Source organism: Pseudophryne corroboree, chromosome 3 (genome assembly GCF_028390025.1).
Source record: "Pseudophryne corroboree isolate aPseCor3 chromosome 3, aPseCor3.hap2, whole genome shotgun sequence".
NCBI classification, from domain to species: domain Eukaryota; kingdom Metazoa; phylum Chordata; class Amphibia; order Anura; family Myobatrachidae; genus Pseudophryne; species Pseudophryne corroboree.
Window position 1 is genome coordinate 655,505,805 of NC_086446.1, and position 576,716 is coordinate 656,082,520.

Here is a 576,716-nt window from a genome sequence, read left to right on the forward strand (position 1 = left end):
TACAAAGCGTAGCCTGCCTAGGAAAGAGTTGGCGTTTGCGAGATGCTGCTACTGGTGCCGCCGCTGCTGTTCTTGCGGCGGGAGTCCATACATCTACCCAGTGGGCTGTCACAGTCATATAGTCCTGACCCTGCCCTGCTCCACTTGTCCACATGTCCGTGGTTAAGTGGACATTGGGTACAGCTGCATTTTTTAGGACACTGGTGACTCTTTTTCTGAGGTCTGTGTACATTTTCGGTATCGCCTGCCTAGAGAAATGGAACCTAGATGGTATTTGGTACCGGGGACACAGTACCTCCAACAAGTCTCTAGTTGGCTCTGCAGTAATGATGGATACCGGAACCACGTTTCTCACCACCCAGGATGCCAAGGCCTCAGTTATCCGCTTTGCAGTAGGATGACTGCTGTGATATTTCATCTTCCTCGCAAAGGACTGTTGAACAGTCAATTGCTTACTGGAAGTAGTACAAGTGGGCTTACGACTTCCCCTCTGGGATGACCATCGACTCCCAGCGGCAACAACAGCAGCGCCAGCAGCAGTAGGCGTTACACGCAAGGATGCATCGGAGGAATCCCAGGCAGGAGAGGACTCGTCAGACTTGCCAGTGACATGGCCTGCAGGACTATTGGCATTCCTGGGGAAGGAGGAAATTGACACTGAGGGAGTTGGTGGGGTGGTTTGCGTGAGCTTGGTTACAAGAGGAAGGGATTTACTGGTCAGTGGACTGCTTCCGCTGTCACCCAAAGTTTTTGAACTTGTCACTGACTTATTATGAATGCGCTGCAGGTGACGTATAAGGGAGGATGTTCCGAGGTGGTTAACGTCCTTACCCCTACTTATTACAGCTTGACAAAGGGAACACACGGCTTGACACCTGTTGTCCGCATTTCTGGTGAAATACCTCCACACCGAAGAGCTGATTTTTTTGGTATTTTCACCTGGCATGTCAACGGCCATATTCCTCCCACGGACAACAGGTGTCTCCCCGGGTGCCTGACTTAAACAAACCACCTCACCATCAGAATCCTCCTGGTCAATTTCCTCCCCAGCGCCAGCAACACCCATATCCTCCTCATCCTGGTGTACTTCAACACTGACATCTTCAATCTGACTAACAGGAACTGGACTGCGGGTGCTCCTTCCAGCACTTGCAGGGGGCATGCAAATAGTGGAAGGCGCATGCTCTTCACGTCCAGTGTTGGGAAGGTCAGGCATCGCAAACGACACAATTGGACTCTCCTTGTGGATTTGGGATTTCAAAGAACGCACAGTTCTTTGCGGTGCTTTTGCCAGCTTGAGTCTTTTCAGTTTTCTAGCGAGAGGCTGAGTGCTTCCATCCTCATGTGAAGCTGAACCACTAGCCATGAACATAGGCCAGGGCCTCAGCCGTTCCTTGCCACTCCGTGTGGTAAATGGCATATTGGCAAGTTTACGCTTCTCCTCCGACAATTTTATTTTAGGTTTTGGAGTCCTTTTTTTTCTGATATTTGGTGTTTTGGATTTGACATGCTCTGTACTATGACATTGGGCATCGGCCTTGGCAGACGACGTTGCTGGCATTTCATCGTCTCGGCCATGACTAGTGGCAGCAGCTTCAGCACGAGGTGGAAGTGGATCTTGATCTTTCCCTAATTTTGGAACCTCAACTTTTTTGTTCTCCATATTTTATAGGCAGAACTAAAAGGCACCTCAGGTAAACAATGGAGATGGATGGATTGGATACTAGTATACAATTATGGACGGACTGCCACGGTTAGGTGGTATAAAAAAACCACGGTTAGGTGGTATATATTATAATAATAATACAATTATGGATGGACGGACTGCCTGCCGACTGCCGACACAGAGGTAGCCACAGCCGTGAACTACCGCACTGTACACTGGTTGATAAAGAGATAGTAGTATACTCGTAACAACTAGTATGACACTATGACGACGGTATAAAGAATGAAAAAAAAACCACGGTTAGGTGGTATATATTATAATAATAATACAATTATGGATGGACGGACTGCCTGCCGACTGCCGACACAGAGGTAGCCACAGCCGTGAACTACCGCACTGTACACTGGTTGATAAAGAGATAGTAGTATACTCGTAACAACTAGTATGACACTATGACGACGGTATAAAGAATGAAAAAAAAACCACGGTTAGGTGGTATATATTATAATAATAATACAATTATGGATGGACGGACTGCCTGCCGACTGCCGACACAGAGGTAGCCACAGCCGTGAACTACCGCACTGTACACTGGTTGATAAAGAGATAGTAGTATACTCGTAACAACTAGTATGACACTATGACGACGGTATAAAGAATGAAAAAAAAACCACGGTTAGGTGGTATATATTATAATAATAATACAATTATGGATGGACGGACTGCCTGCCGACTGCCGACACAGAGGTAGCCACAGCCGTGAACTACCGCACTGTACACTGGTTGATAAAGAGATAGTAGTATACTCGTAACAACTAGTATGACACTATGACGACGGTATAACGAATGAAAAAAAAACCACGGTTAGGTGGTATATATTATAATAATAATACAATTATGGATGGACGGACTGCCTGCCGACTGCCGACACAGAGGTAGCCACAGCCGTGAACTACCGCACTGTACACTGGTTGATAAAGAGATAGTAGTATACTCGTAACAACTAGTATGACACTATGACGACGGTATAAAGAATGAAAAAAAAACCACGGTTAGGTGGTATATATTATAATAATAATACAATTATGGATGGACGGACTGCCTGCCGACTGCCGACACAGAGGTAGCCACAGCCGTGAACTACCGCACTGTACACTGGTTGATAAAGAGATAGTAGTATACTCGTAACAACTAGTATGACACTATGACGACGGTATAAAGAATGAAAAAAAAACCACGGTTAGGTGGTATATATTATAATAATAATACAATTATGGATGGACGGACTGCCTGCCGACTGCCGACACAGAGGTAGCCACAGCCGTGAACTACCGCACTGTACACTGGTTGATAAAGAGATAGTAGTATACTCGTAACAACTAGTATGACACTATGACGACGGTATAAAGAATGAAAAAAAAACCACGGTTAGGTGGTATATATTATAATAATAATACAATTATGGATGGACGGACTGCCTGCCGACTGCCGACACAGAGGTAGCCACAGCCGTGAACTACCGCACTGTACACTGGTTGATAAAGAGATAGTAGTATACTCGTAACAACTAGTATGACACTATGACGACGGTATAAAGAATGAAAAAAAAACCACGGTTAGGTGGTATATATTATAATAATAATACAATTATGGATGGACGGACTGCCTGCCGACTGCCGACACAGAGGTAGCCACAGCCGTGAACTACCGCACTGTACACTGGTTGATAAAGAGATAGTAGTATACTCGTAACAATTAGGATGACACTATGACGGTATAAAGAATGAAAAAAAAACCACGGTTAGGTGGTAGGTATATAATAATAAATAATACAATTCTGGTCGGACGGACTGCCTGCCGTGTGCCGACACAGAGGTAGCCACAGCCGTGAACTACCGCACTGTACACTGGTTGATAAAGAGATAGTAGTATACTCGTAACAATTAGGATGACACTATGACGGTATAAAGAATGAAAAAAAAACCACGGTTAGGTGGTAGGTATATAATAATAAATAATACAATTCTGGTCGGACGGACTGCCTGCCGTGTGCCGACACAGAGGTAGCCACAGCCGTGAACTACCGCACTGTACACTGGTTGATAAAGAGATAGTAGTATACTCGTAACAATTAGGATGACACTATGACGGTATAAAGAATGAAAAAAAAACCACGGTTAGGTGGTAGGTATATAATAATAAATAATACAATTCTGGTCGGACGGACTGCCTGCCGTGTGCCGACACAGAGGTAGCCACAGCCGTGAACTACCGCACTGTACACTGGTTGATAAAGAGATAGTAGTATACTCGTAACAATTAGGATGACACTATGACGGTATAAAGAATGAAAAAAAAACCACGGTTAGGTGGTAGGTATATAATAATAAATAATACAATTCTGGTCGGACGGACTGCCTGCCGTGTGCCGACACAGAGGTAGCCACAGCCGTGAACTACCGCACTGTACACTGGTTGATAAAGAGATAGTAGTATACTCGTAACAATTAGGATGACACTATGACGGTATAAAGAATGAAAAAAAAACCACGGTTAGGTGGTAGGTATATAATAATAAATAATACAATTCTGGTCGGACGGACTGCCTGCCGTGTGCCGACACAGAGGTAGCCACAGCCGTGAACTACCGCACTGTACACTGGTTGATAAAGAGATAGTAGTATACTCGTAACAATTAGGATGACACTATGACGGTATAAAGAATGAAAAAAAAACCACGGTTAGGTGGTAGGTATATAATAATAAATAATACAATTCTGGTCGGACGGACTGCCTGCCGTGTGCCGACACAGAGGTAGCCACAGCCGTGAACTACCGCACTGTACTGTGTCTGCTGCTAATATAGACTGGTTGATATTTAAAGAGATATTAGTAGTATACAACAATACTATACTGGTGGTCAGGCACTGGTCACCACTCCTGCAGCAAAAGTGTGCACTGTTAATTAATATAATTGTACTCCTGGCTCCTGCTAACAACCTGCAGTGCTCCCCAGTCTCCCCCACAATTAATTATAAGCTTTTAATTTATACATTGATGACTGTGCAGCACACTGGGCTGAGCTGAGTGCACACAGACTGAGTCACACTGTGTGACTGACTGTGCTGTGTATCGTTTTTTTTTTCAGGCAGAGAACGGATATAGCAGAGAGAAGTGAACGGATATATTATATTAAATAAAAGTTAACTAGCTGCTGCACTGGTCACTGACTGTGGTAAACTAACTCTGTCTGCGACTCTGCACAATCTCTCTCTATCTAATCTATCTATCTCTATTCTAATGGAGAGGACGCCAGACACGTCCTCTCCCTATCAATCTCAATGCACGAGTGAAAATGGCGGCGACGCGCGGCTCCTTATATAGAATCCGAGTCTCGCGATAGAATCCGAGCCTCGCGAGAATCCGACAGCGTCATGATGACGTTCGGGCGCGCTCGGGTTAACCGAGCAAGGCGGGAAGATCCGAGTCGCTCGGACCCGTGGAAAAAAAAGTGAAGTTCGTGCGGGTTCGGATTCAAAGAAACCGAACCCGCTCATCTCTAGTATTTATACGGTGTGAGCAGGTGTCACAGTGCCATAAACAGACCATACTAGTGGGAAACAAAACTGTTACGATTACACCTATTTATACATACTAAGCAGTAACTCTCAATGACCCAGTATCTTGGAAAATACAGCCAAGCAAGTGTGAGTACACTACAAACAAGGACTGTGTAGGCCAGGCATGTCCAAACTGCGGCCCTCCAGCTGTTGTGAAACTACATATCCCAGCATGCCCTGACACAGTTTTGCTGTCAGAGAATGCTAAAGCTGTGTCAGGGCATGCTGGGATGTGTAGTTTCTCAACAGCTGGAGGGCCGCAGTTTGGACATGCCTGGTGTAGGCTAAGTATCATCACTCTTTTCATCCTGCTTCTCTACTACCTCTCCTTTTGATCCTTTACCCTCACAAATAAGTAAAGCTCTGTCTCTGGTGCTCATCCCTACCTTAACTAACATCTGTAATCTCTCTCTCTACTGGTATTTTTCCTTCACTCTTCAAGCATGCAGTGATTACTTCCATTTAAAAAAAAAAAAATTCTGACCCTAACGCTCTCTCAAACTACCACCCTATCTCTCAGCTCCCTTGTCTCTCTAAGCTACTTGAGAGATTGCCTACACTCGACTCACGCACTTTATTGGACCCACTTCAGTCAGGCTTCCGTTCCCAACACTCCACAGAGACAGCACTGACTAAAGCGGTTAATGATTTGGTCACTACAAAGTCTAAAGGCCATTACTCACTACTTGTTCTTCTAGATCTATCTGCTGCATTTGATACTGTAGACCACTCTCTTCTCATACAAACACTACAATCCCTAGGTCTTAAAGACACAGCCCTTTCTTGGTTCCTATCTTACCTATCTAATCGCTCCTTCAGTGCTACTCTGAATCTACCTCCTCTTCGCTACCTCTTTCAGTTGGAGTACCGCAAGGCTCAGTCTTGGGTCCTCTGCTTTTCTCTATCTATACCTTATCTCTTGGTAAACTAATCAGCTCTTTTGGATTTCAGTATCATCTGTACGCAGATGATACTCAAATCTACCTAATCTCCCCTGACTTGTCCCTTTCTGTACTGAACCGTGTCACTGAATGCCTTTCTGCCATTTCATCCTGGATGACATCTCGCCACCTCAAATCTGTCTCAAGATCATGTTACATGCATCTAAAAAACATATCCAAAATACGACCATACCTTACACAAGACACTGCTAAAACTCGAATCCACGCTCTCATTATCTCCCGCATTGATTATTGCAATAGTCTCCTAACTGGTCTTACCAAAACGAGACTCTCACCACTACAATCCATTCTGAATGCAGCGGCGAGGCTAATCTTCCTCGCTAGATGTTCATCGTCTGCAGATCCACTCTGTCAGTCCCTCCATTGGTTACCTGTATTCTACCGCATTCAATATAAAATACTCTTACTCACACACAAGGCCATTAACCAAACTACACCAACGTACATCACTTCGCTTATCTCAAAATATCTCCCAACCCGACCTCTTTGCTCTTCACAAGACCTGCGTCTCTCATCCACACTCATCACTCACTCCCACTCACGATTGCAGGACTTTCTTCGGGCTGCACCCACTGTGTGGAATACCCTACCACGCACAATAAGACTCTCCTCTAGTCTCCAAACCTTCAAGCGTTCCCTGAAAACTCACCTCTTTAAGCTGGCATATCAAATTCTAGAACCGCCCACATAACTTTCATAAACCTTCCTATCAAATTGCATCCACTCTGCACAGTCCACACATATCCTCACGTCTTCTCATTCTTCACTTTCCCTTCCGCTCGAATCCGGTTCATCATCGCTGTATGACCATATCATACAGCCCTCCAAGAACCTTTGCAATCTGGCGGACAAGTATGCAATAGATAGCACCTTTCCTTGTGTATAAATGCCTATTTCCCTATAGATTGTAAGCTTGCGAGCAGGGCCTTCCTACCTCTATGACTGTTTGTTATCACCCAGTTTGTTATATCATTGTTATTTTCAATTGTAAAGCGCAACGGAATTTGCTGCGCTATATAAGAAACTTAATAAAAATTAGGCTAAGAACAAGAGGGTGGAGAGCCCACACCAAGAAAGCTTACAGCCTAGACCAGGGGTAACCAGCACTTGGCCTCAGGGCTGGATTAGGCCACCGGGTGGGCCTGGGCACTTAAAACAGTCAGCACAATTTGTCTCCAACCCCTTGTTCAGAAACTCATCACCTCTTCCCCTTATGTATTTAAATTTCTCTTACGTCCGATGCTGGGGACTCAAAAAAGGACCATGGGGTATAGACTGATCCGCAGGAGCTTGGGCACACTATAAAGACTTAAACTGTGTGTGAACTGGCTCCTCCCTCTATTCCCCTCCTCCAGACCTCAGTTAGACTTTGTGCCCAGGAGTGACTGGACACACACTAGGGGAGCTCTACAGAGTTTCTCTAAAAGACTTTATGTTAGGTTTTTTATTTTCAGGGAGACCTGCTGGCTACAGGCTCCCTGCATCGTGGGACTGAGGGGAGAGAAGTCAGACCTACTTCTTCTTAGTTCAAGAGCTCTGCTTCTTGGGCTACTGGAGACCATTAGCTCCAGAGGGTTCGATCACTTGGTAAACCTAGCTGCTTGTTCCCGGAGCCGCGCTGTCACCCCCCTCACAGAAGCCAGAAGAAAGAAGCCGGGTGAGTATTAGAAGAACCGAAGACTTCAGTGACGGCAGAAGACTTCAGTAACAGAGGTACAGCGCAGCGGTAGCGCTGCGCTCCATGCTCCCACACACTTCACCAACGGCACTCACAGGGTGCAGGGCGCTAGGGGGGAGCGCCCTGGGCAGCAGTTACTGAGGTTTGGCTGGCATAATAAAAGGCTATACAGCGTCCGATCACTGTATAGAGTACCCCCGCCAGGTTAAAGATTCAAATTTTAGGTGCTACAGCGCGCCGGGGAGGGGACGGGGCTTAGCCGCACATTACTCACCAGCGCCATTTTCTTCCATCTCTACAGCGCTGCAGAGATGCTGCCTGGTCCTCCAAGTTCCCGCAAGTACATGGGGAGGAAAAATGGGGGGGCCCACATAAAATTGGTGTTTTTCAAATTATATTGCCGGCGCTGAGCATATTACTGGCTTCGGTTAGTGTATGGGCGCTGGGGGTGTGAGCTGGCATACTCTCTCTGTGTTCTCCCTAAGGGCTTCTCTGTGGGTCGGTCCCCGGGTTTCTGGACTGTGTGAGTGTGTCGGCAAGTGGTGTCGACATGTCTGAGCCTGGGTGTTCCTCCCCGGAGGAGGTTATGGGGGCTGCAGAAAAAGATTTAAGTATGTGTCTGTCGGCACAGCCGACGGATGACTGGATGACTATGCTGAGTACACTGAATACAAATGTGGCTTTATTGTCGAAAAGACTGGATAAATCTGATTCTCAGACACAAACATGGAGACAGTCGGTGGAGGACGCATTGTCTCAGGTACAGACAGTCTCAGGGTCTCAAAAGCGTGCTTTTAACCAGATGGCAGATACAGGTACCGACACGGACTCTGACTCCGATGTCGATTTAAATGAGGCTTCATTGCATCCACTGATTGTCAAGAGTATTCAGTACATGATTATAGCCATTAAAGATGTTTTACGTATATCTGAGGAACCTGCTGTTCCTGACACTAGAGTCTGTTTATTTAAGGGGAAAAGATCTGAGGTAAAAGTCATATTTTCTTCCTTATGTTCCCACACAACAGAAGAAGGCACCCCATCAACAGATGCAGTCCTTTCGGCCTAATAAATACAAAAGAGGTAAGGGCTCATTCTTCCTCGCTTCAAAGGGTAGAGGTAGGGGACGGAAGTCGTCTGCAGTATCAGGCACCCAGGAACAAAAGTCCTCCCCTGCCTCTACCAAGTCTACCGCATGACGCTGGGGCTCCGCTGGGGAAGTCCCCACCGGTGGGGGGACATCTCCAATTCTTCAGTCAGGTCCGGGTTCTTTCAGCTCTGGACCCTTGGGTCTTAGACATAGTGTCCCAAGGGTACAGACTGGAGTTTCAGGAGATGCCCCCCAACCGTTGTTTCGTGTCGGCCTTGCCAACTTCTCTTCCCGAAAGAAAGGTGGTAAGAGATGCGATACAAAAGTTGTGTCAACAGACGGTCGTGGTACCGGTTCCCCCGTCGGATCGGGGAAAAGGGTTCTATTCGAGCCTCTTTGTGGTGCCGAAGCCGGACGGTTCGGTCAGACCGATTCTGAACCTAAAATCCCTCAATCCATACTTGAAGACTTTCAAGTTCAAGATGGAGTCTCTTCGAGCAGTGATCTCCAGTCTCGAAGAGGGAGATTTTATGGCGACAGTCGACATAAAGGATGCTTACTTACGCATCCCGATATTCCCTCCTCATCAGGCCTTCCTGAGGTTCGCGGTACAGGATTGTCATTACCAATTTCAGGCGTTGCCGTTTGGGCTTTCCATGGCCTTGAGGGTTTTCACCAAGGTAATGGCGGAGATGATGGTCCTCCTGCGCAGGCAAGGGGTCACAATTATCCCGTACTTGGACGATCTCCTGATAAAGGCGAGGTCCAAGCAGCAGTTGTTAAGAAATGTGGATCTTTCCCTGTCTGTTCTGCGGCATCACGGTTGGATACTAAATTTGCCAAAGTCTCAGTTGAGCCCGGCCACTCGGCTGCCCTTCCTGGGCATGGTCCTGGACACAGAGAGTGTTTCTTCCGGAGGTCAAAGCTCTGGAAATCCAGACCATGGTCAGGGAGCTCCTGAGGCCGACAAGTGTGTCGATTCATCAATGCACTCGGGTACTAGGAAAGATGGTTGCGGCTTACGAAGCCATTCCGTTTGGCAGGTTTCATGCCCGTGTGTTTCAGTGGGATCTGCTGAAAAAATGGTCCTGGTCTCACCTGCGCATGCACCGGAAAATAACTATCTTCCAGAGCCAGGATTTCTCTCCTGTGGTGGCTGCAAGGCTCTCACCTTCTAGAGGGACGCCGATTCGGAATCCAGGACTGGGTCCTCCTGACAACAGATGCAAGTCTCAGAGGCTGGGGCACAGTCACGCTAGGAAGAAATTTCCAGGGAAAATGGTCAAGCCAGGAATCTTGTCTCCACATTTACAACGGCCTGCTGCAAGCAAAGAACCTTCTTCAGGGTCGCCCTGTCCTAATCCAGTCGGACAACATAACAGCAGTGGCGTACGTAAACCACCAAGGCGGAACAAGGAGCAGGGTGGCCATGGAGGAGGCCACAAGAATCCTACGCTGGGCGGAACAGCACGTGAGCGCTCCGTCAGCACTATTCCTCCCGGGAGTAGACAACTGGGAAGCAGACTTCCTCAGCAGACACTATCTCCATCCGGGAGAGTGGGCTCTTCATCAAGAGGTGTTTGCAGAAGCGACAAAGCGTTGGGGACTTCCTCTGATAGACATGATGGCGTCTCGCCTCAACAAGAAGCTTCCGAGGTATTGTTCCAGGTCGAGGGACCCACAGGCCAGCGCAGTGGACGCCCTGGTGTCTCCTTGGGTGTTTCTGTCGGTGTATGTGTTCACTCCGCTTCCTCTCATTCCGAAGGTGCTGAGGATCGTTCGACGAACAGGGGTTCAGGCGACACTTGTCGTTCCAGATTGGCCACGGAGGGCCTGGTATCCGGATCTTCAAGAATTACTAGTGGAAGATCCCTGGCCGCTTCCTCTCCGAGAGGACCTGTTGTTGCAGTGGCCCTGTGTGTTTCCGGACTTACCGCGGCTGCGTTTGACGGCGTGGAAGTTGAGCGCCAAATTTTAGCTCGGAAGGGTATTCCAGGGGAGGTCATCCCCACTCTCCTTAAAGCTAGAAAGGAGGTTACGGTGAAACATTATCACCGTATTTGGAGAAAATATGTTACCTGGTGTGAGACTAAAGCTGCTCCGGCGGAGGTGTTTCACTTGGGTCGGTTTCTCCATTTTTTGCAGGCTGGCGTAGATGCAGGCCTGAAATTGGGCTCCATAAAAGTGCAGATTTCGGCTTTATCTATTTTCTTTCAGAAAGAATTGGCCGTCCTTCCCGAGGTTCAGACTTTTGTGAAGGGAGTGTTGCATATCCACCCTCCATTTGTCCCGCAGGTGGCGCCATGGGATATTGAAGTGGTCTTGCAGTTCCTTATGTCTCACTGGTTTGAACCTTTGCGTAAGGTTGAGTTAAAGTTTCTCACTTGGAAGGTGGTCATGCTTTTGGCTCTGGCATTGCCCAGGCGAGTGTCAGAGTTGGCGGCCTTGTCTCACAAGAGCCCGTATTTGATTTTCCATTCGGATAGAGCGGAATTGAGGACTCGTCAGTAATTTCTGCCGAAGGTGGTTTCTTCTTTCCACATTAACCAGCCTATTGTGGTGCCTGTGGCTACGGAGGCTCGGGCGGTTCCAAAGTCTCTGGATGCTGTCAGGGCTTTGAAAATTTATGTCGCCAGAACGGCTCGTACCAGGAAAACAGAAGCTTTGTTTGTCCTGTATGCTTCCAACAAGATTGGAAATCCTGCTTCTAAACAAACTATTGCTCGCTGGATTTGTAATACGATTCAGCAGGCTCATTCTTCGGCTGGGTTACCGTTGCCGAAGTCTGTTAAGGCCCATTTTACTAGGAAGGTGGGCTCTTCTTAGGCGGCTGCCCGAGGGGTCTCGGCACTTCAGCTTTGCCGAGCAGCTACGTGGTCGGGTTCAAACACATTTGCTAAGTTTTACAAGTTTGCTACCCTGGCTGATGAGGACCTCATGTTTGCTCAATCGGTGCTGCAGAGTCGTCCGCACTCTTCCGCCCGGTCTGGAGCTTTGGTATAAACCCCGTGGTCCTTTTGGAGTCCCCAGCATCCTCTAGGACGTAAGAGAAAATAGGATTTTAATAGCTACCGGTAAATCCTTTTCTCCTAGTCCGTAGAGGATGCTGGGCGCCCTTCCCAGTGCGGACTGTTACTTGCAGTTGTAGTTTTCTGATTGTTCTTGTTTACACGTGTTTATTCAGCTTGTTGCTGTTGTTGATTCATACGGTTATCTGGTTTTATACTAATCCAGTTGTACGGTATGTTGAGGTGTGGGCTGGTACGTTTCCGCCCTTTGTTTTGAACAAAAATCCTTTTCTCAAAATGTCCGTCTCTCCTGGGCACAGTTCCTATAACTGAGGTCTAGAGGAGGGGCATAGAGGGAGGAGCCAGTTCACACCCAGTTTAAGTCTTTATAGTGTGCCCAAGCTCCTGCGGATCCCGTCTATACCCCATGGTCCTTTTGGAGTCCCCAGCATCCTCTACGGACTAGGAGAAAATAGGATTTTGGTACTTACCAGGTAAATCCTTTTCTTTGAATCCATAGGGGGCACTGGAGTACTCTTGGGATATGGACGGGCGTAGCCGAACAAGGGCACTGAATATTTAAATTTAGGACCCTCCCCCCCCTCCATATCCCCGAGTACCTCAGTGTACGACCTCAGTGTTTTTTACTGAGCGAACAGGAACGATATAGAGAGGTTGACAATGGAGAATACCTATAACATAACGGACAACAACAATGTTGACCCATAACCTTACTGTCAACTAAACAGTTGACACCATAACCGATAGAACTTTATAAATTTGAACCAATCGGTGAAAATGTGTTACCATAAGCTCCTCTGAGCTTAATATCAATGAAGTAAAACTTGTTACCCTAAGCTCCCTTGAGCTTAAAACAACCCAGGTAAAACTGCTCTGGGTGGGCGTCCAGTGCCCCCTATGGATTCAAAGAAAAGGATTTACCTGGTAAGTACCAAAATCCTATTTTCTTTATCATCCACTAGGGGTCACTGGAGTACTCTTGGGACGTACCAAAGCTTCCCTCGTGGGCGGGAGAGCTGTTTGATACTTGTAACAGTAGGCAGCCGAAAGCTAGATGCTGATGGCGCCACCATTTATAACGTGTAAACGTGCACCAACATGGTGCACATGAAGGCTATATAGCCGCGTTTTAGACACTCCACGACCCACTGGGTCTGACATTCCCACAGAACCTGTGGGATGAGCTATTACTGACGTAGGCGTTAAAGTAAACCTGACTTGTAGTCATTATTATTACCCAACTGGATAATGTCTGCTAAGAAACTGGCTAACCCCAGTTGGCAGTATCATAGAGAACAAACAACGTATGCATATCACGTACTGTTGACGTTCGGGACATATATAAACGCGTAATGCGTGTACCACATTCAGAATTCTAGAATGTGCTGTCCACACAGGAACCCCTATTGGTATATTGATGTGAAGAATACGAAAGCGTGATTCGTCCGAAGATCTGCTTTGTCATGAGAAAACTCAAATACGGTGGCTTGGAATACAAGGCACCCAAATATGAAAACAAAACCCTTGCTGAAGCCAAGGCTATAAGAAAATTGTTTTCCAAAGTGAGAAACTTAATTCCCATTTGTTGAAAGGGTTCAAAATATGAAAACTGTAAGAAATCTGAACCCAACTTCAAGTCGCCTGGCGCTGTAGGTGGGATAAATAGAGTGTGAACTTTGATGACACCTTGTATAAAGATGTGTACAGACGCCAATAGAGGCAAACGTCTTTGAAATTAAGTTTACCACACAGATACCTGCACTCTTCGTGCAGATCAACGCAGTTTTCCATCCCACCCTGTTTAACAGAATACGGGTTACTTGAAGGATGATGTTGGAAACTTCCGAGGTTTACACCCTATGTAAGCACACGAAATTTTGTAAAAATTAGCTGCCTTAAACGGCTTACTATTTCGTAACCTGGTTAGTATAACCGATACTGTAATGCTCAATTTCTTAAGAGGGCGGTCTGCACCCTCCTCCCGTCAACCGCAGCTGCGGTACATAGATAATAGGTACATAGGTAACTATGGGTAAACTAACGTTCCCTGATGTAACAGGTTGGACGTATTATGAGCGGGTCAAGATCGTGTGCAAGTATTCCTTGAACATTCGAGAAGCAACTTCTCCGAAACCCATGAGCTACCACCAGTATGACTGTGACAAACTGTCTTATGAGCCGTTTTGACAACGGAGAGAGCAGCTGAAACTGGTGGAGCCAGATACACGATGCTGAATGACCACATGAATGTGAGAGACTCCACCGCCACTGCCCTTGTGATCTGTTTTGTACACATACTGAGCTTTTGTAATTGTGGCGAGATGCCATCATGTATACTTGAGGGTAACCCCCTTCTGTGGACTCCCATATGAAACACCTCTGGATTTAATGTCCAGTTTTCAGGATCCAAATCCTGACGGGTGAGATCCTCTGTCTAACAGATGTCCACTCACGTAATGATCTCTTGACATTTTCACATAATGGTGTTCTAAGCCATTGAGGATTTGAGTCACATGCTGCATTACCATGCGGCTTCTTGGTTCTTACTGGTTGTTGTGTATGCAACTGCCGTTGCCTTGTTTGACTGCTTAAGCCCAGCGTGAGGCAGGCATCAAAAAATTACATGAAACTCACGGTTATTCCTCTCTACAGAAATATTTAGTAAAAGGCGAAAGATTTATTCGTTCTTAAGAGAAACCAGAGTATATACCTGGTCAGACTGAAGCGAATCATGTATTGCATTGTAAAATGCACAGAGTTCTAGGACCTTTATCGACAGCAATCTGTCGTGTTTTAGAACCTTTGTTGCTGATTTTAACTACAAATCCTGACCCTCTGCGACTGTCGTCCAGAGTATATGCACCCTTTTCCCTCTGTGGGAAACGCGAGTGAAGGGTGGCGAACTAAATTGAAAACACATCTTTATTCTTAATAGGTGAATACACCAATGTACCGCTAGTGTGCGTGTTTTGCACTAATTACTAGACGTACATTTGTTATTGCTGGTGTAGTAGGTAAAAGTCTTGCCGTATTTATCATCTTACCTAAGCATTGACATCGTTTAGACGGAATTAGATGTGATTGTTTTCGAACTTGATCTGCTACCGCAGTATACCTTAGTAGCGCAAGTTAAAGGAACTTTGTTGAGACAGAGTTCTTATGTGAGATGAGTTATCATCCCAACCTCCCTTTGGTAAATACCCAAAGCGATAAACAACGGTAGACATGAAATGGTTAATGGTTGTGGCGATCTGCAACCGCTAGAACCTGTGAAGAACAAACCGGACTGGGTAAATACGCATTCAAATGCAATTCTGCAATTGTGTGGCTCCAATAAGCCAATACTAACCGCAGAAAATCCATTTTCTAACTGTAGTAAATGACTTGCTGATTGATATTGCAACGGAGCTGTTTGGTTTTGCTCAAACAGAGGGGAATAAGTAACTCTGACTCTGTTGGCGTACTACTGCCTGGTTTATAAACCAGCAAAGACTAAATGACAACCTGCCAACCGTTTGACAGAGGCAGTTTTGTCCTTTAAGCTGTAAATAGCTGAGACCTGTATGAGTTGAAGTCCTGAAACCTCGCAAATGTAACATGTAAAGACGCGCTTCCACAATTGTAAAAGAAGTCATCAAACCACTGGCTTGCTGACTGTAACGTCCTGTCGTTACAAGGCGTGACTGTTCCTTATAAAGGGATAAAACGCCGTTACAAATATACTCAAATTTATGAGCAACCAGGCTCTGGCCTTGTCGCGCTTAACTAGCGACAATGAAAATAACCGGCGTTAGCAGAAGCTTTACAGATATACTCTGCGGCTTCTTTTACCAGTGATCGTCATTGTTTGATACATAGATTCTAGTGACCCAAATGTATCCTGGGTTTTTGACAGAAAATCATCTAGCAATGGCGGGTCGCGTCCTTTTGGAAACGATTATGTATGGTTGTTAACAACCCCCCCGCACTATCTGAGTGCTGGTCTAATGTACCCTTTTCACTCGTAGTTATAATTTGACATAGAATCAAGTTAAATAAACATAGGATTTTTAAAATTATTTCTAGTCTGCACTATAGCCTTACTCGCTATGTAGACAGACACCATAAAATAATAGGCAATAGACAGACACTTGCACGACTTAATGAAGTTATTATGTGTCATATATATATATATGTTATCAAGCTTGTTTCTCTCTACGGAAATCTTTAGCAACAAACGAAAGATTTATTAGATATGAAGAGAAATCAAAACATTTTCTTTTATGTGAAAAGCAGTTCACATGGGCATATGAAACCCGAACCAAATTCCTACTAACTTCCCTGCGCCTCTGGTGGCTGAGAGATGTAGGGCAGGAATGTTCTAGAATTAATTAGAAATACAGATTACATGGCTAACTTATGTGAAAACCTGAACCAAAAATTCCTACTAACACCCCTGCGCCTCCTTGTGGAGTATAGGTGTATGGGTCTGGAATTATAACCTGGAAGAACAGCAATGATTAAAATGACCTCATGCCATGCTTCCACTGAAAATCACAGGACAGGTTACCTGCTGCAGCGTTAATATATAGGCTTAATAGCCTATTATACCTTAAATATAGGCTCAATAGCCTATTCTACAGTTACAGGTCTATTATACAGTAAACTCCGTGCAGTTTACAATACATTATGCAGCCTTATACTTTAGTTAGCCTTCCAGTTATTTTCATTAACTGTTTAAACACTAAGCAGTCTTACCCCATGCAGCCTTCTGCTGCTATGGCTTTTCTCAACACTGCCTGCAGTGAATTATCCAACATATCTTATTCCCAAGCAGCCTTTGCTGCTGCTATGGGTAAATAACTTGTTTAAAAACTGTCTTATTTAGAACTGAGCAGTGTCTTATTTAGAACTGAGCAGTGTATTAACCCATGCAGCCTTTGCTGCTGCTATGGGCTTTACTCACCGTCACCCCCCCCCGCAGCCGCGCTGCTTGTGATGTAGCTTCTCCCTGTGCAGCGCCGGAAGCGAGTGCAGGGAGCTTGGGGAAACCCGGGGAGCGCTGCTATATTGCGCCGGGGAGCCCTAGGAACGGGCGGCGCCTCATACAGCAGTGGCCGGGTGCAGCGCTGGAAGAGCGGCCGGCGTCTTTAGTGACGTACGGCCGCTCGGAGCTTTAGACCCGGGTACGCAGAGTGGCTGCTTGAGCGGCGCTCGCGTACAGTGGCTGGAAGAGCGGCCGGCGTCTGAGTGACGTGCGGCCGCTCGGTTACCGTGCTGGGAGAGCGGCCGGCGTCTGAGTGACGTGCGGCCGCTCGGTTACCGTGCTGGGAGAGCGGCCGGCGTCTGAGTGACGTGCGGCCGCTCGGTTATCACCCCCCTGCTGGGAGAGCGGCCGGCGTCTGAGTGACGTGCGGCCGCTCGGTTATCACCCCTGCTGGAAGAGCGGCCGGCGTCTGAGTGACGTGCGGCCGCTCGTTACAGTGCAGAGTACTGGTACATTGGCTGGGCGAGCGGCCGGCGTCTGTGAGTGACGTGCGGCCGCTCTCTCGTTCAGCGGGGTCTCTGTAAGCGGCGGGCAAAGCAGCGGTAAAAATAAATGCTTTCCCACACAGCAGGGCGGCAGCGTGAGCTGACCGCCCTGACCCCCCCCCACCATACCTTAGTGTCGCACTTCTGTAAGCTCCGTCCAGATTGTGACGGGGCTTCCATCCTGGCTGTGACGGGGCTTCTTACTGTAAGCACCGTCCAGTTTTCAGCTCTCCTCCTGGCTGTGACGGGGCTTGTAATCTCCGTCCAGTTGCAGTAGGAGACAGTCTGCCTGTGGCTGTGAGGGTGCTCTTTGTGAGGACCGACACGCCATGCGCTGTCTTGTAGCGCCTGTGGCTGTGAGGGTGCTCTTTGTGAGGACCGACACGCCATTCGCTGCCCGTGCAGCGGCACTATCCCGGACCCATGTTTTTCCAGAAACTGGGAAGGGATGTGCTAAGTGTAAAAATAAAAATTAAAAATAAAAATTTAAAAATAAAAATCCAAGTGTGGATATACCACAAGCCTTGTTCGTGCTGTGAGCACCGAAAAAACACTGAGGTCGTACACTGAGGTACTCGGGGATATGGAGGGGGGGGAGGGTCCTAAATTTAAATATTCAGTGCCCTTGTTCGGCTACGCCCGTCCATATCCCAAGAGTACTCCAGTGACCCCTAGTGGATGATAAAGAAAAGGATTTACCGGTAGGTATTAAAATCCTATTATTCCCCCCTCACTGTATAGATTTAATGATTCCCCCACCCCTTAAATATTTCCCTCCTCTCACCCCCACCCTTTATATATTAAATGAAGCTCTCACCCCAACACTTTAAAATATATATTTAAAGATTTCCTCCCCTCACTAACCTCAGTGCAGGTCCCAGCATGGTATGGGAGATTCAAAGTCTGACTCCAGTCTCCCGAGTCCCACTCCTTGTTGCCTTAATGGGATACGAGACATCATATCATCCCCCAGTGCCAGTAGCACGGCGCCGACTACTAATCAATGGTGGAGGGAAACAGGCAGCGCCACAGGCATATACTGTATACACAGCTCCTCATTATATATATATATATATATATATATATATATACATACATACATACATGCAAGGAATAATATTGCGCCACTTGTGCTAGAACACAGTTATGTTGTACAACCGGCAACCTAGAAAACACTCCCCTCTATTATTGATGGGGCGTCTGCTGAGTCCCTCAAAAAATACAGGGGTGGTAAGCCCCTGTAACAATGTAAAAAGAAGGGGGGATGAGGGATGTATAGCGACTACAGTGTTGATAAAATGTACAGTTGCCACTTCTATATATAAAAATTTATTAACATAAACGTAAAAGCAGCATACATAAAAGGCATATATAAAAATGGGACAACAACACATACACAGCTGGACTAAAAACACTTAAATGAAACCTTAAAAGTGTAATAAAACCAAGTAAAATGGATTTTCCTTATCTTAGGTGAGGTAGGTACAGGATTTTCTCCAACGCGTTTCATCTCAAAAGACTTTATATATATATATATATATATATATATAACACCCCGCCTGCACGCCCAGCCAGTAATGGAGCCACAGCTTAACTTACTATTGGACAGCTGGTGCGTTGCTCGGCAGCTGATTGTGCAAATAAATCTGCCATGTATGGGGTTCACAGATCGCGGATTTAGACCAAAAATCAATTGATAAATCAGATTGTCCAAAACGTTGGATTTCACAGATCAATTGCTGTAGATTGCTAGTGTACGGTAACAATCAGTGGATTTGCAGACCGTTTCTAGTAAACTGATAAGACCTTCTAGATTTTCAGATCTGTATTTGCTGAAAATGATTTTCAAATCACTAAAAAATATTTTAAAAATTGTAAATTTAATGTATGGGCACAGATTGGTGGAATGGGAAATCTTTAAATCTGGGGATAAATCTCAGAATCCACAAATTGTTTTTTTTTGCGATTGCTGATATATTATTTTTTGGGACCCAATTAGCCTACATTAATAGTATATTTTTGGATTGTAGGAGGAAACCCATGCAAGCACGTAGAATATACAAACATCAAACATCTTGGTGTGGCTGCAGACCTATGAAGAATTTTGCCACTGCCCACAGGTGTCTTTGGTGGAAAGAATCCACCAGTCCCAGAAGACAGGCCCCCTTAATGGGAAATTCCAGAGAGTGGCCTGCCCGTAAAGCAGTCTACTTCTGTAAAGACTTGGGAGCTGGACAACTGCTCAAGCCTGCTTCCATGCTGACCTCCATGCGGACAAGACCACCGTGTAGTCAAGACAATAATCTAAATAGCTCAAGGCCACAAAAACAGTCCTTAACTGTAGAGATTCACCTTCCAGACTCGCAAGGCTGGGTTCAGAGCCCCTGGGCACAAAACACAAAGCTGTTTCATGAAGATACCTGGGACAGTCATGGCACAACCTAAGTACAGCACCGCTGGCCTGGGCCTACCTGCCTGCAAGCTTTTTGCTGCTGCTCTGCCCACAGGAACCCTGTAATGGATTCAAATTAAAGCAAGATTCCAGGAATAATTTGTTTGAAAATTTACTGTATCAAATTTCTCTGATGATAATCAAAACATGAATACAAAGTTTATGAACATATCTAAATTGGTCCTCTGTTTTCCTTTTCCTGAATACTTTATTGAACAAAAGGGTCATAACCCACAGATGCTGCTCCACCAAACCTCTCCCTCTCTACATTCACTCTCAGTGGACCTTCACTCGATCTCATTCTAATGGCCACTCTCTTGATCTCTATTTTTCCCACCACTTTGTCATCATTTCTCCAACCCACCCTTTCTGCTCTCTGGTCACCATGTCCTCCTTCAGCTTTACCCCGCCAACTGCCCTGCAGGGGCCTTATTCAGGGTTGTTACAAACCAAAAAAGCACACTAGTAGGCAAAACCATGTTGCACTGCAGGTAGGGAAGTAGTAACATGTGCAGAGAGAGTTCAATTTGGGTGTGGTGTGTTCAAACTGAAATGTAAACTGCAGTTGACAAATAAAGAAGCCAGTATTTACCCTGCACAGAAATATAACCCTCCCAAATCTAAATCTCTCTGCACATGTTACATCTGCCCACCAGCAGTGCAACATGGTTTTTCCCATTAGTATGTTTTTTTGGTTTGCTAACAACTCTGAATAACCCCCTAAATCCATTCTCACGTACTGTAACCTTGATGCCTACTGCACTCTCCAACCACCACCCTGTTCTGCCCCCATCAGGCTGTCTCCTTTAAAATTGCACACTCACCTTAGCCATGATCTCTCTTAGGGCTGGATGTACTAAAGGGAAATTGCGACCAAAACCTACAGTTTTCGGACTTTGGCTATATTTCCCATATTTACTAAGCAATGCTTTTGCTGGCGTTACCCTGTAGAAGCCTATGGGCTTCTTTCTGAAATAGCCTCTGAGAGGTATCCAATCGGATCCCTACCAGCACCCCCCTGCCGGGACACTCTGCGGAGGCACAGAGGGACTTTTGGGGTCAGAAACCCATAAGTCCCAACATCGCAAAGGACAACTCTTACTGGGAGAACTGTCCTTTGCATTACTAATCGTATATGTACATACACATGCGATTAGTATGGACGCAGTAAGTGGCGGGATATACATCACGGAAGCCATGCTTAATACATCCTGCAGTTAGCCTTCAAAGTTCCAAACCTCAACTGTGGCTCCAAACAGACCCGTTATTGACTAACATACTCTTGTACTGCCGAATTAAACCTTTGCTCATGCAACTCTTCTTTCTTTCTTTCTCTAAATAATCCTACTTTAATGCCTACATGTAATAACTGCGGCAAGATTTAAAGCAACAATTTGTTTTAAGGCAAAACCAACATGAAAATGGTTGCTTTAAAATCTAGCGGCTGCAGTGCTGAAATGTCACCACTGCCCCACAGCTCACGCCTTACAGAAACACCTCTTAAACATGTCTCTCTCATGCCCAATCTTTCTCTGCCTCACAACTCAACCCATTACAACCCCAACGATACTTCTCCTTGCTCATCCCTGTGGCTTGGAATACTGAAGCACTCTTACCGGATGCACAACCCCCACTTCATTGGCCTCTGTGTCACGGACAACTCCTGACTAATCTCTCATCTTTCACTTCCTCTCTATCACTGGATTCTAAAACTATCTACCCACAATGTTCTGTCCTCATTACTCTCCAAACTGTAGTGTATACACATCCTCGTTTGGTGAACTAATTAATTCCTTTGGCATCTAGCACATTTCTACTTTCAATATACCCAACTGTGCCTCTTTGCCTCTCACATGTTCACCTGTCTCTCTGCAATACCTTTATTGGATATATCAGTACTTCCTCAAATGGTACTACCAATCAACTTATTGAACTCACTCCCACATCCATTAAGACTAATTTAGTCTACAGTGCTTCACATATTCCCTAAAAACTCAATTAATCATAGATTCTATCAGTCCTGCCCTCCATAAATCCATATTTCCATACCCTCTTACCCCCTCATATCAGCTCTTTCCTTTTAGCATCTTCTTTTCCTTCTATCCTCCCATATGTCCTTCTCCCTAACCTCCAGCAAGGTCTCTTTTTCCTCTATTACAACCTACACCATGTTAACTATGTTTATACTCCAGCTTTATATGGTCTTAGACCACTGTATGTCCACTTTTTGTTTTTTGTTCTGCTTATATAATTGTTATTTATACTACAGATTTTTTCACATACACCTATCTTCAAATCATGCCACGGACTTTGTGACTAAGATGCACCATGATACACACATTCTTCACAAAATATGCATCTTATTCAAATCACCAATGTGGCAGAAGTACTCTGCACTGGGACATCGGTGTTGCATGCAGCTGCTGTGTGCAAGTCAGACGCTAACCTGGAAAGATGGAAGATGGAAAACAGATATGACAGAGCTGGGTGTGGTATAAAAGATCTACAGTGTCTAGGTAGACAGTTATTAGGTCGACCCCATATGGTATGGTCAAAAAGCCAACAGGTACAGAAGGTCGACATGACAATGACGACAACTTTTTGGGGTATAATTTTGTATATTTCATCATGTGTGACCACAATTAGTGCAAAAGCATACTCTCACGGGCCCGCTTCACGCAGGTTGCTATTCCAAATCATAGTCCATGTGGATAGTAGTACATCAAGCAAAACAATAAAAAAAACAAAAACATCTTGTCGACTATTGTCATGTCGACCCTTTGGTACCTGTCTACCTAATATATGCAAACATGGGGTCGGGCTACTGACTGACAACCTAGGCATTGGAAACCGAATGAGCTGTGCCAAACGCTATGCTAGGCATTATTCTGCTGAATCTACGACTTCATACCAATTCCTTTGTGACAAAAATTATAATTCTAAATGCTTAGGACACTATAAACGACTTTGCATGCAGCTAGGATGCGAATAAAACAGCAAATTTAGGAAACGGTCTGAAATTCACTACCTGTAGCGGATCGTCTAAGTCGTGTGTCACATGGTGGAAACAGGATAAGTGTGAAGGTACATCTGTACCCTGTACTATTTTGTGGAGACATAAATGTATTGGTTGCTGAGAATTATCTATAACTTGCTTTAATTTACTTTACAAAAAAACTTTTGTTTTAGAGCTTGTAGGAAAATGTGGCTGGAAAAAGGTTGAAAATCCCAACAAGAATGACATTTTGTGACTTGATCTAACAGGTGAATCAAATAAACTGTTTAGTGTGCATTGCAACATATCTGCCTTAGATCTTTAATATATATAATGTATTTTTGCTCTTATGAATAGGGCTCTCTAACTCAATAAAAGGGGAGCAACATAATATCCATTAATTAGGCACCAGACCCTCCAGGTAGCTGCTGATTTGCAGCAACGGTTTATCCAGACTGCCGCAGAGACCACCCAAGACACACACCTGCAGCCACTCAGCATTTGAGAAAGTCTTTTTAATGGAAAATGTAAAACTTCTTTCAACTTCAATGTACAAAGCATGTGGAACACTTGCACTTTTAACAAATTAAAGCAAGCAAATGTTTTAAAAAAATACATCATTGAATGTATATATGTATATATTTACATAGCATATTAAGTTTTTTAATATTTAGCTTCAAAATGTCACATAAATTTTTACTAAAATGAGACAACTTGTTTGAAATAAATTACATCTTTTTTTTAAATGTCTAATTATACATTGAGTAGGCTTCAATAAAACATTGAACTGTCTTTTTTTAATACCGTGTTATATCTTATAATATCATACAAAGTTTACAGTTATTTGGCAGTAATCTTTCCGATTATGTTATGAATGCTTCCAAATGCAGGCAATAGCTGGTGATTTGTGTTTTACCCTCACAGTTACTGTCTCAATGTAGTGAAAAATATCCAAATTATTTTAGCAAACTATACAAGTCACATTTACATTTGATCAACAATATAGCATATAACTTTTTGTTTTGTTTTTCTTTCTTTTTTTCCAAAAAAATAAATACATTTAAATCTTTTGACATTTTCATTTTTTTTCACAAACTTTGAATATACACTATGATACAGTGTAGCACACTGACGCTTCCTCCTGCAAAGCTGGCTGGGCCTGTAATGCACTTCAGGAGTTGGGTGGCCGTTTCGGATCACATGAGCTATGATAATGTTATACTGGTATGGTGTCAGTAACAAGTAAATACTTAAAGCACGTTTCTTGGCACTGAAGTCTTAGCAATGGGTTTGCTCAGTGTCTTTTTTTTTTCCTTTTCTTTTTTTTGCATTTTATTAGTTTAGTTTCTCCCATCCTAGGAATCTTTTTCAAATCCATTTTGAAAACACTTAGGATTCCTCCATGTCTTTTAGTTCTTCTTCGTAAAACTTCAGAGCTCTTACCATTTCTTTCACTGAATGGTACAAGATGTTTTTAACCTGGTACACCGCAAAAATAAACATATACAGTATTTAAAACGTAGAACAATGAAAGTTTTATATGATGTTACTTTAGTGTTTAAAGATTGCCATTTTGAATGAATTTTTTTTTTTTTTGTTACTATGTATAGGATATACGGTATTTGTAGTGCATTCATCAATGGGAGGCAATTCAATTGTTTCTGCCCACGGCCGCCACAATTCAAGTGTTGCTCCATTCAAGCATGAGGAGACATCTCAGCTCGCAATTCGCTGTGCTGACGAGCTGAAATGTGCAAAAAGTGACCCCAGTGGCACTTTTTGCGTTATGTAATAAATGGCACTCCAGCTGCTGTGGAATTACACATCCCAGCAAGGTCTACAGCATGCCCCGATAGCAAAACTGAGGCAGGGCACGCTGGGATGTGTAGTTCCACAGTAGCTGAAGGGCCGAATTATGCCCACCCAATAAATAGGCTCCAAAGCAATTTTGTTTTCCCCACACTGTGTATAATGATAGACAGATGCAGTGCAGCACACAAGGCCATAATGCTTCCTTAACTATGACGTACTAGACTGAGAACAGTATTGGCAGCATTCGGTCCTTCACAGGGACAATTATTGTCCTTTTTACTCAACAAACAAATAATGTTCCTATTTCCCTAAACAGGGACACTTACAAATACCTGTAGTGACATTTATTTTGAGATGTTAATTGGGGTGCGGTATAATATACCAGCAGACGTAATGCCGGCTGTCAGGATACCAACAGCAGCATGCCACCTGTTGCTATAACGGATTCGAGTCCGCCCGCCATGCTTTGGGCCCAATGGTTCTATTCTCACTCGGTTAGAGGTGTGGACCCACCAGCTGAGTGGGAATTACATGGGGGGGGGGGAATTCTGATCGCCAGTAGAAAGTCGAATGTCGGGATTCCTGAGTCGGCCTCCCGACCGCTGGCATTTTGGATACATCCCGATGGTTGTTGAATCTAACATGCAAGATGTTTTGGGACAGCAGATAAGATGAGGAGTCCGGGGTTTACGTGAAGATTATTCACATGAAAACCACAGTGAAATCTGTTAGCTAAACATTAAATATCTGAACAGACCACACAAACTGAACACATTTTTACATTTACTAGATGTTAGAGCGAAATGGTTTCTAATATATCCATTTTTTTACATGTCTGCATGAAGTTGGTGATCTTCTGGGAGGTTATGAATATTAATGAGAATGCAAATTCCCCATGTACTGGCAGGAGCATGCCCAGTGAGAAATATCCTGTGGCATAGAGCTGGCAGCTTTCAGGAACTTGCTTATGAATGGTCACATCAATGCTCACACCTACAACAGCTAACTTACAATACTGCTTAAGGCAATTATTGCACAGTGGTAATAGCAGTACAGTGCAGCTAGGTTATTTATACAGGGTGTATTATTAATGTTACTATGCATAAGCCATATGTAGTGCCTGATCCTGCTCTGTATATACTGTTGGCCAGGCCATCCAAAGCAATCACTAGTGTGGTCTGTAACACTGCACAGAGACTGCTCACGTCTTACCTGCAGTTTATCATCAAAATTAATTTCTTCTTTAGAAAGCCTCAGCTCCTGGGTTAGATGAAATGAGTGAACAAGGTGCTCTGGGGACACAAAGTCCTGGGTCACTTGGATGCAGCTGTGAAAGTTTTGCACCTGTCACACAAGAAGCAGAGAACACGAGTGTGAATGTCACACCTCCCACCTCAGACAAATCAGTGGGCACATCTATTCACCAGCCACAGCATGAGGGGAATGCGGAGTAGTACTGAATACAGCCCTGCCAAATGCAAGGTGTTACTGGCTGGATACATATGCATTCTGCTGTACAGTTAATATTACTAATTAACAACCTACAGTTGTGTCCTAGCTTACTGTTCGTCTGTACGCCATATGGCATGACCGAGCCGGTCCAAGTGAAGGAGGATACTGGGTAATTTCGTAAAGATTTGTGTATTAGTTGTACAGTTGCATGCAGATGTACAAATGTCGCACATCAAATTTACTGGTGTAAACCAGAAAATGTAGCTGTGTCGCTCAGTTTTTTTTATCCATGTAAATAAATTGTACATTGGGAGTGAGAAGGATGGACTGTGCGCAGCCATGACACATGGGACCTGGCAAGCCAAGAGGGGCTATTTGATGCGGCTGAAACAGTAAGAAAGGACACCGATGTATATAATAAAACTGACTACTGATAGAAATTATGTAATCACATTGGTATGATCACCAACCCCTGCCACCCGTGTCAGAGAGAAGGGGGACAGTGAGAGAAACTGTAGGGGAAGGAGAGAGGGGGCAAGAGATGGAGAGAAAAAAAATAAGGTGGGGAGCAGACCGAGAAATATATTAATTACTGCTGGACATTACAGCCATCTACACATAACAATCCAGGCACGTGGCAAGTCAATAACTGACCATTACATAGAAATGTGTGATGATAGGAGACCAAATAATCCATAATGGAGACCAGGACAATTTTATAGATATCTTATCAGTCCCATTATCATTAACAGAATAGAAAATCCAGTGAGGTCATCCAACGCCACTGGTCGCTGAGAAACGCGCTCTATCAGTACACAACTACAAACCGACAGGTGGATACGAGACACCTCACCTGGCAGGGTTTAATAATATGCCACAGCCACTTCACCAATCAGATTAGAGTATGTCATGGTGCGGTGCTATTGCAGCATATCATGGTTTGTGCAGCAGGAAATCAATGTTAACATTATTGTGTGCAGGCAACATAGAGGAGCGCCACACTCCTGTGTGTAAACCATAACATTGGTCTAATAGTGCAATATACACTAACACTATAAACAGATCCAGAGCTAGGCAGAGAGGTCACCTTCCTAGGACACTGCATGTAAACACATTTCCTATACTGCATTTAGTCAGAAGTGAACAGTAATGATAAAAAGACCAAGGGGTCTATTCATGAAGCAGTGAAAAGTGAGCAGAAGTGAGCCAGTGGAGAAGTTGCCCATGGCAACCAATCAGCTGCTCCGTACAATTTTATAGTATGCAAATTATAAATGTTAATTCAATGCTGATTGGTTGTGATGGGCAACTTCTCCACTGGCTCACTTCCCCACAGTTTTCACTACTTCATGAATAGACCCCCATGTGCTAATAATGCAGCGTCACCTGCCACCGAGCTCATTTCTGAGCAGGAAGAGCAATAATGTGCATTACCCTACAGAGCGTGGTACAAAACAAGCAGGTATACCGTAGTATGATATGTAATGACACCATCACTGCTTACACAGACACCGACTCCTCTACTAACAGTAACAGGAAAACTATTGCAGGCTGCATGTTTGCTATGGGTTATAAGACCTTTATAGCTAGTTATCCTCAGCCACTGCTGCAGTAATAATTACAGAGGTATTTTCCATGCAACCCCCACATTGACTGACTGGCCAGTACAATCAAGCAATCTCCATATCAACCAACTAAGCATAAACCCAAAAGGTACTGTAATGTGCAAAGCACTCCAAAATAAAAACTGTATCTCTGTACTTTACCTGATAAATGGCGCCTGCGGGCAATATGATTGCGTCTCCGAGGAACTGGACGAGCGCGTGGCTTTTCACGTTATAATCTTCAAGGAGACTTTGGCGGAGTTTCTTGCTTAGGTACCAGTTCTGGTCTCGTATTGGGTCATGGTCAGGAAGGATTTCTAGACACTGCTCTTTTGCAGCCTGTAAGAGATGTGCAATGTGGTACGGTGAGTGTTACATGACACTTCTAGGACCACAGCTTGTATTTGGTCACTGTACAGCATTTGTAAAATGATACTTAAAACACAGACAGACAGAGTTGGAAAAAGTTCCTACACGGAACACACTGCTCTTCTGAAATGTATACTCAGCATAGAGGTCCTGAGAAATGACACAAGCTTTCTCCACTCTCCCATGGAAAGGAGAAGTAATGGGTTGAGATCAAGCTACAGTACTGGCATTCACACAGCGTACATCCCATTGGCTGACTCTATAAACCATTCCAGAATGTGAGCAACACGTTGGATGCATAGCACTGTGTTCCCTGCCAGATCAGACCGTTCTGCTAACACTTATCGGCTGTAAACACACTTTTTTCTTTAAAAAGAGGGTCACTCTTACTGTAGATTAGTGGTATGTGGTCAACATACCGCTCGTCGGGATCCAGGCTGTCTCAATACTGATGCCGGGATCCCGACGGGGGTACTATACCACTGCCGGAATAGCGACGAGGTAGGCGATTCCCTCTCTAAGGGGGACCACGACACCATTGGAGGGAGAATAGAACCTGTGGCGAGCAAAAAACTCGCCATCGAGCCCGCAAGGGGATTTGTTGCATTCGCCCCCCTGCCGGAATTCTAGCACCCGGGATGCCGATGTTGGTATACTGATATTCGGCATCCCGAGCGGCGGGATCACATCCTGATCCCCTATAAGTAATAACCAATATACTGTAGATAGTACATGAGACTGGTGTGGGAAGCATGTTTGTTCCAGTTTATAAAACACAAACACTTATCCTAAAGGGTCACTGGACTTAATAAAAAGAAATACAAGTGGATCAAAAATATAAACAAATGTCTAAATATAGCGACCAGACCTTAAGGATATACTGTAACAATAGACAGAGTGGAATGGCTTCCCAATTCTTACCCCCTTTTTGTACACCGCTCTGAATTGAATTTTCTTGATGAATTACAAATATTGTGATAGAATAAAAACGGAGGTGATAAAGCATCATCATTGGTTATCACAAATGACTTGATTTTCAGCATTAATTCCGTAGAAGAAAAACAGAAGGGCTGCTCACAATTTGTACCTCAAATGTGAACCAATTCTGTATCTATCACGTTTTACGGAGCAGTGCTTCACACATGCATCGCCAATTACCAATAACCTTCTATATATGTTACCCAGGGTGTTTTTGAATACAAATGTAAATGCCTACAGATGCAGCCATGCTCATCTTTGCTGCGATGCAGCATGCTGCAACACTTATTGCTGCATGGCATGCCAGGCTGCACTATTCGCAGCCAGCAGTCGCTCCATTAATTCCTAATGGAATTAACCACTTGCCTGGCATGGTCGCATCAGATGTGACCACGCCTGCAAGTGCTTTATCCGGGGTGTTCGCACAGGATACGACCAGTCAGATAAACGGTGTTAGCAGCGGCAGGGAAGGGAAACTTCCGTCCACTGCTGCTGTCAGAGGTCCCTCTGCCTTCCAGCCCCCAGTGTTGCCATGCTGAGAGCATTGCTGATCGGTCAGCACGGCAGGATCCCCCACCCCCAGCGGCTGCAGACAATAGCAGCCACTGGTTAGTGTAAATAATCGCCCCCCAAGCCTCCCCTGTGTACCTGGCAGCTGTCTAGTTGTGATGGTCACGATGTTCCGATGGTCGCAATGTTCCCGATGTATGTTCCGATGTTCGACTAAAAATATATATTTTTTTTAATATTTTTTTTCAATTTTAACTAAAATCATTTTGGATAGGTTTAAATTCATGTTCTTCACCTAACACGCTCATAAAAAAAAACTGGACAGTTTCTGAGCGGTTTTTGGGGGAAAAAACCTTCAGTTAAGTGGTTAATGAAGCATGCCATGATGCAATATGCCGCATCGCTGTAAGAGGAGCATAGCTTCATCTGTAATATGGTGCAAGATCTGGAAACTTTTATTAAGTAATACTGACAACACAGAACGCCTGCTTAGCGAGAACACACACAAAGTCTTACCTTATGGAGAAACTCTCGGATTTTGTCAGCATCTTTAGGCTCATAAATGTGCCACAGAGAACCCGGAACTTCACTGGTGTCCTTCAGTCTTTTCTTCAAGCATTCATCTAGGTCCTCCTCTTCAAACTTCTTCAACACACCTTAAAGAAAACAGGATTCATTTAGAACGTTACTCAGCTGTCCGATGCTTACCAGTAACCCAACGTCCTGTGGCTGGTTTCACTAGGAGCAGATTTTCAGATAAGAAGAGGAAGCGTAAACTCCCTCATTCATGCACAATGGATTTATCTGATGCCCATTCTTATCCATCACATAATAGGAGCAGTGCTAGCTGTACGCCTATAACCATGCACAATCCGTTCTCCGGGGGTATATAACTGCCTATTATCCTATATTGGACAGTTGCATGAAGATAAGGTCATTTTATAAACTATTCCGGGAGTATTCAGTGTACCTATTTTATACTTTTTCTACTATCTTCAGTTAACTCTGTGCATTACATACTTGTTTACCTCCTTCATGCATATTGGTGGTGGTTCATATTATGCCTATATATATATATGAAAAGTAGACAAATACATTTCAGGATAATTTTCTGAGAAATGTATTTATTATACTATAGTAACCATAATACACTACTATTGCTTAGTGGCATGAAGTAATTACTATGTAAATGACAGAAAAACTAATGTAACCTATCACCGTTCTGCAGACAGGTAAAGCAGAGAAAGGAAAAGCAGACAGTAGACCAATGTAGGCTCAGCAACTGCTCCCATAACTGCTGAGCAGACCAAAGAGGAGAGGATTCTAGAAGGACTCTACTCTCTAGAGGCTCTAGTGAAAATCCTTCACCACAAAGACCTTTTACAAATGGTTATCCAGTTCCAGGATAATTTCTGTAATGTTTCTGTGCTCAAGGGAACCAAATGTGGGTGAGTTTGTGACCTCTATGAACTCATCTTCTTGGTATAAAATACAGTAATGGATATTCCTGCATAGGGTGTCCTGATAAGCACTAGTAATTTGGGCAGACTCCCTGACCCCCCTCATCTCACGTGCCTCCTATTCCTCCTAATGTAGACTGGAGGGATGCTTTTTACTGAGGGACTGGAACACTCCTGTCCTGCCTGACTTTATGGCTATACTTTATAAGTTCGTGCACTATGTCAGTGTTTTCCCTGACTATACATGAGAGTTTACTATAGAACTGTGGTAGAGCACCCGAGTCTGCTCTCTTGTTTCTGTTGTATTAAACCTGTTCCATATATAACCGTATGTATGGCATGCCACTATACATACAGGTTGAGTATCCCTTATCCAAAATGGTTGGGACCAGAGGTATTTTGGATATCGGATTTTTCCGTATTTTGGAATAATTGCATACCATAATGAGATATCATGGTGATGGGACCTAAATCTAAGCACAGAATGCATTTATGTTTCATATATACCTTATACACACAGCCTGAAGGTCATTTTATACAATATGTTTAATAACTTTGTGTATTAAATAAATTTTGTGTACATTGAGCCATCAGAAAATAATAACTTTGTGCACTAAACAAAGTGTGTGTACATACACACAATTCAATTATGTTTCATATACAACTTATACCATACCTCCCAACTGTCCCGATTTTCGCGGGACAGTCCCGTTTTTTGGGGACTGTCCCGCTGTCCCACCCGAGGCTCTGTGTCTCGCTGCCCTGCTTAGCAGAGCAGCGGTGAATAGACGCTGTGCGCATGCGCACAGCGTCTATTCACTTGAGTCAAAGGGAGAGGGGGCATGCCAGCGGCTCACAGAGCGCTGGGCATGCCCCCTCAGTGACGAAAACGGGGTGTGGCTCGCGATAGCGGGTCCTCCCGCGAAACCACGCCCCATTTTCTTAGGCCACGCCCCTTTTCGGGAAAGTGCACGCGTGTGTCCCTCTTTAAAAAACCAAGAAGTTGGGAGGTATGTTATACACATAGCCTGAAGGTCATTTTATACAATATTTTGAATAACTGTGTATTAAACAAAGTTTGTGTACATTGAGTCATCAGAAAACAAAGGTTTCACTATCTCAGTCCCACTCTAAAAATTCCGTATTTCGGAATATTCCGTATTTTGGAATATTTGGATATGGGATACTCAACCTGTATATGTGGTTACACAAACACGCTTTAATGATCAAGCTAAGAAAAGAAGAAGTAGGTCACAGACCTGATTTACTGGCTGCCACATTGTTTTTCATTGCACCAACATACACCAGAATGTTCACCATGTCTGACACTTCAATATGAAGATTTGTTGTGCCCGTGTCCTGATCCTTCGTGGCAACGACTCCTGTAATGTAATAAAATGGTGATGACGCAGACAGATAAATAATTGTATTCTCTTATTGGATTCAGTCACTTGAGACTGGTCAATTCTGCAAATCAAGTTCTTGCTGTGGGATATTATGTCTCCACAGCAGGGAAGGCACACAGCCACATACACACATCACTCAGCCCTGTGGGACTGTGAGCGCAGCTGGAAAATAGTGTGACGAAAGCTGGGGTAAGCCCCCTCTGCCCAATGTACTGACAGATGCCTCAAGGTCACTGTAATTAAGGTATCCCGGCACACAGCTACACACAGCACATTCAGGATATGTTTAAAGATTTCAGACATACTGTTAAAAAGTTCATTGGTGCTTTAAGTTGACCAGTGTCCATAGAGAGATCACCACAATAACAGGTTGTCATTTCCATTCTACAACTTCGTAACTATTAGAATCTATTGGGTTTATTCTATGATCATTTCATAAACAGTATTAATAACTGAAGTAAAACAGGTTGAAATCTGAAATGAGGGGGGAGAGCCGTGGGCAGACGGGGGACAGCAGCACTACAGGAGGATGTGGCACAGCCGCCAGACCGCACGGCAGCATCTATGACACATCCTCCTGCAGCGCTGTAGCGCTGCTGTCCCGTCTCCCCGCTGCTCTCCCGTCTGCCCGCGGCTCTCCCCCCTCTCCTCCTCTCAGTTCGACTTTTTTTAAGTCGAACTGAGATGGTCGGAAACGGGGCCAAAACCTGTCGAATTTGGCCCCGTTTTCCTCAGAAGCACGTGAATCGGCAGCTATATCACCAATTCACGTATTATTCGACAAGTCGAATTCCCCGACTTGTCGAATAAAAAAGCTGGGGACTGAATAGGTCGGAACCCCTTCCGACCTGATAAAGTCGAAAACTGCCGTCTTTTCGACAAGACGGCAGTTTCAACCTTAATTGAATATACCCCATAGGGTCCTGTGTAAGAAAACTACTATGAAGAAAATAAGAGGACATGGTTTTTTTTTTAAAGAAAGAACATAAGCAGCTTTTTAACATTTTACTGACTGATACTGGTTAGAATCCCCCAAAGCAGCAACATGTACTGTATACACGGCTATCATCCAGAGTTGTGTAGTTACTAAGCATGAACTCACCATATGCACTGCACATCCTTGGGCCCAAGTCTGGACGCACAAAGAAAGTTGGCATGTGAGACGCCAGGTTGAATTTCCCATCTGGGTTGCAGTATTCTGGGACTGGGAGCATCCTAAAGAACTCTTCATGCCTGAGGAGAAAATACAAGTGGTTTCTAATATGTGAAATTAACAGCTGATATTATGTTGAAGAAACTTAACTGCCAATCAGTTTACTCTCAGGTACGGATGCACCCACGTTTTGACGCTGACTGTAATGACATAAACAGGCTGTCATTGGCTGCATTTCCGAAACATGTGGAGTAAGTCTCACGCAGCAAATGAACACAGTGTACGGACTCAGTGATTACTATAGGAACTTGTCTTTTCATCTGGGTTTATGCAATTGCAACGCAGATAAAAATACATGTACAGTAAACTACACTTCTGATTTTCATAAAATTTAAAACAGCATTAAACACTGAAAAACAACGCAAATAAGTGTGTATTAACCACAGACCTTATATTTAGTATTATCTGATTCTTGAGCTAGTTATGCTTACGAGGGTGAGACAGATAATACAATATACATGTATATTTCACATGATGATCTATAAACACAGTTGAAGGAGATAGCTTTGTTAAAATGTTATCCCTCCTGGAACCAATTCTCATGACCCTGATGCCCCCACCTTTGGTGATGACTGTACTATGGCTGTGGGGGTGGGTATTTCCCAGGACATCTGTAGGTCTGCTCATTTGCAGAATCGGAATGGGAAAATAACATTTCATGGAGTTTATTGATGGAACACCTTACTCAATACACCAGCCACTTAGACTGTTACCTTGCAAGCATCATGTTTTTAAAGTCCTCTCCGGAAGGCTGATCTTTCAGCTTCAGAAGCACGGTCTCTCCATTTTTCAGTTTCTGACGCTCTGTTTGGTGAGAGGGGAAAGAAGACAAATAAGCGTCATTCTTGTGACTGTCAGAACACAAGCGCTCACTATCCCCGCCTGCTCTGCGCACTGCTGCATGATGATACTTACTGGAGACGTCTTCAAATCCATCCCAGAACTCCTTCACGTTGCCACTGGACACAACACCCTCCTTGCAGTTCAGAAGATCCCCTTGGTGGTCCCCGAAGTCACTGCTCACTGCCTCTGATTTCCACAGACATGCAGTCATTTTTTTTTGATTCCCAGAGACCAGAACAGTCTGAGAAAACAACACATCAGGGTTAGGCCGTGTATAAAATACAAGTGCAGTGTGATACATCATGCGTGATAAGAGGTCATCCGGAGACGTTATCGATTGTCAAGTGCATATTACACCTTTACTGACACATTAAAATATCAGTTAAATATAACACCCTAATACAAATTGTTATAGTACCTGTGTACACTAAAGTTTTAAAAAGGTTAATTGTGTTTTCCATTCAATGTCGGATAAATAAAGCATTTGCAGTAATAATAAAATGAAAACAAATGTCTCTCTCTATATGTAGGTTCATAGCAGTAGTCATTTGTATGCAGTATTATTATAATCCGAGCATTAATGTCTATTGAAACACATCTGTGCTGTTGCTTGGCAACCACTGGGATGTGAGGATGTAAACAGATGGTTTTAGACTTCTCCTACTCCCTCCTGCAATCTGATTATATGATGATGCATCAAGTGCACACGTTAAAATTATGCAAATTTATTCCACAAACAGACTTCAAACAATGCTAAATGTGTTCTTGTGATATATAGAAGATACTGTAAATATAACCATCTATCGGACTTTGTTGCAAAAAGAAATGACTACTGTGGGAATATACAGAGTGGTATAATCCTGGTATAGCTAATGTCTTTGGAAACGGACAATTGGTTGCTACACTGTAGTAAAGGCTGCCTAAAGCAAATTCCGTCTGTTTTCTATTGCTAATGCAACATGAAACCTTGGCATTCTTATTCGGATATCTGGGAAAGAAATACATCTCTCCACACAGAGAACAAAGTAAATTAGGGGTACTGTATGCTTTCCGCCAACAGATAACAGTCGCAACAATTGATAATTGATGTCACACTTCTTTGCAGGAAGGTTTGAGGAAGCATGTGGGGACGGATTGTGAGTTGGACGCATCTGTGGCCGGCCGTGGCAGCCTGCTTACTAACTGATCAGTGTATGTAGAAATCTGTGCGACTGCATGTGGAAGCCTATCCCTAGCGCTGTTTTCCTGCCACTATTAGCATCTGCACCCATACCATGCAGAGTGCAAAAATACTTGTGAAACAGATGTCCCATCACCGTCCGCACGCTACAGTCTACATGCCCACAACATTACTTCTAGACCGAACAGATTTGTGCATTTGCAAGGTCGCCGACCAGAAGCAGCCATTGCACAGATAGGGAGGCCCGTGTGCTTGGAGCATGCTCAGTTGATGATTTCTTTCTTTGGCGCAAGCTGGAATTTGCCAGATCCATCCGACTCGAGAGTCAGTCCCTTCTCTGCCTGGCAACACTATAACAACTGTTGCATGGGCTTATAATGAATGCAAGCTGCCATACAGTACATTTCACATTAGAACCATCACCATCAGATGGGTGATAGACAAGGGACAATTATACTTCCCATGCATAAGAAAGTGTTCACTGAAAGGACCAATGACCTTAAAATTGAAATGCTGTACAATGGTTTCTAACATAATTTGTACTTTTTTATTGGGGGGAGGGGGATTGAAGTTTTTGAAGTTTATTGTGACTTCATATATTTAAAATAACGGTTTGTACTGCCCACTATATGCAGAAGAGTTGTGGTCAGTAACCCTCCCAGTGCACCACATTTCATCAGGAAAGAGAGTAGATGTAATGTCAAACATCTATCAACGGATAAGATTAAATATTTAGGAGTCAACTGGTATGTTTCAGTTTATTGGTAAGACTAGTCAATCTCTGCAACTCCTAATAAACTACTACTATTGTCCAAATCAGAGAAAGATAAAGCAATCGCAGGTGGTGTACACAGCAACCATAAGGACTGGTGTTAATGAGAGTGATCGCTGGAAGCTCTGCAATTAATACAAACAGTAGGAAGAGGGAATGCAGAGATCCTAAGCCCCACTTCCATGTGACTTCAGTTTCATTACATAACAGTCAGCTCACATCTATGTCCAAAGCATAACAAACACAAACACACCACAAACGCTGCTCGCCAACAGCTATGATCAGCAGCAGAGCGGTATAATTAGGCAAAAAGCTCACACACCCCATACAACTTAAGGTGGGAACACACTAGTAGATATATAGGCAGATCAACTGATCTGCAGATATATCTATGGACGTATCGGGCAGTGTGCTGTGCATACACACTGCCCGATCCGTCGGGGACTGACGTCATGAACTGGGCGGGCGTGTACACACGCCCGCCCGCCCAATTCAGCTGTCAATCACCGCCGGCCGCCGCAGCATGTGTACGGGCGGTTGGCCGACCGCCCCGTACACACACAGCGACGGGCCAATATATCGGTAGATACATTGGCGGACGGCTGTGCTGCGCGGCTGACACGATACGTCTGTGAACGACGGAGTTCACAGACGTATCGGCCGTACACACTGGCCGACGGTCCCACGATATATCGGCCGTTCAAGAGAACGGCCGATATATCGAACAGTGTGTACGGGCCTTTAGACACTTATATTTTATTATTTCCAGAAATTGGTTTATCTACATATGAGTCCGTGCCCTTATTGTTTACTAACCACATATCTTACTATCGGTAAATATAAGGAAGGAAAAACACAAACATATGGGGACAACAATTACTAATGAACAGCATATCTGGCCAATGCCCAGGTGCACCAACTCTACATACTATGCTGTATACAGCATGCACAGACAGATTTATGTAGGAATTGGCTTTGTTCATATCTCTAACATTATGGAATTTAAATGTAATGATGATACATAAAATAAACGGATTAATGGAGCCGCTGATGCAGTGAGTGGGTCTACCTGCAGGGTCCTAAAAGAACCACACTCTGCTTCCAAAGAACACTGCCTGTCTATAGAGAATCTGCTGTCAGTTCATTGACCCTAGCACAATATTACTAACCTTTCCTTGCTTCCAGCACTCTCTGAAGAGCTTCCAGTTGCTGTTATGTTTATGATCTTTTAGCCATAAAATGTGACGATCACAGATCCAAGAATGTGGAATCTCATTGTGTGTTCTTGTGTTCTCATCCGGTGGTGGCTTGCGGCTGTCTGGTATTTCCTCCTTTGGCTCAGATTTCACGCTGGGTTTAGGTGGCCTTGTGGCAGGAATCTTGTTTTCAACCACCGAGGCAATGATGTCATCCAAGATGTTTGGCATAGACCGTCCGCCTTTACCGTTCTGTTATTTACGAACAAAAACATACATTCACTAAGAACCCAACCAATGTCTCAAGGACGGCATCATGTTTTACAAAGTGACATATCTTGTGTGCAGTGAGATGCTGGAAGCAGTTCTAGATGGCTAAATATTAGACAGACACGAGAGAACATTGCAGGGAGCGTCAGTGTTACAAGTTATAGCTTTTTGTACTCATACGTAATACAATAATCTATCTGTGCTGCTGTGTTCACTGATGCTTCTGTCAAACATCAGAGTATAAAAAAAAAACCCATAAAAAATATATAAATGTATATATGTCTATACATCTATCTATATATAGTCGACAGAAGTACATGGCACTCCACAAAAGACCATGTTATTAATTGCCGATGCCCTCCTAAGCAAAAGCAAGCTCAATATAACTGTAACATAAAGCAGCACTCACAGGACTTCTCATATTTAACGGGCTTATGTCCCATCAATCTGCAATGTTTTGGTATTTATTGCACCCATCGTCTGGTATATATATATATATATATATATATATATATATATATATATATATATATATATATATATATATATATATATATATATATATAGTATTTCCAAATCAGCCGGCACTCTGTGCTTTCAAACAGCTGGTCCCGGTGCCCTGTGCAATGATCCACACATACCTCCAAAACCGCACGGCACTCGCAGGGACTCGTTACACCAAAAAATTTAATGGCTGATCGTCCACAGCTGCCTCCGATGAGGTGCCCGCGGTCTTTCATCGGAGGCAGCTGTGGACGATTAGCGTGGCGGGTGGATCTCCTGGGTATCAGGTATTTAAATGTACAATGTATGTCTAGTTGGTGTATGTTGGTGTGTCCTGAGGAAGAGGCGTCAGCCTCGAAACATGTTGACGGTTTGAAACACTGCCATTACATTTTTTGGTGTAACGAGTCCCTGCGAGTGCCGTGCGGTTTTGGAGGTATATATATATATATATATATATATATATATATATATATATACACACACACACACACACACACTCCAAGCTGGCACTCCGATACTCAACTGGAAGTGATTGCATCTTGGTGCTCTCCTAATTACCACCTCATAAGACTGTTTTGGCAATCAATATTTCAGAACTTCACGCACATCCTGAAAAAAGATTGAGTACTGTTCGGAAACGGTTGCCAAAACAGACTTCTGAGCTATTATTCATAAGTCATCCAGTGTGCAGGCTGCATATCTAACTATCTATCTATATATTTTTATTTTATTTTTGTTTAATTCAGTTTACGATTGCTTGGGAATGTTTTTTTAGCTCCCTGTACCCAGTTTCAGGCCTGATTTAACTTGTCTGCACCAATTAAATATTAAGCACTGCTCTTGCATTTCCCATTCAAAGACAACTTTGTTAGCTGTTCGCTTCCAAGTCCTTGGTTGTCTTTGGCCCACGGCTGGTGTCTGAGATCTGTTTTGATACAGAATTACTTTCCCTTTACAACATTTTCCCTACCCACGATTTCTGCAATTCAAATAATCTTAACATTCAAACAGATATGCCCAGAGTTTAAGAGCACAGTATAACTATTTAGAAAAGGTATAACAAGTCTGTAGATAAGGGGGGTTATTCAGGTTTGTTAGCAAACCAAAAAAGCACATGGATGGAAAAAAACATGTTGCACTGCAGGTGGGGCCGATCTAACATGTGCAGAGAGATTTAGATTTGGGTGGGTTATTTTGTTTCTGTGCAGGGTAAATACTGGCTGCTTTATTTTTATACTGCAATTAAGATTTCAGTTTGAACACACCCCACCCAAATCTAACTCTCTCTGCACATTACATCTTCCCCACCTGCAGTGTAACATGGTTTTACCCATTAGTGTGCTTTTTTGGTTTACTAACAAACCTGAATAAGGCTCAAGGTCCACAATGACATAGCAAAAACTCACTGGATTTCCTGCCGTGTAAACGGGCGCAAAGGCGATGCCTGCATCTGTTGACCCCAGGCGTAGTTTGCCGGCGGTAGTAGTCAGCAGGTCCCGCAGGGTGGAGCCTTGCTCGGTGCTTTGCGATATGGGTGAGGAGGATTTGCAGTTTACGGTCTCATTATCTTGGTCTTCCTTGATATGTTTGCCCACTGGACGTTCTTTATTCTCTGTATAGGGAAAAACATTTTCGAGGTGTTACAGCGTTGAAGAGACCAAACAGATTTTATAATCTCACTAAATAGAATGCAAAAAAAAACAAATACACCAGCATGTCTTTTACAGGGGCCTGTAAGCATAAGAGAAGAGGGCATGTCTTACATGATTGTTATGTATCTCACTGGAAGCTACTACTCTCTCTTTTCTGTTATCTAGATTGATGTTCTCTGTAGATCCATTATAAGTGGTCCACACAGACAGATTCAATTAACAGGCACACGGAACATATCCAGATGTCCATCACTAAAGGTGAAAAACTAGATTCTATGTGGCAAATAGTCAGATGACCGCAACACTTGCAGTTTTCTACATGTTGTGGGATGCTGCTGGTTACTGCCTGATGTAGTCACTCACCTTTCTTTTCTTCCCTAGACTTCTGTTCGGCCAGGTCCGCTAGCCAGTGCAGAGAGGAATGGGATTCTGAGGAAGCCAGCTTGCTGTCTGTGCTTGTGTCACTCCCTGGGCTCAGGCTACCATTGGCTTCAGGCTTTTGAGAAGGACTGTGCTGCTGTAGGTCTGGCAAGCTTAGAGATATCTTGTTACTGTGATTCAGGACGTTTTGCAACACCTAAAAGAAAATTCAATAAAAAAAAGTTCACCCAGTAATTATTTATAATCTTTTGAATGATAGCTAGAAAAAAAACAACAACAGATTATATGGCAACATATAACGTACCATAAATACAAACCTACAGTTACACCAACACTCACTGAGATGAGAGTATGGAGATTTACCAAACCCCCTCAGAGAGTGTTATCTAAGTATGTTTTCACCCATGCCAAAGAATTCTGCAAACTCAAAACAGATTTTTCACTCTTCAAGATAAGCCGTTCTGTGACCACCTTCCATGTGCAGTTGCCAGTACACGCCTTTCTTACTGAACGTATTGGCATTAACCATTACAGGGCACATAAGCCACTCCGTGACCACCTTCCATGTGCAGTTGCCAGTACACGCCTTTCTTACTGAACGTATTGGTATTAACCATTACAGGGCACATAAGCTACTCCGTGACCACCTTCCATGTGCAGTTGCCAGTACACGCCTTTCTTACTGAACGTATTGGCATTAACCATTACAGGGCACATAAGCCACTCCGTGACCACCTTCCATGTGCAGTTGCCAGTACACGCCTTTCTTACTGAACGTATTGGCATTAACCATTACAGGGCACATAAGCCACTCCGTGACCACCTTCCATGTGCAGTTGCCAGTACACGCCTTTCTTACTGAACGTATTGGCATTAACCATTACAGGGCACATAAGCCACTCCGTGACCACCTTCCATGTGCAGTTGCCAGTACACGCCTTTCTTACTGAACGTATTGGCATTAACCATTACAGGGCACATAAGCCACTCCGTGACCACCTTCCATGTGCAGTTGCCAGTACACGCCTTTCTTAATGTACTGGTATAAACCATTACAAGGCAAGGCAAAGAGTGACATAACTGCTGTGTGTAATATTGAGGTCACGTCCTAGTGAGGATAGAATGAGTCATTTAGCATGTGTGTACAACTAGAAACCAGCTAGCTCAGTGCTCCCCCTTCACACACACCCACCTCCCTCTTACCATCAGGGATATTATTTGTACTGAAGTGCTTTCAAATGTATTCAGTCCAATAAGTCACTCGTTTCAGAAACATTTCCACCATAACAGCAATTTTGCAATGTGCACACCATATAAAGAGAGTAACGAATATCAGTAGTCTATATTAAATACTAGTACAGTCCCACAGCCAGTTCTTCTAGCTCCTCTTATTTGGCACCAGTATAGAGCTCAAATAGCTTAGTCACAGTCACATCAGAGTCTTGTTCTCTACATGTTCTTATTAATGTTAAACATGTGAGACATGCCTTAAGCACCACAGAATAGCAGAACGCATGATCACAGACACGGATCAGCAAGCCCGGAGGACTCGCTGAGCATGAGTGCTCTATTATCATCACTCTGCCATGTAGGCAGAATAAATGTGACTTATTGATTTTCAGACCCCAATCACTCCTATGGATGTCGGAAATGCAGCCTCACCTGCGACACTCCATTCATTGCCGGGAACTTGCTGCTTTGTGAGTTCTGTTTAATGGTACACTGGCAGTTTGATTTAATTACAAATTTATCTCGGAGGTTGTGCATTGCTTCTAGGAGGTCAGTCAGAACTACAATGGAAGAGAAGACATAGCAGCAATAAGACTCTAGCTTTAAAGTTCCCTATCGTTAAGATGGTAAAAAAAAACAACTTGAACTTTATGAGAACCAGCTCACAATAACAAATCCAAGCATTTACTAGCGTGTATTCTGTGGTGGTAGGTTGAGGCACCACCAGGAAGGGAGGGTTAGGGCGTGGAAAACCAAACCCATTGGGATTTTGATTGCCGACGTCCCAAACGCCTGTTGCCCATATAACAACCAGAGTAACAATGGGCCAGATTAATTAAGCCTGGTGAAGTGATAAAGTGGAAGGTGATAAAGGACCAGCCAGTCAGCTCCTAACTGTCATATTTCAAACCCAGCCTGTAACATGGAAGTTAGGAGCTGACTGGCTGGTGCGTTATCACCTTCCACTTTATCACTTCCCCAGGCTTAATAAATCTGCCCCAATATGTGCCAATATATAGCATTTAGTTTTGCTGCCTGATAACTATTTGCAGATACAGTGGACGAGAACATCTCATATTTCCAGCCTTAATCAGCCCTGGTACACACAATGCAAAATTGACTACAAAATAGTTTGTGAACTTACCCGAACTTGGAATAATCTGTGTGGGCATAAGGTGCTTGTAATCATGAGGTTGTCCCTTTACACATTTCAGCCAAGTGTATAACTCTCTATCTGTAAGACCAGAAACTGTTACTGTCGGGTATAGGTCTGCAAACACCAATCATATGAGAAAACAGGACTTGACAAAATACATTAGGAATTGAGTAATTTTCATATACAAATTAATTTATGCCTATAAATTTCCCCTTCTGCATTTAGGGTGGCTGAAGAAACGTGTGAGAAAACCAAAATGTCAGACTGTGAACTTTGTTCATTTACAATTAGTCACTGATCTAATAGCCGTAACAGCTGGAAATGTGTGCATAATAATTCATATTATTATTAATGTACAGTTAATTATACAGTTAAATATTAGATGGAATAATGAGGAATACACAATCTCAGCACTATGAAGATATATTTGCATTACAACAGCATCAACTTTCTATTTCAGGTTTATTGTTCATAAATAGCATAACACACTAGTGGTGACCTAGGCTGATACACAGCAAAAGTTCTAATTGTTTCAAAGAATCCAAATTAGATTACGGGACACTCATTACAGTACAAAGTTTAAGGATACAGTAAATTAAACTTTAGACTGCGTATATATATAACCCCTGGGCGTAGCTACCAATAAAAGATGCACAGAAGCACTGGCCTTATTTGACAGTGTATCCCTGGATAAATGAACATCCTTCCATCGGATATTTACAACCACGCACCTTGTCCTGTGAGGTCTTCACTAAATCATACTATTCTGACAGGCAATTTAAACTGATGCCCTGAGCCATGGAAGCTCTTTAACCATCTTTTAGTGGTGTTTTGACAGAATTCACAGGTCATTAAATTTACAGAGATTAAATCAATTCTCTTTACCATGGTATGGATTTATGATTTCATTTTATTAAAATCCGCCAATACCCTCAAAAGTCAGAATGATTTATTATTGAAATATGCCAATTTATCCCACTTATTTATTCTGCTTTAATTAAATGCAGCCATGAGGTCAGGTTTGAGGTTACAGCAACTGGCAGAATGGACAGGACAGAATACTAACACACTTCTGCTGCAATATTTGACAGAAAGCCACAAAAGTGACAAATATGTCATCGTGCGGGAAACTTTACATATATATTTGAGAACTATTCAAGTCTCTTTATACAGAATTTTAGGCTGAATTTCAACATGTGCTTAGATCCTGATTCAGCAGCAATGTGCTGTAAACCTGCTTCTCGCTGTAAGTGAATGGGCCCCATTCCAAACCACACGCACACTGTAATCTTTATGCTTAACGGGTGTCACGCCACTGGGAGAAGCAGTAGAAATAACTAGTGATGAGCGGGTTCGGTTTTACTCGGTTTTACTCGGTTCTCAAAACGGCATCTTATTGGCTCACGGATGTCACGTGTTTTGGATAGCCAATAAGATGCCGTTTTGAGAACCGAGTAAAACCGAACCTCGCTCATCACTAGAAATAACCGCATTGATAAAGTGGGACACACAAACTCCAGTCTCAAAGCTGTAAGTTCTCAAATAGATACTAACGTCAAACCTTATACAAGAGAACTGTGAAACAGTTCAGATTAAAGATCTAGCTCCACGTGGACCGGGGGGGGAGGAGGGGGAATAAAAGGGAAGTTATGAAATCTCTAGCTGTAATCACCGAAGGGGAGTTTCTGCAGTACAAAAATAGCAATTCACCAGATACGAGAAGCGTGCAGGAGATTGCTGGCTAAGCATTTCTGGGAGAAGGCAGAATAAACACAGCACAGAAAGGAGTGCTTCATGTAAACTGACCTCGAGAACTTTTCCTTTCCTTCGCCTTGTAACAATCCAGACAGACCACAAATCCACATTTCTGGCAGACCCAGTGAATGTTAAACAAGGTGGCCTCACAGGCATCGCACATCTCGCGAACACCTCGCACCGCTCTCTTCCAGGCTATTTTTGCTGAAACGCAGAAGAATTTAGAAAAAACATCAACATCTGCTCTGTGGAAACATTTGCTTAATATAATGGTGACTTATTTTGTCGGAGACCTTGTGTGACAAGTCATCGTGTCTTTCAGCTAGATCAACAATGCTTAAAAACAAAAACCAAGATATTTTACTGTGTCAACTTGTCAGTGGCGGAAAGGTTTCCCAGTATAAAACAGAGCGCAAGACGTCTAGTGCAGCGTCTTCCACATCCAGTCCTCTCATACCGTTAGCAGCTCATCAGGATTTCGTTAATCGTGCTCAGATGAGAAGGAGCTAACTTGGCTGGGACAGTAATTATCCTGCTTGTTTCCACCAGAGAAAATCCTGAAAACATGAGCAGCTGGAGGTATGTTAGAACAGGATTTGGGAAAAACAGCTCTGGGGCTATCTTTCCTTTACTGCATTGTGTGAATTCAGAATCCGTTCCCCATCACAAAATGATTAATTCTGGTGTTGCACCTTCTCAGGGCCACTATTACTCTAGGTTACATCACAATAGTGTTGTGATGACTAGAGGAAGCCCTAGCCTGCCATCCAGGAACACCCTAGCCTGAAAACGGCACCCTAAATATGTACCCAGCTGTCACACTGCACTAGGCACACTGCTAGTTGGGATTGGTCTACGTCACAGCTCTACTTCTGGATGAGGTGGGAGAGCGTTTTTCCAGGAGAGTAATGTTACTACACCATTTACCATCGGCATCAACCATTGCTCAGGTAAGACTGTGAGGAAATGCACTGTTTCATCAACACTAATGCTGATTTCTAAGCACTCCCAAATGATTTATCATCTGCTGAAGCTATGAAGCTTTCTGGACAATGTGGCAGTGTCTGCCATATCAACTGGTAAACTGTGCATTTGAAGCAGCACCCTGTTCTTCTCTATCTGCTCCACTGTCACCTACATACATGCCTGCCATCTGTGTGCAAACAATCATACTATCCTCATCCAAAGTAAAAGACATAAATGTAACATTGTTCACAATTACTTTTGTTCAAACAGAGCAGAAACCATGGAGGTTGGTGCACCGTTACAATTGTCAATCCCAGACTCATCACATTTATATATTTGTGACATTTCTGGTTGTATTATGCAATATCATTAAAAAACCATATAAGAAAACACCCACAATGGTGCGCCGGCTGAGTTTACATCATGGCAGGGAATACACTAGATATGGGCCACCAGCTTTAGTGGGTCTTCCTGGCTCAAGGTTTGCCTTCAATTTCAGATCCACTCATTGGGAGCCTGATATATTTCTCATCAATTACCGCAGTACAATATAGTCTCTTTCTCAGACATAACAGTACAATTCATTTTTGTTACCATCATTTTCTAATGTGTTCCCCTCTGTTGCTGTAAACTCACAGAAGTCATTCGCATGCCATGTGTATTTCATTCATTCCATCGACACTTCTCCTCACACAATATTTGCAGAGAAGACGTGTGTGACACACACCAGCGAGTTTAATGCCAGACAGTATACACAACTTCGGCTATACGTACCATCCTTCTTCACCCAGGACATGGCAGCTTTTTCGGACGTCACCAACTGACAGAATTTATCACCAATGTAACCCAAGATATACTTAATAGAGTGTAGATCCAACTCATCATCTTCATAGTTCTCGTGCGTCCATAAACTCAGCGCTTCATCGTCATACTGGTCAGGGGTAGAGAATCCATCTATTCTAACAACCCCATTTTTACTGAAAGATAACCTGAAACACAGCAGAAAAACCATTATACAGCACAGAACAGTTTACTTTAAGGCAAGATGGGATTTTCTGGGCACATGGAACAAATCATATGCTGACTTTGCTAGTACACAGACATGCTGGCTTTGTTTGCAAAGCAAATTCAATCTAGTGAGGGAACAGGACACGGTATTCTGTAAGAGCTGTAAGGAACAGTGTATTCCTGGCATTTGGATGTACTTGCTGCTTTGCTGTATGCTTTGCGTTAATAACATATGAAGATCATTTAGAAATAAAAAAAAAAGCTTGGGAAAAAAATACAACCTTCAAGTGTTGTTTTATTATTAAATAAAACACCCTATTAAAACAACACATTACTAGAACGTAAACCCTTTTGGCATAACAGTATGCATAAGATAACACATATAATGTGCTGCTAGGGCAGCACAGACGGTGTAATGGTTAGCATTACTGCCTCACAGCACTGAGGTCATGGGGGTTCAACTCCCACAATGGCCCTAACTGTGTGGAGTTTGTATATTCTCACTGTGCTTGCGTGGGTTTTCTCTGGGTACTCCGGTTTCCTCCCACAATCCAAAAAAATACTGGTAGTTTAATTGGCTCCCTACAAATTAACCTTAGCGTGAATGTGTGTGATAGGGAATAGATTGTAAGCTCCACTGGAGCAGGGACTGATGTGAATGGCCAAATACTCTCTGTAAAGAGCTGTGGAATATGTGCGCTATATAAATAACTGGTAATAAATAATAAATTAACAATGCCCTTTAAAAACACAGTGAGTAAATCTGGATATTGTTGACATTAACCAATACATCTGTACTTTCGGATTTGGATTACTACATACATAACACATTTCGCTCTCCATGACTACATTCATAAGGTTTAGCTATGCCAGACATTTACCTATATATTTACCTGTTTAGCAGAGGTCATCAGTGAAATTATGAAGAAAGGTAGTGAAAAATAAGATTTTACTTACCGATAAATCTATTTCTCGTAGTCCGTAGTGGATGCTGGGACTCCGTCAGGACCATGGGGAATAGCGGCTCCGCAGGAGACAGGGCACAAAATTTAAAAGTTTGACCACTAGGTGGTGTGTACTGGCTCCTCCCCCTATGACCCTCCTCCAAGCCTCAGTTAGGATACTGTGCCCGGACGAGCGTACACAATAAGGAAGGATTTTGAATCCCGGGTAAGACTCAAACCAGCCACACCAATCACACCGTACAACTTGTGATCTGAACCCAGTTAACAGTATGATAACGTAGGAGCCTCTGAAAAGATGGCTCACAACAATAAACAACCCGATTTTTTTGTAACAATAACTATGTACAAGTATTGCAGACAATCCGCACTTGGGATGGGCGCCCAGCATCCACTACGGACTACGAGAAATAGATTTATCGGTAAGTAAAATCTTATTTTCTCTGACGTCCTAGTGGATGCTGGGACTCCGTCAGGACCATGGGGATTATACCAAAGCTCCCAAACGGGCGGGAGAGTGCGGATGACTCTGCAGCACCGAATGAGAGAACTCCAGGTCCTCCTTAGCCAGGGTATCAAATTTGTAGAATTTTACAAACGTGTTCTCCCCTGACCACGTAGCTGCTCGGCAGAGTTGTAATGCCGAGACCCCTCGGGCAGCCGCCCAAGATGAGCCCACCTTCCTTGTGGAGTGGGCCTTGACAGATTTAGGCTGTGGCAAGCCTGCCACAGAATGTGCCAGTTGAATTGTGCTACAAATCCAACGAGCAATCGTCTGCTTAGAAGCAGGAGCACCCAGCTTGTTGGGTGCATATAGTATAAACAGCGAGTCAGATTTTCTGACTCCAGCCGTCCTTGAAATATATATTTTCAATGCTCTGACAACGTCCAGCAACTTGGAATCCTCCAAATCGCTAGTAGCCGCAGGCACCACAATAGGCTGGTTCAGGTGAAACGCTGATACCACCTTAGGCAGAAAATGAGGACGCGTCCTCAATTCTGCCCTGTCCGAATGGAAAATCAGATATGGGCTTTTATATGATAAAGCTGCCAATTCTGACACTCTCCTGGCTGAAGCCAGAGCCAGTAGCATGGTTACTTTCCATGTAAGATATTTCAAATCTACCGATTTGAGTGGCTCAAACCAATGGGATTTGAGAAAATCCAGAACTACATTGAGATCCCACGGTGCCACTGGGGGCACAACCGGGGGCTGTATATGTAGTACTCCTTTTACAAAAGTCTGAACTTCAGGAACTGAAGCCAATTCTTTCTGGAAGAATATCGACAGGGCCGAAATTTGAACCTTAATGGACCCTAATTTGAGGCCCATAGATAATCCTGTTTGCAGGAAATGTAGGAATCGACCCAGTTGAAATTCCTCTGTCGGGGCCTTCCTGGCCTCACACCATGCAACATATTTTCTCCAAACGCGGTGATAATGTTGTGCAGTCACCTCCTTCCTGGCTTTGACCAGGGTAGGGATGACCTCTTCCGGAATGCCTTTTTCCCTTAGGATCCGGCGTTCAACCGCCATGCCGTCAAACGCAGCCGCGGTAAGTCTTGGAATAGACACGGTCCCTGCTGAAGCAGGTCCCTTCTTAGAGGTAGAGGCCACGGATCTTCCGTGAGCATCTCCTGAAGTTCCGGGTACCAAGTCCTTCTTGGCCAGTCCGGAGCCACGAGTATCGTTCTTACTCCCCTTTGCCGTATAATTCTCAGTACCTTGGGTATGAGAGGAAGAGGAGGGAACACATACACTGACTGGTACACCCATGGTGTTACCAGAGCGTCCACAGCTATTGCCTGAGGGTCTCTTGACCTGGCGCAATACCTGTCCAGTTTTTTGTTGAGGCGGGACGCCATCATGTCCACCATTGGTCTTTCCCAATGGACCACAATCATGTGGAAGACTTCTGGATGAAGTCCCCACTCTCCCGGGTGAAGATCGTGTCTGCTGAGGAAGTCTGCTTCCCAGTTGCCCACTCCCGGAATGAACACTGCTGACAGTGCTATCACATGATTTTCCGCCCAGCGAAGAATCCTTGCAGCTTCTGCCATTGCCCTCCTGCTTCTTGTGCCGCCCTGTCTGTTTACGTGGGCGACTGCCGTGATGTTGTCCGACTGGATCAACACCGGCTGACCCTGAAGCAGAGGTTTTGCCAGGCTTAGAGCATTGTAGATTGCTCTTAGCTCCAGTATATTTATGTGAAGAGACGTTTCCAGGCTTGACCACACGCCCTGGAAGTTTCTTCCTCGTGTGACCGCTCCCCAGCCTCTCAGGCTGGCATCCGTGGTCACTAGGACCCAGTTCTGTATGCCGAATCTGCGGCCCTCTAACAGATGAGTACTCTGCAACCACCATAGCAGAGAGACCCTTGTCCTTGTCGACAATTTTATCCGCTGATGCATCTGCAGATGCGATCCGGACCATTTGTCTAGCAGATCCCACTGAAAAATTTGTGCATGGAATCTGCCGAATGGAATCGCTTCGTAAGAAGCCACCATTTTTCCCAGGACTCTTGTGCATTGATGCACAGACACTGTCCCTGGTTTTAGGAGGTTCCTGACTAGTTCGGATAACTCCCTGGCTTTCTCCTCCGGAAGAAATACCTTTTTCTGAACAGTGTCCAGAATCATCCCTAGGAACAGCAGACGTGTCGTCGGGATCAGTTGGGATTTTGGAAAATTCAGAATCCACCCGTGCTGTTGGAGCACTACTTGAGTTAGTGCTACTCCGACCTCCAGCTGTTCTCTGGATCTTGCCCTTATCAGGAGATCGTCCAAGTAAGGGATAATTAATACGCCTTCTCTTCGAAGAAGAATCATCATTTCGGCCATTACCTTGGTAAAGACCCTGGGTGCCGTGGACAATCCAAACGGCAGCGTCTGAAACTGATAATGACAGTTTTGTACCACGAACCTGAGGTACCCTTGGTGTGAAGGGCAAATTGGGACATGAAGGTAAGCATCCTTGATGTCCAAGGACACCATAAAATCCCCCTCTTCCAGATTCGCTATCACTGCTCTGAGTGACTCCATCTTGAACTTGAATTTTTGTATGTACAGGTTCAGAGATTTCAGATTTAGAATAGGTCTTACCGAGCCGTCCGGCTTCGGTACTACAAATAGCGTGGAGTAATACCCCTTTCCCTGTTGTAGAAGGGGTACCTTGACTATCACCTGCTGAGAATACAGCTTGTGAATGGCTTCCAATACCGTCGCCCTGTCGGAGGGAGACGTTGGCAAAGCAGACTTTAGGAACCGGCGAGGGGGAGACTTCTCGAATTCCAACCTGTAACCCTGAGATACTACCTGCAGGATCCAGGGGTCCACCTGCGAGTGAGCCCACTGTGCGCTGAAATTCTTGAGGCGACCCCCCACCGCCCCTGAGTCCGCTTGTTAGGTCCCAGCGTCATGCTGAGGCCTTTGCAGAAGCCGGGGAGGACTTCTGCTCCTGGGAAGGGGCTGCTTGGTGCAGTCTCTTACCCTTTCCTTTGCCTCGGGGCAAATATGAATGTCCTTTTGCTCGCTTGTTCTTATAGGAACGAAAGGACTGCGGCTGAAAAGACTGCGGCTTTTTCTGTTGGGAGGGGACTTGAGGTAAAAAGGTGGACTTCCCGGCTGTTGCCGTGGCTACCAAATCCGATAGACCGACCCCAAATAATTCCTCTCCTTTATACGGCAATACTTCCATATGCCGTTTGGAATCCGCATCGCCTGACCACTGTCGTGTCCATAGACTTCTTCTGGCAGATATGGACATCGCACTTACTCTTGATGCCAGAGTGCAGATATCTCTCTGTGCATCTCGCATATAAAGGAACGCATCCTTTAATTGCTCTATAGTCAATAAAATACTGTCCCTATCCAGGGTATCAATATTTTCAGTCAGGGAATCCGACCAAGCCACCCCAGCACTGCACATCCAGGCTGAGGCGATTGCTGGTCGCAGTATAACACCAGTATGTGTGTATATACTTTTTAGAGTATTTTCCAGCCTCCTATCAGCTGGATCCTTGAGGGCGGCCGTATCAGGAGACGGTAACGCCACTTGTTTGGATAAACGTGTGAGCGCCTTGTCCACCCCCTAGGGGGTGTTTCCCAGCGCGCCCTAACCTCTGGCGGGAAAGGGTATAATGCCAATAACTTCTTTGAAATTAGCAGTTTTTTATCAGGGGTAACCCACGCTTCATCACACACGTCATTCAATTCCTCTGATTCAGGAAAAACTACAGGTAGTTTTTTCAGACCCCACATAATACCCCTTTTTGTGGTACTTGCAGTATCAGAGATATGCAAAGCCTCCTTCATTGCCGTGATCATATAACGTGTGGCCCTACTGGAAAATACGTTTGTTTCTTCACCGTCGACACTGGATTCAGTGTCAGTGTCTGTGTCGACCGACTGAGGTAAAGGGCGTTTTACAGCCCCTGACGGTGTCTGAGACGCCTGGACAGGTACTAACTGGTTTGCCGGCTGTCTCATGTCGTCAACCGACTTTTGTAGCGTGCTGACACTATCCCGTAATTCCATAAACAAAGCCATCCATTCTGGTGTCGACTCCCTAGGGGGTGACATCACCATTACAGGCAATTGCTCCGCCTCCACGCCAACATCGTCCTCATACATGTCGACACACACGTACCGACACACAGGGAATGCTCTGATAGAAGACAGGACCCCACTAGCCCTTTGGGGAGACAGAGGGAGAGTTTGCCAGCACACACCCAAGCGCTATAAATATATATAGGGACAACCTTAATAAGTGTGTTCCCTTTATAGCAGCTCAAATATTATAAATATCGCCAATAAGTGCCCCCCCTCTCTGTTTTTACCCTGTTTCTGTAGTGCAGTGCAGGGGAGAGTCCTGGGAGCCTTCCTCGCAGCGGAGCTGGGCAGGAAAATGGCGCTGTGTGCTGAGGAGAATAGGCCCCGCCCCCTTTTCGGCAGGCTTCTTCTCCCGGTTTTTTTGGGAACCTGGCAGGGGTTAAATACATCCATATAGCCCCAGGGGCTATATGTGATATATTTTAGCCAGAATAGGTATATTACATTGCTGCCCAGGGCGCCCCCCCCAGCGCCCTGCACCCTAAGTGACCGCTGGTGTGAAGTGTGCGGAGAGCAATGGCGCACAGCTGCAGTGCTGTGCGCTACCTTATGAAGACTGAGACGTCTTCTGCCGCCGGTTTCTGGACCTCTTCTCTATTCGGCATCTGCAAGGGGGTCGGCGGCGCGGCTCCGGTGACCCATCCAAGCTGTACCTGTGATCGTCCCTCTGGAGCTAGTGTCCAGTAGCCTAAGAAGCAAATCCATCCTGCACGCAGGTGAGTTCACTTCTTCTCCCCTAAGTCCCTCGTTGCAGTGAGCCTGTTGCCAGCAGGACTCACTGAAAATAAAAAACCTAACAAACTTTTTCTAAGCAGCTCTTTAGGAGAGCCACCTAGATTGCACCCTGCTCGGACGGGCACAAAAACCTAACTGAGGCTTGGAGGAGGGTCATAGGGGGAGGAGCCAGTACACACCACCTAGTGGTCAAACTTTTAAATTTTGTGCCCTGTCTCCTGCGGAGCCGCTATTCCCCATGGTCCTGACGGAGTCCCAGCATCCACTAGGACGTCAGAGAAATGTCTGTGTGAACGTGTTTTACTTTTGTAGTTATTTCAACTCTCCTTATGATGGTGTTTCCAATAACTGATCCTATATCTCCCTCCCATCACAGCACGGACTGCTACAGCTGCCAGCGGAATGCGGTTAACATACGCCTGTGGGATCCCAGCATTCACGATACCGACCGCAGCCCCATACTCCCACTCGGGTGGTGCGTCCATGCCACCACCCGAGTGGGAATATAACCTGTGGCGAGAGCAGCGAGGGGACTCGCTGCCGGTATAGTGACAGCCAGCATCCCCCGCCGGTCTGCCGTATGTATTCCCTGCCAGCAAATGGCTGGGTAAGACTATAAGCAGGGAAAGCCTGCTAGCAGTGATTCTGTGTACAGGGGGAGGTTAGAGCTCACCTGGCAACTAACTGCATCTCACAGTTTGTGGAATTTATATCACCTTATAATTAATCAAACAAAGGAACCACAGTGTGCTATATAAGAAGATTTTTTTCAGCTGATCGGTGTGACTTTGGGGTTACTATTTATTTGGTAGATGCTGGATGAACTTTTGGCATTTAATATCTAACTGTAGTTCAAAACTTGCTTTGGAACAATCAATTGCCCTAGAATTGGAATTGCAATTTGACTTCAGAGATAGTAATCCGCTCCTCCAATGGCATTTTAACTAGTATTTATTTTGTGCTTTGTTTTCTGCATGGAATTTTTTGTGAAAGTGTATGCGCTCTTTTCTGTGAGGTTATATATAATCCTTTACAAATTTGATAACTGATCCTATATCTGTTGGAGTGTAGTGTGTATATAATGTTATCAACATAGATCCCACACTTGACAAAAATCTTCCTATTTAACCTATTGAAACACCACCTGCATTCCACAGGTTCTCAAACTCGGTTAACAGTACCCCAAACATTTCATGTTTTCCAGGTCTCCTCACAGAATCACAAGTAGAATTATTACAATTAATAGTAATAATTAGCACCCCTTGAGGATCTTTCAAAATGTGTCAGTGAGTAATGAATACACCTGTGCACCTGCTAGGTGACCTGGAAAACCTGAACTGCTTGGGGTCCGGAGAACCATTGCTGTATTCTGAATGTCTGCCTCAAGGTTTGTTTGTATGGGTATATAATGCTTTGGCTAGGGTGGCGAAAAGTTTATATCCTTTTTTTCCCATTGTTATAAAAGGAACTCACTACTTCATTGCAGTCCAGATGATGTTTCATCACTTTCTGCGTATCAGACCATAGCGGTACACAATGTACAGTACCTTTAGAACAGCTGGAGTGCTGTTTAAAACCTGCGTTTATATGAGGCAAGATTTAAGACCAACATAATTCCAAATTATTTGTTAACTCAAACAAACTATCTAATGGACTGTGCAGACTTTAATTATGACCACAACTTGGCGCATTCCTTATTACCTTCGGAAGTAATAAAATCTGCAGAATACAGGAGAGTGGGTGGACTCGTCGCCTTTTTTGGTACGGATCAGTCGGCATTCCCTGCATTTCTGTAGATTTGGCCCAATCTCACAGCAAGAGTCATCCTGCAGAAAGGATTCCCCGGTCTGCTTGAGTTTCTTCACTTTCCGCCAGTCTTTTAATACTGAACGAGGTATGCCAGCTGAAACCACATCACAGCAAATGTCAGTCAGAAGGATGAAAGGATGGCATTTTCATATAGTGGACCTGGCGCTAATGAACGTGAGCTTAGCAGAAAGCATCTTTTGCAAGGGACAGGAAAATGGAGAAGCCCAAACATACATAAATAAAGGAACCTTATTACTCTTTAGAATGTAATAAATGACAAATATAACAGGCATTCTTGTAGGTGATATTGCACTAGTGGTCAGATGGCACATATTTTACTACCCACAAGCTCTCTGGCACAAGATATGCATTGCCTTGGTTTTAACTATGAATATTCCCTGGACTATGGAACATACACAGCAGCAAAAGATTTCTTTATGGCATTATTAGTTACTACAACACAAGCTTGAGGCGTGACCAGAAACATACTACCATCATCAACTTTTTACAAAGTAAATGGCCCAGTAGTCTTAAAATATAGAGAAATTTTGCTTTACAGATGGCAGCTTTGGGTCTACAATCTAACCTCCGTTCAGTTAGGTCTGTGCGAAGCATTAACATGCTGTTTGGTTATTGGTCACAAAGCTTTCGCCCTCCCAGGATCAGTGGCATGGGGGACAGGCAGGATGTAATCTGTGCCAACCCCTTGAGTCCTCTGCAACCACGGCAGTTCAGTCACTTGCACTATTCCGATTGCTAGAAATTTTATTCCGCACCCATTTAAGTTTATTATTATTATTAGCCTCTTCCCCTTTTCAAAATAACTGCAATGCCAGGTATTCATAGTAACCATATTCCCTACGTCTATGACTCTCCACGGTAATGAAATGAGCCCTTTGTTCCCCAAACCTCTTCAGGTAATACAGCTTCCAGAACACAAAGGTGAGAACAATACATTTTGAAAGTTGCCATCACCTTAATGAACATCTGCATTGTTCCAGCCAGGCATTTAGAAACCAAGAGGTAGATTTACTAAAGCTTCTAAAAATAAAACAGTGGAGGTGTTGCCCATAGCAACCAATCAGATTTTAGCTACAATTTCTATATTGCATTAAAAAAAAAAAAAAAGCTTTAGTAAATTTAATGCGAGAGCGAGTGTTTCCAAGTGCTTGATCTTGCCCACCTCCTTTTCAAAAACAGAATGTGCTCACAGGGGGTTATTTCATTACCTTATGGCCAAGACAAAGCATATATGTGCTTCCATGCTGGGGGCCAGTTGCTGTAAGCCCAAAGTATTACGTTCAGTGATATGATATTTTGCTTTGCCCTTGCCTTTTAGGGTGGACAAAAACAATTGTTATATATACACCCAAAGGACAGAGGTCTTGTGCCTGATGGATACATGCTTAATTCAAATTCTCTAAGGTGTGGGAAAAGCTGAAAACTCAGTACCTGAAACTTCAGGTGATCCCAGGGGAAACATGCCTACATTGTAGTGGAGCCCCTGAAGACCCCTTCCCAAAAAGGCTCTATGAATTAGCAGAGTCCCCTAACAGTATGACAAAGGTGGGCCTGAAAAACTTTTCCTCCTGGAGGACTTATGGATCTTTAAGATGCAGACTGGAGAGACCCTTTGGTAAGTTCCTAAAGACCTGGGTCCAAGAGCCCATTCTGCACTGTGTACTTCTGGGGAAACAAAACTAAATGCTGTAAGAGATAACTCCTGCTGCTAACCTACTTCATGGAGAAGCAGCTGCAGAGGAAAAAATGTTCTAGCAAACACGCTTTAAAACAGAGGTTCTCAAACTCGGTCCTCGGGGGCACACACAGTGCATGTTTTGCAGGTAACCCAGCAGGTGCACAGGTGTATTAATTACTCACTGACACATTTTAAAAGGTCCACAGGTGGAGCTAATTATTTCACTTGCGATTCTGTGAGGAGACCTGCAAAACATGCACTGTGTGTGCCCCCGAGGACCGAGTTTGAGAACCTCTGCTTTAAAAGCACAAACTACAAGAACTTTGTGGAAAGTAGTTGTGAATCTATGCAAACCAGACAGACTGGGTCACTTATTTTTTATCACATGTTGACCGTGACAATGTACATAAAGAACCTCAAAGTTCTGCTTATTAAATAGGACCCTTACAATGATTTCACAAAATCTGGGACTGCAGTGCATTTACCCATTATATGTTCTCATGTCAACATCTTAATTGCAAGTTCAGCATTCTGACTGCCGTTGGAACAGAAATAGCTGTGGTTCAGTTATATTTCCAGCGGCATTCAAGTTCACAGACTCAGAAAATACCCTGCAGTAAGACAAACAGTCCAGTGACCAATTTCAGAAGTCTAAACCTACCCTACAGTATGCATCACCGCTAGAGCTGCCTGTAAAGAACGGTAGGGTGGGGGCGGAGGGGGCTGTTTAATGAATACAGCTCTGTAACTGCTTGCCTTTGCATTAGATTTAATTGCAAGTCTCCAAACTCGAAAAGAGGTTACTAATTTAACACTCAGCTCGGGAGTGGGTGTATAAATAAAAAAGAATATTAGCATGAGATTTTGCTGTTATTTATAACAAGCATTGCTAATATGGGAACTGCTGCGTTTCAATTTAAACAAGACAGATGCATTTATTCCACACTAGTCATATTCTGTCAACTGGGAACTGACAGCGCTGCAAAGTTATACCACCTCCTCATCAACATGCAGACATACTATACTACATGATAGTGAGACACAATGCAACCTATGATGACTCGCAAAGGTTTAGGCTGTACAGAGACTGGACTCCTAGTACGTATACATTCTGCATACTGTGACTATCTAGTGAAGTTCTAATATAATCTTGCTGGATCTCCACTGTTATGGAGAGAGTCAAGTAGCACCACACAGTGTTGGGCAGAGGTCGTGTTTATATGTAAGCGCTGTGATTCTGCCAAAGAGATGACCACCAACTAAGTACTATTTTTGGAAAGGGAGGGGGATTTATTTAAAGTGAAAGAACTTATTTAGCTGCTAATAATAATTCATGCTTTAGCAAAATGTTGATATATTTACCAACAGATTATTTTAATACATGCTAAGAGACATGACTCAGATGTTCTTGACGCTGTTTGGGTTCAGTGTTTCCTGTATGTGGGCTTCAATCTGGCTGTTGCCTACACAGTGGAGGCAGCCCTGATGTAGGCAGAAACAATTAAATTCATATCAGTTCAATAGGAACTAGCTAAATCAATGAAATGCACAGTGATGCCTGGGTGACGTCACTGGTTGCGAGGGAACAGGCTGGTTAAGCCCACAACATTTCTCCCTCCACAATACACTAGCAACAAGTACAGAGGGAGCAGCTGAAAACAAACATGTACATTAAGCACCTTTTCCCACACTGTGCTTGGTCTTAGATAGCAACAAGGAGAGCCGGAGGTGCGTGCTAGTTATCTCCCTCTACAAATAAATGACAGAAGAACAATGTATTCGCAGGCTCTAGTTTTGCGGTTTCATTTGGGAAGTGGTATGGAAATGGTAAGTGTTGCAATTATGTAAATCACTTATGCTTTTTATTTATCTTATTTGTTCCTGAAGTACAGTCCTCAGAAAAGCTGAAAGTATAAATACTAAGCAGTACAGGTAAGTAGTGGTTTTGCTGACATTTATGTTGACAAAAACCTAGGTCAACCCTAGAAGTCCAGTGTCGGGATGTCGACAAGTGCGGACCAAAGCATTTCACGTGTACAACTGTAGACTTGACATGAATCATAATCTTTACAGTCGTACTGCTGGCACATGTGAAATGCTTTATGGAGATGGTGCTACGGAGTCCACATACTGCTGGTCCACATTATATATGTTGACAAGATGTATGTATTCCCCATTATGCACGAAGCGTACGATCACCAACAAAAAACAAAGTGGTACAAATAAAGACACATGCTATTCATATCGTGCCAAAAGCAATCTAGGTTAGAGAGTATACTTACTGCTGGAACTATTGCTCTGTAACTTCAATTTGCTTTTCTCCTTGGCACTACGGCTCAGAATACCATTGGGTTTTATTTCCTCCTCTTTGTCTGTGTCACCTTTTCGCCTCTGCATATCATTTTGCTTCTTTTTGTATGTTGGCTTGGGCTGACGTTTCAGCCTTTGTCCAGACTTGCTCTCGCTTTCATCCGAGTCGTCGCTTTCTGAGCCAGATTCGTAAGTCCTTTTAACCCTCCTCCTCGTAAGCCTATCCTCCTTGGGAGACTTGTCATCCTGCGCTCGAAGGTCGAGGTTATTCTGGAGCTCGCTGGAGGTTGAAGCAATCAGATTGACAGTGCAAGGCTTAATTATTTCAGAGACCATAGTGCTGCCTGCGCTCTCTGGCTTAGTGTTAGTGTTTTTATCCTCTTCTGAATGTCTGGTGAGCCAGGCCTTTTTCAGTTTTGTGTGATAATTTGGCTGGCTGCATTGGGAAGTCTGCCCATTGCCTGCAGAGCTTGTTGTGTTTGTTGAGCTGCAGGGTGTGCTGTTATCTGGAGAGCCTGAGGCTGGAAAGGTCTGATTTTTCACAGCAATGGTCTCTGTATCACTGGCATTACTGCTTTTCAACTGAGCTGCAGCCAACGCTGCCTTGTGCTTTTTTAAATGGATAAAGTCACTTGAAGGGGGATATGAAGCGTTGGGTTGAATTGCACTTGCAGTCTTGCAGCTGGCCGGAGGGGCTGATGTTGTGGCATTAACTGAACTCTCTTGAGCGTGTCCCACAACCTGATTTCCAGAGACAGAGGTGGTGCGCTCTATCACTGTACAAGTCAAAACAGCATTGGATAAAGAGTAAGTTACCTCTGATCCGCAGGAACTTGAAACGCTTGTTGTGGTGGGGGCAGAGGTGGTCACATCAGTTTTCGTACTGCACATTATATTAGTTCCAGGTGTGGATGAGCTGGTAATGCTCTGTGAGGGAGCTTGAGAGTTCTTCTCAAAGAGCATATGAGTGCTGTCTGAATTCGTAATTGATTGAGCATTCCTCACAGTCTCTCTGGCTTCCAGGGGCTTTGAGCTATCCGATTGATTGATTCCAGCTGAGGATCTCTCGCCAGTTCGTTCCTTCAAGACTGTCTGAGTTACTGGCATGTTATCATACTTTGCACTAGATTGTGGGCGTACAATGACAGACGCAGTTGCCGACGGTACCTTGACATGATTTTTCTCTGGCATCCACTGGATTTTACTGTGGTTTTGCTTCTCAATGGTTTTCCACACTTCCTGGACGGATTTTTCAGCACTCTTCTTGTAAGTTGCAGCACCTTCCTTGGGCTCGGGGACTAAAGTCGGGGGTTTCTGAAGTTCTGGGATTTTTCCTCCAGTGTTTACAGGCTGCACTGGAGTGAGGGTTGGTGGAGAAAGGTTGCTATAGCTAACATCTTTCCTATCAAGACTGTGGTGAATCGGAGGATGGAAAACTGGCGCCCTATGAAGGGCAGGCATGCTACGGAGTGCGTTCGAGGAGGAGATGGACAACTGAGTCGGACTTCTGCTATCTCCCCTATAGGAGGTAATTGTGTGAGTTGCCACCTGTTGAGGAATCTGCTCACTTAATTTATTCACTGATCCGTCTTCAGGTTGGTGTTTAATCAAGGGCGGTGGCTTAGACAGGGATGACATATATGAATTCATAGAAGAATTTGTTGAAGAAGAGCTGACATTTTGCTTTTCAGAGTACACATTTACGGCTTCCTTAGACGCGAATGACCTCGGAGGTTCATTCACCACACTATTGGATAATGTGGTGAAATAGTTACTTTGAGGCAAACTTTGTGCAACTGAATTTTTTATTTTGTACAAATCTGAAATAGGGCGCTCTACATTATTTTCCTGTTTAACCAAGTGGCTTTTGGGGTTGCAAGACACAATGGGTGTCACCCTAGTGTAGCTCTCGCGATCATTTTCATGTGCTTTCATTTTCATGGAAAAGGAGGTTGCATCAATACTTTCTTGAAGGATTCGCTTATGTTCTTCCTTATATTTGTTCTGCCTCTCTACAGTCTCCGTCACAGAGCGTTGCAACTTGGTGTGGCTCAATACAGGCTCCATATAATGTCTGTGTATATGGCTGTCTTTCCCCGAGTGCATCCGGCTGTGTTCATGGTCAGACTTTGCTGTTGCTGAACTAACTGAGCGCATTGGGTCGCTGAAAGTCTTCTTCTCTAGATCTCTGTTGAGAAATTAGAAAATATTTATGCTCGATTCAGGTAGTACATGATATCCCCCCTTAATATGGAAAAATGATTATTATATGATTAACAACTTACTCTTTATGGTGATCTGCAGAAGGCTTAGATAAGGGTGGACTTGGATGTGTAGCCAGCTTGAGTGGCCTATGGGGGTCAGCGCTGGATGGACGTACAGGGAGGTGACCCATTAGTAGACCGTCTGCTGAAGTCACAGGTGTGGGCTGGTGCAACCAAGGACTGGCAGTGTTCTTGGCAGGGGAAGAAACAAAAGTTAGTGTATACTGGTGCACAGGTCCTAACTATTCTTACATTAAAAGAAAAGGAAATTAGAAGCTGTGAGGTTCATGTACAGCAAAAAAAAAATAAGATTTTACTTACCGATAAATCTATTTCTCGGAGTCCGTAGTGGATGCTGGGGTTCCTGAAAGGACCATGGGGAATAGCGGCTCCGCAGGAGACAGGGCACAAAAAGTAAAGCTTTTTCCGATCAGGTGGTGTGCACTGGCTCCTCCCCCTATGACCCTCCTCCAGACTCCAGTTAGGTACTGTGCCCGGACGAGCGTACACAATAAGGGAGGATTTTGAATCCCGGGTAAGACTCATACCAGCCACACCAATCACACCGTACAACTTGTGATCTAAACCCAGTTAACAGTATGATAACAGCGGAGCCTCTGAAAGATGGCTTCCTACAACAATAACCCGAATAAGTTAACAATAACTATGTACAATTTATGCAGATAATCCGCACTTGGGATGGGCGCCCAGCATCCACTACGGACTCCGAGAAATAGATTTATCGGTAAGTAAAATCTTATTTTCTCTATCGTCCTAGTGGATGCTGGGGTTCCTGAAAGGACCATGCGGATTATACCAAAGCTCCCAAACGGGCGGGAGAGTGCGGATGACTCTGCAGCACCGAATGAGAGAACTCCAGGTCCTCCTTAGCCAGAGTATCAAATTTGTAAAATTTTACAAACGTGTTCTCCCCTGACCACGTAGCTGCTCGGCAAAGTTGTAATGCCGAGACCCCTCGGGCAGCCGCCCAAGATGAGCCCACCTTCCTTGTGGAGTGGGCCTTTACAGATTTAGGCTGTGGCAGGCCTGCCACAGAATGTGCCAGTTGGATTGTGCTACAGATCCAACGAGCAATCGTCTGCTTAGACGCAGGAGCACCCATCTTGTTGGGTGCATACAATATAAACAACGAGTCAGATTTTCTGACTCCAGCTGTTCTTGCAATATATATTTTTAATGCTCTGACAACGTCCAGTAACTTGGAGTCCTCCAAGTCACTTGTAGCCGCAGGCACTACAATAGGCTGGTTCAGATGAAATGCTGACACCACCTTAGGGAGAAAATGCGGACGAGTCCGCAGTTCTGCCCTGTCCGAATGGAAAATCAGATATGGGCTTTTGTAAGATAAAGCTGCCAATTCTGACACTCTCCTGGCAGAAGCCAGGGCTAGAAGCATGGTCACTTTCCAAGTGAGATATTTCAAATCCACCTTATTTAGTGGTTCAAACCAATGAGATTTTAGAAAATCCAAAACTACATTGAGATCCCACGGTGCCACTGGAGGCACCACAGGAGGCTGTATATGCAGCACTCCCTTCACAAAGGTCTGGACTTCAGGGACTGAAGCCAATTCTTTTTGAAAGAAAATCGACAGGGCCGAAATTTGAACCTTAATAGATCCCAATTTGAGACCCATAGACAATCCTGATTGCAGGAAATGTAGGAATCGACCCAGTTGAAATTCCTCCGTCGGAGCACTCCGATCTTCGCACCACGCAACATATTTTCGCCAAATTCGGTGATAATGTTGCACGGTTACTTCTTTCCTTGCTTTAATCAAAGTAGGAATGACTTCTTCCGGCATGCCTTTTTCCATTAGGATCCGGCGTTCAACCGCCATGCCGTCAAACGCAGCCGCGGTAAGTCTTGAAACAGACAGGGACCCTGCTGAAGCAAGTCCCTCCTTAGAGGTAGAGGCCACGGATCTTCCGTGATCATCTCTTGAAGTTCCGGGTACCAAGTCCTTCTTGGCCAATCCGGAACCACTAGTATCGTTCTTACGCCTCTTTGCCGTATAATTCTCAATACTTTTGGTATGAGAGGCAGAGGAGGAAACACATACACCGACTGGTACACCCAAGGCGTTACCAGCGCGTCCACAGCTATTGCCTGCGGATCTCTTGACCTGGCGCAATACCTGTCCAGTTTTTTGTTGAGGCGAGACGCCATCATGTCCACCATTGGTCTTTCCCAACGGGTTACCAGCATGTGGAAGACTTCTGGATGAAGTCCCCACTCTCCCGGGTGAAGATCGTGTCTGCTGAGGAAGTCTGCTTCCCAGTTGTCCACTCCCGGGATGAACACTGCTGATAGCGCTATCACATGATTCTCTGCCCAGCGAAGAATCCTTGCAGCTTCTGCCATTGCACTCCTGCTTCTTGTGCCGCCCTGTCTGTTCACATGGGCGACTGCCGTGATGTTGTCCGACTGGATCAACACCGGTTTTCCCTGAAGCAGAGGTTCTGCCTGGCTTAGAGCATTGTATATTGCTCTTAGTTCCAGAATGTTTATGTGAAGAGACGTTTCCAGGCTCGTCCATACTCCCTGGAAGTTTCTTCCTTGTGTGACTGCTCCCCAGCCTCTCAGGCTGGCGTCCGTGGTCACCAGGATCCAATCCTGTATGCCGAATCTGCGGCCCTCCAATAGATGAGGACTCTGCAACCACCACAGAAGAGACACCCTTGTCCTTGGAGACAGGGTTATCCGTAGGTGCATCTGAAGATGCGACCCTGACCATTTGTCCAACAGATCCCTTTGGAAAATTCTTGCGTGGAATCTGCCGAATGGAATTGCTTCGTAAGAAGCCACCATTTTTCCCAGGACTCTTGTGCATTGATGTACAGACACCTTTCCTGGTTTTAGGAGGTTCCTGACAAGCTCGGATAACTCCTTGGCTTTTTCCTCCGGGAGAAAAACCTTTTTCTGAACCGTGTCCAGAATCATCCCTAGGAACAGCAGACGAGTTGTCGGCATTAACTGGGATTTTGGAATATTCAGAATCCACCCGTGCTGTTTTAGCACTTCTTGAGACAGTGCTAATCCCATCTCTAGCTGTTCTCTGGACCTCGCCCTTATTAGGAGATCGTCCAAGTATGGGATAATTAATACGCCTTTTCTTCGAAGAAGAATCATCATCTCGGCCATTACCTTTGTAAAGATCCGAGGTGCCGTGGACAATCCGAACGGCAGCGTCTGAAACTGATAGTGACAGTTTTGTACAACGAACCTGAGGTACCCCTGGTGTGAGGGGTAAATTGGAACGTGGAGATACGCATCCTTGATGTCTAAGGATACCATAAAGTCCCCCTCTTCCAGGTTCGCTATCACTGCTCTGAGTGACTCCATTTTGAACTTGAACTTCTTTATGTACAGGTTCAAGGACTTCAGATTTAGAATAGGCCTTACCGAGCCATCCGGCTTCGGTACCACAAAAAGAGTGGAATAATACCCCTTCCCTTGTTGTAGAAGAGGTACCTTGACTATCACCTGCTGAGAGTACAGCTTGTGAATGGCTTCCAAAACCGTCTCCCTTTCGGAGGGGGACGTTGGTAAAGCAGACTTCAGGAAACGGCGAGGTGGATCCGTCTCTAATTCCAACCTGTACCCTTGAGATATTATCTGCAGGATCCAGGGATCTACCTGCGAGTGAGCCCACTGCGCGCTGTAATTTTTGAGACGACCGCCCACCATCCCCGAGTCCGCTTGAGGAGCCCCAGCGTCATGCTGAGGCTTTTGTAGAAGCCGGGGAGGGCTTCTGTTCCTGGGAAGGAGCTGCGTGTTGCTGTCTCTTCCCTCGACCTTTGCCTCGTGGCAGATATAAATAGCCCTTTGCTCTCTTATTTTTAAAGGAACGAAAGGGCTGCGGTTGAAAAGTCGGTGCCTTTTTCTGTGGGGGAGTGACTTGAGGTAGAAAGGTGGATTTCCCGGCTGTAGCCGTGGCCACCAAATCTGATAGACCGACTCCAAATAACTCCTCCCCTTTATACGGCAAAACTTCCATATGCCGTTTTGAATCCGCATCACCTGACCACTGTCGCGTCCATAAAGCTCTTCTGGCCGAAATGGACATAGCACTTACCCGTGATGCCAGTGTGCAGATATCCCTCTGTGCATCACGCATATAAAGAAATGCATCCTTTATTTGTTCTAACGACAGTAAAATATTGTCCCTGTCCAGGGTATCAATATTTTCAATCAGGGACTCTGACCAAACTACCCCAGCACTGCCCATCCAGGCAGTTGCTACAGCTGGTCGTAGTATAACACCTGCATGTGTGTATATACTTTTTTGGATATTTTCCATCCTCCTATCTGATGGATCTTTAAGTGCGGCCGTCTCAGGAGAGGGTAACGCCACTTGTTTAGATAAGCGTGTTAGCGCCTTGTCCACCCTAGGAGGTGTTTCCCAGCGCTCCCTAACCTCTGGCGGGAAAGGGTATAATGCCAATAATTTCTTTGAAATTATCAGTTTTTTATCAGGGGCAACCCACGCTTCATTACACACGTCATTTAATTCTTCTGATTCAGGAAAAACTATAGGTAGTTTTTTCATACCCCACATAATACCCTGTTTAGTGGTACCTGTAGTATCAGCTAAATGTAACGCCTCCTTCATTGCCAAAATCATATAACGTGTGGCCCTACTGGAAAATACGGTTGATTCGTCACCGTCACCACTGGAGTCATCGCCTGTGTCTGGGTCTGTGTCGACCGACTGAGGCAAAGGGCGTTTCACAGCCCCTGACGGTGTTTGAGTCGCCTGGACAGGCACTAATTGATTGTCCGGCCGCCTCATGTCGTCAAACGACTGCTTTAGCGTGTTGACACTATCCCGTAGTTCCATAAATAAAGGCATCCATTCCGGTGTCGACTCCCTAGGGGGTGACATCCTCATATTTGGCAATTGCTCCGCCTCCACACCAATATCGTCCTCATACATGTCGACACACACGTACCGACACACAGCAGACACACAGGGAATGCTCCTAACGAAGACAGGACCCACTAGCCCTTTGGGGAGACAGAGGGAGAGTCTGCCAGCACACACCAAAAGCGCTATATATATATCAGGGATAGCCTTATAATAAGTGCTCCCTTATAGCTGCTTTGTTATATCAAATTATCGCCATAAATGTGCCCCCCCCTCTCTGTTTTACCCTGTTTCTGTAGTGCAGTGCAGGGGAGAGACTTGGGAGCCGTCCTGACCAGCGGAACTGTGAGAGGAAATGGCGCCGTGTGCTGAGGAGATAGGCCCCGCCCCTTTTCTGGCGGGCTCGTCTCCCGCTATTTAGAGAAATCAGGCAGGGGTTAAATATCTCCATATAGCCTCTAGGGCTATATGTGAGGTATTTTTAGCCTTTATAGGTAATCATTTTGCCTCCCAGGGCGCCCCCCTCCCAGCGCCCTGCACCCTCAGTGACTGCCGTGTGAAGTGTGCTGAGAGGAAAATGGCGCACAGCTGCAGTGCTGTGCGCTACCTTTTGAAGACTGCAGGAGTCTTCAGCCGCCGATTCTGGACCTCTTCTGTCTTCAGCATCTGCAAGGGGGCCGGCGGCGTGGCTCCGGTGACCATCCAGGCTGTACCCGTGATCGTCCCTCTGGAGCTTGATGTCCAGTAGCCAAGAAGCCAATCCATCCTGCACGCAGGTGAGTTGACTCCTTCTCCCCTCAGTCCCTCGCTGCAGTGATCCTGTTGCCAGCAGGAATCACTGTAAAATAAAAAACCTAGCTAAACTTTTTCTAAGCAGCTCTTTAGGAGAGCCACCTAGATTGCACCCTTCTCGGCCGGGCACAAAAATCTAACTGGAGTCTGGAGGAGGGTCATAGGGGGAGGAGCCAGTGCACACCACCTGATCGGAAAAAGCTTTACTTTTTGTGCCCTGTCTCCTGCGGAGCCGCTATTCCCCATGGTCCTTTCAGGAACCCCAGCATCCACTAGGACGATAGAGAAAAGAAAAATGTTCAAGATGGCAGAGAAATATCAATTTGAAAACTGCATAAATTGCTATTGGCTGCTCTGCCCAATAACCGCTTGCTATCTTTGATTGTGTATATGTGGAGTGTTTATAGCATGTTTTTATTAGTATTTTCATTTATGTTCCACTCAGTCCTGGACCACGGATTAAAGCATTTGTTGTTTATCCTTACAATTTCTGTTGATATACAAGTGGCCTTGCGTAATGAGCGGGATATGTCCATGTTTATTTCTACTAAAACATTTTCCATAATCGCCAATACAAGAGGTCATAAAAGCAGGAAAAGTACAGTGAAGAATTTGCTTACAAAGAGAAACGTTTTCTGGAAATGCCAGTATTTCCTGTGCTAAAAATTATATGCAGAAATCAAGGATAACCATGGAGACTACACCAAGACTAGCACTCCTGCTAATCAAAGTGGGTGATCCTGACACACTTCTGTCCCCTCCTATAAAGGACACTAGACACAGTGATGTCAAACTTGAAGCCCCCCAGTTGCCGTGGATGTACACATGCCAGCAGATTTTCTATTAGGGAGTGCTAAAACTGTGGCAGGGCATGCTGGGATGTGTAGTCCCATAACAGCTGAAGGGCTGCAAGTTTAGGCTTTATATCATTTCACTAAATACATACTGTGGAACGCCAAGCATCATATTAGCAGCTCTTCTTTGCACAATTTGAAGTTGATTCGCATCCCTTCGAAGATATGCCTGTCAAAGCTGAACATTGTATTCCAGGTGTGGTCTCATTAATGAGCCATGAGCTCTACTTTCTTGGCTTTGCCCATTGGTTTACTAGGATGCACAGATTCATTTGTTTCTTGCCCATTTATGTACAGTTAATACTATTATTCAGTCTTGATTTTTGGGGTATGGGTCGACCACACTTAGGTCGACAGTCATTAGGTTGACCACTATTGGTCAACATGATGTGAGGCGCAGTCTAATGGCCGTGAGGGGAAGCAGTGGTCTACCTGCACTAAATATACTTACACACACACACACACACACACACACACACACACTCTATATATATATATATATATATATATATATACACACACATATATATATATATATATACATACATACATACATACATACATACATAAACACACGAGATAGAGACCTTTTTTTTTTTTTAAATGCGGTCTCCACTATAAATGCACAAAGCACTCAATCTAATGTAATTCAGTCTGTACAGAGCATTTCCCAGGGCAGTGTATGTAATTCAAAGCACAAAACAGTAAGAGGAAAGTTCTATATGACCACATATGGAAAATATGCATGTTATAAATTATCCCGGCAAGATGTTTACATTGGCCTGCCTCCCCCAGAAGGATGCTATTATATCCAAAGTATACCTTATGCCAGGCTTTTTACTTCCCCTTTACTTTAAACAGCAGTTCAAATTCCGGACCACACCAATCAGTTTGGTGCAGAATCAGGGAGTGTACTGCTGAATGATGAAAACCCATTTATTTTCTAATACTAATCTCCTCTGTCCCAGAGATACAAGCCGCATGATTTCAGGACAGCCCAGAGACGCTTTCTGCTAATAATGATTTTCTCTGGTTACAGAAGAATAACAGCATCCATCTAGGGATATACTTCTAAATCGCACGGCCTGCGATTATTGCTATTAAAGTGGATCTGCCACCTTTTAGAAAAAAAGGTATAAATAAGAATGGTTACAAACCAGAATCCCTTCTTCCATATTCCCCTCTTTACAGGGTAACGATATAGTTTGCTGACAGTCACAATGTCAACAGTTTGTTGGCTGCGTGAGGTCGAGCAGACACAGTAGCTATGTTCGTTGCAGTATTCTAACCATGTCAGCAGTTTAAGATTACACATGATGTGAAAGCATCATGTTTAAACTCCTACAACTGACACGGTTATAATGGTTTAATGGACATTACTACCGTTTCAGCATAATCTGCCCGACATGACACTGCAAACAAACGGATCATTGACCTAGTGAATGTCAAAAAATTAACTACCATCACTTTACGGGACAACATGGAAACATAACTACAGGACAGCTGACTCACCAGCTGGTAACAAACAAACACCCCACAATCTTATAGAGAACATTCAATAATTACCCGTCTTAACGGGTACATAAGGCAGAATTAAATTGTTTATAGCGCCCGGTCTCCCATGTACAGTGAAGGGTGAGCGCCCGGTGTAGTATTGTAACAGAATAACAAACAGTTTTCAAATAGTAACCTTGTAAAACTAATTGCTAATGAACTTTTTTTTTTTTACTTTAACTTTACAGACAGTAAAAATAACTCATGTATGTTTAAACTGTTCACTCATGGGCTAACGGATATCCAAATTAGATGAGATACCATACAAAGGTTCGGTTCTCTCTGGCTCAGCAGCCAGATAACCTCCGACGTCAATGAGTTCTGGCATGGTACATACACACTAAGTGATTTTGTAAACAATATCACCCTAGTGTGTATGCTACCAGCGATAGCCGATGAGCGCTCCTGGGGGTCATTAACGACCCCTGCTGTCGGATGTACATGCAGCTCTATCTGACTATATATAATCAGAAGCTGCATGTTCGGGCCAGCTGCGGCATGCCATCACTGTGTGATATCACATAATGTGTACGCACTGTGTCGGCAGCCCTGGAGGAGAAACGATATCGCTCATGTACCCACCATTAGTGCTTTCAGAAGATATCAGCACCCACAGTGGTCATCTTTCAACAAGCCTGGTAATAGGATAGGCAGAAAACATGACATGCCAGAGACCATACCAATGAGTGAGTGTGTGTGTTTTCATTGCTCAACCATACAAATCTTTCTTAATTGCCCATTCACAGTATTGGCACAATAACACCAGACTTTATTACATTATGGTGGACAATTACCACCAATTATTCAGCGCTGAGGTAAAAAAAAAAAATGTTTCCTACACACTTATATCCTTACCCTTCTAATGGAAGACTCCGCATTGACATGATTCTCCGGATGCACCCATTTTGAGGAGGGCAGGCCAAGGCCGGAGTAAGCATGGCTTCCATTTGGATACTGCCAGATAATTGGATAAAGTCCTAGTTGGTTATATGAGGCTGGAGGGTGAGCTTGGCCCAAAAGATGAGGTGGCTGGTGCTGTAACATTTGCTGCTGATGTGCAAGTGCCAAATGGCTAAGGCTGCTGGCATGTGCAGTCTCTAGCTGAGGGTGGCCTCCTAACAAAGTGCCAGGGGGCATGCCAGGTAGCACCGTAGGTAGTAAGTGAGGATGGTGGACTGAATGGTGGGATGTGCTGCCCAGCTGATGGGCACTGATAGCAGTCATAGGCGTTTGGTTTGAGGACGACGTTAACATATGAGGGTTAGCGGTTAGTGCGGGGTGGTGGCTGTTTGGAGGTAAACATGCTCGATGAGCCGGAGAATGAAGAGCAAAATTGTGCTGGTGCAAATAAGGAGAAATGTGACTAGCTGCTGTCTCTGGTCCAACAAGTGCTGGGTCCCTGTAAACTGTAAAATGTTCATTTTTGTCTATAATAAGCGGACTTTTTGTAGACTCAATCGCACTCACTCTGGCTGCCACTGGGTGGAAGCTGGATCTGTGCATATCACAATCCATTTTACTCACCGCCCTCATCATTACAGAACTCTGACTATTGTGATAGTTCATCTTGAGTTTCAACGAATCCGGCGAATGGACCGGCCGAGACTTTAATACATCCGGAGATGAACTGAATTTTATTTTACTGGAGGTTTCCAATGGGTATGGTTTTGTCTTAAGAGCATCCAGCGTTTGTTTTTGAAGCCTCTTCTGTTCATCTGTTAAGGATGTGCTGCCGATGACGGAGGTATGGTAGATTTTCTCTCGGTCATTCATCTCCTTATTAGTAGACTGGGGTGCCTTTAATACCCCTGAAAGTGCCATGTCCCCCTTACTGTTCACATTGTCATTCCAGTCATGTTCAGGATCCAGCTTCTTTACGCTGGAAAAATGGACACTGACAAATGACTGCTTTGGGTCGCTGCCTTGTAGTAACTCCTTCTTGGCAGCGGGCTGTGCGTTAAAATGATTTGAACTGCTTTCCTGGGGTGGTTTGTCCAAACTGTTTTCGTGAGCTAAGACAATAGAGTTTTTGGGTGTGGGGGGCTTGCTGATAAGTGGCTCAGTCTGTAATAAGTCAGTAATATTGTTCCTCTCAACCACGCTATCTTGAACATGCGGTTTATTGGAATTCTGCTCATAAAGTGCTGTCTGTTCGGATAGGAGAAACTGAGAGTTTTCTTTCTGTAGCTTTAAGTCAGCTGACTTGTGTCTTTCTGCGTCTTGCTGCTTTTTATCTTCCTGTATTTCATCCCAGTGAGAATGCCTATCTATTAGTGTCTGTTCCTCAGCCCCTTCGCTACTTTGGGATTTTCCTTCGTCTCCATTTATCTTTGAAGTGTTCTTGCTTTTCAACTCGTTCTCGGAATTTTGCTCGGAGGAAGAATCTATTATCCTTTTATTTGAATTTTCTGAGTCGCTGCTCTCGGAGAAGTCTGAAATATTGTCTGTCCGCAGCCTTTTCAGAATTAATTTCTTTTCATCGTCCTCGGGTTTCCTCCTCTTGCTGTGAAAATGTTTGTTCCTTTTTACATTTTCTGCAAAACAGACATAGATGTTAGTTCGTGTGCATATTCACACAACCAATCTAATACATATATGGATTAGGAAGTCAGTGGCACGGTTGGGTACATATTGGGAAAAAAAAACATTTTAGATGATGAAAAGTTGCAGAGAGGAGCCTAGATTTGAATTCATTAGTCAATGTCAATTATAACATTCTTATTAACCTAAAACTACCTATATACCCTGCAAGCACTGCACACTGCAAATTCTTGTCCCTTTCATTTTATCATCCATCTGAAATATTCCTAGGTCCCTTATGTCAGTAACATTCTATACATAGGAGATGAGACAAATATATTGAATTGGATACTAGCAGCTTACAATAGGTTTTTAATGACTAGGAGAGGTCCACTATAACACAACAAAAGGGTGTGGATTATTAGATCTACACAAAAAAGGTCTACAGTCAATACCACTAATGGTAGATGTGCATTAGGTCGACAGGGTCAAAAGGTCGACATAGAATAGGTAGAAAGTAGGAAAGGTAAACACCATTTTTTTTTTGTCTATTGTCTGCCACAAACCAGCCCCATTAGTGTACCGCTTCACTTTCCATGCTTCAGGCAACAAGTTACCATTCCCAATAGTAGTCCACGTGTATGGTAAAGTATGAAAAAGTTGCACCCCCCTTCTCCCCCCCCCCAAAAAAATAAAATAAAGTAAAAACTTTTGTCAGTTATATGTGTGTCGACCTTCTGACCCGGTCTAGCTTTTACATGTCGACCTAGTACATTTCTACCATTGGTGGTAGAAATAATGACTGAAGACCTTTTTAGTGTAGATCTATAGTCCGGATATTCCAAAAAAGCATGGGCATAATGCATACACATATTTTTATTATACTTGGTGGACTATAGCTGGACAATTTAGTCTTATCAACTTAAAATATAAACGATACAAAACTGAGAAACTACAATTTATTAAAACGTCCCTGGGAACACTGAACCATCACAGACACACAAGTCCTTTAAGTACTGTAAGTACTGACCATTTATTTGACGCGATCACATACATCCCCTAGCAGCAGCTTTTAATAATAAAAAGGGTCCTGACAGGGACTTGCATGCGACGGCTGACACTAGAGGGGAGCTTGCATATAAAGGACATATCTAAGACACAGATCTAACCTAAATTTGCCATGGAGGTGTGTTTTAAAGAAGGCAAGATGTTCAAAGAGCCATTATCTGACGTTTCATATACAAAACAAGACAAACCTGTCCCTTTGTGGTACACTTATTACTACATGATTTTAAGGATTCTTTTGCTAGGGTAAGCGCACCTTTTTCAGCAGGAATAGATGAGATTAGAACATTTTACCCTGAGTATTCCAGCTGATGAATGTGACCAATTCAGCCATGTGATTATTGTTAGTGGGGACAGGGCTGCATGCAGCAGGGGCAGTGTCACAGTGTCAGGTGGGAAATGAAGGCAGGAAGAAGCCAGTAATACACCTATCACATTGACAAATATTTCCCGGGTTATTGCACATGAACGCGCATCAACCCGGGAATTTGCTCAGTGTGAAAGGGTACAGGAACAATATCCCTGGTCGAGCGTCCCGGCATTTCCATACAAGGTCTCGACCTGGGTTGAATCCTGAATCGAGCCTGAATGCGCGCAGTGTGAACGAGAATGCAGGGTCAAGGCGACCCGGCACCCGTTCTCTGCATAGGAGGCGGCGGTGCTTCGAGATGATCATCTCCAAGCACAACCTCCGGTAGCGTCAGCAGTGACGTCACCAACCCGGCAATATGCCGCGTTGGGCCGCAAGTCTGAAGGGGTCTCAAGCTGGGTCGCACCCGGGAAGCACCTGTGTACACATTCTCGGGTGTGACCCGGCTATTGTCAGTCTGAAAGGGGTATAAGGGACATTTATAAAGATGGATCTGCAAATGCAAAGTGTACAAGGTTAACTTTCACACACATTATTGTAGTTGTGCATACCTCCCCTACCAGTACCATCATATCTTTCTTCTTTAATCCTATCTTCATCGGGCATGCTGCTGTCCGACCCTTTCCTCTTGTTTAAGCGGGCATTTCGGTGCTGACTCTGTTTTGTGGAGCTCTGAGAGTTCATCGCTGGTCTTGGACTATTTGCTTGCGCACGTGTATAATGACCCTGCAAACGACATTATTACGGTTTGAGCACTGTACACAAATCTGTGGCCAAAATCAACAAAGACTACAATCCGGAAATTAAATTCAAAGTTTAACTTTAAGCACCAAGAAAGTAATTGATCAGAAATACGTACATGAATTGTGTTGCTATTTTGGTTGGAGCGCGACCTGCGGCGAGATGTGATGCCAATATTTTCACCTTTCAACAAAGAGTATACAACGTCATCTAGAAAGGTCATCTGAACCATAGAAGGGTCAACATTCTGTGGCTCTAGAACCTGGTTTAAAAAACAGAAATACAGCAATGGTTTAGAATTTTTGTAACAGAAACATAAGACGTTTACAATCAAACAGACCGTCTCAGTTAGGGAATAGTGCACACTAAATGTGCAAATACCATAGCATGCACCTAACTGAAGGATCACCTGCAAGTGCATTTTATAGACCAAAAAAAAAAAAAAAAGAAGAAGAGAACTGGGTGCACGTCTCCAAATGTATTCCCTGCTCTGTGCACGCAATCTATACTAAAACGGAAACGCTTCACTAAACCAGGGTTGAAACACTTCAAGGAGTGTTTGGCACAATATACAGCAAAATGCTGAAACAAGCTGGTGCTCTCTTTATTACCAGTACATTGCAGTTATATAAATAAGATTCTATGGGGGCGATATGCAATTGTGTGGCAGGCACGATTAACTGGGCTCCCATTGCTTTCTGCGCATGTCATGCCCAAATGGACTGGGTTAAAACGACTAAAAATAGGATTTTGGTACTTACCAGGTAAATCCTTTTCTTTGAATCCATAGGGGGCACTGGAGTACTCTTGGGGATATGGACGGTGTTAGCAAGGAATGCACTGAATATTTAAATTTCAGTAACTCTCCTCCCCTCCATACTCCCCGAATACCTCATTGTTTTTTCCTGAGGCGAACAGGATAGAGAGGATGAACAATGGAGAATTACCTATAACATTATAACATAACGGACAACAATAAAGTTGACACATAACGTAACTGACAACTAACCAGTTGACACCATAACCGATAAATCGTTGAGAATGTGTCACCATAAGGTCCACTGAACTTACCACAACCAGGTAAACTGCTCTGGGTGGGCGTCCAGTGCCCCCTATGGATTCAAAGAAAAGGATTTACCTGGTAAGTACCAAAATCCTATTTTCTTTTTCATCCACTAGGGGTCACTGGAGTACTCTTGGGACGTACCAAAGCTTCCCCTGTGGGCGGGAGAGCTGTTTGGCACCTGTAACACTAAGCGGCCCAAGCTATATGCTGATGCCGCAAACGTATCAAACTTGTAAAAGCGCACAAACGTGTGCACTGATAAGCATGTAGCCGCACGGCAAAGCTGCGTCGTAGAAGCTCCACGAGCAGCTGCCCATGAAGTTCCCACAGAACGTGTGGAATGAGCTGTTACTGATGTAGGCGGCTGTAACCTAGCATGAAGGTAAGCTTGACGTATGGTCAGTTTTATCCATCTGGATAAGGTCTGCTTAGACGCTGGCCAACCCATCTTGGCCGCAACATAGAGAACAAACAACGTATCCGTCTTACGAACTGTAGATGTTCGGGATACATAAACGCGTAATGCGTGTACCACATCCAGAGTTCCAGAATGTGCTGTCAACACAGGAACTACTATTGGTTGATGTGAAAAGATGACACTACCTTTGGTAAGAAAACGGGATTCGTCCGAAGTTCCGCTCTGTCATCATGAAACACCAAATACGGTGGCTTGCATGACAATGCACCCAAATCTGAAACACGCCTTGCCGAAGCTAAGGCTAGAAGAAAAATGGTTTTCCAAGTGAGAAACTTTATATCCACTTGTTGTAAGGGTTCAAAATATGAAGACTGTAAGAAATGTAAAACCAGATTCAAGTCCCATGGCGCTGTAGGTGGAATGAATGGAGGCTGTACTCTGAGGACACCTTGCAGAAAAGTGTGTACCGACGGCAATAGAGCCAATCGTCTTTGAAAATAAATTGACAACGCAGATACCTGCACCTTTAGTGTAGATAAACGCAGTCCTCCATCTAACCCCGTCTGGAGAAATAACAAAAGACGGGATAACTTGAAAGATGATCTCGGAAACTTCCGAGCTTCACACCAACCTATATAGGCACGCCAAATTCTGTAATAATGAACTGCCGTAACTGGCTTCCTAGCACGTAACATGGTTGGTATAACAGATTCTGGAATGCCCTCTCTTCTTAAGAGGACTGTCTCCCCAGTCACCTCGTCAACCGCAGCCGCGCTAAATCGGGGTAAAGGAACAGACCCTGTTGTTACAAGTCCGGACATAGTGGGAGCGGCCAAGGATCGTCTGCGAGTAATCCGCGGAGATCCGAGAACCCAGCTCTCCGAGGCCAATGAGGCGCCACTAGTATGACTGTGGCGGACTCTCTTTTGATACGTTTTAGCAACAGAGGGAGCAGCGGAAATGGTGGAAACAGATACACGAGGCTGTACGGCCAAGCGATTGTGAGAGCATCCACCGCCACTGCCTTTGGATCTCTCGTTCTGGACACATACTGGGGTGTTTGGGGATTGTGGCGAGATGCCATCAGGTCCACTTGAGGGTAACCCCCATTTTGGACCAACATGTGAAACACTTCTGGATTTAATGCCCATTTCCCTGGATGAAAATGCAGACAACTGAGATAATTCGCCTCCCAGTAGTCCAATCTCGGAATGAACACTGCCGACAATATCACTTGGTAAGGCTCGGGCCAAATGAGGATTCGAGCTACTTCCCGCATTGCCATGTGGCTTCTCGTTCCTCTTTGTTAATGTACGCGACCGCCGTCGCGTTGTCTGACTGCACCTGGACAGTCTGAGACCGGAGCATGTGCACTACATGTCGTAGACCATTGTAAAGTACCTGGAGTTCCAGGACATTTAGAGACAGCAATCTTTCGTGCTGTGCCCAGAGACCCTGGAGCTGACAATTTTGAACCACAGCTCCCCAACCTCTGAGACTCGCTTCCGTCTTTAGAATTATCCAATTCCAGGCGTCAAACCGCTTTCCTGCGGTTAGATTGTGTACTTTGAGCCACCAGAGTAGAGATACTCTGGTCAGTGGCGACAACCTCACCCCGTGGTGAATCTGCAGATGCGAGCCCGACCACTGTGCGCGCAAATCCAGTTGAAAAGGACGCGAGTGAAATCTTCCGACCTGAAGCGCTTCCAAAGCCAACATCATTGTGCCTAAGAGGCGACTGCACAAATGTACCGAGACTGTGCGTGGCTTGAGCACTGATTGTACCAGATGACGAATAATCTGTACTTTCTGATCTGGGAGGTAAATTCTTGGATTTACCGTATTGAGAATCATACCTAGGAATTGAAGTCGTTGAGACGGAATTAGATGTGATTTCTTGAAGTTGACAATCCAACCGTGCTGAACGAGTACATTGTACTTTAGCAACGCATGTTGGAGAAGTATCTGTTGAGACGGAGCTTTAATGAGCAGATCGTCCAAGTACGGAACTATTATAACTCCTAAGGATCTGAGATGAGCTATCATCAGAGACATCACTTTGGTGAATACCCGAGGCACTGACGAGAGGCCAAACGGTAAAACGTGAAACTGATACGGGTTCTGCCGTATCGCAAACCGCAAGAACCTCTGATGAGGTGGCCAAATCGGAATGTGTAAGTACGCATCCTTGAGATCCAGCGCAATCATGAATTCCTGTGGCTCTAAACCTGCAATTACTGACCGCAGAGATTCCATCTTGAATCTGTAGTAAATGACAAACTGATTGAGGCCCTGTAATTTCAATAATGGCCTGACCGAGCCATCCGGCTTTGGTACCATAAACAGACTGGAATAAGAACCCTGACATCGTCGTGAACAGGGACCTGAATCAAAACAGCTGAATCCAGCAGAGACTGAATGGCAATTTGCCAAACCGCCCTCTTGTCGTCCGACACAGGCAGTCCTGTCTTGCGCAGAGGCGGTAGACAGTCGAACTCTATATTGTAATCTTTTAACACGAAATTGCGTATCCACCCATCTGTGGAAGTCTGGAACCACGCCAAATGGAATATTTTAAGGCGTGCTCCCACAATTGGAGATCCGAGAAGGGCTGGGAGCCCATCATGCCACCGGCTTGTAGGTGACCTTAGCTTCCTGATTACAGGTGTTGGTTTGTTGAAAACCACGTCCTCGACCTCTCGTCTACTAGGCGTGGCTGTTCTTTTACCACGGCCTCGAAAGGGCTGAGGTCTAAAGGATTTGAAGGCCGGGCCAGAGTAGTTTATTAGCCTCTGCCTCCACTTGCCAAGACCGCAGTCAGAGTGCTTGTCGTAACTAGCGACGAGGAAATGCAAGAAGTGAGCTGACAGACGTCAGTAGAAGCTGTATCTAGATACTCAGCATCTTCACAGATGTGATCTGTGAGAAGTATAAGGTGATCGTCATGTAGACCAGACTTGTCTTAGTTACCCAAATGGCAATCAAACCAGGTATAAGCAACACCCCTGCTGCTGTATACATGGACTGTAGCATAGCTTCTAGTTTACGCTCTGACGGGTCTTGAAGCGTATTAGCAGTTGTTACTGGGTGTTAATTTTACAAACTGTGGAAATGGGCAACTAGACTTAAATCTGCGAGGTATAGAAACCCGGTTATCTGGTTTCTTCCGTGTTTCTACTAACATCTTATTAAGAGATTCCGAAACCGGAAAACACACCGGAGCTCTTGTTTCGTCTAGTAAATAGTACCCCATCAGGCATTAGAGTTTCTTCAGACTCGTAAACTTCAGAGACTGACGCACTGCCCTGGTGAAATTAACACTGGCCGACTGTTAATATTCCCACTATCTTGCGCAGTGAGGTTTTGCTGGCGCCTTACCTATTATGTAACCAGACAAATTCCACGACTCAGTAAAATTCTGTATATGGCTGAAGAACAGTGTACAAATGAAAATTCCTACTAACACCCCTGCGCCATCTGGTGGAGAGTGTTGTAGGACCGGAAAGTTCTAGAAAAGAAACAGGAAGCATTGTTAAAAAAAAAATGGCCTCCAGCCATGTGCGTATAGTCTGTCACACAGAGCATACTACATATTGCATGTGAATGTTATAAAACGTGCCCTTATGCATATATAACACAATACAGCCTTCTTTAGCAAAAGCAGTCTATTGCTGCTGCTGAGGGCACACACTCTCTCCCCCCCCCCCCCCCTGCAGTTGCGGTGCATGAAGTAGGGGAAGTGAAACTCCTGTCTGTCCTGCATGAGCCCAGTAACCACGAGGACTGTTTTTTAGGGACAGACCGCGGCAGCACTGAGCGCTGTCCGCGGTCTGAGTGAGCAGAGCCGCCGGCAACTTCCCCCTGCCCTTCTGAGTGACTGAGCTCCGTGACAGGGACAGACCCCGGCAGCAGTGAGCGCTGTCCGCGGTCTGTGCAGAGCATCAGGGAGCGCTGACAACGGCGCTTGGAGCGGCCCTGCAGCACATCCCTCTGAGCGGCAGCCGGCCGCGCGACCTCCCTCACAGACGGCCCGCGGCACAAGCACTGACTGTAGTCAGTCTCCCCTCTCTCCTCCCCCGGCAGACAGAGCCGCGCCAGCCGCCGTTCGCGGGCCAGAGCTCCGAAGCGGGAGGGAGTGGGAGAGCAGCGGCGCAGGGCGCCGGACTGTCGTGTACAGGGACCTTTAGGCGGGGAGCGGACATCAGTGGCGAGCGGTAGCCTCTGCAGCACTGCTGAAGTCATGGGCTCTGACGGGGCTTCTTGATCAAGTGCCGTCCAGTCCCTTCTGCAGCCTCAGCTGTTATTAGCTGAGCTGCTTGTGGCTGTGAGGGGGCTCCTTTGTGAGGCCCGACACGCCAAGAGCTGCACGCAGCAGCTTCTGTAATCCTGGACCCAGAGCTTTTGTGTAACCTGGGAAAGGATTGTAATAGAAAAAAAATAAAAATACTCTAAAAGTAGAATATGTGGAGGAACTCCACGCTTTGTGCTCCTTCCATGTGAGCACCGAAAAAACACTGAGGTATTCGGGGAGTATGGAGGGGAGGAGAGTTACTGAAATTTAAATATTCAGTGCATTCCTTGCTAACACCGTCCATATCCCCAAGAGTACTCCAGTGACCCCTAGTGGATGAAAAAGAAATAGCTAAACCCGCCTAAACTATTGGGCGCAGTGCCAAAATGCGCCCAATAGCCGGAGTTTTTGCACATTTCGGTTTGCCATCTCAGCTAGGTGAGAGCAGCAATAATGGGCGTCAGTGGCACTCTCATCTGGACAATTATGATAAAGTCCAGCATATTAACAATGTAGTTTACCGCATGCAAAGGCTAATAAAGTCTGAACATAAAAGGGGACAAGAGACCACAGCAATTCATGTATACATGAATATATGCATGGCAGCCAAACCAAATGTAACCACAGTCAGACAAATACTGTGCTTCTATAACTATCAATCATGTTCAGCTTTTAAAAATACAACTTCTGTACAAATAAAATTATACATTTGTCAATAACGCGATCCTACAACCACTGGCACGCCCTGGCTTCTAATGGTGCCCACACACGGTGCTATCTGTGCTTGTTGCGATTTGAGCTATACTATTTGTGCTATGCGATTTGTACTTTAGTAGTATGCGATTTGAACTACACCTGGTTTTGGCTACACTGCAATTTGTAATGTATGTGATGTAGTTCAGCAATACCTGCCTGCACATACTATTTTGCCTTGCGATACTGACTACACGGGAGCGTGCATCGCATGGGAAACTAAGTATTAAGGTTCAAAAAGGGTTGAGATTGCCTAAAGGATAAAAAAAAGGGGCAGACTAGGTGGGCCAAGTGGTTCTTATCTGCCATCAAATTCTGTTTCTATGTTTTTATGTAAACTAAACATGGTTCGATGTGAACTAGACGCAATGCTACTTGAACAAAAAAGATCAAATAGAATGTGAGAATTGCACCGTGTGTGGGCACCATAACTCAAGCATTAAATGTACAGAAATGGAACCCGAGACAGTTTAAGAATACGAAAAAAAAAAAAAAAAAAACACTTGCACTGATAAATATGATCACTGGAGGGAAAAGAACGCCAAAATGTTCCACTCACCTGATCATTCATAACAATCATAGTGCGGGTGAAAAGGTCATGGTGAGTAATTATACCAGTGAACCACTGGGTGGCAGAGTCTTGTCTGTAGACCCTCACTCGGTAGCCGTTTAAGGAATACGGACCTATGAAAAGAACAATGACATCTCGATACTCGGAAATCCATGTCTGGGAAGGTCCCTTGATCCTATTCCAACTGTTACATCATGCTAAGGCTCCACATACTGAGATACTTGGAGCAGGCAGACAGACGACTAGATTTACTAGAGCTTACAAAATAAAAAATGGAGGTGTTGCCCTTAGGAAAACCAATGAGATTTTAACTCTCATTTCTCCATTGCATACTGGAAAATGATAGAATATGATTGGTTATGAGCTTTAGTAGATCTACCCCAAGCTGCCCATTATTCTATTGGGTCACCTTAAATTTTGGAATATTACAGATTTTTTTGGAATGACTCTATATAAAACATACTACTTGGCAAGATACACAATGAGAATAAGAAAAATCATACATATAAAAACAGTGCATATCTGTTACAAAAACACAAGCATCAAAGCCCCAGGAACCAGGTATTAAGACACCTTAATTATCAGCATATTCCCAATAATTTAGAACGGATTCCCATCATCCCTGGCTTCTTAATCCGCCAGATTGGTGGGATAAATACAGCTTTCCGACAAACAAAATGTTAATAAGCTATATGTACACCCCTGAACATAGACCTCATTGGGCGGTACGGATGGTGTAATGGTTAGCATTACTGCCTCACAGCACTGAGGTAATGAGTTTGATTTCCACCATGGCTCTAACTATGTGGAGTTTGTATATTCTCCCTGTGCGTGGGTTTCCTCCCACAATACACAAATATACTAGTAGGTTAATTAACAAAATGAACCCTAGCGTGAATGCATCTACGATGCGTTTACATGTGATCGGGAATTTAGATTGTAAGCTCCACTGGGTCTGGGACTGATGTGAATGGCCAAATATTCTCTGTAAAGTGCTGAGGGAAAACAACAGCTATAAACACCATAATTTATGATGTTTACAGTTATACGGCTGCCGTTATAATGGTGTCTAAAATCCAGGGGAATACATTCTGCTCTCGACATGTTTACTGTCGAAAAGCTAAAGACATCCCCAATTGGCTCTTTATATCAAAACTGTGGGTAAAGCTATCCAGATAAAAGCACTGTATTTTATGGGCCCGTATTGAATGTTCCCCTTATTTACCGTCTAACGTTCCCCAGACCTGTGTATGTGGCTGTAATGTACATTAGATCCAATCAGATACCCATCACCAGCCATGACAATCACTCAAGCAGCATTCATCCAAATAATAGTTAATCACGACTAAGCTAGAATTTGTAACAGTAGGCTAACTTCATCCATACTAGAAAAGCCCAGCAATTCCAGGAGAGCTACACGTATGTCTGATGGCTATAACAAACAAATGTGTGTATGTGACCAACTGAGTCAATTACTCAAACCCTTACCAGATTTAATTAGAAATTAGATACATACAAAATGTGTATGTACGTTTAGCAGAATAAAAACACATGAAGAGGGTTTAAAATTTCACCTCCGCAAAATAACAACATTTCATAGGTCAGCAGAGACGCCACCCAACCCCTTACGTGACCAGTTTCGGATGTTTGCCACTAATAAGAACAGTTTTGAGCATATTCTCTCAGTTATTTTTCAGAATAAACATAGAAACATAGAATTTGTGACAGAGAAGACCCACTCGGCCCATCTGGTCTGCCCCTTTTTAACCTTTTAGTAACCTCAACACTATATGATCCTTTGCTCTTTTTAAAGCAGCAGCTACATTAAAAGACAAAACCTGGAATGGTAGATTGTAAGCTATAAGCCCATACTCATGTTCGTCACCTGACCAATGCCAAGTATTATGAAAGAGGGAATGTGATGCTTATTAGACTGCCTGAATGAATAAATGGGTTACATGCCTTAAGTAATAGCATTCTGCTATATGTATCATATTGGTAGTTCTTCATTTCTTATGGGACAAATAAAATCACTTTCCCAAAATCCAAAAAGCCGTATTACTATATAGGTATGCAGCAAAGCAAGACCTGACCAACAGCACATAATGGGGCAGATGTATTAAGCCTGGAGACGGCATAAGGAAGTCATATACCAGTGATAAGTGCAAGGTGTTAAACACACCAGCCAATCAGCTCCAATATGTAAATTAACAGTTAGGAGCTGATTGGCTGGTGCGTTTATCACCTTGCGTTTACACTGGTTTATCACCTCCTTATGCCGTCTCTAGGCTTAATACATCTGCCCCAGTAAATCGTTGGTTTATGCTATATTATAGGTAGAAGAAAACTAAAATAAATGTATTATTCCAAGTAAAGAGGCATGATGGATATCACCGCCTAGATGGTGAGACAGTTAGCTTCTCATGTGCTAATTAAAGAGTTGGGAAAAGCAAAATACATGGTAGACATAATACTACTTGCCACTAACACAAAGAAAATTAAAAATGTAAAAATAAAACTGTGCTAGCAAAGCACGGCATTATGCTAAAGCTTTCCGTGTATGATTCTCTCTGAAATGTTACGGAATGTGCTAGAGGTAAAGTAAGTCAAGCTATGAAAATGTAATTACACATGCGTCACTCTCATTCATACCCCTTTTGGACTTGCAATCTAGGAAATTGCCGGGTCAAGCAAACCAGGAAATTCCCGGGTGCCAGCCTCTCTCTAGTAAAGAGAGTTTGCTTTCAGACATAGCAAAATTCCAAGTTGATGTGTGTTTACAGTACGTGCAAAAACCTGGGATTTTCATGTATGTGTGAAAGAGGAATTATTTCTCAAAATTTCACTTACAATGATTGATGGGTAAAAGACTCAAAGGAGGTACCAAAATACTAAAAGATGTCTCTCATAAACCTAGAGCAGGTCTATTTTTTCCGGCTTCAGCACAGTGACTTTAGGACACACTGTATGGATTGTGATATAGATGTTTGTTTATGTACAGCATATACACACACACACATAGACATATATACTCAGACACTCCCCCAAGCTACTATAACTCTACAAAACTATGCAGACAAATGTTTCTCCAAATCAGTCCTCATGGAACCCTAAAAATGCATGTTTTCTAGACCATCTATTCTAAATGGGGCAGAGATGTATTATTTGACCAACACAATAGAACTATAGGTGGTACTAATTATTTCTGAGGATATCTGGAAAACACGCACTGTTAGGGTTCCATAAGGACTGACTGTTACAGACTATATAAAGAGGAAAGACAGGAAATTAGGATCAGACACAGCATGCAAGAAGAGGTGGGTTTGCACAATGAATTACAGAATGTAGTGAAATGAATGTAGCGCAGTAGCAATTGCTCAATACAGTAGTTCTTATAACTTCAGCAATCACATAGCAGGACTACACACTAAGAGTCCTGATGTGAAAGTGGCATCTGAAATAAAGTAAATAATTCCAAAAACAGGAATGAAAAGAGGAGACAATATGAATATGAAGCCCTGACAATTAGGCACACTGTCACACACACATATAAACAAGTCCAAGCTAATTACTCTGACACAAATGTATGTCACACACACTTACCTTGCATAAAAATCTCCTGAACCTTGTGTTCTTTAACCCAGGCTTTCACGTCCTCATGAAGCTGGGGGTTGTCCCTGAGAACTGGATTTAGACTGTCTACTTCATCCTATAAATATAAGAAAAATGCTAGATTAGTATCCCCGTAGCCTCCAGAAGTGTACACAAATGCAGTAATAAATAGGAGCAGGCATGGAACCCTGTACAAGCCTTGAATTCAGACTGTAGACACCACGTTAGCCAAGAAAGAAATATTCATTTATTATTAGTAGTGAGCTTGCTATGCAGTCTACTGGATATAGCACAGTGGCTAGACATACTGTATAACGTACAATGTTTACACTATCGTGATGCTGTACATCATACAATGTGTACCATGGCAGGATGCTACATATCTACAATGTGTACCATGGCCAAAATGTTGATCGTGAACCGCCAGTAGGCTCATGAGGCAGCCACAGATAGATCATGACCAACTTAACAAAAAGAAACCTGTGATGGCTTCTGGGGCATCAGAAACCCAGCTCCCATTAGTCATGACACCACCAGCGTGCTGCGAGGAGCTTATAAAGAGCGCGGCAGATCCAGCAGCAGCAGGGAGGCAGGGACCAGGTCTGATACACTCTGCTACATACAGCGGCCAATCACACTACTGGCTCCCCCTCTCTACTGCTACTGGACAGCGATCTGCTACTACACAGGTTCTCAAACTCGGTCCTCAGGACCCCACACGGTTCATGTCTTTCAGGTCACCTGTAGATTTTTCAAATGTGACAGTTGGTGATACACAGAGCAGCTGCCGGGTGACCTGGAAAATGTGAACCGTGTGGGGTCCTGAGGACCGAGTTTGAGAACCACTGTGCTACTATATGGAATCTAGCACCACCCTGTGAAGAAATACATCCAGGGCACAGTCACACTGTCTGTGAAACATCACTGGCAGGGACAGATGCATGGACCTATTGTGGGTGTCCAGACTCCCTGCAGTCATTGAAGAGTGCTCTGCCGGTCACCTGAATAAGAAATTAGCACTGAAGAATACCAAAAGCCCAGTATATGAACTGTGATGGTAAGGTAGGGACAGTATTCATACACATTTATTTACAGGTGGGAGGTCATCATAAATATTCATCAAAGGAACTAAAAACATTATACAGATCTGTGTAAACATGAGATGCGACTAAAATTGAATAAGTAGCAAAATGTTCTTTTGTGGGATGCATTTTCTGCTTGCAATCAGTCACAACTGGTGGACATATTCACAGCGACACAGATCCCTCTGATCAGTCCATCAGTATTCTTTATAAAATAAAAATGATCGATCTCTACCCCCTAAAAGTAAAGCCCATGGTACACAGTCACTGTCTGTAATGCCAGCCATCCCATGCAGTGCAAGTCATCTCATTAGTAAATTTTGCATTTTCAACGCACTAACGCTGGGAGATCACTTCTAAGGGGTATATTCAATTGCAGTCGAAAGCTGCCGTCTGTCGGAAAGACAGCAGTTTTCAACTATAACCCCAAATTCTTCAACAAATCGATGAATTCGACTTGTCAAAAAGCACGTGGATCAGCGGAATAACTGCCGATCCACGTGCTTGTGTCAAAAACGGCGCCAAAACCGATAGGTTTTGGCCCCCTTTTTGACCATCTCAATTCGACTTTAAAAAAAGTCGAATGAGATGGGGAGAGCAGGGACAGGGAGAGCACGTGGATCGGCGGAATAGTCGTCAATCTGCATGCTTCTGTTGGAAACGGGGCCAAATCCGTCAGGTTTTGGCCCCGTTTCCGACCATCTCAATCCGGGGAAAGCAGCAGCTACAGCACAGTGTAGCAGCAGGGAGGCGGGGGAGAGCAGCAGCTATAGCACAGTGTAGCAGGAGGGAGAGCAGCGGGGAGGCGGGGGAGAGCAGCAGCTACAGCACAGTGTAGCAGGAGGGAGAGCAGCAGGGAGGTGGGGGGGAGCAGTAGCTACAGCACAGTGTAGCAGGAGGGAGAGCAGCGGGGAGGTGGGGGGGGAGCAGCAGCTACAGCACAGTGTAGCAGGAGGGAGAGCAGCGGGGAGGCGAGGGAGAGCAGCAGCTATAGCAGTGTAGCAGGAGGGAGAGCAGCGGGGAGGCGGGGGAGAGCAGCAGCTACAGCACAGTGTAGCAGGAGTGAGAGCAGCGGGGAGGTGGGGGGGGAGCAGCAGCTACAGCACAGTGTAGCAGGAGGGAGAGCAGCGGGGAGGGGGGGGGAGCAGTAGCTACAGCACAGTGTAGCAGGAGGGAGAGCAGCGGGGAGGCGGGGAGAGCAGCAGCTACAGCACAGTGTAGCAGAAGGGAGAGCAGCGGGGAGGCGAGGGAGAGCAGCAGCTATAGCACAGTGTAGTAGGAGGGAGAGCAGCGGGGAGGCGAGGGAGAGCAGCAGCTATAGCACAGTGTAGCAGGAGGGAGAGCAGCGGGGAGGCGGGGGAGAGCAGCAGCTATAGCACAGTGTAGCAGGAGGGAGAGCAGCGGGGAGGCGGGGGAGAGCAGCAGCTATAGCACAGTGTAGCAGGAGGGAGAGCAGCGGGGAGGCGGGGGAGAGCAGTAGCTATAGCACAGTGTAGCTGGAGGATGGGGCACCGCCGCTGCTCATGGCAGCGTCCACAAGGCTCCAGCAAGCGAGGTCCTGCTTGCTGGAGCAGACTGGACGCTGCCATGAGGTCTGGTGGCGGTGCCTTATCCTCATGCTACGCTGCTGTAACCGCTGCTCTCCCCAATCTCCTCCTCCTCAGCTCCCTCATCTCAATCCAACTTTTTGTAAAGTTGGACTGGGATGATCAGGAACGGCCAAATCGCCGTTCATTGAATAGCCCTTGTCGGATCCATTCCGACAAATGCATGTCGGAATGGATCAGACTTTAATTAACTATAACCCTTAGTGAACGAAAAGTAGATCCCAGATCTCAAATCTCCGGCTACCCTTGCTGCTTAATGTACCATGGTATTAGGTAAACTTTACCACTATGTGAGTGTCACTTAACTGGCACATTCGACCACGCCGCCCCAGTGTCCCCCAGTTTTTGACGAGAAGATCCGTCCTGCAGATACTATTTATATATTTGAAAAAATACTTCTTAAACTATATTAAATACGTTGTTGTTTTAAACAACAAATATATGAACGGTTTTGAAGGGAAAAATCTTCAGTTAAGTGGTTAAAGCATGAATGCAATGGTTTGATAATACAAAGTGAAGGGGAAAAAAACTTCTCAAATTTTTAAGGTTAACAAAAAAAAAAAAAAGCATGGTAAATGCTATTCAAAATCTTAGTACATAATGTGAAAGTGCATGGAATACAGCATGATATGATATCATCCAGATAGCGGCCTCCATTCGTGATATCACATCACTCGGCGACTCATTTCTGGCCTTATTGCTTCAATTTCCTGACAAAGCTCACTTTCATTTGTCTGGCTACGTTAGCAAGCGGAACTTTCATTACTGGGCAGAAAACAATCCTCATCAGCTTCATGAAAGAGCTCTACACAGTCATATGGGTCATCTGAAAGCCGAGGTCTACAAACATCAACCAAGAACCATTAATGAACTTAAAGGCAGCTATTCACCAAGAAATGGCAATTTCATATTCAAAACCAATTGAAAATAAACTGTGTTCCATGCACTTTTAGATTATAGGGTTAGCAAACCCAAAAAGCACACTAATGGACAAAACCATGTTGCACTGCAAGTGGGGCAGATGTAACATGTGCAGAGAGAATAAAGGGGGGTACACACGGAGCGATATTTAATTTCTAAGCAATCTGACTAGATTGCTTAGAAATTAAGCAAACATTGCTCCGTGTGTAGTGGTGTCGGCGACAGCGAAACACGGCCCCACGAGTCACTATCCCCGGCTCTAGATTGGGCATGCATGCCCAATCTAGTGAGATCGCTCACTTTGCCGGGTGAAGTGAGTTTTTTTTTTCCTCCCTCGCTCAGCACACAGCGCACACATTGCACACAGCGCACAGTGTGCTGAGCAATCTGTGCTAGATTGCTCAGCACACATCTCCGGGACAAATCTCCCCGTATGTATGGGGCTTTAGATTTGAGTGGGTTACATTGTTTCTGTGCAGGGTAAAATACTGGCTGCTTTATTTTTACATTGCAATTTAGATTTCTCTGACGTCCTAGTGGATGCTGGGACTCCGTAAGGACCATGGGGATATAGCGGCTCCGCAGGAGACAGGGCACAAAATAAAAGCTTAAGGATCAGGTGGTGTGCACTGGCTCCTCCCCCTATGACCCTCCTCCAAGCCTCAGTTAGATTTTTGTGCCCGGCCGAGAAGGGTGCAATCTAGGTGGCTCTCCTGAGCTGCTTAGAATAAAAGTTTAGTTAGGTTTTTTTATTTTCAGTGAGTCCTGCTGGCAACAGGCTCACTGCATCGTGGGACTAAGGGGAGAAGAAACGGACTCACCTGAGTGCAGAGTGGATCGGGTTTCTTAGGCTACTGGACACTAGCTCCAGAGGGACGATCACAGGTTCAGCCTGGATGGGTCACCGGAGCCGCGCCGCCGTCCCCCTTACAGAGCCAGAAGAGACGAAGAGGTCCGGTGAAATCGGCGGCAGAAGACATCCTGTCTTCAGACTAAGGTAGCGCACAGCACCGCAGCTGTGCGCCATTGCTCTCAGCACACTTCACACTCCGGTCACTGAGGGTGCAGGGCGCTGGGGGGGGGAGCGCCCTGAGACGCAATATAACAGAATACCTTAGGTGGCAAAACAGAATACATCACATATAGCTCCTGGGCTATATGGATGTATTTTAATCCCCTGCCATTTTACACAAAAAAGCGGGAGATAAGGACGTCGTGAAGGGGCGGAGCCTATCTCCTCAGCACACAAGCGCCATTTTCCCTCACAGCTCCGCTGGAAGGACGGCTCCCTGACTCTCCCCTGCAGTCCTGCTTCAGAATCAGGGTAAAAAAGAGAAGGGGGGGCATTGTTGGCAGCAAATAACAATAATTAACAGCAGCTATAAGGGAATAACACTTATATAAGGTTATCCCTGTATATATATATAGCGCTGGGTGTGTGCTGGCAGACTCTCCCTCTGTCTCTCCAAAGGGCTAAGTGGGGTCCTGTCCTCTATCAGAGCATTCCCGGTGTGTGTGTGCTGTGTGTCGGTACGCGTGTGTCGACATGTATGAGGAGGAAAATTATGTGGAGGCGGAGCAGTTGCCTGCGTTGGTGATGTCACCCCCTAGGGAGTCGACACCTGACTGGATGATTGTATTTAAACAATTAAGTGATAATGTCAGCAATTTGCAAAAAACTGTTGACGACATGAGACAGCCGGCAAATCAGTTAGTGCCTGTCCAGGCGTCTCAGACACCGTCAGGGGCGCTAAAACGCCCGTTACCTCAGTGGGTCGACACAGACCCTGACACAGATACTGAGTCTAGTGTCGACGGTGACGAGACAAACATAATGTCCAGTAGGGCCACACGTTACATGATCACGGCAATGAAAGAGGCATTGAACCTTTCTGACACTACAAGTACCACAAAGAAGGGTATTATGTGGGGTGAGAAAAAACTACCAATATTTTTTCCTGAGTCAGAGGAAATAAATGAGGTGTGTGAAAAAGCGTGGGTTTCTCCCGATAAAAAACAGCTAATTTCTAAAAAATTATTAGCATTATATCCTTTCCCGCCAGAGGTTAGGGCGCATTGGGAAACACCCCCTAGGGTAGATAAGGCGCTCACACGTTTATCTAAACAAGTAGCGTTACCGTCTCCTGATACGGCTACCCTCAAAGAACCAGCTGATAGAAGGCTGGAAAATATCCTAAAAAGTATATACACACATACTGGTGTTATACTGCGACCAGCAATCGCCTCAGCCTGGATGTGCAGTGCTGGAGTCGCATGGTCGGATTCCCTGACTGAGAATATTGATACCCTGGATAGGGACAATATTTTGTTAACTATAGAACATTTAAAGGATGCATTATTATATATGCATGATGCACAGAGGGATATTTGCACCCTGGCATCAAGAGTAAGTGCTATGTCCATCTCTGCCAGAAGAGCGTTGTGGACGCGACAGTGGTCAGGGGATGCGGATTCCAAACGGCACATGGAAGTATTGCCGTATAAAGGGGAGGAGTTATTTGGGGCTGGTCTATCGGACCTGGTGGCCACGGCAACGGCTGGAAAATCCACCTTTTTACCCCAGGTCACTCCACATCAGCAGAAAAAGACACCGTCTTTTCAATCTCAGTCCTTCCGTTCCCATAAGTACAAGCGAGCAAAAGGCCACTCCTTTCTGCCCCGGGGCAGAGGAAGAGGAAAAAGACTGCACCATGCAGCCGCTTCCCAAGAGCAGAAGCCCTCCCCTGCTTCTGCCAAGTCTTCAGCATGACGCTGGGGCTTTACAAGCAGACTCAGATATGGTGGGGGCCCGTCTCAAAAATTTCAACGCGCAGTGGGCTCACTCGCAAGTGGATCCCTGGATTCTACAGGTAGTATCGCAGGGGTACAAACTGGAATTCGAGGCGTTTCCCCCTCATCGTTTCCTGAAGTCTGCTTTACCAAAGTCTCCCTCCGACAGGGAGGCAGTTCTAGAAGCCATTCACAAGCTGTATTCCCAGCAGGTGATAATCAAGGCACCCCTCCTGCAACAAGGAAAGGGGTATTATTCCACGCTGTTTGTGGTACCGAAGCCGGACGGCTCGGTGAGACCAATTTTAAATCTGAAATCCTTGAACACTTACATAAAAAGGTTCAAATTCAAGATGGAGTCACTCAGAGCAGTGATAGCGAACCTGGAAGAAGGGGACTATATGGTGTCTCTGGACATCAAAGATGCTTATCTCCACGTCCCGATATACCCTTCTCACCAAGGGTACCTCAGGTTTGTAGTACAAAACTGTCATTATCAGTTTCAGACGCTGCCGTTTGGATTGTCCACGGCACCTCGGGTCTTTACCAAGGTAATGGCCGAAATGATGATTCTTCTACGAAGAAAAGGCATTTCAATTATCCCTTACTTGGACGATCTCCTGATAAGGGCAAGATCCAGGGAACAGTTAGAAGTCGGAGTAGCACTATCTCAGGTAGTGTTACGTCAGCACGGGTGGATTCTAAATATTCCAAAATCGCAGCTGATTCCAACGACACGTCTACTGTTCCTAGGAATGATTCTGGACACAGTCCAGAAGAAGGTGTTTCTCCCGGAGGAGAAGGCCAGGGAGTTATCCGAGCTAGTCAGGAACCTCCTAAAACCAGGACAGGTCTCAGTGCATCAGTGCACGAGGGTCCTGGGGAAAATGGTGGCTTCTTACGAAGCGATTCCATTCGGAAGATTCCATGCAAGAACATTTCAGTGGGATCTACTGGACAAATGGTCCGGATCGCATCTGCAGATGCATCAGCGGATAACCCTGTCGCCAAGGACAAGGGTGTCTCTCCTGTGGTGGCTGCAGAGTGCTCATCTACTAGAGGGCCGCAGATTTGGCATTCAGGATTGGATCCTGGTAACCACGGATGCCAGCCTGAGAGGCTGGGGAGCAGTCACACAGGGAAGGAATTTCCAGGGCCTGTGGTCAAGCTTGGAAACGTCTCTTCATATAAACATTCTGGAACTAAGGGCCATTTACAATGCCCTAAGTCAAGCAAAACCTCTGCTTCAGGGTCAGGCGGTGTTGATCCAATCGGACAACATCACGTCAGTCGCCCACGTAAACAGACAGGGCGGCACGAGAAGCAGGAGGGCAATGGCAGAAGCTGCAAGGATTCTTCGCTGGGCGGAAAATCATGTGATAGCACTGTCAGCAGTATTCATTCCGGGAGTGGACAACTGGGAAGCAGACTTCCTCAGCAGACACGACCTTCACCCGGGAGAGTGGGGACTTCACCCAGAAGTCTTCCACCTGATTGTAAACCGTTGGGAAAAACCAAAAGGTGGACATGATGGCGTCAGGTCTAAACAAAAAACTGGACAGATATTGCGCCAGGTCAAGGGACCCTCAGGCAATAGCAGTGGACGCTCTGGTAACGCCGTGGGTGTACCAGTCAGTGTATGTGTTCCCTCCTCTGCCTCTCATACCAAAAGTACTGAGAATCATAAGAAGGAGAGGAGTAAGAACTATACTCGTGGTTCCGGATTGGCCAAGACGGACTTGGTACCCAGAACTTCAAGAGATGCTCACGGACGAACCGTGGCCTCTACCTCTAAGAAAGGACCTGCTACTGCAGGGGCCTTGTCTGTTCCAAGACTTACCGCGGCTGCGTTTGACGGCATGGCGGTTGAACGCCGAATCCTGAGGGAAAAAGGCATTCCAGAAGAAGTCATCCCTACTCTGGTCAAAGCCAGGAAGGACGTAACCGCAAAACATTATCACCGCATTTGGCGTAAATATGTTGCGTGGTGTGAGGCCAAGAAGGCCCCTACAGAGGAATTTCAACTGGGTCGTTTCCTTCATTTCCTGCAAACAAGACTGTCTATGGGCCTAAAATTAGGGTCCATTAAGGTTCAAATTTCGGCCCTGTCGATTTTCTTCCAGAAAGAACTGGCTTCAGTACCTGAAGTTCAGACATTTGTAAAAGGGGTGCTGCACATACAGCCTCCTTTTGTGCCTCCAGTGGCACCTTGGGATCTCAATGTGGTGTTGAGTTTTCTAAAGTCACATTGGTTTGAACCACTTTCCACTGTGGACTTAAAATATCTCACATGGAAGGTGTCGATGCTGTTAGCCTTGGCTTCAGCCAGGCGTGTGTCAGAATTGGCGGCTTTATCATATAAAAGCCCTTACTTGATATTTCATTCTGACAGGGCGGAATTGAGGACTCGTCCTCAATTTCTACCTAAGGTGGTTTCTGCATTTCACATGAACCAACCTATTGTGGTACCTGCGGCTACCAGGGACTTAGAGGACTCTAAGTTGCTTGACGTTGTCAGGGCCTTGAAAATATATGTTTCCAGGACGGCTGGAGTCAGAAAATCTGACTCGCTGTTTATCCTGTATGCACCCAACAAGCTGGGTGCTCCTGCTTCTAAGCAGACGATTGCTCGTTGGATTTGTAGTACAATTCAGCTTGCACATTCTGTGGCAGGATTGCCACAGCCAAAATCAGTAAAAGCCCATTCCACAAGGAAGGTGGGCTCATCTTGGGCGGCTGCCCGAGGGGTCTCGGCTTTACAACTTTGCCGAGCAGCTACTTGGTCAGGGGCAAACACGTTTGCTAAATTCTACAAATTTGATACCCTGGCTGAGGAGGACCTGGAGTTCTCTCATTCGGTGCTGCAGAGTCATCCGCACTCTCCCGCCCGTTTGGGAGCTTTGGTATAATCCCCATGGTCCTTACGGAGTCCCAGCATCCACTAGGACGTCAGAGAAAATAAGATTTTACTTACCGATAAATCTATTTCTCATAGTCCGTAGTGGATGCTGGGCGCCCATCCCTAGTGCGGATTGTCTGCAATACTTGTATATAGTTATTGTTACAAAAATTCGGGTTATTATTGTTGTGAGCCATCTTTTCAGAGGCTCCTTTGCGTTTATCATACTGTTAACTGGGTTCAGATCACAAGTTGTACGGTGTGATTGGTGTGGCTGGTATGAGTCTTACCCGGGATTCAATATCCTTCCTTATTATGTACGCTCGTCCGGGCACAGTATCCTAACTGAGGCTTGGAGGAGGGTCATAGGGGGAGGAGCCAGTGCACACCACCTGATCCTTAAGCTTTTATTTTGTGCCCTGTCTCCTGCGGAGCCGCTATATCCCCATGGTCCTTACGGAGTCCCAGCATCCACTACGGACTATGAGAAATAGATTTATCGGTAAGTAAAATCTTATTTTCAGTTTGAACACACCCCACCCAAATCTAAGTCTGTCTGCACAAGTTACATCTGACCCACCTGCAGTGCAACATGGTTTTTCCCACTAGAGTGCCTTTTGGATTGCTAACAAACTTGAATAAGGCCCTGTGTACTTAAATTCTGAATAGCATTTACCATGCCTTTTTTTATTAACATTTAAAACCTGGTAGTTCTTTTTCCCTCGCCCTTTATTTTAGATAGACAACAAAAGTTTAGTAATCTGTATCTGGAGGGAACTCAATTCAGCGCGAATGTGTCAAGCTCTGGGGATGAGTTCTTCCTTACGTTACCAAACTCCTGGAAACTGCACCCTAAATGCTATTAATACTTTTAGTGAATGTTTCTATAATATTGCCTCTGCTGCCCCTTCTCTGTTCTAAGCTGTACACATTAAACCCTTAAGGGAATTCAATTCCATGTGATGTGATGTGTTGTTGTGAGTACAGAGTCTTCACACCTGGAATATTTGCTACCATACTAGTCTCTGTGTGCCTTTACCTAGTCCCTCCCATTTCACTGAACTGAATAACCCTGCTACAATTCTGTGTAACAAAGAGTTAATAACCAACACCCATTACATGACACTAATATATGTAACAGGAGACTCCACCATACCCCAAACATCAGAAAGGACTGTGAAACAATTAGCTTGTTGCCTCACAGCACTGAGGTCTTGGGTTAGAGTCCCTTCAAGGTCCTTTGTGAAGTTTGTATGTTATCCCCAATTATGCATGGGTTACTTCAGATACTCCCGGTTTCCTCCCAAACGCCTAAATATCCTCTATGTAGTGTAGCAGAATACGTACTATATCAACGGTTAATTAATAAATGATGAGTCTTTCATTTGACAATCAGATTTGTAAAAATAAAATCAGAAGGAAGTTTTCTCTTTATAAGAATCCGTATACAGACAACCACCTTGAGATTACCTGTACAAGCGTTCAAAGTTCCTATTAATCTGAATTTAGCACTTCCACATATATTAATAAACTACTAAACCTTAGTGATTTGTGGGAGTGGTGTGGGGGCGGTTTCATTAATACCCAGCAAAAAAAAACTAGCAATCTCTAATCCATGATTTACAAAATACTCCTGAGCTGGAGGTGACCCCCAGTGTCTTTCAGCAGTGCCAGCAAGTATTACAAATATTCCCAACTGTGTAAACAAAATCCGCTCAGCCCCCCTCTCACAGATAAGGTTACCAGATGGCTTATATGATCAGACCAACTGACCCTGCAGTATTCCAGAGAGGTCATCAAAAGTTTTTCAGATCCGATTTCCGCATAAAGACTGGAACAAAAACAGAGCTCACGGTTTGTAGCTGTGATTTGATCAGTAAGAAGTTTCCATGGTCTACAAATTGCATACTGCAAAATAGTGAGCCCCTCCTCCAGAGTGAAATGCAGTTATCAGATGTGCTCTAATGACAATAAGATGACTGTCTCATATTTCATGTTACATCCTATTATTTAAATACGGGAGGATGACAGAGATTCAGCACTGAATGGATTTTCAATTTCACAACATTCCTTATTAACAATTTCATTGCAGACCTGCTTAATATGTATTACTAGTTATTTATAAAGCGCACACATATTCCGCAGCGCTTTACAGGGAATATTTGGCCACTCACATAATTCCCTGGGATAAGTACGTTTTACCGCCACACGGAATCTCGGCGGTCAAAATACAGACACCGGGATCCCGACCGGCACAATCCCAACAGGGGGCGAGCGCAACGCAGCTTTTCGATAGACGGCAGGTTTCGACTTCAATTGAATATACCCCAGAGTGTTTTTTTTTTTTAACCCTTTGGTTTAAACTATGGTTTAAACCAGCCAACCCTGGTTGCTATGGGTGACATCTCCACTTCTAAAAACCTGCACCATAATAAAATATACCCCTTAGTGCCCAAAGATCATAAATATAAATCTACAAGACTCCAAATTTATCCTATTACTATTATGACTTACAGTAGAAACGCATTTTTGAGGGGCGGTGCCTTAAAATAAGAAAAAAAAAATCATTTAAATTGCTGACGGTAGGGTAATAAAAAACGACATTCTACAACAGTATGCGGTGGCTCTTGGAGAACCTCAAATAACCCCTGGGTCATACGTTCCAGTCATGTGCTTATTCCTGTTAGCTCACAAATTAATGTACTGTAAACAGCATTAGGTAGATAGATTTTGCACAAACACACAGAAAACCCCCGCTGTTATCATAAAAAGAGCAGCATAGGGCAAGCTAAATATTTTCACTGTGAGTTAAATATTAAAGAAAAACTAAAAATGAACACGTGAAAAGTCTGACGGCGGAAAATAAAAGGAAAATCAATGCACAACAAGGTCGCAATAGAAGAAAAATACTCTCGCCATGCTGGGCACATATATTTTACCATATCCGTTTACAGCTGCTGTGCCACCTGCCTTTTGATTCTGAGCATTCAGTCCTATCATAAAGAGACCTAAAACAATGGTCTCCTATTGATTAAACAGGACTGCTTTGTCTAACAAGCTTGGCTTCTCCACGAGAGCAGAGTACTTGTAATGTTCCACTGCCAACGTAACTCATTCACTTTTCACTGAGGAGACATTGCTTGTTTATATGGCTGCTGGCGGTGAGTGAGGGGGTATGCGATATCCAAATTAAAGATTTTTTTTAAGCTGCATCACAAGACGTAAAAAACACTATATTTTAGCCACTACAGTTACAAAAGTCGACTGCTGTGCAGCCTAGCAGCACGGTCTCAGAATAAAAGGTACATTAAAAGTACAAAATATCTAGAAAATAATTTGCTACAGCCTGTCCCGATTCCACTGTGTGCACATAGTGGGAGCCAGGGCGCGCGGTCAAACAGGGTGTGGGGTAGGGGCAGAATGAAATGCCCTGGCACATGCCGGTTCCCTTCAGACTAATGTGACAAATGTCTACTAATGCAATGAATGCTCTGCCCTACTGGATACTGACTATGGATGGGGCAGACTTTGCAGTGGGTATGACATTACAATGGTGTGTAGCCTAGAGGATCCCATCACAGCAATGCAGCCCAGATATTTCCAGTTCTAGTCTTGCATTTTGGAGAATGTCCCTGTTATATGCTAGTAACTGGGCTTACTTCATCACTTGGTACAGCACACAGCAGCGGTTATTAATCTTTGCTACCGACACCTAAAAAGCAATGGTTAAACGTATTTATTTTTAAAAAACTATATAAAACAAAATGTAAACTAGACTATAAAATACTTTGTGGCTCTGGCTGCTGTGATATATAGAGAAATGATTCATAGGGGGCGATTCAATGGTATGTGAGAATTTAGCTCTTAGGCTAAAGTGCCTGGTAACCATTTCATTGATTTATCCTCACACCCTCCTGAGCAGTGAGCAGAAACCCGCATAAAGTAAGGCTTCGGGGCTGGACACGAGTGCCGGGCACGCCGTAAATGCACTTAGCATGGGAGATGCTGCCTCGCGCAGCTCCTCCTGTGCATTTGGGTGAAAAAAAGTGTCCGTCACAGGAATTAATTGGATAGCTCTATTGTAAACTAAAACCACACAAACCTGTAAATGATTATAAACTGGACACATTTTGTATGAGTTTGTAAACTTCATTCCATGTAAAGCAAAGTACAAATGAATAAACTGGAGCTATAAAAGGAAAATATTAATTATACTAAATTTATATGGCCAAAAAACAAATAAATAATAATTGTATCCATATTAGAGTGAAAGTTGCTTAAACTGCTTACTGATGTGCACCCAGCCCAGCATAGCTGCCGACGAGACCCGGCATGCAACAAGTACATACACACTTGCTGATCCCAGGTCCGACGGGGGGAACCGCCGGACATGCAGCATGTCATTGCTAGCGATATTTCCCTTCAGCCCTGCTGCAGAAACGCGTGGGAGTGAGCATATCATGGGTACATACCAGACAATGTACCAGATACTGCTGCACGCTCCAATCTGCGAGACCGGGTGACATATCATCTGGTGGGTACCTTGCTTTAGTTTTGCAAGTAAAATATTCAGCACTAAGGGGTACATTTACTAATAATAGTGTACACAATTGGCATCGCTGGGACACAAGAGTTTTTGAAGACCACGTTTGACAGAATCGTGTTTTCCGATGGTGTATGCAATCGTGTGAGGGGTCAGTCATGTTTGTTTCTAAAGTGTATAGTCCTGCCTGTGATCAGAGTGTCCTGCAGAAACCTGTGCAGTGCTTCTGTGTGAAAAAGTAAAATAATTAAAAATCAGAGAGAAAAATAAATAAATCTGTGGGTCCCCATTTCCAAAAGAATAACCAGCACCGGGCTCTTGGAGCCAGCCCTGGTTCTAAAAATACGGGTGTGGGGGGGGGGGGGGGGGGGGGGGTATTTACTAGGGGTTCCTCAGTATTTTTAGAACCAGTACCAGGCTTCCCTATCAAGTTGTTAATGCCACAGACAGAGAACACTTAACAGAGTCCCACAGCCAAAGCATCATTACCCCTTAACCAGTCAGCCCAGGTCAGTGATACCTGGGGATGTGGGGACCCCCCCACTCCAGTGTAAGGTCCCCAAGGTCTGGTCTGAAGCCTAGGGCTTATCCACCGCACCACAGTTGGGTGCGAGGTTGATAGTGGGGACTTGTTAAATAAAGTAATGTTGTCTTTTAAAGGATAACTACAGGTCCAAGCAAGCCTCCCCCTCATGCCAGTACTTACAGAACCACAAGTAGCAGCATGCAGGGAATTAAGGGTCTACTGGTACCTATAGTCCTCCTGTAAAAGAAATAGTGAAATAAACAGTACACACACCATAGAAAGAAAACTCACCTTGTCCTTAGCGCCAGTTGGCCCCCGTGTTCAGCAGTCTCACGCTGCATGGATAGATAAATATATATATATATATATATATATATATATATATATATATATATATATATATATATATATATATATATATATATACACACACACACATACACATACTCTCCTAACCCTTGGCAAAGGTCAGTCTTCTTCTCCAGTAAGCATCCCAAGGCTTGAAAGAGAAAAATTATATACACGATTTTCTCTGATTTTTAACTATTTACTTTTACACACAGAAGCTTCTGCAGAATAAGCCAATCACAGGGACATCTAAAGGGGGGTACTCACGGAGCGATCGCTGCTTAAAATCTAAGCAATCTGACTAGATTGCTTAGATTTTAAGCAGCGATCACTCCGTGTGTACCCCACACAGCGATAGCGATGTGCAGCCCCATGCATCGCTATCGCTGGTGCTAGATTGGCCTGCATTAGCAGGTCGCTCACTTAACCCGCTGGGTGAAATGAGCGGCCCCCCCATCTCCCCTCTCACGCTCAGCACACATCGCGCTGTGCTGAGCGGGGGGGGGGGGGGGGATGTGTGCTGAGCGAACCGCTCAGCACACATCTCTCCCCAAATCGGCCGTGTATATGGGCCTTTAGTTATTTTGTCCCGAGTTTGTTCCATGTTTTAACACTTTTCTAAGTAAATTTCTGTGTTATATTCTTTTCTATAGAAAGAGTTGGCGCGATGGTGTATTGATTTCTATTTGCAGATACGTTCGTGTTTTGCAGTTCAAATCATGATTTTACTCCCGTATTTACCTTAGAGAATCTCAGAGTTAAAAAAGAAATAAGAAATAAAAATTGGCTAAATACGCCCAAGAATGCAATTTCGGGCAAATAAGATTCTTAGTAAATTCACCCCTTAGTGTACACTGCACTTAAAATATTTTCCTTCAAAACTCTGTTTGGTAAATGTAAAAGTGAGAATTATAGAACCTTCAGAAAGAGCTGGCAACTAGGTGGCACTCTTCTGCTGTAGATAAAGAGTGCTCAGTGAGCTTGACCGAGACAGTAATTGATATTAAAAAAATAAAAAAAAAATAATGTACAGAATAACTTCAGCACACGTTTTACTGAGAAATCACAGAAAAATACAGGGGAAATCAATGTATGCCAGATATGATAAAGAACCAATCTTGCTGTAGACTCAACGCCTCATGCAGGCATGCACACTGTCAGATGGCCATTAGAAGGTCAAGTATGTTTGCAGCGCAGAACGCAATTAAAGTGTGTTAGTACTGAGCGCTTTGGCCACTTGTCAGTGTGTTAAAAACTGCTGGAGCGAATAAAGCATGTGACATCACCTCTGTGTTCTTACAGAAATTAATGATTTCAATTAGGAGAGAATATATTGCTAGGCTTTAATCCTGGAGTGAAAGCACCCATGACAGGATGTAATGGAGTCCAAGTTCGCTGGACGTGCGGGATTTCGGCAGAACTCAGAAAGTTTTTTTGAAGAGGCAATCATTTATACTTTGTACATTCCTGCCACTTGAAATAAACGTCCAAGATTGGCCGGCATCCCGCACGTCGGGCGAATTCGGACACCATTATATCCCACCCTTTATGTTTTGTCAAAATTTTAACTGTTGGGTTTCAAGCAACTCAAGTGTGAAGGGGGCAATTCAATTGTTCTCCCCCGCAGCTGCCACTAGATCATGCCCAATGGAGTAATTCAATTGTTGCTCCGTTCTGGCACGCATGCCTGAAGTTCCCCCTTAGTGCACCAAATTGCAGGCAATCTAACATGGAGAAATATAGCATAATGTCCACAATGAGAAATCCCATAATAAATTTGGTTTCATATCCAAATAGATCAGTTGTTCTCAAGTACCTCCAACAGTTCATGTTTTCAGGATGTCTTTCTGTGGAAACAGGTGAGATAATTACTGACTAAATAACTCACATGTGCATGAGTAAAGAAATTCAGAAAAAATGACCTGTTAGGGGTAGTTGAGGATAGCATTTTAAAACCACTGATGCAGATAAATGTAGCAATAGCTGTTCTTAGTAAATATTGTACATCGCTTCAATTTAGTGTGCAGGAGGAATGCCCCCAATAAAACGTGTATGAAACTGAACCCAATCTGGGCTATTATCCCTGTAGTACATTGGTTACTTTAAGTATTCTAAAAATCTTTATGCGTCTCTATGACATCACGACAATACCACTCACAATTAACACTGGTAAGAATATTTTACATCAGAACAGTAATTTTTTCACCGGGCGGGGGGGGGGGGGGGGGGTTGCGCAGGGGGTATCAGCAAGAAGTTGCAAGTTTTTATTTAAAGACACATATTTCTTGGCCTAAAATGCAGTGTAGAGGAACAGTATGGAGGCTGACTAATGCTTTACAGTGCCGTGTAGTCTTATATATACAGATGACGAGTGGCTGACAGTTCCTCTGTGACTATCCGCTTGCATGCAAGCTTCATAATATGAAGACCGTAAGACAAATATCTGCAGCTTTTGTACTTAACTATCCTTTAGCCGAATGTGTTTATTTACAATCAATGCAAGTAAACAGAGCGGGTGTCATCGCAACTGCTCGCTACGGCAAGTTGATGGGAGCATAGGGTCGTTGAAACAAATGGGTTTTTATGCCAGTGGTTATGCTATTAACTAAGTGGATATAGAAGTAAAAAGTATATTACAATCAAATAAACCGTTGAATTCATGGGGCGATATTCAATAGTTTCTCTTACCGGCAGCTAGTAGATGGCGTCTAATAGTCATTTAATTGTTGCTCCATTGGGGCATGATCAGCTGCCGGCGCTGGAATTTCAGCATGTACCCCCCGGGGGTGGCAAACTGAAATAAGCGAATAGTGACCCATTTCACATCACGCCCATTAGTTTGGTCAGGTTTAGCGACTTAACCAGACCTCTCTGGGTGCGGAAAAGCGTGATTTTTTTTTTTTTTTTTTTTAAATGATTATCTCCCACCCGGTCTCCTGTCACTTTAGAACTGAATACTGCGAACAGAGTATAATGTGGCTGAAAAGGGTGCGGCAGATTCCCTGTTCTTGCTGTACAGCAACACTGTAGAATGTTAGCAGGACATGCTAAGTTTTATAGATCCCTAGCTGAACTGAGTTTTGTACCTATCCTGCATGAATAGTATGGCAGCCGTCTAGCCTCTACCAGAAAATAGGTGTATTTGTATGACAATCTGTTTTTTGTACACTAAGATACTGATCTAAAGCAAAGGTGAGGAACCCCTGAAAAACAAAGTTGAACTTTTCCACCTCAGTGCACACTAGCAAGAGCCACAGATAGCATCATGACTCACCATGTTTGTCATATTATGTATACAGCTTATGTTTGTATTTCATTTTGCTTATTTTTGGCAAATGGAAAAAAAATACAAACACACACACAACTGTAGTAAGAAGGATATGAATAGTGAATATATTAGTTACATCATCTTGTAATAAAATATATATTAAAGAAAGGCTTAGGCGACTCGCACTGCAGACCCTCAAGTGCGGGATTTAAAAGCTGGCATAACTAGAAGTTTCGGAGTCCTGGCATGCTGATGGAGGCTGATACCAACAAGTCAATCTGTTGTCTGATTTGTAGAAAGCTGTTCTCACTATTGTCTGCTTCATTCCAAAACAATCCCCAATTCAGGAACAAGCGAATTATGCAGAAACAAAAACGGCACTCGCTGGATAAAAGCATTTCCATGCTAAGTGATATAACATGCAAACAGAATCAAAGCAAGCCTACCGACGCGTTTCACTTTCCACTACCTGTAATTCTGCACAACTTATTACATAGATGGTATCAATAATATGAAAATGTCAATTTGAAAACTGAGGTTTACGTTAAAAAATGTTTAACTTTTTTTTTTAACATTGGCTATGATCAAAGGCACCAATTCAATCAATCCACTGCCCCTGAAACAAATCTAATTTTGTGATGGTAGGGTAGTTGCTCTTTGAAAAAGAAACTAAAAATAATGTATACCATTTCTTTTGGAATGGTTATGTACTTTATATTCTTTTAATCCTCACTAACTGCCAGTTCCTATTTAGTGTGATTATATCAATAATAAGAATTTACTTACCGATAATTCTATTTCTCATAGTCCGTAGTGGATGCTGGGGACTCCGAAAGGACCATGGGAATAGCGGCTCCGCAGGAGACTGGGCACAAAGTAAAAGCTTTAGGACTAGCTGGTGTGCACTGGCTCCTCCCCCTATGACCCTCCTCCAAGCCTCAGTTAGGATACTGTGCCCGGACGAGCGTACACAATAAGGAAGGATTTTGAATCCCGGGTAAGACTCATACCAGCCACACCAATCACACCGTACAACTTGTGATCTGAACCCAGTTAACAGCATGATAACAGAAGGAGCCTCTGAAAAGATGGCTCACAACAACAATAACCCGATTTTTGTAACAATAACTATGTACAAGTAATGCAGACAATCCGCACTTGGGATGGGCGCCCAGCATCCACTACGGACTATGAGAAATAGAATTATCGGTAAGTAAATTCTTATTTTCTCTAACCTCCTAGTGGATGCTGGGGACTCCGAAAGGACCATGGGGATTATACCAAAGCTCCCAAACGGGCGGGAGAGTGCGGATGACTCTGCAGCACCGAATGAGAGAACTCCAGGTCCTCCTCAGCCAGGGTATCAAATTTGTAGAATTTAGCAAACGTGTTTGCCCCTGACCAAGTAGCTGCTCGGCAAAGTTGTAAAGCCGAGACCCCTCGGGCAGCCGCCCAAGATGAGCCCACTTTCCGTGTGGAATGGGCTTTTACAGATTTTGGCTGTGGCAGGCCTGCCACAGAATGTGCAAGCTGAATTGTACTACAAATCCAACGAGCAATCGTCTGCTTAGAAGCAGGAGCACCCAGCTTGCTGGGTGCATACAGGATAAACAGCGAATCAGATTTTCTGACTCCAGTCGTCCTGGAAACATATATTTTCAGGGCCCTGACTACGTCCAGCAACTTGGAATCGTCCAAGTCCCTAGTAGCCGCAGGCACCACAATAGGCTGGTTTAAGTGAAATGCTGAAACCACCTTAGGAAGAAATTGAGGACGAGTCCTCAATTCTGCCCTGTCCGTATGAAAAATTAGGTAAGGGCTTTTATAGGATAAAGCCGCCAATTCTGAGACACGTCTGGCTGAAGCCAGGGCTAACAGCATTACCACTTTCCATGTGAGATATTTTAAGTCCACAGTGGTGAGTGGTTCAAACCAATGTGATTTTAGAAATCCCAAAACTACATTGAGATCCCAAGGTGCCACTGGAGGCACAAAAGGAGGCTGTATATGCAGTACTCCCTTGACAAACGTCTGAACTTCAGGAACAGAAGCCAGTTCTTTTTGGAAGAATATTGACAGGGCCGAAATTTGAACCTTAATGGACCCTAATTTGAGGCCCATAGACAGTAGTGTTTGCAGGAAATGCAGGAAATGCAGGAAACGACCCAGTTGAAATTCCTCTGTAGGGGCCTTCCTGGCCTCGCACCACGCAACATATTTACGCCAAATACGGTGATAATGTTGTATGGTTACATCCTTCCTGGCTTTTATCAGGGTAGGGATGACTTCATCCGGAATGCCTTTTTCCTTCAGGATCCGGCGTTCAACCGCCATGCCGTCAAACGCAGCCGCGGTAAGTCTTGAAACAGACATGGTCCCTGCTGGAGCAGGTCCTTTCTTAGAGGTAGAGGCCACGGGTCTTCCGTGAGCATCTCTTGAATTTCCGGGTACCAAGTCCTTCTTGGCCAATCCGGAGCCACGAGTATAGTCTTTACTCCTCTCCTTCTTATGATTCTCAGTACTTTTGGTATGAGAGGAAGAGGAGGGAACACATACACTGACTGGTACACCCACGGTGTTACCAGAGCGTCCACAGCTATTGCCTGAGGGTCCCTTGACCTGGCGCAATATCTGTCCAGTTTTTTGTTGAGGCGGGACGCCATCATGTCCACCTTTGGTTTTTCCCAACGGTTCACAATCATGTGGAAGACTTCTGGGTGAAGTCCCCACTCCCCCGGGTGAAGATCGTGTCTGCTGAGGAAGTCTGCTTCCCAGTTGTCCACTCCCGGAATGAACACTGCTGACAGTGCTATCACATGATTCTCCGCCCAGCGAAGAATCCTTGCCACTTCCATCATTGCCCTCCTGCTTCTTGTGCCGCCCTGTCTGTTTACGTGGGCGACTGCCGTGATGTTGTCCGACTGGATCAACACCGGCTGACCCTGAAGCAGAGGTCTTGCCTGACTTAGGGCATTGTAAATGGCCCTTAGTTCCAGGATATTTATGTGAAGTGACGTTTCCATGCTTGACCACAAGCCCTGGAAATTTCTTCCCTGTGTGACTGCTCCCCAGCCTCTCAGGCTGGCATCCGTGGTCACCAGGACCCAATCCTGAATGCCGAATCTGCGGCCCTCTAGGAGATGAGCACTCTGTAACCACCACAGGAGAGACACCCTTGTCCTTGGAGACAGGGTTATCCGCTGATGCATTTGAAGATGCGATCAGGACCATTTGTCCAGCAGATCCCACTGAAAAGTTCTTGCGTGGAATCTGCCGAATGGAATCGCTTCGTAAGAAGCCACCATCTTTCCCAGGACCCTTGTGCATTGATGTACTGACACTTGGCCTGGTCTTAGGAGGTTCCTGACTAGGTCGGATAACTCCTTGGCTTTCTCCTCCGGGAGAAACACCTTTTTCTGTACTGTGTCCAGAATCATCCCTAGGAACAGCAGACGTGTCGTCTGAATCAGCTGTGATTTTGGAATATTTAGAATCCATCCGTGCTGTCGTAGTACTACTTGAGATAGTGCTACTCCGACCTCTAACTGTTCTCTGGACCTTGCCCTTATCAGGAGATCGACCAAGTAAGGGATAATTAAGACGCCTTTTCTTCGAAGAAGAATCATCATTTCGGCCATTACCTTGGTAAAGACCCGGGGTGCCGTGGACAATCCAAACGGCAGCGTCTGAAACTGATAGTGACAGTTCTGTACCACAAACCTGAGGTACCCTTGGTGAGAAGGGCAAATTGGGACATGGAGGTAAGCATCCTTGATGTCCAGAGACACCATATAGTCCCCTTCTTCCAGGTTCGCTATCACTGCTCTGAGTGATTCCATCTTGAATTTGAACCTTTGTATGTAAGTGTTCAAGGATTTCAGATTTAAAATGGGTCTCACCGAGCCGTCCGGCTTCGGTACCACAAACAGCGTGGAATAATACCCCTTTCCCTGTTGTAGGAGGGGTACCTTGATTATCACCTGCAGGGAATACAGCTTGTGAATGGCTTCCAATACCGCCTCCCTGTCGGGGGGAGAAGTTGGTAAAGCAGACTTCAGGAACCGGCGAGGGGGAGACGTCTCGAATTCCAATTTGTACCCCTGAGATACTACCTGCAGGATCCAGGGGTCCACTTGCGAGTGTGCCCACTGCGCGCTGAAATTCTTGAGACGGGCCCCCACCGTGCCTGAGTTCGCTTGTAAGGCCCCAGCGTCATGCTGAGGACTTGGCAGAAGCGGGGGAGGGCTTCTGTTCGTGGGAAGAGGCTGTTTGCTGCAGTCTTTTTCCCCTTCCTCTGCCCCGGGGCAGATATGAGTGGCCTTTTGCCCGCTTGCCCTTATGGGGACGAAAGGACTGAGCCTGAAAAGACGGTATCTTTTTCTGCTGCGAGGTGACTTGGGGTAAAAAGGTGGATTTTCCAGCCGTTGCCGTGGCCACCAGGTCCGATAGACCGACCCCAAATAACTCCTCCCCTTTATACGGCAATACTTCCATATGCCGTTTGGAATCCGCATCCCCTGACCACTGTCGCGTCCATAATCCTCTTCTGGCAGAAATGGACATCGCACTTACTCTTGATGCCAGAGTGCAAATATCCCTCTGTGCATCTCGCATATATAGAAATGCATCCTTTAAATGCTCTATAGTCAATAATATATTGTCCCTGTCCAGGGTATCAATATTTTCAGTCAGGGAATCCGACCAAGCCACCCCAGCACTGCACATCCAGGCTGAGGCGATTGCTGGTCGCAGTATAATACCAGTATGTGTGTATATACTTTTAAGGATATTTTCCAGCTTCCTATCAGCTGGTTCCTTGAGGGCGGCCGTATCAGGGGACGGTAACGCCACTTGTTTTGATAAGCGTGTGAGCGCCTTATCTACGCTAGGGGGTGTTTCCCAACGCGCCCTAACCTCTGGTGGGAAAGGGTATAATGCCAATAATTTTTTAGAAATTAGCAGTTTTTTATCGGGGGAAACCCACGCTTCATCACACACCTCATTTAATTCATCTGATTCAGGAAAAACTACGGGTAGTTTTTTCACACCCCACATAATACCCTTTTTTGTGGTACTTGTAGTATCAGAAATGTTCAAAACCTCCTTCATTGCCGTGATCATGTAACGTGTGGCCCTACTGGAAAATACGTTTGTTTCCTCACCGTCGACACTGGAGTCAGTGTCCGTGTCAGTGTCTGTATCGACCTGAGGTAACGGGCGTTTTATAGCCCCTGACGGTGTTTGAGACGCCTGTACAGGTATTAACTGATTTGCCGGCTGTCTCATGTCGTCAACAGTCTTTTGTAAAGTGCCGACACTATCACGTAATTCTTTCCATAAGACCATCCAGTCAGGTGTCGACTCCCTAGGGGGTGACATCACTAACACAGGCAATTGCTCCGCCTCCACACCATTTTCCTCCTCATACATGTCGACACAGCGTACCGACACACAGCACACACACAGGGAATGCTCTGATAGAGGACAGGACCCCACTAGCCCTTTGGGGAGACAGAGGGAGAGTTTGCCAGCACACACCAGAGCGCTATATATATATACAGGGATAACCTTATATAAGTGTTTTTCCCTAATATAGCTGCTGTATATATTAATATGCCAATTTAGTGCCCCCCTCTCTTGTTTTACCCTGTTTCTGTTGTGCAGGACTGCAGGGGAGAGTCAGGGAGCCTTCCTCCAACGGAGCTGTGAGGAAAAAATGGCGCTTGTGTGCTGAGGAGATAGGCTCCGCCCCTTTTTTGGCGGCCTTTCTCCCGCTTTTTTGTGGAAAACTGGCAGGGATTAAATACATCCATATAGCCCAGGAGCTATATGTGATGTATTTTTAGCCATTTAAGGTATTTTCATTGCGTCCCATGGCGCCCCCCCCCCCAGCGCCCTGCACCCTCAGTGACCGGAGTGTGAAGTGTGCTGAGAGCAATGGCGCACAGCTGCGGTGCTGTGCGCTACCTTATTGAAGACAGGACGTCTTCTGCCGCCGATTTTCCGGACCTCTTCACTCTTCTGGCTCTGTAAGGGGGCCGGCGGCGCGGCTCCGGGACCCATCCATGGCTGGGCCTGTGATCGTCCCTCTGGAGCTAATGTCCAGTAGCCTAAGAAGCCCAATCCACTCTGCACGCAGGTGAGTTCGCTTCTTCTCCCCTTAGTCCCTCGATGCAGTGAGCCTGTTGCCAGCAGGTCTCACTGAAAATAAAAAAACCTATTTAAACTTTTACTCTAAGCAGCTCAGGAGAGCCACCTAGATTGCACCCTTCTCGTTCGGGGCACAAAATCTTAACTGAGGCTTGGAGGAGGGTCATAGGGGGAGGAGCCAGTGCACACCAGCTAGTCCTAAAGCTTTTACTTTGTGCCCAGTCTCCTGCGGAGCCGCTATTCCCATGGTCCTTTCGGAGTCCCCAGCATCCACTAGGACGTTAGAGAAATTTAATTTATTTATTTATTAACAGTTTCTTATATAGTGCAGCAAATTCTGTTGTGCTTTACAACTGGACACAATAATAAGACAAAACTGGTTAAAAACAGACAGTCATAGGGGTCGATTCTATTCGGCAACTTAAGAATAGCGCCGGGAATTAGCTCCCGACGCTATTCAATTCAGCTGCTAGTGACCCGCAATTGTCGGGAATTCTTCTCTCATCCCCGGGGGGATGAGAGAAGAAACCCGACAAAAGTGCTGCCTCGCGGACGGCGCGAGGCTGATTCTGTCGGGAATCAGCATCGCCGCGGGTAGTTAAGTCGGAGAATGCCCGTTCTCCCGACAAAACTACCTGTTAAGTCGGCGAGAACGGGACATCGCCGACTTAACTGGAGCTGAATTGAATAGCGTCGGGAGCTAATTCCCGGCGCTATTCTTAAGTTGCCGAATAGAATCGACCCCATAGAGGTAGAAAGGCCCTGCTCGCAAGCTTACAATCTATGCGACTCATGTAATATAGACACACAGGGGCAGATGTACTAAGCCTTGCAGAGTGATACAGTGGAGAGATGGCAGCAACAAGCTCCTGTCATTTGTTTCACACATGGCAGTTAGTAGCGGATTGGCTGGTACTTTAGCTCCACCCACTTTATCTCCCCTATAGAAACATAGAATTTGACAGCAGTTAAGAACCACTTGGCCCATTCTAGTCTGCCCATGTACATGCACATACCTACATACTAGGGAGCCAATTAACCTACAAGTATATTTTGGATAGTGGGATGACACCCATGCAAGCATGGGGATAATATACAAAGTCCACACAGTTAGGGTCGTGGTGTGAATAGAACCCATGACCTCAGTGCTGTGAGGCTGTAATGCTAACCATTACACCATGTAGTCGCTGTCAGGCCACCAAAGCCCCTTACCAATCTTCTACTGACACACTCCCATGATGGTGTTTGGAAACAAATTGTAATTAAAACTTTATCTAGACTGTGACTCTGTTGGGAAGTAAAAAACAGTTTTTTGGGTTAATTCCACTGCAACCAGACATTTCAGTCCAATTGCTTCTTGTGATGATCTATGCCCTGTAAAGGTTACCTGAGGGTCTAGCAATAATCATCTAGAACAGTCCTAGCACTTCCTGCGTTTTATAGTTCTGAACTTTGAACTCGCTCCTGCTGAACTCCCATGACCTTGCACAAATAATTCTCACTTGTGTAAAGCATTCCTCTGTAAGCACATGCAGCAGCAGAAGCATGCACCAGCACAAGGGAATCACATGTTCATCATGGCTAAAACTACATTGTTGGTGATCTGACTAATTACATATTCTAGGTCATGGAGTTGTTCATTAATGTGTAATGAAACCTGGATGCAAAACAACTCTTTAGCAGATCATAGGCGTACCAGAAAATATGGCCTGGGTGTGTGTGGTGTTAAACAAGGTGTACTCATGGTGCTTTAATTATAAGGCCTCAGGTAGTTTCCTAACAGGAAGCGTGCTGTTTATAGCACTGCCCACGCCACAGTCACATCGACGAATAAAACACCAACCAGCAGAGACACGTAATAACTGGCTGCGGCTCTTGTGGTTAGCAAGTTCTGAGGGTGGCACGCATTCTTTAAATACCAAAATATGTCTGAAAGAATGGCTTGAGCTGCAAGATAAACGGGACACAACAGCAGTAACAATAATACTGAATCTTAACACTACACACGCCAGGTCAGGGCAGACCCACAAATGGTACATATTGTTGTCAATAAGCAAAGATTCTAACCCCTCCCCCTCTCCTTTTAGCTCTCAAATCTTTAATATTAAACACATTTTAAGCAGCTACTCTAAAATATTTCTATGTAAGCAATACAAGGCAATTTATTCCACGGCAATTCCTGCTTACATGGCACAGAGTAAGATGTAGTTTGACCCCTAGTGCATATGGAGCCTAATTCTCAGGTTACCTCATCTGCCCAACACTGGTACTTTACACAGCACAAATCTGACAGGATAGTCTCCCTCCTGTCTGAACAGGAAAGTGTCACAGAGTAAGGGAAGGAAATTTGGGGGTCAATCCAAATAGGTGCAAGTAGGGTCCTGTTTTTTTTGTGCGCAGGGAAAATATTTATTTTAGGTTAAAAATTTGCACAAATGGCGCAGTACAGAACCTCTGGCGCCACCATCCTAATGAATAATCATGCACTTGTAGGGTTTTAAAGAACATAATTTGACTAATAAAGACATGTCCGTTTTTAGGTGATATTCTCTAAGAAGCTCAAAAACATGTAAATGATAGGGAATGTGTATGGAGGTGTTGTATTGATGGGACTGGGGTTTTAGAACTTGCAGATGAGGGTAAAAGTGTTTATTGCAGACATTTTTCTGTACCCCAAAATACCATCGCTGAGTGAGGGATCACAGAAGGGTATTTTGGAGCACACGTAGCGAGACTAAGCTAGTGGTGTACATATAATGGGTGTAATGGGTGTGGTGCATACAGGCCCCTCGGTCCACACCACACACCCATTTTGTCAATACTTACCTCTCCGATGTCCTGCAGCAGCAATGCTGAGCCCTTGGTCCATTTTACCGGCATTTTGTGCATGCACAGTGGGAAAAATCACTGGGAAAATGGCACAGCGGCCACCTATGCACCACCTAGTGCTCGGTCACTGCCCCTGCCAGCTAGAGAGGAGGGGGCCCAGACGGAAACTGCAAACGTTGTCTTCACACTAGGCTGTTTTAGCAGGACACCCTGACCAATTTTTAAATGGCAAAATAAGCACCGCCCTTATAGTGGCACCCTGCTAAAACAGCCTGCATGGTGCCATGCTGTTTTCTATCGCCGCGGCATCTATTCACATTAAGGGGAGAGCTTTGGGGAAGCCCACCGCCTTTATAAGTGATGGGCACTCCCCAAGAAATGAGGCGAACAGCTGGGCACGCCCCCATTAGTGACGCTGACGGGGCCACACCGCCCCCAATAGTGGTGCACTCCCTTTTCGAAGACACACGCAGCGATACTATCCCAGCACCTCTGAGCCCAGCCCGCATCCTAGCGGTAACACTACACATGGTCCCCCCCTCCTCTCTTAATATGCCCCTGCACTACGCAGCATTATTTAGGATGTGATATGAGGGAAATGGGAAGCAGGGTAAGAGGAGGAATAGTGAGTGTTGATCAAAGCTGTATATAATAAAAATATCCTCCCCTTTCTTTCAGGTCACCCTGCTAAAATGACCTGTGAACTTTACGAGGTCACTGGAAAAGCTACAGCATGAGCCAGGTTTATGGAAGGTAGATAGTACACAGATACAGGACTCCAGGCTGTCGGAGGTGACGGTTAGGGCTATTTCACACTGACCGTTTTCCCCGGACAGCAAAAAGCCGTGGTTTTTGGTCGTGGTCACTGGCTTTCATATACAACGGCTTTGCGCCGTGTTGAACGTTGTGGGAATGCACAGCAGCACCCGCAGCAGTAGCAGAAGCCAGATGGCAGCCACCCTAGTCAGTGGATACCGACTGCTGAAACACGGTAACTGTGCCGTGACCGTGCAGTCTGAAAGCTGCTAGGTGTTACAATACTTAATAAAAAAAAAAAAAAAAGAAGTACCCAGCAAAAATCCGTCCGGCTTTATGCCGTCCAGGGAAAACCGGTCAGTATGAAATAGCCCTTAGGGTTTGGCATTGCGGGAGGTTTAGAGTTAGGTTGCCATAGAGGATGTTTAGAGTTAGGCTCTTGACAGAGTGTTAAGCTGCAGAAGGGGACGGTTAGGGTTAAAATAACCCAAAAATATGTATTTATCTTTTCTGTGTCGACCATTTGCATGTCGATCTTTTGACACTGTTGCCCTAAGTCCTTATCGACCATTTAACAGTCAATAGGGTCAACCCTGTCCACCTATTGGCTGTCGAACATCTGGTGTCGACCTATTGACTATCTATGTACGGTCTACCTTTCAATCTATACCCCGTGAGCCTTCAGCATATCATTTATTGCTTCTGTAAACAATTCTGAATGCAAGCAGCACAAATGTGCTTAGACAAACACAAATAGAAAAAAAATGCAATGTAGTATTATGCCATTAAATGCAGAAAGCATGAAATTGCAGGTACAACTCTAATCCAGCAACAGTAAAGTCTTCTGATAGTAGCTAATCAGCCTCCTATACAGTGAAATCTTTATGAATGTCAACACAACAGCAGGTGCATTTATAAACCTCCCAAACAGCTTGAAACAGCTGTTATGGCTTCACTGAACCTGTTACCCGCTCAATTGTCAAAGCGGGTATTTTTAATGTATGTTTGGCTATGATGCAGGCTAAGATAATATGTAACATATGCTGTTTTAACAGTATTTGATAGACAACCAAAGCGGTTCTAGGAAGAGTAACACATAACATGAAAAGGGATTTAAATAAATATGCAAGCATATCTAAATCCTCAAATATCATAAAAGGAGAGAGAAGAGGAGAGAGCAGAGGGAAAAGGGAGAGCAGAGGGAAAAGGGAAAGGAGAGAGCAGAGGGAAAAGGGAAAGGAGAGAGCAGAGGAAAAAGGTAGAGAAGCAAAAACAGGAGAGTAGAGGGAAAAGCAAGACAAGTGACAAAGGAAAATAGGATAGGCAAAGGAGAGGGTGGGTGGGTAAAGCACCAGGGGAGAGTGAAAACAGTACAACATTCACTTGTTAGAGGTACCAGCAGTTTGTTAGAACTCACTCCACATGCAAATGTGTGTTGGTAGAGCCCCTATGTAACATTGTCTGTTAGGAACGGCTGTAGTATACTGTATATACTCGAGTATATAAGCCGACTTTTTCAGCACTTTTTTTGTGTGCTGAAAAAGCCACCTCGGCTTATACTCAAGTCAGTGGCAGTGCAGTGTGACAGGCAGAGCAGTGTGAAGGAGGGACACGGAGCGCACAGCGCGCGCCTCTCCTGTGTACCTCCTGCATCTCCAGCGGCAGGTCTATTAAAGGAAGTACCCGTGATCACGAACCGGCACTTCCTTTAATAGACCCGCCACGGCCGCCGGAGATGCAGGAGGGACACAGGAGAGGCGCGCGCTGTGCGCTCCGTGTCCCTCCTTCAGAAGACAGCGCGGGATCGACGGAGGGGTAAGTAACAGGCACTGGGGGAGGGGGCATATGTGGCAGCATGAGGGGCATATGTGGCAGCATGAGGGCATATCTGGCACTGTGGGGCATATGTGGCAGCATGAGGGGCATATCTGGCAGCATGAGGGCATATCTGGCAGCATAAGGGCATATCTGGCAGCATAAGGGCATATCTGGCACTGTGGGGCATATTTGGCAGCATGAGGGCATATCTGGCACATCAGGCACTGTGGGGCATATCTGGCAGTATGAGGGCATATCTGGCACTGTGGGGGCATATCTGGCAGTATGAGGGCATATCTGGCAGTATGAGGGCATATCTGGCACTGAGGGCTGTGTACGGCTAGAGCTGCATTTCCCACCCTAGGCTTATACTCGAGTCAATAAGCTTTCCCAGGTTTTTGTGGTAGAATTAGGTGCCTCGGCTTATATTCGGGTCGACTTATACTCGAGTATATACGGTAAGTGCCAGTCAGTTCAGAGTTGCAGGTATCTCTGGCATGTAACTTCCACCCAACAATTCTTCAATGACACAAAGTATTATCTCATTGTTCTGATAAATTATCAATAATTTTCTTGGCTGAAAAAAAGATGGTAGCACCATAAACATTTATTAAACAATAAATGTTGACACTTCCTTTAGGTGGAATGGGAGACTGCCTTACAGAGGAGGTTTTGCTCTCTCTCTCTCTCTCGTGTTTGGGGTACTGGTACAGAAAATAGCAAACCATTCATGGCTTTCAGAACTAACCAACAGAATCATCCAAGTGCTCTCCCCAGTGACATTAAACCATTTACAGTCTACACACATGCTCCAGGGAACCTCAGAAATAAAAGATCAGAATCAGGGATAAATACTAGGTGGAACAACTGACAAGTATTATTATTTTACCCCCACATGCAAAAACCTGTGCTAATATAGACTGCAAAGCAGCATTTAAGTACTTGTTTTATTTTAGTGCTGCCTCTGTCTGCGTGACAACGCGCAGGAGAGGGTTGCATGTTTAAAAGTATTTTTTTTTTTTTTACCGCCTGACAGCAGAACGCTCATTAAGTATCTGGCACACAAGCAGTGGCATGCAATTAGGACAGCCTTTGTGTGTTGCAAATGCCGGCAGCTACAAAACCCAGCACAAACACCAGTCATTATAAGGCAACAGAAAAGTGCAGGGTTAAAGTTCCAGCAGGAAATACAATGAGACGATAACCTTATATAAGACGTCCTTGGCCAACTTGGAGATTGTGTTGCAATGTCTGATTCACAGATCTATTTGTCAGGAAAAGCAATATTATAAAGGAACTGTACGGAAGCAAGATGTTCTCCTGTATGACAGGACATTTTGATTATGTAACGTAGACCAGCATGGTCTCGCGGTAACGCATGCAGCTTTTGTACACTCCATATCCAGCAGCTTTATTCTGCTGGGTAAGAAACCAGCTTTAGGGGGTTATTCAGGTTTGTTTGCAAACCCAAAAAAAAATCACACTAATGGCCAAAACCATGTTTTAATGCAGATGTAACTTGTGCAGAGATTTGGATGGGGTGTGTTCAAACTGAATTACGAGCCCGCCGACATTTCAGACGCAACCCTTTAATACAGCACAAAGGGTCAACTGCTCTGCACAGTGCAACACTACTGATGCAATAACGAAAAAAAACCCTTAAGCTGAAACTCAGGGCAAATCTGCACAGTCCCGACACTAAACAAAAAGAAACCAACTGGATACCAATTTGGAAACACACATGGATGATCACAATGGATCTGTGTGTTGGTTTACATTTTTGCAGCAGTAACAAACTGGGCCCAACAATGGCCATCAACATAGCAGTTTTTTGGGCACGCCCTGAAAAACATGAAACTGGCCAAATGAGCAGCCGGCCAAGTTCTAGTGTAGTGAATAAGGCTGGTGAGAGCTGGGGACTCATTGTACCTAATGTTTGTGTACATAAACTATGGATGCAGAAATGATCGCTGAACATCAGTCAAACAATGATGTCTGTATAGCAAAAAAGCCAGGAGGTGACGGCTCTTGCAGGGAGAAGTGGCAGCTGGTTAAACTTCATTGGAATGTCATTTCTGGCTCTTTAATACTACAGAAACCTTGACATTTTTTTCTTTTTTTTAACCAGGCCTCCCTCTACAGTTCTTGTTCTAGGAACAGTGAGAGGGGTACATAAATAAATAAATACCAACCAGTGTTTTATGAAACATGACTAGGGCTTGGGAGGAATTACTTGAAGTTCCCAGCAGATGTCTGGCCTGGAATCAGAATTCCGAGCACAGACTTGGAACATTTCTGCTGCAGCTACTACACACATCTATTCCAAGTAATTACAGCTGCTGGGGGAAGTTCTCACAAAGCTCTGCAAGAGAGTTAAAACAGACCCCATGGAAGCTAGGGAATACATTTTTCTGTTTTAATGAAATAATCGCATAGTCTGCTCCAAACCTCATTATTTATATATATTATATTATTTATATATATATATTATTTTATAATATATATATATATATATTTTTTTTTTTTTTTTTTTCCCCCCACATCTGTTGTCACCCCCACATAGAACCAGTATGGCATCCACTATGCTGTCAACATTCAGAAACCTGGGGTTCCAGTAACCCTTCTGCAATAGCGCATTCTGTAAATGGGAAACGGCCATTGTTAGGACACGATGCCAGAGCCAGTGCACTAAGTGTGATAAAAGCGGTCTCAGCATTGGAAGTTTTAATTACAATCACACAAACTTAAAATACACTGAACAAGAGCCATGTTTCCTAGTAATGTCTTCCTACTGCCCTTAATTAAATGTAACTGGATTACAGATTAAAGTAGTAATGGGTTAAATATCTAGTTACAGTTGCAGGTAGTTGTATAGAAACCACAACATTAAAATCAACAGACGCTGGAATGCAAATTAGGTAACAAGAAACCCAGCTCCTACATAGGAAACACCTTCAATAATAACAACAGCCTGTAAGATGCTGCAACTGCGGAGCTTCAGTCCATTTAGCAAGGTATTAAAATGGCATTTTTTAAATTTATTTCACAACAAAACCACAAAGATTGCAGCTTTATATCTTGCAATTAAAAGGGTCAAACTCTCTGCATTTGTCACAACTCGCAGGCTACTACATGTGACCCTGTTTCTGAATGTAAAATACCACGTAAATTAGGCTAATAGCAAAATATTTAAAACACACTGAGGAAAACCAAGAGAAACAGATATAAATACTACTAACACGTCAAAGACACGAAAAACAGGATCCGAAAACAACTGAACTGCTCCATTTGGCACTTATGACTTACCGGTGCGTAATTGAAGCCCCTCCTGCCCCAGAAGGTTAATTTAATCTAATTAAATGACGGAGTAAAGAAATAAAAACCATAAACAGTAACCTACAATAATTACTGTAGGTTTGTAATTATACACGCAACTCATGTCCAACAATGTCTGTAAATCTACAGATACCAGAATAAAAACATATTTAGAACTCATTAGCACACACACATGAATACATACTGCAACTGTAAGGAGGAACAGTTAGGGAAACGTTATTTTTAGTGACAGCAGGTACACATTGCACAAAGCAACTTCAGCCACCACCCACACACTTCCAGGGACTGTCATGTGACACGACTCTCATTGAGACATGAGACATTGATCCCACTAGTCTTTATTAATGTGATGTGGCAGCACCTGCTACCAGTGTCATAAATCACTCCAGATGCCATGACCGTGTCTATGCAAGAGAAGGCTGAGAAACAGAGACCACACATACCATAAGAGAAAGTTACAAAAATTAAAGAGCCAGTTCTTTGCAGGTTGCTGTTGGGGGGGAAAAAAATAGGATTTTGGTTACCTACCGGTAAATCCTTTTCTCGTAGTCCGTAGAGGATGCTGGGGTCAAAATTAGTACCATGGGGGTACAGACGGGTCCACCAGGAGCCATTGGCACTTTAAGAGTTTGAGTGTGTGGGCTGGCTCCTCCCTCTATGTCCCACCTACCAGACTCAGTTTAGAAAATGTGCCCGGAGGAGACGGACATCTTCGAGAGAAGGATTTACAACAGATAGTGGTGAGATTCACACCAGCTCACACATACAAGGCACATCAAGCTAACTTAGCTTGAAAACTCAGCAGCCGCTGAAACATTACTTACCAAGTAACAATGCAGTACTCAACTAAAACGAAGTTGTACTGAACCAAAAAACGATAGCAGGAAAACGAAGCGCTGGGCGGGCGCCCAGCATCCTCTACGGACTACGATAAAAGGATTTACCGGTAGGTAACCAAAATCCTATTTTCTCTTACTATTTTAGAGGATGCTGGGGTCCACATTAGTACCATGGGGATGTACCAAAGCTCCCAGAACGGGAGGGAGAGCGCGGAGGCTCCTGCAGAACTGATTGACTGAATTTCAGATCATCAGAGGCCAGAGTATCAAACTTGTAGAACTTTGCAAACGTGTTCGACCCAGACCAAGTTGCAGCTCGGCAAAGTTGTAAAGCCGAGACACCCCGGGCAGCCGCCCAGGAATACCTCCCCTTACGAGTAGAGTGGGCCTTGACAGACTTAGGACACTGCAATCCTGCCGTAGAATACGCATGCTGGATAGTGAACCTGATCCAGCGAGAGATTGTCCGCTTAGAAGCAGGACACCCAATTTTCTTGGGATCATACAGGACAGACAGAGAGTCCGATTTTCTGTGACGAGCAGTCCTCTTCACATAGAGTTTCAGAGCCCTTACAACATCCAAGGACTTTGATGAAATTGAGGAGTCAGTAGCCACTGGCACCACAATAGGTTGGTGATATGACCCAACCTTCGGAAGAAACTGCTGACGTGTCCGACGCTCAGCTCTATCTTCGTGGAAGATCAAGTATGGGCTTTTACAGGACAAAGCCCCCAACTCCAACACACGTCTAGCAGAAGCTAAGGCCAACAACATGACCACCTTTCATGTAAGAAATTTGACCTCAACCTCCTGTAGAGGCTCGAACTAGTCTGACTGGAGGAACTGCAACACCACGTTAAGGTCAAAAGGCACCGTAGGTGGTACAAAGGGAGGTTGAATGTGCAGAACTCCCTTCAAAAAGGTCTGATCCTCAGGGAGGGCAGCCAATTGTTTCTGGAAGAAAATGGATAGGGCCGTAATCTGGACCTTCACAGATCCCAACCTCAGGCCCATATCCACACCAGCTTGTAGGAAGAGGAGAAACCATCCCAGTTGAAACTCCACCGCAGGAAATTTCTTGGACTCACACCAAGACACATTTTTTCCAAATTCGATGGTAATGTTTAGACGTTACTCCTTTCCTAGCCTGTATCAGGGTAGGAATAACATTGTTCGGAATGCCCTTTCGAGCTAGTATCAGGCGTTCAACCTCCATGCCGTCAAAAGTAGCAGTGGAAAGTCTTGATAGGCGAACGGCACCTGCTGCAGCAGGTCCTCCCGAAGAGGAAGAGGCCTCGGCTCTTCTTGCAATAGATCCAGAAGATCCGCGTACCAAGCCCTTCTTGGCCAGTCTGGAACAATGAGGATCCCTTGAACCCTTGTTCTCCCTATGAGCTTTAGAACTCTTGGGATGAGTGAAAGTGGAGGAAACACATACACCGACTGGAACACCCACGGAGTCACTAGGGCGTCCACCACCACTGCTTGTGAGTCCCTCGACCTGGAACAATACCGTCAAAGCTTCTTGTTGAGATGAGAGGCCATCATGTTGATCTGGGGTACGTCCCAAAGATCTGTTACCTCCTTGAACACCTCCAGATGGAGACCCCACTCCCCTGGATGGAAATTGTGTCTGCTGAGGAAGTCCGCTTCCCAGTTGTCTACTCCTGGAATGAAGATTGCTAACAGCGCCAACGCGTGTTTTTCTGCCCAGAGGATGATTCTTGTTACCTCTGACATTGCAGCTCTGCTCTTTGTTCCACCCTGTCGGTTTATGTAAGCCACTGTTGTCAAATTGTCCAACTGCACTTAAACGGCACGATTTCTCAGAAGATGGGCCGCTTGAAGAAGACCGTTGTAGATGGCTCTTAGTTCCAGAATGTTTATCGGCAGGCCGGCTTCCAGACTTGACCACCTTCCTTGGAAGGTTTCCCCTTGAGTGAGTGATCCCCAGCCCCGGAGACTTGCATCCGTGGTTAGAAGGATTCAGTCCTGAATCACAAACCTGCGGCCCCTCCAGAAGGTGAGGCAGTTGCAGCCACCAGAGTAGTGAAATCCTGGCCTTTGGTGACAGACGTATTCTCTGGTGCATGTGTAGATGGGATCCCGACCACTTGTCCAGGAGATGCAGTTGGAAGGACAGAGCGTGAAACCTCCCGTACTGCAGGGCCTCATAAGAGGCCACCATCTTTCCCAGAAGGCGAATGCACTGATGAACCAACACCCGGGTTGGCTTCAGGACATCCCGGACCAGTTTGTATCACCAACACTTCCTCTGGAAGAAACACCCTCTGCACTTCCGTGTCGAGGATCATTACCAGAAAGGACAACCTCCTGGTTGGTTCCAAATGTGATTTTGGAAGATTCAGGATCCAGCCATGTTCCCGGAGAAGCTGGGTCGTGAGAGCTACGGACCATAACAGCTCCTCCTTGGACGATGCTTTTATCAGTAGATCGTCCAGATACGGAATTATGTTCACATCCTGTCTGCGGAGGAGAATCATCATTTCCGCCATCACCTTGGTGAACACCCTCGGTGCTGTGGAGAGGCCGAATGGGAGGGCCTGGAACTGAAAATGACAATCCAACAGTGTGAATCGAAGATAAGCTTGACGCGGCAGCCAAATCGGAATGTGTAGGCACGCATCCTTGATATCCAGGGATACCAGGAATTCCCCCTCCTCCAGACCTGATATCACTGCCCTCAGAGACTCCATTTTGAACTTGAACTCCCTCAGAAAGGGGTTTAGTGAATTTAATTTCAGAATGGGCCTGACCGAACCATCCGGTTTTGGTACCACGAAAAGGTTCGATTAGTAACCTTTGTTTTGCATATGAGGTGGTACTGGCACAATTATCTGTGCCTACACAAACTTCTGGATGGCTTATTGCAGGACAGTTCTGTCCGCCAGCAGAGCTGGCAAGCCTGATTTGAAAAATCGGTGAGGAGGGAGATTTTGAAATTCCAGCCTGTAACCCTGACACACAATATCTTGCACCCAGGGGTCCAGGCTGGATGACACCCAGAGTGACTGAAATGCCCGAGTCTCGCTCCCACCAGCCCCACCTCCGGGGCATGCAGTCCACAGTCATGCGGAGGACTTTGGTGTACCTGAAGCAGGTTTCTGTTCCTGGGAACCTGCAGCCGCAGGTTTCTTGGACTTGGGCCGACCTCCCTGAAAGAAGGTGTTGGACGACTTGGCCCTTCTGGGCTTGGGAAACCGAAAGAGCTGTGATGTAGCTTAAGAAAAGGGTTTCTTCGGATCAGGTATAGCTGAAGGAAGAAAGGGTGACTTACCAGTCGTAGCTGTGGAGATCCACGCATCTAATGCTTCCCCAAAGAGAGCCTGACCTGTGTAGGGTAGGGTCTCCACACTTCTCCTAGATTCCGCGTTGGCAGACCACTGGCGCAACCACAGTCCTCGACAAACTGATACAGACATGGAAGAAATTCTCGCAGCAATGGGACCCAGGTCTTTCATGGATTCTACCAGAAATCCTGCCGAACCCTGAATGTTACGTAAAAACAATTCAACATCACATTTCTCCATAGTACCCAAGTCTTCAAGTAACGTGCTTGACCAGTTTACCATAGCTTTGGCAATCCAAGCACTGGCAATAGTGGGACGTAGTATTGCCCCAGAAGCCGTGTAAATGTATTTGAGCGTATTATCAATTTTACGATCAGCCGGCTCTTTCAAGGCGGTAGATCCTGGAACAGGTAAAACCACCTTTTGTGAGAGTCTGGATACTGACGCGTCAACAATATACGGGTTTTCCCCATTTTTTCCTATCCTCTAATGGGAAAGGAAACACTACCAGAACCCTTTTAGGTATCTGTAATTTTTTATTCGGGTTTTCCCAAGCCTTATCAAAAATGGCATTTAATTCCTTTGACGCAGGGAAGGTTAGCAAGGCTTTCTTATTTTCAGTGAAGTAAGCCTCCTCAACCTGCTCGGGTGTTGTATCAGCAATATTCAACACATCTCTAATAGCTTCTATCATCAACTGCACCCCTTTTGCAAGAGATGCTGCCCCCGCAACACATCCCCATGACCGTCTGTAGTATCAGAATTGGTGTGGGTATCATCCTGCATGATCTGTGCAAGAGCACGTTTAGGTGAATATACAGCAGGGAGCCCTGATGTACCAGAACTGGGCCAGACTGCCATAGAGTTCTGTAAAGCCTGAGTTGCAGATTCATTTTGTGCAACCCTATTTGAAATCTGAGAAATCATATATTTGATAGAGGATAACCACTCAGGCTCCCTTGCTGAAATCTGGGCTAAACCAGTGCAATCCTGATTACATGGAATGGGATCATCCTGAGAGGACATATCCTCTGCAGCATATGACACAGAGTCCCTGGACATTGCTTAATGGAGACCACAGAAACTCCACACACACACAGGGGAGGATAGACAGAGTTTCACCCCCAAGAATGGCAAGAGAGACACAGAGATTGGAGCCAAGCCACACACAGCACTTTTAATATAAAGGGAGACCCCCTATCTGCGCTGAATGTGCACCTTAATAGGTTACACAGTCATTCTGCAGCTCCCCCTTCTACATCCCCCTGGTACCGTGAGAGATATCTGGAGTTGCTTCGGAGGGACTTGCTCTTCCTGGACACTGCTGTGCACCGCTCTGAGAGGCTCCACCCCCAAAATGGCACTGTTTTCCCGCTCTTGCTAGGATTATACTGGCCTGAGGATTTATGCTGGCTGAGATTCTGGGACCCCGACAGGCTGTGTGACCAGTGTAGGGTGTAGGCACTGGCTCAGGGCGCCCCTCACAGTTCCGCACTATGTACCGCTGAGCCTCCGAAGCGCAGTTAATACTGCGCTCCTACCCTGGTGCCACCATCTTCACACCGGCCCCCCGCTTGCTAGGGGGGTCGGTGACTCACTCACCATCGATCTTCAGCTCTGTAAGGGGGTGGCGGCATGCTGCTGGGGTGAGCGATCCCCTGTGGCGGGGAACGATCTATCCCCTAAGGAGCTCAGTGTCCTGTCAGTGGAGATAGTGGCTCAGACCCCACAGGGTGGACACTACCCCCCCCCCCCCTTAGTCCCACGAAGCAGGGAGGCTGTTGCCAGCAGCCTCCCTGTAAAAACACTCTAAAATGAACTTTACTAGAGAAACTCTGGAGAGCTCCCCTAGCTGTGACTGGCTCCTCCGGGCACATTTTCTAACCTGAGTCTGGTAGGAGGGGCATAGAGGGAGGAGCCAGCCCACATTCTCAAACTCTTAAAGTGCCAATGGCTCCTGGTGGACCCGTCTATACTGCCATGGTACTAATGTGGACCCCAGCATCCTCCAGGACGTAAGAGAAAAAGGGAGGAACATCATCTGACTTCAATCTCCTGTTTTGCTACCTTTAGCCAGCTGAAATAGTACAGTAGGTAGAGTTAGCAGGTGCAGTGCAGACCCCCTGTTCTTTGTATGGCCCACCATAAAGCTAGTCAAGATGGTGCATCTCAGGTGTGTATAAATTCGCTATTCAATTGCATGTTTTGCTAGTCTCTGCTTCTGGTACTCTTAGAGCATCTAGTACTAGTTAGAGCAGGCATTCCCAACCGCGGTCCTCAAGGCACACCAACAGTGCAGGTTTTAGTGATATCCAGGCTTCAGCACAGATGGTTAAATCAAAATAACTGAGGTGCTAATTAAGTCACCTGTGTCCAAGCCTGGATATCACTAAAACCAGGACTGTTAGTGTGCCTTGAGGACCGCGGTTGGGAAACACTGCGATAGAGTATTAGGACAAGCCACTTCATTAATACTTACACAGACATTAATTCTATCTAAGGGACATGTTCTCAGTACTCCTTGCCTTAGCAAGGTTTTCTTACTGATTCTTAGTGGTCAGGGCTCCTTTGACTGTTGCCAAACATTGGTCTGCTTGACCACCCTGTTATAATCAACCCTGAATCTCAATCATTCTGTTTCTCCGATCCAGACCTTGGCCTGAGACCCTGATAATCCTACCTTCCCCAGTCCCTCACCATGGCTGGTCTGTCTAGCTATATTTGTATTGTTAACTGAATTCACCAATGTTTGACTGTATTTTGGGCCATTCAGCTGCCCTGTCTGAGTGACCAAATTACTGGCAGATTTTAAATGCAATCACTGCGGAAAGTTTTGTATTAAAAGGCAAACCTAGTGCGAGATAGAACTGGATGAGAACCATTTACTCATGGTGACATTTAGGATATGCTGATGAGCACCACCCATGTCAGTCAGTTTTCAAGCAGATTATGAAACAGATTACAGTTAATAACTTGAGCACACATCAAACCACTTGTAAGCAGTATATTATGGAATTTCACTTCCCGTCTGCCTGAGCATTAGCGTTAAGTCTTATAATTAGGTTTTTTCCAGGTGTGCGGCCAGCAGAAGCAGCTATTACTATTGTCCATGTGTAGGATGATACAGAAATTGTAGTAAGTGGTACAGCACTTAAAATTAGCATAAAAGAATATAAGTTTGACGCAAGTAGCTGGGCAGCTAAAAGCCAGAAATGTATGCAGGAGGACGTAATGTCTATCATTCAATCTTTTAAGTGTATTTTCCAGCTAAAGGTTTAATAGTCCCTCACTGACAGCAACAGGCAATCTGATGTGTCCTTCAAACACACATTTTATCTCGGATATGTACATGGAAACCAGCCCTTTAAACTCCCAAAGTGCATAACATTCTGCAGCATTATGGGGGAGGGGGAGAAAGCATATTCCCTTCTCCAAATCAGCAGCTCCTTGATCTCAGAGTACAGATCTAAAAAGTAAACGTAGAAGGGGCATTTAATTATTTTTCTCATACGCTATGAATACAGAACCTAGTCATGTGCTACCAGCTCTCTGCCAAATTCTCGAGCCGTCGTCACATGTTCTCCAACCTCACACTTTCACCCACTATATTTAGGGCCTTATCCAGTTTAAATATTAACAGATGGCTTAGGTTCTACAGACCAGTGTCTCTTCTATTGCTGATTATGTATGTATCCTTTCATCTGTTAGTTTAAATCTACATGTAGGGAACACATTGTAGTGTTTAATCAAAAGAACAGAAGTATAAAAATAACACTGACAACACACAAATAACATGCCTACCGAGAGCTAACTGTAAAAGTTCTGGGACAAAACTATTTTCCTCAATAGCGGGATCTTTAGTTAGTAAGGCCGTCCTCAATCTTTTGTATCAGTTACCAATCAATCTTTCATTTCTGTACCCTATTAAAAATAGTGCAGCTTAAATAAATTGTTAGCACTTTGTACATATTTGATATTTTTGGGGTCTGGATTCCCTTCCTTCACATGAAAATCAAAAGAAAGAACTTATTGTATAAATGTATTTCTAATGACAAGACAAAAGCATCTTGTGAATGTTAATGTAGTCACAAAAACTGTACTAAGGTAATGACTTTTCTGATGTAAGAGCCTAACAAGGTGTTAGCCAATTAACACACATCCTACGCTGTGCCAAATAATATCTGGTCTGATTTCAAGCAGGTGGGAAACAGAACCTTCACAACATTCTTTTTGTCAATAAATTGCAGTGGAGCAGAAAGATTGTGTGCACTGGCCTAGTCAGCTCTAGCCCTGAGTGGCTGGCTCAGCACATTCTACCCTTCTACCAGACTGGCCATCCTGCTCACAATAACACAATACTGGCTTAGTATTTCATGAGCACATGTACCTGGGTGTGTATATCCACTACCTTTAAGTGGTTACGTGAAAAAGATCATGTAAGAGCTATTGTTGTGCAATAAATATACTGCTCTATTCCTGAAAAAATGCCCATATCTACTGTACTACTGTGACCCACAGATAACACTCGCCTCCCTCCCACTGGTGTCCTGTGTTGCACCTGAAACTGCTAATCTGCAATTCTGACCCAAAGTAGCAAGGTGGAAGCAGCCCTAGTCACCAGCAAAGAGGTGCTTCCGTGTCATACATACAGTAGTGCCAGTGTAACATCCTGGTGGAGGCAGTCACTACTCTCCTACAAGGGTAGGGTACCACTAAGTTAAGTCCAACATGTCGCAATTTATTAAGAATTATGTACAAAGTCTAGGGCCATGGCAACGAATATTTGGAGCCCAGTGAAACACAAAGGTATTAACCAACAATTTCAGACATTTCAGACTGGGATAACACATTGTTCCATGCTATGTGGCTCACAAGTGGGTGGGATCATGAATCCGGTGTTTGAGTACGTTGATCATATCAATCAACCCACTCAAGTTCATGATCAATTAAACAAACTGGAAAACGAATGGACCCTTTCACTGAACATATACAGCATGTGCTCAACAAAACAGTAGGGTTGTACAATCTGCCTATCCACAAGTATTGCCATATGGGTGGCAGATCTGACCATATGAAAATTACAACATCTCAGAATGACTAATTTAAAGCTAGTCTAAAATATGGAGATCGGCTATCGAATACTGGTTTGCATGGCCACATGCCAATTCAAGCATTTTAGTTAGCAATCACCAGGCTGACAGAATCATCTGGTGTGGTTAGACTAAAACTTTCTTACCACCAACTATTAAATATTTTTACTTACTGTAAAGTTGTCATTTAAAATAACTATTGTAGACCTGTGGATGGTTCATCTCTGCTGTATTCATCTGTGGACAGGTTGGTAAGAACGCACAATTCGTAAGGTGTTTCAAAAAGGATCTAGATCACTAAGATACATATTATACAAGTGAAATACATCCATGTTCTCAGACTATTATGCAAGTAAAATGATACAACCCGAACTGTGCCCCAGATATTGTAAAAGCTGTGTGAAGAGTACGGTCTTGCGTGCGACTGTACAATGGATTATGACCATGGATATACAGAAGAAAGAAAAATCTATAATTAAGATCTCTCTGTCATTCTTTTAAGCAGTTTTCTAATTACTGGTATATAACAGTCACAGGAGCTTTGACCTACAAACTAGACTTAACAGATATGAACAGGGGCGTGTTGTCCCCAGAAGATAAAACTCTGTACTTTGCTTACAGATACAGTAGCAACTGTCAGTGGAGAGGGAAATCCCACAACATTGAACTTGTCTAGATTTAGTGAAACTGAGAAGTATGCCACCCACAACTCTCCGGACACTGTATCATCATCCCACCACAAAGTGTTCACTGCCAAACTAGCAAAGCAAGGCACATAGGTTGATGTATCAATCAACAAAAAGTGGAGAAGTGGACCAGTGGAGAAGTTGCCCATAGCAACCAATCATCTTCTGCCTATCACGTTATAGAATTTCCTTGATAAATGCTACCCCGACAATATCTCCACTGGTCAATTCTACACTCTTTTCACTGCTTGATGCATCAAACTCATAATCCTGAAAGCAGGGCATATTACAGGACTCAATTTCTATGTGTATACTACCTTTATCACATATTAGCCACTGTTCCTGCAAATTGCATTTTGTTAATTAATTTATGTCTTCAGAAACTATAGAATGGGAGTTGCCATTTGTTTAATTACAAGTATTAATGAAAATAGATGACGTAACCTGTGCGCAGAGCTTAGCTTTCTTACACGGCCACTGTTTTGTCACTAGCCAGATCCTTAACGACGACCAAAACTTACATTTCCAAATTAATCACGGACTGCATCTCTGCCTACACAAGCAACCGCCAATATCTGAAGACAACACCTGCTTGTGAGTATGCCAGTCACAGAGTATCTGGCAAAGGCTTTCAGCATACACTGTAACAAGGTTTTTGCATTATTTACCAATTTTGGGCACACCGGCACAAGACTAACCGGACATCTATGGATAGTGGTAGTAACTATTGTATCCAAATCTACACTACACACATTAATAAGTGACCTAAGTAAACGGAAACAGATTGTGAAGACCAATCTTATTTGTCCAGGGAAGCAAACACTTTATGGTTGTGCTGTTTACACTCACAGGATATCAGTTTGGGAGTATGGCTTAGAGGTGGAATAGTCTAGTGTGATTAGGGCACACACTAGCTTAAAACAAAAACCAGTAACATAAGGGCAAAGATGAAGTTGCCATAACCTCCTATATTCGCACATATCTGGTAGAGAGGGATAACGATAGAGGTCTAGCATACTGCCCAGCAGTATGCACAGTTCGGTCTAAAAATGTCAGGCACAATTTTCATAAACATTTCTGCTGACTGGCGCTGCCTCAGTTCCAGTTTAAAGTTACTGGGTGCTATTCAATTGTTTGTGCCACTGGGCAAGAGCCTATTATATCTGTTCTCACCCTCTTGAGGTAATGAACAGAAATCTGGCATTTGAGCAGCGTGCTCCATCGTTTGCACAGATTTATTTGCTTTAAAAGTCTATTTTTTCTGTGCATTCAGTTGTGACATGAGTGATAAGTAATAAGAGCCGGTGGCACTTGCACTCAGTAGCAAAAACAATTGAATATCACCTGTCACTTCAGACAGATCTGTGGATGCAAAAACACAATTGAAATCCCCTGTTAGAAACACAATTCTCCAACATTTCAGTATGGTAAACGACATTCATTTTAAAAGACACACACACACACATATATAAATCAGGTTCCCTGGAGGTTTTCTGTAAGCGATACACGTTTCAAAATACATCTGCATTCCTACTGTGTAATAATTGCCACATACAGCTCTCCCCAATGATGGTGACGATAAGGATTCAGACTAAATGCTTCAAGGAGTTGGACTGAAACAGGCTGGAAAAAGTGCCCCAGGAAAGGTTAAATCACTTTTAAACCGCCCCCATTTTAATCTGTCTGTGTGCTTTGTGACAGAAAACCTTGACGCAAATATGAATCATCTCAGACTCTCCGTAATGTTTTCTCTTGTACAGTAAAAACAGGTGCTGGGAGAGAACCAGAAATGAAAACAGTTACTAGGTAACTATGGCGATCTCCCATGGACAGTCCTAGTTACAGGAGAAGTAACGCATGGAACACAGAACAGCTAAGCCAACGTCTCGTTGATAAAACATACTAATAACAAGAAAGGCTGTGGGTGTAATATATTCTTTACACACATCACGACCTGTATATTTCAGCTCTGCTGCCATTGAAGAACTTTTATGCTCTGCGAGCACGGCTGCTGTTCTGATGTGATTGAGGATGGCAGTATAATTTTGGTCCTCTGAAAGTCTAGGCACTGATCCAAGAAAATACAAGGCAAGGGAGCAATCATGACAGAAGAATAATAACCTGCAGTGGAAGGGGGAGAGAGGCGCAGCAGACAGGGAGGGAATGGATATCTGGAGTACTTTTTAATTAATCTCTCTCCAGTTTCTCTCCCCCCTTCCCCACCATCAGTGCTGGCAACAGCAGAGTAATAGGAGGGAGACACAGGATGAGGACAAGGATTTTAGTCTTTTTGGGTGTTAACGAGGAGCGCAGCACTTGGATATGTTGTGTTGATACTGTAACCTCATGTTTCCTGCAATGAAATGTATCAGATTTGTAAATTAACTTATAGAAAAGATATAACTCTGTGCGGAAAATGTGTATGCTTAAAACAGTATGCTTAAGGTAGCAAAAACCCTGTATCCCACAGATATAGAAATCTAGTATCAAAAAGCTATCCTACATTAACACGTCACAATGCGCATGATGTTAGACAAAAGCACAATCCCAAAACATGGAGACTCGCAAACTCACAGAGTCATATAAACAGCGACTTGCCTACATATACTCCAGGCGAAGCTTGGTCTCTCCGGAACCTCCCTGTCCCCTGCTAGTAAGTAGTAACATAGTGAGAGTGAGTGTGCACTGGGGAGAAGGCAGATGGAGCACAGTCTCTTGTGAGCCCACAGCGACAGTTGTTTTCTTGTTTCAAATGAATCATTGTCTAGTAATATATAACCAATATAGCGAAGACATGGCGGCAGGTCTACCTGGACAATTTCCACCCAGCTTCATGCGACTGCTTTTCTCCTTTCAGCCAGCAGAATGAGGGTGATATACCACAGGAAACCACCCAACACTCCCCAATAGTCTGCTAGACAAACTTATCTCCAGATACTGGTGTCTGGGACACCGAAACATCAGCAGGAACTGTCCCCAGAAATAGCGGCACCAACTGGCAGATAAACGGCTCCCAAGCTGAAAGTCATCTCAACAGTCACATGAATGACGGGGGCTAGCAACATCATTCTTACTTTGGTGGGCTTTGCCGTCCAAGGGAAGCTATCCCTCAGCACCTATTATTCTAAAACAAACAAAACAGTTTGAGAAAGCAGCCATGCCACAAGAACACAGCATGTTAAGACAACAATACGTTTGTATCAGTGGTATTACTACACAGGTGCAGATGCAAATTTTCCTCCTCTCTGTATACTTCTGTAGGTTTGTTTTCCTGCTCACACTGAAAACAGATGAGGTAAACTCCCAAGAGGAGGTGATTAATTTAGCAACTTTCTACTCCCAACGTGCCATGTTAGCACAGATGTCCCAATGTAAGGTTAAGGCAGCACTGCCTGGTACTATGACCCGCTGTTTATTAATGCGCTCACTTCTAATTACTCTCTAGCTGCAGAAATATTATTAGGCTGCTATGCTGTCTCCCTCTATCACCAATATACAGACGACCAAGCAACTGCACCCGCTGAAAATGCTAAACCAACATGGAGCATGGAAAATTGTAACACACCGCCCCACTAATGCTGAGAGCAAGCTGTGCAGACAAGCGTTGAGCTAATGCTGATGCAAAGATATAACGAAGACAAACTCACGGGTCTGTTGCCGGCTAATTTATGTGCAGCGCTTCATTTACACAAGAGGATGGCACAGATTGCAAACTTCGTGTCAGCATTCCTGCTCTGGAGCTGCTAACAAAACAGCTATCCTCAGATAACCCCAGAGTTTATACAGAAAGCTTTGAAATACAATAGGCCTCGGAGGATTTGAGCCGGTGAATAGGAACACTGGCACAGAATGAGTTTTCAGCACATTATAGGTGCTCTGCCATTCTAGACTTGAAATTTCATTTTAAACCCCTCTTTACTGATGCCCATTGAGATTGGGTTGTGCAGTTGATACGTGTTTGACAATAATTACGGTCACACAGTCTGCAAATAAAAGAATTACAGACTTTAACGTTAACTCTGCAGCAATGTTAAGGGTCTTACTATATGGAGCTATGCATTATTTGATGGGACTAAGTAAATAGATTCACTTTATGACACTCTACTTTTCACCTCTACAGCTCCATGCATCACCCCCTTCCTCACAGTCCTGAAACGGAGCTCTGATGGGTCCGCCTCCCTCGTGTTCTTCCATAGCACAGTGCAAATCACCAGTGCTCCGCTCCCTGGTCTCTTTCTCGCCTTCGGTGACTCTGACCCCATCTACTAGCCCATACATTAGGTACAGGCTCACCAACTAGTGACCAGGTTCCATCCACGACTCATGTTAGCTTCACAGCGTTTCCCTACCCATGCCCCCAATATCTGTCCTACCCAGTCTGTGGAGCTATTTTAATGTTAAGTACTTCCATTATGCAGCTATGCTATGGTCTACCGCCATGTTTTATACTTATGCTATCATATGTTAATTTGAAATGTTTCTATGTTTACCCTGTATGGCACTGCAAACACTTTGTGGCACCTTACAAAAGATAATATTAAGACACAATGATAATCAAAAGACGTATGCCAGTTAGTAGCTTGGTACTCGGTCTAATTTCAAGATTCTATTCTCCACTAAAACAGAGATCATCTGAAGCATTTCCTACAGTGCGGAAAGAGTAAGAGGAGACGGTATCAGGATACAAAGCTCCTTGCTGAGAAGAGACAACAAAGGCCTGCCAGTCACCTTATCGAAGGTCATGGAGTGACGCACAGCAGAACCGTGAAGGCCACCTAGATTTATTTTCCTTCAGACACTGGTGTGCCATGTCATAAATCACAGATTCATTAAAGTGGAAGTTAGCCCAAGCAAAAAAACATTTTGATATGTTATAGATGTTAGATTTATTCTTCTGCCCTTTCTTGAAAGTCAAGTTTACAAACTTCAGTACAAGAAAAAATGATTCAGGAATTGTTCATTTCACAGTGCCATATATCTATGAAATCCCTTTCTCCTAATCACAGATTCAAATTGTTAGCAGCAGTGCATGCTGTAGTGGATTTATTTTACATGTGCGGCATTGGTTTACATGTCATTGCGGCCCATTCAATTGTTTTTTCTGCGGCCTCAACTAGATGGCACCCAATGGCAGCAATTCAATTGTTCTGCCTTTTGGATGACCAGCAGCCATGAAGGACACACTTTCTCGCAGCCTCCTGAGATATGTGGAAACTTGACACTTTGGCCATCCAAACAGGAGTATGGACACCAAAAGCAGGGAGTTTAGACGGGTTTAGTGGTTTGAGAATGGAATTTTAGAGGAGTTCTGAAGTGTATACAGATATATTGTCTGCTTAAATTCAGTAAAGTTGATTGGACGGTGCTTCACAATACAGATGGACAATGACCCAAACATACTGTAAAAGCAGCCCAGGAGTTTAAGGCAAAGAAGTGGAATACTCTGCAATAGCCGAGTAAGTCACCTGATCTCAACCCAATCGAGCATGCATTTCACTTGCTGACGACAACATGCACACATGAATAAACAACAACTGAAAACAGGTGCAGTAAAGGCCTGGCAAAGCATAACAAAGGCGGAAACCCAGCGTTTGGTGATGACCATGGGTTCCATACTTCAGGCAGTCCTTGCCTATAAAAGGATTCTCAAAGTATGAAAATTAATATTTAATTTATGATTAAATTAATTAGTAAAATTACAAATGAGCCCCTGAAAACAGCGGACTGTGTATAAAAAGGTTTGTAAATCATAAACGTTTCATATGATGAGTCTGCACTCTCTACGTTGTTTCATTTCAAATCCATTGTGGTTGCGTACATAGCCAAAACTGGGAAAATATTCTCAATGTCCAAATACATATGGAACAAACTAAATAAACATATATATATATATATACACACATAAAATGTAAAGTAAGCTCTCGCTTCTTTGACGATTCTGCTCTGTGCAGGTGATCCTAGTCATATTTCTGTTGCTGACATTAACATATGTACTGCAGAAAGGTAGGTGTGCCTGTTCTGGTAGCAGTACATTTCCGCATAACCCTTTTACTTTGTATACAAGTAGCAACAGAAGCCAGCTTTTCCTCTGGGCATTTACCTTTGCATATAAAATACCTGGCTGGGTTAACTGTTACGTTGCTGGAAAGGTACGTGCAGATGGGGTTGCACAAGGTGATGCTGGGGCAATTAAAGAACCGAAACATTCACACTAAACCTGTTGTCTGTAAAGGAAGCTGCCTTGCAGCTATGCCTGCAAACACTAGCAAAACAATAGAAACAAAAGAGAAAAATAAACTCAAACTCCCTTACAGCATAGAAGGTTTCAGCATACCTTGTGTCACATGCACATTTACATGCAGAGCAGGGATCTGGCTGGTGCCAGAAATCTGCTATCAGACATTTCCAAGGAATAAACATCTGCAACATTCCACAGACTGAAGCATATCGCAGGTTATTTAAGGTCTCCTACATTTGCTGATACACAGGAATGATGTTAACGAAACACAAAGAGGTGTATAATTAGCACAGAACATACATTGGAGTTACCGGACTAAAAAGGTACCCGGGTACACACTAGGCGACGTGCTCTATGAGTAACATCGCTTAGTGTTTCCCCCTCCCCGGGCCGGGCGGTCGGCGGCAGTGCATACTCACTGAGCGATAGGAGGTTCATATCGCTCAGTGACTTCACACAGCAGCCAGGCAGGCATCTCTTGGACGTCAGTCAAGATTGAGCTGCCTGCACGGCCAACAGCGAGGGTCGTTAAGGACCCGTGTGGCCTTACACCGCTGGTCGGCGGCAGCATACACACTTGCCGAGAAAATGAGCGACATCGCTTATTTTCTCTGCCAGTGTGTATGCACCTTAAAAGTCGGTCTCCCTGTATACAAAACTGTAAATACATCTTCTAATAAAGCAGTTGTATGGCGAGAACAATAAGACTCCAATGACCTTCCAACACAGTATGCAAGCATGTTGTGAAGGATAACGACAAGTACACACTGATATACACACTGATATAGGTCAGTGAAACTAGAGTTAACAGTGCTGTTAAACTTATATAACAATAGTTACAGTAGGCAAAAGGCTAGGACTACTAGCATGCACAGTAAAATAAAGTGTGCAAAAGATTACTAAACAAACAAGGTGCGACTGGATCATTGGCTCTTGCTCAATTTGGGCACAAAGAAACGTTTCAGGACATGGCACAATAACCACATGGCTCATATAATCTACCTGTTTCCCTGTTTACTTTAGAATTGTTGGATTCTAGTCAACTTCTGCCTTGTGCATAAACTGGTCTTAATCAGCATTATCTATTCTCATGCAAACTAGTGGGAGAGCTTTAGCTGGAAATGGTAACTGTGCCACCATTCAAGTGAGCACAGCTATGATAACACAAGCCTGTAATAAAGGGAGGGTGATTTAGATGTAGTGTATTTTATTATACTCATAATTTTATGCTGGCAGACACAATGAAATCTTAGATGGCTGCGTGACTTAGTAAATGTTTACATACTGTCACATTCTCCAACATAAATATACTTGCTTATGCTATGCCTAAAATCTTCCCTAGTGTTAAGCTGGGCACACACTGGAGCAATATCGGACCGACATGACATTTTGTAACTACACATGGCCTACATACCTCAGTGTGTACGCATGACTGCGCAATCACGCTGGTCGCTAGCGACTGTCACTGGTCTTCTGTGATGCTTGTGATTTTATGCGCAGTGCGGACGACAAACAATATGTCAGACTTATTTGACATCACCTTCATGCCACGCCCTAGAACGATGTTGGATGTAGGTTGTTCTAGTGTTTACAGTAGCAGCGATAGATTGCATGCAACCAAACTATGCAATATATCGTTTCACTGTCAGCAAGACTGCATTATGTGTACGCTGGCTAGTTCTGGGCTCAAGGGAAATAGTCTGTAAAATCGGAACGATTGGTGGTCGCTCCAGTAGGGAAGTCAATCCCGGGATATGCGGGATCCCGGGATTAAAGGCCAAAAACAGCCGGGATTCAATCAAGGGATTGGAAGCTCCAATCCCGGGGATTAAGGGATCAGCGTTAAGCGTCCTCAGGATGCTCAGACACTGCCCGGATTCCTCCTCCCAGCGCAGCGCGATGTGCAGTAAGAGGTCACGCTGCACTGTCACCCGCTAGACGAGAGAAGAGGAAGTTTCTCAACCCGCCAGCGATATATGGTGAGTTATGTGTGCGGGGTGGGCAGGGCAAGGGGGTGGCCACATAGGAAAAAGTCAATCCCAGGATTGACTATTTTTCAATCCCGATAGCTTTAGTTTCGAATAGACATGTACATGAAATAGAGCAGACTAGAAAGAGGTTGGTGAGACAAGGTCCATAACTACTAGCATTATAAGAGCTACTAACAAGAATTAGAAAAAAAAAACAATGACAAATATAAAAAGTTTCAAACATGTAAGTTTTGACAATGTATGGGAACTTTAACTGCATCTGTGATGGCTAGTCATAGCTCCTTCATGTAAGGCCAATTGTGTTTTAGGTTTGGTTGTCCCTTTAATCCTTTAGTACCTGGCCAGTCACGCCAAAAAGCTTTGTCACATGTACTTACTCCCAGCCAAGGATCACACAAGAAATGTAATCACTGCTGCTATTGATATAATGCATAACCAGAACTGTAGCCAAGCTGAACACACATGCTTATGTTTAAGATTAGATGCCATGGGTGGAGATCATTTCGAAATTAAGGAAGGATTCAAAACAGTGGTAGAATAACCAGATACGCTCTAGCACAATTGGGAGTTACTCCAAAAAACACATAATAGGGCATTCCTGTGTAAACAGTTCCTCATATAACTAACAAATCCAATAGCCTGAAGAGAATGTTTTTGCCCAAATACTCAATAAACGTATATTTAAGCATTGTAATTGAAGAATGGCTAAGACACTGGAAAGTCCAGGTATGAGACACAACCTACACATGAGAAACACTATAAAGAATTACAATGTCATATATTACTTGCATTATTACATGGCTGAGGGTACTGCAGTGCTGCATTATGTATACATTTGTTCATGAAGGCAAAGGTCAGGGAAAGTAATAGCTTCAGGACAAACCCTTGATGGACTACTAACAGCGTATTATTGGATTACAAAATCAACAAACGCTGGACTACCAATTTTAGGTGATCAGTTTTAGGGATGAGTTTTGGCATATTAAAGCACATAATTAAGCACTTTCACATATTTATTTTTTACTAAAACAGCACTTTTTAGCATGATAATTAAAAACTCTCACCTATGTAATACTCTTTAACACATATTAAGTGTTTATAAGAAAAAGATGCAAAAGCTAACACCTTGTCCTCTCACTAGTGTGCTGCCCTGGAATGTCTAACCTTCACTGGCTTGGTGGGGTCTTGCGTCCCGGATTTAAACATATACCCCTTTTCCACTAGAGTAGCACGGGTCGCAGCCGTGTCACCTGACACGGCTGCGACCCGTGCTACAGCCCCCTGCAGACAGCGCTCACCAACCCGGCAATTGCCGGGTTGGTGATGCGCTAGTGACGCGGCAGGGGCGGCGCTGGGAGATCACATGATCTCCCAGCACCGCCTTCCCTATGCACTGTGAACGGTAGCCGTGTCACCTCGACACGGCTCCCGTTCACACTAGACAGCTAGCCGGGTTGAACACGTGTTCAACCCGGCTAGCTACCAGGGTAGGATTCCCGGATCACTTGATCCGGGAATTTGCCGGGGGACCCGTTCCCACTAGGGAAAAACACAGGTAAATGCGCGCCCCCGCGCATTTACCCGTGTTTTAAGGAGCTAGTGGAAAAGGGGTAATAGTGTTAGGGACCCATCAAACACGAGGTCATCTGGACACTGGCTGGTGGACCGCTATTTTTTGGCCAAAAAGTTTGCCAAGCGCCTCGACTTTGCTCTATGTTAAACTGAAGAGATTATAAATACTCTGATTAGCAGTGCTTGGTACTATAGTGTGCTGCAGCACAACATTTTCTCTTTCTCTGTGGAACAACAAGTCTCCGCATGATAGCACCTCTCATTATATTTGTACTTAGGGTGTGCAGTCCAAGGTCCCCCTCCCCCATCTACCAATAGAATAGCAAGATCAGCAACAACTGGACTGCCAATGGGAGAGCAAGATCAGCAACAACTGGACTGCCATTGGGAGAGCAAGATCAGTAACAACTGGACTTCCAAAGGGAGAGCTGATCAGCAAGAACTGGACTAGCCCTGCTGCATATGGGGCTCCGAAGTGGTTACTCTGGCTATTAGCTGGTGGTCATAATAATGTGACTCGACTGTATATAATTCAAGAACATAGGTAGACTGACGTTATATAGAGCAAGCTACATAACCATTTTGGGGGGGGGGTTTTTTGCTTTAATTCTCTAAATTGGCCTATCACTGAATAATATGTAACAAAAATTCTTGCAGCAAATGTATGCAATATGAGCATTTAACTAAAAAACAAACCAGTATATTATATTACTGTGCACAAGCCCATATCTACTACAAATATATTCCTAGCATATGAAAGTTGCCACTTTAACCTGCAGCCAGCTATGGCTTTTCTGTTCACTGTCTGCAGTGAATGACAAACTCCAGGAGATAAGAGTACCACCAAATATATAATACATAGTTACAGTACATAGTTGCAGTCTTCTATTAAGTGGAGAACCACTAAAAGTTTAAATGTAGAATGTTGATAGCAGTGCCAACCAGGAGAGACTTTTCTAAGCAGAATGATCTCCATGATGTGGAGGGAAATGAAGGGCTAGTCCCAAATATGTAATTAAATTATCTCACACAACAGAGATAATTGGTAGACATCCGTGCATGAAAAGACAACTGAATTTGTAATCTTGCATATCATCATTTACATTACTAAACGTGAAATTTACAAAAATATACCTTCAGCGAAATGCAATTAAAAGTACAAACACTTTAACTATATAATAACTATAAAAGTAACTACTGATAAAAGGTTTATGTAATAATTTCACTGCATTAAGGTGCCATGGAAGAAAAGATAGGGATTCCATTGCAATATAGGGACAACTGAGAAGATTTAGATCATTAACGCTTCTACCTTCAACATAATTCACAACACAAATCGTCTCAATAAGTGAAGGATTCAACAATATTTTATTTTTACATTTATTACCCCTTTTCACTAGCACTGTATTATGAAAGAGCATATTCCATAAGATCTTGTACAATATAAGCAATTCCAGCAATTTGTTCAACTAGCATAAAGCACTAAACCTAGAACACCAAAATACTGTTCACAACCATATGTAAAGGTTTCTAGATCTTATCAGGACTGAAGCGTATGTTGGGGGAAGACTCCCTCTTCCGCAACCCCCACCCCTTCCCCCGCAGACAGCATCTAGATTTATATAAATGCATTTTACTTCTAGACTATTTGTGACTTTACTAACATCTGATTTTTCCAAGGTAACTTGTATTTTAGGTCTTAAGATCCTTTAAGTGTGTAATTGTTCTTAATGTGATTACGATTATCCCTTGTATAACATAAAATACAACCTGGCCTGGGTCGCAGTAAGCCAGAGCCCAGCCAGATCATAGCTGATTGCAATAAGCCATAGCCCAATAGAACCTTTCTGACCCTATAATATGAGAGTTGAATACAGAGAAGTTTAGGCAGACACTTTCTTATCCTCTGCCAGCTACAATTACAGTCCTGTTTCTGGGACAAACGTAATGCTGCGGCTAATCTTATCCATCTGTCACAAGGTGATAAATTACTGGTTCCTTTATGCAACTCATCCCCTAGAAAGCAAAAAGCTAAAAACACCCAACAGGCCATAAATCACAGGGCTAGTGTTTGTCTCCAATTATTTTATTTTATTTTTTTTAAACATCAGCACCTTGAACAAACTTTTCCCCTTATTACTCTATAGCCAAGAAATTTAACACAGACTGCTTTCAGGATGTAGTATAACATGTAGACTAAGGTGGAGCTTTCTAAAACCTTCCAACACGACAAAGGACCAGATCAAAGAAATTCTAGCTGGGACCTGATTTGGTTGCTATCGACAACACCTCCATGCTTTCCTTAGAACGTTTTATATATCTCTCCACAAGTAAAAACTGAGGAGTTTCTCAGCATGGACAGTAGAATGGTCAGCATTGCTACATCACAGCACTGAGGTCATGGGTTTGATTACCACCATGGCCCTAACTGTGTGGAGTTTGTTTATTCTCCACGAGCCTGCGTGGGATTCCTCCAAGTACTCCGGTTTCCTCCCACAATCCAAAAATATATTAGTAGGTTAACTGGCTCTTAGCAAAATCAACCCTTGTGTAATTGTGTGTGCATTAAATGTGGTAGGGAATATAGATTGTAAGCTCAGGGACTGATGTGAATGGCCAAATATTTTTTGTAAAGCGCTGCGGAATATACGTGCGCCATATAAATAACTGGTAAAAATAATAATAACAATGAATCTGATTCTAGCTATCCTTTATCTAGCACACCCCTCTGCTCCACGGGAGCTTTGCCTCAGGACACCGGCATTATGGGTGAGCGGTATACTGCCCCAAACTTCCCACCTGCTAGTACTTGATTGGTTTCCGTGGGCAACACCCTCCACTTTTTCTTTGTAGATGTTTCAGTAAATTTACCCATAGAGGGATTCACTTTCAATGTTGCTTACCTGATAGGGCTGAAAGGCACTATCTTCAGTTGCAAATTCCAGATGTCTCTCCACTAAAAATTCTATTGCAGTAATTGAGTTGTATGCACCTTCTCCAACCAGGGGCTTGAAAGCCTGTAAAATAGATGAAAGTTGTTGTTATTATTATTATTATTATTATTATTATTATAGACAAAACACAGCCTTCTAATTTTGTGTCACCCTCTAAAGGACACTGCCAAAAGTCAGCATAAAAGGGATAAAGAGGAGGACTATTTCCCCTCACCAAGTGCCAGAGTATGTCATTAAAAAATGAAACATGACTAGATCACATTGTTATGACAGTGATGTACGGTGTAGGACTTTATTTTTTTTTTAAAAAGTTACGTAACATCTTACAAGAAGGAATAAAAAATCCTAGGGATGCAATATTGCGCACATGACTCCTTAATAAACAAAATATAAAAATCAAATGTGGAAATTACTCTCAAACAGTCTTATACTATAACATTATATATACCTGTGTTTCATTAGTTACGTCTTCAACTGATATTCAAAATTGACTCCTGTCTCTCCTTCTTGTCAACAGGTAATTATTTGCAGAACATTGCTACTCTCTTAGTAAAAATCTTGCTGGTAATTATTTGCAGAACATTGCTACTCTCTTAGTAAAAATCTTGCTGGTAATTATTTGCAGAACATTGCTACTCTCTTAGTAAAAATCTTGCTGGTAATTATTTGCAGAACATTGCTACTCTCTTAGTAAAAATCTTGCTGGTAATTATTTGCAGAACATTGCTACTCTCTTAGTAAAAATCTTGCTGGTAATTATTTGCAGAACATTGCACATTACATTGTATGTTTATAAAATTGTTTTAAGTGGTTTAATATCTGTAGTGTGCAAAAACTTATAGTGATTGGGGTTTTCAAACCTCACATTTGTTAGCTGATTAACACCTATTGGTGGGAGGGTTGTTGTGTGGGGGAGGGGGTTGTAATCAGGACATATGTTTGTAGACCTATTTAGTCAGTAAAGCATAGGACGCCAGGCCTATTAGGACGCTGCAGTGGCTATTTTATGAAGTGGCTAGTTATAAAGTGGCAGCACAAAACAGCAGTGTTATACCTGTGTTAAACCGAAGGAAAACAGAAGGCAAACAAACTAACAAGATAACAGAAGGACTGCATCACAACCACAAAACGCTGGAACTTTATGTGGCCTCTCCTCGCATCAAACATGAGAACACCAAGACCAGGCTTAGCACCTCTCTGGCTGAGAACATCAAGCCTGCCCCCGGGCCTAACCCCCAAGATGAACAGGGAACTGTGGGGCACAGGACCAGGTTCAGCAGGGACATCCCCATTGCTTCTGAGTACTGAGTATGCCCCCCACATTCTCCTACCCACCCGTACTAAGATCTGATCAAAATGTTAGCCCAATCCTACTCTGCTACTAGTTACCTGCTATTTTTTATTTTTTTTCCTCCATTGATCGCTTCCACCCCACCATGTGTTTTTCCTGTAATGTTTACCTCCACTGATTGCACACCTTTCCATTGTGCCCTACATGCAGGGTACATCATACTACTACATAAGCATCAGTTTTCCCATATATGACTTGGCCCTTGTATGGCTCACCTCCCACAGTGTAACCTCCAAAGTGCGCCCAACATGGCTGCCCCATATGGTACACTTGTGGATGGGATGAAAAATACATAGGCCTGATGGTTTAGATGGAACCCTACTCTGAACTGTAGGACTCTGAAATCACCCCCATTTTGTGTCATCACTTCTAGGGGTGGACTATCCCACCCTGGGTAATCCTACGCCGAGCGCCTAAGATGGCTGCTGCACCTGGTACCTTGTGAGGGTGGAATACACAACCCTTGGAAGTTATTACCCAAAATGCCTGCACCAATCCTGCGTTATGCTTTCTGTGGGCTTAAGGTTTTCTTTTATGTCTGTTGCTTGTCAATTGTTGTATTACTCAAATCCTCTGTATCATGTGCATTGTTTTTGATGTCTGTAAAGCGCCTTGAGTCCTGTTGGAGAAAGAGCGCTATATAAATAAAATTATTATTATTATTATTATTCTCTGATCACTAGTAAGTGTGTGATCTAATCCACTAGTTAAAAGCAATGAGTTCAGCATTTTATTCTAGGATCTCATTGGGTCTCTAGTTAAAACATACACCTCAATGTGTTCAACGTCAGAGGCGTAATGCCAAGGATCAGATAGCATGCTCCAAGCTCCATCAGTGAAAGGCAAGAGGCTGTGTCACAACGAACAATAGTGATTTGCCTCAAGGGAGAAAGTTCACCATTCCAGAAATACACAATGCATACAGCACACTGGTAATTTGATATACAACAGAAGTTAACTTGTTCATATTATGGAAATCACTAATGAATTAGATGACTACAAGGAAGAATATGATTCTGTCACCTCCACAAAGTTATCAACTAGATCAATGAAAGAAGAAAAATAAAAGTGAATAGATTTCTGCTCAATTCTTATAAAGAGAACAAGACTAGGGGATGGGAAGGTTTCAGCAAATATAAACACACTTTGCATTTAACCTAATAGGAGAATCTGTGGTTTCTAGATACTAGGATTAAAGAAAAAGGTGTGCCATCAGTTTGTCATCTTAAATTACCAACTGCTAATTATCCTTAATTTTCCAAAACCACAGTAAAGAAAAGTATTATTATATAGATCCTATGCTGACATCAGTGGTTAGCATTTGCAAACACAAAAAAATAGGCCTTAAATACAAGGGGCCCAATCTTAAGCCTTCAAAGGATAGATGTGTTAAACATACAATATTATCCATATGAATCGCAGAGGTTCAGTGAGCTACTATAAAATGTGCACACAAAACAGTCTTGTCAGATTGATTGTCTCGTTAAATGTACTTTCAGATTTCTAGAAAAACATACAAAAATAATCTGGCTCATGTAAAATACACATGGGTAATGGACACTATTGCTGTTGGGTTGGTTATTTTCGAATACTTCGGGCCGACATATGTGTACTAAATCTGACAATTTCCAGATCAATTATTGTCGCTGTTTTAAACAACGTCCGATAATTATTGGTCCAATAACTCATAGAACTCTTCAGTGATTTCTAATGTGTGTTCATCTGCAATAGGATATATCTTGTTCAACAAATGTTATAAGACGTTAGAGATGAGCGCCTGAAATTTTTCGGGTTTTGTGTTTTGGTTTTGGGTTCGGTTCCGCGGCCGTGTTTTGGGTTCGAACGCGTTTTGGCAAAACCTCACCGAATTATTTTTGTCGGATTCGGGTGTGTTTTGGATTCGGGTGTTTTTTTCCAAAAACACTAAAAAACAGCTTAAATCATAGAATTTGGGGGTCATTTTGATCCCAAAGTATTATTAACCTCAAAAACCATAATTTACACTCATTTTCAGTCTATTCTGAATACCTCACACCTCACAATATTATTTTTAGTCCTAAAATTTGCACCGAGGTCGCTGTGTGAGTAAGATAAGCGACCCTAGTGGCCGACACAAACACCGGGCCCATCTAGGAGTGGCACTGCAGTGTCACGCAGGATGGCCCTTCCAAAAAACCCTCCCCAAACAGCACATGACGCAAAGAAAAAAAGAGGCGCAATGAGGTAGCTGTGTGAGTAAGATTAGCGACCCTAGTGGCCGACACAAACACCGGGCCCATCTAGGAGTGGCACTGCAGTGTCACGCAGGATGGCCCTTCCAAAAAACCCTCCCCAAACAGCACATGACGCAAAGAAAAAAAGAGGCGCAATGAGGTAGCTGTGTGAGTAAGATTAGCGACCCTAGTGGCCGACACAAACACCGGGCCCATCTAGGAGTGGCACTGCAGTGTCACGCAGGATGGCCCTTCCAAAAAACCCTCCCCAAACAGCACATGACGCAAAGAAAAAAAGAGGCGCAATGAGGTAGCTGACTGTGTGAGTAAGATTAGCGACCCTAGTGGCCGACACAAACACCGGGCCCATCTAGGAGTGGCACTGCAGTGTCACGCAGGATGTCCCTTCCAAAAAACCCTCCCCAAACAGCACATGACGCAAAGAAAAAAAGAGGCGCAATGAGGTAGCTGTGTGAGTAAGATTAGCGACCCTAGTGGCCGACACAAACACCGGGCCCATCTAGGAGTGGCACTGCAGTGTCACGCAGGATGTCCCTTCCAAAAAACCCTCCCCAATCAGCACATGATGCAAAGAAAAAGAAAAGAAAAAAGAGGTGCAAGATGGAATTATCCTTGGGCCCTCCCACCCACCCTTATGTTGTATAAACAAAACAGGACATGCACACTTTAACCAACCCACCATTTCAGTGACAGGGTCTGCCACACGACTGTGACTGATATGACGGGTTGGTTTGGACCCCCCCCAAAAAAGAAGCAATTAATCTCTCCTTGCACAAACTGGCTCTACAGAGGCAAGATGTCCACCTCATCTTCACCCTCCGATATATCACCGTGTACATCCCCCTCCTCACAGATTATCAATTCGTCCCCACTGGAATCCACCATCTCAGCTCCCTGTGTACTTTGTGGAGGCAATTGCTGCTGGTCAATGTCTCCGCGGAGGAATTGATTATAATTCATTTTAATGAACATCATCTTCTCCACATTTTCTGGATGTAACCTCGTACGCCGATTGCTGACAAGGTGAGCGGCGGCACTAAACACTCTTTCGGAGTACACACTTGTGGGAGGGCAACTTAGGTAGAATAAAGCCAGTTTGTGCAAGGGCCTCCAAATTGCCTCTTTTTCCTGCCAGTATAAGTACGGACTGTGTGACGTGCCTACTTGGATGCGGTCACTCATATAATCCTCCACCATTCTATCAATGTTGAGAGAATCATATGCAGACAGTAGACGACATGTCCGTAATCGTTGGCAGGTCCTTCAGTCCGGACCAGATGTCAGCATCAGCAGTCGCTCCAGACTGCCCTGCATCACCGCCAGCGGGTGGGCTCGGAATTCTGAGCCTTTTCCTCGCACCCCCAGTTGCGGGAGAATGTGAAGGAGGAGATGTTGACAGGTCGCGTTCCGCTTGACTTGACAATTTTGTCACCAGCAGGTCTTTCAACCCCAGCAGACCTGTGTCTGCCGGAAAGAGAGATCCAAGGTAGGCTTTAAATCTAGGATCGAGCACGGTGGCCAAAATGTAGTGCTCTGATTTCAACAGATTGACCACCCGTGAATCCTTGTTAAGCGAATTAAGGGCTGCATCCACAAGTCCCACATGCCTAGCGGAATCGCTCCGTGTTAGCTCCTTCTTCAATGCCTCCAGCTTCTTCTGCAAAAGCCTGATGAGGGGAATGACCTGACTCAGGCTGGCAGTGTCTGAACTGACTTCACGTGTGGCAAGTTCAAAGGGCATCAGAACCTTGCACAACGTTGAAATCATTCTCCACTGCACTTGAGACAGGTGCATTCCATCTCCTATATCGTGCTCAATTGTATAGGCTTGAATGGCCTTTTGCTGCTCCTCCAACCTCTGAAGCATATAGAGGGTTGAATTCCACCTCGTTACCACTTCTTGCTTCAGATGATGGCAGGGCAGGTTCAGTAGTTTTTGGTGGTGCTCCAGTCTTCTGTACGTGGTGCCTGTACGCCGAAAGTGTCCCGCAATTTTTCTGGCCACCGACAGCATCTCTTGCACGCCCCTGTCGTTTTTTAAAAAATTCTGCACCACCAAATTCAAGGTATGTGCAAAACATGGGACGTGCTGGAATTTGCCCATATTTAATGCACACACAATATTGCTGGCGTTGTCCGATGCCACAAATCCACAGGAGAGTCCAATTGGGGTAAGCCATTCCGCGATGATCTTCCTCAGTTGCCGTAAGAGGTTTTCAGCTGTGTGCGTATTCTGGAAAGCGGTGATACAAAGCGTAGCCTGCCTAGGAAAGAGTTGGCGTTTGCGAGATGCTGCTACTGGTGCCGCCGCTGCTGTTCTTGCGGCGGGAGTCCATACATCTACCCAGTGGGCTGTCACAGTCATATAGTCCTGACCCTGCCCTGCTCCACTTGTCCACATGTCCGTGGTTAAGTGGACATTGGGTACAACTGCATTTTTTAGGACACTGGTGAGTCTTTTTCTGACGTCCGTGTACATTCTCGGTATCGCCTGCCTAGAGAAGTGGAACCTAGATGGTATTTGGTAACGGGGGCACACTGCCTCAATAAATTGTCTAGTTCCCTGTGAACTAACGGCGGATACCGGACGCACGTCTAACACCAACATAGTTGTCAAGGACTCAGTTATCCGCTTTGCAGTAGGATGACTGCTGTGATATTTCATCTTCCTCGCAAAGGACTGTTGAACAGTCAATTGCTTACTGGATGTAGTACAAGTGGGCTTACGACTTCCCCTCTGGGATGACCATCGACTCCCAGCGGCAACAACAGCAGCGCCAGCAGCAGTAGGCGTTACACGCAAGGATGCATCGGAGGAATCCCAGGCAGGAGAGGACTCGTCAGACTTGCCAGTGACATGGCCTGCAGGACTATTGGCATTCCTGGGGAAGGAGGAAATTGACACTGAGGGAGTTGGTGGGGTGGTTTGCGTGAGCTTGGTTACAAGAGGAAGGGATTTACTGGTCAGTGGACTGCTTCCGCTGTCACCCAAAGTTTTTGAACTTGTCACTGACTTATTATGAATGCGCTGCAGGTGACGTATAAGGGAGGATGTTCCGAGGTGGTTAACGTCCTTACCCCTACTTATTACAGCTTGACAAAGGGAACACACGGCTTGACACCTGTTGTCCGCATTTCTGGTGAAATACCTCCACACCGAAGAGCTGATTTTTTTGGTATTTTCACCTGGCATGTCAACGGCCATATTCCTCCCACGGACAACAGGTGTCTCCCCGGGTGCCTGACTTAAACAAACCACCTCACCATCAGAATCCTTCTGGTCAATTTCCTCCCCAGCGCCAGCAACACCCATATCCTCCTCATCCTGGTGTACTTCAACACTGACATCTTCAATCTGACTATCAGGAACTGGACTGCGGGTGCTCCTTCCAGCACTTGCAGGGGGCATGCAAATAGTGGAAGGCGCATGCTCTTCACGTCCAGTGTTGGGAAGGTCAGGCATCGCAACCGACACAATTGGACTCTCCTTGTGGATTTGGGATTTCAAAGAACGCACAGTTCTTTGCGGTGCTTTTGCCAGCTTGAGTCTTTTCAGTTTTCTAGCGAGAGGCTGAGTGCTTCCATCCTCATGTGAAGCTGAACCACTAGCCATGAACATAGGCCAGGGCCTCAGCCGTTCCTTGCCACTCCGTGTGGTAAATGGCATATTGGCAAGTTTACGCTTCTCCTCCGACAATTTTATTTTAGGTTTTGGAGTCCTTTTTTTTCTGATATTTGGTGTTTTGGATTTGACATGCTCTGTACTATGACATTGGGCATCGGCCTTGGCAGACGACGTTGCTGGCATTTCATCGTCTCGGCCATGACTAGTGGCAGCAGCTTCAGCACGAGGTGGAAGTGGATCTTGATCTTTCCCTAATTTTGGAACCTCAACTTTTTTGTTCTCCATATTTTATAGGCAGAACTAAAAGGCACCTCAGGTAAACAATGGAGATGGATGGATTGGATACTAGTATACAATTATGGACGGACTGCCACGGTTAGGTGGTATAAAAAAACCACGGTTAGGTGGTATATATTGTAATACAATTATGGATGGACGGACTGCCTGCCGACTGCCGACACAGAGGTAGCCACAGCCGTGAACTACCGCACTGTACACTGGTTGATAAAGAGATAGTAGTATACTCGTAACAACTAGTATGACACTATGACGGTATAAAGAATGAAAAAAAAACCACGGTTAGGTGGTATATATTATAATAATACAATTATGGATGGACGGACTGCCTGCCGAGTTCCGACACAGAGGTAGCCACAGCCGTGAACTACCGCACTGTACACTGGTTGATAAAGAGATAGTAGTATACTCGTAACAACTAGTATGACTGACTATGACGGTATAAAGAATGAAAAAAAAACCACGGTTAGGTGGTATATATTGTAATACAATTATGGATGGACGGACTGCCTGCCGAGTTCCGACACAGAGGTAGCCACAGCCGTGAACTACCGCACTGTACACTGGTTGATAAAGAGATAGTAGTATACTCGTAACAACTAGTATGACTGACTATGACGGTATAAAGAATGAAAAAAAAACCACGGTTAGGTGGTATATATTATAATACAATTATGGATGGACGGACTGCCTGCCGACTGCCGACACAGAGGTAGCCACAGCCGTGAACTACCGCACTGTACACTGGTTGATAAAGAGATAGTAGTATACTCGTAACAACTAGTATGACACTATGACGGTATAAAGAATGAAAAAAAAACCACGGTTAGGTGGTATATATTATAATAATACAATTATGGATGGACGGACTGCCTGCCGAGTTCCGACACAGAGGTAGCCACAGCCGTGAACTACCGCACTGTACACTGGTTGATAAAGAGATAGTAGTATACTCGTAACAACTAGTATGACTGACTATGACGGTATAAAGAATGAAAAAAAAACCACGGTTAGGTGGTATATATTGTAATACAATTATGGATGGACGGACTGCCTGCCGAGTTCCGACACAGAGGTAGCCACAGCTGTGAACTACCGCACTGTACACTGGTTGATAAAGAGATAGTAGTATACTCGTAACAACTAGTATGACTGACTATGACGGTATAAAGAATGAAAAAAAAACCACGGTTAGGTGGTATATATTGTAATACAATTATGGATGGACGGACTGCCTGCCGAGTTCCGACACAGAGGTAGCCACAGCCGTGAACTACCGCACTGTACACTGGTTGATAAAGAGATAGTAGTATACTCGTAACAACTAGTATGACTGACTATGACGGTATAAAGAATGAAAAAAAAACCACGGTTAGGTGGTATATATTATAATACAATTATGGATGGACGGACTGCCTGCCGACTGCCGACACAGAGGTAGCCACAGCCGTGAACTACCGCACTGTACACTGGTTGATAAAGAGATAGTAGTATACTCGTAACAACTAGTATGACTGACTATGACGGTATAAAGAATGAAAAAAAAACCACGGTTAGGTGGTATATATTATAATACAATTATGGATGGACGGACTGCCTGCCGACTGCCGACACAGAGGTAGCCACAGCCGTGAACTACCGCACTGTACACTGGTTGATAAAGAGATAGTAGTATACTCGTAACAACTAGTATGACACTATGACGGTATAAAGAATGAAAAAAAAACCACGGTTAGGTGGTATATATTATAATACAATTATGGATGGACGGACTGCCTGCCGACTGCCGACACAGAGGTAGCCACAGCCGTGAACTACCGCACTGTACACTGGTTGATAAAGAGATAGTAGTATACTCGTAACAACTAGTATGACACTATGACGGTATAAAGAATGAAAAAAAAACCACGGTTAGGTGGTATATATTATAATAATACAATTATGGATGGACGGACTGCCTGCCGACTGCCGACACAGAGGTAGCCACAGCCGTGAACTACCGCACTGTACACTGGTTGATAAAGAGATAGTAGTATACTCGTAACAACTAGTATGACTATGACGACGGTATAAAGAAAGAAAAAAAAATACCACGGTTAGGTGGTATATAATTATACAATTATGGATGGACGGACTGCCTGCCGAGTGCCGACTGCCGACACAGAGGTAGCCACAGCCGTGAACTACCGCACTGTACTGTGTCTGCTGCTAATATAGACTGGTTGATAAAGAGATAGTATACAACAATATACTACTATACTGGTGGTCAGGCACTGGTCACCACTAGTCACACTGGCAGTGGCACTCCTGCAGCAAAAGTGTGCACTGTTTAATTTTAAATTAATATAATATTATGTACTCCTGGCTCCTGCTATAACAACCTGCAGTGCTCCCCAGTCTCCCCCACAATTATTATAAGCTTTTATACATTGATGTGCAGCACACTGGGCTGAGCTGAGTGCACACAGACTGAGTCACACTGTGTGACTGCTGTGTATCGTTTTTTTCAGGCAGAGAACGGATATAGCAGAGAACGGATATATTAAATAAAAGTTAACTTAACAACAACTGCACTGGTCACTGTGGTAAACTCTGTCTGCACAATCTCTCTCTCTCTCTCTCTCTTCTAATCTATTCTAATGGAGAGGACGCCAGCCACGTCCTCTCCCTATCAATCTCAATGCACGTGTGAAAATGGCGGCGACGCGCGGCTCCTTATATAGAATCCGAGTCTCGCGAGAATCCGAGTCTCGCGAGAATCCGACAGCGTCATGATGACGTTCGGGCGCGCTCGGGTTAACCGAGCAAGGCGGGAAGATCCGAGTCGCTCGGACCCGTGAAAAAAAAAGTGAAGTTCGTGCGGGTTCGGATTCAAAGAAACCGAACCCGCTCATCTCTATAAGACGTGCATTATTTTATGTATACTGTACTTGGAAAAAATAAACGTAACACCTATAGATCCAGGCACAGGATTAAACAATAATTTCACCAACAAAACACACTTTCAAGCTCCTTATATTCAATATCTTTAATTTCTTTAAATAATATAGCACAACAGCATACATGCAACCTACGCAACCTTCTAGCCATGAATTGTGGCCAGGACAACAGATGAGGGTATAATTCCGGTCTGCTAAAACGTTTTTTGCTCAAAAGGAAGACTACTAATTTTTTGACTTGCAGGGTAGAATGATTTTTTTTATTGTATTTTATTTTTTACTCTTGCTAAATGTATCACAGGGGTTTAATGCCTGTAATGTGAACTCTGTGTGCTTTTCCGCATATTGTCTTTCGTTCAAGCTGAGATAACACAAACCTGGACTTCTTAATGATTAACCAGGTTCTACCACACAGTTGAGGTCAACTGGCCACTGAAATCAACAGATAAGGACTGCCATAAATGAAAATTAACAGAGAGCATATGACAGAGAAGGCACAAAGTGAGTGATCTGGGTCATGTGCAGTTTTTCAGAAGCTTATTGAAAATATTGCTATCAGTGGTGAGGAGCTACACAACAGAAACTACACAACAGCAAACTTCTTACACAGTACATCAAAGAAAACTGCACCACTCAAAGGTTTCACAGGGAAGTGATTATTTGCCGGGCCTTAGAGGGTAATAAGCCCTAGGAACAGGGCCACGGCAAAAGGGAACTGCGCTTTCTTAGATACTGCATAAACGTCCGTAAATAAGGAAAATGAGCATTATTTCTAAAGAAATTTCCCACAATAGGATGCATAAAAAATACAAACTCAATTGGAGAAATGAGATATTCGTAATAATGGCCACACATTCACTGGACTATTAAACAACTGGCCCTATATTGTGGGACTCCTATAAAAACCTGACTTACCTTTAAAGCCTACTGAAAAACACTACTTAAATCAGGGTATAGTTTATTTCACATACATATTTATTAATGTGGTAACAGTATTTTGATAAAACAGTGTAGAGTCATCCTGCTACACAGAAAGAGGCTCTCAGCAAGTCATGTAAAACTAAAGGAAGAAAATTGACAGTGAAAATAGAGCTAAGAGGGGTTGTCAAAAGCCTCTCTGCTCACTACATCATTCCCCATGTGTTTGTCATGGAAGACACATAATACTGGAAAACATGCAGAATTATAAAAAGCTAATTACCAGGCTACTTACAGCCTACCACTACATTTTATAGAAAAAAAAAAAAAAAAATCCTTTTTCTTATTGGATTGCAGTCTTAAAAGAGGGTTTAAGGCTGGGTACACTAGAACAATATATTGGTAGCGAGTCAGCTGGTGTGTATACCAGATATGTCTGAATGACTTTGCAGACATCACGTCGGCTCTGCAACACAGCTAATGCCGATATATCTGAAACATATACGTTAGTGTATTTGCATGTCTGAGCGGGCAACCCGCTGGCTACCCGTACACCGGCTGCAGGTACCGCCAACAATGATGTCACAGCTGGGCGGGCTATTCAAATGCCCACCCAGTTCTGATATCTGTACAGATTGAGTGGCTGATTGGTACGTGTGTGTGGTTACCCAGCTTCTGTCACACAGCACAGTGGCTACCATTTGTTGCTCTTACAGATATCTGCATGGAGTTTGCATGTTTCCACCATATTGCTGTGGACTTCCTCTAGGTGTTATAACCTCCCAAAGTTCTAAAACACTGTTCATTATAGGTAAGATGGCTTCTGACTAAATCAGCCCTGGTGTGTGCCTGTCATAGGGAAACGAGAGTGTAAACTCCAATTAGGAAGGTACATAGAAACATAGAATTTGACGGCAGATAAGAACCACTTGGCCCATCTAGTCTGCCCCTTTTTTTTTTTATCATTTAGGTAATCACAACCCTTTTTGAACCTTAATTCTTTGTAAGGATATTCATATGCCTATCCCAAGCATGTTTAAATTGCTCTACAGTCTTAGCCTCTACCACCTCTGATGGGAGACTATTCCACTTATCCACTACCCTTTCTGTGAAGTAATTTTTCCTTAAATTTCCCCTGAACCTCCCCCCCTCCAGTCTCAGTGTATGTCCTCGAGTTCTAATACTTCTCTTCCTTTGAAGAATGTTTCCCTCCTGAACTTTGTTAAGACCCTTGATATATTTGAAAGTTTCTATCATGTCTCCCCTTTCCCTTCTCTCCTCCAAACTATACATGTTAAGATCTTTTAGCCTTTCCGGGTACGTTTTGTGATGTAGGCCATGCACCATTTTAGTTGCCCTTCTTTGTACACTCTCTAATGTATTTATATCCTTCTGGAGATATGGTCTCCAGAACTGGACACAGTATTCCAGATGGGGCCGCACCAATGACCTATACAGTGGCATTATCACTTCTTTTTTCCTGCTACTCATTGCTTTGTTGCATTGCTTTCCTGCCTTCAAGTCACTTGAAATAGTGACTCCTAAATCCCTTTCCTCCTCAGTAGTTTCCATTATAGTACACTTGATACTATATTTAGCCTTTGGGTTTTTGAGACCCAAGTGCATGATTTTTCATTTTTTAGCATTAAACTGTCGTTGCCACTAGAGATGAGCGGGTTCGGTTTCTCTGAATCCGAACCCGCCAGAACTTCATGTTTTTTTTCACGGGTCCGAGCGACTCGGATCTTCCCGCCTTGCTCGGTTAACCCGAGCGCGCCCAAACGTCATCATGACGCTGTCGGATTCTCGCGAGACTCGGATTCTATATAAGGAGCCGCGCGTCGCCGCCATTTTCACACGTGCATTGAGATTGATAGGGAGAGGACGTGGCTGGCGTCCTCTCCGTTTAGAATAGATTAGAGAGACACTTGATTTACTAATTTTGGGGAGCATTAGGAGTACTCAGTACAGTGCAGAGTTTTGCTGATAGTGACCAGTGACCACCAGTTTTATTTATAATCCGTTCTCTGCCTGAAAAAAGCGATACACAGCACACAGTGACTCAGTCACATACCATATCTGTGTGCACTGCTCAGGCTCAGGCCAGTGTGCTGCATCATCTATTATCTATATATAATATTATATATATATCTGTCTGACTGCTCAGCTCACACAGCTTATAATTGTGGGGGAGACTGGGGAGCACTACTGCAGTGCCAGTTATAGGTTATAGCAGGAGCCAGGAGTACATAATATATTATATAGTGAGTGACCACCAGACACACAGTGCAGTTTATTTAATATATCCGTTCTCTGCCTGAAAAAAGCGATACACACAGTGACTCAGTCAGTCACATACCATATCTGTGTGCACTGCTCAGGCTCAGGCCAGTGTGCTGCATCATCTATATATATTATATATCTGTCTGACTGCTCAGCTCACACAGCTTATAATTGTGGGGGAGACTGGGGAGCACTACTGCAGTGCCAGTTATAGGTTATAGCAGGAGCCAGGAGTACATAATATTATATTAAAATTAAACAGTGCACACTTTTGCTGCAGGAGTGCCACTGCCAGTGTGACTAGTGACCAGTGACCTGACCACCAGTATATATAATATTAGTAGTATACTATCTCTTTATCAACCAGTCTATATTAGCAGCAGACACAGTACAGTGCGGTAGTTCACGGCTGTGGCTACCTCTGTGTCGGCACTCGGCAGCCCGTCCATAATTGTATATACCACCTAACCGTGGTTTTTTTTTCTTTCTTTATACATACATACTAGTTACGAGTATACTATCTCTTTATCAACCAGTCTATATATTAGCAGCAGACACAGTACAGTGCGGTAGTTCACGGCTGTGGCTACCTCTGTGTCGGCACTCGGCAGCCCGTCCATAATTGTATATACCACCTAACCGTGGTTTTTTTTTCTTTCTTTATACATACATACTAGTTACGAGTATACTATCTCTTTATCAACCAGTCTATATATTAGCAGCAGACACAGTACAGTGCGGTAGTTCACGGCTGTGGCTACCTCTGTGTCGGCACTCGGCAGCCCGTCCATAATTGTATATACCACCTAACCGTGGTTTTTTTTTTCTTTCTTTATACATACATACTAGTTACGAGTATACTATCTCTTTATCAACCAGTCTATATTAGCAGCAGACACAGTACAGTGCGGTAGTTCACGGCTGTGGCTACCTCTGTGTCGGCACTCGGCAGCCCGTCCATAATTGTATATACCACCTAACCGTGGTTTTTTTTTCTCTTTCTTTATACATACATACTAGTTACGAGTATACTATCTCTTTTTCAACCAGTCTATATATTAGCAGCAGACACAGTACAGTGCGGTAGTTCACGGCTGTGGCTACCTCTGTGTCGGCACTCGGCAGCCCGTCCATAATTGTATATACCACCTAACCGTGGTTTTTTTTTCTTTCTTTATACATACATACTAGTTACGAGTATACTATCTCTTTATCAACCAGTCTATATATTAGCAGCAGACACAGTACAGTGCGGTAGTTCACGGCTGTGGCTACCTCTGTGTCGGCACTCGGCAGCCCGTCCATAATTGTATATACCACCTAACCGTGGTTTTTTTTTCTTTCTTTATACATACATACTAGTTACGAGTATACTATCTCTTTATCAACCAGTCTATATATTAGCAGCAGACACAGTACAGCGCGGTAGTTCACGGCTGTGGCTACCTCTGTGTCGGCACTCGGCAGCCCGTCCATAATTGTATACTAGTATCCAATCCATCCATCTCCATTGTTTACCTGAGGTGCCTTTTAGTTGTGCCTATTAAAATATGGAGAACAAAAATGTTGAGGTTCCAAAATTAGGGAAAGATCAAGATCCACTTCCACCTCGTGCTGAAGCTGCTGCCACTAGTCATGGCCGAGACGATGAAATGCCAGCAACGTCGTCTGCCAAGGCCGATGCCCAATGTCATAGTACAGAGCATGTCAAATCCAAAACACCAAATATCAGTAAAAAAAGGACTCCAAAACCTAAAATAAAATTGTCGGAGGAGAAGCGTAAACTTGCCAATATGCCATTTACCACACGGAGTGGCAAGGAACGGCTGAGGCCCTGGCCTATGTTCATGGCTAGTGGTTCAGCTTCACATGAGGATGGAAGCACTCAGCCTCTCGCTAGAAAAATGAAAAGACTCAAGCTGGCAAAAGCAGCACAGCAAAGAACTGTGCATTCTTCGAAATCCCAAATCCACAAGGAGAGTCCAATTGTGTCGGTTGCGATGCCTGACCTTCCCAACACTGGACGTGAAGAGCATGCGCCTTCCACCATTTGCACGCCCCCTGCAAGTGCTGGAAGGAGCACCCGCAGTCCAGTTCCTGATAGTCAGATTGAAGATGTCAGTGTTGAAGTACACCAGGATGAGGAGGATATGGGTGTTGCTGGCGCTGGGGAGGAAATTGACCAGGAGGATTCTGATGGTGAGGTGGTTTGTTTAAGTCAGGCACCCGGGGAGACACCTGTTGTCCGTGGGAGGAATATGGCCGTTGACATGCCAGGTGAAAATACCAAAAAAATCAGCTCTTCGGTGTGGAGGTATTTCACCAGAAATGCGGACAACAGGTGTCAAGCCGTGTGTTCCCTTTGTCAAGCTGTAATAAGTAGGGGTAAGGACGTTAACCACCTCGGAACATCCTCCCTTATACGTCACCTGCAGCGCATTCATAATAAGTCAGTGACAAGTTCAAAAACTTTGGGTGACAGCGGAAGCAGTCCACTGACCAGTAAATCCCTTCCTCTTGTAACCAAGCTCACGCAAACCACCCCACCAACTCCCTCAGTGTCAATTTCCTCCTTCCCCAGGAATGCCAATAGTCCTGCAGGCCATGTCACTGGCAATTCTGACAAGTCCTCTCCTGCCTGGGATTCCTCCGATGCATCCTTGCGTGTAACGCCTACTGCTGCTGGCGCTGCTGTTGTTGCCGCTGGGAGTCGATGGTCATCCCAGAGGGGAAGTCGTAAGCCCACTTGTACTACTTCCAGTAAGCAATTGACTGTTCAACAGTCCTTTGCGAGGAAGATGAAATATCACAGCAGTCATCCTACTGCAAAGCGGATAACTGAGGCCTTGACAACTATGTTGGTGTTAGACGTGCGTCCGGTATCCGCCGTTAGTTCACAGGGAACTAGACAATTTATTGAGGCAGTGTGCCCCCGTTACCAAATACCATCTAGGTTCCACTTCTCTAGGCAGGCGATACCGAGAATGTACACGGACGTCAGAAAAAGACTCACCAGTGTCCTAAAAAATGCAGTTGTACCCAATGTCCACTTAACCACGGACATGTGGACAAGTGGAGCAGGGCAGGGTCAGGACTATATGACTGTGACAGCCCACTGGGTAGATGTATGGACTCCCGCCGCAAGAACAGCAGCGGCGGCACCAGTAGCAGCATCTCGCAAACGCCAACTCTTTCCTAGGCAGGCTACGCTTTGTATCACCGCTTTCCAGAATACGCACACAGCTGAAAACCTCTTACGGCAACTGAGGAAGATCATTGCGGAATGGCTTACCCCAATTGGACTCTCCTGTGGATTTGTGGCATCGGACAACGCCAGCAATATTGTGTGTGCATTAAATATGGGCAAATTCCAGCACGTCCCATGTTTTGCACATACCTTGAATTTGGTGGTGCAGAATTTTTTTAAAAACGACAGGGGCGTGCAAGAGATGCTGTCGGTGGCCAGAAAAATTGCGGGACACTTTCGGCGTACAGGCACCACGTACAGAAGACTGGAGCACCACCAAAAACTACTGAACCTGCCCTGCCATCATCTGAAGCAAGAAGTGGTAACGAGGTGGAATTCAACCCTCTATATGCTTCAGAGGTTGGAGGAGCAGCAAAAGGCCATTCAAGCCTATACAATTGAGCACGATATAGTAGGTGGAATGCACCTGTCTCAAGTGCAGTGGAGAATGATTTCAACGTTGTGCAAGGTTCTGATGCCCTTTGAACTTGCCACACGTGAAGTCAGTTCAGACACTGCCAGCCTGAGTAAGGTCATTCCCCTCATCAGGCTTTTGCAGAAGAAGCTGGAGGCATTGAAGAAGGAGCTAAAAGGGAGCGAGTCCGCTAGGCATGTGGGACTTGTGGATGCAGCCCTTAATTCGCTTAACAAGGATTCACGGGTGGTCAATCTGTTGAAATCAGAGCACTACATTTTGGCCACCGTGCTCGATCCTAGATTTAAAGCCTACCTTGGATCTCTCTTTCCGGCAGACACAGGTCTGCTGGGGTTGAAAGACCTGCTGGTGACAAAATTGTCAAGTCAAGCGGAACGCGACCTGTCAACATCTCCTCCTTCACATTCTCCCGCAACTGGGGGTGCGAGGAAAAGGCTCAGAATTCCGAGCCCACCCGCTGGCGGTGATGCAGGGCAGTCTGGAGCGACTGCTGATGCCGACATCTGGTCCGGACTGAAGGACCTGACAACGATTACGGACATGTCGTCTACTGTCACTGCATATGATTCTCTCAACATTGATAGAATGGTGGAGGATTATATGAGTGACCGCATCCAAGTAGGCACGTCACACAGTCCGTACTTATACTGGCAGGAAAAAGAGGCAATTTGGAGGCCCTTGCACAAACTGGCTTTATTCTACCTAAGTTGCCCTCCCACAAGTGTGTACTCCGAAAGAGTGTTTAGTGCCGCCGCTCACCTTGTCAGCAATCGGCGTACGAGGTTACATCCAGAAAATGTGGAGAAGATGATGTTCATTAAAATTAATTATAATCAATTCCTCCGCGGAGACATTGACCAGCAGCAATTGCCTCCACAAAGTACACAGGGAGCTGAGATGGTGGATTCCAGTGGGGACGAATTGATAATCTGTGAGGAGGGGGATGTACACGGTGATATATCGGAGGGTGAAGATGAGGTGGACATCTTGCCTCTGTAGAGCCAGTTTGTGCAAGGAGAGATTAATTGCTTCTTTTTTGGGGGGGGTCCAAACCAACCCGTCATATCAGTCACAGTCGTGTGGCAGACCCTGTCACTGAAATGATGGGTTGGTTAAAGTGTGCATGTCCTGTTTTGTTTATACAACATAAGGGTGGGTGGGAGGGCCCAAGGACAATTCCATCTTGCACCTCTTTTTTCTTTTCTTTTTCTTTGCATCATGTGCTGATTGGGGAGGGTTTTTTGGAAGGGACATCCTGCGTGACACTGCAGTGCAACTCCTAGATGGGCCCGGTGTTTGTGTCGGCCACTAGGGTCGCTAATCTTACTCACACAGTCAGCTACCTCATTGCGCCTCTTTTTTTCTTTGCGTCATGTGCTGTTTGGGGAGGGTTTTTTGGAAGGGACATCCTGCGTGACACTGCAGTGCCACTCCTAGATGGGCCCGGTGTTTGTGTCGGCCACTAGGGTCGCTAATCTTACTCACACAGCTACCTCATTGCGCCTCTTTTTTTCTTTGCGTCATGTGCTGTTTGGGGAGGGTTTTTTGGAAGGGACATCCTGCGTGACACTGCAGTGCCACTCCTAGATGGGCCCGGTGTTTGTGTCGGCCACTAGGGTCGCTAATCTTACTCACACAGCTACCTCATTGCGCCTCTTTTTTTCTTTGCGTCATGTGCTGTTTGGGGAGGGTTTTTTGGAAGGGCCATCCTGCGTGACACTGCAGTGCCACTCCTAGATGGGCCCGGTGTTTGTGTCGGCCACTAGGGTCGCTAATCTTACTCACACAGCTACCTCATTGCGCCTCTTTTTTTCTTTGCGTCATGTGCTGTTTGGGGAGGGTTTTTTGGAAGGGACATCCTGCGTGACACTGCAGTGCCACTCCTAGATGGGCCCGGTGTTTGTGTCGGCCACTAGGGTCGCTTATCTTACTCACACAGCGACCTCGGTGCAAATTTTAGGACTAAAAATAATATTGTGAGGTGTGAGGTATTCAGAATAGACTGAAAATGAGTGTAAATTATGGTTTTTGAGGTTAATAATACTTTGGGATCAAAATGACCCCCAAATTCTATGATTTAAGCTGTTTTTTAGTGTTTTTTGAAAAAAACACCCGAATCCAAAACACACCCGAATCCGACAAAAAAAATTCGGTGAGGTTTTGCCAAAACGCGTTCGAACCCAAAACACGGCCGCGGAACCGAACCCAAAACCAAAACACAAAACCCGAAAAATTTCAGGCGCTCATCTCTAGTTGCCACGTTCTTGACCATTTCTCAAGCCTAGCTAGGTCATCAATCATTTGTTTTACCCCTCCCGGTGTGTCTACCCTGTTGCATATCTTTGTATCATCTGCAAAAAGGCATACCTTCCCTTCAATACCATCTGCAATGTCACCAACAAAGATATTAAAGAGAACTGGACCAAGTACAGATCCCTGGGGTACTCCACTGGTAACATTTCCCTCCATAGATTGCACTCCATTAACTACAACTGTCTGTTTCCTATTCTGCAACCAGGTTCTTATCCATTTAACTGTTTATAATCCACCCCCACGCTTTCAAGTTTATTTAGCAGTCTGCGATGTGGGACAGTGTCAAATGCCTTACTAAAGTCTAGATATGCTACATCTACAGCTCCCCCTTGATCTATTATTTTTGTCACAGAGTCAAAAAAGTCAATAAGATTTGTTTGGCATGATCTATCACCAGTAAATCCATGCTGGTTTGGATCCTGTAAGTGGTTTGATATAAGATATTCCACAACTCTTTCTTTTAATAGTTTTTCCATTATTTTCCCCACTACTGATGTAAGGCTTACTGGTCTGTAGTTACTTGCTTCTTCCTTGCTTCCACTTTTGTGCAGTGGAACTACATTTGCTCTTTTCCAGTCCTCTGGAATGGCACCTGTATTATAAGTGCCAGAATCAAATTATCTAATCATATGACGCACAGTAATATGTTGGCACTATGAAATGGATAATGTATCTAAGCTTATAATTAATTTCACTTTGAATAAAAGGTTTATAATCCTGTTACCAGATAAGTGAATGGTTAGAAAATTGAACAGTTAGTTTATATTTGATAAATAGGTGCCTACAGAAAAAAATCTGACAATAATATCTGTATATAGCAGCAAGAGCTTATGGTAAACTAGTGCTCGATGGCAGACGCAAAACAGCAAATGCTTAGAATCATAAAGAACTTCTCAAAACAGCTGTTGTGTTTGAGATTGTGCTTTGTGGTATCTTTAGCTCCCTGTAGACCGAAGATGGACAAAGTAAATTCAGCCCCTATGCTATCAATCCACCTCCATACTGATATTGGCAGGTATGTCTACCACTAAGTGGTGCTAGGATCACGCACATTTGTGTCCACTAAGCATTCACTTAAAACGAAAAGATGTTTTTCTGAGCATGGTTTCAAAAAGTATGCTTTACAAACAGCAGCACCTTCCAGGATAACATGATTCACCATAGGTCAATGGTATTCTGATGGTAATTTCAAGATACAGAATTTTGCCAACTCTAGTGGCTGGTATTCATCCAAAGGTCATATGACTACTGGCCCTATCTGTAGATGCAGGCTGCATATGAATGAAAGACTTCCACTGCTGTTTCATATTATCCAGAACAACAGATAGTGTATAGGAAAAGCAAATCTTTAATACTCAATATATAGTTATCTTTTAATGTTGAGTGGAGCTTTCCAACACCAAAAGAAATTATCATATGTATGTACAAGCGGTAGTTTACAGATATGTACCAAACAATAAAAAATGAGTTGATTAAAGTAGTTCATGATAATTAGAAAAACTTCATTGTGAAGGCAAATACCCAGACATGCCTTCCGCCATAATAGTTTATGGCCCTTTGAAACCTCTCAAAATTCTGCAAATCTGCCCAGTTGCTGTGAACGCACTATACCTATGCACACACAAAACTACTAGTAGCTCATATAGAATATATACTGAATTCGTAAATATAGCTGAGACCTGCAATGTTTCTTTAAAGCAGGTCAGGTCATCTTATCGCTACCCGGCTTTTGTGAAACTACAAGTCTCAGCATGCACTGCCAAACCTTTGCTATTAGAGAATGCTAAAACTGTGGCTGGGCATGCTGGGATGTGGTTTCACATCAGCTGGAGAGACACAGGTTGGCCAGGCCTGCTTTAGACCAATGTTTTTTGAGCAACAGGTAGCCCAAGAGTCGTGACACTCCCAAAGAGTTTAAACATAGCCCTCACAACTGTGTGTAATTTCATGACATACAGTCTTTTGGGGCGAGGGATTCAAATCTTGACATCAGCATGTTACGCCATTCCAGAATGGCACATTTTGCCACTACCGTAAGTCCCTGATATGTTAGCAGTCAGGCATTGCTGGTTCTTCCCACACAGCTGAATTCCTCCTATGCAGGAGGCCATTGGTTACTAGTAAATAGTTTTCTCCGAAGTGTGACTATGCAAAAGTCAACCAGCTTTCGATTGCTCAGATATGTGCCACAACTTAAGAGATGGCTTAAGTTCAAAAGCCAAATTTATTTTTTTAGATATACACAGTATTTTATTTTACTGACAATTTACGCAACTGTAGTACCCGCTTTAAACACCAAAGATTAATTTTTTTTGCAAATACAATCATTTCTACTGAAACGTTCCAAAACTCTATTATTAGGTTTACAATTTGAAGGACAGCCCAACTTTTACTGCAAGCGTAAGCATTGCTTACACATAACGTCAAACGCGATCATGTTTGACATGAAGTGTCGCTGGTGTTTTCCTAAAGCCAGCAGGTAACCTGCACAAGTTTTCTGGAATGGATCACTTTGACACCATGTACAGGCCAAGCTCTAGTCTACTCTAATAACTCAAAACATCAAGACATTGGAACAGCCCATTCATTGCACTCAATATACAATTACTACTTGGAAGACATTCGTGCATTGCACAAATAAGATGGCTCAACTGGTTCTTGTTTTTTTTCTTTATTGTTTTCAGTTATGCTCACAGGTAACAGAGTCCTAATGAGGACAACTCCACTTGGACAATAATCTCATTTTGAAGCAAGCAGGCTCAGAGACTCATCTGTCTAGAATGCCAACAGTGGAGGAGCTCATGCAATGCTGAATTATTTAGCACTATGGCCCTCATTCCGAGTTGTTCGCTCGCTAGCAGATTTTAGCAGCATTGCACACGCTAGGCCGCCGCCCTCTGGGAGTGTATCTTAGCATAGCAGAAGTGCGAACGAAAGATTAGCAGAATTGCTACACTGCGATCAGCTCAGCCCGTTCCGTTCCTGGTTTGACGTCACAAACACGCCCTGCGTTCGGTCAGCCACTCCCCCGTTTCTCCAGACACTCCCGCGTTTTATCCTGGCACGCCTGCGTTTTTCCGCACACTCCCAGAAAACGGTCAGTTTCCGCCCAGAAACACCCACTTCCTGTCAATCACACTCCGATCACTTCAACGATGAAAATTCTTCGTTCGGACGTGAGTAAATCTACTAAGTTTTGTGCTAAAATACATGTATGCGCATTTTTGCCTTAATCGCTCCGTTGCGAAAATAGTCAACGAGCGAACAACTCGGAATGACCCCCTATGTCCAAGTAGATTTTTTCTCTGTCATAGGTTCACTGCCTATGTCTCAGTGCTGCATTTGACAGATTCCTATTGAAATTGTCATAAGGTGGTTGATTTCAGCAACAGAAAAAGGATACAAGGTATTAAGGACTGATGATGTAAATATTATCCATTAGTGTATTTTTATAAACAAAAAAAAGAAACCCACACGAGAATACCTTAATATCTGCATTGTAAATACAATGAAAGAACAACTATTTGCTTTGTGTACCCTGTAAAGTAATAAAGTGATTGAGCTTAGATGGCAAGTATTGATATTATTGTGAAACACGTAACATAATTGTCCCTTTGAGCCCTTTCATGACTAAAGTTCACACAATAAAAAAATCACTTCCTTTGTCGAGTCCGTGTGCGTATTCTGGATTGTAGTGTCATATGACATGCAAGTATGAGTGATCAAACTCTATGCTAAATAACCACTGCCAACTATAAAATGAGCAACCTTTAAAAAGTGTGTGTGTGTGTGTGTGTGTGTGTGTGTGTGTGTGTGTGTGTGTGTGTGAATATGCTGCCGGATTAAGTCTCTCAATATCACTATTTAAAATGTAGACACTATGGGACTAGAAAGGCAGATCTATCCATTTCATGGGCACTTTTTTTTTAATCTTGAGCTCAATGCCAATTAATGGCACCGTGAACTGGATAGATCAAATGCAATGAGTTTAAAGTTTAATCAAGTCTTGTATGTATAAAGGTAAATGCAAGCCACAATGAGACATAGGGGTTGTGGCATGATGGTGGCATTTGAAAAACCCTGATTACCGGCAGAATTTAAAACCGCAATACTATTAGGTGCAAAACAAACCTGGTTCTGCACTTAACAGTATTGCTGTTTTAAATTCTGAAGGCAAAAAACGTAGGTACTCGGAGGCTATTACATGCAGCCAATCAGTAACTAAACCCTGTTATGGAGGAGATGAGATAGGGAGGTGATCGTCCTTATGCCAATCTTGTTTGATGGTGCTTTGACCAACTATTGCATAGTAGCCTTTAATTCTTAATCCCACCTCCCCCATCAATAATACCCAACTCCAATCTGTCTAGTTATTCTGCTACCTATATAAGTGTCAGTACAGCATCCTGTTTGGGCCTCCAGCTGCAACACATTCCATTGACATGAGTAAAAACATACAGAGCAAGCCTCCATGAAAGCCAAGGGAAACCGGCGGCCCCAGACACAGAACAAGTCAGCCAGTGATGCAAGCGCTGTATTACATGGCACAGGAAATGCAGATCAGAGCTGACATGTGCTCCATTCCAACATGTGAAACTAGCCTGTTCCTACCATGATACGCACATACAGACGACCCTATCACCCAGGATACTCCAGTCTGGCCCTTGCCTGTCTGTGCCCACCCTGCCTGCTCTACAGGATTATATGTGAAAGCCATTTTATCTGTGAGCAGCCAGACATGGATGGACTCATCAGACTATGCTAAACCTGAGTCACATGAACAGCAGCACAGGGAGAGCACCAGCTGGTCCACTGATTCCGAATCCTCGTATATCATCACATACAGGCCCGGAAAGGGTTAACAGCGACTGTCAGACTGGTACATTGTATCTCATCCACAGCGGCTCCGAACACTGACCTAGATCCAGATAGAACACAAGAGATTACCTGCTCTCCGGACCGGCATGCAGCCACAGGGCAGCCAGGAGGGTGAGGACGGGAGGGGTGGGTGTGCTGTGGGCACAGGGACACAGGAGAGGGGGGGAAGCCGGATCACAAGTCCCTGCTCAGTGAGATCGTGCTCAGCGCCGAGATCTGGGTCATGGTCACCAGGAGGATCGGGTCCCGGGAGGCCGCTTACATAAAGCCGGCTGCAGCAGAAGGAGGAGGGGGGGAGACGGCTCCTAGTGACCGAGAGGGGGAGGTGGGGTCCTCCCCGCAGGCATTGCTGGGGCTTCCCGGGGAGTCGCAGTGCTGAGTGCTGCCGAGGAAGGATGGCGGATCTCGGGGTGGAGGAGGCGGAGTTGCTGCTGGAGGAGGAAGGGAGGGTGAAGCGGCTGCTCAGCCCAGGGCGAGCTCGGGGGGGCGGGATTGTGTGCAGCTAATCTGCCGTCACAGGTGCTGATGGAGTCACTTCCAGAGCGGCTCGCATTACTCATTACTCACACTGACTGGGGGCCTGAAGCTCTGTCCCTGGCTTAGGTCAGACACATCTCACTGTCCCTGTACTCGGTTCCTCAGAGAGATGAGAAGCGGTGTAATGTATTACTGTGCTCACATTCTGATTGCACTAGCTCAGCAAAATAATCTATAAATCCTATCCACTATATGTACTAAGGCCAACATGGCATACACACAGTCACCAGCCTCAGCACAGCAGCACTCCAGGGACTGGACTATCACAACATAAGGATCTCTAGTCCTATCCACTATATGTACTAAGGCCAACATGGAATACACACAGTCACCAGCCTCAGCACAGCAGCACTCCAGGGACTGGACTATCACAACATAAGGATCTCTAGTCCTATCCACTATATGTACTAAGGCCAACATGGCATACACACAGTCACCAGCCTCTGCACAGCAGCACTCCCAGGGACTGGACTATCACAGCATAAGGATCTCTAGTCCTATCCACTATATGTACTAAGGCCAACATGGCATACACACAGTCACCAGCCTCTGCACAGCAGCACTCCCAGGGACTGGACTATCACAACATAAGGATCTCTAGTCCTATCCACTATATGTACTAAGGCCAACAGGGCATACACACAGTCACCAGCCTCTGCACAGCAGCACTCCCAGGGACTGGACTATCACAGCATAAGGATCTCTAGTCCTATCCACTATATGTACTAAGGACAACATGGCATACACACAGTCACCAGCCTCTGCACAGCAGCACTCCAGGGACTGGACTAGCACAGCATAAGGATCTCTAGTCCTATCCACTATATGTACTAAGGCCAACATGGCATACACACAGTCACCAGCTCTAAACAGCAGCGCTCCAGGGACTGGACTATCACAACATAAGGATCTCTAGTCCTATCCACTATATGTACTAAGGCCAACATGGCATACACACAGTCACCAGCCTCTGCACAGCAGCACTCCAGGGACTGGACTAGCACAGCATAAGGATCTCTAGTCCTTTCCACTATATGTACTAAGGCCAACATGGCATACACACAGTCACCAGCCTCTGCACAGCAGCACTCCCAGGGACTGGACTATCACAACATAAGGATCTCTAGTCCTTTCCACTATATGTAAATCACTGGGATCAGTATGAAATACCTACAATCAAAATCCCGACTGTCAAAATCCCAACAACAATTGACAGACGGTCAAAATCCCGACAAGGTCAAAATACTGTACTGTGTCCTCTCGCATGGCTCGCTGCGCTCGGCACACTATTATATTCCCCCTGGTCCACTGGGTGGTAAAGTATGAACAGGCTGGTTTCAATTAAAAAAAATCAAACTCATGTCGACCTTTTGACCTGTCAACATTTTAAATGTCAGTATTTGATCGTGACAGTATTTTAAATTTTGGGATTTTGACCATGTCGGGATTATGATAGTGGGTCAATGGTTGTCGGTATTTTGATTGTAGGTAAATTGACCACATCCCAAATCACCCGTCTCTGCACAGCAGAACTCCCAGGGACTGGACAGGAACAGCATAAGGATCTCCAGTCCTTTCCACTCAGGGGCAAACGCAGGATTTACTGAAGGGGGTTTCGGTTTTGCACACATATACTGTACATAGCACACCACACACATTCGCATTGCATACACATGCATACTGTAGCACACCGCACACACATACATACTGTGTACATAGCACATCACACATACATACTGTAGCTCACCACACACATTGCATACATACATACACATACATGGAACACACACACATATATACATTATCTGGCACACCGCACAAACACACACATTGCAAGCACACATACACGTGTATACATAACACACACCACACACACACACATACTGTATCCATAGGACACCACACGCATATAAATAGCACACATTGCTCACACATACATAGTACACCACACACACATCATACTACACATCGTACAACACACACATAATACACATTGCAAAATCATACATAGAATACCACACACACACATACATAGCACACCACACACATTGCACACACATACATAATACACCACACACATAATATACATTGCAAAATTATACATAGCATACCACACACACACACACACACACACACATAATTACCTGGCGGCCCCTGCATTTCAGATTGTGCGGACGAAGGAGCAGCTGTGGGATGAGCATGCACAGCAACTCCGCACCTCTCCCGTCCGTGACATTTTGCTCTGCTGGTCAAAGCTCTCTGCCGCGGTCGCGATTGCGGAGGCGATCACGGTTTATTTTGAGATGAAGACACAGCTGTCTCCATTCTCTGGAAACAAGAATCTGATCCATCGGGGGATTTCTGGGTACTCATAAACCCCCCGTGTGCGCCACTGCCACTATATGTACTAAGTCCAACAGCGTACATAGTGTCACCAGCCTCAGTACAGCATAAGGGTCTCTAGTCCTTTCCACTATATGTACTAAGCCCAACATGGCAAACACACAGTCACCAGCCTCAGCACAGCATCAGGATCTCTAGAACTTTCCACCATAGAGACTAGCACAGCATAAGGATGTCTACTCCTTTCCATTATATGTACTAAACACAATGAGTGGAATTCAATTGTTTGGAAAGTTGGTTGAGTGTCTGTTTTTCCTGTCTATTAGTAAAAAAACAGACAACCAACTGACTTTTCAAACAATTGATTACCCCCCAATAAGTCACCAGCCTCTGCACAGAACTCCCAGGGACTCTCAATACATAGTGATCTCTATGGGTCATAAACTATAAACTCTAGTGTGACATGATTACCGAGAATCTATATCATACACGCAATTACAAATGTAGGAATCTTGTGTATCAGTATACGCACAACGTGGTTTCCAACTTGAAAAAAATGATCCAACCAATAGAACTGGAACACCATTCTGGCCCTCACCCTAATCACTGCGGCAGAGTGCACATAGGGGGTGATTCAGAGTTGATCGCAGCAGCAAATTTGTTAGCAGATGGGCAAAACCATGTGCACTGCAGGGGGGGGGGGGGCAGATATAACATGTGCAGAGAGAGTCAGATTTGGGTGGGGTGTGTTCAAACTCAAATCTAAATTGCAGTGTAAAAATAAAGCAGCCAGTATTTACCCTGCACAGAAACAAAATAACCCACCCAAATGTAACTCTCTCTGCACATGTGATATCTGCCCCACCTGCATTGCACATGGTTTTGCCCAACTGCTAACAAATTTGCTACTGTGATCAACTCTGAATTACCCCCATTTGTATTCATACCGGAGAGACACCTGACACCTAGAGCTTCCAAGCTAAAATCTCATTCCCACAGCCATTATTACACTAGTACAAGCACAGTAAACAGGTCTGACATTACTACCCAATGTCTGCAGTGTCAGCATATCCACTTGTATTATTACTTGCACTGCCTCTGCGCTGTTCAAAAAACGAGTTTTATGGTAAGAACTTACCTTTGTTAAAACGCTTTCTGCGAGGTACACTGGGCTCCACAAGGATTGGACAATGTGGTGTAGAGTAGGATCTTGATCCGAGGCACCAACAGGCTCAAAGCTTTAACTGTTCCCAGAATGCACAGCGCCGCCTCCTATATCACCCCGCCTCCCAGCTCAGTTTTTAGTTAACCAGCCCAAAGCAGTAGCAGGAAAAGAGACGACAACGGTTACTAGCCACATACACCACACTCTCACGACAGGAGGAGAAGTGTCAGCGGCTAATGCCATACCAACCCAAAGAAGCTAAGTGCGTCAGGGTGGGCGCCTTGTGGAGCCCAGTGTACCTCGCAGAAAGAGTTTAAACAAAGGTAAGTTCTTACCATAAAACTCGTTTTCTGTTGCGGGGTACACTGGGCTCCACAAGGATTGGACAATGGGGATGTCCTAAAGCAGTTCCTTATGGGAGAGGACGCACTGTAGTGGGCACAAGAACCCGGCGTCCAAAGGAAGCATCCTGGGAAGCGGCAGTATCGAAGGCATAGAACCTTATGAACATGTTCCCTGAGGACCACGTAGCCGCCTTGCACAATTGATCAAGGGTCGCACCACGTTGGGCCGCCCAAGAAGGTCCAACAGACTGAGTAGAATGGGCCTTAATGTGATCAGGAGCAGAGAGACAAGCCTTTACATAAGCATGTGCAATCACCATTCTAATCCATCTGGCCAGAGTTTGCTTGTGAGCAGGCCAGCCACGTTTGTGAAATCCAAACAAGACAAAGAGAGAATCAGATTTTCGAACAGAAGCAGTTTTCTTCACATAGATACGGAGAGCCGGTACCACATCCAAAGACCGCTCTTTGGGAGACAAATCAGGAGAGACAAAGGCCGGAACCACAATCTCCTGATTAAGGTGGAACGAAGAAACCACCTTAGGTAAAAATCCGGGACGAGTCCTAAGAACCGCCTGGTCACAGTGAAAAATTAGATATGGGGAACTACAAGACAAGGCAACCAGATCCGACACTCTTCTAGCAGAGGCAATAGCCAGCAAGAGCACCACCTTAAGGGAAAGCCACTTAAGGTCAGCTGAACCAAGAGGTTCAAATGGAGGCTCCTGCAACGCCTCCAAAACCACCGACTAGTCCCAGGGAGCCACAGGCGGGACATAGGGAGGTTGGATACGCAACACACCCTGAGTGAAAGTATGAACATCAGGTAAAGTCGCAATTTTTCTCTGAACCCACACCGACAAGGCAGAAATATGAACCTTGAGGGAGGCCAGACGAAGGCCTAAATCTAGGCCTTGCTGCAGAAAAGCTAAAAGTTTGGCTGTACTAAACTTGGAAGCATCATAATTGTTAGATGCGCACCAAACACAGTACGAATGCCAGACCCTATGATAAATCCGAGAAGAAGCCGGTTTCCGGGCCCGCAACATAGTTTTAATGACCCCTTCAGAAACCCTCGGCCCCTCTGAGCAAGAGGCACCTGTACTACGACTCCTGTATCCAGGAGGGTCTGTACCACAGAGAGTAGAGTTTTTGCGTTTGTCTGGTCCAAAGGGAAGTCTGTCTGGTAAAATCGATGAGGGGGTCGGTATTTGAAGGCTATGGCGTAACCTCGTGTGACGACTTCCCGTACCCAGGCATCTGAAGCGGTCTTCAACCATTCCTGGGTATACCCTAGAAGCCGGCCCCCCACCCTGGGATCCCCAAGGGGGAGGCCCGCCCCGTCATGCGGCAGGCTTATCGGTCTTGGCAGCTGGCTGACGGGCAGCCCAGGCTCTTTTGGGCTCCGGCTTACCAGGTTTGGAAGTGCGGGCCTGCTTATGGTACGCCTGACCTTTTGCTTTACCTGAAGGACGAGAGGGGCGAAAGGACGTACCTTTAGCCTTCGACACAGAAGGTGCGGTATTAGGCAGACAGGCAATTTTGGCAGTAGCCAAGTCAGCCACAATCTTATTTAAGTCCTCCCCAAACAGAATATCTCCCTTAAAAGGGAGTACCTCCAGGGTTTTTCTAGAGTCCAGATCCACAGACCAGGATCTCAGCCACAATATCCGGAGAGCCAGGACTGATGTAGTAGAGGCCTTGGCGGCTAGGATACCGGCATCAGAAGCTGCCTCTTTAATATATCGAGAAGCTGTGACAATATATGACAAGCATTGTCTAGCATGGTCAGAAGAGATTTCAGCTTCTAACTCCAAGGCCCATGCTTCAATAGCCTCTGCAGCCCATGTAGCTGCAATAGTGGGCCTTTGTGCAGCACCCGTGAGGGTGTAAATCGCTTTCAGACAACCCTCCACACGTTTATCCGTAGGCTCTTTTAGAGACGTGACGGTAGTGACAGGTAGAGCTGAGGAAACCACCATCTGGTTTCTTAGGAGGAATGGATGGCTCGGGATCATCCGTAATCTGCAGAATTAACTTAATAGCCTCCAAAAGATCAGGAACATCCACATGTGAACTACCCTCCCCATCAGCCGTATCAGAGTCAGAACCTGAGGGGTCAGTGTATGTGTCGTCTTCATCAGACGAGGTGTCGGTGACAGCAGTGGATTGTGAGGAGATAAGCGCTCGCTTAGAGGACCTTTTGGACTTAGTCGAGCGTTGGTCAGACTTTTTAGTAGTCAAGGACTGGTTCAACTTCTTGAATTGAGCAGATAAATCATCCGCCCACGGCGGGTTAGCTGCAGGGACCACATACGGTTGTACCGGCATTGGGGGTCCCATAGGGGGAGTTAGTTTATAAACTAGCGTATGCAGAAGCGTGGAAAAAGCGGCCCACGGTGGGTCAGTATGTGCCTCCGTTGCCACAGTCCCACTGGGGGGTAAGGAGCCCCCAGCTGCTATATTCTCCTCATATGGCCCCGTGGCGTCAGCAACACCGGCAGTGTGTTCAGCCCCAGAACCGTTACCTTCAGATGCAGACATGATATAACTTGCAGTATGAGGTAACACAGTACAATTATCAGCAGCACTATACCTCTGAACCCAAACCCCTGCGCAATGTATTCAGCACTAGCAGAGATAAAGGAGAGCTATGGTGACTAAATCACAGAGAAAAATACGTAATACAGTATATCTTTGTGAAAATCCTATATTAGATAACACCTGACGCACCAAGCCCCCTCAGGTTATGGAATATAGGGATAGCAGGTTGAGTGAAAGACACGAAATGGACACCACTCAGCTATCAAATGCACACACAGAAAGTCACAGTTTGTACAATGCAGAGGTTATTACTGACAATAATACTGCACTGGACTAGCTTACACAGCTATATAACAATAGATATAACAGTACACAGTAAGAACTGGATGTATATCACAGGGTAATTGTACTATAAAACCCTGACTAAATGCACTCTTTCTTAACTATCACTGTCTAAAAAGGCAGGTAGAATACTGAAGTGTCATGTAAAGGCACAGCGCTGACAACCAGGCGGCTTTACATAGGAGGATTTGCCCAAGCAGTCCCAGGAACAGTGAGATGAGGGATAATGGTGCCGCAGACACTGACAGGGAGTGAGGAAAAGACAGATATGCAGCTCCAGGGCGGGAACACTTGCTAGAAATGGCGCCCTGGGGCTGGGGGAGGGGCTTCAGGTCTAAGCCTTATCCCCTCTGCTGGCAAAACCACCGGGTACTGTGGGCGATATAAGACTTGGTTTAGAGAGAAAACCTGACCTGCGCCCATGCCCTGGTGATCTAGTGGGATCGCCTGTACTGCCACAGTGTCCACCGCCAGCGCCCGGCCCGCCTCCCACTGACCGCGCCGGATCGCGATAAAGACCAGGTCCCGCAAGCGGGACCCACTTACCACCTCCCGATGCGCGGCCACGCGATCCTGGAGAGCCCCAGCCGTGTGTGTCTAACGTGAAGAAAACCGGAGCCTCCGCTGTAGGTACCCGGCAACCAGGGCTCGGGAGTGTACAGCGCCGCTGGGGAGGGGTGTAGTACGGTATGCCGGCGCTCGGGCTCCCGGCAACCAGCATACCGGCGCCGGGAGCCCGACCGCCGGCATACCGACAGCGTGGCGATCGCTAAGGAGCCCCTTGCGGGCTCGCTACGCGCGCCACACTATTTTATTCTCCCTCCAGGGGGGTCGTGGACCCCCACGAGGGAGAATAGCTGTCGGTATGCCGGGTGTCGGGATAATGTGCGCCGGGATCCCGACATTCGGCATACTGAAGACCACCCCTGGGGAGAGCCGGAGCTGCAGCAGTGAATGTCACAAGACATTTACCATCGCTGCTGCCCTTGAAGTCTTCACTTTTTACCTCATAAAAAGCTTTTCTTAGGGCTGCTTGGAGCAGCCCCTCTGTTAAGTGCCTGCTTACTGCAGCACCAACTGACAAACTGAGCTCCTGTGCTGGGAGGCGGGGTGAAATAGGAGGCGGCGCTGTGCATTCTGGGAACAGTCAAAGCTTTGAGCCTGTTGGTGCCTCGGATCAAGATCCTACTCTACACCCCATTGTCCAATCCTTGTGGAGCCCATTGTACCCCGCAGCAGAAACTCAATTTAATGTATTGTTAAACCCAATGAGATCCATGTGGTGACCTGCACTGACTGCCCAACACAAACAAAAATGAGACCCAGTCTGAATTTCAAATGTGGTGTCATTGCCATTTAAATGTCTGTTAATATAGCATGTCAGACACATCAGTGGGTCTAATGGGCCCTACACACTGGCCGATTACACTGAAAGATATGAACGATCATGTTTCATTAATGAACGAGATATCGTTCATATCTTTCAGTGTGTATGCACCAACGATGAACGATGCGCGGCCCCGCGCTTGTTCATTGTTGGTGCCGGTTCGTTTATGCCTGCAAGCCAATATGGACAATATCGTACATATTAGCATGCAGGGCTATGGGGCCAGGTGACATGGGGAGTCAAGAAACTTCACTCCCCCCGTCACTGAGTCGGCCGTCGGGCACCTCGGCGCCCAATTGGGCCCTAAAGGTCTAACTAACAATGGTATACAGTAGCTATGTGTGGATTTGTTTGATATGCCAATTTTAAGGATCACAGTCCAGTATGGTCACATGTCCCAAAGCATATCAAAATCAAACCTGCACTGGACTATCAACCGTAATCTATTGCTCTGCTGCCATTCTTGTGTGTCTGTCTAGATCAGCGATTTCCAGCCATGTGGTGATGGGACCATCTGTTACAATTCATTTCCGAGGTGAAGCAGGTAAGGACATCGGCAAGATGTATTAAAATCTTGTCTGTCGATGCGGTGCAGTGAAAACTACCCCCTCCGGTGATGCCCTCCTGAGCACACAGCGCATCAGCTCAGTGCTGATGTGCTGCCTCCCTGCCCGGCCGGCTCCTCTACACATGTGCGGGATCTCGCTACTCATGCAAGATCCCCTGCGCAGTCTGGAGCTGGCACCCGCCACAGCCAGGCACAGCTCTGTCCCTGCTGTGGAGATAAGGCATCACCACCTGCAGCTGTAAAAATTGATAGCTGCAGGTGTCAGAATGATACATTGCCAATGCATATTAGTGTGCTATCTTATAGATAGCAGCACCAACATGGGCATACCGGCACATTCATACATGGGGAGAAGCGTTATAGTGCACTAAGGCCCAGATTTATCAAGCCTTGGAGAGTAATAAATTGCACGTGATAAACTACCAACCAACCAGCTCCTAACTGCCATGTTACAGGCTGTGTTTGAAAAATGACAGTTAGGAGCTGATTGGTCAGTACTTTATCACCATGCAATTTATCACTCTCCAAGGCTTGATAAATCTGGGACATAATGTGTGCTGACACAGCTTCTCCCCCGTAATGATGAATCATACAGTTACCCCCCTGTTTCAGTACCATAGGGGACACTAGCAGTTGTGGGATTAACTAGAATGCAAACATAGGGCTCTCCTGTATTTTTAGCAATTTAATCCACAAAAGCTTCTGTCCCAGGTGTTCACCGACTGTTCATGTGCTATTAGAACAAACTTCAGACATTGGTGGTGGTGGGTGGGGTCCTGTTTACAGTGTATGTAAACGGATGGTATTCTGTTGGTCTGAAACATCCTCAGTTTTGGCGTGGGCGGGGATTGAATAACCTGCAGCAGCCAATCAGACCATTGGAATGTTCGCATCAACAGGACAGGTCAGTGACCTATCCACTCTGTGATAGTGTCAGTGAGGTCAGGGCTGCATGTGACATGAGGTGGAGAGCAGGGGATAGTAGTGTTACATTATGGAATAGCAGGGTAGAGATGTGAGGCTCCTCTTAAGATGGGGTGTCAAAGCCCTCCTATATGTAAATGACAGTTAACACATCCAATTTAATTAAATAGCAGAGAGGATACCAGCAAAGCAAATTATGATTGAGGTCCTGCTAAACTTAATGGTCATCTGTGAGAATGCAATTACCTAAAAATTACAGCACTGCCCTTGTAATACAATCTTCCTAAGTAACACTTCTGTACCTGACCTGTAGGTAGCAGAATACAGAATTCTGTAACCCCTGCAGCAGATGTGAGAATGGGTGCCCGCTGCAATTTAATCCACCAGAGACAAAAATACAATTGTCTGTTAATTATATTCTTAGAAAACTTTGTTGTTGCTAAATTATAGTCAAACCTTTTTTTTTTTCAGTATGTTTAAATGAAAGTTTCCCAACTAGAGGGTGGAGAGCAACATTTGTCTAACTGCCAACCGTGCTCTAATAATAAAACATATTTCCCTATCTATATTACCAGAAAATAAATATGAAGGACAATAGCATAGTGTACTATGCAAATCATATTATTGCAGGCACAGACATAATGACACCTGGGAAAACTCTGGCACTTCTCAAGAGCCGTCTCCTACACCTTGCACTATTATACGTACTAAACCAGTATATATATATATATACATACACACACACACACTGCTCACAGACATCAGGAATAAGGAAATGCTGACGAAAAAGATGGAGATAATAGAATTAGTGTGACGAAAGCCATAGTTCAGAGATGGAACTTAAATGAAAACAAAATCACTGGCTATGATACAATTTTATGGAAGGCCAGGAGTTCTATGGTTAGGAATTCAAAGTCTTTTATAAAGAACAGTATTAGATTGACTACTAGGCTACAACTATGCGATTCATTAGAATGCTCACAGAGCTACTTTGGTGCAATTTGTATTTACAATGTTTTGGTGATGTGTTGTTACACGGGGGTGCAGTCAATTTACCGACAATCAAAATCCAGACAAGGTCAAAATACCAACAGCAATTGACCGACGGTCAAAATGCCGACATGATTTTTTCATTGAAACCGACTTGTTCATACTTTACCATCCCAGTGGAACTGGAGGGGGAATATAATAGTGTGCCGAGCGCAGCGAGGCACCGTGCCCGAAGCATGGCGAGCGCAGCAATCCATGCGAGGGGACGCAGTACACTTATGTGGTGTCCATGTCGACATACACACAAAAAAAATAAGAATTTACTTACCGATAATTCTATTTCTCGTAGTCCGTAGTGGATGCTGGGGACTCCGTAAGGACCATGGGGAATAGCGGCTCCGCAGGAGACTGGGCACATCCAAAGAAAGCTTTAGGACTATCTGGTGTGCACTGGCTCCTCCCCCTATGACCCTCCTCCAAGCCTCAGTTAGGATACTGTGCCCGGACGAGCGTACACAATAAGGAAGGATCTTGAATCCCGGGTAAGACTCATACCAGCCACACCAATCACACCGTACAACTTGTGATCTGAACCCAGTTAACAGCATGATAACAGAGGAGCCTCTAGAAAAGATGGCTCACTACAGCAATAACCCGATTTTTTGGTAACAATAACTATGTACCAGTATTGCAGACAATCCGCACTTGGGATGGGCGCCCAGCATCCACTACGGACTACGAGAAATAGAATTATCGGTAAGTAAATTCTTATTTTCTCTAACGTCCTAAGTGGATGCTGGGGACTCCGTAAGGACCATGGGGATTATACCAAAGCTCCCAAACGGGCGGGAGAGTGCGGATGACTCTGCAGCACCAAATGGGAGAACTCCAGGTCCTCCTCAGCCAGGGTATCAATTTTGTAGAATTTTACAAACGTATTTGCTCCTGACCAAGTAGCTGCTCGGCAAAGTTGTAAAGCCGAGACCCCTCGGGCAGCCGCCCAAGATGAGCCCACCTTCCTTGTGGAGTGGGCATTTACAGATTTTTGGCTGTGGCAGGCCTGCCACAGAATGTGCAAGCTGAATTGTACTACAAATCCAACGAGCAATAGTCTGCTTAGAAGCAGGAGCACCCAGCTTGTTGGGTGCATACAGGATAAACAGCGAGTCAGTTTTCCTGACTCCAGCCGTCCTGGAAACATATATTTTCAGGGCCCTGACAACGTCTAGTAACTTGGAGTCCTCCAAGTCCCTAGTAGCCGCAGGCACCACAATAGGTTGGTTCAGGTGAACCGCTGAAACCACCTTAGGGAGAAACTGAGGACGAGTCCTCAATTCCGCCCTGTCCGAATGGAAAATCAGATAAGGGCTTTTTCAGGATAAAGCCGCCAATTCTGACACGCGCCTGGCCCAGGCCAGGGCCAACAGCATGACCACTTTCCATGTGAGATATTTTAACTCCACAGATTTAAGTGGTTCAAACCAATGTGACTTTTGGAACCCAAAAAACTACATTGAGATCCCAAAGTGCCACTGGAGGCACAAAAGGAGGCTGCATATGCAGTACCCCTTTTACAAACGTCTGAACTTCAGGGACTGAAGCTAGTTCTTTTTGGAAGAAAATTGACAGGGCCGAAATTTGAACCTTAATGGACCCCAATTTCAGGCCCATAGACACTCCTGTTTGCAGGAAATGTAGGAATCGACCCAGTTGAATTTCCTCCGTCGGGCCTTACTGGCCTCGCACCACGCAACATATTTTCGCCAAATGCGGTGATAATGTTTTGCGGTTACATCCTTCCTGGCTTTGACTTCATCCGGAATGCCTTTTTTCCTTCAGGATCCGGCGTTCAACTGCCATGCCGTCAAACGCAGCCGCGGTAAGTCTTGGAACAGACAGGGTCCTTGCTGGAGCAGGACCCTTCTTAGAGGTAGAGGCCACGGATCCTCCGTGAGCATCTCTTGAAGTTCCGGTTACCAAGTCCTTCTTGGCCAATCCGGAGCCACGAATATAGTGCTTACTCCTCTCCATCTTATCAATCTCAGTACCTTGGGTATGAGAGGCAGAGGAGGGAACACATACACTGACTGGTACACCCACGGTGTTACCAGAGCGTCTACAGCTATTGCCTGAGGGTCCCTTGACCTGGCGCAATACCTGTCGAGTTTTTCCCAACGGTTTATAATCATGTGGAAGACTTCTGGGTGAAGTCCCCACTCTCCCGGGTGGAGGTCGTGCTGAGGAAGTCTGCTTCCCAGTTGTCCACTCCCGGAATGAATACTGCTGACAGTGCTATCACATGATTTTCCGCCCAGCGAAGAATCCTTGCAGCTTCTGCCATTGCCCTCCTGCTTCTTGTGCCACCCTGTCTGTTTACGTGGGTGACTGCCGTGATGTTGTCTGACTGGATCAACACCGGCTGACCTTGAAGCAGAGGTCTTGCTAAGCTTAGAGCATTGTAAATGGCCCTTAGCTTCAGGATATTTATGTGAAGTGATGTCTCCAGGCTTGACCATAAGCCCTGGATATTCCTTCCCTGTGTGACTGCTCCCCAGCCTCGCAGGCTGGCATACGTGGTCACCAGGACCCAGTCCTGAATGCCGAATCTGCGGCCCTCTAGAAGATGAGCACTCTGCAACCACCACAGGAGGGACACCCTTGTCCTTGGTGACAGGGTTATCCGCTGATGCATCTGAAGATGCGACCCGGACCATTTGTCCAGCAGGTCCCACTGGAAAGTTCTTGCGTGGAATCTGCCGAATGGGATTGCTTCGTAGGAAGCCACCATTTTACCCAGAACCCTTGTGCATTGATGCACTGAGACTTGGCTCGGTTTTAGGAGGTTCCTGACTAGCTCGGATAACTCCCTGGCTTTCTCCTCCGGGAGAAACACCTTTTTCTGGACTGTGTCCAGGATCATCCCTAGGAACAGAAGACAAGTCGTCGGAACCAGCTGCGATTTTGGAATATTGAGAATCCAATCGTGCTGCCGCAACACTACCTGAGATAGTGCTACACCGACCTCCAACTGTTCCCTGGATCTTACCCTTATCAGGGAATCGTCCAAGTAAGGGATAACTAAAATTCCCTTCCTTCGAAGGAATATCATCATTTCGGCCATTACCTTGGTAAAGACCCGGGGTGCCGTGGACCATCCATACGGCAGCGTCTGAACTGATAGTGACAGTTCTGTACCATAAACCTGAGGTACCCTTGATGAGAAGGGTAAATTTTGACATGAAGGTAAGCATCCTTGATGTCCCGAGACATCATGTAGTCCCCTTCTTCCAGGTTCGCAATCACTGCTCTGAGTGACTCAATCTTGAATTTGAACCTCTGTATGTAAGTGTTCAAAGATTTTAGATTTAGAATCGGTCTCACCGAGCCGTCCGGCTTCGGTACCACAACAGTGTGGAATAATACCCCGTTCCCTGTTGCAGGAGGGGTACCTTGATTATCACCTGCTGGGAATACAGCTTGTGAATGGCTTCCAAAACTGTCTCCCTGTCAGAAGGAGACATCGGTAAAGCCGACTTTAGGAAACGGCGAGGGGGAGACGTCTCGAATTCTAATTTGTACCCCTGAGATATCACCTGAAGGATCCAGGGGTCTACTTGCGAGTGAGCCCACTGCGCGCTGAAATTCATTGAGACGGGCCCCCCACCGTGCCTGATTCTGCTTGTAAAGCCCCAGCGTCATACTGAGGGCTTGGCAGAGGCGGGAGAGGGTTTCTGTTCCGGGGCAGAAATGAGGAACCTTTTGCCCGCTTGTCCACGAAAAGACTGCGCCTGATAATACGGCGTCTTCTCATGTTGAGAGGCGACCTGGGGTACAAACGTGGATTTCCCAGCTGTTGCCGTGGCCACCAGGTCTGAAAGACCGACCCCAAATAACTCCTCCCTTTAATAAGGCAATACTTCCAAATGCCGTTTGGAATACGCATCACCTGACCACTGACGTGTCCATAACCTTCTACTGGTAGAAATGGACAACGCACTTAGACTTGATGCCAGTCGGCAAATATTCCGCTGTGCATCACGCATATATAGAAATGCATCTTTTAAATGCTCTATAGGCAAAAATATACTGTCCCTATCTAGGGTATCAATATTTTTAGTCAGGGAATCCGACCACGCCAACCCAGCACTGCACATCCAGGCTGAGGCGATTGCTGGTCGCAGTATAACACCAGTATGTGTGTAAATACATTTTAGGATACCCTCCTGCTTTCTATCAGCAGGATCCTTAAGGGCGGCCATCTCAGGAGAGGGTAGAGCCCTTACAAGCGTGTGAGCGCTTTATCCACCCTAGGGGGTGTTTCCCAACGCACCCTAACCTCTGGCGGGAAAGGATATAATGCCAATAACATTTTAGAAATTATCAGTTGTTATCGGGGGAAAACCACGCATCATCACACTCCTCATTTAATTTCTCAGATTCAGGAAAACTACAGGTAGTTTTTCCTCACCGAACATAATACCCCTTTTTGGTGGTACTCGTATTATCAGAAATGTGTAAAACATTTTTCATTGCCTCAATCATGTAACGTGTGGCCCTACTGGAAGTCACATTTGTCTCTTCACCGTCGACACTGGAGTCAGTATCCGTGTCGGCGTCTATATCTGCCATCTGAGGTAACGGGCGCTTTAGAGCCCCTGACGGCCTAGGAGACGTCTGGACAGGCCCAAGCTGAGTAGCCGGCTGTCTCATGTCAACCACTGTCTTTTATACAGAGCTGACACTGTCACGTAATTCCTTCCAACAGTTCATCCACTCAGGTGTCGACCCCCTAGGGGGTGACATCACTATTACAGGCAATCTGCTCCGTCTCCACATCATTTTTCTCCTCATACATGTCGACACAAACGTACCGACATACAGCACACACACAGGGAATGCTCTGATAGAGGACAGGACCCCACTAGCCCTTTGGGGAGACAGAGGGAGAGTTTGCCAGCACACACCAGAGCGCTATATATATACAGGGATAACCTTATATAAGTGTTTTTCCCCTTATAGCTGCTGTATCTTTAATACTGCGCATAATTAGTGCCCCCCCTCTCTTTTTTAACCCTTTCTGTAGTGTAGTGACTGCAGGGGAGAGACAGGGAGCTTCCCTCCAACGGAGCTGTGAGGGAAAATGGCGCCAGTGTGCTGAGGAGATAGGCTCCGCCCCCTTATCGGCGGCCTTATCTCCCGTTTTTCTATGTATTCTGGCAGGGGTTAAATGCATCCATATAGCCCAGGAGCTATATGTGATGCATTTTTTGCCATCCAAGGTGTTTTTTATTGCGTCTCAGGGCGCCCCCCCCAGCGCCCTGCACCCTCAGTGACCGGAGTGTGAAGTGTGCTGAGAGCAATGGCGCACAGCTGCAGTGCTGTGCGCTACCTTGTTGAAGACAGGACGTCTTCTGCCGCCGATTTTCCGGACCTCTTCTGCCTTCTGGCTCTGTAAGGGGGCCGGCGGCGCGGCTCTGGGACCCATCCATGGCTGGGCCTGTGATCGTCCCTCTGGAGCTAATGTCCAGTAGCCTAAGAAGCCCAATCCACTCTGCACGCAGGTGAGTTCGCTTCTTCTCCCCTTAGTCCCTCGATGCAGTGAGCCTGTTGCCAGCAGGTCTCACTGAAAATAAAAAACCTAAACTAAAACTTTCACTAAGAAGCTCAGGAGAGCCCCTAGTGTGCACCCTTCTCGTTCGGGCACAAAGATCTAACTGAGGCTTGGAGGAGGGTCATAGGGGGAGGAGCCAGTGCACACCAGATAGTCCTAAAGCTTTCTTTAGATGTGCCCAGTCTCCTGCGGAGCCGCTATTCCCCATGGTCCTTACGGAGTCCCCAGCATCCACTTAGGACGTTAGAGAAAAATGGAAAACTCAAGTCAGCATTTGACCTGTCGACATTTTACATGTCGGTATTTTGACCTTGTCGGTATTATAAATGTAGGTATTTTGTCCATGTCAGGATTTTGACCTTATCGGGATTTTAACCGACGCTTAATTGCTGTCTGGATTTCAACAGTCGGGATTTTGATTGTAGGTATTTCATACTGATCCCGTTACACAAATTGTGTCAGTAAAACAGGAGTGAAGAATAGTCCTTTGGCAGCTCTGAGGTGGAGAATGTGACCAGAGTGGTTCTAGACATAGAACTACCACTGTTACTAGGGGATGCAGGTAGTATGCCAGCACTGGGGATGTCGACGGTCATGTGACCGATGCTGGAATCCCAACACCAATCGGGATCTTAGCACCAGAACACTGAACGCCGACATCCCAAGGGTATGTACTGGGGTCCCTGTTAGTAGGGTTAGGACCCAGGGGAGGCTTGGGGGAGGGGTGTCAGGGTTATCCACTAAAAGGGGGGGGGGGGATTGTCAAGACATGACCAAGTCATTCCGCCACCCTGATTGGACTACTAGGGAAGAGTGCCTGCCAGCGATTTTACACCCCTTATGCAACGAGCATTCCTCTTGGCAACGAGCATTCCCCATGGCAGTGAACATGGATGCCAGAGCATGAAACTTCTGGCAACGAGCATGACACCCAGCACGTGAAACCCCTGGCAATGAGCATGACACCCAGCGCATGAAACCCCTGGCAACAAGCAGCTAATGTTTAGGTTGTTTTGCCTTTTAAATGGATTACCGCTTTAAAATTATGGGCAGGCTCGCCAGAATTACTGCAGAGCATGCAGCACTTTACGTGCCTAAACCCAGTGCATTTGGGCGTGACAAGTGCAGATAGTAATGGGCATCCGCGACTGTGAAGAACAATGGAATATCGGCAGTAAGGCGCTCATTACTTATGGCAGGCAAAAATTCTGCCCATGTAATTTTGGAGCAAGTGGGCAATCTTAGTGGCATGTGAAAGGTCTAAGGTCTCGAATGATTCCTTTTGAGAGTTTAGGAAAGATTTTAATTAATGTTATTATATATGTATAATACGTTTATTATTATTTACTATTACGCTGAATACTGATGTGATGCTACATTCCTCTTTGGATAGAAATAACTAAGATTAAGGAGTCATTTTCTCCATAGATAACAAATATAGAGTGACGACTGATGCTATTATTACATTTTATTTATATGGTGCCACAAGTGTTTCACAGCGCCCAGACATCACAACAATACAGGGTACACACAGCTTAACATTACAGTAACAGAAAAACTAAAACAGAGCACAGGTAACAATTCTCAGTACACAATACAGCTGAGATGTAAGGAAGCAAAGGAGTAGTCGTCATACTACTAGGGGCAGGCAACCACTGGAAGAGATAAACCATAATGAGTGAGAGGAGATGCAGGTATAGACATTCGCTACGTAGACTGTAATTGTAGTGTGAGAGAAGAGGGTTGTGGGAACAGGAAGGAAGAGGGTCCTGCTCCAAGGAGCTCACAATCTATGGGGTGGTGGGAGACAGACAGGTGACATGAGGAGTGAGCAAGTGAAAGGCAGCCTGATGGTAGGAAGTAAGCGAGGCATAGATGGCCAAGGCTTGAGGTAGTGGGTTGGGAGAGTGGCCTTGAAACTAGGTTATGCAGAAAGGTTCGCTTTGATGAACAGATGGGTTTTCAGTACCCCAATAAGCATTCCCAAGGAACCCCAATCCATGATATGAAGCAGAACACTGCAGTTTACTGTCTATTGCAAATGATGCAAAGAAAATGGTCATCAGAACGTGTGTGTACATGTATGCGCACATTATTGTTTGGCATATCAGTATTTAAGCTTAAGAATGACCACTTAATGAGTAATTTATCAGAGTGTGAGTGTGTGTGTAAGAGTGTGAGAGAGAGAGAGCCCTAACTTACTGAGAAGTTAAATATTTAGCTTTGTGGGGCTGTCTTTATCTCACGCAAAAGGTATGAAACAGTCTTCGGATTTATAATACCTTCAGGAGCCACCTTCAATGCCTGGTACTATCAGTCTCCTACAGATTCCAAGTGTTCAGTGAGCTGCACTTAGCTAACAGTCTGACCTTCAATTACTATCTCGGCAGGAAGCCTGCTGAAGGCTTGTTGTGCAAGAAACACTGTGTCCTCTGCTGTACAGTAGATTGCGGAAAGCAGAGTTTTAGTGCACCATAAAAATGGATTCTCATATGGATTATAAATACTCAGTCCAAGGGACAATGGGAAATATTCATGCAGTGACCGTTTACATGCTGCACACAATGTACATTTGGAACACCGCTGAACCAGGTCACACATCAAACAGCTGGGTCTGTTCAGTTCATTGTGCACCTCCAGCAACAACCAACAGAACACCTGCCTATTATGGGGCATTTGTTGCCTGAGGAAAAGTTGGAAGATCGGGTTTTCATTCGTCACACTGTTACATTACAAACTATTGTTACTGCAGACTGACTTTCATTTATGAGACAGCTTTAGCACGTTGCAGCTTCCCCATATGTGTCATCTTTTCTAGGCATTGCCTACTCCGCCCAGGGTAAACTATGAAGCGCACACAAAATGGCTGCCTCGCCTGGTAACTTTCATGGGTGGGTTATATAACCAGTGAAATGTATTACCCAAAATGGCTGCACATGCCCTGCATTAAATTATGTTTATTATGTTCATTGTTTTACGGTGTGTTTCCCTCTTGCTCTAATACAAAAACTATGTTTATGATGCTTGTACAGCCACTTTGAGTCCTGCTGGAGGAAAAGCGCTATATAAATAAAATTATTATTACAGTCAATCAACATCCCATCTGTTTCTAAAGCAGTCACATGATTTTCACTAAAGAATAGACTTTTTTCCTTAATATTTATTATTATTTATTACCAGTTATTTATATAGCGCACACAAATTCCGCAGCGCTTTACAGAGAATATTCGGTCATTCACATCAGTCCCTGCCCCAGTGGAGCTTACAATCTATATTCCCTATCACATGTACACGCACACACATTCATGCTAGGGTTAATTTTGTTGGGAGCCAATTAACCTACCAGTATATTTTTGGATTGTGGGAGGAAACCGGAGTACCCGGAGGAAACCCACGCAAGTACGGGGAGAATATACAAACTCCCCACAGTTAGGGCCATGGTGGGAATCGAACCCATGACCTCAGTGCTGTGAGGCAGTAATGCTAACCATTACACCATCCGTACTGCCGTAGCATCATATTTCAGAACACAGGACGTTAAGGTTCTTACACACACGAGCTGGGACAATGGGTAAATGGCATGGCCACACACATGACTACAAAACATTTCTGTGACATGTTAACACTGTTTCTCTAGCATCTATAAGGGATATTGGGGACAGATTCAGTACGATGGGGTATAGACGGGTCCAAAGGAGCCAGTGCACTTTACATTTCTTCAACTGGGTGTGCTGGCTCCTCCCCTCTATGCCCACTCTCACAAGCAGTTTAGAATAAAGTGCCCTCAGGACAGGATGCGCACACTGCAAGCTCCAGAGTTTTTCTTCAATTTAATTTAAACTTTTACTTATTTCGGTATGCTGTTCGGGCAACAGCATACCTGCGCCATTTGAGTTAGGGGGGGGGGGGGGACGACGGTCACCGGCCTCATGAGGTGCTGAGCCGCTCCTCCACTGAGGGGCTGTTTGTTCAGCGGGGCACTGCGCCTTAGCTGTTGCAGCCGAAACTTGCCGCACACCCCTGACAGAGCCTGAAGGTGATCGTCGTGGTGATGATCGGGGGCCGCTAGGGAGGCCCCCCGGTTCATTGTGCGGCAGAAGCGTGGGTGAGGTGTATGGGTCCTTCCTTGGGGGGACCCGCGGGTGCCCCTACATGAGACTGGCGAGAGGTGTGTTGTACCAAGCATTTATGTGAGGCTACACAGCCTGTGGAGACATAGCCAGTATAAAACTTATTAGTAGCTCCGATGCCATAGCAGGGGGCGGGGCTACATCAAAGTGGGCTCCGCGGCATTTTGGCGCCTTCCTCTGCAAAAGCAGCAGCCTCATACAACTCCTCCAAATGGTCACAGGATCACTGGTACTGGGTGTAGAGGGGGAGAGCCGCTATTAGTGCACAATTTACATTCCTCTGGGGAATTTTCTGTACAGCAGTATAACTATTATATATTACTACATAAAACGCTGACAGTCTCACTGGGGCTGTACAGCGTTGGGTGCGCTGGTGTCCTCTCTTCTGTGTCTCTTCTCACATGCAATAGGGCAGGCTTGTATTGTATTCAGTCTGTGTTTTATGTGTATTGTTTCTGTATTTCATTATGGTGAAACAGAAGTCATGCAATGCCAGATTCTCCCCTATTTCATTGGGCTCCATATCCTGTGAGCAGTGTAGTCAGTCATCACAAAATGCTGATAACATCGGGGAGAGTCCAGAGTCTTCCTGGCTTGGGGCTATAAAATCTATGATGTCGGATATGTCATCTCAGCTCACTGCCAACAAAACACAAGAACTGCAACAAGCAGTAGCTAGCCTAACTGCCAAGGCTGATGCTTCCCATCCCCCGCTGTCTACTACAGGTGCACAAAAATGTGCTTTACCTGAAATTTTATCAGATTCTGATGATAACGTACAGGTGGATGGGGATCCCATTAGTGGGGATTTCACCCCTACACAGGGTATCGAACCCCTCATATTGGCCATACGGGATGTGTTAAAGCTCCCCCCCTGGAGGATGCTACTGATCAGCAGTAATTTTTACTTCCTCAAGACAAACTGACAGTCACTTTTCCTGATTCCAAGGAATTGGATGATTTATTTAAATTAGCCTGGAAAAATCCAGATAAAAAATATCAGGTTTCCAAAAAGTTTTTAAATAGCTTCCCATTTGCCCCTGAAGGCAGGAAATTTTGGGAAAAATCTCCAGTAGTAGACGTCTCAGTCTCTCGCCTTTCTAAAAAGGCAGTGCTCCCTGCTCTTTTACGGTAAAGGACCCAGGGGATAGGAAGATTGAGGCCACTCTGAAATCTATCTACACTGCTGCAGGTGTAGCTCAAAGTCAGGTCATTGCTGGTTGCTGGATGACACATGCCATTCATACATGGGCTACTCAGATTCAGGAGGGTCTTTCAGGTGATATGACCTTGGTTACTACTGTTACTTTCCTGAATCACACTCAGGACACAGCAAGAGTCCTCTCTGACTCCTTTAAAGAGATTGGCAATATAAATGCTAGAACCACTGCTATGGCTGTGTCTGCGCGCAGAGCCATATGGTTGCGTCAGTGGATGGCAGACGCTGACTCTAAACGTAATGTGGAATCTCTACCCTTCACAGGTGAATGGCTCTTCGGAGCTGAATTGGACGCATGGATCTCCAAAGCTACTGCTAGGAAATCCACGTTTCTCCTTTCTAAGGCTCCACCTGCTAGGCGTACCTACCCGGGAACATCAACTCAGTCCTTTCAGTCCTCCAGATTTCGTTCTAGGGCCTGGTCTGACTTCAATGCAGCTAGAGGCTCCAGAGGTAAGCCTATGAAATCAGTCGTTGCTGGCTCTCAGGAACAGAGCACCAGATCAGCTTCAACAAAGACTTCAGCATGACGGTGCCCACCCACCCCGAGGGGATCTCGTTGTGGAAGCTCAGTTAGGTCACTACAGCCACGTCTGGGACGGTTCCTGCCAAGATGCCTGGGTAAGGGACCTTATCTCTCAGGGTTATAAGCTGGAGTTCGACGGTGCTCCTCCCCAACGATTTTTCAAATCAGGTTTGCCAGTGTTACGCTACTACTGGCCATCGACAAGTTGGTACAATTCCAGGTCATTGTTCCAGTACCCCTGCTACAACAAGAACAAGGTTACTACTCCAGTCTGTTCATAGTGCCAAAACCAGACGGGTCTGTGAGACCCATTTTGAATCTGAAGTCCGTTTGAGAGCGGTGAACGCAGGCCTGGAAACACAGGAATTCCTCGTGTCCCTGGATATCAAGGACGCCTACCTACATATCCCCATTTGGCCTCCTCATCAGGCCTATCTGTGGTTTGCCCTACTGAACGATCACTACCAGTTTCAGGCGTTGCCCTTTGGCCTGTCTACAGCTGTCAACATGATGTTCCAGCTCAGAGTCCAGGGGGTCAACATTGTCCCTTACCTGGACGATCTCCTGATAAAAGCAAGTTCCAGGGAGCTTCTACTGCTCCATATAGATCGCACTATCCAACTTCTGTCTCACCACGGGTGGATCCTCAACCTACAGAAGTCTCAACTGTAACAGTCTCAAAGGCTCCTGTTTCTGGGTTTGATACTGGATACTGTAGCTCAGAGTGTTCCTCCCAGAGGACAAGGTGAGAACACTTCAAGAGATGCTTCGCATGGTTCTCTGACCTGCTCGAGTTTCCATTCGTCTTTGCATAAAATTATTAGGAAAAATGGTAGCCTCGTATGAGGAGATACAGTTCAGAAGGTTCCATGCCAGACCATTCCAATTGGACATCCTGAACAAGTGGTCCGGTTCACACCTTCAGATGCACTGGATGATTCAGCTGTCACCCCAGGCCAGGATTTCACTCCTGTGGTGGTTACAGTCTTCCAACCTGCTGGAAGGTCGACGTTTCGGGATTCAGGATTGGATCCTCCTCACGACGGATGAGAGCATGAGAGGATGGGGAGCTGTCACCCAGGGAATGCAGTTCCAGGGCAGGTGGTCTGCCCAAGAGGCTTTACTTCCGATCAACATTCTGGAACTTCGGGCTATCTACAATGCTCTGATTCAGGACTCCCCTCTATTTAGGGATCAGGCGATCCAGGTTCAGTCGGACAACGCCACGGTAGTGGCATACATCAATCGACAGGGAGGAACAAAAAGCAGGGCCTGCATGCGAGAAGTGTCAAAAATACTCCAGCGGATCAGACATCACAGAGTACAAGCAATCCTGATTGCGCCGGATTGGCCCTGAATGGCGTGGTACGCAGCTCTTCTGGACATGTCCATAGAAGACCCTTGGCCTCTGCCACTAAGAAAGGATCTTCTTCAGCAAGGGCCGTTTGTCTACCTGGACTTACGGCGGCTTCATCTGATGGCATGGAAGTTGAGCGGAACATCCTAGCTCACAAAGGGCTTTCCAAAAAAAGTTGTTGCCACTATGGTGCAAGCCAGAAAACCTGTGACGTCATAACACTACCATCATATCTGGAGGAGATATGTCTCTTGGTGCAAGGAACGCACGTATCCGCCTGCAGAGTTTCACTTGGCACGTTTCCTCCATTTCTTGCAGGCTGGTGTGGATAAGGGCTTACGTCTGGGTTTCGTTAAGGTCCAGATTTCAGCTCTATTTTTTTCTTCACATGGAAGACAGCTATGTACTAACTTGCTGGGACAGCGGAAGCATTAACAGATGTCCCTGCGAGTTACATCCCGGGGAAGGGGGAGAGGGGGGGAAGACCACTTAGCACATAAAACATACATGTTGTCATGTATGAAATATGTACTGGCTGCCGGGAATCAGATGCGCTATGTGTACCATGGCACCGTGCGGCACCCAGGAATCAGCATAAGGCTTCAAACACTCTAAGTCCGTCCCCAGACTCCCATTGGCTAGTTTCATAGGAGTCTGGGGACAGGGTTAGGAGTGTGTGAAACCTTATACGGATTCCTGGGTGCCACATGGCACCAGATACAGTCAGTGTACTCGATCCCCGGGGAAACCAGCCAGCACATATATTACATACACGATTAACATGTATTGTTTATATGGAGGTTCCCCCTCTGCCATATAGTAGGCACTGCAGCTGCCTCTAGGTCAGACCGTAGTCCCCATTGATAACAATGGGGGCTGCGGAGTCACAGCCTATTCCCGGAGATTCATTAGGTTGATTTTAAATAGCAATGATCCATAACATTAAATAGAAACTGTAGTTTCTGCATAATTTATTTAAAAAAAATATTTTCAAAAATGGCTATTAAATAGGCCCCACAATGTAATTTCTAGAAAGTAATGGTGAAAACAAGCAAAAATAATATAAACCATTCCTTCTATTCAGAATGCAGTATTCAAGCGATAGGAAAAAACAGGAATTGTGGATAGGTATGGATGGACGAGCCTTTCAGAGTTGCGTATGTAATAAAAAACGAACAAACAAAAAAAATAGGATGGTTCTGAAATGCAAAGTTCATTGCCCTGAAAATCGTGCCAGTGACTCACAGATGCACATTGTTCACATAGAGTTGGCTGGACTTTCACATAATTGTACCTGGGATTATAAAAAGGAAGTCCTCAACAGCACATATATACCTCCAATTAGAAAAGCATGCTATGGGAGAGGTTCTTGGCCAAGTGTCAGCCTGTAAGGGAAGCATCACATCTGCAGGCCGCCTGTAAATCATGATAAATCAGGATTTTCGATTTATAGAGAAATTACACATTTGAACTCTAATGTACAATCAAAGTCTCCACGGCAATCTGAATCTTTCTTCTGTCTAATCCTATCCCTCTGATCTGTGACCATCTCTTTGCCCTCTCTACTCTCATGTCTGCACCTCCTTAGCCTCACATGTATTTGTTATGTTTTTATTATTATTTAACAGTTGTTTCTATTGCACACCCATATTCTGCAGCGCTTTACAGAGAATATGTGGTTATTCACATCAGTCTCCATCCTAGCAAAGTTCACAATCTATATTCTCTACCACATGTACACACACATACAATATGTTCAATTTACGCTTTGTGTGATTTGCTATTTACTGTCCAGCAGGGCAAATTTTGTGGTTCCATACAAATAAACGATAATGATGATGAAACAACACTCAAACTATTCAACCAGCAAATGACATGGTCATCACCAAATTATACGCAGTCTGTGGGGGAAAAGGTTTAGGGTTATTATTAGCCTGCGGGGGGAGGTTTAGGGTTAATTTAGTTGCGGCCATTTGTCGGAATTTTGATGTTGATGATATTCTGACCGCTGGCATCCTGTACCCAACCCGTATAAAAGCATATGTAAAATGTATTTAAAAGAAGAAAAAAAAGCTCAGTTTGTGCGTCTATACACATTTTGCTAGTGCCCTGCATATACCTTATCTACATTATGTGCTGAATCCTCCTTTCTCCTAGCATCTGAAACCTGCTAATGATTCTGATCATATAGTCCACCTGGTCCCCCGGGAATAGTACTGTATAGGACAGGGGAATCATACCCCTTTCACACTACCATCAAAATCCCACGGTTTTGCACGTGAACATGCATCAACCTGGGATTTAGGTAGGTTTGAAGCAAACTACCTGGGACCAAGTCCAGCATCCATGATCCTGCTCCCATCAGGGTCACGGTGCTGAGACCCGGGAATTTGCCAGCGTGCTAGACCTGGTAAGTTCCTGGGTCTGATGTCTGAAAAGGGTATGAGAGAGCACACATCACTCATCGTATCTTAAATAGGCAAGTAACACAATCTTTTCCCCAGTGTGATGAACTGTGTCAAACTGCTTTCTAATGACAGATTCTGGGGAACCCAAATAGTGAATATAATCTGAATGTCCAATGATAGCAGTGAAAAAGTGATGCTCACAACATACGGTAAATGTCCCATATAACACTTTAATCAATCTGCTCTTTTTTTATTTCCCGTCTCTGCCATCTCATGTACTCAATAGAAAATTCAACCAAATTATTGGAAAAAAAACAAACAGCAAAGGCGCTGCTGCTCCCTGGATAGTCACATAGCAGTAACCAGATTAGATCAAATCTCCTGTGATTTGGGGGGAATGATGGCAGCTGATCTGTTCCTCAAGTGATGTAATTAGTCTCCAGACCTCAGTTATTCTTCTAGTCTTTTTAGGAGGCCTGCTCATTAGCATTTAAGGCCCGCTGAATGACCTAATTACACATGGGAGGCCAGCAAGCAGACTACTTCCCTAACCCCTTAATGGCTGGAGAACTACAGTGCTTAGTGAGCAATTACAATGTAGCATTTTATTTATTTTATTCATCAAATCACTAAAACGATGGGATAAACGTATTAACGCTTCAAATTGGACAATTGGAGAAGTTGCCTATAGCAACCCATCAGCTTATAACTAGCATTTATCAAGCACATTCTATAAAATGAGAGACAGAAAAAGATTTGTGTCTCCACTCTGGATGGTTTGATACTTCTTGTTAGTACATTTTACTATACATCATTTCAGGTGACATAACTTAAATTTTTAAGTCTAATTTTCAGCAACACAAAATATACTTTGTGCACACCTATTATTATTTATTGCCAGTTATTTATATAGCGCTCACATATTCCACAGCACTTTACAGAGAATATTCAGTCATTCACATGAGTCTCTGCCCCAGTGGAGCTTCCAATCTATATTCCCTACCACATGTACACACACACACACACACACACACACACACACACACACACACAAAGGGTTAATTTTGTTGGGAGTCAATTAACCTATCAGTATATTTTGGGATTGTGGGAGGAAACCGGATTATCTGGAGTAAACCCACACAAACACGGGGAGAATATACAAACTCCACACAGTCAGGGCCATGGTAGGAATCAAACCCATGACCTCAGTGCAGCAAGGCAGTAATGCTAACCATTACACCGTCCATGCTGCCTCCCTAAAATGATGTCCTTTTAAAATTATTTTTATAGGTTTACCATATATGCTAGAAAAAAGCACAAACACCCACCTATACAGCCATCAACAAAGCCCGGCATGGTGGAAGTATAAAAGATGTCTACGCAAGAAATATGTAATAAGTACTAAAATAAATTCTTCTAAACTGCCATACACAGGCAAGGAATTCTCATAAGAGATCCTACTGCTGGTTAATATAAGCCCCATCTCCTACTCTTAATACACACGCTGCGATATGCACTTAACATTCCTTACGATCTTGACTATTTAGTCAAAATCGTTAGGAAAGTTAGTACATATTGCACCGTGTGTACACAGCTTGCGATGTCCCGCGGGATCGGCATCACAAGAAAAAATAGACTGTGCAGGCATCCCAACATTGACATAGTCAATATCAGGCATACGGTGCATTGCGCCATGTGTACACACCATAAAACATGTGCTCATTATTCTAACACACAATTCACAGGTGTCCATGTACCCAGACTCTGCTTCCTACAACACAGCGCTTACAAACCACGACAGATGTATCACAGAACTCTAAATGTGTGGCGCAGTGGGCCTGATTCAGATGTGGTTGGAGTTGCTAGAACTGCTGCTTCATAGCGCTGTATGGTGATGCAGCAGGAGGCATCTATTGCAAGCAGACACCTCTTGCTACAGTAGTGATCCGACCTACGTCCTAGGACACAGCATTGGATCACTGGACTCACCTACGGGCGGCTTAATCTCCATCCAATGACAAAGATCCCTAGCCTCTTTCCTCCTCCTAAACAGTGGTGACATGCCTCTGTTTCCACAAACGGAGGCCATCGACACTCCCTCCCATCCCCCAAAACGGCATCCAACTGTCAATCACTGACTGTCTGATGCCGGGTTACTTGCTACGTTGTAGCGCAGAGCGGTTCCTGTGCATGCGCAAAATACAGATAATTGGTAATTTGCACATCCTGTAGCAATAGCTACAGGATCATAATCACCCCAAGTTTGCATGGTGAAAAATTCAAATGACTGTTCTTTGTTTTTCTCTATCCTGCATGGCCTATAAAAACACTAGTAATATGTAATTGCTTCATTTCAGTTGAGTTAAACACATATCATGATTACAGTAACCGTACAAAGGTATTACAACTCTGTGTAGGTGTGGCAACAAGCAGATATTATAGACAACCTACACTATCACCTGCTCTGCAAGGGTTAGCAAGAAGCTTTACAAATCCCCAACCACGTCACGTTAATGGAGAGTAAGGGACTTTCCACTTTCCACACCACAAGGCACTTCTAACAGTCAGAAAACCCCACTGATAAGAGAAAAAGATATGAACTGGAAAGTAAACACAATTTCAGTTAACCCATACAAGCCATTGCTATAATATGTATTTTCCTACTTTACTACCTTAAAGGGGTATATTCAATTAAAGTCGGATCCATTCCGACATGCATTTGTCGGAATGGATCTGACAAGCCCTATTCAAATGAGCGGCCAAATCCGACCGCTACCCAGTCTCATGTCCTCAATCCGACTTTTTTTAAAGTCGGATTGAGATGGTCGAAAAGGTGGCCAAAACCGATTTCGACAGAAGCACATGGATCAGCAGCTATTCCGCCGATCCACGTGCTTTTCGACAAGTCGAATTCCTCTACTTGTCGAATAATTTGGGGTTATATTGAATAGGTCGGAGCCCCTTCCGACCTAAAAAAGTCGAAAACTGCCGTCTTTTCGACAGACGGCAGCTTTCGACTTCAATTGAATATACCCCAAAATGTCAATAACCTTCAGACCAATTTACTTCAAACAGACTGTCAACAAGGAAAGATATATTCGACGCTTACATGAGGTTTTCCAACAGTCATGGGAAAAACAGAGAACACTGTACATTCCGCAAAAAATCAACTAGATCATGACTGAACGAGCAATCATGGTCTGTCTATCAGCGTAGCAGCCAAGCATGATCCATCGGTGACATCCAAAACATCTGGCCTATCACTAGATCTTTAGGCCTTGTGTTGACCTGCCCAGACTAACGGGGTTATTATTGGGCAAAACCATGCTGCACTGCAGGTGGGGAAGATGTAACGTGCAGGGAGAGAGAGTTAGATTTGGGTGGGGTATGTTCAAACTGAAATCTAAATTGCAGTGTAAAAATAAAGCAGCCAGTATTTACCCTGCACAGAAACACCCAAATCTAAATCTCTCATGTTACATCTGCCCCACCTCTGAATAACCCTTTATAGCTACGATTTCTACGCACAGGTATATTGTGGACAGATGAGGATGCATTCTGCACTGTCACATTACAAGCTGAAGTGTGACAGAGATTGTTGCTCCCTATGAGGCTAGCAGGAAAATATGCTCATAGTACATACTGTACATCAACACAACAAAATGCCAGCCTTGTTTTCCTCTCTCCCTGCCCCACATGCCAGTTGCTCCACTAACTAACGGCCCTGTACAGAATCAAGTCCAAACTCCTCTCACTCACCTACAAGTCCATCAAGCACTCTTCTCCTTATATCTCCAAAATCATTTCCACCCAAGCCTCCCTTGGCCCAGTCCATCAATGTCTGTTCCCTCATCTTCCCACTGATCACCACGTCCAACCTCTAGAAAGCACATCTTCCACTCAGAATTTCCCTCCCTTTCTACCCTTGAACCGTGCCCTTAAAACTCATTTTTATTCCCCTCTCTGCTTTCTCCAGCTCAGTTCCTCTCTGTGTGTGTCCAGCAAAGTCTCCTGCTGCACGTAAGCTCTCTCTCTCTGCCCTACTGTCGTCTGTCTTAATAAGCAATGTATGGGTTGGATTTATAATCCTCCATGTACTGCACTACAGAACCCTTGTGGCACCACTTAAACTCAATAAATGAGCCCTGTTTATAAGTTTTTTTTGTTATTTTCATACATATACTGTAAATTTTTTCCCGCCAATTAGGCTGTATATTACAACTACAGTAAAGCATCCATTAAATACCTTACATTGCAGTAAAGTACTGAAAGAGTTGTTTTTTTTTCCATTTCCTGAGCGATTTCACACTTCCTTAGCCGCAGAATTTCCCCATACTACCACAAACCACCTGACCAGTAAAATATAGATATCGTACAGACAAAATATTTCTTGTAGCAAACATAATTATACTTAAAAAGCCCAATAAGAAAGATACATAGTCAGAGGTGTATCTAGGGTCCCTGGCGCCCCTGGCAAAGTAAGGGACTGGTGCACCCCCCCATATTCGAAATAGGGAAGGCGTATATGCAAAAAAGGGGCATGATGTTGTCGAAAAGGGACATGACCGCACAATGGGGGTGATTACGAGTTGTTCGCTCGCTAGCAGATTTTAGCAGCATTGCACACGCTATGGGAGTGTATCTTAGCTTAGCAGAATAGCGAACGAAAGATTCGCAGAGTTGCGATTAGAAATTTCTTAGCAGTTTCTGAGTAGCTCCAGACCTACTCACAGATTGCGATCAGCTCAGGCCGTTTCGTTCTTGGTTTGACGTCACACACACGCCAAGCGTTCGGCCAGCCACTCCCCCGTTTCTCCAGACACTCCCGAGTTTTTCCCTGACACGCCTGCGTTTTTCCGCACACTCCCAGAAAATGGCCAGTTTCCGCCCAGAAACACCCACTTCCTGTCAATCACACTCCGATCACTTCAATTATGAAAATTCTTCGTTCGGACGTGAGTAAATCTACTAAGTTTTGTGCTAAAATACTTAGCGCATGCGCACTGCGTACCATGCGCATGCACATTTTTGCCTTAATCGCTCCGTTGTGAAAATCGGCAACGAGCGAACAACTCGGAATGACCCCTAATATTACTCCCAATTCAAATTACGTTACAAAGTAGTAACCCCTTATACAAATTATGTCACACACTAGTGCCCCTTACACATCATGCCCACACAGTAATCCTTGTCACAATGTGAAGAAAATAAGAATTTACTTACCGATAATTCTATTTCTCGTAGTCCGTAGTGGATGCTGGGGACTCCGTAAGGACCATGGGGAATAGCGGCTCCGCAGGAGACTGGGCACATCTAAAGAAAGCTTTAGGACTATCTGGTGTGCACTGGCTCCTCCCCCTATGACCCTCCTCCAAGCCTCAGTTAGGATACTGTGCCCGGACGAGCGTACACAATAAGGAAGGATTTTTAATCCCGGGTAAGACTCATACCAGCCACACCAATCACACCGTATAACCTGTGATCTGAACCCAGTTAACAGCATGATAACAGAGGAGCCTCTGAAAGATGGCTCACAACAATAATAACCCGATTTTTGTAACAATAACTATGTACAAGTATTGCAGACAATCCGCACTTGGGATGGGCGCCCAGCATCCACTACGGACTATGAGAAATAGAATTATCGGTAAGTAAATTCTTATTTTCTCTAACGTCCTAAGTGGATGCTGGGGACTCCGTAAGGACCATGGGGATTATACCAAAGCTCCCAAACGGGCGGGAGAGTGCGGATGACTCTGCAGCACCAAATGAGAGAACTCCAGGTCCTCCTCAGCCAGGATATCAATTTTGTAGAATTTTACAAACGTATTTGCTCCTGACCAAGTAGCTGCTCGGCAAAGTTGTAAAGCCGAGACCCCTCGGGCGGCCGCCCAAGATGAGCCCACCTTCCTTGTGGAGTGGGCATTTACAGATTTTTGGCTGTGGCAGGCCTGCCACAGAATGTGCAAGCTGAATTGTACTACAAATCCAACGAGCAATAGTCTGCTTAGAAGCAGGAGCACCCAGCTTGTTGGGTGCACACAGGATAAACAGCGAGTCAGATTTCCTGACTCCAGCCGTCCTGGAAACATATATTTTCAGGGCACTGACAACGTCTAGCAACTTGGAGGCCTCCAAGTCCCTAGTAGCCGCAGGCACCACCAATAGGTTGGTTCAGGTGAGACGCTGAAACCACCTTGGGGAGAAACTGAGGACGAGTCCTCAATTCCGCCCTGTCCGAATGGAAAATCAGATAAGGGCTTTTTCAGGATAAAGCCGCCAATTCTGACACGCGCCTGGCCCAGGCCAGGGCCAACAGCATGACCACTTTCCATGTGAGATATTTTAACTCCACAGATTTAAGTGGTTCAAACCAATGTGACTTTTGGAACCCAAAACTACATTGAGATCCCAAAGTGCCACTGGAGGCACAAAAGGAGGCTGTATATGCAGTACCCCTTTTACAAACGTCTGAACTTCAGGGACTGAAGCTAGTTCTTTTTGGAAGAAAATTGACAGGGCCGAAATTTGAACCTTAATGGACCCCAATTTCAGGCCCATAGACACTCCTGTTTGCAGGAAATGTAGGAATCGACCCAGTTGAATTTCCTCCGTCGGGCCTTACTGGCCTCGCACCACGCAACATATTTTCGCCAATTGCGGTGATAATGTTTTTGCGGTTACATCCTTCCTGGCTTTGATCAGGATAGGGATGACTTCATCCAGAATGCCTTTTTTCCTTCAGGATCCGGCGTTCAACCGCCATGCCGTCAAACGCAGCCGCGGTAAGTCTTGGAACAGACAGGGTCCTTGCTGGAGCAGGTCCCTTCTTAGAGGTAGAGGCCACGGATCCTCCGTGAGCATCTCTTGAAGTTCCGGTTACCAAGTCCTTCTTGGCCAATCCGGAACGACGAATATAGTGCTTACTCCTCTCCATCTTATCAATCTCAGTACCTTGGGTATGAGAGGCAGAGGAGGGAACACATACCCTGACTGGTACACCCACGGTGTTACCAGAGCGTCTACAGCTTATTGCCTGAGGGTCCCTGGACCTGGCGCAATACCTGTCGAGTTTTTAATCATGTGGAAGACTTCTGGGTGAAGTCCCCACTCTCCCGGGTGGAGGTCGTGCTGAGGAAGTCTGCTTCCCAGTTGTCCACTCCCGGAATGAATACTGCTGACAGTGCTATCACATGATTTTCCGCCCAGCGAAGAATCCTTGCAGCTTCTGCCATTGCCCTCCTGCTTCTTGTGCCACCCTGTCTGTTTACGTGGGTGACTGCCGTGATGTTGTCCGACTGGATCAACACCGGCTGACCATGAAGCAGAGGTCTTGCTAAGCTTAGAGCATTGTAAATGTCCCTTAGCTTCAGGATATTTATGTGAAGTGATGTCTCCAGGCTTGACCATAAGCCCTGGATATTCCTTCCCTGTGTGACTGCTCCCCAGCCTCGCAGGCTGGCATCAGTGGTCACCAGGACCCAGTCCTGAATGCCTAATCTGCGGCCCTCTAGAAGATGAGCACTCTGCAACCACCACAGGAGGGACACCCTTGTCCTTGGTGACAGGGTTATCCGCTGATGCATCTGAAGATGCGATCCGGACCATTTGTCCAGCAGGTCCCACTGGAAAGTTCTTGCGTTGAATCTGCCGAATGGGATTGCTTCGTAGGTAGCCACCATTTTACCCAGAACCCTTGTGCATTGATGCACTGAGACTTGGCTCGGTTTTAGGAGGTTCCTGACTAGCTCGGATAACTCCCTGGCTTTCTCCTCCGGGAGAAACACCTTTTTCTGGACTGTGTCCAGGATCATCCCTAGGAACAGAAGACACGTCGTCGGAACCAGGTGCGATTTTGGAATATTGAGAATCCAATCGTGCTGCCGCAACACTACCTGAGATAGTGCTACACCGACCTCCAACTGTTCCCTGGATCTTACCCTTATCAGGGAATTGTCCAAGGAAGGGATAACTAAAATTCACTTCCTTCGAAGGAATATCATAATTTCGGCCATTACCTTGGTAAAGACCCGGGGTGCCGTGTACCATCCATACGGCAGCGTCTGAACTGATAGTGACAGTTCTGTACCATAAACCTGAGGTACCCTTGGTGAGAAGGGTAAATTTTGACATGAAGGTAAGCATCCTTGATGTCCCGAGACATCATGTAGTCCCCTTCTTCCAGGTTCGCAATCACTGCTCTGAGTGACTCAATCTTGAATTTGAACCTCTGTACGTAAGTGTTCAAAGATTTTAGATTTAGAATCGATCTCACCGAGCCTTCCGGCTTCGGTACCACAACAGTGTGGAATAATACCCCGTTCCCTGTTGCAGGAGGGGTATCTTGATTATCACCTGCTGGGAATACAGCTTGTGAATGGCTTCCAAAACTGTCTCCCTGTCAGAAGGAGACATCGGTAAAGCCGACTTTAGGAAACGGCGAGGGGGAGACGTCTCGAATTCTAATTTGTACCCCTGAGATATCACCTGAAGGATCCAGGGGTCTACTTGCGAGTGAGCCCACTGCGCGCTGAAATTCATTGAGACGGGCCCCCCACCGTGCCTGATTCTGCTTGTAAAGCCCCAGCGTATACTGAGGGCTTGGCAGAGGCGGGAGAGGGTTTCTGTTCCTGGGAACTGGCTGATTTCTGCAGCCTTTTTCCTCTCCCTCTGTCACGGGGCAGAAATGAGGAACCTTTTGCCCGCTTGTCCACGAAAAGACTGCGCCTGATAATACGGCGTCTTCTCATGTTGAGAGGCGACCTGGGGTACAAACGTGGAATTCCCAGCTGTTGCCGTGGCCACCAGGTCTGAAAGACCGACCCCAAATAACTCCTCCCTTAATAAAGCAATACTTCCAAATGCCGTTTGGAATACGCATCACCTGACCACTGACGTGTCCATAACCCTCTACTGGTAGAAATGGACAACGCGCTTAGACTTGATGCCAGTCGGCAAATATTCCGCTGTGCATCACGCATATATAAAAATGCATCTTTTAAATGCTCTATAGGGAAAAATATACTGTCCCTATCTAGGGTATCAATATTTTCAGTCAGGGAATCCGACCACGCCAACCCAGCACTGCACATCCAGGCTGAGGCGATTGCTGGTCGCAGTATAACACCAGTATGTGTGTAAATACCTTTTAGGATACCCTCCTGCTTTCTATCAGCAGGATCCTTAAGGGCGGCCATCTCAGGCGAAGGTAGAGCCCTTACAAGCGTGTGAGCGCTTTATCCCCCCTAGGGGGTGTTTCCCAACGCACCCTAACCTCTGGCGGGAAATGATATAATGCCAATAACATTTTAGAAATTATCCGTTGTTATCGGGGGAAACCCACGCATCATCACACACCTCATTTAATTTCTCAGATTCAGGAAAACTACAGGTAGTTTTTCCTCACCGAACATAATACCCCTTTTTTGGTGGTACTCGTATTATCAGAAATGTGTAAAACATTTTTCATTGCCTCAATCATGTAACGTGTGGCCCTACTGGAAGTCACATTCGTCTCTTCACCGTCGACACTGGAGTCAGTATCCGTGTCGGCGTCTATATCTGCCATCTGAGGTAACGGGCGCTTTAGAGCCCCTGACGGCCTATGAGACGTCTGGACAGGCACAAGCTGAGTAGCCGGCTGTCTCATGTCAACCACTGTCTTTTATACAGAGCTGACACTGTCACGTAATTCCTTCCAACATTTCATCCACTCAGGTGTCGACCCCCTAGGGGGTGACATCACTATTACAGGCAATCTGCTCCGTCTCCACATCATTTTTCTCCTCATACATGTCGACACAAAAGTACCGACATACAGCACACACACAGGGAATGCTCTGATAGAGGACAGGACCCCACTAGCCCTTTGGGGAGACAGAGGGAGAGTTTGCCAGCACACACCAGAGCGCTATATATATACAGGGATAACCTTATATAAGTGTTTTTCCCCTTATAGCTGCTGTATAGTTAATACTGCGCCTAATTAGTGCCCCCCTCTCTTTTTTTAACCCTTTCTGTAGTGTAGTGACTGCAGGGGAGAGACAGGGAGCTTCCCTCCAACGGAGCTGTGAGGGAAAATGGCGCCAGTGTGCTGAGGAGATAGGCTCCGCCCCTTTTTCGCGGACTTTTCTCCTGCTTTTTTATGGATTCTGGCAGGGGTTAAATGCATCCATATAGCCCAGGAGCTATATGTGATGCATTTTTTTGCCATCCAAGGTGTTTTTATTGCGTCTCAGGGCGCCCCCCCCCAGCGCCCTGCACCCTCAGTGACCGAAGTGTGAAGTGTGCGGAGAGCAATGGCGCACAGCTGCAGTGCTGTGCGCTACCTTGTTGAAGACAGGACGTCTTCTGCCGCCGATTTTCCGGACCTCTTCTGCCTTCTGGCTCTGTAAGGGGGCCGGCGGCGCGGCTCTGGGACCCATCCAAGCTGGGCCTGTGATCGTCCCTCTGGAGCTAATGTCCAGTAGCCTAAGAAGCCCAATCCACTCTGCACGCAGGTGAGTTCGCTTCTTCTCCCCTTAGTCCCTCGATGCAGTGAGCCTGTTGCCAGCAGGTCTCACTGAAAATAAAAAACCTAATCTAAAACTTTCACTAAGAAGCTCAGGAGAGCCCCTAGTGTGCACCCTTCTCGTTCGGGCACAGAGATCTAACTGAGGCTTGGAGGAGGGTCATAGGGGGAGGAGCCAGTGCACACCAGATAGTCCTAAAGCTTTCTTTAGATGTGCCCAGTCTCCTGCGGAGCCGCTATTCCCCATGGTCCTTACGGAGTCCCCAGCATGGTCCTTACGGAGTCCCCAGCATCCACTTAGGACGTTAGAGAAATAAGCAGTGCATGGCGCGGCCAAGGAGGGGTATCACCCGGCGATGCCACCCACGGCCATGGGGTATAATGAAATATTAATGGCAGTGAAAAGGTATCTATGCGCACTACCTAGTAGTGGTGATGTAGTGATATATTAAGAAAACCATTCTAGTAGTTTATTTTGAGTATCTTCACTGTGGGGCATTGCGGTGCCAAACACCGGCACCAACTCCTGGCTGCTGTGCGAACCACCAGCCCATGCAATGCCACTACTAAGTGAGTCCACCCATTGGCTGAGGGTGTCACTGCTGGTCGGCGCCCCCTCCTCGGCTGGCGCCCCTGGCGAGTGCCATCCTGGCCAATGGGTAGATACACCCCTGTACATAGTTTTCACACTGCTTGCACCACATCAAGCTTATCAGTCCAGGACAAGAATTTTACCACTTTGCAGATCAGTCATTCTAAAGGGGAGGAGGGGGTGGGTTGGGGGTACATTTATTAATATTAATTTATTATTCATATGGCTTTATACTAAAGGTACCCTTCTGGTTTATACAAAGTGCTGTCTTTATATCGTCTTAATAAAACCTCCTCACTTACCACCAGGTGATTTCCACTTCAGAAATACATGAAACGATATTCATTCCATTGTAAGGTTATCCACTTTATAACCACATACCCATACAAAGATCAAGCTCTATATAATTCATTGGGAAATGAGGCATTGTCATAGTGATTGTATATTTACTGTCTTGGAAATATGTAATATACAGGTTGAGTCTCCCTTATCCAAAATGCTTGGGACCAGAGGTATTTTGGATATGGGATTTTTCCGTATTTTGGAATAATTGCATACCATAATGAGATATCATGGTGATGGGACCTAAATCTAAGCACAGAATGTATTTCTGTTACATATACACCTTATACACACAGCCTGAAAGTCATTTTAGCCAATATTTTTTATAACTTTGTGCATTAAACAAAGTGTATATACATTCACACAATTCATTTATGTTTCATATACACCTTATATACACAGCCTGAAGGTCATTTAATACAATATTTTTAATAACTTTGTGTATTAAACAAAGTTTGTGTACATTGAGTCACCAGAAAACAAAGGTTTCACTATCTCAATCTCACTCAAAAAAGTCCGTATTTCGGAATATTTGGATATGGGATACTCAACCTGTACTGGGTGGATTCCAAAGGCAAACTAACTGCTACTTATGTTGCTTTCAGATCGCAAATGCCGGATCCTACCCGGTAAGAGAAACGTGTCCTTACCGGGTGGGATCCGGCATTTGCTCTCCTCTGCTGGCTTTCCGACCCGGCAATATACCGGGTCAGTTGCCATAGCAGCGGGGGGCGCAGCAGCAGCAGGGGCGGGGGTGGAGGCGGCGCTGGGAGATGAGCTCATCTCCTACGCCGCCTCTCCCTATGCTGTGAATGGGAGCCGTGTCGCATCGGAACGGCTCCCATTCACACTGCACCTGACCCGGTATTCAACCCGGTAATAACCCTTCTTTTTACCCGAGTTGAATTACCGGGTCAGGTGACCCGCTAATTCGGGAAAGGCGCTTTCACATCGCACACTGACCCGTTTCGACACGGCAATATACTGTGTCGATACCGGGTTATTTGTGCGATGTGAAAGGGGTATTACCTAACATCCTTTGGACATGGGGACGAGCATATATAGCCCAATGAATGCTGCCATGAGACACTGTACTTTAATAAATCGTATAACTACAAAATTTAAAGGTTTTACTGTCAAACCTCTAGAACTGAATTCAACTGAGTAGTATGCATTTATTTTTAATTGGCATGGAAGCTCTAATAAATAGAGACAGGGCAAAGCACAATCTCCTCTGGCTACATTTCAATCTACATGGCTTTCAGTCCTTGCTAATCCACTATGAAGGCCAAAGACTTACTGCAGTTGTTTTGTGTTAGGAATCATTGCGTCTGGAGGTCATACAGAACTGCCTGAAGCGCATAATCATTAAAAGTACAGCATCTGAATACAAAACTCAAAGTATCTGCTCATATGCAAGATCCCAGCAGTAATACAGCAAACGTAGAGCAGTAGTACTCAATGGGAGGGGATCACTATGTGTGCAAAGGACATTTTTGTAAATAATGACCACCTTCCTTAATATAGAATAGTCTCAGAGGATCTAGGTGTGGCTGGGATGGCTACAATTGGAAGTTACAGTACACTTAGGAGTACATTTACTAAGATGGGAGTTCTATTTAAGATGGGATGCTGGTCATGCAAAATAGGGGGCGTGGCCATGCAACATCATTTAAGTGGGTAGTGCGGCCCACAGACGTTACTACAGTGGGCGTGGGCGGCGTCACTGTTGGGGGCGTGCCCAGCACACACGGAGGTGCTGGGCTTCCCCCAAGCTCTCTCCCATAGCGTGAATGGATGCTGTGTGCATGCGCACGGCATCTTTACACGCTGGGAGGGCAGGAAGCAGACGGCTGTTCTAGCAGGGAGCCGCATAAAGGGCAGGGCGGATTTTGCCCTTAACAAATTAAAGGGGGGGGAAAAAAAAAAAAAAAACGGGAAAGGCGCAGCACCCTGCAAAAACAGCCTAGCGTGAACACTATTACAGATATACTAACATTCTTATTACATCTGAATATTCCCCAACACCAGAGTCCTCCTTACTCTTTGCTGTTTGACTTTACATCGTAATAGATATGTACATAGATTAAACATATTAAAACATACAAAGTACATCTATAGATGAAATTGAAAATAAGTTAATGTTAAGCATTAGTCCTACTTATTATAATTAAGTAAATCTAAATAGTAATACAAAATGGAAACTGCAAAAGCACTTTTAGAGAAACACACACACACACACACACACACACAAGGTTAAGCACTAGCACTGGGCACACCACTGGCATTAGACATTTTGAATAAAAACACTTTTTTTTAGTATAATAGGCTTTTTTTAAGAAGTCGCAGCGTCCTGTCTGTAGTCACAGCATAATACTTTTTTTTAAACATTTGGTTTAAACTGGCCAACCCTGATTACTAAGCAATCCAAATCACTTCACAACCATAATCCTACACTGTTTTACAAGTGTCAGGTGCATTGCCAGCATTTAACTGTAATGCTGGCAAAATGTCTGTGCACTCTGACTGCCAAAACATGTAAGTGACCAGTTCCGCTGAATATACAAAGGGACAAACTATAGAGATAGAGGCAGCTCAGGCTCAGTTTGAAAAAAAAAAAAATGTACGATAAGATGCTGAAGATACCTATGTTCAAGTAACCACTTTAATATAGTGCATACATGTCTGCAGTGCTATACAGCATATCTGGTCAGCAGAGGTTACAATCTACCTACCTAGGACAGAGCGTGGTTGCTAAAGGAGTTCTGTAAAGTCCACTGGGATTCAAACACGGGTCTCCATTCAGGACTGGAACCCTCCGCTAAGTATGCAAGACCACAAGGGCATCACAGTTTTAGCATACAGAGTCAACAGTAGAAAATAAAGGAAATCACAAGGATTTTACACAAGTCAAGCCTCTGTGGCCACTCTGCCTAATGAATATACTCATATCCCCTTTATTTATATATGTTTTTCACAATTTCCACCAATTGTGTAAGGCAATTTAGAAAATATAAGAGCAAGAATTCAGTAGAGCTTTCTTCTCCCTGCATGGTATTCCTGTCACCTGGATGTATATTGGTTTACAGTTTCTAAGAGGTTTGCACTGTGCAGATTTACAATACAGCTGGGTTGCCCAGCAACCATGGGTGAGGTCATACAAGTAAAATGAATATAATTGGGTTAACCAAGGACATGAAGATTTCACACATGTTGATACCTTAAGCAGGTGCACCTAAAATATACACTGCTCAAAAAAATAAATGGAACACTAAAATAACACATCCTAGATCTGAATGAATGAAATATTCTTATTAAATACTTTGTTCTTTACATAGTTGAATGTGATGACCACAAAATCACACAAAAATTATCAATGGAAATCAAATTTATTAACCCATGGAGGTCTGGATTTGGAGTCACATTCAAAATTAAAGTGGAAAAACAAACTACAGGATGATCCAACTTGATGTAATGTCCTTAAAACAAGTCAAAATAAGGCTCAGTAGTGTGTGTGGCCTCCACGTGCCTGTATGACCTCCATACAACGCCTGGGCATGCTCCTGATGAGGTGGCGGATGGTCTCCTGAGGGATCTCCTCCCAGACCTGGACTAAAGCATCCGCCAACTCCTGGAAAGTCTGTGGTGCAACGTGGTGTTGGTGGATGGAGCGAGACATGATGTCCCAGATGTGCTCAATTGGATTCAGGTCTGGGGAACGGGCGGGCCAGTCCATAGCATCAATGCCTTCGTCTTGCAGGAACTGCTGACACACTCCAGCCACATGAGGTCTAGCACTGTCTTGCATTAGGAGGAACCCAGGGCCAACCGCACCAGCATATGGTCTCACAAGGGGTCTGAGTATCTCATCTCGGTACCTAATGGCAGTCAGGCTACCTCTGGCGAGCACATGGAGGGCTGTGCGGCACCCCAAAGAAATGCCACTCCACACCATTACTGACCCACTGCCAAACCGGTCATGCTGGAGGATGTTGCAGGCAGCAGAACGTTCTCCTTGGCGTCTCCAGACTCTGTCACGTCTGTCACATGTGCTCAGTGAGAACCTGCTTTCATCTGTGAAGAGCACAGGGCACCAGTGGCAAATTTGCCAATCTTGGTGTTCTCTGGCAAATGCCAAACGTCCTGCACGGTGTTGGGCTGTAAGCACAACCCCCACCTGTGGACGTCGGGCCCTCATACCACCCTCATGGAGTCTGTTTCTGCTCGCTTGAGCAGACACATGCACATTTGTGGCTTGCTGGAGGTCATTTTGCAGGGCTCCTCCTGTTCCTCCTTACACAAAGGCGGAGGTAGCGGTCCTGCTGCTGGGTTGTTGCCCTCCTACAGCCTCCTCCACGTCTCCTGATGTACTGGCCTGTCTCCTGGTAGCGCCTCCATGCTCTGGACACTACGCTGACAGACACAGCAAACCTTCTTGCCACAGCTCGCATTGATGTGCCATCCTGGATGAGTTGCACTACCTGAGCCACTTGTGTGGGTTGTAGACTCCGTCTCATGCTACCACTAGAGTGAAAGCACCGCCAGCTTTCAAAAGTGACCAAAACATCAGCCAGAAAGCATAGCAGCTGAGAAGTGGTCTGTGGTCACCACCTGCAGAACAACTCCTTTATTGGGGGTGTCTTGCTAATTGCCTATAATTTCCACCTGTTGTCTATTCCATTTGATTGTCAATCAGTGTTGCTTCCTAAGTGGACAGTTTGATTTCACAGAAGTGTGATTGACTTGGAGTTACATTGTGTTGTTTAAGTGTTCCCTTTATTTTTTTGAGCTGTATGTATGTATGTATGTATGTATGTATGTATGTATGTATGTATGTATGTATATATATATATATATAGTGTTCACGCTAGGCTGTTTTAGCAGGGCGCTGTGCCCTGCCTGATTTTTAAAGGCAAAATCCGTCCTGCCCCTTCTGCGGCGCCCTGCTAGAACAGCTGCCCGCTTCCTGCCCCCCCAGCGTGTAAAGATGCCGCGCGCATGTGCACGGCATCCACTCACACTATGGGAGAGAGCTGAGGGAAGCCCAGCACCTCCCTCGGTGCTGGGCACGCCCCCAACAGTGACGCCTATAGCAACGTCTGTGGGCCGCACTGCCCACTAAAATGAAGTTAGCATGGCCACGCCCCCTAATTTACATGGCCGCGCGCCAATATGCCCCCGGAGTCCGGCGCCCTGCCCCATATTAATCCTAGAAGGAACACACACACATTATATATATATATATATATATATATATATATATATATATATATATATATAATAAGAATTTACTTACCGATAATTCTATTTCTCGTAGTCCGTAGTGGATGCTGGGGACTCCGTCAGGACCATGGGGTTTAGCGGCTCCGCAGGAGACAGGGCACAATAATAAAAGCTTTAGGATCAGGTGGTGTGCACTGGCTCCTCCCCCTATGACCCTCCTCCAAGCCTCAGTTAGAATACTGTGCCCGGACGAGCGTGCATAATAAGGAAGGATATTGAATCCCGGGTAAGACTCATACCAGCCACACCAATCACACCGTACAACCTGTGATCTGAACCCAGTTAACAGTATGATAACAACGAAGGAGCCTCTGAAAAGATGGCTCACAACAAGAATAACCCGATTTTTGTAACAATAACTATGTACAAGTATTGCAGACAATCCGCACTTGGGATGGGCGCCCAGCATCCACTACGGACTACGAGAAATAGAATTATCGGTAAGTAAATTCTTATTTTCTCTAACGTCCTAAGTGGATGCTGGGGACTCCGTCAGGACCATGGGGATTATACCAAAGCTCCCAAACGGGCGGGAGAGTGCGGATGACTCTGCAGCACCGAATGAGAGAACTCCAGGTCCTCCTCAGTCAGAGTGTGCCCCTGACCAAGTAGCAGCTCGGCAAAGTTGTAAAGCCGAGACCCCTCGGGCAGCCGCCCAAGATGAGCCCACTTCCTTGTGGAATGGGCTTTTACTGATTTTGGCTGTGGCAAGCCTGCCACAGAATGTGCAAGCTGAATTGTACTACAAATCCAGCGAGCAATCGTCTGCTTAGAAGCAGGAACACCCATCTTGTTGGGTGCATACAGGCTAAACAGCGAGTCAGATTTTCTGACTCCAGTCGTCCTGGAAACATATATTTTCAGGGCCCTGACAACGTCAAGTAACTTGGAGTCCTCCAAGTCCCTAGTAGCCTCAGGTACCACAATAGGTTGGTTCATGTGAAAAACAGAAAACACCTTAAGGAGAAATTGAGGACGAGTCCTCAATTTTGCCCTGTCAGAATGGAAAATTAAGTAAGGGCTTTTATATGATAAAGCCGCCCATTCTGACACACGCCTGGCTGAAGCCAGGGCTAATAGAATCTTCACCTTCCATGTGAAATATTTTAATTCCACAGTGGTGAGTGGATCAAACCAATGTGACTTTAGGAAACTCAAAACAACATTGAGATCCCAAGGTGCCACTGGGGGCACAAAAGGAGGCTGTATATGCAGTACCCCTTTTACAAACGTCTGAACTTCAGGCACTGAAGCCAGTTCTTTCTGGAAGAAATTTGACAGGGTCGAAATTTGAACCTTAATGGACCCTAATTTTAGGCCCATAGACAGTCCTGTTTTCAGGAAATGTAGGAAACGACCCAGTTGGAATTCCTCTGTAGAGACCTTCTTGGCCTCACACCACGCAACATATTTTCGCCAAATGCGGTGAAAATGTTTTGCGGTTACATCCTTCCTGGCTTCGACCAGGGTAGGGATGACTTCATCTGGAATGCCCTTTCAGGATCCGGCGTTCAACTGCCATGCCGTCAAACGCAGCCGCGGCAAGTCTTGGAACAGACAAGGCCCCTGCTGGAGCAGGTCCTTTCTTAAAGGTAGAGGCCACGGTTCTTCCGTGAGCATCTCTTGAATTTCCGGGTACCAAGTCCTTCTTGACCCATCCGGAACCACGAGTATCGTTCTTACTCATCTCCTTCTTATGATTCTCAGTACTTTTGGTATGAGATGCATAGGAGGGAACACATACCCTGACTGGTACACCCACAGTGTTACCAGAGCGTCCACCGCTATTGCCTGAGGGTCCCTTGACCTGGCGCAATATTTGTCTAGTTTTTTGTTCAGGCGGGACGCCATCATGTCCACCTTTGGTTTTTCCCAACGGTTTACAATCATGTGGAAGACTTCCCGCTGAAGTCCCCACTCTCCCGGGTGGAGGTTATGCCTGCTGAGGAAGTTTGCTTCCCAGTTTTCCACTCCCGGAATTAACACTGCTGAGAGTGTTATCACATGATTTTTCGCCCAGCGAAGAATCCTTGCAGTTTCTGCCATTTCCCTCCTGCTTCATGTGCCGCCCTGTCTGTTTACGTGGGCGACTGCCGTGATGTTGTCCCACTGGATCAATACCGGCTGACCTTGAAGTAGAGGTCTTGCTAAGCTTAGAGCCTTGTAAATTGCCCTTAGCTCCAGTATATTTATGTGGAGAGAAGTCTCCAGACTTGATCACACTCCCTGGAAATTTTTTCCTTGTGTGACTGCTCCCCAGCCACTCAGGCTGGCATCCGTGGTCACCAGGACCCAGTCCTGAATGTCGAATCTGTGGCCCTTTCATAGATGAGCACTCTGCAGCCACCGCAGAAGAAAACACCCTTGTCCTTTGAGACAGGGTTATCCGCTGATGCATCTGAAGATGCGATCCGGACCATTTTCCCAGCAGATTCCACTGAAAGGTTCTTGCGTGAAATCTACCGAATGGGATCGCTTTGTAAGAAACCACCATTTTTCACAGGACCCTTGTGCAATGATGCACTGATACTTTTCCTGGTTTTAGGAGGTTCCTGACTAGCTCGGATAACTCCCTGGTCTTCTTCTCCGGGAGAAAACATCCTTTTCTGGACTGTGTCCAGAATCATTCCTAGGAACATTAGACGTGTCGTCGGAAACAGCTGCGATTTTGGAATATTTAGAATCCACTCGTGCTGTCGTAGAACTACTTGAGATAGTGCTACTCCGACCGCCAACTGTTCTCTGGACCTTGCCCTTATCAGGAAAACGTCCATATTTCTTTTAGGAAGAATCATCATTTCGGCCATTACCATGGTAAAGACCCGGGGTGTCGTGGACAATCCAAACGGCAGCGTCTGAACTGATAGTGACAGTTCTGTACCACGAACCTGAGATACCCTTGGTGAGAAGGGCAAAATTTGGACATGTAGGTAAGCGTCCCTGATATCCAGTGACACCATATCGTCCTGGTTCGCTATCACTGCTCTGAGTGACTCCATCTTGATTTGAACCCTTGTATGTAATTGTTCAAATCTTTTAGATCTTACCGAGCCGTTTGGCTTCAGTACCACAATATAGTGTGGAATAATACCCCTTCCCTTGTTGTAGGAGGGGTACTTTGATTATCACCTGCTGGGAATACAGCCTGTGAATTTTTTTCCAATACTGCCTCCCTGTCGGAGGGAGACGTTGGTAAAGCAGACTTCAGGAACTTGTGAGGGGAAGACGTCTCGAATTTCCAATGTACACCTGGGATACTACGTGTAGGATCCAGGAGTCCACTTGCGAGTGAGCCCACTGCGTGCTGAAACTCTTGAGATGACCCCCCACCGCACCTGAGTCCGCTTGTATGGCCCCAGCGTCATGCTGCGGACTTGGCAGAAGCTGTGGAGGACTTCTGTTCCTGGGAATGGGCTGCCCCTGCTGCAGTCTTCTTCCCTTTCCTCTAACCCTGGGCAGATATGACTGGCCTTTTGCCCGCCTGCCTTTACGGGTACGAAAGGACTGAGACTGAAAAGACTGTGTCCTTTTCTGCTGAGATGTGACTTGGGGTAACAAAAGTGGATTTTCCAGCTGTTGCCATGGCCACCAGGTCCGATGGACCGCCCCTTTATACGGCAATACTTCCATGTGCCGTCTGGAATCTGCATCACCTGACCACTGTCTTGTCTATAAACATCGTCTGGCAGATATGGACATCACATCTACTCTTGATGCCAGAATGCAAATATCCCTCTGCGCATCTCGCATATATAGAAATGCATCCTTAAAATGCTCTATAGTCAATAAAATATTGTTCCTGTCAAGGGTATCAATATTTTCAGTCAGGAAATCCGACCAAGCCCCCCCAGCGCTGCACATCCAGGCTGAGGCGATTGCTGGTCGTAGTATAACACCAGTATGTGTGTATATACTTTTTAGGATATTTTTCAGCTTCCTATCAGCTGGCTCTTTGAGGGCGGCCGTATCTGGAGACGGTAACGCCACTTGTTTTTATAAGCGTGTGAGCGCCTTATCCACCCTAAGGTGTGTTTTCCAACTCGCCCTCACTTCTGGCGGGAAAGGGTATACCTCCAATAATTTTCTATCGGAGGAAACCCACGTATCATCACACACTTTAATTTATCTGATTCAGGAAAAACTACAAGTAGATTATTCCCACCCTACATAATACCCTTATTTGTGGTACTTGTAGTATCAGAAATATGTAACACCTCCTTCATTGCCCTTAACATGTAACGTGTGGCCCTAAAGGAAAATACGTTTGTTTCTTCACCGTCGACACTGAAGTCAGTGTCCGTGTCTGTGTCGACCAACTGAGGTAAATGGGCGTTTTTACAAGCCCCTGACGGTGTCTGAGACGCCTGGACAGGTACTAATTTGTTTGCCGGCCGTCTCATGTCGTCAACCGACCTTGCATCGTGTTGACATTATCACGTAATTCCTAAATAAGCCATCCATTCCGGTGTCGACTCCCTAGAGAGTGACATCACCAATACAGGCAATTTGCTCCGCCTCCTCACCAACATCGTCCTCCTACATGTCGACACACACGTACCAACACACAGCACACACACAGGGAATGCTCTGATAGAGGACAGGACCCCACTAGCCCTTTGGGGAGACAGAGGGAGAGTTTGCCAGCACACACCAAAAACGCTATAATTATACAGGGACAACCCCTTATACAAGTGTTTTCCCTTATAGCATTTTCACATATGTAATCATATCGCCAAATAAGTGCCCCCCCTCTCTGTTTTAACCCTGTTTCTGTAGTGCAGTGCAGGGGAGAGCCTGGGAGCCTTCCTCACAGCAGAGCTGAGCAGGAAAATGGCGCCGTGTGCTGAGGAGAATAGGCCCCGCCCCCTAAAACGGCGGGCTCTTCTCCCGGAGTTTGTGAGATCTGGCAGGGGTTAAATACATCCATATAGCCTCAAGGGCTATATGTGATGTATTTTAGCCATAAAAAAGGTATAATACATTGCTGCCCAGGGCGCCCCCCCCCAGCGCCCTGCACCCTCAGTGACCGCTGGTATGAAGTGTGCTGACAACAATGGCGCACAGCTGCAGTGCTGTGCGCTACCTTATGAAGACTGAAAGTCTTCTGCCGCCTGTTTCTGGACCTCTGGACCTCTTCAACTTCGGCATCTGCAAGGGGGGTCGGCGGCACGGCTCCGGGACGAACCCCAGGGTGAGACCTGTGTTCCGACTCCCTCTGGAGCTAATGGTGTCCAGTAGCCTAAGAAGCAAATCCATCCTGCACGCAGGTGAGTTTACTTCTCTCCCCTAAGTCCCTCGTAGCAGTGAGCCTGTTGCCAGCAGGACTCACTGAAAATAAAAAACCTAACTTAAACTTTTATTCTAAGCAGCTCAGGAGAGCCACCTAGATTGCACCCTTCTCGGCCGGGCACAAAAATCTAACTGAGGCTTGGAGGAGGGTCATAGGGGGAGGAGCCAGTGCACACCACCTGATCCTAAAGCTTTTATTATTGTGCCCTGTCTCCTGCGGAGCCGCTAAACCCCATGGTCCTGACGGAGTCCCCAGCATCCACTTAGGACGTTAGAGAAATAGAGAGAGAGAGAGAGAGAGAGAGAGAGAGAGAGAGAGAGAGAGAAATCAGGTTTACAGTCAGTTCTTAAAACAGCAGTATAGCTTTCCAAGTTCAGACAATCACAAACAGTGCATATTCCAAATGTCTCCTAACTCAACCCCAGACTCCCATCTATCTACTGGCCACTTGCTGGCATCAGGAGCAATGACCTACTGAACAAAACACATTTTTAAAGACAGCAAACAAGGTGAAGTGATCAGCCCAGCTGTGGCTTACCACAGACTCAGCCAAAACCCGGACTTGCTACTGCTGGTCCACATTAACCCTATGTGGAATCGTGCTATCCCTGCCAATATTTTATATATATATATATATATATATATATATATATATATATAGGCAACATTTTTAGATACATCCTACAGATAAACTAAAGTGAGACTGATACAAATGAAGAACTGTTGCAGTGAGCAGGAATTACATAGACTGCATCAGGTATCAGGTTGTCAATATTGTGACCTGCAGGTACATTGTACACATTGGGGATGTGCAGCCTTTGACAAACACAATCTGCAGGTTTTTCCCTGCAAACTCTGTTTTCTTTTCAAATGCACATGCACACCAAAAAGTTTTATACATCCACCTATACTGCGGCTTGACGGTATTTTGCACTGGCTAGTCCTTGCGCTTAGGGAAGCTGCATGCACAGGCAGTACAGTAATAGTATTAATGCTGAACACAAAATGACGCATATGTGCCTGTCAGGAGGTGGGTCCCTTGGGCTGGGCTCACCTCCTGGTATTAAATAAGAACGGCTGATGATGACGATAAGTTGCTGCCTCAGTCTGGGGATATAAATCCCTGCCACTGGTACTATTACTGCCATAATGTGGCTGCATCAATCTGTTCCTATGATTACAGTGGTATTTGCAATCAGTCTACAGCAATAAAGTAGATTCCCATATTTCTAATGATTTGTACGCAATAAGTTGTTTCATTTTGTATTTGCATCTGATTTAAATGTTGTTAAACATATTATTAATAACATTGTCCAGATGTGTAATATATATTACTGTATTTTTCTGGAGTAATGCAGGCATACATACTACTGTTCTCTACTGGAGTAACACAGGCATATATGGTACTGTTCTCTCCTGGAGTAACGCAGGCATATATAGTACTGTTCTCTCCTGGAAAAACGCAGGCATATATAGTACGGTTCTTTCCTGGAGTAATGTAGGCATATATAGTACTGTTCTCTAATGGACTAATGGAGGCATATATACTACTGTTCTAAAACAGGCAAATATACTACTGTTCTCTCCTGGAGTGGGATGCGGTCAACATCCCGCCGGACGGAATCCTGGCGGTCGAAATACCGAAGCCGGAATCCCGACCGGCACAATCCCGAAATATTCTCCCTCAGTGGGTGTCCACGACACCCATAGAGGGAGAATATAATAGTGTGCCGAGCGTGGCGAGCCTGCAAGGGGCTGCATTCCGCTCGCCACCCCTGTCGGGATTGTGTGGTCGGGATTCCGGCGTCGGTATTTCGACCGCCGGGATCCCGTCCAGCGGGATTTAGTACTGATCCCCCTGGAGTAACGCAGGCATATATAGTACTGATCTCTCCTGCAGTAATTCAGGCATATATACTACTGTTCTCTCCTGAAGTAACGCAGGCATATATAATACTGTTCTCTCCTGGAGTAATGCAGGCATATATACTACTGTACTCTCCTGGGGTAATGCAGGCATATAAAGTACTGTTCTCTCCTGGAGTAACGCAAGCATATATACTACTGTTATCTCCTGGAGTAACGCAGGCATATATACTACTGTCTCTCCTGGCGTAACGCAGGCAAATATAGTACTGTTCTCTCCTGGCGTAACGCAGGCAAATATAGTACTGTTCTCTCCTGGAGTAATGCAGGCATATATAGTACTGTTCTCTCCTGGAGTAACGCAGGCATATATAGTACTGTTCTCTCCTGGAGTAATGCAGGCATATATAGTACTTTTCTCTCCTGGAGTAACGCAGGCATATATACTACTGTTCTCTCCTGGAGTAATGCTGGCATATATACTACTGTTCTCTCCTGGTGTAACGCAGGCATATATACTACTGTTCTCTCCTGGAGTAATGCAGGCATATATAGTACTGTTCTCTCCTGGAGTAATGCAGGCATATATACTACTGTTCTCTCCTGGAGTAATGCAGGCATATATACTACTGTACTCTCCTGGAGTAACGCAGGCATATATAGTACTGTTCTCTCCTGGAGTAATGCAGGCATATATACTACTGTTCTCTCCTGGAATATGAAATGTGCACAGGCTTGCCTTGCAAGGCTAGACATATCTTGGAATACAGCAAACTAAGAAAGTGCATTTTTTTATTTAGCTGCAAATTCTCTCCAACTCTGCATTTACACCATTATTATGAACCACAGATAAGGATCACTTAAGGGCCGTACACACGGGTTAGATGTGAAGGGAAATGTGTGCTGAGCGATCTAGCACAGACCGCTCAGCACACATCTCTCCCCCTGCTCAGCACAGCGCGATGTGCTGAACGAGGAAGGGGGACACGGGGGACCGCTCATTTCACCCAGTGGTGAAATGAGCGACCTGCTAGATTGCCCAATCCAGCACCGGCGATAGTGACGTGCGGGACCGTGTACCCCCCATTACTCCCCTATGAGGGTAGTATGAGGAATGAGATGTTAGTGATGTTGCCACATGTTTAGGGCCCTATCAGTAGTGGACTAGTGACCCCATTAGCTGAATAATTAGATTACAAACAAATTAGATAGTTTTGGTAACATTTATTCCTAGTACCTTGATTGCCAAACGGCACATACAAGGTGGATTCACACTGGCACTTCTCGTCTATACACACTGTGTGTAAACGGCCTTATACTTAAACATTTCTAGATGTAGAGCATACAGTAGTTGCCTACCCTCCCGCATTCTGCAGGAGACTCCCATAGCAGCGATCTCCCTGACTCCCTGAATAGACCATCAATCTCCCTGATTGCACCTTATCCCCATTATGCAGCGGTTACATTCTTGGGGGGGGGGGGGATCAATCAGAGTTACATGCATTCAAATGGGAACATCAGTGCCATTTCCCTGTATTGGTTATAAGGCACAATGATCCCTATGGCTACGTACATTTTAAATAAGGTTTCTCGTGGCCACTTACAGTAAATGGAACCTCTTGTAAAGCACAATACACAAACAAATCCTGCAAAATATCAGTGTCTTTTCTTCAACAAGAAGATCTTACTAACTTTGGGGCTCATTTACATTTGGATATAAGTAATGTTTATGACACACCTCTCAGATGTAGCAGCACACGTCAGTGCTAATAAGTGTTACTGTCACAGTCTCCCTGAAATGCTTTTTCAAAAGTAGGCAAGTATGACGTAGAGCACAGGTTCTCAAACTCGGTCCTCAGGACCCCACACAGTGCATGTTTTGCAGGTCTCCTCACAGAATCAAAAGTGAAATAATTAGCTCCACCTGTGGACCTTTTAAAATGTGTCTGTGAGTAATTAATACACCTGTGCACTTTGCTGGGTTACCTGCAAAACATGCACTGTGTAGGGTCCTGAGGACAGAGTTTGAGAACCCCTGACGTAGAGAATGTTACACCAGAGAATTATGCAAGAAGCCCCCGAAACACCATCACAGCATATCAGCCAAGCATCCAAGTGTTCAATGCTAAAAGCCATCTAATTAGAATTCATTTATGCAGAGCCTGGCAGACAGAGTGTTTGTAAGCTCTCATTATCAGCAGTGAGCTGTAATAGTGCTAGGTGTCTTCAGCATGGATATAAATGCAATGAAAATTAGGCATGAGCACTTCTACAGCTGGAAAGAGCTAGGCGACACCACCCTTGTTTATGCCTGCACCCTGAAAAACTTTCAGATACAAATACATATAAATAGATTATACATGGCACTGGGAATGATAGAAGCACTGTGTACACAACACTGTGCAATATTATAACAGCTGAGGCGTTGACATGGACATGCTGTCAGCTCTTTGTTATGTGATTGAGGAAAGCTGACTTCTAACTCCGACCAATCAGAAGAATGTCTACTGCAGACTGGGGTAAAGGAATTATAGACTTATCCCGGTCCGCCTGCCTCCAAACATCAACACCACATTTATCATACAGGCTATAGAGCAACCATATCTACCCATCTCTAAATGAACCCCTATGATACAGCACAAAATACTTATTGTAAATGTTCTCTCATGGGGATATCCCAATACTATAAGTGCTCAGCTTGTCATAAAACACTGAACATGTGACATTACTGACCACTGTATGTACATGGAGCCACAGCTACAAGGATGTAGTAACAACTCATTCTATAGGACCACAGTTATAACAGAATGTTATGGATGGTTTCAGCACAGCTGCACGTCTGTTTAAAAAGTTGGAAACAAGAGTTTTAGAAGTGCAGGAAACCTTAAATGATACTTAAGACAGAGTAAGAAAATGCTTTGTAGTTAGGGTAAATAACACAACAAATAAAAAAGTTGGATATAACGGGAAAAACAAAATGCATTACAGTTCCTTTGACTCTAGGCGTAAACAAGCAACAGTAAAAAGCAAGGAAAAGAAAAAAGAGAAACAAGGACAGTCTAAACAATCACCACAACATATATTACCATTAGAGAGCTGAAAATCCCCCTCAACCACCACCTACACACGTTTCCCCATTAGAGCCATGCTTTGTGAAATAAGCAAACACTACTTAGTATATTTCATACTACAAAAAAGATAAAGGGGATATATCACTGTACAACTCATTGACTGGAAATGATTGCAACAACTGTCTCTGCCAGCACTGAAAAGTCAGATAAGTAAAGGTCACATGCTTGGCAGGATTGATCTGCTGATGCAACTACTGCTGATACAGAATGTAAATGCTCCAACATTTTCATATCACTGAATGGGAGCACTGTTATAACTGCCTACAGGGACAGAATCAACTGTAGCAATCAAGAGTTTGTATTTATTAACAAAAATAGGAAACCAAAACATCAAGCATATTGTATGGTGACGTAGCATATACTACCACCAGCCTGTATGATGGGAAATACCACATGTGGCAGTTTGTGCTGCAAAAGTGAGTTTCTCTAGTGCCGGGACGCATGCATATAACAGACTTACAATGAGGAGACTAGTGTAGTGTATTGTACTGACATTCACCATGCATTAATGATCAAAAGCTATATTGTACATGCACCCACCCAGCGGAACTGAGGAAACCGTGCAGTCACAGGGGATGGGCGCCCACCAAAGTCCAATTAGCTCTTTTCAAAGTAATTTGCTCATTAGAAAAGAGAAACAATAGCTTCATTGGCTATACTGACTTCAGTACTTGTATGCAGAAAGCTAGAGGGAGCATTATGTACATTTACAGGTTGAGTATCCCATATCCAAATATTCCGAAAAACTGAATATTCCGAAATACGGACTTTTTTGAGTGAGAGTGAGATAGTGAAACCTTTGTTTTCTGATGGCTCAATGTACACACACTTTGTTTAATGCACAAAGTTATAAAAAACATTGTCTACAATTACCATCAGGCTGTGTGTATAAGGTGTATATGAAACATAAATGTATTCTGTGCTTAGATTTAGGTCCCATCGCCATGATATCTCATTATGGTATGCAATTATTCCAAAATACGGAAAAATCCCATATCCAAAATACCTCTGGCCCCAAGCATTTTGGATAAGGGAGACTCAACCTGTATCACCTTTTCAGCTACATAATAAAGAGGCTTGGAGAATAGCTGGGAGACAGTGAAGGCAAATAATGTCTGTCGGTTACTAGTAGAGCTGCAGACTGCGCCGCTGACAGTTCACCAATGGCCTCAGTTCCCTGCTTTCAGCGACAGAGAGCCGGCAGCAGCTTTCCATTTCTGTGTGAGGATGTAATTTATTATTTAGCAGTCAGCTGGAAGATTCATTTATTTATCCTGAGATCTATTTTTTTCCTACCATCTTGTTTGCACTCGCCAGCAGAATAAAGGAGATGGGTTTGCAAGTGTAAGCCGTTGTCATAGTAACCACCTCTTCTACTTCTTTCCCTATACAGCATTGTAGATAGCACCTTCACATTTTATCTGCATAGGCAGATACTTGGTAATAAAAGATAGATAGATAGATAGATAGATAGATAGATAGATAGATAGATAGATAGATAGATAGATAGATAGATAGATAAGCGAGGTAAATGGTTGAGGCGGCACTGGTTAGTAGAACAGACAGTTTTACACACAATATATGAGCCTAAGGGTTTATATGGGCATTATACACAGGCACAGCAGTATATACTGCTGGAAATTTGGTAAGTATTGATCAGAGATGTGTGGAAAAGTTAGACGCACCTGCCATAGGCTTTTTACTCCAGAGTATTGTCTATAAAAATTATTAGAATAATCCAAAGAATATATTTATAATATTCTTTGTATTTATCATATACATGTATTTATATAGTCAAAACTCTGGCATATACTGGAGTATGACAGGAAAGGCTCTGCCTCACCTCATCGCATGTCACAGACAGACAGTATGGTTTATGGACCTGAATGATGATCTTTCACTGCCTGAAACACGTTCCGGATTGTTTGAGTATCAAACCTGTTTGATCCATCTGACCGCCATTTAGACAACTTCATATGGAAATCACTGATTCTCATGCCTTTGCTCCTTGCCTCCTCCATGTTGGTTGGTTGGCTGCACTACTGCACAGACCAGTGGTTCCCAAACTGGGTGCCACAGAGCACTTAAAGGGTTGCCATAGGTGGTGGTAAAGGACCAAATCAAATTATTTATGCTTGATGTCATCGGCAAAACCAGTGCTGGTAGCTGCCAATCATAAACTATGTGCAAAAGCTGAAGCACAACCTTGTCCACCACCACATAAAAGAACCCAAGGATGACAGTTAAACACAATTTACTTAAGATAATTTATGTTTAATTTCTCAATAAGAAACTTGGCTTAGGGGTGCCGTGAAAAATATGCTGATCTACAGTGCTGTTATTCAAGAACATTTGGGAACCACAGGGACAGTCTATAGCCAGCTATAGACAGTGACAGCAAGTGTCTGGTTGATATGATTTTTTTTTTCTTCAAATTTCCAGTTAAAATAAATTACTGTACTAGACCCTCAGTGATGTCACATAATCCTAGTAATGCGCCACATTTTCACATATACTAGCTGGTTAAGATGAATATACATGCCCGGAACATATGTTTGTGCACCCTACATATTTGTTACTGATTTTGTGTTCTAGCAGAACATGTATCTAGTCTCCATTCATACCATAATAAGCCTTACTGTAGTAACAAGCTGTGCTAACCGTTAGCTGTGCTAATCTTATGCTGTCAAGCACACCTCTGCTTCCTATGGCTTTACAATGTAACCTCAGATAGTTCTATGTAGGCCGTGATTCAAGCGCAGTTTGCTGAAAATCACAAGACGCTGCCGCATCCAGGATTTGCGTGCAGCTCAGTCAGGCCTTAAGGATATAGGTCACCAGAACAGCTACCATTTGAGATATGATCAGGGTTGAAGCTTTCTGACTGTGTAATCTATAAAAAGGCACATCTAATCAGCATCCAGCTAACGAACCTATGTCCTAACTTCCCCAGGCTGTGACGCAGAGACACACTGATCTGTGGGGGATTTCTGTAGCTTTAATATGTGTGGGGTGAGGGGATACTTATATTTTTAAAGAGTTAATAAAAAGGTAATTACATTTTTCTATAAGATAAACAAGGTAATAAAAGAAACCCATTTACAATTTCAGCAATATCAACAGTTTAGAAATATTGCCGTATTTAGCAACAATATAAACCTGCCTGCCAAACATCACTTTCTAATCATGTCATCCCAGCGTTGCTTTATTAGATATAAAGAGGACGGCATGCAGTGACACATAGCTGACACGGCTTGTTATTGTCCTGTTAGGCTGAAACATTACAGCAGGATTTGTAATGCCTTGTACAGTCATCTATGAAACATACTAATCAGCAAAGTTAATGAATCATTTGTCACGGCAAATTTTAATGGAGAACCTTACATAATGTGTTAATATTTAAAACGGTATCACTTCTGATAATCTTGATCTCTGACACTAGCCATAAAATACATAAGTTATGTTTTTACAAGCCATTTAATATATATATATATATATATATATATATATATATTATACAGAGAGTCCAGCACTCACCATATTAAGCTTGATCACCTTAATACATCAGTACATAAATATTGCGGTTTTAGTTTATGTATTGTAAAATGTATACACTCACACACACATATTACTGTGGGGATCCCAGCGGTCAGGGTACCGGGACACCAGCACACAGGGGCTATTTCCACTCATGGGTGCCAACGGCAGTTCGCCACCGAGCCCGCAGCATGACAAGCCTGCAAGCGGACTCGCACCGCACGCCCTGCTGCCGACATTCTGCCGGGCGGGATGCTGCTGTTGGGATACTGACAGTCGGCATCCTGCCCGGCGGGATTACGTATGATATATATTATATATAAATAAATAAAATAAACACATAGTTGTGAGACAGATTGCTCATGTAACACTGGAACAAGTGTGCTGATTTATGCATTGTGACAAATATATTGGTTCTAGAGCCCAGAAGTTGTCAGTGCTACAGATTACAAGCAGCCATGCTTCAGCAGCTGCAGGGAAAACCTCAGTATGTCAGGAAGCATCCAATGAGGGGAGAGATGCAAAGCAGCATATGCAAGTACAACATGAGCTAGAAAGGGAAAGCAGGTTAAATAGAGTTAATCAGAGTGAAGCTAGACAGAAGGGGAGGGAGCATGGCTCTGCTAGACTGTGTGGGTGAAAGGCGGAAAGAGCCCTCCAGACACTGCATGTTATATAACCACTTTTATTGTACACTGCAGTGGAGGGTTTTTTTCAGGCTTTACTCAATATGACCTGAATATATCAATTCCAACCGCCCCACCTCGCTCTCCTAAAAGCAATTTAGACAGCTTGTCTACAGACCAGAACAGCAAGGTGCATGGGTGCTCAATATATGTTTTCTGATAGTATGAGCATGTGTGGGTCCTGTTAAACAGCATGTTTGTGCCTCATACATAGCATTAATAAAATACAGTGCATTACAATTTACAGGTCGCCGATATCCGCTCCCAAAGCATACAGTACATCCCATCTTTCCTGAGAAGTCCAGGAGACTCCTCCCTCATCCAGGGCTATGATGCTGTTTCCATCATTGTGGCCCTAGCTCCCATGGAAAAATGCAGAGTCTGATGGCAGGTGCTGGGCCATGATAACATGATTATTGAACCAAGCATCTTCACCTCAAAGTAATGCTTTGGAGGTTTGAAGAATCCCCCCTTAAGAGGAGGTGTTCATCCTAGCAATTAATGAGATTCTAGTTATTTCACAGAATTTAGTAGATAAATGATAGCTAGATTCTGATTGGTTGCTGTGGGAAATGCCTCCACTTCTCTTTAGAAGGTCTGATAAAATGCCCCCTTAGTGATGATGACATTTCTGCAGAGTACCAGCAGTTATTCACCTCTTCTATCAGGAGTGTGGATTAACAGATACACAAACGGTCGACACCATATGGTCAACAGTCAATAGGTCAACATGTTCAAAAGGTCGACATGAAAATGGTCGAGACAAGTTTTTTCTTTTTGGGTGTTAATTTTGTATGGTTATCCGTATATCATCCAAATTAACAGAAGCCTGTTTGCTCGCCACGCTTCGAGTGCAGTGGCTCACTCCGATCCATTTGCCACAAGGTTACTAAGTTTCTGACATCAATAGTAAATTCAGCAATAGTTGAAAAACACAAAAAAAAAAACACCTGGAAAAATAAACCTTTTGAACCTGTCGACCTAATGTTCCTGTTGACCTTTTGTGCCGTCTGCCTTTCACATGTCAACATCTTGTACCTGTCAACATTTTGACTGTCGATCTAGCATACACCACCCTCTATCAGGAACTTGTTAACTTTCAAGATGAGAGAACCCGTACCTATACTGTAGGCTCGTTATATTAAGTGAGAAGGTCTGGTACCATCAGGGTTCATTAGGAAAACTTGTACATATTCTAATAATGCACCTGCTACTGCAAATCATTGTCCTAAATCCTTCTGTGTGTTTATGTTCACCGAATTGATCTGTGACTTCTAGTATATAAATACGATTTACAGTAAATAGTGCAATACCCCTCATGAGCTATCATCTACATTGGTAACATTTGCATTCAGCAGTCCCAGCACAATTCAGAGGAACGGTTTTATTTCTTGCAAATAAAAAAAAACAATGTAAAGGACACGTCACATTACACTAACCTGAATTCACAACACTCTAAAGTTTATTTCTGCATATACCATTCCCTTCACTCCCACTTTAATTTCACCAATAAACCATGTACATTCAGGATTTACAAGGCACTACTTGCAGCTGTAACTGCTTGCTGCCTGGCTCTTACTTAATTTTCCCTAGTTGCCATGGGAAATCAGTTACCCCGCACCAAGGATAGGGCAGGCAGTGTCAGACCACCATTAGCGTTAAATCAATCACCACTCTAAAAATTCTATTTGTCACCCACTGTTGATGTTGATGAAAGTTCACACGGGGTCACAATTTACAAATACCACCAGGAAGAAACAAAATGTAAAAATTACATTTTATATATATATATATATATATATATATATATATATATATATATATATATATATAATGCCCGGCAAAATAATGAGAGAAAGATCTGAGAGTTCTGGGTGATAAATATGAAACTAGACAACAGTTGCTTGAAATTGAGAAAAAAACAACAACTGAGCGTCCTCACTTAATGCTTTTTTCTATGGGAAAAAAAATCCCGGCTGACGCATTATTCCTCAACAACCTGACCACTTTGCACATCTACATCACACATCCTAACGAATGATACCTGAACCATAAAAACCAGTGTTGTCATATCCGAGTAGTTGCTCTAACAGAAAAATTGCAAAGCTGATTAAATACATATTTTAGAGATTATAGTGAGGGGAGAGTGGAACATTTGTTATAAAACACCATGAAGTGTTGCATAGAATATGGACATACACATCCTATTATACTCAACCAGCTAGCAACTGATGAAGGGAGAAATCTCTCATCAGTAATTGCCAAGGGACACGCATATCTTGACCCTTGCTCGGGGGGGATGCAATTAACAAATACCTTAATACCCCTTTCAGACATAGGACCCGGGAATTTCCCTGCTTCAGACCCGGGATTTCACCTCTGAAAAATCCCGGGTTTTTGCTGGGACCCCTTTCACACTAAACCTGAGACCTGGGAAATTTCCGGGTCGACCCCTTTCAGACATAAGCCTGGTCTGCCCTGTCAGCCAGGTCAGACCAGGCTACTCTAATGTCACATGTCTTAAACACACACATGTCACACTCGTACATTTACACACACGTCTCACACATACACATGTCACACTCAAACACACACATACATGTAATATACACACACACACATGCCAAATATATATATATATATATATATATATATATATATATATATATATATACACTCACTCTCACTCCAACAGGCCGCCTCTCTGTTTTGTGGCTGCGCTGGCTGCTTCAGCTGCTCACAGCAGCACGGACTGCAGCAGCCGGCGCACGCCCCCTCTGAACTCCGGCCCCCTCCAGCCAGCCCCGCCAATCAGGTGTGACCTGGGAGTAAATTCCCGGGTTGCACCTTTCAGACCTAAGCCGGGTTGTCTTCCCGGGACTTGAGTCCCGAGAAAAACCCAGGTCAATTGCAGGGTTGGCGACCCGGATCACATTCCCGGGTCGGTGCCTTTCAGACATACCAAATTCCCGGGTTGATGCGCGTTCATGTGCAAAATCCCGGGAATTTGGAGCATGTCTGAAAGGGGTATTAGAGATCAACCTTACAGGGGGTTAGTTTTCCCAAAGTGAAAACTTTGATGCCAGAAATAACTATTAGACTGTCAACAGGCTGTATTTTATTTATTTATTTATAGCTTGCAGACAGCTAATTTATTTTTAGAATGATACCGATGCTTTCCATACAAATCTCTGCTCACTAACATCACATGACAATTTGTCCACTAATAACTAGTGTTGGGATCATTGACTTGACTCATTGCACGCTTAAGTAACCTTCCCAGACTGCTCTGACAAGAGAGAGCTGCAGCACAATACATTGGCTGCTGACTCTAGCAGATGCGGAAGACAGAGATTCCAATTCCCCTCAGCATGCAGTATTCTCTCTGTACCATTAAATCTGATTCATGAGTATAGCTCTGCCAGAATGAAAAGAACAGGCCAGCACACCAGACAGACTGCATTATCCCCAGCCTGCCCAGCTATGAATACCAAGCAGTAATAAGGTCATCAGTCCCACCATTTCCTACAGAGTCCTAACCTTCAGACTGGATTGTGTACATCATTATACCAATATGGAATATTCAAAGCCAAAATCAGTCCAAAGTATTAGTAGCAACTCCACCCAAACTGTCGTTTTCTCGGCCACTGAGGCTTTAGATATTGAATTCACCAGGACCAAAATTGTTGTCTTTAAATACAGCATTTGATGATACGAATATAGACAGATGCATTAACCCTTTCCTGTGACAAGTGCTGCTACACACAGTAATGAGGAGAGGATTGTCATGGCTAGAGTACAGCCAGACATAGACCACAGAAACGTATAGTTTTATATCAGTGTACTTTAAATATGGTACGTCAAGTTACAGGAAACTCAAGCCTTGCGGATGTATAGGGTGTGTATCGGGATAGTGGCGTTCGGGATTCCGGCCGCAGACTGCTGGCGGGGGGTGGAGCGTAGCAAGCCCCTTGCGGGCTCTATGGGTGTCATAGTATAGTCCCTGCTGGTCGGCATGCTGACACTCGGTGTTCTCAGCGGGCGGGATGTAGGGGAAAGCAATGTGACTGGCGTTCTCCTGACCGCCGGTCACATAACTACATCCCGATGTGCGAACTAATCATTTTTAATTACAGTTATAACTTCTATACTTGTCAGAGGATAAGACTGAGCAGCAGCATGTAGCACAAAGTCAGCAGCTGGAAAGAAACAGGAACCAGCAAAGAGGAGCCTGGGTGACCAAACACCCAAAAGTGAGCAGGGTCCAGGTGCCAGCAAAGGATCCTGGTGGAGGCAGCGACTGCTCTCGTGCAGCTAGTGCACAGTTACCACTTACAGGCAATGGCCGAGTGATACCAGTAAGACTAGTTAGTATCGGCGGGTTACCAACCGCAATGTGAACCCAACAACAAAATCAATAAAACCACAAAAACACAAGCGAAAGGACAGGGTGGCAGAGTAAGCCCACCCTCACAGGGACCAATTACCAAATATTCTTTATACATTAGCTAAATATCTCAAAAGTAAAACTGGTGTGATCACACAGTGTTTGGTGGTCATCTAAGTGAATGTTCTACAAATACGGAGATAATCCAAACATCACAAAGTGGAGAAAAACCTGCCAAAGGGAAAGTAATATTCAGATTAGCCTTTGTCATAAAGAATATCTACCGGATATATGTAGCATGGACAGGAAATTCCTAAAAACTACTGAAGATAAGGACTGTGCAGTACAAAGCATAGGGGCAGGAAGCACCCTCAGGAAGAAAAACAACCAAAGCAAACAGCTACCTTCCTACTTGGCAAAAATAATAAAAAGGAAAAATGACCATGTTCAATCATAATTTAACAAGAAGCATACAGTATACCATACCATCATTACCAGAAACACGATTGTACATTATTTGTCAAGGACACACCAATAGAGAGAAAATCTAAATTGTTCACAGGCACAAGATGTATTTTACCTTGAGGTTAAAGGAGAAGGCTACTTTTGGACCAGCCTATGAATGCCAACTTTCAGAAGTCCATTTCACATAAAATATTAATGAGAGAAAAAAGCCAGGAACCAGAACTATGGGCCTCAGGTTTGTTAGCAAACCAAAAAAGCACACTAATGGGCAAAATGATGCTGCACTGTAGGTGGAGCAGATGTAACATGTGCAGAGAGAGTTAGATTTGGGTGGGGTGTGTTCAAACTGAAATCTAAATTGCAATGTAAAAATCAAACAGCCAGTATTTACCCTGCACAGAAACAATATAACCCAAAACTAAATCTCTCTGCACGTTATATCTGCCCCACCTGCAGTGCACATGGTTTTGCCCATTAGTGTGCTTTTTGGGGACTCAATTCAATTCTAAGAGAGTTGAATAGCACTGGGAATTAGCTCCCAGGGCTATTCAATACAGCAAGCTGAGACACCCAACAACAGGATTTCTTCTTGTACCCCTGGAGTGCTGCAAGCATAAATCTGACAAAAGTGCCGACGCAATGCTAATTTCTGCCCTCAACGCAGCGGAAACAGCGTCGCTCCAAGAATGATGGTTCTCCCGACAAAATATCCTGTCTAGTCTGGGAGAATGGGCATTTTCAGACTTTCAAATGCGCTGTATTGAATAGCCCTGGGAGCTAATTCCCGGCACTATTCAACTTTCTTAGAATTGAATCGAGCCCTATAAGCATTGTAGGTTTGCTTGTGAATATATATTATGTGAGGATCACTGACTGATCAATCCTGCACTGGGTTCCCTGTGACTCAAAGCCTGACAAAAGTGATGAAGCCCTGAAAAGTACAGCAAATGAGGTGGGGGGGGGGGGGGGGGAGGTGAAACAAACAATTGAACAGTGCATTGAAAGTGTAACATAGGTTACTATGCAATATAGGTTACTGCTCAAATTTAAACTAAACCAAGGAATGCATGACTTGTTTATGCAATTATTACCAGAACCACATTGGGGCTAATGGTTAGGGAAAGGTGTATAATGCGTTCAGAGGATGTTAGCCATTACAGACCTGTGTGGACAGACATCACTGTCACTAATATCTTGCTACCTAGATAAAGGTGATGTGTTATTCAGCGTGGACTGGATCTTGCCCGATATGGCTAGACAAACATATGGCCAATTTGTACAATATTCATGTTGGTTCATCGCATTTTGCCCACAGATTTAACAAAAATATAAGCTAGTAATGGTAATAGTTGACCTAAATATGAAACTTAAAATTAATTTAAAAGGAATTGTCCTTTTAAATTAAGTGTGTGTGTGTGTGTGTGTGTGTGTGTGTGTGTGTGTGCGTACATACATACATACATACACACACACACACACATATATACATACGAAAAAACATATGTGAATATAGTTAGAAATGATTAAAGATACACATGTATCACATTTACTGCATTTTTGTGCTTTGGGACTGCCATCTGGCATATGAAAAGTTACACACAAGTTTGTAGTTAAAGAAAAGTATGATTCATGAAAGGGGTTATCCTTTGCTATTCTATAAAATGTTAACCCAGCAAGGCTCATCACGCAGGGTGAGTCACCGTAATCGTTCAATACAGACATAACACAATTCTCATTGTCACCGCTTCATTTCATGGTCACCTGGACACAGAAAAGAAAAATCTCCAGCTTGCCAGACACAATGAAAAGAACGATAGTGTGAAGCCTCAATTGTTCCATTTCTCCTAACCTGTTACTGCTATATACTTCCTCTTGGATATTTAAAAATAAGAATTTACTTACCGATAATTCTATTTCTCGGAGTCCGTAGTGGATGCTGGGGTTCCTGAAAGGACCATGGGGAATAGCGGCTCCGCAGGAGACAGGGCACAAAAGTAAAGCTTTTACAGGTCAGGTGGTGTGTACTGGCTCCTCCCCCTATGACCCTCCTCCAGACTCCAGTTAGGTACTGTGCCCGGACGAGCGTACACAATAAGGGAGGATTTTGAATCCCGGGTAAGACTCATACCAGCCACACCAATCACACCGTACAACTTGTGATCTAAACCCAGTTAACAGTATGATAACAGAGGAGCCTCTGAAAGATGGCTTCCTAAACAATAACCCGAATTAGTTAACAATAACTATGTACAAGTATTGCAGATAATCCGCACTTGGGATGGGCGCCCAGCATCCACTACGGACTCCGAGAAATAGAATTATCGGTAAGTAAATTCTTATTTTCTCTATCGTCCTAAGTGGATGCTGGGGTTCCTGAAAGGACCATGGGGATTATACCAAAGCTCCCAAACGGGCGGGAGAGTGCGGATGACTCTGCAGCACCGAATGAGAGAACTCCAGGTCCTCCTTTGCCAGGGTATCAAATTTGTAAAAATTTACAAACGTGTTCTCCCCTGACCACGTAGCTGCTCGGCAGAGTTGTAATGCCGAGACCCCTCGGGCAGCCGCCCAAGATGAGCCCACCTTCCTTGCGGAATGGGCCTTAACAGATTTAGGCTGTGGCAGGCCTGCCACAGAATGTACAAGTTGAATTTTGTTACAAATCCAACGAGCAATCGACTGCTTAGAAGCAGGTGCACCCAACTTGTTGGGTGCATACAGTATAAACAGCGAGTCAGATTTTCTGACTCCAGCCGTCCTTTAAATGTATATTTTTAAGGCTCTGACAACGTCCAACAACTTGGAGTCCTTCAAGTCGTCTGTAGCCGCAGGCACTACAATAGGCTGGTTCAGGTGAAACGCTGATACCACCTTAGGGAGAAAATGCGGACGCGTCCGCAGCTCTGCCCTATGTCGAATGGAAAATTAAATAAGGGCTTTTATAAGACAAAGCCGCCAGTTCAGATACTCTCCCGGCCGAAGCCAGGGTCAGTAACATAGTCACTTTCCATGTGAGATATTTCAAATCCACATTCTTTAGTGGTTCAAACCAATTGGATTTGAGGAAATCTAAAACTACATTTAGATCCCACGGTGCCACCTTAGGCACCACAGGAGGCTGTATATGCAGTACTCCTTTGATAAAAATCTGGACCTCAGGGACTGAGGCCAATTCTTTTTGGAAGAATATTGATAGGGCCGAAATTTGAACCTTAATAGATCCCAATTTGAGACCCATAGACAATCCTGATTGCAGGAAATGTAGGAAAACGACCCAGTTGAAATTCCTCCATCGGAGCACTCCGCTGCTCGCACCACGCAACATATTTTCGCCAAATACGGCGATAATGCTTCGCGGTGACTTCCTTCCTTGCCTTTATCAAGGTAGGAATGACTTCTTCTGGGATGCCTTTTCCTTTTAGGATCTGGCATTCAAACGCCATGCCGTCAAACGCAGCCGCGGTAAGTCTTGAAAAAGACAAGGACCCTGCTGAAGCAGGTCCCTTCTCAGAAGTAGAGGCCACGGATCGTCCGTGACCATCTCTTGAAGTTCCGGGTACCAAGTCCTTCTTGGCCAATCCGGAGCCACTAGTCTTACTCCTCTTTGCCGTATAATCCTCAATACCTTTGGTATGAGAGGCAGAGGAGGAAACACATATACCGACTGGTACACCCAATGTGTTACCAGCGCGTCCACAGCTATTGCCTGCGGATCTCTTGACCTGGCGCAATACCTGTCCAGTGTTTTGTTGAGGCGAGACGCCATCATGTCCACCATTGGTTTTACCCAACGGTTTAATAGCATGTGGAAAACTTCTGGATGAAGTCCCCACTCTCCCGGGTGAAGGTCGTGTCTGCTGAGGAAGTCTGCTTCCCAGTTGTCCACGCCCGGGATGAATACTGCTGACAGTGCTATCACGTGATTCTCCGCCCAGCGAAGGATCCTGGCAGCTTCTGCCATTGCCCTCCTGCTTCTTGTGCCGCCCTGTCTGTTTACATGGGCGACTGCCGTGATGTTGTCCGACTGGATCAACACCGGTCTTCCTTGAAGCAGAGGTTTCGCCTGGCTTAGAGCATTGTAGATTGCTCTTAGTTCCAGAATGCTTATGTGAAGAGACTTTTTCAGGCTCGACCACACTCCCTGGAAATTTCTTCCCTGTGTGACTGCTCCCCAGCCTCTCAGGCTGGCATCCGTGGTCACCAGGATCCAATCCTGCATGCCGAATCTGCGGCCCTCCAATAGATGAGCCTCCTGCAACCACCACAGAAGGGATACCCTTGTCCTCGGCGACAGGGTTATCCGCAGGTGCATCTGAAGATGCGACCCTGACCATTTGTCCAACAGATCCCTTTGCATGGAATCTGCCGAAAGGGATTGCTTCGTAAGAAGCTACCATTTTTTCCCAGGACTCTTGTGCATTGATGTACAGACACCTTTCCTGGTTTTAGGAGGTTCCTGACCAGGTCAGATAACTCCTTGGCTTTTTCTTCGGGAAGAAAAACCTTTTTCTGAACTGTGTCCAGAATCATCCCCAGGAACAGCAGACGAGTTGTCGGCATTAATTTGGATTTTGGAATATTCAGAATCCATCCGTGCTGCTTTAGCACCTCTTGAGATAGTGCTAAACCCATCTCTAGCTGTTCTCTGGACCTTGCCCTTATTAGGAGATCGTCCAAGTATGGGATAATTAATACGCCTTTTCTTCGAAGAAGAAATATTATCTCGGCCATTACCTTTGTAAAGACCCGAGGTGTCGTGGACAAACCAAACGGCAGCGTCTGAAACTGATAGTGACAGTTTTGTACAACGAACCTGAGGTACCCCTGGTGTGAGGGGTAATTGGAACGTGGAGATACGCATCCTTGATGTCCAAGGATACCATAAAGTCCCCTTCTTCCAGGTTCGCTATCACTGCTCTGAGTGACTCCATCTTGAACTTGAACTTCTTTATGTACAGGTTCAAGGACTTCAGATTTAGAATAGGCCTTACCGAGCCATCCGGCTTCGGTACCACAAAAAGAGTGGAATAATACCCCTTCCCTTGTTGTAGAAGAGGTACCTTGACTATCACCTGCTGAGAATACAGCTTGTGAATGGCTTCCAAAACCGTCTCCCTTTCTGAGGGGGACGTTGGTAAAGCAGACTTCAGGAAACGGCGAGGTGGCTCTGTCTCTAATTTCAACCTGTACCCCTGAGATATTATCTGCAGGATCCAGGGATTTACCTGCGAGTGAGCCCACTGCGCGCTGTAATTCTTGAGACGACCGCCTACCGCCCCCGAGTCCGCTTGCGAAGCCCCAGCGTCATGCTGAGGCTTTTGTAGAAGCCGGGGAGGGCTTCTGTTCCTGGGAAGGAGCTGCCTGTTGCTGTCTCTTCCCTCGTCCTCTGCCTCGTGGCAGATATGAATAGCCCTTTGCTCTCTTATTTTTAAAGGAACGAAAGGGCTGCGGTTGAAAGGTCGGTGCCTTTTTCTGTTGGGGAGTGACTTGAGGTAGAAAGGTGGATTTCCCGGCCGTAGCCGTGGCCACCAAATCCGATAGACCGACCCCAAATAACTCCTCTACGCATCGCCTGTCCACTGTCGTGTCCATAAAGCTCTTCTGGCCGAAATGGACATAGCACTTACCCGTGATGCCAGTGTGCAGATATCTCTCTGTGCATCACGCATATAAAGAAATGCATCCTTTATTTGTTCTAACGACAGTAAAATATTGTCCCTGTCCAGGGTATCAATATTTTCGATCAGGGACTCTGACCAAACTACCCCAGCACTGCACATCCAGGCAGTCGCAATAGCTGGTCGTAGTATAACACCTGCATGTGTGTATATACCTTTTTGGATATTTTCCATCCTCCTATCTGATGGATCTTTAAGTGCGGCCGTCTCAGGAGAGGGTAACGCCACTTGTTTTGATAAGCGTGTTAGCGCTTTGTCCACCCTAGGAGGTGTTTCCCAGCGCTCCCTAACCTCTGGCGGGAAAGGGTATAAAGCCAATAACTTCTTTGAAATTAGCAGTTTTTTATCGGGGCACCCCACGCTTCATCACACACGTCATTTAATTCTTCTGATTCGGTAAAAACTACTGGTAGTTTTTTCACACCCCACATAATACCCTGTTTAGTGGTACCTGTAGTATCAGCTAAATGTAACATCTCCTTTATTGCCAAAATCATATAACGTGTGGCCCTACTGGAAAATACGGTTGATTCGTCACCTTCACCACCGGAATCAGTGCCTGTGTCTGGGTCTGTGTCGACCGACTGAGGCAAGGGGCGTTTTACAGCCCCTGACGGTGTTTGAGGCGCCTGGACAGGCACTAATTGAGTGTCCGGCCGCCTCATGTCGGCAAACGACTGCTTAAGCGAGTTGACGCTATCCCGTAATTCCACAAATAAAGGCATCCATTCTGGTGTCGACCCCCTAGGAGGTGACATCCTCATATTTGGCAATTGCTCCGCCTCCACACCAATAACGTCCTCATACATGTCGACACACACGTACCGACACACAGCAGACACACAGGGAATGCTCTATACGAAGACAGGACCCACTAGCCCTTTGGGGAGACAGAGGGAGAGTCTGCCAGCACACACCAAAAAGCGCTATATATGACAGGGATAGCCTTATGATTAAGTGCTCCCTTATAGCTGCTTTTATATTAATATATTGCCATTTATTTTGCCCCCCCTCTCTGTTATACCCTGTTTCTGTAGTGCAGTGCAGGGGAGAGACCTGGGAGCCTTCCTGACCAGCGGAGCTGTGACAGAAAATGGCGCCGTGTGCTGAGGAGATAGGCCCCGCCCCTTTTTCGGCGGGCTCGTCTCCCGCTATTTAGTACATTTAGGCAGGGGTAAATATCTCCATATAGCCTCTGGGGCTATATGTGAGGTATTTTTAGCCTTTTTAAAGGTGTTCATTTGCCTCCCAGGGCGCCCCCCCCCAGCGCCCTGCACCCTCAGTGACTGCCGTGTGAAGTGTGCTGAGAGGAAAATGGCGCACAGCTGCAGTGCTGTGCGCTACCTTAAGAAGACTGCAGGAGTCTTCAGCCGCCGATTCTGGACCTCTTCTTGCTTCAGCATCTGTGAGGGGGCCGGCGGCGTGGCTCCGGTGACCATCCAGGCTGTACCTGTGATCGTCCCTCTGGAGCTTCATGTCCAGTAGCCAAGAAGCCAATCCATCCTGCACGCAGGTGAGTTCACTTCTTCTCCCCTCTGTCCCTCGTTGCAGTGATCCTGTTGCCAGCAGGAATCACTGTAAAATAAAAAACCTAAGCTAAACTCTCTAAGCAGCTCTTTATGAGAGCCACCTAGAATTGCACCCTTCTCGGCCGGGCACAAAAATCTAACTGGAGTCTGGAGGAGGGTCATAGGGGGAGGAGCCAGTACACACCACCTGACCTGTAAAAGCTTTACTTTTGTGCCCTGTCTCCTGCGGAGCCGCTATTCCCCATGGTCCTTTCAGGAACCCCAGCATCCACTTAGGACGATAGAGAAAAAACCATCAATAAATAATGGAACTTATACTAGAGGAAGGGAAAAGAGAGGATTTTGGTACCTACCGATAAATCCTTTTCTCTTAGTCCGTAGAGGATGCTGGGGACTCCAAAAGGACCATGGGGTATAGACGGATCCGCAGGAGCTTGGGCACACTATAAAGACTTAAACTGGGTGTGAACTGGCTCCTCCCTCTATGCCCCTCCTCCAGACCTCAGTTAGAAACTGTGTCCAGGAGAGATGGACATTTCGAGGAAAGAATTTATAAACACGGTGAGTGTCATACCAGCTCACACCACGAACATACCGCAGAACGTGGCCTTCAATAGAAAACCAGCCTACAGCATGAAAAAGACACAGCCACATGCTGAGAGAATATGTAACACAACCTGTGTGTCAACACAACCAATAATAAGACACCACATGCCCTGGCCTGAATATCGTCAGCAACAGCCTGACAGAGAAGAAACACCACTAAAGTATAACCCAAAACAATAACTGCAGACACAGTACGCACTGGGACGGGCGCCCAGCATCCTCTACGGACCAAGGGAAAAGGATTTACCGGTAGGTACCAAAATCCTCTTTTCTCAAACGTCCTAGAGGATGCTGGGGACTCCAAAAGGACCATGGGGTCAATACCAAAGCTCCAGAATGGGCGGGAGAGTGCGAACGACTCTGCAGCACCAATTGGGCAAACAAGAGGTCCCCCACAACTTGGGTATCAACCCTGTAGAGCATAGCAAACGCGTCTGAACCCGACCAAGTATCCACTCCGCAGAGTTGAACCGCCGAGACTCATCGGGCCTCCGCCCAGGAGGAGCCCCTCTTCCCAGTAAATGGGCCTCCACCGACTTCGGGGACGGCAATCCAGGCGTAGACCGAACCTGCCCAATAGCATCACAGATCCAACGCGTAACCGACTGCATAACACAGTCACCCAAACCATACTGGGAACATATCAGACAAACAGAGCCCCTGTTTCTCCAATCTGAACCAAAATGGCGACCTAAATATTCAAATCCCCGGCAACAGCGAGCGAATTTGAATCAGCTAATGCCTTAGTAACCACCGGCATCAAAATAGGCCAAAATCTGTGAAACCCAGAAAACACTCTCGGCAAAACCACTAACCGAGTTCTCAATTCCTTTCAATCCACATGAAAGATCAAACAAGGCTTTTGTGAGACAAAAACCACCACTTCCGACACCCGCCTTGCGGACGTCAAAGCCAAGAGCCTGACCAATTTCCAAGAGAGAATTTTTTGTAGAGAAATTATTAGGCCACACTCCCAACTTTAAACTTGCAACCACACCAGTTTGTAAAGTATGGATAAACCCGACCTAGCTGAAAGACTTCCATAGGAGTCTTCCTGGATACACCCAAACCACATAGTTACGCCCACTACAGTGGTAAAGCTTAGCAGTTACTTCTTTCTTAGCTTGACGAATTGAGGAAAGGTCTTCACTGGAACACCCTTTCGGCTTAGGATATGGCATTCCACCGCCACGACGTCAGACGCAGCTGCGGTAAGCCTTGAAACACACCCTGATCTTGTTGTCACAGATCATCACGTAGAGAAAGATGGCAGGAATCTTCTATGAGTAAAGCATGAAAACCTGGATAGCAAACCTTCCTTGGCTAGACCGGATCCAAGATGATCGCCTGAACCTTTGTTCATCCCACGTTTATCACCTATAAACAAAAATGAAAGCGGAGAGGCCACCTAGACCGACTAAAAACCGCGGTGTCACAAGGTTGTCCACTGCTATAGCTTAAGCGTCCCCTGACCTGGAACAATATCCCGGAGGCCTCTCCTGGAGGTGAGACGCCAACGTATCCAATTTCGACAATCCTCAAAGACTTGTCACGTCAGTGAAAACTTCTCGACAACAACCGAATTTTTCTCGGATGGAGATCGCGTCAGCAGAGGAAATCTATTTCCCCGTCGTTCACCTCCGGAACGAAGACTGCTAATATAGCGTTTACCAGACTCTCCACCCAACGGCAAAACAGTGCATCTTCTGCCATTGTCGCTTTGCTCCTTGTTCCGCCATAGCGGTTTACTTATGCCACTGCTGACAAGCCGTCTAGCAGAACTAACACGGGCAGAACACGAAGACTACGTTTGTCCAACCTAACACTCAGTTCAAGAAAGTTTATAACAGACAAGCTTTCCAACTCGGCTCTATTCCCTGGAAACACGTCCCTTGCAAGTACTGCTCCTCCGTCTCGGAGATCTGTATGCACGGACACCAGGATCTACACCCGAAACCCGAACCTTCATCCCTCTAGAGGGAGAGAACCGAGCAGACACCACAGGAGCGATGTCCTGGCCGTTAGGATTATATTCATGTGCGTGTGCAGGTGAGACCTGGACCACATTTTCAACTGGCCTCTTGAAAACCACTCTGGCAATAAAGCCTCTCACCAAAAAAGGCCTCTCCAGCCGCAGCCAACCAGTTAAGTAACTGAACACCTTGATGAAGTGTCACGGTAAAACCGATCCAACCCTGGATCTTCAGACCTCTTTTCACATGGAAACAACCCCGAACATTTACCGGACATTATCAACTCTGAACAAAATACCTCCAACCTCTGTGTTGTAGGAACCAACAGCCAATCCCTGTGTCGAAGATCAGTCAGAGAGAAACAACGATTTGCACCTTTATACAGGGACCACCGGACAATGTTCTGATCCTGACGCACCTCTGTATGGCGTCGTGTACTATCTTCCCTTCCAGAATGGAACGGCAAGAACTATTAGATAAACAGTAAGGGGAAAATACCGTAACTCCAAATGTTCCCGTTTGGATTCTATAAATAACCCACAGGTCCCAGTCTATTCCTGTACCAACTGAAACATAGTAGACGAGTGCCCACCGGAGCGGGGACCAGCCCGATAGACTCAGCGACAAGTGGTGGATGTGGAGGAAACAGAAAACGACATCCACTTCTGCGAACCTAACAAGGCTGCAGAACTGTTACCTTCCAACCTTCCACTGTCTGCACAGAAAAGGAAAAAGGACGGTATCGAACCAGTTAAAACGACCTCATCCCACAAAAGAATGCGTCACCAACCGTTGTGAAAGAGGCTAACACACGCAGTTAGACTTACCAGAGGAATCCGCCGAGATTGACTGACCAGAGGCCACACCAAACAGCTGTATACCACCCCCCAGCATCTCCCGGAGACATCCTCCGCATTTTTCCGGTCACACCTCCTGCTGTCACGTGGCAGCCTGCTGTAATGTTATAAGGTAGAATAAACATAGGCAAGCCTACCCACACTGGGTGGGGTAATTCTATCGGATGCCAACCCGTATACAACACTCCCTCAAGTGCATACAGCGCAACAAGGTCAAAGTACAGAAATAAAATTTCACTTAGCTGCCTGTGTATGATCCTTTGTGACCGGGCTCTGCGTCTACCAGGAGTTGACTGTCATAATTTTCTCTCCGCGATGTGAAGAGAATAATATTCGGACTCCTTGAGAGGATCGAACCAACTCGTCACGGCCAATCTAGAGCTTAATCAACAGAGCGACCAGTACATGATAAGAATACCATTATCTTAGCATTCATGGATATACATCATGTAATACACAATAAAACACATACATCCTAACCATGCATATATAAACCTATATCTACATATATACATATATAGATATAACCTATACGCAAGTGGATTGTCCAGACCTGTCGTCAGGTCCCTAGTGACGGTAATGTGTTGTGAATGTGTATGACCATGTACCGACATGCCCCCGATGTGGATCTACCAGGAACGTTAAGGTCGACAGAAACTTGGTAAATGTCGACAGCAAGGAATAGTAAGCGGGTAAAAAATAATCACGGAACCCCGAGGGAAGGATACAAATACAATTTTGATAACACTCCCCCCCCCCCCTATACCAATAAAAAAAAAATATATATATATATATATATACACACACAGTAAAAACCACAGCACTCACCGCACCAGAAGCGGGGCACAGCTATGCACTTACCACTCACAGGGTGGGGTGCAAGTAACACTGCACTCTCCACCACAGAAGCGGGGTACACAGCTGTACTTACCACTTATTTATTGAATTGTTGAGGATAAGTGAGTTTACTTTGGTGAGTGCTGGGTTCTCTGTTTGTATATATATATATATATATATATATATATATATATATATACACACACAAGGCCATAACAGCCCGATAATTTTTTTACCCAGGAAATACCGTTGATGCCGACAGGACATCCCCAGACAACTGTATCTCCCCTATCGTGTTCACTGTTTTAATCACACAAACACCAATTTGCTAATACTTAATTTCCCGAATCAAGTACCGCCCTACGCTGGCTAAGCCGACAGTTATCCCCACAGCAGCTTGTGACAAAGCCCTCACACCTGCCGACATATGTCGACTAACCAATAGTGGGTAAAACAGGGAAACAGTGAATATATGTAATATAAGTGATTATGCATCCATTGTCAAACATAATGCTATATGACACCCATATAGCTTTTAAAACACTGTGCCCCCCCCCCTCCAACTTACTATCCAACAAGTCCTGGCGGGGATCTGAGGAAAATGGCGCTGATTCCCCTGTAAGGGGATAAGCTCCGCCCCTTCCCGGCGCGCTTAAGCCCGGCCAAATATATAAATATATATATACCTAAATTCAGCTGGGGACCCTATATACAGGGAGTAACCCCCTGTATAAACCCCTCTATGTCCAAACGCAGCCTAGGACGCCCCCCTGCGCCCCGCACCCACGGAAGCCGTTGCTGTGTGGGAGCCATGGAGCGCAGCGCGCACGCTGCGGTACCCTGGCGGGGCGAAGACACCTGGTGTCCGGGTATGTTCCCCCGCCCGGGATCTTTCAATAAACGCAGCCCAGGGCGCTCCGCCCCAGCGCCCTGCAGGCCGATGGAGAGCGGGAGCAGAGAGCGCAGCGCTACCGCTGCTGCTCCCTCTCGTTCGCGGCGCACTGGCGGGGCGGGCACCAAAGTATGTCCCCCCGCCAGTGATCTACTAATTATACACATATATACACATGCTATATGCTGCCCAGGGCGCTATCCCCCAGCGCCCTGCACCCTGCAGGCCGATGGTATGTGTGGGAGCAGGGAGCGCAGCGCTACCGCTGTCGCTCCCCCCTGCGGCACCCTGGCGGGGTGAACATACCCTGTGCCCAGGCACCGAAATATGTCCCCCCGCCAGCATTCAGCAACATGCCCCCAGGGTGCTCCCCCCCAGCGCCCTGTACCCTGCCAGAGACGTTGGTGTGTGGGAGCATGGAGCGCAGCACTACCGCTGCTGTTACCTCTGTTACTGAAGTCTTCTGCCGTCACTGAAGTCTTCTTTTCTTCCAATATTCACCCGGCTTCTTTCTTCCGGCTTTTGTGAGGGGATTGACGGTGCGGCTCCAGGAACAAGCAGCTAGGCGCACCAAGTGATCGAACCCTCTGGAGCTAATGGTGTCCAGTAGCCGAGAAGCAGAGCCTTTAAACCAAGAAGAAGTAGGTCCTGCTTCTCTCCCCTCACTCCCTAGCTGCAGGGAGCCTGTAGCCAGCAGGTCTCCCTGAAAATAACAAACCTAACAATAAAGTCTTTCAGAGAAACTCAGTAGAGCTCCCCTAGTGTGTGACCCATCACTCCTGGGCACAAAGTCTAACTGAGGTCTGGAGGAGGGGCATAGAGGGAGGAGCCAGCTCACACCCAGTTTAAGTCTTTATAGTGTGCCCAAGCTCCTGCGGATCAGTCTATACCCCATGGTCCTTTTGGAGTCCCCAGCATCCTCTAGGACGTTTGAGAAACAAGTAAAAAAAAAACACAGCTTTCCAAGAAAGGTAATGTTCAACACATTAACACAGAGGTTAGCATTGCTGCGTCACAGCACTGGGTCATGAGTTCAATTTCTGACCAGCAGGTCGTGTGTGTGTGTGTTAAAACTGGTTTAACAAATATGCGTATAAGAAAGACAATGGGAGCTACGTACTGTAACAGGTTTAATTTTACGTAAAAGTCAGGAGTTTTGAAAGGTTGCTGCTAAATGTTAAGTGGAAATCAGTTATTAAGCTCACCTTATCCATTGCTGCTTTAAATTTAGCTGCAGTCTTGATGAAATCCCACCGGTTCTGTGCAATCAGAAACTATTACATAATACCCAATATGTGTGGAACAATGCAGAGCCAAATGAATGCATGTTTTCCAGCCTTGTCCATTATATTACGCAAATACATTAAATAAATCAGCTTCACCGAATGGGTCTCTCTAGCTATTATTTGCTCTTAGCCCAGGACAGTGTCTCCCAAACTTTCTTGAATCACTGCACCCTAGATTATCTGCAATTTTTTCTTTCATGGCACTCTTAGGGCAAAAGTTTCTTGAGAAATTCTGTAAAAAATTATTGAATTAAGCAACTAGTGCTTAGATGTCATTTTATGGTTCGGTTATTTGGTGGTAGACAAGGTTACGCTTCTGTTGTCTACAGGGCCGTCTTTTCATATGGGCTCAATTGGCTCTTGCCCAAGGGCCCCAGGAGTAAAAGGGCCCTATGCTGATAGCTGAAGGTCCCCTCTTTCCAGGGGTACCAGGTTTTTGAAAATCGGCCCTGGGGAATCGGAGATATCCGACTTCAAAGCAGTGGTCCCCATCCAAGCCTGTTAATTGTTCTTCCCAGCCAGATATCTCGGGTTCTGTCTGACTTAGAGGGTACACTCCAAAAGCTGGGACTCTCCCCTTTCAGTGGACACTGGCAGCTTGTCTCTACTAAGCCCAGAACCAGAGATATCAGCCTTCAAGCAGCTGGTCCCTGCTACAGTTCCACACGCCTAATATGCAGTTTTATATTTTTGTTGGTGGATTGCTCTGGCTACTGAAGTCTGATCCCCAAGTCCCCAGTACCTCCTGAAAGGTGGGACTCTCTAGTTTTTTTTATCCAATTAAAGCTAAGAAATCTATTTCCAGGAACTGGAGATATCTGCAGTAAAGCAAGCTGCCCTGATCCCCAGAAAATGATGAATATTAAGCCCACTCCACTATACACCCCTCACCTGTGTATTAAACACCCCCTACCACCCTGGAAGTCATGTAGCAGGGCCCCTGCATTCAGCACAATATACCCTTCTACAGTTTAGCGGTCTCCTTCCCGCCCCATTTGTGCAGTAAAGGAGTAATTAGCAGAAATTATTTCTCCAGGTCCTACATGCTGAGCGAAAGATAGAACCCCCCTACCCCACGCGGGACATCAAAGCTGCCACTGATAGCACCCCCCGCCCCTACCGCTGATGGGTGGTTAGGTTGCTGTGCTGTGCATTGCTGTGCGCAGGGGCCTACACTGCTGTTAAGACGGCTCTGGTTGTCCATGTATTTATTATTAGCAGCCACCAGCACTGGTTTTGCCAATGACATTGAATAAATAATTGTATTTAGTACCGATCCAAAAACCCGTGGCACCCAGTTTGGGAACCAGTGGCCTAGGAGGTGTGCACAGAAGTCAGGCTCCCATAATTGCACAAACGTGTTTAATTGAATCACCCCTTATGTGTTTTCGGAACAGCAACTATTCACTTTCCTAACTAAACAACAAGGCAAATGAAAAGCAACATGGCTGAATATATCTGCAGCAAGTTACTTCTATACCTGAAAACAATAGGAAACATTATGAATACTCTTCCGTTGCATTCTGTTTCAATTAACAATAAAAACCCTATTACATTTTTATTACCTTCCGTCAACATTGTGAGGATGAACTCACCGGAGGATTAGGCTCTGAGAACCAAGGCCTTACATATATATGTTTTGTACAGTATAATTGGAAGCTACAGTAGATTATGAGTCACTGTATCTGAAAGGCACACATGGTTCTCCACAAGTGTTAGCATGCCTAGCCCGATTACATTCTTCTACTGTACATCACAGACACAACACAAACAAACGCAGTAGAACATCATGCCACGCAAGTTCGTCAAGCTGGGCACAATAGTCCCTGGGAAGAGCCAGCACAACTTGTACCAGCCAGAAGGTCCTGTTCTCTGACACAGAGTGGCATGAACAAATGTATTAGTGGACAAATATTGCACTATAAAACGGACACAATATATAAAATTGAAGGTATTACATTTCACAGCCGAGTCAGTTACCAAAGACCATTCATTTATAATATAACATTAAATCAAAAATTCTGTGAACTGAGATTTTAAAGTTGCATAAACAATTATCCTGTCAATTTTATTTTCCACATAATTCAGTAAATATCCAAAACAGAGAAAGGCTGCATACAAGGCAACCAACATTGCATGACATATAGGGCCGGATTTAATGGCTTGCAAGACAGCCGCAGCTCTGACACTCCGGCCGAACTCGTAGGTTTTTTTTTAAAGCAGCAAGCCATTATATCCGGCACATAGTAGGATTCATATAACAGTGTGTTCAGTTCAGAAATTATTAAAATAAGCAATACATAATAACACAATTAAAATCTAGCAAAGAGCTAGAGCATTCAAAATGTAAATGACTGTATAACTAAAGTAAGCCTTTAGCAGGATCCCTGCTATTAGCCATAATACAACATGGTGCACCACTAAGCACAACACCAATATCTAGGTAAAGAGCGCGTGATGGCTATAAGCAGGTAGCTTATCCAATACACAGTGACACAACACGTAGGCTTCTAACATTGGTTCTCCCACAGCCTGGCTCCTGGCCTGTTTACAAGCAAACATTACACATACATAACATTAGAATTCACTGGCTCACGAGGAAGCAATTTCTGGGCCTGTGATACCATTAACAATCTGCAGTTCAATAATGAGGACAGCGCTGACATATAAAATGCTCAGGATACTTTTCACTTAGTAGGCTGATGCACACAAGTCCACAATATTTATTAACAGATATTTATATATCGCACACAGATTCCACATCTGTTTGCATCAGTCCCTTCCCCGGGTTCACTACGGGTGGCCGGCGGTCGGGCTCCCGGCGACCAGCATCCCGGCGCCGGGAGCCCGACCGCCGGCTTACCGACAGCTTGGCGAGCGCAAATGAGCCCCTTGCGGGCTCGCTGCGCTCGCCACGCTACGGGCACGGTTGCGCGCTACGCGCGCCACACTATTTTATTCTCCCTCTATGGGGGTCGTGGACCCCCACGAGGGAAAATAAGTGTCGGTAAGCCGGCGGTCGGGCTCCCGGCGCCGGTATACTGAGCGCCGGGAGCCCGACCGCCGGCAAACAGAAGACCACCCCCTTCCCCAGTGGAGCTTAGAATATATGGGCCTAATTCAGAGATGATCGCAGCAGCAAATTTGTTAGCAGTTGAGCAAAACCATGGCCCTCATTCCGAGTTGTTCGCTCGGTATTTTTCATCGCATCGCAATGAAAATCCGCTTAGTACGCATGCGCAATGTTCGCACTGCGACTGCGCCAAGTAACTTTGCTATGTAGAAAGTAATTTTACTCACGGCTTTTTCATCGCTCCGGCGAACGTAATGTGATTGACAGGAAATGGGTGTTACTGGGCGGAAACACGGCGTTTCAGGGGCGTGTGGCTGAAAACGCTACCGTTTCCGGAAAAAACGCAGGAGTGGCCGGAGAAACGGTGGGAGTGCCTGGGCGAACGCTGGGTGTGTTTGTGACGTCAACCAGGAACGACAAGCACTGAACTGATCGCACAGGCAGAGTAAGTCTGAAGCTACTCTGAAACTGCTACGAGGTGTGTAATCGCAATATGGCGAATACATCGGTCGCAATTTTAAGAAGCTAAGATTCACTCCCAGTAGGCGGCGGCTTAGCGTGTGTAACTCTGCTAAATTCGCCTTGCGACCGATCAACTCGGAATGAGGGCCCATGTGCACTGCAGGTGTGGCAGATATAACATGTGCAGAGAGTTAGATTTGGGTGGGGTGTGAACAGGGGCAAACGCAGGATGTATTTAGGGGGGGATTTCTGTGGGTGTGTATCTGTGAATGTACATACTGAATATATATATATATATATATATATATATATATATATATATATATATATATATATATAATATCAGTATGTTTTACCAGCACATGGGATGCCGGCTGTCAGTATACAGACAGTGGCATCCAGTCTGTCGGTGGCGAGGCGGCGAGACCCCTCGCGGGCTTGCTGCAGGCCCGGTTGCTCGCTTCACTCTCCACGGGATATCTGGATTCTGTTCGACGGTATTTCAACGGCTGTCGGGATTCTGGCATGTGAGTCTCTCGAACACCGGGCTCCCGACAGCCGGCATTATATTACACTATATATATATATATATATATATATATATATATATATACACACACACACATACATATACATACACACACATATACACACACACACACACACACACACACACACACACACACACACACTATATATATATATATATATATATATATATATATATATATATACACACACACACACATACATACATACATACACATACCATACACATTCATAAATATACAAACAATATACAAACACACATGCATACATACACAAATACCCCTGTAAATACATACACACACATACTTCATATACAGTATTGGTGGTTTACATACCACCAGGGGCTGCGAGCAGTGGGAGGCAGGAGCAGAGTAGCGGTTCTGTGAGGCGGGAGAGAGCGGCTGCGGCTGAGCATGCGCAGCCAGCAGCTCTCCCCGGACTTTCTCTATGCAGAGAGCTATGTAGCTTTCTACTGCTGCTGTACCTCCGTGGTCGTGGCTTTTGCTGAAAATTAAATCTAAATTGCAGTGTAAAAATAAAGCAGCCAGTATTTACCCTGCACAGAAACAATATAACCCACCCAAATCTAACTCTTTCTGCAAATGTTGTATCTGTCCCCCCTGCATTGCACATTATTTAACCCAACTGCTAACAAATTTGCTGCTGTGATCAACTCTAAATTACCCCCTATATTCCGCACCTCATGTACACACACACGCGAGTAAATTTTTTGTCAGAATATATTCTGTGAGTATATTTTCAGAGTGTGGAAAAAAAATGGAGGAAACCCATGTAAACATGGGGATAATATACAAACTGTACACAGATAGGGCCATAGTGGAAATAGAACACAATACTTCAGTGACGTGAGGCAGTTGTAAGCATCCCAGTTGCATCTCCACTTGCAGCTGAAAAGGCATAACTGGGCGTTTGCACATAGGCTAAGCTTAGTGAGAAGGTGGCGATGTCTTCCATGGTGCAAGTGTGTACGGAGGATGATAACAGCAGTATGGATAGGGTTGGTGCAGTCGCATAGAGGTGTACAACTCAATATACCAATGGATACCCATTTAGTCCTGTGCAAGGCTCTGAATCGCCGCCATAGGAGAATCTCCATATTAAGCTGGGCTAAGGTAACTAAATGTCGGGGAGTCTAACCATCTAATTGTAGTCTACGGATGAGATCGGCACAGTTTACACAACCCGTTCATACTAAAAAACAGAATCCTGAATGTTTTACGGAGCAATTCTTATACATGGCAAAAAACTATGATCCAAAACAGGGCAGAGAGCTTCCAATTCGTACCATGGTTATAACATTACATTGTGTAGTAGTAGTGAGACATTGCTTTTAAAGCACACAGTAAATAAAAGGTCAGCCTCCTCCACCTGCACATCACTCAGTCTCTACACAACACCTTCTCCTATACTTAGGCTGTGTGTGTTAGAAATGGAAATTGCTTTCTCTGAGCCATTTTCATCAATCCATTGTGATTGGTATTCTCACTGTGCAGCGCTGAATGCGGCAGAGACGGTCAATACATGACCCTGTTCTATGTCCTTCAGATGAGGCAAAGTCCTAATTAACCTTTAAAGTAATGGAGACGCATCTCTATTACTAAATGTAACGCTGAAAAACAATTCATAATAAAATATCTTCATTTTCAGGTGTTTGTGCACAAGTGCCAGGTTACAAAATCACAACATAGCCAACGCAATATACAAGGTAATGGAATGAAAACTCCAGAATTAGCAAATCATAAAAGAAAATGAATGAAAAAAGTTAGATTAAAGAAACCTTTCGACTCTCACGTGATCTTATTACCAGCAATGACACTACTGCCAGAGTCATGGGGGTCAATTCAAATTATTGTGGATTGAATAGCGACAGGGAGGGAGCAATTCAAAAGCGATGCTGTCCCCGACAAGTTGATTTCTTCTTGTACCCCGCCAGGGGTGCACAAGGAAGTCCGATAAAATTAGGTCGATGCTGTTTTGTGGCCTAGCAGCATGCAACAGCATCGTGGCAAGGCAGTTTAATCGGAGAATGCCCGTTCTCACAACTAAATACCCTGTTTAGTCTGGGAGTACGGGCATTCTCCCTCCCGCCAATATTCAGTCCGCGATGAATTGACCCCATGGATACATCTAACACACCTGTATATATGAATCACAGCGTAGTACCGATATATTCTGCAGAAAGCTATAATCAGATGTAGCTAATCTACCAGTATGCCATAGGAACATGGGAAGAAATATACAAAGACAAAAGCACAAAAGGAAAACATACTGGGCCTGATTCACACACAATGCCAAAAGCAGTTGCAGCTAGCGATTTCTAAGACACTGCACATGTGTACGCACCTGCACGGCCGCTACATGCGTGGTTTTGGGTATGTGGAATGGCGATATTGTAGCCAGACGTCTGCGCTATTGAGTCATTTGTATGACGAAGGGACGTCCATTTCAGACTGATCATTTACACCCAGCATGAGGTGATAGTAGTGATACCAATGTAGCTGCGGCTGGAAGACCAGTGGCTCATGCAGACCCTCGTATTAGCATAAGGTAGTAAATGTGGCTGCCAGGCTCTTCTGGACTCTTTGCGTGCATCTCAGGCCAACAAACTCCACACAGAGCGCCTTGGATTGGAACAGAACCCAAGGCTTCAGGGCTAACACCTTATGTCATTGCAGGAGCATGAGGACTATATGTTCATTTTCCGTTAATAAAAATATTTAAAAAAAAAAAGACTATGACATAAAACACTGGTAAGAATCTTGGCTAGGTATTCCCACAAACAAGCATCAGCAGTCTGTAGAGTACTGAATCCACCAAGCTGCTCTTACACATAAAAGCCAGCACTGACTGAAATGCTGAAACTGGAGAGCCCTGGCCTCCCAGACTTCAGATTGAACAAATCTTGGCTGGGGGAAGGAGCGTGATTCACACAAGGGCAGAGCTGTCTGGGCAGAATTTCTTGGTTTGGATAATGACCTCAGAGCTGCACTGACGCCACATCATCTAGAATGTGTCGAGCTGATTTGTTGATTCAGAACAAGGCTGATGATTACTTTGCAGCATGTGCAGTGAAAACCTTTAAAGGGATAGCTTCTGTACATTTCATTGTGGAAAAACAGAACAAGATGTAAGTATACAACAAACCAGACAAAATAATAAACAATGCACCAATCTGGTATGGTCTTAACATAAAGCAGTTTAGAAAATAACGAGTGGTCAAACTCGGCCCTAACAATACTAATTTGGGAGAACCCAAGGTTACACTACAGCCCCATTCCTATGTGCAAAGGTTTCCATAATGTCAACTACTATGTGAGTTTCTAAAATTCCCAACGTTATTTCTGGCATTAACTACATGCGTTTAGCACTCTGTTTAATGTTAATAAAGTGCAATTTAACAAGTGACAGAGAAGCATTTGCTCCTCGCACCCACCAGCACTTTAATTTGTTGTGTCAAGAGTCTGGTTTTGTAGGGCATTTGTTCTAGCCATCTGTGTACTACTGCAGGTAAATGCATTAGAGAAACTGCAATAAACGCATGACACTAGAAACAAATGCATGCCAAACGTGTATGCCATGCGTGCATTCACCTTTTTACTCGTACAAAACCTCTTAATGCAAAGCAAGACAGACAAACAACCAAGTACTTGACAACATACAAAAAACATCTTAAGCGTAAAATAAGAGCATGAACGGCCCCCAGACTCTGGGCAAGTTACCTAGACTCTAGGTGATATAAATTGTTAATAGATTTCAACTCATGACCACATACATGTAACAGATGTGGCCCTCTATGTGGGGAAACTTGGACCGCAATCACGGATTAGTGGCCGACTCTACTGTACGATATCATATTCACCCTGTACTGGAAGGCTATTGGTAAATAGGTGAAGAGGTACAGGGAAGAAGAGTGGGCAGGATACATAACATTTTCAATTGTTGAGATCAGGATGACTTCCAAACAGGACTTTAGATGGTCCATGCATAGTAAGCAAAACAGACAAACGGCAGTTTCACTACCATGTACAGTTCCTTTTACCACTGGATGGGGAGGGGATTCAATTGTGTGCGATGGACGCGAGATCTTGTTCTGGAACAGCACATCATAGTCTGCCAGCATTATATCTTTATGGGGTGAACAGGAAGATATGCAAAGTCAGCACTACCATAACTGTCCGGTATGTGCGCAATTCTCCCCAATACAACTATCAACTGGCTTTGCTACGTCACAGGTTAAGTGATTAGAATTTAAATATTCTAATACTGTAAATGTTAATATTATAAGTAACCAAGGAATCCCAGGGCTATGGAATTGTGCCAGACCGCAAGCAATTACTCAGGTTACAAATCTAATGGTGCCCAAACACTTGTGAGATAATTGGCGCTAACCTTCGATTTCGACCGCATCTGAGAGAGAAATCGAAGGATTGTATGCACATTTTAGGTACCTTGCGACGAGATGCGCGGGCACGCCGGTCAAATCTCACGTCTCAAGATAGTATGTGCTGCACTTAATATTTATCGAATCGCAGTGCGATCGCATGTGTTTTTAAAAACACATGCTATATATCGCACTGCGATGTGCGATGGGCACTCGCCGGGAGAGGCCAGAGGCCGCTCCCACTCGGCGGTGACGGGCCCATCACGTGATTACCATGCGATCTATCGCATGATCGCATGGTAATCACTTTGGTAGTTCAGGTGCGAGTTCATCGCACCTGAACTGCCGGTGCGATGACAGCAGGGAGCGTTATTCCTTATAATACACAAGCATTTCTAATATGGAAATAATAAGAATTTACTTACCGATAATTCTATTTCTCGTAGTCCGTAATGGATGCTGGGGACTCCGTCAGGACCATGGGGAATAGCGGGCTCCGCAGGAGACAGGGCACATCTAAAAAGCTTTTTAGGTCACATGGTGTGTACTGGCTCCTCCCCCCATGACCCTCCTCCAAGCCTCAGTTAGGTACTGTGCCCGGACGAGCGTACACAATAAGGAAGGATCTTGAATCCCGGGTAAGACTCATACCAGCCACACCAATCACACCGTACAACTTGTGATCTGAACCCAGTTAACAGTATGATAAAACGAAGTAGCCTCCGAAAAGATGGCTCACAACAATAGTAACAACCCGATTTTTGTAACAATAACTATGTACAAGCATTGCAGACAATCCGCACTTGGGATGGGCGCCCAGCATCCACTACGGACTACGAGAAATAGAATTATCGGTAAGTAAATTCTTATTTTCTCTAACGTCCTAGTGGATGCTGGGGACTCCGTCAGGACCATGGGGATTATACCAAAGCTCCCAAACGGGCGGGAGAGTGCGGATGACTCTGCAGCACCGAATGAGAGAACTCCAGGTCCTCCTTAGCCAGAGTATCAAAATTTGTAAAATTTTACAAACGTGTTCTCCCCTGACCACGTAGCTGCTCGGCAAAGTTGTAATGCCGAGACTCCTCGGGCAGCCGCCCAGGATGAGCCCACCTTCCTTGTGGAATGGGCATCTACATATTTCGTCTGTGGCAGGCCTGCCACAGAATGTGCAAGCTGAATTGTACTACAAATCCAGCGTGCAATAGACTGCTTAGAAGCATGAGCACCCAGCTTGTTGGGTGTATACAGTATAAACAGCAAGTCAGACTTTCTGACTCCAGCCGTCCTAACTATATATATATATATATATATATATATATATATATATATATATATTTTTAGGGCCCTGACCACGTCTAGTAACTTGGAGTCCTCCAAGTCCCTAGTAGCCGCAGGCACCACAAGAGGTTGTTTCAGGTGAAAACGCTGACACCCCTTTATGAAGAAACTGGAGACGAGTCCCAGTTCTGTCCTGTTCAAATGGAAAATTTTAATATGGCTTTTGTAAGACAAAGCCGCCCATTCTGACAATCGCCTGGCCGAGGCCAGGGCTAACAACATGGTCACTTCCCATGTGAGATATTTGTCAACAGCATGGTCACTTTCCATGTGAGATATTTCAAATCCACAGATTTGAGCGGTTCAAACCAATATGATTTTAAGAAATCCCAACACTATGTTGAGATCTCACGGTGCCCCTAGGGGCACAAAAAAGCTGTATATGCAATACATCCTTTACAATCTGGACTTCAGGAACTGAAGTCAATTCTTTCTGGAAGAAAATCTACAGGGCCGAAATTTAAATGTTAATGAACCCCAGTTTGAGGTCCAAAACACTCCTGTTTTCAGGAAGTGTAGAAATCGACCTAGTTGAATTTCCGTCGTGGAGCCTTCCTGGCCTCACCCACGCAACATATTTTCACCCCATGTGGTGATGACGTTGTGCGGTCACCTCCTTCCTGGCTTTGACCAGGGTAGGTATGACCTCTTATGGAATGCCTTTTCCCTTCAGGAACCGGCATTCAACCGCCATGCCGTCAAACGCAGCCGCGGTAAGTCTTGGAATAGACATGGTACTTGCTGAATCAAGTCCCTCTCAGCTCCCCAGGCCCTTAGTCCTCTGTGAGCATTTCTTGAAGTTCCGGGTACCAAGTCCCTCTTGGCCAATCCGGAGCCACTAGTATAGTTCATACTCCTCTATGTCTTATAATTCTCAATACCCTGGTTATGAGAAACAGAGGAGGGAACACATACACAGACTGGTACACCCACGGTGTTACCAGAACATCCACAGCTATCGCCTGAAGGTCTCATGACCTGGCGGAATACCTGTCCCGTTTTTTGTTCGGGCGGGACGCCATCATGTCCACCTTTGGTCTTTGCCAACGGTCCACAATCATGTTGAAAAACTTCCCTATGAAGTTTCCACTCTCCCGGGTGGAGGTCATGCCTGCTGAGGAAGTCTGCTTCCCAGTCGTCCACTCCCGGAAAGAACACTGCTGACAGTGCTATCACATGATTTTCCGCCTAGCGAAAAATCCTTGCAGTTTTCACTGCCCTCCTGCTTCTTGTGCCGCCCTTCTGTTTACGTGGGCGACTGCCGTGATGTTATCCCACTGGATCAATACCGGCTGACCTTGAAGCAGAGGTCTAGCTAAGTTTAGAGCATTATAAATTTGCTCTAAGCTTATTTATGCGGAGAGAATTCTCCAGACTTAATCACACTTCCCTGGAAATTTTTTCCCTGTGTGACTGTTCCCCAGCCTCTCAGGCTGGCCTCCGTGGTCACCGGCATCCAATCCTGAATGCCGAATCTGCGGCCCTCTAGAAGTTGAGCACTCTGTAATCACCACAGGAGAGACACCCTTTTCCTTGGATATAGGGTTATCCGCTGATGCATCTGAGGATGCGATCCGGACCATTTGTCCAGCAGATCCCACTGAAGAGTTCTTGCGGGAAATCTGCCGAATGGAATTGCTTCGTAATAAGCCACCATTTTTACCAGGACTCTTGTGCAATGATGCACTGACACTTTTCCTGGTTTTAGGAGGATCCCGATTAGCTCGGATAACTCCCTGGTTTTCTCCACTGGGAGAAACACGTTTTTCTGGACTGTGTCCAGAATCTTCCCTAGGAACAGTAGACGTGTCGTCGGAAAAAGCTGCGATTTTGGAATATTTAGAATCCACTCGTGCTGTCGTAGAACTACTTAAGATAGTGCTACTCCGACCTCCAACTGTTCTCTGGACCTTGCCCTTATCAGGAAAGCGTCCATGTTTCTTTTAAGAAAAATCATCATTCCGGCCATTACCTTGGTAAAGACCCGGGGCGCCGTGGACAATCCAAACGGCAGCGTCTGAACTGATAGTGACAGTTCTGTACCAGGAACCTGAAGTACCCTTGGTGAGAAGGGCAAATTTGGACCTGTAGGTAAACGTCCCTGATATCCAGTGACATCATATCGTCCCCTTCTTCCTGGTTCGCTATCACTGCTCCGAGTGACTCCATCTTGATTTGAACGCTTGTATGTAAGTGTTCAAATATTTCAGATCTCACCGAGCCGGTTGGCTTCAGTACCACAATATAGTGTGGAATACTACCCCCTTCCTTGTTGTAAGAAGGGTACTTTGATTATCACCTGCTGGGAATACAGCCTGTGAATTGTGTGAGGGGGAGACGTCTCGAATTTCCAATGTACACCTGGGATATTACATGTAGGATCCCGGAGTTCCCTTGCGAGTGTTGCTGAAACTCTTGAGATGACCCCCTACCGCACCTGAGTCCGCTTGTACGGCCCCAGCGTTATGCTGCGGACTTGGCAGAAGCCGTGAGGAGCTTCTGTTCCCGGGAATGAGCTGCTTGCTGCAGTCTTCTTCCCTTTCCTCTCCCCCTGGGCAGATATGACTGGCCTTCGCCCGCCTGCCCGTATGGGGACGAAAGGACTGAGACTGAAAAGACTGTGTCCTTTTCTGCCAATATGTGACTCGGGGTAACAAAAGGTGGATTTTTCAGCTGTTGCCATGGCCCCCAGGTCCAATGGACCGCCCCTTTATACGGCAATACTTCCATATGCCGTCTGGAATCTGCCTCACCTGACCACTGTCGTGTCTTCGTCTGGCAGATATGTACATCACATTTACTCTTGATGCCAGAATGCAAATATGCCTCTGCGCATCACACATATATAGAAATGCATCCTTAAAATGCTCTATAGACAATAAAATCCTGTCCCTGTCAAGGGTATCAAAATTTTCAGTCAGGAAATCCGACCAAGCCCCCTCAGCGCTGCACATCCAGGCTGAGGCGATTGCTGGTCGTAGTATAACACCAGTATGTGTGTATATATTGTTATGATATTTTCCAGCTTCCTATCAGCTGGCTCCTTGAGGGCGGCCGTATCTGGAAACGGTAACGCCATGTTTTTTATAAGCGTGTGAGCGCCTTGTCCACCCTAAGGTGTGTTTTCCAACTCGCCCTTACTACTGGCGGGAAAAAGGGTATACCGCCCATAACTTTCTGTCGGAGGAACCCCACGTATCATCACACACTTCATTTAATTTATCTGATTCAGGCAAAACTACAAGTAGTTTATTCCCACCCTACAAAATACCCTTATTTGTGGTACTTGTGGTATCAGAAATACGTAACACCTCCTTCATTGCCCTTAACATGTAACTTGTGGCCCTAAAGGAAAAATACGTTTGTTTCTTCACCGTCGACACTGGGGTCAGTGTCCGTGTCAGTGTCTGTCGACCGACTGAGGTAAATGGGCGTTTTTACAAGCCCCTGACGGTGTCTGAGACGCCTGGACCGATACTAATTTGTCCGCCGGCTGTCTCATGTCGTCAACCGGCTTGCAGCGTGTTGACATTATCACGTAATTCCATAAGTAAGCCATCCATTCTGGTGTCGACTCCCTAGAGAGTGACATCACCATTACAGGCAATTTTCTCCGTCTCCTCACCAACATTTTCCTCATACATGTCGACACACACGTACCGACCTACAGCACACACATACAGGGAATGCTCTGATAGAGGACAGGACCCACTAGCCCTTTGGGGAGACAGAGGGAGAGTTTGCCAGCACACACCAAAAGCGCCATAATGTATATAACAACCCTAGAAGGTGTTGTTTCTATATATGGGCTCTTAATATATAATTATATCGCCAATTTATGCCCCCCTTCTCTTTAACCCTGTTTCTGTAGTGCAGGGGAGAGTGGGAGCCTTCCTCACCAGCGGAGCTGGTCAGGAAAATGGCGCTGAGTGCTGAGGAGAATAAGCTCCGCCCCTTTCACGGCGGGCTTTTCTCCCGGTTATTAGGAAAACTGGCCTGGGTTAAATACATACATATAGCCTTAATGGCTATATGTGATGTATTTATTTGCCAAATAGGTATTTATATTGCTGCCCAGGGCGCCCCCAGCAGCGCCCTGCACCCTCCGTGACCGTGTCAGTGAGCCGTGTAGCAACAATGGCGCACAGCTGCAGTGCTGTGCGCTACCTCTCTGAAGACTGTGAAGTCTTCTGCCGCCTGTTTCCGGACCTCCGTTCCGCCGTCTTTCTTCAGCGTCTGTAAGGGGGATCGGCGGCGCGGCTCCGGGACGAACCCCAGGCTGACCTGTGTTCCGACTCCCTCTGGAGCTCAGTGTCCAGTAGCCTAAAACTTCAATCCTCCTGCACGCAGGTGAGTTGCAAGTCTCTCCCCTAAGTCCCTCGTTGCAGTGATCCTGTCGCCAGCAGGAATCACTGATTAGAAACCTAAAAAAAAACTTTACTAAACAGCTCCTTAAGAGAGCCATCCAGTTTGCACCCTTCTCGGACGGGCACAAAAACCTAACTGAGGCTTGGAGGAGGGTCATGGGGGGAGGAGCCAGTACACACCATGTGACCTAAAAAGCTTTTTAGATGTGCCCTGTCTCCTGCGGAGCCCGCTATTCCCCATGGTCCTGACGGAGTCCCCAGCATCCACTAGGACGTTAGAGAAAATAAGATTTTACTTACCGATAAATCTATTTCTCGTAGTCCGTAGTGGATGCTGGGGACTCCGTCAGGACCATGGGGATTAGCGGCTCCGCAGGAGACAGGGCACAAAACTAAAGCTTTAGGATCAGGTGGTGTGTACTGGCTCCTCCCCCTATGACCCTCCTCCAAGCCTCAGTTAGGATACTGTGCCCGGACGAGCGTACACAATAAGGAAGGATATTGAATCCCGGGTAAGACTCATACCAGCCACACCAATCACACCGTATAACTTGTGATCTAAACCCAGTTAACAGCATGACAAACGTAGGAGCCTCTGAACAGACGGCTCACAACAATAACAACCCGATTTTTTTGTAACAATAACTATGTACAAGTATTGCAGACAATCCGCACTTGGGATGGGCGCCCAGCATCCACTACGGACTACGAGAAATAGATTTATCGGTAAGTAAAATCTTATTTTCTCTGACGTCCTAAGTGGATGCTGGGGACTCCGTCAGGACCATGGGGATTATACCAAAGCTCCCAAACGGGCGGGAGAGTGCGGATGACTCTGCAGCACCGAGTGAGAGAACTCCAGGTCCTCCTCAGCCAGGGTGTGCCCCTGACCAAGTAGCAGCTCGGCAAAGTTGTAAAGCCGAGACCCCTCGGGCAGTCGCCCAAGATGAGCCCCCTTCCTTGTGGAATGGGCATTTATATATTTTGGCTGTGGCAGTCCTGCCACAGAATGTGCAAGCTGAATTGTACTACACATTCAACTAGCAATCGTCTGCTTAGAAGCAAGAGCACCCAGTTTTTTGGGTGTATACAGGATAACAGCAAGTCAGTTTTCCTGACTCAAGCCGTCCTGGAAATCTATATTTTCAGGGCCCTGACAACATCTAGCAACTTGGAGTCCTCCAAGTCTCTAGTAGCCGCAGGTACCACAATAAGCTGGTTCAGATGAAACGCTGACACCACCTTAGGGAGAAACTGGGGACGAGTCCGCAGCTCTGCCCTGTCCGAAAGGACAATCAGATATGGGCTTTTGTGAGACAAAGCCGCCAATTCTGACACTCGCATGGCCGAGGCCAGGGCCAACATCATGGTCACTTTCCATGTGAGATATTTCAAATCCACAGATTTGAGCGGTTTAAACCAACGTGATTTGAGGAATCCCAGGACTACGTTGAGATCCCACAGTGCCACTGGAGGCACAAAAGGGGGTTGTATATGCAGTACTCCCTTGTCAAATTTCTGGACTTCAGGAACTGAAGCCAATTCTTTCTGGAAGAAAATCGACAGGGCCGAAATTTGAACCTTAATGGACCCCAATTTTGAGGCCCATAGACACTCCTGTTTGCAGGAAATGCAGGAATCGACCGAGTTGAAATTTCTTCGTGGGGCCTTCCTGGCCTCACACCACGCAACATATTTTCGCCACATGTGGTGATAATGTTGTGCGGTCACCTCCTTCCTGGCTTTGACCAGGGTAGGAATGACCTCTTCCGGAATGCCTTTTTTTCCTTAGGATCCGGCGTTCAACCGCCATGCCATCAAACGCACCCGCGGTAAGTCTTGGAACAGACATGGTACTTGCTGAAGCAAGTCACTTCTTATCGGCAGAGGCCCTGAGTCCTCTGTGAGCATCTCATGAAGTTCCGGGTACCAAGTCCTCCTTGGCCCATCCGGAGCCACGAGTATAGTTCTTACTCCTCTACGTCTTATAATTCTCAGTACCTTTGGTATGAGAAGCAGAGGAGGGAACACATACACCGACTGGTACACCCATGGTGTTACCAGAACGTCCACAGCTATTTCCTGAGGGTCTCCTGACCTGGCGCAATACCTGTCCAGTTTTTTGTTCAGGCGGGACGCCATCATGTCCACCTTTGGTCTTTCCCAACGGTGCACAATCATGTGGAAAAAACTTCTCGATGAAGTCCCCACTCTCCCGGGTGGAGGTCGTGCTGAGGAAGTCTGCTTCCCAGTTGTCCACTCCCGGAATGAAAACTGCTGACAGTGCTATCACATGATTTTCCGCCCAGCGAAGAATCCTTGCAGTTTCTGCCATTGTCCTCCTGCTTCTTGTGCCGCCCTGTCTGTTTACGTGGGCGACTGCCGTGATGTTGTCCCACTGGATCAATACCGGCTGACCTTGAAGCAGAGGTCTTGCTAAGCTTAGAGCATTGTAAATTGCTCTTAGCTCCAGTATATTTATGCGGAGAGAAGTCCCCAGACTTGATCACACTCCCTGGAAATTTTTTCCCTGTGTGACTGCTCCCCAGCCTTTCAAGCTGGAATCCGTGGTCACCAGGACCCAGTCCTGAATGCATAACTGTGGCACTTTAGTAGATGAGCACTCTGCAGCCACCACAGAAGAGACACCCTTGTCCTTGGAGACAGGGTTATCCGCTGATGCATCTGAAGATGCGATCCGGACCATTTGTCCAGCGGATCCCACTGAAAAGTTCTTGCGTGAAATCTGCCGAATGGAATCGCTTCGTAAGAAGCCACCATTTTTCCCAGGACCCTTGTGCAATGATGCACTGACACTTTTCCTGGTTTTTGGAGGTTCCTGACTAGCTCGGATAACTCCCTGGCTTTCTCCTCCGGGAGAAACACCTTTTTCTGGACTGTGTCCAGAATCATCCCTAGGGACAGCAGACGTGTCGTCGGAGACAGCTGCGATTTTGGAATATTTAGAATCCACCCGTGCTGTCGTAGAACTACTTGAGATAGTGCTACTCAGACCTCCAACTGTTCTCTGGACCTTGCCCTTATCAGGAGATCGTCCAAGTAAGGGATAATTAAGACGCCTTTTCTTTGAAGAAGAATCATCATTTCGGCCATTACCTTGGTAAAGACCCGGGGTGCCGTGGACAATCCAAACGGCAGCGTCTGAAACTGATAGTGACAGTTTTGTACCACGAACCTGAGGTACCCTTTGTGAGAAGGGCAAATTTGGACATGGAGGTAAGCATCCTTGATGTCCAGGGACACCATATAGTCCCCTTCTTCCTGGTTAGCTATCACTGCTCTGAGTGACTCCATTTAGAATAGGTCTCACCGAGCCGTCTGGCTTCAGTACCACAATATAGTGTGGAATAATACCCCTTTACTTGTTGTAGGAGGGGTACTTTGATTATCACCTGCTGGGAATACAGCTTGTGAATTGTTTCCAATACTGCCTCCCTGTCGGAGGTAGACGTTGGTAAAGCAAACTTCAGGAACCTGCGAGGGGGAGACGTCTCGAATTTCCAATCTGTACCCCTGGGATACTACTTGTAGGATCCAGGGGTCCACTTGCGAGTGAGCCCACTGCGTGCTGAAACTCTTGAGACGACCCCCCACCGCACCTGTTTGTACAGCCCCAGCGTCATGCTGAGGACTTGGCAGAAGCGGTGGAAGGCTTCTGTTCCTGGGAATGGGCTGCCTGCTGCAGTCTTCTTCCCTTACCTCTATCCCTGGGCAGATATTATGGGGACGAAAGGACTGAGGCTGAAAAGACTGTCTTTTTCTGCTGAGATGTGACTTGGGGTAAAAAAGGTGGATTTTCTAGCTGTTGCCGTGGCCACCAGGTCCGATGGACCGACCCCAAATAACTCCTCCCCTTTATACGGTAATACTTCCATGTGCCGTTTGGAATCTGCATCACCTGACCACTGTCGTGTCCATAAACATCGTCTGGCAGATATGGACATCGCACTTACTCTTGATGCCAGAGTTTCGCATATATAGAAATGCATCTTTTAAATGCTCTATAGTCAATAAAATACTGTCCCTGTCAAGGGTATCAATATTTCCAGTCAGGGAATCCGACCAAGCCACCCCAGCGCTGCCCATCCAGGCTGAGGCGATCGCTGGTCGCAGTATAACACCAGTATGTGTGTATATACTTTTTAGGATATTTTCCAACCTCCTATCAGTTGGCTCCTTGAGGGCGTCCGTATCTGGAGACGGTAACGCCACTTGTTTTTATAAGCGTGTGAGCGCCTTATCCACCCTAAGGTGGGTTTCCCAACGCGCCATAACTTCTGGCGGGAAAGGGTATACCGCCAATAATTTTCTATCGGGGGAAACCCACGCATCATCACACACTTCATTTAATTTATCTGATTCAGGAAAAACCACATGTAGTTTTTTCACACTCCACATAATACCCTTTTTTGTGGTACTTGTAGTATCAGAAATATGTAACATCTCCTTCATTGCCCTTCTAAGCAGCTCCTTAAGAGAGCCACCTAGATTGCACCCTGCTCGGACGGGCACAAAAACCTAACTGAGGCTTGGAGGAGGGTCATAGGGGGAGGAGCCAGTACACACCACCTGATCCTAAAGCTTTAGTTTTGTGCCCTGTCTCCTGCGGAGCCGCTAATCCCCATGGTCCTGACGGAGTCCCCAGCATCCACTTAGGACGTCAGAGAAAGTTATATTAATTAGTTATATTATATTAATGTAGTTAATAGATGTGTTTCTACATATACTAGTATCACCTGTATATTATCAGTATATTGTTCCATGCCTTGAGGAACACAGAGAAATATACATCCAGCATAACCAAAGTGAGTTAGGACCCTGCAGCTGCTGTGTTATTATGATCTGTAAGCCTCAGGGAAGTGGAACTAAATGAATTATAAAACAAAGTATTGATCTGACAGCATATGACTGAGTGGTGTGCACACACACAGTAATGGAAAGGAACAGTCCGGGACAGGTTGTTGCCTGCTGAAGTATGAAAACCACTACAGACCTTAGGAGCCCTCACTACACAACATTTCCATGATTTCATCCCAGCTACTCAGTGACCATTCTGCTCCTGTTGAGTAATGAATTAACCCCTTATAATATCACAAGGGTTCACCATAACCTAATCTACATGAGCAAAGTCAGGACACATAATTAATAATAAGATTTTACTCACCGGTAAATCTATTTCTCGTAGTCCGTAGTGGATGCTGGGAACTCCGAAAGGACCATGGGGAATAGCGGCTCCGCAGGAGACTGGGCACAACTAAAGAAAGCTTTTAGGTCACCTGGTGTGCACTGGCTCCTCCCACTATGACCCTCCTCCAAGCCTCAGTTAGGACACTGTGCCCGGACGAGCTGACATAATAAGGAAGGATTTTGAATCCCGGGTAAGACTTACCAGCCACACCAATCACACCGTATAACTCGTGATACTATACCCAGTTTAACAGTATGAAAACAACTGAGCCTCTCAACAGATGGCTCAACAATAACCCTTTAGTTAACAATAACTATGTACAAGTATTGCAGACAATCCGCACTTGGGACGGGCGCCCAGCATCCACTACGGACTACGAGAAATAGATTTACCGGTGAGTAAAATCTTATTTTCTCTAACGTCCTAGTGGATGCTGGGAACTCCGAAAGGACCATGGGGATTATACCAAAGCTCCCAAACGGGCGGGAGAGTGCGGATGACTCTGCAGCACCGAATGAGAGAACTCAAGGTCCTCCTCAGCCAGGGTATCAAATTTGTAGAATTTTGCAAACGTGTTTGCCCCTGACCAAATAGCAGCTCGGCAAAGTTGTAAAGCCGAGACCCCTCGGGCAGCCGCCCAAGATGAGCCCACCTTCTTTGTGGAATGGGCTTTTACTGATTTAGGATGCGGCAGTCCAGCCGCAGAATGCGCCAGCTGAATTGTGCTACAAATCCAGCGAGCAATAGTCTGCTTAGAAGCAGGAGCACCCAGCTTGTTGGGTGCATACAGGATAAATAGCGAGTCAGATTTCCTGACTCTAGCCGTCCTGGAAACATAAATTTTCAAGGCCCTGACTACGTCCAGTAACTTGGAATCCTCCAAGTCGCTAGTAGCCGCAGGCACCACAATAGGCTGGTTCAAGTGAAAAGCTGATACCACCTTAGGGAGAAACTGGGGACGAGTCCTCAATTCCGCCCTATCCATATGGAAAATCAGATAAGGGCTTTTACATGACAAAGCTGCCAATTCTGACACACGCCTGGCTGAAGCCAAGGCCAGTAACATGACCACTTTCCACGTGAGATATTTTAGATCCACGGTTTTAAGTGGCTCAAACCAATGTGATTTTAAGAAACTCAACACCACGTTGAGATCCCAAGGTGCCACTGGAGGCACAAACGGGGGCTGAATATGCAGCACTCCTTTCACAAACGTCTGAACTTCAGGTAGTGAAGCTAGTTCTTTCTGGAAGAAAATCGACAGAGCCGAGATCTGTACCTTAATGGAGCCTAATTTCAGGCCCATAGTCACTCCTGCTTGTAGGAAATGCAGAAAACGACCTAGTTGAAATTCCTCTGTTGGGGCCTTTTTGGCCTCACACCAAGCAACATATTTCCGCCATATGCGGTGATAATGCTGTACAGTCACATCTTTCCTGGCTTTAATCAGCGTAGGAATGACTTCCTCCGGAATGCCCTTTTCCTTCAGGATCCGGCGTTCAACCGCCATGCCGTCAAACGCAGCCGCGGTAAGTCTTGGAACAGACAGGGCCCCTGCTGCAGCAGGTCCTGTCTGAGCGGCAGAGGCCATGGGTCCTCTGAGATCATCTCTTGAAGTTCCGGGTACCACGCTCGTCTTGGTCAATCCGGAACCACGAGTATTGTTCTTACTCCTCGTTTTCTTATTATTCTCAGTACCCTCGGTATGAGAGGCAGAGGAGGGAACACAAACTGACTGGTACACCCACGGTGTCACTAGAGCGTCCACAGCTATCGCCTGAGGGTCCCTTGACCTGGCGCAATATCTCTCTAGTTTTTTGTTTAGGCGGGACGCCATCATGTCCACCTGTGGCCATTCCCATCGATTTACAATCAGCGCAGACTTCTGGATGAAGTCCCCACTCTCCCGGGTGGAGGTCGTGCCTGCTGAGAAAGTCTGCTTCCCAGTTGTCCACTCCCGGAATGAACACTGCTGACAGTACTAGTACGTGATTTTCCGCCCATCGGAGAATCCTTGTGGCTTCTGCCATTGCCATCCTGCTTCTTGTGCCGCCCTGTCGATTTACATGGGCGACTGCCGTGATGTTGTCTGACTGGATCAGTACCGGCTGGTGTAGAAGCAGGGATTTTGCCTGACTTAGGGCATTGTAAATGGCCCTTAGTTCCAGAATATTTATGTGTAGGGAAGTCTCCTGACTCGACCATAGTCCTTGGAAGTTTCTTCCCTGTGTGACTGCCCCCCAGCCTCGAAGGCTGGCATCCGTGGTCACCAGGACCCAGTCCTGTATGTGGAGACAGGGTTATTAGGCGATGCATCTGAAGATGCGATCCGGACCATTGGTCCAACAGGTCCCACTGAAAGATTCTGGCATGGAACCTGCCGAAAGGAATTGCTTCGTAAGAAGCCACCATCTTTCCCAGGACCCGCGTGCAGTGATGCACCGATACCTGTTTCGGTTTCAGGAGGTCTCTGACTAGCGATGACAGCTCCTTGGCTTTCTCCTCCGGGAGAAACACTTTTTTCTGGACTGTATCCAGAATCATACCCAGGAACAGTAGACGTGTCGTCGGAACCAGCTGTGATTTTGGAATATTCAGAATCCAACCGTGCTGGTGTAGCACCTCCTGAGATAGTGCTACTCCCACCAACAACTGCTCCATGGACCTCGCCTTTATTAGGAGATCGTCCAAGTACGGGATAATTAAAACTCCCTTTCTTCGAAGGAGTATCATCATTTCCGCCATTACCTTGGTAAACACCCTCGGTGCCGTGGAGAGTCCAAACGGCAGCGTCTGGAATTGGTAATGGCAATCCTGTACCACAAATCTGAGGTACTCCTGGTGAGGATAGTAAGTGGGGACATGCAGGTAAGCATCCTTGATGTCCAGGGATACCATGTAATCCCCCTCGTCCAGGCTTGCAATAACCGCCCTGAGCGATTCCATCTTGAACTTGAATTTTTTCATGTATGTGTTCAAGGATTTCAAATTTAAAATGGGTCTCACTGAACCGTCCGGCTTCGGTACCACAAACAGTGTGGAATAGTAACCCCGTCCTTGTTGAAGTAGGGGCACCTTGACTATCACCTGCTGGGAATACAGCTTGTGAATTGCCTCTAGCACAGCCTCCCTGCCTGAGGGAGTTGTCGGCAAGGCAGATTTTAGGAACCGGTGGGGTGGAGACGCCTCGAATTCCAGTTTGTACCCTTGAGATACTATTTGCAGGATCCAGGGATCCACCTGTGAGCGAGCCCACTGATCGCTGAAATTTTTGAGGCGGCCCCCCACCGTACCTGGCTCCACCTGTGGAGCCCCACCGTCATGCGGCGGACTTGAAAGAAGAAGCGGGGGAGGACTTTTGCTCCTGGGAACCTGCTGTTTGTTGCAGCCTTTTTCCCCTACCTCTGCCTCTGGACAGAAAGGACCCGCCTTTTCCACGCCTGTTTTTCTGAGTCCGAAAGGACTGTACCTGATAAAACGGCGCCTTTTTAGGCTGTGAGGGAACATGGGGTAAAAATGCTGACTTCCCAGCAGTTGCTGTGGAAACTAGGTCCGAGAGACCATCCCCGAATAACTCCTCACCCTTATAAGGCAAAACTTCCATGTGCCTTTTTGAATCTGCATCCCCTGTCCACTGGCGAGTCCATAAGCCTCTCCTAGCAGAAATGGACAATGCACTTATTTTAGATGCCAGCCGGCAGATCTCCCTCTGTGCATCTCTCATGTATAAGACTGAGTCTTTTATATGCTCTATGGTTAGCAGAATAGTGTCCCTGTCTAGGGTGTCAATATTTTCTGACAGGGAATCTGACCACGCAGCGGCAGCACTGCACATCCATGCTGACGCAATAGCTGGTCTAAGTATAATGCCTGAGTGTGTATATACAGACTTCAGGATAGCCTCCTGCTTTCTATTAGCAGGTTCCTTGAGGGCGGCCGTATCCGGAGACGGTAGTGCCACCTTTTTAGACAAACGTGTGAGCGCTTTATCCACCCTAGGGGGTGTCTCCCAACGTGACCTATCCTCTGGCGGGAAAGGGAACGCCATTAGTAACTTCTTAGAGATTACCAATCTTTTATCAGGGAAAGCCCACGCTTCTTCACACACTTCATTTAATTCTTCTGATGGGGGAAAAACTACGGGTAGTTTTTTCTCCCCAAACATAATACCCTTTTTAGTGGTACCTGGGTTTATATCAGAAATTTGTAACACCTCTTTCATTGCTTCAATCATGCAACGAATGGCCTTAGTGGACATTAGACTAGACTCATCGTCGTCGACACTGGTGTCAGTATCCGTGTTGACATCTGCGTCTGCCATCGGAGGTAGCGGGCGTTTTAGAGCCCCCGATGGCCTTTGAGACGCCTGGTCAGGCACGAGCTGAGAAGCCGGCTGTCCCGCATTTGGCATGTCGTCAAATTTTTTGTGTAAGGAGTCGACACGTGCACGCAATTCCTTCCATAAGTCCATCCACTCAGGTGTCTGCCCCGCAGGGGGTGACATCCCTTCTATAGGCATCTGCTCCGCCTCCACATCATTATCCTCATCAAACATGTCGACACAGCCGTACCGACACACCGCACACACACAGGGAATGCTCTAACAGAGGACAGGACCCACCAAAGCCCTTTGGGGAGACAGAGTGAGAGTATGCCAGCACACACCAGAGCGCTATATAATGCAGGGACTAACTGAATTATGTCCCCTATAGCTGCTGTTATATATACTGCGCCTAAATTTAGTGCCCCCCCCTCTCTTTTTTACCCTTTTCTGTAGTGTAGACTGCAGGGGAGAGCCAGGGAGCTTCCTTCCAGCGGAGCTGTGAGGGAGAAATGGCGCCAGTGTGCTGAAGGAGATAGCTCCGCCCCTTTTTCGCGGACTATTCTCCCGCTTTTTTATGGATTCTGGCAGGGGTAATTATCACATATATAGCCTCTAGGGCTATATATTGTGGTATTTTTGCCAGCCAAGGTGTTTTTATTGCTGCTCAGGGCGCCCCCCCCTAGCGCCCTGCACCCTCAGTGACCGGAGTGTGAAGTGTGTATGAGGAGCAATGGCGCACAGCTGCAGTGCTGTGCGCTACCTTGGTGAAGACGGATGTCTTCTGCCGCCGATTTTCCGGACCTCTTCTTGCTTCTGGCTCTGTAAGGGGGACGGCGGCGCGGCTCCGGGACCGAACACCAAGGCCAGTTCCATGCGGTCGATCCCTCTGGAGCTAATGGTGTCCAGTAGCCTAAGAAGCCCAAGCTAGCTGCAAGCAGGTAGGTTCGCTTCTTCTCCCCTTAGTCCCTCGCTGCAGTGAGCCTGTTGCCAGCAGGTCTCACTGTAAAATAAAAAACCTAATTATATACTTTCTTTCTAGAAGCTCAGGAGAGCCCCTAGTGTGCATCCAACCTCGGCCGGGCACAAAATCTAACTGAGGCTTGGAGGAGGGTCATAGTGGGAGGAGCCAGTGCACACCAGGTGACCTAAAAGCTTTCTTTAGTTGTGCCCAGTCTCCTGCGGAGCCGCTATTCCCCATGGTCCTTTCGGAGTTCCCAGCATCCACTAGGACGTCAGAGAAATGGGAGCCTTCCAACTAGAGGCTTAGATCAGTAAAGCGTGACTGGAGGCTGATATCCTGCCAGTAGGCAGAGCAGGGCTGTGAGGAATTTTTGTAGCTACATCTTTTACTAATCCATTTTCAAAATGTTTTCACACTGCTTTGTGATTTGCCTGGATTAATAGTAATAAAGCCTCCACAGTGTGTTTGACATACTTGTCTACTTTTGAAAAAGCATTTCAGGGAGACTGTGATAGTGACACCTATTAGCGCGGATGTGTACTGCTACATCTGAGAGGCGTGTCATAAACATTACTTACATCTAAATGTAAATGAGCCCCAAAGTTAGTAAGATCTACTTGTTGAAGAAAAGACACTGATATTCTTCAGGATTTGTTTGTGTATTGTGTTTTACAAGAGGGTCCAATTACCTGGGCTCCACAAATGTTGCTGCCTGGCTACCAGATTATGCAGGGAGGGAAGAAACAAATCCTCTTCAGCCACAGCAGCCCCAACGGAGATTCACGGGCATGCTTGTATTGCGGCAGCCATGTCATGCACAGGACTGTATGTGCTCAGTATCCGCCATATACTGTAAATTGCCACGAGAAACCGTATTTAAAATGCACTTACCCATAGGGATCATGGTGCTTTATAACGCAGGGAAATGGCACTGATGATCCCATTTGGATGTATGTATCTCTGATTTCTTCCCCCCCTTCAAAAAAAAAAATAAAAAAAAAAATATAACAGCTGCACAATGGGGGTAAGGTGCAAACAGGGAGATTGCTGGACTATTCAGGGAGATTGCGACTATTTTAGGGAGTCTCCTGCAGAATGATGGATAGGCAACTACTGTGTATGTTCCATATATATTAAACATTATGCTATATACCAAAAGGTGAAATAAGCCAACATCTGTGACAACACCATGAACCTGCAACCCAACACACACAAGTCACACAAAATTCTTATGTACTTAGTATAAGAACCTGATGACATCACCTAAGCTCTGACCAGGCCACGTGGCGGCCAGAGGATCGTTCTACAATGTACCCAAAACTGCACCAAAATAACTTGTTTAGTTCTTTGGGAAATCATTTTATGGTCATTACATGAAAGCAGAGCTGGGCCAGGCAGAAGTATCTCTAGATCACATTAACAGCACGCCTGATAATATTCATTTTGAAATGGAGAAGCCCATTACCGGGCACAGAGGTCACTAACACTGCGATGGCGACCCGACTGACCAATATTGTGTCATGTGTATTCACATAACACAGCAGGAGCGTACAGAGCAGACCCATATACTCTGCACAAAAGATGCAGGCCTTTGGTCACACCATTGTAATGCAATGAATAAATGTATTTATGCTCTCTACGTCCTTTGCATTTACCAACATGCTGTAAGTTTCGGGGTGGGGGGGTTTTGATTCAGATAAAACCTTTAAAGATCAAACATGTTCTGTATTGCAGATCATATACACAGGGTAGGGACTGCCTTTTCGTAGGCAAAGGGAACAACAAACATTATTAAGGCACTGACTGCTACGTCCATCAGTGATGTCCCTAATACCTACTGTAGGTATACTATTACTGTCATTATCATAAATAAAGATGCTTGGGGGTATCCAATTAGGTGTAATCCTTTTTCAGACGATAAAAGCAGCCTGACAATGTGATTTCGGACCAATGTTCATTATCGCGCTATCCAATTATAGGCAATTTTTATCAGACAAAAAGGACCTGCGATCATGTGATAATACATGGTATGCGGAATAAGCGCTCAATTCCATGTGTTATTGCAGCTCAGACAGCTGCTGCTTTGGATGACTGAAGCTTCCGAAGCATAATCCCTGATAAGTGCCACCTATCGGGGTTAATTGGGTAGCCCCAGCAGAGTCCATTAGCTGCAGTAAATTTCCGCAACTAATTGGATACTGGCCTTATTATAGTCTATAACATTGCTGCCTGTACTCTGGGAAGGCAACCGGTACAATTTTAAGACAAGACTGCACACATCATTATCATCATTATTATTATCCTTTATTTATATGGCGCCACAATGGTTCCGCAGTGCCCATTTACAGAGTACATAAACAAATAATCAAAACAGGAAAACAGGAGGAGATCGTTCATATCGTGCAGTGAAGTCGGCCAGTGTGTAGGGCCCATTACAGTTGAAGACAATACAGGACTAGTACAGGGTAAATAAACACAGCTACAGCAGCAGATGACACTGACATAAGTATCAGGGTAGCAGAAAACCATGGGATTTGGTCTAGTCGAAGATGGTTTAAGAGAAGGATAAGCACATAAGGGTTGAGGGCCCTGCTTGTGAGAGCTTATATTCTAAAGGCAGACAGACAGGGGTAACACAGATGGGGTAGACAGTGAGGGTGGAAGAGAGGATTAAGATGAGAGATGGCTGGGTTTGATTGAGCCCATTTAAAGTTTTGCAGAGAGGTGGAGAGTCTGAGGAGAGAGGTAGAGAATTCCTGAGAAAGGGAATCACATCTTTAAAATAATTTTTGTTCAAATTGTGCCCTGTGGCGTTAGCATTGTGCTATATGGTTTAATAATGATAGTGAGGTCTACAAAAGGAGTAAAATCTGAACTGTTGTGTAAAGCATAGGTAAGAATAAGCACAGCTGCTGTATATATTGACATGTAATAAGACATAATAAACAATGGTGTAAAAAACCTACATAGATAACACACCTACACTTGGTTGCTTATAATCTGGTAGTGAAATTATAGTGGAACCAATCAATGACAATGTTAAAATTACCATACGTAATGCAGCATTAATTATATGTTTATTATGGTAATCAGGGCTTTTCACCAGACTTGCTCATGATTCAAATGAATGATCACCAGCTTAAAAAACACATTGGAAAGATATTTTCAGAGCTTCCACTGTTAATGCTACTTTACAACGTATTACAGTACACTTACATATCACTTTTCCTGTATAGATGAAAAAGCTAAGTGCGATAGAACAATCAAAAGATGTACTTGTACTGTAAATGATTCAAAATGTCATTAAAGTGGATTTGTTATGTCTAATTAAAACTACAGAGGCACCTTTATGCCGTCATTTCTCTAGCTGATCTTGGGTTTAAAGAAAAAATATGTCAAAAAACATTTCTTACAATTCCATTTTTTTTGCTGAGAAGCTATAGAGTCACAGCAATTTTATAAACTACACTTAAACACTTAGTTTTGCCTCCTCCTCATTAAACTGACATTGGAAGTCAACCGTGTACCAACTCCATTCCACAGTTGACGTCACATATTATACACACAAACACACACATCCTGTAAATCTAACATGACACACTTGGGGTTGATGGCTCAACCTCTTCTGCACACCCAAAACCAGACCATGCCCGCCCAATACATTGGTTTTGGCACATTCCAGAATTGCTTGTTCTTATGGATTAGGTATCTGGAGGAGTGATACTGTATAGACTGGAAGTCTGTAGAACTTGTATATAAAATGTGTTTAGAAGAGTGCAGGATAAAGTGGATTGTTTAATTATCAAATGTATGGAAGTAATACTACCATTAGCACTGGATTCAATTAGCCTTGGGTCTTATCGTAGGCTCGAAGCAGGGCCTGGGGCTATTCAATTTCAGTTTGCACTTAACACAAATTTCTGTTAGCACGTTCCTGAGGGTTGAATAGCAATCAGTGGCAAGCAGGACTTTCTGCCCTAACTGTGGTCGCAGTAAGCGAGTTAATCCATAGCTCTGGGCAATTAACCCATAATCTATGGGTTAACTTGTGTTAGCCCCAGGAATACCACTAGAAGAAATTGGCTTATAATTGAATAGCTCTGGATGTTTTAGACTGGAACTAAAAGTCTGCAGCTAATAAAATACGTCTCTTAGAGGTAATAGGTAGTGGAGAAGGCTGGGTAATTAATTATAGGGGGATGTGCTTACAACAAAATGCTTATACCCAACTCCCGCCATTCAAATACAGACAGCTACAACTTCACCAAATCATTGATAGTGTTATTGTGAGGCCTGATTCAGACCACAAAGCTGAGAATGAGTTGTAGTGAAATCTCTTGATCTGCCGCTGTGTATGATATAACCAATGAACACTTTACTTTTGGATACAAGGGCCAATTCAACGGTTTGGTGCGACTATTTTTCACGACTAAACAGGAAAGTATACGCATCCAAACAATTGCCAAAATTCAATTTGGGAGCCCATGCATATCGCACGTGTCACGCCCATACAGACAGGGTTTAGCCAAGTAAAACAGCAACTTTAAAAAAAGTCGAATTGAGATGAGACCTGTGAGCGGAGGAGAGGGATAGACCAGCGGGGAGAGACGCAGGCAGACGGAGGAGAGCAGCGCAGCAGAAGGATGTCTCACAGCCGCCAGACCTCACGGCAGTGTCCACCCGGCTCCAGCAAGAGTGACCTCACTTGCTGGAGCCGGGTGGACGCTGATGTGAACGGCACGGCTGTGACACATCCTCCTGCAGCGCTGTGCTGTAGTGCTGCTCTCCCCTGTCTGCCTGCGGCTCTCCCCTGTATCCCCGCGGCTCTCCCCCCTCTCCTCCTCTAAGGTCCCTCATCTCAGTCCGACATTTTTCTATGTCGGACTGAGATGGTCGGAAACGGGGCCAAATCCTGTCGAACATGGCCCGTTTCCCTCAAAAGTATTCACCGACTTGTTGAATAAAAATAGCGGGTACTGAATAGGTCGAATCACGATTCGACCTTAAAGAGTCGAAAACTGCAGTTTTTTCGACAGACGGCAGCTTTCGACCCTAATTGAATATACCCCTATGTGTAATTCAAACTTGCTCACTTTAGGCTTGCTGCCCAATGGCGATACAGAGATTACAGGGTTAGTATATAGTGGCCAGTGCTTAAACCTACATACTTTGGAGGTGTCAGCAGAGGAGATTGTACTGCAAGTTTGTATATGCTCCCACGTGCTTGCATGGGTTTCCTCTGGTTGCTACAATATCCTCCAACACTCCAAAAATATACTGGTGTGTTAATTGCCTCTCAAAAACAATAAACCCTAGTGTGTGTGTGTGTGTGTGTGTGTGTGTGTGTGTGTGTGTGTGTGTGTGTGTGTGTGTGTGTGTGTGTGTGTGTGTGTGTGTGTGTGTACGCATCTACATATTTTTAGGGCAGACTAGATGGGCCAATTAGTTCTTATCTGCAATCAAATTCTATGTTTCTGTTAAAGTAAATGGAGCATGTAAGATATGCAAACAATACTACCCTGTCACTGCTAATAAAAGCAAACTCGAGCAGAAGTGGGTAAGGAGTCACTGGGACAGGTTCCACCACCACACCTATATGCATGCTGCTACTAGTGTGGGAAACGTCATGACATAAATGTCCATACCTAAAGGAGTTAAGTGTGAAGAGAATGACTGGAGATATACAGTACAAAGCATGGTTCCTAAGCAAGCATATCCATCCAAACACAATCAATTCAGAGTCACCGCACGAATTAACATGGATGGTGAGCTTGTTAGATCCTATAGGCGGTCTGTCTGTACATTTTGGAACCATTTGCACAACAGTTTTTATTGGTTGCTTGGGACTAACACATCATTGACTTCGTTGTGGCCATTAGGTCAAGCACCTTCATTCTGCACCTGCTAAGGAATTTCATCAGGACTATTGTCACTATAGCCTAATTATTTCAGAGAACGAGGACATTTATTCCTTATTTACCCACCGCGGCTATCGCAGTGAGGTGGTATTTATAAAGGTCTTTTTATAGTTAAGAGAATGAACTGATTCATCTCCATTCAAATCAGTTAAAAGAGCCGTTATTAGTATTAGAAGATATACGCTATATAATCAAGTACATGCAAAGTGGTAGGAATTTTATGTGTATATTTTTATTTTTAATTTCCTTCTCCAGGAAAACATTAGCTTCCAGGTAATGGCCTCACATCACATTACTGCCTGACAAATGGGCATTACAAATGGAGCATGAAGACAAAGGGGCAAGGTGACTTGATCTACAACTAACAAAATACTAATGACAATAGCTCATTTAGTCAATGATTAGTTTTACATGGTGATTGCATTTAGTATATACATTGATTGATGCGATTGATCTATTAAATAATATTTTTCTTGTTCATGTGATCTCACTTTATTTCAAAGCCTGATTAATAGAAATAGCGCAGAGTGACTCCCAGCATGATCCATCTCACTGTATACTTTTAGTTTATACTTGTAGCACCGTTCACACCACGGTTCGGTGCAGAGTTCAACTCTGGTAGCTACTAGGGACAGATTCCTGGGTAATACAACCAGAGGAATTTTTATCTGACCCTTTCACAACAAACCTAGACCCAGGTTGCTACGGCAGTAACCCGGGTTAAATGATTGGTGGAAATGGGGTAGTAAATACATACGTAAACCACTAATGAGGTTTTGAAAATCAAAACGCATAGGATGACTTCCCACGTCATTTTTGGCAACTTAAGACATCTTTCTTGGTACCGGTTGGGCCTTTTTTTGACACTTTGGAAATCAGGTGATGATGCATCTAAATGGCAGGCAAATAGCAGATCAAGCCTAGCGATGTTATCCATTGTAGACGTTCTTTCAGGTAAGCTTCAGAATTGTTTGACTTCCTGTGAGCTTATTTCAATAGGATACTTTTTTTAAAATTTAAATAAACCTTAACGGTTTTGGGGTATTGCACCAAAGTGTGTTTCTAAATGTTGCAGAGAACTTTCTAAGGTGGATAAACACTTTGGGAATTGGACTTCGATCACCGAGGACTTGAGAATCATTATGGGATTCAGAGAAGCCTGCTTTTTAATTTTTAATTCAAAGTACGCATTAGATTGGTACTATCTGATTATTGTGAATTGTTTGTACAAGTTACACTATGGGTGGAATTCAGCTGTTTACTGCGCCCAAAGTGGCGGGAGATAGGGGTGGGGGGCGATATTCAATTGTGCTTTTTATTATGAACATCGTGAACAGAGAGGTTGGGTTTAGCCGCGTAAAGCAGCTAAATCCGACCAAATAATGGGTGCAACGTAAAAAGTCCCGTTTGTCACTTTTTGCTCAAATATACATATATGTATTAAAACTTTGAACTGAAGTGATTCTCATGAGTGTCGTTCTTCCCTGCCAAAGTATTATATATATATATATATATATATAAACTAATTGATGCTTAATGTTTACCATAAGGCAAGGACAGGCAGTATAACAATGCTTTACAAACAATCGTCTGGAGTTCCTTTTTAGCTTAACTATGTATATAAGGGGACGTGCGGTGAGGTTAATGGCTAAGGAGGCACTGGCTAGAACCAGAGCCAGATTTACACACAATATATGAGCCTAAGGCTTCACGTTGGCATTATACACGATTGCAGCAGTATAACCTTCTGGAAATTTGGTGAGTGTTGATCAGAGATGTGTGGAAAAGATAGGTGTGTGAGGCACTGCCTCACCTGCCATAAACTGTTTACTCCAGAGTTTTGGCCATAGAAATTCTAATAATACAAAGAAGATATTTCTAATATATTCTTTGTATTTTTCATATGCTTTATACAGTCAAAACTATACAGTGCAAACGTGAGTAAGACAGGAAAGGCTCTGCCTCACCGCACGTCACTGATGTATATATGTATAAAGTGTTTGACAACAAATTTGCGTACTCACTGAATACATAACTTTGTGGTGCTTTCATCATAACATTTGACTGCTGACCGCTATGATGTCTGGCAAGTATGACTGAAGCCAGCGTGTGAGAAAAGCTGTACCAGTCTGTCCCCTTCTCCAGGAAAACATTAGCTTCCAGGTAATGGCCTCACATCACATTACTGCCTGACAAATGGGCATTACAAATGGAGCATGAAGACAAAGGGGCAAGGTGACTCGATCTACAACTAACAAAATACTAATGACAATAGCTCATTTAGTCAATTACACATATATGCTGGAAGGATGTCAATGGCACTGAAGGGAAGAAGAGCAACAATAGCATTGGTTAATAATTAACTTTCAAAACAGAACGTATAGAACTTAAAAAAGTTAAATACTGTAGTACATCGCTAATCAGCTGAGCTAAAATTAAAGTCACTCAAAAAACAATCACATGTATTGACAGCTATGGAGCAATACTTTTCCTACAGAGTAAAAATGGAACAAACAAATAATCACCTTATGTTCAAAAAAAAATAATAATTTTGTATATATATATATATATAATAAGGATACTATTTATATTGTTATATACCAGAGCATTAGTGTAAGCTCCTTCTTTGGGAAATATATATATATATATATATATATATATATATATATATATATATATATAAAGATTTCCCAAAGAAGGAGCTTACACTAATGCTCTGGTATATAACAATATAAATAGTATCCTTATTTGTTATTCTCAAACAAATTTATTTCCTTTAAAAATACAATACATAAAATTGTTCAAATCTTCATATTACATTCAATGATACTTTATACATGAGATGATTGAAAACAATATTCCATTCTAATCATACAGCAGTGACTCTTCATTTGAAGAACGCAATAGTTGTCTCAAAACCCAACGCGTTTCGTCCAGCAGACTTCATCAGGGGCTTTACAATCAAGAGACTTCAATACAGATGATCAGCACAATAAATCTTCAATAAGTAGACACATTATCAAAACGGTATCGGATAAAATTCACCTCATGGATTATCACTTCGCTTATTCAAAAGCTCATAAGACAATTAATTCCCAGGATTGGGCAAATTGTTTTTACAAAGAGCCAGTACAAATGACTGTCGCAATGCCTCTCTGTAGTTCACACTGTTCCAATCAGCAGTGACAGCGATTTGGAACAGTGTGAACTACAGAGAGGCATTGTGACAGTCATTCTTATGAGCTTTTGAATAAGCGAAGTGATAATCCATGAGGTGAATTTTATCCGATACCGTTTTGATAATGTGTCTACTTATTGAAGATTTATTGTGCTGATTATCTGTATTGAAGTCTCTTGATTGTAAAGGCCCTGATGAAGTCCGCTGGACGAAACGCGTTGGGTTTTTGAGACAACAACTGCGTTCTTCAAATGAAGAGTCACTGCTATATGATTAGAATGGAATATTGTTTTCAATCATTTCATGTATAAAGTATCATTGAATGTAATTTTAAGATTTGAACAATTTTATGAATTGTATTTTTAAAGGAAATAAATTCGTTTAAGAATAACAAATAAAGATACTATTTATATTGTTATATACCAGAGCATTAGTGTAAGCTCCTTTGGGAAATCTTTTTCTTTTATCTCTGTACTGTACCCCACCTAACAGGGGGTAAATCCCGAGGTTGTAGCTCATCCACATAGCGCGTTAACTGGGTCTAAACCCGATACATATATATATATATATATATATATATATATATATATATATATATATATATATATATATATATATATCAATTATAGAGAGATACACACATATGCACACACAGAAAGAAGGGTTTAGGGAACTTCAAGGGGTGGGCAGCGGTGGCCGGATTTGTGGGTAATGTGGAAGGAGCTACAGTGGATGGGGCACCTTTGTAAAAAAAAAAAGGCCACACACCAGAAAACGGGCTGTGGCCTCGCTGCAAGAGGCGTGGTATTGCAGGGTAAAACTACCTTATACCGCAGTTTTGCAACCTGTACACCTGTAGACCCAGACATTAGCCACCACAGGGGAAAAAACAGACCCTGATTCATACCCCTTACATTATTTGTCATTTTTCCTTCTTATATTAATGCTTATTACACAGTATGCCACACTGTACTGCACACTACACATTATTCCACACACCGTATTGCCCATTAGCCATTATGCAACACACAGTTATGCCCCGGATACCATTTTATGCCCCACACACAATAATTCCCTTTATAAATTATGCCCCACAATAAGGCTTCTAATGACCTGCCCATTGTCAAGGGTCTCCTGTTTGCTGCCAAGGGTTTCATGCTCGTTATAAGGGTGTTTCATGGGAGAAGATGCATTTCTGCATCTTCTCCCAACAGTGCCAGCGTTCCTGGCACATCCAGGTAACGCTATTTGCTCCTTCACTGACAGACACTAGGGGTCAAGTAGGACCTCTACCATCTGTCTCCTGCTACGGAGTGGGCATTTTTAGAGGGCCTTTTTTACAGTGGCTGCAGGTGGGTGCCCCTTCAGTTCCCAGCCCTCCCAAGCCATTGTGTGGGAAATGGGGGCTAGGAACATAATGGGGGGAATTCAATTGTTTGAAAAGTCGGTTGGGTGTCTGTTTTTTTCCTATCTAATAGGAAAAAAACAGACACCCAACCGACTTTTCAAACAATTAAATACCCCCAATGTGTTCCTCCCTCACCCACCCACCTAAAGAAAAATATATTGCTGGTCCCAGCGGCCCTGCTGATGTTTCGAACTGGTGACATCATTTTTCAAAGAGCTTCAGGAACGGTGTTCCGGACGGTTCCTCAAAAAATAATAATAAATAAAATATATAAAACACACACACAGTCAAGTCACATTATTGTGACCACCAGCTAGTACCCAAAGTAACCGCTTAAGAGCCCCATATGCAGCAGGATTCGCTAAACTGTCATTTTAGACACATCTGGTAGCCCCCAGATTCATTTTGACAGTGAGCTGCTCCACTGTAACGGGTCAGTCGGCCCTCACACACCTTCATAGCCTACGTTCACCTCTTACATCAATGGCATGTGGTACTCTGCAGTTTACACATCGGTTATTCGCAATGGTGCCATTTGTCCAGTCACAATACACCTTTACCACAGCAGCATGCGGACAGGTCACAAACTGCGCTGTTTCAGAAATACTGCCCCCTTTAGCCTGAAAGCCGGCAATCATCCCTTTTTGCAACTCTGGTAAATAGCCCCCTTTACCCATGACAGCAACGAGGGATATGTGTGCAGACGGCCTATCACACATCTTATATACCCACCAGGCCAGCGCACAACATGTGACTTACTTCATAATAATGTGACTTGACCGTAGATACAGGTGTGTGTAATGTGTATATACATGTGTGTGTACACATATATAGTTAGTGGAATTGACTATCAACCTCCCAGTGGGACTTACATGTTTATATATGTGGAATTAAGCGCACCTATACAATATATTAAGCACATATGAGTGTGTGTGTGTGTGTGTGTGTGTGTATATATGTGTGTGTGTGTGTGTGTATATATATATATGTGTGTGTGTGTGTGTGTGTGTGTGTGTGTGTGTGTGTGTGTGTGTGTGTGTGTGTGTGTGTGTGTGTATATATATATATATATAAAATCTGTATGTAGATCTATAAGTGGAGCATTGAGTGAGCTGATTCGAACCAAGCTGAACGGTAGGATTGCTTTTTCAGCTTGATCACATATACAGATCACTGCTCAACAAGGGTGAAACCCACCAATGTGGTCTATTCAGGATATGAAATGACCACAAAGACTACATGGCTATCCTCATATATCAAACAAAAAAATAAGCATTTTTCATACTGTGTAGTGAAGACTTGAATTTAAAACAGCTGTAAACATGTAAACCATAAACAAGTTTACTAAGTATAAACAGACATTATTGTAAGTACAAATGTGACATAACAGGAAAAATAGGGCTCTAGGGAAAATATGCAGGTGTTTCTTTACCACAGGAAATGCACCAAATGCGTTACATATGCATCATATTACCTCAGCCCATGCTGCTAAGAAGATAGAGTTCAGTGAAAATGGTTGATTACGTGACCATGGAAAATGTACATCTTATCTCAGCCACTGAGTGCACGCAAATGTACTGTACAAGAGCCAGTGCCTGACACAAGAGTGGAAACGTACAAACATTATATATATGCAGAGCTACACAATAATACAACCAGGGTCAGATTACCGGGTAACACATCCTGGGTTTACTCTTTAACACCAAACCTGGGCCCCAGTTGGCCCACCAATAACTCGGGTTATGTTTGGTGTGAAAGGGACATTACTAATGTATATTGATGTAGATCATTGATTATTTTATGTAAGGTTTGTAAGAGAGGTTCGTGTAGATGCGTTTGCTTCCTCCTGTATCTCTTGCATTGATTAAGAAACTGTTCAGTATTCTGAAGCTAAAGCCAACTGTGATATAAAAATTCCCTCAGATGGCAGGAGGGATAATAACGCTATAATGTGTGATCAACAGGCTGCCTATTTCCATCCCCCACAAGACGCAGGGTAATGGGAAAGTAAGATTCACTGTGACTTGACAAGGAGAGCAAAGATGGAATGGAAATGAGCAACGGGGACAAAATACTAATTGCTGCTCTCTTATTTGGCCCAGTGGTACATTTGTTCATTAGGAGGCTACTGGTTGGCAGTTCAATTGCAGAGCTCCCTAGTTGGAACATGGAGACATTGCTGTGCTAAGCACTCAGCAGGTGTGAGGCTCACAGACAGTCTTTATGCTGCGCTTTCCCTATTACAGAGTTTGTTTCACAGGATATTTTCTGAAGCTCTCACAGAGAGTCTTTATTAAGTACCCATTCTTATTTAATGGTATAGCATTAAAATACCTCTTCCTCACACACACACATTGAAATGATGTCTCAAGCCTGATTGGTGCTGGATGCAAGGGGGGCACCAACATTTCAATGAGGCTTTGGAATTCCTTTTTTACATATTAGATGTAAAATCCAACAAATTGGTACAACTACAAAAATACCAGATCTTTGAGCAGTTTGGAAACCACTTTGATGAATTTGTTTCTGATTTGACTGATAAGGGGCAAATCTGGGCAACTAGTTTGCAGTGACTCCATAAGCTCCTACTTTTCCGGGTCAAACTATGGACTTCACAAAGTTTGGAATTATTCTGTTTATAGCCACTCAAATCTAATTGGATGGGATTATCACTTATAATAAATGTATTGGATCCAAATATAGTACATTGCTTGGCTAATTCTGTCAAATGTTAAACTGACCTTTTGTAAAGTAAGGACTTGTATATAATGAGAGTATAGTAAGAAGAACATTTTTTTTTTCACACAGGATTCATTTTACTATTGTGTCTCATCGTTAAACATTGGTTCACTGTCAATAGGGAATAAATATGTTAAGGGAGTAATACAATGAATGCCTCATTACAAAGTGTTTCAAAAGCCATTTTACCACATAAGACTGTAATGTGATTTTTTAAGTGTTTGAGATATGCTGGACATTTTCCACCCTGTTCTGTTTTCTAGCGTTGATAAGGAATAAGGATGTCCTGGCATATACTATCAGTATGGCAAATCTGACATTAGTACGGGAGACTACACAGTATGCTGCGTATTTGGTAGAAACCCGCACCATCCACTGTCTGATTCTGTGGCTTCCCGTCCATTGCCCGTCTCACAGCACAACACCACTTAGTTATTTTAGCTAGATTATATATATATATATATATATATATATATATATAGAGAGAGAGAGAGAGAGAGAGAGAGAGAGAGAGAGAGAGAGAGAGAGAGAGAGCTATACACACACTGGGAATATATAAAACAAATGTTGCGTTGATGTCTATTAATGCTCAGTGGAACTAATTTCGCTAAGACAGTAGGGTCATCTGATATTGTGATGTATATTTTATATTGTACACATTGATCACAAAATTTCTTTGTAAACAGTATGTGCAGTTTTTCCTTCAGGGATTAACACAAAAAGATGCTTGGGGCTACTAACTTATGAGCAAGACATAAGCAAGCTGCCTAAGGGAGAAGCAGCTGGTGCTGAGATCTACGCCTGCAGCCCTGAGCGTTTGCCCCTGCGACTTGTTGATCGTAATAGTGAAGCAGACACTTACAGGAAACTGCAGGCACTTGAATTAAAAAAGGAAAATTGTTGGGCTTAAGGGGTATACGTGGTATAAACACAGTCTGACCTGAGCCACATCCCATAAGAATCTCTGCCTTAATTTGGTTCCTCTGCAGAGCAGTGGTCTTTAAGTCAGATTCCTCGCAAGAGCAGGGATTTCTTTCCTCATGTGCCTTTCCTTTTCTTACTTATACAATCCTATACTCCAGAGGTTCCCAAACTGTGTGCCGTGGCTCCCTGGGATGCCTCGGGACACTTGCAGGGGTGCCCTGGGTTGGTGGTCCAGGACCAATTCAAATTATTCATGGTCAATATAATAGGCAAAACCAGTGCTGGTGGCTGCCAGTCATAAAATATGTGGCCAAACAGAAGCAAATCTTGTCCCTCACCACACAGCTGACCCTAAGGATGACATATAAACGCGATCTACTTAATGTAATATTTCTTTCTAAATTTCTCAATAAGAAATTTTTGGCCTGGGGGACCGTGAAAAAAATTCTGATATTCTAGGGCGCCGTGATTCAAAAAAGTTTGGAAACTTGGTAAGTGCTGTTTTCTTGTTTGCTCTTTTGTTTATGTACTGTGTAATGGGAGCTGCGGATGCCTTGTGGCGCCATATAAATAAAGGATAATAATAATAATAATAGTTCCGTTGCATAACTTGGGCGGAGTCAAGTTCCGCAGAAGCATGATCAGAAAACCAATTTCTATATTTATATACATAGTAATTTTGGACTTAAGGAGCCTGCACACTGCACACGCAGAGTGTCAAGAGTCTGATTTTTCCTTTATTGCTCCTCTCCCTGATGTCACATCGGAATTATACATAACCCTGTTTCTATCTAGGTCACTAAGCTATACTTTAGTGAAAACGTGATCCGAATAAACAAAAAAATAAATAAATTGTTTCTCACCTCCATAAACAGTCCAGTTTATTACCAATTACTTATATAGCACACACATATTCCTTAGCACAAAAAATATTCGCCCACTTGCACCAGACCCAGACAAATTATGGGGGTCATTCTGAGTTGATCGTAGCTGTGCAAAATTTTGCACAGTTACGATCAACTTTCCTGACATGCGGGGGGACGCCCAGCACAGGGCTAGCCCGCCCCGCATGTCAATCCGCCCCCCCGCAGAAGTGCAAAGGCATCGCACAGCGGCGATGTTTTTGCACTTCAAGAGTAACTCCCGGCCAGTGCAGCTTTAGCGTGCTGGCCGGGAGCTACTCCTCGCTCCCTGGCCCGCAGCGGCTGCGTGTGACTTCACGCAGCCGCTGCGGCCCGCCCCCCCGTTTGGTCCGGCCACGCCTGCGTTGGCCGAACCGCGCCTACGAAACGGCGGCCAAACGCCACCGTTTCGCCCCCTCCCGCCCGTCGAACGCCTCTGCCTGTCAATCAGGCAAAGGCGATCGCTGCCCTGCTACGGCCGTTGGCCGTCTCGCATGCGCACAAAGGCGCATGCGCAGCAGGGACCCGTTCGCAGCGAGCGAATGGGTTGGAATGACCCCCTATATTTCCTCTCATATGTACACACACACAAACACACCAGGGTGAATTTTTTTCATGTGGTTCAATTACCTATCAGTATATTTTTAGACGGTATACACATACATAATTGCACGTATACACCATTACCATACTTGCTTGTATCATTCCTACAATAAAGAATTTGTGCAATTAAAACATGATTGTAATAGGATACTTTCCCAGCTTCAGATGGCATCTAGCAGACCATCTCCTTACATACATCTCCATTACCATGACAAGCTTGTATTGAGGGAAGATGCCGATCATACATTGCAAGATGTGACCTAGTCAGCTAAGCGCTCGTGCCTCAGCGGCTCTTTGTCAAGTCATATAGTAGCAATTACACTTTAATGCTGAACAAGCAAAAATGTAAAAACATTTTCTAATAGAATAATATCATTATCGTTTCTGTAAATTAGCCTGTGGAAATCAAAATAATACAGTGAAGAACAGATAACTCAATCTAAAGAGAACTAATCCTAAAAATACTAATATTATTAAATGAATAAGGAAAAAAAGCTACTGACATTCAGAGGAATGGAGGTAGTCATTACATGGTCTTACAATAGAGTACAAGCTCCTGTTCTCTCTTTTGTAGTCTCCTCCCATGTAAGTACTGAAAGGACGTTTGTTACATGTAGAAATATAATATATAGGACACCATTTGTCTATCCATTACAAGCTAGATTTTGATTCCTATTTCTGTCTATTCTAACTAATCCTGATAATCCAAATAGACAAGGAGATTGAATTGTAGGAAGATAAGTATACGGAGATAAAGGATTCTAGAAGGGAAAAAACTGGGATTGTGCTGGAAATGCTGACACACATACACAGCAGCACTACAGTTGTGTCATTAGAGATGTCCCTACACTGAACTATAGATAAGGGGGTACCCACGGAGTGATCTCTGCTTAAAATCTAAGCAATCTGACTAGATTGCTAAGATTTTAAGCAGCGATCACTCCGTGTGTACCCCTCACAGCGATAACACATCTCTCCCCAAATCGGCCGGTAAATACGGCCCTATAGTAAATTCATACAATGCACCAATTCCAGCCTCAGCCACTGTAGGGTTAAAGGACCTGAAGTGTCCTTATTTTGGTTTCTACCTCTATGACTGACTTATTACCCAGTTTTGTTCTATCACTGTTGTTTCCAATTGGAAAGTGCAATGGAATTTACTGGACTATACAAGAAACTGTTAATAAATAAGAAAATAAATCTATCAATGTATAACACAGCTGTAGCAATAGCATAAAATTAACATCTAATGTTAGTAATCTACAATTTTACAAACAGTTCCCTTTAGGAAGAAAAGCAAAACCTGCAGAAAAAGGAAAGAGGGCACATTATACTCTGACAGATTAAACCATAGAAGAAAGACAATACAAATTCCTCCTTACCAAGGCAGGCCACTGGACTTGCTTGACCTTTGATCCCTGAGCCTGGCTGGGGTCTTTCCTCTTTGCCCAGACCAGCTGGAACTCCACAAAAAAGGCTGTAAAATCTTCATATACTTTCACCCATTCTCGTTTATCCCACTCTAGGTCATCAAATTCCACGTATACCTAAAAAGGAGAGAAAAGCATATATTATATATACAAAGGAACAGTTTATGTGTCTATGCTCTCAGAGGACCTAGTTTCACTGTAGTTTGCAGCAGCACAGGAGATCTTCCAGCTACATGTTGTCAATACAAAGAAACCGCATTTCATCAGAACCAAAAGCAGGGCTTGGGCTCAGCTGTTAAAAATTTCATTTGTAGCAAAAAGGAAAATTGAAAATAGCTACTTTAAATCACTCAGACTAACAAAATAATACAGATAATCACTATGCTTAATAATTAGTGTTCACTCTAGAATCCGGGCAGGGCCGAGCGCGCGCGCCGAAAAGGGGGCATGGCCACTCAAAATAGGGCGTGGGGTCATTACGTGTAATAAAAGTGGGCGGTTCAGCCCACAGACGTAAAAAAGGGGGCGTGGTGGTCGGCGGCGTCACTGTTGGGGGCGTGTCCAGCATCTAAGGAGGTGCTGGGCTTCCCCCAAGCTCTCTCTCAGCGTGAATGGATGCCGCGCGCATGCGCACGGCATCTTTACACGCTGGGAGGGCAGGAAACGGGCGGCTGTTTTAGCAGGGCGCCGCAGAAAGGGCAGGACGGGTTTTGCCCTTAAAAAAAAAAAATTGGGCCGGGCACGGCGCCCTGCTAAAACAGCCTAGCGTGAACACTAATTACTGCCCTCAGATGTACATAATTATCCCGATTTATAATACTACAGGGTAATTCAAAAGTCGCAGTACACCCTTTTGTTTCAAAAACTGTGCAGGAAATGGGAAAACTGAATACTCCAGTAAGGTATGGGTGAGATGGGCTATCTTTTAGGGTATGTACCGAACATGTGCGCCATCTTGAAATCGGCCATCTTGAACCTAAGTCAGTTTTTTCAAATGGAAAGGGGGCCATGTAACATGTCAAACAACTTCAGAATTTGCTGAAAAGTTTATTGCTGCAAACATATTTCAAAAATTACAACACTTTTTTTGTTGCAGGCAACTGAAGATGGCTTTGACATAAGAGGAGAGAGCTGAGGTAGTTTTGATGTCTGGAGAACAAAGTTTCGGTGTCATAGCTGCAGATTTTAACAACCGGCACCAAGAAAGACCTCAAATTTCACATAACACTGTCAGCAGCCTAATTTCCAAATTCATAGAAACTGGGACTGTGGCTGACAAGTCACGGAGTGCTCGTCTTAAAAGTTCTATTGACGAGACAACCTCAACAGTGGTTTTGGTATCCTTCATGAAGAGCCCACAAAGCAGCACTTGACATTTGTCGTTCTCCAGACATCAAAATGACCTCAATCATCTCCTCTTTTATCAAAGCCATCTTCAGTTACCTGCAACAACAAAAAAGTGTTGTAACTTTTGGACCATAACTGCTATTTCAGTTCTGTTTGCAGCAATAAACTTTTCAGCAAATTCTGATGTTATCTGACATGTTACACGGCCCCCTTTCCATTTGAAAAAACTGACAGATTCAAGATGGACGATTTCAAGATGGCGTCCATGTTCGGTACATACCCTAAAATATAGCCCACCTCACCAATCAATACCTTACTGGAGTATTCAGTTTTCCCATTTCCTGCACAGTTTTTGAAACAAAAGGGTGTACTGTGACTTTTGAATCACCCTGTATATTTACTTGGGGTGTAAATAAGTTTCACCTTAACATCTAAGCGAACAGCAAATCAGTAAGGCATACACCTATACAAACAAATGCAAGCCAGGTTCTCCTGCCCGGATAACCTGCACAGTATTACAGTGCAAGGTTCCGTTGTTGCATCAGACAGAAATCCACTATACAAGGATTAAAAGGGCACATGATCCTTTTACCACAAAATCCAATTACATGCCTCAAAACAGGAGTGTGCCCTTTACTAAATTTGGTATGGCCCAGTTATTGTAAAGTTCAGCAATGGTGCAGGCTGGTCACTGCCAAATTCAGCTTAAGATTTCTCACAGCTACATTACAATGATCTGTATAATCAATATTAATGGAATTTCACCACAGTCCTTGTGTTTCCCATATTTAAAATTTGCATGATTACAGAAATGGAACTGCGGCTAATGTGTATACATTTAGGTGATAAACTTTATAAGTCTCAATGCTGCCTTAGATCTACATGTGACGCCACACATCTGCAAGATGAAACATTTGAGGCCAGGATTTGGTCAGCCTCAACACAGCTCCAGTATTTATTATATTCCTAGAAAGCCATCTTTTATGACCATAAATATACTAACTTTTACAGGTGGAAACCAGCTTGATTACCCCACTGCCTTTATGTATCAGTATATTCTACAGGAATACATTTTACAGAGTCTCATGTGTGCTAGACCCTTCATAAGAAATTTGTTACAGCATTATCTCCACAGGTTTTCTTTTCTTTAATAAGCAAATTAAATGCATTTTAAGCGTGCATCTGTCATTTATCCTAGCCATTCTTCCTGCAATTCATTTCTTTCAGTACCTCTTTGAGGGCACACACATATGACAATCACACAAAGGGACATAGCTTTCAGCATTTCATGTGATGGCAGAGGGGAAGGGGGGGGGGGGGGGGGATTGGGAGGAAGTCACAAGACACAGAGCAGATAAACAAGTTTTCTGGCTAGCAGCAATGTCATGTAAACGTAGATGAGTGAGGGAGCAGGGGGAAGTCACAATGAAAGCAGAGGTCAGGGGGTCATTTCAAAGCCTCTCTGCTCACTACATCATGTGACACCTTATATGCTGTCTAAAGAATCAAACGAAGGGGAAAATAGTAAATGGCAACAGTCTTATGTTTACAGTGATTAATGTCATTGCTGCCAGTATAGTTAAAAAAAAAAAATTTTTAATAAGACAACAAAAAAGAAATTGCCTTCATACTCATGATTCTGTTATGCGTTGTTTCAGTCACCACCATGCAACAGAAAATCTCCACAACAGGGGGTCATGATACAGTCATTTGAAAGTCATATTGTGTCATTTTTATCAGGGTTAATTAGTCATTGCTTGCAAGGCAAGGTTTTTTGTTTAGCATGGACAAAGAGCATGAAATGTTGATTTAAATTGTGAAATCACACAAAATGATACATATCTAGACAGATTGCCAAAAAGGGATGTTGAGCATTAGCAATGGGTTCCCTTTGGTATCATTTGTCTAGCAAGGAGACAGTACGCATTAGCAGGAGTCTACGAGGCAAGCCAAATGTCCCTCTGGGCACCCAGACTGAAAATAGCTCTTCTAAATATAAAGGAAAGCCTTGGCAAAGCTCAGCTGTGAAAAGCAGCCGCACAGCTTCAATGTAAACCTCCATTTTCTTTCCTTAAGAACATTTAATGGTGGGGGCTGAAAATGACTAAATGCGACAAAGAGGCAATCATTGCGTTTTAATGGTGATAGGCCTATAAGAACATTAATTTACATTATAAAGAAGAATATTGGTATATTTTTCCCTGAAAAGCAAATGAATGCAGAAGAAAAAAAAAAATCAGAATCTTCAAAATTTCTACAGATGCCTGGCGCAAGTGAGCAGTCAGGTCCCGTGCAACTGCACCAGTGTCAGGCGCTATATTTGCAGAGATGCATCTTAGACACAACTAGGATGCACCAGTAGACTCTGATTAATTTGATATACGACACTTGCATATTGGTGTGCAAGAGTCTATATATGAAGCACAAAGGAACTTGACATGAATAAAGCCATGGCTCCTGCATTGTAACACTTCATATGCAGACTTGGTGACTCTGTCACACACAAATAAACAAGTGTCGCATATCAAATTAATCAGCACACTCTCCTGCTGCATCCTAGTCACACTGCATTGCTAATAAGATGCAATTTTGACAAAAAAAGATGCTAGCAGAGTCCCACCAAACAAAGATGTATGAGGACACATCTGTATTTCTTCAGCCTCCACAAATCATGCAGACAAGTCATCAAGGGAAAATTCAATTGTTGCTCCATTCAGCATGATCGGCCGCGGGGACACACATTTCAGCTCGCAGCCCCAGGAAGTGGCGAGCTGAAATGTGAGAAGCGTGACCCAAACGCCACTTTTCGCATTGCACTCAGCACTTTGGTTGAGTTTAGCCTTGTTACGCGGCTAAACCCGGTCTGTCTGGGCGTTAAACAAAAATAAAAAATAAGAATTTACTTACCGATAATTCTATTTCTCGGAGTCCGTAGTGGATGCTGGGGTTCCTGAAAGGACCATGGGGAATAGCGGCTCCGCAGGAGACAGGGCACAAAAGTAAAGCTTTCCGATCAGGTGGTGTGCACTGGCTCCTCCCCCTATGACCCTCCTCCAAGCCAGTTAGGTACTGTGCCCGGACGAGCGTACACAATAAGGGAGGAATTTTGAATCCCGGGTAAGACTCATACCAGCCACACCAATCACACCGTACAACTTGTGATCTAAACCCAGTTAACAGTATGATAACAGCGGAGCCTCTGAAAAGATGGCTCACAACAATAATAACCCGATTTTTGTAACTATGTACAAGTATTGCAGATAATCCGCACTTGGGATGGGCGCCCAGCATCCACTACGGACTCCGAGAAATAGAATTATCGGTAAGTAAATTCTTATTTTCTCTATCGTCCTAGTGGATGCTGGGGTTCCTGAAAGGACCATGGGGATTATACCAAAGCTCCCAAACGGGCGGGAGAGTGCGGATGACTCTGCAGCACCGAATGAGAGAACTCCAGGTCCTCCTTAGCCAGGGTATCAAATTTGTAGAATTTAGCAAACGTGTTTGCCCCTGACCAAGTAGCTGCTCGGCAAAGTTGTAAAGCCGAGACCCCTCGGGCAGCCGCCCAAGATGAGCCCACCTTCCTTGTGAAATGGGCATTTACATATTTTGGCTGTGGCAGGCCTGCCACAGAATGTGCAAGCTGAATTTTATTACACATCCAACTAGCAATAGTCTGCTTAGAAGCAAGAGCACCCAGTTTGTTGGGTGCATACAGGATACAGCAAGTCAGTTTTCCTGACTCCAGCCGTCCTGGAACATATTTTCAGGGCCCTGACAACATCTAGCAACTTGGAGTCCTCCAAGTCCCTAGTAGGTGCAAGGCACCACAATAAGCTGGTTCAGGTGAAACACTGACACCACCTTAGGGAGAGAACTGGGGACGAGTCCGCAGCTCTGCCCTGTCCGAATGGACAAACAGATATGGGCTTTTTTGAGAAAAAACCACCAATTTGACACTCGCCTGGTCCAGGCCAGGGCCAAGCGCATGGTCACTTTTCGTGTGAGATGCTTCAAATCCACAGATTTGACTGGTTTTAAACCAATGTGATTTGAGGAATCCCAGAACTACGTTGAGATCCCACAGTGCCACTGGAGGCACAAAAGGGGGTTGTATATGCAATACTCCCTTGACAAACTTCTGGACTTCAGGAACTGAAGCCAATTCTTTCTGGAAGAAAATCGACAGGGCCGAAATTTGAACCTTAATGGACCCCAATTTGAGGCCCATAGACACTCCTGTTTGCAGGAAATGCAGGAAACGACCGAGTTGAAATTTCTTTGTGGGGCCTTCCTGGCCTCACACCACGCAACATATTTTCGCCACATGTGGTGATAATGTTGTGCGGTCACCTCCTTTCTGGCTTTGACCAGGGTAGGAATGACCTCTTCCGGAATGCCTTTTTCCCTTAGGATCCGGCTTTCCACCGCCATGCCGACAAACGCAGCTGCGGTAAGTCTTGGAACAGACATGGTACTTGCTGAAGCAAGTCCCTTCTTAGCGGCAGAGGCCATAAGACCTCTGTAAGCATCTCTTGAAGTTCCGGGTACCAAGTCCTTTTTGGCCAATCCGGAGCCATGAGTATAGTTCTTACTCCTCTACGTCTTATAATTCTCAGCACCTTAGGTATGAGAAGCAGAGGAGGGAACACATACACCGACTGGTACACCCACGGTGTTACCAGAACGTCCACAGCTATTGCCTGAGGGTCTCTTGACCTGGCGCAATACCTGTCCCGTTTTTTGTTCAGACGGGACGCCATCATGTCCACCTTTGGTATTTCCCAACGGTTTACAATCATGTGGAAAAAACTTCCCGATGAAGTTTCCACTCTCCCGGGTGGAGGTCGTGCCTGCTGAGGAAGTCTGCTTCCCAGTTTCCATTCCCGGGATGAAACACTGCTGACAGTGCTATCACATGAATTTCCGCCCAGCGAAAAGTCCTTGCAGTTTTTGCCATTGCCCTCCTGCTTCTTGTGTCGCCCTGTCTGTTTACGTGGGCGACTGCCGTGATGTTTTTCCCACTGGATCAATACCGGCTGACCTTGAAGCAGAGGTCTTGCTAAGCTTAGAGCATTATAAATTTACCCTTAGCTCCAGTATATTTATGTGGAGAAAAGTCTCCAGACTTGATCACACTCCCTGGAAATTTTTTCCTTGTGTGACTGCTCCCCAGCCTCTCTGGCTGGGCTCCGTGGTCACCAGCATCCAATCCTGAATGCCGAATCTGCGGCCCTCTAGAAGATGAGCACTCTATAACCACCACAGGAGAGACACCTTTGTCCTTGGATATAGGGTTATCCGCTGATGCATCTGAAGATGCGATCCGGACCATTTGTCCAGCAGATCCCACTGAAAAGTTCTTGCGTGAAATCTGCCGAATGGAATTGCTTCGTAGGAAGCCACCATTTTTACCAGGACCCTTGTGCAATGATGCACTGTTTTTAGGAGGTTCCTGACTAGCTCGGATAACTCCCTGGCTTTCTCTTCCGGGAGAAACACCTTTTTCTGGACTGTGTCCAGAATCATCCCTAGGCACAGCAGACGTGTCGTCGGGATCAGCTGCGATTTTGGAATATTTAGAATCCACCCGTGCTGTTGTAGCAGTATCCTAGATAGTGCTACTCCGACCTCCAACTGTTCCCTGGACTATGCCCTTATCAGGAGATCGTCCAAGTAAGGGATAATTAAGACGCCTTTTCTTCGAAGAAGAATCATCATTTCGGCCATTACCTTGGTAAAGACCCGGGGTGCCGTGGACAATCCAAACGGCAGCGTCTGAAACTGATAGTGACAGTTCTGCACCACGAACCTGAGGTACCCTTAGTGACAAGGGCAAATTTGGGACATAGAGGTAAGGATCCCTGATGTCCCGGGACACTATATAGTCCCCTTCTTCCTGGTTCGTTATCACTGCTCTGAGTGACTCCATCTTGATTTGAACCTTTGTAAGTGTTCAAAAAAATTTTTTAGAATAAGTCTCACCTAGCCTTCTGGCTTCAGTACCACAATATAGTGTGGAATAATACCCCTTTTCTTGTAGTAGGAGGGGTAATTTAATTATCACCTGCTGGGAATACAGCTTGTGAATTTTTTCCCATACTGCCTCCTTGTCGGAGGGAGACCTTGGTAAAGCAGACTTCAGGAGCCTGCGAAGGGGAAACTTCTCGACATTCCAATCTGTACCCCTGGGATACTACTTGTAGGATCCAGGGGTCCTGTACGGTCTCAGCGCCATGCTGAGAACTTGTCAGAAGCGGTGGAACGCTTCTGTTCCTGGGAATGGGCTGCCTGCTGCAGTCTTCTTCCCTTTCCTCTATCCCTGGGCAGATATGATCTTATAGGGACGAAAGGACTGAGGCTGAAAAGACGGTGTCTTTTTCTGCAGAGATGTGACTTAGGGTAAAAACGGTGGATTTTCCAGCAGTTGCCGTAGCCACCAGGTCCGATGGACCGACCCCAAATAACTCCTCTTCCTTTATACGGCAATACACCTTTGTGCCGTTTGGAATCTGCATCACCTGACCACTGTCGTGTCCATGACATCTTCTGGCAGTTATGGACATCGCATTTACTCTTGATGCCAGAGTGCAAATATCCCTCTGTGCATCTCGCATATATAGAAATGCATCCTTTAAATGCTCTATAGTCAATAAAATACTGTCCCTGTCAAGGGTATCAATATTTTTAGTCAGGGAATCCGACCAAGCCACCCCAGCTCTGCACATCCAGGCTGAGGCGATCGCTGGTCGCAGTATAACACCAGTATGTGTGTATATACTTTTTATGATATTTTCCAACCTCCTGTCAGCTGGACCTTGAGGACGGCCCTATCTATAGACGGTACCGCCACTTGTTTTGATAAGCGTGTGAGCGCCTTATCCACCCTAAGGGGTGTTTCCCAACGCGCCCTAACTTCTGGCGGGAAAGGGTATACCGCCCATAATTTTCTATCGGGGGGAACCCACGCATCATCACACACTTTATTTAATTTATCTGATTCAGGAAAAACTATGGTAGTTTTTTCACATCCCACATAATACCCTCCTTTGTGGTACTTGTAGTATCAGAAATATGTAACACCTCCTTCATTGCCTTTAACGTGTGGCCCTAATAAGGAATACGTTTGTTTATTCACCGTCGACACTGGATTCAGTGTCCCTGTCTGTGTCTGTGTCGACCGACTAAAGTAAACGGGCGTTTTAAAACCCCTGACGGTGTTTTTGAGACGTCTGGACCGGTACTAATTGTTTGTCGGCCGTCTCATGTCGTCAACCGACCTTGCAGCGTGTTGACATTATCACGTAATTCCCTAAATAAGCCATCCATTCCGGTGTCGACTCCCTAGGGAGTGACATCACCATTACAGGCAATTGCTCCGCCTCCTCACCAACATCGTCCTCCTACATGTCGACACACACGTACCGACACACAGCACACACACAGGGAATGCTCTGATAGAGGACAGGACCCACTAGCCCTTTGGAGAGACAGAGGGAGAGTTTGCCAGCACACACCAAAAACGCTATAATTATATAGGGACAACCTTATATAAGTGTTTTCCCTTATAGCATCTTTTTTATATATTTCTAACGCCAAATTAGTGCCCCCCCTCTCTGTTTTAACCCTGTTTCTGTAGTGCAGTGCAGGGGAGAGCCTGGGAGCCTTCCCTCCAGCCTTTCTGTGAGGGAAAATGGCGCTGTGTGCTGAGGAGATAGGCCCCGCCCCTTTTTCGGCGGCCTCGTCTCCCGCTCTTAACGGATTCTGGCAGGGGTTAAATATCTCCATATAGCCTCCGGAGGCTATATGTGAGGTATTTTTAGCCAAAATAGGTATTCATTTGCCTCCCAGGGCGCCCCCCTCCCAGCGCCCTGCACCCTCAGTGACTGCCGTGTGAAGTGTGCTGAGAGGAAAATGGCGCACAGCTGCAGTGCTGTGCGCTACCTTTAGAAGACTGAGGAGTCTTCTGCCGCCGATTCTGGACCTCTTCTTACTTCAGCATCTGCAAGGGGGCCGGCGGCAAGGCTCCGGTGACCATCCAGGCTGTACCTGTGATCGTCCCTCTGGAGCTGATGTCCAGTAGCCAAGAAGCCAATCCATCCTGCACGCAGGTGAGTTCACTTCTTCTCCCCTAAGTCCCTCGTTGCAGTGATCCTGTTGCCAGCAGGACTCACTGTAAAATAAAAAAACCTAAGCTAAACTTTTCTAAGCAGCTCTTTAGGAGAGCCACCTAGATTGCACCCTTCTCGGCCGGGCACAAAAATCTAACTGGCTTGGAGGAGGGTCATAGGGGGAGGAGCCAGTGCACACCACCTGATCGGAAAGCTTTACTTTTGTGCCCTGTCTCCTGCGGAGCCGCTATTCCCCATGGTCCTTTCAGGAACCCCAGCATCCACTAGGACGATAGAGAAATAAGAATTTACTTACCGATAATTCTATTTCTCGGAGTCCGTAGTGGATGCTGGGGTTCCTGAAAGGACCATGGGGAATAGCGGCTCCGCAGGAGACAGGGCACAAAAGTAAAGCTTTCCGATCAGGTGGTGTGCACTGGCTCCTCCCCCTATGACCCTCCTCCAAGCCAGTTAGGTACTGTGCCCGGACGAGCGTACACAATAAGGGAGGAATTTTGAATCCCGGGTAAGACTCATACCAGCCACACCAATCACACCGTACAACTTGTGATCTAAACCCAGTTAACAGTATGATAACAGCGGAGCCTCTGAAAAGATGGCTCACAACAATAATAACCCGATTTTTGTAACTATGTACAAGTATTGCAGATAATCCGCACTTGGGATGGGCGCCCAGCATCCACTACGGACTCCGAGAAATAGAATTATCGGTAAGTAAATTCTTATTTTCTCTATCGTCCTAGTGGATGCTGGGGTTCCTGAAAGGACCATGGGGATTATACCAAAGCTCCCAAACGGGCGGGAGAGTGCGGATGACTCTGCAGCACCGAATGAGAGAACTCCAGGTCCTCCTTAGCCAGGGTATCAAATTTGTAGAATTTAGCAAACGTGTTTGCCCCTGACCAAGTAGCTGCTCGGCAAGGTTGTAAAGCCGAGACCCCTCGGGCAGCCGCCCAAGATGAGCCCACCTTCCTTGTGGAATGGGCATTTACATATTTTGGCTGTGGCAGGCCTGCCACAGAATGTGCAAGCTGAATTGTATTACACATCCAACTAGCAATAGTCTGCTTAGAAGCAAGAGCACCCAGTTTGTTGGGTGCATACAGGATAACAGCAAGTCAGTTTTCCTGACTCCAGCCGTCCTGGAACATATTTTCAGGGCCCTGACAACATCTAGCAACTTGGAGTCCTCAAAGTCCCTAGTAGGTGCAAGGCACCACAATAAGCTGGTTCAGGTGAAACACTGACACCACCTTAGGGAGAGAACTGGGGACGAGTCCGCAGCTCTGCCCTGTCCGAATGGACAAACAGATATGGGCTTTTTTGAGAAAAAAACACCAATTTGACACTCGCCTGGTCCAGGCCAGGGCCAAGAGCATGGTCACTTTTCATGTGAGATGCTTCAAATCCACAGATTTGACTGGTTTTAAACCAATGTGATTTGAGGAATCCCAGAACTACGTTGAGATCCCACAGTGCCACTGGAGGCACAAAAGGGGGTTGTATATGCAATACTCCCTTGACAAACTTCTGGACTTCAGGAACTGAAGCCAATTCTTTCTGGAAGAAAATCGACAGGGCCGAAATTTGAACCTTAATGGACCCCAATTTGAGGCCCATAGACACTCCTGTTTGCAGGAAATGCAGGAAACGACCGAGTTGAAATTTCTTTGTGGGGCCTTCCTGGCCTCACACCACGCAACATATTTTCGCCACATGTGGTGATAATGTTGTGCGGTCACCTCCTTTCTGGCTTTGACCAGGGTAGGAATGACCTCTTCCGGAATGCCTTTTTCCCTTAGGATCCGGCTTTCCACCGCCATGCCGACAAACGCAGCTGCGGTAAGTCTTGGAACAGACATGGTACTTGCTGAAGCAAGTCCCTTCTTAGCGGCAGAGGCCATAAGACCTCTGTAAGCATCTCTTGAAGTTCCGGGTACCAAGTCCTTCTTGGCCAATCCGGAGCCATGAGTATAGTTCTTACTCCTCTACGTCTTATAATTCTCAGCACCTTAGGTATGAGAAGCAGAGGAGGGAACACATACACCGACTGGTACACCCACGGTGTTACCAGAACGTCCACAGCTATTGCCTGAGGGTCTCTTGACCTGGCGCAATACCTGTCCCGTTTTTTGTTCAGACGGGACGCCATCATGTCCACCTTTGGTATTTCCCAACGGTTTACAATCATGTGGAAAAAACTTCCCGATGAAGTTTCCACTCTCCCGGGTGGAGGTCGTGCCTGCTGAGGAAGTCTGCTTCCCAGTTTCCATTCCCGGGATGAAACACTGCTGACAGTGCTATCACATGATTTTCCGCCCAGCGAAAAGTCCTTGCAGTTTTTGCCATTGCCCTCCTGCTTCTTGTGTCGCCCTGTCTGTTTACGTGGGCGACTGCCGTGATGTTTTTCCCACTGGATCAATACCGGCTGACCTTGAAGCAGAGGTCTTGCTAAGCTTAGAGCATTATAAATTTACCCTTAGCTCCAGTATATTTATGTGGAGAAAAGTCTCCAGACTTGATCACACTCCCTGGAAATTTTTTCCTTGTGTGACTGCTCCCCAGCCTCTCGGGCTGGGCTCCGTGGTCACCAGCATCCAATCCTGAATGCCGAATCTGCGGCCCTCTAGAAGATGAGCACTCTATAACCACCACAGGAGAGACACCCTTGTCCTTGGATATAGGGTTATCCGCTGATGCATCTGAAGATGCGATCCGGACCATTTGTCCAGCAGATCCCACTGAAAAGTTCTTGCGTGAAATCTGCCGAATGGAATTGCTTCGTAGGAAGCCACCATTTTTACCAGGACCCTTGTGCAATGATGCACTGTTTTTAGGAGGTTCCTGACTAGCTCGGATAACTCCCTGGCTTTCTCTTCCGGGAGAAACACCTTTTTCTGGACTGTGTCCAGAATCATCCCTAGGCACAGCAGACGTGTCGTCGGGATCAGCTGCGATTTTGGAATATTTAGAATCCACCCGTGCTGTTGTAGCAGTATCCGAGATAGTGCTACTCCGACCTCCAACTGTTCCCTGGACTATGCCCTTATCAGGAGATCGTCCAAGTAAGGGATAATTAAGACGCCTTTTCTTCGAAGAAGAATCATCATTTCGGCCATTACCTTGGTAAAGACCCGGGGTGCCGTGGACAATCCAAACGGCAGCGTCTGAAACTGATAGTGACAGTTCTGCACCACGAACCTGAGGTACCCTTAGTGAGAAGGGCAAATTTGGGACATAGAGGTAAGCATCCCTGATGTCCCGGGACACTATATAGTCCCCTTCTTCCTGGTTCGTTATCACTGCTCTGAGTGACTCCATCTTGATTTGAACCTTTGTAAGTGTTCAAAAAATTTTTTAGAATAAGTCTCACCTAGCCTTCTGGCTTCAGTACCACAATATAGTGTGGAATAATACCCCTTTTCTTGTAGTAGGAGGGGTAATTTAATTATCACCTGCTGGGAATACAGCTTGTGAATTTTTTCCCATACTGCCTCCTTGTCGGAGGGAGACCTTGGTAAAACAGACTTCAGGAGCCTGCGAAGGGGAAACGTCTCGACATTCCAATCTGTACCCCTGGGATACTACTTGTAGGATCCAGGGGTCCTGTACGGTCTCAGCGCCATGCTGAGAACTTGTCAGAAGCGGTGGAACGCTTCTGTTCCTGGGAATGGGCTGCCTGCTGCAGTCTTCTTCCCTTTCCTCTATCCCTGGGCAGATATGATCTTATAGGGACGAAAGGACTGAGGCTGAAAAGACGGTGTCTTTTTCTGCAGAGATGTGACTTAGGGTAAAAACGGCGGATTTTCCAGCAGTTGCCGTGGCCACCAGGTCCGATGGACCGACCCCAAATAACTCCTCTTCCTTTATACGGCAATACACCTTTGTGCCGTTTGGAATCTGCATCACCTGACCACTGTCGTGTCCATAACATCTTCTGGCAGATATGGACATCGCATTTACTCTTGATGCCAGAGTGCAAATATCCCTCTGTGCATCTCGCATATATAGAAATGCATCCTTTAAATGCTCTATAGTCAATAAAATACTGTCCCTGTCAAGGGTATCAATATTTTTAGTCAGGGAATCCGACCAAGCCACCCCAGCTCTGCACATCCAGGCTGAGTCGATCGCTGGTCGCAGTATAACACCAGTATGTGTGTATATACTTTTTATGATATTTTCCAGCCTCCTGTCAGCTGGTCCTTGAGGACGGCCCTATCTATAGACGGTACCGCCACTAGTTTTGATAAGCGTGTGAGCGCCTTATCCACCCTAAGGGGTGTTTCCCAACGCGCCCTAACTTCTGGCGGGAAAGGGTATACCGCCCATAATTTTCTATCGGGGGGAACCCACGCATCATCACACACTTTATTTAATTTATCTGATTCAGGAAAAACTACGGTAGTTTTTTCACATCCCACATAATACCCTCTTTTGTGGTACTTGTAGTATCAGAAATATGTAACACCTCCTTCATTGCCTTTAACGTGTGGCCCTAATAAGGAATACGTTTGTTTATTCACCGTCGACACTGGATTCAGTGTCCCTGTCTGTGTCTGTGTCGACCGACTAAAGTAAACGGGCGTTTTAAAACCCCTGACGGTGTTTTTGAGACGTCTGGACCGGTACTAATTGTTTGTCGGCCGTCTCATGTCGTCAACCGACCTTGCAGCGTGTTGACATTATCACGTAATTCCCTAAATAAGCCATCCATTCCGGTGTCGACTCCCTAGAGAGTGACATCACCATTACAGGCAATTGCTCCGCCTCCTCACCAACATCGTCCTCATACATGTCGACACACACGTACCGACACACAGCACACACACAGGGAATGCTCTGATAGAGGACAGGACCCACTAGCCCTTTGGAGAGACAGAGGGAGAGTTTACCAGCACACACCAAAAACGCTATAATTATATAGGGACAACCTTATATAAGTGTTTTCCCTTATAGCATCTTTTTTATATATTTCTAACGCCAAATTAGTGCCCCCCCTCTCTGTTTTAACCCTGTTTCTGTAGTGCAGTGCAGGGGAGAGCCTGGGAGCCTTCCCTCCAGCCTTTCTGTGAGGGAAAATGGCGCTGTGTGCTGAGGAGATAGGCCCCGCCCCTTTTTCGGCGGCCTCGTCTCCCGCTCTTAACGGATTCTGGCAGGGGTTAAATATCTCCATATAGCCTCCGGAGGCTATATGTGAGGTATTTTTAGCCAAAATAGGTATTCATTTGCCTCCCAGGGCGCCCCCCTCCCAGCGCCCTGCACCCTCAGTGACTGCCGTGTGAAGTGTGCTGAGAGGAAAATGGCGCACAGCTGCAGTGCTGTGCGCTACCTTTAGAAGACTGAGGAGTCTTCTGCCGCCGATTCTGGACCTCTTCTTACTTCAGCATCTGCAAGGGGGCCGGCGGCAAGGCTCCGGTGACCATCCAGGCTGTACCTGTGATCGTCCCTCTGGAGCTGATGTCCAGTAGCCAAGAAGCCAATCCATCCTGCACGCAGGTGAGTTCACTTCTTCTCCCCTAAGTCCCTCGTTGCAGTGATCCTGTTGCCAGCAGGACTCACTGTAAAATAAAAAACCTAAGCTAAACTTTTCTAAGCAGCTCTTTAGGAGAGCCACCTAGATTGCACCCTTCTCGGCCGGGCACAAAAATCTAACTGGCTTGGAGGAGGGTCATAGGGGGAGGAGCCAGTGCACACCACCTGATCGGAAAGCTTTACTTTTGTGCCCTGTCTCCTGCGGAGCCGCTATTCCCCATGGTCCTTTCAGGAACCCCAGCATCCACTAGGACGATAGAGAAATTGGATTCTCAGTTTAGACGGGAGATTTGTCATTCTGCCAGTGCAATAAACAATTGTATTCGCCCAAAAGTCTACATTTAATCTAGATGTTAAATAATTATCTATGCTTTTCAAAATTCAAGGCATAATTTATTCATACTGATTTTATGTTACACTAGTTCATGTTATTATACGGACTTCTTAGTGAATATATATATTTATTTATTTTCCACCATTGCTCGCTTCCACCCCACCATGTGTTTTTCCTGTAATGTTTACCTCCACTGATTGCACACCTTTCCATTGTGCCCTACATGCAGGGTACATCATACTACTACATAAGCATCAGTTTTCCCATATATGAACTTGGCCCTTGTATGGCTCACTTCCCATAGTGTAACCTTCAAAGAGCGCCCAACATGGCTGCCCCATATGGTACACTTGTGGATGGGATTAAAAATACATAGGCCTGATGGTTTTGATGGAACCCTACTCTGAACTGTAGGACTCTGAAATCACCCCCATTTTGTGTCATCTCTTCTAGGGGTGGACTATTCCACCCTGGGTAATCCTACGCTGAGCGCCCAAGATGGCTGCCGCCCCTGGTACCTTGTGAGGGTGAAATACACAACCCTTGGAAGTTATTACCCAAAATGCCTACACCAATCCTGCATTATGCTTTCTGTGTGCTTAAGGTTTTCTTTTATGTCTGTGTGGCTTATCTATTGTTGTATTACTCAAATCCTCTGTATCATGTGCATTGTTTTTGATATCTGCAAAGCGACTCGAGTCCTGTTGGAGAAAGAGCGCTATATAAATAAAATTATTATTATTATTATACTGGAAGAGCATTCCTGCATTATAAACACTGTTCCATACTACAATACACAAAACTGGGTGCACAGGGAACACAATATCCATCACTCTAGCATGCCTAATGGCTGTTGCTTTATGGGAAAGGGGTAGAGCTTATCAACAGAACTACGGCACCAACCTTTACAAAATAAAAGTAGGTAGAATATGAGGCATTTGGGGAACATTTCTCAGAATAGTACAGCTTTTATATATGCAGCGCATGTTTTATCACTATTTGGGAAATAATAAATTTACACAGTATGTGTTCCTCAGCTTTTTATTAAAATATGCTTTGATACTCTCCACCATTATGAAGCACTATCCTCTAAAGCTATGGTGCCAATTATGGGACTTTTTAGACACCCAAACAACTGTCACAATTTAATAGTGTTTGTGCCCACACACATCGCGCCCATACAGACAGTGGTTAGCATTCTAAAACGGCTAAACCCATCTAAACTCCCTGATTTGGGCATCCAAACTCCCGTTTTACACGCCACTAGACGGCACCCAAATTGCACAGTTTACACATCTTTTTCTCACACCTCAGGAGACTGCGTGATAAAATGTGTCCTCTGCAGCCGCTGAGCGCCCAAGCGGCAGAATAATTGAATTGCTGCCACTGGGTACCTTCTAGTGGCGGACGCACAAAAAAAAACATTTGAATTGGCTGTGTGTATAAAGTGTATATGAAACATAAATGTATTTTTGGGTTCCATCTACAAGATATACAAATATTCCAAAACAAGTAAAATCTGATAACCAAAATACATCTGGTCCCAATCATTTTGGATATGGGAGACTCAACATATATCTGTATGTATGTACAGTATACATATATAAATTCATGTATGAAACAATGTAGCTAGCACAACAAACATACAACTCACAAGCACAGTAAAAGCACAATGGAAAAAGAACACACAAACAAAGTACAGCTGTACACCACCCGCCTTGCAAGTGGAAAGGGGGAGGGGGATTGCATTCCCCTGACAATCACCTGTCACTGTCAGCTGCGATGACCTCAGTTCCACCCACTCGGTGAAAGTCTCCCAGTAATCTAAACAATATGTCTTTCACAACATGAGAACCAAACACAACTTGTGCTGTACTCGTCATAAATGAGCTTGCCAGGAGCCAACAAATTCTCAACAACTTTCTACATATCACCAAACTGGTTCAATCGAATCGAAGCCAGCCACTCAAAGGTAACCCCTGCACCCCAATGTTCAACTGCTTCCACTCTCCCCACCTCATTTACCGTCGCAGTTATCTAGGCTGAATGTTAAGACAAAACAAATAACACCCTTTTGATAATTCAAAACAGGTAACTGCAAAACTGCATTAAGTGTGTGGGGGGGGGGGGTTTGTGTCCAAAGCAAGGGGCTACATTTGAGAATCTGCTAATATATTCAATAGCTGAAACAATTAGGGGTAGATTCAATTAGCTGCGAGGCTCAATCGAAAACTCATGCACTAATAGCAGCTGGATATCTGAAAGAAAAATCTTGGTTGTGTCTGCTCCACTCCTAAATAAGTGCCAGCAAAAACCAAGCAAGATTTTCCTAAGGTATTAACCCATTATATGCGCAGCTGCAGTTCACGCTTAATTGAACCTGCCCCTTAAACATTAATCATCAAGAAAACTGCATGAAGACATTACACACATCACTATGCAGCTTTATATATCACATTGTAGCCTGAAATTCTCTCTCAGTTGTTAGAACTCAGTAGCTGCATAACAGAGCCTACATATGAACATTTCTGCACAAACAACGTGAGATCACGCCATTTTACCTCCCAGCAGTCCTGGTTTAGTGGCCTTTCAGATTTTTCTTATTTATTAACAGCCTAAATTTAGCACCATCTGCCACTGTGTCAACTAACAGGCCTGAGCCTGCCACTGAAGATACAGATGAGGTTTTATTTTGTATGTGACATTTGGTTTTATTTTGTATGTGACATTTGATCCACAAAAGACATGTTCAGCAGCCTGCTCCCTTGATTTACCTCACCTACTGATTTACCAGTCTAAGTATAACTGAGGGCAAACTGCAATAAATAAATGTGAAAAACATCCACAGCTAACTAGGCCTGCTAGTGATAAGTAAAGGGCCCCATACACTACTGCGACATGTCAGACGGACATGTCACAGGCGATCACCCCTGGCAGCTTCCCAGGTGGCAGGATCGCCCACAATACATCATAAGCTGTCCTTTTGTATATGATGTATCTTGGGTGATCCTGGGCGATCCCAGCCACACCTGCGGGGTCGGACCAGATTGAATGTGCATCACATTCAATATGGAGGATCCGATGCTCACGGGAACGCGGGTCGGATCAGAAACGCCTCCAAAATGCCTGATTTCATCCGATATATATCAGGCCGAATGCCCGAAATCGGATGGAAATCGGGCATTATCGATCTAGTGTATGGGGCCCTTAAGTCGAGAGCCTGACGCTCATGACGGTCGCCCAAAAACATACATACTGCTATTATTACAGTATGTTGGATATGTACCATGAATCTATACCTTACAATCAATAGCAAAAAATACTGAAATTCATTTGGAGACCATTTTTTGGAGGCTGAACCAGAAAGTAAATATCGGGGGGGGGGGAAGAAAAGAGACTTGCAGTATGAATGATAATGAGCTTCAGTTTTCAGTTGAGTTTTAGAGAAGTAGATGGATTCCCTTAGGAACAGTACAAGCCTTCACACTGATATCACTTTAACAAATAGTGTTCATTATATCATTCATCCTGTCTTCAAGGAATAATTATCACTACAGGAAACAGATGTTGCTTTGCAGACCTCACCAAATCATGCGTGCCACAGACATCCAAAAGAATAACTTCTAAATGGCAGAATGGGGCAGATGTGTTAAACCTGGAGAAGGGATAAAGAAGTGATAAAGTGATAAGTGCAAGGTGATAATGCACCAACCTATCCGCTCCTGTCATTTTTCAAATCTGCAATGATTGGCTGGTGCGTTATCTTGCACTTATCACTGCTTTATCACTTCTTTATCCCTTCTCCAGGTTAATACATATGCCCCATTGTTTGAAAGAGGGGACTCCCCTTTTTCAAATGAGGGTGCCCCTGAGTGGGTATCTTCAAGGATGGGGACAATCTGGCATGTTATGTGTCCTCCTCCATCTACTGGATAACTAGTATTTCTGCATCGTCCATAAACCCACTGCAGGTTGCGCTGATGCCGGTTAGAAACCAGTGAGTAGGGAACAGTTTGTAACACCACAGACTGTGGACATTAGCCATGCTAGGAGAGCATGGCATGTTTGGTTGCACACCACTGCAGCGTAGTAACTATTGAGCAATATAAACAGGTCATTTCACGCTCGCACCCATTACTTTAGTCGGGTTTAGTTGCATTGCGTGCCTAAACCCGAGTGAAAGGGGTGCGATCAGCGTGATAAGTGGGGGCATTTTAATATTGCTCAGCGATCTCCCATCACTTTAGGCAGGAAATTAGGGGTGCAATAACATTTGAATCCCCCCCCTATAATTGAAGCAGCACTCAATGTATAAACGGCGGCAAGTCCACCAGACGTGGTGTATACACTAACAGCAGCATTGATCTGGGCCAGGCCAGATGTTGATTTCATATTTCAATAGCTTTTTATATTTACAACGGACCTATGATTTTAGCATCCTTTGTAAGTACTAGGTGACCATGATATGTAGCTTTTGTGAGCTTTATGCACTTTGTAAACAGCTAGTGCGTCAGCTATGAGGAAACCCAGATTATAGCTGTATGAATATATATCGGATGTTTTTTTTACTGACACACAAGTCTGTTTCCAAAACACAGAACAAAGCTGACTACACATCTCAATTTGTATTGCGTATAAAAACCTTTTATTGTTGTTTTTTTATGATAGTTATTTCTGTACGATCACATCAATATACAAATTTAAGTACATTAATGAAAAAGGTTGTTTCAGACGCATAACAAACGTTTAAGGAACAGAAAACCTACTTGTTCTCTGCAGAAACCTTTGTTTTTTGCTATGAAATTCCCTTGAATCTCTTCTAGAATATAACTGCATGTACCACAGCTGCCTGTTATATACGCCGATATTGCGTACACTGCCAGTGCTCACATTTCCTGCCTTTAATAAGCTATCTTGGCTCAAGCAAAGAAAAAGAAAGGACTGCTGACGTCAGCAAGACCAGCACAAACACTACAGTGAGTGCTGTGGTTTATTAGTCAAGCTCTTTGGTTCCCTTTTGTGAAGGATGCTAGGGTAAAGCCAACTGCATTGCACCAATGAAAGCTAACATTACAACATACACACAAACAGAAATCACAGACCTGGGGTCTATGAGTAACACTCACACTATTAGAGTGAATTAGCAGCACTGAGAAAAACCACAACACTTTATTCACTAGAAAATGGTTGCAAGGCTTGTACATAAAAATCATTCTGTTCCTGCTGGAGCCTTACTGCAGGCTGCATACATCTCTAGCGCCTACCAGACGCGATAAATACTACAGAACGGGGGTAATTCCAAGTTGATCGCAGCAGGATTTTTGTTAGCAATTGGGCAAAACCATGTGCACTGCAGGGGAGGCAGATATAACATGTGCAGAGAGAGTTAGATTTGGGTGGGGTGTGTTCAATCTGCAATCTAATTTGCAGTGTAAAGATAAAGCAGACAGTATTTACCCTGCACAGAAATAAAATAACCCATCCAAATCTAACTCTCTCTACACATGTTATATCTGCCCCACCTGCAGTGCACATGGTTTTGCCCAATTGCTACCAAAAATCCTGCTGCGATCAACTTGGAATTACCCCCAACAAACATTCAGCATTTCATCTTTATCCCTATACCTTCCTAGGATGAAGAAACGGTATCCGTTCTCCAGGTTGACAATGTCAAGGTCGACATGAGTTTTTCACATTTATTTTTATTTTTTGAACTTTATCATGCTTTACGATCCACATGGACTACAATTGGGAACGGTGACCCGTGCCGAGCGCAGCAAGTCAAGCGAGGGGACACAGTGCACTAATTGGGGTTCTCGGTCACTCTACAGAGAGAACAAAAAAAAAAACCCTATAAAAAACTCGTCGACCTTCTGTCATGTCAACCTAGAGACCCTGTCGACCTAGAAATCATGTCGACCTATTTACTGTCGACCAATAGTGGTTGACCTGGACACTAAGTGTGGTCGACACTATGTTCCACACCCGATAATACAGTGCATGCAAAATAAAACTAAATGTAACATTCTCATACGTGATACAAACAAAAACAACCAGTATTTTGACATACACAAACCTTGCAATGCCAGAGATTAAATGAACACCACCTCTCCTTGCAATTATTTCCACTCTACCTCCAAGCTTTTGCATTGCTGCTCCCTACCACTGGATCTCTCTCTCTCCTACCCCCCCCCCCCCCCTCCCCCCCATTAGGCTCTCCACTTGTCTATAAAGCTTCAAATGGGCTCTCAGGACCCACTTCTTTATCAATGCCTTCCAGCTCTCATCCCATTGCACTGTGCTCCTAGCTTACTGTCGCTCCCCTCTGTGTCACCCTTGTCTGCCTGACACTCTCCATTAGATTTCCTTTTCTCACTTACACCATTTATTAACCCCGCCCACAATTTGCACAAAACACTTTGGTTCTGCTGCCTGCTGCTGCTACGGTAATTATGTTTATAAACCATGTCCTGCAATGTTTTGTACTGTTCAGACGGTTTCTGTACTTGGTAAGGTGCTGCGGACACCTTGTGGCACAATATAAATAAAGCTGATTAACAACAACAGAAACAATAACATATATTTTAGGGGGGCATCCAATTAGCTGTGATAATGTTATCGCAGCTAGAGTTACCACACCTATCTCCCGAAATAACATCTTATCGCACCCTCCGCCCGCGCTCCTGTTTTTCGCACCTATCCTATTCCAAAATGGTGAAAACGGGATTTGTGCGATGATTCTTGCCAACAAAACCAGAGATATAATATAGAGGTGTGTGTGTATATATGGTGAAAACGGGATTTGTGCGATGATTCTAGCCAACAAAACCAGAGATATAATATAGAGGTGTGTATATATATATATATATATATATATATATATATAAATTATAGAAGTCTACTAGTGACCATAATAAAACTATTTGGTGTAATTTAATGGCGTAAAATGGCTGTTAAATTCATTTTTTTTTTAAATTGTGAAAAAATTATAGAAAGCAAATTCTTTCAACAAAATAAGTGATCCTATTAAATTTGGGGTGCATAACAATGGGTATTAGTATATATTTGGGTCATTTTAGGGGACTTTAAAAAAAAAAAAAAAAAAAAGGACCGATTACTCCCACATGCAAGTCTAAAAACACTTGTCCCACTCATAAAGCACCCCAATATACCTGTCCCATACCTTGTACATCCATTTCCATCACTTTACATTTTTTGACCCCCAAAAATTATTGGCCAATCAAAAATTAAGAACATCTTAGTGCCCATTTAGTCATCCAGCAAGATGTCCCATGGGTTCTGAATCAAGTCCCCATATTTTAAAACTTAAAATAGGGACTCTGCACTACTTATCACCTGCTCAGAGATGGTGAAGAGAAATTTGCAATAAACCCTATGGAGACTTTTTACTGATAACTTGGTATCCAATTAGCTGCAAAAAGTTATTACAAATGCAATCAAAAGCCCCATTTTTATAGCAAATTATCTTGTTATCGTGACTCATTGGATACTCCCCTTATTTGCACATTAGATTAGCTCCTACACTAGCAAACTATTTATCCCACTGTGAAAGTGATCCCTAACCAAATGATGGACTATATTATGTTGTTCATCTGATGCAGGAATACAGGTTTATAGGGTCAAACTTTCCAACGCCCACATTTTTCCTGCAATATTGGAAGAGCTCAAACTCGCCAGAACATAAACTTCCATTCTAATATTCTTATTGTGTCCAGAAGACGTTGGGGAATTCCCTTTGTATGAAGCCAAATTTAAGAAACAGCAGTGGAAGGATTTCCTTTTAGGAAACAATGTGTGCCGACAGCCATGACAGACTGATGGAAAACCTGTGTCTCCTGCATGAAGGATTGAAATATCATCACCTTCTACAGTGAAAAAATGCTGAACCATTAGCCATCAAACAGCCATTGTTGTTACAGAGTGGAAATATAGGAAATCAGTGCATGCATACAGACAGAGAGGTATATAGCTAGATGTAGAGAACAAACATTTTTCAATAATAAAAAAATATAAATATATTTTTTCTACTAAAACGAGATTGTAAAAACAGAATGATTACTGACAAGTCGGAGTTATGCTGGGTACACACTGGCAGATACACTGGCCAATTAATTGATCGGACAATATATCTTTAGCTTATCTACAGGTGTGTACAAGCAATATGTCTGTGAAAGACGTCTTTCACAGATATACTGCATTTGCTACACAGCACAGCAGATGGCTAATATATCTGCAGATATAATGGTTCATCTCTCTGTGTAGAGCCCAGTACACATTGTTCAATCTCCCCTGATGCCGATATTGGCAGAGGAGGAGACCCCGGGGGGGGCTGGGGGGCGGCATCGGCAAGTGCACACACACTTGCCGATACGGCCGGGTAAGGCAGCGACGGGAGGGGTGGAGCATCAGCCATGCTGGCTATCGTTAAAGAGGACCTCCCTCGTCTGTATATGTTCTGACGAGGGAGGAGGTCGTTAAAGGTGTGCGGGAGCGCGCATCGTTACACACTTGCCGATGCCAGCAGTGATGAATGGTGTGGGGGGGGTTTGGCAGTGGCCATGCTGTATTCGGCAGCATGGCACCGCTAACGACAGCCCCAGATCTTGTTGCATGTTCAAAAGGATCTGGGGCGGTCGTTAGCGACCCTCGGGTGTGCACATCGCTGTCGGTTTCAGGTATACACATGGAAAGATGTACACAATGTGTTGTTCCAAATGATCAGGGACACCCACATTGTGGCTCTAATCGTTCCGTGTGTACCCACCTTTAGACTGTAAACTCCAGGGACTAATGCAAATTACTCATCTTTACTGTAAAAAGCTGCTTGTGAGTATTATTTAAATCAACAATAATCATCTTATTTCGGGATCGGTATGGTAACCCGGCGTATGGGATGACAGCTGTCACTATACCGACAGCGGCATCCTGTTCGCCAGAACGCCAGCAGCGGGGCAAGTGCATCAAGGCCCCATGTGGGCTCGCTGCGCTTGCCACGCTGCGGGCATGGGGGCTCGCTCTGCACGCCACAGATTCTATTCTCCTTCCATGGGTGTCATGGGCAAATCACCTACCTCGCCGGCAGCATTGTACCCCTGTTAGGATTTTGGCGGCGCTATTGCGACTGTCAAGCATTTTAAACGCATACCCTTATTTCATCTTGTGGTTCCTAGGTTTTAATAACACGTTCCTGAGGTTTTTATTGCTGCTCACCCAATGAAATCTGCAAATCAGCATGTCATTTGTCATCAATAATGAGAACATCTGATGTGCAGAAATACCATTGACTTTCTTGGTGTCTGGTGGATGTAACTACAACCATGCACACTGACCACTAGTGCACCTACTAGCACAAATACCAAAAATATGCCTTTTTTTTTTAGTACAAGCAGCAGTCATATTTCTAAGCCTATTATTTAAAAAAAAAATAAAAAAAATAATTCAATTTTAGTATAATTTTATTCAAGTATTTTTTAAGGTTCTAAGAACAGCCATATTTTCTCGACAATGGAGTCAGCAATATCACGTCTGTCTGGTAACCAGTAGGCATGGCGTTTGGCCATGAGCTGTATATGCTGCATCAGGCAGGGTTTCCGGGGTTGCTAGGTAACTGGAAACTGAACTGCTGCAGTAGTATTAAACATGGCACAGTGGGGAGAATGGATTAACTGTGTTACGTGCACAGTGTTTCATATAACAAAGACAGATATAACAAATAATACCTTGACATTTTTTTGCAGATTCAAAAAAGAAAGACTCCAAAATAAACAACCCCACACACCCCATTTTCAGGGGGTAACATTTAAAATGATGCATTTCACCTTATACTGCTGCCCACGTGAACACCTAAATCGCACAAGTACCAAGATCAATGGTTTATATTCTTGCATGACTGTTATGAACGCGCTATTGCGTTGATGTAAAGTCTGCAAAGAGCTTGCCTGAAATAGGAACAAAGGATAACACCACCCTAAAGCCGAATTAGGGGTATATTCAATTGAAGTCGGATCCATTCCGACATTCATTTGTCGGAATGGGTCCGACTTGGGCTATTCAATGCCATCTCAATTCAACTGTTAAAGTCGGATTGAGATGCAGGAGGAGAGCCACAGGCAGACTGGGGAGAACAGCGCTACAACAGCGGATTTATATAGCCGCTGCGGTAGCGCTGCTCTCCTCAGTCTGCCCACGGCTCTCCCCCCCTCCCCGTCTCTCTGCCTCACAGTCTCTACATCCCACCGCTCCCCATGCCCGCATCACAGCCGCCGCACACGGCAGCGTCCACCCGGGTGGACGCTGCTGTGAGCGGCGGCAGTGACATCCCCCAGCACTGCTCTCCCCGTCTGCCCGCGGCTCCGTCGCTGCTCTCCCCCAGTCTCCCGTCTGGCTCTCCCCGATTCCGGCGCTGCTCTCCCCCCGTCTCTAGCACTGCTCTCCCCCCCCCCGTCTGGCTGCCCGCAGCTCTCCCTTGTCTCACGGCGACTCTCCTCCACTAAGGTCCCTCATCTCAGTCCGACATTTATTTATATCGGACTGATATGGTCGGAAACGGGCCAAATCCTGTCGAATTTGGTCCCGTTTCCCTCAAAAGTACGTGAATCGGCAGCTATACCGCCGATTCACGTAATATTCGACAAGTCAAATTCCCTAACATGTTGAATAGCTGGGATTGAATAGGTTGAATCACGATTTGACCTTAAAAAATCAAAAACTGACGTCTTTTCGACAGACGGCAGCTTTCGACGCTAATTGAATATACCCCTTGGATGGAGTTCAAGAAGATTTAATGGAAAGCTGGAACATCCATTAGGCAACCAAGACTCCTGTGGAGACCGATGGGACAGGTTTATTTATACATGTTCGTATGCTGTACTGGAAGAAGGCCCAAACCAGTATCTTGCATAGGGCTAGCTACAACACTTTAACCTGCCCTTCCCTGTACTTGCCACTCCCTGTCTGTGGTTTGATTGCAATACTTGTACTTATGCTATGGACTGTTCACTGCAATATTGCGAATTGTATTTATGCTGTGTGCTTTATTGGTTTTATGTTACCTCTTGTACAGAGCTGCAATACACCTTGTGGGGCCTGACAAATAAAAGATAATAATAGCCAGAAAAACAGAACGGGAACATTATGTTGCAGCTAAAAATAAGAATTTACTTACCGATAATTCTATTTCTCGGAGTCCGTAGTGGATGCTGGGGTTCCTGAAAGGACCATGGGGAATAGCGGCTCCGCAGGAGACAGGGCACAAAAAAGTAAAGCTTTTACCAGATCAGGTGGTGTGCACTGGCTCCTCCCCCTATGACCCTCCTCCAGACTCCAGTTAGGTACTGTGCCCGGACGAGCGTACACAATAAGGGAGGCAATTTGAATCCCGGGTAAGACTCATACCAGCCACACCAATCACACCGTACAACTTGTGATCTAAACCCAGTTAACAGTATGATAACAGAAAGAGCCTCTTAAAGATGGCTCCTTAACAATATAACCCGAATTTGTTAACAATAACTATGTACAGTATTGCAGATAATCCGCACTTGGGATGGGCGCCCAGCATCCACTACGGACTCCGAGAAATAGAATTATCGGTAAGTAAATTCTTATTTTCTCTATCGTCCTAAGTGGATGCTGGGGTTCCTGAAAGGACCATGGGGATTATACCAAAGCTCCCAAACGGGCGGGAGAGTGCGGATGACTCTGCAGCACCGAATGAGAGAATTCCAAGTCCTCTTTTGCCAGGGTATCAAATTTGTAGAATTTTACAAACGTGTTTTCCCCCGACCACGTAGCTGCTCGACAGAATTGTAATGCCGAGACCCCTCGGGCAGCCGCCCAAGATGAGCCCACCTTCCTTGTGGAATGGGCCTTAACAGATTTAGGCTGTGGCAGGCCTGCCACAGAATGAGCAAGTTGAATTGTGTTACAAATCCAACGAGCAATCGTCTGCTTAGAAGCAGGGGCACCCAACTTGTTGGGTGCATATAGTATCAACAGCGAGTCAGATTTTCTGACTTCAGCCGTCCTTGAAATGTATATTTTTAAGGCTCTGACAACGTCCAACAACTTGGAGTCCTCCAAGTCGCCAGTGGCCGCAGGCACCACAATAGGTTGGTTCAGGTGAAACGCTGATACCACCTTAGGGAGAAAATGCGGACGAGTCCTCAGTTCTGCCCTATCCGAATGGAAGATTAGATAAGGGCTTTTATAAGATAAAGCCGCCAATTTAGATACTCTCCTGGCGGAAGCCAGGGCCAGTAACATAGTCACTTTCCATGTGAGATATTTAAAATCCACCTTTTTCAATGGTTCAAACCAATGGGATTTGAGGAAATCTAAAACTACTTTTAGATCCCACGGTGCCACCGGAGGCACCACAGGAGGCTGTATATGCAGTACTCCTTTAACAAAAGTCTGTACCTCAGGAACTGAGGCCAATTCTTTTTGGAAGAATATTGACAGGGCCGAAATTTGAACCTTAATAGATCTCAATTTGAGACCCATAGACAATCCTGATTGTAGGAAATGTAGGAAACGACCCAGTTGAAATTCCTCCGTCGGAACACTCCGATCCTCGCACCACGCGACATATTTTCGCCAAATGCGGTGATAATGTTTCGCGGTGACTTCCTTCCTTGCCTTAATCAAGGTAGGAATGACTTCTTCTGGAATGCCTTTCCCTTTTAGGATCTGGCGTTCAACCGCCATGCCGTCAAACGCAGCCGCGGTAAGTTTTGAAAGAGACAGGGACCCTGTTGTAGCAGGTCCCTTCTCAGAAGTAGAGGGCACGGGTCGTCCGTGACCAACTCTTGAAGTTCCGGGTACCAAGTCCTTCTTGGCCAATCCGGAGCCACTAGTATTGTTCTTACTCCTCCTCACCGTATAATCTTCAATACCTTTGGTATGAGAGGCAGAGGAGGAAACACATATACTGATTTGTACACCCAAGGTGTTACCAGTGCGTCCACAGCTATTGCCTGTGGATCTCTTGACCTGGCGCAATACTTGTCCAGTTTCTTGTTGAGGCGAGACGCCATCATGTCTACCATTGGTCTTTCCCAACAGTTTATTAGCATGTGGAAGACTTCTGGATGAAGACCCCCCTCTCCCGGGTGAATATCGTGTCTGCTGAGGAAGTCTGCTTCCCAGTTGTCCACGCCCGGGAAGAACACTGCTGACAGTGCTATTACGTGATTCTCCGCCCAGCGAAGAATCTTGGCAGCTTCTGCCATTGCACTCCTGCTTCTTGTGCCGCCCTGTCTGTTTACATGGGCGACCGCCGTGATGTTGTCCGACTGAATCAACACCGGTTTTCCTTGCAGGAGTGGTTCCGCCTGGCTTAGAGCATTTTAGATTGCTCTTAGTACCAGAATGTTTATGTGAAGAGACTTTTCCAGGTTCGTCCATACCCCCTGGAAGTTTCTTCCTTGTGTGACTGCTCCCCAACCTCTCAGGCTGGCGTCCGTGGTCACCAGGATCAAATCCTGTATGCCGAATCTGCGGCCCTCCAATAGATGAGCCTTTTGCAACCACCACAGAAGATATACCCTTGTCCTTGGCGACAGGGTTATTCGCAGGTGCATCTGAGGATGCGACCCTGACCATTTGTCCAACAGATCCCTTTGGAAAATTCTTGCATGGAATCTGCCGAATGGAATTGCTTCGTAAAAAGCCACCATTTTTCCCAGGACTCTTGTGCATTGATGTACAGACACCTTTCCTGGTTTTAGGAGGTTCCTGACAGGTCGGAAAACTCCTTGGCTTTTTCCTCGGGAAGAAAAACCTTTTTCTGAACCGTGTCCAGAATCATCCCTAGGAACAGCAGACGTATCGTCGGAAAACAGCTGCGATTCTTGGAATATTTAGAATCCAGTCGTGCCGTCGAAGAACTACTTTAGATAGTGCTCTTCCGACCTCCAACTGTTCTCTGGAACTTGCCCTTTTTAGGTCGTGCAAGTAAGGGATAATTTAGATGCCTTTTTTCTTTGAAGAAACATCTTTTCGGCCATTACCTTGGTAAAAAGGCCCGGGGTGCCGTGGATAATTCAAACGGCATCGTCTGAAACTGATATTGACAGTTCTGTACCACGAACCAGAGGTACCCTTGATGAGAAGGACAAAATTTGGACATGGAGGTAATCCTTGATGTCCAGGGACACCATATAGTCCCCTTTTTTCCGGTTCGCTATCACTGCTCTGAGTGACTTTATCTCGATTTGAACCTTTTATGTAAGTGTTCAAAACATTTTAGATTTAGACTATGTGTCACCAAGCCGTCTGGCTTCAGTACCACAATATAGTGTGGAAAAATAATACCCTTTTCCTTGTCGTAGGAGGGGTACTTTGATTATCACCTGCTGGATATACCGCTTGTGAATTGTTTCCAATGCTGCCTCCCTGTCGGAGGGAGCCGTTGGTAAAGCAGACTTCAGGAACCTGCGAGGAGAAGATGTCTCGACTCTCCAATCTTTACCCCTGGGATAATACTCGTACGATCTAGGGGTCAACTTGCGAGTGATCCCACTGCGCCCTGAGACTCTTGAGACTACCCCCCCACCTTGAGTCCGCTTGCACGGCCCCAGCGTCATGCTGAGGACTTGGCAGACGCGGTGGAGGGCTTCTTTTCCTGGGAAAGGGCTGCCTGCTGCAGTCTACTTCCCTTACCTCTATGTCTGGGCAGATATGACTGGCCTTTTGCCTGCATGCCCTCATGGGAAAGGAAAGATTGAGGCTGAAAAGACGGTGTCTTTTTTAGCTGAGATGTAACTTGGGGTAAAAAAGGTTGGATTTCCCAGCTGTTGCTGTGGTCCCCAGGTCCGATGGACCGACCCCCAAATAACTCCTTCCCTTTATACAGCAATACTTCCATCTGCCGTATGGGATCTGTATCACCTGACCACTGTCGTGTCCCTGACATCTTCTGGGAGATATGGACAACGCACTTATCTTGATGCCAGAGAGCAAATATCCCTCTGTGCATCTCACATACATATATATAGAATGCATCCTATTAAATGCTCTACATGAATAAAATATTTTCAGTCAGGGAATCCGACCAAGCCAACCCAGCACTGCATCTCCAGGCTGATGGCGATCGCTGGTCGCAGTATAACCACCGTATGTGTGTATATACTTTTTAGGATATTTTTCCAGCTTCCTATCAGCTGGCTCCTTGAGGGCGGCCGTATCTGGAGACGGTAACGCCACTTGATAAGCGTGTGAGCGCCTTATCACCCTAAGGGGTGTTTCCCAACGTACCCTAATTTCTGGCGGGAAAGGGTATAACGCCAATATTTGCTATCGGGGTAACCCTACGCATCATCACACACTTCATTTTATTTTATCTGATTCAGGAAAAACTACAGGTAGTTTTTTCCACTCCCACATAATACCCTTTCTTGTGGTACTTGTAGTATCAGAAACACGTAACACCTCCTTCATTGCCCTTAACGTGTGGCCCTAATGAGAAATACGTTTGTTTATTCACCGTCGACACTGTATTCAGTGTCCGTGTCTGTGTCTGTGTCGACCGACTGAGGTAAATGGGCGTTTTTAAAACCCCTGACGGTGTTTCTGAGCCGCCTGGACCGGTCCTAATAGATTGTCGGCCGTCTCATGTCGTCAACCGACCTTGCAGCGTGTTGACATTCTCACGTAATTCTCTAAATAAGCCATCCATTCCGGTGTCGACTCCCTAGAGAGTGACATCACCATTACAGGCAATTTCTCCGCCTCCTCACCAACATCGTCCTCATACATGTCGACACACACGTGCCGACACACAGCACACACACCGGGAATGCTCTGACAGAGGACAGGACCCACTAGCCCTTTGGGGAGACAGAGGGAGAGTCTGCCAGCACACACCAAAAACGCTATAATTATATAGGGACAACCTTATATAAGTGTTTCTCCCTTATAGCATCTTTTATATATATACAATATCGCCAAAATCAGTGCCCCCCCTCTCTGTTTTAACCCTGTTTCTGTAGTGCAGTGCAGGGGAGAGCCTGGGAGCCTTCTCTCCAGCTTTTCTGTGAGAGAAAATGGCGCTGTGTGCTGAGGAGATAGGCCCCGCCCCTTTTACGGCGGGCTCGTCTCCCGCTATTTTTGAAGTTAGGCAGGGGTTAAATATCTCCATATAGCCTCTGTGGGCTATATGTGAGGTATTTTTTGCCTCTAATAAGGTTTTTATTTGCCTCTCAGAGCGCCCCCCCCAGCGCTCTGCACCCTCAGTGACTGTTGTGTGAAGTGTGCTGAGAGGAAAATGGCGCACAGCTGCAGTGCTGTGCGCTACCTTTATGAAGACTCAGGAGTCTTCAGCCGCCGATTTTGGACCTCTTCTCTCTTCAGCGTCTGCAAGGGGGCCGGCGGCGCGGCTCCGGTGACCATCCAGGCTGTACCTGTGATCGTCCCTCTGGAGCTAGTGTCCAGTAGCCAAGCAGCAAATCCACTCTGCACGCAGGTGAGTTCACTACTTCTCCCCTAAGTCCCTCGTTGCAGTGATCCTGTTGCCAGCAGGACTCACTGTAAAGTAAAAAACCTAAGCTAAACTTTCTCTAAGCAGCTCTTTAGGAGAGCCACCTAGATTGCACCCTTCTCGTTCGGGCACAAAATCTAACTGGAGTCTGGAGGAGGGTCATAGGGGGAGGAGCCAGTGCACACCACCTGATCTGGTAAAAGCTTTACTTTTTTGTGCCCTGTCTCCTGCGGAGCCGCTATTCCCCATGGTCCTTTCAGGAACCCCAGCATCCACTTAGGACGATAGAGAAATAGGTCATATTGACATGTATGCTGTTGCAAAGTGTGGTGAAGAGTTAGTCAAAGTACAAGGTTACATCACTGCATACAGGATTAGCATGGAAATATGACCGCAAGAAAATGTTGTGAGTTTTTTTGCTTCCACGTGAACAGAGTTCACAGCTGGAAAAGGCATCCTATTTAAAATGTAAACTCTATGAAGTCAAAACTTTGCCTCCAACCACAATGCGCAGGTGTTGCACTATGGGGGTAATTCAGATCTGATTGCTGCTGTGCATTTTTGCACAGCTGGCGATCAGATCTGAACTGCGCATGCGCCAGAGCCGCACTGCGCTGGCGCATCGCACACCAGCAAAAGGCATCGTTGCCTAGCGACGGGATGGTGTGAAAAATCCAAACGCACAGGTGTTCGCAAGGAGATTGACAGGAAGAGGCCGTTTGGGGATGGCACTTGACAGTTTACCCGGAGTGTCCGGAAAAACGCAGGCAGGAACAAGCATTTGAAGAGAGGGTGTCTGACGTCAGCTCCAGCCCCGATCAGCAGGATTCCATCACACACGAAGAGTAAGTTCTGGGCTGCACAGAGACTACTCAAATTGATTTTTGTGCAGCTCTGCAAAAGAAGCGAAAGCACACTTGCACAGCGCATTTCCCCTCCCCCTGTAGGTGGCGACTATCTGATCGCAGGGCAGCAAAAAACGCAGCCCAGCGATCAGATCTGAATTAGGCCCTATGTCTGATTCTGCTGTCATCTGGCTGCTTCTTTGCTACGTCACATTATCAAGAGCAAACAATGCAAATAGAAATACATAATTTGGTGATTCATTCACATCTATTACAATTTGTTTACCTGGATTAGTGAGCTGCTGTGCAAGAAAGTCTGCAACACAGGTGGGTAGCATGATGATGCAGTGGTTAGCACTGCTGTCTTACAGTGCCGAGGTCATAAGTTCTACCTCTGAATACAGCTCTATATGTAGGGGCTCCAAGTTCCTCACACACTCCAAACACATACTACTGACTGCGGAAGAATCACCGTAAAGCAGTGTGTAATATGGTGGGTTACATAAACTATAATCAATTTTAGAAAAAACATGCCGCTTTCAGGGCTCAGAAATAGTCTCTACACAATTCTTATAATTTTATTTTTTTTACACTTTTCATTATATGTCAAACTCATAAAGCTGCAGAAGTATTTATCATTTAGTTAAACATTATTTACACTCACAAATACAGGTTGAGTATCACATTTTTGGTTCCCCTACTGAGATAATGACACATATATATGTATATTATATATCTATATAATATATCTATATATACACATAATATATAAACGTCATTATCTCAGTAGGGGACCCAAAAATGTGGGATTTTGAATTTTGGATAAGAGATACTCAACCTGTATTCTTACGGGGAATACTTGGCCATTCACATCAGCATACCACTAGAACACACACACACACACACACACACACACACACACACACACACACACACTAGGAACAGGGGCATAGCTAGAACTTTGTGGGCCCTATAGCAACATTTTGAATGGGCCCCCATCCCAATGCTTCTAGAGAGACACTTCTCAGCAGCAGTTGTTCATTGTATGCCCTATAATAGCGCCCTAGTTCATTTTCTGAACCGTAGTAGAGCCTTATTTAATATCATGCCCCATAGTAGTGCCCTAGTTTCTTTTATGAATCGCAGTAGTGCTTAAGTTCACCCTATGTCACATTTCAGAGCTGCCAGTACACATTATGCCGCACAGTACCCCCAATTCACATTATGATGAATAGTGCTCCCCATTCATATTGTGCCTCATATTGTGCCCAAATTCATATTATATAACATTAAAATGCCCTCCAGTTCATTTTATACCACACTACAATAAGCAGGTCCATGGGCATACCTAGAGATATTGCAGGCCCCAAGGAAAAAGTATGAAAGGACCCCTAAGTACCACCCAATGGCGAAAAATGTATATAACACATGTAGCTTTGAGAGGGAAGGTTGGCCCCTCTCAGCTCTAGGCCCCATAGCAGCTGCACTTCCTGCACCCATGGCAGCTACGCCCTTGACTAGGAAACTGGAGTACCCAGGGGAAACCCAGGCAAGCACAGGAAGAATATACAAACTCCAAACAGTTAGGGAATCAAATCCATGACCGCAGTACTGACCACTACACAAACCATGCAGATTTAAATAATATGCTACCAGTATTCAATCCCCACACACACATGGATCGTAATACTAATTTTATTAGAAGAAAATTGGGGGTATTAAAAGAAAAAAAACAAAGCTGAGCAAAATAGTTTACATTTACAGGTTATACACAACAATTACGCAACACTAAACTCACTACAGACATTAAAAGACACAGAAAACTTCCACAGCTGTAAATGCATTTCCTGTTGGGAACAGAGCTCTCTCTCTCTCTCTCTCTCTCTCTCTCTACGTGACATTACTGAGGCGAACATGTGGCAGAGAAGCATTATGAATTTGTGGCCTGGGAGAGACTATAAATGGGAATTCTTAGATCCGGTTGCTAAGTAACAGGCACACTGTCAGGTTCTGTATTCCGGCTCCACAACAGATGTCTGCAAAGGAGGGGGGAAAAAAATAATCATCTTGATTCTGTAAATGTGTAACAGCAGGCACAGGAAGAGAACTTGTCGGGAGACACATTTGCATTGTGAAAATAGGACACACAACAATCAGTTGTCTCTATTTCAGCTGCTGTTGTCAATTACAGTTAAACAGACGCTTTTTCTTTTTGCCTCCACCTTCGGGATGTAATTATCCAGGTGCTTTGAAATTAATCAAGCCATGCAAATTCATGTTTTCCTATGCACGGATAGCCACGTTACCAGAATATGGGTATCTTGGATCAAAATGCATTGCTTCACTACCAAAAAAGCTATGCATTGATCAGAACTGTAATTTACTAAAAAAGTACATTAATTAAATATTACACAACGCTACAAACCGTTTCACTGCAATAATTATTAACTCTGCAAACGACGCATCAAACAGCAAACAGGAGTGCTTTCCGATAATACAGGTATTACAAAGCAAAAACATACCTGGGTTGGCTCAGAGCATGGCAAATGAAAACCATGCCTGATTTGCATTGCCAGTATCTTTACCTTGTATTTTCCCATTTACATTTACGCTGCTACAGTTATCAGCAATTGCAACAGCTCCACCTCCAGGATTTTCAAGCAAAGTATGTGTAAGAGAGCTGCTTGCTCATTGTTTTTATATTTAACAGAGCCAAGAAGCTCTCTTTGCGCTCGCTCCATCCTCTGTAACTGTACTTTAATTAGTGATGGGCAGTAGGCGATCTGGCGAAATGTCCCCGAATGCTCCAGCTGCATTCCCACTTGCAGATTTATTCTTTACTGGGTATCACGGTAAGGTCATGCAGCACACAACCAATCAGAAGTGGAAGACTAATTGCAGCGCAGTCCATACAATGTTGTCTCCCTCCTTCATCTAATTAGTGACTTAAGGTGCATACACACGGTGAGATTCGGGCTAACCCCTGATTCTCACTATGCGATAGGGACTAGGTCGGTATCGCAAGCACATAATGACTGTGCTTCTGATACTGGCTTTGTCCAAACTGACTTGCCTGCACAGTCTATCGAGGCTTGCGATGCCGACCTCGCTGGACCGCGTATCGGCATCGCAAGGTGACTTTCACCTTGCGATCTGCACTAACTTTCCTTTCGATTTTTACTACATAGCCAAAATCGGAAGAAAAAATCTCACCGTGTGTACACACCATTAGTTATTAGTAGCAGATGGTCACTGGTACTCATGTGTGACTGGCACATGGGAAGTCTGAGGAAAGTTTTGGTCATACTGGGGCTAGCGAGAGTGTAAGGGGCATGTGTGTGAATTATGGAGCAAATGTCGGTATTTTGAAACAAGTTTTTCAAGAAACATTTCGGGTATTTCTCTTTTCATTACTTTTAAGGTCGCACATACTGCCCTTGGAGTGTAGCAGGTTACCCATCAACGCTTTGTATGCATTTTTTGCCCATTTGCCACACATTTAAGGCAGATTAGGGGCAGTAGGACTTGAAACGCTGCTTTAGTTCTGGGTTTAACTTATGGAACTATCACAGAGTCTCCCCAACCGTGATCTTCAAGGCATCCTTAAGTATAGCCACACTTGCCCATAAGTGACAGTTAGCACCTCAGTCAATTTGATTTAACTATCTATACTGAGCCATGTATAAACTTAAAATCTGGACCGCTAGCGTGCCTTGAAGATCGCATTTGTGAACCTCTGAACTATTCAATTACTATCCAATTTTCAAGCGCGATAAGGCTGCGCTAAAAAGCATTAACCCATAGCTCCCAGATTAAATGCCCATAGTTATACAGTTACCCTGCATGGTAAGACCCAGAGAGTGCATTTAACACAGATCAATCTGTGTTAAATTCAGCCCCTTGGCCTTACCGCAGTGTAGCAAGACTAGCAGATTAGTTCCAAGCAGAGCTTTAGCTATGCGGTTAGACCAGCGCCTAACTGAATCTGGCCCATAAGGTATGAACTCAAGTTAGTGAAGGCAGAGTTTCTTGATCATAAAATATTCAAAAATATTCTATCCAGAATCCAGTCAGGACCCCGATGGTCGGGATTCCGGCTGTCGAATTACTGGCGTCAGAAACCAGACACTGGTTGGAATACTAGCGCCAGCATCCAGAACGAAATCACAATATTGGCGCCGGCATCCCGAATGAGTAACAATTGGGCCGCTGGAGAGGTAAGCCATTGTGATGAGGGAGGTTAGGTTTAGGCTGCTGGGGGTGGGGGGTTAGGTTTAGGCCACCCTCTGGGGAGGGTTAGGGTTACACTGCATGCTTTCCTGTCGGGGTTTTTAACAGCAGGATGACTGCTGGTGTTTCAGTCCCAACCCATTCTATCCATGCCTACGAACAAAGTCACTTCACAAACTACAACATATGTACCATATAGCATAATAAATGTAATTGAAATTGCTTCCATTTTGATGAATGTGCTGATAATGTATTGCTGATTATGTATTGACCGATGGATCAGACAATTCTGCATATATATGCAAATTACAACAAAAACTTAATAGCAAATTATATCATTTTATATCCACCTAAACCAAAAGTTCAAATTATCCTAGGTCTTATCATTTTATATGTCACAAATCCATTGTTTTCTAGCTAAATCATAAAAGAGTAGAGCTAATAAATGGGACCAACACTAGGATACTCTATCCCACTAACATATCCATTACCAGAGGTTTACACAAAAACATAACACACACCAACCCCATATTTACATGTGGCTTGCATTAGCTACCACAATGATGGCCCTAAAACCTCAAGTAATGTTCAAATTATTTATACGGATTCATTATATTTTTTGAAGCTCACATTTAGGGGGTCGATTTAATTAGCTGTGAGGGGGGAAAGTTGCCGTTGCAGAGGTGTGGAAACACAGCAATGGCACCTCATTCACCATCCTCTGTCCCCGGTATCACCCTTGACTCCCATACTTTGTACAAAGCCTTATCAGTGGACCTGGAGCTACCATAAAATATAACATATACTGTAGCTGCACTGACTCCCGGGGCGAGTCCAACGTAATTGACCCCATAACAAGTGCTTAGAAACTAATCTGCTAAATATCAGCATTCAGATGGCTTATCAGAACACAGTCCACAGACTAGAAGCACAGATAAACAAAACCTCAGTGTTCTTTCACAATAGGGCAGTGATCGGTGACATTTTACTTATTTGCACAGCACAATGAAATCAGATCTGTTTTGCCAGTTTTTCACGTCTGGAGCCAAACGCTCAATACATGCCTAAACAATGAAAACACAATTAAGACACGGTGTTGAGGATGTTCCCATATATACGACATCCTGCCAGTCTGCAAGATTACAGATCCCTTTGCTTTTCCACCAATGAATAGAGCCATCATGTTACACCAATACGACTATGCTCAAAAGAAACGCATCCTTTAACCTATGCTCTTTAGTATCAATATTTCTGATGGGATATAGGAGCAGTACACCCGGACTAAACTTCACACCGTTGCGGAGGCAGCCATTCACAATGAAATTGCAGCTACTAAAGAGGGAGAACGTCTAAGACAGTACTCAAACTATATGCACAAAAGGCTTCACAAATGAGCCTAAGCTTTGTCTTTCATGTCATTGTTTCCCTACTGTGTGCTCCAATTAAACTGGCCTCTGAGACGGACGTTAATCCATAAACATAGTGAACATTTCTCTCCACTAACTACAGTGCCTTAGATGCTAAGGTTTCAAGGGCTCCCTGGCAATTTCTCTCTTTTTCCTCATTGTCGCTGTTTCATACAAAAAAAAAAAACCCATAGTAACAAAACAAAAGACTGGAAAACCATTCACATCTAGCAATGAGTGCACTTTGCCCGCATAAACACTTATTCCCAAATTATGATGTCGTCATTGGGTCACTCACCTATACCAAATACATCTATAGGCCTATAGCATATAGTGCATTATATAAAAAAACATCTATGTTTCATGCAAAACAGAAGATCAAATGGAGCAGTCCCATCTATCATCTCTTATGCAATCCTCCATGCACAGAGAAATGTAAAAACTAGCAGGGTTACCCCATAGCATTGTGCCTTAAATGCACAGTGCAGCATTAATCCACTGAATTATAACCCCAAGGCAAAAAAAACACCATTAGCTAGGATATAAAGCAAATTAAAAATAAAAAAAGCTTCAATTTAATGCCAGATTTGAGCATTCATATTTCATTTTGATGACCAAATTGGCTTATCATAGCAAAGCAGCCTCCATATTTCCAACAATCAAATCCAATACAGTCAAATGACAATCCAAGAGAGTAATTCACAGTTCAATGTAAAAAAATAAAAAATAAAATAAAAACACAAAAATAAGATTTTACTCACCGGTAAATCTATTTCTCGTAGTCCGTAGTGGATGCTGGGAACTCCGAAAGGACCATGGGGAATAGCGGCTCCGCAGGAGACTGGGCACAACTAAAGAAAGCTTTTAGGTCACCTGGTGTGCACTGGCTCCTCCCACTATGACCCTTCTCCAAGCCTCAGTTAGGACACTGTGCCCGGACGAGCTGACATAATAAGGAAGGATTTTGAATCCCGGGTAAGGCTCATACCAGCCACACCAATCACACTGTATAACTCGTGATACTATACCCAGTTTAACAGTATGAAAACAACTGAGCCTCTCAACAGATGGCTCAACAATAACCCTTTAGTTAACAATAACTATGTACAAGTATTGCAGACAATCCGCACTTGGGATGGGCGCCCAGCATCCACTACGGACTACGAGAAATAGATTTACCGGTGAGTAAAATCTTATTTTCTCTGACGTCCTAGTGGATACTGGGAACTCCGAAAGGACCATGGGGATTATACCAAAGCTCCCAAACGGGCGGGAGAGTGCGGATGACTCTGCAGCACCGAATGAGAGAACTCAAGGTCCTCCTCAGCCAGGGTATCAAATTTGTAGAAGTTTGCTAACGTGTTTGCCCCTGACCAAGTAGCAGCTCGGCAAAGTTGTAAAGCCGAGACCCCTCGGGCAGCCGCCCAAGATGAGCCCACCTTCCTTGTGGAATGGGCTTTTACTGATTTAGGATGCGGCAGTCCAGCCGCAGAATGCGCCAGCTGAATTGTGCTACAAATCCAGCGAGCAATAGTCTGCTTAGAAGCAGGAGCACCCAGTTTGTTGGGTGCATACAGGATAAATAGCGAGTCAGTTTTCCTGACTCTAGCCGTCCTGGAAACATAAATTTTCAAGGCCCTGACTACGTCCAGTAACTTGGAATCCTCCAAGTCCCTAGTAGCCGCAGGCACCACAATAGGTTGGTTCAAGTGAAAAGCTGATACCACCTTAGGGAGAAACTGGGGACGAGTCCTCAATTCCGCCCTATCCATATGGAAAATCAGATAAGGGCTTTTACATGACAAAGCTGCCAATTCTGACACACGCCTGGCTGAAGCCAAGGCCAATAACATGACCACTTTCCACGTGAGATATTTTAGATCCACGGTTTTAAGTGGCTCAAACCAATGTGATTTTAAGAAACTCAACACCACGTTGAGATCCCAAGGTGCCACTGGAGGCACAAACGGGGGCTGAATATGCAGCACTCCTTTCACAAACGTCTGAACTTCAGGTAGTGAAGCTAGTTCTTTCTGGAAGAAAATCGACAGAGCCGAGATCTGTACCTTAATGGAGCCTAATTTCAGGCCCATAGTCACTCCTGCTTGTAGGAAATTCAGAAATCGACCTAGTTGAAATTCCTCTGTTGGGGCCTTTTTGGCCTCACCCCAAGCAACATATTTCCGCCATATGCGGTGATAATGCTTTGCAGTTACATCTTTCCTGGCTTTAATCAGCGTAGGAATGACTTCCTCCGGAATGCCCTTTTCCTTCAGGATCCGGCGTTCAACCGCCATGCCGTCAAACGCAGCCGCGGTAAGTCTTGGAACAGACAGGGCCCCTGCTGCAGCAGGTCCTGTCTGAGCGGCAGAGGCCATGGGTCCTCTGAGATCATCTCTTGAAGTTCCGGGTACCACGCTCGTCTTGGCCAATCCGGAACCACGAGTATTGTTCTTACTCCTCGTTTTCTTATTGTTCTCAGTACCCTTGGTATGAGAGGCAAAGGAGGGAACACAAACTGACTGGTACACCCACGGTGTCACTAGAGCGTCCACAGCTATCGCCTGAGGGTCCCTTGACCTGGCGCAATATCTCTCTAGTTTTTTGTTTAGGCGGGACGCCATCATGTCCACCTGTGGCCGTTCCCATCGATTTACAATCAGCGTGAAGACTTCTGGATGAAGTCCCCACTCTCCCGGGTGGAGGTCGTGCCTGCTGAGAAAGTCTGCTTCCCAGTTGTCCACTCCCGGAATGAACACTGCTGACAGTGCTAGTACGTGATTTTCCGCCCATCGGAGAATCCTTGTGGCTTCTGCCATTGCCATCCTGCTTCTTGTGCCGCCCTGTCGATTTACATGGGCGACTGCCGTGATGTTGTCTGACTGGATCAGTACCGGCTGGTGTAGAAGCAGGGATTTTGCCTGACTTAGGGCATTGTAAATGGCCCTTAGTTCCAGAATATTTATGTGTAGGGAAGTCTCCTGACTCGACCATAGTCCTTGGAAGTTTCTTCCCTGTGTGACTGCCCCCCAGCCTCGAAGGCTGGCATCCGTGGTCACCAGGACCCAGTCCTGTATGCCGAATCTGCGGCCCTCTAGAAGATGAGCACTCTGCAGCCACCACAGCAGAGACACCCTGGTTCTTGGAGACAGGGTTATTAGGCGATGCATCTGAAGATGCGATCCGGACCATTGGTCCAACAGATCCCACTGAAAGATTCTGGCATGGAACCTGCCGAAAGGAATTGCTTCGTAAGAAGCCACCATCTTTCCCAGGACCCGTGTGCAGTGATGCACCGATACCTGTTTTGGTTTCAGGAGGTCTCTGACTCGAGATGACAGCTCCTTGGCTTTCTCCTCCGGGAGAAACACTTTTTTCTGGACTGTATCCAGAATCATACCCAGGAACAGTAGACGTGTCGTCGGAACCAGCTGTGATTTTGGAATATTCAGAATCCAACCGTGCTGGTGTAGCACCTCCTGAGATAGTGCTACTCCCACCAACAACTGCTCCTTGGACCTCGCCTTTATTAGGAGATCGTCCAAGTACGGGATAATTAAAACTCCCTTTCTTCGAAGGAGTATCATCATTTCCGCCATTACCTTGGTAAACACCCTCGGTGCCGTGGAGAGTCCAAACGGCAGCGTCTGGAATTGGTAATGGCAATCCTGTACCACAAATCTGAGGTACTCCTGGTGAGGATAGTAAATGGGGACATGCAGGTAAGCATCTTTGATGTCCAGGGATACCATGTAATCCCCCTCATCCAGGCTTGCAATAACCGCCCTGAGCGATTCCATCTTGAACTTGAATTTTTTTATGTATGTGTTCAAGGATTTCAAATTTAAAATGGGTCTCACCGAACCGTCCGGTTTCGGTACCACAAACAGTGTGGAATAGTAACCCCGTCCTTGTTGAAGTAGGGGCACCTTGATTATCACCTGCACGGAATACAGCTTGTGAATTGCCGCTAGCACAGCCTCCCTGTCTGAAGGAGTAATCGGCAAGGCAGATTTTAGGAACCGGTGGGGTGGAGACGCCTCGAATTCCAGTTTGTACCCTTGAGATACTATTTGCAGGATCCAGGGATCCACCTGTGAGAGAGCCCACTGATCGCTGAAATTTTTGAGGCGGCCCCCCACCGTACCTGGCTCCACCTGTGGAGCCCCACCGTCATGCGGCGGACTTGAAAGAAGAAGCGGGGGAGGACTTTTGCTCCTGGGAACCTGCTGTTTGTTGCAGCCTTTTTCCCCTACCTCTGCCTCTGGACAGAAAGGACCCGCCTTTTCCACGCCTGTTTTTCTGAGTCCGAAAGGACTGTACCTGATAAAACGGCGCCTTTTTAGGCTGTGAGGGAACATGGGGTAAAAATGCTGACTTCCCAGCAGTTGCTGTGGAAACTAGGTCCGAGAGACCATCCCCAAATAACTCCTCACCCTTATAAGGCAAAACTTCCATGTGCCTTTTTGAATCTGCATCCCCTGTCCACTGGCGAGTCCATAAGCCTCTCCTAGCAGAAATGGACAATGCACTTATTTTAGATGCCAGCCGGCAGATCTCCCTCTGTGCATCTCTCATGTATAAGACTGAGTCTTTTATATGCTCTATGGTTAGCAGAATAGTGTCCCTGTCTAGGGTGTCAATATTTTCTGACAGGGAATCTGACCACGCAGCGGCAGCACTGCACATCCATGCTGACGCAATAGCTGGTCTAAGTATAATGCCTGAGTGTGTATATACAGACTTCAGGATCGCCTCCTGCTTTCTATCAGCAGGTTCCTTGAGGGCGGCCGTATCCGGAGACGGTAGTGCCACCTTTTTAGACAAACGTGTGAGCGCTTTATCCACCCTAGGGGGTGTCTCCCAACGTGACCTATCCTCTGGCGGGAAAGGGAACGCCATTAGTAACTTCTTAGAGATTACCAATCTTTTATCAGGGAAAGCCCACGCTTCTTCACACACTTCATTTAATACTTCTGATGGGGGAAAAAACTACGGGTAGTTTTTTCTCCCCAAACATAATACCCTTTTTAGTGGTACCTGGCTTTATATCAGAAATTTGTAACACCTCTTTCATTGCTTCAATCATGCAACGAATGGCCTTAGTGGACATTAGACTAGACTCATCGTCGTCGACACTGGTGTCAGTATCCGTGTCGACATCCGCGTCTGCCATCTGAGGTAGCGGGCGTTTTAGAGCCCCCGATGGCCTTTGAGACGCCTGGACAGGCACAAGCTGAGAAGCCGGCTGTCCCGCATTTGGCATGTCGTCAAATTTTTTGTGTAAGGAGTCGACACGTGCACGCAATTCCTTCCATAAGTCCATCCACTCAGGTGTCTGCCCCGCAGGGGGTGACATCCCTTCTATAGGCATCTGCTCCGCCTCCACATCATTATCCTCATCAAACATGTCGACACAGCCGTACCGACACACCGCACACACACAGGGAATGCTCTAACAGAGGACAGGACCCACAAAAGCCCTTTGGGGAGACAGAGTGAGAGTATGCCAGCACACACCAGAGCGCTATATAATGCAGGGACTAACTGAATTATGTCCCCTATAGCTGCTGTTATATATACTGCGCCTAAATTTAGTGCCCCCCCCCTCTCTTTTTTTACCCTTTTCTGTAGTGTAGACTGCATGGGAGAGCCAGGGAGCTTCCTTCCAGCGGAGCTGTGAGGGAGAAATGGCGCCAGTGTGCTGAGGGAGATAGCTCCGCCCCTTTTTCGCGGACTTTTCTCCCGCTTTTTTATGGATTCTGGCAGGGGTATTTATCACATATATAGCCTCTGGGGCTATATATTGTGGTATTTTTGCCAGCCAAGGTGTTTTTATTGCTGCTCAGGGCGCCCCCCCCCTAGCGCCCTGCACCCTCAGTGACCGGAGTGTGAAGTGTGTATGAGGAGCAAGGGCGCACAGCTGCAGTGCTGTGCGCTACCTTGGTGAAGACTGATGTCTTCTGCCGCCGATTTTCCGGACCTCTTCTTGCTTCTGGCTCTGTAAGGGGGACGGCGGCGCGGCTCCGGGACCGAACACCAAGGCCAGTTCCATGCGGTCGATCCCCTCGCTGCAGTGAGCCTGTTGCCAGCAGGTCTCACTGTAAAATAAAAAACCTAATTATATACTTTCTTTTTAGAAGCTCAGGAGAGCCCCTAGTGTGCATCCAACCTCGGCCGGGCACAAAATCTAACTGAGGCTTGGAGGAGGGTCATAGTGGGAGGAGCCAGTGCACACCAGGTGACCTAAAAGCTTTCTTTAGTTGTGCCCAGTCTCCTGTGGAGCCGCTATTCCCCATGGTCCTTTCGGAGTTCCCAGCATCCACTAGGACGTCAGAGAAAGGGGGATTTTGTGAGGTCTCACATACAGTGTCTGTGAAGGCAATATTGTAAAACAACCTTGTGTCCCCCCAACATGACTAGGAAGCCCCATAATGATCCTACCAAATGCACTATTCTCATTATTGGGCATGTTGGCTATCAGTCTGAGTGACGTGTCCTGCTGACCCCTGAACTGACTTGGCCACCGGATACGAATGGCTGGGACTAGCACAGCGGTCGCGGCACTAGGCTTACAGGCTGAGCAGCAGAATTGCTCGCTGTGTGTGAGGACGCATAATGGAACATTCTCCATCTTATATAAAAGAGCAAATAGTTTGTTTTCTTACGCCAGGATAAATAAGGACATCAGGCAAGATGGATCTACTTGCTAGTAACTTCTGTCACCTTCAACATTTCTATGATAGAACATAAAGAAAGTACAGTTCTAAGGCTAAATAATGTAAGCCTGTTCTTGGTTGGAAATTCTACATTGTCTACGTCATTTCTCAGTTCTACATGTCCATTGTCATTTGTGAAAACCGTATGTGCAGCAATATTTACTCTAACATGAGTATGGCTAATATAAAAGATTGCTTCTCTATGAATGATCGACAGGTTCTACAGCTTATGTCAACATATTGCAGGGTTTCGTCACTGCATGGCCTAACATCCAACTGGATTCTTTAAAATGTACAGTACGGGCAGCAGATGGAACTACTGGTGACAACTGTAAACCGCTACCTCCTGCCACAGCACAGAACTCTCCCAGCAATATCCTTACTACGTGCTACTCAAAGCAAATGTTACAACTTTCATTTAATGTTGAGCTGTGCGATATACTACTATATGGTCACAAATGCATTTTTCTTTAACACATGCTGCATTAGGTACAGGGAGACCTCATGTTGCGCTCCAGATGCCATGGAAGCCCAATACCTCATATACATGCCGGCCAGTGAGAACACAGGACAAGGACAAGCGTGTGTGACAACACTCCAGAAGCGGGTGTGTGTCCTAGTAAAAAACAAACACATGCATGGACTTAGGGCCTGATTCTGAGATATAAGTAAATGCTGTCGCAGCTGTAAATTTATACACAACAGCAAATGTTGCAGCCACTGGGATTTGTATGGAGACAGCCAGCAATGGCTCTGCAAATCACAGTGGCTGTGTACAAGACGCAGCATCAGTCGCAAATCAGTCCATTATCGACCACCCAAGTAACCTTATGGTCGCGCAGCATGGCCGCAGGAAGTAAAACGTTGGAGCCATTGCAACTGCATATAGGATAGCAGTCACTTACGTTCCAAAAATGGGCAGTAAGTACCTGCGTTTTTTACTCCACTCCCGTTACCTCCCCAAAACACCCAGTCTGTCACTCACTTTGCAAATAAATCCTGTGTGTGACCACCGTCGCAAGACCATTGCACCACATGCGCAGAGCACCTTAGATGCACGTGCGGTGGCAAACAAGTGCTCCGCAGTGTACTTCCACATTGTGTACAATTAGAAATCAGATTCCTAGTTCACAAGTGATTGATAAGTTGCCAATAATGAAAGTATACATCTTCTTTATTAGCAGATACAATCCGAGAACATTTCAGAGCCTTAAATATCAATGGAGAGTAACAGCTTGTAGCTTACATGTGATGTCTAATTTCTAAGCTGTCATTGTCTGGCTTTGGGAGTGTGATTGTATGTGTCTTAATTAACTTGTATTTTAATTGTATTTTTACACCAATATTGCAGTAGGTGCGGCAGGAAATCACACATAAAATAAAGATGACTAAGCCGAAATCCTGCTGTTGGCACTAATGAAATCTATCCATGTAATACCATTCTCTATTTATCCCAAATTCAGCAGCTACGCTTGGTTACACCTTGGTAATCCCTTAAGATAGGTACACACTGGGCCTGATTTGGAATTAGAAGCATGGCAGAACAAGTATGGAGCTTTTGCAGCCCACAAATGTTGGGCTACACTTTACACTGCAATTTAGACTTCAGTTTGAACACACACAACCCAAATCTAATATCTCTGCATGTCATGTCTGCCCCACTTGCAGTGCATCATGGTTTTGCCCAGCAGCTTGATTTTTTGATTTGCTTCTACATCTGAATAACTACCACTGAGTGATATATTGGCCATTCAATTGAGCAGCCAATATATTGCAATCCTGTCAGCGGGTGTGTACCCCCGATATGTCTGTAAATTACAATCACAGATATAACGCTCCGACTGTGCATCATAGCCGATGGCAGATATATCTACAGATACTCTATATGGACAAAAAGTATTTGGCCACACCTGTTAATTATTGAATTTAGGTGTTTCAAAAAGACCCATTGCCATAGGTGTATAAAATCAAGCACGTAGTCATGCAGTCTCCATTTGCAAACATTTGTGATACAAAATGGGTCATTGTGAAGAGCTCAGTGACTTCAAGCATAGTACTGTGATATTATCCCTGCTGGATATGCCAAGGTCAACTGTAAGTGATATTATTAGAAAGTGGAAGTGTTCAGAAACAACAGCAACTAAACCATGAAGCATGAGACAAAGTAAAATCGCAGAGCGGTGTCAACGGCTGCTAGGGTGCATGGTCTGTAAAAGTCACAAGCGCTCTGCTGATTTCGTAGCTGAAGAGTTCTGAACTTCCACTGGCATTAATGTAAGCACAAATCCTGCGCGACAGGGGCTTAATGGAATGGGTTTCCATGGCCGAGCAGCTGCATGCAAGCCTCAAATCACCAAGTCCAATGTCAAGCGTCGCATGGAGTGGTGTAAAGCACACCGACACTGGACTACAGAGCAGTGGCAGTCAGATGGGCAAGTCTGGGTTTGGCGGATGCCAGGAGCATGTTACCTGCCTAACTGCATTATGCCAACTGTGAAGTTCGGTGGTGAAGGGATAATGGTACGCGGCTGTTTTTCAGGGTTTGGGCTAGGCCCCTTATCTCCAGTGAAGGACAATCTTAATGCTTCAGCATAACAAGACATTTTGGACAATGCTATGCTTCCAACTTTGTGGCAAAAGTTTGTGAAAGGACCTTTTATTACAACATGACTGTGCCCCAGTGCACAAAGCAAGGACTAAAAAGACATGGTTTGAAGAGTTCCTTCTGGAAGAACTTGACTGTCCTGTATAGAGCGCAGACCTCAACCTCATTGAGCACCTTTGGGATGAACTGGAAGAGAGATTGCGAGCCAGGCCTACTCATCCAGCATCAGCGCCTGACCTCATAAATGCTCCACAGAATGAATGGACACAAATTCCCACAGAAACACTCCACAATATTGTGGAAAGTCATCCAAGAAGAGTGGAAGCCGTTACAGCTGCAAAAAGGGGACCGACTTCATATTAAAATATATGTATTTGAGTACAATGTAATTACAGTCTCTATTGGCATCAGAATACTTTTGTCCAATACTTACATTCATATTGTGATATTAAATGTATAGTACAAATCACACGCATTATTAAACAGAAACCATGCACGGGTAAAGATCATCGTATTATACCATACAGTTCAGTATTTCATTCCTGGGGGGGATTCAATTGTCCGTAATCACAGCAAATATAACTGTGATATAGACAGAACACTATTACCATGCCACCTGAAGATCTATTGCCTTCTACAATACATATTCACACCTCTTACAACATTTTCTGCAAAACTCTCATTATTGCATTGTGAAATTTTTGACAATGTCTCAAATTCACAAGTGAGGAAACGGACACACTTTTATGTATGAACCTGGCATGCCTTCATATGGAATATTATTTACTTAGCGTTTTGCATGTAACACACGTCTGGGTGTTAATCTTATAAGAACTTGGGTTTTTAAGACACTTTTGATAACATTTCCTGTTTGTCCCAAACTAAGTAACCTGTGGCTGTCTGTGTTAATGAGGCATATAAACCACAATGGGCTCGATTCAATTCTGCGCAGATTAAATAGTGCCAAGAATTAGCTCCTGGCGCTATTCAATTCAGCGCAGGGTCATATCGGCGAAGGTCGGTTCTGACGGACTAAAGGGTGTTTTGCAGCGAGAAGCAGCATTCTCCGTCTAAAGTGCACAGCGCGATGCTGTTTCTGCCGCGCTAATGGCAGAAATCAGCATCACGCCAGCACTTTGTTGGATTTCTGCTCGCACTCCCAGAGGAGTATTCAATTAGGGGCAATGTTCTTGCCCCCGCGAGTAAGTGTGGCTATATGTTGCACTTAAGGTACGGACGGGCTCGCTGATTTTTGTTCACAGCCCAATAGAGCGGTATATAAAAATCGGAGAGTCTAATGCAAGATCAGGCAGCAAGGGGGGGGGGGTTCAGCTGACGTGGTATATACGTTGTTGCAATGGCAACTCGCCCTCTTCGCCTCTAATTAACATGACCCCACATAGTTACAATCCAGCTGTTGCATGAGCTATCAATAAGCATAGGTCTGGAGGAATTTTCATCCACAAACTTAGGCTTGAATTCCAGAGTCTTCTTTCAGTTAATGTATGTGGATGGCAGCATAGGAGGATTTGTTTTAAAATATGAAATGCATGTTTTAAATTATTTATTCCAACAATCAGAAAGCTTGCAGCAGTGAAAGGTAAAAAAGAAAGCTGAAGTATATTCAATCCATAACAACACAAAACACATTAGTGACCAAAAAAACTCACAGAAACTATAAACCACAAGACTAAAAACATCATGTATCTGTAGTTGAAGCTTTGTTGTGTGGAATACAAAGAGCGTTTGTCATTGATTCACTCCTGGATGATAACTTGTTCAGAGGCCTGCTTTTAGTATCAACACTCATTCACAGTTGATCAAAAAAGCTGCTGAACAATTGGGAGGAATGGGCAGACTGTGCTTGCTGAGGAATCAGTCCAGTAAGCTAAGTCAGCAAGTGCGCACAGAATCTGGCAGGCTGACAGATAGCCAGGAATGCTGCTTCTCATCAGTACAAATTAGTGGGTCTTCCAGAATGACTGGCTCAGACAAAGCTTTAATGTCATGCCGCCGGATTTCACAATGCTTCTAGCTACATAAACCCAATCTACCATGGATCCATTACCAGAGATGAAGGCAAATTAACATGGGAATGGTTCCAATGCTCTAATACCAGTTTTACCTAAAAAATATTCTCATCTTCCTTCGAATACAGTCAGTACATTTAAAGAAACATTTCTGGAATGGACTAAAATAATGAAGGCTGCTGTAACATTACTTGTATGCACATTTAGTTGCCAAATTAAAACAACTTTATATTTACTGCGGACAGAATCAGCCTGCACTTGCACAAGGCATCCGACCTTAACCTACATGTAGGAAATTACAAATCTGCTGACAATACAAACAAAGCTTGCATTTTTAGATAATGTAAACCAAAAATTGCCACAGTTCCACTGTATACCTACTCAAGAAAAACATATACCAGGGCTGCTTTCTGGGATCCAGATAAACAAAAAGGCTTCCCTTTGCTCATAAAGCTTTGTATTATACCATTTAATAAACCAGGGCACAACAAATATCGTTCAGGTTGCCATGGTGACTAAGATTTTCAGACTTGATGAATTGATTTTACAAGAGCCAGGACCTTTTCCAGGCTCTAGATGGATATTCTAGAGTGGAGTTGGATGATGCAAAGTGCACACTTACACGGATAGGAATTGCATGCTTGCCCTGCATGCAGCCCAACACGCTAAGAGTGGGACAGAGTCTGTGTCAGTTGGCAAAAGCGGGGTGTCTGGAGTCCGGCCTTTCTTAAAACAGCTGCACATTCCTGGCACAGTAAATAGAAGAGAGGTGGAGTGCACCTGTGACCTCTAGGGAGCTGGATTACACATGCTGGTCCCAGAGTAGGATAAACCTGCATGGCCCCATACCACGATGTAAGTGGAATAGAAGGTTTACAAGAAACATTATGTTTATTTTTATTCATTTTTTTAAACTGTGCTTAGATCTAAGGATAATCCTGACCAAATTGCTGTGGGCAAGGACTCGCTGACAAGAGTCCAGAATTTCCCCTTTATCTGCGATTACATAAAACTTTTGGCAGGTCAGTTTTATATACATACAGACATATACTAAACTGCAGGATGTAGGAATTGTATTTTATTGGACAATGATGCAGAAAGGTCATGTAAATGCACAGATGGAGACTAGAACCTAGCTACATAGCATCTACCCTGAATACCACCTTGCTTGGTTGTGTTAATGGTACAAGCTCCATGTCAGTCATGTCCATACACCTACTACTATTTAGATAACTAATTTTAGCACAGTAACACAATATTGTTTGTGGCACCTCGCCATGACACTAAAAAGGATGAATGCTAAACAGCTGCTGATATCATCTATCAAGCTCAACAGCACTTGTAACTAAAGATGATTTTGGTTGATCGTTCTGTACTAACTGGACATGATCTTACACATTTTAATCTCAGATTTCTGAGGGAGTCACAAGGACATCGCCACTCTGGGCAAAGGTCAGGTTTCTGCCAGCCTGTTATTTTCTGCCTTGCCGCTTATTGTACCAATCACTGAAGTCAAAGGCAATGAGTAGACAGGACACAACTGTCAAAACTAGAGTGGCTTGGAAGCACATTTTAACTGCAAACGTCCAGTGGTCCGGATGCCTCCTAGAAGATGCTTTATCGTCTCTTTTCTTCATATTTAACAAAAAAAAACCTTCAATGTTTTCTCTAACGTCCTAGGGGATGCTGGGACTCCATAAGGACCATGGGGAATAGACGGGCTCCGCAGGAGACATGGGCACTTTAAGAAAGAACTGAACTCTGGGTGTGCACTGGCTCCTCCCTCTATGCCCCTCCTCCAGACCTCAGTTTGAGACTGTGCCCAGAGGAAGATGGGTGCACTGCAGGGAGCTCTCCTGAGTTTCCTGCTAAGAAAGCATTTTGTTAGGTTTTTTTCTTATTTTCAGGGAGCTCTGCTGGCAACAGGCTCCCTGCATCGAGGGACTGAGGAGAGAGGAGCAGACCTACTTAAATGATAGGCTCTGCTTCTCGGCTACTGGACACCATTAGCTCCAGAGGGAGTGGAACACAGGTTCGTCCCAGAGCCGCGCCGCCGTTCTCACAGAGCCGGAAGAAACGAAGAAAGAAGACTACTGAGGCAGCAGAAACCTTCGGGTGCTTCACTGAGGTATCGCACAGCACTGCAGCTGTGCGTCATTGCTCCCATACACCTCACACACTTCGGTCACTGTAAGGGTGCAGGGCGCAGGGGGGGTGGGGGGTGCCCTGGGCAGCAATAGAATACCTCTCCTATGGCAAATGACTATGTACATGTACAGGTGGGCACTGTACATGTATATAAGAGCCCCCGCCATATTTTATTAAGTTTGAGCGGGACAGAGGCCCGCCACCGAGGAGGCGGGGCTTCTCCCTCAGCACTCACCAGCGCCATTTTTCTCTCCGCTGAGAGGAAGCTCCCCGGATTCTCCCCTGCTTGACACACGGTGAAAGAGGGTTTTAAAGTAGAGGGGGGCACATATTTGGCGATTATACATTACAGCAGCGCTACTTGGTAAACATACTGTGTTTTCTCCTGGGTCATATAGCGCTGGGGTGTGTGCTGGCATACTCTCTCTCTGTCTCTCCAAAGGGCCTAGGGGGGAACCTGTCTTCAGATAAGAGATTCCCTGTGTGTGTGGAGTGTGTTGGTACGTGTGTGTCGACATGTTTGACGATGAAGGCTCACCTAAGGAGGAGGGGGAGTGCATGGTTGTCAGGTCGCCGTCGGCAACGCCGACACCGGACTGGGTGGATATGTGGAATGTCTTGAATGCAAATGTACATTTATTGCATAAGAGGTTAGACAAGGATGAGGCTAGGGAGCAGTCAGGTAGTCAGACCATGCCTGCCCCAGTGGCACCGGGACCTTCTGGGTCTCAAAAACTCCCAGATTACTGACACGGACTCAGATTCTAGTGTCGACTATGAGGATGCAAAATTACAGCCAAAGGTGGCAAAAGGTATTCGTTACATGATTATTGCCATTAAAGAGGTTTTGCATATCACTGAAGAACCCCCTGTCCTTAACACAAGGGTACACATGTATAAAGGGAAAAAGCCTGAGGTCGCTTTTCCGTCCTCATTTGAGCTAAGCGACTTGTGCGAAAAGGCTTGGGAATCTCCAGATAGGAGACTACAAGTTCCCAAAAGGATTCTTATGGCGTATCCCTTTCCACAAAAGGACAGGATACGATGGGAATCTTCGCCTAAAGTAGACAAGGCGCTGACACGCTTGTCCAAGAAGGTGGCACTGCCTTCCCAGGATACAGCTACCCTCAAGGATCCTGCTGATCGTAAGCAGGAGGTTACCATGAAGTACATTTACACACATTCCGGTACTATTGTTAGACCGGCTATGGCATCGGCCTGGGTTTGTAGTGCTGTCGCAGCATGGACAGATTCCTTATCTACGGAGATTGACACCCTAGAGAAGGATACCATTCTAATGACCCTAGAGCATATCAAAGATGCTGCTTTATATATGCGGGATGCTCAAGGAGACATTTGTTTACTAAGCTCCAGAATAAATGCTATGTCTATTTCTGCTAGGCGACTCTTGTGGACCCGACAGTGGACGGGGGATGCCGACTCAAAGTGGCATATGGAGTCGTTGCCTTACAAGGAGGAGTTGTTTGGAGAAGGCCTCTCTGACCTTGTCTCTACTGCTACGGCCGGTAAATCGAATTTCTTACCTTATGTTCCCCCGCAACATAATAAGGCAGCACCTCATTATCAAATGCAGTCCTTTTGTTCAAATAAAAGCAAGAAGGTACGGGGATCGTCATTTCTTGCCAGAGGTAGAGGCAAGGGGAAAAAAGCTGCACACAGCTAGTTCCCAGGAGCAGAAGTCCTCCCCTACGTCTGCAAAATCCACCGCATGACACTGGGGCTTCCCTGGGGGAGTCAGCTCAAGTGGGGGCACGTCTTCGACTTTTCAGCCAAGTCTGGGTTCACTCACAGGTGGATCCCTGTGCAATAGAGATTGTTTCTCAGGGATACAGGCTGGAATTCGAAGAGGTGCCTCCTCGCCGGTTTTTCAAATCGGCTCTGCCAGCTTCTCCTTCAGAGAGGGAGTTAGTGTTGACTGCAATTCAAAAATTGTATCTTCAACAGGTGATAGTCAAAGTTCCTCTTCTCCAGCAAGGGAAGGGGTATTACTCAACCCTGTTTGTGGCCCCGAAACCGGACGGTTCGGTCAGGCCCATTTTGAATCTAAAATCCCTAAACTTGTACTTGAAAAAGTTCAAGTTCAAGATGAAATCGCTCAGAGCGGTCATCGCCAGCCTGGAGGGGGGTGATTGGATGGTGTCCCTGGACATAAAGGATGCATAACTTCATGTTCCGATTTTCCCTCCTCACCAGGCGTTCCTGAGATTTGCAGTACAGGACTGTCATTACCAATTTCAGACGTTGCCGTTTGGGCTTTCCACAGCCCCGAGAATTTTCACCAAGGTAATGGCGGAAATGATGGTGCTCCTGCGCAAGCAGGGCGTCACAATTATCCCATACATGGACGATCTCCTCATAAAGGCGAGATCTCGGGAGAAGTTGCTGGACAGCGTGTCGCTGTCGGTGAGGATGTTGCAGGGGCACGGCTGGATTCTCAATATACCGAAGTCCCAGCTAGTCCCTACAACGCGCCTGACCTTTCTGGGTCTGATTCTAGACACAGACCAGAAAAAGGTTTTTCTTCCGATGGAAAAGGCTCAGGAGCTCATGGCTCTGGTCAGGAACCTATTAAAGCCAAAAAAGGTTTCGGTACATCACTGCACACGTGTCCTGGGGAAGATGGTGGCATCTTACGAGGCCATCCCCTTCGGCAGGTTCCATGCGAGGACTTTTCAATGGGACCTACTGGACAAATGGTCCGGGTATCATCTACACATGCATCAAAGGATCACTCTGTCTCCCAGAGCAAGGGTATCTCTCCTGTGGTGGCTGCACAGTGCTCACCTCCTAGAGGGCCGCAGGTTCGGCATTCAGGACTGGATCCTGGTGACCACGGACGCGAGCCTCCGAGGTTGGGGAGCAGTCACACTGGGAAGAAGTTTCCAAGGTCTCTGGTCAAGTCTAGAGACTTGTCTCTACATCAACGTCCTGGAGTTGAGGGCCATATACAACGCCCTGCGTCAAGCGGAAGAATTACTTCGCAACAAGCCGGTTCTGATTCAGTCGGACAATGTCACAGCAGTAGCTCATGTAAACCGCCAAGGCGGCACAAGGAGCAGAGTGGCAATGGCAGAAGCCACCAGGATTCTTCGCTGGGCGGAAGGTCATGTAAGCCGCACTGTCAGCAGTGTTCATTCCGGGAGTGGACAACTGGGAAGCGAACTCCTCAGCAGACACGACCTTCATCCGGGAGAGTGGGGACTTCATCAGGAAGTCTTCGCACAGATCGTGGGTCAGTGGGGACTGCCCTAAATAGACATGATGGCGTCCCGTCTCAACAAAAAGTTAAAGCGGTATTGCGCCAGATCAAGAGACCCTCAGGCGGTAGCGGTGGACGCCCTGGTGACACCGTGGGTGTTCAGGTCGGTCCATGTATTTCCTCCTCTTCCTCTCATACCCAAGGTGTTGAGAATAATAAGACAGAGGAGTGAAAGCAATCCTCGTGGCTCCGGATTGGCCACGAAGGACTTGGTATCCAGATCTGCAGGAGTTGCTCACAGAAGATCCGTGGCCTCTTCCTCTACGGCAGGACCTGCTGCAACAGGGGCCCTGTCTGTTCCAAGACTTACCGCGGCTGCGTTTGACGGCATGGCGGTTGAACGCCGGATCCTAGCGGAAAAAGGTATTCCGGATGAGGTCATTCCTAGCCTGATCAAGGCTAGGAAGGACGTGACATCGAAACATTATCACCGCATATGGAGAAAATATGTTTCTTGGTGTGAGGCCAGGATTTCTCCTACGGAGGAGTTCCATTTGGGCCGTCTCCTTCACTTCCTTCAGACTGGAGTGAATTTGGGCCTAAAATTGGGGTCCATAAGGGTTAAAATTTCGGCCTTAACCATTTTCTTTCAAAAAGAATTGGCTTCTCTTCCTGAAGTACAGACGTTTGTGAAGGGAGTACTGCATATTCAGCCTCCTTTTGTACCTCCGGTGGCGCCTTGGGACCTTAACGTGGTGTTACGGTTCCTTAAGTCACCTTGATTTGAACCACTCAAAACGGTGGAATTGAAGTACCTCACTTGGAAAGAGGTCATGTTGTTAGCCTTAGTTTCTGCAAGGCGAGTTTCGGAATTAGCGGCTTCGTCACATAAAAGCCCCTATCTGGTTTTTCCTGTGGATAGGGCGGAGTTGAGAACTCGTCCTCAATTCCTTCCTAAGGTGGTTTCATCTTTTCATATGAACCAACCTATTGTCGTGCCTGTGGCTACGCGTGACTTGGAGGATTGATACCCTGGCTGAGGAGGACCTCCTGTTTGCTCAATCGGTGCTGCAGAGTCATCCGCACTCTCCCGCCCGTTTGGGAGCTTTGGTATAATCCCCATGGTCCTTACGGAGTCCCAGCATCCTCTAGGACGTTAGAGAAAATAAGACTTTACACCTACCGGTAAATCTATTTCTCGTAGTCCGTAGTGCGGACTTCTTCTGCAAGACTTGTATATAGTTATTGCTTACATAAGGGTTATGTTGTAGTTTCATCGGTTTGGTTATACGGTGTGATTGGTGTGGCTGGTATGAATCTTGCCCTTGGATTATCAAAATCCTTTCCTCGTAGTGTCCATCTCCTCTGGGCACAGTTTCTCTAACTGAGGTCTGGAGGAGGAGCATAGAGGGAGGAGCCAGTGCACACCCAGAGTTCAGTTCTTTCTTAAAGTGCCCATGTCTCCTGCGGAGCCAGTCTATTCCCCATGGTCCTTACGGAGTCCCAGCATCCTCTACGGACTACGAGAAATAGATTTACCGGTAGGTGTAAAATTTTATTTTAAAGGACATGCACAGAGGAGAAAGATCAGATCAGGGAGCAGGAAGAGAGAGATGGAGAGGGGGGTCAAAAAGAGGGGGTAAAGTGAGAAAGAGAGAGAGAGAGGGAGGGAGGGAGAGAATTCGAAGGTCAGAGACCAGATCATCAAAACCAGAAGGTGCGAAGGTCACAGAGATAGAGAGGTCAGAAAGAGGAGAGTGTGAAGGTCAGAAAGAAGGAGAGACAGCAAGAGGGAGAGTGTAGGTCAGAAACAGAGGGGGCGAAGGTCAGAGAGAAAATCAGAAAGAGGGCAAAGGTCAGAGAGGGGGGACGATAGAGAGATGGAGAAAAGGTCAGAAAGAGGGTGTGTGATGGTCAGGAGAAGGGACAAATGTCAGAGAATAGCTGATAGAGAGGGGGCGGTAGAGAGGTATCAAAGGACATAAACAGAGAAGGTCAGAAAGAGAGAGAGACAGTCAGTGAAATAGAAGTAGAAGGTCAGAAAGAGAGAGAGAGAGGGGGGGAGCGAAGATGAGAGAGAGAAAGAGAGAGAGAAAGAGAGAGAGAGAGAGAGAGAGAGAGAGAGAGAGAAAGAAGGTCAGGGAAAGACAAACAGAAGTACAGTAGGTGAGAGAAAGGTCTGAAATTGGTAGAGGTTAACAGAGTGAGCAAAAGAGGGAAAATGCTAGAGAGATAGAGGGAGAAGGTCAAAAAGAGATAAAGTAGGTCTGAGAGGGATATAGAGACAGAAGGTCAGAAAGAGAGAGGGAGGGAAAGAGACAGAAGGTAGAAATTGAGAAGATCAGGGAGAGAGAGAGAAGGGGAGGTCAGGAGAGAGAGAAAGAGAGAGAAAAAGGGAGATGGTGAGAGAGAGAGAGGAGGGAGGAGAAGGTGGGAGAAGCTCACAGGGAGGGAAGGGCAGAGTGGTAAAGGGTGGAGAAGAGAAAAAGTCAGAGCGAAAGTGCAATGGGAAAGAGTACGAGAAAGAGAAATGGGAGAGCTAGAGTGGTTATAGGGAAGAGAGATAGACTAAAATTAAATAGGAGAAAGACAGAGGAGGATAGCTAAAAAGGTGCTGGTATAATAATTTAGAAACATAAAAAAATATACATGTAAAGCTTGCCGTACAAGTTAAAATCCATCAATACAATGTGATCATTTTTTATCGGATTATAAGAAAATAAAACAATGGGGGGGGAGAATACACAAAATATTACCTGCTTTAAATAAACAGATCCATAACATGTCCGAAAAATCTGAAACCAAAATTCTTTGAAGGATGTGTATTCTACTTATTTGACATAAATGTCTACAAATGATATTATGCAGGATTCGTTATTTATCTGATTGTGCTTCTCAAATACCCTATCTGTAGTACCATTCCACACTGAGGGGAAAATCAATAAGCCACGTTAATCCTTTTTTTTTTAGGGGGCTAACATGGCTAAAAAGCAACTAAATGCAGTTGGTCGCAAGTTTTTTGCCATCAGATTAGCCCTGGAAATTACGTCGCATTAACTTTCCATTGGACTCAACACTTGAGCAGGTGAAAAGTTTGAGAAAATCCTTATCCTATATAATAAAAGCCCAATGTTGCTCCTCACCTTTATGGGTAGAAATTACAGTGTTTTGGGCACCGTTGGCCACTAAATGGTAATTTGGGCTGGTAACTAGCTTTACTATAAAAATGTTGGGACTTGGTTCAGAACCCTGGGACACCGGAGCTCTGTACCACACACCAAGCTCTGGTCACCAAGAGACAGCGCAGCCCAACAGAGTTCTCGGCTGTGAAGATTGTGAATATATGCTACTAGGTTGGTAAACCTAAGTTGTGCTTTTGAAACATGTGAAAAGTAAGTAACAGTCAAAAAGAGAACAGTCGGATAAACCCGGTCTGTTTAGGTGCGACATGCACAATATGCATGGGCGCCCAAACACATTTGAATTGTGGCAATTGTTTGAGTATCTAAAAAGTCCAGTTTAGATGGGATTTTTAGATGCGCAACACAACTGAATTAGCCCCATACATTATTGTAAATATTACATTTAAAAAAGCACCCAAGAATGTTTCATATTCTTCATTACCTGGTCACTCGATTACTTTTTGTATTGTTCCCTGCATTGTAATATTTGACTTGCACATATTGGACCTTTATGGAAAGGTCTATTTCAATGTACATTGGGGGTCATTCCGAGTTGATCGTAGCTGTGCTAAATTTAGCACAACTACGATCATCGTCCCTGACATGCAGCGGGACGCCCAGCACGGGGCTAGTCCGCCCCGCATGTCAGGCCGCCCCTGCCCAAATACAAAAGCATCGCCGCCTTAGTATTTGTGGAGTAAATCCCGGCCAGCGCAGCTCCTGCGGCTGGCCGGGAGTTGACCGTCACTGCCACTGGCCGCAGCGGCTGCGTGAGACGTCACACAGCCGCCGCGGCCCGCACCCCCAACGGTCCGGCCACGCCTGCGTTGGCCGGACCACGCCCCCTTAACGCCGCCATCCAGCCCACTCCCACCCAGCGACCGCCTGTCTCAGAGGCGATCGCTAGGTAACGACGGCTGCCGTGCGCCAGTGCATGCGCAGTTTCGACCCGATCGCTGCGCTGCGACAAACTGCAGCGAGTGATCGGGTCGGAATGACCCCCAATGCCTTGCTGTGTTTTTAATACTGAAATCTATCACTCATTGCTTTATTAAAAAAATAAAATGAAATCAAATTGAATACTCCTGACACAATGGATGTGCATTCTATTGCATAGCATTCACAAGACACAACTAAAAGTGTAAACGTTTCTGCTGCAAATCAAATAACTATAACAGTATGTAACTTCTGTGCCTCCAGAAACACACCCTGGGAACAAACTGAGGTAAGGGCAAGGGGAGGGAAATCTATTGCCTATATTTATACAGTTATTGCCAATACATATCTGACAGTTTACACCGCCATGGAACCCGCTGGAGGTGCCACGTACAGACTTAAAGCGCAGCAGAATGGTTTGTGAAATGCTTATTTTCACCTCTTACATGAATGTACCTTTAAATACTTGAACAAAGTTGCTTTAGACCTGTATTTAGAAAAGAGCTTGGCAAAAATATACTGTGCAGCTGGCTTATACATTTTCCCAGTGCTAACAAATGACCTTTGTACAGGACTATTCTCTGCCAAGAAAGTTTCACATTGCAAAACTACAGGTTTCAAAATACTGAGTGGCAGCCACAATAGCGTCATGGTTTTCAAAATTCTTTACTGTAATACAGTTGGTAAAATATGCAGGAAGTAGGGAATGTACCTCTGATCAATCAGTCTACAAACGAGGATTTATGGCCATGTGGCATGGTAATGACTGCTGTAGAAACAGAAGAGTCCTTATACTCTAAAGTCAGATGCATGGCTCATATAAACAAGCATCTTTAGGACACAGTAGTTCAGGTCTCTCTTTAAAGTGTGTGCACTTAGTAGCAGGAATTTGGTCCATTTGGCAATAAATAATGCAACATGAATATTTACATTAGTGTTATTCAAGACTCAGTGAGCGGTCAGACAACATTCACAAAGTCAACCTCACTCCCTTATAACATACTCTAGACTGGAAAACACAATTATTACTTTAATACTACCGATACTGTAGGCTCATATTTACTTGCAGAGTTTTGTTCCAAGCCATGTTTATTGCAGCATTAGCAGTCAGAGAAGTGGAACATGAATTGTGTCTTGAGAACACTGCATTCAAACTGCATGAACAATGGTGTAACCAGATTCCCTGTTACGAAGGGGATAAAAATATCAATAATGCTGGGTACACACTACCCGATGTGTACCCAGCCGATATATTGGGACGAAATATATGATCCTGGGTACACTTCAGAATGATCTAATGGAGGACGGAAGGATCAGTGTTCCGACCTACATTAGCATACACCATGCCGATAGCGATATTGTCCACTTGGCTGTGCAGCACGGATGACCGGGCAGTATCACATGCACCCGCGGGCATCCACATACAGGACACACACTGAACGATATGCCCGATATGTTGTTCTGATTTGGCCGGAAACAACATATCAGGCTAATATCACGGTGTGTACCCGCCTGTAGCTTATCACCCCACCAATTAGAAGCAGACTCATCAGTGGGAGTGAGCTTGCTGGAAGGTGCTATGATTAGGGACTTATTAGGAATTAGCAAAATATATAGGGGTATATGCAATTGCGGTCGAATTCCCGAAATTGTCGAATTTCGGGTCATTTTCGACCAAAAAAAAAATTCGCCTATGCAATTCAGTGCTTTCCGACCAAAAAACGGACTTTCAAAATTCGACTTTTTGAAATTCGAATTTTTGCAAATTCGACTTTTCTGCAATGATACAAGTGCTGCAATTCGACCAAAGCATATTCAATTCAAGTTTGGAAATTCGACAGCAGTGCTTTTAGACAGCAAATTCGTCATTTTCAATCCGCCACACTTTGGAGGGTGAAAACAATAAAAAAAAATTTAAACATGTTTTTTTTGGTGTTTTTTTTTTTAGGAATAGCATATCTATTTATATTAGAAGGGATTAGGTACTTTTTTTTTTTTTTTTTGGAGGCACAAATATTATTTATATATTTTTTAAAATATTATTTATTTTTTTATTGCTGGAACGGTAAAATCCTTTAAAAAAATGGCGTTGGGTCCCCCCTCCAAAGCATAACCAGCCTCGGGCTCTTCGAGCTGGTCCTGGTTCTAAAAATGCGGGGGAAAAATTGACAGGGGATCCCCCGTATTTTTAAAACCAGCACCGGGCTCTGCGCCTGGTGCTGGTGCCAAAAATACGGGGGACAAAAAGAGTAGGGGTCCCCCGTATTTTTAACACCAGCATCGGGCTCCACTAGCTGGACAGATAATGCCACAGCCAGGGGTCACTTTTATGCCGTGCCCTGCGGCCGTGGCATTAAAAATCCAACTAGTCACCCCTGGCCGGGGTACCCTGGGGGAGTGGGGACCCCTTCAATCAAGGGGTCCCCCCCCCAGCCACCCAAGGGCCAGGGGTGAAGCCCGAGGCTGTCCCCCCCCATCCAATGGGCTGCGGATGGGGGGGCTGATAGCCTTTTGTGATCATGAAAAGATATTGTTTTTTCCAGCAGTACTACAAGTCCCAGCAAGCCTCCCCCGCAAGCTGGTACTTGGAGAACCACAAGTACCAGCATGCGGGAGAAAAACGGGCCCGCTGGTACCTGTAGTACTACTGGGGAAAAAATACCCAAATAAAAACAGGACACACACACCGTGACAGTAAAAATAAGAATTTACTTACCGATAATTCTATTTCTCGTAGTCCGTAGTGGATGCTGGGGACTCCGTCAGGACCATGGGGAATAGCGGCTCCGCAGGAGACAGGGCACAAAAATAAAGCTTTAGGATTAGGTGGTGTGTACTGGCTCCTCCCCCTATGACCCTCCTCCAAGCCTCAGTTAGGATACTGTGCCCGGACGAGCGTACACAATAAGGAAGGATATTGAATCCCGGGTAAGACTCATACCAGCCACACCAATCACACCGTATAACTTGTGATCTGAACCCAGTTAACAGTATGACAAACGTAGGAGCCTCTGAACAGACGGCTCACAACAATACCAACCCGAATTTGTTTGTAACAATAACTATGTACAAGTATTGCAGACAATCCGCACTTGGGATGGGCGCCCAGCATCCACTACGGACTACGAGAAATAGAATTATCGGTAAGTAAATTCTTATTTTCTCTAACGTCCTAAGTGGATGCTGGGGACTCCGTCAGGACCATGGGGATTATACCAAAGCTCCCAAACGGGCGGGAGAGTGCGGATGACTCTGCAGCACCGAATGAGAGAACTCAAGGTCCTCCTCAGCCAGGGTATCAAATTTGTAGAATTTTGCAAACGTGTTTGCCCCTGACCAAGTAGCAGCTCGGCAGAGTTGTAATGCCGAGACCCCCCGGGCAGCCGCCCAGGATGAGCCCACTTTCCTTGTGGAATGGGCCTTGACAGATTTAGGTTGTGGCAAGCCTGCCACAGAATGTGCAAGTTGAATTGTGCTACAAATGCAACGAGCAATCGTCTGCTTAGAAGCAGGAGCACCCATCTTGTTGGGTGCATACAATATCAACAGTGAGTCAGACTTTCTGACTCCCGCCGTTCTTGAAATATATATTTTCAATGCCCGGACCACGTCCAACAACTTGGAATCCTCCAAATCGTTAGTAGCCGCAGGCACCACAATAGGCTGGTTCAGGTGAAACGCTGACACCACCTTAGGCAGAAAATGAGGACGCGTCCGCAGTTCTGCCCTGTCCGTATGGAAAATCAGATATGGGCTCTTATATGATAAAGCCGCCAATTCTGATACTCTCCTGGCTGAAGCCAGGGCCAGTAGCATGGTTACTTTCCATGTAAGATACTTCAACTCCACCGATTTGAGCGACTCAAACCAATGGGATTTGAGAAAATCCAAGACTACATTAAGATCCCACGGTGCCACTGGGGGCACAACCGGGGGCTGTATATGTAGTACTCCTTTTACAAAAGTCTGGACTTCAGGAACTGAAGCCAATTCTTTCTGGAAGAAAATCGACAGGGCCGAAATTTGAACCTTAATGGACCCCAATTTGAGGCCCATAGACAATCCTGTTTGCAGGAAATGTAGGAATCGACCCAGTTGAAATTCCTCCGTGGGGGCCTTCCTGGCCTCACACCACGCAACATATTTCCTCCAAATGCGGTGATAATGTTGTGCAGTCACCTCCTTCCTGGCTTTTACCAGTGTAGGAATGACCTCTTCCGGAATGCCTTTTTCCCTTAGAATTCGGCGTTCAACCGCCATGCCGTCAAACGCAGCCGCGGTAAGTCTTGGAATAGACACGGTCCCTGCTGAAGCAGGTCCCGTCTTAGAGGTAGAGGCCACGGATCCTCCGTGAGCATCTCTTGAAGTTCCGGGTACCAAGTTCTTCTTGGCCAATCCGGAGCCACTAGTATCGTTCTTACTCCCTTTTGCCGTATAATTCTCAGTACTTTTGGTATGAGAGGCAGAGGAGGGAACACATACACTGACTGGAACACCCACGGTGTTACCAGAGCGTCCACAGCTATTGCCTGAGGGTCTCTTGACCTGGCGCAATACCTGTCCAGTTTTTTGTTGAGGCGGGACGCCATCATATCCACCATTGGTTTTTCCCAACGGTTCACAATCATGTGGAAGACTTCTGGATGAAGTCCCCACTCTCCCGGGTGTAGATCGTGTCTGCTGAGGAAGTCTGCTTCCCAGTTGTCCACTCCCGGAATGAATACTGCTGACAGTGCTATCACATGATCTTCCGCCCAGCGAAGAATCCTTGCAGCTTCTGCCATTGCTGTCCTGCTTCTTGTGCCGCCCTGTCTGTTTACGTGGGCGACTGCCGTGATGTTGTCCGACTGGATCAACACCGGTTGACCCTGAAGCAGGGGTTTTGCCAGACTTAGAGCATTGTAAATCGCTCTTAGCTCCAGTATATTTATGTGAAGAGACATCTCCAGGCTTGACCATACTCCCTGGAAGTTTCTTCCCTGTGTGACCGCTCCCCAGCCTCTCAGACTGGCATCCGTAGTCACCAGGACCCAGTCCTGTATGCCGAATCTGCGGCCCTCTAACAGATGAGCACTCTGCAACCACCACAGAAGAGACACCCTTGTCCGTGGCGATAAGGTTATCCGCTGATGCATCTGCAGATGTGATCCGGACCATTTGTCCAGCAGATCCCACTGAAAAGTTCGTGCGTGGAATCTGCCGAATGGAATCGCTTCGTAAGAAGCCACCATCTTTCCCAGGACTCTTGTGCATTGATGCACAGACACTTTCCCTGGTTTTAGGAGGTTCCTGACAAGTTCGGATAACTCCCTGGCTTTCTCCTCCGGAAGAAACACCTTTTTCTGAACCGTGTCCAGAATCATTCCCAGGAACAGCAGACGTGTCGTCGGGGTCAACTGAGATTTTGGAAAATTCAGAATCCACCCGTGTTGTTGCAGCACTAGTCGGGTTAGTGCTACTCCGTCCTCCAGCTGTTCTCTGGACCTTGCCCTTATCAGGAGATCGTCCAAGTAAGGGATAATTAATACGCCTCTTCTTCGCAGAAGAATCATCATTTCGGCCATTACCTTGGTAAAGACCCGAGGTGCCGTGGACAATCCAAACGGCAGCGTCTGAAACTGATAATGACAGTTTTGCACCACGAACCTGAGGTACCCTTGATGTGAAGGGCAAATTGGGACATGCAGGTAAGCATCCTTTATGTCCAGGGACACCATAAAGTCCCCTTCTTCCAGATTCGCTATCACTGCTCTGAGTGACTCCATCTTGAACTTGAATTTTTGTATGTACAGGTTCAAAGATTTCAGATTTAGAATAGGTCTTACCGAGCCGTCCGGCTTCGGTACCACAAATAGCGTGGAGTAATACCCCTTTCCCTGTTGTAGGAGGGGTACCTTGACTATCACCTGCTGAGAAAACAGCTTGTAAATGGCTTCCAATACCGTCGCCCTGTCTGAGGGAGACGTTGGCAAAGCAGACTTTAGGAACCTGCGAGGGGGAGACTTCTCGAATTCCAACCTGTAACCCTGAGATACTACCTGCAGGATCCAGGGGTCCACCTGTGAGCAAGCCCACTGTGCGCTGAAATTCTTGAGTCGACCCCCCACCGCTCCTGAGTCCGCTTGTAAGGCCCCAGCGTCATGCTGAGGGCTTTGCAGAACCCTGAGAGGGCTTCTGTTCCTGGGCAGGGGCTGCTTGCTGCCCTCTCTTACCCCTTCCTCTGCCCCGAGGCAGATATGACTGTCCTTTTGTCCGCTTGTTCTTATAGGACCGAAAGGACTGCGGCTGAAAAGACGGTGTCTTTTTCTGTTGGGAGGGGGTCTGAGGTAAAAAGGTGGATTTTCCGGCAGTTGCCGTGGCCACCAGATCCGATAGACCGACGCCAAATAATTCCTCCCCTTTATACGGCAATACTTCCATATGTCGTTTGGAATCCGCATCACCTGACCACTGTCGCGTCCATAAACTCCTTCTGGCAGATATGGACATCGCATTTACTCTCGATGCCAGAGTGCAAATATCTCTCTGAGCATCTCGCATATAAAGGAAAGCATCCTTTAATTGCTCTATAGTCAATAAAATACTGTCCCTATCCAGGGTATCAATATTTTCAGTCAGGGAATCCAACCAGACGACCCCAGCACTGCACATCCAGGCTGAGGCGATGGCTGGTCGCAGTATAACACCAGTATGTGTGTATATACTTTTTAGGGTAGTTTCCAGCCTCCTATCAGCTGGATCCTTGAGGGCGGCCGTATCAGGAGACGGTAACGCCACTTGTTTTGATAAGCGTGTGAGCGCCTTATCCACCCTAGGGGGTGTTTCCCAGCGCGCCCTAACCTCTGGCGGGAAAGGGTATAATGCTAATAACTTTTTTGAAATTAGCACTTTTCTATCTGGGTTAACCCACGCTTCATCACATACATCATTTAATTCCTCTGATTCAGGAAAAACTACAGGTAGTTTTTTCACCCCCCACATAATACCCCTTTTTGTGGTACTTGCAGTATCAGAGATATGCAAAGCCTCCTTCATTGCCGTGATCATATAACGTGTGGCCCTACTTGAAAATACGTTTGTTTCATCACCGTCGACACTAGATTCAGTGTCTGTGTCGACCGACTGAGGTAAAGGGCGCTTTACAGCCCCTGACGGTGTCTGAGACGCCTGGGCAGGTACTAACTGGTTTGCCGGCCGTCTCATGTCGTCAACTGATTTTTGTAATGTGCTGACATTATCACGTAATTCCATAAACAAAGCCATCCATTCCGGTGTCGACTCCCTGGGGGGTGACATCACCATTATCGGCAATTGCTCTGCCTCCACACCAACATCGTCCTCATTCATGTCGACACACACGTACCGACACACAGCAGACACACAGGGAATGCTCTTATCGAAGACAGGACCCCACTAGCCCTTTGGGGAGACAGAGGGAGAGTTTGCCAGCACACACCCAAGCGCTATAATATATATGGGAACAACCTTATATAAGTGTTGTTCCTTATAGCAGCTTAAATATATCAAAATATCGCCAAAAAATGCCCCCCCTCTCTGTTTTACCCTGTTTCTGTAGTGCAGTGCAGGGGAGAGTCCTGGGAGCCTTCCTCACAGCGGAGCTGAGCAGGAAAATGGCGCTGTGTGCTGAGGAGAATAAGCCCCGCCCCCTATTTCGGCGGGCTTTTCTCCCGGAGTTTTAGATATCTGGCATGGGTTAAATACATACATATAGCCTCAATGGCTATATGTGATGTATTCTTTTGCCATAAAGGTATTAAATATTGCTGCCCAGGGCGCCCCCAGCAGCGCCCTGCACCCTCCGTGACCGCTTGGTGTGAAGTGTGTGACAACAATGGCGCACAGCTGCAGTGCTGTGCGCTACCTTCATGAAGACTGAAGAGCTTCTGCCGCCTGTTTCCGGACCTTCAATCTTCAGCATCTGTAAGGGGGGTCGGCGGCGCGGCTCCGGGACGAACCCCAGGGTGAGACCTGTGTTCCGACTCCCTCTGGAGCTAATGGTGTCCAGTAGCCTAAGAATCCAATCCATCCTGCACACAAGTGAGTTGAAATTCTCTCCCCTAAGTCCCTCGATGCAGTGAGCCTGTTGCCAGCAGGACTCACTGAAAATAAAAAACCTAAAAACTTTTTCTAAGCAGCTCTTTAGGAGAGCCACCTAGATTGCACCCTGCTCGGACGGGCACAAAAACCTAACTGAGGCTTGGAGGAGGGTCATAGGGGGAGGAGCCAGTACACACCACCTAATCCTAAAGCTTTATTTTTGTGCCCTGTCTCCTGCGGAGCCGCTATTCCCCATGGTCCTGACGGAGTCCCCAGCATCCACTTAGGACGTTAGAGAAACTTTATTACACACTGCCGACACACACATACTTACCTATGTTCACACGCCGACATCGGTCCTCTTCTCCAAGTAGAATCCACGGATACCTGAAAAGAAAAGTTCAATATACTCACCTCAGCCATGGTCCAGAGATAAATCCACGTACTTGGCAAAATAACAAATCGCAAATACCCGACCACCGGACTGAAAGGGGTCCCATGCTGACACATGAGACCCCTTTCCACGAATGAGACCTGTCAGTGACAGCTGTCACACAAAGGTCTCTAAAGCCAATCAGGAAGCGCAACTTCGTTGCGCTCACCTGATTGGCTGTGCGCTGTCTGAACTCAGACAGCGCATCGCACAGCCCCGTCCATTTTATTCAATGGTGGGAACTTAGCGGCTAGCGGTGAGGTCACCCGCCGGTCAGCGGCTGACCGCGGGTAACCCCACCGCTAGCCGCTAAGTTCCCACCATTGAAACTAATGGAGCGGCTTTGCGATGCGCTGTCACAGCTCAGACAGCGCACAGCCAATCAGGTGAGCGCCACGGAAGTAGCGCTTCCTGATTGGCTGAAGGGACTTCAGTGACAGGAGTCACGTGATGTCCCGGCATTCGGGAGAAAGGGGTCTGATGTGAAAGCATGGGACCCCTTTTAGTCCGGTATGGAGCGGGTGTTCGGTTTGTTTTTTTAACAAGTACGTGGATTTATATCTGGACGTGGATGTACCTCTGGACGCTGGAAGGTGAGTATAATTTTTTCACAGGTACCCTCGGATCGTCGGAGACCGTGGCAGTCGGCGTGTCAACATAGGTAAGTATATGTGTGTGTCGGTAGTGTGTAATAAAGTTTTACTATCAAGGTGTCTGTGTACTGTTTTTATTTGGGTATTTTTTCCCCAGTAGTACTACAGGTACCAGCGGGCCCGTTTTTCTCCCGCATGCTGGTACTTGTGGTTCTCCAAGTACCAGCTTGCGGGGGAGGCTTGCTGGGACTTGTAGTACTGCTGGAAAAAACAATATATTTTCATGATCACAAAAGGCTATCAGCCCCCCCATCCGCAGCCCATTGGATGGGGGGGGACAGCCTCGGGCTTCACCCCTGGCCCTTGGGTGGCTGGGGGGGGTGGACCCCTTGATTGTAGGGGTCCCCACTCCCCCAGGGTACCCCGGCCAGGGGTGACTAGTTGGATATTTAATGCCACGGCCGCAGGGCACGGCATAAAAGTGACCCCCGGCTGTGGCATTATCTGTCCAGCTAGTGGAGCCCGATGCTGGTGTTAAAAATACGGGGGACCCCTACTCTTTTTGTCCCCCGTATTTTTGGCACCAGCACCAGGCGCAGAGCCCGGTGCTGGTTTTAAAAATACGGGGGATCCCTGCCCAATTTTCCCCCGGATTTTTAGAACCAGGACCAGCTCGATGAGCCCGAGGCTGGTTATGCTTTGGAGGGGGGACCCCACGCCATTTTTTTTTCCGGGTTTTTCCCGTTTTTCCCCGTTTTTTAAAATCGCGGCAAAATCCGCCAAATCGGCCGATTTTCGCCCGCGGTTCTGGCGAATCCGTTTTTCATTGAATATGGTGAATTCCGGCAGCCACCTTCCGGAATTCACCTGTCGAATTAAGTCGAATTAAAAAACGGCGAAAAATTGCCGCGATTCGCCGTGAATTGCATATACCCCATAGACAGCTACTGTATGCCGGGTCGCACCCTGAATTTTGTACGACCCGGCTGAGACTCCTTTTAGACTAGCGGCCTGACTCTGCTTATTGACAGGTTGGTGAAGTCCCTGCCGATGCGTGTCGAGGCGGAGATTGCAGATAAGATGATCTCCAAGCTCGCCTCTTCCTATGCAGTGAACGGGTGCCAGGTTGCATCAACCTGGCTTGCCCGTTCACACTTAAACGCGAGCCAGGTTAAACTAGTGAATTTTAAGCCGTTGACCGTACTCCAACAGTCGGCGGATCGGCCCGATAATTGTACAGTGTGTACCCAGCTACCATCTGCAGTAGGTCAGGGTTTTACTGAACAGTTCCTAAAGAGTATCCGCTCTTGAAATCCAATTTATCAGTGGCAGAATTGGGCGGCGAAAACTGTGTGATAAAATTTTTATTAGACAGACCATGTAGGTTGGTTTTAGTCACACATGCTCAGACACAGCACACCGTGGGGGGGAATGCAATTCGTTTATCATAGCAGCAGCTTCTGTCTGACTCACTTGCTTGAGTTACTGGGGTCAAGTGCCGCGGCCACCCGTAATGCAGTGTATCAGCCACGTAAATCTGCTTCTCCCATCTAAAGAGATAGTTAGGGAGCTTAAAAATAGGATTTTGGTTACCGGTAAATCCTTTTCTCGTAGGCCGTAGAGGATGCTGGGGTCCAGATTAGTACCATGGGGTATAAACGGGTCCACCAGGAGCCATTGGCACTTTAAGAGTTTAATAGTGTGGGCTGGCTCCTCCCTCTATGCCCCTCCTACCAGAGCTGACTGTGCACCTTAATGGAATACACAGTCGTATTGTAGCCTCCCCCCCCCCTCCCTTCTACAACCCCCAGGTGCTGTTTACAGATAGCTGGAGTTACTGTGGAGGGACCTGTTTTTCCTGATTAGCGCTGTGCAGGCAGGAAAATGGCGCTGAATGCTACTGGGTCCGCTCTGAGGAGAAGCTCCGCCCCCAAAATGGCACTGTCTTCCTGCAATTCCACTGATTATACTGGCCTGAGGATTGAGTGCTGGATGAGATCCAGGGACCCCGACAGGCTTTTGGACAAGTGTAGGGTGTAGCGCTGGCTCAGGGCGCCCCCTCACAGCGCCGCACCATGTACCTCTGAGCCTTCCGGAGCGAAGTTAATACTGCGTTCCTACCCTGCTGCCACCATCTTCACACCGACCCCCGCTTGCTATGGGGTTCGGTGCCTCACTCGCCACCGATTCTTCAGCTCTGTAAGGGGGTGACGGCATGCTGCTGGGGCAAGCGATCCCCTGTGGCGGGGAACGATCTGACCCCTCAGGAGCTCAGTGTCCTGTCAGCGGAGTAAGTGGCTCAGACCCCGCAGGGCGGACACTACTCCCCCCTTAGTCACACGCTGCAGGGAGGCTATTGCCAGCAGCCTCCCTGTAAAATAATAAACTTTTCTAGGGAAACTCTGGAGAGCTCCCCTAGCTGTGACCGGCTCCTCCGGGCACATTTTCTAAATTGAATCTGGTAGGAGGGGCATAGAGGGAGGAGCCAGCCCACACTCTCAAACTCTTAAAGTGCCAATGGCTCCTGGTGGACCAGTCTATACCCCATGGTACTAATGTGGACCCAAGCATCCTCTAGGACGTAAGAGAAAAACAATGTGTGATGTGGTTAAGGCGTCCGCCTCAGGAGGGTGCAAGAAGAAATTTGCAATAAGTCAAGGGTGCCCGCAGCACTTGCATCCAGCAGCACAAACAAATGAATAGCTTCCTATTCCGGAGCTGTGGCAATAATAAAACAATTGAATTCCCCCCTCCTGAAGCAAATCCTATTCTAAGATCTATGGGTGATAGTCAATTGATATATCAAGCACAATCTCAAGCCTAAAGTGACGGGAGATCGCAGGGCGATATTCACTTGCCATCACCCTTATCGCGCCCATAGCAAAATCATGGGTGCGATTGTGATGGTCACTTTTCACGCATTTCAGCTTGCCACCCTCTGAGGGGTAGCGAGCTGAAATGCTGATATGGTGCCTGTTGGCAGAATCAATATAACCGCTGTCGATGGGCACGAAAGGGGGCGGAAACACCTGAATTCTGCCCTATGTATCCAAAATAGAGAGCAATCCTTTGTTTATTACAATCATTTTTTTCAAAAACAAGCTGTAAAGAACATAACATTAAAATAAATAGAAAAAAAATAACAATATCAATATTTACACATCAGAAACACTATTTTTAAGAAACCAAAACTGGATTGATGAGGCGCCTCCTGCAGTTCTGTTATATTTAGAACGGTTTACTTTGGTCGATCGTGTTTTGATGTAGAGGAATGACTAAAAACAAGCAGCTCTTGCAAAATTACGCCCTACTATTCAGCCAATAAAATCTCTGGATAGCTGTGAGCAATCTGACAAATGAGCACTTTACAGCCTGCAGTCTAGTCTCTGTGCAGCCAAAGAGGAAAAGAAATAAACTATGTCTGGAGTAGATTTTACTACAGCATAATATTTTCAAACATTTGTACTCCATTTTTGGGGGCCGTGTTTTTATTCTATACATATCCTGATCCGGAACAGCAGAATGTCAAAGGCCACTACCAGTAAATCCTGTATACATCTACCACAGTCCCAATCAGGTTATGCTACAGAGAAGCAGCAGGCAGGCAAGTACCTTACATAGTGTCGTTCAAGCACATGCAGAACACATCATTTATTGTAAGGGCTAAAAAATAAAAAAAAACACACCTTTTTCAGACAGATTCAACCTCATTAGTTCCAACCACAAACAGCTACAGGCAAACGGTAGAATAATTGCCTCTAAAGGAAAGTTTGCTTGTAACCGCATGTCTGGAATCTTAGCATTACAGGATTTCTTTGGAGGGAAAAAAGTGTTTTCACAACTGTGCCTTTAATAAGAGGTGCCTTGCATACCATGCAGAACTCTACTCGGTTATTGTGGCCTTGTTATAAAAGGTGACATTATAGATCTCTTTTTTTCATTGCTCATAATCATTAATTGAAGCAGCTCTTTATAACGGATAGAAATACAGAGAAAGAGGACAGAAGCTTTCCCATTATTGATGGTTTGCTATTTCCATAACCGCTGACCAATACAAGGAAAGCCGTTGTGGTTTTTCAGTATATATAATCATAGCTTATTACCGATTAGAGAAATGAGAAACGTCTGATCTCTAACAACCAAATATTCTAAATGCATATAAATGTTGCAGGTGAAGAAGAGACTCCCCATACTCCCCGCCAATAGAGTGCACAGCAAGACTGGCCATTGTGTAGAGATGGGGAGACTGCAATACAGTTTGTAATAGGGCTCAAATTGTACAAAGTGGTAAATACTACTGTCATTTACCAATACCAATTCCACACACACACACACACACAGGTGTCCAACCTGGGTTACTGAACATTGTTTCAGCCGTGCCACAGTGGCTTGAAACCCTGTTCACACCGCGGGCTGGTCCTGGGTTATTGCGGAGTCTTCCATCTGCCGGCGCTTGGATATAACATCATCATCAAGTGCTGGTGACCCGGCTCTCTGTATGCTTTTAGCGTGACCTGTGGCTCACAGCGGGCTACCTGGGTCAGTACCTTTCCCACCAAACTTGGACCCAGGTTATAAAAGTTTGGTGTGAAAGATCTATACTACTAATAAAGACCGCAATACTAGTTTATGAACCTGTAGCAAAGTTCTGTTTAATATTAAACTGTAAAGTCCATAATACTGTCTGTATGAATTTCTGTTCCTGCAGTCGGTTTCTTACTGGATATGTACATGCAGTAATCCTGTGACGCATCATAATGCAAATGAGAAAAGTTCAGTCCTTTATGTTATAACACTGTACCAATCATACTGCTCAAGTCAGCATCTGTATATAAGCCACACTGATGTGACCCCACACATCAACATATGAGAAGCAGAATAACCTCCACTGAAACTGCAATGACATGATTGTTTTTTTAATTAAGCTTTAGCAATACCGCAGCAGGAGAAGTGCCTGTTATTTTCTGCTTTTCTTCACAATAAGAGGCATTTGGAGGACCGTGGGATAGTAAGCAAGTTCTGGGCACAGGGGGAAGGAAATATTTCCACACTGTACTGTGCAGTAACTTCACTTACACAACCAGAACCTCTCAGAGTATTACTCTTAGACATGCATGTAAATCACCTCCACCATTCACTCTGTTCTCTCCAAATTTCTGTTTACTTTGAATTTATCTGCCTGTTCTGTGTATTACATTTCACTCTTTAAAATTCATGAAGTAGATGTGTGCCATTTACAGTGTATTTACAGATTACAATATTTATATCCTCATGGAGATCTGGACACAGTGCTGAATGCAGTAGACTTGCTGGGCCCAGGCCAGTTATCTATTATGTATTATTTATAAGCCTACAGCATATTGAACAGAGCTAGAGATCACTAAGTCCCATCGGCAGCTTAGGTTTCTCCAGCAATACTTGGCCCTGTATAGAAACACTGTACATAAGGTGATATCCCGCAAATCACCGGCTGATCTTAGTTTTACTAAACTCTCCCTATACCCACTTGCGGTCATGTGAGGTAACACAGCCACATCGTTCAGATGCTGCCTGCTCCCTATGCATGCTGTTTTGCACCAAGGGATCCGTGGAAGTCCGCCTCCCACCCTAAGAATCAAAATTGCGCATTTTCTTAAAGCCAGTGTCTAAATAGCCCTATTGATAAGAGACCATTAAAAAATAAAAAGTGAAGACCACTATTTATTTTCTGCTTGTAACGGATATAAAGACCTTATAAATGCATTTTTCAAAATATTTATACGGCGTGCTGTAATATTGCACAGGGCCGTAGACGTTTGATTTATTCCAATAACAAGGCTGCAGATAAAGGATTATAAATGCAAAATATAAGCTAGAGATCTTAGAACAGTGCTTGCCACACACTCAGGGTTAAATTGGCCAATGGTTACTATACTTACAGCGGTCAATTCAATTCATTGTGTGTGCCCGATTGAGTCTCATCTCCCATCTAAACTGATTGGGTGATATTCAATTGTTTGCTTGCTTTTTTCCAGTTGTTGTGCCCAAATAGCCCGGGTTTAGCCCGTCTAAAGTCCTGGCACCAAAAATCCCAACTTTTCACTGATATCTGCTCGCACCATGCTATGCGAAACTGCAGTCGGGTGCATAATACTGCTGTGGGCGACCAAAGCAATTGGATTCCCTTCCATACAGTGGGCGGGATTCAAATCCTTTATCTCCCCTGATCTCCCGTCTAAAGTGACGGGAGATTACGGGGCGATATTCTAATGACCCCCGTTTTCGTGCCCACAAGAGACGGGTTTAGCCGCGTAAAGCAGCTAAACCCGACTAAAGTCATGGGCGCGATCGCGAAAGTACCGTTTGGTTGTCCAAACGGGTCTCTTTTCGTTCATTTTAGCTCACCACCCCAGTGGGTGGCGAGCTGAAATGCTGATATCGCGCCCATCGGCAGTAACATTTGAATACTGCCAGCGTGCGCGATGGGGGCGGGAGGGGGCAGAGAAGATTTGAATCCCGCCCAGTATCTATGCAGATTGGAATGCTATACCTTTTAAAACGTCAAATTGCTTGTTAAGATGGCCATATGGGCCGAGTACACAACAGTATTATATCCGCCACTCAATAATTATGATTTATTTTGTGCACAATCTTCTGCAGCGCCATAGTACATAAAACGTAGAGGTCCCGGCCAAAGAGCAAAATCAAAATTCAGAATATTTAAATGGAATGAGTACCAACAACAGAAAAGCATAATAGTAACACATAATAGCAAAACAACTATCGAAAAGTAAAGAACATGCAAAAGGCATAATACAACAAGAACACAGAGGTGGATGGCGTCAGCCAGACAAAAACTACACAAGGAACACTCAGCTTGTGTTTTGCAATCTTTAATGACCAGCTTACTAACACAAAATGAGGCAAGCAGCCACACACCAACCCCACAGCTCACTATAACATCACCAACATTCTGTCAACCCACGGAGAAAATAAGATTTTACTCACCGGTAAATCTATTTCTCGTAGTCCGTAGCAGATGCTGGGTACTCCGTAAGGACCATGGGGAATAGACGGGCTCCGCAGGAGACTGGGCACTCTAAAGAAAGATTTAGGTCTACCTGGTGTGCACTGGCTCCTCCCCCTATGACCCTCCTCCAAGCCTCAGTTAGGACACTGTGCCCGGAAGAGCTGACACAATAAGGAAGGATTTTGAATCCCGGGTAAGACTCATACCAGCCACACCAATCACACCATATAACTCGTGATAGGAACCCCGGTTAACAGTATGATAACAATGGAGCCTCTGAACAGATGGCTCGCAATAACAACCCGATTTTTGTAACAATAACTATTTACAAGTATTGCAGACAATCCGCACTTGGGATGGGCGCCCAGCATCCACTACGGACTACGAGAAATAGATTTACCGGTGAGTAAAATCTTATTTTCTCTGACGTCCTAGTGGATGCTGGGAACTCCGTAAGGACCATGGGGATTATACCAAAGCTCCCAAACGGGCGGGAGAGTGCGGATGACTCTGCAGCACCGAATGAGAGAACTCCAGGTCCTCCTCAGCCAGGGTATCAAATTTATAAAATTTGGCAAACGTGTTTGCCCCTGACCAAGTAGCAGCTCGGCAAAGTTGTAAAGCCGAGACCCCTCGGGCAGCCGCCCAAGATAAGCCCACCTTCCTCGTGGAATGGGCTTTTACAGATTTAGGCTGCGGTAGTCCCACCGCAGAATGCGCCAGCTGAATAGTGCTACAAATCCAGCGCGCGATAGTCTGCTTAGAAGCAGGTGCACCCAGCTTGTTGGGTGCATATAAAATAAACAGCGAGTCAGTTTTCCTGACTCCAGCCGTCCTGGAAATAGAAAATTTCAGGGCCCTGACTACGTCCAGAAACTTGGAATCCTCCAAGTCTCTAGTAGCCGCAGGCACCACAATAGGTTGGTTCAAGTGAAAAGCTGATACCACCTTCGGGAGAAACTGAGGACGAGTCCTCAACTCTGCCCTATCCATATGGAAAATCAGATAGGGGCTTTTACAGGACAAAGCCGCCAATTCTGACACACGTCTGGCCGAAGCCAGAGCCAACAACATAACCACTTTCCACGTGAGATATTTTAAATCCACAGTCTTAAGTGGCTCAGACCAATGTGATTTCAGAAACTCCCAAAACCACATTGAGATCCCAAGGTGCCACTGGGGGCACAAAAGGAGGCTGAATATGCAGAACTCCCTTGACAAAAGTCTGAACTTCAGGCAGTGAAGCCAGTTCTTTCTGGAAGAAAATCGACAGGGCCGAGATCTGGACCTTAATGGACCCCAATTTGAGGCCCAACGTCACACCTGCTTGCAGGAAATGCAGGAATCGACCCAGTTGAAATTCCTCCGTTGGGGCCTTCTTGGCCTCACACCAAGCAACATATTTTCGCCAAATGCGGTGATAATGTTTTGCGGTGACATCCTTCCTGGCCTTGATCAGGGTAGGGATGACTTCCTCCGGAATGCCTTTTTCCTTTAGGATCCGGCGTTCAACCGCCATGCCGTCAAACGCAGCCGCGGTAAGTCTTGGAACAGACAGGGTCCCTGCTGCAGCAGGTCTTGTCTGAGCGGCAGAGGCCAAGGGTCCTCTGCAAGCATCTCTTGAAGCTCCGGGTACCAAGCCCTTCTTGGCCAATCCGGAGCCACGAGAATAGTTCTCACTCCTCGCTTTCATATTATTCTCAGTACTTTGGGTATGAGAGGTAGAGGAGGAAACACATAAACCGACTGGTACACCCACGGTGTCACTAGAGCGTCCACAGCGATCGCCTGAGGGTCCCTTGACCTGGCGCAATATCTTTTTAGCTTTTTGTTGAGGCGGGACGCCATCATGTCCACCGGTTTACCAGCATCTGGAAGACTTCTGGATGAAGTCCCCATTCTCCCGGGTGGAGGTCGTGCCTGCTGAGGAAGTCTGCTTCCCAGTTGTCCACTCCCGGAATGAACACTGCTGTCAGTGCTAACACATGATTCTCTGCCCATCTGAGAATCCTTGTGACTTCTGCCATTACCCTCCTGCTTCTTGTGCCGCCCTGTCTGTTTACATGGGCGACCGCCGTGATGTTGTCTGATTGGATCAGTACCGGCCGGTTCTGAAGCAGGGGTCTTGCTTGGCTTAGGGCATTGTAAATGGCCCTTAGCACCAGAATATTTATGTGAAGCGAAATCTCCTGATTTGACCACAGTCCTTGGAAATTTCCTCCCTGTGTGACTGCACCCCAGCCCCGAAGGCTGGCATCCGTGGTCACCAGGACCCAGTCCTGTATTCCGAATCTGCGGCCCTCTAGTAGATGAGCCCTCTGCAGTCACCACAGCAGCGACACCCTGGTCCTTGCCGACAGGGTTATTCGCTGTTGCATCTGGAGATGGGACCCGGACCATTTGTCCAACAGGTCCCACTGGAAAGTCCTTGCGTGGAACCTTCCGAATGGAATCGCCTCGTACGAAGCTACCATTTTTCCCAGGACTCGTGTGCATTGATGTACCGACACCTGTCCCGGTTTTAGGATGTCTCTGACTAGAGATGACAACTCCTCGGCTTTTTCCATTGGAAGAAATACTTTTTTCTGGTCTGTTTCCAGAATCATTCCCAGGAACAGAAGACGTGTCGTCGGGACCAGCTGTGACTTTGGAATTGAGAATCCAGTCCTGCTGTTGCAGCACTTCCGGAGAAAGTGCTACCCCCTTACCAACTGTTCCTTGGACCTCGCCTGTATCAGGAGATCGTCCAAGTACGGGATAATTAAAACTCCCTTCTTGCGAAGGAGTATCATCATTTCGGTCATTACCCATGGTAAAGACCCTCGGTGCCGTGGATAATCCAAACGGCAGCGTCTGGAACTGATAGTGACAGTCCGGTACCACAATCTTGAGGTACTCCTGGTGAGGAGGGTAAACGGGGACATGCAGGTAAGTATCCTTGATGTCCAGAGAGACCCTGTAATCCCCCTCGTCCAGGATCGCAATAATCGCCCTGAGCGATTCCATCTTGAACTTGAATCTTTTGTTATATGTGTTCAAGGATTTTAAATTTAAGATGGGTCTCACCGAACCGTCCGGTTTCGGTACCACAAACATTGTGGAAAAGTAACCCTTTTCCTGTTGAAGGAGGGGTACCTTGATAATCACTTGCTGTGAATACAGTTTTTTGGATAGCCACCAACACTGCCTCCCTGGCAGAGGGAGTTGCCGGTAAGGCAGATTTTAGGAAACGGCGGGGGGGGAGACGTCTCGAATTCCAGCCTGTACCTCTGAGATACTGTTTGAAGAACCCAGGGATCCACCTGTGAGAGAGCCCACTGTGCGCTGAAATTTCTGAGACGGGCCCCCACCGTACCCGGGTCCGCCTGAGCAGCCCCAGCGTCATGCTGTGGACTTACCGGACGCAGGGGAAGACATCTGCTCCCGGGAAAACTAGCTGTGTGCTGCAGCTTTTTCCCTCTACCTTTTCCTCTTGGCAGAAAAGATGAGCCTCTAGCCCTCTACTTTTCTGGGGCCGAAGGGACTGTACCTAATAATACAGTGCTTACTTTTGCTGTGGGGTAGCTTGTGGCAAAAGTTTTGATTTCCCAGCCGTAGCTGTGGAAAACGAGGTCTGAAAGACCATCCCCAAACAGTTCCACCCCCTTCTAGGGCAAACTTCCATGTGCCGTTTTGAATCGGCATCGCCCGACCATTGCAGAGTCCATAATCCCCGTCTGGCGGCAATGGTTTTACATAGCGCTTATTAGTGATGCCAGTCGGCAAATATCCCTCTGTGCATCACGCATGTATAAGACAGCGTCTTTTATATGCTCTATTTTCAGCAAAATATTGTCCCTATCTATAGTATAAATATTATCCGACAGGGAATCTGACCACGCAGCTGCCGCACTGCACATCCATGCCGAGGCAATAGCAGGTCTCAATATAATGCCCGTGTGTGTGTATATAGCTTTTAAGGGTAGTTTTCTGCTTTCTATCAGCAGGTCCTTCAGGGCGGCCGTATCCGTGACGGTAGTGCCACCTTTTTTAATAAGCGTGTAACTGCTTTATCTACCCTAGGGGTTATTTCCCAACGTGACCTATCCTCTGGCGGAAAAGGGTACGCTGCTTAGAAAATATCAATTTCTTATCGGGGGAAGTCCACGCTTCCTCACACACCTCATATCAATTCCTCAGATGCAGGAAAACTACTGGTAGTTTTCTGTCACCAAACATAATACCCTTTTTTGTGGTATCTGGGGTATTATCAGAAATGTGTAATACATTTTTCATTGCCTCAATCATGTAACGGGTGGCCCTATTGGAAGGTACACTAGTCTCATCGTCGTCGACACTGGAGTCGGTATCCGTGTCAACATCTGTGTCTGCCATCTGAGGTAGCGGGCGTTTTAGAGCCCCTGATGACATGTGAGACGCTTTGACAGGCACAAGCTGAGCAGCCGGCTGTCCTATGTCGTCAAACCTTTTATGTAAGGAGTTGACACTGTCACGTAATTCCTTCCATAAGTCCATCCACACCGGTGTCGATTCACAGGCATTTGCTCCGCCTCCACATCATTATCCTCATCATACATGTCGACACAGCAGTACCGACACAGCACACACACAGGGAATGCTCTGACAGAGGACAGGACCCCACAAAGCCCTTTGGGGAGACAGAGGGAGAGTATGCCAGCACACACCAGAGCGCTATATATCACAGGGATATCACCTATAGAGTGTTTTCCCTTATAGCTGCATAATATATATATACTGCGCCTAATTTGTGCCCCCCCTCTCTTTTTTAACCCTTTTCTGTAGTGCAGGACTGCAGGGGAGAGCCAGGGAGCGATCCCTCCAGCAGAGCTGTGAGGGAAAATGGCGCCAGTGTGCTGAGGGAGATGGCTCCGCCCCTTTTTCGGCGGGCTCTCTCCCGCTATTGTAAAAGTTCTGGCAGGGGTTAATAAACACCTATATAGCCCCTGGGGCTATATATGGTGTCAGTTCGCCAGCCAAGGTGTTAATATTGCTGCTCAGGGCGCCCCCCCCCAGCGCCCTGCACCCATCAGTGACCGCAGTGTGTGGTGTGCATGAAGAGCAATGGCGCACAGCTGCAGTGCTGTGCGCTACCTTGGAGAAGACAGAAGTCTTCAGCCGCCGATTTTCCGGACCACCTTCTTGCTTCTGGCTCTGTAAGGGGGACGGCGGCGCGGCTCCGGGAACGGACTACGAGGTCGGGTCCTGTGTTCGATCCCTCTGGAGCGAATGGTGTCCAGTAGCCTAAGAAGCCCAAGCTACCACCACTTAGGTAGGTTCGCTTCTTCTCCCCTTAGTCCCTCGGTGCAGTGAGCCTGTTGCCAGCAGGTCTCACTGAAAATAAAAAACATAACATATACTTTCTTCCTAGGAGCTCAGGAGAGCCCCTAGTGTGCATCCAGCTCACCCGGGCACAGAAATCTAACTGAGGCTTGGAGGAGGGTCATAGGGGGAGGAGCCAGTGCACACCAGGTAGACCTAAATCTTTCTTTAGAGTGCCCAGTCTCCTGCGGAGCCCGTCTATTCCCCATGGTCCTTACGGAGTACCCAGCATCCACTAGGACGTCAGAGAAAACAGTATTCCCTGTGCAATTTATTTTATACAAATACAGCACGAATACAAAACATTTGGCAGAACATATGGAATGACGACAAGTTCATCTCTAAGTATCTACTTCCCTTAAATATACAACATGCTTAGCCCAGGAGACGTATGATATCATTACGGCCAGAGAGCCAACCTGATACAACCATTAGCAGCAGGAAACAGGGGGAGGCAGCTCACACTACAGACAGTTTATCACTTACAATTAGGTGAGATACACACACACCGTAGAGAAGAAAATATGCATGACTACACTGTTCTCAGGAGGTTCCCAGGTAACGTCTCTTTTATTTTATTTTTTTCCATCTTATTTAGCCACAAGCATTTCTGGGACATCACTCCGAGACACAACATGTTCCAGCCACTCGAGATACCAGCTAAACTCAAAGCATGTACATACCCTGAGGGCAGGCCATCCAAAAATAAACACATCACCTCTTCTCAGCAAAGCCTGCCAGGCAGATATAAATATATCCCAAGAACTGCACATCAAGATGCATGGCTTAGTAATGTTATTTGGCTACAATTCTGTGTTGTAACACATTCCTGACCTCCAGCAAAGCATTATAAAAATAGGATTTTGGTTACCTACCGGTAAATCCTTTTCCCGTAGTCCGTAGAGGATGCTGGGGTCCATATTAGTACCATGGGTATAGACGGGTCCACCAGGAGCCATTGGCACTTTAAGAGTTTAACAGTGTGGGCTGGCTCTTCCCTCTATGCCCCTCCTACCAGACTCAGTATAGAAACTGGTGCCGAGGAGACAACATACTTCAAGAGAAGGAAATACACAGATAGTGGCGAGATTCATACCAGCTCACACAACAAGGCAAATCCGGCCAACATGCCGGATACACTCAGCAACAGCTGAAACAGTACGGAAACAGCAAATAACGCAGAACTTACCTAGGAACCAGGCAGTACTGAACTAAATAACCACTGCAGGAAAAACAAAGCGCTTGGCGGGCGCCCAGCATCCTCTACAGACTACGAGAAAAGGATTTACTGGTAGGTAACCAAATGCTATTTTCTCTTACGTCCTAGAAGATGCTGGGGTCCATATTAGTACCATGGGGATGTACCAAAGCTCCCAGAACGGGAGGGAGAGCACGTAGGGTCCTGCAAAACTGCTTGACCAAACTTGAGGTCATCAGAGGCCAAAGTATCGAACTTGTAAAACTTAGCAAACGTGTTCGATCCAGACTAAGTAGCTGCTCGGCAAAGCTGTACAGCCGAGACACCCCAGGCAGCCTCCCAGGAAGAACCCACCTTACGAGTAGAGTGGGCCTTATCAGATTTTGGACACGGCAATCCTGCCGTAGAATATGCATGCTGGATGGTGAACCTGAGCCAGCGTGAAATTGACTGCTTTGAAGCAGGACACCTAATTTTCTTGGGATCATAGAGGACAAACAGAGAGTCAGATTTTCTATGACGAGCCGTCGTCTTCACACAAATCTTCAAAGCCCTCACAACATCCAAGGCCTTTGGAGTAATTGAGGAGTCAGTAGCCACTGGCACCACAATAGGTTGGTTGATATGAAAAGCAGAAACAACCTTAGGAAGGCACTGTTGACGAGTCCCGAGTTCCACCTTATCCTCATGGAAGACCAGATAGGGACTTTTACAGGACAAAGCACCCAATTCCGACACACGTCGAGCAGAAGCTAAGGCCAACAAAGTGACCGCCTTCCACGTGAGAAATTTGATTTAAGCCTCCTGTAGAGGCTCAACCCAATCCGATTGCAGGAACTGCAACACCACATCAAGATCCCAGGGCGCCGTTGGCGCCACAAAGGGAGGCTGGATGTGCAGAACCCCTTTCAAAAAAGTCTGAACCTCAGGGAGGACAGCAAATTGTTTCTGGAAGAAAATGGATAAAGCTGAGATCTGGAACTTGATGGAGCCCAATCTCAGGCCCATAAACGACCAAGTTGAAACTCCACCACAGGAAATTTCTTGGATTCACCCCAAGACACTTTTTCAAAAATTCGATGGCAGTGTTTAGACATTATCCCCTTCCTAGCCTGTATCAGGGTAGGAATAACCTCGCCCGGAATACCCTGCCGAGCTAAGATCTGGCGCTCAACCTCCATGCCGTCAAACGTAGCTGTGGTAAGTCTTGATAAGCGAACGGCCCCTGCAGTAGAAGATCCTCTCAAAGAGGTAGGGGCCATGGATCCTCCAGCAGTAGATCCAGCAGATCCACGTACAAAGCCCTCCTTGGCCAGGCTGGAGCAATGAGGATTGCCAGAACATTTGTTCTTTTTACATGTTGAATAACTTTTGGAATTAGAGGAAGTGGAGGGAAAACATACACTGCAGTGAACTCCCACGGTGTTAATAGTGGGCCCACCGCCACTGCCTGTGGGTCCCTCGACCTGGAACAGTACCTCCGCAGCTTCTTGTTGAGGCGGGAGGCCATCATGTCTATGTGAGTAACCCCCCACCAACCGGTTACCTCCTCCAGGATGTTTATCGGAAGAAGGGACTCCTGACCTGACCACCTTCCTTGGAAGGTCTCCCCTTGAGCGACTGCTCCCCAACCTCTTAGACTTGCATCCATGGTTAGAAGGATCCAGTCCTGAACTCCGAACCTTCGGCCCTCCAGAAGATGTGGTAGTTGTAGCCACCAGAGGAGCGAAATCCTGGCTTTCCGTGACAGACGTATCCTCTGGTGCATGTGTAGGTGAGATCACGACCACTGGTCCAAGAGATCCAGCTGAAAGGATCGAGCATGAAACCTTCCATACTGCAGAGCCTCGTAGGAGGCAACCATCTTCCCCAGAAGGCGGATGCACTGATGAACCGATACCCGGGCAGGCTTCAAGACATACCGGACCATAGTTTGAATCACCAACGCTTTCTCCACCGGTAGAAACACCCTCTGCACCTCCGTGTCGAGGATCATCCCCAGGAAAGACAGCCTCCGTGTCGGCTCCAGATGAGATTTTGGAAGGTTCAGGATCCAACCGTGCTCCCTGGGCAGATGGGTCGTGAGAGCAATGGATCTTAGCAACCTCTCCCTGGACAATGCCTTGATCAGCAGGTCGTCCAGATATGGAATTATGTTCACCCCCTGCTTGTGGAGGAGAACCATCATCTCTGCCATCACCTTGGTGAAGACGCTCGGTGCCTAGAAGAGACCGAACGGTAGTGCCTGAAACTGATAGTGATCGTCTAACAGTGCAAACCTGAGATAGGCCTGATGCGGCGACCAAATGGGAATGTGGAGGTACGCATCCTTGAGGTCCAGGGACACCAGGAACTCCCCCTCCATCAGTCCTGAGATAACGGCTTTCAGAGGCTCCATCTTGAATTTTAAGTCCCTGAGATAAGGGTTCAAAGATTTAAAGTTCAGAATTGGCCTTACCGAACCATCCGGCTTCGGTACCACAAAAAGGTTCGAATAGTAACCTTTGTTCAACTGATGAGGTGGAACTGGAACAATGACCTCGGCACTATCAATTTTCGGATAGCGTCCAGTAGAATAGCTATGTCTGCCAGCAAAGCTAGCAAGTCTGATTTGAAGAAACGGTGAGGTGGGAGAGTTTGAAACTCCAGCCTGTACCCCCTGGACACAATATCCTGTATCCAGGGGTCCAGGCCAGACGACACCCAAAAGTGGCTGAAATGCCGTAGTCTCGCTCCTACTTGACCTACCTCCAGGCTGTGCGGTCCACCATCATGCTGAGGACTTTGAGGTACCAGAAACAGGTTTTTGGTCCTGGGAACCTGCAGGAGCAGGCTTTTTGGATTTGGCACGACCACCCCTAAAGAAGGTGTGGGAGGGCTTGTTCTTTCTAGGCCTAGCGGGCCGAAAGGACTGAGACGTGTTGGAGTAAAAGGCTTCTTCGTAGCCGGTGCAGCTGAGGGGAGAAAAGGAGACTTACCCGCGGTAGCCGTGGCAATCCACGCATCCAGCGCCTCCCCAAAGAGAGCCTGACCTGTATAGGGTAGGCTCTACACACTTTTCATGGATTCCGCGTCCGCAGACCATTGGCGCAGCCAGAGACCCCTGCGAGCCGAGACAGACATGGAGGAGAACCCCGCAGCCATGGAACCCAGATCCTTCATGGATTCTACCAGGAACCCTGCAGAATACTATATGTTACGTAAAAACAAATCAACGTCACCTTTATCCATCGTAGTCAGGTCCTCCTGCAGAGTGATTGACCACTTTGCTATAGCTTTAGAAATCCATGCACAGCAGTGACGTGCGGTGAGGTCACTGGTTGGGGAGGCACTGGCAGCTAACAAGCTGGCACCTGTAGTCCACCTGTAAAGAAAATATTAAAATAAACCACCACACAAAAATAAGCTTTATTAAACTGGGTCTTCACCTGGGGGCGGCGGCCTTTAAGCTCTTTTGCGTGGCCGCCGCCTTCCCAGGGCTTCCGGCGTCTTCACCTGGGGGGCGCCACCCCCCCCCCCAGGGCTTCCAGCGTCTTCACCTGGTGGGCGGCGGCTGCTAAGCTCTTTTGCATAGCCGCCGCCCAGCCAGGACTTCCGGCGTCTTCATTCTTCAGGAGCTCTTCACTGCTCCTCCTCCGCCGTCGGACTGACTCTCCTCCGCCTCGCGCTGACTTATATAAGTCAGCCGGAGGGGGCGGGGCGATGAAGCGGGGAGCCGTGATTGGCTCGCGGCGGCCATCTTGAATTTCAAAAATGACGCTGAGGCGCCATTTTTGAAACTGGAACCGCTCCGCTGCCAAACTCTGCAGATAAAGGTACATTTCCGCCGCCGCACCCCGCCACCCGCACCGCCGCCGCCAGCACCACCGCCACATCCCGCCGCCCGTACCATCGCCGCATCCAGCCGCCCGCACCTCCTCCGCCAGCGTCGCCGACACAGTGATTGACAGCGGATCCAGTGACTGATCCGCTGGCCAATCACTGTGGCCTCACTGACAGGGACGTGCTTTCATAGGTTGAAAGCACGTCCCTGTAGGAAAGCGGCACCTCTAATGGTGCCGCTTTCACATATATTTTCAATGGGCTTTTACAGCCCATGGCTAGTCCCCGCCCGTGCCCGCCCCCCGCTCCCCATACTTTCCCCAGTGACAACGGGAGGCACCACGATCGGTGCCTCCCAAACACATACAGAGGGGAGCAATGTAAAGTATAATATTAAGAAGATACATATGACACAGAATATGTGTCATATGCATCTTCTTTGTATTAACTGAATCATTAATGACAGGGGAGGCACTGCCTCCCCTGACTGCACGTCCCTGATGCACAGGCAATAGTACGCCGCAGTTTAGCCCCTGAAGCCGTGTATATGGATTTGAGCAAAGCATCCACCTTGCGATTAGCCAGGTCCTTCAACGTGGTAGATCCCGGGACTGGTAAGACTACTTGTTTTGACAGCCTGGAGACAGAGGCGCCAACTATAGGCGGTGACTCCCATTTTTTTCTATCATCTTCCGGGAAGGGAAAAGCAACCAGAACCCTTTTAAGGATCTGGAATTTTTTCTCCAGGTTTTCCCAGGCTTTTTCAAATATAGCATTTAATTCCTTAGATGCCGGGAAGGTGAGAGGAGCTTTCTTACTGTCTGTGAAAAAAGCCTCCTCCACCTGCTCAGGAGGAGTGTCAGAAATATGTAACACATCCCGCATGGCCTCAATCATCAACTGCATCCCCATAGCAAGTGATGTCGTCCCCCTCGACACATCCCCATCACCGTCTGCTGTGTCAGAATCGGTATCCGTGTCATCCTGCATGATTTGGGCCAGAGCACGTTTGTGAGAATTCACCACAGGGGGCCCCGAGGGAGCAGTATCGGACCATACCGCCACAGAGGATTGCAATACCTGAGTTGCATGCTCAGTCCTTGCAACCCTTTCAGAAATCTGAGAAATAATAGGATTTTAATACCTACCGGTAAATCCTTTTCTCTTAGTCCGTAGAGGATGCTGGGGATGCTTCAAGAACCATGGGGTATAGACGGGATCCGCAGGAGACATGGGCACTTTAAGACTTTAAATGGGTGTGAACTGGCTCCTCCCTCTATGCCCCTCCTCCAGACTCCAGTTATAGGAACTGTGCCCAGGGAGACGGACATTTCGAGGAAAAGGATTTATTTAACGTTTTTAAACTAAGGTGAGATACATACCAGCTCACACCTCAAAACACGCCGTACAACATGGCATTCAACAACAACGCATGCAACGGCATGACCAATATCAGTCACATACTGACTGAACTTAACTCAACATGAGCGTAACTACAACCAAACTGCAGATACAGCCCGCACTGGGACGGGCGCCCAGCATCCTCTACGGACTAGGAGAAAAGGATTTACCGGTAGGTATTAAAATCCTATTTTCTCATACATCCTAGAGGATGCTTCAAGAACCATGGGGTTTATACCAAAGCTCAAGAACGGGCGGGAGAGTGCGGAGGACTCTGCAGCACCGATTGACCAAACAAGAGGTCCTCCTCAGCCAGGGTATCAAACTTGTAAAACTTCGCCAAGGTGTTTGATCCCGACCAAGTAGCCGCTCGGCAAAGCTGTAAAGCCGAGACCCCTCGGGCAGCCACCCAGGATGAGCCCACCTTTCTGGTAGAATGGGCCTTCACAGATTTTGGTAACGGCAATCCTGCCGTAGAGTGAGCTTGCTGAATCGTATTACAGATCCAACGTGCAATAGTCTGCTTGGAAGCAGGAGCCCCAATCTTGTTGGGAGCCCACAGGACAAATAGAGCCTCTGTTTTCATAATTTGAGCCGTTCTGGCGACATATTTTCAAAGCTCTGACCACATCGAGAGACTTCGATTCCGCCAAAGCGTCAGTAGCCACAGGCACCACAATATGCTGGTTTACGTGGAACGATGAAACCTCTTTTGGCAGAAATTGCTGACGAGTTCTCAACTCCGCTCTATCAGCATGGAAGAATAAATAGGAGCTTTTGTGAGACAAAGCCACCAATTCAGATACCCGCCTTGCGGAAGCCAAGGCCAACAACATGACTACTTTCCAAGTAAGGAACTTTAACGCAACCTTACGCAACGGTTCAAACCAATGAGATTGCAGGAACTGCAACACCACATTCAGATCCTATGGCGCCACCTGGGGCACAAAGGGAGGTTGGATGTGTAGTACGCCTTTCATGAAGGTCTGAACTTCTGGAAGGGAGGCCAAATCTTTCTCAAAGAAAATCGATAAGGCCGAAATTTGTACTTTAATGGAGCCCAAGTTTAGGCCCGCATCCACACCAGCTTGCAAAAAATGGAGCAAACGCCCCAGCTGAAATTCCTCCGTAGGAGCCTTCTTGGATTCACACCAAGAAACATATTTCCTCCAAATACGGTGGTAATGCTTTGCCGTTACTTCTTTTCTAGCCTGAAGAAGTGTGGGAATGACTTCACTGGGAATACCCTTCCGGGCTAGGATTTGGCGCTCAACCGCCATGCCGTCAAACGCAGCCGCGGTAAGTCTTGATACACGCACGGTCCTTGTTGCAACAGATCCTCTCGTAGAGGAAGAGGTCAGGGATCTTCTATGAGTAATTCCTGAATATCGAGATACCAGGCCCTCCTTGGCCAGTCTGGAACAATGAGTATCGCCTGAACCCTTGTTCTTCTTATCTTTATCACCTTTGGAATGAGTGGAAGTGGAGGGAACACATATACCGACGGAAACACCCACGGTGTCACTAGGGCGTCCACCACCATCGCTTGAGGGTCCCTTGACCTGGAACAATATCTCTGAAGTTTCTTGTTGAGGCGGGACGCCATCATGTCTATTTGAGGAATTCCCTAACGACTTGTCACTTCTGCAAAGACCTCTTGATGAAGACCCCACTCTCCTCGATGGAGATCGTGTCTGCTGAGGAAGTCTGCTTCCAAGTTGTCCACTCCTGGAATGAAGACCGCTGACAGAGCGCTTGCATGTTTCTCTGCCCAGCGAAGAATTCTCGTGGCCTCGGCCATTGCCGCTCTGCTTTTTGTTCCGCCCTGGCGGTTTATGTACGCCACTGCTGTTATGTTGTCTGACTGAATCAAGATGGGAAGACAGCAAAGAAGATGATCTGCTTGCAGAATGCCGTTGTAAAAGGCCCTTAATTCCAGAATGTTTATGTGCAGACAAGCTTCCTGGCTTGACCATTTTCCCTGAAAATTTCTCCCCTGTGTGACTGCTCCCCAGCCTCGGAGACTTGCATCTGTGGTCACCAGGATCCAATCCTGAATCCCGAACCTGCATCCCTCCAGAAGGTGAGAACTGTGCAGCCACCACAGAAGGGAGATCCTGGTCCTGGAAGATAGGAATATTTTCCGGTGCATGTCCAGGTGAGACCCGGACCACTTGTCCAGCAGTTCCCACTGAAACACCCTGGCATGGAATCTGCCATACTGAATGGCCTCGTAGGCCGCCACCATCTTCCCCAGCAACCGAGTGCATTGAAGAATCGACACTCTTGCCGGTTTCAGAATCTGTTTTACCATGTTCTGTGTTTCCAGAGCCTTTTCCACTGGAAGAAAAACTCTCTGTAATTCTGTATCCAGAATCATACCCAGGAACGACAACCGTGTCGTCGGAACCAACTGTGATTTTGGCAAGTTTAGGAGCCAACCATGTTGTTGCAGAATCGTCAGAGAGAGTGCAACGTTTTTCAGCAATTGTTCCTTGGATCTTGCCTTTATCAGGAGATCGTCCAAGTACAGGATAATTGTGACTCCCTGCTTGCGCAGGAGAACCATCATTTCCGCCACAACCTTGGTGAAAATCCTCAGAGCCGTGGACAGACCAAACGGCAACGTCTGGAATTGGTAATGACAATCCTGAACAGCAAACCTCAGGTATGCCTGATGTGGAGGATATATGGGAACGTGTAAGTAGGCATCCTTTATGTCGACCGACACCATAAAATCTTCCTCCTCCAGACTGGAGATCATTGCTCGGAGAGATTCCATCTTGAATTTGAATTTTTTTAGAAAGAAATTGAGAGATTTTAGGTTCAGAATCGGTCTGACCGAGCCATCCGGCTTTGGTACCACAAACAGACTCAAATAAAAACCCTCCCCCTGTTGTGACAATGACTTGATTTTGACACAGCTTTAGTATCGCAGCGCATACAACCTCTCTTTCTGGAACAGAAACTGGCAAGGCCGATTTGAAAAATCGGTGAGGGGGCATGTCCTGAAACTCTAATTTGTACCCTTGGTCTACTATTTCTAATATCCAAGGATCCAGGTCCGAGTGCACCCAGACCTGACTGAAGAACCTCAGACGTGCTCCCACTGGTGCGGACTCCCGCAGAGGAGCCCCAGCGTCACGCGGTGGATTTGGTAGAAGCCGGAGAGGACTTCTGCTCTTGGGATCTTGCCACAACCGGTGACCTTTTTCCCCTTCCTTTCCTCTCGCAGCAAGGGAGGAGGACCCTCGTCCTTTCTTGTATTTATTGGGCCGAAAGGACTGCATCTGATAGTGGGGCGTTTTATTCTGTTGTGCAGGAACATAAGGTAAAAATTACGACTAACCCGCGGTAGCCGTAGATACCAGGTCAGTGAGGCCGTCACCAAACAAGACACTACCGTTAAACGGTAACGACTCCATCGCCTTCTTCCGAGTCAGCATCAGCATTCCATTGATGAATCCACAAAGCTCTCCCTGCTGAGACTGCCATGGAATTGGCCCTTGATCCCAAAAGGCCAATATCCCTTACAGCTTCTTTTAAATATGCTGCAGCGTCCCTGATATGACCCAGAGTCAAAAGCACATTGTCCCTGTCTAGGGTATCTCTCTCAGATGACAAGTTATCTGCCCACTTTTCAATAGTGCTACTCACCCATGCCGAAGCAACGGCAGGCCTGAGCAGCGACCCTGTAGTGACATAAATGGATTTTAGTATATTTTCCTGCTTACGGGCTGCCGTGTCAGGAGACGGAAGCGCCACCTTTTTGGATAGACGCAATAAAGCTTTGTCTACTGTGGAGGTTGACTCCCACTTTTCCCTGTCCCCAAAAGGAAACGGATATGCCACTGGAATTCTTTTGGGAACCTGTATCTTCTTGTCAGGATTTTCCCAAGCCTTTTCAAAAAGAGCGTTCAGTTCATGAGAGGGAGGAAACGTTACCTCAGGTTTCTTTCCTTTATACATACAGTCCCTAGTATCAGGAACCGCAGGGTCCTCTGTTATATGCAATACTTCTTTTATTGCCACAATTATATACTGAATGCTCTTAGCCAGTTTTGGATTCAATCTGGCATCACTATAGTCGACACTGGAATCCGAGTCCGTGTCGTTATCTGTATCTGCTATCTGGGTAAAAGCACGTACCTGTGACCCCGAAGGGGTCTGAGCTTGTGACAATGCATCCTCCATGGATTTTCTCCATGTCTGGTTCTTAGACTCAGATTTATCAAACCTCTTAGACAACCGAGTCACATTTGCATTCAAAACACTCAACATATTTACCCAATCATCCGTCGGCGGTGCCGACACGGTCACTCTCACAGTCTTCTGTCCCCACTCCAGCCTCCTTCCTGGGAAGAGCACTCAGCCTCAGACATGTCGACACCCACGTACCGACACCCACAACCACACTGGGGCTATAGGAGACAGACCCACAACAAAGCCTGTTAGAGAGACACAGAGGGAGTTCTGCCAGCTCACAACCCAGCGCCTATCCCGGTACTGAAGAGAGTAAAAAGACTGCCCAGACCTGTTAGCGCTATATATATATATATATATATATATATATATATATATATATATATATATATATATATATATATATATATATATATATATACACACATACATACATACATATACACATATATATATATATATATATAGAAGAAAAATGGTATACCCGGCACTCCTTGAAGCCAATAGTTTATCTGCTGCGGTGCCCTCCGAGTGACACTAGGTCACAGATATGTAGCGTGGATTTGGCGGCGGCACTCAGACAGACTCATCAATGCAAAAAACTGGTCATTTATTTAGACCGTGGAGACCGACATGTTTCGGGGCAGCACCCCGTCCTCAGGGTCAAACAGCAAGTAAAACATACAATCACAAATCACATACATAAATACCCGTCCCAATAAACGTGAACTTACTCACCTGTTTCTCCGCGTGTCCGCCCGTCACACCGCTCAGCTGTGTGCTGTGTCGCCGGATACTGACGTGTCAGGTGCGCCGGAGGAACAGGGTAGTAACCATGGTAACAACCGAAGCACTTTACTAAGCATCGCGGCTGTGACCACAGTAAGATCCTGTGTAATACAAATATATAAAGGGTGAAAATAAACACAATATTCAACATATGGTGATACAAGGAAATAAAATCATTAAAAAACGGCACTAGGTAAACACAGACTAGCAATATTGATCATATTAGAATCTATTAGTATTCAAAGCTAATCACGACCATCTATGTATGAACAATCTATATAAAATATCTATATGAAATAGAATATGGTGGTGATAGCTCCCCTCTTAGATTCTGCGTATAATCAAATTGGCCATATATTATATAAATGTAAAGCTATGTATTAACCAAGGGTGATATGATATATTATTAAGTTAATTAAAGGAATGGCCTAAAGATAACATTGTAGGCCCATTACTTCATTTAAACCTCTGGGGGCTAACGTACCGAGGGAAAATATCCATCGGGTTTCCTTCTGCAGGAGTCGCTTGGCCCTATCTCCACCCCTGGGCATAATGGGTACATGATCAATAAGAGTAGCTCTTATGCTCGACACTCCGTGCTTAGCTAGCAGGCAGTGTCTCGCAAATGGCTGCTCACTGTTGCCCTTTTCGTAGGCTTTTTTGATGGCGCTGCGACGCAGGGCCATCCTTTCTCTAAATTGACGGATGGTTTTGCCCACGTAGACTAGTCCACACGGGCACTTCAAAATATACACCACATGTGTTGTCGTACATGTTAATCTATGCCTAATTGGTAGTTTCTTGCCAGAGTGTGGATGATTGAACGTGGTGCCAGACTCCAGGGTATTGCAGGTAGCACATCCTAGGCATCTATAGCATCCGTTCTTAGGTCTCAAGAAGTGCGCCGATTGGCTCTTTGTTAAGGTAGAGATATCAAGTTTCATTATCATATCACCTATATTATGACTTCGTTTGAAGCTGGGAAGTAGCCGTGTATCAGATAAATCAGACAAGGCTTTGTCTGTTTGAATGATTGGCCACCATTGTTTTGCTCTTTTAACTACTGCCTTGGATGCTGTGGAAAATCTATTAACCCATGGTAAGATGTTGGTACTACCTTCCCTGTTTCTGGGTTGCAAGGACTGAGTTCTAGATAGTTTTAACACTTTACGTTTAGCTATCTCCAGTTCCCCCAATGGGTACCCACGTTGTACAAATTTCTCAATCATTTGATCAAGGGCTATCACAGTTTCCCCAGGGTCAGAAGTGATTCGTCTGACACGAAGGAACTGCGAATAAGGAAGCCCTCGACGCAGTGACTGTGGGTGAAAGCTGTGGTAATTTAACAGACTATTGCGGTCTGTGGGTTTCACATATACTGATGTTGTCAGTTTATCACCCTTGTGACTGATGCTGACATCCAAAAAATGTATGTTCACAGTGCTTACTTCATAGGTGAACTTCACTGGATGTACCCGTGTATTAAACTGTTCCCATAACTCAATCAGATCAGCTTCTGTACCCTGCCACAGGACCAGCAGGTCATCTATGTATCGCCTGTAATACCAGGTCTGGGTCACTACTGCTGGATCCATGTAGAACATTTGCTTTTCAACTGTATACATAAAAGCATTAGCGTACGATGGGGCCACCGCAGACCCCATCGCACACCCAGCAATTTGTAGAAAAAAACGCCCATCATGAAAAAAATAATTTCGATTCAATACCATACTCAATAATTTGAGAAAAAAACTAATTTCTGGGCCATGATAATCAGGATTATCCATTATCAGGGATCTCACAGCCTCCACACCTGCATCATGTGGGATGCAGGTGTAGAGGCTTGCAACATCCGCACTACAAAGAACAAGCTCATCTGGCACTGGAGTGAGATGTTCTATCTGTGTTAACAATGAGGTGGTATCTCGTAAATAAGAAGGCAAGGCCTGTATACAGGGATTAAGGTATGCGTCTAGAAAGACTGATATGGGATGGTAGATGGATCCTCTAGCGGAGACTATTGGTCGCCCAGGTGGATCCTTTAGCGTCTTGTGCACCTTAGGTACTATATAAAATAATGGTGCCCTAGGATATTCAACTTTAAGGGCTGCACACAGTTCTGTCGAAATTATCTTATCCTCACAAGCTGAGGATATTACGATGTTGAGTTCTTCCTGATATTCTTTTGTGGGATCCTTGGTCATGAGCTGGTAAGTAGTAGTGTCGTTCAGTTGGCGCTGACATTCCTCCATATATTTCGACAAGTCCTGTATGACCACCGCCCCTCCCTTATCGGCCTTGCGTATTACAATGTCCGTTCTTTTGGACAACTCTTGTAGGGTACAGCGCTCAGCTTAAGGGAGGGGCGGTGGTCATACAGGACTTGTCGAAATATATGGAGGAATGTCAGCGCCAACTGAACGACACTACTACTTACCAGCTCATGACCAAGGATCCCACAAAAGAATATCAGGAAGAACTCAACATCGTAATATCCTCAGCTTGTGAGGATAAGATAATTTCGACAGAACTGTGTGCAGCCCTTAAAGTTGAATATCCTAGGGCACCATTATTTTATATAGTACCTAAGGTGCACAAGACGCTAAAGGATCCACCTGGGCGACCAATAGTCTCCGCTAGAGGATCCATCTACCATCCCATATCAGTCTTTCTAGACGCATACCTTAATCCCTGTATACAGGCCTTGCCTTCTTATTTACGAGATACCACCTCATTGTTAACACAGATAGAACATCTCACTCCAGTGCCAGATGAGCTTGTTCTTTGTAGTGCGGATGTTGCAAGCCTCTACACCTGCATCCCACATGATGCAGGTGTGGAGGCTGTGAGATCCCTGATAATGGATAATCCTGATTATCATGGCCCAGAAATTAGTTTTTTTCTCAAATTATTGAGTATGGTATTGAATCGAAATTATTTTTTTCATGATGGGCGTTTTTTTCTACAAATTGCTGGGTGTGCGATGGGGTCTGCGGTGGCCCCATCGTACGCTAATGCTTTTATGTATACAGTTGAAAAGCAAATGTTCTACATGGATCCAGCAGTAGTGACCCAGACCTGGTATTACAGGCGATACATAGATGACCTGCTGGTCCTGTGGCAGGGTACAGAAGCTGATCTGATTGAGTTATGGGAACAGTTTAATACACGGGTACATCCAGTGAAGTTCACCTATGAAGTAAGCACTGTGAACATACATTTTTTGGATGTCAGCATCAGTCACAAGGGTGATAAACTGACAACATCAGTATATGTGAAACCCACAGACCGCAATAGTCTGTTAAATTACCACAGCTTTCACCCACAGTCACTGCGTCGAGGGCTTCCTTATTCGCAGTTCCTTCGTGTCAGACGAATCACTTCTGACCCTGGGGAAACTGTGATAGCCCTTGATCAAATGATTGAGAAATTTGTACAACGTGGGTACCCATTGGGGGAACTGGAGATAGCTAAACGTAAAGTGTTAAAACTATCTAGAACTCAGTCCTTGCAACCCAGAAACAGGGAAGGTAGTACCAACATCTTACCATGGGTTAATAGATTTTCCACAGCATCCAAGGCAGTAGTTAAAAGAGCAAAACAATGGTGGCCAATCATTCAAACAGACAAAGCCTTGTCTGATTTATCTGATACACGGCTACTTCCCAGCTTCAAACGAAGTAATAATATAGGTGATATGATAATGAAACTTGATATCTCTACCTTAACAAAGAGCCAATCGGCGCACTTCTTGAGACCTAAGAACGGATGCTATAGATGCCTAGGATGTGCTACCTGCAATACCCTGGAGTCTGGCACCACGTTCAATCATCCACACTCTGGCAAGAAACTACCAATTAGGCATAGATTAACATGTACGACAACACATGTGGTGTATATTTTGAAGTGCCCGTGTGGACTAGTCTACGTGGGCAAAACCATCCGTCAATTTAGAGAAAGGATGGCCCTGCGTCGCAGCGCCATCAAAAAAGCCTACGAAAAGGGCAACAGTGAGCAGCCATTTGCGAGACACTGCCTGCTAGCTAAGCACGGAGTGTCGAGCATAAGAGCTACTCTTATTGATCATGTACCCATTATGCCCAGGGGTGGAGATAGGGCCAAGCGACTCCTGCAGAAGGAAACCCGATGGATATTTTCCCTCGGTACGTTAGCCCCCAGAGGTTTAAATGAAGTAATGGGCCTACAATGTTATCTTTAGGCCATTCCTTTAATTAACTTAATAATATATCATATCACCCTTGGTTAATACATAGCTTTACATTTATATAATATATGGCCAATTTGATTATACGCAGAATCTAAGAGGGGAGCTATCACCACCATATTCTATTTCATATAGATATTTTATATAGATTGTTCATACATAGATGGTCGTGATTAGCTTTGAATACTAATAGATTCTAATATGATCAATATTGCTAGTCTGTGTTTACCTAGTGCCGTTTTTTAATGATTTTATTTCCTTGTATCACCATATGTTGAATATTGTGTTTATTTTCACCCTTTATATATTTGTATTACACAGGATCTTACTGTGGTCACAGCCGCGATGCTTAGTAAAGTGCTTCGGTTGTTACCATGGTTACTACCCTGTTCCTCCGGCGCACCTGACACGTTAGTATCCGGCGACACAGCACACAGCTGAGCGGTGTGACGGGCGGACACGCGGAGAAACAGGTGAGTAAGTTCACGTTTATTGGGACGGGTATTTATGTATGTGATTTGTGATTGTATGTTTTACTTGCTGTTTGACCCTGAGGACGGGGTGCTGCCCCGAAACATGTCGGTCTCCACGGTCTAAATAAATGACCAGTTTTTTGCATTGATGAGTCTGTCTGAGTGCCGCCGCCAAATCCACGCTATATATATATATATATATATATATATCTCAATTAGCACCAAATCACTTGTGCCCCTCCTCCCCCCCGTTTTGCACTTTATTAGTTGCACAGCAGTGTGGAGGTCAGGGCCAGCGTCTCTGCAGCTTCTGTGAAGAGAAAATGGCGCTGGTCAGAGCTGTGTGGGCTAAGCCCCGCTCACTACATGGCGCGCTTCAGTCCCGCTTAAATTTATATTTATACTGGCGGGGGTCCCTTAACTGGTGCCTAGGCACGGTTTTATCTTATGCCAGTGCTGTTTGAGGTTTTCATGCTGTCCAGGGCGCCCCCCCTGCGCCCTGCACCCTGCAGTGCCGTGTTATGTGTGGGAGCATGGCGCGCTGCGCGGTACCTCAAACGCGTCTTCTGCAGTCACTGAAGTCTTCTGATCTTCTCATACTCACCCGGCTTCTGTCTTCTGGCTCTCTGAGGGGGGTGACGGTGCGGCTCCGGGAACAAGCAGCTGGGTGGACCAAGTGATCGAATCCTCTGGATCTAATGGTGTCCAGTAGCCTAAGAAGCAGAGCCTTTGAACTCAGAAGTACGTCTGCTTCTCTCCCCCTCAGTCCCACGATGCAGGGAGTCTGTTGCCAGCAGGTCTCTCTGAAAATAATAAACCTAACAAAAGTCTTTTTCCGAGAAACTCAGGAGAGCTCCTCAGTGTGTGACCAGTCTCTCTGGGCACAGAATCTAACTGGAGTCTGGAGGAGGGGCATAAAGGGAGATGCCAGTTCACACCCATTTAAGGTCTTAAAGTGCCCATGTCTCCTGCGGATCCCGTCTATACCCCATGGTTCTTGAAGCATCCCCAGCATCCTCTAGGATGTATGAGAAAGCCCCCCTAAGAGTGGCTAACCACTCTGGTTCTCTAGCTGGGATCTGCGCTACAACAGTGCAATCCTGATTACATGGGATGGGATCTTCCTGAGAAGATAAGTCATCTGCAGCATATGAGACAGAGTCTCTAGACATGTTTGCTTGTACACCCCACACACACACACGGTACAGGGCAGACAGAGTTTCCCCCCCAAGAATGGCAGAGAGACACAGAGATTGGAGCCAACCCACACACAGCGCTATATAGGTATAGAGAGACCCTTAATCAGCACTGACTTTGTCCCTTAATAGGTGACAGTCTTTACACAGCCTCCCCTCCCTTCTACAACCCCCTGGTACCGTACAGATAGCTGGAGGTGCTCTGGAGGGACTGCTCTTCCACTGGCAGCGTGTCTGCAGGTAGCAAAATGGCGCTGAACACTGCTGGGTCTGCTCTGAGAAGCCCCGCCCCCTTAATGGTGCAGTCTTGCCGCTCTTCCAAGATTATACTGGCCCGAGGATTTTGTGCTGGCTGAGATCCGCAGACCCCGACAGGCTTTCTGGTCAGTGTAGGGTTAAGGCGCCGGCTCAGGGCGCCCCTCACAGCGCTGCACCTAACTACCGCTGAGCCTCCCGGAGCCTACCCAGCTTGCTAGGAGAGGTCGGTGACTCACTCGCCACAAACTTCAGCTCTGCAAGGGGATGGCGGCATGCTGCTGGGGTGAACGTTCCCCTGCGGCAGAGAGCGATCTATCCCCTCTGGAGCTCAGTGCCTAGTCAGCGGAGACAGTGGCTCAGACCCCGTAGGGCGGACACTGCTCCCCCCCTCTGTCCCTCGATGCAGAGAGGCTGTTGCCAGCAGCCTCCCTGTAAAATAAAAACTTAAAAATCAACTTTTACTAAGAAAGCTCTGTAGAGCTCCCCTAGCTGTGACCGGCTCCTCCAGGCACATTTTCTAAACTGAGTCTGGTAGGAGGGGCATAGAGGGAGGAGCCAGCCCACACTGTTAAACTCTTAAAGTGCCAATGGCTCCTGGTGGACCCGTCTATACCCAATGGTACTAATATGGACCCCAGCATCCTCTAGGACGTAAGAGAAAGGAAAGATGATGGAGCATGTAACCATTTTCACGTACGCTGGAGTTCATAGAGTAGAAATTATAGAGTAGATGAGAATCTGCGCAAATTAGCTAATGGAGCAGCTAAAAAAACTATTTCTTCGTGTATATCCCTTTACACCAAAAGTACACAATTAGATAGAGGAAAAGGAAACAGATTCAAAGCGCTCCAAAAGCACCCAATTTTACACATAAACACCAAGAACCGGGGGAGAATAAAATTTATATACCGTAGTTAGGGTATTGAAATGCGCAGTTCAAATTCAATGATAGCCTTCTTAATTCTAAGGTGAATTATATCACACCAAACAAACAAACAAATGTAGTAGCGCATAAACATCCCCATCGGTATTAACAGCAGCAAATTGTAAAGATCCTCAGACTCCCGGATGAAATAGAAATATCCTGGAAAGATGATTCTGTAACAAACTGTAACCACCTTTACATATATATGAGCCCCAAGGCTCATAAAGGGCTACAGAGGAATAGAGAAAGTGCAATAGTGCAGTTAACCTTTTAAAATCACACAGATTTACTTACATATTGCACTTACACCAAACAGACGGAAACAGGCACATATTTAATCCTCTACGCTTTAACAGCAGCTGGTAATGCCCTCGACCCAGCTGCCAGGGATCAGGGCATTGCCCCAATATCTCTCAGCTGTATGGAGGCCATAATTATGGGTACACCGCTGGCCAATCTGCCGACTGGTAAGTGCATACACACTTAACAATCGTCTGCCCGAAATGTCATGCCTGACATCACAACTGGTCGGGCATTTAAATGTGCCCACCCATTTGAGAGGTCAGTCATGGCGGTCCCTTGACACACAGCCAGATGTGCCGATATAATACATCACTCAGGGTGTACCCAGTTTAAAGGACATGAAACTTTTCAATATCTCTACTCCAACCTCCAATCTGTTTATAGCTTTCTAGAGCGCCACACAATACTAGCAATTCCTTGAGCATGTAAATCAGTATGTCTTCAGTAGATATAAATGCTGTATACATTTGTTTATTTCATTATTACATTACTATTATTTCTGTCTCTCACAATCTGCTTTTGTTCCCAGTGTGAAATAAAAGGTTTCCCCCAGAGGGGAAATTGCTAAAGAGGAAGATCATTAATCCACTGTGAAATAAAATCTGCATTCCAGAGACGACTGCATGTTACACAGGCTCTGACCATAATAAAATAATTTAAATAATGAATGAATGAATGAGGACACCATTGCACTGTTTTAGAGACTGTAAATTCAACAATTTGATTTTGCATATAATTATACGTTCTTCATAATCAGACCGGTCATGCGGGCCCACCGAGAAGCATGAATGCTGATAGTATTTCTTTTACAATTTCAGCATGTTCTCTGCCCACTTTATATTCATCCTAAAACCAGACTGGTCAGTCACATACAGGCATGCCAACTACCCACTCATTTTGATCTTGTGTGTGACCATTGCCATGTCTTGTTTTGTATTGCAATCAGTTCCAAGTTTTGCTTATGAATCAGGCATGCGATTTTATTTCATATTATACCCCTTTCAGACTGACAGAGCCGGGTCACACCCGGGAATGTGTTCCGGGATGCATCCCGGGATTGACCCCTTTTCAGACTGCACTTACACCTGGGATCGGCCCGGGACAGCCCCATTCACAATGATCCCGGGAAATTAGAAATGGACATTTTTCTGGCCAGTCCCATTCTTTTTACGGTTGTTGTCATGCACCTTCAAGAAATGCTTCTTTTGAGTCTTCGTTTTATTTACAACTTGCTGTTGTGTGCGTTTAATGCCTCTGGCTTGAAGCAGCTTTGCAATATTTTTATAAATGACTGCATCCTTCACTGTGCCTGTGATCTGTTTTTTAATCTCCTCCTCACCCCTTATGCGGGTGGTCTTCAGTATTCCGGCTGTCGGTATCCCGGCGCACAGTATACCGGCGCCGGAATCCCGACAGCCGGCATACCGACACTTATTCTCCCTTGTGGGGGTCCACGACCCCCCTGGAGGGAGAATAAAATAGCATGGCGCGCATAGCGCGCCAGCGTGGCGAGCGTAGCGAGCCCGCAAGGGGCTCATTTGCGCTCGCCACACTATCGGTAAGCCGGCGGTCGGGCTCCCGGCGCCGGTATACTGGTCACCGGGAGCCCGACCGCCAGCATACCATACTACACCCCCCTTATGCTGAGCAGCTCTTTCCCTTCCTGATCAGTCCAGGTCGCCACGACTGTCTCCTCCGCTTCCTGGACGCTTCCCCGGGCTCTGGATGATGACATCATCTTTTCTGAGCCTGGGGAAGCTCCAATGAGAGGCCTTTTAACAGTCCCGGGTACTGAATACCGGGAAGGGCCCAATCACACTACACTGCATCCCGGGACGATCCCAGATTCATCCCTGGTCGTAACCTTGTTCCTGTACCCTTTCACACTGAGCAGTTTCCCAGGTTGATGCGCGTTCATGTGCAATTACCCGGGAAATTTCTCAGTCTGAAAGGGGTATGAGTAGCTCAATGACATCATGCAGACAGCGATACTGGGCAGCATGACACTCATGTGCGCCTTCACTTTCACAGCGCCTGAGCACATGCTTACTCACCTGGATGAGTCTCTACTTGATCACACTAAAATTAGGATCTGGCTAAATGTACAAAGGTAAGATCCTGTGCATGAAAGGCATCTTATACATAAGCAATTCACGCCGCAGGGATTTAGTGCACAAGTGTGAGAACAAGCACTGTTCTAGGGTTGATACATCACAGCAAATCATGTGTCTTAAACGTAGTTACAGTCATAATGGGCACAAACGGTCATAAATATTTTACAATACCTAATGTATATAAATTGTGCATGTGAACGGCTTACTTTGTCCTTTGTTTATGGCTCTCCTATACTTATTGCTAGAAGCCAATGGGTGCATTATGCAATGATAATGGGGGCGGTGAAGAGACAGATTTTGCAGCATTTTAAAAGTACAGAATAAAAGGACTCTTAAAGCAACACTTTAAAATAAAACACAACGACAGACTATTTTTGCAACAATTAGTCAAATGAATGTTTATTACTTATTAACTGAATACCTGTGCTTTGCTACAGAATTTCAAGTATAATCCCAAAGAGATGAAAAGCGCCAATATTCAAGCAAATTTAATGCTGCTTTTAATATTTTTTATATACATCTTTGTCAGGCCGCACCTCCGGGCAGGCCTTCCCCAGATTGATGCTATCAAAAGGCTGGTGCGGAGGAGAATAATCCGCCTCCTTCTCTGCCCCATGCTGGCATGACAGGCCAAGCTTCGCCCGCTGTATGTTAAATATGTAAGGTTTGCAGGGATAGGCTGACTCTATGCCAAAGGGCCCTAGGTCTCCTTGCTTAGCTTCTCGCTTTCCTTAGGGCTCCACCTTTGACGTAAAAAGGTAAAAGATTTTTGCACAACACTTAAGGGGGGTACACACGTGGGAGATGTGTAGATGTGTGGGAGATGTGTGCTGAGCGATCTATCACAGACCACTCAGCACACATGCACGCCACATATAGAGCCGGCGATAGCGACGCGCGGGACTGTGCATCACTGTCGCCGGCACCCTACACACGGAGAGATTCGTGCTGAGTCTCTAAGCAATCTAGTCAGATTGCTTAGAATTTCAGCACGGATCTCTCCGTGTGTACCCTCCTCACTGGGAGAGCTGTCGGTACCCTTTACACAGCAGATATGCAGTTAGTGACTATCAAGCTTTCCTTTAATGCATTTAAGAGTCAAAACATCTCTCTCTCCTTTTCTCCTAATGCTCCATGAGAGGTTTGGCAATGTTTATTTCAAGTGACAGGTTAACCTCTGATAATTGAGACACTATCCTCTCCTGACCGGAAATTGTATGTATGTATGTATGTATGTATGTATGTATGTATGTATGTATGTATATAATATATATATTATTTTATTTTTTTATGGCAAATACCACTGACTCATCACAAACTCTACTAAACTATAAGGCTGGACTGCCTTGCCGGTGGCAGTTGCAGAGCAGCCCATTATTCAAATAGAGGACCAACAAACGGCGATCTTTGACAGTGTTAAAAAGAGAAGCAAAATGACCCGGCGCCTATTAACTAGCCAGATACCTGCAGCTTATTCTATGAGGTATACTTAACCCATAAACAGACAGACAAAAGTATTTGGAAAAAAACAGAAAAACGCTGGTATGTGACTATGATATATTAGCTTTCATTTATGAATACATAAAAAATAAATAAATAATTTCAATGTTAATACATTATATAAACATACGTATGGAGTCGGTTGTTGCACAGCTGATCAGAGCCCATCACATATGGGAACCAGCTTACTTCCAACGGCCAGCGCCATACATTGTACACAGTGATAGCGCTGAGCTCTTTTGGTTACCAGCAGGATCTTTCCGCTCAAGGGAGCGACAGCAACTGAGAGCAGGCCATTTGCACCGGTACACCTGCAGTCATTGGGAATTATCACCTACTTCTGGATATGGCCACTATTAATGGATGAATAGCACCAGTGGCCGGGAGGATCTTGTTTGCAAAACGCAGGATAGCGGTAAAATATATATATTATGACTGTCCCTCCATATGCTGACTACCAATACTAATGCTGTGAGCCTCGCAATACTATTAATTTAACAACTTTACAATACTAAAAAAAGGCACCATTATTTTTCCGCTGGCAGACAGTGCTATATCAAGCTTGATTATTACTTTCTGAGCTTCCTACTTGAAGTTTTCCACAAATGTATGATACAAGCGGAGCGGATCAGAACTGATATATAATACTATACATTGGATATTCCTATTGTTACTTTTGATATCCTTCTTAGCGGCTCAAAAAAATCATATATATATATATATATATATATATATTATAGATGTGTGGATATTGTGTACATGTTTATATAATGTGTTAACATTGAAATTATTTATTATTTATTTTTTATGTATTCATAAATAAAAGATAATATCATTTAGCCACTTACCAATGTTTGACAGTGTTTAGGGGTGGCACTTGATGTGGCTCCCCTATTTGAATAATGACTGCTTTGCAAAGAAGTCCAGGAAAAGAGCATTGTGTCCTCCCCCCTCCGCAACTTGGTATCGCCCCGGCTGGGTGGGCTGTCTTGACTCTCCACTGTGAGGTGGGAATTCCCAATAATCATCTCAGCCCTTGTAACCCCTTTGTGGGTGGAATTTTGAAACATCTCTTCTTATAATATATGGTTCACATTCTGTAACACCTTTGCCGTCTATGCACCAATACAAATATTTTTTAAAAAGCACGGTGAACTTGCAGTAATACAATAGTGTTCTGAAATTTCAGTGAAAGCTGTTTGTTAATTAACTGTAAATCATACATGAAATTTGTAAAACAAATTGGTTTTCGTTCCTTACTTTACCTTAGATCTGACATAAGGTCTTTCTATAGTAAATTGGTGTAGGCATTTTCATATATGAAGAGGTCACTGCCTCATTTGCTGTTCCAAATCAAACGTATTTCAGCGAGTGAATGGTTTGTGCACTATAAGAATGTGCTAGAGTTATACAAACTGTACACTGTAGTTCCTCCAAACTACATCTGTGAGCATTTTAACAAATGTCTCCTTTCTTTAATGCGATAATAGGAGCCCCAAACTCTGAAAAGATAAACACTGGTCTGACTTAACATATGCTCAGACCGGGTTCAGTATGATTTCCCGAAGGACGGGATGCCGGCGATCAGAATACCGACAATGGCATCCCGTCCTTTAGAATCCCGACAGCCCCCTCTAAAGTACCCTAACCCTCCTCTGCCCCTACCCTAACCCTCTCCGGTGGTGCCTAACCCTAACCCTCCCCACTTGATGCCTAACCCTAGCCTCCCCTTCTATGTGCCTAAACTTAATCCTCCCTCCCCAGTCCCTAACCCAAACCTTCTCCTGCCTAAATCTAACCTCTCTCCACTCCCAGCGGTAGGACGCCAGCATGTCCTGCTGTCAGGATGATCTGGATGCCAGCTGTCCGTATTGTGACAGAGGTATCCCATACGGCGTCGGTATCTAGATGCCGGGATTGCATATATCGATATACATATATCGACCGACGGGATGCCATCTGTCAGGAAGCCAACTGTTTCCCCTCAGACCATGATGTCTACACTATACTTATACTCTCACTAAAATTGCAGACAAGGCCATCACTAATTGTAAGGATTGAAAGAAATGGTCAACAGGTCAACTAGATCAGTCGATGTGGCTAAGAAACCCATACAAACTGTTTTAGAGTACAATTATAATTATGTAATTTTTATGGGGGGTGGGGGTTTATAATAAATAAATAAAATGGCAATACAGTGTCAAATTGCCTGCACCTGTGAGTTTTTGGTAATTTAGCCACTAATTTTAAAGCAGCAATAATTAAAAACTCCAGTTTTGCCTTTTTATTTTAATAACGTTTTAAATCTAGAGGCTAAATTGGCAAAAACTTGTGGGTGCCTGTAACTCACAGGCTATTACATTTACCCCCATGTTTAGCATACCCAATACATAAGTCTGCAAACCCTTTATCCATCCGAGTGAAACACGCTGAACTTCTCCGAGGTACTATAAAACTCCTTGGCTTGAGAAGCCAATATTAATAGAAGTTCATAAAACATCCTCATTAAACATTCCTGTGACTGTCTGGTTAAACAATTCACACTGTATATATCACAGATTGCAAATAAGTGTTTTGCCTGCCGCAGTTACTACCACTATAACATTCCTCTGTAGTGTTAACCACTTCATGTAACAAACCACACATTAGGAAGAGTTCCAAAAAACCATCAGCTACAAATAATGTCTTACTACAGCCCGGGGCATATAACGTCCAAATAGTATTTAAAAAGGGGGAGGTAGATTTTCGGTATTTGCAATTAGTGTTGTACAAAACAGCTTCTGTTTATTCATTAACTACTAACCTTTATTCAAAAATACTAATAATATCAAAGCTATTGCCAAGATACAGCTCCATATAAATTAGGTTCCGATTGTTGATCCTGGTGTGATTTCAGCAAGATAGCTGAAAGTGGCAATTAGTAGGCCTGATTTTGTATTAAAACAAATTACATATGGGCCGCAGTAAACTTACAGTCATTATAAAGTGAAATTTAATGGGTTCAGATGGTACAACATATATTAGGAGTGTATCTACACACCTACCTGTAGCTAGACAGATAAGTTTACCACATCTATCACAGAGTATGGCCATTCAGAGATCTCTAAATCCTGGGATATACATACTTAAGCCTTAATGAAGTCTGAAAGATGTGTCTAAATAATATATGGGGTCACATAAAACTTCCCTGTGGACAGGAGTCCCCTGAGGACAGATTAGCAAACCACAGGTACCAAGCAAGGAAAGGTAATCCAGAAAACATATTTTAGAGTTACACAAATGCAATTTTGTTTTGGGCGTCTGTAAGGGTTGGGCGACCTACAGAGCTTTTTAGCGCTCATTACTTATTGTGCTTGTCCATACCCAAATGCCCCCGTTTAGACCACATAAATAAGCTAAACCCATCTAAAGTACTGGACGCACTGCCAACAATGCAATCTGGGTGCCCAAATGGTCGACTTATCATACATTTCAGTTCGCTACCTCAGGAGGGTGCAAACGGATTTGCACCCAACCGGCAGAACAACTGAATAGTTCCACTGGGTGTCCCTGAAAACAACTGAATTCCCCCCAATGAGTAAAAAGTTAAAGGGGAATATTCCCTGTGGCCTTTACAAGTATGCTTCACATTGGGGTAAATATAATAGGCTGCAGGCACTTTTCATTGATGGGTTCATTGGGTACTGTAGGAAAACAAATAATTGTCAATTAATAACTAGGACAGGTTATGTGCCTCATCAGAGAGTCTCCAGAATATAAAATATTCAAGTCTACACAAATGAGATATTCAAAATTACTGACTCCTGAATAATGAAGCTCCATGGTTCCAGTGTGACAATGTGTAGCAACAAGTGTTAAACTGTACCAACATAGTAGTAGTTATAATATATCTCCTCTGTTAGCTGTATTAAAAAAGGATTTCTCCTGAATGTCTATGTATGGCCAAGAGAAAGCTCTTTGTTTAGAGAGTAAGACAAGAGCAAGAATCACCAAGCACTGGAGCATAATGAAATCCAAGAATGTAAATATTGATGTAGCCTGGAAGGACACACAGTGCTGACTCCATGGTGAGACTGTGACAGCTTGCTGCTTCTAGATCAGCCAATTAAAACACCAGGTATTTTAAGGTCATTTTCCGTCATTTGCAGCATACACTGTCAGCCCTTATCTCAGCATTATATGAACATGTTTCTCATCCATCCTTTGTTTTTGGAAGAAGGGGTTTGTGAAAACAGACACACAAACAAAAAACATTTCAAAGCTAACGGAGTAAAAAATAAATAAATAAACAGGCACAAGATAAAGAGGCCACCGCTGCACAACATCAAGCAAAATGATGGCACCAACTCAAATATGTTAATGAAAAAGGTATGAAGATAATTATTAATCTAAAAATAGGCACTAAACAATAAGGATAAAATAATTATAAATAAGGGATTGTTAAATAATGACAATTTGATCCCCTGGCTCAAGTATCAGTTTGTATTATTTTTGTCCACTAATAAAGCTAATGCTTCTCAAGTACATTTATAAAAGGGATAGTTAATATAAATATTACATAAAAACTCCTTAATTTGGAGTATTTTAAATTATACATATGAAATACTGACACTATGCCAGTCTAGATTGCTTTCTATACAGTCCAGACTAAAAGCAGTGCCCAGCCAATCTATAAAACAGAATACCAGTGTCCCCTTTTTTCAGCTTTCCAAAGCTTGATAACCCCCCCCCCCCCCACCCACCCACCTTCACCCCCAATATACTTAATACTTACCCGTTTATTATTTTTACTCTGTGCTAGGTTGAAGTCTTATTGGGGGTCCCATGTCCCAGTAAGATCAGATTCGTGGTCTACAGTCCAAAAAATGAGTACCTTATTACTGCTACAAGCGCCAACAAGCAGTGATCATTTTCAGGGGCCCCTCTGCCACCAATGACACATATGCCTCAAACTGAGGATGACACTGCCCAGTAAGAGTGCTAAGCAACATGATAACATACAGTACATTCAAGCATCCAAAAGCTTTGCTGTTCTAACCCACCAGGCCACCATCATCACTGAGGTTGGTTAGCGTGGTCAGAAGGTAACAATAATAGTGTTCTTTCAATCACAATAAATAATCCAAACAATCCATGACAGTGAATACTGAGCCTGGTAGTGCGATATTGGACCATCTGTTCCTCTATATAATTGTACATTTGTACTGATTTTTTTTTTTTTTTACAACAAACCAATAACATAATTTAACTCTAGTAGGTGTTGTAGATTCATTTTATCATCTTGGCCAAGTGGTAGTAACTGGATTACTAGACCTGAACTTCTGCTGTACAACAAGGCTTTAGGATTCTCAGCTTCCACTATGAAAGAATGTAAACAAGTAAATCATGCCTCTGCCTCACAATTGTTCTCTCCTGTCTCAGAAGAAGAATGTGCCTGAGCGGGTCAGTTATTTTACAAGCAGCTGTTACATAAAGCTTTCAATTTCTGCATGGGCCTGTACAGTGCAGCTCAGGGCATGAGCAAACTGTCCCCAATACAAAACTCAGTCCACATGAATAAGACGTGGCACTGAGCAACACGAGACAAAGGAGACAGCAACTGGCTCTTTCAATGCTTCACAGTACAAGTTTTATGTAAAAGCAGAAATATATATAACTATTTACTATCAATGCTGGGCCACACTGGGGTGTCTGTTGTAGAAACATAAATAAATAAAAAATAATATTCAAAATAATATTCTGAATGACCTCTCCATCTAATGATATTTTTCTTTGTATATCACTTTTCTCCAATAGGATTTAAGACGCTGGCGGCCACCGTTCATCTACTGGTATTACCAGTAGATGAACGGCGGGGTGAGCGGCTTTCCATGTTCCATGTAACATGTGCAGAGAGAGTTAGATTTTTGTGTGGTGTGTTCAAACTGAAATCTAAATTGCAGTGTAAAAATAAAGAAGCCAGTATTTACCCTGCACAGAAACAAAATAACCCACCCAAATCTAACTCTCTGCACATGTTACATCTGCCACACCTGCAGTGCACATGGGGGATAATTCAGAGTTGATCGCAGCAGCAAATTTGTTAGTTAATGGGCAAAACTATGTGCACTGCAGAGGGGGCAGATATAATATGTGCAGAGAGAGTTAGATTTGGGTGGGTTATATTGTTTCTGTGCAGGGTAAATACTGGCTGCTTTATTTTTACACTGCAATTTAGATTGCAGATTGAACACACCACACCCAAATCTAACTCTCTCTGCACATGTTACATCTGCCCCTCCTGCAGTGCACATGGTTTTGGTCAACTGCTAACAAATTTGCTGCTGCGATCAGATCTGAATTAGGCCCTTGGTGTCCTCAGAGGGGTTCTAGTTCCTGCTTTATGGCTAGTAACACCAACATTTACCTTATTATATCTGCACAGAATTATAGACAAAATACTGAGTTACTTGTTCATAAACCTGTATTGCTGGGATTTACTGTTCGTCACAATAGTCCCACTCCCCAACCAAAGAGGGTAGGGTTTTAACAATAACCTGATTCAGCGTAGGTGGCTTAACCCATACCAATAGACTTCTGACAGATACATCTGTACTCAGGAGACCTTTAAAAAAAAATCAGATACTAATAATAGGGCTTGGCTCTTCCACTGAAAACTTAAGGAAGTTAATTCTGTTTGCATGCTAACCAAAACTACTCTACAACCTACAATTTGGGTCTACTACGATATCCCGGCTGTCCGGATCCCGGTGCCCAGCATACAGGCGCCGGGATTCCGACCGCCGGAATGCTGGCAGTGGGGCGAGTGCAAAAGAGCCCCTTGCAGACTCGCTGCACTTGCCACGCTGTGGGCACGGTGGCGCTCTACTCGCACCACGCTATTTATTCTCCCTCCAGGGGTGTTGTGGACACCCCAAGAGGGAAAATAGTTGTCGATACCCCGGTGCCGGTATGCTGAGCAGCGGGATCCTGACCGTGGGGATATTGAACGCTTCCCCTACAGGGTCTACTACCATGATTCCCCTACGATTTATGTTACCTGACAGCACTAAAAACACGGATTACATGGTAAAACATACTTAAAGCAGCCACATCCTCCCAGTCATTGACTGTCCATTAGATTTTTCTGACCAGCAGATGGCAAGACAGAGGATTACATACATAAACAATGGATATCTATAGCAAGCTAGCAGGGCCTTTTCTGTATAAAGAAAACATATAAACTGTTACACTCATTTCTGGTTTTTATTGTTTAAGTATTTGTCAATGTAATGCGTCTCTTGCATGTTTGTTTTAAAGCTGAAAATCTAATTAATCACCATGACATGAAATATCACCTGAAAAAAACCTGCCCTCCATTACCACTACCGATCTCTTTAATTAACATACACTCTGTCATTCTCACCCGTGAGTATAGCTTGGTGTCTTATCATTAATATATATTCAGAAGTAAGGGTGATTGAACATTGCAGTATCCAACTGGGATCAGAAGAGTAATTATGTGTGTCCCAGGATATGACTAGCCATTTGAATTGTAATATTCATTCAGTATTTATGATTAGCTTCCTGAGTAGGATTCAATTAGCAAAGAGAGAGTGTTAAGAAATACATTTAACTTGTGCAGTGCCGAACTTCTAGTCATAGAACAGCTTTCTGGGGTTATACATAAATCAAAGACAAATCAGAACTTGCCCCCTATCCAAAACAATGAACAAGATATGCAGTATGTTTCCTATTCAGTCTATTTTTTTTATTTCATATAACTTTTTGTAATCAAACAAATACACACAAACATACAATAGCAAGCGACGTATACAGTATATTACCAGTTATGCAGCAATTAACTTTACAATAACAAACTTCAATATCGGTTGGTCAGAAAGAGTTAAACCACTTGTGCAAATATTTTTGTTCCTGAAAGACAAGCACTCCAATGAGGCAAATCCTGTCCAACTGCCAGAGGGTTTCTAGGTCCTAGTTTATAATTTAGCAACAAGACTGGACAGGCTGCACATTTAGGGAGGATTATTGTACACCTTAATGACTGGGAAGAATCAGCTTAAAGCCACAACAAAACTATTTGCCATTATGAAATTGGGATAAACGTCAGAACTGCTTGGTACTTAAGTGGAGTTCTCCTATTGTAATATTATACATTCAGGCACAGTAGAGTGAAGTGTGGCAATCTGCAGTGCCACATGGAAAGAAACTACACAAATTAACGCATTCAGGGCCTAATTCAGCATCGATCACAAAAGCAAAATCTTTTTTCAAATGGGCAAAACCATGTGCACTGCAGGTGAGACAGACGTAACATGTGCAGAGAGAGTTAAAAATGGGCATACACTATACCAGGCATGGCCAACCTGTGGCTCTCCAGCTGTTGTAAAACTACAAGTCCCATCATGCTTTGCTACAGTTTTGCTGTTAGGGGATGCTAAAACTGTGTCAGGGCATGCTGGGATGTGTAGTTTCACAACATCTGGAGAGCCACAGGTTGGCCAGGCTTGCACTATACAATCATCTGTCAGATAATCTGTGGTGGGAATGAAAACCTGGTAATGGAAAAGAGCAACCGACAATCGACCATTTGCTACCAAACACTGGAAAATGGGCAAAACCTGTCCGTGATTTAACCAACTTGTAGAAACGACAGGTTTTGTCCATTTTCCAGCGTTTGGTAACAAATGGTTGATTGTGAGTTGCTCTCATCTATTACCAGGTTTTCATTCATACCACAGATTATCTGACAGATAATTGTATAGTGTATTATGCCCAGCTTTAGATTTGGGTGGGGTGTGTTCAAACTAAAACCTAAATTGCAGTGTAAAAATAAAGCCGCCGGTATTTACCCAGCACAGAAACAATATAACTCGCCCAAATCTAAAGGTGCATACACACTTGCCGAGAAAGTAAACAAGGTCGCAAATTTTCACCCTTCCCGAGCGACGTTGTTTACTTTCTTGGCAAGCGTGTATGCCACCTCCAATGAGCGATTCACGCCCCGGTGGGTCATTAACGACCTTCGCTGCCGGCCGTGCATGCAGCTCAATCTAAACTGTCGTCCAAGAGCTGCCTGCATGGCCTGGTCACGGCGTGACGTCACTAAGCAAAATGGTCGTCATACTGCTCAGTGTGTATGCACTTGCGCTGACCACCCGGCCTGGGAGGGGGTAACACTAGGCCACATTGCTCAGAGAACATCACCTACTGTGTACCCACCTTAACTCTCTCTGCACGTTATATTTGCCCCACCTGCAATACACATGGTTTTGCCCATTAGAGAAAGATTTTGCTTTTGCGATCAACCCTGAATTAGGCCCCCACTACAGTAATTTACAGTTAAACGTCAGTTTAAGGTTCACTTTTAGAGCTTTAAATTAATCTAATAAGGTTAATCTTCAGAATTCCAGCATTTTATCACATATACCTCAACACAAATTAAAATCAGCACATTGTGTCATCATTCATAGACCACAAGCATATTTTGCAGCTACTAGTCAACGGTAGATAAAGGAAATATAGGGACTGATAGCCCAGACGTCGGTCAAAATACAGACTTTAGTTACACACACACAAACCAAAAATGAATTCTACAGAAAATCTAAAAACAAGTGCAGGCATTGAATAGGCAGTCCAATTCTAGAACCTAGGTCAGTGTTTCCCAAACTCAGTCCTCAAGGCGCCCTAACAGATATCCATGGTTCAGCACAGATGGTTAAATCACACTGACTGGGGCACTAAAGTTACCTGTGGCCAAGCTTGTATAAACCCAAAACCTGGACAGTTAGGGTGCCTTGAGGACTGAGTTTGAGAACCTCTGGTCAAACTATTAAATAATTTAAGGAACTGCACACCGTTTCACAATTACTTTTAAAATAAAGACATTTTATGTATGTGTGCTATACGGCTGTAATAATGAAGTGTGTGGTTACCTTATATTTTAGACGTTAGCTCTTACATTTCTCATACACTTGCTAATAAACTGATGGATTCGGATACCCCTTTTAGACATAACCATAAAACCTGGGTTTTTGCGAGTGAGCGTGCATCGACCTGGATCCGGCTCTGTCTGAAATGGTTTACCCGTATTGAGAGTCCTGGGTCCGCGAACCTGCTCGCTAGCAGAGTTTTTCCCAGGACTTACACACCTGGTAGAAAACACAGATTAGGTTTGAAAGGTGATGGCCCGGGAAAAGCCTTAAAGAAAATGATTGGCCGAGGACAGTAGCATTTGAAGAGGAGATCATCTCCAAGTGCCCACTGAATGCAAGAAAGCCCAGGTCTGGTTTGAAAGAGGACGACACGGGAATAATCCGGGTCATAACCCATGTATGAAAGGGGTAGCGTGGCTTCAACCCATGCTCGTGTCTGGGTTGAAGCTGTATTTTATGTCTGAAAGTGGTATAAGAGACCCAATTAGTGCAGTAAGCCTGTGGCAGCACAAACGAAAATATCTTTAAATATAGGTAACAATCAAAAGGCGATTGAACCATGTGAAATATTTATTTTAAATGCTGATCGTCCACATGCAGGTGATCTGTGGCCAAATTGGTTTATCATAAGTAATCTGGCCATTTGAACGAAAAGTATGGGTAGTCTTTAACAGGATTACAGGCAAAAAAAAAAGTATAATGCACCTTGTATGTACCCATACAGCAAAACCTTCAGTCTCACCAGAGCTTAAAGTGGTCCTAGAGACGTGGTGGAATTCACTGCCCCTCCACAAGACGCCCATGTTATAGAGTTATTGAGCGCGTCGCAAAAAGGGGCGTGGTCACACAATAGTAATAATACCCACAGTAGTAGCACCGCGTAATACACATAATGCCCATAGCAGTAGCGCCCCTTATACAATGTCCACAGTAGTAGTGCTCCTTATGCAATGTTCACTGTACTGGTAGTGCCCACAGTGGTAGTGCCCATTATATAGAGCCCATAGTAGTGGTGCCCCTTATGCAATGCCCGCCATAGTAGTGCCCCTTATGTCCCCAGGAGTGATGCCCCTTATGAAGTGCCCCCTTTACAATGTCCTCATTAGTAGTGCCCCCAGTAGTAATGCCCTTAATGGTAATGCCCCTGTGTAGTATTGCCCAGAGTAGTAATGTTGCCTGTAGTAATGCTTCCAGTAGTTTAGCCCCCCTGTAGTTTAACCCCTGTAGTTATGCCCCCAGTAGTTTAGCCCTCTTGTAGTTTGCCCCCAAGTAGTAATGGGCCTGTAGTTATACCCCCAGTAGTAATGCACTCTTGTAGTTTCCCCCCCCAGTAGTAATGCCCCCAGTAAATGCGCCACTACACATAGAGGAAAAAACCCACCATACTCACCGAGTCCCACTCCCGCGTCTGACCGCTGCAGTAATTCCGGCGTCCGGCTCCCCAGCACTATGAGAGAGACGTCATGACGTCTCTCCCATAGCGCACACTGACAGAGCCGGAGCTCAGTACTGAACTCCTGCCTCCAGCTGCCCGCTGTGGAGAGAGAGCCGGGCGCCCGCTGGTAATACAATCTCAGCGGGCGCCCAGCATCTTCCAGCTGTGCCGGCACACATCGGGTTAGGTGAGCCAGAGGAGGCGGAACTGCGTTCCGTCTCCAAGTGGAACTGACGGAACGCAGTTCCGCCTTACTTTAACCCCCGAGTCTCACCCTCACAGTACACACATTACTTATCTTTGCACAAGCTTTAAACAGTTTCAAATGGCTATGGTGTGAACACCTTCCTGTTTTACCTTTTATTATCTGTTTTATTAAAAAGAAAATTGTTAAATATAATGCAAAATATTATTCATCCTCAAAATGTGGGCTATTTTGCTTAAATTACACTATAAGAAGATCCCCCTGGAAAACAATGAGAGATGGAAGTGGACACTGCCTTTATCTGTCCGCATGCAGGTGGAAACACCGAGGTTTAGGCGAGCACAATAGGGGATTGTATTTAACAGAACACACATAACAAGTGTTATGCATTTCTTGAGTTGAAAGATCAAACTAAAAACTGAAAACTAATGTTGGGGGGCAGTGAACATACAAAAATCAAGTGGTAACTATGCTTTAAATGCATGAACCACCAACATGTATACAAAATATTTAAAAAAAAATACAAATATTTACTCTTGATATTAATTTAATAGTAAAAATAATATTTACTACTACTAATAATAGCTGGATAAGAAGCACATGTGACATATCGGTACAGTAGTTGAAGATGTTTTAAAAGCTAATTTCCAATTAGGTGGTCTGGGATCAAACATGCTTGTTAGGAAACACGTGACCAGAGTTTCCCCTGCTTTCTACTTTTATGATGCAGCTTAACCTATAAGCTAGTTTCGTTTTTCCCCTTTCCCACATTTGTTGCTGAAAAGCAATTATAAAATCCCTCAGGAAAACCAGCACCTGCAGGAACAAAAAAAAAAAACCCTCTTTGTCAGGCAACTGCGGGTATTGTCAAGTTATTCTTCACATAATTCTGCAAACACCCTGCTTGTCCCCTTCCTGTAGTCTGACTGGTGGAGTCTGAGGACACAGATATCAGTGTTCCTGTTAAACCCTAACAATTAAGCAGCTGAATCTGCAGCATGTTTCTTGCAGTCTTTATAAAAACAAACAAATAAAAGCCTTTGGAAATCGCTGTAAATGAAGGCACGTGACATCCAGATGCACCAGGATAAGCAGCCTGCCTGTTTTATTTCCTAAACCAATTCCTCACAACACAAATTCATGCTAACCGCTATAACCCAGTATTTCCTTCCTGCTTTAAAGTTAGGGGTCCCAACCTAATATGCCACCAAAGTGACAGTCACACATTAGGACAAAAAATAATAATGTTTTGCCACTTTTATGGTGTTCTCAGGTTTTATAGAGAACAGGTTAGGTGGTTGTTTTATAATTTAAAGATGTCATTTGTCACGACAGGCTGGCCAGTGGATGGCGCAACCAATATGGCGACTACCAGTTTATTAATTAATAGACGTTTGCTACGAAGCAAGATACATCATACACAGTAACATTTAGTCATATGGATTCACCGAACAGTAAGATAAAAATATTTTTGCAATGTTCAACTTTTATGTAGACCTGCATTATGAGACCAAACTTATTTTATTGGAAGGTAAGAAAAAGTACATGGTGTATGGCATGTTAGAAATATACTGCAGCATCACAGTCACAACTAGATAAAACCTAAATGATTGCATTAGTTTTGACACCATACAACGTTGTCAGCAAATGTAACATGTAAATTGAAAAAAAATAATTATATATATATATATATATATATATATATATATATATACACACACACACACATATATATATATATATATATATATATATATATATATATCCAGATAAGTCCACACTCACTGCTACAGTCCACAACATAGGCGGTGCTCCATAAGGGGCTCCAGAGAAGTCCAAAATATATCCAAAAAGAGTACAGGCACTCACCACTTTTCCTTGAAAATAGAAGAATTTATTGCCACTCACAGGTGTGTCTCACATGGAGACAGTCAGCATAACAGCATATAGTGTCGACGTTTCGGCTCCCATCGAGCCTTCTTCAAGACAGACAGAAAAACAACAGGTGTATACCCAGCAGCCCATGGTGAGTGCCTATACTCTTTTTGGATATATACATATACATGTATATATACACATACACACATACATACACTGTATATTTGGACCAATTTTTCCTCATTTTAAGAATTTATTTTTAATGTTGCCAATATTTGCGTGAGACATCAGAGTGGTTTAGTGAAAAATATATGCATGTGTACATAGATTTCCCTATTTTCTATTTCCTTTTCAGAAAACTGTAGATGGGGGAAGTGTTGGTGGAAAAAGGATAGCGTGTTGAACTTTTTTTTTTTTTTTGTTAAAATTCCTTCTTCTTGTGAAACAGTGGTCTTTGTTTGAGGCTTGTCTTGGTTCTTGTAGAGTTGTATAGCTCTATTGATTGGTTCCATGCAGGGGAAATCTGACCTTTAACAGATGTTTGAGAAGTTGCCAGTATGCAGGGAAATCAGCAGCCCAGACAGATTTTTCATTCTTATGTGCACAGAAAAGCAATCTCTAGGTATATTTTCAAAATAGTCATTGTTTTTGTCTGGACAAACCCAGCCTCCGAAATCCAGGTTACATATAAAACTTAGGACATACAGAAAATATTCTCACGGTGTTTAATGGCTTTCTGTTGCTTAGTTCTGGCAATGAACACAGTTTTAGACAGTCTGCTGTATAAGAATGTGTTCAAATTCTGTGTCTGTGATTTTACCGCTTTCTGATTGGTGGGATTTAAGGTCTTTTCTGTGGCTCAGAATATGGCCTGATTCATTCAAGATTACAAATGCAAAGCTGCTCGCAGTCCTTAGAAATGTAAATGCAGGAGGAGGTGCATACCACCTCTTTCCTGCATGTGTGATGCGATCGCATATTGGATGAACATCGTGACCATCGGTCGCGAAGCTCATCTGCGACGGCAGGCTTTAGCTTACTCAGACTATCCTTCGCAGTGTGGCTTGCGGGGTTGGATCAATGAAACTGCGCCTCACAATGCAGTCCTTGGCCTCGCCACTCCTGGAAAAAATAAGAATTTACTCACCGGTAATTCTATTTCTCGCAGTCCGTAGTGGATGCTGGGGACTCCGTCAGGACCATGGGGAATAGCGGCTCCGCAGGAGACAGGGCACAAAATTTAAAAGTTTGACCACTAGGTGGTGTGTACTGGCTCCTCCCCCTATGACCCTCCTCCAAGCCTCAGTTAGGATACTGTGCCCGGACGAGCGTACACAATAAGGAAGGATTTTGAATCCCGGGTAAGACTCATACCAGCCACACCAATCACACCGTACAACTTGTGATCTGAACCCAGTTAACAGTATGATAACGTAGGAGCCTCTGAAAAGATGGCTCACAACAATAAACAACCCGATTTTTTTGTAACAATAACTATGTACAAGTATTGCAGACAATCCGCACTTGGGTTGGGCGCCCAGCATCCACTACGGACTACGAGAAATAGAATTACCGGTGAGTAAATTCTTATTTTCTCTGACGTCCTAGTGGATGCTGGGGACTCCGTCAGGACCATGGGGATTATACCAAAGCTCCCAAACGGGCAGGAGAGTGCGGATGACTCTGCAGCACCGAATGAGAGAACTCCAGGTCCTCCTTAGTCAGGGTATCAAATTTGTAGAATTTTACAAACGTGTTCTCCCCTGACCACGTAGCTGCTCGGCAGAGTTGTAATGCCGAGACCCCTCGGGCAGCCGCCCAAGATGAGCCCACCTTCCTTGTGGAGTGGGCATTGACAGATTTAGGCTGTGGCAGGCCTGCCACAGAATGTGCCAGTTGAATTGTGCTACAAATCCAACGAGCAATCGTCTGCTTAGAAGCAGGAGCACCCAGCTTGTTGGGTGCATACAGTATAAACAGCGAGTCAGATTTTCTGACTCCAGCCGTCCTTGAAATATATATTTTCAATGCTCTGACAACGTCCAGCAACTTGGAATCCTCCAAATCGCTAGTAGCCGCAGGCACCACAATAGGCTGGTTCAGGTGAAACGCTGATACCACCTTAGGCAGAAAATGAGGACGCGTCCTCAATTCTGCCCTGTCCGAATGGAAAATCAGATATGGGCTTTTATACGATAAAGCCGCCAATTCCGACACTCTCCTGGCTGAAGCCAGGGCCAGTAGCATGGTTACTTTCCATGTAAGATATTTCAAATCTACCAATTTGAGTGGCTCAAACCAATGGGATTTGAGAAAATCCAAAACTACATTGAGATCCCACGGTGCCACTGGGGGCACAACCGGGGGCTGTATATGTAGTACTCCTTTTACAAAAGTCTGGACTTCAGGAACTGAAGCCAATTCTTTCTGGAAGAAAATCGACAGGGCCGAAATTTGAACCTTAATGGACCCTAATTTGAGGCCCATAGATAATCCTGTTTGCAGGAAATGTAGGAATCGACCCAGTTGAAAAATTCCTCTGTCGGGGCCTTCCTGGCCTCACACCATGCAACATATTTTCTCCAAATGCGGTGATAATGTTGTGCAGTCACCTCCTTCCTGGCTTTGACCAGGGTAGGGATGACCTCTTCCGGAATGCCTTTTTCCCTTAGGATCCGGCGTTCAACCGCCATGCCGTCAAACGCAGCCGCGGTAAGTCTTGGAATAGACACGGTCTCTGCTGAAGCAGATCCCTTCTTAGAGGTAGAGGCCACGGATCTTCCGTGAGCATCTCCTGAAGTTCCGGGTACCAAGTCCTTCTTGGCCAGTCCGGAGCCACTAGTATCGTTCTTACTCCCCTTTGCCGTATAATTCTCAGTACCTTGGGTATGAGAGGCAGAGGAGGGAACACATACACTGACTGGTACACCCATGGTGTTACCAGAGCGTCCACAGCTATTGCCTGAGGGTCTCTTGACCTGGCGCAATACCTGTCCAGTTTTTTGTTGAGGCGGGACGCCATCATGTCCACCATTGGTCTTTCCCAATGGACTACAATCATGTGGTGAACACTGCTGACAGTGCTATCACATGATTTTCCGCCCAGCGAAGAATCCTTGCAGCTTCTGCCATTGCCCTCCTGCTTCTTGTGCCGCCCTGTCTGTTTACGTGGGCGACTGCCGTGATGTTGTCCGACTGGATCAACACCGGCTGACCCTGAAGCAGAGGTTTTGCCAGGCTTAGAGCATTGTAGATTGCTCTTAGTTCCAGTATATTTATGTGAAGAGACGTTTCCAGGCTTGACCACACGTCCTGGAAGTTTCTTCCTTGTGTGACCGCTCCCCAGCCTCTCAGGCTGGTATCCGTGGTCACTAGGACCCAGTTCTGTATGCCGAATCTGCGGCCCTCTAACAGATGAGCACTCTGCAACCACCATAGCAGAGAGACCCTTGTCCTTGTCGACAATTTTATCCGCTGATGCATCTGCAGATGCGATCCGGACCATTTGTCTAGCAGATCCCACTGAAAAATTTGTGCATGGAATCTGCCGAATGGAATCGCTTCGTAAGAAGCCACCATTTTTCCCAGGACTCTTGTGCATTGATGCACAGACACTGTCCCTGGTTTTAGGAGGTTCCTGACGAGTTCGGATAACTCCCTGGCTTTCTCCTCCGGAAGAAATACCTTTTTCTGAACAGTGTCCAGAATCATCCCTAGGAACAGCAGACGTGTCGTCGGGATCAGTTGGGATTTTGGAAAATTCAGAATCCACCCGTGCTGTTGGAGCACTACTTGAGTTAGTGCTACTCCGACCTCCAGCTGTTCTCTGGATCTTGCCCTTATCAGGAGATCGTCCAAGTAAGGGATAATTAATACGCCTTCTCTTCGAAGAAGGATCATCATTTCGGCCATTACCTTGGTAAAGACCCTGGGTGCCGTGGACAATCCAAACGGCAGCGTCTGAAACTGATAATGACAGTTTTGTACCACGAACCTGAGGTACCCTTGGTGTGAAGGGCAAATTGGGACATGAAGGTAAGCATCCTTGATGTCCAAGGACACCATAAAATCCCCTTCTTCCAGATTCGCTATCACTGCTCTGAGTGACTCCATCTTGAACTTGAATCTTTGTATGTACAGGTTCAGAGATTTCAGATTTAGAATAGGTCTTACCGAGCCGTCCGGCTTCGGTACCACAAATAGCGTGGAGTAATACCCCTTTCCCTGTTGTAGAAGGGGTACCTTGATTATCACCTGCTGAGAATACAGCTTGTGAATGGCTTCCAATACCGTCGCCCTGTCTGAGGGAGACGTTGGCAAAGCAGATTTTAGGAACCGGCGAGGGGGAGACTTCTCGAATTCCAACCTGTAACCCTGAGATACTACCTGCAGGATCCAGGGGTCCACCTGCGAGTGAGCCCACTGTGCGCTGAAATTCTTGAGGCGACCCCCCACCGCCCCTGAGTCCGCTTGTAAGGTCCCAGCATCATGCTGAGGCCTTTGCAGAAGCCGGGGAGGACTTCTGCTCCTGGGAAGGGGCTGCTTGCTGCAGTCTCTTACCCTTTCCTTTGCCTCGGGGCAAATATGAATGTCCTTTTGCTCGCTTGTTCTTATAGGAACGAAAGGACTGCGGCTGAAAAGACTGCGTCTTTTTCTGCTGGGAGGGGACTTGAGGTAAAAAGGTGGACTTCCCGGCTGTTGCCGTGGCTACCAAATCCGATAGACCGACCCCAAATAATTCCTCCCCTTTATACGGCAATACTTCCATATGCCGTTTGGAATCCGCATCGCCTGACCACTGTCGTGTCCATAGACTTCTTCTGGCAGATATGGACATCGCACTTACTCTTGATGCCAGAGTGCAGATATCCCTCTGTGCATCTCGCATATAAAGGAATGCATCCTTTAATTGCTCTATAGTCAATAAAATACTGTCCCTATCCAGGGTATCAATATTTTCAGTCAGGGAATCCGACCAAGCCACCCCAGCACTGCACATCCAGGCTGAGGCGATTGCTGGTCGCAGTATAACACCAGTATGTGTGTATATACTTTTTAGAGTATTTTCCAGCCTCCTATCAGCTGGATCCTTGAGGGCGGCCGTATCAGGAGACGGTAACGCCACTTGTTTGGATAAACGTGTGAGCGCCTTGTCCACCCTAGGGGGTGTTTCCCAGCGCGCCCTAACCTCTGGCGGGAAAAGGTATAACGCCAATAACTTCTTTGAAATTAGCAGTTTTTTATCAGGGGTAACCCACACTTCATCACACACGTCATTCAATTCCTCTGATTCAGGAAAAACTACAGGTAGTTTTTTCAGACCCCACATAATACCCCTTTTTGTGGTACTTGCAGTATCAGAGATATGCAAAGCCTCCTTCATTGCCGTGATCATATAACGTGTGGCCCTACTGGAAAATACGTTCGTTTCTTCACCGTCGACACTAGATTCGGTGTCCGTGTCTGGGTCTGTGTCGACCGACTGAGGCAAAGGGCGTTTTACAGCCCCTGACGGTGTTTGAGACGCCTGTACAGGTACTAACTGGTTTGCCGGTCGTCTCATGTCGTCAACCGACTTTTGCAGCGTGCTGACATTATCACGTAATTCCATAAACAAAGCCATCCATTCCGGTGTCGACTCCCTAGGGGGTGACATCACCATTACCGGCAATTGCTCCGCCTCCACACCAACATCGTCCTCATACATGTCGACACACACGTACCGACACACAGCAGACACACAGGGAATGCTCTGATAGAAGACAGGACCCCACTAGCCCTTTGGGGAGACAGAGGGAGAGTTTGCCAGCACACACCAAAGCGCTATAATTATATAGGAACAACCTTATATAAGTGTTGTTTCCTTATAGCTGCTCAAATATATATAATATCGCCAAAAAATGCCCCCCCTCTCTGTTTTTTACCCTGTTTCTGTAGTGCAGTGCAGGGGAGAGCCTGGGAGCCTTCCTAGCAGCGGAGCTGTGTAGGAAAATGGCGCTGTGTGCTGAGGAGATAGGCCCCGCCCCCTATTCCGGCGGGCTCTTCTCCCGGTTTTTCTGAGACCTGGCAGGGGTGAAATACATCCATATAGCCTCATGGACTATATGTGATGTATTCTTTTTAGCCAGAAAGGTATTAACATTGCTGCCCAGGGCGCCCCCCCCAGCGCCCTGCACCCTCAGTGACCGCCGGTGTGAAGTGTGCCTGAGCGCAATGGCGCACAGCTGCAGTGCTGTGCGCTACCTCATGAAGACTGAAAAGCCTTCAGCCGCCGGTTTCTGGACCTCTTCTTACTTCGGCATCTGCAAGGGGGTCGGCGGCGCGGCTCCGGTGACCCATCCAGGCTGTACCTGTGATCGTCCCTCTGGAGCTAGTGTCCAGTAGCCTAAGAAGCAAATCCATCCTGCACGCAGGTGAGTTCACTTCTTCTCCCCTAGGTCCCTCGTTGCAGTGAGCCTGTTGCCAGCAGGACTCACTGAAAATAATAAAACTATCAAAACTTTTACTCTAAGCAGCTCTTTATGAGAGCCACCTAGATTGCACCCTGCTCGGACGGGCACAAAAACCTAACTGAGGCTTGGAGGAGGGTCATAGGGGGAGGAGCCAGTACACACCACCTAGTGGTCAAACTTTTAAATTTTGTGCCCTGTCTCCTGCGGAGCCGCTATTCCCCATGGTCCTGACGGAGTCCCCAGCATCCACTAGGACATCAGAGAAATGGGGGCGCCAGGCCCCCATTTTCTCGACCGCTGGCTGCCCCCGTCCCTCTTTGCGAACGCATCTGCCTGTCAATCAATGTCCTGTGCAGTTTCTTCACCATCAGGAAACTGCACGTAGGATCGTTTTAGCAATCCATACTGAATCAGGCCCTATGTTTCTGTGCCCTCTGGTTGATTCTTATAGAACAATTCTGTGTAGTCTGAAATCAATGCATGAAATTCTACAATCTTTTTAACTCTTTGTCTAGTAGGCTCTCTTTATTTTATGTTTTATGTAACAGCAATTACAAGTGGTCATTTCTGTGTATAATGTAAACATACTGTAAATGTGGATGCAAAACATCCTGTAAATGTGGATACTCATATAATGTATTTTTCAGATAAACCTAACGCTAATCTCGACATTTCGTCCATGTGAACATGTTTTAAGTCTACATATTAACCATGAATACTGCCATAGTGATTGTACATTGTGATTGCATACCGTGCATCAGTGCTGCCTGAAACACAGAATTTGACAGCACGTAAGAACCACTTGACCCATCTAGTCTGCCATAAACACATATACGCACACACTGTTACACACCATGGTTAATCTTTGTTGGGTGCCAATTAAACTACCAGTATAATTGTTTCATATCGATACCCCCAGGTGGGGGGGACATGCTGAAATACGCATAGGGGGCCCAAATGGGACTTTTTCGCAATCGCACACATTCGTTTAGTTGGTTTTGCCACTTTACGTGACTAAAATCAACTGCTATGGGCGTAATATGTGTGGTAATGTGATAATGGGATCAATTTAATATTGCCCTACGATCTCCAGTCACTGTAGACGGGAGATCGGGCGACATAACAATTGAATATCGACCAATAAGTCTTATGGTTTTGGGTAACACTGTTCTGGAACGGCACATCACGGCCTGCCAGCATTACAAATAATCCTTTGCACCCATAATTACAAATATACTCAAAGCTGTATACAGTGACACAATGAATTCTCCCTAAACCATTTTGTCTTTATACAAACTGAGAGAACAACTGACCTTAGGGCCAAATATAGTATCAAGCAATTTGCACGGACTAGGTTGGTTTTACTACCTTTAAACTAATTGCCGCTTTAAACCTATTGATTGTCTCACCGGAATTGCTTTGGTTCCTGCAAAATGAGGGCTATTACATTTTGCCCTTAGTGTCTTTATTTTTTTGCCAGAGATATAAAGAACGTGCAAAAATGAACCTTAGCACAGTGGTTCCCAAACTCTGTCCTCAAGGCACCCAAACAGTCCAGGTTTTAAGGATATCCATGGCTGCGCACAGATGGTTTAATCAAAATGAATGAGAGAGTAATCAAAAAAGTCACCTGTGCCCAAACATTGATATCCTTAAAACCTACACCATTAGGGTGCCATGAGTTGGGAAACACTGCCTTAGTATTTTGTCAAATTAAAATACTACTAATTACCATTCCACAGATACTGTAACTGTTCAAAAATTAAAAAAAAGTGTTGTTTACAATGTAAACCGCACTTCACAAAGCGCTACAGCACTCTGACTGGCACTGAGCTACAAGTTACAATGTAAACAGCACTCTGACTGGCACTGAGCTACAAGTTACAATGTAAACAGCACTTCACAAAGCGCTACAGCACTCTGACTGGCACTGAGCTACAAGTTACAATGTAAACAGCACTTCACAAAGCGCTACAGCACTCTGACTGGCACTGAGCTACAAGTTACAATGTAAACAGCACTTCACAAAGCGCTACAGCACTCTGACTGGCACTGAGCTACAAGTTACAATGTAAACCGCACTTCACAAAGCGCTACAGCACTCTGACTGGCACTGAGCTACAAGTTACAATGTAAACAGCACTTCACAAAGCGCTACAGCACTCTGACTGGCACTGAGCTACAAGTTACAATGTAAACAGCACTTCACAAAGCGCTACAGCACTCTGACTGGCACTGAGCTACAAGTTACAATGTAAACCGCACTTCACAAAGCGCTACAGCACTCTGACTGGCACTGAGCTACAAGTTACAATGTAAACCGCACTCCACAAAGCGCTACAGCACTCTGACTGGCACTGAGCTACAAGTTACAATGTAAACAGCACTTCACAAAGCGCTACAGCACTCTGACTGGCACTGAGCTACAAGTTACAATGTAAACAGCACTTCACAAAGCGCTACAGCACTCTGACTGGCACTGAGCTACAAGTTAAAATTACATTTTAAAAAAAAAAATGGGTTAAGACAGCAACATTAAAAATGCTTGACCTGAGTGTACAATGCTCTTGTAGAGCATGTAAAACGGAACTCGCAAACCAGCTCCAAACAGCCTAAACTTAAAGACTACCCCAGCAATGAATGATTTACTTTGTCTGACTTGACATTGATCCCATGACCTGCCTGTATATTTCCCGCTGAATTCACTGCTGCTGCACACAGCCTTCTGTGTTTCAATAACCACAAGAGTCAATTTATATTCTTTCCAGATCGCCATTATAAATAATACATTTTACTCTCAGACTATTGAGCTTCTTAAGGGTCAATGCTCTGTGTCCTCTGCCCCTGCTCCTTCCACAGTTTTATGAAATGTAATGCTAGATGTGAATAGCACCAGCTTCTGCAATATCCTTTCCAAGACAGAGCAGTTGGACTGGGGTCATTCACTAATATTCTGTCCTTGAAACTGTCACTAGCTCTCAGTCAAATAGATTGTGCCATACATTCAGTTTGTCATCCGTACATCTCAAACATCACTCCAACAAAATGGATGATCGCTGCTTACAAAACAAAAGATTTTGTGGCCAGAAAATGTGCCATATAGTCGCTAAATAGAGGTCCATCAGGAGTTCTCTGAAACCTAAACGCTTACAGAATTAATTTTTTTTTAACTTGTACCTCATATATGAACATCAGCTCTTTACATTTGCAGAAAGCTGGAAATGAAGGGTCCATATCTATGACTGTGTGTGTTATATCCTGCATGGTGATACAGATAAATAAGCTCCCCAAGATTAGCCAGACATAGACGACACTCACAGGCCAATCACAGAATACCCAGCTGGAGAAAGCACTGTGCTGTAACTATTCTGTGAGAATACTTTAGGATTCAGGGAAACTGTTCCCTGTCAGAGGGATCTATTGACGGTCACATGAAGGAGACATCTGGCTCACACCTGCACAGACTAACACAGCAGAACGTGACAAGTTTATTATAAAAAGCATTAAACAAAACTAGAGATGCAACGTCTACTCCGTCAGAAAGAGTATTGACAATTGTGAACAACTGTGCACAAGACTCCAATAATACATTTTCCACTATTCCAAGTTATTTATTGCCACTGTAACATGACTGGAGAATGGAAACACGTGACCTTTTACACCCTTACAACCTGCATCCAAAAGTTTTCACACTTCACTATTAAATGTTGTAATAAATACAGAGACCAGAACATAACAGAGTGAATAAAACATCAAAGTTCAGCCATTCAATCTTAATCAGCAATTTGAGGAATGCTGGTTCTTACAACAAGCATTACGATAAAATGTTATTTATTTTCCTCCAATAGCAAATAGACAAATTACCTTATAATGCAGCTTAACCCTAACCCTTCTGTCTGCAGCCTAAGTGTAATGAGGACATTCCCTCTGTCAGCTGAGGATGCAGACATGTTGACATTATAACTGTCAACACTGTTGTCGGCATTATGAATGTCAACATTTTGACTACACCCACTTATAATACAGATGTGTCCTCATACATTATTGCTGCAGTTGTGCTAAACGCCCCTCTCAGCACGTCGGGACCTGCGAGACTCTGCAAGCATGAGGTGTCTTTTTTGCAGACAATGCGTCTTAGTTGCAACAGAAGACAGTGCTGATTAATTTGATATGCAAGACTTATATATCTGTGCACTACTGAGTTTCTGAACCAGTATATGAAATGCTACAATGTAGCAGCCTCAGCTTTTTTCCATGCCAAGTTCCGTTGGTCTTTGTATACAGACTCAGTTGCACACAGATATACATGTATTGCAGAACATATTAAGCAGCACCACAGTCTCTTGGTGCGTCCTAGTCGCAGGCATTGTGACTAAGACGCATTTTTTGCAAACAGCAGTCCAATGCTAGCAGGGTAGCACGGGAGCTGGAGGCACACTTGCAGCAGGCCTCTCCCACTGTGTGGCGTATCGAGGCTAGATGTATGAGTACACATCTGTAGATTATACAACACACTGACAAAATAAGAATCAGTTGTAGTGTTAGTTATGCAATCATAGGCGTGCGCAGAACATTTTATTAGGGGATGCACCATCAGAGGGGTGTGTCTAGCACCGCCTTTTGGGCGTGTCAACGCAATATAAAATATCCACCCTTGTACCAATCCTAATAAAGCAGATACATTGTCAGATGTTGTGGTGTGCACCAAACACCCCTGATGGCACTCACTGCAATTACAGTGCTCCTCCTCAGCCTGGTCTGGCTCCCCCTCTCTTTCCCCTGCAAGCTGCAGCGGCTTACTTACAAGTCAGCCGCTCACTGACACTGGACAGTCGCAGACTAGTACTGCTGCTGCTGGAAAAACGAGTGACGTGTCAATGCTGCTGCCGGCCGCCAGTATTGAATTTGTCTTCCTAAGAGGAATGCTGGCTGCATGCTGATCCTCATCAGTGACTGGCGTTGGCATAGCATAGAAGGAGAGAGGTGGGCATGTGGCGGGTGCGCGTGCGAGCAGCATGACGTAATCACATCACATCACGCTGTTTTTGTACATGGAAGTGGAGCCGGGAGCTTGAAAGCCGGTGGCAGTGGCACCCTTGATTAACCCAGGCGTCCGTTCAGTACTGCAGTCCTGACAGGGTGCAGCGCAGAGGGGACAGTAATCAGCCTGCTCGGCGATCGCTGCATCAGGCATGTGTGATCGGAGTGCCAGACATTAGAGGGTGCCTGTGCGCACGAGGGACCCCCCTGCGCACACCTATGTATGCAATCACACCTTCTTTCTACAAGACTAGTGCTGATTATGGTGAAGGAGGAGAGAGTAAACCAGCACATGTACTACTAGCATTACTTTATGCTGTATTTCATAACACTACACAGAGTCACTGCCCGAACAAGGTCTCCACTTTTCCATGAAAGATTATGGCAGAGGTTGAATGGCCGAGTTGCAGCACTGTTCCTCGTTTTCATCTCTGCTGGAGCCAATCCAGGAAGTTTCCAGGGAACTATATAAAGTAAACCATATGTGTGAAAATCCTGAGCTCAGCAACATCAGGGTCATCCTTGCAGTTGCTAGTGACAAAAGCCGCAAATCAGTTTCTTTTTACCACGTAAGCATTTTTTTTTTTTTTTTAAACACTCTAAAAACCCAGAACCCAAATGCGAGGAAGAGTCGTAAGTGAACCCAACTTGGTTGCAGATTAAAGGAAGTGAAACACTTAAACTCTAATTCTTTAAAGGCTGGATTGCAAAATAGTGGTTCCAAACAGTTTCTTTTTATCTACCACCACAAAACCATATGAAAACTTTCTGTGGCCATTAAAGAGGCCAGTCACAAACTATAGAAGGAATATAAAACAAGCAAAGGTTCCTAAACCAAAGTAATGTGATTAGATCAAACAGGAAACTATTGGTAAAGTATAGACCTTTACATAAAAACTGTTTTTTTTCCTTTTTATTGAACCTGAATGGAAAATACGTAAAAGATAAAATGGGAGGGGAGCAGTGTTTCCATAAAGGTTTAACCTTAACATGGATCACTTTCTCCCTGTTACAAATATCACTGCTGATCAATACATGTGTATTTTGCAATTCATTGGTGGGTGGATGGGAATAAGAAGGGGAACAGAGCAGAGGGATCACAGGTACTTCACTATCAATAGCAGTAGTATGGCAATTTTGCTAATCAAAGCAGCAATTCCACCAAAAATATGGTGTGTTTTTTTTGTTTTCTTTTTTGTTTTTTAAATAAAACCTGCATAGGCAATCATGGATTGTTGAGCGTAGAGGAGGTTACTCATCCCTGAGCAACCTAAGTAAGCTTACTTCTCCATTCCTAGGGATTCCCTCTCACAGACATTTACCGCCTGTTACTGACTCGCTGCCACCATCAGTCTCATCGACCGGCACCTGGAACCACTTATATAATTATATAGGCTCCTACAACACTGACTGGTTGCTTCTGGATATGTGTGATCACACTTGTGCATCTCCTCCTGGTTGGTGGCAACTTATCTCCACTGGTCCCTCACTACGAGCAAGCCTGCAGTTGGTAGCTGGCAGAGGGCTTGAGCTTGGAGACCATGATGCTGCTAAATTCATCAGTTTGCAGTTGCATTAACTTTAAGGCAAAACTGGTGATATAACATGCTGTTATATTTTTGTGCCATGTGAACGTTTGCAATAAACTGTATGTATATGGTCCAGAGATTTTCACTTTCCATTCCATGGGGGGAGATTCAAATGTTTGAAAAAAGTCGGTTGGGTGTCTGCTTTTTCCTGTCTATTAGATAGGAAAAATCAGACACCCAACTGACTTTTCCAACATTTGAATCTCCGCCCAATGCTTCTGGGACCTTGTCAAGAAAAGAATAAAAACATTTGTTTAACCCAATGGTGGCGTTTTAACCCAAAGGTGGCGTTTCTATCTGAATAAATAGTAGATGTACTGTATCATCTATCTCCTGTGGTACAAGGGAATTCTAAACATCCTCTGGAGTGAATTCAATTGTTTTCATCAGCGGCTGTCACTGCCTGGTGTCCGGTGGTGCAATTCAGTTGTTTCTCCGTTTGGTCGTGAACAGTGGCCTCCTGAGATGGTGAGCAGAAATGTGCAAAAAGAGGCGTTTGGATGGTGTGCCTCCCTTCCCACCCACGATCACACCCAGCTATTCTAATGTTGCTGCTGATGGGCGTGACAAGTTCATTTCAGCTCGCTAACCCCAGGAATTTTCATGCTCGCGGCCATTACTTTAGTGGGATTTAGGAGCAACATACACACTAGACAAGGAAACGAAAGATCTTGCTCAGTAAGGGCCAATCTGAGCGAGAGCTTTCACAATCTCGTCCACTGTGTGCACTCAATGCCATTAACAAACCCCTCCCTCATACAGACGAGGGAGGTCCTTGTTAACGGCAGCTATTCTGCAGATGCAGCATGGGGGTCCTCGCCGCCCCAGCGCGCCACCGCATTACCCGGTGACATCAGCAAGTGCGTATGCACTCACCAATGCCTGCACCATGCCGGGTCCCCGCTGCCGTCAACATCGGCATTAGAGGGGATCGCCTAGTGTGTACTAGGCTTAAACCAGAGTGTAGTGGCCGCAACCAACGCAATAAATGGGGGCATTTGAATATCGCCCCTCAATCTCCCGTCACTTTAGACGGAAGATCAGGGGTGCGATAACATTAGAATTTTTCCCTATGAAATGGACGATGCAAACAATTTAGAATATAGTAAATATAAGACTATGTTGGTTTATACTGTACTTCTTTTTTTCTCATCTCTAATTGGGCCAGATTTATCAAGCCTTTGAGAGTGATAAATTGCACGGTGATAAAGTACCAACCAACCAGCTCCTAACTGTCATGTTACAGGATGTGTTTGAAAAATGGCATGTAGGAGCCGATTGGTTCGGACTTTATCACAGTGCAATTTATTACTTTACAAGGCTTGATAAATCTGTGCCACAGTGAGGAAACACTGCCACAGGGACAGCGCCTATGTCGTTACAAAAAACTTCCACATTGAAATCATTTATGAACGAAGTTAAGGAAAACATCTTTAGTTGTACCCACAGGATGCTACTGTCTGTTTTCTGTGCCGTCACTTGTACACTTTCTCCCCCCCCCCCCCCCATTTAAAAGGGAAAAAGATTTTACTTACCGGTAAATCTATTTCTCGTAGTCCGCAGAGGATGCTGGGGACTCCGTAAGGACCATGGGGAATAGACGGGCTCCGCAGGAGATAGGGCACTTTAAGAAAGCTTTGGATTCTGGGTGTGCACTGGCTCCTCCCTCTATGTCCCTCCTCCAGACCTCAGTTAAAAAACTGTGCCCAGAGGAGATGAACAGTACGAGGAAAGGATTTTTGTAAATCTAAGGGTAAGATTCATACCAGCCACACCAATCACACCGTATAACTTGTGATAAACTACCCAGTTAACAGTATGAACAATAACATAGCCTCGGTTCAAACCCGATCAACTATAACATAACCCTTATGTAAGCAATAACTATATACAAGTCTTGCAGAAGAAGTCCGCACTTGGGACGGGCGCCCAGCATTCTCTACGGATTACGAGAAATAGATTTACCGGTAAGTAAAATCTTAGTTTCTCTAACGTCCTAGAGGATGCTGGGGACTCCGTAAGGACCATGGGGATTATACCAAAGCTCCCAAACGGGCGGGAGAGTGCGGATGACTCTGCAGCACCGATTGAGCAAACAGGAGGTCCTCCTCAGCCAGGGTATCAAACTTATAGAACTTTGCAAAGGTGTTTGCCCCCGACCAAGTAGCAGCTCGGCACAGTAGTAGTGACGAGACCCCTCGGGCAGCCGCCCAAGAAGAGCCCACCTTCCTAGTGGAATGGGCCTTAACCGATTAAGGCAATGGCAATCCTGCCGAAGAATGCGCCTGCTGAATCGTATTACAGATCCAGCGAGCAATAGTCTGCTTTGAAGCAGGAGCGCCAACCTTGTTGGCCGCATACAGAACAAACAGAGCTTCGGTCTTCCTGATCCTAGCTGTTCTGGTCACATAAATCTTCAAAGCCCTGACCACATCCAGGGACTCGGAATCCTCCAAGTCCCGTGTAGCCACAGGCACGACAATAGGTTGGTTCATATGAAAAGATGAGACAACCTTGGGTAGAAATTGAGGACGAGTCCTCAACTCTGCCCTATCCACGTGAAAAATCAGGTATGGGCTTTTATATGATAAAGCCGCCAATTCCGAAACCCGCCTTGCAGAAGCTAAGGCCAACAACATGACCACTTTCCAAGTGAGGTATTTCAACTCTACTGTTTTGAGTGGTTCAAACCAAGGTGACTTGAGGAAGCTTAATACCACGTTAAGGTCCCAAGGCGCCACCGGAGGTACAAAGGGAGGCTGAATATGCAGCACGCCCTTCACAAAAGTCTGTTCTTCAGGAAGAGAAGACAATTCTCTTTGAAAGAAAATGGATAAGGCCGAAATTTGAACCTTTATGGACCCTAATTTTAGGCCCAAATTCACTCCCGTTTGAAGGAAGTGAAGCAGACGGCCCAACTTGAACTCCTCCGTAGGAGCAGTTCTGGCCTCACACGAAGAAACATATTTTCGCCATATACGGTGATAATGTTTCGACGTCACGTCCTTCCTAGCCTTGATCAGGGTAGGAATAACCTCCTCCGGAATCCCTTTTTCAGCTAGGATCCAGCGTTCAACCGCCATGCCGTCAAACGCAGCCGCAGTAAGTCTTGGAACAGACAGAGCCCCTGCTGCAGCAGGTCCTGCCTTAGAGGAAGAGGCCACGGATCTTCTGTGAGCAACTCTTGCAGATCCGGATACCAACTCCTCCTTGGCCAATCTGGAACAATGAGGATTGTTCTGACCCTTCTTATTCTTATTATCCTCAACACCCTGGGTATGAGAGGTAGAGGAGGAAACACATAGACCGATCTGAACACCCGTCTACCGCAACCGCCTGAGGGTCTCTTGACCTGGCGCAATACCTCTTTAGCTTTTTGTTGAGGCGGGACGCCATCATGTCTATCTGAGGCAGTCCCCACCGATCCGTGATCTGTGTGAAGACATCTTGATGAAGTCCCCACTCTCCCGGATGCAGGTCGTGTCTGCTGAAAAAGCCCACCTCCCAGTTGTCCACCCCCGGGATGAACACTGCTGATAGTGCGCTTACATGGCCTTCCGCCCAGCGTAGAATCCTGGTCGCTTCTGCCATGGCCACTCTGCTCCTTGTGCCGTCTTGACGGTTTACATGAGCCACTGCCGTGACATTGTCTGACTGAATCAGAACCGGTTTGTTCCGAAGCCATTCCTCCACTTGGCGTAGGGCGTTGTATATGGCCCTCAACTCCAGGACATTGATGTGGAGACCAGTCTCTAGGCTTGACCAGAGACCCAGGAAATTTCTTCCTAGTGCGACAGCTCCCCAACCTCGGAGGCTCGCGTCCGTGGTCACCAGGACCCAGTCCTGAATGCCGAACCTGCGACCATCCAGGAGGTGAGTACTGCGCAGCCACCACAGGAGAGACACCCTGGCCCTGGGAGACAGGGTGATCCGTTTTTGCATGTGTAGATGGGACCCGGACCATTTGTCCAATAGGTCCGACTGAAAGGTCCTTACATGGAACCTGCCGAAGGGGATGGCCTCGTATGAAGCCACCATCTTCCCCAGAACCATCGTGCAATGATGCACTGAAACCTTTTTTGGCTTCAATAGGTTCCTGACCAGAGATACGAGCTCCTGAGCCTTCTCCACTGGAAGAAAAACTCTTTTTTGGTCTGTGTCTAGAATCAGGCCCAAAAAGGGCAGACGCGTTGCAGGGACTAGCTGGGATTTCGGTAAATTGATAATCCAGCCGTGCCTCTGCAACGTCTTCATGGACAGAGACACGCTGTCCAGCAACTTCTCCCGAGATCTCGCCTTTATGAGGAGATCGTCCAAGTACGGGATAATTGTGACGCCCTGCCTGCGCAGGAGCACCATCATTTCCGCCATTACCTTGGTGAAAATTCTCGGGGCCGTGGAAAGACCAAACTGCAACGTCTGAAATTGGTAGTGACAGTCCTGTACTGCAAATCTCAGGAACGCCTGGTGAGGAGGGAAAATCGGAACATGAAGGTACGCATCCTTTATGTCCAGGGACACCATCCAATCCTCTCCCTCCAGGCTGGCGATGACCGCTCTGAGCAACTCCATTTTGAACTTGAGCCTCTTCAAGTACAGGTTCAGGGATTTCAGATTTAAAATGGGTCTGACCGAACCGTCCGGTTTCGGTACCACAAACAGGGATGAATAATAACCCTCTCCTTGCTGGAGATGAGGAACTTTGACTATCACCTGTTGAATGTACAATTTGTGAATTGGAGCTAACACCAGCTCCCTCTCCGACGGGGAAGCCGGCAGAGCCGATTTGAAAAACCGGCAAGGAGGCATGTCTTCGAATTCCAGTCTGAATCCCTGGGAAACAATCTCTATTGCCCAGGGATCCACCTGTGAGAGAACCCAGACGTGGCTGAACAGACGAAGACCTGCCCCCACTTGATCTGACCCCCACCCCCGGAAAGGCCCAGCATCATGCGGTGGACTTTGCGGAAGTAGGGAAGGACTTATGCTCTTGGGAACTAGCCGAGTGCAGCTTTTTTCCCTTGCCTTTACCTCTGGCAACAAAGGACGATCCTCGTACCTTCTTGCTTTAATTTGAACGAAAGGACTGCATTTGATAATGCGGTACCTTCTAAGCATGCTGCGGGGGAACATAAGGTAAAAAATTAGATTTACCGGCCGTAGCCGTAGAGACGAGGTCCGAGAGGCCTTCTCCAAACAACTCCTCCCCCTTGTAAGGCAATGACTCCATATGCCGCTTTGAGTCTGCGTCTCCCGTCCACTGTCTGGTCCACAAGAGTCGCCTAGCAGAAATAGACATAGCGTTTATTTGGGAGCTTAGTAAACAAATGTCTCTCTGAGCATCCCTCAAATACAAGGCAGCATCTCTGATATGCTCAATGGTCATTAGAATGGTATCCCTATCTAAGGTGTCAATCTCCGTAGATAAGGAGTCTGCCCATGCCACGACAGCACTACAAACCCAGGCCGACGCCATGGCCGGTCTAACAATAGTTCCTGAATGTGTGTAAATGTGCTTCATGGTAATTTCCTGCTTGCGATCAGCAGGATCCTTGAGGGAAGCAGTATCCGGAGAAGGCAGTGCCACCTTCTTGGATAAGCGTGTCAGTGCCTTGTCTACTTTAGGCGAAGATTCCCATCGTATCCTATCCTTCTGTGGAAAAGGATACGCCATAAGAATCCTTTTAGGAACATGTAGTCTCCTATCCGGAGACTCCCAAGCCTTTTCGCACAATTCGCTTAGCTCAAATGAGGACGGAAACGTGACCTCAAGCTTTTTCCCTTTATACATGTGAACCCTCATGTCAGGGTCAGGGGGTTCCTCAGTGATATGCAAAACCTCTTTTATGGCAATAATCATGTATCGAATACCCTTTGCCACCTTCGGCTGTAATTTTGCATCCTCAGTCGACACTAGAGTCAGTATCTGTGTCGGTATCTGTGTCAGCGACCTGGGATATGGGGCGCTTTTGAGACACTGAAGGTCCTGGCGCCACAGGGACAGGCACGGTCTGGCTACCAAGACTGATCCCTAGCCTTAGCCTTGTCTAACCTTTTATGCAGGAGATTCACAGTTGCATTTAAGACATTCAGCAAATCCACCCAGTCCGGTGTCGGCGTTGCCGACGGCGACCTGACATTCAAACACTTCCCCTCCACATTAAGCGAGCCTTCCTCGTCAAACATGTCGACACACACGTACCGACAAACTTCATACACACAGGGAAACTCTTTTCTGAAGACAGTATCCCCTTTAAGGCCCTTTGGAGAGACAGAGAGAGAGTATGCCAGCACACATCCCAGTGCAATGACCCTGGAGACCAACACAAAATGTTTTTCCCCAGCAGCGCTGTATAATATGTTATCCGCCAATTATGTGCCCCCCTCCCTCTCTTTTAAACACCCCTTCACCGTGTGTAAGCAGAGGAGAGTCCGGGGAGCTTCCTCTCAGCGTTCTGTGGAGAGAAAAATGGCGCTGGTGAGTGCTGAGGGAGAAGCCCCGCCCCCTCGGCGGCGGGCTTCGGTCCCGCTCAAATTTGTGTAAAAATGGCGGGGGCTCTTTTATATACATGTACAGTGCCCAGCTGTACATGTATATATCTTTTTGCCATGTTTTGAGGTGTTATTATTGCTGCCCAGGGCGCCCCCCCTGCGCCCTGCACCCATACAGTGACCGGAGTGTGTGAGGTGTGTGGAGCAATGACGCACAGCTGCGGTGCTGTGCGTTACCTCAGTGAAGCCGCTGAAGGCTTCTGCCGCCTGAGACGTCTTCTTGCTTCTTGGCTCTGTGAGGAGAACGGCGGCGTGGCTCCGGGGGTGGACGCCCAGGACGAACCTGTGTTCACCCCCTCTGGAGCTAATGGTGTCCAGTATCATTTATTTAAGTATCCTATCATTTAAGTAGGTCTGCTCCTCTCTCCCCAGTCCCTCGATGCAGGGAGCCTGTTGCCAGCAGTGCTCCCTGTAAAAATAGAAAAATCCAAACAAAAATGCTTTCTAATGCAAAGAACTCAGGAGAGCTCCCTGCAGTGCGCCCATCTTCCTCTGGGCACAGTGTGAAACTGAGGTCTGGAGGAGGGACATAGAGGGAGGAGCCAGTGCACACCCAGAATCCAAAGCTTTCTTAAAGTGCCCTATCTCCTGCGGAGCCCGTCTATTCCCCATGGTCCTTACGGAGTCCCCAGCATCCTCTAGGACGTTAGAGGGAAAAAAAATAAGAATTTACTCACCGGTAATTCTATTTCTCGTAGTCCGTAGTGGATGCTGGGAACTCCGTAAGGACCATGGGGAATAGCGGGCTCCGAAGGAGGCTGGGCACTCTAGAAAGATCTTAGACTACCTGGTGTGCACTGGCTCCTCCCACTATGACCCTCCTCCAAGCCTCAGTTAGGTACTGTGCCCGGACGAGCGTACACAATAAGGAAGGATTTTGAATCCCGGGTAAGACTCATACCAGCCACACCAATCACATCGTACAACTCGTGATATGAAACACAGTTAACAGTATGAAACAATAGAGCCTCTCAACAGATGGCTCAACAATAACCCGATTTAGTTAACCATAACTATGTACAAGTATTGCAGATAAACCGCACTTGGGATGGGCGCCCAGCATCCACTACGGACTACGAGAAATAGAATTACCGGTGAGTAAATTCTTATTTTCTCTAACGTCCTAGTGGATGCTGGGAACTCCGTAAGGACCATGGGGATTATACCAAAGCTCCCAAACGGGCGGGAGAGTGCGGATGACTCTGCAGCACTGAATGAGAGAACTCCAGGTCCTCCCCAGCCAGGGTATCAAATTTGTAGAATTTTTGCAAACGTGTTTGCCCCTGACCAAGTAGCTGCTCGGCAAAGTTGTAAAGCCGAGACCTCTCGGGCAGCCGCCCAAGATGAGCCCACCTTCCTTGTGGAATGGGCATTGACAGATTTTGGCTGTGGCAGGCCTGCCACAGTATGTGCAAGCTGAATTGTACTACAAATCCAACGAGCAATAGTCTGCTTAGAAGCAGGAGCACCCAGCTTGTTAGGTGCATATAGGATAAACAGCGAGTCAGATTTTCTGACTCTAGCCGTTCTGGAAACATATATTTTCAGTGCCCTGACAACGTCTAGCAACTTGGAGTCCTCCAAGTCCCTAGTAGCCTAGGCACCACAATAGGCTGGTTCAGGTGAAACGCTGACACCACCTTTGGGAGAAACTGGGGACGAGTCCTCAATTCTGCCCTATCCATATGGAAAATCAAATAAGGGCTTTTACAAGACAAAGCCGCCAACTTTGATACTCGCCTGGCAGAAGCCAAGGCCAATAACATAACCACCTTCCACGTGAGATATTTCAGATCCACGGTTTTTAGTGGTTCAAACCAATGTGATTTTAAGAAACTCAACACCACGTTGAGATCCCAAGGTGCCACAGGAGGCACAAACGGGGGCTGACTCTGCAGCACTCCTTTTATAAATGTCTGAACTTCAGGTACTGAAGCTAGTTCTTTTTGAAAGAAAATCGACAGAGCCGAGATCTGTACCTTAATGGAACCCAATTTAAGGCCCATAGTCACTCCTGCTTGCAGGAAATGCAGAAATCGACCTAGTTGAAATTCCTCTGTTGGGGCCCTTTCGGCCTCACACCATGCAACATATTTTCGCCATATGCGGTGATAATGAGTTGCTGTAACCTCTTTCCTGGCTTTAGTAAGCGTAGGAATGACTTCCTCCGGAATGCCCTTTTCCTTCAGGATCCGGCGTTCAACCGCCATGCCGACAAACGCAGCCGCGGTAAGTCTTGGAACAGACAGGGCCCCTGCTGCCGCAGGTCCTGTCTGAGTGGCAGAGGCCATGGGTCCTCTGATATAAATTCTTGAAGTTCTGGGTACCAAGCTCTTCTTGGCCATCCACGAGTATCGTTCTTACTCCTCGCCTTCTTATTATTCTCAGTACCTTTGGGTATGAGAGGCAGAGGGGAGAACACATAAACCGACTGGTACACCCACGGTGTTACCAGAGCGTCCATAGCTAACGCCTGAGGGTCCCTTGACCCGGTGCAATATCTTTTATAGCTTTTTGTTGAGGCGGGACGCCGTCATGTCCACCTGTGGCCTTTCCCAATGGTGTACAATCCTATTGGAAGACTTCTGGAGGAAGTCCCCATTCTCCCGGGTGGAGGTCGTGTCTGTTGAGAAGATCTGCTTCCCAGTTGTCCACTCCGGGAATGAACACTGCCGACAGTGCTAACACATGATTTTCCGCCTATCGGAGAATCCTTGTGGCTTCTGCCATCGCCATCCTGCTTCTTGTGCCGCCCTGTTGGTTTACATGGGCGACTGCCGTGATGTTGTCTGATTGGATCAGTACCGGCTGGTTTTGAAGCAGAGGCCTTGCCGGCCTCAGGGCATTGTAAATGGCCCTCAGGTCCAGAATATTTATGTGTAGGGAAATAACCTGACTTGACCAAAGTCCCTGGAAATTTCTTCCCTGTGTGACTGCCTCCCAGCCTCAAAGGCTGGAATCCATGGTCACTAGGACCTAGTCCTGTATGCCGAACCTGCGGCCCTCTTGAAGATGGGCACTCTGCAGCCACCACAGTAGAGATACCCTGGTCCTTGGAGACAGGGTTATCAGCCTATGCATCGGAAGATGCGATCCGGACCACTTGTCCAACAGGTCCCTCTGAAAAGTTCTTGTATGGAACCTGCCTAATGGGATTGCTTCGTAGGAAGCTACCATTTTTCCCAGGACTCGCGTGCAATGATGCACCGCTACCTATTTTGGCTTCAGGAGGTCTCTGACTAGAGATGACAACTCCTTGGCTTTCTCCTCCGGGAGAAACACTATTTCTGGTTTATGTCCAGAACCATCCCCAGGAACAGTAGACGTGTCATAGGAACCAGCTGTGACTTTGGACTGTTTAGAATCCAACCATGCTGTTGTAGCACTTTCCAAAATAGTGCTACCCCGACTACCAACTGCTCCTTGGACTTCGCCCTTATAACGAGATTGTCCAAGTACGGGATAATTACAACTCCCTTTTTTTGAAGGAGTATCAACATTTCGGCCATTACCTTGATAAAACACCCTCGGTGCCATGTACAGTCCAAACGGCAGTGTCTGGACTTGGTAATGGTAATCCTGTACCACAAATCTGAGGTACTCCTGGCGAGGATGGTAAATGGGGACATGCAGGTAAGCATCCTTGATGTCCCAGGATACCATGTAATCCCCCTCGTCCAGGCTTGGAATAACCGCCCTGAGCGATTCCATCTTGAACTTGAATTTTTGTGTTCAAGGATTTTAAATATAAAATGGGTCACACCGAACCATGCGGTTTCGGTACCCCAACCCGTGTGGAATAGTAACCCCGTCCTTGTTGAAGTAGGGGCACCTTGAGTATTACCTGCTGGGAATACCGCTTATTAATTGCCTCTAGCACAGCCTCCCTGCCTGAGGGAGTTGTCAGCAAGGCATATTTTAGGAAACGGCTGGGGGGAGACATCTCGAATTCCAGCTTGTACCCCTGAAATACTACTTGAAAGAAACAGGGATCCACCTGTGAGCGAGCCCACTAATTGCTGAAATTTTTGAGACGGCCCTCCACCGTACCTGGCTACACCTGTGGAGCACCCGCGTCATGGTGTGGCCTCACAGGAGGCGGGGGAAGCATCTTGATTCTGGGAACAGGCTGACTGGTGCAGCTTTTTTCCTTCTACCCTTGTCTCTGTACAGAAAGGAAGCGCCATTTGACCCGATTGCTTTTCTGAAGCCGAAAGGACTGTACCTTTGTCTGTGAGGAAACCTGAGGTAAAATTATTTCTTCCCAGCAGTTGCTGTGGATACGAGGTCCCAGAGACCATCCCCAAATAATTCCTCACCCTTATAAGGCTCTCTATGCGCTTTTTAAGTCAGCATCACCTGTCCAGTGACAGGTCTCTAATACCCTCCTGACAGAATGGACATTACATTTATTTTGGATGCCAGCCGGCAAAATATCCCTCTGTGCATCCCCCATATATAAGACGACGTCTTTAATATGTTTTTATGTTTGCCAACTAGTATCCCTGTTTGACAGGGTCACCGACCACGCTGCAGCAGCACTATCTGCAGGTCTCAGTCTAGTACCTGAGTGTGTAAATACAGACTTCAGGATAGCCTCCTGTTTTTTATCAACAGGTACCTATTAAAGTGGCCGTATCCTAAGACGGCAGTGCCACCTTTTTTGACAAACGTGTGAGCGCCTTATCCACCCTAGGGGATATCTCCCAGCGTAACTTATCCACCTGGCGGGAAAGGGTACGCCATCAGTAACTTTTTATAAATTACCAGTTTCTTAACGGGGGAACCCACGTTTTCACACACTTCATTTATTCATCTGATGGGGGAACAAAACACTGCCTGTTTTTTCTCCCCAAACCTAAAACCCATTTTTAGAGGTGCTTGGGTTAAAGTCAGAAATGTATAACACATTTTTTATTGCCGGGATCACGTCACGGATGTTCCTAGTGGATTGTGTATATGTCTCCACCTTGTCGACACTGGAGTCAGACTCCGTGTCGACATCTGTGTCTGCCATCTGAGAGAGCGGGCGTTTTTGAGCCCCTGATGGCCTTTGAGACGCCTGGGCAGGCGCGGGCTGCGAAGCCGGCTGTCCCACAGCTGTTACGTCATCCACCCTTTTATGTAAGGAGTTGACACTGTCGGTTAATACCTTTCACCTATCCATCCACTCTGGTGTCGGCCCCACAGGGGGCGACATCACATATATCGGCCTCTGTTCTGTCACCATATAAGCCTCCTCATTCAACATGTCGACACAGCCGTACCGACACACCGCAGACACACAGGGAATGCTCTAAACGAGGACAGGACCCACAAAAGCCCTTTGGGGGGACAGAGTAAGAGTATGCCAGCACACACCAGAGCGCTATATATATACAGGGACTAACTGAGTTATGTCCCTAATAGCTTTTATATAATATACTGTATACAGTGCCAATTTTAATGCCCCCCCCTCTCTTTTCCCTCTTACTGTGCAGGGAAGAGCCAGGGAGCTTCCCTCCAGCCGAGCTGTGAGGGAAAAAATGGCGCCAGTGTGCTGAGGAGATAGGCTCCGCCCCTTTTTCGCGGCCTATTCTCCCGTTTTTTATGGAATTCTGGCAGGGGTATTTACCTCATATATAGCCCCTGGGGCCATATATTGAGGTATTTTAGCCAGCCAAGGTGTTTTTATTGCTGCCTCAGGGCGCCCCCCCCAGCGCCCTGCACCCTCAGTGACCGGAGTGTGAAGTGTGTGAGAGGAGCAATGGCGCACAGCTGCAGTGCTGTGCGCTACCTTGGTGAAGACAGAGTCTTCATGCCGCCGATTTTCCGGACCATCTTCTTGCTTCTGGCTCTGTAAGGGGGACGGCGGCGCGGCTCCGGGACCGAACATCAAGGCTGGGCCTGCGGTCGATCCCTCTGGAGCTAATGGTGTCCAGTAGCCTAAGAAGCCCAATCCGGCTGCAAGCAGGCGAGTTCGCTTCTTCTCCCCTTAGTCCCTCGCTGCAGTGAGCCTGTTGCCAGCAGGTCTCACTGAAAATAACAAATTCTAAGACTATAACTTTCTAAGAGCTCAGGAGAGCCCCTAGTGTGCATCCAACCTCGGCCGGGCACGAAATCTAACTGAGGCTTGGAGGAGGGTCATAGTGGGAGGAGCCAGTGCACACCAGGTAGTCTAAGATCTTTCTAGAGTGCCCAGCCTCCTTCGGAGCCCGCTATTCCCCATGGTCCTTACGGAGTTCCCAGCATCCACTAGGACGTTAGAGAAAAAAAAATGAGTTGCTTTGGGTAGGAGAAAAAAAAAAACACTATCAGATGCATGCTAAAAATTACTTAACATGCTACACTATTTAAAAAGGAAAAACCCTTGCGGGATTGGTTATGTATTAGTGATCTGGGATCATTAAGGTGAGAAAAGCAATTTAACACTGCTCTTACTCTTTGAAAAGCCGTAATGCAGATTCCCCGTCTAAGCAATCTTACAGCACCTCTCCATTCAGAATATCATCACATACTCACACTACTCCAGTGACTGCAGAGGGGGTGGTCTTCAGTATGCCGGCGGTCGGGCTCCCGACAGCCGGCATACCGACACTTATTCTCCCTCGTGGGGGTCCACAAGCCCCCTGAAGGGAGAATAAAATAGTGTGGCGCGCGTAGTGCGCCACCGTGCCCGTAGCGTGGCGAGCGCAGCGAGCCCGCAAGGGGCTCATTTGCGCTCGCCACACTGTCGGTAAGCCGGCGGTCGGGCTCCCGGCGCCGGTATGCTGGTCGCCAGGAGCCCGGCCGCCGGCATATCGTAGTGAACCCCTGCAGAGGAGGTGTCCCAAAATCTGTAGTTCTACACCTGAACTACTAAATTGTGCCTGATCAATTGCAGTCCTAGTTCCTCAGAGTCCCGTTCGCTACTAACTCTATTATCTCCTTACTATAAGATCTATTTTGTCATCTGGTCAAATTCCCAGAGAATGGAAATAGCTTCTCACACCAAGTGGTGACATAAGCATTATTTCAGATTATAGACAAATCTCTTTACTGCCTAAAGTAATGGAAAATTAGTTCATTCCTAAATCAGCAGCTTCCACAAAACAACAAAATTTCCTTTCCATTCTGGATTTCGGCCAAACCATTCCACAGAAAGAACTTTATTACAGATATGCAATAACATTCATTGTGGAATGGAACATGGATAATTAACTGAGCGTTATTCCTAGATACTGCAAAAGTGTATAAGACTGTGGCTCACATACTATCAAGCAAAAGTCAGTGCTCAGTTATTGCAATACTTGCACTGAAGTGGCTTCAGCTCTGTCAGTAATATCACAGTTCGTATCAATCTAAAGCTCCATCTCTAGTCCCCTAAATGTCATTTGTCGGTTCCCTCATGGCTACATTCTGGGACACAGCTAGTTTCTTATATTTAAAAATATATTATGCTCAACAATCTGGAACTCTGCAATATGTATGTGGATGATAATTACCTGTACAGATGAGTCCTTATACACTATTACTACAGTTGTGCCAAACATCCCTACTCACCTGTGCAACTCTCGCAATGTGATGCAACAAAACAGCTTCACGAGACGGCACTAATTAATTTGATATGTGACACTTGTATATCTCTGTATGAAGTGCCATGATATGATACTGCTTTTACATATAGCATTTTTTTCCCAGACAAGTTTCGTATACAGATTCAGACTCTGTCGCACACAGATATAGAATTGTCACATATCAAATTAAATCAGTGAAGTGGTTTTGTCACATTGCATTGTGATTATGAAGCACATTTGAGCAAAAAAAGTTACTCGCTGCGGCTCACTTGTGCCACATGGCTTATTGAGGATATCAGCATGTGTGCATCTGTATGAGAACATCTGCATGTGCAACAAGAAAAAATAAGACTTTACTTACCGATAAATCTATTTCTCGTAGTCCGTAGTGGATGCTGGGGACTCCGTAAGGACCATGGGGGACAGACTGGCTCCGCAGGAGACATGGGCACTTTAAGAAAGAATTTAGGTTCTGGTGTGCACTGGCTTCTCCCTCTATGCCCCTCCTCCAGACCTCAGTTAGAGAAACTGTGCCCAGAAGAGCTGACAGTACAAGGAAAGGATTTTGGTAATCCAGGGCAAGATTCATACCAGCCACACCAATCACACCGTATAACATGTGATAACAACCAGTTAACAGTATGACAAATAACAGAGCATCAGGTCAAACCCTGATGCAAAAATAACCTAACCCTTATTGAAGCAATAACTATACACAAGTACAGGTTGAGTTGAAGCAATAACTATACACAAGTACAGGTTGAGTATCCCATATCCAAATATTCCGAAATACAGAATATTCCGAAATACAGACTTTTTTGAGTGAAAGTGAGATAGTGAAACCTTTGTTTTCTGATGGCTCAATGTACACAAACTGTTTAATACACAAAGTTACTAAAAATATTGTATTAAATGACCCTCAGGCTGTGTGTATAAGGCGTATATGAAACATAAATGCATTCTGTGCATATATTTAGTTCCCATCACCATGATATCTCATTATGGTATGCAATTATTCCAAAATACGGAAAAATCCGATATCCAAAATACCTTTGGTCCCAAGCATTTTGGATAAGGGATACTCAACCTGTATTGCAGAAGAAGTCCGCACTTGGGACGGGCGCCCAGCATCCACTACGGACTACGAGACATAGATTTACCGGTAAGTAAAATCTTATTTTCTCTAACGTCCTAGTGGATGCTGGGGACTCCGTAAGGACCATGGGGATTATACCAAAGCTCCCAAACGGGCGGGAGAGTGCGGATGACTCTGCAGCACCAATTGAGCAAACACAAGGTCCTCCTCAGCCAGGGTATCAAACTTGTAGAACTTTGCAAAAGTGTTTGAACCTGACCAAGTAGCCGCTCGGTAAAGCTGTAATGCAGAGACCCCTCGGGCAGCCGCCCAAGAAAAGCCCACCTTCCTAGTGGAATGGGCCTTAACTGATTTTGGCAGCGGCAATCCAGCCGCAGAATGAGCCTGCTGAATCGTGTTACAGATCCAGCAAGCAATAGTTTGCTTTGAAGCAGGAGCACCAAGCTTGTTGGAAGCATACAGGATAAACAAAGACTCTGTTTTCCTGACCCTAGCCGTTCTGGCTACATAAACCTTCAAAGCCCTGACCACATCAAGTAACTCGGAATCCTCCAAGTCCGTAGTAGCCACAGGCACCACCATAGGTTGGTTTATATTAAAGGATGAAACCACTTTCGGCAGAAATTGTGGACGGGTCCGCAATTCTGCTCTATCCGCATGGAAAACCAGATAGGGGCTTTTATGTGACAAAGCCGCAAACTCTGACACACGCCTAGCCGAAGCCAAGGCTAATAGCATGACCACCTTCCACGTGAGATATTTCAACTCCACCGTTTTGAGTGGTTCAAACCAGTGGGATTTCAGGAAACTCAACACCACGTTAAGATCCCAAGGTGCCACTGGAGGCACAAAAGGGGGCTGAATATGCAGCACTCCCTTTACAAACGTCTGAACTTCAGGTAGAGAAGCCAACTCCTTTTGAAAGAAAATGGATAGGGCCGAAATCTGGACCTTAATGGAACCCAATTTTAGGCCCAAAGTCACTCCGGACTGTAGGAAGTGAAGGAAACGGCCCAGCTGGAATTCCTCCGTAGGAGCATTCCTGGCCTCACACCAAGCAACATATTTTCGCCATATACGGTGATAATGTTGAGCTGTCACGTCCTTCCTAGCCTTTATCAGCGTAGGAATGACCTCATCCGGAATGCCTTTCTCTGCTAGGATCCGGCGTTCAACCGCCATGCCGTCAAACGCAGCCGCGGTAAGTCTTGGAACAGACAGGGCCCCTGTTGCAACAAGTCCTGTCTTAGAGGAAGAGGCCATGGGTCCTCTGCGAGCATTTCTTGCAGATCTGGATACCAAGTCCTTCGTGGCCAATCTGGAACAATGAGTATTGTTCTCACTCCTCTTTTTCTTATTATCCTCAGCACCTTGGGTATGAGAGGAAGAGGAGGAAATACATAGACCGACTGGAACACCCACGGTGTCACCAGGGCGTCTACAGCTATCGCCTGAGGGTCTCTTGACCTGGCGCAATACCTCTGTAGCTTTTTGTTGAGGCGGGATGCCATCATGTCCACCTGTGGCAGTTCCCACCGACTTGTAATCTGTGCGAAGACTTCCTGATGAAGTCTCCACTCTCCCGGGTGGAGGTCGTGTCTGCTGAGGAAGTCTGCTTCCCAGTTGTCCACTCCCGGGATGAACACTGCTGACAGTGCGCTTACGTGATTCTCCGCCCAGCGAAGAATTCTGGTGGCTTCCGCCATCGCCACTCTGCTCCTTGTGCCGCCTTGGCGGTTTACATGAGCCACTGCGGTGATGTTGTCTGACTGAATCAGAACCGGTTGGTCGCAAAGCAGAGTCTCCGCTTGACGTAGGGAGTTGTATATGGCCCTTAGTTCCAGGATGTTGATGTGTCTCTTGACTTGACCACAGACCTTGGAAATTTCTTCCCTGTGTGACTGCACCCCAACCTCGGAGGCTTGCGTCCGTGGTCACCAGGACCCAGTCCTGAATGCATTATCTGCGGCCCTCGAGAAGGAGAGCGCTCTGCAGCCACCACAGGAGTGACACCCTGGCCCTGGGGGATAGGGTGATTAACCGATGCATCTGAAGATGTGATCCGGACCACTTGTCCAGTAAGTCCCATTGAAAAGTCCTCGCATGGAACCTGCCGAAGGGAATGGCCTCGTATGATGCTATAAGAGGCACGGGGGTGGGGCCCTGGGGGTAAAAAAATTTGGCGCGCTCACTTACCAGGCCTACGTACCTCACGCCTCCCATCCTCCACCTTCAGTCCGTCGAGGTAGCTCAGACGATACTGGCACACGTCCAGACACGGAGAGGAACTTCCTGGGTCAGCTGAAAAGAATGGGGGACACACTACGTAGGGGTGGCCTACACTGGGCTCAGTGAAGGGTCATCATTGGCACTTGTGGCCTTAGACTGGGTGCCCCCGTAGTGGTGCGAAGCACCAGGGGCGACCCTGAACGAAAACACCCAAAGGGGAGGTGGGGGAGGGTGCAACATACACCACGAACACACACGAAACACCTTTATGCTCACCAGCTATATACTCGGCTTCCGCCAGACGACTGGCCCTTCATCTTTGCTCCTGTAAGAGAACACACAACACAGCCCACAGGACATGGCGCTGCTTACGCTTTATGACGGAGACACACTTATACAGAGGTTATAGCACGACACCGTAATACTGTTTCAACCTTGTGGTACTCACCAACGCGTACTTCCGACAGCCTACCTTTCATGGGGGCCTGACTGTGGGGAAAACTGAGAACTCATCACACATGCAGCGTAGCGCCAACTTGTACGAATCGCGGCCTAGCGCCCGCCTTAAGAAACCTGCGGCCTAGCGCCGACTTCAGCAACCTGCGGCCTAGCGCCGACTTCAGCAACCTGCGGCCTAGCGCCGACTTACTGTACACACCATAGCGTTGGGCTCCTTGCCCTGGATGCCCCTTGCCTATGTCTGCCTATCTGTGGGGATAAGGGGGGGCCTAGCGCCCTTTGGTACTCAGGCCGTGGGCCTGCCTAACTGTGGGGAAATAATGGGGGCCTAACGCCCTTTGGTACTCAGGCCGTGGGCCTGCCTAACTGTGCGGGGATAATGGGGGCCTAACGCCCTCTGCTGCTCAGGCCTAGTGCCTGTTTTTGCCCCACGGGCCTAGTGCCCGAATCCCTGGTGGTCTAGGGGGAAAGAGGGGCGACCACCTAGAACTACCCCCCACGGGCCTAGTGCCCGCCTAACGCACCTCAGGCCTGGTGTGCCTAATGCCCCCTTTGGTCCCCCGGGCCTAGCGCCCGCCTAATGCACCTCAGGCCTAGTGCCTGCCATGCCCCACGGGCCTAGTGCCCGAATCCCTGGTGGTCTAGGGGGAATGGGGGGGGGGGGGGGGAGGCACCACCTGCACTTACTCGTCTTCGCCGGAGGCGGGATGGCTCCCACCACCTCCGGGCTTCCTGGAGACTTCACCTGGGCAGCGGTGGCCTGTGCAAGCTCTTTTGCGATGCACACCGCTGGCCCAGGGCTTCTGACGTCTTCACCCGGCGGGCGGCGGCGTGTAGCAGCTCTTTCGCACGTGCCGCCGCCCTCCAGGACTTCCGGCGCCGTCTTCTTGGTTCCGTCTTCGGGAGCTCTTCTCTGCTCCCTCCCGGCCGACAAATCTGAGCCCTCGCGCCCGGCGCTGGCTAATACAAGCCAGTGCCAGGGGGCGGGGCTATGACGTGGTGAGCCGGGATTGGCTCGCCGCCGCCACTCCTGATTGGCCACCAGTTCGCGAGCCAATCACTGGCGCCAAATTCAAAATGCCGGGCGGTGATTGGCGGGGTCTGCGTCCCGGAGGATGCAGGCCCGCCGCCATCACCCGCGTGGAGCGGCGGTGGATATGCTCCGCCGCCCCCACGCCCGCTGCCGAACTCTGCATTCGGCTGGGCAGGTGGAGACCGGACCAGGTCCGGTCCCCAGCGCCGCCCGAAGACAGCGCTACCTCCGGCCCCATGGGACGGCGCCGGGCCGTCCCAGACGAGGAGGGACGCGCATGCTAGTAGCAGGGCCAGTGACCGCACGAGTACACTGGTCCTTGCTACATTGCCACCATCTTTCCCAGGACACGAGTGCAGTGATGCACTGACACCTGTTTTGGTTTTAATAGGTTCCTGACCAGGGTCATGAGTTCCTGAGCTTTCTCCATCGGGAGATAAACCCTTGTCTGGTCTGTGTCTAGAATCATGCCCAGGAAAGGCAGACGAGTCGTAGGAACCAACTGCGACTTTGGAATATTTAGAATCCAGCCGTGTTGCCGTAACATTTCCAGAGAAAGTGCTACGCTGATCAGCAACTGCTCTCTTGATCTCGCTTTTATGAGGAGATCGTCCAAGTATGGGATAATTGTGACCCCTTGCTTCCGCAGGAGTACCATCATTTCCGCCATTACCTTGGTAAATATTATCGGTGCCGTGGAGAGACCAAACGGCAACGTCTGAAATTGGTAATGACAATCCTGTACCACAAATCTGAGGTACGCCTGATGAGGTGGATAAATGGGGACATGAAGGTATGCATCCTTTATGTCCAGAGACACCATAAAATCCCCCCCTTCCAGGCTTGCGATGACCGCTCTCAGCGATTCCATCTTGAACTTGAACCTTTTCAGGTATATGTTCAGGGATTTTAAATTCAATATAGGTCTGACCGAACCGTCCGGTTTCGGGACTACAAACATGGTCGAATAATAACCCTTCCCTTGTTGAAGGAGGGGAACCTTGACCACCACCTGTTGGAAGATACAATTTGTGAATTGCAGTTAACACTATTTCCCTCTCGTGGGGGGGAAGCTGGCAGGGCCGATTTGAGGTATCGGTGAGGGGGCATCTCCTCGAATTCCAGCTTGTATCCCTGAGACACAATATCTATTGCCCAGGGATCCAACTGGGAGTGAACCCTCTTGTAGCTGAAATTTCGAAGACGTGCCCCCACCGGGCCTAGCTCCGCCTGTGGAGCCCCAGCGTCATGCGGTGGATTTTGTAGAGGCCGGGGAGGACTTCTGTTCCTGGGAACTAGCTGTGTTGTGCAGCTTCTTTCCTCTGCCCCTGCCTCTGGCAAGAAAGGACGCACCTCGGACTTTCTTGTTTTTCTGTGATCGAAAGGACTGCATTTGATAATACGGTGCTCTCTTAGGCTGTGAGGAAACATATGGCAAAAAATTTGACTTTCCAGCAGTAGCTGTGGAGACCAGGTCCGAGAGACCCTCCCCAAACAATTCCTCACCCTTGTAAGGTAAAACCTCCATATGCCTTTTTGAGTCTGCATCACCTGTCCATTGCCGAGTCCACAGGACCCTTCTGGCAGAAATTGACATAGCATTTATTCTAGAACCCCGTAGACTAATGTCTCTTTGAGCATCTCTCTTATATAGGACAGCGTCTTTAATATGCCCCAAGGTCAACAATATAGTATCCTTGTCTAAGGTATCAATTTCCTCAGACACGGTATCCGTCCATGCTGCTACAGCACTACACACCCAGGCCGACGCGATCGCCGGCCTCAGTAAGGTACCTGAATGTGTATAAATGGACTTCAGGGTAACAACCTGCTTGCGATCCGCAGCATCTTTGAGGGTAGCCATATCCTGTGAAAGCAGGGCTACCTTCTTGGATAAGCGTGTTAAAGCTTTGTCCACCTTAGGGGAGGATTCCCAGCGTAACCTGTCCGTTGGCGGGACAGGATACGCCATAAGAATCCTTTTGGAAACCTGCAGTTTTTTATCTGGAGATTCCCAAGCCTTTTCACATAACTCATTTAGCTCGTGTGAGGGGGGAAAGGTTACCTCCGGCTTCTTTTCCCCATACATATGTACCCTCTTGTCAGGGACTGGGATTTCCTCTGTGATGTGCAACACATCCTTAATTGCTATAATCATATAACGGATGGATTTAGCCAATTTTGGCTGTAACTTTGCATCATCGTAATCGACACTGGAGTCAGAATCCATGTCGGTGTCTGTGTCAACAATTTGGGATAGTGGGCGCTTCTGAGACCCCGATGGCCTCTGCGACATAGGATCAGGCACGGGTTGGGACCCTGACTGTCCTGAGGCTTCAGCTTTTTCTAACCTTTTATGCAAGGAATTAACATTATCATTTAAAACCATCCACATATCCATCCAATCAGGTGTCGGCGCCGTCGGCGGAGACACCACATTCATTTGCTCCCGCTCTGCTTCCACATAGCCTTCCTCATCAGACATGTCGACACAAGTGTACCAACACACCACACACACACAGGGAATGCCCTTTTTGAAGACAGTACACGCGTACCGACACACTCCACACACACAGGGAATCTCTTATCTGAAGACAGGTTCCCCCCTTGGCCCTTAGGAGAGACAGAGAGAGAGTATGCCAGCACACACCCCAGCGCTATAAACCCAGGAATAACACAGTAACTTAATGTTAACCCAGTAGCTGCTGTTTATATATTGTTTTTTGCGCCTAATTATGTGCCCCCCCCCCCCTCTTTTTACCCTCTTCTACCGTGTATCTGCAGGGGAGAGCCCGGAGAGCTTCCTCTCAGCGGAGCTGTGGAGAAAAAAATGGCGCTGGTGAGTGCTGAGGAAGAAGCTCCGCCCCCTCGGCGGCGGGCTTCTGTCCCGCTTCAATATGCAATTTTTGGTGGGGGCTCATACATATATACAGTGCCCAGCTGTATATATGTTTAACTTTTGCCAAAAGAGGTCCCAAATGCTGCCCAGGGTGCCCCCCCCTGCGCCCTGCACCCTTACAGTGACCGGAGTATGTGAGGTGTGTGGGAGCAATGGCGCACAGCTGCAGTGCTGTGCGTTACCTCAGTTAAGAACGGAGTCTTCTGCCGCCTGTGAAGTCTTCTTTGCTTCTCATACTCACCCGGCTTCTGTCTTCCGGCTCTGCGAGGGGGACGGCGGCGCGGCTCTGGGATCGGACGGCGAGGGTGAGATCCTGCGTATGATCCCTCTGGAGCTAATGGTGTCCAGTAGCCTAAGAAGCAGGACCTAGCTTCAGAGAGAAGGGCTGCTTCTCTCCCCTCAGTCCCATGATGCAGGGAGTCTGTTGCCAGCAGAGCTCCCTGAAAATATAAAACCTAACAAAATACTTTCTCTCAGCAAACTCAGGAGAGCTCACTGAAAAGCACCCAGCTCGTCTGGGCACAGTATCAAACTGAGGTCTGGAGGAGGGGCATAGAGGGAGGAGCCAGTGCACACCAGAACCTAAATTCTTTCTTAAAGTGCCCATGTCTCCTGCGGAGCCCATCTATCCCCCATGGTCCTTACGGAGTCCCCAGCATCCACTAGGACGTTAGAGAAATGCAATTTTGAATACTCCTAGTTTAGACATTCAATGCGATGTCTGGAAGCAATCAATTTGCTGGCTGTGGGATCCCGGCGGTCAGGGTACCGACGTCAGAATCCCGACAGCCGACAATGCCACCATCCGGAATACCGGCTCACAGGGGCTATTCCCACTCGTGGGTGTCCACGACACCCGTAATGCAGTGAACGCAGCGAGCTCGCAAGGGGACTTGTACTGGTCGCCCCGCTGCCGGCATTCTGGCAGGCGGGATACTGCTGTCGGGATTCTGACAGCCGGCATCTCATCCTCCAGGAATACATATGTATTCCGCGATGCCTGGCTCTGAGCATTACAGGCTATTACAGTAGCCAAACCTTGCTAACTTTCTGCGCAGTTCTATGGCATTCGAGGAACAACCAGCAATTCCCCAGACTGTTCTACAGGCACTTAGCGGCTATTTCGTTGAATCGAATATCCCCAAAATAATCCGACCTGAATAAAAAAATAAAACTGAAACGTTTTCCAGAGATTTCAGCCTGATCTCTTGCACCAAAGATAGGGTTGGTGTGACTGCGTGCGACAGCGATGACCGCTACTGTCACAGCAGATAGATATGAGCAGAACAGCCGCCTTGATGTAGCGAGCGCCAAATACATGTCACTATTCACATGACTAAGCACGCAATGCGGCCAAATCGTGTTCAGCACTGAATGTGCCCTTATAAGTACTCTGTAAAGCAGACAGGTGTGAAAAGAACAATAATCGTTAATGAAAATGGTATTATAAACAAACTTGGGGTCATTTTCACCTTGTTTTCAAGAGACATACAGTACAGAAACAAAGTGCACCTGTTGTCTATTGTGGACACTGCAATTCTGCACGAGTCCTAATGAAGAGGCAGGCTACATTGTGTGATTCACTGGTATCTAGTGAATAGCTTCTCCTAACAATAGTATCAGCTCACAAAACAGAAATGAGAAAATATTCCTCCTCCATAATGTTAACTAGAGGGATTATTGCAAGCACAAAGGATCTCTGTTCATATAATAGGACAAAGTTATTGGCCGAGTCCTTTTATACAAGTGATGTATGATAATGTCATGGAGGACATCAGAAGTCACCATTTATACAGATATCGTTTACAAGCAATCACACATAGCATCACATATATATATTACATGGCCATTGTTGCCAATCACTGAGTACATAGAATAAAACTAAGAATATATCCATGCTGAAGTCATGGAAACCAATTGCTTGTTTATATAGCTCGTGCACACATTGTGTGGCCTATGGGATATGTTACAGAGGGCAGCATATATATGTACTTACCACATAATATAAAGCGTATGTTCCCGATAAGATAATTTCATGACGTGCTCCGGCTTACTGACAACATTCTTTCACTTTTATCATTTTGCCACAAAATAGCACTATTTAAGAGTGTGAGTATAATTAGATAGATAGATAGATAGATAGAGAGGGAAAGAAAGGTGTAGGCACTCACCACAATATAATCATGTTAGGCTTTTATTGTAACTCACAAGTGCTTCATCGTAGAGGTAACAAGCGACAGCTTTACAAGATGTTACCTGTACGATGAAGCACTTGCGAGTTACAATAAAAAGCCTAAAATTATTATATTGTGGTGAGTGCCTATACCTTTCTCTTTCTATTGATTGGCTTGTTAGCCTTTATGGAGCACCGCCGAAATTGATGTGGCAACAGTGAGTGTGGACGCTACAACGTGTATAATATATATATTAAACAATACAAAACATCCACTTGATGTTTTGTATGTATTGTTTAATACATTGACTTTTCTATCAGTCCCTGAGTGCCGCAGTTTTTTTATTTCTGTGTCAATACTCTCCTGAGGGCACCGGGGCACGTTGCCACTTGTGGGAGTGCCGGGCTGTTTGTGATATATATATATATATATATATATTTTTTTTTTTATTTTTTTTTATAGGAGGCAGCATGGTGCAGGGTAACTGGCAGCCAGTAACAACCAGGATGACTGTTGCAGCGGTGCACACATTCCATTAAGGAATGTTTATTTATTTATTTATTACCAGTTATTTATATAGCGCACACATATTCCGCAGCGCTTTACAGAGAATATTTCAACATTCACATCAGTCCCTGCCCAATGGGAGCTTACAATCTATATTCCCTATCACATGTACACACAGACACATTCACTAGGGTTCATTTTGTTGGGAGCCAATTAACCTACCAGTATATTTTTGGATTGTGGGAGGAAACCGGAGAACCCGGAGGAAACCCACGCAAGTACGGGGAGAATATACAAACTTCGCACAGTTAGGGCCATGGTGCGAATCGAACCCATGACCTCAGTGCTGCGAGGCAGTAATGCTAACCATTACACCATCCGTACTGCCCTACACCGTCCGTACTGCCCTAACTATGTTTTACTAGCCCAACTTCATGCTGAACCACATGGGTATTTGAATAGGCCGTATTATACTAACGTTTTACGCAGCTTCTGCCCTGCCTGAAGTAGGGACATAAGGCAGTGGGTGACTAATTGTAAGGATAGGTAGGTGGGCAGGACCTACCCCTCATCGGGAACCTGGCTGTTGGTGACATAAAAAGGAACAGTTTTCATCTTTGTGAGTGTCATTTGTTGGCAGTTTCTCAATTTTCACTTGGAAACATAAAACTGTGGAACACAACTGAGGCGTTTGGCTTCAAATTTAGACCTTGTATATTTTCCATAAACATTTCCAGGAACTGCAACACCCTAATGTTTAAGTACATTAGTCTACCGCGTATCACAAAATGCCTGTGCTGTTGTGTAGATTGCTTGCAGATGCGCACTGCATCATAAAACCTTATTTACTGAATGGTTAGCTAGTTTGGTATCTACACAATAAGATACAAAGTTGTAACAATTAAATGATACTAATCGAGACAAATTTAACAAAACTATTATAAAAGAAAGTTTATAAGAAATCATAAAGTGGCAGCAAGTCACACACACACACACACAATGCTGAGTAATGTGTGTGCACTCAACGGGACATTTTCACCATTAAGCAACATGCGTATGGGTGCTTCCACATGCCTGTGCGGTATGTTTTATGTCACAGAAACACAGGTAGTACCGGGAGTGTTTCTGGAGAACACAGGATAGACCATTGATGCATATTTTCTTATACTCAGTCTACCATGTATTCCCAATAAATACTTCTGCGTATTGATCATGCTCAGTAAGAATGAATAATCCCTGGTTGTAACCTCATGCTGTACAGGAAAAGCACTGGTTTGTACAAAGTCATCCAGAGTACAGACAGCACCCAGATGCTAAGATGTAAAAGATAAACTGAATGCAGAAACAACATTTTAAAAAGGGACATTTTTTTTTTATTCTAAAACCTTAAATATCTATACAGATTCAATATAAGGGCTTCTGAAATCAACAGGAGGACAGAGAAATCAGTACATCAGTGTCCCCAATGAGGACACTCTGGCGGCAGTGGTGGTGATGGTGGTGGCAATGACAATGACTACGATACTACAGAGCTTCTAGGCCAAATGTATACATTTTGCTTTTTTAGGGGGGCACGTATGGGGAGGTTAACGTTAAAACGTAGTCAGGATTTTGATCTCACTCCCATGTTCGTGAGAAGTGTGCGAGTTCATGGCCGTATTTTTTTTTCTCATTGAAAACATTCTCCTAAGAATGCTTTGAAAAACCAACTTGATTATTTGCTAAGTAAATAAAAAACAGATATTAGGAAGATTTATTGGTGACAGTATTTAAAAAGCATAGAGCAGACCTCGGGAAATGACAGGTTTCAGATGGAGTCTGGTAAATCCTGTTCTGTCTTAAGAGAACTGTACAGAACAAAAAGGAGGGATAAAGGGGGGAGGGGAAATGTTTGTATGTGTGTGTGTGTGTGGGGGGGCACTAGATTGAGTAACAAAACGTGAATAGATTTGCAGAAAAGTAAAACATACCCAGGGTGTAGGTCTAGTGTTACAGAGAACAAATGAGGGTGGGGAGAAGAGTCAGGTCTCTCTTACAACACTCTTAAAAGTTTAGTTTCGCATTTGGGACACTTCCATGCTAATTAAACAAACTATGCACACCACTACTGTAAGGTAATTTTCCTGCCACAACAGCATCTGTCACTGGTAAACAAAAGGTAGAGATGCACATCCTATATAGTACAATCATGCGTGATGTGTCATCACAGCCATACAGTTACTCATGTGATATGATCACCATTTCATGATATTGTCTGTGTTGGTTAGAACAGCTGCTTTGGATGTCAGGTTAATATTTTTCATGCATGTTAGAACAGGTTGCTTATACAACCTCACAATGAGTAATGCAATGTACTGTACAAGTTCAATTTACTGTCAACGTACACATACAGTACATTAAAAACTCAACTGACTGTACTGTAAAAATAACAATATGTAAGTTTCTTTCCATATATTCACTTGAAACTTATTAATAACAATTCAATAAAATGTGCTGTTTGATTTAATGGCAAATCACCCGTCACTTCTACAGTTACATGCATTGTCTGGTTGCTAGATCCTCGGCTAAGCTGTCACCCCCTACAATGATCTAATGATGAGAGAAAAGCTTCAGAGTTTAGAGGTGGCAATTAACGCTACTGTTTGCTATTAAAGTGTTCAACAAAAGCCCAATGCACTTTCTTGGTGCCAGTACCTGCACGGTTAACCAAATGCCCTGTCCCAACACCCCTCCCCCTTCTACAATAGGAGATGCAGGCCTGTTTGTTTGTGTGCCTGCCTTTAGCAAACAAAACAAACCCAAATGCACCCACAAAGTCTGCTAGAGATTAGGACCAGATGTCCCACCATGCATTTTTCCGAGTTCCTGTCAAATCAGCAAGAAATATTAAACACTATACAGTCTCCATCGTCATGGAAACTAGCATCTGTCAGCCATTACGAATATCCAGTGACTCTCCAGGATATCACGTGATAAGCGTATCATCCAGATGTTGATGACATCATCTAACAAGGTCAGCTGATCTCCAAGCATGAATATGGAACAGACCCAAAAACAACACACACAAATACATATCGTAAAGTAATCTTGGCTTGCAGATAGCATGAAATATAATACAGTGTTTGTTATAGAATTACAGTATGCGACAAACCACACATCTGCCACAACAAGCCTCAAACGTACGCACATAAATCTCCCAGTTACCTATTTCATAGAAAGCAACAAAGGAATTCATAACACACAATTAATCATTTGCTATTCTTTTGCAAGTTAACAAAGTGAGAAAACATTTGGCTTATTAATACTTCATAAATCCGTTAACAACCACACAGGAACATACAGTGAACAGGAAAACAAATAGTTAACAGTTCAAATATTTAATATGAAAATGACAAAATATCTCTCTCTATGGGGTCGATTCTATTCGGCAACTTAAGAATAGCGCCGGGAATTAGCTCCCGACGCTATTCAATTCAGCTGCTAGTGACCCGCAATTGTCGGGAATTCTTCACTCATCCCCGGGGGATGAGAGAAGAAACCCGACAAAAGTGCTGCCTCGCGGCCGGCGCGAGGCTGATTCTGTCGGGAATCAGCATCGCCGCGGGTAGTTAAGTCGGAGAATGCCCGTTCTCCCGACAAAACTACCTGTTAAGTCGGCGAGAACGGGACATCGCCGACTTAACTGGAGCTGAATTGAATAGCGTCGGGAGCTAATTCCCGGCGCTATTCTTAAGTTGCCGAATAGAATCGACCCCTTTATATGGTATAGCCTGTGTGTTGGGCTACATTTATAGCTTTTATCTTTTTCCTTACGTAGTCCACTATATAGAATTCACCCTGGAAAGAAAACCATGATTTATTAAGTGGTGCTTTTCAAAACTGCCCAGTTTTGGAGGCTTTCACGTCGTTTTAAAAAGCGCCAATTATTAAAAGGTAAAATGTGGCATGCTGGGTTGTGAGATAAGCCCATACTCATGTTCACCACCTGACCAATGTCAAGTATTATGAAAGAGAAAATGTGATGCTGATTAGGCTGCCTGACATAATATAAGGAATGCATAGAGCCTGGATCATGTTCAATTTCTCAATGAAGTAAAAACGTGCACTTCTGTTGTGCAATACCCAAGCTCTAGAAAGGGCTAATTTCCCATAGACATTTATAAAAAATAAAAAAATAAAAAATAAAAAAAATTGTGCAACAACACAATAGTAATGAAACCACACACATAATATGACACATACAAATTCTGCATGGCTTACATCTGATAAGATTAATGGCTTGTCCATTTTTTTTTTTTTTAGACAATCCATTCTTAATTAAATCTTCTACTTACATATGCCAAACAGGGTGCTCATGGGGGAGTCCATTCATATTGCAATATAAAGCTCTATTGTATGTGCCATGAACGGACAACATAACTAACACAGACTGACATTTACTGCGTGTCACAGCTGTACAATTTGTTCTATATCTGCCTGGTTCCATATATACATGAAGCAGCTATGAATATTAATGAAAGAATAAAAAGACCATGTACTGGAAGGAGCATGCTCAATGGGCTTCTGAGAAACCCCTCGTGGCATCATTAAACTGCTAGCTTTAAGTACATTGGTTCTGAAAGATCACGTGAGGCCAGTTTGACAGGAATTTCAAATGCACATTTAAAATATTTATGGCAAAAAAAAAATCTGCATTTGATTTTACGCAAACTTATTTTGGAATATGTGTTGGCTAAAAGCTGGATTACAGTTAACGGAGAAGAGGACTTATTTATTAAAAAAATATAATGGAGTGCAAGAGTAACATAAAATATGCCGTTTGCAAATTTCTAAAAGGACAGCTAGATCTATGTGGAGTTGAGTGTGTGGTTTTTTGGAGGGGGGTGGGGTATTGCAAAGCCTTGATGCTGACAGCAGCTGGCCTGTCAAAACAAAAAAATAAAATGCATCAGATATGGTGTTTGCTTTCACATAAGCACATGCAGTGGGTGTGAAGAGTTGGTAGATAAAACTGACAAAAGAAATAAAAATGTTACAGCATGCCCACACAGAATTTCTAACTACAGCACCTACCACATTTTATCTTCGCATCTTTTTTTTTCAGAACATAAAATGCTACATAAATAATTGAAATCCAAGTAAAACACGTAAAAATAAATAATAAAAAGTCATTAGAGATAATGTACAAGTGTAGCGGCATTACTTTCAGCTTTGCCTTGCAGATTAAACAAAAAAAAAAAAAAAACTTTGTCTGCTAATGTTTAAAGTTTGCAATAGTTACCATTACAGCCAGATTTTAGGGTTATCTTTTTTAAATTATTTTGTTATATTTATTTGGAAAAGTCACAAAACACTTGAACAATTGAAGCTTTAGATTGCGTGTTGAACATGCAATAGTAAAAAAAATACAAAAATAAAAACCTGTGTTCATGCATTTAGCAAATCTATGGGAGCAAAGTAAATTGTACGTGATAGACGCGATATGCTGTTCCAAAATGGCACATCACACAAACCAGCATCGGAAGTTCCGAAACAGCACAATACGCATGACATCTGATGTTCTGAAATGGCACATCATGCATCAGAAGTCTTCCCTTGCACCACTATGTGGTGTGAGGGAAAACTTCCTAAGTGGGCAGTACTGTTACTGCCTGATATGCGTGCAGCAGGGCACAGCAGCACATCACATACAATGGCAAACCCCCTATTCAATTATAGCCGTTGGCAGCCCGCATGCTGCAGTTAATACAGATTTCTGTTTGAGCCTTAGGAGGCTCGAACAGCGATAACTGCACTAAGCACGGCTGCGTAAAGCTTTTAAACCATTGCTCCGGGAATTTATCCCAGATTCTATGGGTTAACTCACAGTAGCAGGAAATTTACTGCACAAGACAAAGGAATGGAATTGAATAGCCCTGGGCGTTAAAGCACAAGGCTACCACCCTTTTCCCGGCACGGTAAATTACCACTGCGGATTAAATTCGCCCTTCTATGTCCTAGTAAATATGTTGACCTGAGGATGACTGATTTGTACGCTGCAGTTGCCGCCCCATCAATCCCAATATCACAGAAAAACAGATCTGACAGAACTCAGCTCAACTCAGAATAGGTCCGAAATACGCAAAAAAAAATAATACGATTTTACTTACCGGTAAATCTATTTCTCGTAGTCCGTAGTGGATGCTGGGGACTCCGTAAGGACCATGGGGAATAGATGGGCTCCGCAGGAGACATGGGCACTTTAAGAAAGAATTTGGATTCTGGTGTGCTCTGGCTCCTCCCTCTATGTCCCTCCTCCAGACCTCAGTTAAAGAAACTGTGCCCGGAAGAGCTGACAGTACAAGGAAAGGATTTTGGGAATCCAAGGTAAGACTCATACCAGCCACACCAATCACACCGTATAACTTGTGATAACTTTACCCAGTTAACAGTATGAACAATAACAGAGCATCAGATAAACCCTGATGCAACCATAACATAACCCTTATTTAAGCAATAACTATATACAAGTATTGCAGAAGAAGTCCGCACTTGGGACGGGCGCCCAGCATCCACTACGGACTACGAGAAATAGATTTACCGGTAAGTAAAATCTTATTTTCTCTAACGTCCTAGTGGATGCTGGGGACTCCGTAAGGACCATGGGGATTATACCAAAGCTCCCAAACGGACGGGAGAGTGCGGATGACTCTGCAGCACCGATTGAGCAAACGATAGGTCCTCCTCAGCCAGGGTATCAAACTTGTAGAACTTTGCAAACGTATTTGAACCTGACCAAGTAGCAGCTCGGCATAGCTGTAATGCCGAGACCCCTCGGGCAGCCGCCCAAGAAGAGCCCACCTTCCTAGTGGAATGGGCTTTCACTGACTTTGGGTGCGGCAATCCAGCCACAGAATGAGCCTGCTGGATCGTGTTACAAATCCAGCGAGCAATAGTCTGCTTTGACGCGGGAGCACCAAGCTTGTTGGATGCATACAGGATAAACAGTGACTCCGTTTTCCTGACTCTAGCCGTTCTGGCTACATAAACTTTTAAAGCCCTGACTACATCTAATAACTCGAAATCCTCCAAGTCACGAGTAGCCACAGGCACCACAATAGGTTGGTTCATATGAAAGGATGAGACCACTTTTGGCAGAAATTGTGGACGTGTCCTCAATTCCGCTCTATCCATATGGAAAACCAGATATGGGCTTTTATGAGACAAAGCCGCTAATTCTGACACGCGCTTAGCCGAAGCCAAGGCTAATAGCATGACCACCTTCCACGTGAGATATTTCAACTCCACTGTTTTAAGTGGTTCAAACCAGTGTGATTTCAGGAAACTCAACACCACGTTAAGATCCCAAGGTGCCACTGGAGGCACAAAAGGAGGCTGAATATGCAGCACTCCTTTCACAAACGTCTGAACTTCTGGCAGAGAAGCCAACTCCTTTTGAAAGAAAATGGAAAGGGCCGAAATCTGGACCTTAATTGAGCCTAACTTCAGGCCCAAATCCACTCCTGACTGAAGGAAGTGAAGGAAACGGCCCAGCTGAAACTCCTCTGTAGGAGCATTGCTGGCCTCACACCAAGAAACATATTTTCGCCATATCCGGTGATAATGTTTAGCTGTTACGTCCTTCCTAGCCTTTATCAGCGTAGGAATGACCTCCTCCGGAATACCCTTTTCTGCTAGGATCCGGCGTTCAACCGCCATGCCGTCAAACGCAGCCGCGGTAAGTCTTGGAAGAGACAGGATCCCTGCTGCAACAGGTCCTGTCTTAGAGGAAGAGGCCACGGATCCTCTGTGAGCAATTCTTGCAGATCTGGATACCAAGTCCTTCGTGGCCAATCTGGAACAATGAGAATTGTTCTTACTCCTCTTTTTCTTATTATCCTCAGTACCTTGGGTATGAGAGGAAGAGGAGGAAATACATAGACCAACTGGAACACCCACGGTGTCACCAGGGCGTCTACAGCTACCGCCTGAGGGTCCCTTGACCTGGCGCAATAGTTCTGTAGCTTCTTGTTGAGGCGTGACGCCATCATGTCTATCTGTGGTAGTTCCCACCGACTTGTAATCTGTGTGAAGACTTCTTGATGAAGTCTCCACTCTCCCGGGTTGAGGTCGTGCCTGCTGAGGAAGTCTGCTTCCCAGTTGTCCACTCCCGGGATGAACACTGCTGACAGTGCCCTTACGTGATTCTCCGCCCAGCGAAGAATCCTGGTGGCTTCCGCCATCGCCACTCTGCTCCTTGTGCCGCCTTGGCGGTTTACATGAGCCACTGCGGTTATGTTGTCTGACTGAATCAGAACCGGTTGGTCGCGAAGTAGGGACTCCGCTTGACGTAGGGCGTTGTATATGGCCCTTAGTTCCAGGATGTTGATGTGAAGGCAAGTCTCCTGACTTGACCACAGGCCTTGGAAATTCCTTCCCTGTGTGACTGCCCCACCCCCGGAGGCTTGCATCCGTGGTCACCAGGACCCAGTCCTGAATGCAGAATCTGCGGCCCTCCAGAAGGTGAGCACTCTGCAGCCACCACAGGAGAGACACCCTGGCCCTGGGGGATAGTGTGATTAACCGATGCATCTGAAGATGTGATCCGGACCATTTGTCCAGGAGATCCCATTGAAAGGTCCTCGCATGGAACCTGCCGAAGGGAATGGCCTCGTATGATGCCACCATCTTTCCCAGGACTCGTGTGCAGTGATGCACCGACACCTTTTTTGGTTTTAATAGGTCTCTGACCAGTGTCATGAGTTCCTGAGCCTTCTCCATCTGGATATAAACCCTCTTCTGGTCTGTGTCCAGAATCATGCCCAGGAAGGGCAGACGAGTCGTAGGAATCAACTGCGACTTTGGAATATTCAGAATCCAGCCGTGCTGTCCTAACACTTCCAGAGAGCGTGCTACGCTGATCAGTAACTGCTCTCTTGACCTCGCTTTTATGAGGAGATCGTCCAAGTATGGGATAATTGTGACCCCTTGCTTCTGCAGGAGTACCATCATTTCTGCCATCACCTTGGTAAATATTCTCGGTGCCGTGGAGAGACCAAACGGCAACGTCTGAAATTGGTAATGACAATCCTGTACCACAAATCTGAGGTACGCCTGATGAGGTGGATAAATGGGGACATGAAGGTATGCATCCTTTATGTCCAGAGACACCATAAACTCCCCCTCTTCCAGGCTTGCAATGACCGCTCTGAGCGATTCCATCTTGAACTTGAACCTTTTCAGGTATATGTTCAGAGATTTTAAATTCTATTTGGGTCTGACCGAACCGTCCGGTTTCGGTACCACAAACATGGTCGAATAATAACCCTTCCCTTGTTGAAGGAGGGGAACCTTGACCACCACCTGCTGAAGATACAATATGTGAATTGCAGCTAACACTATTTCCCTCTCTAATGGGGAAGCTGGCAGGGCCGATTTGAGGTATCGGTGAGGGGGCATCTCTTCGAATTCCAGCATGTATCCCTGAGACACAATCTCTATTGCCCAGGGATCCAACTGGGAGTGAACCCACTTGTGGCTGAAATTTCGGAGACGCGCCCCCACCGAGCCTAGCTCCGCCTGTGGAGCCCCAGCGTCATGCGGTGGATTTAGTGGAAGCCGGGGAGGACTTCTGTTCCTGGGAACTAGCTGTGTTGTGCAGCTTCTTTCCTCTGCCCCTACCTCTGGCAAGAAAGGACGCACCTCGGACTTTCTTGCCTTTTTGTGATCGAAAGGACTGCATTTGGTAATACGGTGCTTTCTTAGGTTGTGAGGGAACATATGGCAAAAAATTTGACTTTCCAGCAGTAGCTGTGGAGACCAGGTCCGAGAGACCCTCCACAAACAATTCCTCACCCTTGTAAGGTAAAACCTCCATGTGCCTTTTTGAGTCGGCATCGCCTGTCCATTGCCGAGTCCACAGGACCCTTCTGGCAGAAATCGACATTGAATTTATTCTAGAGCCCAGTAGGCTAATGTCTCTTTGAGCATCTCTCATATATAGGACAGCGTCTTTTATATGCCCCAGGGTCATTAATACAGTATCCTTGTCTAAGGTATCAAGTTCCTCAGATAAGGTATCCGTCCATGCTGCTACAGCACTACACACCCAGGCCGACGCAATTGCCGGCCTTAGTAAGGTACCTGAATGTGTATAAATGGACTTCAGGGTACCCTCTTGCTTTCTATCCGCAGCATCTTTTAGGGTGGCCGTATCCTGTGACGGCAGGGCTACCCTCTTGGATAAGCGTGTTAGAGCTTTGTCCACCCTAGGGGAGGATTCCCAGCGTAACCTGTCCGTTGGCGGGAAGGGATACGCCATAAGCATCCTCTTGGAAATCTGCAGTTTTTTATCTGGAGATTCCCAAGCCTTTTCACATAACTCATTTAGCTCATGTGAAGGGGGAAAGGTCACCTCCTGCCTTTTTTCCCCATACATCTGAACCCTCTTGTCAGGGACTGGGGTTTCCTCTGTGATGTGCAACACATCCTTCATTGCTATAATCATATAACGGATGGCTTTAGCCAATTTAGGCTGTAACTTTGCATCATCATAATCGACACTGGAGTCAGAATCCATGTCGGTATCTGTGTCAACAATTTGGGATAGTGGGCGCTTCTGAGACCCCGTCGGCCTCTGCGACATAGGATCAGGCACGTGTTGGGACCCTGACTGTCCTGAGGCTTCAGCTTTTTCTAACCTTTTATGCAAGGAATTAACATTATCATTTAAAACCTTCCACATATCCATCCAATCAGGTGTCGGCGCCGTCGGCGGAGACACCACACATTTGCTCCCGCTCTGCTTCCACATAGCCTTCCTCGTCAAACATGTCGACACAGGCGTACCGACACACCACACACACAGGGGATGCTCTTTTTTGAAGACAGTTCCCCCACAAGGCCCTTTGGAGAGACAGAGAGAGAGTATGCCAGCACACACCCCAGCGCTATATGTCCCAGGAATCACACAGTAACTTAGTGTTAACCCAGTAGCTGCTGTATATTATGTTTTTGCGCCCAATTTATGTGCCCCCCCTCTCTTTTTACCCTCTTCTACCGTGAATCTGCAGGGGAGAGCCTGGGGAGCTTCCTCTCAGCGGAGCTGTGGAGAGAAAATGGCGCTGGTGAGTGCTGAGGAAGAAGCCCCGCCCCCTCAGCGGTGAGCTTCTGTCCCGCGTTTCTGTACACTATTATGGCGGGGGCTCATACATATATACAGTGCCCAACTGTATATATGTCTAACTTTTGCCAAGAGGTCCTAATTGCTGCCCAGGGCGCCGCCCTTCTCCCCCCCCCCCTGCGCCCTGCACCCTACAGTGACTGGAGTATGTGGGTGTAGTGTGGGAGCAATGGCGCACCGCTGCAGTGCTGTGCGCTACCTCAGTGAAGACTGGAGTCTTCTGCCGCCGATTTCGAAGTCTTCTTTCACCCGGCTTCTGTCTTCTGGCTCTGCGAGGGGGACGGCGGCGCGGCTCTGGGATCGGACGACAAAGGGTGAGATCCTGTGTACGATCCCTCTGGAGCTAATGGTGTCCAGTAGCCTAAGAAGCATGACCTATCTTCAGAGAGTAGGGCTGCTTCTCTCCCCTCAGTCCCATGATGCAGGGAGCCTGTTGCCAGCAGATCTCCCTGAAAATAAAAAAACCTAACAAAATACTTTCTTATAGCAAGCTCAGGAGAGCTCACTAAACAGCACCCAGCTCGTCCGGGCACAGATTCAAACTGAGGTCTGGAGGAGGGACATAGAGGGAGGAGCCAGAGCACACCAGAATCCAAATTCTTTCTTAAAGTGCCCTTGTCTCCTGCGGAGCCCGTCTATTCCCCATGGTCCTTACGGAGTCCCCAGCATCCACTAGGACGTTAGAGAAAGAAAAAAAAAGCATAAAGTGCCATTTGCACATGCACCGTATGCAAAACCTCACCATTTACATCCATGCACAGAGACCCATCCAACTCACAATCAGCCCATTGCTTTAATGCATCTATAATTGAAACCCCCAAAATTAGGTTGTGTAGTGAAATTTTGGTATACAGGTAGAAAAGGGACATAAGAAAGAATTGAAATAAAGATATTAACCATATACCAAACTTCTTGCATTGTATTCATGTGCATGGATGATCTGAAGTCAATATTTCAACTTTGATTGCAGGCATTCAAATCAATGGCGGAAATCAACTGAAAAGTAGACTCACTGATGCAATGCCCCACTCTCTTAGCATTTCCCCCATAGAAGCAGCATGCACAGTGCATACCAGATTATCATACCATTCAGCAAGGTCATTCTCGGTAAGGGGGAACAGCTAACATTTCACTAATGCAATTCCAGACAAGCAATTCAAACTCTCCTACAACTCACTGAATGCACCACTGTCCCAGCCAACACTAGGTTAGAACAAAAGATTGAAGCCAATGCCAAAGCAGTTTTCTTTTTTTTTTCTCTGATGAACAAGTGGCTGCCAGCAAGAAGTGCAGGAAACGAGTGAGGGGGAAGCTGCATCCTGCAAGACTCAGGGGTTTCCAGTGATAGGGAACAAAACAAACAAGCCTGAGGAATTGCCAAATGAGAGCCAGATGTCAGAGCTAGCAATGTCAAAAGAGGAACATCCTTCTATGCCTTAATGAGGAAAACACGGGATGACTTTAGATGCCAGAAAGTGGGATGTCACAAAGAGTGTAATTAAAGTACATCAACCACGTTATGTGTGAAAATTTATAGTTACAGCTCTGTTCACATAAGGTAAACATATTTAAAAGATGCTAATTAAATAATGTGTTGCCACTAATCCAGACTGTGACAAGGGACCTACTGTTCCTACATCTCGAAAAGGTTTCGGAGGAATACTGTTTGATATTATTTTACAGCCTGAAACAATCTTACTGTTAAAAAATAAAAACAAATACCTTGGAAACAATGGGAGAAGGACAAAGACAGCCAAATGGATAATAGTGATTATATGCCATCTACACGGGCTTCTCACTTTGGCAGGGCTAACTCCAAAAAATCTAACTATAGAAAGTAGAGCAATACTTTTCTGCAGTAATGAATGTGGATCTCTACATAACATTACAGTGACAAAAAAATGGGCATGAGAAGACAAATATAAAAAATACATTTCCTGCCCCATTAATACAAAGCATCCATTGTTCACACTGGCACCCTAAACAAGGGCAACATTTTAGACGTCACTACAGATACTGGCGGCGATACATCACATATAAAATGTTGCCATTAAAAATTAAAATACACCCTCCTCACTGAAAAAGTGCAGGGTGCTAGAGTGAAGAATCTCTCACATAGGGGGGAATTCAACTGTTTTTTTGAGTGCCCTGCATCAGAATGAGCAATTCAGCTATTCCATTTAGGTGCAAATACCTGTGAGCATCCACTTCTGCTCACCCCCTCCTGCAGGGGTAAGTAGAAATGTGCGACTAAACCCAGTCTTATTTGAGCGTGATCGTCACGTAAAGTATTTGGTGCCCAGAGCCAGAACCACTGCCTGGGGGTGAGATTTCATCTCGCAGCCTCCTGAGGTGCGAGAAGAAAGGTGTGCACATTTATGGTTTAAATCCTCCATACTCCCTAATCAGGACTTTAGACGGGATTAGCCACTATTAGCAGATAAACATGTGTCTATTGGGCGCGATCAGAGAAAAAAAAAACCTGAATTGTGACTCCCAGGGCAAGATTCAAATGTTTTGCACGCCGTTAGCCACTAGATGACAAAGGGCCTAATTCCGAGTTGATCGCAGCAGCAAATTTGTTAGCAGTTGGGAAAAACCATGGCCCTCATTCCGAGTTGTTCGCTCGGTATTTTTCATCGCATCGCAATGAAAATCCGCTTAGTACGCATGCGCAATGTTCGCACTGCGACTGCGCCAAGTAACTTTGCTATGTAGAAAGTAATTTTACTCACGGCTTTTTCATCGCTCCGGCGATCGTAATGTGATTGACAGGAAATGGGTGTTACTGGGCGGAAACACGGCGTTTCAGGGGCGTGTGGCTGAAAACGCTACCGTTTCCGGAAAAAACGCAGGAGTGGCCGGAGAAACGGTGGGAGTGCCTGGGCGAACGCTGGGTGTGTTTGTGACGTCAACCAGGAACGACAAGCACTGAACTGATCGCACAGGCAGAGTAAGTCTGAAGCTACTCTGAAACTGCTAAGTAGTTAGTAATCGCAATATTGCGAATACATCGGTCGCAATTTTAAGAAGCTAAGATTCACTCCCAGTAGGCGGCGGCTTAGCGTGTGTAACTCTGCTAAATTCGCCTTGCGACCGATCAACTCGGAATGAGGGCCCATGTGCACTGCAGGGGGGGCAGATATAACATGTGCAGAGAGTCAGATTTGGGTGTGGTGTGTTCAATCTGCAATCTAAATTTCAGTGTAAAAATAAAGCAGCTAGTATTTACCCTGCACAGAAACAATATAACCCACCCAAATCTAACTCTCTCTGTGCAAATGTTATATCTGCCCCCCCTGCAGTGCACATGGTTTTGCCCAACTGCTAACAAATTTGCTGCTGCGATCATCTCTGAATTACCCCATAGAACGGAGCTATTCTAATGTAGCTCCGTTCGGGCGCAATCAGCTGCCGGCATCTACAGTTTAGCTTGCACCCAGCGGGGGTGGCAAGCTAAAATGTGTGAAAAGTGATCCGTCTCAATCGGCACTTTTCCCGATCATGCCCATTAGGTTAGTCGGGTTTAGCCACTTTACGCGGCTAAACCAGACACTAATGGGTGCGTTCAACGCGATAGGGAACATCCATTGTATATCGCTCCAGGCGATCTCCCGTCACTTTAGATAATATTTGAATACCCCCCATTCTCCGCGTGTAAAAACAATTGAATCATCCCCTAGTGGTCATTCTAGCACAATGCATATAATCAGCTAGAAGGGCAGACGCTATGTACAGCTACAGTAGCTATATTTTGCCATTCACGATTAAAATATACCTTACTCTGATTAGGTGCAGGGTGCTAGAATGAACACTACCTTCCCTTTTAGGCATCAAAGTACAAAGAAATAAAAATTAAAAAAAATCGCAAATACAGCAGAAACAGTTCTCCATCTCAAGTACAAAACTAAAACAAATTAAATGTTTTACCATATGCCAGTGGTTTCCAAACTTTTTTGAATCACGGCGCCCTAGAATATCAGAATTTTTTTCACGGCACCCCTAGGCCAAAATTTTCTTATTGAGAAATTTAGAAAAATATATTACATTAAGTAGATCGCGTTTATATGTCACCCTAGTGTAAGTTTTGTGGTGAAGGACAAGATTTGCTTCTGTTTGGCCACATATTTTATGACTGGCAGCCACCAGCACTGGTTTTGCCTATTATATTGACCATGAATAATTTGAATTGGTCCTGGACCACCAACCCAGGGCACCCCTGCAAGTGTCCCGAGGCACCCCAGGGAGCCACGGCACACAGTTTGGGAACCTCTGCCATATGCACATAATAGCATAACATAGGCGGAAGCACCTGTAAGCGTCAGAGGTGCATTTGCAATCAGTCAATTCTCTAGTCCTGGCAACCATCTAGATCAACTGGTATTTGCACCTGTATTTGTCTACCAGCAAATAATACGACCCTCAGGCATATATGTGTCTGTGTCCTGGTCTGCATATGTTGACAATTGCTCAGACTCTTACTGTACTCATCCTAGGTTAGTACACCACCTCTTCATATGTACCAGAATATACTTTGGTTTGATTCAATTCAGCGCATACTGAACAGTGCCAGGAAGGAGCTCCCGGAGCTATTCAATTCAGCACAATGTTAAGCCAGGGTTGAGGATTCCTTCTGGCACCCAACAAAACTATTAGCGCAATTCTGTTTTCTGCCCTTGGCGCTTCAGAAACAGCATAGCACTCAGCACTTAAGTCGAAGAACGCCGGTTCTCGCGACTAAACACCATGCTTAAGGTGAGAGAACTGGCATTCTCTGACACAACAGCACGCTGAATTGAACAGCTCCAGTAGCTCCTTCCCGGCACTGTTCAATTTGAGCTGAATTGAATTGAGCCCAATTGTTTGCATACTGTAGGTGTGCATCGGCTTTCTGAACACAACGAGTGCGATCGCAGACAAGATAACGTTGACAAACTGGCATAATAGTCGGAATCAAACCCCCCCCCCACCCCACCCCACCCCAGGATGTAGTTGATACTTTTGCTATACAAACAATCCACAATTTTAAGCATTTTCTTTCATTATCTTTCGCCAATTTAATTGAATAATTTGTGCACACATACAATTCTAATGTGAACCTTGATAACTTTACAGAGAAGGCGTTGCTTAATTGTGACTGTTCAATCTGCTCCAACACATAACGATAGAACTATCAAGTTCTAGCAAATCATATTCAACAACTGTCAGTGCACAAGATCTTGCTTCCTATTTCAAGGACAAGATTGAAAAGATCCGAAATGAAATGGTATGCTCTTCCACAGCCAGTGACCTGCTCAATTCCCTGCCTGAAAACTCCAACACAGTCTCTTCATTTGATCCTAAAACTGAAGATGAAGTATCTGCACTCTTTTCATCTGCCTACTCTATTACCTCCCCCCTTGACTCTATGCCCTCACAAATTAATAAAGCTCTATCTGCTGTGCTCATCCCAACCATAACTAAAATCTGTAATCTCTCTGTCTACTGGTATCTTTCCTTCTCTGTACAAGCATGCAGTGATTACGCCCATTCTGAAAAAAACTAAACTCTGACCCTAACTCTCTCTCAAACTACCGTCCCATCTCTCAGCTCCCATGCCCCTCCAAGCTACTGGAGAGACTTGCCTACACTCGCCTCACACACTTTAACTCTCACAGACTACTGGACCCACTTCAGTCAGGATTTCACCCAACACTCCACAGAGACAGTACTAAGGTAGTGAATGATTTGGTCACTGCTAAATCTAAAGGACATTATTCACTACTTATTCTCCTTGATCTCTCTTCTGCTATTGACACTGTTGACCACTCTCTTTTCTACAAACACTACAATCCCTAGGGATTCAGGACACAGCCCTTTCTTGGTTCTCATCCTACCTCTCGAATCGCTTCTTCAGTGTTCGTTTCTCTGATTCCACCTCTCCTTCGCTACCTCTCTCAGTTGGAGTACCGCAAGGCTCAGTCCTAGGTCCTCTGCTTTTCTCGATCTATACCACCTCTCTTGGCAAACTAATCAACTCTTTTGGATTTCAGTACCATCTGTATGCGGATGATACTCAAATCTACCTATCCTCCACCTTCTGTATTGGGCTGTGTCACTGAATGTATTTCTGCCATTTCATCTTGGATGACATCTCGCCACCTCATACTTAATATTTCCAAAACAAAATTAATTATATTTCCACCGGCCAATAGTAGTTACCAACCTGATATCTCTATCACTGTTGAGAACCCAGCAATCATCCCTACCCCACTAGCTCGCTGCTTAGGTGTCATTCTTGACTCTGAACTGTCCTTTGTTCCCCACATTCAATTTGTCTCAAGATCATGTTACATACATCTAAGAAACATATCCAGAATACGACCATATCTTACACAAGACACAGCAAAAACTCTAATCCATGCTCTCATTATCTCCCGCATTGATTATTGTAATAGTCTCCTGACCGGTCTTCCCAAACATAGGCTCTCACCACTACAATCTATTTTGAATGCAGCTGCGAGGCCAATCTTCCTCGCTAGACGTTCATCGTCTGCAGATCCGCTCTGTCAGTCCCTCCATTGGTTACCGGTATTCTACCGTATTAAATATAAAATACTTTGACTTACATACAAGGTTATTAACCAAACTGCACCAACATACATCTCTTCACTCATCTCAAAATATCTCCCTACCCGACCTCTCCGCTCTGCACAAGATCTACGTCTCTCATCCACACGCATTACTTGTTCACACTCAAAATTACAGGACTTTATCCGGGCTTCACCCACTCTGTGGAATGCCCTCCCATGCACAATAAGACTCACCTCTAGTCTCCAAACCTTTAAACGTTCCCTGAAAACTCATCTCTTCAGACAAGCCTATCAAATGCCAGACCCACCCACATAACCTTCAGTGCTTTCCTATCTAATTACATCCTCTCAGTGCGGTACACATAACATCACATATCTTGTCTTTCTTTACTCTCACGCCCTCCTGACACTTGGCCAACATTGCGGGGTGATCATATCATACAACCCATTAAGAACCTAGCAATCTGGTGGACCATTATGCAATAGGTAGCATCTATCCTTGTGTATTAATGCCTATTTCCCTATAGATTGTAAGCTTGCGAGCAGGGCCTTCCTACCTCTATGTCTGTCTGTTTTTACCCAGTTTTGTGCTATCACTGTTGTTCTAATTGTAAAGCGCAACGGAATATGCTGCGGTATATAAAAAGCTGTTAATAAATAATAATAATCAGGCCACACAGGCCATGGTAATCATGCAGCCCATGCTGAACATGACCATTTTATTTTTATTGTAAATGTGTAATTCAGATATTACAATGGGGTCTGAAACCATGAAGAGGCAAATGTAAAAAAAAGGCAGTGGCACGCACAAATATGTAAGTTTGGGTCTGGTACTAGAGCCTGCAGTTTCAGACAGCATTTGAAGCAACACCTACTTGAAAATGGACTGGGAATGCATGATGTTACATCCAATGAAGGTCCAAGCAATAGGTTATGTTGGTTTTCACGTTGTATGAGAACTTCAATATTCTCACGAATCCAGAAGCATTACATATAGAAATACCTGATTGATTCATTCATTCGGGGGAAATTCAATTGTTTGAAAAGTCGGTTGGGTGTCTGTTTTTTCCTATCTAATTAGACAGGAAAAAACAGACACCCAACTGACTTTTCAAACAATTGAATACCACCCATTGATTGATTGAGCAACTAAGGTGAAATGGGCAATACAATGCCTACACTACACTTGATAAACCAGCAGATAATTTTCTCATGCCAAATTAGATATTTCCATGGATTAAATTCATTGTGTTCTGTGTATTGCCAAAACTGCAAACGTCCCCACACAGAACACTGCACTCAACAAATGAGACGTGCACTTTGATAGGCTAGATTTTTTTGCTGGGCAACCCAGACATCCTCCTCCTCCTAAAGTTTGTTCTTTTGCAACTTTAAACGCATTGATTTGTAGCGCAAATATTTCCTTTTATCACAAAATTAGCGTAATAAGTCACTCTGCATGAACCCCAGGCAGTCTCTCTGCTCCATGTTAATTGTTCATCCAGGACAATGTTTTTAGTTGAGGATGACAAAGGGGTCGATTCAATTCGGCAACAGATGAATAGCAGCGGGAATTAGATCCCGACGCTATTCAATTCAGCTAAAGTTAAGTCTGCGAATGCCCGTTCTCGTCGACTTAACAGGTAGTTTTGTCGGGAGAACGGGCATTCTCCGACTTAACTACCCGCAGCGATGCTGATTCCCGACAGAATCAGCCTCGCGGCAGCACTTTTGTCGGTTTTCTTCTCTCATCCCCCGGGGCTGAGAGAAGAATTCCCGACAATTGCGGGTAACTAGTCGCTGATTTGAAGAGCGTCGGGAGCTAATTCCCGGCGCTATTCATCAGTTGCCGAATTGAATCGACCCCATAGACTCATCCAACACAGAAAGGTGTTGGGGTATTTTTTTGTTTCTGTGTTCCGATTTTTTTTTGTTTGTTGGTTTTTTTAACACTGGGCATTTAATATCATGTAAAATTGCATTGGGCTTGATTCAATTCTGCGCGGATTGAATAGCGCCGGGAATTAGCGCTTGGTGCTATTCAATTCAGCGCACTGTCATATTGGGGAAGGCCGGTTCTCGCGGACTAAACAGGGTTTTTTGACGCGGGAACTGGTATTCTCGGTCTAAAGTGCCCTGCGCAATGCTGTTTCCGCTGAACTAAGCACTTTTGTCAGATTTCTGCTCAGAGGGGTGCGAGAAGAAATTCTCTTGTCGGGTGTCACAGCACTCTGAATTAAATAGCAACAGGAGCTAATTCCCAGCGTTATTCAATCAACACAGAATTGAATTGAACCCTTGTGCACTAATAGGCAGGGAAGCGGTTACAATATCGCTAGTTTGGATCATGGACATCACAATGCCAATGCCGGAATCCCGGCACCACAGCCTTTTCTCCCTCTATGGGTGTCCATGACACCCGTAGAGGGAGAATATAACCTGTGGCGAGTGCAGTGAGCCCAAAAGGGGCTTGCTAGCGCTCGCCCCGCTGCCGGCACACTGGTGGTCGGGATCCCGCTGTCGGTATACCGACAGCCGGGATCCCGACCACCAGTTTCTCATACCGATCCCATTAAGCGGATAAACTCATGAGATTTAATGACAGTCTTACAATTATCCACAAAGTCCTAGCCTAATGAGAATACACCAGCCCAGCAGTAATCACTTGTGAGAAAGACATTCCCCAGCAGTCTGATAAAAATGTTATGAGTGTAGCATTTTCCAATAGTACATTAAATTGCATCAGTTATGGTGTGTACACACTGTGAGATATTTTCTTACGATTTTGACTATATAGTCAAAATCGTAAGAAAAGTTAGTGCAGATCGCAAGGTGCAAATCACCTTGCGATCCCGATTCGATGCCGATGCGTGGTCGGCATCGCAAGCCTAGATAGTCAAAATTGACTTGCCTGCACAGTCTGTCTCTATAGAAGATATAGCCCGAATCTCACCGTGTGTACACACCATTAGTCAGAGAATAGTGTACACTGGCCTCAATATTACATGTGGGATCTTAAAAGTGGATAATGTTGGTCACCTTTACTAATGCTACAAAAAAAGTAACAAATAGTATCTTTAAAATTGCTTGTTCAATGAATTCCAATGAAACAGTAGAGCAGAGGCAATAAGACAACCAGACGTCGTATTTTAAAATGTACAAACCAGTTCTATAAACAAATAAATGGGCACTATATTACGACAGTGTCAGCAACATATAATGGACATAGCCTAGCTACAGCTACATAATTTCCGTAACCTTGACTTGTTTCAGGTTTATTATTTTAAACACAAGAATGTTTAAAGCTCATCATTCTTTACCACGTGTGCAAAAGTAACAACATTCAAACAAAGGGAGTTGGGTATAAACATTAGTTCTATGATAGCATACAGCTTTATTTAAATGTGATCATATTTCTCAGTCCAAAAGCATTTTAATATCAACATTCACAACACCAATATAAAACAAATACTTTAAAATATTTGAGGTGGTGTATAAAAGCAATCCAGTTTAGAGCAAATAATACAAATCATGACTTCAAGTGGTTGCGGAGGTTAATGGTAATTGATAATATATCAGTAGTAAACATTGCCAAAACTGTCTGGGAGGCACTGAAAAAACATGTACATATATATTTTATATAAATATATTATATATTTATATTAATTATTATGTATGTATGTATGTATGTATGTATGTATGTATGTATGTATGTACACACACAATTGAGTGGCTCGATAGATACTGAAAATACTACTACTTCAGAATGGTTACCATAAGCACACGTCAGTAAGGGCACCCAGATACCTTTGCATTAAAGCAGCTAATTCATTGTCTGAACACTAAAGTATAAGGCAAAAGGGCCAATTGACTGCTGCCGCCACTATCGCCATAGCAACTGCCAATATAGGATCTACCAGAGGGCAGCCATGTTCAAAAGCCACACACACTTCAATTAAATGTACAATTATAAAACCACCATAAAACCAAAAGGAATCCTATTAATGCTGAAAACAATCTCTATACTTGCATTAGAAATAATGGTTTATAAATATATGTAACTAAAGTGCAATAGCATCTCACAGCATTTAGAAGACAGCATCATACACATGGATAAAATAAACAAGGCACTTGCATAACATTTGTAAGCGGTGAAAAATATCAATTTGTCTTTCAAAGGGTTTTCTTACAATATAACACCATGCCATAAAGGCACTAGACAGCATAGGTCATCCAGTAATTTACTGCTATACACAATCGGAAGTTGAGACATTAAATTTGGCAATTGCCTCTAGCTTCGAGGAGGATGGGCGCACAGAGCTTAGAGATGCCAGCTGTACAGAATTTCCTCCCAGCTGTTTGGCCTCCCTCCATACCAAGACGGAGGAGCTGCTGGCACAGATTGAATGGAGAAGGGAAAAAAAAAAAAAAAAAAAAAAATAATAAATATATATATATATATATATATATATATATATATATATATATATATATATATATATATACACACACACACACACACATACATACATATATACATGCATACACACACACAGAGAATAGAAGAAAACAAAGGAGATCCAATCTAAATAAAGTGAATGGATCAGTTTGGTCATCGGTAAAGAACAGAAATACTACAATGTTGATGCTGTCCTCTGTCCTGTGCTTGATAACTCCTTTTTAAATCATGCAATTAAGATGAGAGAAGGGGAGAAAGATTAAAGACAAAATATAAAATGCTTAACATTTATACTTCACTTTAGAAATGTTTTTAGCAGATGAAAAACAACTCGTATGTAAAATGCACTCTAAAAATATGAACCAGCGCGGACTGGAAGTGGGGGAGGTGCAGGTTCTATATTACATAGCTGTGTATTAATTGCCATTCAAAACTTCCGCTGCACTGACGACAATAACACATTGCTTTTGAAATGAAGGAGTTAAACCATGTTCAATGTATTAAAAAAAAAAAAAAAGGTAGGGATTCCATGCTCTTAATAAAACTGCAGAAAAGGCTTGAATGATTTAATATCCTGGAGAGCACAATGCTACTCAATATGAAGGAAGTCTGCTGACCTCAATGAACCTTTGCAAGTGGGGGGGGGGGGGGGCGACACAGATTTCTTAGTCTAACACAAACACATACAAACATATAAGACTTGTTCCAGTCTCACACAAAAAAAAAACCACACAGAAGAATGTTTCTGCAATGTAACCATGGGATGAGAAGGCAAATGCACTGCACTACAAAGGACAAGCACACTAAACTGCTAAACAGTGTATTGCAGAGAGCAGTTTTAGTCAGCACTGGTGACTACTCGATGAGAATGTGTCTGCACTAAACACACTGGCTGCTGCTGAACATTCCTACACCCTTTACAAAAACACACGCTCAGATCATCCCCAGCTACAGGGAACATACACTGCTGCTGTCTGTAACTACACTTTTATTCATTTCCATCCTTTTTTCACCTTCCAGCAACCCTTTCTAGTGCCATATCTGCCCCCCTTGAGAAAACTTATTTCTGAGGCATTGGGCAGCCAGCAAACTACAGTAAATCATATGAAAATGGATGGGGGAGTAATGACAACACCACAACAACATTACTAGGGGGAAAGAAATGGGAGGGGAAAAAAAGTCCTATAGAGAAGCACATCTGTAGCAATACATTCAGCTAGTCAGATTGTTCCTATTAAGCTGGGGGAGGGAAAAGAAAAAAGAATAATATATCACACAAGCAGAGCAACACAGGGGCCTTCTGGAAATGAAAAGGAGGGCCGTTTTATGATCAAACATACAGACACTTAACCCTTTTTTTCCTCACTAGGAAACAAGGCAATGTATTGTGCAGGGGTTTGTAGCATGAAAATACAGGAGGAAAGTGTAAAGCAAGGAAGGCCAGTCTTCCTTACCCCTAGTGCACCACAGTTACAATACCAACTGCCCACAGCTTGCCAGTTATATCTACCATGTACACCCCACTGCCAACCCCCCCTATATTCCCCATATCCCACCAACGGCCACAAGCACTGCCATCGCCCAAGACTGCCACAAGCACCACACCACTAGCCCCCATGACTGCAGCAAGCATGCAGCCACAGGCACCCCAGTATCACTAGCCATTCTTTCTGTGCCCCAGAAGAGCCACAATGAAATCCTCCAGTACAAAAAAAAACCAGCAGCTGAATTCCCATTAATACCAGCATCACATATCTAGCCAGTCATCACTAGACCACCCATTACCAATAGGAAAGAAAACACTTGTAAAACACAACATAAGCGAAGACAAACTTCTAAGAACACAAAACTTGTATGATTAGCAGAAATGTGGGCCTGAAAAAACTAAATCACCGCAAGGTATCCTACAAACCCTCACTAGTGCTGTACATACATACATACTGTACACCTCAAGAGCAGGGTGCATAGACTTCACTCACAAAAGAACTAGGACAATATCTAGTTACCCAGACCTCAAATACAATACAATACAATACAATACAATGGATGGAAGTGCCTGCTAGTATTGGAATGACAATGCAACTGACCTGGTACTAGCAAGAACACTAACATTATAAAGGCACCTTGCATCTAATGCAAGAAGTATTTAATAACATGGAAGATCAATAAAGTACCCCAATCATTGAGAGAACATTTGTGGGAACAGTTTGAGGCACTCACACATACTGGAGCTAGCCAAGTACTTGGAAAAACACTAGTAACCCAAAGCAGCACCTAAAAAGAAGAAATGACTCAGACCCCTTCATTGGTAGCCAGCTAATAAGGAACCACACAAATAACGCAGCATATAGTTAACTGTAATATGAGACAACCACAAGTAGTAAAAAGGAGGATTCCCAGTAGTTTATGGATAGTTGCAAGTATAAAACACCCAAAAAGTAATGCAGGCTGCACCCCAATATTTTATAGACCACAAAAACTGTGTGATACCCCACAAACTACACAGGAGGTACCCCAGTGATTTAAGGATAACTGTAACAGTTTAAGACACCCCATAAATAACAAGGTAGTTACCCCAATAGCTTATAGATAATTGAAACAGTAGAAAACCAAACAAGTTAGACCAGAAGTGCCCCAGCAACTCATAGAGAACATTGACACCCCAAAAGTAATACAGGTGGTACCCCAATATCTTATAGCTACCTGTAACAGCATGAAACACTGCACATATCAGACAAGAGTTACCCCAGTAACACACACATATATATATATATATATATATATATATATATATATATATTATATATAACAGTAACTGTCCGAGACACCCCAAAAGTAACACAGGAGGTGCCCCATTAGCTTATAGCTATCTGTAACAGCATGAAACACTGCACATGTCAGACAGGAGTTACCCCAGTAACATACAGACAGCAGTAACTGTACGAGACACCCCACAAGTAACACAGGAGGAAGCCCAATAGCTTATAGTGAACTACAGTAATAACAGTATGACACCAGACAAGTGACACAAGAGGTGACCCGGGAGCCTCTGCCTATCTGTGACATTAGGAGACCCCACATGTAACCCAGCAGCAGGCACCTCAGTAAGGAGCTGGAACTGTATGGGACACCCCACAAGTTGCCCAGCAGAGACCATAGTGCCCCTGATGGGTACCGGGCAGCGCCAGTGATGGGTAGCAGGATACCGTGCACCTAGAGGCAGGCACTGCCGGAGCTGCTCCAGTGGTCCCCGCAGAGCCTGGGAGAGACCCGGGCACAGAGTGCTGCTCTTACCGCCAGCTCCGGGTTGCTGTTGTCCCGGTGAGACACCGCACGTATCACCCCGGCTCTCCAGCCCCAGCGGCCGATCTGCCCGATCTCCCCGAGCTCCGGCGGCTCCTCTCCTCCACGGACCACACAGACGAAGCGCTTCCCGACCAGCTCCGGCCGTGCTCCCAGCGCCATGGCCTCCAGCCCCGGGAAGAAGAGGCAAGTGGATCCAGCAGGAGCTTCCCTACCGGCCGCCACGCATGCTGCCCCTGCGCCCCCTCCCCTGGTAGAGACAGGACTCCGAGCCGCTCAGGTGAACTCTCTGCCGGGCTCCAGCCTCCGCCGCCGTGTTCCCCTGACAGCCCGAGGCAGCAGCAGCCGCTGACACTGAGCAGCAGCGCCGCTCTACAGTACACACACTCGGAGGGAGCGCTCCGCCCGTGTCAGATACTGCTGCAAGCAGACTGTGTGTCCTTCCGCCACACTCCACTATGGTTTTCAAAAGAGTACCCCGAAATCCTGGCGGCCCTCCTCACACATGAGCCCCTCATCATCATGTCTGTCACATCCTGGCTCCTGTCCAATCCTGCGCTGGATTATCGGACCATCCAATCGGCTGTGCGGTGCGGGGAGACAGATGTGGGAATATAATCACTTTCCCTGGAAAGACCTCTCTTACCCTTAGCATAAGCACTAGGCTGCTGATGATGCTGCTGCTTGTGTCTCCATGTGTTGTGGAGACGTGTTCCTTCTCATATATACACACGTCATGTCATTATTGGGGTATATTTGCTTGATTTATGCAGGAAAAAAATAATGGAAGCCAAGATGAAAAGGTGGCGATCAGACAAAGGGATGAAATTGTGATATAACTGGTATGAAAGTAGGCAATGACAGGGATATGTGATCAGAGCCGGCCCTAACCAATATGATGCCCTAGGCAAGATTTTGGCTGGTGCCCCCTAGCAGCACCGCTGGTTCCGCCTCTGACCTTGCGCACCTTTCCCAGCACCATCACCCCTCACCCATAGCAGTCCTTATTTTGGTGTTTGTACCCCCTATATTTTAAATAGGAACAGTTCGCACATTTGATGTACAGCCCAAAAAGGGGTGTGTTTTTTCTGGCAAGGGGCATGGCCACACAATAGTAACCCCAATTCCAATTACGCCACACAGTACTGCAATTTCATTCACATTTGATCATGTGATAGTGTCCATAATTCATATTACCCCCACAGTAGTATCACTTTACCTTATAAACGTTACTCCTCACAGTAGTGTCCCTTATTCACATTACATCACACTGAATTGCTCCTTATTCACATTACACCACGCCCTATTACTCTTTATTTACATTAGACGACACAGTAGTGCCCTTTCTATACGCAATACCACATAGTAGAGCACCTTATACACATAATGCCACACATTAGTAATGCATTTATACACATAATTCCACACAGTAATGCCCCTTACACATGAGACACATTATTAATGTCCTTATAAACATAATGCGCCTTACACATTATGACAACCTTTATTAATGCCCTTTTACACATAGTGCCCCCTACACATTTGCTGCACATTATTAGTGCCCCTATACACATAATGATACACATACAGTTGAACCCTTTTACACATATGCCGCACATTATTAATGCCCTTATACACATAATGACAGGCATAGTGCCCCTTACACATATGTTGCACATTATTAATGCATTTTTACATGACACACATAATGCTCCTTACACATATTCCGAACACTACTGCACAACCAACCCACTCACATGCACACAGCAATCACACTGCCACTAACACTGTGACCTCTGCCTCTGCTTGGATGCAGATGTGTCCTCATAAATCTTGCCTCAATGCTAACGTCTGGCACCTTTTTCTAATGAAAATGCATCTTATTTGCATTGCTATGTGGCTAGGATGCACAAGCAGCTTCTGCTGATTAAAATGATATGCAGCATGCCTATATACTGTGTGAGACTGTGACTGTATCTGCATATGAAATGCTTCACACAGAATATAGGCATGCGCTGATGATGCCCCTAGGCATATCAAATGCCCTAGGCAATTGCCTAGTTTGCCTATGCCTATGGCCGGCTCTGTATGTGATATGTTCAAAATAAGTGTGGAAAAAGTAAATAGCAGTTGGTGCAAAGAAGCAATATGCCACCATGTCACATGTGTATAATAATCCTGGATAGCCCCCCCCCCCCCCCCCCCCCCAAACATCACAGGAGGTGAGAGGGGGTCGAGCAGTGGAAAGAGGGGAACCCTGCAGTGTTAGCCATACTACCTAGCGACCCAGCAAACGACTCGTCCAAAATGCTAGTAGTTATACAAAATACATAAGAAAATGAATATATGGGCCTGATTCAGAGCTGCCCATTGGTTTGTATACAGTTTATATGGTAGGGGGCTATGCATGAGCTGTTCTTCAGGTAGGCGCATTGTGCTGTGTGTACGGCGGTCAGTCGACTGCCTGTACACTTTCTGCAGACACCGGCAGTGATTGACAGCACAACTGGGCAGCCGCATGTAAATGCCCGCCCAGTTTGTGACGTCAGTCCCGACAGATCGGACAGTGTGAGCACACTGCCCGGTCCGTCTGTAGATACATCTGCAGATCAATTGATCTGCAGATATATCTACAAGTGTGTACCCAGCATTACTCTCCTGGCCTTCTTTCCTCATGTGCCTTTCCTTTTCTTCCTTATACTATCTTATATTCCATACTCCCTTTGTTGGCACCTAAGCCCTGGTTTTCCATACCTGTCCTATATTGTCTTGAACTGTAAGTGCTGTTTTCTTGTTTGCTCATTTGGTTATGTACTGTGTCATGGGTGCTGCGGAATCCTTGTGGCACCATATAAATAAAGGATAATAATCTAGTACTGTCCTGATATTTGTCCCAGCTTCAGTGAGCTAAGTTATAAAGTAGGAATGACCACAAGAGAGTGACCAAGTAAATGTGAATAAATTGTATTCTTTTAATGGTATAAAAAACCCCATAAAACTGCAGTCCGTGTTAAACGAAATACACAATAAAACATTTTCACTAGTGCAGACATTAACGAAAAACTTGCTCAAACAAATAAACTGAAAACAGTATAGTATCACATGATAAAACAGGGACTTATAATTGATATACCTAAAAATAAAGACTATAAAAGGTAAAAATCTTACTTAGATTGCGACGCGTTTCGTGGCATGCAGCCACTTCCTTAGGCAGTTGAATAGTGGAGATGGGCCTTATCGAAATGTTGCTGAAACTGGTTGCATACAAAGAAGCTTCATCTATCACATTGGAGGCTATACTCAGATGGAGATTCTGCACCTAGCAAGTTTCAATAGTATGACCAACGGACGATGGTGTCTAAAGACTCACCGAGTAGTGTTACAGAGTCTCGATTCTGGCATATTCAGGAGCACAGTTGTACACCAGCATAAAGTCACAAAAGCAACTAAGCCAAAATATGCAGACATTAAAACAACTGAGGTACTAATTAAAACCCCTTTAACACCACACAAATAACCCGGTATCGACCCGGTATATTGCCGGGTCAACCGGGGTCACTGTGCGGTGTGAAAGGGGTCACTGTCGAATTACCAGGTCACCTAACCAGGTATTTCAACCCGGGAATAAAGAAGGGTAATTCCCAGGTTATTACCGGGTCAGGTGCAGTGTGAATGGGTTTCTGGCTCGATGCGACCCGGGACCAGTTCACAGTATAGGCAGAAGTAGCGTGGAGATGATCTCATCTCCCAGCGCCGCCTCCGCCCCCCGATGCCGCCTCTGTCTCCGCCCCCCGATGGCAACCGGCATATTCCCAGGTCGGAAAGCCAGTCTGAAAGGGTCGAATTCCCGGGTGCGACCCGGCATTGCGATGTGAAAGCGGTATAAATCACCCTGTTCTCAAATATGGCTATCCTTAAAATCTGGTCTGTTATTGGGTCTTAAGGACCGTGGTTGGTAACCCCTGCTATATAGGGTGGGGAACCTGATTAGAATTTCCAGCTGTTTTGTGAAAGAAGCAGATTCAGAAAGCTATCTATGGCCAGGATGTAATGAAGTCCGAGTTTGCGGCTGAACTCGGATGTTTTATTAAAGGAGAATTCATTTACAAGGCATTGCCCCATACCTCCATTGTATAGGTATCCTTCAAGATTGTAAGCTCGACTACTCAATGGGCCTAATTCAGACCTGATCGCTAGCAGGCGATTTTTGCACTGCTGCGAACAGGTAGTCTCCGCCAACAGGGACAGTGTATTTTAGCTTTGCAAGTGTGCGAACGCATGTGTAGCAGAACTGTACAAACAGATCTTGTGCAGTCTCTGCGCAGCCCAGGACTTACTCAGCCGCTGTGAACACTTCAGCCTGTCCGGGACTGGAATTGACGTCAGACAACCGCCCTGCAAACGCATGGACACGCCTGCGTTTTTCCAACCACTCCCAGAGAATGGTCAGTTGACACCCACAAACGCCTTCCTGTCAATCTCCTTGCGAACGCCCGTGCGAATGGATCCTTCGCACAAACCCATCACTGAGTGGTGATCCGCTTTGTACCCATGCGACGCGCCTGCGCATTGCGGTGCATACATATGCGCAGTTTAGATCTGATCGGCCGGGGTACGAAAACGCAGCCTAGCGATCAGGCCTGAATTATCCCCAATGTCATTATCTAATTTTGGGGCCTATTTATTATGTATTGGTTTTAGTCCCAATATTTATAATGTCTTATCGGTGCTTATTCTGGTAATAAGATATTATGTATCACTGGGATGTATGAAGTGATGTGTAAAAGTAAAGTGATTGCTAATGCATTCACTTTTCTGTCAGTTACAGGGGCCGGTCTGATAGATTCATATGTGGGAGCAGAGGTGCCTTTGGATTCCTCTCCTGGTAATTGTTATGAAGTGTAGTCTAGTTGAATCCCGGCGCCTCAGAGTATCAGAATTTTTTTCACAGCATCCATAGGCCAAAAAAATCAGAAATTCAGAAGAAGAAAAAAAATGAATTGTGTTTATATGTCACCCTTAGGTCCAGTTATGTGGTAAGGGACAGGATTCACTTCTGTTTGTCCATATATTTTATGACTGGAAGCCACCAGCATTGCTTTTGTCTATTACAGTGACCGTAAATCATTTGAATTGGTCCTGGATCACCAACCCAGGGCACCCCTGCAAGTACCCCGAGGCATCCCAGGGTTCCTAGGCACCAAGTTTGGGAACCACTGGCCTATAGGATACATTGCCAAACATTACCTACTGGGACCAAGCTATGGAATGCTTTGCGTTCTGCAGCTTGGTAAAGTTGGCATTTAAGTAGCCCCATATAAAACTATCACTTATATATACTGTAGTCCCCTGTAGAAACTTTCAGGCCATATGTAATGTTTGCAGGTACCCGCCGGTATTTTGGAGGGATATTCCCCAAATATGCTTTGGTTAATATGCCCCTTTGTGCGGGTGTAGTATGGTATGCCGGCGGCCGGACTCCCGGTGTCCAGCATACTGGCACCGGAATCCCGACCACCGGCATACCGACAGCTGGGTGAGCGCAAATGAGCCCCTTGCGGGCTCGCTGCGCTCACCACAATGCTATTTATTCTTCCTCCAGGGCAGTCATGGTCCCCCAAGAGGGAGAAAAGGTGTCGGTATGCCAGTTGTCGGTATTCCGGCGCCGGTATACTGTGCGCTGAGATCCCGACAGCCGGCAAACTGAAGACCATTCCTTTGTGCCTGTAGATGGTAAATGTTGGATTACAAGGTAAGCTATATCCTACTGTAGAAGTCTGCAGAAAGTTTAGTTACTTTATAAAAAGTTGTATTCTGAACCTTAATTCATAAATAGGTTTGACATCATAATCTTTATGAATCAGTTTCATAAGAGTCTTTAGATTACTTATCTGTGCTATAAAGGAGGTGCCCTGATACTACTTAAAGTTTTACAATTATCAGTCTATTTCTTGCTTTTCTCCATTCCTCTCTTCTTCTCCTCATACAGTCCCTGTCACCTGCGGCTCTGTCCTCTCTATCATAATGACAGGTGTTGATAGATAACTGCCTCAGACAAGATCAGAAATCACACCTCCTGCAATACAACTATGGCCATTGCAGGGACCTGGCTGAATACGGGTTGTTCTTTCTACATCCATTTCATAACTGCACTAAATAAAAATAGTTTTCTGTCCCTGACCAAACACACCATAATAATGATATTAATGCTGCTGCATAAATAAGATATTACTGCCGTAACTGAATAGTTTGTGGGACAAGCTGACACTTTTTTTTTTTTATTAATTCTATTATTTGGAAAATAATTCTGTTGGATAAGTACACATTCCACCAGTGTAAACCTGTTTTGGAGTGTCCTCAAGAGCAATATGAGAACATTGTGTTTGTCTCTCTATCTTCTAAATCGTTTCTGATGCTGTTTAGTATTGAGTGCTCATTAGTGCATGTAGGACTCGATTCAGAGATGAACGCAGCTTGCTGCATAAGCAGCCAGATCTGTGTCCATCTCCTGACATGCTGGGGGCCGCCCAGCACAAGGCAAGGCAGACCAGCATGTGTAACAGGCCGCCTCACATCAAACTATGATTGACCCCTGGCAGCGCAGTGAGGCAGTCGGCCGGCATTTTTATAATCGGAACGGCTGCGTGTGAGGTCCGCCCCGTCCCCCAATGCCCCACGAATGGGCGTCACTGTCAATCATCTTGCGCCCGTATCCTTCCAGGATGCGGCCGCAAGGAGAAGGATCACACACGCACACTGCGGCCAGTGCGAGTGCGCAGCCAACCGCACGGCTGCGTTCCGGTCTGAATTGCCCTCTAAAGGGGTTATTCAGAGTTGTTAGCAAACCAAAAAACTTAGCAATTGGGGAAAACCCTGTTGCACTGCAGGTGGGACAGATGTTATGTGCAGAGAGAGTTACATTTGGGTGGGTTATAGGAAATGACGTAAAGGCAGTGAGAAGCTTATAGTTTCCCTGGGCTTATAATGATGATGTTGTGGATCATTATTAGCTATAATAATACTACTATATCGATAAACCACTGCAAATGATATCTGTAAAATGCTGTTGTAGATTTCCCACTAGGCACGTGAGTCACATGCAGAGCCGGACTAAGGGGGGAGAGTCCAGGTGGAAAGTACCCCGTGCCCTCCAGTTTTAGCGGGCCGCCCGGATGGAGCAGCTATGCCACAGCTCTGAAACTTGTCATCTTCCCTCTTCAGCCTCCGCTGCCAGCAGCAGCGAAGGCTGGAGATTACAGAATTAGTGAGTCCCCACACTGCCTGAGAAGAGGGGAAGGGAAATGGCGCACACACTGCAGCCGAGAGGGGATGGAGCGAGTACTAATTACCTAGGTCCACTGCTGACCCTTGCCCGCCCACCCCTCCTTCCCCCTCCTGCCAGCAGCAGCATTGTGCTCCAGCCAGCACACGCTGCTGTGTGCTGGCTGGTCTGAAATGGTGCAGGGAGGGTGCTGCTTAGCAGCAGCCTCTTCTGCCTGTACGGGGGCGGTAGGGTGGGATAACGATCACACTCGCGCCCCCCTCTGGATTTGCCCGTGGCTGGGGGGCCAAATCTCTGAAAAAATTTGCATAAGGTGCATGGTCAGGCCTTCCGCGATTAGGCCACACCCCCAAACCTGTAAAAGGGGGCCCCCCTGAAGGCATAATCCGGCCCTAGGCACATGCCTAGGGGCGGCATTAGCTGGAGGTGCACCACACCATGCTGATGAAGCCAGGTGGTTCCTTTTCTAGTCATTACAATTTTTATTTTTACTTTTTTTATTTAGCAAATGATGAGAGTGGGACAGTGGGCAGCAAATTGTGGTCCAGGTGGTGGAAGTAGGGTGAGGTTGGGGCTGCTTTGGCGGACTCAAGACATCCAGACTGGTCCCAAAATAACGCGGGCAACTATGTGATAGGGGGGATGACAGCCAATAATGTTTCTAGGGGCAGCCTGACCCCTAAATCTGCTCCTGGTATAATGTGATAATATTATGTATATTCAGTGAATTTTTATGTGAGAAATAGCATGCATTGGACAGCAATTTAGTAAGAATATTATCAGTTACCTTTTTTCAATGTGTATGGTAAATTAGTTTATGGGTTAATTTGTACCCAAAAAGCTGCTAAAACATTTGTGTATATTATATAATGGAAAGCAATGATTAAATGGGGTTTCCACTTTAAATAAGGACGTTTAATGCCTTCTTTTCCCAATAATAGTATTTTGGTGGGGCTACCTCCCTAGGGTTCCCTACCTACCATTGTTTTTAGCAGGGTCAAAGCACTTACATAAAGATGAAACCTTTTGCCGAACACCTTAGTAGAAGCTTAGTTCTCTATGTAGCTGGGAAATGCCAGACAACAGCTCTACTTTAAACCCTTAAGGGGAGCTATATCAAATCTTGGAGAGATATAAATTACCAACCAATCAGCTTCCACAGTAGCTGTCATGTTCAAACACAGCCTGTAAAATGACAGTTAAAAACTGATTTTTTTAGTGCTTTATCTATATCCAAGCTTCGATAAATTTCCCCTCATAGTATACATATATGTAGTGACTGGCTTCCCGGACACAGTGCCCTGCACCTGGAGCAGCCGCAGCCCACACCCCAGCCCATAATGGTCTTGAAAGCCTGAGCTGTGTACCCACCACCTGCCAAGATGGGTAGTATGCAATTGGCATACCCATCTGTCCTAAGCTCCCCTCCTCTTGCTGCACATCATAACATTTTATGCCCAAGGAGACGAGGAGCTACAAAGAGGAGTACTACCTCAGGCCAGCCTGAGACCAGCCCCAGACCAGCCAGAGACCAGCCCAAGTCCTCGGTCCCTTACAGTGGCAGCTCCAGAGATGGGGCCTCAGCTCAGACCCAAATTTAAATAGGGGAGTCACACCAACTGCCGGTGAGTCAGTTTGGAATGGCAGTTGGTGTGGCTCCTCTATTTGCTGCAGCCCCACCTCTGGAGCCAATATTGGTCCCTTGTCAATACTTGGGTAGTCGTTGAACTCAGTGCATAAAACTAGCAATAGAGTGGGTTTTGAACTGATTGTGATTTGGAAAAATCTAAAGACGTTTGCTGGTATATTAATTAAGATGTATTTTTTTAATTATAATTTATTTGTAGTCTGTGAACATTAGTTGTTTTTATGTAAATAGCGATATATCAAATCCAGAATTTCATAAAGGAACTATTAAAACGTTGTAGGACATCTCAGCCAGATCCTTAGGATTCAGTCATTAACTGTTTTTGCAATGTGACTGAAATGCATAGGATCTGCAAAAATAAAAACATTTTGAAGTTCAAACTACCACATTTAAATTAACCCATATTAAAAGAAGTGACTGGTCACCAGTTCCACCATTAGAAATGCCAGCCACCGGTATGAAATGGGGGATGGCCACACAAAGCTTGGACTTTCAAGGACCAATATACAGATACTGCACAATAGACACCGTTGAAAGCATGAGTGTACCTCTTTGTCAGGCCGGGGCCCCAGTACTTTGTACTCGGCGCCCTTACAGATCTGGTCACCACCAAAAATTAATCCGTTTTACATGTCTACAAAATTCCTTTAAATCTCAGCTCTTGAAACACATAAATATCATGTTTATCATGTATTCAGAACGAGTTTTATTAATGTATTCATTCCAATTTTTTCTACACAAATCATATATATTTCAAATATAACTGCCAAAACTAACCTTGGCCATGTTAGTCCACCTATAACCTTGCATCAGAGAGCGCTGGTACTGTCTTGCCCAGGGAGCTAAAATGTCTAGTTAAGGTTTTGATGCTGACCACTGGTTTTGACAGCAATCAAACAAGAGCTTTGAAAAGGTAGAGGGCAGGGCTGACACTACAGCTAGTCAAATCTAAGCACTGGATTACGGTGCCTGGGTTTCATCGGCCACCCAAAACAATTAACGAGTGACATTATATCATGGTGAGTTGCTCCTATGGAGCGCGCAACCCACACGCCAGCCCTGAGGTTGTACATCCAGCTCTGTAGAGTGGGGCATGTATGTGATTGTGAGCTGTTCATAAACAGATACTGCACTCAGCTGATCACCTTTTTCCAAGCTTTCCCAGATGATAAAGTCTCTTAACATCAGACATCTATACAGAAAAGCACATAATACCGATCTGAGTAGTCAGCACAGAAATAGTTTACATGTATTACATGCAGGGCTGTCAAGAGTTGACAAGGGCCCCGGTACTGGGAGGATTGGCAACACCCCCTCCATGTGTCCCTCTCAGCAGCTGACTTGGGCCCCCGTCGGAACCCTCCAACAAACACGGCTCCTCGAAGAGGGAAACTTGTCCCTCCTTATCAGCGCTGCAAAGGGGGACATTCTCCTACCCAGCAGCTGACTCAGGCCCCTGCTGGTCCCTTCCAGTCCAGGCAATCAGTACTCACCCACCTTTTAGACGACCCTGATTATATGTTACAGCTACTTGTTTTTTTTTTTATGTCATACTCAACTTTATGCTTGTTTGCATGTAGTCAGACGTCTTTTTGGAAGCTATGACTGAAAATGTATGAGTATTAATGAGAGAGAGGACATCCCATGTATTGGCAGGACCATGCTGACTGAGCTCCTGAGAAGCATCCTGTGATAACAGGATATGCTGCCAGCTCTCAGCACATTGGTTATAAATGGCTGTATGAGCTCAGGGTCACAGGAGATTCAGCACACACCAATAGGTTATTTAAATAATACTTTAGGCACTTAGAGGAAGGGCCCCAGATTCATGAATGATTTTTCCAGCAATTGTATATGGCAGCCATATATGTACGTTGGACTGTCTTTTACTCATGTTGTCACAGATTTTAAAACGGCTCAACTCCTCTGCTCCACTCCAACTCCAGGTACGTATACAGCCTCTTTACATTTCATTCTTTTGCCATCAGAAATGTGGACAGGAGGTTATTACTTAAAGTGTTGTAACCAAGCAAAAATATATATAGTCATAGAAATAGCTGTAATGTTCTATGTGTAGTCCAGACACTGTAACCATGCCAGCATATGTAATAGTCACTGTGCAGACTTACGCAGCTGTGACATACTGTACCTTGCTGAAAACAAAGGATGAAAGCTGATCCTGCATCTCAAAAGCTGATGTTCTTCAATTCATATAGCTCACTGCTATGGTTACTAATCACGATACAGGTGCATTAGTAATACAGACAATGGTCTGCACACAGTATTGATTCTGAACATGCAAGAATTACCCTTCTCCTTGAAAAAAAACAAAAAAAAAGCTATTTTCAGACAGAATATTCAGCAACAGAAGAATTGGTATAAAGCTGCATACACTCTTGTAAAATCACACTTTCCATGCAATTTCACCTATGTTCAGAAGTCCCGATAACAGTGCCAATATGCTTGTACACGTCTAAACAGTCTAATTTGCTATTTCCAACCCCCATCTGTCTATAATATTGGGTGAACGTGAAAAGGAGGCGCTGCTACTGTTGGAAGAATGGCCGGTGAAAATGGTTGAAAGTGCGTGCACACTTCACTTTTTGTCCTATTTTGTACAATCGAATCTGATGAAAATTAAATCTATCAAAAAAACTGATCTTTCTCCTGATAAAATGTATACGTATTTATTTGTGTGGGGTCTATTACTTAATGAATTGAATAGTGATTAATTGATAAATTAATTGATTGTTAAAAGATAATTTGACCAAAAAGCTGATGGAGGAGGAGTCTAAATAAAGCAGGTGGGATTTTGCATCTTCTGATTGGACCATTACATTTTTAGTGTTCAATGTATTTATCTTTTAAATATATAAGAAAATAGATAAATTATACCTATAACTGATCTAACTTATATAATCATCTCATCTCTAGGTAATGTGAACTACTGCTCCCAGCAGATACTAATGAATTTGGCTTAACTGAACTGCTTTGCATAATATAAATGCATTCTTAGGTGATGTGCAACTATTTTATAAGCAGCCCTATGTCTGTTTGATGTTAGTGGTTATGTGATTATGAGATGGTATCTTCCCACTCATCATTTGTTTGTTTTAATATATTGTTCAACTCCTTAGTGGGTGATGGGCAGTGAGGTGGGGCCTTAATCAAGGAACATTCAATCATGTTTGTAGGTCTACATAGTAAGGGATAGAAAACTGATTAAGACTTGTGAAAAATTCAAATGGTGAAGAATCTAAGTGTGCTGATTACAATTTAATAACTTTAGCCTGCACCTAGCTTTGACTTAAAATTGACAAAAACTGAAAGATAACATCAAACAGCTAAAACAACTACAGATGAACTTCTAATCTATCTATCTATCTATCTATCTATCTATCTATCTATCTATCTATCTATCTATCTATCTATCTATCTATCTATCTATCTATCTATCTACTGTATCTATCTCTCTGCAATTCTCACTCTATGAACACTATGCAACCAATTTCAACAACATTTGTAATATTATAATTTGCATGCAATTGTTAATACTTGTACTTCAAATTTTACTCAGTGATACATAGTTAATGAATGTATATTGGACTGTTGTTTGCATAGTCAAATACAGTTTAATCTATCACTTTTCATCATCTTAAAATCTACCTCACCCGTGGCCTGTATTAATAAGGGTGCGTACACACGGTGAGATCCTTGCTATGCCCGATTTTCACTTGCGATTTCCCTTGAACTACCCAGAGCCCAGCACCACCGATTTTGACTAACTTTTCTTGAGATATGGACTTTGTGTACTTACGATTTTGGCTTATGTGAGATTTTGGCTTATGTGAGATGTCATTGACATGTGAGATGAACTAGATAGTACACCAATCTAGCAAGGATTGACTTGCCTGCACAGTCTATCTTTTCTTGCAGTGCCGACCTGGCGGGGCCGTGCATCAGGATTGAATCGAGATCACAAGGTGACTTTCACCTTGTGATCTGCACTAACTTTTCTTGCGATTTTGACTATATAGTCTTGAGACTTGAGAGACTTGACTACACTCGCCTCACACACTTTCTTAACGCACAAAATGTATTGAACCCACTTCAACAGGCTTTCGTTCCCAACGTTCCAGGGACAGCACTGACTAAAGTAGTGAATGATCTGGTCACTGCTAAGTCCAAAGGCCACTACTCACTTCTTATTCTTGTAAATCTCTCTGCTTCTTTTGACACTGTTGATCACTCTCTTCTCATATAAACACTACAACCTTTAGGTCTTCAGGGCACAGCCCTTTCTTGGTTCTCATACTACATATCTAATCGCTCTTTCAGTGTCCGTTTCTCTGAATCCACCTACCTCTATCAGTTGGTGTGCTGCAAGACTCAGTCTGAGGTCCTCTGCTTTCCTCAATCTATACCACTCTTGCCAAACTAATCAGCTCTTTTTTTATTTCAGTATCATCTGTATGCTGATAATACTCAAGTCTACCTATCCTCCCCAGATTTGTCACCATCTGTATTGGTCCTTGCCTTTCTGTCATTTCCTCTTGGATGGCATCTTACCACCTCAGACTTATTATTTGCAAAACAGAATTCATTATATTACCACCCAGTGTCGGACTGGCACATGAAGGGCCCACCAGGGGAATGCTGCTGTAGGGGCCCATGCTTAAAGGTGTAGCCAGGTTCCAGTGGGTGCGTGGCCAGCCACCACAGAGGTTTGGCTAACCATTACATGTTCTGTGCCCCTTGGTAAACATATAATAAACCAAATTATTGTGAAGTATAATGTAACATATGTATAATGCATAAATCCAGTACACTAGGATAGTCTGGAACCTGATCCCCAGAGGGAAGGAGGGCCTACAGGTAGTGGGGCCCACCGGTGGTTTCCCCTGTTCCCCTGTGGGCCAGCCCAACCCTGTTACCACCGACCAATGGTAGTCACCAATCTGATATGAATCCTACCACACAAGCTCATTGCCTAGCCATCATCCTTGACTCTGAACTGTCCTTGTTCCCCACATTCAATCTGTCTCTAAATCTTACTATATGCATCAAAGAAACATATCCAAAATCTGGCCATAGCTTACACAAGACACTGCAAAAACTCTAATCCATGCTCTCATTATCTCCCGCATTAATTATTCCAAGTCTTCTTACTGGTCTTACCAAAAAGAGACTCTCACCACTACAATCAATTCTGAATGCAACTGCGAGGCTAATCTTCCTCGCTAGACATTCATTGTCTGTGGATCCACTCAGTCAGTCCCTCCATTGGTTACCTGTATTATACTGTATTCAGTGTAAAATACTTTTACTCACACACAAGCCATTAACAAAACTACACAAAGGTACATCTCTTTGCTTATCTTAAAATATCTCCCAACCTGACCTCTTCCTTCTAGAGATCAAGATCTGCGCCTCTCATCCGCACTCATTATTTGCTCCCATTCATGATTGTAGGACTTCCTTTGGACTGCACCCACTCTGTGGAATGCCCTCCCACGCACAAGACTCTCCTCTAACTTTCAAGCTTTCACTGAAAACTCACCTCTTCAGGCAAGCTTATCAAATTCTGGAACCACCCACGTAACCTTCATAAACTTTCCTATCCAATTACTTCACAACTGTAAAGTCCACTCATATCCTCACATATTTTCTCGTTCTTCACTTTCCCATCCTCCTGATCCCAGGCCAACATTGCTGTGTGATCATATCATAAAGCCCACCTTTGCAATCTGGAGGACCTTTATGCAATAGATGACACCTATCCTTGTGTTTGCCTACTTCCCTATAGATTGTAAGCATGCAAGCAGGGCCCTCCTACCTATAACTGTTTGTTATTACCCAGTTTTGTTTTTCATTGTTGTCTCCAATTGTTTTGTTTGATGTAATTGTAAAGCACAACGGAATTTCCTGAGCTATGTAAGTGTTAACAAATAAATAAAAAATAAATATTAGTCCAGTCCTGTTGTGCCCATTGAAGAGGTAGGTGGCACATAGGGAGACATCAGAAAAGAGAGAGGTGGGTGGGGCTTGGGTGGAATACTTTACCACCAAGCTGCAGTTCAGGGCAGTTGGATGGGGCCCAGTTCATGAGATTGGCTGGAGGCATAGGCAGGAGGCTCAGTGGCCAGTGGGGTGCCAATATGTGCCTGTCTCTACAGCTGCCACTAGGTGGGGTGGGGCAATGCCTTCCCCCAGTTCAAGTGTTCAATTGTGGAGACAGACTTTAAGGACATTATGTAATAGAGGTTTACATTTAATTTGGTTAGCGCTGATGGTCCTTGGTACAATATGGTTGCAATTTCCACATTACTATATATGTTGACGACTTGTCCACACTTGTCAGCTATTCAGACACTGCGATTATCATTGGTGTTCAGCATCTGTTCAGAGTGAAGAGAGAGCCTGGGGACAGCCCAGCATCTTTGGGATTACTGGTTACGTCCCCAGAGTGATGAAGACGAGGGCATACTGTGAGGCTACATCCCATTCCCTTTGAGGCCACACCCCTTTTTGGATGGGAAGTTCCAAATTAAAACTGTTGGGAGGTATGCCTAAAGGAACATTAAATAGAGTTGAATTTAACTACGAAAAGGATTTGCAATAGTAGATCATTGGGTATTTTGATTTTAAATTGTAAATTACATAAAATATTTTATTTTCATCTCTACAGCCATTCATGTTATATAATTATTAGAGTGCCCTGCTATAAGCCAGTATAATTGTGTAAGAATTTGGTGTAGACTGTCTGGCAAACCAGATACAAGAGACATAAATTACCCTATACTTCTCTCACTTGACAGTAACATGTGATGGAATGCTATACATGTGCATGTTTTTTGTATGCTTATGGTCATGTAAGGTATCAAGGAGTATCCATTGTTTATTCCAGGACAAATATTTCAGCATACTTGGCTGAATCATATGTGCAAAATCCAAAGCATTGTGGGTATTGGCAAGAGAAACTGCACAGAGAACACAACAGCATTTTCAGTTTCCAGGGCATAGTTCCAAAACCTTTTCTGTTACTGTAATAGTAAAGCTGCTTTAAATGCAATCCTTGTATAACCAAACAGTCATTTAAAATTCAGTACGTGTTGTGGTAGCAGAGTGGAAAGTAGTTTTTTATTAATGTGTTGGGTGACCATTGTGCACATTCACATTTCCGGATAGCAACTAATCTAATGCCATGTGCGAGCCAAGAGTGGCATCTGGATCCTTTGCATATTTCTGTGGCAGCTGTTGGCAGCTCTGGAACTGGATAGGATTCTGTCATGGGGCTATACTGCAGATGGTCTGCCTTCTCCATTAGAAGCATTTTGTTTGAAATTTCCATGCATACAAATCCAGTACGAATTAGCTTCTGCAATTTGCTAAATTTTCTGACTTAGTTTCTTTGTGTTATATATATATATATATATATATATATATATACATGTTTGCCTGTGGCTTCGCTCTCGTGGATGTCTGTTATTGCTCTGCAGATCTAATTTAGCAAAGATAGTAGTGCCATCTATGATATATATTTTATATTGTACACAGTGATGTAAAAATGTATTTGTAAACAGTATTTGCATTTTTTCCTTCAAGGGTTAACACAAAAAGATGCTTGGGGCTACTTACTAGTGAGCAAGCCACGTAAAGCTGCCCATGGGAGAAGCAGCTAGTCCTGACATTTATACCTGCAGCACTGAGCGTTTTTCGGGGTGTGAATATATGTATATATTGTATATTTATGTATATATATATAGTAATTTTGGATTTGAGGAGCCTGCATACTGCACTGCCGAGTGTCAAGCATCTGTTTTCCCTTAATTGCTCCTCTCCTTGATGTTACATCGAGATCATACATACCTCAGTTTCTCTCTAGTTTACTACACTATGCAATAGTGAAAACACGATCAGAATGTATCCAGTAATTTTTCTGCATGATGCTGGAACAAAAAGACAGACAAAACTTGTGAAAGTTTTCATCTCCATAATTCATAACAGTCCCCAGAAGTATATTTCTCAAAAAAAAATAAAAAAAAATTGCTATGTAAATAACTGGTAATAATGGGGCTAATTCGTGTGCATGTGATGTCACGCAGCCCCCACAATCACGCTCCCGTCATGGCCACCGTTTCCCCGTCGCCACCTCCACCGTTTTTCCATCGCCATCCCAGCAACGCTCCTTCTCCGCCCTGGAGACGGAGCATTGCCCCCCCCCCCCGCACGCTCCCCCACCCCGCAACAGCCTCTGCCTGATTGACAGGCAGAGGCGATCGCATTTTCTGTGCCCCCCCACACCGCCGCAGAAGATGTGGGCGCATGTGCGGACACAACCTTTACAGTTTAGTTCTATGAGTTTGCAATTGTGGTGCTTTTGTTGCTGTACTTTTACCCCCCACATTCAGCCTGCATATTGCTGTCCAACTCTAATTTAGGGTTTCGATGTCTGCTTTGCAAATATATCCCCTATCCTGTCTGGAAGTAGTTGCTGCATAGCTGCATTGTCTTGCTGTTGTCATTGTACTTAAACAATTAGCACACTTTGCTCAATATTTTATTTACAGTTTCTTATTTACAGTTTCTGATATAGCGCAGCATATTCCGTTGCACTTTACAATTGGAATCAACAGTGATAACATAAACTAGGTAATAACAGACAGACATAGAGGAAGGAAGGCCCTGCTCGCAAGCTTGCAATCCATATCAAACAAAGGGGGTAATTCCGATCTAACCGCAGCAGCAAATGTGTTTGCTAATGGGCAAAACCATGTGCACTGCCGGGGGGGTGTGGGGTGGGGGGGGGGGAGGGGGGGGATACTCGGATATACTTTTGAAAATGTACAGTTTTTCACATCTTTAGATTTTGTGGTTGGATGTGTGTGTACACTGGGCGACTGGTCTAGGCACATGAGTGCAAAATTATATTCTATTGTACTACACATCTAGGGGCATATTTATTAACCTTTTTATACGAAAATAATGCGAAAAAGGGTGTTTTCGCACCGTTTTCACATTATTTTAGTATCACCTGAATGTATGAAAGGGCACCCCCACCACAGTGAGCCCTGTGCTAATTACGCCAGCCTCAGATGGCGTAATCACAGGGCCCACTGCGGATTGTGAGGGTCATTCAGACCTGATTGCTGCTGTGTGTTTTTGCTCAGCAGCGACCGGGTATGAACTGCGCATGCGTATGCACCGCAATGCGCAGGCGCGAGGTCCACCCAGCGATGTGGAGTGCAGGACAGCGACGGGATGGCCAAAGAAAGTGATCATACCGGCGATCGCAAGAAGATTGACAGGAAGAGGCCGTTTGTGGGTGTCAACTGACCGTTTCTTATGAGTGTCCGGAGAAACGCAGGCGTGTTCAGCCGTTTGAAGGGAGGGTTCCTAACGTCAGCTCCGGGCCGGATCATCGCACTGGAAGAGTAAGGCCTCAGCTGTGCAGAGACTTCACAAACTTTTGTTTGTGTAGCTCTCTGCACATGCATTCACACTCCTGCAAAGCGATTACCCCCTCCCCCCGTGTGGCGGCGACAACCTGGTCGCAGCAGTGCAAAAATCGCCTGCTTGCGACCAGGTCTGAATTAAGCCCTGTGTACTGCAGGTAGCCGGAAGTGTGATCAGCCCTGTGTGTCCTGTGTAAAAAAGAACAAGAGAAAAAAAAACATACTCAACTACCCAGGGACCGGTCATCGGTGCTCCGGTGCAGGCTGCCGGTCATCGTCACCGGGGCTACCTGCTGCTCCTGTGATCTCCAGTGCAGTAAAGTTATGTTGGGGGGGGGGGGGGGCAGTAGCAACGTGGGGGTTGGAATTGACCAGGCGGCTGTATCGGCGATGTCGACGGTGGCAGCACAAGCACAACAGGACATCGGGGTATTTTCTTATAAAAAATAACCCAACAATCCTGCGGAGGGACATCACAGGGACAGAGCCCCTGCATGTGATAATTGATCCATGCGATGAAATCAATTATCGCTGTGCGGATTGGGTCGATTTTATCACATCCGATCTGCATCCTCAGATGCAGATGGTGATAAATTGGCCCCATTGTGCGTTTCGTACATCACCTGCCTTGTGCCTGTTTAATACAGTTATTGTGTAACTAATATAGAACTCCAGGAAAGTGTTAGAAGAACCTGAGTGTTTCATATTATTCACATAGTCCTCTGTCTAATGAGCAAGGTATACTCTGTGTTCTGTCTAATGAGCAAAGGAGTACCATTGTTTATCCACTGCCACTGATGTAATCATAATGTATCATTAAGTTTACGTTGTGGACACCTGTTCTTTATTTGACTTAATCAAAGTAATGTCACTGTTTACCCCACACTGAGACTATGTGGGGGGGGGGGGGGGGGGGGATGTAATAGGGTGTGAGAATCAGAAAGTGAGAGATTTTGGGAGAATTCTCCTGTTTTTTTTTTTTTAAAGTGGCAATCATTTACATGGCAATTTTAATCTGGTTTCGCCATGTAAATGATTGCCACTTTAAAAAAAATTCAGGAGAATGCTCCCAAAATCTCTCACTTTCTGATTCTCACGCCCTATTACATTCCCCCCTATAAATGAGAATTTCTCATAACTGTTTTGCTAACATGGTGCAGTTTGTGCTAAATATATCATGGTTTTCTTTTCAATAACCTGTGAGAGGTACCAGACAGGGGAGCAATTCTGGGAAGGCCCTTCAGCTCCACCTGCTGGGCAGAACAGCACTGCAACATTTGAGTTTTGCTGCCCATTTTTTGTAGTGACCTCTTACAACTATATGTTGTGTTGTTAAAAGGTTGTATATAAGAGCAGAGTCCATTTGCTCCAGGGCATAAAACACAACCATTGGTAATTCACAAATGAATTTTTAAGGCTCTAGCTGTGCCTTTTTCATACAGAAGCTGCTTAAAAATTTTCAAGTATAAAGAATCCATTTTCATCGTCAAGTGATATTCTTTCAAAAAACAAAACAAATGCAACCAAATAATCAAACCTTAATTGCATTTAATGTTGAACTAACCTCAGAAACTTACTAATACCCCTTTCACAATGCATCCTCGACACCAACCTGGCTTTGGCACTGTGTACTGCATACCTCCCAATATGTAGTCTGCCAGAAAGGGTAAGTGGCCTTGTCAAAAGGGGACGTGGCTTCACAGGAATGCTAAGACCTCGAGTCACTCCCTCGTTTCTGTCACTGTGGACCAGCTTTCCGGGAGCTGCTGACATGCTCTCAGTCACTCTTTCCGGACGTGAATAGAGTTTGTCCTCCAAAATCGGGACAGTTAGGAGGTATGGTACTGACCAATGTTTCAACCAATGTCAGGCCCCTTCTCAGCGCATGTTGGACCCAGGTTATTCCTAGGTCGGTCCCGTTCACACCTCACCCATCTCTGCCAATCAGCAGCCTTTTAGCGCAAACTGGGTTGAATAACCCGGGTCGTGCTGTTCACACTGAAGCCTACCCGTGTCAAACCCGGGATTAACCCTGGTTGCGACTCTTGTAGCGGACTTAGGACGTATAAGGGATGCACAATGCGGGTCAAGTCTTTCACACCTGGGTTGCTCCAGCTTGACCCTTGCAAAAACCCAAGTTGTCGACTCAAGGTGAAAGGGATATTATTATAAATCACCATGCAAATATGAATTTTTGTGACATGTTGCATTTAGAATGTCTCTCAGTTGTGCGATAAACACAAGGCCACAGTGCCACTTGTTGAGCGTCATTCAATTGCTAACACTGATTTTGTGTCTGCTTCTAGTTGACTGGTGGCTGCAACAATAGTATGACTTATCATTTATGCTGGTGTTGAGTAGACAATGGGATAAAGAGCAGGAGGTGGAGCAATAACATTTGAAGAATTGTGGAAATTAAGTGCTTAATGCTGTTCCAGAATATTTGAAGTTTAGGCCAGGTCCACCATATAGGAGACTGACAACCCCTCTAACATCTGCTCGAAACAACAGAGAAGCTACTATGTGACCGAAGTGGAGCAAATTACCCTAATTTTCCTTGATGTTAACAGAAATAGAGATGGAAGAGGTCCCCTCTTTGTTCCCTGCACATTACTGTCCATTTAGGACCTCACCAATATCCAACTTCCAAGTCAGCTCATGTGGCTCCTTTGTAGGAGAGCTTGTAGCTGTCCATGTAACGTTGAGTATCAACCCTTAGTAGAAGACTGTTTGGGAAAAAGAAATTCAATAGTTGGTCATTGGTTTTAAGTGCTCTGTGCATACATACTTGCCTTCTCTCCCAGAACGTATATGGGGGGCTTTTAGGGGTATCATGGACTCTCGGAAAAGTAGGTCTCCCTCTCCAACTGAGCTGTTTTCTCTTTCAACGAACGGGAAAACAGTAAAATCACTATCCTGCACAACATGCCAGAAAAGTCAAACTTGTGTTTCTTTTTACTGTCACCCCCCCCCCCCCCCCCCCCTTGGAATTACTATATATGTTTAAAATCTGCTGATGACACCAATGTCCATTCCGTTACGTTAATAGAATATGCCCATATACCAATTACTCTACACTCCCTGTCTATATATTTCAGAGCTAATAGTTCTCCCAGAAAAATAAATACATTTTTAAATTCATATAAATTCATTTGTGAATAGTAAGTCATCAGAGCAATACATGTTAGATATACAGAATTTTTCATACAAACCAATCTGAGAATGAGCTGCTGTTTAGTAATCTTGCATTATACTGTAGATAATTCTTTGTAACATAACCATTCTGTGACTGAAACCATTAAACAGAAGACTAGTATTGTTGGCACAATGGGGGTAATTCTGAGTTGATCGCAGCAGGAACTTTGTTAGCAGTTGGGCAAAACCATGTGCACTGCAGGGGAGGCAGATATAACATGTGCAGAGAGAGAGTTAGAGTTGGGTGGGTTATTTTGTTTCTGTGCAGGGTAAATACTGGCTGCTTTATTTTTACACTGCAATTTAGATTGCAGATTGAACACACAACACCCAAATCTAACTCTCTCTGCACATGTTATATCTGCCTCCCCTGCAGTGCACATGGTTTTGCCCAATTGCTAACAAAGTTCCTGCTGCGATCAACTCAGAATTACCCCCAATGTTGGGGCTCTTACATAAAGATCTGGGATTAGCACTAAATCAAGTTAAACAGTATTTCAAATTATAATCTCCTATATAATAGCCCAGATCTGTGACTTTGTGCTTCATTTGCTAACGCTGGGCGGAGTCAAAACACTGGGCGGAGTTAGTCCAATGAGTCACAGATCTGGGCAAATCTATAGGAGACTTGGAGCAGATGGTATGGGCATGGCACAAGCAGGGGTGCATACCTCCCAACTTTCTTCAGGCAGGTGGGACACACGCACAGCAAAAAGGGGGCGTGGCCAACGGGAAATGGGGCGTGGCTTCGCGGGTGGACCCGCGATCGCGAGCCACGCCCCTGTTTTCGTCAGTGAGGGGGCATGCCCAGCGCTCTGTGAGCTGCTGGCATGCCCCCAGCGGCGGATTATGAGTCCGGGGGGCCCAGGGCACATGAGACAGGAACCCTATCTCATTGCTGTGCCTGCTGTGGGTTTGGGGGCGTGGCCTAATTGTGCCTTCGTGGCCACGCCCCCTTATGCAAATTCCGTCGTTGTTGTTTTTTTATGGGATTTTGGCCCCTCAGCTAGGGGTAAATCCAGAGGGGGTGGTTGCTCCCCCCTACACACCCGGACAGGCAGAAGAAAGCAGGGAGGCTGCTGCCTCCCTGCAACACCACAGACCTGCCAACACGCAGCAGTGTGTGCTGACTGTAGCACAATGCTGCTGCTGCTGCTGCTGCTGCTGCTGCTGCTGGCAGGACGGGGGAGCTTCAGAGCTGGGACAGAGCTACTCCAGCTGGGGGCCCCCCTAAAACTGTGGGGCCCGTGGTACGTACCCCCTGGGCCCCCCCTTAATCCGGCTCTGTTACCGGACTCCCCCCTTAATCCGTACCCCCTGATGCCTCCTCTCCCTCTGTCTCCACTAAATAGATGCGCACAGCGAATATTCACCGCTGCTCTGCTAAGCAGAACAGCGAGTACAGGAGCTTCTCAACTGCCTCCCCCCCCCCCCCCCCCCACCGCGGGTGGGACAGTGGGTCAGACCCGAAAAAATGGGACTGTCCCGCGAAAATCGGGACAGTTGGGAGGTATGGGGGTGTGTGAGGGGGTATGCCATACAGACAAACGGGCACTGGCTCACTGTGTACTTGACCCCCCACATCAGCATACTCAGCAGGGTCTCTCTGACGCGGAGGAGCGTCACTTTCTGGCACACTCCACGCTTCTTAGCTGCAGTTTTGTGGAGCACCTGCTGTGCAGGTTCCGTACTGCCTCTGTTATCTCCAGTCCCGGCAACACCACCGCTATCTGCAGCGCTGCCCCCAGCAGTGAGGTACGCCCAGCTCCTTCACACACTTTAGCCGGCGGGCAGCGCTGCAGAAGTCCACGCTGCTTGCAGGCTCCGACCCCCTCCTCCCTCCAGCCGCAGCGTCTCCTGGGGGCTAACCAGTCACTCCCAGTCTCCCCTTACAACAGTGCCCGGCAGCCGCGAGGTCCGCGCCGCGTGCATGCTATGACCCCCTCCTCCCTCCAGCCGCAGCGTCTCCTGGGAGCTAACTAGTCACTCCCAGTTTCCCCTTACCACAGTGCCCGGCAGCCGCACGAGGTCCGCGGTGTGTGACTGAGGAGTGGGGGGAGGGATGCGGGCAGACAGAGGAAGCAGGACTCCAGCCTGAGAGAGTCAGCCATGCCAAGTCTCCACCAGCAGCAGATCCCAACAGGTTGGAGTGGAACAGCAGCAGCCAGCAGCAGTGACTCCGGTAAGACACATCTGTCTGTCACCACTGTTTTGTCCCTAATACCAATCTCTCCCGTGACCTGTGTTCTGTCATGTCCCTGTCACCCCTGGCCTTGCCCTGTCACCCCTGGCCTTGCCCTGTCACCCTTATCCTGGCCCTGTCACCCCTATCCTGGCCCTGTCACCCCTATCCTGGCCCTGTCACCCCTATCCTGGCCCTGCCGCCCCTACCCTGGCCCTGTCACCCCTATCCTGTCCCTGTCATTTCTGTCCTGGCCCCGTCACCCCTGTCCTGGCCCTGTTACTGCATACCCTCCAACTACCTTTTTGGCAGGTACAGTACCCGCAGCGCCTCCAGACCCCTCCCCAATGCACCACACCTCCGCACCTTCCCCTCCACCACATGCGACACTCCACCCCTCCCCCACGCGCTGTGCCTCCAGACCCCCTACACAACCAGCGGCTCCCACTCCCCCACCCCTCCACCACCCACAGCACCTCCAGACCCCCTCCACCATTCACCCCCAATATATGTCTGCCCCCACACCTGCCCCCCTCCACCCACAGCATCTGCAGACACCCTCCTCCATTCGCGGTCACCCCCTCACCCACCCACGGCACCTCCGCACCTGCCCCTCCACCACCTGCAGCGCCTCCGGACCCCCTTCCCCGTCCGCCGCACCTGCCTCTCCCCCACCGCGGTGCCTCCGGACCCCCTACCCCAACCCCGGCACCCCCGCCCCTTCCCATCCCACAGCACCTCCGGAACCCTTCACCCATCCGCAACATCCTTGCACCTGCCCCTCCCCCATGGCACCCCTGCTCCTCCCCCACCTGCAGTGCCTCCGGACCCCTGCCCCATCTACAGCCCCCACTCTTCTGTCTCTCCCCCACCCGCAGCACCTCCCAACCCTTCCCCATCCGGGCCCCCCTGCATCTGCCCCCCCTCCACCTGCAGCATCTACAGACACCCTCCCCCACCCGCAGTCCCCTCCGCAACCGCTCATTCTGTACATCGTGTCCTGTAGGTGCTGTTCACACCGTCGCAAGGGGCTGCGCCTCCTTCACCATCGCACGCCCTTTCATTGTGCAATATTTAACCACTAACAAAGAAATGCAGGTAATACTCCATATAATACAAATATTGAACCCCATATAGGCATGCAAGGGTTAAAGGGGCGTAGCCCCTTGCGACGGTGTGAAGAGCGCCCGTAGGGCGCGATGAAGCACCTAGTTACTAATACTACTTATTATGTTTTCATTTTTTTTTTAAGTTTATGGTGGAATTACACATTTTTAACTTTGTATTAGGTAGATTGGGTGGAATTCTGCAACACAAACAAACATTAGTTTAACCACAACTTTCAAGACTACTACTTTATTTTGGTTTGGGCATAACATAATTAACAAAATTTGTACGCACAAGTAATTGGTTTTTGGATTTCTATGTGCAGTGTTCCCAGAAGAGTGCGTTCACAGAACTGATTGGTTGTCTAAGGTAATTAGAGCTGTCCTTGCCAATACCCTCCAGTTATGTGCCACCATGGTGATGCCAGGCCAATTTTAGTTGCTTATCGAGGAAAAGCACCAGTGCTGATATGTATTAATAAACTGGAGACATCCTAAATCTTAAACCGGGTGCACACTAAACGGCATTTCAAACAAATTTGCCGATAACGACCAATTGTTATGACAAATTTGTTTTATTGTCCAGTGTGCACACACTAGATCGTTAACAATACGCACTCCCATTGGTCACTAGCAACATCCAAATACAGCATGGTCCCACTCCTCCCTCCACCTCGCCACTTCCGACATCCCGCTGGCTCCTGTCAAATATAGTTACTATCTTTTCTGCTGCGGGGTACACTGGGCTCCACAGGGAATGACATTGGGGTGTAGAGTCAGATCTTGATCCGAGGCACCAACAGGCTAAAAGCTTTGACCATCTTCAGAGAATGCATAGCGCCGCCTCCTCCATAACTAGAGATGAGCGCCTGAAATTTTTCGGGTTTTGTGTTTTGGTTTTGGGTTCGGTTCCGCGGCCGTGTTTTGGGTTCGAACGCGTTTTGGCAAAACCTCACCGAATTATTTTTGTCGGATTCGGGTGTGTTTTGGATTCGGGTGTTTTTTTCCAAAAACACTAAAAAACAGCTTAAATCATAGAATTTGGGGGTCATTTTGATCCCAAAGTATTATTAACCTCAAAAACCATAATTTACACTCATTTTCAGTCTATTCTGAATACCTCACACCTCACAATATTATTTTTAGTCCTAAAATTTGCACCGAGGTCGCTGTGTGAGTAAGATAAGCGACCCTAGTGGCCGACACAAACACCGGGCCCATCTAGGAGTGGCACTGCAGTGTCACGCAGGATGTCCCTTCCAAAAAACCCTCCCCAAACAGCACATGACGCAAAGAAAAAAAGAGGCGCAATGAGGTAGCTGTGTGAGTAAGATTAGCGACCCTAGTGGCCGACACAAACACCGGGCCCATCTAGGAGTGGCACTGCAGTGTCACGCAGGATGGCCCTTCCAAAAAACCCTCCCCAAACAGCACATGACGCAAAGAAAAAAAGAGGCGCAATGAGGTAGCTGACTGTGTGAGTAAGATTAGCGACCCTAGTGGCCGACACAAACACCGGGCCCATCTAGGAGTGGCACTGCAGTGTCACACAGGATGGCCCTTCCAAAAAACCCTCCCCAAACAGCACATGACGCAAAGAAAAAAAGAGGCGCAATGAGGTAGCTGACTGTGTGAGTAAGATTAGCGACCCTAGTGGCCGACACAAACACCGGGCCCATCTAGGAGTGGCACTGCAGTGTCACGCAGGATGTCCCTTCCAAAAAACCCTCCCCAAACAGCACATGACGCAAAGAAAAAAAGAGGCGCAATGAGGTAGCTGTGTGAGTAAGATTAGCGACCCTAGTGGCCGACACAAACACCGGGCCCATCTAGGAGTGGCACTGCAGTGTCACGCAGGATGTCCCTTCCAAAAAACCCTCCCCAAACAGCACATGACGCAAAGAAAAAAAGAGGCGCAATGAGGTAGCTGACTGTGTGAGTAAGATTAGCGACCCTAGTGGCCGACACAAACACCGGGCCCATTTAGGAGTGGCACTGCAGTGTCACGCAGGATGTCCCTTCCAAAAAACCCTCCCCAATCAGCACATGATGCAAAGAAAAAGAAAAGAAAAAAGAGGTGCAAGATGGAATTATCCTTGGGCCCTCCCACCCACCCTTATGTTGTATAAACAAAACAGGACATGCACACTTTAACCAACCCATCATTTCAGTGACAGGGTCTGCCACACGACTGTGACTGATATGACGGGTTGGTTTGGACCCCCCCCAAAAAAGAAGCAATTAATCTCTCCTTGCACAAACTGGCTCTACAGAGGCAAGATGTCCACCTCATCTTCACCCTCCGACATATCACCGTGTACATCCCCCTCCTCACAGATTATCAATTCGTCCCCACTGGAATCCACCATCTCAGCTCCCTGTGTACTTTGTGGAGGCAATTGCTGCTGGTCAATGTCTCCGCGGAGGAATTGATTATAATTCATTTTAATGAACATCATCTTCTCCACATTTTCTGGATGTAACCTCGTACGCCGATTGCTGACAAGGTGAGCGGCGGCACTAAACACTCTTTCGGAGTACACACTTGTGGGAGGGCAACTTAGGTAGAATAAAGCCAGTTTGTGCAAGGGCCTCCAAATTGCCTCTTTTTCCTGCCAGTATAAGTACGGACTGTGTGACGTGCCTACTTGGATGCGGTCACTCATATAATCCTCCACCATTCTATCAATGTTGAGAGAATCATATGCAGTGACAGTAGACGACATGTCCGTAATCGTTGTCAGGTCCTTCAGTCCGGACCAGATGTCAGCATCAGCAGTCGCTCCAGACTGCCCTGCATCACCGCCAGCGGGTGGGCTCGGAATTCTGAGCCTTTTCCTCGCACCCCCAGTTGCGGGAGAATGTGAAGGAGGAGATGTTGACAGGTCGCGTTCCGCTTGACTTGACAATTTTGTCACCAGCAGGTCTTTCAACCCCAGCAGACCTGTGTCTGCCGGAAAGAGAGATCCAAGGTAGGCTTTAAATCTAGGATCGAGCACGGTGGCCAAAATGTAGTGCTCTGATTTCAACAGATTGACCACCCGTGAATCCTTGTTAAGCGAATTAAGGGCTGCATCCACAAGTCCCACATGCCTAGCGGAATCGCTCCCTTTTAGCTCCTTCTTCAATGCCTCCAGCTTCTTCTGCAAAAGCCTGATGAGGGGAATGACCTGACTCAGGCTGGCAGTGTCTGAACTGACTTCACGTGTGGCAAGTTCAAAGGGCATCAGAACCTTGCACAACGTTGAAATCATTCTCCACTGCACTTGAGACAGGTGCATTCCATCTCCTATATCGTGCTCAATTGTATAGGCTTGAATGGCCTTTTGCTGCTCCTCCAACCTCTGAAGCATATAGAGGGTTGAATTCCACCTCGTTACCACTTCTTGCTTCAGATGATGGCAGGGCAGGTTCAGTAGTTTTTGGTGGTGCTCCAGTCTTCTGTACGTGGTGCCTGTACGCCGAAAGTGTCCCGCAATTTTTCTGGCCACCGACAGCATCTCTTGCACGCCCCTGTCGTTTTTTAAAAAATTCTGCACCACCAAATTCAAGGTATGTGCAAAACATGGGACGTGCTGGAATTTGCCCATATTTAATGCACACACAATATTGCTGGCGTTGTCCGATGCCACAAATCCACAGGAGAGTCCAATTGGGGTAAGCCATTCCGCGATGATCTTCCTCAGTTGCCGTAAGAGGTTTTCAGCTGTGTGCGTATTCTGGAAAGCGGTGATACAAAGCGTAGCCTGCCTAGGAAAGAGTTGGCGTTTGCGAGATGCTGCTACTGGTGCCGCCGCTGCTGTTCTTGCGGCGGGAGTCCATACATCTACCCAGTGGGCTGTCACAGTCATATAGTCCTGACCCTGCCCTGCTCCACTTGTCCACATGTCCGTGGTTAAGTGGACATTGGGTACAACTGCATTTTTTAGGAGACTGGTGAGTCTTTTTCTGACGTCCGTGTACATTCTCGGTATCGCCTGCCTAGAGAAGTGGAACCTAGATGGTATTTGGTAACGGGGGCACACTGCCTCAATAAATTGTCTAGTTCCCTGTGAACTAACGGCGGATACCGGACGCACGTCTAACACCAACATAGTTGTCAAGGACTCAGTTATCCGCTTTGCAGTAGGATGACTGCTGTGATATTTCATCTTCCTCGCAAAGGACTGTTGAACAGTCAATTGCTTACTGGAAGTAGTACAAGTGGGCTTACGACTTCCCCTCTGGGATGACCATCGACTCCCAGCGGCAACAACAGCAGCGCCAGCAGCAGTAGGCGTTACACGCAAGGATGCATCGGAGGAATCCCAGGCAGGAGAGGACTCGTCAGACTTGCCAGTGACATGGCCTGCAGGACTATTGGCATTCCTGGGGAAGGAGGAAATTGACACTGAGGGAGTTGGTGGGGTGGTTTGCGTGAGCTTGGTTACAAGAGGAAGGGATTTACTGGTCAGTGGACTGCTTCCGCTGTCACCCAAAGTTTTTGAACTTGTCACTGACTTATTATGAATGCGCTGCAGGTGACGTATAAGGGAGGATGTTCCGAGGTGGTTAACGTCCTTACCCCTACTTATTACAGCTTGACAAAGGGAACACACGGCTTGACACCTGTTGTCCGCATTTCTGGTGAAATACCTCCACACCGAAGAGCTGATTTTTTTGGTATTTTCACCTGGCATGTCAACGGCCATATTCCTCCCACGGACAACAGGTGTCTCCCCGGGTGCCTGACTTAAACAAACCACCTCACCATCAGAATCCTCCTGGTCAATTTCCTCCCCAGCGCCAGCAACACCCATATCCTCCTCATCCTGGTGTACTTCAACACTGACATCTTCAATCTGACTATCAGGAACTGGACTGCGGGTGCTCCTTCCAGCACTTGCAGGGGGCGTGCAAATGGTGGAAGGCGCATGCTCTTCACGTCCAGTGTTGGGAAGGTCAGGCATCGCAACCGACACAATTGGACTCTCCTTGTGGATTTGGGATTTCAAAGAACGCACAGTTCTTTGCGGTGCTTTTGCCAGCTTGAGTCTTTTCAGTTTTCTAGCGAGAGGCTGAGTGCTTCCATCCTCATGTGAAGCTGAACCACTAGCCATGAACATAGGCCAGGGCCTCAGCCGTTCCTTGCCACTCCGTGTGGTAAATGGCATATTGGCAAGTTTACGCTTCTCCTCCGACAATTTTATTTTAGGTTTTGGAGTCCTTTTTTTACTGATATTTGGTGTTTTGGTTTTGACATGCTCTGTACTATGCCATTGGGCATCGGCCTTGGCAGACGACGTTGCTGGCATTTCATCGTCTCGGCCATGACTAGTGGCAGCAGCTTCAGCACGAGGTGGAAGTGGATCTTGATCTTTCCCTAATTTTGGAACCTCAACATTTTTGTTCTCCATATTTTAATAGGCACAACTAAAAGGCACCTCAGGTAAACAATGCAGATGGATGGATTGGATACTAGTATACAATTATGGACGGGCTGCCGAGTGCCGACACAGAGGTAGCCACAGCCGTGAACTACCGCACTGTACTGTGTCTGCTGCTAATATATAGACTGGTTGATAAAGAGATAGTATACTCGTAACTAGTATGTATGTATAAAGAAAAAAAAAAAAACCACGGTTAGGTCACTGGTATATACAATTATGGACGGGCTGCGGAGTGCCGACACAGAGGTAGCCACAGCCGTGAACTACCGCACTGTACTGTGTCTGCTGCTAATATATAGACTGGTTGATAAAGAGATAGTATACTCGTAACTAGTATGTATGTATAAAGAAAGAAAAAAAAACCACGGTTAGGTGGTATATACAATTATGGACGGGCTGCCGAGTGCCGACACAGAGGTAGCCACAGCCGTGAACTACCGCACTGTACTGTGTCTGCTGCTAATATATAGACTGGTTGATAAAGAGATAGTATACTCGTAACTAGTATGTATGTATAAAGAAAGAAAAAAAAACCACGGTTAGGTCACTGGTATATACAATTATGGACGGGCTGCCGAGTGCCGACACAGAGGTAGCCACAGCCGTGAACTACCGCACTGTACTGTGTCTGCTGCTAATATATAGACTGGTTGATAAAGAGATAGTATACTCGTAACTAGTATGTATGTATAAAGAAAGAAAAAAAAACCACGGTTAGGTCACTGGTATATACAATTATGGACGGGCTGCCGAGTGCCGACACAGAGGTAGCCACAGCCGTGAACTACCGCACTGTACTGTGTCTGCTGCTAATATATAGACTGGTTGATAAAGAGATAGTATACTCGTAACTAGTATGTATGTATAAAGAAAGAAAAAAAAACCACGGTTAGGTCACTGGTATATACAATTATGGACGGGCTGCCGAGTGCCGACACAGAGGTAGCCACAGCCGTGAACTACCGCACTGTACTGTGTCTGCTGCTAATATATAGACTGGTTGATAAAGAGATAGTATACTCGTAACTAGTATGTATGTATAAAGAAAGAAAAAAAAACCACGGTTAGGTCACTGGTATATACAATTATGGACGGGCTGCCGAGTGCCGACACAGAGGTAGCCACAGCCGTGAACTACCGCACTGTACTGTGTCTGCTGCTAATATATAGACTGGTTGATAAAGAGATAGTATACTCGTAACTAGTATGTATGTATAAAGAAAGAAAAAAAAACCACGGTTAGGTCACTGGTATATACAATTATGGACGGGCTGCGGAGTGCCGACACAGAGGTAGCCACAGCCGTGAACTACCGCACTGTACTGTGTCTGCTGCTAATATATAGACTGGTTGATAAAGAGATAGTATACTCGTAACTAGTATGTATGTATAAAGAAAGAAAAAAAAACCACGGTTAGGTGGTATATACAATTATGGACGGGCTGCCGAGTGCCGACACAGAGGTAGCCACAGCCGTGAACTACCGCACTGTACTGTGTCTGCTGCTAATATATAGACTGGTTGATAAAGAGATAGTATACTCGTAACTAGTATGTATGTATAAAGAAAGAAAAAAAAACCACGGTTAGGTCACTGGTATATACAATTATGGACGGGCTGCCGAGTGCCGACACAGAGGTAGCCACAGCCGTGAACTACCGCACTGTACACTGGTTGATAAAGAGATAGTAGTATACTCGTAACAACTAGTATGACGACGGTATAAAGAATGAAAAAAAAACCACGGTTAGGTGGTATATAATACAATTATGGTTGGACGGACTGCCTGCCGAGTGCCGACACAGAGGTAGCCACAGCCGTGAACTACCGCACTGTACACTGGTTGATAAAGAGATAGTAGTATACTCGTAACAACTAGTATGACGACGGTATAAAGAATGAAAAAAAAACCACGGTTAGGTGGTATATAATACAATTATGGTTGGACGGACTGCCTGCCGAGTGCCGACACAGAGGTAGCCACAGCCGTGAACTACCGCACTGTACACTGGTTGATAAAGAGATAGTAGTATACTCGTAACAACTAGTATGACGACGGTATAAAGAACGAAAAAAAAACCACGGTTAGGTGGTATATATTATAATACAATTATGGATGGACGGACTGCCTGCCGAGTTCCGACACAGAGGTAGCCACAGCCGTGAACTACCGCACTGTACACTGGTTGATAAAGAGATAGTAGTATACTCGTAACAACTAGTATGAGTATGACGACGGTATAAAGAAAGAAAAAAAAAACCACGGTTAGGTGGTATATAATACAATTATGGATGGACGGACTGCCTGCCGAGTGCCGACACAGAGGTAGCCACAGCCGTGAACTACCGCACTGTACTGTGTCTGCTGCTAATATAGACTGGTTGATAAAGAGATAGTATACAATACTACTAATATACTGGTGGTCAGGCACTGGTCACCACTAGTCACACTGGCAGTGGCACTCCTGCAGCAAAAGTGTGCACTGTTTAATTTTAATATAATATTATTTATCATGTACTCCTGGCTCCTGCTATAACAACCTGCAGTGCTCCCCAGTCTCCCCCACAATTATAAGCTTTATATACAATACATTGATGTGCAGCACACTGGGCTGAGCAGTGCACACAGACTGAGTCACTGTGTGACTGTGTATCGTTTTTTTCAGGCAGAGAACGGATATATTAAATAAAACAAACAACTGCACTGTCTCTGGTGGTCACTGGTCACTGTGGTCGTCAGTCACTAAACTCTGTCTGCACTCTGCACTCTCTTCTAATCTACAGTATCACAGCAATCTCTCTCTCTCTTCTAAATCTAATCTAAATGGAGAGGACGCCAGCCACGTCCTCTCCCTATCAATCTCAATGCACGTGTGAAAATGGCGGCGACGCGCGGCTCCTTATATAGAATCCGAGTCTCGCGAGAATCCGACAGCGTCATGATGACGTTCGGGCGCGCTCGGGTTAACCGAGCAAGGCGGGAAGATCCGAGTCGCTCGGACCCGTGAAAAAAAAAGTGAAGTTCGCGCGGGTTCGGATTCAAAGAAACCGAACCCGCTCATCTCTATCCATAACCCCGCCTCCGTGCACAGGAGCTCAGTTTTGTAGTTGGTGCCATGCAGTAAGCAGGCATATAACAGGGGGGCTTCTCCAGCAGCCTTGAGAAGAAGCTTTTTCATGAAAAATTAAGACTTCAAGGGCTGCAGCAGAGACACTGGGGTACATTTACTAAGATGGGAGTTCTATTTAAGATGGGATGTTGCCCATAGCAACCAATCAGATTCAATTTCTCATTCATTTAGCACCTTCTAGAAGATAATACCTGGAATGTGATTGGTTGCTATGGGCAACATCCCATCTTAAATAGAACTCCCATCTTAGTAAATTTACCCCACTGTCTGTGTTAGATGTCAGTCAGACATCTCCTGTTGCAGCTCCATCACCTCCCCCAGCGGCACTGTATACTCCCGAGCTCTGGTTGATGAATACTTACAGCGGAGGCTCCGTTTTTTTTCCCAGTTAGTCACACACACTGTCGCTGTTCTCATGGATTGCGTGGCCACACTCAGGGAGGAGGTAAGTGGATTCCCCCGGCAGGACCCCATGTAAATTGCAATCACGCGCGGCCCGCCTCCCACCGCTGGCGTGGACACTGTAGCAGTACAGGGACCCCACTAGACCACCAGGGCAAGGGCGCAGGTCGGTTTTCTCTCATAAACCGTTTATATAAGTCCACAGTACCCGGTGGTGAAGTCCAGCAGGGGGATAAGGATTTGACCTGTAGCCCCTCCCCCAGCCCCAGGGCGCCATTTAGAGTAAATGTTCCCGCCCTGGAGCAGCATCTCTCTCTCCCTCACTCCCTGTCAGCGTTTGGGCACCATTATAGCAAGCAGAGCTGATCCTGGGACTGTTTGGGCAAATCCTCCTCTGTAAAGCCGCCTGCATGTCAGCGCTTTGCATTTTACAGGACACTTAAGTATTCTACATGTCTGCTGACAGTGTTAGTTAAGAAAGAGTGCATTTAGTCAGGGATGTATAGTACATGTACCCTGTGATATACATCCAGTCTTTACTGTGCATTGTTATATCTATAGAGTGTATAGCTATGCTTAGTATTACTTTGTATTGCTAGTCCAGTGCAGTTTTATTGCATGTCATAATTTCTGCATTGTACAATGTGACGATGTGTGTGTGCATATAGCTGCTGTGTGACCTCCATTTCGTGTATCTCACTCAGATTGCTATCCCTATATCCTACTTGCCTTAATTTGAAAAAGCATTTCAGGGAGATGTGAAAGTAACAACTAAAAGCGCGGGCACGTACTGCTACATCGGAGAGGCATGTTATAAAAATGACTTACATCCAAATGTAAATGATCCCCAAACTTAGTAATATCTATTTGTTGAAGAAAAGACACTGATATTTTGCAGGAATTGTTCATGTATTGTGTTTTACAAGAGGTTCCATATACAGTACTCTAAGTGGCCACAAGAAACCTTATTTAAAATGCATGTAGCCATAGGGATCATTGTGCCTTATAACCAACTATGCCCTATATTCTATAACCTGAGGAGGCTCAGTGTGTCAGGTTTATCATTTAATATAGGTATTTAGCAAGATAAACTTAGTGTGTATTTTTCTCTGTGATTTTTAGTTACCATATACCTCTTGAATTCCCTGTTTGTGCTGTTACACTGCACAGGGGATTCTTGTCAGGTATTGTGCTGCTGATATTGTACTGGGTTGCCCTGCACTGAGCTTTCGGATATGTCAGCTACAAAGGGTAATGGTGCTGGGGCTGATCCCACATTGTGTGGTGGTGACGCTGCAGACACATTTGAGAAAATATAGCAGCTGAGGGTTCAGGTTCTGGGTGCTCCTTACCACCCCCCCCTTCCCCCCCCCGTGGGATCGTAGCTACGGGGGTTCAAAATGACCCGCCTTGGGCTACTTTCTCCACACTATTGAATATGCTGGTAACTAGACTAACGCCCCCTATGGGACCTCCTTTGCTGGTACAACTGCTTGTGGTCCACGGGCAGATCAACTGTCTGCTCAGTTACAGCAATTAAACCAATCACTGACTACTCAGAAGTCTAACCCTCGCCCGCCTAAGACCAAGGGGTCCTCTAAGTGGGCCATTAATTCCTCACAATCCACCAACGTCCGAGACACCTCGTCTGATGAGGACGGCGTTTATACTGACCCCACAGATTCTGATCCTGACACTTCTAATGGGGAATCTGTTTCACAGATGGATGTTCCTGATTTGTTGGAGGCTATCAGGCTCATTCTTCAAATTACTGACGACCCGGAGCCTGATGCTGTCCATAAGAAACCGGACAGATTTAAACGACAGAAAGTGGTTAAGCAAGTTTTACCTCATTCTGATCATTTAGTTGACATACGTCAGGAGTCCTGGGAAAATCCAGGAAAGAAATTCACGCCTCACAAGAAGATGCTGGCTCGCTATCCCCTTGTTGCGGAGCTAAGTAAAAATTGGGAAACACCCCCGCCAGTGGATTCGCAGGTGGCGCGGCTGGTGGTATCCTCAGTTCTGCCAGTAACTACCGTGACTTCTCTGAAAGAACCGACGGATAAGCGTGTGGAGGGTTGTTTAAAAGCAATTTACACCCTTGCAGTTGCTGCGCATCGACCCACCATTGAAGCGACATGGGCTGCAGAGGCTATTGAAGCAAGGGCTCAGGAGTTGGAAGCTGAGATGTCTTCCAACACTTCTGATCATGCTAGACAATGTTTATGATGCCGGTGTTCTGTCGGCCAAGGCTTCTACTATGTCCATACTGGCTCACCGGATTCTATGGTTGTGGTCCTGGTCCGTGGATCTGGACTCTAAGAAAACCCTGGAGGTACTCCCTGTTTAGGGAGACATCCTTTTCGGAGAAGAACTCAACAAGATAGTGGCTGACTTAGTTTCTGCTAAAACAGCTTTTCTACCTAGTACTGCTCCTTCAGTACCGAAGGCTAAGAGTACTTCCTTTCACTCCTTTAGTCTTTCAGGGAAAGCAAACGGTCAGGCATACCCCGAAACAGGCTCGCACTTCCAAACCCAATAAGCCCAAACCCAAATGGGCCTGGGCTGCATGTCAGCCTGCTTCCAAGACTGACAAGCCTGCCGCATGACGGGGCGGGCCTCCCTCTGGGGGATCCCAGGGTGGGGGGCCGATTTCTATGGTATTCCTAGGAATGGTTGAAGACCACTTCCGATGCCTGGGTATGGGAAGTCGTCACTCGAGGTTACGCCGTATCCTTCAAAAATCGTCTCCCTCATCGATTTTGCCTGACAGATGTCCTTTTTGATCAGGTGAAGGCAAAAACTCTTCATTCGGTGGTGTAGTCCCTCCTGGACACAGGAGTGGTAGTACAGGTGCCTCTGGCTCAGAGAGGCAAGGGCTACTATTCACTGCTGTTCCTAGTACCGAAACCGAATGGGTCCTCCCTGCCCATTCTCAACCTCAAGTCCTTGGACAAATTTGTGAGGGTCTCCAAGTTTCGTATGGAAACTTTTTGCTCTATTTTTCTGGCATTAGAACCTGGGGATTATATGTTCACCCTGGACATACAGGATGCTTATCTGCATATTCCCATTGCAAAGTCACATCAGCAATACCTGAGGTTTGCAGTTGGCAACCTCCATTACCAATTTCGGGGGGAGTTATCCTTTGGTTTGACCACAGCTCCGCAAGTTTTCACCAAGGTCATGATGGTAATGACGCCTGTGCTCTGCTGTCAAGGGGTCATGATCCTACCGAACCTGGACGACGTGTTGATCCTGGCAAATTCCCCAGAAATTCTCCTATGCCATCTGGATCTGACGCTCCAGTTTCTGCAAGCCCATGGGTGGCTCATCAACTGGAAGAAATCTTCCCTGGTCCCTGCTCAGAGCATGGTGCACCTGGGAGCGTTTTTGGGCACTCACAACCAGTGGTTGTTCTTGTCTCAGGAGACAGTCCTGAAGCTTCAGGACAGGATTCAATGCTTCCTATCTCGTCCGCAAGTGTCGATACATTCGGCAATGCAAGTGCTAGGTCTCATGGTGTAGGCTTTCGACATGGTGGAGTACGCTCAATTCCATTCCCGCCCTCTGCAGAAGCTGATTCTTGCCAAGTGGGATGGCCTGCCTCACCGGGTCAGGTCTCAAATGATCTCCTTGTCTCCGGAGGTCCGTCTGTCACTGAGCTGGTGGCTTCAGGACCAATGATTGAGCAGGGGTCGTCCCTTCTGGATCTCCAACTGGGTCCTTCTGACGATCGACGTCAGTCTGAGAGGTTGGGGCGCGGTGTTGGAGCAACACTCCCTTCAGGGTTGGTGGACCAAGGAGGAGCCTCTCCTCCTGATAAACATTCTGGAATTGCGGGCGGTGTTCAACTCATTGAACTTGGCCCAGCATTTAATACAGAACAGATCTGTTCAAGTACAGTTAGAGAACGCCACCACGGTGGCATACATCAATCATCAAGGCAGCACTCGAAGCTGCATGGCAGTGGGGGAAGTGTCAAGGATTCTTCAGTGGGTGGAACGCCATCTGCCAGCCATATCAGCAGTATTCATTCCGGGGGTCCTAAACTAGGAAGCAGACTTTCTCAGTCATCAGGACGTACACACTGGAGAGTGGATCCTCCATCCAGAAGTGTTTCAACTCCTCGTGGATAGGTGGGGCCTTCCAGATGTGGACCTGATGGTGTCTCGACACAATCACAAGGTTCCGGTCTTCGGAGCAAGGACAAGGGATCCTCTAGCAGCGTTTGTGGATGCACTTGCAATTCCATGGAACTTTCGGCTGCCATACGTGTTCCCTCCGGTGTCAATCCTGCCCAGAGTAATAAGGAAGTTCAAGCAAGAAGGAGGACTCCTGCTTTTGATCACTCCCGCGTGGCCCAGACGGTATTGGTTCTCAGACCTTCAAGGACTTTCGATAGAGCGTCCCCTTCTACTTCCACAGTGCCCAGATCTCCTTATTCAGGGCCCCTGTATATATATCAGGATTTAGCCCGGTTGGCTTTGAAGGCGAGGCATTCAAACCATGTTGAAGGCCCAGAAACCGGCTTCTGCTCGGATTTACCATAGGGTCTGGAATTCTTATTTTGCTTGGTGCATATCTAACAATCATGACGCTTACAAGTTTAGTATGGCCAAACTTTTGGCCTTTCTACAACAGGGACTGGACTTGGGCCTTCGTCTGGCCTCCATCAAGGTTCATATTTCTGCCTTGTCGGTCTGGTTTCAGAGAAAAATTGCGACGTTTCCTGATGTACATACGTTCACTCAGGGTGTGTTGCGGTGTAACCTCCCTATGTCCCGCCTGTGGCCCTTTGGGACTTGTCGGTGGTTTTGGAGGCGTTGCAAGGGTCTCCGTTTGAGCCTCTTGAATCTGCAGACCTTAAGTGGCTTTCTCTTAATGTATTGTTTCTGCTGGCTTATGTCTCTGCTAGACGGGTGTCGGATTTGGGTGCATTGTCTTGTAGGTCACCATATCTGATTTTTCACCGTTCTTAGAACACGTACCAGGTATTTACCTAAGGTGGTGTCTTCTTTCCACCTCAATCAGGAGATTGTGGTTCCGGCCTTTGCCTCTCCTGAATTGTCTTCCATAGAGCAGTCTTTGGATGTGGTACGGGCTCTCCGTATCTATGTGAAGAGAACTGTCTCCTTCAGGAAGTCGGATTCTCTCTTTGTTCTGTTTGGATTTCACAAACGTGGCTGGCCTGCTCACAAGCAGACCCTGGCCAGATGGATCAGAATGGTGATTGCACATACTTATGTACAGGCTGGTCTTCCAGCTCCTGCTACCATTAAGGCCCATTCTACTCGGTCGGTTACTTTGCTTGGTGCGTATCTAACAATCATGACGCCGTGGTGCGACCCTTGAACAATTGTGCAAGGTGGCTACGTGGTCCTAGTGAACATGTTCATAAGGTTCTATGCCTTCGATACTTCCGCCTCCCAGGATGCTTCCTTTGGACGCCGGGTTCTTGTGCCGCTACAGTGCGTCCCCTCCCATAAGGAACTGCTTTAGGACATCCCCAATGTAATTCCCTGTGGAGCCCAGTGTACCTCGCAGCAGAAAACGAGATTTATGGTAAGAACTTACCGTTGTTAAATCTCTTTCTGCGAGGTACACTGGGTTCCACAGGGCGCCCACCCTGACGCACTTATCTTCTTTGGGTTGTTATGGCATTAGCCGCTGCCACTTTCTCCTGTCGTGAGAGTGTGGTGTATGTGGCTACTAACAGGTGTCGTCTCTTTTGCCTGCTACTGCATTGGACTGGTTATAGGCGGGGTTATAGAGGAGGCGGTGCGATGCATTCTGGGAAGAAGGTCAAAGCTTTTTTTTTTTTTAAAGATTTGTTTATTGGAAGATCACAATAAATCAATAATACAAGTTCCAACATTCACAATCCAGTACAATAAAAACACCTATAAAAACCTGGGAAATATTGTACTATCAAATTTCTGTATGTGATCCATTTTATCCATTTTTAAAGAAATAAAGAAAAAAGAAAAGACAAACCTCTGGATGGTGTAGTTATTGAAGAAAGAAATCAACATAAAAGAAGCAGAGAGTAAGAAAAAAGAGGGTTAGAGGACAGAAGAAGAACAGAGGGTAAGGAAGAAGGAAGGAGGAATGAGGGGGGAGGGCTGGACCCTTGACAAAAAGGAATAAAGGATCATATGATCCAGTATATAAAAAAAACACACCAAAGGGGATAAATATTAACTAACAAAAGGAGAGCTGATCCGGTGAAGGGAGACCCACGGAGGCCAAATGGCAATTCATTTTTTTGAAGAGTTATTTAGGATACTAGAAGGTCAAAGCTTTTAGCCTGTGGGTGCCTCGGATCAAGATCCTACTCTACACCCCAATGTCATTCCCTGTGGAGCCCAGTGTACCTTGCAGAAAGAGATTTAACAACGGTAAATTCTTATCATAAATCTCATTTTAACTATATCAAGAAAAGATACACAAAAAATGACAATCAATAGGCTGAAAATAAAAACATTATTTATCAAATATTATTTGTGAACGTTGATTTATTTAGATTTAACTTAGATTTATTTACATTTATTTATATTGTGCCAGCCTATTCCTTAGGATTGTACAATTAATCTTTACTGTTATTTATTTTAGATAATTACAGACATAGCATATAATTTGTATTTATTTGCCCAAATCAGTGGTGCAATAGAGTATCAGCTTTTTTTATGGCATCCCTAGGCCTAAGGGTGTGTACACACGGTGAGATTTTTTCTTCCGATTCTGACTATATAGTCAGAATCGGAAGAAAAGTTAGTGCAGATCGCAAGGTGACAGTCACCTTGCGATCCCGATTCGATGCCGATGCGCGGTCCCGTGCGGTCGGCATCGAAATAAAAAATAGACTGTGCAGGCAAGTCAATTTTGGCTGTCTCTATAGAAGAGATAGTCAAAATCGGGACTTAGCCAAAATCGCACATAGCAAGTATCGCAAGCACACTCATTATGTGCTTGCAATACTGGCTAAGTGCCGACCCGGCCCCTGTCGCATGGTGAGAATCGGGCATAGCCCGAATCTCACCGTGTGTACACACCCTAAAGTTTCTTACCGAGAAAATTGTTTAATTAAGTAAATTGTGCTTACCTGTCATCCTTAAGTTCAGTTATGGGGTGATGGATAGGGCTGCCCTTCTGCTTGTTCACATATTTATAACTGGCAGCCACCAGTACTGGCTTTGGATTCCACGGCAAACAGTTTGGAAACCACTGTCCTAAATGCTCATGCAGTGTTGGACTGGCCCACAAGGGTCCAGGGGAAATCCCCAGTGGGCTCCACTGCCTGAGGCCTCCACTCCTTTCTCTAATGTCAGGTTCCAGACAGTGTACTCAAATTATACATTGTTAGTCTATTAGGTCAGTTACATGGTCGCTAATGGCTGTACAAGTCACTATGGGGGCTGGTTTCACCCTGTGTAACTGGCCACACCCCATAAGAATGGGCCCTTACCACGGCATTCCCCCAGTGGTAGGGGCCCATTGACATATGACATGAGAACATGCCACTGTTCTCATGTCATAATACAAATGGGTTGTGTTGGTGGTTGGGATCCCGATGGTCAGCATACCAACGTCGGGATCCCAGCTGCCAGAATGCCGGCAGGGGGCGCGAGCGTAACGAAGCCCCTCCCATACAAATAACTGAAGAGACAAGTCATATTTTTTGAATCCTTAAATCCAGCTAAGAAAATTTCAGCACGGAAGGTATTATACTCCTCAGTACTCATTCTGTTGCCAAGCAAACAAAGCAGATTTTCTCCAGCCAAGTGACCTTTGAAAAATAAGCTCTTAGTTAATTTGTTGAATGAAAAATGTATGGTTTCTGTTTAGATAAAAACATAATATCTGCTTGTTATTCAAAGTTTTTGTATTATTGTCTGTAATGTTTCTTTGTATATAATTTATCTAGCTATGAAAGTCTACCTTGGAATTGGATCTTGTGCCACTATTTTATCCGGACCTACAAATCTCTTTCATATGTAATATTAATATAAAACAAAATGTAAGGAAAGACTAATAAGGCCACTGAACATATACTTAGCACCTTCTTCCTTTCTGGCAGCTAATTGAAAAGCGTAGTGTTTGATATACACAGCACCCAGCTGGCAAGAACAGTCTAATACATACAAATAACCAATTAAAAGGCTCACCAATTTAGCTGTGAAAGCCATTAAGGATTCTTAATGTCCATCTAAATAAATGATCACTGATGTTCGTTAACTGCTGCCAAAATGAAACAAATAACCCTTCTTAATGGCAGAATCTATGACACAAAGAGAAAAAGGAGTTATTTATCAAGATCTCTCACTTTTCCTTGACATGGAGTATCAAAAGAACAAGACTAAAACCCTTCTTTATGTGATTCAGAGTACATGACCAAATTAGTTCAAGAAATGAGAGAGAAGCGGTTTATTGAAGTTGTTTGTATAATAAAATGAAACAGTTTTTGCAAAGTGAAATTCCAATTACCAGTTCTATTATACTCGCATCTTAACACCAATGGGTTTTGGGCCTAATTCAGACCTGATCGCAGCAGCAAATTAGTTAGCTAATGGGCAAAACCATGTGCACTGCAAGGGGGGCAGATATAATGGGGGTCATTCCGACCCGATTGCTCGCTGCAGTTTGTCGCAGCGCAGCGATTGGGTCGGAACTGCGCATGCGCCGGCACCGCAGTGTGCCGGCGCATGGCAGCTTTCGTTACGTAGCGATCGCCTCTGAGACAGAGGCGGGCGCTAGGCGGGAGGGGGCTGAACGGCGGCGTTAAGCCGCCGTTTAGGGGGAGCGGTCCGGCCAACGCAGGCGTGGCCGGACCATTGGGGGGGCGGGCCACGGCGGCTGCTTGACGTGTCACGCAGCCGCTGCGGCCAGCGGGAGCGACGAGCAACTCCCGGCCAGCCGCAGGAGCTGCGCTGGCCGAGAGTTACTCCTCAAATACAAAGGCATCGTCTCTGTGCGATGCTTTTGTATTTGTGCGGGGGTGGGGGCTGCACTGATATGCGGGGCGGACTAGCCCTGTGCTGGGCGTCCCCTCGCATGTCTAAGTTAACGATCGTAGCTGTGCTAAACTTAGCACAGCTACGATCAACTCGGAATGACCCCCAATATGTGCAGAGTGTAAGTTCATACGAGGAGCCTGGAAGTGAGATAGTTGTTGGTGCCCCCTTTCGCTCGCATTCACTATCAAATCCCCAATCTCAGCAGCCAGAGCCGGCCCTAACCAATGTGATGCACTAGGCAAGATTTTGGCTGGTGCCCCCTAGCACCACCGCTGGTTCCGCCTCTGACCTTGCACCTCTTTCCCAGCACCATCACCCCTCACCCATAGCAGTCCTTATTTTGGTGTTTGTAACCCCTATATTTTAAATAGGAACAGTTTGCACCCAATTTCAATTACGCCACACAGTACTGCAGCTTCATTCACATTTGATCATGCGATAGTGCTCATAATTCATATTACATCATACATCCTACAGTAGTATCACTTTACCTTATAAATGTTACTACTCACAGTAGAGCCCCTTATTCACATTACATCACACTGAATTGCTCCTTATTCACATTACATCACACCCTATTGCTCTTTATTCACATTAGACGAAACAGTAGTGCCCTTTCTATACGCAATGCCACATAGTAGAGCACCTTATACACATAATGCCACACATTAGTATAGCATTTATACACATAATTCCACACAGTAATGCACAGTAAACATAATGCGCCTTACACATTATGACAACCTTTATTAATGCCCTTTTACACATAATGTCCCTTACACATAAGCCGCACATTATTAATGCCCTTATACACATAATGACAGACACAGTGCCCCCTACACATTTGCTGCACATTATTAGTGCCCCTATACACATAATGACACACATACAGTAGTACCGTTTTACACATATGCCGCACACCTCTGCCTCTGCTTGGATACAGATGTGTCCTCATAAATATTGCCTCAATGCTAACATCTGGCACCTTTTTTTAATGAAAATACATCTTATTTGCATTGCTATATAGCTAGGATGCACAAGCAGCTTCTACTGATTAAAATGATATGCAGCATGCCTATATACTGTGTGAGACTGTGGCTGTATCTGCATATGAAATGCTACACACAGAATATAGGCATGCCACATATCATTTTAATCAGCAGAAGCTGCTGATGCCCCTAGGCATATCAAATGCCCTAGGCAATTGCCTAGTTTGCCTATGCCTATGACCGGCTCTGTCAGCAGCACTCAGACACATGCTCTCCCAACCCACATTCACTAGCAACACCCTAGCAGCAGCCAGTAACAACCCCCCCACCCCACCCACACACACATTTACTACTAACACCTCATCATCCCCCTCCCCTTTACTTCCAACACCCCAGGAGCACCTAAATACACAAGCTCCTCACCCCTGCATTTACTTCATACTTACTACTTTCAGTGAAGGGCCCATGTTTAGGGATTTGGCCAGTCTCCAGAGGGGGTGTGGCCAGCTGCCACAGAGTCTTGGCTAACCTTTAGAGAGTGCATGGTCTAGGCCCCTTGATAAATATATATAGAATATACTGCTGGCACATGCATGCAGTGGGGCCCACAAGGGTTTCCCCTGTACCTCTGTGATCCAGTCCAACCCTGCCTATTCTACCGTGACCTGCATTTGGTGGGTGGGGACTAATGATGTCTGTCCCCGCCCCATCACAGTCCACCTGTATTAGATTTTTAAAGTAGGCAAGTATAGTTCACTTCCAACACCAAAGCAGTACCCAGATACACACTTTCCACATTGCATTCACTGCCAACCCTGCAGGAGCACCAGACACACACTCTTCTCCCTGCACTCACTGACCAAACTACAGCAGCACCCAGACACACTCCTCCTCCAATTAATTAGAAAACCTCAGCACACAAAGACTACCTTTAGTTGATCAGAAGGCCAGCCCCAGACACCAACAGGGGAAAAACACACACAATGGACCTGACAGGGTAAAAAATTACATTGGCCACCACAGAAAAAACCCCACATTGGTCCCAAAGGCAAAATATTTTTTGCAAAAGCCAGATCCACATAAAATACATTGAAAAAGCCAGATCCACATAATCAGTGAAAAAGCCAGATCCATATAAAATACATTGTAAAAGTCAGATCTACATAAACACTGAAAAAGCCAGATCCACATAAATACTGAAAAAGACAGAACCACATAAATACTAAAAGAGCCAGATCCACATAAAAAAATATGGACAGAGGTGGTACTCACTGTGGGCTACACTGTCCCGCACCCCCCTCTCCCGACAGAAAAAAACTATAAACATTTGTAAAGGCCGCTCACCTGTTAAGCCCGCTCACCGAGGCCGCGTACGCGCGTACCTCCGAGGTCGCGGTCGCGCGCACGCGCGATCGCGCACTGTACAATGTGTAGGGAGGAGGGGGGGGGATGAGCGGAGGCTCCTGGCTGCTGCTGCCTGTCCAGTGTGACAGGCACAGCAGCCGGGAAGACAGGGAGAGCGCCGCAGGTAGCGCCGGCGGAATCCCTGTCGCATGGGGTGAGCGGGCCGTGCCGGTGGCGCCCCCTCTGTTGGGGCTTCCACAGCGCCCAGGGCACGTGCCCTGCTCGCCCCGTGCTAGATACGCCTCTGGCTGAGGACTTCTTATGAGGGTTCCTCGCCGTGGATGCTGCAGGCAGCAAGAGCCACTCTGGTGATGAAAGCAGCCTAGTCACAGGGAAGATGCAGGGGAGTGCAGCTCCCAGACAGGTAGGCTGCAGAGACAGTTTCCAGACAGGGACCCAGCAGCAGAAATGCCAGGGGCTACAGCAGTCCCAGTCATATGCAGATCCGGAACTATGAGACCACAGCCAGGAGAGCACTGGCAAGGAGGAAGAGGAGGCCAGTAGTGTGAAGGGTCCCCAGCATCCATAGACGACAGAAGCGAACAGCTGTCATAACTACCAGGACAGCAGTGGCCGTGGTCCAGCACCAGGTAATGGGGTGTAGGCAGGTTGAGGACACCCGGGCAGAGCAGGCTTGTGGTCATTTGAAATATGGCACCAGCTCGCGAACCAATTGGAGCTTGTGGTCCGGCAGCCAATCAGGTGCCACTGTTGCCTGTTTGGCTGCTAGTCTGCAAGCTCTGATTGGCTCACAAGCTGGCGCCCTCCATGACTGCCCTGCGTCCTTCTCACTGTGGTGGCGGTTGATCTGATGTGCCCTTATGGTGGTCAAACATGCCTCGAGCTGACCCTTTTGAGAAGGCTCTTACATTCTTGCTACTTGCTGCTCCACAGCAACAGCAGAGGTTGGCAGCATGTCCAGAGAGTGTGAGGGGGAAGAGCCAACAAAGGAGAGAGGGACCAGACTCTGCCAGCCCTTTTTATGTACATTGGTGCTGTTTCCTTGCTAGCCCTGGGAGAGGGAGGACTGCAGCACATGCCTCCTGGACTCCATTCTTATTCCTGCTCTGTGGCACATAAACTAGAAACTGGAGCAATGGAGGGGATCAGGGTGCCCCTCAGGTGCCCGTAGGTGACGACTTCCATTGTTTCCTGTATTTATGCCTCTGGCATATACACACAGATTGGCTGCAACTGAAGAAGCAGCAACTAACAACTGGACCTAGGACATCAATAGCTCTTCTCCTTGTATACAGATGTAGCCACCATCATCTGATCTGTGGCTATTCGCACCTGCGTTTGGCTTTTTGCAGTGCATGTGCACGTTCATGACCGCATGCATATATTTACACCCGTAGACTTCACAGTATGTGATAGGTGCGAATAGTCGCAGCCAGGTGCAGCTAGTCACTCCCGCGATGCATGCTCTTGTGTGCGTACGCCTCGCGGGTAAATTGAGCCTGGTAACATCTGTGCTTTCTGCAGAAACATTGATTCAGAAAGAAAATGGGAGAATAGTTAAGATAATTGTTTGCAAACAAATTTGTTTAGCTCTGTTGTAACAATTTATTATTAACAGTTTCTTATATAGCATATTCTGTTGCGCTTTACAATTGGAAACAACAATGATAAAACAAAACTGGGTAATAACAAACAGTCATAGAGGTAGGAAGGCCCTGCTCGCAAGCTTACAATCTATTGGGAAATAGGCATGTATACACAAGGATAGGTGCTATCTATTGCATAGTTGTCCATCAGATTGCAAAGGTTCTAGGTGGGTTGTATGATAAGGGCACACAGTGATGTTGCCAAAAATAAAATCTATTAACTGCTAAAACAGCGCCTCTGTAGATGTAGTATCATATGCAATATAAATGATATTTAATAGAATAATAATTTTCTGAATTACTGCGCTTGCCGACCAACTATGTGTAGTTGAATTACAAGAACAAAAAAAGCATGAAAAACGGCTGCGCTGTATGTCAGAAATATATCAAGGGAAAAGAGCCAACGTAGATAAAAAGATATTTATTGTAAAACTATTGTTGTCAGATTCATTGGTACCAATGACTAAGGGTAAAATAATTAAAATAGTAAACACACAACTTTTCTCACAGGGTGTCTGATAGCCGGTAATCTTCCGATATGTGGGTATTGAAAATCAAGGAGACAGTCTATATCCACAGCTGCTGATGTTAGCTGCTGTACAAACACTGGAAAGTCCGTGTCATTGATGCAGTTCCAGATATAGTGAATAATAAAGCACCCGTATAAAGTGGTTACCTCTCTGGTGGGCTGGTCAATGAACCGGGCGTCCCCGGTCAGATGTCCTGCGTTGCCCACAATCGCTATGCAGCGGAGAGAAACAGCCGCGCCGTGTGCAGTGGGCTGGCTGAGAGTGTCGGGATCCGTTGGTGCCGCTGTTAGTAGTGGAGCATCAGGGATATGACCGTCCAAGAAATCTGATGGATGTGCTGTCAAAGACACCTGTGCGAGGTGTGTGAAGAGGCAGGTCCTAACGCGTTTCGTTAGGACTAACGCGTTTCGTCACGCTCCACGTGACTTTTTTGAAAAAGTCACGTGGAGCGTGACGAAACGCGTTAGGACCTGCCTCTTCACACACCTCGCACAGGTGTCTTTGACAGCACATCCATCAGATTTCTTGGACGGTCATATCCCTGATGCTCCACTACTAACAGCGGCACCAACGGATCCCGACACTCTCAGCCAGCCCACTGCACACGGCGCGGCTGTTTCTCTCCGCTGCATAGCGATTGTGGGCAACGCAGGACATCTGACCGGGGACGCCCGGTTCATTGACCAGCCCACCAGAGAGGTAACCACTTTATACGGGTGCTTTATTATTCACTATATCTGGAACTGCATCAATGACACGGACTTTCCAGTGTTTGTACAGCAGCTAACATCAGCAGCTGTGGATATAGACTGTCTCCTTGATTTTCAATACCCACATATCGGAAGATTACACAGTGATGTTGGCCTGGGATCAGGAGGATGGGAAAGTGAAGAAAGAGAAAATATGTGAAGATATGTGTGGACTGAACAGAGGGGATGTAACAGGTCAGGAAAGTTTATGAAAGTTGAGTGAGCGGTTCTGAAATGTGATATGCTTGCCTGAAGAGGTGAGTTTTCAGGGAACGCTTGAAGGTTTGGAGACTAGGTGAGAGTCTTATTGTGCATGGGATGACATTCCACAGAGTGGGTGCAGCCCGAAGAAAGTCCTGCAATCGTGAATGGGAGCAAATAATGAGTGTGGGTGAGAGACGTAGATCTTGTGAAGAGCGTAGAGGTTGGGAGATATTTTGAGATAAGCGAAGAGAGATACATTGGTGTAGTTTGGTTAACGGCCTTGTGTGTGAGTAAAAGTATTGAATACAGTAGAATACAGGTTACCAATGGAGGGACTGACAGAGTGGATGTGCAGCCAATGGATGTCTAGTGCGGAAGATTAGCCTCACAGCTGCATTCAGAATGGATTGTAGTGGTGAGAGTCTCTTTTTGGTAAGACCAGTAAGAAGACTATTGTAATAATCAATGCGAGAGATAATGAGAGCATGGATTAGAGTTTTTTGCATTGTCTTGTGTAAGGTATGGTCGTATTTTGGTTATGTTTCTTAGATGTATATAACATGATTTTAAGACAGATTGAATGTGGGGAACAAAGGACAGTTCAGAGTCAATAATGACTAGAGATGTGCACCGGACATTTTTCGGCGTTTTGTGTTTTGGTTTTAGATTCGGTTCCGCGGCCGTGTTTTGGATTCGGACGCGTTTTGGCAAAACCTGCCTTAAAATTTTTTGTCGGATTCGGGTGTGTTTTGGATTTGGATGGTTTTTTTCAAAAACCCCTCAAAAACAGCTTAAATCATAGAATTTGGGGGTCATTTTGATCCCATAGTATTATTAACCTCAATAACCATAATTTCAACTCATTTCCAGTCTATTCTGAACACCTCACACCTCACAATATTATTTTTAGTCCTAAAATTTGCACCGAGGTCGTTGGATGGCCAAGCTAAGCGACCCAAGTGGCCGGCACAAACACCAAGCCCATCTAGGAGTGGCACTGTCAGACAGGATGGCACTTAAAAAAATTGGCCCCAAACAACACATGATGCAAAGATAAATTAAAAAAAAGAGGTGCAAGATGGAATTGTCCTTGGGCCCTACCACCTACCCTTATGTTGTATAAACAGGACACTGTTAAACACTTTTACAAACCCATCATTTCAGTGACAGGGTCTGCCACATGACTGTGGTTGAAATGACTGGTTGGTTTGGGCCCCCACCAAAAAAAAGAAGCAATCAATCTCTCCTTGCACAAACTGGCTCTACAGAGGCAAGATGTCCACCTCCTCCTCATCATCCGATTCCTCACCCCTTTCACTGTGTACATCCCCCTCCTCACAGAGTATTAATTCGTCCCCACTGGAATCCACCATCACAGGTCACTGTGTACTTTCTGGAGGCAATTGCTGGTGAATGTCTCCACGGAGGAATTGATTATAATTCATTTTGATGAACATCATCTTCTCCACATTTTCTGGAAGTAACCTCCTATGCCGATCGCTGACAAGGTTACCGGCTGCACTAAACACTCTTTCGGAGTACACACTGGAGGGGGGGGGCAACTTAGGTAAAATAAAGCCAGTTTGTGCAAGGGCCCCAAATTGCCTCTTTTCCTGCGAGTATACGTACGGACTGTCTGACATGCCTACTTGGATGCTGTCACTCATATAATCCTCCACCATTCTTTCAATTGTGACAGAATCATATGCAGTGACAGTAGACGACATGTCAGTAATCGTTGGCAGGTCCTTCAGTCCGGACCAGATGTCAGCTATCGCTCCTGACTGCCCTGCATCACCGCCAGCGGGTGGTTTTGGAAATGTTATCCTTTTCCTGGCAGCTCCAGTGGCGGGAGAAAATGAAGGAGGAGCTGTTGGCGGGTCACGTTCCGCTTGACTTGTCTCACCAGCAGGTCTTTGAACATCTGCAGACTTGTGTCTGCTGGAAAGAGAGATACAACGTAGGCTTTAAACCTAGGATCAAGCACGGTGGCCAAAATGTAGTGCTCTGATTTCAACAGATTGACCACGCGTGAATCCTGGTTAAGCGAATGAAGGGCTCCATCCACAATTCCCACATGCCTAGCGCAATCACTCCGTTTTAGCTCCTCCTTCAATCTCTCCAGCTGTTTCTGCAAAAGCCTGATGAGGGGAATGACCTGACTCAGGCTGGCAGTGTCTGAACTGACTTCACGTGTGGCAAGTTCAAAGGGTTGCAGAACCTTGCACAACGTTGAAATCATTCTCCACTGCGCTTGAGTCCGGTGCATTCCCCCTCCTTTGCCTATATCATAGGCAGATGTATAGGCTTGAATGGCCTTTTGCTGCTCCTCCATCCTCTGAAGCATATAGAGGGTTGAATGCCACCTGGTTACCACCTCTTGCTTCAGCTGATGGCAGGGCATGTTCAGGAGTGTTTGCTGGTGCTCCAGTCTTCGGCACGCGGTGGCTGAATGCCGAAAGTGGCCGGCAATTCTTCGGGCCACCGACAGCATCTCTTGCACGCCCCTGTCGTTTTTTAAAAAATTCTGCACCACCAAATTCATTGTATGTGCAAAACATGGGACGTGCTGGAATTTGCCCACATGTAATGCACGCACAATATTGCTGGCGTTGTCCGATGTCAAAAATCCCCAGGAGAGTCCAACTGGGGTAAGCCAATCTGCGATGATGTTCCTCAGTTTCCGTAAGAGGTTGTCAGCTGTGTGCCTCTTATGGAAAGTGGTGGTACAAAGCGTAGCCTGCCTAGGAATGAGTTGGCATTTGCGAGATGCTGCTACTGGTGCCGCCGCTGCTGTTGTTGCTGCGGGAGGCAATACATCTACCCAGTGGGCTGTCACAGTCATATAGTCCTTCGTCTGCCCTGCTCCACTTGTCCACATGTCCGTGGTTAAGTGGACATTAGGTACAACTGCATTTTTTAGGACACTGGTGACTCTTTTTCTGACGTCTGTGTACATTCTCGGTATCGCCTGCCTAGAGAAGTGGAACCTAGATGGTATTTGGTACCGGGGACACACTACCTCAAGCAATTCTCTAAGTCCCTGTGAACTAACGGCGGATACCGGATGCACGTCTAACACCAACATAGTTGTCAAGGCCTGAGTTATCCGCTTTGCAACAGCATGACTGCTATGATATTTCATTTTCCTAGCAAAGGACTGTTGGACAGTCAATTGCTTACTGGAAGTAGTATAAGTGGTCTTCCGACTTCCCCTCTGAGATGAAAATTGACTCCCAGCAGCAACAACAGCAGCGCCAGCAGCAGTAGGCGTTACACTCAAGGATCCATTGGAGGAATCCCAGTTAGGAGAGCACTCGTCAGACTTGCCAGTGACATGGCCTGCAGGACTATTGGCATTCCTGTCTAAGGAGATAATTGACACTGAGGGAGTTGGTGGTGTGGTTTGCAGGAGCTTGGGTACATATTACAGCTTGACATAGGCAACACACGGCTTGACACCAGTTGTCCACATTTCTGTTGAAATGATTCCACACTGAAGAGGTGATTTTTTTTTTGTATTTTGACCAGGCATGTCAAAGGCCTTATTCATCCCACGGACAACAGGTGTCTCCCTGGGTGCCTGACTTAAACAAACCACCTCTCCATCAGAATCCTCTTTGTCAATTTCCTCCCCAGCGCCAGCAACACCCATATCCTCATCCTGGTGTACTTCAACAGTGACAGCTTCAATTTGACTATCAGGAACTGGACTGTGGGTGCTCCTTCCAGCACTTGCAGGGGGCGTGCAAATGGTGGAAGGAGCCACCTCTTCCCGTCCAGTGTTGGGAAGGTCAGGCATCGCAATTGACACAATTGGACTCTCCTTGGAGCTTTGTGATTTAGAAGAATGCACAGTTCTTTGCTGGGCTTTTGCCAGCTTAACTCTTTTCATTTTTCTAGCGGGAGGATGAGTGCTTCCATCCTCATGTGAAGCTGAACCACTATCCATGAACATAGGCCAGGGCCTCGGCCGTTCCTTGCCACTCCGTGTCATAAATGCCTTATTGGCAAGTTTACGCTTCTCTTCAGATGCTTTTAATTTAGATTTTTGGGTCATTTTACTGAACTTTTGTTTTTTGGATTTTACATGCTCTCTACTATGACATTGGGCAACGGCCTTGGCAGACGACGTTGATGGCATTTCATCGTCTCTGCCATGACTAGTGGCAGCAGCTTCAGCACTAAGTGGAAGTGGATCTTGATCTTTCCCTATTTTACCCTCCACATTTTTGTTCTCCATTTTTTAATGTGTGGAATTATATGCCAGTAATATATCTGGAATTAGACAGCAGTAATGTCTGGAATTAGATACCACTAGATAGATACCAGATACCACTATGACTGGAATGATGATGACCTATGCACAGTGACAGGACACTACCACAGCACCCTACAGCAGCAAGATGCAGCACAAGACACTGGACTTTTAGTCACCACAATGCAGCACTGATAATAATGAGCACAGATACACTGTGCACTGTTCTGGATAATAGAACTGAGTGACACTGGGCAGCGAGAACAGCACTGGGCTACTGTACTGTGATTCCATATACTGGTCAGTGAGCTCCACAATGCAGCACTAATAATAATGAGCACAGAAACACTGTGCACTGTTCTGGATAATAGAACTGAGTGACACTGGGCAGCGAGAACAGCACTGGACTAATGTGCTGTGATACCATATACTGGTCAGTGATCTCCACAATGCAGCACTAATAATAATGAGCACAGAAACACTGTGCACTGTTCTGGATAATAGCACTGAGTGACACTGGGCAGCGAGAACAGCACTGGGCTACTGTACTGTAATACCATATACTGGTCTCCACAATGCAGCACTGATAATAATGAGCACAGATACACTGTGCACTGTTCAGGATAATAGAACTGAGTGACACTGGGCAGCGAGAACAGCACTGGACTACTGTACTGTACTACCATATACTGGTCAGTGGTCTCCACAATGCAGCACTGATAATAATGAGCAAAGATACACTGTGCACTGTTCTGGATAATAGAACTGAGTGACACTGGGCAGTGAGAACAGCACTGGACTACTGTACTGTAATACCATATACTGGTCTCCACAATGCAGCACTGATACTGAGCACAGATATTGAGCTGAGATTTGCTGATATTGGGCTATTCGGGCAGAGAACGTAGCCACGTCCTTTCTCTATCTCGACAATGCACGAGTGAAAATGGCGGCGACGCGCGGCTATTTATATGGAATCTGAATCTCGCGAGAATCCGACAGCAGGATGATGACGTTTTCCCCCGTTCGGGTTTTGCGTGTTAGGTGGGAAGAACTGAGGCTGCCTCTGACCCGTGTAAACCACGTGAAGTTCGGGGGGTTCAGATCTCGACGAACCGAACCCGCTCATCTCTAATTATGACACATAGGCAGCAAGCTTGTGATAGAGATATCAGGTAACTACTATTGACCCGTGGAAATATTATAAACTCTGTTATGGAAATATTAAGTTTGATGTTTCAAGACGACATCCAAGATGAAACGGCAGAAAGGCATTCAGTGACATGGACCAATACAAATGGTGACAAATCTAGGGGGATAGGTAGATTTGCGTATCATAAGCGTACAGATGATACTGAAATCCAAAAGAGCTGATTAGTTTACCATGAGGTATATATTGAGAAAAGCAGAGGACCTAAGACCGAGCCTTGTGGTACTCCAACTGAGAGAGGTAGGGAAGAGGAGGTGCATTCAGAGAAGCGGACACTGAAGGAGCGATTAGATAGGTGTCTTGAAGGCTATTAACCCTGGACAATAACAGAGAGTGTATACAATTGCTGGTTGCCCAGATGGCTTTGTGGGGTGTGGTATAGAAGTTAGACAGTTAAAAGATAAACAGTCATTAGGTCGACACCATATGGACTTTAGGGTCAAAAGAACGACAGTCAAAAGGTCGACATGGTCAAAAGGTCGACACAAAAACCTAGTGTTATTTTGTGTATTTAAACATTTTATACCCAAATTTGTTGAAATTTACTCGCTACAAGGTTATTAACGGTAATAGTTTGTGACATGGATAGTAAGCGACACTGGATTGGTTGTGGGGGAAATAGCGCACTGAGCTACCCTTATATAGGTATAGTGTATATATGAGCCGGAATACAGAAATAACAGTATCTTATAACACAGTGATACCCACTACTTATGGGAGGAATAGAATTCTAAATTGTCAAATAGAAAAGCCGGCGGTGCTCCCTTGAGTTGTAAAGAACAAATCGACTGATATACAAAGAAAAAAGACAACTCCTTTTAATGGGGCACTCTAACTAATAATCTAAAACTTAACTTTTATTGAAATTGGACTCACATTGACATACTACATGAAACATATATACAATTAAGACAATTGGTGGTGTGACTAGCTAAGCCTCCAAAAATATCTCCCTGTGACGTCCTTCTCGCTATATCGATTATAATATCCTAATTGTTACAGATTGTCCATAATATTAAGTTCTACTGCTATAGATCATTGTTTGTGAGGAAACTATTCTATGGACTACTGCCAGAAACAAAGTTTCAAACTATAAATGTAGCCATTCACCCTACGTGACACAGATGATTAGTATCATAGAGCTGATGATAATCCCCAAATATAACTGGTAATTAAAGCAGCTATCACGGTACACATGTAAATAGACATATGCTATGGCTGAATTTTATGGTCAGTTGATGGTATACACATAATATGCAGGTGAACTTAATTGGACAATTGTAAAAAATTGAAAATGGAAAAAAGAGAGAAGGAAAATGTCGGAAGGAAGACGGGGAGGAATAGGTGACTAAATGCCTGGTTTCTGCTTTTGGAGATCTGCTAAAAAAGCATCGAATTTCCAACGAGAGAACCACCTGGAGCATATGCACCACTCCCAAGACCTGTATCTGCTGTTAACTTTTTCTGCCCAATTAAGGGCAAAGTTAATGAGAGTGCAGGGGAGAGGTCCCTAGCCAGTATATGACACCTGTATTGCTGACTGCTTGTAGGCCCATTAATGAAATAAATAACAACAATTATTTGAAATATCACCTTGTTGTCTAAGTACACAATAAAATCTGTGGCATCTATGAAAAGCACTCAAGAAAGAAAGGGCAAAATTACTTATATACAATATAATGGATATATAACATAGCTATTGAGTTTGAATAGTTTCTATGAAATACAGATTTCATATGCAGTAATAACGACCAGGATTTCTACTGTCCTCAATCATGTCTGTTGACATCAAATTAAGGATGAGAGGGTCCTTTTGGGTGTTTGTGCAATATGAAAAAAGTGTGCTTCTGCTGTCGGTATCTCAATAGATGAGTTAAGCCGATGAGAGAGCACTGAAATGGAAAGAAAAAAGAAGATAAATCATATAATTGATAAAGATGTATTCTTGTGAAAATTGCAAATATGATGCAATTTTTTATTTGTATATATGACGCAACTGTGATATTATCATTACGCTTGTATTAAGTTTATCACAAAAAAATGTGTTTCTAACCAATTAACCTCCATTTTTCGGGAATATTTACCTTGTGTTCAGTTATTATGAAGTATAAACTGTGTGGGGGCAAAATGGTTAGATACTAGGCTACTCTATATACAGCAAGATCTGCTGTGGATACACTCACAAGAATACATCTTTATCAATTACATGATTTATCTTCTTTTTTCTTTCCATTTCAGTGCTCTCTCATCGGCTTAACTCATCTATTGAGATACCGACAGCAGAAGCACACTTTTTTCATATTGCACAAACACCCAAAAGGACCCTCTCATCCTTAATTTGATGTCAACAGACATGATTGAGGACAGTAGAAATCCTGGTCGTTATTACTGCATATGAAATCTGTATTTCATAGAAACTATTCAAACTCAATAGCAATGTTATATATCCATTATATTGTATATAAGTAATTTTGCCCTTTCTTTCTTGAGTGCTTTTCATAGATGCCACAGATTTTATTGTGAACTTAGACAACAAGGTGATATTTCAAATAATTGTTGTTATTTATTTCATTAATGGGCCTACAAGCAGTCAGCAATACAGGTGTCATATACTGGCTAGGGACCTCTCCCCTGCACTCTCATTAACTTTGCCCTTAATTGGGCAGAAAAAGTTAACAGCAGATACAGGTCTTGGGAGTGGTGCATATGCTCCAGGTGGTTCTCTCGTTGGAAATTCGATGCTTTTTTAGCAGATCTCCAAAAGCAGAAACCAGGCATTTAGTCACCTATTCCTCCCCGTCTTCCTTCCGATATTTTCCTTCTCTCTTTTTTCCATTTTCAATTTTTTACAATTGTCCAATTAAGTTCACCTGCATATTATGTGTATACCATCAACTGACCATAAAATTCAGCCATAGCATATGTCTATTTACATGTGTACCGTGATAGCTGCTTTAATTACCAGTTATATTTGGGGATTATCATCAGCTCTATGATACTAATCATCTGTGTCACGTAGGGTGAATGGCTACATTTATAGTTTGAAACTTTGTTTCTGGCAGTAGTCCATAGAATAGTTTCCTCACAAACAATGATCTATAGCAGTAGAACTTAATATTATGGACAATCTGTAACAATTAGGATATTATAATCGATATAGCGAGAAGGACGTCACAGGGAGATATTTTTGGAGGCTTAGCTAGTCACACCACCAATTGTCTTAATTGTATATATGTTTCATGTAGTATGTCAATGTGAGTCCAATTTCAATAAAAGTTAAGTTTTAGATTATTAGTTAGAGTGCCCCATAAAAAGGAGTTGTCTTTTTTCTTTGTATATCAGTCGACATGGATAGTAAGTAATGCAAAAGTTTTAAAAGCATGAAAAAACATAAAAAACGTGTCGACCCAGTCGACCTATTGAACCTGTCGACCTTTTGACTGTCTATCTTTTAACTGTATGACTATACACTGGAACCCAGCTTGGTGGGGCAGATGTACCATGTGCAGAGAGATTGAGATTAGTGTGGGCTGTGTTCAAACTGAAATCTAAACTGCAGTGTAAAAAAGAAAGCTAACATTTGTGGGCTACATGCAAAAGCATCCAGTATTTAAACCTGCACAGCAAAATTATAACCCACCAAATCTAAATACACATCTCTCTGCACGTTACATCTGCCCCACCTGCAGTGCAACATAGTTTACCCAGTTGCTTGATAATTTGCTTTACTTATGCTGTGCATAAACGCTACAATTATCTGGCCGATCTACCCAATATCAGCGGATCGGCCAGATAACTGCAGTGTGTATGTGGGCAACCGATCCGAAAATATTGATCAGTCGGACATGCCGGATCAACCAGCCTGTCCTTCTGAGGCAATATTTTCTAAGTGTGTGGTCAGCTGCATCATGCAGTGTATGCCCTGCCGCAGCTGACCGACGGGCATTCCCCTGTTACATCACAGGGGAAGTAACAGGGAAATGTCTCCTCCCCAGGGGCTGAGTGCAGATATCATGTGACATTCATTGGCCCTCATTCCGAGTTGTTCGCTCGCAAGCTGCTTTTAGCAGCTTTACACATGCTAAGCCGCCGCCTACTGGGAGTGAATCTTAGCTTCTTAAAATTGCGAACGAAAGATTCGCAATATAGCGAAAAGACATCTCTGTGCAGTTTCTGAGTAGCTCGAGACTTACTCGGCATCTGCGATCAGTTCAGTGCTTGTCGTTCCTGGTTTGACGTCATAAACACACCCAGCGTTCGCCCAGACACTCCTCCGTTTCTCCAGCCACTCCCGCGTTTTTCCCAGAAACGGTAGCGTTTTTTCGCACACACCCATAAAACGGCCAGTTTCCGCCCAGAAACACCCACTTCCTGTCAATCACATTACGATCACCAGAACGAAGAAAAAAACGTGAGTAAAATTCCTAACTGCATAGCAAATTTACTTGGCGCAGTCGCAGTGCGGACATTGCGCATGCGCACTAAGCGGAAAATCGCTGCGATGCGAAAAAATTTACAGAGCGAACAACTCGGAATGACCCCCATTGTGAGAGATTTTGCAGTGTTTGTCCCAAATATTCTCAGTGACAGATAAAATACAGAACCTCTAGCACACCCCTCCCAATGAATAATCATGCACTTTGAGGGGTTTAAGAACTTGAAATAGCATAATCTTGCTAATCATGACATGTCAGCTTTCAGGTGAATTTCTCTGGAAAGCTCAATAATGGGTTAAATGATGTGGGAGATGTATATAGAGGTGTTGTATTGATGGGAGAGGGGTTTTAGAGCTTGCAGATGGGAGTTATTAATTGTTATTAAAACACTGAAAAATCACATTAAACACATTTATCTGTATCCTAAAATATTGCAAATATTTAAAGTTGCTGTAAAACACTTGTCGATCATTTTTCCAGCATGAATAACAATTAATAAACCATATTAAGTAATAAACCTTATTAATTATTAAACTATATATATAGATATGGGGTCGATTCAATCCAGAGCAAAGTGAATAGCGCCAGGAAAGAGCTCATGGAGCTATTCAACTCAGTGTGATGTTGTCCCTGACTAGAGGATATCTTCTCACACCACTCTGGGGGTGCGAGTACAAATCCAACAAAAATAGGGCTATGATGCTGTTTTGTGCCCTAGCGTGGCGCAAACAGCATCGCAGCTAGACACTTTAGTCGGAGAATGTACGTTATTTCGATTAAACACCCTGTTTAGTGTGCAAGTACGGGCATCCTCCGACTTGGCATTGCGCTGAATTGAATAGCTTTGGAGCTCCTTCCCATCGCTATTCAATTCGCTCTAAATTGAATCAACCTCAGTAATTTCCATTTTTGTCAATTTATCTGGGTTGACAAAACATATATATTTACAATGACTAATGAGCTGGTGACATAAGGATAACGTTCCTATTTATGCGACTAGATAACTGTCGTTGGCCCTGGTTCGGAGGGCCCCCACCATTTTTCATTCTTCAGCTTGCATCCTGCACCGCTAGAATCTGTGCCCAGGCAGACTGTGCCCAGGCAGACTGGATGCACACTGAGGGGGCTCCCTGGGCAGCATATAAATCCTCAAAATACACTGGCGAGAGGGGACATAAGTGCCAAGGCAGAGCCGGCCCTAACCAATATGATGCCCTAGGCAAGATTTTGGCTGGTGCCCCCTAGCACCACCGCTGGTTCCACCTCTGACCTTGCACCTCTTTCCCAGCACCATCAACCCTCACCCATAGCAGTCCTTATTTTGGTTTTTGTACACCTTATATATTATAAATAGGAACAGTTGCTCTTTATTCACATTAGATGACACAGTAGTGCCCTTTCTATATACAACGCCACATAGTAGAGCACCTTATACACATAATGCCACAGAGTAATGCCCCTTACACATATGAGACACATTATTAATGTCCTTATAAACATAATGCACCTTACACATTATGACAACCTTTATTAATGCCCTTTTACACATAATGTCCCTTACACATATGCCACACATTATTAATGCCCTTATACACATAATGACACACATAGTGCCCCCTACACATTTGCTGCACATTATTAATGCCCTTATACACATAATGACACACATAGTGCCCCTTACACATATGTTGCACATTATTAATGCATTTTTACATGACACACATAATGCTCCTTACACATATTCTGAACACTACTGCACAACCAACCCACTCACATGCACACAGTACTCACACTGCCACTAACACTGTGACCTCTGCCTCTGCTTGGATACAGATGTGTCCTGATAAATCTTGCATGAAAATGCAGCTTATTTGCATTGCAATGTTGCTAGGATGCACAAGCTGCTTCTGCTGATTAAAATGATATGTAGCATGCCTATATACTGTGTGAGACTGTGGCTGTATCTGCATATGAAATGCTACACACAGAATATAGGCATGCTGCATATCATTTTAATCAGCAGAAGCTGCTGATGCCCCTATGCATATCAAATGCCCTAGGCAATTACCTAGTTTGCCTATGCCTATGGCCGGCTCTGCCCGCCAGTATAAATATTAGTTGGAATAAAGCGGGATGAAGCGCGCCATTGAGGGGGCGGAGCTTCCTCCTCACAGCCCACACACACATACACTGCTAGACATATGCAGGGTGCAGGGCGCAGGGGGGGCGCCCTGGGCAGAAAAAACACTTGTTTATGGCAAAAAGGGACATTAACACACACTGTCCTACCCCCACCAGTGAAATGGATTATTTAATTAAGAGCGGGAGAAGCGCGCCATTATGGGGGCGGGGCTTCTTCCTCACTAAGCCAGCACACTACTCAGCGCCATTTTCTCCTCCAGAGAAACGCTGGTCCTCCCTTCACTACTGACTTGTATCAGGGTGCAAAAGGGGGGGGGGGGCGATGTATATGGTGCTTGTATTGTATCATGTTATATTATAAAGCGCTACAGGTTTGTTTTATAGTATATATTTCACAGATTTGTGTGTTTGCACTGGGGTGTGAACTGGCTAACCCTTTTTTGTGCCCCCTGACAGAGGTATGTCCCCTATTAGTCCCAGTGTGTCTGTAGGTGTGTGTGGTACACGTGGGTGACATATCTGAAGCAGGGAGATCCTTCACGGAGGAAACCATTTGGAGACGCAGAGTTGTAAGGTGGTGACGCTACCGGCACACCAAGAGCCTGCATGGGGATTGGATAAGGCTGTACCTAAGGCTGCATGCTGGATATGTAGATATGTTTGTCAGCATTCTGTTTCTTCCATCTGCAGGCGACCCTCTCTGGTTCACATAAAGTCCATTTACAAATGTTAAGACTACTGCGACCGACGCAGAATCTGAGTCCTGTGTCGCCGATAGGGATTCCAGGGAAATAGATAAAATAAGATAATATATTCTTTCCCGGCAGTCACCCCCTGTGTTAGACAGTGCACTGTCTAGGGTGACTAAGAAGGTAATTCTCCCTATACCTGGCACGGCTTCACAAAACGGGCCGACGAACCAAAAGGTGAAAACTATATGTTGCAAAGGGACACTGTCCAGACCCACTATTGCTTGCGCGTGGGTGTGTCACACTATTACAAAATGGTCAGAGAGCATGTCATCAGAAATTGACACGATAAATAAAATAATAAATAAATAATAAAGATGAGATACTCCCTAAGTTAGGAAATATCAAAGACGCTGCCGCATACATGCTAGGAGCAATAAAAGGTATTGGACTCTTCAGTTCACAAGCTGCTACTGGGGCAGTATCGGCTCGGCAGGCGTTGGGGATTCGCCAGTGGAACGCAGATGCAAATTCCAAGAGAAATATGGAGGATCTCCTATACAAAGGTGAGGCCTTATTTGGTGATGGACTGGAGGCGTTGGTCTCAGCGGCTACCGCAGGTAAGTCGACATTTTTTGCCCTCTGCACCGGCACAAAGATCACCCTCACATGCAGTCCTTTCAACCCAGTAAGTACAGCGAAAGGTTTCCCCTTATTTTGCAGGTAGGGGAAGAGACATAAAGATGTCTACAGCGGCTTCAGGTTACCAAGAACAGAAGTCTATCCTTACTTCTGCCATGTCTACAGCATGACGCTGGGGCTCCCTCGCGGGAGGTCGCTCGGGTGGGGGCACGTCTAAAACTACTCAGAATTGGAGTCAATCTGCCCTGGATCCCTGTGTTTTACATATAGGGTCCCAGGGGTACGATTTCAAGACGTTCCCCCAGTTATATCGGTAATTCAAATTTTATGTCATAGTCCTGGTGCCTGGGTCACAACAAAGGGAGGGGGTTATTCAAGCCTCTTTGTTGTTCCGAAACAGGATGGCTCTGTCAGACCGACCCTGAACCTAAAAATCTGAATCTCTACATAAAACGTTCAAGTTCAAGATGGAATCACTGGGGGCAGTGATTTCCAGTCTGGAGGAGGTGGATTATAGGGGGTCAGTAGATAAAGGATGCTTACCTGCATGTTCCCTTTTATCGTCCTCACCCGGCTTTTCTGAGATTCGCGGTTCAGAATTGCCATTACCAATTCCAGACGTTACCTTTCGGTATCTCCACGACGCCGAGGGCTTTTCACCAAGGGGATGGTGGAGATGATGGTCCTCCTGCGTCAAGAAGGAGTCAATATTATTCCTTATCTAAAAGATCCCCTGATAAAGGCGAGATCCAGTGAGCGGTTGGTACAAAACATCACGCTCTCCCTGTCCATACTCCAACAACACGGTTGGATCATAAATTTTCCAGGAAAGATTATTTGTTTTTTGGGACAGGGTAGTTCAGAGAGTTTTTTCTTCCGGTGGAAAAGGCTCTGGAAATCTAGAAAATGGTAATACTAGTTTTGAAACCATCAAGAGGGTCGATCCATCCGTGCAAATATGGTGGCGGTCTAAGAGGCCATACAGGGTGGCAGGTTCCAGGTTATTCCAGTGGGACCTGTTGATAAAGTAGATCCCACCTGCACATGCACCGGAAGATAGTCCTGTTGTCGAAAGCCAGGTTTTTCACTCCGGTGGTGGCTACACAGCTCGCACCTATTAGAGGGACGCAGGTTCGGGATTCAGGACTGGGTCCTGGTAACCACGGATGCAAGTCTCCAAGGCTGAGGAGCTGTCACTCAAGGAAAAGCTTCCAAGGAAAATGCTAAAGTCAGGAAGCCTGCCTTCACATGAACAGGCTGGTATTGGGAGCCATTTACAACGGTCTTCAATAAGCGGTACATCTTCTTCAAGATCATCCCATGCAGGTCCAGCTGGATAAAGTAACAGCAAGGCGGAACGAAAAGCAGAGCAGAAATGGCAGAGGTGACGAAGGTCCGCCTGTGGGCAGAAAAACAAGGGCTCTGTCGGCAGTTTTCATTCCGGGAGCGGACAACTGGGAAGCAGACTTCATCAGCAGACACGATCTCCATCTGGGAGAGTGGAACCTCCACCAAGAAGTCTTCGGTAGACATGATGACATCGCGTCTCAACGCGAAACTTCAGAAATATTGTTCCTGGTCAAGAGATCCTCAGGCAATAGCGATAGATGCACTGGTGACCCAGTGGCTGGTCCGGTCAGTGTATGTACTCCCTCCACTTCTACTGTTCCCAAAAGTTCTTGGGATCAGGAGAAGATAGTGGTTTCGGGAAAATTTTCATTGTCCCACACTGGCCAAGGAGGCCAAGGAGGGCTTGGTGCCCAGATCTTTCAGAGTTACTTAAAAAAAAAAAAAGATCCTGGGCCTCTTCCTCTTCGAGAGGACCTTACTACAGTAGGTGCCGTGCGTGTACCTAGACTTACCGCGGCTACGTTTGACGGCATAACTGTTGAGCGCCGGATCCTAGCCGAAAGGGTATTGCAAAGGAAGTTATCCCCACTCTTATTCAGACCAAAGGAGTAACGTCTAGACATTACCACTGTCTTTGGAGAAAATATGGGTCTTGGTGTAAATCCAAAAAAGCTTCAACGGAAGAGTTTCAGTTACGGCGTTTTCTCCATTTCCTACGGGCTGGAGGGAATGCAACCTGAAATTGGACTCCATTAAGGTCCAGTTTTCAGCATTGGCAATTTTCTTTCAGAAACTTTTGGCTTCCCTTCCGGAAGTTCAGTCTTTCGTGAAAGGCGTGTTGCGCGTCCAACTTCCATTTGTGCTTCCAGTGGCACCTTGGGATCTTAATGTGGTGTTGCAATGCCTTCAGTCACGTGGGTTTGAACCTTTACAGAAGGTGGAGTTGCGGTTTTTCTCTCTTCAAAAGCGGTCATCCTGTTGGCCTTGGCGTCTGCAAGGCGGGTGTCTGAGTTAGGGGCCTTATCTCACAAGAGCTCTTATTTGATCTTCCATGAAGATAGAGCAGAGTTGAGGACTCGTCAGCAGTTTCTGCCAAACGTGGTTTCGTCGTTCCACCTGAACCAACCTATTGTGGTGCCAGTGGCTACTGACACCTTGCTGGAATCGAAGTTTCTCAACGTAGTCAGAGTTTTAAAAATTTATGTGGCCAGAACGGCTCAGTTTAGGAAAACGGAGGCTCTGTTTGTCCTGTATGCTCACAACAAATTTGGGCCTCCTGCTTCCAAGCAGACTTTTGCGCGCTGGATCTGTCATACGATTCAGCAGGCTCATTCTATGGCTGGATTGCCGTTACCGAAATCTGTGAAGGCCCATTCTACCAGAAAGGTGGGCTCGTCCTGGGCGGGTGCCCGGGGGGGTGGGGTGTCTCGGCATTACAACTTTGTCGAGCGGCTACTTGGTCGGGTTCAAACACCTTTGCGAAGTTCTACAAGTTTGATACCCTGGCTGATGAGGACCACATGATTGGTCAATCAGTGCTGCAGAGTCATCCGCACTCTCCTGCCCGTTGTAGAGCTTTGGTATAAACCCCATGGTACTTGAAGTGACCCCAGCATCCTCTAGGATGTATGAGAAAATAGGATTTTAATACCTATCGGTAAATTCTTTTCTCTTCGTCCGTAGAGGATGCTGGGCGCCCATCCCAGTGCGTACTGTATCTGCAGTTATTGGTTGTGGTTACACACAGGTTGTGTTACGTTTTTTGTCAGCATATTGCTGCATATTCTTCATGCCATTTGCTGGTGTTCTTTTAAATGCCACGTTCTGCAGCACGCTTGAGGTGTGAGCTGGTAAGATGCTCACCGTGGTTTAACAATAAATCCTTTCCTCGAAATGTCCGTCTCCCTGGGCACAGTTCCTTAAACTGGAGTCTGGAGGAGGGGCATAGAGGGAGGAGCCAGGTCACACCCTTTGAAAGTCTTAAAGTGCCCATGTCTCCTGCGGAACCCGTCTATACCCCATGGTTCGTGAAGTGACCCAGCATCCTCTACGGACTAAGAGAAAAGGATTTACTGGTAGGTATTAAAATCCTATTTTTTCATTCATCTAGTTGTATATATTTGAGCAAAAGGCTTAACCCATTATAACTACAAGGTTAATACACATTTTATTTCCAGTTTAATACCAATTTGCCCTTTAGTCTTATCATTATCACCAGTTCTACCACCTGATTAGGATTTGGATACACAAATGTACAAGTCCATTGCAAACAAGTTCCAGGCAACAAACCTGCACTGTAGTTATACAACAGCAAACATGCAAGTCTCCTTGAAATATTTTTTGTCACACTTTCAGAAGTTTTGCTCGCTACAGATTTAGGGGTATATGCAATTAGCGGCGAATCGCGGCAATTTTTCGGCCGTTTTTTAATTCGACACAATATGACCGTCTAATTTCGGCAAGTGGGTGCCGAAATTGACCATATTCAATAATAAACGGATTCGACAGTCCCGCTGACGAAAAACGGCCGATTTGACGGATTTTGTTCCGATTTTTAAAAAACGGGTAAAAACGGGGAAAAACACGAAAAAAAATTGCGTGGGGTCCCCCCTCCAAAGCATAACCAGCCTCGGGCTCTTCGAGCTGGTCCTGGTTCTAAAAATCCGGGGGGGAAAATGGACAGGGGATCCCCCGTATTTTTAAAACCAGCACCGGGCTCTGCGCCTGGTGCTGGTGCAAAAAATACGGGGGACAAAAAGAGTAGGGGTCCCCCGTATTTTTTACACCAGCATCGGGCTCCACTAGTCAGAGAGATAATGCCACAGCCAAGGGTCACTTTTATACAGCGCCCTGCGGCCGTGGCATTAAATATCCAACTAGTCACCCCTGGCCGGGGTACCCTGGGGGAGTGGGGACCCCTTCAATCAAGGGGTTCCCCCCCCAGCCACCCAAGGGCCAGGGGTGAAGCCCGAGGCTGTCCCCCCCATCCAAGGGCTGCGGATGGGGGGCTGATAGCCTTGAGAAAATGACAAGAATATAGTTTTTTCCTGTAGTACTACAAGTCCCAGCAAGCCTCCCCCGCAAGCTGGTACTTGGAGAACCACAAGTACCAGCATGCGGGAGAAAAACGGGGCCGCTGGTACCTGTAGTACTACTGGGAAAAAAATACCCAAATAAAAACAGGAGACACACACCTTGAGAGTAAAACTTTATTTCACACCTGCCGACACACACATACTTGCCTATGTTGACCCGCCGACTGCCACGTCTCCTGATCCGACGATCCGGGGTACCTGTGAATAAAATTATACTCACCTCAATCCAGTGTCCAGATGTAAATCCTCGTACTTGGCAAAACAAATAAACGAACACCCGGACCAGCGGACAGAAATGGGTCCCATGTTTTCACATGGGACCCCTTTCCCCGAATGCCGGGACCCCACGTGACTCCTGTCACAGAGGTCCCTTCAGCCAATCAGGAAGTGCTACTTCGTTGCACTCACCTGATTGGCTGTATGCGCGTGCGAGCTCAGACAGCGCATCGCATAGCCTCTCCATTACTTTCAATGGTGGGAACTTTGCCGTTAGCGGTGGGGTTACCCGCGGTCAGCCGCTGACCGCGGGTGACCTCACCGCTGACGCAAAGTTCCCACCATTGAGTATAATGGAGAGGCTTTGCGATGCGCTGTCTAACAGCTCAGACGTGCAGCCAATCAGCAGAGTGCCAGGACGTTGCGCTCGCTGATTGGCTTAAGAGACCTTTCTGTGACAGCAGTCACGGGGGGGGGGGTCTCTGCATTCGGGGAAAGGGGTTCCATGTGTAAACATGGGACCCCTTTCAGTCCGGCTTGGTCGGGTGTTCGTTTATTTGTTTTGCCAAGTACGAGGATTTATATCTGGACACTGGATTGAGGTGAGTATAATTTTATTCACAGGTACCCCGGATCGTCGGATCAGGAGACGTGGCAGTCGGCGGGTCAACATAGGTAAGTATGTGTGTGTCGGCAGGTGTGCAATTAAGTTTTACTCTCAAGGTGTGTGTCTCCTGTTTTTATTTGGGTATTTTTTCCCCAGTAGTACTACAGGTACCAGAGGGCCCGTTTTTCTCCCGCATGCTGGTACTTGTGGTTCTCCAAGTACCACCTTGCGGGGGAGGCTTGCTGGGACTTGTAGTACTACAGGAAAAAACAATATTCTTGTCATTTTCTCAAGGCTATCAGCCCCCCATCCGCAGCCCTTGGATGGGGGGTACAGCCTCTGGCTTCACCCCTGGCCCTTGGGTGGCTGGGGGGGGAACCCCTTGATTGAAGGGGTCCCCACTCCCCCAGGGTACCCCGGCCAGGGGTGACTAGTTGGATATTTAATGCCACGGCCGCAGGGCGCTGTATAAAAGTGACCCCCGGCTGTGGCATTATCTGTCCAGCTAGTGGAGCCCGATGCTGGTGTAAAAAAATACGGGGGACCCCTACTCTTTTTGTCCCCCGTATTTTTTGCACCAGCACCAGGCGCAGAGCCCGGTGCTGGTTTTAAAAATACGGGGGATCCCCTGTCCATTTCCCCCCCGGATTTTTAGAACCAGGACCGGCTCGAAGAGCCCGAGGCTGGTTATGCTTTGGAGGGGGGATCCCACGCCATTTTTTTTCGGGATTTTACCATTCCATTTAAAAAAAATAATAATAAAAAAAATAATATTTTTAAAAATATATAAATAATACTTGTGCCTCCCAAAAAGACAAACCAAGTACCTAATCCCTTCTAATATAAATAGATATGCTATTACCAATAAAAATAACACCAAAAAAAACATGTTTTAATTTTTTTTTATTAGATTCACCCACCAAAGTGTGGCGGATTGAAAATGACGAATTTACTGTCTAAAAGCACTGTTGTCGAATTTCCAAACTTCAATTGAATATACTTTTGTCGAATTGCCGCATTTGTACCATTGCAGAAAAGTCGAATTTGACAAATGTCGAATTTCAAAAAGTCGAATTTTGAAAGTCCGTTTTTTTGACGGAAAGTACTGAATTGCATTGTCGAATTATTTTTTTTTGGCGAAAAAGTCCTGTTTTTCGACAATTTCGGGAATTCGACAGCAATTGCATATACCCCATAGTCAAGTCAAAACATATATGCTACTTTGCAATTTTAGTATTATTTGGCAAATATTACTAGCCATTCATACACAAACAGATTTCTGCTGAGTCCTATTGCAGAAAAAGCGCTATATAAATAAAATCTATTATTATTGTTTCAATAATTAAAATATGCATCAAAATAGGATACAGTGGAACTGATGCTTACATTTTTGTGAACAAGAAAATATATGCATAACTTTCATTCTTGTACCTATTTGCTCACCTTGTTCTGGTTTGTAAGCACAAACTTTACCTTTTCTGTCTTCGAGGAATTTCCTTTCATACTGATCAACTATCATCCGACTGTTCCAAACAAGATCCTTTCATGCTCAATGCGTGTTATATTACAGAATTTTAAACTACTGTAATGTGGACTAAATGAAATGATTAATGTTCAAACCTATTGAAAATTCAGCACAAAAATAATATTTTATTGTTAGGCGCCGGGGTCCGCTCGTCGGTGCGGCCCGGCGCCTAGCAACCAGGGACGCCGTGTGCGTACAGCCGCCGGCTCCCTGGCAACGCTAGACGCCGGGCGCACGGAGCCGCACGGACCCTAGCAACGGGGACGCCACTGGCGGACCGCGTTCCCCGTTGCTGGGTCCATTTAAATTAATAGGAGACCTGTTTCCTGGCCGTGCAGCAAGGCAGCTGCACGGCATTTAATCCAATCAGCCTCTGAACAGCTGATTGGAGGACTCCCTGTTAAGTACACTTCCAGGGCTTCTCACAGACGCCGGTAATAGCTTCCTGCATGCTGTATCTGTTTGCTGAGAGTGTTTCCAGTCCTGCTGTACCCGGTCGTTCCTGTCCTCAGTTGTCCTGTACTCGGAAGTCGTCATCTGTTCCTGGAGTCCTGACTGAGCACCTTTAAACATCCAGTAGTGTTCGTGAGTCACGGCGTAGCCGTGTGTTGCGGCTTGGCCGCTTTATTACTTATTATTTATTATTTGTGTTTCTGAGCTTTTGCGGAGGATTCCGCTCCCACAGATCCACTCTGGTATCCAGCGGTGCTGGGTAGGAGTAACGGACTAGTGGATTTTGGTTGTCCTTTTATCTGGCGGTTTTTCCGCGCATACTTCTGGTTTGGTTAGTTAGCTTGTTGCCCCTGGCCTGTTGTCAGTCAGAGGTCCTCTTGTCATCATCCTGCCTCGGATTTCCCTTTGTCTCTCACTAAGACCGGGGGGCACCGGAGTTGGGCAGACATAATCCGCCTTTCAAACGTGGCTGCCAGGGGCTCAAGAAACCATAGTCTCGCAAGGGATTTTCGATAGCACGGGTGAGACAATAGAGTTAGGGCGCCAGGGGCAACTAGTCTTTCTAGCTCCCGTAACCAGCATTCCCCTTCCAGTACTCTGGCCATTGTCATTAGATCTCCTCCGGTCAGGAGTACTGGAATCATAACATTATTACCGGCCCTACCAAAACTTAAAATTAAACAGGGTTTGATTTTTTCCTTATTCAGTTTTGTAAGAGTTATCGGCCTCATGAATCCCACAGGTTTAGGGCCAAATCCTGGCCAGCTCCTAGTCAGCCAGATTCAAGAACTTACTCAGATGGTTCAGGATCTTTCCCTTCGGGTGAAGTCGCAGGAAGATCTTTTACGAACTTCCCCGAGGGTAGTCCCTGAACCAAAAATGCACTTGCCTGACCGTTTTTCTGGTGATAGGAAGGAGTTTTTTAATTTTAAAGAATCCTGTAAACTTTATTTTCGTTTAAGACCGATCTCCTCAGGTACTGAATCTCAGCGGGTCGGAATTATTATTTCTTTGCTCCAGGGGGATCCTCAGACCTGGGCTTTTGGTTTAAAAGCAGAGGATCCGGCATTGTTGTCAGTAGACGCCTTTTTGGGGTCTTTAGGGCTTTTGTATGATGACCCTGATAGAGAGGCATCCGCTGAGAGTCAGTTACGCGCTCTCAGACAGGGTAGAAATCCTGCAGAGGTTTATTGTACAGAGTTTCGCCGTTGGTCGAACGACTGTGGCTGGAATGACCCAGCCCTGCGCAGTCAGTTTCGCCTCGGCTTATCTGAGTCTATAAAAGACAGTCTCCTTCAGTATCCCGCTCCTGAGACTCTCGATAAACTCATGGAGCTTTCTATTAAGATTGATCGTCGTCTCAGAGAGCGGAGGGCTGAAAAAGGAGCACCTGTCAGGTCTACTCCATGTGTATTTTCCATTCCTGAGGACATAGAGGAGCCCATGCAAATGGGTCTCTCCCGGCTGTCTCCAGAAGAAAGAGCCAGAAGGCAAAACTCTGGTCTTTGTTTGTACTGTGGGGGTAAGGGACATTTTGCCCGTAATTGTCCGAACAAGTCGGGAAACGCCTCGACCAAGTGAATTGTGAGGGGGTTCACTTTGGTCTGCAGCTTATCTCCTCGAATAACTCCCTTTTAGTCCCAGCTAAAGTTTCCTTTGGCAGCCTCAGTTCTTCGGTGTCGGCTTTTGTTGACAGTGGAGCTGCAGGGAACTTTATGGACTTAACGTGGGCCAAAGCCTTAGGTATTCCTCAGTTAGCCTTGGGTAGGTGTATCACCATGCATGGTTTAGATGGGAGTCCCTTGTCCAATGGGGTTATTTCCCTCCGTACACCCCCTATACTACTTACGGTAGGAGCTCTTCATTCCGAAAAGATCGAGTTTTTCCTTACCCATTGTCCAGCAGTTCCAGTGGTTCTGGGTCACCCTTGGCTGGCCTTTCATAATCCCATCATTGATTGGCAGTCGGGGGAGATTTCACAATGGGGTACCATCTGTAATAAGGAATGTATTACGTTTCCCGTCAGAATAGCTGCTGCCATTCCCGAACTCATTCCCGTGGAATACCAGGACTTTGTTGATGTGTTTTCCAAGAGCAATGCGGACATTCTGCCTCCCCATCGGCCTTATGATTGTGCTATTGAGCTAATTCCTGGTGCCACATTGCCAAAGGGAAGGTTATATGCATTATCCGGGCCAGAAACTGCGGCCATGAATGAGTATGTTAAGGAGAGCCTAGGGAAAGGATTTATCAGGCCATCTAAATCCCCTTTAAGTGCAGGCTTCTTCTTTGTGGAGAAAAAAGATGGATCACTCAGACCTTGCATTGACTTTAGAGCCCTGAATAAAATCTCAGTTAAAAATACTTACCCTCTGCCGCTGATTTCTGTCCTCTTTGATCAGCTGCGTTCGGCTGTGATTTTTTCTAAAATTGACCTGAGGGGCGCGTATAACCTCATCCGAATCAAGTCGGGAGATGAGTGGAAGACGGCTTTCAGTACTCAGTCGGGTCACTACGAGTATCTGGTGATGCCGTTTGGCTTGTCTAACGCTCCGGCAGTTTTCCAGGATCTCATTAACGATGTGCTCCGTGATTTTCTAGGAAGATTCGTGGTCGTTTACTTAGACGACATCCTGATCTATTCTGACTCAATTGAACAACATGTTACCCAGGTGCGTCAGGTTCTTCAAAAATTACGTGAAAATCACCTATATGCCAAGCTGGAGAAGTGTGAGTTTCATGTCACAGAGGTATCCTTTTTAGGGTACATTATTTCCCCTCGGGGATTCTGTATGGAACCTAAGAAGCTCCAAGCCATCCTTAGTTGGGCGCAACCCACCAACTTAAAAGCAATTCAGCGCTTTTTAGGGTTTGCGAATTATTATAGAAGATTTATTCATTCTTTTTCCGACCTGGTTGCTCCCATTGTGGCACTGACTAAGAAGGGAGCGGATCCTACCAACTGGTCACGTGAAGCTGAGTTATCCTTTCAGGCCTTGAAACAAGCTTTTGTCTCAGCTCCAGTCCTCAGACATCCCAACCCAGAATTGCCCTTCATTGTTGAGGTTGATGCCTCGGAGGTTGGAGTGGGGGCTATCCTATCTCAGAAGGATCCGGACTCTCTGGAACTAAATCCTTGTGCCTTTATGTCCAGGAAATTCTCATCTGCTGAATCCAACTACGATGTTGGTAACCGGGAGTTACTGGCTATTAAATGGGCTTTCGAGGAGTGGAGGCATTGGCTTGAGGGAGCAACACATACCATTTCAGTATTGACTGACCACAAAAATCTTCAGTACATCGAATCAGCTAAGCGGCTGAATGCCCGGCAGGCTCGTTGGGCTTTATTTTTTACTCGTTTCAAGTTTATTATCACTTTTAGGCCAGGTTCCAAGAATACCAAGGCGGATGCCCTGTCACGCAGTTTTCTTCCAGTTCATAATTACAGTCCTGTTACTCCCATACTTCCGTCTTCAGTCATTTGGGCAGGCCTCACACAAGATTTGTTTACCCAGTTAAAGCAGCTTCAACATCAAGCTACTGGAAATACTCCTGCTGTTCGTCTTTACGTCCCTGAGTTTTTGAGAGCTACTGTTTTGACTGAGTTTCATGATAGCAAAGTTGCCGGGCATCCGGGGATCTCTAAGACTTTGGAATTAGTCTCCCGCTCAGTATGGTGGCCTGGTCTTTCCAAAGACATTAAGGAGTTTGTTTTTTCTTGTCAGGTCTGTGCACAGCATAAGGTTCCCCGTTCCTTGCCCATCGGGCAACTTATGCCCTTAAATGTTCCTCTCAGGCCATGGTCTCATATTTCCATGGATTTTGTGGTAGACCTCCCTCTGTCAGCCGGATTCCGAGTCATATGGGTGGTAGTGGACCGTTTTAGCAAGATGGCCCATTTCATTGCTCTTCCCCGACTGCCATCTGCCCAGGGATTGGTTGTTTTATTTCTTCGCCATGTTTTCAGACTTCATGGGTTGCCCACTGATATTGTTTCTGATCGGGGTCCACAATTCATTGCACAATTCTGGAAGTCTTTTTGTGCCTCATTAAAGATGAAATTGTCTTTAACATCCGGCTATCATCCCCAATCCAACGGGCAGACCGAGCGAGTTAATCAATCATTAAAACAGTATTTGCGTTTGTACTCAGCCAAACTCCAGAATGATTGGTCCGAGTTTCTTCCTTTGGCGGAGTTTGCTTACAACAATTCTTGTCATTCCTCCACTAATGTGTCTCCATTCTTTTCAGTTTTTGGTTTTCACCCCAGAGCTAATTCTTTTTTTCAACATTCCTCTGTTTCCTCGCTAACCTTAACCTCTCATCTCAGAGTCATTTGGGAAAAAGTGCACCTTGCTCTCAGAAAAGCGGCATTTCGAGAGAAAAAGTTTTCTGACAGGCTCCGGCGTCCTTGCACTTTTAAGGTGGGAGACAGGGTATGGTTGTCGACTCGTAACATTAGACTTCGACAAACCTCAGCTAGATTGGGCCCCAAATTTATTGGACCATTTCATATTATTAAAAAAATCAATCCAGTTGCTTTCCGGTTACGTTTACCAAGAGCTCTCCGAATCGGAAATACGTTCCATTGCTCCCTGTTGAAACCATACGTTTCTTCCAGTAGATTTCCTCGGAAGATCTCTCAGGGGAAATCACCAGTAGATGTACAGGGACATCAGGAGTTCTTGGTGGAGAAGGTTCTCGATTCCAAATTGTCCCGGGGTCGGCTTTATTTTCTGGTGCACAGGAAGGGCTATGGTCCAGAGGAAAGGTCTTGGGTCCTGGATAAGGATCTCCATGCCCCGAGGCTCAAGAGGGCATTTTTTCGGGAATTTCCTCGGAAACCTGGCTTTAGGGGCTCCTTGACCCCTCCTCAAGGGGGGGGTACTGTTAGGCGCCGGGGTCCGCTCGTCGGTGCGGCCCGGCGCCTAGCAACCAGGGACGCCGTGCGCGTACAGCCGCCGGCTCCCTGGCAACGCTAGACGCCGGGCGCACGGAGCCGCACGGACCCTAGCAACGGGGACGCCACTGGCGGACCGCGTTCCCCGTTGCTGGGTCCATTTAAATTAATAGGAGACCTGTTTCCTGGCCGTGCAGCAAGGCAGCTGCACGGCATTTAATCCAATCAGCCTCTGAACAGCTGATTGGAGGACTCCCTGTTAAGTACACTTCCAGGGCTTCTCACAGACGCCGGTAATAGCTTCCTGCATGCTGTATCTGTTTGCTGAGAGTGTTTCCAGTCCTGCTGTACCCGGTCGTTCCTGTCCTCAGTTGTCCTGTACTCGGAAGTCGTCATCTGTTCCTGGAGTCCTGACTGAGCACCTTTAAACATCCAGTAGTGTTCGTGAGTCACGGCGTAGCCGTGTGTTGCGGCTTGGCCGCTTTATTACTTATTATTTATTATTTGTGTTTCGGAGCTTTTGCGGAGGATTCCGCTCCCACAGATCCACTCTGGTATCCAGCGGTGCTGGGTAGGAGTAACGGACTAGTGGATTTTGGTTGTCCTTTTATCTGGCGGTTTTTCCGCGCATACTTCTGGTTTGGTTAGTTAGCTTGTTGCCCCTGGCCTGTTGTCAGTCAGAGGTCCTCTTGTCATCATCCTGCCTCGGATTTCCCTTTGTCTCTCACTAAGACCGGGGGGCACCGGAGTTGGGCAGACATAATCCGCCTTTCAAACGTGGCTGCCAGGGGCTCAAGAAACCATAGTCTCGCAAGGGATTTTCGATAGCACGGGTGAGACAATAGAGTTAGGGCGCCAGGGGCAACTAGTCTTTCTAGCTCCCGTAACCAGCATTCCCCTTCCAGTACTCTGGCCATTGTCATTAGATCTCCTCCGGTCAGGAGTACTGGAATCATAACATTTATACTTAAAATTATTTTTAAGCTGGTGAAAACCTCCCATTTTCTGGGTGTGTCTGAAAAAATGCAGGCGTGCCAGGCATTTTTAAGGAGGGCCTCTGGCGTCAGCGATGACCACTTCCAGCCTCTTGTGCCGCCAGAATTGTGGCCGACCTTGCCTGGTGCAGATGGGAAAAATCTTTGATGATCCGGTAATTGCATATGGTTTTGTGATCAGAACGCACATTGTGATGCAGTCACAATTTCTGCAATGGGCATTTTTTCTCTCTTTCTGGGCAGCAACTATTTGATCACAGCAATCCTTGCTGAATGATGTCTTAAATACATACGCCCCAGTGACCAAAGGACAGGGCTTTTAAGTCTGGTTTGCGGCCTCTGCATAACGTCGGTGTGGCCGGGTGGATTGGTGAAGTGGCTGGGCAGAATCGAAGAAATGGGTGAGTGGATCAGAGAAGTGTCTAGGCGGATCGAGCAAGTGGCTAAGTGGATCAAAGAAGTTGCTTGGCCTGATCAGTGTCTGGGCAGATAGAAGAAATGTTTTGGTTTTCTAAGTTGCTTGATATACACATTTGTGCACCCAGAGTGTCCGCTTTCTTTTATTAGATAAAAGAATTGGTTGGGCAGATCAAAGAATTGGCTGCGCAGATCGGAGAAGTGGCTGAGCAGATCAGAGAAGTGGCTGAGCAGATCAGAGAAGTGGCTGAGCAGATCAGAGAAGTGGCTGGGCAGATCAGAGAGGTGGCTGGGCAGATCAGAGAAGTTGCTAGGCAGATCAAAGACGTGACTAGGCAGATCAAAGAAGTGGCTGGGCAGATTGGAGAAGTGGTTGGGCGGACCAGAGAAGTGGCTGGGTGAATCAGAGAAGTGGCTGGGTGAATCAGAGAAGTGGCTGGGCGGATCGAGGAATTGGCTGGGTGGATCAAAGAAGTTGCTTGGACTGATCAGAAAAGTGTCTAGGCAGATAGAATAAGCATTTTGGTTTTCTAAGCTGCTTTGATATACACATTTGTGCACCCATAGTGTCCGCCCTATATAGAAGTGGCTGGGCAGATCAGAGAATTGTCTGGGCGGATTGGAGAAGTGGCTGGGTGGATTGGAGAATTGTCTGGGTGGATTGGAGAAGTGGCTGGGCAGATCAGAGAAGTGACTAGGCGGATCGGTGAAGTGGCTGGGTGGATCGTAGATCTGGATGATGTCACAATCCTGGCTGAATTTCTGATGTTCTGTGACTTACATCTGCCAGCTCTCCTGTAGTTCAGTTAATCCTTCAGGCTTGGTTTTAACCAGCACACTAGATACAAGTGTTACATACTCCTGATTAATCCACCTGAGTAGGAATTCCTCTGTGTGAGTAATTAGCAGGATCCTGTGTTCAGCATCTGGTCTCTCTGTTTATTGTGTCCACATGAAGTTCCCAGCAGCTGGCGCTGTCTCTGTGAAAAGTACTGTATAGCGCTTGCTGCTCGCTGTCTCAGCATTGTCCTCCATGATATCTACTTCCTGGTGTTTGGGCCTAATCCAGAGTTCCCTCCAAAAACGGACCTGGGCGCTGCCATCTTGGAATCAGCTGATTCTCCATTGTCCAATCCTGGAGCCCCTTCCAGCCAGCTGATCACAGCACTCAATCTCTAAGCACCATTGGGTATAAAGGTGATTTCCTGCTAGCATAACAGCAGTCTCTTCTTCAGAAGTAACAGCTCTGTGCTGACTGAGCTCTTATATATTCAGAGTTTGCTTTGATCCAGTTCCAGTCTGGTGATTTTCAAGTACCAAGTGTATCTGCAATCATACTTGCATCTATTAAGGATGTCCTCAGTGTCATCATTCCGGACTCAGCCTGGTCAGCATTTCAGTACATTCCAGTTTACTTCAGACTTCATTTATTACAAGTACATGTGCATCTATTAAGGATTTCCTCAGTGTCATCATTCTGGATCCAGCCCGGTCAGCACATCAGTCCATTCCCGTTCTGGTACATTTGCATCTTTCAAGGACTTTTCCAGTGTCATCATTCCAGATCTATTTTGGATAACATTTCACGTTGTATTTTATTCTTCTTTCAGAATCAACAATATCAATTTTAAAAACGTATTGCACAAGTTACATTTACCTTTGAAGTATCTGCCTAATTTCAAGTTCCATGCACAAAGCCTGGTTAAAACCTCCTCACTTCACTCACACTCCTTCCAAGATAGCTCCGCCCACAAATGCCTGTCCAAGTCAAATCCAACCCTCAGGTGTGATAGCTGGGCAAATCAGAGAAGTGACTGGGCAGATCAGAGAAGTGACTGGGCAGATCAGAGAAATGGATGGGCAGATCAGAGAAGTGACTGGGTGGAAAGAGAAGTGACTGGGTGTATTGGAGAAGTAACTGGGCAGATCAGAGAAGTGACTGGGCAGATCAGAGAAATGGATGGGCAGATCAGAGAAGTGACTGGGTGGATAAGAGAAGTGACTGGGCGTATTGGAGAAGTTACTGGGTGGATCTGAGAAGTGGCTGGACGGATCAGAGAAGTGGCTGAGCAGATGAAAGTAGTAACTGGGCAGACAAGGCTGTAGGCAGTTTTCATTTTTCTTGACAGTTTGAGTGGGTATGCATATATTAATGACTTTCAAATATTTGGAGACCAGTACATTCATATAAAATACGCACAGTCTATTAATATATACCAAATATATTTCTTATTGTTTTGTTTGCCAAATTGCCTATATAAACTGGTAAGATAGATTTCCATAGAATGGCAGCACGCCCCAATCTTATTATTAACAACCAAGGTCTTTGTTTGAGTTATTTGTAATAAGTCTGTGGAGTGCTGACCATTCTGTGGATATGCTTACTAACAGGCATTTGCAGTGTGGCTTTGGGTGTGTCAACCTGACGGGATTTTGTATATGTTTTTGGAGGGGCATAACCAGAACTTTGTGGGCCCCATACCAACATATGCAAACTGCTGCTTGAGAGACACCTTTTCGCAACGGATAATAATTTTATGCCCCATAATAGTGCACTAGTTAATTTTGTGAACCTTAGTAGTGCCCTAGTTTATTTTATGAACCATCGTAGTTCCCTAGCTTACATGATGTCTCATCGTAGGCTGTCAGTACACAGTGGCATCAGTACACGGGTGTCACTGGGTGCAGAGCCGTAACTAGGTGTGTGCCGGCGGTGCCTGGCACACAGCGCATGTGCACTGAGGGCGCAGGACTGCCGGCACACACCTGCAGGAGGTACACGCTGCTTGGTGTGTCTGAGGAACTTTCAGCAAGTGCAGCGCCCGTCAGTGGATGCCGGGTGAGTTTGCGCTGTTTTTCCGCTCCTGTTTTTCCGCACCTCCCCTGCCAGGCCGCCTATCCTCGATTGCTGTAATCGTTTCCCCCCTCAAAGGGGGCGTGGCCACGGGTCTGTGATTAGGCCACGCCCCCAACTTTGCCTGTGGTTTTTAGTGACTGACTGTCTTCGCGTCCCTGTCCTCTGCTCTTCTGTCGGAGGTAACAGTGGAAACAGGGGAGGGTGGGGAGAGTGAGTGACTGCGTGTGTGGATTTGAGGTACAGACTGTGTGTATGAGACAGGTTTAGTGGGGGGGGGGAGACAGGCTGTGTGTGTGTGTGTGTGTGTGTAGGGGACAGGCTGTGTGTGTCTGTGTGTTGGGGGGGGCAAGCTGTGTGTGTGTGTGTGGGGGGGCAAGCTGTGTGTGTAGGGGACAGGCTGTGTGTGGGGGGAGGGAGGACAAGCTGTGTGTGTGTAGGGGACAGGCTGTGTGTGGGGGGGAGAGGGTACAAGCTGTGTGTGTAGGGGACAGGCTGTGTGTGGGGGGGGGAGGGAGGACAAGCTGTGTGTGTAGGGGACAGGCTGTGTGTGGGGGGGAGGACAAGCTGTGTGTGTAGTGGACAGGCTGTGTGTGGGGGGGGAGGGAGGACAAGCTGTGTGTGTAGGGGACAGGCTGTGTGTGGGGGGAGGGAGGACAAGCTGTGGGTGTAGGGGACAGGCTGTGTGTTGGGGGGAGGGGGTACAAGCTGTGTGTGTAGGGGACATGCTGTGTGTGTGTGTGTGTGTGTGTGGGGTCACAAGGTCATTGGCTAGAAAGTTTGCAGATGGTAATCTGGAGTAGTATATGTGCTTTGCTCACTCTAAAAGTTAAGGGCCCTACACATATGGCGATGTGCCGCCGAGGTACCCAACGGCCGTTACGGAAAGGGAAAAGGGGATGCTGTCTGCCGTAATGTGTAAAAAAGGGGACGCTGTCTGCCGTAATGTGTAAAAAACGGGACGCTGTCTGCCATAATGTGTAAAAAAAGGTGACGCTGTCTGCCGTAATGTGTAAAAAAGGGGGACGCTGTCTGCTGTAATGTGTAAAAAAGGGGATGCTGTCTGCAGTAATGTGTAAAAAAGGGGACGCTGTCTGCCGTAATGTGTAAAAAAGGGGACGCTGTCTGCCGTAATGTGTAAAAAAGGGGACGCTGTCTGCCGTAATGTGTAAAAACGGGGATGCTGTCTGCCATAATGTGTAAATAAAGGGGACGCTGTCTGCCGTAATGTGTATAAAAGGGGGACGCTGTCTGCTGTAATGTGTAAAAAAGGGGACGCTGTCTGCAGTAATGTGTAAAAAAGGGGACGCTGTCTGCCGTAATGTGTAAAAAAGGGGATGCTGTCTGCCGTAAGGTGTAATAAGGGGATGCTGTCTGCCGTAATGTGTAATAAGGGGACGCTGTCTGCCGTAATGTGTAAAAAGAGGACGCTGTCTGCCGTAATGTGTAAAAAAGGGGGACACTGTCTGCCGTAATGTATAAAAAAGGGGACGCTGTCTGCCGTAATGTGTAATAAGGGGCTCTACCTGGTGTAGTGGCGCTACTGTGTGGCGTAATTTGAATAATGGAGACTACTGTGCACCGTAATATGAATTGGTATTATTTTGTGGCCACATCCCTTCCCCATGAAGCCACGCCCCTATATTTTTGGCACGTGCCTATGGCGCGCACTGCCCCTATTTTACATGAGGGTGTGGGGACGCCGATGCCGATTCTTGCACACAGCGCTAAAATGTCTAGTTACGGCACTGACTGGGTGTACCCAGCTCTTGTCACAGTGAAAGAGCCATACAGAGTGGTTTCCGGGGTCGGTCCAACATCTCCGGACCCCTGAAGTGAAAGAGAACAGGGGTTCGGGCTGCAAGGCAATGCCTCTACCCACAAGGTCATGGATCTTTTCAGTGATGCATACCAAAGGCACATGAACATGTCCTCGCACACCAGGTGTCACCAAAGGTTGGGACGCCACTGCCAGTTCACATTATACCACACAGTATCCCCAATTCCCATTATGACATACAGTGTTCGTTCATATTATGCCATATTACAGTGCCCCTTGTTCATACTGTGCCACATTAGAGTGCCCCAGTTCAAATTATAGCATGCTACAGTGCCTCAGTTCATATTATGCCACACTATAGTGCCTCCATTTAAGACTAAGCCACATTAAAGTGCCAAGTTCTTGTTTTGTAACATTCTACAGGTTGAGTATCCCATATCCAAATATTCAGAAATACGGAATATTCCGAAATACGGACTTTTTTGAGTGAGAGTGAGATAGTGAAATCTTTGTTTTCTGTGGCTCAATGTACTCAAACTTTGTTTAATACACAAAGTTATTAAAAAATATTGTATTAAATGACCTTCAGGCTGTGTGTATAAGGTGTACATGAAACATAAATCAATTGTGTGAATGTACACACACTTTGTTTAATACACAAAGTTATTAAAAATATTGTATTAAATGACCTTCAGGCTGTGTGTATAAGGTGTATATGAAACATAAATGCATTCTGTGCTTAGACTTGGGTCCCATCGCCATGATATCTCATTATGGTATGCAATTATTCCAAAATACGGAAAAATCCGATATCCAAAATACCTCTGGTCCCAAGCGTTTTGGATAAGGGATACTCAACCTGTATAGTGCCCTCCATGTTACAATGAGCAGATCAGAGTATTTATTTATTAACAGTTTCTTATAGAGCGCAGCAAATTCCGTTGTGCTTTACAATTGGACACAATGATAAAACAAAACTGGGTAATAACAAGCAGTCATAGAGGGAGGAAGGCCCTGCTCGCAAGCTTACAATCTGTAGGGAAATAGGCATTGATACACAAGGATAGGTGCTATCTTTTGCATATTTGTCCACCAGATTGCAAAGGTTCTAGGTGGGCTGCATGATATCACATTACAGCAATGATGAACCATGGTCAGAAGGAAGGGAAAGTGAAGAAAGAAAATATGTGGAGGATATGTGTGGACTGTACAGTGAGGATATAATCAGATAGGAAAGAGCTTATGAAGGTTGAGTGAGCAGTTCTGGAATGTGATAAGTTTGCCTGAAGAGGTGAATTTTCAGGGAACGCTTGAAGGTTTGGAGACTAGTGGAGAGTCTTATGGTGCATGGTAGGGCATTCTATAGAGTGGATGCAGCCCGAAGAAAGTCCTGCAGTCGTGCATGAGAGCAAGTAATGAGTGTGGAAGAGAGACGTAGATCTTGTGAAGAGCGGAGAGGTCAGGCTGGGAGATATTTTGAGATAAGCAAAGAGATGTACATTGGTGCAGTTCGGTTACTGGCCTTGTGTGTGAGTAAAAGTATTTTATATTGAATACGGTAGAATACAGGCAGGGCTCCTGGCAAGGTGGTGTGGCCTTGCTAATATAGGCGTGGTCTTGCTAAGATGGGTGTGTCCTCGCAGGAAAAGACTACTTTACACCCCAGTTTTTCACCCTGCACCAACAGACCTCGGCCACCACAGTGAAAAAAATAAATTCCACCATATTAAGCCCCACAGCAATGCCCCATCCACCATATTATGCCCCCTGCACCATATTATGCAACATACCACTGTAAAGCTCTAATTACTTTCGTTGCCAAGGGACACACGCTGGGTGTCATGCCTGCTGCCAAGAGTTTTATGTGCTGAGTGTCATGATCATTTGTTGCCAAGGGTTTCATGGGCTGGCTGTCTTGCATGTTGCCTGGGGATTCATGCTCTGGGATCCATGCTCATTGCCAGTGGTTTCATGCTCTGGGACGGGTGTCACGCTTGTTGCCAAGGGTAATGCTTGTTGCCAGCAGCGACATGCGGTGGGGTGAGACAGGTGAGGCAGAGCCTTTCCTATCATACTAACGTTGGCGCCAGAGTTGTGACTATATAAAGTATATGAAAAATACAAAGAATATGTTAGTAATATATTATTTGTATTATTCTAATAATTTTCATAGCCAAAACTCTGGAGTAAAAAGTCTATGGCAGGTGAGGCAGTACCTCACCTCTAGACCTTTTCCACACATCTCTGATCAAAACTCTCCAAATTTCCAGGAGTTTATACTAGAGATGAGCGGGTTTGGTTCCTCGGAAACCGAACCCGCCCGAACTTCAGTTTTTTTTACACGGGTCCGAGCGACTCGGATCTTCCCGCCTTGCTCGGTTAACCCGAGCGCGCCCGAACGTCATCATCCCGCTGTCGGATTCTCGCGAGGCTCGGATTCTATCGCGAGACTCGGATTCTATATAAGGAGCCGCGCGTCGCCGCCATTTTCACACGTGCATTGAGATTGATAGGGAGAGGACGTGGCTGGCGTCCTCTCCGTTTATAGAGAGTGAGACTACTAGAGTAGAGAGAGACACAGTATTATTTACTTTAGTAATTTTGGGGAGCATTAGGAGGAGTACTACTACTTGCTGAAGTGATAGTGTGACTGTATATCTGACTTGTGGGGGAGACAGTGGGGAGCAGTTAGAGTCTGAGAGCAGGAGTACATATTTTAACGTACAGTGCACACTTTTGCTGGCACTCTGCTGCCAGAGTGCCACACTGCCATTGTGACCACACTGACCACCAGTATATATTGTGATTGTCTGCTTAGGAGTACTACTTGCAAGTTGCTGATAGTGTGACCAGTGACCTGACCACCAGTTTAATTAATCACCACCAGTTTAATATATATATATATATATATATATATATATATATATATAATTGTATATAATATATATATATAATTGTATATGTATACCACCTACCCGTGTTTTTTTTTTTTTCTTTCTTCTTGATACATACTACTATAGTAGCTTACTGTAGCAGTCTGCGGTGCTGCTGAGCTGACAGTGTCCAGCAGGTCCGTCATCAGTCATTACATAATAAATATATATACCTGTCCGGCTGCAGTACTAGTAATATTATATATATATATATATATATATATATATATATTAATTTCATCTCATTATCATCCAGTCTATATTAGCAGCAGACACAGTACGGTAGTCCACGGCTGTAGCTACCTCTGTGTCGGCAGTCGCTGGTCCATCCATAATTGTATACCACCTACCCGTGGTTTTTTTTTTCTCTTTCTTCTTGATACATACTACTATAGTAGCTTACTGTAGCAGTCTGCGGTGCTGCTGAGCTGACAGTGTCCAGCAGGTCCGTCATCAGTCATTACATAATAAATATATATACCTGTCCGGCTGCAGTACTAGTGATATTATATATATATATATATATATTAATTTCATCTCATTATCATCCAGTCTATATTAGCAGCAGACACAGTATGGTAGTCCACGGCTGTAGCTACCTCTGTGTCGGCAGTCGCTGGTCCATCCATAATTGTATACCACCTACCCGTGTTTTTTTTTTCTCTTTCTTCTTGATACATACTACTATAGTAGCTTACTGTAGCAGTCTGCGGTGCTGCTGAGCTGACAGTGTCCAGCAGGTCCGTCATCAGTCATTACATAATAAATATATATACCTGTCCGGCTGCAGTACTAGTGATATTATATATATATATATATATTAATTTCATCTCATTATCATCCAGTCTATATTAGCAGCAGACACAGTACGGTAGTCCACGGCTGTAGCTACCTCTGTGTCGGCAGTCGCTGGTCCATCCATAATTGTATACCACCTACCCGTGGTTTTTTTTTTCTCTTTCTTCTTGATACATACTACTATAGTAGCTTACTGTAGCAGTCTGCGGTGCTGCTGAGCTGACAGTGTCCAGCAGGTCCGTCATCAGTCATTACATAATAAATATATATACCTGTCCGGCTGCAGTACTAGTGATATTATATATATATATATATATTAATTTCATCTCATTATCATCCAGTCTATATTAGCAGCAGACACAGTACGGTAGCCAACGGCTGTAGCTACCTCTGTGTCGGCAGTCGCTGGTCCATCCATAATTGTATACCACCTACCCGTGTTTTTTTTTCTTCTCTTTCTTCTTGATACATACTACTATAGTAGCTTACTGTAGCAGTCTGCGGTGCTGCTGAGCTGACAGTGTCCAGCAGGTCCGTCATCAGTCATTACATAATAAATATATATACCTGTCCGGCTGCAGTACTAGTGATATTATATATATATATATATATATATATATTAATTTCATCTCATTATCATCCAGTCTATATTAGCAGCAGACACAGTACGGTAGTCCACGGCTGTAGCTACCTCTGTGTCGGCAGTCGCTGGTCCATCCATAATTGTATACCACCTACCCGTGGTTTTTTTTTTCTCTTTCTTCTTGATACATACTACTATAGTAGCTTACTGTAGCAGTCTGCGGTGCTGCTGAGCTGACAGTGTCCAGCAGGTCCGTCATCAGTCATTACATAATAAATATATATACCTGTCCGGCTGCAGTACTAGTGATATTATATATATATATATATATATATTAATTTCATCTCATTATCATCCAGTCTATATTAGCAGCAGACACAGTACGGTAGTCCACGGCTGTAGCTACCTCTGTGTCGGCAGTCGCTGGTCCATCCATAATTGTATACCACCTACCCGTGGTTTTTTTTTTCTCTTTCTTCTTGATACATACTACTATAGTAGCTTACTGTAGCAGTCTGCGGTGCTGCTGAGCTGACAGTGTCCAGCAGGTCCGTCATCAGTCATTACATAATAAATATATATACCTGTCCGGCTGCAGTACTAGTGATATTATATATATATATATATATATTAATTTCATCTCATTATCATCCAGTCTATATTAGCAGCAGACACAGTACGGTAGTCCACGGCTGTAGCTACCTCTGTGTCGGCAGTCGCTGGTCCATCCATAAGTATACTAGTATCCATCCATCTCCATTGTTTACCTGAGGTGCCTTTTAGTTGTGCCTATTAAAATATGGAGAACAAAAATTTTGAGGTTCCAAATTAGGGAAAGATCAAGATCCACTTCCACCTCGTGCTGAAGCTGCTGCCACTAGTCATGGCCGAGACGATGAAATGCCAGCAACGTCGTCTGCCAAGGCCGATGCCCAATGTCATAGTACAGAGCATGTAAAATCCAAAACACCAAATATCAGTAAAAAAAGGACTCCAAAATCTAAAATAAAATTGTCGGAGGAGAAGCGTAAACTTGCCAATATGCCATTTACCACACGGAGTGGCAAGGAACGGCTGAGGCCCTGGCCTATGTTCATGGCTAGTGGTTCAGCTTCACATGAGGATGGAAGCACTCAGCCTCTCGCTAGAAAAATGAAAAGACTCAAGCTGGCAAAAGCACCGCAAAGAACTGTGCGTTCTTCCAAATCCCAAATCCACAAGGAGAGTCCAATTGTGTCGGTTGCGATGCCTGACCTTCCCAACACTGGACGTGAAGAGCATGCGCCTTCCACCATTTGCACGCCCCCTGCAAGTGCTGGAAGGAGCACCCGCAGTCCAGTTCCTGATAGTCAGATTGAAGATGTCAATGTTGAAGTACACCAGGATGAGGAGGATATGGGTGTTGCTGGCGCTGGGGAGGAAATTGACAAGGAGGATTCTGATGGTGAGGTGGTTTGTTTAAGTCAGGCACCCGGGGAGACACCTGTTGTCCGTGGGAGGAATAGGGCTGTTGACATGCCTGGTGAAAATACCCAAAAAATCAGCTCTTCGGTGTGGAAGTATTTCAACAGAAATGCGGACAACATTTGTCAAGCCGTGTGTTGCCTTTGTCAAGCTGTAATAAGTAGGGGTAAGGACGTTAACCACCTCGGAACATCCTCCCTTATACGTCACCTGCAGCGCATTCATAATAAGTCAGTGACAAGTTCAAAAACTTTGGGCGACAGCGGAAGCAGTCCACTGACCAGTAAATCCCTTCCTCTTGTAACCAAGCTCACGCAAACCACCCCACCAACTCCCTCAGTGTCAATTTCCTCCTTCCCCAGGAATGCCAATAGTCCTGCAGGCCATGTCACTGGCAATTCTGACGAGTCCTCTCCTGCCTGGGATTCCTCCGATGCATCCTTGCGTGTAACGCCTACTGCTGCTGGCGCTGCTGTTGTTGCTGCTGGGAGTCGATGGTCATCCCAGAGGGGAAGTCGTAAGCCCACTTTTACTACTTCCACCAAGCAATTGACTGTCCAACAGTCCTTTGCGAGGAAGATGAAATATCACAGCAGTCATCCTGTTGCAAAGCGGATAACTGAGGCCTTGACAACTATGTTGGTGTTAGACGTGCGTCCGGTATCCGCCGTTAGTTCACAGGGAACTAGACAATTTCTTGAGGTAGTGTGCCCCCGTTACCAAATACCATCTAGGTTCCACTTCTCTAGGCAGGCGATACCGAGAATGTACACGGACGTCAGAAAAAGACTCACCAGTGTCCTAAAAAATGCAGTTGTACCCAATGTCCACTTAACCACGGACATGTGGACAAGTGGAGCAGGGCAGGGTCAGGACTATATGACTGTGACAGCCCACTGGGTAGATGTATGGACTCCCGCCGCAAGAACAGCAGCAGCGGCACCAGTAGCAGCATCTCGCAAACGCCAACTCTTTCCTAGGCAGGCTACGCTTTGTATCACCGGTTTCCAGAATACGCACACAGCTGAAAACCTCTTACGGCAACTGAGGAAGATCATCGCGGAATGGCTTACCCCAATTGGACTCTCCTGTGGATTTGTAGCATCGGACAACGCCAGCAATATTGTGTGTGCATTAAATATGGGCAAATTCCAGCACGTCCCATGTTTTGCACATACCTTGAATTTGGTGGTGCAGAATTTTTTAAAAAACGACAGGGGCGTGCAAGAGATGCTGTCGGTGGCCAGAAGAATTGCGGGACACTTTCGGCGTACAGGCACCACGTACAGAAGACTGGAGCACCACCAAAAACGCCTGAACCTGCCCTGCCATCATCTGAAGCAAGAAGTGGTAACGAGGTGGAATTCAACCCTCTATATGCTTCAGAGGTTGGAGGAGCAGCAAAAGGCCATTCAAGCCTATACAATTGAGCACGATATAGGAGGTGGAATGTACCTGTCTCAAGCGCAGTGGAGAATGATTTCAACGTTGTGCAAGGTTCTGCAACCTTTTGAACTTGCCACACGTGAAGTCAGTTCAGACACTGCCAGCCTGAGTCAGGTCATTCCCCTCATCAGGCTTTTGCAGAAGAAGCTGGAGGCATTGAAGGAGGAGCTAAAAGGGAGCGATTCCGCTAGGCATGTGGGACTTGTGGATGGAGCCCTTAATTCGCTTAACAAGGATTCACGGGTGGTCAATCTGTTGAAATCAGAGCACTACATTTTGGCCACCGTGCTCGATCCTAGATTTAAAACCTACCTTGGATCTCTCTTTCCGGCAGACACAAGTCTGCTGGGGTTCAAAGACCTGCTGGTGACAAAATTGTCCAGTCAAGCGGAACGCGACCTGTCAACATCTCCTCCTTCACATTCTCCCGCAACTGGGGGTGCGAGGAAAAGGCTCAGAATTCCGAGCCCACCCGCTGGCGGTGATGCAGGGCAGTCTGGAGCGACTGCTGATGCTGACATCTGGTCCGGACTGAAGGACCTGACAACGATTACGGACATGTCGTCTACTGTCACTGCATATGATTCTGTCACCATTGAAAGAATGGTGGAGGATTATATGAGTGACCGCATCCAAGTAGGCACGTCAGACAGTCCGTACTTATACTGGCAGGAAAAAGAGGCAATTTGGAGGCCCTTGCACAAACTGGCTTTATTCTACCTAAGTTGCCCTCCCACAAGTGTGTACTCAGAAAGAGTGTTTAGTGCCGCCGCTCACCTTGTCAGCAATCGGCGTACGAGGTTACTTCCAGAAAATGTGGAGAAGATGATGTTCATTAAAATGAATTATAATCAATTCCTCCATGGAGACATTGACCAGCAGCAATTGCCTCCACAAAGTACACAGGGAGCTGAGATGGTGGATTCCAGTGGGGACGAATTGATAATCTGTGAGGAGCGGGATGTACACGGTGATATATCGGAGGATGATGATGAGGTGGACATCTTGCCTCTGTAGAGCCAGTTTGTGCAAGGAGAGATTAATTGCTTCTTTTTCGGTGGGGGTCCAAACCAACCCGTCATTTCAGTCACAGTCGTGTGGCAGACCCTGTCACTGAAATGATGGGTTGGTTAAAGTGTGCATGTCCTGTTTATGCAACATAAGGGTGGGTGGGAGGGCCCAAGGACAATTCCATCTTGCACCTCTTTTTTCTTTCATTTTTATTTGCGTCATGTGCTGTTTGGGGAGTGTTTTTTGGAAGGGCCATCCTGCGTGACACTGCAGTGCCACTCCTAGATGGGCCAGGTGTTTGTGTCGGCCACTAGGGTCGCTTATCTTACTCACACAGCTACCTCATTGCGCCTCTTTTTATCTTCTTTGCGTCATGTGCTGTTTGGGGAGTGTTTTTTGGAAGGGCCATCCTGCGTGACACTGCAGTGCCACTCCTAGATGGGCCAGGTGTTTGTGTCGGCCACTAGGGTCGCTTAGCTTACTCACACAGCTACCTCATTGCGCCTCTTTTTTTCTTCTTTGCGTCATGTGCTGTTTGGGGAGTGTTTTTTGGAAGGGCCATCCTGCGTGACACTGCAGTGCCACTCCTAGATGGGCCAGGTGTTTGTGTCGGCCACTAGGGTCGCTTATCTTACTCACACAGCTACCTCATTGCGCCTCTTTTTTTCTTCTTTGCGTCATGTGCTGTTTGGGGAGTGTTTTTTGGAAGGGCCATCCTGCGTGACACTGCAGTGCCACTCCTAGATGGGCCAGGTGTTTGTGTCGGCCACTAGGGTCGCTTATCTTACTCACACAGCTACCTCATTGCGCCTCTTTTTTTCTTCTTTGCGTCATGTGCTGTTTGGGGAGTGTTTTTTGGAAGGGCCATCCTGCGTGACACTGCAGTGCCACTCCTAGATGGGCCAGGTGTTTGTGTCGGCCACTAGGGTCGCTTAGCTTAGTCATCCAGCGACCTCGGTGCAAATTTTAGGACTAAAAATAATATTGTGAGGTGTGAGGTATTCAGAATAGACTGAAAATGAGTGGAAATTATGTTTTTTGAGGTTAATAATACTTTGGGATCAAAATGACCCCCAAATTCTATGATTTAAGCTGTTTTTTAGTGTTTTTTGAAAAAAACACCCGAATCCAAAACACACCCGAATCCGACAAAAAAAATTCGGTGAGGTTTTGCCAAAACGCGGTCGAACCCAAAACCAAAACACAAAACCCGAAAAATTTCAAGTGCACATCTCTAGTTTATACTGCTGCACCTGTGTATAATGCCCATATGTATGCTTTGGCTCACATATTGTGTGTAAATCTGGCTCTGTCTGGTAAAAGCCAGTGACTCCTCAATGATTTACCTCACCGCACGTCCCTGGTTGCCAGGGGTAATACTCGTTCACAGGGGTGTGTAATGCTAGTTGCCAGGGTTAATGCTAGTTGCCAGGGGTGTGTAATGCTAATTGCCAGGGGTGTGTAATGTTAGTTGCTAGGGGTAATGCTAGTTGCCAGGGGTAATGCTAGTTGACAGGGGTGTGTAATGCTAGTTGCCAGGGGTAATGTATCCCTCCCTTGCTCCCGTCTGCTCCTGCCTGCCAGCTCCTGAAGCCGCCCGCTCGCTCCCCCTCTCCCCTTTCCTCCCTGTCATATTACTCCACTCGGGGGGAGGGTCATATTACTCCACTCAGGGGGCAGAGTTTTGAGAAATGACGCGTTGGGACTTCATGATTGGGACGTCATCTTTCCGCAAAACTCCACCCCCAAGCAGAGTACTGTGTCAGGGAGGAGGGAGAGCAGTAGGGACATGGGAAAAGTACCACGGCGGGTGCCCTGTGCAGTTGCACGCCTCGCCTGCCGCTAGAAATGGCACTGAATACTGGTAACCAGTGGAGGGCTGACAGAGTGGATCTGCAGCTGATGAACATCTAGTGAGAAAGATTAGCCTCGCAGCTGCATTCAGAATGAATTGTAGTGGTTAGAGTCTCATTTTAGTAAGACTAGTAAGAATACTATTGCAATAATCAATGTGGGAGATAAGGGCCAATATTTACTAAGAATTCGAGTTTGTCCGATTTGTGTTTTTTTTTCTAAGTCCCAATCCGGGAATTCACTAAGCAGCAATCTCGGCAGTGTTTAGACTATTCGTAATGGTTTGATTTGCCAAGTTCCGAAATACGAATGAATAGACCATCGGTCAAACGCGGCTGATATTTCATACAATACGGGCATTCACTATTCATGCGTATTTGGGTGTTAGTTTCTGAGTGCTCAAGTGCGGGTCTGTTTTTTTTCGAATCGTTAAAAAAAGCAGCAAAAAAATAGACCTGCTTTTTCCAGTCGAGTTTGGATAACCATGCACGGATCAGTGAGATCTGTGCATGGTTATCAAGGGGAAAGGGTCTGTTTAGTGTAGAAACTGAAAAAAAAATTGCGTGGGGTCCCCCCTCCTAAGCATAACCAGTCTCGGGCTCTTTGAGCCGGTCCTGGTTGAAAAAATATGGGGAAAAAAATGACAGGGGTTCCCCCATATTTAATCAACCAGCACCGGGCTCTGCGCCTGGTCCTGGTTCCAAAAATACGGGGGACAAAAAGCGTAGGGGTCCCCCGTATTTTTGAAACCAGCACCGGGCTCCACTAGCCAGGTACATAATGCCACAGCCGGTGGACACTTTTATACTGGTCCCTGCGGTCCTGGCATTACATACCCAACTAGTCACCCCTGGCCGGGGTACCCTGGAGGAGTGGGAACCCCTTAAATCAGGGGTGAAGCCCGAGGCTGTCCCCCCAATCCAAGGGCGGCGGATGGGGGGCTGATAGCCTTGTGTTCAAAATGTGAATATTGTTTTTAGTAGCAGTACTACAAGTCCCAGCAAGCCTCCCCCGCAAGCTGGTACTTGGAGAACCACAAGTACCAGCATGTGGTGGAAAACCGGGCCCGCTGGTACCTGTAGTACTACTACTAAAAAAAACACCCCCAAAAAAACAGGACACACACATCGTGAAAGTATACGTTTATTACATACATGCACACCTCCATACATACATACTTACCTATGTTCCCACGAGGCTCGGTCCTCTTCTCCATGTATAATCCTTGGGGCACCTGTGAAAAGAATTATACTCACATAATCCAGTGTAGAATCTGACCTTTGAATAATCCACGTACTTGGCAAAAAAATAAAACGGAAACCCGACCACGCACTGAAAGGGGTCCCATGTTTACACATGGGACCCCTTTCCCCGACTGACAGGACCCCCCCTGACTCCTGTCAAAGAAGGTCCCTTCAGCCCATAGGTTCTCAAACTCGGTCCTCAGGAGCCCACACAGTGCATGTTTTGCAGGTCTCATCACAGAATCACAAGTGAAATAATAAACTGCACCTGTGGGCCTTTTAAAATGTGTCAGTGAGTAATTAATACACCTGTGCCCCTGCTGGGTTACCTGCAAAACATGCACTGTGTGGGCTCCTGAGGACCGAGTTTGAGAACCTATGCTTCAGCCAATCAGGGAGCGCCACGTCGTGGCACTCTCCTGATTGGCTGTGTGCTCCTGTAGTGTCTGTCAGGCAGCACACGGCACAGATACAATGTAGCGCCTATGCGCTCCATTGTAGCCAATGGTGGGAACTTTGCGGTCAGCGGTGAGGTTACTTTCGGTCAACCTCTGACCGCAAAGTTCCCACCATTGGCTACAATGTAGCGCATAAGCGCTACATTGTATCTGTGCCGTGTGCTGCCTGACAGACACTACATGAGCACACAGCCAATCAGGAGAGTGCCACGACGTGGTGCTCCTTGATTGGCTGAAGGGACCCTCTTTGACAGGAGTCAGGGGGGGTCCTGGCAGTCGGGGAAAGGGGTCCCATGTGTAAACATGGGACCCCTTTCAGTGCGTGGTCGGGTTTCCGTTTTATTTTTTTGCCAAGTACGTGGATTATTCAAAGGTCGGATTCTACACTGGATTATGTGAGTATAATTATTTTCACAGGTACCCCAAGGATTATACATGGAGAAGAGGACCGAGCCTCGTGGGAACATAGGTAAGTATGTATGTATGGAGGTGTGCATGTATGTAATAAACTTATACTTTCATGGTGTGTGTGTCCTGTTTTTTTGGGGGTATTTTTTTTAGTAGTAGCACTACAGGTACCAGCGGGCCCGGTTTTCCACCGCATGCTGGTACTTGTGGTTCTCCAAGTACCAGCTTGCGGGGGAGGCTTGCTGGGACTTGTAGTACTGCTACTAAAAACAATATTCACATTTTGAACACAAGGCTATCAGCCCCCCATCCGCCGCCCTTGGGTGGCTGGAGGGGGGGACCCCTTGATTTAAGGGGTTCCCACTCCTCCAGGGTACCCCGGCCAGGGGTGACTAGTTGGGTATGTAATGCCAGGGCCGCAGGGACCAGTATAAAAGTGTCCCCCGGCTGTGGCATTATGTACCTGGCTAGTGGAGCCCGGTGCTGGTTTCAAAAATACGGGGGACCTCTACGCTTTTTGTCCCCCGTATTTTTGGAACCAGGACCAGGCGCAGAGCCCGGTTCTGGTTGATTAAATATGGGGGAACCCCTGTCATTTTCCCCCCCATATTTTTTCAACCAGGACCGGCTCAAAGAGCCCGAGGCTGGTTGTGCTTAGGAGGGGGGACCCCACGCAATTTCTTTCAGATTTTTTAAGACTTTAATCAACTTTTTAAGGTACACAATGAAGCCCTGCACGGATCTCACAGATCCGGCCGGGATTCCTTGTGTTTTGTCAGGCAGTGTTTTACTCATCACTCCCATAAAACACTGCCTGATATTACGAATCACATTGACATCGGAAAAAACGATTGTGCAAAACTCGGCAGCTTAGTGAATGATCGTATCAGGATTCAAAAAGTTGCAGTAAAATGCACTCGATACCATTCGAGTTCAAACACCCTTCAAAACTGACAAAACACGAATCTTTGTAAATATACCCCAATGAGAGCATGGATTAGAGTTTTAGCAGTGATATGTGTAAGGTATGGTCGTATTCTGGATATGTTTTTTAGATGCATGTAACATGATTTTGAGACAGATTGAATGTGGGAAGCAAAGGACAGTTCTGAGTCAAGTATGACACCTAGGCCGCGAGCTTGTGAGGTAGGGTTGATTGTCGAGTTCTCAACAGTGATAGAGATATCAGGTTGGTAACTACTATTTGCTGGTGGAAATATAATTAACTCTGTTTTGGAAATATTAAGTTTGAGGTGGCGAGATGTCATCCACGATGAAACAGCAGAAAGGCATTCAGTAACACGGACCAATACAGATGGTGTGCACAGATGATACTGAAATCCAAAAGAGCTGATTAGTTTACCAACAGATGAGGTATAGATTGAGAAAAGCAGAGGACCTAAAATCAAGCCTTGTGGTACTCCAACTGAAAGAGATAGCGAAGAGGAGGTGAATTCAGATAAGCAAACACTGAAGGAGTGATTAGATAGGTAGGATAGGAACCTAGAGAGGACTGTGTCTTGAAGACCTAGGGATTGTAGTGTTTGTATGAGAGGAGAATGGTCAACAGTGTCAAAAGCAGCAGATAGATCTAGAAGAATATGAAGTGAGTAATGGCCTTCGCAGTGACTAGCTCATTCACTACTTTAGTCAGTGCTGTCTCTGTGGAGTGTAGGGAACGAAAGCCTGACTGTAGTGGGTCAAATAAATTGTGTGGATTAAGAAAGTGTGTGAGGCAAGTGTAGGTAAGTCTCTCATGTAGCTTGGAGGGGCATGAGAGCTGAGAGATGTGACGGTAGTTTGAGAGGGAGTTAGCGTCACAACTTAGTTTTTTTCAGAAAGGGAGTAATCACTGCATGCTTGAATAGTGAAGGAAAGATACCAGTAGAGAGAGAGAGAGAGAGAGAGAGAGAGAGAGATTACAGATGTTAGTTAAGGTTAGGATGAGCACAGGAGACAGAGATTTACTTACTTGTGAGGGTATAGGCTCAAGATATTATGACACATTACAGAGCCATCCAGTTCATATTGTGCCACATTACAGTGGTCTCCAGTCAAATTATACCACATTACAATGGCACTACCCCCTTTACAACTATAACATCCATTACATCACTCCTCTCACTGTTAATGTTAATGACACACAATTCAGGCTTGGCAGTGGATCAGGCCCAATTGTTTTGCAGGCAATCTAGGAAATTGGTGTGCAACTTTATCACTTCCCATAGCAATGGCACACCTTGCACTCACTATAGTTAAACCCATGTGTTTACGGTATGCTTGGTTAACAATCACAAGGTCAGCAGTTATTATATAGACACCAACGGCTAAATGTAATAGCCGCCAAGTTCCAGAGGTGCGGGACTGTTGTGTGAGTGTGTCCGTTTTTTTACAGCAGCAATCATTTAAATGATTGCTGCTGTAAAAAAATGGTCAGACTCGCACAAAAGTCCCATACCTCAGGAGCTCTGTGGCTATTACATTTAGATGCACATTGTTGACTGGTGCACAATGTCGAATACAGTGTTGACATGCTCAGAATTTCGGCAACCACAATGTCAACTTTCTAAAAACGTCAACAGTGAAAAATGTCGATATGTTTAAACTGTAGGCAACTAATATGTTTACACTCAATTTCTTTGGCCAACATTTTAACTGTGTCAATATTTTTCAGGTGTTGACACGTTGGGTGTCAACATTTTAACCATGTTGACATTATGGCATTTGACATTATGATGTCAACATTGTAAATGTCGATACGATGATTACATCCCATATACAGTATATTCACTGATAAAAGCTGTAATTTAAATTTACTGTTTTTGAGCAACAAATTATTTGGAAGAAAAATCTACAAACTGAATACATTTAATTCTAAACTTTTTACCCTCAAAATGTCTTTTTATTTTTTTAAAAAAATGTTTCTGAATTTAAACATATATATCTAATTTACATGCATAATAAAGTGGATCACTGCTGGCTTGAAGGCAAAAACTATTTTGAAAACATAATAAAGAAAACAAAAGAATTTCACCACTATAGAAGACATTGATTTATTCCCCATTCTGTCTCCATGGAAACAATCTGACCATCCCTAGTGAAGAAATGCATTTACATTTAAATGGAATGTGTGCTGGGACATATACTTTGGGAATAGTCCTTTATATATACCTATATATATATACCTATATATATATATACATATATATATATATATATATACCTATATATATATATATATATATATATATATACCTATATATATATATATATATATATATATACCTATATATATATATATATATATATATATATATATACCTATATATATATCTATATATATATATATATATATATATATATATATATATATATATATATATACATATGGATAATGGCGAAAAAAGCGCTCAACCTTAAAATTCAATACACAATGTAAAACCAAGCATCACTTAAATAAGTGTACAACATATAATAATAGCACTCCAAAATACAGTGGCAGCAGAGATTCTCGATTGACCTATATTTCAATAAGTCCTTTAGAAATGTTCATAGATAGTAAAATTCCTGCACCTTTAGTGCTTCTAAAGTGATCTCTGCATCATAAATCCTCATAGTGAGTAGCATATAACCTGATCAGGGTAAAGAGGTGGATGTAATCTTTTTAGATTTTGCCAAAGCTTTCGACACAGTACCACACATGCGACTTATCTACAAGCTACAAGAAATAGGGCTAGGAAGCTCTATATGCACTTGGGTCAAGAATTGGTTAGTTAATAGAGAGCAGCACGTTGTGGTTAATGGATCTGTTTCAAATTGGACTGAAGTGTTAAGTGGTGTGCCACAAGGCTCGGTATTAGGACAGCTATTGTTCAACATTTTCATTAATGACCTAATAGAAGGTCTAGAGAGCATGGTGTAAATTTTTGCAGATGATACCAAATTGTGTAAGGCTATAAATACAGAGGAGGATGCTGAGTCTCTTCAGAACGACTAAGTTAAAATAGAAGCATGGGCAGCCAAATGGAGAATGCACTTCAACACAGACAAGTGTAAGGTAATGCACTGTGGTAGCAAGAACAAAAATAACACCTACATACTGAATGGGGTAAAATTAAGGGATACTGTACTGGAAAAAGACTTAGATGTTCTCATAGATAACAAACTAAGCAGCAGTTCCCAAAGTAGGATGGCAGCAAAGAAGGCTAATATGATACTAGCATGCATAAAACAGGAAATTGATGCAAAGGACGAGAGTATTATACTCCCATTATATAAATCACTAGTGAGGCCACATCTTGAATATTGTGTACAATTCTGGGCACCGTACTACAAAAAGGATATCCTGGAGCTAGAAAAGGTTCAGAGGAGGGCGATCAAACTAATTAAGGGTATGGAGAGGATGGAATACAATGAAAGGCTTGAAAGACTAGGAATGTTTACATTGGAAAAGAGGAGACTAAGAGGGGATATGATCAACATCTACAAATATATAATGGGACAATACACAGAGCTTGCGCTGGACCTGTTTTTGGCCAGATCAACACATAGGACTCGTGGACACTCGCTCAGGTTAGAAGAGAGGAGATTCTGCACAATACATTGTAAAGGCTTTTTCACAGTAAGGACAATACGTGTTTGGAATTCCCTGCCTGAGGGAGTTGTAATGGCGGACTCTGTCCACACCTTTAAGAATGGGTTAGATAAATTCCTCATGGATAAGGATATCCAGGGTTATGGTGCATAGTCACGTACTATAGTTACTATAAAAAGGGATAAAATGCAACGGCTGAAATCAGCATCAGTCATAATGTTAGACAAATCATCGTGCATAGGAGACCACAAATAGGTTGAACTTGATGGACAATTGTCTTTTTTCAACCTCAGATACTATGTTACTATGTATATGCGTACCAGATACACGTGAATAGTAAGCAGGTTCTTTCAAAAGGGATGGTCTTTCCTCTATCCTCTACCCGGTCTGGTATACTCATTCAGGGATGATTTTTTTCGGGCAGAAAGAGGGTGAGATGAATGAATAAAGTGCACTTTATCTTAAAGTGACTAGGTGCTTTGGTGCAATAATAAAAAGAAGGTGCTGGGTGCAACTCATTTAGAATCACCTACTGTCCCCTGTGATTCAAAAGAGCATTACAAAAATACAACACCCATGTGATAATAGGGGTAAGAGAACCCTCAAGGGGAAAAAAAGGCAAGAGGTACACTTACTTTCCAGTATTCAAAATGTAGGCTTCAAACTGGATTCGTGGCTGAACCTTAAAACCAAAGAAACTCCCATTTGGGAAGGAGACTTTGATAGTGTGATATTGTTTCAACAATGTTTTTAATCACAAATACACACACAAAAATATACATAAAGAATGGACCCGTACAATTTATAAAACAATTACAAGCTTATCTGATTGCAATCATCAATGGGGAGGTAGCGGTAAGTAGCCCAACGCGTTTCATCCCTTTGCGTTCTCTCTGGGACTTCCTCAGGGGTAGATCTAACCCTGTGGAAGTCCCAGAGAGAATACACACTATCAAAGTCTTCTTCCCAATTGGGAGTTTCTTTGGTTTTAAGGTTCAGTTTTAGGCCGAGAAGCCAGAGACAACACCTCAAAAGTAATTAACATGATCCACTATGCATCCACTATGCATTCCTATCATCATCCTCCTCTATTGTAATATCGACAGATGCAGAAAAAGCATTTGATATGGTGAACTAGGGTTTTATGTCTGGCGTTTTAAAGCGCGTGGGATTGGGCTACACTTGTTTCCACAGAATCTTGGCTCTTTATCGCTCTCTATCCGCGCAGATTAGAATGAATGGCTCTTTATCGGACTTGTTCAAATTTTCCAATGGCACAAGACAGGGTTGCCCCCTTTTTCCCTTGTTATTCATTTTATGTATAGAAGCCCTGGCTATGGCTATTAGATCGAATCCAAATATTTCAGGTTTAAGATTAAGAGGGCGGGAATACAAATTGGCTCTCTATGCTGATGATTTACTTTCCTTGATATCAAATCCAACAATCTCTCTCCCAAATTGAATTTCTGAATTTCACAGATTTGGAGATCTCTCCAAAAGATTAATTATTCTAAATCAATAGCAATGAACTTAACAGCTCCTTCCACCGTGATTGTTAATTTGAAACATTCATTCCCCTTTACTTGGCATGATCATAAGCTGAAATATTTGGTTGTTCAGATTCCAAAATGATTTAACTAAACTAAACTATTTTCATTAAACTTCCTTCCCTTGCTCAAATCACTCCGTTTAGATTATCAAAAGTGGAGGCCTCTATGCCTATCTTGGTTTAGTAGGATAAACGTGATAAAATTGAACTCTCTACCCAAAATACTGTTTCTTCTACAAACTCTCACTATAGATATCCCACCTATATGGTTTCACTCAATTCAGAGAATTATCCGCAAATTTGTTAGGTGGCGTACCTCGCCGCATTTTAAACATATTATTTATGCTGAAACCTAAAGGAGGAGTGCAACTCCCACACATCCCTAGCTACTATCACACAGTGATGTTGAATAGGATCCTAGAATGGTCTCATGCAAAAGACTTGAAACAATGGAAGGTTGTTTTCAAAATTATATTGAAGCTGTTCCTTGGTTACCCTCTCTCCCAAAGGTTACCCATCTAACTGTCTCCCCAACTCTCAAACTCTGGGGTAAACTTCGAGACACTTAGCCATATATTATCTAAAATTTCTCCTCTCACTTTACTCTTTAACTCAGACTTTACACCAGGTCTTCAAAGTTCCACTTTTAAACAATGGTCAGAGACTGGGGTCCTCAGACTAGGTCAGCTGGTGAGCTCAGTCAGGGTGTATTCCTTTTCAGATATCCAATCACTTTGGAACCTCTCAGGTTCCGAATTCTGGAAATATCTTCAAGTTTGCCACTTTATTACATCATCTAGCCAGTTCTCTAATATAACGAGAGATTTGACCATTTTTGAACGTTTATGTGTTTCTTCTGAATCTCCTACTCACACTATCTCCCAGATATATGCTATTATTCTAAAAAAAACTTTTTCACACAGCCCCCGCCATTTACACTTTCATGGGAAAGAGATCTTCAAGGCATAGTTACACAATTTAATTGGGAAGCAATATTTAAAAATACTCAAGCGAGTTCTCTGCTTATCCACACTAGAAAATCTTTATAAGCTTTTGTATAGATGGTATAGAATATCCCTGATTCTAAATAAGATGTATGCTAATATATCTACTCAATGTTGGAGATGTAAATCTGCTCCAGGGAGTTTCCTTCATATTTGGTGGGAATGTTCACTTACATCTCCATTTTGGTCTGAGGTGTTTAAATTCTCAGATATGATACTCAAAGGTGAGGTGACCACAGACCCAGGATTCTGGTTACTCAATTAGCCTTTGCTAGTACAAACACTTATAAAAACTCGCTACTTAGACATTTTAACAACGCAGCTAAGGCCATTATCCCTATGAATTGGAGATCGACAAAACCTCCCTTGATCAAAGATTGGCTCAAAAAGATTGAGTTCTTCATGGAGATGGAAGACCTTCTTTCGTTCTCTTCAGGGCACACCTCTAACTTTGCCGCTATATGGCTGTCATGGCTGGAATATAAGGAAACACACACTTACAGAACTTATATAAGTTTGTAAGTTGGTCCCCGGTGATTTTAAAGTACTATTAGAATCACCTATAAATTCAGTATTACTTCCTGCCCCTTGCAAAATTTGATTATTGAAGTTGTGATGTCTATACCATGTTCCCTCCATACCTTCCCAGCCTCATATTTTGTTTTCCCTAGGGTTTCACTTTTTCTCTTGCCTTTCTTTTTCATTTCTTCCTTTTCTTTGTACCCATACGCCGCACGTGCGCATTGCGGCTCATATGCATGCGTAGTTTTGCCATTTTTTTAAATGATTGCTACGCAGCGAACAACTCGGAATGAGGGCCATTGTGCAACACTGTTGGTGAAATTAAACCGCAGTGTTCAATTACTATTTCTGAATCATACACATATTGTGTGACACTGTGGGTGAAGGAGGAACCACAGTAATATATTTAATACCTACTCATACACGTATTGTGCAACACTATGGGTGAAAGCAAACCGTAGTGTTACATTATTAAGTCATATAGATTTTATTGTAAAGAGTTATACAATTAAGTTATGAGAGTTATGCAAGAAAATACATATACTATATCAGTATAGAAGAAAGATGGGAAGTAACAGTGTACAATAGTAACCATAAAACATAAGCGCAGTCGTAATGGATGTATAATAATAAACAATGGTAAATAGTTGTAGGACTGTATCAAGAGTCAACAACGGTTACATAAATTCAGAAAAACGTCTAAAACATCCAATAAAGAAACATATGTAAGTGTAAGAGAACCAAGTATAAATCTGAGTATTATCAGTGATGAAAGAAAAGACAGTATGGTGAAGAGAGGAGAAAGGGGAAAAAGATTGGGATTTGTGGGTGAAGAGTGGAGGGTGGGAAGGATTGGAAGGATCCCCCAACGGATCGGATAATAGGAAGGGAGCACGCAAAAAAGAAAAGATAAATAAATAAATAAATAAAGGAGTTAAACATGCAGGTGCTTACAGACCCAGGACTGTAATTAATCAAGACCTGGGAGAGGAGCCTTATGAAATCTAAACCAGGGGAGCCAAATGGAGTGGAATCGTTTTACTGTGTTGTTTTGTAGACTCGTGATGTATTCCATTTTGTTAACGAACCATATTCTATTTATGAGTTCCTGACTACTGGGTGCATCAGGGAGTTTCCAGTGATGGGCAATTTGATATCTAGCGGCACAGGACACATGAAGAACCAGTTTGTTGGAATCTTTAGAGGCATGGTCTATAGGAGCACAAAGCAGTAGGTTAACAGGGGAGAGACGCTCAGAGAGGTCAACCAAGTGGGCTAGAAGGCGACGAACCATGTTCCAATAGTGTATAATCATGGGGCAAGTCCACCACACATTATAAAAAGAACCTATTTGTCCGCAGTTTCTCCAACACAAGTCAGAGGTGTTAGGGTAGATGCGGTGTAGTCGCTCCGGTACCAGATACCATCGCGTGTAAACTTTGTACGAGTTCTCACATATGGCAACACTAATAGAGCATTTAGATACCGCTGAATGAATCGTATCCAGACCTCCTCCTCTAGGTGTCGCCCAATATCCGTTTCCCAGGCTCGTTCGTGAGACTCCAAAGGGGGAGATTCCAATGCCAGAACAGATTTGTAGAGAACAGAGATCGCGCCTCTGTCAGTAGGGTTATGTAAGCAGAATCTTTCCATGGGGGAAGGAACAGGTAGTGGGTACGAAAGGCGTAGTGAGTGAATACAATTACGGATTTGCAAGTACTGAAAGTGTAGGGAATTAGGGATACCATGTTTGTCCTGCAATTCAGCAAATGATTGGATAGCATGAGTGCTTGTGATGTGACAAACTCTAGAAATGCCCGCTGAGATCCAGGGGAGAGCCATTGCGGGGGAAAGCCCTGGGGCGAAAGTGGGATTATTCCAAAGGGGAGTAAGGAGAGATGGGTTCAAAGACAGCTTTAGTTTTGTGTTGAGAGATTTCCAACAGCGAAGCGTCAATTCGACTGTAGGGGAAGGAGAGTGGAATTGTGGATAAAGCTTATGTGGTAACCAAGGCAGAAAGGAAATCGAGTGGATACCTATTAAATCACTCTCCAGATCAACCCATCTCTTAGTGTGTCGTGGGGCATGCCAGTAGTTGACTTAACTGAGTAGCATGGAAGTAGCGTTGAAGGATGGGAAGCCAGAGACCCCCATTATGTGAGTGTTTAGCTAAAACATCACGCCTAATTCGTGGCTTTTTGTGGTTCCAAATAAATTTACAAAATGCAGTTTGAAGGGCGTGGAGAGTATGTGAGGAAATTTGAAAGGGGAGGGTTTGGAACAAGTACAAAAGCTTGGGAAGCACGTTCATTTTTATGGCGTTGATACGACCAATCCATGACAGAAAATAGGATTCCCAGCGCTAAAGGTCCTGGAGAATTGATTTAAAAAGAGGGGGATAATTAGTGTGGTAAAGAGAATCATAAGATTTGGTCAGATGAACTCCCAAATATATAAGCGAGTGTTTACGCCAAGAGAAGTCAAAATTCAACTGCAATAGGGTTTTAGGGGACCCAGGGATGTAAAGAGGTAAGGCTTCTGATTTCGACTGATCAATTTTGTACCCTGAAAGATTACTGTAACTTGAAAGTTCATGGAATGGGTTAGGGAGAGAAATGAGCGGATTAGTTAGAGTAAGGAGTATATCGTCGGCAAACAAAGACAAGGTGTTTTGGGAGCGGTTAACAGAGATACCAGTAATGTCCGGGTTGGCCCGTATGCGGCTTGCGAGAGGTTCAATTATGAGTGCAGAAATGAGGGGGGATAGCGGACACCCCTGTCTAGTCCCATTAGCAATTGGAAAAGATTTGGATAAAAGGCCATTAGTGAGTACCCTAGCCGAGGGATTGTGGTACAGAGATTGTATGGCTTGAAGAAACTTCCCTCGAAAACCAAAATGTTGGTGAGTCTGGGGCATAAATGGCCAGGAGACCCTATCAAAGGCTTTCTCCGCGTCCAGGGCAAGCACCAGGAAAGGGATTCTATGAACATTGATATAATGAATAATATCAATAGTGCGTCTAGTGTTGTCTAGTGTTGTCTAGTGCCTGTCTGGACGGGACAAAACCCACTTGATCCGGGTGGATCAGGGAGGGGAGTATAGGATTGAGCCTATTGGCCAAAAGTTTTGCAAAAAGTTTTAGGTCCGAGTTCAAAAGCAATATGGGTCAATAGTTAGACGAAAGTTGCGGGTCTTTGTTGGGTTTCGGGATGACAGTAATCGTGGCCGTAGTAGTTTGGGAATGAAAAGTGGTGCCCTCAAGAATAAGATTAAATACAGTGGATAGATGAGGGATTAAAGAGGATTGGAAGGTCTTATAGTACGACATAGGGAAGCCATTCGGATCTGGCGCCTTTGAGGGCTTTTGTGTTTGAAGAGCTAGATATATTTCTTCCTCAGTTATGGGTCTATCTAGATCAAGAGATGTCTGTGAATCTATATGAGAGAGATTACAGGAAGAGAGGAAAGCGGAGGTTAATGGGTCAAGAGAAGCCATCGGGGCTGAGGAGCCTGAGAGATTGTAGAGCCTATCATAATATTCTTTAAACAACGCGTTAATAGCGACCGGATTATATTGCAAAGACCCTGACACGTCCTTAATAGCTGAAATGGCCGTCAATGCTCTCCGAGCTTTCAATCTATTGGCTAGTAGGGTATCTGCCTTGTTGCTTTTTTCATAAAATCTCTGTTTAAGCCAACGGAGAGCCTTCTCTGCCTTCTCAGAAAGAAGGGTGTTAAGAGCAGCCCTTGCTGTTGTAAGTTGAGTATAAAGAGCATGCGAGGGGTGTTGTTTATGACGAGTTTCCAGGGCGTGGACCTCTTCCGTGAGAGAAGCCAACTTAAGCTTATGTTCCCTTTCCTATGGAAGGCATAACTGATGATGTGGCCCCTGATAACTGCTTTATGGGCTTCCCACACTAACGGAGTACATGAGGAATCGGAAACAGGTGGTACATTTTTTAAAGAAATTGTGGTGTATGCTGTACCCCACTTTGTTCATGTTTTTTGATAGATATGGACGATGAACAATTGAGAGCAGAGCAGGAAGCACATACTAGTGCTGCAGCTGTGCCACCTGTCACGACGATACAAGTCCATCAACATCATCTACTAAGGTCGATACCCAAGGGCATAGAGGGCTTAAGGGTCTAATTCAGCATGGAATGCATCTACAAATGCATTTACATGCTGAAAATTTCTGGAGTGTGCACATGTGCAAACGCCTCTGCCTGATTGACAGGCAGAGGTGTTCACAGGGCGGGAGGGGGCGGCGGTGTTTTAGGGGCATTGCGGTGTCATTGGAGGGGCGTGGTCTGTACAATGCAGGTGCGTCCGGACTTTTTGCGGGGTGTGCCACGTGCAGCCACTGCCACCTGAAACATGGTGGACCGCCATCTGCCTTAGCAGCTAGGCTGTGTAGGCAGAGGCCAACCCTAAAGAAGTGAGAGCATGTTTGTGGAGGGGCAGGACTCATCATATGGGCGGATTTGCCCTGTGCTGGTGTGTGATTTTTTAGGCCCTAAGTCAGGGCATGTAAAATCAAAGAAGCAATATAATTTTACAGTGGTAAAGAAAAAAACATCAAAAGGAAAGTTAGCTGCAGAGAAACATAACATTTTCAATATGCCATTCACCACACAGAGTGGCAAGGAAAGAGTTAGGCGTTGGCCTTTATTTATAAGTGGTGGTTCTGCAACTATCAGTGAGGCATCTTCTTCTGCTTCCCATGACAATATAAGAACTTTTCACTCAAAGTCTAGAAGAGGTGTCAAAAAAATGAAAACAGCTAAAGCAGTAGAACAAACTGTGCGTTCAGAATCATCACACATTCCTGAGTAATATTTAGGGGTGTCCACGTTAACTATGTGTGAGTCTGACATTTCTCACACTGTCCTCATAGAGCAGCCTTTTTCACCTCCTTCCACCATTTTTGCACCACCTGCACATGTGGTGAGCAGTACTAGAAAGGATGGTAATGAGGGCATAATAGAAATTAATGATTCATGTGTGGAAGTGGAACAAGATGAGGGGGATATGTGTATGCTACTACTATCTGACACTGATGATGCTAATGAGTTTGTTGGTGTAAGTCAGCTACCAGCGGCTGCAGTTCTTGCCCATGATAAAAAGAAAGCCATTGTGATCAAAAAAGCCACCTCTTGGGTGTGGAATAATTTTTCTACAAATCCTGACAATGTTTGTGAAGGCATCTGCTCCAGTTGTGAGGCCAAAGTTAGTAGAGGTAGGGACACTAGCCATCTAGGCACCTCCTCCACGTTACATAATTTGCAGTGAATTCATGAAATTTATTTGACAAGATTATAATGTAATTAACATCGTCATCATCAATCTCCTCATTAGTGATCAGATGTAGTCCGTCCAAAAAATTGTTTTATGGGAGACCAAACAAAGCAAACACTTCAACCACAAAAGTGTCAGTCCCTGCTTAGTTTGTCACACTATGCATGTCCTTTTTAATATCCAACAGAAGGGTGAGAGTGAGGGCCCAAGGACGGTTCCATCTTGCAACACTTTTCATTTCTGCACTGCTGTATGGCAATGTTTCATATATGTGCTATAAACTGCTGTATATTTGTGCTGCTGCTCTGTCGGTGAGTAACCAGACAGCTTGCTGCAGCCATTGGCCTAAAATGGATGAAAACAATATTGTGAGCTGTGAGGTGGTCAAAATTGACTGTAAATTAGTGAAAATGAATGGTATTGAGGTTAATAATACTGTCTATATATATATATATATATATAAACAGCATTCAGAGTGAGAACAGCACTGAGGACACTAGCTTATGCACACAGCTAAAAAATAAGAAAAGTCTTTTAAGAACTTTCTGGAGTTTTCTGCACGTTAACTACAAGGAAACTGGAAGTCCTATATATTGACCTTTCATCAAGTTTAGGACACTAATATTTAGATTTTTAGGTGTGCTTTTATGGACATTTTTCCAATTTTACAAATCTACAGTTAGGACATCGCTCTTACATGTCAAAACACCCTCTTAAACATAGTGGGTGGACAAGCTGCCTTAGGAGCTCCTTCCCGGCTGGGATGGGCAGCAAGTCCCATTAAGATCATCCCCACGACTGTTAAGACTAATGTAAGAGACATATAATAACAATTTAAAGATTTTTAAATAAATATCTGGAAATTACGGACTAACGAGTGACGCTGTTGTTTGGGTAATTTTTGGTGAGAGGGTTTTTTTCAGACATATACCTCCCTCCGTGGTTAATCCAAAATTGAAGCAACATACTAGAGATACTGTAAAGAGACATTTATTTGCGCGCTCTCCATACTACTACCATTATCATTTAACCACCGGTTCTCAACTGGCAAGAGGACTCGTTTTGGAGATTTGCGGCCGACTCCTCCAAGGACTATTGAGTTGGAGGCGGTTTATATTAGCGCAATTTGGTTATACTCTTATATATATATATATATATATATATATATATATAGAGCAATGTTTCCACAGGGTGGAGGGTGCACTCACGCAGATATACAAATCAGTCCATACATAAAAGAAGAAAATTTATTGTAGTCGCTAGACAGCCTCGATGTCGACATTTCGGTTCGATGACGAACCTTTCTCAAGACCGGCAACAAATAATAGTTATATCAGCATCAATTATCATAGGCTTGAAATGCATCTATAACAAAAACAAAAAGAGCATATTAGGAGACTCCGCCTCCCAGGCCATATGGCACCCAAATCGCAAAATACCCATCAGCGTATAAAACTGCTGAGTGCCTATATCCACATCACAGCCCACCACTGCCTATATCAGTGGTAAAGAGACAAAACTCTTCAGAATAAAACACCACCTTCACCTGTGACATCACCATCAATACGCCTCTATGAGACCCAACTCACCTAGGGTTAACTCGACCACAATATGTAGGAAAGGAGGGTAGCTGGTATATACTCCAAAGGAATATAACTCTCATATTTAAGAGATTCATGTGTGTCTAGGAGGATAGTAGAGACAATATAGTCAACTATATAAACCGAAGGTGAAATAAATAGGAGCAAATCTCCTACAGTGCTCACATAAAACATACCTGCTGATCCAGCCACTGCTACTCAGATACAGCAACAGGGTATATAGATGTGCAAAAACTGAATAACCAATACAAAAAGGATCATCAACATATGCTCCTAAATAGGTAGTGAGTAAACAATATTACAGTTAGAGTATTACTTACTGAACTTCAGAGGTTCTAAGTCGTCCCTGTGCTGCATGCCTTTTGCCAGCAACAGGACGTCTATTTAAGACTCCCGGACCGGAAGTGGCCGGAAGTCTCTGGTACAACCAAAAACACTGTCCCGCTCTATTTCAAACTCCACCGTGGGGGCCAACACAGTAGAATGTTTAACAATGAGTCCGCTAATCAAACCCTCACTTTCAGGCCTAACTGTAATGCATACCGAATAAGTGTATAATAGTTAGACACTGGTGCCGCTGCCGCCAGACAGGAACGACATGCGTTCCACCTGGCCGGAAGTCATGCAGTAATGACACATATATTATATATTTTGTGTATATATAGATATATTATATAGATATATATCATAATATATATGTATATATGTAATTATCTCATTAGGGGAACCAAAATGTGGGATTTTGAATTTTGGATAAGGGATACTCAACCTGTATATATATATAGTAATACGGATACTGGAAATAACTTGTGAGGCAGGTCTTCCAGTTGGTTTTAGTATAAAATATCTACAATCAAAATCCCGATGGTCAAAATACCGACAGCAATAAACCACCAGTCAAAATACCAACAAGGTCAAAATACCGGCATTTAAAATACCATCAAGGGCAAAATACTGACATTTAAAACGTCAACAGGTAAAAATGTCAACACAAGTATTTTTGTGTGTATATTTATATAGGTCGACATGTAACCGTATAAGTGTACTGTGAACACTCACTTCGGGCACTATTATATTTCCCCTCCAGGTCCACTGGGATGGTAAAGTATGAACAAGTCGGTTTCAATCAAAAAAATCATGAAAAACTCATGTCGACTTTTTGACCTGTTGACATTTTAAATTGTCGGGATTTTAAATGTCGGTATTTTGACCATGTCAGGATTTTGATCTTGTCGGTATTTTGACCGCCAGTCAATGGTTGTCAGTATTTTGACCGTCGGGATTTTCATTGTAGGTAAATTGACCGCATCCCCTTCCGGTTAAACACAGTGTTTTTTTACTAGCAGCAGACACTGGGCACTGAATAAATACTATTTACCAGTGGGCGGAAAGTCAGCTATCAAGGTCCCAACAGCGGCATCCCGCCAGCCAGAATGCCGGCAGCCACACTGCGGGCTTGGTGGCTCACTGCGCTCACCACAGGTTCTATTCTCACTCTATGGCTGTCGACACCCTCAAGTGGGACTAGCCCCTATGCGATGAGATTCCAGCTGTCGGCATTGTTGACTGTTGGGATTCCGGCAGTGGTATCCTGACTGCCAGGATCCCGACAGCCAGCAAATTGATTGCATCCCCTGTGCACATAGCATACACAAGCTTGGGCCTGGTCACATAGGTACATACAGAAAATAAACCAACAAACATAAAAAGTCCTAGCACTTTAGTGGGGGCCCTAATAAAGAGGCAGGCAGATTAATTATATGAATATATATATATATATATATATATATATATATATATACTAAATTGGAAACAAATACCCTACTATGCGCTATGGATAGAGCTTTACCTCAGGAGGTACCCCCTGTTAGACGGGGTACAGTGTTAGAAAAACAAGTATATATGGTTCCTGAGGGAGCTAATGTGTGATAGACAATTACTCAAACCACCTAGATAACTTCACACAGCAAATTCAGTATAAAATGAATTCACAATACAAGCAATGTACAAGCATAAAAGGATGGATTACAGCTTCTGTAGTCATTATTGTACATTGATACAGGTTGAGTCTCCCTTATCCAAAATGGTTGGGACCAGAGGTATTTTGGATATCGGATTTTTCCGTATTTTGGAATAATTGCATACCATAATGAGATATCATGGTGATGGGACCTAAATATAAGCACAGAATGCATTTATGTTACATATACACCTTATACACACAGCCGGAAGGTAATTTTAGCCAATATTTTTTGTAAGCTTGTGCATTGAACAAAGTGTGTGTACATTTGCACAATTCATTTATGTTTCATATACACCTTATACACACAGCCTGAAGGTCCATTAATACAATATTTTTAATAACTGTGTGTATTAAACAAAGTTTGTGTACATTGAGCCACAGAAAACAAAAGTTTCACTATCTCACTCTCACGCAAAAAAAGTCCGTATTTCGGAATATTCCGTATTTCGGAATATTTGGATATGGGATACTCAACCTGTATAACATAAAATCTTTGTCAATAATAAAACAGTAATATTGATTGCAATTTGACTGTGGAGGGCAAACTCCTGATTCAATGTTTTTCAGCAGATAAAATTCTGTTTGTCATAACGCAACGCATTTTGTCCATAGGACTTCATCAGGGGTCTAATATAAAACAATAGGCTGGAGACCACAAGGTAATAACCGGGAGTGTAGCTGCTGGCAAGGCAAGAGTTAAATGTAAGCAGACTAGACACAACATGGTAATTGTAGACAGACTTTGGCAAGATACCTGTACAGATGGAGCCTCCATTATCTTTGCTGGCTGAGGCGTTTGTCGCGATCAGTCATATGCAGCGTGCCTGCACACCAGGAGGCTTTCCTAGTCATAGGGAGGCGCACAGAACATTTGGCGTTACCTTTGAGTGTAATACCTGTGATCATCCACCAGATGTCGCTTTTTAAAATCACCATTGTGCATGCATGTGGTCTCCATTAAAATACAATACTGAACTAAAGCATAAGAACTACTTTACTGGTGTGTCTCATTACGCTACAATATGCTACAGTATGTCATACAGTATATTACAGTATATACAGTACAGACACAAATAGTACAGTATATAAAGATGCAAACAAATGTGATAAAGCCACAGTATAGTCCATTGATGTTAGGAATATGTGAGCGTTAAAGTCCCGCAGACAAATCAACAAATAAAAATAGTAGTGTATACAGATGCAAACAAACGTGTTACAGGTATGGTCTATTGATGTTAGAGATATGTGAGCATTCAAACCCCATAGTATTGAGAATAATGGGGAGTGATAAAAGCTACTTCCTAATTTCCTGGATGCCAAATCACCATGCTTAGCATCTCTGTACAGTATTTTCTATTTGAGTACTAAATAGCACGAACAGCTTGTAACGTACTCTGCTCTAAAGGCTACAGTGGCAAGTGTTATCTTTCTAAGTATAATTGGGAGTGATAAAAGCTCCTCCCTATTTTCCTGGATGCCAAATCACCATGCTTAGCATCTCTATACAGTATTTTCTATTTGAGTACTAAATAGCACGAACAGCTTGTAACATACTCTGCTCTAAAGGCTACAGCGGCAAGTGTTATCTTTCTAAGGATAATGGGGAGAGATAAAAGCTATTCCCTAAGTTCCTGGATGCCAAATCACCATGCTTAGCATCTCTGTACAGTATTTTCTATTTGAGTACTAAATAGCACAAACAGCTTGTAACGTACTCTGCACTCAAGGTTACCGCGGCAAGTGTTATCTTTCTAAGTGTAATGGGGAGAGATAAAAGCTCCTCCCTAGGTTCCTGGATGCCAAATCACCATGCTTAGCATCTCTGTACAGTATTTTCTAGTTGAGTACTAACTAGCACAGTTGTGAGCTGATTGGACCCCCAGAACTGGAGATATTAAGCTTTTAGCCCATTTTAACTGAATTTAATTAAATAGCTCACATAAACCGAATGTCAATGGACCATTGCTTTAACATGTTCGTTTGTGTCTGTATACACTATTTTTATTTATTGATTTATTGGTTTCTTTTTTTGGGTCCCGACAGAGAATTCATATTTTTAACAGTGTCTCTGAACTCTGGTTAATCCCCACCCTTCCCCTTCCCCTGAGAGACTGATCTTTTCAGACATAGAGGCTAGTTTACAGTCAAGAAATTGCCAAAACATTATTGTATGTACATGAAGGTCTACTATGTAAATGAAGATACTACAGTCGCTTTGGTTGGTGAATGTACATTAAACAGTACAGTACTGTGCTACGGATTTGCGTGTCAGAGGCCCCGACAGTTAGTTATGGAAACAAGTATTTTCCTGTGTGCATAGTTCTATTGAATGTAAGGGTCTTAAATATATGAATGTTATAAAAAAAAATAATTAATAAGAAGTGTCAAGAAGAAATAATACAAAAAAAACAAAAGCATTCGCACTTTGAGAATCGAACCCAGGACTCTGAGCATGGGGCCGGGATACTTCACCACTTGGCCACGATGCTTGGTGATAGAGACACAAGCTCATGTGTAAATGTAAGCAGTGATCCCTTCCCATGGACCATTACTTTAACACGTTTGTTTGTGTCTGTATACACTTTTGTTATTTATTGATTAGTCTACAGAACTTGGACGCTTACATAACCCTAATGTCAGTGGACCATTGCTTTAACACATTTGCTTGCATCTGTATACACTAATTTTACTGATTTATTGCTTTCTTTTTTTTAAATCGACTCTCTCCGTCTGACCATTGGTCTGTGTGTACAGTTTACAGTAACATTACAGTCGTCACTGACCATTTGCCAGAGCTTTTCGATCAATCCGCCGGTATTCACTCTATAGTACTGGATTAGTGGAGCATCAGCCACCCAGTTGTGAAGATGTGTATTGCATGCTGCGTATGAAGTCATGCCTTAACGCGCCTGTCTGTGCAACAACTGAACAACCTGAGCTATCGCTAAGGCATGACTAATCCTCCATTTAGGCAGAGAAACAGCAACGATGAGGGAGGCTCCTTCTATATGCTGACGGAAGACTGCTGGACTGGATGTACAATAGTTACTGGAGTAATAAGGAGTTGTTGCAGGTGAATACAGCTAGGCGTTGGTTAACTGCAGAAGCAATCAGGGTGTGTACTGTGAACTCAGGCTGAGAGCTGACAGAATGCATACCTCCCAACATCGGGAGATGCTAAGGTGCGGCTTACTGGTGCAGCAAACTCGTGCTCAGCCGAAATGGGGCGTGTCCTGTAGAAAATGGGGCATGGCTTCATGTGAGTGCCGTGAGCGTGAGCCACGCCCCCATTTCATACCTCCCAACATGACCCCTTTCAGGAGGGAAACAATGCTCTGTTCCAGGACTTCCTTCTAAACTTAAAATTGCCCTCTCCTATGTTGAAACACCTTTGTTATCAATTAACCTGTTTAAATTAGGTGAGGGCAGTCCTAAATTAAGAGGGAAGTCCAGGAACAGAGCATTTTGTCCCTTCAGGAAAGGGACATGATGGGAGGTATGCCATTTTCTGTCACTGTGGGGGCATTGCCAGCGTTTTGTGAGCTGTTTGCATGCCCCCAGTCCCTTTGACTCCTGTGAATAGATGCTGTGCACATGCGCACACCATCTATTCACCGTTGCTCAGCTAGACAGAGCAGTGAATGAAAGGAGCCTACTAATTGCCCCCCCTCTTGTTGCTGGACGTTTAATGAATCAGTCACTTCCAAGTTACTGTGTTACTGTAAAAAGGGGTTAGAAACCTCTGTGGACATCCTGGAGACAGTACTGGTTGCAGGCCTCTCCTTGTTAGGTCACACGTACATTTCCCTTAACAATTCAAATGTCTCCAGACTCATTACCGAATGGCAATTTCATAACTGATTGTACATCACACCTCCCCACTCAAATTACATTTCATATAGAATATCATTTGCTAAAACATGCAATTTGAATATTACAATTTTTTGAGATCAAATCCAAGATGTAGCATGACAGGAGTGTATTTGAAATTGAGAAAGTATTGGTTTCTCATTGTCGATATGCCAAACCCAGTATATTATCGACTGGAAAGTTTATGGACCTGAAGAAAGAGCGTGGATCAATGCAGCAGATGTTCATGCTCCTCATTTATTTCAGGTGTTCCACTACAAGAATCCTCACAAAGGCAAGAAGTGTCCCAAGGCCACTTGCAAAAGGAATGTGGTGTACTATCACAGCATCTGTCAGAGACACCAGCCATAGACCATGATGGATGCTGTCAGGACATCTCCATGGTGTGCTGGGGTCTGCCCTTTGCTGAGCCCTGCTGCTGCTGCTTCTTAAACTCTGTCTTCCTGCCGGTGCAGGTAGATCAGGCGTTCTCTGGCTTGAATTCCGTTCGGCTTCGGTGTATGGGCGCTGCCATGTTTGACGGGGTCTGCTGACTACTGCACCACCAATGCAGACATTGACTCTGTTCACATGACTCTCCCGGCCAATGCACAGCCAGCAGCTCCAATAAAGGGGCTTCTTGAAGCGCTGGCTAATTGCCAGTGCAACGTCTTCTACAGTCAGCAACATGAGCAGACCTTCTGTGCTTCTGAGCGATTACTCACTGAGTTTCCTCCTGCAAAGCCTTGTTCCTGCTTTGCACCAAGTATCACTAGCGCCACCAGTACCAGTCCAGTAATCTATTCAAGTACCACTGTATTCAACCCAGAGACCAGCGCCACCGGTACCAATCCAGTAATCTGTTCAAGTACCACTGGATTAAGCCCAGAGTCCAGTGCCACCGGCGCCAGTCAGGTATCCTACCTAAGTATCACTGTTGAGTCCAGATCTGCTAGTTCCTGTCTGAAGCCCCAAGTACTGCCTTGTCAATCACAGTCCAAGTTTTAGTACCAAAGTTTCTATGTATACCAAGTCTCGTGTGTATTCCTGACATTTTATCAGACCCTGTCCTCTTCTAGAACCTCATTACAATGGTCTTAACAGGTTCCTTAATTTTACTATACAAGCGCCACTGGCTTTCCTACTCCTAGATATTTTGCTACTACAGTTATTGACATCTTCCACAGTTTGTACAGAACTATCAGTGTACCTGTCCATGCGCAGGAAATTTATAAAACCAACCAGCTTCTTGTACTCAGGTCCCCCTTCCATTCGAATCCTAGACTTCAGTCCGGGAACATAAACTAGTCCAGTCCTGACAAAACGAGGCAGAGAAAAGAAACAATGCATCATAAAATGAATATCTAATTATATCAGTCAAGATGACTGAATGTTGCATCATTATAAAATTCCCCGATATGCATTCTGATTAGGCCTGCTAGTGGTCAAACCAGCTACACTTCTATGTATTTACATAATTTGTAATTTAGTTTTCCATTCACCACTTTTGGAATTTGCTGTCCTTTAAATGGCTTTATATGTGTCATGTATTGTCTTTGTATATGTGTGTTTACAGATTATTCTATAGGTTGGTAATAATAGTGTAACATCTTGAAATAAATCTGTTTTGTGTCATAAGAAAATGTATGAAAGCATTTGAAAGTGGGCAAATATTTAAATGATGCGCTGAAAAAACTTAATTTTTTGTTTCATGTTACCCACTCACTGTTTCTAGTTTCCATGGTAATATTTCTAAGATAATAGAATATTTTATTTGTAAAGTTACGTTATGCTCAGTTTTTTTTTTTTTTTAGAATACTTGGATCATATTGCCTTAATCATTTGTAAAAATAAAAACATAGATCAGTTACCAATCTGTACTTAATATAAGTTTTTGTATCAATATGGATACATTCTACATCTATTAACTTAAGTATATCTATATATATATCTATATCTATATATATATCTATATATATATATATATCTATATCTATATATATATCTATATATATATATATATATATAT

General features: G+C 45.2%; 1 protein-coding gene and 2 non-coding genes across 4 annotated transcripts; all 3 read right to left on the reverse strand.

Annotated features, from left to right (window-relative positions):
- Nucleotides 1-14,636: 14,636 nt before the first annotated feature.
- On the reverse strand, nucleotides 14,637-14,751 carry LOC134899880 (U5 spliceosomal RNA). The gene has a single exon (XR_010173429.1). It is a non-coding gene; the product is annotated as a U5 spliceosomal RNA (small nuclear RNA).
- A 1,431-nt stretch (nucleotides 14,752-16,182) lies between these two features.
- LOC134899954 (U5 spliceosomal RNA) lies at nucleotides 16,183-16,299 on the reverse strand. Its single transcript, XR_010173480.1, has one exon. It is a non-coding gene; the product is annotated as a U5 spliceosomal RNA (small nuclear RNA).
- Nucleotides 16,300-23,628: 7,329 nt separating this feature from the next.
- On the reverse strand, nucleotides 23,629-462,611 carry JMJD1C (jumonji domain containing 1C). Of its 2 annotated transcripts, XM_063961821.1 has the most exons (26): nucleotides 462,134-462,611; nucleotides 282,572-282,736; nucleotides 140,116-140,229; nucleotides 84,603-84,708; nucleotides 80,988-81,112; nucleotides 74,019-74,162; nucleotides 73,711-73,885; nucleotides 70,060-71,738; nucleotides 61,135-61,304; nucleotides 58,822-61,037; nucleotides 54,733-54,934; nucleotides 46,490-46,704; nucleotides 44,801-44,953; nucleotides 42,983-43,072; nucleotides 42,271-42,398; nucleotides 40,591-40,804; nucleotides 39,982-40,187; nucleotides 37,772-38,050; nucleotides 34,723-34,891; nucleotides 34,521-34,611; nucleotides 33,697-33,827; nucleotides 32,448-32,570; nucleotides 30,245-30,384; nucleotides 28,034-28,210; nucleotides 26,028-26,159; nucleotides 23,629-24,482 (listed from the first exon to the last, which is right to left on the reverse strand). In XM_063961821.1, the coding sequence occupies exons 1-26, from the start codon at nucleotides 462,302-462,304 to the stop codon at nucleotides 24,393-24,395; spliced, it is 7,605 nt and encodes a 2,534-aa protein (XP_063817891.1). In that variant the 5' UTR covers nucleotides 462,305-462,611; the 3' UTR covers nucleotides 23,629-24,392. The 2 variants fall into 2 exon arrangements, with proteins under 2 accessions (XP_063817891.1, XP_063817893.1); XM_063961823.1 differs by lacking the exons at nucleotides 282,572-282,736; nucleotides 462,134-462,611 and adding an exon at nucleotides 164,757-164,850 and having other exon boundaries at nucleotides 23,630-24,482.
- Nucleotides 462,612-576,716: the final 114,105 nt, after the last annotated feature.

Excerpts from the sequence above, each read along its gene's own strand:
- JMJD1C (XM_063961821.1), bottom strand. The coding sequence starts at position 462,304 with ATGGCGCTGGGAGCACGGCCGGAGCTGGTCGGGAAGCGCTTCGTCTGT. Across the intron at positions 61,038-61,134 it reads TCTGCAGATCACCATAAAGA|AGATCTAGAGAAGAAGACTT; the intron begins GTAAGTTGTTAA and ends ATTTCTCAACAG. Across the intron at positions 40,805-42,270 it reads CAATGAATGGAGTGTCGCAG|GTGTTGCAAAACGTCCTGAA; the intron begins GTGAGGCTGCAT and ends ATTTTCTTTTAG.